A 576716-nucleotide genomic window follows, 5' to 3' on the forward strand; every position below is an offset into this window, starting at 1 on the left:
TTTGTTTCCTAAAAATAAAAAAATAAAGACTGACATCTTTATTTAACCGAAATCTGTAATTGCAGTTATTCAATTTTAGTTATATAATTCATATACATATAATTTATTTAATTTCATATATTTTAGTTATATAATAATAACCATACACATCATTTGATGTAGTAATAATAACCCAATTTGAAGCAAAAACAGAATGTTTTGATAGGCTTTGTGAAATTATACCACATAAACTTTCCAGAAGACAGTCAGCTCCCCTCAGAAACAAATTCATTAAAACCCAAAATCAATACTGAGGATTTTCTTCCAATAGTTTGTGCATCATGAACAGTGAGTGATCTGCCTGCTACAGTACTTTTCTCTGTGTGTGCATCTTCAACGTCCCTGGCCTGTGTCAACGGGCTTTAACAGACTTCATATTTTCACTGAAATGACATTTTGGAAAATGATTACATTGCAACGCAGTCTAGAACAGAGCGTTGCAATAAGGCAAAAACGTCCAGTTGCTGATCGCGTAAAGACCAAAGTAAATTTCTGCCATCCGTGCACCGTCAGCATTATATTATTTTCGTCATCAAGAGTGCTTGCAGACAGCCGTGCACCCTATGGTACTGCACATGTGTCGAGCTCATCTGTCTGCGGTCATCTGTAATTAAGTATACTTTTGAAAGCTGTGTGGATGCAGCTGTGCATGAGACGGAAAGAAACGCTGAACGTGAAGTGTACGCGTGTGTTAAGTTCAGTCATCCTACAACGTGACATGTGACTGACGGCTCGCTTGCACCAACAGGAGGAGGAGAGGTCAGTGTTACTCTCTGCACTGCACTCAGCCTGAGTGATTCCTACTCTTTCAGTCATTGAGGAGACATGGAAAACAGCGTATACCGCAGGAATGGTATAATGGAAAATATTATTGTATTAATATATTAATATATAAATATATTAATATATATATTAATATTGTTCTGTATCGCCGTATACATTGAAATATGTAATCGGTCCATGACTAGAAAGAAAGAAAGAAAGAAAGAAAGAAAGAAAGAAAGAAAAAAAGTGAATGTAGGGCTAGAATGTATGGTATCTGTGTTTGAAAATTAAATTACTGTTTGATTTGATGAGGTGTTTAACGTAATTAATGATACCTTAATTATAAAAAAGGCAAACAGTGCACGACATTCTATTTTAGAAGACACTCTTTAAAAAAATTACAGACTTAACTACTACAATAAACAATTAAAGTACTGCACTGATTTTATATGGGTGCATTTGATATTTTTAAAGCATACATTAATGTGCACAAATCTGTGGTTAAGTGCCATTGATTCAATGTCGACTCATAACAGCCTCATGAACAGTGCTTCTAAACAATGTTCAGTGCAATTCCCAGATCTGCTGTTATTATATCAGTCTAACTTCATGCTGACATTCACCATTGCCATGATGTTTTTTTTTTTTTTTTTCCTAATGATCATTCTCTTTCTCTTACTATCTATAAAACAAAAAATAGCACCAAGTCATGATTTTTTTCCTGCCATTTCACACCAATGCAATTCCCTGCCTCATTTCTTTCCTTCTGGAAATCGAAGCTAGAAAATGAATGGCTGCAAAGTGACATAACACATGTTGGTCTTCTATGTGTCCTGGTGAATCACCATGGAAACCTTCTTGAATTTAACCCTCTTTCAATGACGGAGTGGTCAGGATGGGAGAGTGTTAATTGCATGGGCACTTCGGGGTCTTAATGGTAACCTTGTAACCCCATATGAACAACTGAATGCTGAATGTTTTTCTTTGTCTGCACATTGCTGTGACTGCACCTGCTGCAGTCTCTTGAGAGATCCCTCTGTGTTTGCTGTTCTGCAAATGGCCTCATCAAAGAGTGATCAGCAAAGTCATTGCTTGTATCTGTATACCAACTCTTACCTTGAGATAACCTGACTCACACACCCAACTGCAAAACAAGCTCTAATTGCATTTTATAAATTTTTTTTTTTAAGAAAACGTGGATTTCATACCCAAACACTATGCTTCTTTGGAGCAAAAGAAACAGAAGATCATACATTATTGATGCAGTCCATAGGTAATTTAATGTGCACTTTAAGCTGACTGGAATATTAATTATAGTCATCATGGTTTATTCTGAATTGGTATGCAGTGTGCTGCAGGTGTCTGTGGCTGTGACTGCGCCTGTACACACTGCAATAATGTCAGCAATAACTTTTAGATTATGATCTCTTAGATGCATTTCAGCAAATTAGAGGATTTGTGAGTACCTTTTCATTGAAAGTGACCAGGTTTTGCTACAGCGAGTAACTGAAAGGATGTCAAGTGATGCTACAGTAAGTAATTTAATACTTATGTTTATTCTATCTAGGGCTAGGAATCGATTACAATTTCCCAATTAAATCCAATTAGCTCCCAATTTGACTCGACTCTTATTTCAGCATGATCTCATCAGGATTACTTTGAATACATTTCACTTATTACACCCTTTGCTTACATATGAGTGGTCTTGCTTGCAGGTTTTTGTTGTGAAATGCAAAATCTTACAGTTTCACTTAAATATAATAGTACAAAGACAAGGATGACAAATAAATGCAGTATGTTTCTGAATTACTTAAGAGAACCGGATCATAAGAGTCACTTGTTCATGGATCAGAATAAACTGCTCATTTTTTACGGTAGGTTTGTCTGCAGTCTGCAGTCTGAGACCCAAACAGAAATTGCACAAATTCACAGAGTATACCGTGACATCAATCTTTCTTTTTTTTACTCAGAATTCATATTTTTGCCTAATTGTTGTGGAATCTTGAGGCCTATCTTGTAAAAAGTACAACACAATTGAGCCAAGTATGACAAAACGAAAGAACAATATTCATCAATCATACACCAGATTGACCGTGAAGTAAAAATGTGTTCCTGGATCCTTGCTGGAGCCGGAACAACATGCCCAACAACCAATCAGAATTTAGAGTAAGGGCTATAATAACAATACTATCAAGCCATCTTTCTGACTTAAACTGTTTAACGTTTAGGTTTGGAGTTAGTTATATTGCTCCAGTAAATAAATGCTGATCCAGGAGCATGTTGCCAAATCTAATCCTCAAATCTGACTAGCTACTAAGAATATTGTTTCAAGACCAAGAAAGTATGATATTTTTCATATCCTAAGGTTCAGTACAGTAACATGTATAGAAAGTAACTGCAGATGAGTGCACACAACAGAAGTGAAGGAAGAACAAGAGATGTCTTTGATTCCATTGAGGACAGACGGTTTCTCAGCAGCAGTCGATTGGCTTTGTTTCAGCAGGCTGGCTGCTTTACACTCTGAACAGCAGGGACACCAGCTGTAACCTCCCCAGTGTCCTTCAGAAATAGCCCTTACCCAGCAGAAGCCTGGCCTCTGCCCAGCCTTCCCAGCAAACCAAGGCCTAATGTTGGCCTAGTGTTAGCAGTACCAAGACCTGGGCATTCTCCGTGTGGGCATAGAAGATTTGTATCAATCGTTGGCCCGTTGCTAGCTTCATTAGCCTGGCCTCACCTCCAGAATTCCCATCAATCGCTGGTCCAACACTTGTCAAATGTCTCGATGACACGGATGGCTGTCATACAACAATTCACTGACATCACCATAAAAAAATTTGCATTCATGCGCTCTCTCTAATCCTACACCGTGACTATAGAAATCAAACTGACATTATTAATTATGCAGTATCAAAAAAAAATATTACCTACCAATAAAAGATTAATGGAGAGATTTTGACCATCTGTAGCACTAGATTGTGTCTCACCCTGCTAGGGAATTAAAAGCACACAGGACTGTTTTCCATGTACCCATTATTAACCAATCAGTTCTCCAACATCTGAGGTCTCTGGAGCCTTTAGCTGTAAACACAGAAGACCGTACGGTGCCTGCGTTCAGCTCATATTCTCCAAAACAGCGCTATGGTGATGAGAAGAGACACAGTGGTGACTTTTTGTTGAATAAAGTTTGGGTAGTGTGGTGATCAAGAACCTAATGGTCACTCTAGTTGAGCTCCATGATATGTGGAAATAGGACAAACATCACTGCAACACTCCACCTAACTGGGCATTGTGGCGATGTGCCAAGACTCAATACTCTCTTCAATGAAGACACATGAAAACCCACTTTGAATTAGCAAAAGAAAACACCTAAAGGACCCTCAGACTATGAGAAACATTCTCTAGTCTGATGAGCCTTAATTCCAAACATCATGTTTAAAGGAAACCAGCTTTGATCATCACCTGCAGAGTGCCAACTTAAAAGTAAAGTGTGCTAGAAGCCTGACGCTGTGGAGCTGTTTTTCAGCGGCAAAGACTGAGGGACTCATCAGAGAAGAAGAAAAGCTCAATGCACCAAAATATTGAGATAGCCTTAATGAAAACCTAGTCTAGAGCATTCAGAACCTCAGACTGTGCAGAAAGTTCACCTTCCAACAAAACAACGAACCCAAACACAGCAGGAGTGGCTTATAGACAACTCTGTGAATGTCCTTGAGTGGCCCAGCCAGAGCCTGGCTTGAACACAATCAATTATTTCAGGAGAAACCTGAGCGTCTGCCCCCATCCAGGTGGGGAGAAGAATGGCAGATAATTGCCAAATGCCAAAGCTAGTATATATATATATATATATATATATATATATATATATATATATATATATATATATATATATATATATATATATAATCTGCTTCTCACTGAACCCTCCAAAACTGCCCACAGTGGTTTGAAAATGGTCAAGTCAGGTCAATTCTTTTTAGTGCTCAACAGTCCCTATCATCCGCCTTGTGTATATGGAGTCATAATCATAAAGACTTTTATTCTTTAAACACCAAACAATTTAGTTGCAAATCTAGTTACAAATTCTTCTGCTAAATAGGCATCCATGATTTGTCCCACACAATTTATATTAACCTCTATGACAGTGGTTCCCAACCTTTTTCAACTCGCGGCCCACACAACCAAACACATATGATTGCGCGGCCCACTGCAAAAAAATTAACTGACCCCGCTATTGTTGGGTTAATAACTTATTACTCAGAAGGTAGATTGTTAACTGTCTTTATTGAATGAACTGACAATGAACAGTCAATAACTGTTTGGCTGGCACCGCTTGGTACAACTGCTGTTGTTCTGTAGCATACACAACAAAAATATCTAAGATAAATTGGCGGTTTATTCTTAAACCAACCAATAGTGGAAGCATAGTTAAAGTTTAATATTTATTTTGCCTTATTTAATTATATACATGAAATTATGTTATTATATTATGACTTAGACATTTTTACATATATGGACAATATTATTATTTATTGTAATAGTAATTGGCGGCCCACCTGCAATACCATCGGCCCACAGGTTGAAAACCACTGCTCTATGATAATAATAGGTGATCACATTATTTTATCCAACTCCTCCATGGCATTTGCATCCATGCTTTGGGTAAAGTTTGGGCACAAGTTTGACATACAAATATCTGCACTCTCAGTTAGTAAATGAGATCCACCGTGGGAGGAAAAAGGATCTAATAAAGAGAAGAGCACACAGCTCCAACACAGACAAACTAACTGTCAAACTAACTTCTAAGATTGTAGAAAGTTTTATGCAAGTAATGCTAAAAACAAGACTTTAAGTTTATTAATATAACCAGGCTAACACCTCCGTAATGTGTCAAATCAGTCATTCACCAATGAGAATGTAATGATACGCTTCTCCCTGTCTGCATAAGAGTGAGTCATGCGGGGAGGCCCCTCCTCGCCCCCGGGGCCCACGTGCATCTCTCATTCGGCGGTTTACAGATCACTGGCGTTCCTCACCAGAGGCTTGGCCACACGCCTGTCAGTGCCTGATGGATGGTGTGACACCCAGCCGCTACCCTGTCATCCTTGCCACTGAATGGGTAAGAGAGAAAGAGAGAGAAAGAGACAAGAGATTGGGATAGAAGAATCTGCATTTTAAAGGAATAATTCCTAAAAATGAAGACTCTGTCATCATTTGCTCACCTTATTGTCATTTCAGATTTAAATGATGTTTTTTCTTACTTGGAAACAAAAGAAAATTGGGATAATATCTTGGCAATATTTTCAATATGTTAATAGGACTGGGGCTGTTAAGCTCCAAAATAACAGAAAAAAGCGTTATTACATTTTTTGGTGAACCATTCCTTTAAGGGTAAGAGATAAATAGGAAAAAAATAATGAGAAAGAGCGAATGAGGCAATCGAGAGCGAGAAGGAGACACCCTTGTACTGTGACTTCAATGTGGCTGATTCGTTCTGCGGGCTAAGTTAGATTGCAGACTGTGCGTGGGCGTCCATCAGTTTACCTGCCTGTCAGAGCCCGGTGACAAGGCCAGGGCTGGCTGAACAACACAAGGAAAGACGAGCAAAGGAGAAACACACTTTTATGAATCTTCATGGAAATGAATCTTGGGGTGGGGGTCTGGACTATTTTCCCCATCCGGCCTCCCTGTCACAGTGTAACCCTCATCACAAAGTCCAGCCAATCAAAACCAAGAGGCAAAAGAACCATCTTCATGCATCTTGTATGAACCAGCAGTTTGTCTCGCATGAAACCCCAAAATTGTAAATTTACCACATGTGCAATCACACATGCAATAGATTTCAGACTCTTTGTCTGGAAAACCCTGTGATGTCACTGATCTTTATACAACTGCGCTGGAAATATAATAACGGTTCCAGTAATCTGACGAGTAATTCTAACGATTGGAGAGAGAAGCTCTTTCGTTTTAGCATCTGTCCAATGTAATGACATTTCTGTCTGTGACATACTGTAGATAATCATGATTTTCAACTTCACAGACTAACTATTAAACGGCCCGTAAGCCTGTGAGTAATCGTGTCAGCTCCTTCAGAACTTGATGGAAACTGAACTGAACTGAACTGAAATGATTGACTAGAACTCTTTGACAGCAGACGTCTGAGCTTACTAGCCTTATGCTCCAACAGTTAATCTTACAGCTTTGTTCACTTATCATTTATAGACTTTTTTTTTCTGGCAACTCCTTAAACTGGCAAATTTCTGCAGCGGCATCTGGTTCTGTAGAGTTATTCTGAAGCAACTTCACAAAACAAGTGACTGTGGGGGGAAAAATACAAATGAAAACAAAGTACTCACTGAATAAAAAACACAAGCACTTAAATTAAGAAATCAAAGAAACATAAAACTGTTCTAAAGAAAATGTGTTTCTTTATCTGCCAACAAAGAAGAAAGCTGGAATAAATAAAATTGTATATTTTCTACTAAGGATGTGCATCTCCATAACTGAGGCTGATGCTATACGCATATTGATGCATTGCAAATAATATGATAGATTAAAGATACATACAGTATGCACGTAAGCAGCTACCGATGCGATGCAATACAATACAGCCCTAGATAAAGTGGATCCAAATTTAATTTGATTCAACAGTATGGTACAGATTCGTTAACTTTTATACCAATGTCAATCGGTGAATCTTACTATCCCTATCTACTAATCACATGACAGTAAGTAGAAAGCTATAAAACACTATTGAGTAGATGAGTTTGGCATGATGGCAACGACCTATGTAATCTCATTTAGTCACATGTTAGCAACTGCATTGTTCAAGACATATACAGTAAAACATTTTAAAATGTAAAAACTTGTCGATTTAAACATTAAAGCATCCAAACACAAGACGCGGAAAAGCTGAACTGAGTATCTGGTTACTCGCGCGCTGTGTTCGGTGCACACGAGAGAGAGAGTCGCGTATCACGGACAGCGACACTGAACCGAGCTCTCTTCTGCGAAGTTCTCCTCGAAGTCCCTCCTGCACCTGAACGAACAAATACAAATCGCAGTTTGAACAAACAAAAAGATGTGAAAGAGCCCAATTCAGTACTCGCGGTGTTCTGGTATTCAGGGCTCACGCAGAGAAAGGCGTCTCAAAATACTTGAACATCGAATTTGCTTATTTTTGCTCTTGTGCCGACAAATACATACAAAATATGTCAAAATATCCACCTTGGAAATTATGCTCGAAAAAAGTGTCAGTTATTTCTTAAGTGAAAGTAAACAGTTGAGAAAAAAATGGGATGTGTATTATATTGGATGCGTTCATCTCTTAAAGGGACCGCGCCTAATTTAGCTATTGGCTGCTGTAATGTTAATCCAAGAAAATGAAAATGAAAATCACTCACTGCTCTTGACTGAATTACTTTGTAGTTTTAACAGTCAAACCAAAAATGATTTAGACACCAGATATAATTTTTGATATATATAGCAAAACTGTAATAATGTGAGAAATGTTGAAGGTGTCTGAATAAATTTTGGTTTGATTGTATATTTCATTTTTACATTGAAGACTATCCAGTGCTATTTTACATTTAATTATTTGGTTTTCTGTACCTTGACACCTACAAACTTGAAAAAAAACATAAACATTGGTGTGAAACAGGCGTAAGGTTGTTTGCACCTTGTGCAATGTGGAATTAGTTTACAGCTTTTTTCAAGCACTTTGTGATGCATTTTGGAAACAGGAGATGAGCCCCTTTTCTAATGCACCACCTAGCTTGATAAACCCCTTCTCAAAGACTTACTGTTTGTCAATTTTATTTGGGTAACACACATATTCTGAATGCCTTCGGCAGAATTTGAATGTGACATTTTAATCTAGACTAATCTAGATTAATTTAAAGATCACAGTGAGATTAATCTATATTAAAAAAAAATTTATCTATGCCCACCACTAATATATAAATAAATACATACATACATATATATATATATATGTGTGTGTGTGTGTGTGTGTGTTTTATAATGAAACATGAATTTAACTTAAGCCTGTGTTATCCACAGACCTTATTACAGGCATTTAACTTAAAACCCATAAAAAATATATGTATTTGTTTAAGTAATTATGATGAAACCAGAAGATTCAAAGAGATTTCTAGGTTTTTGGCCTCATTCCTGCAGCACTCTCTTTAAATTAGCCTTTTTAATTTGTACTACTCTTTTAGCTCTGATAAAAGCCCATGTGCCAAAACGCATTAGCAAACACAAGACAGCCTCGAGTTTAAACTTTTGATTCTTTGATTTCTCCATGAAGTGTTGCTGGTGTTGTGTGCAATAAGCACTTTACAGTGGCATCTCAGCAATGGGTCCCATTGTTCACGCATGACATCTAAATGGAAACATGCTGGTAAATTTAAATAAAAGCTTTTGAAAGTTTTGCTTCAGGACGCTATCAGACATCATACCCAACACAATGCTAAATATATTAATCATACAGAGTAAACAAAATTGTCAGTCAAATAATCATCATATACTGCAGAGGTCCAATAACGTTAAATTATTAATGACAGCATGAGCAGGACAATTGATAATTTTGGTTTGCAAAGTTTTCCTGAATTTTGATGGTTCATGCAGCTGGAAGTCAAAAATTTCACAGCACAAAACACATTTAGGTCCCGTTTTACTAACAGCTTGCGCCAGTGCAAACCATTTTTTTTCCATTAAAATTGTACTCTCAGGTTTTCCCAAAGACACGCAGTGACGAATTAGTGCTGTAAAGGCATGGACAGTTATTTTTGCACCTGACGTTATTGAATATGCTTTTGTATGATTTTTTCCTGTCAGAGGAACAATTTATAGGAGCAGAGAATTTAAATGAATCATGCAACGCATTTCACTAATGTTTGCACTCGTCAAATTACTGGCATTTATGACATTATTTAACACCCAAAAAACTAAACTGTTTCATGCTAGAAAACAGAGAGCACTTGGTAGAAGGAAGAGGATTTTTTCCACTTTATTTGGAATGCCAGAAGAACACATAAAAAGCAATGTTATTTTAATTTGCTTCAGGAAATAAATGATGACTTGGAACTATTGAAAACCTAAATCTAAAGATGAACTAAATCTCACCCTAAACCTACCCATCACAGACCCAGCGATTAGAAACCTAGCCGGTTCAACTCGAGTACTGCAAAATTGAAGGCTGAACTAAACCTCACCCTAAACCTACCCATCACAGACCCAGCGATTAGAAACCTAGCCGGTTCAACTCGAGTACTGCAAAATTGAAGGCTGAACTAAACCTCACCCTAAACCTACCCATCACAGACCCAGCGATTAGAAACCTAGCCGGTTCAACTCGAGTACTGCAAAATTGAAGGCTGAACTAAACCTCACCCTAAACCTACCCATCACAGACCCAGCGATTAGAAACCTAGCCGGTTCAACTCGAGTACTGCAAAATTGAAGGCTGAACTTAACCTCACCCTAAACTTACCCATCACAGACCCAGCGATTATAATCTAACTATGACATTTATCGTCTTTGAAACATGACAGTCTGGAACTATGAATCACGCAATACCATGTCTATAAAAACTTCTAGTAAACCTTCATTTTTTGACCTCTGGTTCTTTTCAACATACTGTGGCTTTTTTTTTTATTCTTTACTTGCAACTACGCTATTAACTACGTATATTGCGTTGGTCGATGTGTAAATGAGATGTTGCGTCTGTGTTTTTTAATTTGCACATTGTCAGTAAATCACCCGCAGAAATTTCCCCTCCCATTGGCACTGTTTTGGAATTGCGCTCTCACGTTAATTTGCCCTGTTTAGTAAAACTAGCTCATAGTAGAGTTTTTATCCTCACTGCAAATGAATCTATATTTAACATAATCTGAGTTATATTTTTGTTCATGTTTTGTTAATGGAGTGTCACATAACCTGTCCATATTAATAATTTTTTTACCAAGTGACAGATGAATTTGTAACACAAGACAAATTACAAATAGTATCTGATTGGTTAACCTCTGATATTAACAATATCAATTGGGAAGCATTTGACCTCCTTTCTGAAAGATAAGATGAAAGATAAGTAAATTTTATTATGTTATTGTAACCATGGTTGTTTATATGGTTATTTGCATATTACTGCGAGCATTTTGCTTTCTTTTTATGACCCTGGAACACAACCCACCAGTTGAGAAACAATAATACAGTATATATAGCCCACGTCACATTAGTTTTTTTTTTTTTTTCTCACTACAAACTACATGCTTTTTTCAAAAGATATACAGACCAATGCCAGCATATTTTGTAATGCAAAATGCTAGCAGTACTAGCTGTGCATAACTAAGCAGGCAGTAAGTTCTTTTTCCTCACACATGGATGAGTCACCTCAACACATGACACTCACAGAATGAGACCAATTCTGTGCATTTGATTACCTGGGCTATTGGAAGAGTTCTCAACATGACAGCCACTATTTGCAGGGATCAATCAGAGAAAATGACCACCCTGTGAGCCGTTCTGATAGCATTTATAAGGCTCTAGATAAGATCTAGTTTCCTCAAACACTTAAGCGTTATGAATTGATATTCTGCATGTGTCTAAATCATTCACAAAGATAAACAAAAGCCTCTGTTGAACTCTTTAATGGATGCAGAGCCTCGTCTTAGGTCACAGTCATCTATTACCGCATCGATCTGTTGACTCAAATAGACACGTTCACTGCGTATGAATGTGATTGTGAAGCTGGTGCGATTGCTCAAATTAAAGCTCCAAGATGTGCAGATGATGCAGTGGTTCATCTTAAAATGTTACTGCTTTGTGTTAAGTGATAATCAAATCTTATTACTGTGCACTTTACAGAAGGGTATAAGATGATTGTGTGATGCTAATTCATTCACTTGTGGGAAAAAACAGTTCTCCCATACTGACACTGGTTATTCAGTAAAGAACAATCAATAGTGGATTTTACCGATACCTATAGCTAGCTAGTTTGGACCACACTTGTAGATACCAATGAATAAACTTTTTTCATACCTGATACTCTGAAACTTTGTAAATGAATAAAAAATATTAATATTAATGATAATATTGTATATTATATCATTAAATGTAGTTCATATCTTATTATCGGCACCGATTAATCTGCAAAACCGATCAATCAGTCAACCTCTATTATTCAGCTTATACCAGCGCATATCAGTGCATGCATTTACATATACAATCTTACACTGCTTACCATAATGCAAGAAATGCTTTGACGGTTTTAGTTTTATCGTTACAAACTGAAAAAAAAGAGGAGGAGCCTATTACCCAGATTTTGGTATGACTGTGTGCATGTGTTTTGAAGACAAAACTGAAATCTATCATTTTGAATACTACTACTCTAAACACTTAAACTTTTCAACAACATACAATCACTAAAAAATGTTTTTACTATTATTAAATACACAACTATGCTGCTCATACAAGCAATGGCATTCCATCTTTTTCCCGATTAGATACCTTTTACACATCAGTATTATGGAACAGTTTTCAATATAAACTAGTTGCTTAGCATGTATATTACTAGCATTTTGGCTGTTTATTAGGATTTATGAAGCATATATTAATGCCTTAATCTGCACCACATTCTAGATCCCTTAACCCTACCCAATACCTAAACATAACTACTAAAAATACCTTACTATCAATAGTCAGCGGTTACGTCTGTCCTTTTGAGACACTAAATATATTAATCATAAAAACATCCCAACTTGGGTTATTTGGCAACCCAGGACTGGGTAAAGAACACATGCTGGGTTATGTTTAAGTCAAATATTGTATAAATTATTACATTCCTGGAAAAAAAAAATGTAAAATAAAAATAAAATTAAAAAAATCATACAGAATTTCTATACCTTAATCTATCTTACAAAAGATGAACATTTATTATTAACAAAGAAACACTCATGGTCAAAATACAAGACAAATTGAATTCATTTGGGTGAATACAGCATATTTTGCAATAATGCATACATTCAAACTCGCTTAAAAAGCATTTAGGGAAAAAAGACACATTTAAAAATAGCAATTTAATTTAAATGTATTCAACCATTCTCTGTAATAGTTTTTTTTACCAAACAGTGCTAATTCTTGTGCCGGTGTGTCACCGGAATATGAGCCGGAGAACGGCTGCTATTCGTTGGCAGAACTGCAAACTTAGACCGTGGCCTTATGTTTCACTTGTATCTGAAATATGGAGTGACTGGCTCCAAATCCTTCCCAAAAACAAACAGTACTGAAATTCGAGAACATATTTTAACATCAAATTAACTTACACTCAGTATTATAACGAACAAAATCCATTTATGTTGTTATGCAAGGCAAAGGCATTTCCAGCACAAAACGACTTCTGCTGATGCAGCTGACTGACATCTCGTCCTTATGTTGCGTTACATAAAATAATATAAATATACACCACTTTAAAGACTATATAAATGAAATATAATACATACAAACCTTTATTTTCCAGAAAAGAATGCACCAAATCGGTGGCGGCAGCACTGAGAACTGTGGACTTAAAAAGCCTGTGCACTCAGCAGCTGTGTTATTAAGAAGTTTCACCAGAGACAAGCTTAACCCAGTGGTTACATAGAAAAAAAAATATCCCAGTGTTAAAATTACCCAGCACCTGGGTAAAATATAAAAAATAACTCAATAAAATGACCCACCAGGCTGAACCCAGCATTTGGGTTAAAAACAATTACCCAGCATTTTTCAGAGTGTACCAATAATCCTGTTCTTTGTTCACAGACAAGATTCGCTATATCGAGTTCATTATCGGACGCGATTCATCTTCAATAATGACTTTGATATAGCTTAGCTTGTCAGTGAACTATGGCTCGATGCATTAATTGCCGCTCCATTTGAAAGCAGGTGATGGGGATTTACAGCTAATCACGGAACCGGCTTTACTGACGAGATGCACATGAACATATCATTCAGTCTATTTTCCAGCCCTACACCTGCACCTCTCACTAGTCCCTTTAAAAAAAAAACTTTAAAACTCATGATATGCTTATCATTGTTTTTCAGTATACCATAGAAACATGTAAAAAAAAGGGGAAAAAAGAATACTGAACAAATACTGAAGCAGAAAACTTTGCAAAACACAAAATTCATGTCACTGTCAACTATTTTGGACATGACTGTATGTGCCATGCAGGCCGTGGGACTACATGGCACACCTTTGGTTGGAGAGAGTGAGAAAAACACAAGTGCACTGCTCTCCCATAACCAGCAGAGACCAACACACATAGGCAACCTAAGTATTATCCTGCTTGGGCTTAAGCAAAAAATCTTTTTTAATGAGCTTTTGATTCAATTTTGCCTAAACAGTGACCTTTGAGCAGCCTGCAGCCTAGCAATAAATGTTCATGTTAGCCACTTGTAGAACAATCAGCATTTATCACTTTGTGCGTTACAGGTTGGCGGCCACACATCAATGCTATACAGTGCTGCATTCATAACAGTAAAAACTTTTTCAGCATGTTTTATAATAGAGAATGAAGCACCATGTGTTTGTTGTATATGTATAAAATGGATTCAGTACACTGCATACACAAGCTTTTTAATGTAACTTTCAGGAAGCTGTACCTTGACTACTGTGCTTGTGATATTTTTGAACTGTTTACATCTTGTTGTGTCCACTCCCATGCCTCATTTTCTCAAAATTATCAACCCGATCTCACGGCAATTCGTACATTTTTTACAAGGTGGCTTATTCGTACGAATTTGTATGACCACACTCATACAAATTCATACGATTGTTGCCAAATCGTACGTATTTTACGAGTTGCACAATTCGTTTGAATTTGTACGAATGACCTACACCTAACCCCGCCCCTAAACCTAACCGTCACTGGGGTTTAGACAAATCGTACGAGTGAGTTCGTACGAATAAGCCACCTCGTAAAAATATGTACGAATTGACCATTAGATAGTGTTGAAATTATGTATCCTCAATTGATTTCAGCATGCTTAGTTGCATAGTTTCGAATTTTGCAATGCAATACATGCCCTACACATGACTGCCCATATTCACAAAGGACACCTACTTGGTCTGTTCAGTCACGTTGAGGCAGAAATTGCAATAAAGACACTGTAATTCCTAATAAACCCCAGAAAAGCTAAACAATACAAGTGCAAAGCATAGGAAAGGTCATCAAACCTTTGGTAGTTCCTGGATGTGTGCAGCACCTAACACTCTGCATAATCGTCTGAAGGATCCAGGCTTTAGAAATGAGTGGCTGAACAAGATCCCTGATCATCTGTGAGCAGACAAAAGCACTGTTTATCATTTCAAATGAGAAAGGCAGAGCACCCCAAAAAAAAGGACATTTAATCCTAAAGGTCAGAAAAAATAAAACAAAATGGTTGTTAAAGAATAAATTACTGCTTGTGCCACACAATATTTGAGTAGCTTTATAAGTGGCCCTCAAAGAAAAAAAAAAAAAAAACTCTTCTAAACAAACACTAATGTAATATGTTGGAGTAAGACTGAGTAGAAAAGTTTCCCCAATTACAATACTTACTGTAGCATTTTGTGAAAACTCATCACTACTGTAAATGAACACATTTCCTACAGTACCTCTCTTATCAATGCTAATTATTTTCAAAAAGTAAAATTAATCAATGTATAAATAAAATCACTTTTAAATAAATGCTAATAAACACTGAGGCCATGATTTTTTAAAAATTATTATTATTATTTCTGTCCAGCTGTTCAGATAAGCCTCAGGTGGTCGGATACCTCTGATTTGGACTATAATTGTGTGTCATTCAGTCTGACACCTCCAGGTGCCCACAGAAGAGACAGAATTGTATTTATAAAGGTGTATGAGTCATGACTAATGCATTTACATATTTTAAGTCTTAAAAGGCAGCAAAAGACATGGAGAAACACGGTCAAGTAAAAAAATAAAAATAATTTATGACTGTTTTTGCTGCTAGAAACCTTGACTAACATAATGGCCTGTTCAAGCACTTTGCAGGTCATGAAGATTTTTCATGTAAAGGGGCGTGTCACTGCATTTACACTGGCCTAGGTGCAATTATCTCAAATGATGATTATATGACATGAACTCCTCCGTGATTTTCTCTTGATTGCTGATTTCTTTCAATGAAGAGGATGTGTGATTGGAGAACAGACTACGGTAAATCCTCTTAGAGCAACCTATGTTTTGCTACCCAGTAAAAAAAAAAAAAAAAAAAACAATGTTTAAGGTAACCTACAGGTTACGTGATGTTACATTATACACAGAAGCACTGCATGGTAGATTTCCAATATACCAATAAACGTTTTGGCACTAGAGTTGGGAGAAATAAAAGTGACTTTTCATGTAAATTTGTGTAAATGCAGAAATCTGAAATGCTGATCTTATGGACAGCAGGGAGCTGATGCCACGTCAGCGCTCTCACTTTGAGATTTCTGCTGCATATGGGCCCAGGTGACTCTCATCCTCCTCAATCTATGAAGGTGACCTGAGCCAGACCTCCAGTCGTTCCTCTCTCACTCTCTCTGCACACACTTAGACTTGCTAATTCTTCTTCCTTTTCAGCACTGCACTCTGTGCAGGTTTTGGACTCTAATGGTTTCTTTTGTGTGCTGGAAATGGAGCTACGGCTCTGGCAGATAAGTATGGGGTGGGAGGCCATTCGGCTCATCTCTCCAGCACATTTCATTGGCCAAACATGGAGGGGAGACGATCACTAAGACACCGGCTTACAGGCAGGAGAGCAAGATGGATACAGAGAATCCGTTAAGCCTTTAGTCAATAAGGCTACAAGGTATTGCGTGAAGATTCCCGTGGGTTGCTTTAGTAATGGGTGCTGAAGGTTTGGAGGATTCATAAGTACATGGGACTCACTGGTTACATATTTGATTTCTAACTGGTATATGTGATAAAGCACTCAAATTAAGATAAAATGGGATGTGATGGCCAACAATAAGGAACATTACCTTCAAAAGTTACCTGCAGACAAATTTGTTGATTACAAGGGGAGCAATCAAGTTATGTTATTCCATGTTTTTTACAACCACACTGAAATGACAATTGAAAAAAGAAAAAGAAAAAAAAACGTCATTTAAGTATGTCAAATTGTTTTAAATGTTGGTCCATGTAAAGTGCTGATAATTGGGCCATTTCGGGATATTTAAATTCACTGTGAATTATTTCAAATAATGGACACTTTTGACAACAGGTATCTGAAATGACGCAACACAAATGAAAGCATAAGTGGTAAGTTATCAACTTAAATTTGAACTGTTTTAAGTAGCCTAGTGAGAAATATTGGAAATAAAAACATGAAAACACAACGCAGTATAACATGTTATTAATAACACATTACTAGCTACGATGTCCTTGAACACTAAACGAAATCTATGTACAGACTACTGTAACATGATGACACTTTTACAAACAATTATTATATACATATAGTATTATGGGACTCGGGTACTTCTAAGAATACCATGGTACTAGGATGGCACAAATAATGTCAAAGTAGGCAACTTTTTAGCATTTTACACGTTTTAATATAGTTGCTTACCTAAGTTGAGTCGTTCATAAGCTGCACGTGCAGGTGGAAATTCATAAACAGCTCTTCCATCGCCAGCTAACAAACAGGTTTGGTTTCAATGGATTCTAGTTTAATTATATCTTTGTCTCTCTTTAAACTCCTTCGTTAACGTTTTAATAATTGAAATAATCCGTCCAAAACGATTAAAGTTGCGCGTGAGCTGTCAGAATGATTTACACTGAATCGCGAACCGATTCAAAAGACTCGTTTGACTGATTTATTAAAGTAATTGACACAACAGAGTGGTTCAACCCTAACTCGTTCTGATTTTTTAAATTCAGTTTTAACTGACAGTTGCTTATTTATCATGTTTATCTTAGCCTGTATTATAGCCTGCCAGTAAGTTTTATCTGACCACCACTGACCATATTCATAAAAAAAAACATCCTCAATTAAAACCTTTAAAATATAGATAGGAATAATACTGTAAAATTTATTTTAGTCTACGCAAGTTCTATTGACAGTGGATATTTCTGGGAGAGAAAAAAAAATCTATAAAAACTGGCTTTTAAAATATGTATTAAATATAAAATTAATGTATTATTATATGAATGAAGGGAAATAAAATACACACTTAAATTACGTAAATGTGTATTTAGGATGTTTTCTTAAAACATGGATTTACTGTACAATTTTATTTTATTATTATTATTTTATTTATTTATTTATTATAAGAGGGAATCATGCAAGAAAGAGAAAAAAGAAATGGACCTGTGATGAGACACATTGTTAATGTTACATATGTGCTTATTTGATTAGTGGAAAAGTGATATATGCAGAATCTTAAACATCCCTTCCTAATATAATTTTAAAAGTTCTAAAACATTCTTTAGAATCAAAAGGATAGTTCTGCACTTGATTAGGATTTGTTGAGCTGTTTTTGAAGCCGCTGTAAATGATTGTAAAAACATCCACCTGTGACCTCATTACTTCAGTATTGTTGCTTGGCACACACTTCAGTCCTGCTACTGCGCCAAAGAAATTGTTTCAGGATATCAGACCTCTTTGCGAATTCTGATTGAACATGTGGGCTACAAGTGCATTTAAAAAGTTTGCTAAAAACAGTAACCTCCATGAGTGCCTAAAACATCCTTTCATGCTCCACGTCATGCCCAACAGCTCTCCTTAACTGTTGTGATGATAAACTATAGGCCTACACCACGGCCACTTGAGGCTTATTGGTTAAGTTTATTTCCAATTGTACTACTACTAATAATAATAATAATGATATAAAGTTATTTTCAGATTCCATTGTATCAGACTTTATACATCTTGTTATTTTTAAGGTATGAGGGAATAATGGTCTTAAATTTGAAATTGTCTGTTTATGTGAGATCTCTTCTACTGCCTCCCTCCTTTGCCTTATCTTCCCATCCAGATTCTCACCCGTCTCATCTCTCCTCTTGACCTCGGAGCTCCTCTGAGACCACCAGGAGATATACAACAGGCATGTGATGAAGTCAGAGATCACATGCTATATATAATGTCTTTGGCCTGAACTGCGCAAACACTGAACAGCAGCACACTTCACTTATCAACCCTTATACATGTTCCCAACCAAGCAGTGGAAGGCTAGATTTGCCTGTTTGAGGCTGGTTCTCCACTTTAGAGTCTACTTTGCCGTTTTAGTGGTTTGTTGGAAGAAGAAACAACACTTGTGTCTTAAATACTGTACTAGTTTAGCATGGCTGATGAGCCTGAAATAGACATTCTTTAGTGTAGAAAAGCATCTATCCACTCAGACCCAAAGCTTCTGAAGTGTAGAGATAACTAAGTCAGCCGATTTCCCCTGAAAAGTTTTAACACGGTACTAAATTTTCTACTGTGAAAAGCCTATTTACAAAAACAAGCCCCAGAAATCTATTTCCGTTGAAACATTGCATTCAATAAGCAGGATTCTCAGACAGCCACCTGATAAAAGCTTGACTGATGTGAAGCTGATATAATTAATGTGGGTGTTTAAGAGCAACTCACAGAAATGAGTGACACCCTGTAATTTTCACCCACCGCTCAAGCTATAATTTACCTCATTATGCCACACAAAGGCACTTTTTATTATTTCTGAAATTGTTTTTATTTTTTTTTAAGTGAGAAAACTTTGTCGTTCTCATTCCACCATTGCAACTCTGTATGCTGTTTTTCATTTTGGATGATCTCATGGGTCTTTGTAGATTATAATTATTTGCAACTGACCTCTACCACTCACAGCCCACTGAAAATGAGGGATTTGAAATGTGCTTGATTTATTTTGCATTTGATTAGCTCGTGATCATGAGCAGTTTTTCTTAAATTATTATTCATTATTGGTATTAAGTTTTTTTTTCCAGAGTTCTACAGATCACTGATTCACCTAAACTGAAATCTTTATCTGTAACAAGTTTTTAAAAGAACATGCCCACATATCAGAGATGATCACTAGAATCACTTTAAAATAAAAACAAAACAGAATTATGCAAGGAAATAAAATACACTTTTTAATAAAACGTCATGGTTGTGTTCTTACATTTGTTAACATTGTCAGTCTTCATACTGAAGGTTTCCATTGCATATTTCATTTTTTTATTTTTTTTATTATTGTGCTTGATAGAACTTAATAGAAACTTGATATCGCACAAACCAAAAAAAAAAAAAAAAAAAAAAAAAGCCTAACACATTTAATCCATGCATTATATTAAAAAATATATTATTTTGTTAGCACTGCAGAAATGTTTGTCTGATTGTGGTTAAAGTTCATTAGATAGAGTCTGAATAATTTATAATAAATATCTTACACTTTTGAATCTAATGGTTTGTTATTTCTTGACGCGTAAACTTTTTGTTCTTTAGCTTCTTTTGACAAAGTACAAATTTGTTATAACATGAAATTGCTTTACCAAAAACAGGTGTTTTGCTGATGGGAAGTGTTTTTCAGAGTCTCTTTACGGTAAACAGGTGAAATGTTCTCACTAATCAAATCACCTCATATCATCAATATAGCGACGAGTTTTAATCTACTGCAAATCCTTCATCTGCCGGAGGGGACAAATCCACTGACGTCTTTCGTGAACCAGAGAGAATGATTCACTGTGAGGTCGTCTCTTTTCCCAGCACTCCGAGACACAATGTTCCAGCCTCATTTCCATTACACTGCCAACTCATGCAGATCAATAATTAGCTATTATGAAATTAGGCACTGATAAGCCATTTATTTATCTGACAAGTGCAAGCCCAGAGAGATTGAAGCTCAGGGTGATGCTGGGAAAGGAACGGAGAGCCATCAATCAGCCCTGTACACAGATACACTTTCACGGTTTTCATCACTTCTTCAGCAGTGTACAATCCGGAAAGTAAGCGGACACCTTCCTCTTGGCTTAGACATTTTATCTACTTGCTTGTTTGTACTGATGTCAGAGTACACTCGGGGAAAAAAGAGGGAAAAATAAAAAAATTGCTGCAACTTACCTTTAATCAATCCAAGATGGATGATGATAGATAATGTTTCTTCATGGGAAAAGATTTGGAGAAATTTAGCATTACATCACTTGCCAACCGATGGATCCAGTACAGTGAGAATAAAAGTATATAGATACACAATATAACACACATGAACACAAAATGTTTAAAGGCTTATATACATGAAATAGTTTAGTATTAGATGGTGTTTATTGTATATTGTTAATATTTAAGAATTCTATATACAAATATAATAATGCTTATGCATGTCACTTAGTAAATTAAACAAACAGGCAGTTCTGAGACACCTTATTCCAGTTGATATTTAAGGTCACTGTTTGGGTTTCTGGGAAAAAGCCACACGTTTAATTAAAGGACACCTGATTGAATAAAGTGTGGTGGTAATGCACACTTTTAAGGACAAACCTATAGACAACATCTTTGTTAGCACTTATATAATGCAGTCCTGTCAGACTACAGATCACTCAGAGGTCAATCATGCCAGCATGATTTCCACAGATCATCTGAAACATTTATTGATTGTTTGGTTCATTCACAGCAACCATGCATAGTAATGCAACACAAAGAATGCAAAAGAGTCTAAAGTGCGTGTCCAATGGAGACTTGACTATATGATTTATTAATTGCGGTGACTGAGCTGTAGGTCACATCACATGCAGTACATCTGGATTACATTCACACACATTGATCCTTTATAGAATGTACATTCCATAAAGAATATTCTGTGAAGGCTGAAATGTAATTACATATTCTATTAAGACAGTATTCAACTTCATAAGCATGGCAACCTGAAAAAGTAAGACCTTTTTGAAGATAACCTAAAAATGTGTTTATTTTTAAATATTGCTTTCTTGATGCATGCATTTGGGTTATTGCAAATCAGACATCCTGAAACCTCAGCTCATCATGAGTCTAAAGCGAGGTACTCGCGTCTAACACACTGTAATGAATTCAGAAGAAGATGAAGTCACAGCGCAGACGTGATGCTATTACTTCCAGAAGCACAAGAGGGCACAACAAGGTTCATGAGTGAATCATTTATTGGTAAAACTGAACCGAATAGTACTTTGCCACACAAAATATGACATACACACAAAACATAGATTAAAAAAAAAAGAAAAGACAAAACATATTTATAAAAGCATGTTGATAAATATATAAATAATAAATCAACACTCAATGCCCAGGTGACACCAAATACCATTTATTAGGGCTTTACAAAGACTACAAAATCCCCCAGATGAATTAAATTGTGGTCTCTTTCTATTTACATGATATGTTACTTACAAATGTACAAAATATAAAACATCTACCAACAAATGTTCCGCCTGAAAAGAAACATTTTTTTCAAAGTAGTTCGATGTTACGCGCTCACCGAAAAATGTGTTTGCAATAACATGAAGAAACTGAAAAAAAAAAAAAAACTGGATTTCTGATGTACCATGGACAATCACTATTTGTGTTTGAGGTTAGGGACCGGTAGGCAGTTGGAAACCTTTACTGCACTTCTTAGAAATGTTTCTGTCGAGTAGTTTTTACACTGAACATGGTTGACAAGCAAAGCATCAGGCACGGAGTCACAGAGTTTGGAGGTTAATACATAGCACCGCTGTAGTGCCGAGGAATTAAAAAGAAGCAGTTTCCTGAATCAACAAAAAGGTAGATCGGAAAGACTCGAAGGTTAAAGCCTGTAAAACTGTGGCAGTGAGGATGACTTACTTTGAGAAGTAGTTTGAGTCAGAAGGTGAAGCTGGATGTGGTAAAGGCCTGATCGGATAAGACGCAGAGCTTTTCAATGATTCACCTTTAGCACCTTGTATGAAACACCTTGTATCTTCCTGACCATTTACATCAAGCAAGCAGAGATTCATTTACTGTAAACATGTGCAAACTCGTAAAATATAATCCAATGAAAAGTCTCACAGTAAACTGGGATTCATTTTTACTTAATTGTAAGTGATTTTCAGTGGCCCTAAGAAGTATTCAGACACTTTAGTCAAACTTGAATACTGCTGGATTGCATTAGATAGCAAAACACCAAATCAAGTCGCATCTTGACAAATGATGTTAAACCTTCAACTAACTTTGTTTTTTTTGTCTCCTGTTGATTTAGTGGTTGAGCAAAGTAACAACAGGTGCAGTTCTTCTATGTCTGATGATCAGAAAGTGTCCTCTAATACTTTTTGTATTCATTTTGAACACTGTAATGCTTCATTATTTTAAAAACATCACACATTTTGTGAAAATATAGCTTGCAAAATTCATGCCGCTTGATTTGATTTTGTTATTTTGTTATTTAGTGCAATGCTACACACGAGTAAAAAAATCCTATGAAATCAAAATGAAGAGGCTTTTTGTCTGCCTATTAGTTTTGAGGTCATTTATAAGCTGTTGTACTCTTAAAATTACTCTTGAAATACTTTAAGCTGATATACACTTTTAAAATGTACAGTATTTATCTTTCATAAACATATTTGCATTTAAGGATGCATACACATTTCATTCCAATCTTTAGAATGGCTATCTTTTTACGGCAGTCGGGTTCTGCAATAAAACATTCATGGGGTCTTTAAGTGAGGTTTACGTCCAAAAGGACCAGTGTCTCTGAAAGCTGCAGGACAGGAAGTGTAACAGTGTTATGCAGGATTAGATACGGTTGGGGCTCTGATGCATTGTGGAGATAAAACAGTGAATCGCTTTGAATGATTTTACGCCCTTAACACTAAGGTTTTCTGAAATTGAAAAACACTTCACCTCTCACTGTACAGTTTAGAGCTCTGTATAATAAGCAGTCAATACAAGACATATACAGTTTGGACAGGTTGCTGGTTTGCTTTTTTTTTTCTTTTTTTCTCTGTAAATCACAAGAGCGTAATGCTAGTCTAGAAGAGCAGAAACGCAATACCGACCGGGCAGAGTGCATCTTTAAGAGGCTGTGCAAGACTTGGATATTTACAATCACCTTTTCAACTGTGCAAAACCCATGTAGCAAACGAAAGAAAGGATGAATGAACGTCGACTACACAAACACTGGCGCACGGGAGAGTAAAACGTTTCCGTGTGCAAGCACACACATATAGCAAAGTAAAAACCGCATGCTAGCGAAGCGACGAGTCGGATTTGTGCTCTCGTTTCAAGTGATCCCAGCTCAACTGGGATTACATAAAGATCTTTTTTTTTTTTTACTTTTATACATTTGGACCTTTTTCAATGCCATGTTTTACACTAATTGTAACAAAAATAAAATATGTGGACGTGGCATATTTCGGAAAATGTCCGATCGGTTCTGTCCTGCCCCATCATTTCTGCGAAAAAGGACAGTGGCACCACATTTAAATGTCTTCAGAGCTCAGCACAGATAAGGCAGCAAGAAAGCACCATTTTCTGGTCTTTTTCACAAAGCTGGTACACTCTCCTACAAGCGGTTGCCTCGTAGCTGCGGAGAGGAGAAAGAACTACGCACACAGCTGTGGGGTCCAACGAAAGACTAGTGCATGGAACGGTGTGGTGCAGGGGTGCTGTAGGTCACTATACGCTTGGCAGTGAAACGAGTGGTGGAGGTTTGCGAATTTGCGTATGATTTCACAGTAGCGGTAATGACGGTAATTGCACGTTTGTGCTTGTTGGCTAGAGCCGTTTCATGAATGGTGCTGGCGAGATAAGTGTAAGCCGCGAGTTGGTTTTGGCACCACGGCAGCACCAGTTTATCAACTGAGGTCAGAATTCAGAATGTTGCCCTTTAGGTTTTTGCACCTCAGTGAATTTAAAAGAAACACTTGCCTCTGTAAACATGTTTAACTAACAGATCACCTCCGACAAATTCCAGTTGTTGTGTTTTTTTTTTCTTTTCTTTATTATGTGGGCACACACACTTTTCGCCAGTGTTGTGTGTGCCACAAGCACCTTTTCATTCCCCATATCCTGGACTCTGCATCGTTTTACCACTGGAGGCATCAGGCGTTTCATAAGCACAAGTCCTGTGGGCCCTTTGCTCTGCTTTTAGACCAATCAGAAGACGACTTCTTCTGATGGGGCGGGGCTTAGAGGGCAGACTCCAGTGAGGAGTCCAGCAGGTCGTCGTGGTGACTGGCGCTGTCGCTGTCACAGCTCTGGGCACTGGAGTAGTTAGCAGCTTCCTGTAGCCTCATTAGCATATTCATCTAACGGACAGAGAAGGAAAAATATATAAGAAGACGTTACTCAAAAGAGCATGCAGTCAGGGTTACAACTAACAAATGTACGGAATTAAGTTACTTTTCCAGCGTAAGAAGCGTATGTTATGCATTAAATGTAATTTCCAGTACGTAACAGACCTCTCTATTTATTTACTTACAAGTAGAATTTAGAAAGTAATTAGTCTCCTAGATCACTAGATCATCGTAAACACTGCAATTAAAGAATTTAGCAAAATATTTTAAACAATGAATAGACTTGTTATATTGTTCTGGAAAAAAACATAGGCTGAAAGAAAATGGAAACAGGAGTAGCCAGAATCTTCAGATATAGTCACAATAGCACATTTTCAACAGAATTTCACCGGCAAAAAAGGTCAATTGTCTATTGTTAAAGGGTTAGTTCACCCAAAAATGAAAATGCTGTCATTAATTACTCACCACATGTCGTTCCAAACCCGTCAGACCTTCGTTCATCTTCGAAACACAAACTGAGATATTTTTGATGAATTCCAAGCTCTCTCTGACCCTCCAAAGAGAGCAAGGGTCCAAACACGATCAAGGCTCAGAAACATAGCAAGGAGATTGTTAAAATAGTCCATGTGACATCAGAGAGTCAACCGTTATTTTACCAAGCAAAGTGAATATTTTTTGTGAACATAGAAAACAAAAATAACAACTTTATTCAACAATTCATCTCCTCCGCATCACCCTATAGCGCCATTTTGGAGAGTATCACAACGTAAACAGCATCTGCTGTTCTGTGTCAGTAGCAACGTACGCAAATACGTTGTTTATGTTCAGATCAAAATGTAAACAACGTATCTGTGTACATAAGTTGTTTAGGTATGTGATACTCTCCAAAACGCCGCTATAGGGAGATGCAGAGGAGAGAAATTGTTAAATAAAGTTATTATTTTTGTTTTCTTTGCGCACAAAAAGTATTCTTGTAGCTTCGTAAAATTACGGTTGATCTACTGAAGTCACGTGGAGGGTCAGAGCTGTCTAGAGCTCGGAATTCATCAAAAATATCTTAATTTGTGTTCTAAAGATTAACGAAGGTCTGACGGGTTTGGAACGACATGAGGTTAATTCATGACAGAATTTTGAGTTTAGGGTGGACTAACCCTTTAATAGTGTAGCAATGTACTGTATGAAGCAAAGCAGACACAGAAGTCACTTTCAAACCTGTGTGTTTTTTTTCCCTATTGCAAAATTCACATTTGCATATATTTGTATTGATGAAATTAAATTAATGCCTGCAAAATTGGCCAGATAATTCAAAATGTGACCACCTTTCACACGTTCCACAAAGAGTAACATTAAATGTTTTTGAACTAATGTTTTTGATAAGGGCAAATGCAGTATAACACGTTACTTTGAAATTTAACATTCCCCAATAATACTCTGCTAATCAAACACACAACACACTGCTTTAGTTGTACAACACATGAACTCACACATCCACGCTAGTGATGTTCAAAAACACAGCCACAAAGCTCAAAACTAACGGTGTTTACAAAAACTCACACATAAATTCACATCAATGGCTATCTAAACACCAGCTCAACACATCTGGAATGTGAATATAAAGTGTAACTAACAGACAAACACTGGATCATCAAACACAGACAGATGAAATGTTTGTACCTCAACATTCACACAAAGAGACACTACAACATTAAAATCCTTTAATCTATAAACACAAGCACTATCAGACTCAATTAGATCAAACTAATCACTGATATTTAAACAAACAACAGCGGTTCTGTCACCTTATAATCTCTGAACGTCTGTTCTCAGAAGAAAAAAAAAAGAAATGAGAGGAGACAGCAAGATGAGACAGCGCACCAATGTTTGTTTAAAACATGTTTTTTTGTTTAAAAATATGTTCCATATACCTCAGGAAGCCAAAGTTATTATTATCATATTATTCCAATATTAATAATTAACACTATTAGATATTTGTACAACATAAAACTGTGCTGAGAACAGTGTTTTTGACACTGGGCCTTATTTGTGAAAAAGATATCAGAACAAATTTCTATGTACAAGTCCATTCTCATGTAAACTGCAATTTCACTGAATGCAACAAGTTGCATGATTAACAAGTTATGATTTACAAAGACATTTGTTCTGAACACGTGTCATGATTCATGAATAAGTCCCACTGCTTGTCCTTAATATCTAAGTGGTGCCACCTAGAGGACATTAATATCATAGCGTTCATTTTCAGACTTATAGTACAGTGATGTCCACAGGAGGGTAGGAGAGAGCTCGACTCTTTGACTCTCTCTCTCTCTCTCTCTCTCTCTCTCTGACAGACAGATTATCTGAGCCCCTGGTCTTTATTGTCCATTGACATGGTAGAAAAATACCCTATGTGAGATTTAGATCTAGATAACACTGTGTAGACTTCACAGTTTCTATGAAATATTTTCTTATTCTCTGAAATATTGCCCATGTTTCACCTTGCTGCTCTGGGCAGTTTCTAGTCTATATAGAAAAAGAGCTGGTTATCTGGCAGGACAAAATGTAGCACAGTATCTTTTAGTATCTTATAACATACAGTATACACTACCGTTAAAAGTTTGGGATAAATAAGAAATTAATGATTTTATTCAACAAGGAGACATTAAACCGATCAAACGTTACAGTTAGGACATGTATAATATTACAAAATATGTATTTAGAATAAATACTTTTCTTCTGAGCTTCCTAATCATCCTGAAAAACGGTTCCCACAAAACTTAAGGCAGCACAACTGTTTTCAATACTACTACTAATAATGAATGAAGGATTCTTAAGCAGCAAATAAGCAGATCAGAATGATTTCTTAAGAAAGAGTTAATGCTACTGAAAATTCAGCTTTGCTATCACAAGAATAAACCACATATGAAAAATACACTAAAAATGAAATTTGACACTTGAAATGAATAATATTCCATAATATTGCTATATTTTGGATTCAACCCCAAACTTTAGAACAGTAGTGTATTATCAAAATGAACTATGGGTAACACTTTAGTATAGGGTTCAATTCACACTAATAGCTAGTTGCTTATTAGCATGTCTATTATTAACATATTGGCTGTTTATTAGTGTTTATGAAGTACATATAATGCATTACATCCATAATCCTACCCAATACCCTAAACTTAACAACTACCTTATAAACTATTAATAAGCAGCAAATAAGGAGTTGAGGCAAAAGTCATAGTTAATGGTTAGTTAATAGTGAGAATTGGACCCTAAAATAAAGTGTGACCGAACTATGTTTTCTGAAGCTATCTTTACCAGTGGGTCTCCCTCTGTGTCGCTCTGAGATACTTGTTTGGAGGCGGCTCCGTCTTTAGAGGAGCTGTAGCCATCATAGCCCACGTCCTCTGGCCGCAGCTGCAGCAGTGACTGGCCTTCATGCTGCAGGGAGGCGGAGCTCCAGGGGTAGGTGTCAATCACCCATTTGGACGGGTCCTCCCATGCCGCCCTCTTACCATACAGCTGGAACAATGAGCCAAGCAGATAAAGACAAGTTTTAGCTACAAACTGTGAGAAAAATATATATATATGCATGAGTGTGTGTGGCTGCATGTGTACCTGCAGTCCTTCTCGTACTGCTTCCAGCAGATACGGCACCAGAGAATAGTTCCACAGGTCAGTAAACCACACACGTGAGCCGCCAGCGTCCATCGGACAGGACAGAAACAGCCGAGGACCTGGGAGTGACAGATTAAATATCTCGCCTCTGCTCTGTGAATAAACAGATCAAATGCGGATCATGCGTTGTTGTGTATTACCGATGGTGACGTCTGAGGAGCTGTGAGCCTCTAAGAAGGAATTGAGGTGTTGCCAGGTTTTAGGAATCCAGTCGATGATCTTGATGAGGTCGTTACTGCGCATGTTTTTATCAATCTCCGTTTCGATCAGCTTTCTTCTCAGGAATCGGCCCAGGAAGCCCTTCACTGGCTCAGTGTGATTGGCACACAGCACCCACCTGAGGGACACAAGGTCTGATATTACACTGAGAACACGACTGGAAAGATTTATGTACTGTACGGGTTTCTATGTTATTGACAAATGTCAAATATGATCATTTATGGCCCCCGTGTGGCAAGAGGCTGTAATAACAATCATCAGATCCTATCCGAGCACCATACCTGAAGTTGTGATGCAGCTCCAGGTTTGGAGATGAGGACACACCCTGGTTCATAGTTCCTATGACATAAGGGCTGTGAAAGGGACAGTTGCACGTTATTAGATGTAATCCATTTATATTTGATCGGTTTGATAGACAAGAATATACACACAGCTAAATAAATATGTATAAATGTATAATAAGAGGAATATTCACCATTTGTGATATTTGCAGTTGAGGAATCCATTAAAGATGTCACTAAGGGAGCCAATGTGATGGAGGTTATCGAGAATAACTACAGAGGGCAGCTCGATCTCACACTCCTCTGTGTTGCACTGTTCAGCCAGGCTTGAAAGGTACTGCCGAAGATCCTGCTTAAAGCAAAGCAAAAACACATTAAGTGTTAAAGTCTGCAGAAGCCCTAGTAAAATACTATTATATAACATATATCACAGCAACATTGATGGATGGACTAAGATTAAGGTGGTTCAACCAATGGCAGATGGGGAAAATATGGACAAACTTCATTAAAACACTTATTTAGCAATTTTCTCTATTTATTTATTCGGAGTCCTGGAAATATGTACCTTGCTGGATTTCTGGTCCACGTTGAAGCTAGCCAGGTTCGTGTCAGTCACCTCTTGACCAGTCTTGGAGATGATGTAGTAAGCTAGTTTAGTGGCTAGGAAGGATTTACCGGTTCCACTGGGACCAGACAGGATGATTCTACGGTGCTCCATCAGCAGGTTTAAGTAGCGTTGAATGATGGGTTTAGGAATCAGCGTGTCAAACACCAGGTCATCAATGCTACCCTCCTTCACGCCTACATAAACAAAACGACACTTGCGTCAAATCTTGTGCGTCTCTTTTATAAAGCCTCCAAGAACCTTCTGAGGCTTCTCACCTTTGAGACTGACTGTGATGACGTTGTTGTCGCCCACAAGATATCCACACGGCAAGAGTTCAGGAACCTCGAAAGCATGAGATCGGATCACATCCCCCATCCTGTAGCACACTATACTGTCCGAATTCAGGCCCAAACTGGTCAATGGATCCACGCGGAACACATACTCCTAAACCCAAGCAAATTAATCTGTAAGATTTCCAATATGGCACTTGAAATATACCTCTAATTTAGCAAGAGGCTAAACTGGCACCTTAAACAAGCGCCGTATTACGCCGTCCAAAACATCCCACTTAGTCTTGCCGCTGACGCCAATGGAGCCAATCAGATACTCCTTCTTCTGCATCGCCTAAAATGATGAGAGGATATAAAAAGGTGTTGTTCATGTCAAAAATAGCTACTGTAATTTAAACAGACTAGTTAAAGTCACTCTGTACCTTGGTTTTGTTGGAGTCGCTGTTGATGGTGACCACTATACGGACACTTCTGCCCTCTTTGCGTAGATTGCCCTCGTAGCCATCATCCAGCAGAATATCTGTGCACACAAACGCAAACTTTAAACTCACTCTGTGACAAAAATATCAAAGCCTGAACAACTCAAAAGACTTAATGAATCATTAACTGTGGGGGAGAAGAACTGTTTTCAGCAACGAAGACACTAATGTTAAGCTTTGACTGTAGTTAAATGCCGACTGCTTTAAGATTTGCTGTCTGCGGGGTTGAGCTGTTTGGTTTTAACAGGGCTTTGAATACAGGAAGAAGGCTTGTTAGTGGAGGAGTGCGGCTTTGATGGGCATTGAACGAAGAGCTTGTGAATGGGCGGGAGGGAGGTGCTTTGTATTCGTCTGGCACGCTTTTCTGCAGAGGGGTGATAACGTCCTTCCACCGCACGCCTGCCCACGCTCTAGTGCTCCTCCACACATCTCTCCATCAATTAAGCAGCCCCAAGTCCTGAGAGAGCTCAGAAGTCACTACTTTTAATTAGAACAGAGCGCAGACGAGTCTCCGCCAACCTGTCCCGAGACGTGTGCCACAGGCCCGGCGTTCAAATCCTCCCTTACAGAAAAGAGGCCATTTCACTCTTCGCTGCGTTCATTCTCTTCCTGCGCAGCTGTGAAATGGTCTTCCCCATGCCAGAGTTTTAATCAGCGCCACAGTAGAATCATCAATAATACAGCCGTATGCAAATCTACTCTGCGGTCCGTGGGACCGTGATCACTGGTGGAAAACAAAATCATCAGTTCGAAAAAGTCTACACGGACAGTTATGACGAGAAGATTATATGTATCAGGTTTGCTTGCAGTGCTTTTAATAGTGACCTTATATGCCAAATAGAATCAAGTCTCACAAGGAATCACTAATGCAGCGCTGTTTATTATGTATCAACAAAACATTTGAGTCATAAACTTTGCTTGGTTGGATCTCTGTCTGCTTTTCCGTTTCTGCTACTAGACTTGCACCCTGAGACAACTTGGAATTACACAAGCTTCGGTCTGGATCCAACACTTATGAAGATCTGAGATGATGCTAACCCTGGAACAAACTAGAAAACTACAAAATTGTGTTTAAAGCTGCAGTCAGTAACTTTTGACGCTCTAGCGGTTAATAAACAGAACTGCTTTCGTCTTGCGGAAGAACATCGTAGCCGGAACTACTTCTCTCTGTTTATGTCTATGAAGAATCACAAAGGTACTGGGTTACTCTGCCGCGGTACCCCCAAAGCAATCTAAAATAGTCCGAATATAAACACTTATTATAGCTGCACCCTAGTGATTTAGGACAAGCTAAAAACATGGTTTGGAAAATGGATTCATGGTTTACTCGCTTATTATATAAATTTTTCTACATTTTGAACACAAACAAAGTTACGGAGCGCAGCTCTGATTGGTTGGTTCTTACCGGGAGCGGATGAATTTCTGCAAATGGCAATAGGAGCACTGGGAGGAGCCAGAGGAGCTTGATTTTTTCACAGATTATCTGTCTCATATTCTACTGTCAGGACATAATGACAGGTTTAACAAATATGTAAAAAATACATTTTTACAAAAGTTACCTACTGCAGCTCGCAAGGTTTTATAACAACATATAATCATTGCAGTTAATAGTTTTCACCGTCTGTTTGATCACGTGTAATTTGGAACTAACTTACTCCGAAATATAATGTATAAACGTACGATTTTCTGTAAAGTTGCTTTACAACAATTTGCATCATGAAAAGCTCTTTAAAAGAAAACTTAAATTGAACTGAATTTAAAACAGCCATTTTTATGGCTCACGTATAATAATTAAGGCTAATCTGGCCTTTACACCAGATTTCAATTTTATTTTATTTTTTTAAATATGAGCCCATGTAAATTGTCAATGCCATGATGCTACTTACAGATGGTTGCAAGGATATTGCTCTATGCTTTGTAAGGTGTTCTGAGATGTGGTTATAGGGTGATTTTAACCCTCTGGAGTCTAAGGGTATTTTTGGGGCCTGGAAAAGTTTTGTCATGCCCTGACATTTGTGCTTTTTTTCAGTTTCTTATAAATATCTAAATTGATAGATGGTTGCTTATTGGTCCATATTCAAATAGTCCAATCCCAAATCTCTATGATATTTAGATTAATAGATAGGGCCCCATTAATGTAGTAAACCTATGGGATTTTGTCAATGATTTTATCATCCAGCACTAACAATCAAGATTTGTTTCTTTTTTACTGTTACTGTTTTAACTGTTATCCTGTACTTTTTTTTTTGCATAATATGAGGTATTCGCTTTTATACTGCAAATGCCCATGTTGCATAATGTATATACTATTATATCTGACCATTTGTAATTGTAGGAAAAAAATGCTTAAGTAATTGATGTTCTTTAAAAATGCCATCATTTCGGAATTCTAGCGGCGATAAAAACATCTGCAGAACATCCCAGGGCTTTACAGGATCCTCCAAAACAAGGCCATACTTCATATAGGAATTGTTAGACCCAAATAACTAAGTCTAACCTGACATTATGGTGTCTGTGATGTTGAGGTTGTTCAGCGACAGCCCCAGAGATTGCCGTGAGGATGAGGAGGATGTGCTGGAGGTTTCTGAAGGGGGACGGGCTGTTTTAGCAGGGGTGGCAGCAGGTGTGGTGTTGCCGCTGGACTTCAGTCTGTCGTTCTCAGCCTTCAGCAGCTCAATCTCATTCTGCATGCAAAAAAAAAAAAAAATTCAACAATACAGTGACAGTTTTGACAAATGTATGCATATATCCCTAACTGAACAGAACCACACATTCAATTCACGCACAATATTAGGTGACAAAAATATAAATAAATTCACTAATCCACATTTGGTAACGTTAAGTAAATGTCCCCGCAGACTTTCCCCCTTGCTTAAGACTTGCTTTCTGTTGGTTAAGTTTTTGAACACTCTCAATGACTGTGAGAAGTTAGTTTAAAGATTTCTTTAATCTTTAGATTAGTCTTGCGTTTCAGGCTCTGCAAACTGGTGCTAAGGGAGCTCAGATAGATACTTCAAAAGTATGAACAAACTCCGTCTGGTTTTTTCATCTTGAAATTAGATTAGTTTAGCACTTTTATCAACAGTTTCTCTGATCTCAGTCGTTCAATCACTCTGTTACAACTTTAAATTATGTGGTCTGACTGTGTAGCACAATGTAAAACAAGTATTTGCCAGAAAACTGTCTCTTAAACAACTAACTCTCTCTGGGTCTCTCTGGTTGATCATAATAGTGTGCTTTGCCATAATATTAAAACACAAATATTCACGTATTATTATTATTATTATATCCACAACTGTTAAAGGTTGAACAAAATTAATGAATACCTTTATTCAGCTAGGACACATTAAAGTGACAGTAAAGAGATTTATAATTTTACAAATAAATGCTGTTCTTTTGAACATGAAAGTATCCTAAAAATTCATCATGGTTTTAACACTAAAGACTGGAGCAACGGCTGCTGACAGTTTAGCATTTCCATCACAGGAAAGTTAAAATATACTGAAATAGAGAACACTGATTTAAAAAAAAATTTATATTCCCGAAAAAATAAATCCTTGATAATCATGAGAGAATTAAATGTTATACTTGGATTTCCATAGATCACTGCATTGCACAAAAACACTGTATAAGAGTTCACAAGGCATTGTTATAATGTTACAGCACTGTATACGCGGGTATGTGTGTGTGTGTGTGTGTGTGTGTGTGTGTGTGTGTACCTGCATGCGGTTCATGGCTTCTCGTATCTGGTCAAGGTGGTGGGCGGAGCTTAACGCCTCCAGCCTGATATCAGTCAGCTTCAGCTCCTTCTCTCTCAGCTCGTTCTTCAGCTGAAGGATGATCTCTGCCTCGGCCTCTGTACATTCACACAGTCTGCACAAACACACACCGCACAGGGAGGAGGGCGTCACAACACTGTTACACATCCAAGAGAGCTACGAAACACAGGCGGGTTTAATGCACAACACACTCCTGGAGTATTAAACCAGAATATTTATGTACACAAACACTTTGATGCACACATGTTCACACTCTGGGCTTTGTGTGTTATATTTGTGAGTTGTGTGTGCTGCATTCCATTCAAAGTTGGACATAGTTCTTGATATTTCTGAAACACTGTTCAAAGTTTGAAAGTAAATGTTTAGCATTAACTGTGTAGTTTTCCTCGGGTGCCACCATTTTCAACTGACATCATACATCTCCATATGAAAACATGTTTGAAATCCAGACTATCTGGCTTTTCCAGATAGGAAATTCCAACATTTTGAGTTAAATAGAATGCAGCTTTAGAGATTGCGTACATTAATGACAAAAACAGGAAGTGGAAATCCTTCATGTTGTCCAGTATTAAGCATAGGCAAATTATTAGTTAAAGCACCATGTATTAAATACAGTTTTAATGTAGTAACTTTTCAATCTCTGATTTTATTACCATTACACGAGTCTGACTATATTTATTTAGTTTTTACAAAAATGTTCTAATAAAATTACACTTTTAAATGAGTACATTTCCCATTACAGTTTAAATTCAAATTAGTTTGCTCATGTGAAATGTGCCTGAAATATAGGGGAAGGGATATCTTTTGTTAATTTTAGTCACTGCACACTCTCAACCCTTCCCAGCATGCCACACGCTGCCTGTTACCGAGATCTGTGCTTGTAGACCACATGACCGTTTGACTTTTTCTTTGGCATCCAAATGGGGGAGGACTTGCTATCGCAAAAACACTTTCTAAAGACACATGACATTGAGGAACAGGGACAGAATACAGATATGATTAAGGGAAAGGGTGAAATATGAATATGATTATCAAAAAAGAAAGAAAGCAAAAGTTAAAATACGTAAAAAATATATATATTTAGCAATAAAATCACTGAACAATACAACAAGTGGAAGTTACTGATGAAGAATAATGATGATTTATTGGATGTGTTGTGGTCCTTTATGTAATAGAAATGAAATGTGTAAATGTTTATGCATGTATCTGTCTATGTACTGTATGTGTGCGTGTCTGTACTCACTCAGTGGTGGAGGGGGAAGAGCGCAGTGGTTGGGTGGTGCTGGTCTGTCTGTTGGCGTGTTGTAGTTTGGGTGAAGAAGGGAGGGAGGAGTCAGTCATCTCTTCAATCTCATCGTGAGACGACTGGGGCTTGTTGCTCTTTTTCTTGCTGAAGGCCTGCTTGAAGGAGCTCCGCAACTGGAAGTAAACAACACAAATCAACACAATTAATATAGCCAGGCAACATTTGCTTGTTTCAAGCTATTCTGTGGTCAAAAAATGGATTCAAAAGATTCATAGCTCGGGGGAATTATGTATCTGTATTACCTCTGGATATTTCAGTGACAAGTTATATCAAATTTCATTAATACTATTAAAGGAATAATCTGGCTCAATCGCACAGAAAATTAACGTACCTTACAATTAATCAACAAGGTGTGTACTGAAATGCACTTACAATGAAAATTATACAGCATACAAGCTTTCCATTGTAAGGGCGTTACTGTAAACATATATTTTATTTTTACAAGTATGATTTTCCTTGGTTTTATGTAGCCCAAAATATTCCTGTAGCCCAAAATATTCCTTTAGCCTTTTTTTCCATATTTATATATATATGTATATATATATATACACATACACTTACAGAATTGTCCTTACAATCCAGAATTAAATACTGAATTGCATTAAAAAGTTGTATAAAGTGTTACTGTTTAGATGAACATATCACAGTTTAAGATAAAGGTTAAAAATAGGCTTGATTGCAGCATTTGGGAAGGGGAGATAAGGTTTTGCTGGTATAATTCACTGAGCAGAACTAATTAAGCAGCAGAAACATACTGGCAGTCAGTGGGACTGGGGATGCTGGTGGCATGCACATGTTTCTGGAAACACTTAGGATTTGGCGGGGAGGGGGAAGTTAATGGGGGTAAGGTTATCAGAGGCAATCGGCCGCAGTGATGCGGGACGTGGAAACACTGACCTGGGCGGGGATGGAATCAGCCACCTAAGGACAAAACACATTCACTGTTACCATTGACTGAAACACGCACCGCTGGACCAGTATATTCAGACACAGCGGCATCATTTGTTCTTTGTATGTTTGATTCGTTCTGAATGACTTAAGGCTGTGTCTGTCTGCATGGAACTAGATCATTTCACATAACAGCATTCCACATGATTTTTTTTTTCTCAGCTAATATCAAATTCCATATTTTTATGTATATATGTATGTATGCATGTGTTTTTTAAAAATTGTATTTAAATGTATTTTTATGTTTTTAATTAAACATTTTATTTTTATTTTGTTCATATACACAAAATTAATTTATATTACATATTAAATATTAATTAATTTACTTATTTATATTTATTTTATATGTATTTGTATGTGTTTTGAATTAAACATTTTCTTCTTTTTCATGTACACACAAATAACATTTTACTTATTAATTAATTTTTAATTAAAACTATAATATATTATATATTTTTTAAATAAATCTGAAGGGATGTAAGATATAGTTATAATGAGGTTTACTGAAATATCCGTGTACTAAAAAAGTATTTTTATATGTTAGAACAAATATATAATATATATATTTTTTCTTTTTATACAATAAACACATTTAATTCATGACATTAAGACATTTATATTTATCATATATATTAATTAAAATATATAGTACACACAAAAAATGTAAACAATCATGGAACATAGAGTGAAGTGACAGTGCAAGAATAGTGTATAAGATTTTATTTTTCGATTTTATCTAGATTTAGAAAACAACTGATTTTTATTTCATTAAATATTTCCATATATGAATATTAAGTGATTTTTTCATAAGCTAGTCCTGTCAGTCTCTCCTTATTGCTAAGCCCCGCTGTGAATATATTGTTTTGCAACCCTTGTCTCACTCACTTCCTCTTTAGTTTGCTCTCTCACTGTCTTTCACCTTTGAGCAGCATTTCCAGAGCCTTTGAATCCAGAGACCACACTGCCTCAAATTATGCAGATGAATAATTAATAGGCGCATAAATAAAGAGGTGATTTGTATTTATGAGCTCAGTTTGAGCTCTGCTCTCATTACAAGAGTCCAGGGCAGCTCGAGGAAAAGTAGCCATAACTGCTGCAAACAATGCCAATGTTATTTTTCAAACAGCTGTTTACCTCAAGTGCTCTTAACTTAATGCACACCCTAAATGAGAATAAACAACAACCCCCTGGCATTAGGAGATAATAAATCTGTGAAACAACGGCGAACTACAACAGCGGACTAGAAGTAAAACATGCACAATTGCATCTTAACAACATAAATATATCATCATTAATGACTGCAGTCTGAAACTTGAGCAGAAAGATGTTCTTAATTAGTGCATTCCTCAAAATAAGATATAAAGATTGGTTTTCTAAAGGGTAAGCACTGAAGGGTGAGGAAGTTTAGGGGTTTGAAGGGCCAGTGATGGGAAAAAAGTGGCAAGAGCATGTCGGATCCTCCATAAGGGCATGCAGGAGAGTTTGAGGGGTGTGTTATAGTCACCTTGTGTCCTCTATCCTTGCCCTGGCGGTGTGGTGAGAAAGTGAGAGAGGGGGCGAGAAAGAGGGAGAGACAGCCGGAAGGGGGTGAAATGACAGAAATGTTTGTGTACGCGTACTTCATGTTCCCAAAGTCGAAAATGAGTGAGAGTAAACGCCACTACTAGAATGATGACTGAATTAATATCACTTCATAGTAAGATAATTTGATAAATGCCTTATAATATTATCTTGTTTAGTTTTTGCAATGCAGGTCAGCGTTGCAAAAGCAGTTGCTAAATACCTAAAATGCATTAATATATAGACATAGCTTACAACGCCATAACTGAGATGGCTTTCCATAGATTGGGGAAATGTATTTGGACACTTACTGTAAGTTGCATTAAAAAATGCATGAACAACATTACATAATAACGAAATGTGTAAATTATTACATAATTAAAATATGAAAGAAAATAGTGATTCTTTTACAGACAAGAAAATCACATTTTATGTAAAACTAGATTTGTTTAATATATATTTGAATATTAAATCATATTTAATATATAAGCCAAAAATACAGTCCTGTGATCTTTAAATATAAATCATTCAATATCTGTTTAAAATTAAGTTATGGAAAATTTCTGCTTATAAAACCTTAAAGGTCACTAAAATAACCTGGACAAAACAACGCAGGAAATTTAGTTTTGAGTGAAGTTCTAACACATTTAATTCAATATGCTACTTAGTATGATATTTTGTTGTAGTGACATCAATACATATATTTTTTTAATCTTATGTGTCCGCATAATTTTGAGGGCACTGAAGTTCATCAAATTCTTTTTTTTTATGTATTCTGTGCTCTTTCATCCGAGTTGTAGTCATCATTCTAAATGTGGACGAGCCTTGTGGTGTGATGATGAAGCTTTGTGCAATGACTCACCCAGCTTTTCTTCTTTTTCTTCTTGTCATCTGCATCTTTAGTGCTACCCATACTGGAGTGGCTGGCTGCACTGTTAATACTGGACATACTTTCTGACGAGTGCTGACGACGGATCCTCAGGTCTGTAAAACACACACAAAGGTCAATTTGTATTTATTTATTAATGTAAACCAGAAAGTTCTGACAGATTTCAATGTACACGAGCAGCACCTTTATGAACGTGATCGGGGCCATTGAGGGCCACTTGAATGGCCGTCTGAGCATCTGTGTTCTGAGCTTTCAATGCCTCAATGGTCTCTCTTAACTCTGCAAGCTCGGATTCCTACAGCACAATCACACATACACAGCTACATTATGCATCATATGCACAATAATATTTGTGATGCCAGCAAACATTGCTAATTAAAATATCACATCAGCTTAACTCCGGAATCACTAGACAGGAAGCGAGCCACATGGCACTTTCAGTTTTTGACCCTACTACACAAACTCTTTTGTATGCAAAATGCAAACTCCCCCTCGTACCACCAGCTGTCTTATTCCTCTATCAGATGTTTCCTGCCAAAAAAAGCACATGTGGAGATAAGCTCCCCGCTGATCTGAGGAACCGAGCATGTGTTGCGAGCTCACAACCCTTCTTTCCACCACCACTTGGTCTCTGTATATGCAGAGTTTAGGATTTTACAGCCTGTGATAGAGTTTCTGCTTTAATTGAAAGTCGGGCCGCTTTAACAAAGATGTCCCTCTGTAATCTCTGATGGTTTTATTCAAGAGGGATTAACAGCGGCAGGAACTCATTAAGATGATGAGGGTGCTTCGTGCAAATTAAGGGAGCAGTTTCACGTTTTAACTTGAAGGTTACATTTACATGATGACTGGAAGGTTTTGTTGAGGGAGGTTTGGAAGAAAGGAACATTTTCTGATTGGTAGAATACGGTGTTTGCTATTGAATCCCAACTGATATTGAAAACTTTTCAATGTTTTAGTCATTGGGCTTATTTTTGTGAGCAAGACCCATCAAACCTTTTGCTCCGCTGTCATGGTTAGACTCTGCAGTCGACAGGTCATGTTCGTCAGACTTTTCTCGAACGCCGCCACCAGGTGTGCCTGTCAAAACACACACAGAGGTTAACACAAGGTTCTCATAAGATCCTCATAAGAGACAGAATTCTGGGACAAACTGATGCTAAGTGAAACTTGCAATTACTATAGGTTCAAGCCGGGTTATCAAAGTTCAGTCTTTGAAAATCCAGAGGAAGTCATATGAAGAAATGATAGTTATCTAATATCTAATATCTCACTGATGCTAAACCTTTAAGATTTTGAAAGACATTTCATTTTAAGCATGACGTTTTAAACTAGAAGTAAAAAAAAATGACATTTCAATCTTTAGCTTCTTCTTTGACTGATTATTTGGCGGAACTGACAATTAAGACATTTCTACTCAAAACAGTTCAAATTGTCAAGACTTGCTGATTTAAGTGACATACATTGCCTGCTGCGGTTTAAAATATTAATCACCAGATAATGCATTTGCATTTACTTGCATTATCTTTGTGTAATATTCAAATTTGTTTGATGATCTGAATCTTTTAAAGTGAGACAAATATATAAAATAAAATGTATAAAAATAAATATGAGAAGGGGGCAAAAACCTCGGCACTGTATTACATTCCAAACATAGCAATCAACTCACATTGTCTGCTTTCCTTTCAGCTATACAAACTGATGACGCCAGTAGTGTGAATGCAGTGGGTGTAAAACAAGTGCACGGTGAGACCTGCATTATAGATTCACAGCTCTATCAGGTTTATCTTTCCGTGTATGAAAACTTAAAGCACACTCTGGGCATCTGAGCACGAAAAAGCATTATATATTTTTGTATCCACCTAGTCTGAGCCTCCAGAGAGTTTCTCCTGGGTAATTCTGATCTATACTGCACCGGCAAGCTGAATAGTGCTGTGAACAACTCAACAGTCGCCAAGGGCTTTGAAGCATGTTTCGGGTTTAAGCTACTTCGATGGAGTTCAAAGGATCCACAATGTCTAAGGCTTGTCTGAACATAAGGCCCCAGGGCTTTGGTGGAGGAGACGTCTCTAACGCTGACCTCGGCTACTCCGAAAGACTTCTGATGTCAGTGAACGCTAAGGAGAATATATAAATGAGCGTGTTCAGAGAATAGGAGAATATACGAATATGCAAATATTCACACAACAAAATGTAAGACTTTGATTTAAAACATCAAAAACATTTTTTGGCAATAGAAATGACCCAGTTTATCATCTGACCTTTGACTCATAGTCAAAACAAAACACACACACACACAAAATAAAAAAATAAAAAAATCAACAAACAAAGCAAAATAAAACAGACAAAAAAAACAACAACAACAAAAAAGCTAAACAAAACAAAACGAAACAAAACAGACTTTAATAATGCATAGGATAGTCAAAGCTGTTGTAAAACTAGCAATAAAAGTTAAATAAAATAAAAGTGGTAAATGCATATCTTGTCCTACTATTGATTATTTCTTGTTATATCTATTACTTCACTACAACAATGACACAATAACCAAATATCACAATTTTAAAAAAGCTATCAACTGTTATACAATAAAATTCTAATAATTTTAAGTAAATATCACTGTGTGGTATGATATATTCAGCAGTAAGCAGAGCTGTATTGAAAAGGTTCTTGGTACATTCGAATTTAAAATCCCTGCCAGGATGTGAAGCCAAGCGAACACTGAGAGGCACAATGCCAAATGCTTGAGTGATTCTAATGGGAGAGCGCCTCTATAAACACACTTTTACGACATGCCCTGCCCTGCCCTGACCTGTTTGTCCATCCATTTATATTCCTTCAACTATCTGTCCACACTGAGTCTCTCAGCCCAGTCAAGCACACCAGAAACATGCAGAAACCGTACACATTTGAATCCCTCAAAACAAACTCTCGCCTGTCTACAATCTTCCAATCTTTTCAAAAGTTGTAAATGGAAGAAAATCTTGGAAACTTATCCTACTCTTTAAAGCAATTTTTTTTTACCTTTTGATTGTAATTTAAAGTGTTCCTGCAGCTCAATTGGTAGAGCATTGCGTTATCAAGCGCAAGGTTGGGGGTTCGATTCCCCGGGAAAACATGAAAGGTAAAAATTGGAGCATCATGATTTAACAGAAAGAAAGAATCTCTTTTGAATCCCTGAACAATGAACACCAACTTTCAAAAGTTGTTCTGACGCTGCGAATTTCAAGAACAACCGGCTGGAGAGCAGACATTTCAATCCACTCAACTATTGTACAACTTGAATAGATGTAGTTCGGAGCCGTTCTCCCATACACGATTCCTGTCAAACACAAATCACAGAGGAGGTCGAGTGGAGAGACAGCAACTGTCTCATGCTCTGTCACACTTCTCACTAAACTGTCAGAGAGCAAAGCCCTTCATCACACCTGCCTTCATCACTCCAGAGACAGCAAAGTGAACAGAGCTCAGCCCGGTCCAAACTTTGCTCTCTTCCTGTGGTGCCTTCACACAGAAATCTAATGTGACGCTGTGAAACACAATGTCTTAGTTTGACAATGTAGGGACACAAAGTAAGACTTCTCAGAATACCACAGTCAAAAACTGAACGTCTGGGATTTTGAGCTGCTTTCAGTGCACAACTCCGATTATGACAATTCAAATTCCCAAACATATTGACTGTGAACAGTTTATCTTTAAAAGTAAAAAATGCTGTGCATTTAAAATCAAAGATTTTACAGGCATATCTTATGCATTTAAATTTAAAATAGTAGATGAGATACATTTTTTATGATTTTGTTTTTTTTGCATTATACTTACATTGGCTGCCAGTTGAGACGTCAGGGTCGCCACTTTCTCCTGAGAAGCATCCAGCTCTCTCCGCAGTTTTCTGATTTGCTGTAGGAAAAGAAGTTGTTTCGCTTTACAAACCTCTATGAGCTGTGCCTGAAGTAATGGAGAATAAACTTTCTCTTTCTCTTTTAACACTGTCTTTGCCTAACAGTAACAAAAGACCTAGATATCAGTCAGTGGCCTCTGGTAAGCACTCTGGCATCTTGAATTATTCTAGATAGAGTGTATGTAAAATGAGAGATTACCGTTGTATTTTGGACTGTTTGGCCCTTGATTGAGAAAAGAAAAGTACAATTAACTCTATGTTGCATGTTCATACAAAATGCAGGTTTAACCATGAAATAGGAATACATGCGTTTTTAGCACATCTAGGGAAAAGTTAACCGTTGCATATGAAACATAAGATGACACAGCATATACAAAAGTCTGCAGTCTTGGACAAAAATGTTAGCAGGAGAGAGGACTGTGATGGCACAAAACTACAAAAGGAGTGAAATAAAAGGAAAATCAGTGATCAAATGAACAAGAGTCCAAATCAAAGTGAACCTGGGAAATTATGGATGTGTGTGTTAAAGATGTTTGTCCATGACTGTATCTGTGCCAGTGAGAAAGTGAATTATAGATACTGATTCCATAAAAATATTTATTGAAATAATGCAACATAGGGTTAAATTTTCAAAATTTTTTTAAAACACTTGTTGTTTAATGCATTGGTTTGTTTGTCCGATTCAGTCAACCAGCTGATGTTGGACTTTGTGAAAGTGTATCACTGTTTGACCTTTTATTGCTTTTAGATATTGAATTCAACCAAAATTACAAATATAAGTAGGAAACAAGATATTCTCACCTCCGAGTGGGCCTTCTCCTCTGTCTGTGGAAGAAAACAACAGTTAAAGGACACAAAATTACCCAAATACAATATTAAGAATTTCCCAACAGCTTTTTTTGCACACATAACCTCAAAATCAGTCTCCTAATAGATTTAGAATTAAGAAGCCAAAATCCACACCAACTCTTTGCAAACAATTAAAAAGGTAAGTCACAAAGCCATTCACAATCAGAATTTTGCCATTTGGATCAGAATTTTGGTTATCTGTTAGTAGCAGCTGATTTGAAGCCAAATGTTAGACTGTTAGGGTTTGCAATGTAATTAAAATGTGAAGGTAAATACAAACTGCTTTCTGCATGATGAATTATTACCTTGTCTAAAAATGCCAGCACCTGAAAGTGAGAAAATGTGTGTTCAAATAGTGGCAAAGACACAGTGCTGAGCCACCATGAGCTTCTGAGGTGGGTAAACTACCTCTCTAAATCACCTCATTATTCTTCATTCATAGCCTTGATGAATAGTGGATGTTGTACTGTAAGTATACTGTAAGTATTCAAATGGATGACTTTTTAAAGAAATTAATCTTTAAAGATCTTAGTTTTTCAAGCTCAGGAAAATGAAAACAGTATGTATGATGTTACTGTTATTTAGAGACTAGAAGTTAATATTGATGAATATTCTATGAACTAAATGTTCCCTTTCTAGGGAACTCCACGCTGCGCCCTCTAGGGGGCACATTGGGAGATGCAGTCTGTATGTGCGTTGTCTGAAGCTTGTGTGAAACAATGCCAATCTATTGGTCCACCTGGCCCACGACATCATAGGCGGCCTCTTTAGTATGGCCATCTGAGGGTGATTATATTATAGCCATTGTTATGGCAGAACGGGCTTACTTGAATACAGCTATCTTAGGCTAGCTGTGTCTTACTGGCAGTTGCGGTGAGCCCTTTCCTGGAGTGATCTCCTTTCCTAGAGCCTAGATATCTGAGGATAGCAATGTGATAACTCAGTTATTAGTTTCCTGCCTAGGGTTTTAAGTAGCGGTCTCTTGAGCCCTTGCCTAGACAGTGATAACTCCCCTTCTAGGGTTGTAAGTATATAGCCCAGTCTCTATGGTCTGGGTAGTCTCAGTCGGTGTCCTTTATGGTAGCCTCTTCCTAGGTACCTAGCTATCTGAAGGTAGCTATCTTAGGTGCTAGCTTAGCGATTCTCCCCTGCTAGGTTTGTAAGTAGATAGACCACTCTCTGTGGTCTGGGCAGCTTTGCAGGAAGGTTTTGCCTGGCTATTTAGGCTAGCTGTGTATGGTTATTCTGGTCTACAATCCTTCATAAGACCTTTAGGACATAGCTATCTGAGGATAGCAGTGTTCTTACTCAGCAGCTATTTCTCCTTACCCGGATTTAAGTAGCTATCTTTGAGCTTCTCGAGAGGCTTTATTGTTAGCCTCTTCAGTGGTCTTGTGTATCCAGGCTTATATGACTCACATAGCATAGCTATCTGATGACAGTTGTGCTCTTAACTTGGGTGGGATGTTTCCCTTGATCTAATTGGGTTGCCCATTTCTGCCATGTTGTGTGAATGGCCCGTGATGCAGTGGCCTGGACCCTTTCTGAGGAAAGGCTTGATGTATGTCTGTCGTTTACTTGGTGCTCCCCCACCAGGTGGACCAGCATGCGCCCCTCGGGACGGCATGATTAGATTTCATTCCCCAATGTGCCCCCAAGGGGGCGCAGTGAGGCATTCCCTCTCTGGGAACCATGGTTACATGCGTAACCTGAGATGATTTTTAATATAGATAGCATGATACAAGCATGGAATGTAAACTGTATATATTATATTGGGAAAGGAAACAGTTATAAAATTAAAAAGATAAATACATATATATCATAGATTTAACAAAAAGCAAAATGTAAACACAAATGAGTTAAAATACATAACTGTACTCAAACCGTACACTTAAAAAAGTCTTTATCATTATAGGGAACAACAGGGCTTAAGTCATAACTTATGAAAAATCTGTTTTGATAAATAATTGTATTTTATTTTATTCGATAAATACATTGTCATAAAATATTATTTATGAGTACAACTTTTAAAATGAAGAAACATGTGTATTCACAAATGTAAAAAATCCCAAAGAAAGCTACAGCCAAGTTTAGCTAGTTCTCTTGCTAAATTGAAATTGGACTGTTTAGTCAGTCTGTTTATTAAGAACACTACAACGTCACTCACCGCAGAATACAAAGAGGATGTGCTCGAGACCAAAGACAGAGAAGAACCATGAACTGCAGATAGAACAGAACACAAGAGTGTAAAATGTTTTATTTTTTTCATGTTACAACCAACTGTTTTCTCACCGACATCTCTATACATAAAAAAAGTTATCAATGTAAAGGTGTAAATAAATCAACTCTTTTCAAGTAAAGTCATTTCTATGCTAACCTTCATCTGTGCTGTCCCGGAAGGAGCCGGACCGGCTCATACCACGTGGTCGTTCCTCCAGCGAGGTGGCACTGCCCCCCAAAGTGTGCCCCTCCCCATACAGCTCGAATGAGTCCTGTGCTGGAATACTGTTGGAGCGGCTCATACTGGTGCTGGGAAGATTATACTGCGACATACTGGTGGGGCTCACTGCAACACAAACAGCAGGATGACACATAATATCATTCATTTTTTTAATATTTGTCCATGGTATAATGAGGAATCATAGGTTTTTTGGGGGGTTCTACCACTGAAAATCATATATCAGATATATGTTAACATACGCAGGTTTGAGTAGTGGTATTTGCCAGTGTTGGTAATGGTTGTGCCCGGTGGTGAAAGTGGACTTCCTGTGTCCTGCAGGCCTCCAGTGGAGTGAGAACGCAACCATTCCTTTCCTTCCTCATGTGACGTCTGTCTGGAGGACGGAGGGTACCTTATTGGGTGCGAACAGACTATTTTAGCCTTCAATGCAATGCTTTTTCAAATACGTTTTTGGAAAATAAATTATGTTCCAAGTATTAAGTCTATAAAACTGAAAGCACTAAATATCTGTCTGTAATAAGGTGTAGAATGATTTATGCAATAAAGCCTGATGATAATAACAGCCCACACAGTCTCACATCCATTGTTCTGCAGTAATAGCTTTAGGCAGTGGGCAGTCTTATCAGCGTGCTTGAAAGACAGCTTCCATAAAACTAACAGAGATCACGTGGATCTTCCTGGCTGGACTATCTTCAGTGTGCGCATCACTGCTGACCCGAGCCTTTAGTATTAAAATACCATATTGTGACCTAACAGACTATAACTGATTTGATCACATTACAATTCAACTGCAGACAGAATGTCACGTGCATGCAGCATTTAGGCAGTTTATCATTCATCATGACTGCAGATCTCTTTTATAGTAGTTTGAACACATCAGTCTGACTTAATTTTAATGCTGTGCTTGTCTTTGTGAGTATTTAATTGCTTCTTAAGAGCATTGTGATGTTTTCCTGCTGTGGTTTCTGTGATCGTCTCTTGCTAAAAGTGTTAATAAATGGAAGACTGGTGAGTCACACGGTTTGACAAGTCACTGTGAATACAGTATGCAAAACATTTGCCAACACTGCTAGAATTGTGGTTCATTATCAGAAAGATGCTATGCAGTTGCTAAGGTATTGTAAGTGGCTCAGGTCAAAAGAACCCATCCCTAAGTCTCTTGATGGGCTCTAGATATGACTCAGGTCCTGCCTTCTATGTTCATAACCATTCAAAAGTTTGGGATCAGTAAGGATTTTTCAATTAAATTTTTAATTTAAGAGACTCTTTCTGCATTAACACAGTATACACAGCAATATTCAAAAATATTATTACAATTTTAATTTTACATTTTCAGCAGCTATTAACTGTTTTAAATAACTTTTTAAATAAAAATTCATTTTAAATTAAAATGTAATTTATTCCTGTGATGGCAATGCTGATTTTTCAGTTGCCATTACTTCCATTTCACAATAACAATGTTATTGTGGAAACATTTTTTTTTCTCTCAGGATTCTTTGTTTAATGATTAAAATAGCAGTAATTATTTGAAACAGAAATCTTTTGTGGCACTGTTAATGTCTTTACTGTGACTTTTGATCAGTTTTACTTTTAAAAGTAATGGATTACAAAATTGTATTACTACCTAAAAAAGTTGCAAATTACAATACTTTGTTTCTTTTTATGGAAAGTAATGTGTTACGTTACTTTTGTGTTACTTTTTTAAAATCAAGGCTGGTCTTCTTTGTTTTTAATATATAAAAAAGTTCTTATATTACAAATGTAAAAGCCCTTTCACAACAAATGTGAAATTAATGAGCCTCAGGCTGAAGGAAATGTAAATTCTTGTTTGTATAGTAGAGGGCGCAGCTCAAACAAATTGCATAAAGAATATAACGCAGAAGAAAAAAGTTCAACACTATTCAGATATAACTAAAAAGAAACACAATTTTTATATTTTTGCTTAATATGGTTGAATTGGATCATTGAAGGTCAGTAGCAAAGACACTGGTTAATAACATGGGATTAAATACATAAGTTATATTTGTCTTATTTAACATATTTTGTTATTGCAGGTTTGAATAATTTTCTGAGTTTGCATTTGACTGTTTTTATTCATTTAGAAAAATACTGAATCAGTTTTTGTTCATATTTAATCTGGAACTACATTAAGCATCACGTTCACACGGCACACACAATGCCTTTGCACTTACTCCCGATTTTACTCAACATGGCAACACAAGAGCTGTCAGTCAATACATGGGGGAAAGGTAACTGGAGGTTTTTTGGAAAACTACTTTTTTGAAAAAGCAACTCAGATATTTCCTTCTAAATTAAAACGTAATGCGTTACTTTACTATTTATTTAAAAAAAAAAAAAAAGCAATCTGATTACATAACTTACGTTACACCCAAACACAGCTTTTGATTAATTTAATGCGTCCCTGCTCAATTAAAATATTTATTTTCACCCATTTTACCATTCACTAGGTAAAAGTTTAGATTTATTCACTTTGTAAAGTAATCACACAAGTCTCCTCACAAAGCCTCATGATGTGAGATACGTTGTGATACGTAGAGGGGGCAAGCAAGTTTAGTATCTAGGGTTAGGGGTTTGTTCAAATCACTAACTTAGTGTTATAACAAACACCCCTGATACATAGACTGGCACATGTAGTGACAAATCCAACTGCTAGTTACTCGACAGAGGTGAGAAGACAAAAACATACTTATGAGGACAATTAGATGGATAGTGGTTACATTAGTACCTTAATCCCTTTTTGGGGAGAGTGTTTCTGTCAAGAGGCATGCTGTTAAAACAGAAGAAAAATAAGACTGTTATCTATGACAAACAGGCAGATTTAAATAGCTAAGATAAAATCACCACTAATAGATTTAATGCTCCATTACTTCATTAACATATCATGTAATAAGCCTTTGATCACTCAACGAATACTATTTGCTGGATATATTCCACTTACCCCTCAGAGAGGGTGGATTTGACGCTGCCTGTGCGGGTGACTTTTGGCCCATGGTGGTGTGGGAGCGGCAGGTCGATGGACTCTGAGCTTGTGTGTAAACTGGTCATACTTTGGCAGCTCAGTGTGTCTTTACTGCCTGCAGATGAACTGCTGAGGTTTGGTGGCCAAGGCCGGGCGTTAGAGGGCAGAGAGAGGCCTGACGCCGGACTAGATGCCGGGGAGTCAGTACACAGGTCGGGGGTTTTGCCGTATAGCGGGCTGCTGCCTCCGCTCTGCCCACCCATGCTGCCCAGGCTACCTGTTCCTGAGGAAGGTGAATCCAGGCTGGCCTGCCGCGCCAGTGTGCCATGAGGGCTGCTCAGTGCTGATGGGCATTTACCAGAGTCAGGGGTGCCAGGGGAACTGGGTTTACTGCTGGCCTTACTGCCAAACAACCTGGGCAAAATGATAAGGCAATATGTTAATCATGTACATTGTTGCATTGAATTGAGGTGATTTCACAAACAGTTTACACATGAAAGAATGTAAAAGTAACATGCATTTTCAATTTCATTTGCCAGATTTTACTCCAACATAATCAGTGGTGGATCTGCCTATGGTTATCTCTGCAAGGCTCCAGCTATAACAGTTAAAAAGCCTGAGGTGATGCAAGCAAATCCAGTTATACACTTCGGCTTCACAGAGCAGAGGAGCGCAACACGCATACATGTTTTTAAATGGACACACCTAATAATACAGAGATCAGTGTGCTGGAAACTTGCTCAAACGTCTGCTTTAATCAGCTCTGAATTGATCTGATCTGAATAGCAAATCATGCTCTGTGAGGTGTGTTTCCATATATGCACTTATACACTATAACCACCAGGTGGCAATGTGACCCTCTACCGTCTCATGCGCAATTGTCTTCTGATGTGAGAAAGAGATGCTAAGACAGACTGCATAAAATAGATACAAATAAAAATAAAAATAAAAACAGATAAATCTGGAGTGTGATTTAGATAAAAAAAAAAATGGGTTGCAGGTCTAATGTGAGAGCAGAGTCACAGACAACAGGGAAATACAATGCTAAATGCAGAAAAGATAAAGTACAATTTTGAATTCTTGAATCTTACAATACAATTTAACGCATAATTGCGTAAATTAAACAGGATTAACTTTTAAAGGCTTTTGGCAACTTTTGTTGAGATGAAGGCTGTGTTCAATCAAACTTCATAGTGTTTTGGCACAAAATCAGTTTTTTAGAAGCTAACCAAATTAGCTAGTCACCACGGACAGGTTGCATAACAAGACCTCATTCTCATAAGCATTAAACAAAAGTATAAAAAAAGAAAAAGAAAAATTAGCTTAGGCCGTGGTTAATCAATTTGCATATTGTTTAGCCTATCTCAGTCCTATCCTCACTGCATTGGGTCATCCCTTGATGTACACAGTGAAATCTGGTCCTGAAGCAAAACCAGTTAAGAAGCACCGATTTCGATTATATCCTTGTCTATTTATCAGAGCTTCTATGGGCTGCTGACAAGATTTCAGTTTGGATAAGACTAAAACAATGAGTTCTGTAATCCATCAAAAAATTTCCTAGATCTCCAAGGTAAGCCATAAACTCATTGGCGAACCAATTCAGCAATGCAGCGCAGCCCGAGGCAGCTCACATACTAAGGAACACTTCCTCCGCTCTGGACAAGAGGTCACGACATAACAGGAGTGAGCCAAGCCACAAAAAGCAACTGTTCTTTCTTACTGTCTGCCTGTGTCTATCTGTCTCATGCTAACTGCCTACTTTGCTTTCATATTTTAGTCTTATCTCTGCTTATGCCTGCCCTTTGTCATCTTTGTCTAACTTTTCTTGTCCTCCTATTACCCCAGTCATTTTATTCAGAAAGAAAGTCAGTTACCTGCGGAATGTGGGGGATGCAATGTCTGGGTATTTGGAGCCTGGCTGTCTGAGTCCAGATTGGGTGGACGTGGGACTGGATTTGGGGGAGGTAGACAACCCTGTTCCCTCCTGATCCGACCCTGCCACTTTCTCTTTATCAGTCTGGTTGATGGTGATGGGACTTGAGCGTCCTGAGCTTACTTTCCCAGGGTCTCTTCTCTTTGTGCTGGTTGGGGTTCCTACCACCCCTCCACTACCTCCTGCAGACTTTCCACTGACATTTGAATCAATGCTGCTGGAGCTAGAACGATGCCCGCTGCGGCCCACCACGCTGCTTCCCCCACTAGATGACTTTGCTGGTCTAGGTAGGGAGCGATACTGGAGTGGAACCTTTGAGCCTCCACAACCTAACAAAACAGCGTCGTCCTGGTGTTGAGCACCATCAAGACTCGTCTTCCGCCCATTGCCAATTCCTGCGCCCTTCCCGATGCCTGCAGACTTGGGTACCTTGCCTAAAGTAGCAGAACCACTTGCCAGAGTTGCTCCGCTGGCTGTGATGAGGGCTCCAGCGGGACCTGAAATCTTCTTAAAGCCAAAGGAACTTGTGGTTGGCGGCCGACCAATGCCTGATGGTGGCTTCTTCCCTTCATCTCCGCTACTCTTGCCCGCATCTGATGGTGAGCGCTGAATACTTGGACTCTTAGATGGGGCTTTAACTTTCTCAGACGCTTTGACATCATCTGTTTTACCTGTCAGCAGAAAGATGTTTGTTATGGCACTGGTACCTCCTGTTTAATCATTCAATACTGCTAGCCATGGGTGGCCAGTTTTTGCACATTTTTTTGCAAATACTCATAACCCAATCAATCATCACCAATACAATGCAAAGCCACTCTGCCAAACACTGCTGTTCTAGCCAGTGGCACTTCTTTGCAACTCAGCAAACAGCACAATTACAGTTCTCACAGCCAAAGTTACTTGTTCCTGCTGAGTATCCCAAAAAAGTAGCTTGACAGAGGTTCAGTTGCAAAAGTTGGCTGAAAAAGAAAAAAAAAAACTCAACAGTCCCTTAAAGTTACCAAAAAGCCTCTACTCTTTTGATTTCACCTTCTCTTTGAAGCTACAGTAAGCAATTTTCTGGAATACCTACTGACAGATATCATTGATATTGTGCAGCCTTTGGTTTTATAACCAGCTAAAATGAACCTTTTTCTTTCATGCATCCTTGCAGAAACTTGTGGGTTCCATTTTAAAAGTACTGACATTTTTAAAGGTTTTCTAAAGGGCCAAAGAGTCATTCTGAGGAATTCCTGCTTCTTTTAATTTTTTTACAACATACAACTGTGTAAGAGTTTGATACCTGGTGTTTTGAGAGAGGTGGATGTGCCTTTGGTCCGTGGTGGCGTGATGCCAACCTGGGCACTCATGCCCCTCCTCCAGGAGCCTGTTTGAGACATGGACAAACCTGTCTTCTGGCCAACATCCTCACCCTGACATGAAGAGGAAGGGGATGAAGTCTTCCACTTGTCCATTCCTGGCTCCATCTCTTCATCAACCTTCTTCAGATCCTCAGCACCAGCCCAGCTGCTAGCATCCTGCTCGGTATGTCTGTGCGTATCTTTATTTGACTGTGAATCACACAGATGCACAGAATATAGCTCACACACAGAAATCTCACTTTGGCAATCCAACTGACAGATGGCCAAACTTTTCTTACTAGCCAAAGCAAAATGTCCAAAACTCGCAGTCTGTTCAATCTGCTGTGGCCTACTGACAGATTGCTGATACAAAGCTATTTATAAAAAAATGTCTGTGAGGAGAAGAAATACAGAAGACTAGAGTGTATGCACACCTGTGCTGCTTTGCTCTTGCGAGATGAGATGCCAGAATACGTGGATGGATTCAGATCGTCAGTGCCGATGTTATCTAAAGTATCACTCAAACCACTGCTGACTGAACTACTGTCATCCCAGCTGTAAAGACAGAAAGAGAAAAGTGTGAAAAAAATATAACTTTTATAAGCAGAAACAAAAACAGCCAAAAAGTATCAGTAAGCTGATGGACCAACACACATTATTTGACAAACCATGACTGTCAAATCATTCAGCATTAAAAAATTACCCATTATTTACCATGCCTGGTTAAGAGATGGTGTAGCACTAATGTATCTTTGCCATTTTTTATTCAGTTAAGACATTATTTGTTTGATTTATGAGCATGTTTTGTCTTGGGGACATGATCGTGCTTTGCTCTTTTGGAAATGTGAAGTCCATTAGACCTTTCCAAACATTCTTCAAAACGACCAGCAATACGATTGCAATGCACGTTCGTTCATATCTCAAACCCGGCTATTGTTGACTCACTGTCACCATCTTATTCATATTAATTTGCTTAATTAGTCCACTCTGCAGCTTCGCCCCTTCGATTCTCATTAACTATTGACAATATTTCTCTTTTCCCCCAGTCCTTACGTTCTCATTTCTCTCCGTTTACCAGACCGTGTCTAATTAATGAAGGATATTAAACAGTAGCTATGACACCCTCGAACTTTGTTGACCCAGTTGAAAATCCTTAAAGAAAGCTGAGTGTGAATGCATATGAAGCCATTATTACTGCCAAAGTGGAATTGTAAAGGCTTGGCCCAGTCAAATGCAAACTAATTTTCTGTCTATTACAGCAGATATATCATATGCTGTTATTTATCGCCTACTGTCTTTCTCTCGTGTTGCTAAGCGAACTGTGTTTGATCATGTGTGTGCACGCATATGTCCTCATATTTAATGAATTCTTCAGATCTGATCATAGAGATATTGTCTTCAAATCTCTGATGACTGGTGGCTGTTTGCTGCCCGGCTCTACAGACTAAATTGACAGCTTAACCGACACGAAATCCATTTATACAAGACAAAGAGAAAGATCCAGGCATTTACCGACATCTTCTAACATAAAAAGAGACCACTGAAATATTCAAAACTCTTTCCTGATGTCAGTATCTACAGTTCAATTATTCATATCGATTCTAGGATTCTCAGTAATGCTTACAGAACAGTGTTGGCATTGAAAATTCAATATATTCACATCTACCCAGGAGACGTGCCTGTCCAGGATGTTCCTCTTCTTGAAATGTTTGACGAGCTAGTAAAGATTCGCTCAACTTGTATAATGTATGCAGGACAGAGCGAGAAGGAAAGAAAAAGTTTGAGAGGCTGAAAGCGACTGGATAATAATTTGTTAGAGACCCCGCAGGGCTCTTAACACCAGCGTGTGGGTGTTTCTGAAGATTCTAGCATTCGAAAGAGACTCGGTGGGTGCGAGTATGTGCGCAATCACTCTAAAAATATCATTATTGATTTTTCAAAATCCTTGTTTCTCCCTTATTTAACTCCAGGAGCACTTGGCACATTTTGCTGGAGATCTGATACTGTTATATAATGATGTAAATTAAAGATTAGACATGCCCAACTTTAAAGTCTATTATACAACAGACCGGATTCTTTAATATGATTAGATGGGCATTTGAAGTCAGTGTAACATATGTACAAATTCTATATTAATGCAACAAGCTGCTACACAACATTAGTCTATACTTGGCAGATAGTCTCACTTGTGATCCTCTCAGTCTTTCAAGCATATTAATCATTAAAGTCTATTGATAACATCAACAATGGCTGTGCCTAAAACTTGTGTCTAAACAATGCATTAGTTGGAACCTTTCAAGAGTGAAATTACTTCAGAATGTAGTGGCCTGATACACATTAGCAGCTAATGCTTTAACACCTGGGTAGAGTTATTGACTTGTTTTGGTGCTATGATGTGCTGGCAGTCCTGAATTCAGACAATTGTTAAATCAAGCTTAATACTGCAAGTTGAAGTGCAAAGTGTTGCAACAGAGCACCTACACAAATCAATAACCACCAAATGCTCAAGTCCAGTTGACAGTTTCCTAATATGCACTCTGCTGAAACCTTACCCTGCCTGAGAGCTTTTTCTGCATTTGCCCTCCCACAATGTAACAGTAAATATCTAAAACTGTGGTACTCAAGCTTAGGTGGGAATCCTTTGCCAGCGGGACATCTTTTGGCAGGGGCTCACTGGTTAAGGTCACCTTGACAGTCTTGTTTCCACACACCTTTGTCCCCGCTGAGTGTGCCCACTGCTTCGAGAGAATGACATCAGTAGGAAAAGAGCACCATCACTGTTATGCAGCCAGAATGGTGACTAAAGCTCTACTTTAAAACTCCACTTCACAGGAAGCTGCACATAGGAAACAGAGTATCTCCTTTTGGGTATGCATGTTCAAAATTTCTTTTTGGGACTGACTTTTACATATTATTTCATAATATCTTGAATTTTGAGAATTAATGCTCAGGGCCATGGACAGCATTTCAAATATAAATTCACGGTAATTGACCATGAGAAATGAACTGTTACCAATTTTATATATATATCGAAGCACATTGTCAATGTTGGCAAAATGAGCTGAAATTAGTTATTTTTAGTGCAGTTTAAGATAACATTACAAGGCTTCCTACAAAACACATGACTTGAATTTGAACAGTTTTGACTGATCTTTTTCCTTTACATTTTCTTATGCTTATTCGGCAGAATATAATTGTTTGTTCTCATGAACACATGGAAATTAACCTAAACATCAATTAATCAATGAATATTTTAAAGAAGTAGTGAACAATTACCTCAACATTTGACTAAAATTTGGCACAGTTAATTCAGCACAATAGCCGTGAGGTGTCTGTCAGTGAACATCTAGGGTGGTACATATCTTTTCTTTTTTTTTTTTTGGTTTTTGATTTTTGAGAAATGCGATGCCCTACAGACAGCGGTGGATCCCGGAAAAGGCTAAATATATCATAAGCAGTCTGTTAGGGAGGTAGGAATCTCTGCCTCAGCATACAGTGAGACAAACAGTCCACTTTTGAGTTATCTGCTGCCATTTTACAGGAATATGCATGCTGTCTGTTCCAGTGTTTCTTATTTAAAATGAATCGTGATTAAGCAGAAATGTTTTTCCAAGCCTAGCCATAAATTTTCCTTCTCTATCCCCTCTCTTCCTCTGTAGACCGCTATGCATCATGAAAAAAAAAAGCTAAAATGCTATGTTTTATATGCTAAAAGCCAATAGTTAATACAATCAGAGCACTAAGCTGAGGAAGAAGCAGCTGATTACCACAATCTGGTATGCTTTACTGGGACTGTACAACATGAATCCACTGTTATTCAGTATAGTTTTTTTTTTTTTTAAACAGTCAGACCTTATGCTGCTGGCGAGATAAAGACCCGAGAGAGCTGCCCTTGAAGCTTGCCTATATGGGCTGAATATTTAATTGAATAATTTTTCCTGTGCTGTTGTTTTTGTGATGGGACTGACAGTCAGACCAGGGTTACATGCAGTCTCTGGACTATGTCTTTAGACACCGTTCCATTCATGACAGCAATTTCAGCGTGAGAAAACACACTCATACTGCCTGCAATGTTTGCCTCCACTTCTGTCTTATTGAAGATGATGTATTTTCTAGTTACAACCCATCCATAATTCACAGATTATTTACATAGAATGTGTTTCTGACTGTTTTTGACTCACGCACTTGTGTTTGGTTGGTTGAATATTTTCCACAGATTTTTTTTTTTTTTTTTTTTACGCCTTAAAGGTTTGAGTGCAGGCATTCACTTTACTTTCGTCGAGTGTGTGGTGCAAATGTCCATTCAAGCATACAATAATATTCTCATGCAATATTCAGTGATGAAAGAACCATGCAACAATAACACTCAATAAAAATAGATTTGCATCCTGCGTGGATCAAGACAAATCAATTTCTCGATCGCTAGCTGTGTCCGTTGGTCTGTTAAATATGTTTCATGCTGTGGAGTAATTATAGAAAAGCAACATTTCAGAGGAAATTAACCATTGTCTGCATGGTTGCATAACAGTCCTGTATCTGTATATATATATATATATATATATATATATATATATATATATATATATATATATATATGAATATGTATGTATGTATAAAGAATATATATATATATATATATATATATATATATATATATATATATATATATATATATATATATATATATATATATATATATATATATATATATATATATATATATATACAGTATATATATATATATAAAGAACTAATTCTGTCTTTTAAGTGCACGGATCCATCAGCCAGTCATTTCCTCATATATAAATCTACTTAAATCCTCAAACAAGAAATACAAGAATTCAAAGATTACAATAAAAGATCTTAAGGGCATGATGCCATATTAAATATTTTTGTATTCTTCATGATGCAACTTTAATTAATAAAAAAAAAAAACTCATTTACATAAACTATGTCTGCTATCCAATGATCCCCAATGGGAAAATTTACAGCATTTAGCAGTCTTTGAATGTTGAAGCTGATAAAACCGCACACTGACAGCTTTTTCAAATGTACAACATAAAGAATAATCCAATTTAACTGAGTAAATCTTCTTAACATTCATCAAAACATGAAAACACAGTATTTTGTACTAACCTGATGTTAATATCTAGAGCTTTAGCTGTACATTAAACCAAATGAAGACAGGCCTGTTAGACTCACCGAAGTACCAAAGTATGTCTCGAAACCAGTGACCAGTACTGAGTGAGGCGAAAGGGTGAACACTAACTCACCGCCCTGCGATTGATGCTGTCTGTCTGTGTGCAAGCTGCCCATGTCATGCTGTAGCTCCAGGGGAGGAGAACTCAACAGAAGAAAAGCAAAGGAGAGGGAAAAAAGGAGGGGAAAGAAGATAGAGGAAGAATGCAACCCACCTGCTTGGTTACGAAACACAGGCTGAAGGGAAGAGAACGACATCTCGCCACTTCTTACAGCTCCACCCCACCCCCCACACCTCACCCCTCCCCTGGGCCCATCATGCACTCTGAGAAATGCTTCAGACATCCTCAACCAACTGGGGCGTTGCCAGAAGAGACAGACTCCAATCAAAGTCAGAGTCAGGGTCAAACTTGAAGTTTGCTTGCTGGTTAACACAAGGGAAATGATGCACAATGACCTTTATGCGCTAAAACTTTGGGAAATGGAAATATCCATCTCCTCTTTATAAATTCTTAATGGTCCTGATTAAATAAATGCATACTGGCCTTAACAAAATGCATCATTTAAAGTGAAGCAGCTGAATCAAATCAGTTTGAAAGAAATGACCTTGTGGAGGCAGAGCATGACAACGTCTCTTATGACATCAGGGACAGTCAAAAGTCACTCTACTGGATTGAGTGAAAAAGTGTTACTTGATTTCTGCATTGCCAAGGAAATCGACAAATAGCCACCACGAAACACTAAATCTTCAGACCTGAGCTTCAGATACACCGCACTGCTTCTGTAAATCAATAGACTGGCACCACTCAGGGCTGTAGAAGCTCTAGTTATCAAACAGACAAACCCACAATCACAGAAGCAGTAAACTGCATTGTTGATTAGTAATTGTATGACAACATGTAGAAAGGACAGCTGATAAACAGCATGACTGTGGTGATTGGGCTAAAACAAATCTGTCTAAATGTCCAATCCTTATTATTCTGTTTTTACCACAGCAGTGCATGTGCCCAATCTGGCTCTGTCCCATTTGTTTCTGATCAAATAAATATAATGAGATCAATTTTGTCTGAGAATGAACTCAATACTGTCTATATATACCCCCCCCCCCAAAAAAAAAGACAGACAGACAGACAGAAAACTAAAATATAAGTTAACATAAAATGTAATAAAAACTTTTTTTTTTAAATATATATATTAATAAGTTGCTTTGATTTTTTTTCAATATTAATATTACTGTGAATAAATAATATATTCAAGATAACATTTTAGTATTTGCTTCTGAATGAAGTGCCATGACAACATACAATTATTACTTCATATACTACACAGTATAAATGAGTCTCAAAATATATATCTGACTTTATACTGTAGAAAGTGAGACTTTATATTTAGAGGTCTTCTGCTTTAAAAAGTTGAAAAACCCACTACATAATGTAGTAATGCATTTCTGCCTGGGCACTAATGAAACCTCTTGTTTGTTTATGCGGACAGTGTTTCTGTATACATCCCCAGGGCAATGATCAATCCAAGTGCTCTATTACTTACTGACTTTGAGCAGTGTTTGTCACTAGCAGAGTTTCCTATTAAATCTATTATTTAAACAGATGCACACCGTCTGCATGAAGAATTGAGCAGGAATCCCAAAAACACAGACAATGCAAGCGGAGAAAGAATGGCTTGATTTTTGTATCATTCATTCTAGAAAACTATGCCGATAGTTATGACATACATTAACATCCCTGGGGGAGTTTGAGGAGATTTACATTTATATACCAACAGAGTCTGTATACTGAAAATTATGTAGAAAAGTCTCAAGAGAAGAGAAAATTGTAACATGAAACTGTTACTTTTGAGGAAAGAAACTATGTGGGTTGACCTTAAACTGTCTAGAGTCAGGTTCTGGTTGATTTGGTGGACTTTGATGGATGGTCTTGAATGCAAATGGAAGGAAACACAACCCAGGAGGCTGGCAGGGGGTCTCAGTTTCTGGAGTCATGGGAAACATGGACGGAAATTGCAAAGTGTTACAAGAGACTTCAAATATGTTTTCAAATGGTGAAAACATAGTCTTCATTAAACCACCTAATCAAGAACCTATCCACTTTTAATAAGCAATTTAACTTGTTTTTTGCAATTTCAATGAACTTTATCTAGATTATTAATAAACTGCAAATAATGCACCATCATGTTTTGACAAAAAATAAGTGTATTTTAAGGTGGAAATATAGTATAGCAAAATAAATTTAATTTTGGAGACGAACCACAATATAAGTGTAATAAAATCTATATATATATATATATATTATGGTTTAAAAATTATAACCTGTTTGAATTACTGACAATTTTCAAATATGTATTTTTTTTAGTCTCTCTCTCTCTCAAACTCTCTCTCTATATATAAGTCCTGTCAGACAATTAATCGCGATGAATCGCTTTCCAAATAAACGATTTTGTTTATATAATATACGTGTGTGTACTGTGTGTATTTATTATGTATATATAAATACACACACACACACACACACACACACACACATGCATGTATATATTTAAAAAAATAAGTTGTTTACATTTTAAATATATTTTTATATAATATAAATTATCTGAATATAATAATTATATATTACTATAATTTTATTCTAAATATATACTGTATTTTTGTGTATTCATATATAACAAATATACATTACACACATACATTATGTAAACAAAAACTTTTTAGTAAGATTAATTGTTTGACACACACACACACACACACACACATATATTTTAACCTTTAAATCTAATGGTGAGGAATCAATAATGAGTTAAAAGAGCAGCTGAAGTGGAGCAGGGCAAGAATAGTCATTAATTTATGAAGCGAGCAAATGAATCCCAATTAGCGAGTGATTTCCTGCACCAAATGAGATAGTACGGTGACCATCTATAACCTGAAAAAACTCCATGACTCCATTTCAGTGTGATAAATGAAGGTGCGGGAATTTGAATCATTTTCAGTTTAGAATAATAATTCATCCCGTCAGACTTGTGCATTAAAAACACCGAATCAGTCACAAAACCACATTTGTCTAATAGGAATCTTTGTAAATGACTGCGAAATCACATCCCTACAAAATCCTCCCGCTGTTTACCACAGAACAACCAAACCACAGATCAGTTTAACATCAGTCCTTCAAACAAACACAAACCCTCATATCTTCGCTCGCTCTCACTCCCTGTTCGCGAATAACACAACCCAATCCCCAAAGCTTTCCTTTCAAGTACAAAAATGCAGAGCAAGCTGTCATAAGCAGCCAGCCTCTTTCTCTGATTCTGAAAGCGAAGGGTTTTACTTATTCATGTCCGCTCGCTGTCGCACGGGTCCTGCTGTCTCAACCTCAGAGCTGCCGCTAGCCATGCCTCATCTATGTTGCATGATGGGAGTATTTATAGATAAAGTCTTTTAGCCACCATTGGATTAATCTCATGGTAACTGATTTCCAGACATCATCACAATGAGTGATGTCAGACAGACACTCAATTCCCATTCCATTCAGCCTGCAAAGCCTTCAAATGACCTGTTTCATGCAAGTCAACGCTGTCTTTTGTCTTTTTAATGAATATATTACAGGATTACTAAAGGCAACACTGTGAGATTATGGTGAGATTTACTAGCAGCAGCCCACTTTTGCACGTTAGGCCGGATTTCTACGAGACAAAATGATTGCCATTATACGGGAGACGTGTTGCTGTTGGCCCGGGCTGCATCGCTGCTTATTCAGCAGTCAGAGTTTTAAAAGGGCAACAGCAGATTGAAATAATCTCATTTTCCCCAGCCTGAGGGTTTCAAACCGAGCTACACGCCACAGCAGGAGAGAGAGGGAGTGAGCTTTGTTTAAATGGCCAAATCTCAGCAGTCACACTCTTTGAGGTACTACACACAGATGGCCGCTCAAAGCATATGACAGCCACAGTTACACTACTACACACTGCCAGTATGCAAACACACTACTGACTGGCTCTTTTATTTCAAACGGATGAAAGTTAGCGAGCCTCCAGCATGTTGAGCGATGATATGAGTTGCTAACATCAGCCGCATATGTCAACACTTCAGCCTTTGCCCGGATGCTCATGTAGGCAATGCTACTTTGAGTCTGGCTCGCATCATTTTTTTTTGCTTCTGTCTTCTCTTTAGGGTCAATCAAAATGGGCTGAAATACACACACACACACACACACACACACACACATATTTATATATATATTTATATATATATATATATATATATATATATATATATATATATATATATATATATATATATATTATTATTTTATTTTTTTAAGTTGTCAGTGTTGCAAAATAAGAACAAAAGTTCAAGTTTGGTGAAAACTCTTCTTTTGATACCATAAACTTTACAATTGTCTAATACCAATGAGATTTTATATAATAATTGTATAATTAAAATATAAAATATCATGCAATATAACAATATATACTTATTTATTTATAACAACATTACAATATATTACATTATATCGTATTTTATACAATATAATACAGAAATAGCATAATTTGTCTATTTAATTAATTAATATTTTATATATTTAAATTCCTTACCCTTAAAAAAAACATTCACCAAATGATATAATATAATATAATATAATATAATATAATATAATATAATATAATATAATATAATATAATATAATATAATATAATATAATGATCAAATTACTAACCCATAATCCTTGGCATCACCACTTATATTAAAAACAGCATATTATCTCATAGCTTAGTCTTGTTTTTATTAATTTGCAGTATTATTCAGATTACTACAGCAGGAACCAAAGTGATGGCTTTTGCTGCAGATTATCAGTGCTTTGCAGAGAAGAGTCAGATTCGGACTCGGAACGACATTACGCAGCGACTGTAATGAGTCCCTCTGGAACCTTCTGCTCTCTCCACCCCATAACATCACTGCGCACAGAGAACAAGCACACAGGGATCATGTTTATCTTGCCAATTAGAGCTGGTAATTGGTCAGGGAGTCAGGGGTCGGTGAAATACTAACCATAAAACACACAGGTACTGACTACTAAACAATCAGTAATCATTCACAGCAGTAAAATAAATGAGATGCTACTAAAATAAAGCTAAAGCTATCATGATTGGAGAGAAAGAGAGAGAGAGATTTCTCAGTGCCGATCTAAAGTCGCAGGGGCTCTGAGCTGACAGTTTTTCTCAGTCACATCCCCTCTGGACAGGTGGGGTTCATTAGTCTGGGGACCTTCAGCACAGCTGATCCTCCTCCACAGAATGACTGACTGTTACTGGAGGCAAGACCAAAATACGATGCCTCCCTGAGGCTCGAGACTCTGCCAGCTTACTGGATTTTAGGTTGTGAAAAACATTTGACACCGCTGGGGAATGGAAACTGTTTGAATGCCAAGAATTCCAAGCGAAGCAGCAGGTAGTCCATGGACGGAACTGTCTAACGCAAACTGTACACAGAAATGGCAAGAGCTGTCAAAATCATAAGCTCCAAACTTCATCATTGCATCATGCACTTTCAATGAAACGTACACGGATCATATCATATAACATTTTATAATACTAATAGTAATACTACTGTTACTACTAGTAGTTGTTGTTGTGGTTATGATCAGGGTTATTACAGTTAACTAAAACTAAATATTACAATAGTATCTCAATTATACTAAATTAACAATGGTTATGATCATTATTACAAAACAGGCTAAATAGTTTACAATTAGCAATTCTACTGTTTATTCCTACAGTAGAATGAACAAATAACCAAATAAATAAAATATCCTTTGCTTGACTACTAGGAAAAAGTAAACAACATTTTGTTTAACACACTTATATTTCATTTAGTTCTCAGAATTACATCCGATATATATATGCACAACCCTAAACGTCTTGTACACACTGATGTTCGGTCACTTACTGATTTTGGCCAAAAGGTTGCTTGATATTTAACCAAGCAATTTTCAGTCCAAATAAGCTCTTAAGTAGAAGAGGCGTTATGCTGACTGCACCAGCTATGTAAAACTAACCAACAGTTGAATCCTGTCAAAATATGCTTTGCATTTTAGATTTGCAAAGATTTGTTTCTATACAGATACTAAAAAGATGTTTGACAGCAGACAAGATGCAGGTGATATGAGACTGACAGGCCGCTGTGATACCGTCTGGACCTCATCAGTGACAGTCACATCCCAGTCATTAATCTCTGCTCTCAAACAGCCCAGACTAAGATCATTGATCACAGAAATGTCCATCAAACACTCAATCTCATTCATCACCTGACTTGAACTCTGTTAAAGTCTTGAAAGAGTTAGGCATCACGGAATGGTGTTACATTCATATAAATCCCGTGGATTAAAAAAAATAAGAAAATTATCAAATGACACAGTGTATGAGACCAGCAATGTAATGAAAAAATAATTGCCAATATCCCACGGTTATGGAAAGTGTCACACATTCATTTAAATCTTGTCAAAACTTCTAACCCTAACCCTAACCCTAACTCTCAACCGGTCAGCACTTGGCTGTTTCAATGAAGTAAATGTATTGGTGAAGTCTATTTGTTTGATCCATTACAGGAGGTCTTACCTGTCTTCCCCTTGCATCTCTTTGACCCCTTTCTGAACGACCTCTTGAGCAGGTGGCATCTCAGGTGGGCGTCCAACATTTCGAGAGTAGAGGTCGACATTCCGTGAGTAAAGGCCCCCATCGGTGTGGTACCTTATAATTAAACAACAAAATAATAGTGAACTATTATCTGAGAGCATTCTTCGTGGGTTATGTAAGTGGGTTTAAATAAAGTGAGGTTATATATAGGTTATATCCTTTTGGGAATACAAACAGTTCACCCAGAAAATGAATAATTGTTCATCATTTACTCAAATTTAGTTTGACCATGTTTTTCAGTGTGGGCAAATGCTATTGGTTCTTGCATGTCTTGTAAGTGTATGCAGACAAAAAAAAACAACAACTATAAAAACAATATTTTTTAAATAAATATAAGATGGACAAAACTGGACTAAAATGAGTAAAACAGAAATAAAAAGAAAAATGGCAAACACACACAAAATTACTAAAACAAACGAAAAAAAAAAACTGAAAACATAAAATAAAACAATACCTAACACTCCTTTGTGTGTATATATATATATATGAGCATCATTTTTGTGTTAATGCTCTTAGGTGTGAGTCAGTGAGTTATGAACACGTCACAGACGAGAGAACACCAAAAACATTAATGTTCTGATAATTAGCCTCATGCTTCAGCTAATTGCTGCTTTAGGCTGATGTACTGCCTGCAGCTTTGACAGCAGGAGCTTTATTGTGTTTTTAGGATTCGCAAATCCATCACTTTCACGCAAGTTTCTTCAGGTTCAAGTAGCAATACTTCAGTTCCTGTGCGAGTCAGTCTTTTATAGACTTCATTTCTAGTGTTATTTTTCTTTCTCCATCTATTCATCAGCATTGAGACAGCAAGGGCACAAGCAATAGTGCATCGCACAGTGATGTATACGTGACCCTGAGCTATTCTTCCAAACAGAGATAGATGACGGTGTTTCTCACCCACATAAGGATGTTGGGAGACAGCTGCAACTGCTTCTCTGCTCTGATGGAATGTGTGTAAATGTTATAAATCGATCATCATTTTTTCAAACAGCCTTCCCTTTGTGAACATTGCATACGCCAACAGAAAAAGTGATTGATAGTTCGACCCTACCTGATGAAACTATAAGAATCTCATCATTGATAGTTTCTTACCCGCTGATATCATCTGCGTGTACATTCTTGGCGAGTATGTCACCATCGCTCACGTATCCGGTCACATCCACCTCTGGCCCCGCCTCCAAGACCCCGCCCTTCTCTCCCGGCTCTGGCCCTCGAGCCCCTGAGGCGGCCGCTCTCCTCAGGGGGGCAGTGTATAATAACCTGGAGGGGTCACCATAGCGAGCAGTGGTGCTGGCACTGGATCTGGGCGGAGCGTAGCTAGGAGCGTCGCCGGCCTGAAGACGGGGGCTCGACGATTGGCCGAGACGCCAAGACATTGGGGAGGAGCGGCTCGAGAGGGCGGGGAGGCCGCGACCGTTGACTTCTGTAGTTACAGTGGTGTCGAATGTTGTCTCAAGGGTACTACAAAGAGAAAAAAAATAGAGGAAGTGAAGGAGATTAGAGGAGAGAATTTTGGGACTGCAGGCGGATTTGGGTAATTAGATCAATATCCTGCTTCCGAAAGAAGCTGACTTGGCATTTAAAGGGATAAGGTGAGGAGTCTGCTTGACAATTTGAGGACAAATCTGTACCCTGCAATGCAGCACTGTTTGTAAGTTTAGAGTTGAAAATAGTGTCTTGACTATTTGCACTGACTCAGACTTATTACTCAGATATGATTGACAACTGAGCTGATTCGTTACAAAACAATTGTATCACCACTTTCTAAAAGTTTGTGGTCAGTAAGATTTTTTAAATGTCATATCTTATGGTCTCCCAAGTTGCATTTATCTGAGCAAAAATACAGTAAAAACTCTAATACTGTGAAATATTATTAAGATTTCAAATAACCGTTTTCTATTTGAATATATTTTCAAATGTATTGTGATGGCAAAGCTGAATTGTCAGCATCCAGTCTTCAGAGTCACATATGATCCTTCAGAAATCATTCTACGTTACATTTACATTTAGTCATTTAGCAGATGCTTTTATCCAAAGCGACTTACAAATGAGGAAGCAAGTCAGTGGAAGCAATCAAAAACAACAAAAGAGCAATGATATATAAGTGCTGTAACAAGTCTCAGTTAGCTTAAACACAGTACACATAGCAAGGGCTTTTAAATAATATAATAAATACAAAGAAAACAGATAGAATAGAAAAAGAATAAAGAACAAGCTAGTGTTATAATTATTCTAATATGCTGTTTTGAAAACAGCTGTGCTGCTTAATATTTTTTGTAGAAAGTGTTACCATTTTTATCAGTATTCTTTGATAAATAGAAAGCTCCAAATAAAATAATCTGCAACATTATAAATATATTTTGTCCATGTTGATCAATTTGACGCATTCGTGCTAAGTAAAAGTAATAATTTGCTCAGTTTTGAATGGTAGTACTTTCCATAAAAGTGCCGATGGGAGAGGCAAATTCTGCAGGTGATTTACTAACAATGCGCAGTTAACCTGAATTTTGGCAGTCCAAAAATTACAACAAAACAAAATAAAATAAAACAGTTATGAGTTATTTTATTTTAGTTAACATGAAATTTAGCCAGCGCCAATAGCCCTGTGGGGAGTGTGTTGACATATAGCGTCATGCGACAGGTGTCCCGAGTTCGAGTTCCTTTCCCCACCGCACCCCCCTCCTCCCACTTCACTTCCTGTCTAAATACTGTCCTATCACAATTAAAAAGGCAAAAATGGCACCCCAAAATAATAAAATCAAGTAAAACTTTAAAAAAATGTATTCAAAATGAAAATAACTAAGCTTTTTAACTGATACATACAGTAGAGTCTTTATAAGATCCTGCCCAAATCAGATCCTTGATATGTCTATATTAGACCGAGTCTCTCTCCGCAGCAGGTCTTCTATCTGTAGGTTGTGAGTGTTCAGTGTGGTGTGAAGGACCCAGCTGAAGCAGAAAGATTGCCAATGTGGCTGTGTTTGATTCCTGCTCTCCATAAAATGGAAGCTATTCTCATCGTGTCTAGTCCACTTCAACAAGCAGCAGCCCATCAACAAGCATGTTAGCACGGGCACAACTTTAGTCTGACCTCCTGTCCCTTGTTAAGTGCTCCGTCCACGTCTCTGATTGCGTGACTATCAATGTGTGAACTGACGTGTTCATAGGCGTCTCCACACATCACAAGCTCGTTGATGCGGGAACGTGTGAGAAAACAGCATATGGACAGATGCTCAAGTGCAGATGCATCTTGACACACCCATAATGTAAGAAGACTGTCCTGCAACAGCTCTCTCTAGTGGTGAGACAATCACATTACAGGGACATTTTTCCATTTCTAGGGTCAATTTTGAGGTGCTGTTTAATCTTAGAATGGACATAGATATTCAGCATTATTCATGAACATGAAATAGTCTGTTTAAACAATCTTTACAAGCAACAAATCCACAATAATATGAGAGTCGGTTACTTGCATGAGGGGACAACAGCAGGGGGGCAAAAATGAGTGTCACTTAACAAATAAGTCATCAGCACAAGGCGATGTTGTCATGACTACAACGCCGGTATATTAATATCCTCATCATCAAAGTCAATTCAGAATGAGTCTCATTAGTGGTTAGCTTAGCATGCACGCGGGTTAACAAGGTCCTATGAAAGAGAGACACTTTCAAATACTGTGAAAAAGTGAGCTACAGCAGTGAATTGTACTGAACTATCCAAAGCTCTCATTTACAGAAACAGCTTCATGCTTATTGTTATTCTGCTGTGCTTGGTATATTTGAAAGGGTGGCCGCCAGTGCTAAGTGTGGCTATCAAAGCATGTTCTGTTTGTGTGTGGATGCTCTTGTTATGAAATACACCAGAGACGTGTGACTCAGCAGCAATGGAGGATGGATAACAAGCCAGTGATGGTCACATACATGGCTGACCAGTGTTTTTGTATAGATAGGACATTGGAGCAGTAACATTGAATTTTGCAGTCTGAACACAACACAGTTGGTTTATTCAGTTGAAGTTTTTTATTAAAATAGTGCCAGTATGTGGACAAGACAAATAAAAATGAGAAGCATGCATATACAAACATACAAGCGAAAAACAGAACGGTGCTTTGACCGGGTACACTGTAGAAATGATTTGAATAAAGATTACGGAAGTATGTTTAAAGAAAATGCCATGCCATTCAAATATTTCAAAATTTCATGTTTAATTCAATGTGTTACTAGCTGTTTGTTTGTAGTTATTTGTGAAATTTTCCTAGCAACGTCTTTAAAGAAAGAAATTACTTAAAAGAAACAAAATAAAAGTTAAATAAAGTTTAAAAAAAAAAACACTAAAACAAAAAATAAATATTAAAAAAAATTCTAAAACAAACCAATAAAAAGGCACAGGGCACATTAAATCACTAAAATTAAAGTTAAAATAAAAACTGAAAATATGAAAATAAATGCAAATTTTAATAAAAAGCCATCTGGTCACCCAGCATTTTCTAAAAGTGGCTCCGGAACTGTGTAATGTGAGCATCTCTGCAGTATGGTATTATGTGCTACTCCCAATAGTGTTGAACAAAGAACCCAGACCAACTAAGAAACAATGACTTTCCTTTTCGTCAACAAAAAACTAAGTCAACAAGAAGTGTATAAGCTGAGGTTCATGGCTTAGACCATAAATCATGAATCTGGAGTTAGTTAACATCACCGGATACAGCAGATTTGGGCAGGTTGCTCTGTCTAATCTATTGATCAGCCGAATCCCCCTCTGGCCCAGTCACCAGTGTTTATTTCCCTCTCTGATGTCACTCCTCATGACAGCTGACAGTTCCACTATATATATATTCCTGATGTCTTGTCTTCTCGACAACCCCCGTCTCTTAGCAACATGCTAGTGCTATTGGGAAAGGGTAAGACTGCAGCAGTTTTCTGAATCTGCCATCCTCCTCTGCTATCCCTTGAACGGATGGCCAGAAATCAAATGGCCAGATGAAACGGGAACACAATTACAGAAGCCACCGGTGGGAAAAGAGCTAGAGGTTATTTCATTTCAACAACCTAGATGAATGGGATCCTATGGGATTCTACTAGATAGGGAGGTGCTGATCAGATACATATTAGTCAGTTATGGCGTATGATGCTTTGGAATCTTGATTCTCATGTACACTACATACAATGAGACATGAAACAAGCTCTAGATTGATAAATATGCCAACATTTTGAGATGATATCAAGCATGGTTGTCATTTAACACAAGCGTTTCCAAAAAACTTTTTTTTTTTTTTGGTCAATTCATAATGCATAAATATTTTGTGAAATTTGAGTAAATGCTTTGTGTAAAATAAGTGTTTAGTTAATGTTAGCAATTTCATACACATAAATCTGGATGCATATACAAATATTTTATATTTTTTAAGTTATGGGGTACAACAGAATAAATATTCTATTTCTAGTACACTACTGAAGATAATATATTTTGCAATAAAAATGAAGAAAAAATAACAAAATTTAAAACATTTAGTAATTAATAATACAATAAAAAACAATATTTAACTTAAACTATTGTTCATTTCATTATAATATATATATATATATATATATATATATATATATATATATATATATATATATATATATATATATATATATATATATATATATGACGAAAATGCTTTTTTCCCATAACTAAAATGAGACGATGATGAGATGACAATAAGATCATTAGATGATAACTGTGATAAAAATAAAACATATATATATATGTACAGTACAGACCAAAAGTTTGGACATACCTTCTCATTCAAAGAGTTTTCTTTATTTTCATGACTATGAAAATTGTAGATTGTATATATATATATATTTTTATCTCTTTTTATTTTCTCCAAAGAAAGGAGACTAAATATTATTGCGGACTGCTGTACATCCCTACTACGCAGGCTTTCATTTGTGTAGAGTTAAAATCCCCAAAACAGAGCTTCTCTGTTCAAAATATACATTTTTTGTCTGGTGTTTTGCTTAATTTTTGTGATCTGCCAACCACGCACTCTTCATTGCGGTAGCACCGATGATGATCTAAAAAAAGCATCATGTTTAACCATTATACAGCATTACAAAAATGTCACTAAGTTTATATTGACTAAAAATTTGACAAAAATGCTCAGACATTTAGTCGACTAAAACTTGACTAAACAACAATGGGACATGGTTGACTAAATATGATAATAAACGTACATCTGACATAGGTGTAAGACTTAAAAGACTAAGGTGCAGATTTACTATCAACTTGCACCAGAGCAAACCCTCATGCGGTGTAAAAAAAACTACTATCCGGATTTACTAAAGACACACGGTGGGAAATTAGTTCTGATAAGGTGTGGGCACAGCTATTTTTGTGGCTCACCTTTTTTAATTTGCATTTGCAAGAGGTTCCTTTTCGATCTGTAAATTCATGGGAGTAGAGTATTTAAATGAATCATGCAATAGAATTTACTAAGATTTGTATCTCTTGAGAGACTTGACTGTAAGCTAAAGACTTTAGGCTGGGAAGTCGTGGCCTAATGGTTAGAGATTTGGGTTGAATGGGTTAAATGCAGAGACAGATTTCCGAGTATGGGTCATCATACTTGGCTGTATCTCACTGCACTTCACTTTTTTCTTTTTTTTCGAGGTTGTCTTGACCTTGAAGATCAATCAATATAATATTTAATCTCTCAGAATTTTCAAAACGTGAACACAGGCTCAGATCAATGGAGCTTTGCGGCCTTCCCAACACAGCGGTGAATAGATGTGCGCAGAAGCTTCTGAAAGAACACTTACATTCCATAGTCTTTCAGAATATATACCATATGGTTTGGAGATGAATGGAAGTCAATTTGAAAAGCTCCTTCGAGACTCCACTGTATGTATGATGGAATCCACATAATGGGCCAATGTCTCAGGAAACCACTCTTTAACTTCCTGACGACCAAACAGTGTCACAAAGGTGAAAAATTGAGCTCTTCCGTACAATTAAAAGAGTCCTGGCTGGATCACTATCTTCTTTCCATCTGTCAGATGTTCTGAAACGTATTCTACTGAATTACTCGGTTTAGTTTGTCACAGTGAAGAATAGCTTTTCCTTATTTTCGTTCATTGCGTGCATAGCCTGACAGCCGTGTGTCAACAATATATATCTGACCATTATGAACTCCAAGGGTTGGAGTTTTTTGATTCATGGGCTCTTTACCGGTTAGCTTTACTGGCAAGGGAGTGTGAGGAAGTGTCTAACACCTTTTTGGCTCCTTTGAGAAGCAATGTGCTATGAAAAAAAAGAAAAAAGGCCAAGCATTGATTTCCAAAGAAGATGCTCCCAGTGAGGGAAAGAGAGAGAGTTAGGGCCAACACCATCTGTCATGTCAGTGCGCTGCCTCTGAACCACTTTCCTGTGAAATTACATTCACATTGTGAGTGAGATAAAGAGAGAGGTGCTGAAATATGCTGGACAAATGTGGTTACGCTTATGTATTTTCTGCAGTAATTGGCTGTTTGGGAATTTGTGTTTTAATAAATGATTACCTCGACAAAAATGAACACATTTTTCATTTCACAATGAGATTGGTGAACATCTTTGTTAGCAAAGATGTTGGCACAGCAAGGGTTTGCATTGTTTATGAATGCCAAACTGAGCTCTGTCTTTAAAGAAATTAAATTGGCAAAAGAGACCCAATTTTTGGGTAGTGCAGCTGTCACTGTTTTGGAGCTAATGAACTGTCTTTTCATGATGTCTTACTCAACTGCTATATATATCTTTGTGGATAAGGCAATCCCAGAACGCACTGCGACAACTTTGCAAAAAGCTTTACAAGTAAGATCATGCTTGTTCATCAGCTTCACCATCTACATTTTGCTGTCCATTAGCTAAATTAGAGCTAAACCAGCATTAACTAGCCTGGAAATCTTTCATTGCACTGTATTGCCTCAATGGCCAAACACCAGAAGTGGGGGACTCGAGTCACATGACTTGACTCGAGTCTGACTTGAGTCACAATTGTCAGGACTTGCGAATATTAATTTATATTAATTTAGCACAGATATGCATATGATTCATATATAGCAAATGTATAATGAATAAGATACATAATAATGATGTATAGAGATGTATAGTAACGAAGTAGAACTACTTCACTACTGTACTTAAGTACTAAAAGGCGGTATCTGTACTTTACTAGAGTATTATTTTTTTCTCCTACTTCCACTTTTACTTCAGTACATATTTTCGCTGAGTTTAATACTTTTACTCCGATATTTTTTTTATGTGCTGCATCGTTACTCGTTACAATTATAAAAATGTTACGAATCTTTCCATTACAAACCACTGCCAGAACTGTAGATGGCAGGTTTAACACAGAATTAGTTCAGAATCAATAACTAAAAGAATCATTTTGGTTCAGACGCACTGTGTGTCGGTCTGCTTCACGCTAAATCACACTTGCGCAGTATCATCAGCTCCTCGGTTCACGAATCGGACACGTCTGACAGAAACGGTTCTTGACTCGTGAACGAGTCATTATCTGGCTCGGCTCGGTGTTCATCTTCAGTTCTCTCTTCACATCAATTCAGTCAGTGTTCTGTTTGAGTCAATGAATTACTCCGGGATATTGGTTTGTTTTAACTCAGAGGGAGTGTCAGACACATTAAACAAGTTAACAGCTTAATTCATCTGTGGATTAATGCGTATTGGACACGCGAACCATTTAAAACGATTCAGTTCGATTTGGTGAACTGTTTCAAAAAGATCCGGTTACATCGAATGATTCGTTCGCGAACCGGATATCACAAACTGCTTTGTTTTTAACTGTCTTATAACAGACACGGAAGAGAAGACAATGCTGAATAAAGTCGTAGTTTTTGCTATTTTTGGACCAAAATGTATTTTCGATGCTTCAAAAAATTCTAAATGACCCTCTGATGTCTTACGGGTTTGAAACAACATGAGGGTAAGTTATTAATGACATAATTTTGCAAATTGGGCTAACTAACCCTAGTAACCGTTTTTTGTTTACAAGAAGTTACAGTCAAAGGAATTGTGATTGTCCTTTAGGTTAATCATTTGAAATAGTAAAAACAATATGTTCAAACTTTTGACTACTTTCTTCAATAGCTACATAACACAATACTTCTACTTTTACTTTCAGTAATTGAGTAGTAAATTTTAAAATAGACTACTTGCAATACTTAAGTACAAAAAATGTTGAATACTTTAGTACTTCTACTTAAGTGTGGTGCTTAAAGAGCACTTCAACTTCTACTTAAGTCACTTTTTTGATAGAGCACTTGTACTTTTACTCAAGTATGGGTCTCTAGTACTTTATACATCTCTGATAATAATTGTATACAAGTTCATATTTTCTGTGCAAAAATAAATATATATATATTTTAGTACTGACTTTACTTGACCTGAAACTTATCAGGACTCGACTTGACTTGCTTAGGGTGAACGCTTGACTTGACTTGCTTGATTTATCTGAACTGTGACTTGAGACCTGACTCGAGACATGATGATTAAGACTTGAGACTTGCTTGGACTTGACCATGTGTGACTTCCCACCTCTGCCAAACACTAACCTGTGGCTAATCTGCGTCCCGCGTAAATTAGACATGGTTTCTTCAAGATTCTGTCTCAGGTCGGCGATGTTCTTCACTGTACGCATTCGTCTAGTTTCTGGATCCTCCCCTGGTGGATAGAAAGAAGAAAACATTGGTTACTGACCCTATTACAGGCACCAAGTCGCTTGTTAGTAAATAGTCTGGAAGGCAGAACGTCATATGAACCGGTCAAACATGCTGCGGCCAGCGGTTAGGGAGTGGAGGCTGTCTACTTCTGCATGTCAACTCAGATGCTGAAGTTACAGCTTGCTGTGCAGCTGATGGGATAAAGGGACAGATTTCACGGTCATCACTTTTCCGCGAAGCATGGAGTAATCTGTGTGCTATGACACCACTTCTTAACCCCTAAGCCCTGCTCAAAATTTGGTTGGAGCATGATTTGCCTATAAAGCAGAAATCTGCCAAATTTAAACAGACATTTTACTGCACAGATTTTAAAACTCGTTTTCTGAACACAAGTAGATTCCTCTCAGTGGTATAAGTTATTTGGATCGGTTCCCTCATTAAAGATTGATTTAGTGAATCTTTTCTGCAGGTTACAGCATTATTGTTATTGACTAATGAGTCATTCACTCAACTGATTCATTTAAAAATCTACTTTGAGACACAAAGTAGATTCCAGAAATGCTGTTTTTTAATGCTGTTTTCCCACAAATGTATATCTATTGTTTTTTACATTCTCTATAATTTTAAATTAACTAAGTAAATTAACTAATAATAAATTGCGAAGCCAGAAAAAGACATCAAAGGTAAGAACCTTGATTTGAATATGTTTTGTTCGCTTGAAAGAGTTGTTCATCACTTTGTGTGTTCAACACCACTGGAACACAGGCTCTGGATCTGCAGAGGTTCTGTTAAGTGCTTCTTTTCCACTGCATTAAACTCATTGAACAAAGACACTCATGGAGACACTCATACAGGCTGATGATGGCAGTAGGAGGTCTAACAGCAGGTCTGCAGAGCTCCCACATCCCATCAGAGACCTGCTACTTTGATCCAATCTGGCCCTAATGCACACCTCCTGACTATAAAAAACAATGCCAATTGCATATAATGTAAAAGTGAATATAAAAAATTATAAAACTAAAAAAAAAAAAAAAAAAAAAAAAGAAATATTATAGCTGTTCACTGATCAGCATCAGAACTGCTCTACTTTCCCAACACACATTCATTTTACAATTGATTTTAAATGTGACCTCATATATACATATATATAAAAGGTGATTCCCATGTTGAACCATGATGAATCGCATTAAGATTTACAACCACAACCATTTCCAACAGCGTTTCTCACTTGTCAAACACCTTAAGGTCAAAGCTTATTTTTTCTCTTGTGTAAGTAAACGTCACCCCATATTGTGTGTTAGCACATCTGTGCTTCTGCTGTAAGAACCGGACACTCTCCTACACACAGATAAACAGTCAAATCAGTCTGTTTTTTAGAACACAAACTGACAAACAGACGCAATCATGCAAGTGAGCCTGACTCAAGCCATCTGAGTGGAAGATCCGTCTGAGAGGGTAGAAGATCGATGAAGAGCACAACCAAGTGCAAGAGTGTCATGACTAACCACCAATCCTAGGCTAAAATGAAAGCAAAAAAACTGGTCTTGAAGTGGTTTTATATTCCTTTTTTCAGAAAAATTTGCAATAGTTATTATTATAATCAAAATAGAATTAAATTGCTAAACTTCAATCTAAAAAAGCAAAGTTAATGGTCTAAAGCAGTATAAGATGTCTGTTTTTATAGGTACTATACATAGAGAACTGAATGTAGTGGTGAAGTAAAGAGAATGTCTATAAAATTACACAATGCATCCAATATTTAAGCAAAAACGTCAACCTAATGAAAAAAAAACACATTTAATGAGTTGACCATCCTGATCCCTACAGCACAGAAAGGCATGATCCTGGGCACAAACAAACACATATTGAGTCACTGTGAATGTATCATGCTCTCTTTTACCCAGAAGGCTTTGTTTTATGGGATTGTAATGGACCATTCAGCCAAACTGTGTAAGGCAAATAAAGTAATTTCACTCCCCTGCATCTCACATAAAGAGCTACAGGGCCATTTCAAACCCACACACACATAGCAGGTGCATGGCTATTCTCACTGCATGTGAATGCTGGATACGAACAAACCATACAACAGCTTCTTCCGACTCTTCTGACAATATTTGATGATCAAGAGGGCTCTGGGTGGCATAATGTGCACTTGTTGCCCTCTGGGTGAGCAGACACATTTCTACAAGCACCACTTGAGCCTGTCAGCAGCAAAGGATGACGTGAGGACACACCGCTGGTTCTGTCTGATCAGATGGTAACTGAGAGTTTGCACTGATTTAACCTCATTGTGGCAGTGTGAAAGCTAACCTCAGAGTCTACAGCTTCAAACCGGGATCGAATGCATTGTGAGGTTTGTGTTCTGCATAATTCAGAGCTGTGTTGTACTGTATCACTCATTTCAAATGGAGATGCAAAGGTGTGACACAGCAGGTTTGTGCGCCCTCATAGCAAAGAGCTTAGCAATTTACATACAGTGTTAAAGGTACAGTAGCAAAAAACCTGCTTAATTCTCAGTGTCAGAGAGAGGATGGAAAATGTTCATGTAAAAGTAAACAATGACCACAAAAAAGATTTTTGGTCCAAGAAACCTTGATTAATATTAAAAGTTGACTTTAGAGGGAAAAATAAATTGTACAAATTTGAGTGGCATAATTCTAGGATGTACTGGTTGATTGATAGGGTCTTGCTATACAGTTATGAGTTATGAGTGGGCGTAAAGGTGTTCCAAGTGGTTGCTTTTTGTTATTCAGTAGTGATATTGTAGTCACTATGACTTTTTTTTTGTCTTTTTGTCATCTGTAAGGCTAAAATTGAGCCAGTCCTCCAACAAAAAACAACCATACAGATCGTTTGAGCAAGCACCTTATTACGACCTATATTTACGTTAAGTATATTAAGTTAAGCGCCCTCTAGCGGGCGATACTGTCATTAAAAATAATGACAGTATCGCATTGCGTCTGTCATCATGAAATGACGTATAACGTCATTACCAATCAAAACGCACGTTTATTTAAATGGAATGTGTGGGCTTTTACACCGATCTCACAGTAATTCGTACATATTTTACTGGGTGGCTTATTCGTTCGAATGACCACACCTAACCCCACCCCTAAACCTAACCCTCACAGAAATCATGCTAAATTATGATTTATTGAGCATATACATTTTCGTGCACGTCCGTTCCCTGGGATCAAACCCATGATAGCATGATTACATATCAAGGTATAATGCAATAATCTACTAACTGAGCTACACGAAATGCAAATCAGAGTGCAAATAAAAGAGTACAAAACATTAAAATGAAAACTACCTTTTGCCGATAGGGGCAGCAAAAGGTAGTTTTTTCAGGGATTTGGACAGACAATCTATACAAGCGTATTGGTTGGAGGATAGGTTGCTAAAATCATTAGTCAGGTTGCGTTTTAGGCTAGCACATTTTCTCTGAAAAAGCTGCATGATTCATCTCCATAACAAATAACTGTGCATAATGAGTTACATTCCAGTTGAGTTTCTTAAGCACAGATATTGTAACAAACCTCTAACTTTATAGAGATTACCTTCATGTCTTTCACGATAGTATTTCTCTTTTCTGAGAATATTTTGAAGAATGCTGGGGTCCAAATAATATCAGAACCTACTGACTTTCAAAACATCTTCATTTGTGTTTCACGAAAGAAGAAATGCACAAAGGACGTGCTTTTTAGACAGAATGCTATTTTGTTGTTCTTGAACTATTCATTTAAACATTACCAAAAGTTAAATTTACCACACAAAAAAATAGCATTTAAAGCACTGCCTTAGTCAACTCAAAAGCTGAACTACAGGGAACTGAATTACTTCAGTAAGATGAGGTGTTGGGCTTGTGAACAAACAGCCCCTCGGTTGACGGTTAACACAAGATGGACTAGGAATAAAAGCATGGATCACACAGATGGGAGGGTAAATAGAGCTATTGATCAGAGCAGCAGACTGCATGGCAGCACTTCAATAGCCGGCAGGTGAATCTGGCTTCTAAATGTTCTCCTATAGCACAATCAGAGAACCATAATTCAACCAGACACCTCCCAGACCCGTTTCTAATGCAGTTACACACACACTCGACCCAGAGTTCAGATATAAAACCGACCATTACAACAGCAATGCACAATCAAAGTCTCTTAAAGTATGTTACTGATGTGTTTTAGTGATTCGCTATGCGGCATTGCACTTACGGTGTGACTGTGGGTTCAAAACCTGCTCCAGGTCTCCCAACATAGTGAGTATAACCTCTTTATCCAGCTGTGCTGTCTCCTCCCTGGCACTCTCAAGCTCCCAGTCTCCTCCAGAGCCTGCCGGACCTGCCTGGGGGTCCTCATCCGATTTACGACAGCTGCCCGCTTTCTCCACCATCTCGGGCCGCTGGTGCTGATGGGCAGGAGCCATCCGGCTGGACTTACGACCCCAGGGCACAGGAATAAGGGAGTGTTCGGATTGGGAAAGCACCTTGGTGAGGGACAGCGAGAGTGAGCGAGCTCGGGCGCTGCTGTCCGGATGTCTACGGGCACTACCTCGGCCATGTAGGGGCGAGGGCGATGAAGACGACGTCCCGGAGGATGTCGAAGGTGGGCAAGGAGGTTCATCCAGCTCAAAGGCATAAACCCTCTGCTCCCCATCACTAAGCAGCACGAGATTGCCGAGAGAACGTTGCTTGCGGAGGTTTAAGTTGTCTAGGAGAGGCTGCGGTGACTTGCGAGGCGGGCTGCCGCCCTGGAATACAGAAAACTCGGCTCCTCGCTTCATATTTTCACAGGTTCTTTACACTTTCTCTTCCTTATGTTGAAGTTAGTTCCTCCTCACATGATCTGCGAGCCTCAGGTGGCTGCAGGCACACACGCTCAGTCGCAAAGATGCCCCTTGCACCAGGGAGCTTCAAATATCATCCTGCCCACACGCACGCTCGCTCGCTCGCCGCAGCCAATAACCAGCATCCAGGTGCATGCTCCTCCTGTCTTCCTCCTCTCTTTCTCTCCTCTCACTTCTTTCCTTCAATGCAGCACGGAGGCTCGTGGGAAGAAGATCTGCACCAGATTAGGGTGAAATTGTGATACACGTCATTCACGGCATCTCCCCCTCTTTCTCTTTCAGCGAGCGAAGACTCTTCACACACACTGTCTATTAATTACCGGCTGGAGCGAGCGCATGTGGTTCGCTTCAAGGGACAGCAGGAGAGACTGAGTGCATGTGTGTGCACTCTCAGACGCTAGCTCAGGGTCCGCCTGCTCCTTTTAACATGCTGTGAGCTGCTTCATTCTCTTTATCCATCTCCCTCTTTCTTCTCTCTGTTTCCCTTTGCAGCAATGATGGCTGTTTCCCTGTTGCTGATAGCTACCAGTTTAGCACACACCTTTGCAGCAAAACGCGTGTGTGTGTTTGTGTGTGTGTGTGTGTGTAGTGGGAATAACATAAAATGAAACTAGCTTGTAACACTGTGATCTATCCTTAGACTTCCTTTATACTGAAGAAGGTTGTTTAGATGAACCATTTGTAAATGCTGCAGCACACAGCTTAACTATCAGGAAATTATACAAAAAAACTATATAATATAATATAATATAATATAATATAATATAATATAATATAATATAATATAATATAATATAATATAATATAATATAATATAATATAATATAATAATTTAAAATAAATATTGTAATAACATTATATAAAATTATTATATAGCACTAAAAACAGGCAAATTATATTATATTTTATTTCATGATTAATTCATTTAAAAAGCTATTTAAAAATTGCTTGCCAATTTTTTTTTTTTTCTTCTCAGCACTGAACTAATAGGTTACAACACAGAAGATTACCCTAATCAGTGTCCAGAGAATTCAGAAAATAACGATATTTTTTTGGCCATTAACTTCAGCAACACCACCAACCAATCGGCCATCTAAAAACAAACAGGTGCATACAGAGATTTTGCTTTTGTACTTGCATCGAGTGTAGCATATTTTACAACTAGACGGAACCCACAGTTCACTTCAACAGGAAGTGAGTTCTGAGGTTAACATCTATAAACAGTAGATGTGAGAGTTTTCCTGACTGCATCACTGGCCAAACCACAGCATTTCAAACATGGACAGATGTGGAGAAAAGCCTGCAGACATGCTTCCTAAGACGAAAAAAAACTTTTTCTCAGATGTTCCAATTTCACAGAAAAAGTATAAATGTTTTCTTTTAAAGTACGGATCATCTCAGATGTTTCTTCTACAATTAAAATACAAATTAAGGCAGTTGTTAGACTCCATTTAATTTCCATTTAATCCCACTGCTGTCTACAACAGGTGCAACTATTAAGGTAATAAAGCAATATTTTATTTCTATGGGACATTTAATACTTTCTATGCATATCAATCTGGAAATTTCAAATGCTTAAATCTAACATGCAACAACTTAATCTGTATTAATTTTTAATGAAAACTAGTAATAACAATCTTCAATGTACATGTACCATTTAGAATTTGTATTCATCTGTATTCAATCTTATGCTTTCCTAACTTTCTTCAGCCATAAACTGTCCCAAAACTCTCCAAAAGCAGCGCAGCACATAAAACAAACGTCTGAGCATGAGTCAGAATGCTATTGCTGCTTCTAGAACCACTTGCAAACAACATTGTCCCTCAACGTCAAAATGACCACAGCAGTGCTGCGTTCTCATTGACGTGCAAACACTGACCGCTTTGTGCTTATGTGTCCGTCTCTGCAGTTTAGTCGCTTTAATTTGACATTCCAGGCATTTTTGTGCAAGCCGGAGCACTGATTTCTATCTCATTAAAGAATTTGAGGAACGATTTTCCAGTCGGGTTTGTTTTGAGCTTTTTTAGATTGTTAATTACAAACAAAATGCATTAAAGCAACAACAGGGAACCTCATAAAATGATCAGATTCCAAACCGATTAAATCTCATCGTGTACAGAAATAATGAAATAAACCAAAAGCATTTGCAGAGGGATATAACGACAGTGGCTGTGCTGATAAATATGCACACAGGAAATGAACAACTAGGAACGCATGTCATAGTGCACCCTCCAATTCCAGAAACTGCAGCGCAGGTAAATGCAGCATTTGGGCACAATTTGCATTTATTTCTTACAGTTGCTCGCCGACTGGTTGTTAAGAGATGTGTGCGAGCAGCGCCTGAGCCCTAGGCACCTATCTCCAGCTATCAGCTGTCACATCACAGTCCCACACACACACAGAAATACACACAAGCACAAATAAACAACACATTCTGCAGCCTGGCCTCCCAAACAAGGCCAGCCTTTGTCCACCTGTCATATCTGACCTTTTCTTGCTGCGACAGCAACATGGAACTAGCAGCCTGCAGAGAGAATCTGTGGCTGATTTCAGCTTCTCTTTGTGTGTGTTAGGCTTGTGTCGCTCTCATACAGTATGTCTGACTGTGTGTAGGTACGCATGTGCACATGTGGCAGTACTCATCCTACTGTACCTGAGATCTCCTCCAGGCACTGTTTGGCGGTCTTGCTGTAGACCAGGTCTTTTGTGGGACTGAGACACGGTTCAGGGGGGACCACAGTAGTGCAGTCATTCTCTGAATACGTCCTGATTGAAGCAAAAGGAAAAATTACATACAAATTAGCATTTCATATAGAGTTGATTTTTTTTTTTTTGCAGGCATGCATAAATACTGTAATACAGTCAACATGAATTTTGCATTAGACCAATCCAAGTGCCACTTATTTTAAAAGAAAACAACCCTAGAAAAAGTTTTTAAAAGGTTTCTATGCACTTTTTACATTTTAGTAACATTGATATTATATTGTAGTTTTTGATATATTTTCAATTAGATTACATTTTTAGATTTCTGTTTTCATTTTAATTTGAGTTATTGAGTTTGTTTTTTCATTTTTGTGTTGTCATTTCATTATTATTATTTATTTATCTGTTTATTTGTTTATTTTTTGAATATATGTTTTTTTTTTAAGTTTTAGTTTACAGTTGATTTATTTTTATTTATTTATTCATTTTAGAAATTAAAAAAATAGCTGAAATAAAATGTGTTATTTTTAAATATTTATTTTTATTTAAATTGTATTTATTTATGTACTTGTTTATTTGTTTGCTTTTCAGTAGTTTTATTGTCAGGTTCAAGGTAACAATAATAACCCAGCCACTAATAACAACCCTGGGACCATATGGCCACGAGTAATTTAAATCATAAAATATTTGTATTTTTATATAAAACTGTTTATTACATATATGTATAATAATAATAATAATAATAATAATAATAATAATAATAATAATAACAACAATAATAATAATAATAATAACAATTATAATAACAATGATAATAATAATAATTGATTATTATTATTTACTTTCATTAAAATTAAAACAGTATCATTTTAAAATGAATGCTTAGTACAGACTAAGTGTAGGCTCCTTCTATAATATTTCCCTATAATTTTCCCTATAATAATAAATAAGAGGTTTTCTTTATAGGTTTTTTAGGTTTTACAACAGGTTTGTCATTGTGGGGACACCTGGCCCCCCAAAATATACAAAAACTTGGCAAACACATGCACATACAATGCTGTTCAGACATAGGTGAAACAGATTGGGAAAAACTCTGATTGTATATGCATAACAACAACACCTACAACAAATCCATCCCAGGACACCTGCATTCGCCCAGATAAACATTCCCTCTCACACACAGGCACACACACACACACACACACACACAATTCACCAGCCAAATATTTCAGTGGCATATCACACTGTTAGTTTCACCATGTGTTCCACTCTCTTGCCATTGAGATGCTGCATTACCTGTGACAGCACACACACTCATACACATAATTCACACAAACTCTGCCTGCAACTGCAAATAAACAAATGATGCAGAAAGGAAGAGGGCTTAAACTGTCAGGTAACTTCAGGGCTTGGTGAGCTGAATGAACTCAAACAAAACAGACGGATTCGACAGAAGGTCACCTCATGACACAGATATTTTACTGGGAGCAGATGCATAGATTAATCTTTTTAATATCGTTTTCAAGCAACATCACTGAAGCTGAGGGTGTTGATGTGAGCAGAGGCAGTGGATGGGAGGTCAACCTACTATCCTCTATGCCAGTGGAGACAAATGCAAAAGCTCTCTTCCAAACCTACGTGAGCTGCCCACCTAGACAACATTTTTAGGCATTTTCACTCCCAACATAAAGGCTCGAAAAGTAGGATGCAAAATTAGACTGCTTCAAACAGTACCTAAGGCAGCAGTATACATAGGATGAGAAAAACCTTTACTGTGGATATTCAAAATATTTATATTTTAAGCGCCTGGTGTTTTCAGCTTGTGTAATACGCTTCGGTGGACACGTGACCTTAATGTATTATTATATTTATTATTTATAATTATTTATAATTATATTTTATTTAGTGCAGAAAAGTACTGAATAATCGGATAGATCGGTGCACTGTGTTTTTGTGTTTATTACCTTAATGTGAAAACAACAACAACAAAAACAAAAACATACATTTTCACAATTGTAGTTCATATGATTCATACATATGACTTATTATTCAAATATATATATGCTAATAAGATATGAATAAAATATATGAAAACATAATATATGAAAAATATGAATAATAAATAAATATATATATATATATATATATATATAAATTACATTTTAAAATATATTAAAATAGGAAATGGTTATAAAAGTTGTAATAACAATATCACAATATTGCTATTGTACTATATTTTTTGTTTAAATAAAGCCCCCTTGGTTAAAAAATGTAATTAATTCTTACAAAAACCTAAAAAATTCTAAACAAAAGTGAAACCTTTGTATGGTATGGAATATATAATTGACGTTTTATAAAAACAAAAACAAAAAAATAAATAATAAAAAAAAAATTCAATTTTGAGGCTGGTAATACAATGGTTGGAATATATGATATATACAATGACTGGTAATACAATGGTTGAATGGTATGGAATATATAACTGAAGTTATATAAAAAAAAACAAAATTGAGGCTGGTAATACAACTCTCTCAACTCACCTGCCCTTGCTAAACTAAAAGTTTAAATCTAAGTGTAGTTCTAAGAGCATGATAACCACGTGGACCTGTTCAAAATGCATTGTATCATCTCGCACACCGTCAAGTGCTGTCACAGCCCTGCGGGTTTTACAGAGTCAAGCAGAGCTCTCGAGAGGAAGATCTGCAGTGGTGGAAGGGAGTGTGATAAGGGCTCCACTTTAAAATTCCATAAAGACTTTAGGTTATAATCCTTATGAGATGGCACTAAGAATGCCAAACACAGCATTAAGAAAACAGCATCCTCTTCCTGTGAATAATGAACCTGTGGCAAGAGTGTGTTTTTACGAGAACTGTTAAACTCTTAAGGTTCACTGTGTGCAGGTATGACACACAGAGGTCACTGGTTTTGAAAGCTCTTTATTCAAGCAAAGGATTAAACCTGTTACTGAACATAGACTATCGCTCAAGGACAATTCCCTTCCACTCTGGTTTCCAACACTCTCTCGTCTTTCATGTCAGTTTTTGTCTATCACAGGCCCATTAACACTCTCTTTGTCTCTTTAATAAGCTGACTCAAACTGTTATGAATGCCCTCTGCCAATCAATCACATATCCTCTTTTCTGTTCCCACTTCATCTTCCTCCACTCTAACCTATTCACCCTCATTAGTCATCATTTGTGATGTCATCCATCTATTGATGAGGACTGAAGGAGGCCACGCCCCTTAAACGAGGCGGTCTGGCAAACGGCTCAGCGGTTCCCACTCGGCCTAATAATACAGTCGAGATGAGACATTTACCCACTGCTTTTTCTTACAAAGTTTTGCACGATTGGATAGGTGGCGCAAGGGACAGATGATCAGTGGGTGTGTGCTTGTGCATCTAGAAGATGGTTTGATAAACTATAGATAGATTGCTGCTTCAACATATATTTGCCTGTAATTAACAATGCTTTATGATGCTCTGTGTGTAAACGGGGTCTCGCTCCGTCTGGTCGAAAAAGGACTCTTGTCTAGACAGTGTATCCTGAAAAGAGATCCATTCTGTTAACATCACCCCCCACAGTCAGATTTAACAAGACATCCTCCAAATTTCTCGTTTCGCCTTAACTGACAGCAGAGCAAAGAAATGATTGATTTGAAAATGACTGAAACCCGGGTTGCCTGCACAGAAACACCACTGTGCAACATATTGAACCATGTGCAGTTCCCTCCAGGCCACCTCTAAAACACTCAGATTTCGGTAGATCTTCCATGCAGATATTATATTAAAATAAATTCTATTTTTTGCATTGTTTATGGTGCATCTTCATGATTAATGATTACGAATTGGTTACACCCGTTACATTTGGCATCAGAGATTCTTTAGAGTATCTGTCTTGTTAGTGGTGTGCAGAATAAGTAAAAGATGAGGTAATTATTCTGGACCTCCTGGGGATAAGGGTTTCATCTTTGCCTGTCTATTGAGGGTAATTACAGAGACATGGTCGTGCTGTCTCATGGATGATGATAATGATTTTACATCCCAGAATAGAACCCAGAAACCCAGATCTGTCTTGTTTGTCTGAGTCTTGCCCTTTTATGTCTCTAAGCATCATTGAATATATGGACCCCAGTAGCCCTACCAGGACTAAAAGTCAGCTGGGTCTATGATGAGGACATAGTAAGTCTGAAAAATGACCAGTTCTGTCCAAATGAACTGTTCTGTCCAGCTACGCTAGTTCTAAAATAATTTTATCCAAAGGGACTAAGTACTCTGATCACAAGGAAAGCCCACCTGCCATTAATTATCTTGCCTGGGGACGCAATGATAAATGAAAGTGACAGCCCTAGTGAAAAAATAAAAGTACTAAAATATATCTGAAATAGATTAAAATTTAGATTAAAACACATTTTAGGCTTAATATTAAGAAATGTGCATTGTGCCCAAGTAGTACTCTAAATAAAGTTAAATATAACTTTTATATCAGTAAAGGCCCGTTCACACCAAGAACGATAACTATAAAGATAACTATAAAGATAACGATATTAGCGTCCACACCAGCGAACGATATTGTCTGTGTATTCTAAGCGGACGCGCGTCTGCAGCATTAAATTCTCGAGCTCATTACAGCAGGATTGATTCTGATTGGTTGGCAATGTTTTTATCGTTCATCAGAAGAAAAAAAATCGTTCTGAAAGTGATTCCAACGATATCATTTCTCTGTGCCTTTATCGTTATAATTGTGGTGTGGACTCCGCTATTCTTTAATACTGAGAACAATTTTTAGAACTGTATCTTTATCGTTATCTTTATAGTTATCGTGTTTGGTGTGAACGGGCCTTTAGTCTCGAGCGACACGTCAATAAATATACTAAAAGATTTGAACTGTATTTTTTTCTTTTTCTTTTTATATGAACAAAATAACATCCATTCAAACAAACAGGGAAGCGGGAGCAACAGACATATTATTGATAATTTACAAAGATTTGAACTGTATTTTAAATATAATCGTTTTTATTAGGGAGAAGTGGGATCTTATGTACTTTTCTGTGATTGAACATGACAGATCCAGATCTATAATCTTTAAGCTACTACTCACAACTTCAGCAATCATCATTAACAACATGCAAAGCAAGAGATCAGAAAATGCAGCAACCATGTGCATTTGTGTTTAGGAATCACTCACCGATACATGAAGGGGGCGACAGTTGCCGTGTTGGGATGGTTGTATTGTTGCTGCTGGGGAAGTTGTACTGCCCCGTTACCTCCTAGAGCTCCTCCACCACCCAGCCCAGATGTGGCGGATCCAGAAAGTGCTGAGGTACTTGTTGATGACACCATGCTGGTCTTCCGATTCTCCAATCCTCCCAAAGATCTCTGCATATATATAGACTGACCACCTTTACTAAGTTTGGTTTTCTCACCACCTGTAGCAGGTACACTAGTTGCAGGTACACTGGGTTGGCTAGCTGCAGGCTTGGCAGTTGCTGTTGGAGCCTTCAGACCAGGCTTGGGGATGCCGCTAGAGGCGGGGATTGCACTTTCTTTCTTCACAGAAGCTGTGGACGTTTTGTTTCCTTTGGGGATGAAGCTGGCAATCTTGGAGCCTTTCTTAGACGGCTCAACTATTACTGGCTCCTCTTTGGGTGGCGTGCTTGCTTTGCTCTTGGTCTTGTTCTTGTCCTCTTTGTCTTTGGGTTGTGGCAAGGACTTATTGTTGTGGTTCTTGCAGTTGTTGGTCTTGTTTGGGAGTACAAAAGAGGATGCGGGGGTCTTGCCCTGCTGTTTCGAGATTCCACAGGGTGGTGTGGGACTGAAGGTCCCCTCATCTCCAAACTCAGACAAATCGTCCTCCTCCTGGAGAGCCATTTCGGCCACCGAGGGAGAAGTTCTGGAAGCGGATCGAGGGTTGATGAGCCGGAATTTCTCCAACATGGAGCGCTGGTTGCCGGGGGCTGATTTGGAGGAGTCTGTGATTGGAGGACGGAGACGATCGGACGATGAGGGAGGGGTTGGGGAAGTGGTTGGGCTGGGTGGCTTGGTGGCCAGCATAGACGAGGTGGCACTGTGCTTCATGTTCATGGACTTGCTGCGCCAGGATTTTCCAGCAGTGGGAGAGGGGATGGCAGAGGCCAGCTGCTGCCCGCTGGTGCTGGAAGGCACCGCACCACTGCCGTTCATGCTGCCTGGTAGAGGAATGCCCTTCACCGACTCTGTATCATAGAACAGACCACACAGCGCACACATCTGTTAGTCTGATATACAATAACTACATCCTAGAAGCAATACAAAGTTTGTTTTTGGCGAGGAGGAAAAAATATGACTACAACAATAATCAAATATTAGCATAAGTGGAAAGAGATTGTGGGAAGGCAAAGCGTTCCACAAACACATGAGGAACAGATAGTACTCCGTCCAAATCTTTACTCTGCAATCCCACCGCATACTGAAATCCCAAGCAATGCTGCAATGCACTCAGGCAGAAAATTGGATCCAAAATTGATTTAGTGGGATTTTGAATACTTTGTTGTTGCCAGATACCCTCTTGTTCTTTGTAAATGCAGTGATGTTTTGCACAGAGTTCACATGGCTCACAGAATAACATATAAACACACTTAATCCAATATAAATAGATTATACTCATGTGGGGGAAACATAAAATATACATATATCAAGCATGACAATGCAGAAATGTAACATCCTTTAAAATACAACTTGTCTTGGCATTAATTATTGGTCCGATGATGATGATCATGAGAACTTCCTATTGCCAAGCTTAGGGCCCAGGCTAAATTTATTTTAATATATTTTAGTGTATATAAATCGTATAACCTTGACCAAATTTTGGTGCTTTACACATTACTGGCAAAAAAATGATGTATGCTATTCTTTTGAGTACCTTGCATATGAATACAGTAATCATACTGTAACATGGTATATACTAAAACACCATGATGGCACTTCTCTATAACTCCACCTGTCTCCACTGTACTTCTTTGTAAGGGGAATGCCAATGCTCAAAATGTTTTACAGTTTAAGGGTGGAATTTTGCCTTTAAATAAAATAATAAAAATAAAAAGACACATTTGCAATGTGACATTATATTGATGACAAAACTATTTCTGCTTAAATTCTAATTACCATAATATTAAAAATTGGTATATTGCACTAATAAAAATGAGAATCTCATCACTGAGAATTATTTTAATTCCAAAAAAATAGGAAATAAAAATAATACACTTCTAAAACACAATATATATTTTATGAGCCATACAACTGTGATGAAAAAGAATAGATAGATAGATGCTGTAAAACATAACAAAATGCAAGTAAGTCTACTGAATCTTACTGCAACTCAGGTTGTCCCTAACTTTGATTTGCACCCAGATGTATCAAAGGGTCAAGTTGAAAAATTCTAAGCACAAAGGAAGAAAGGCGCTGATGGGACTTAATTTGGTTCCATTGAAAATCGTGTAGAGTGAACAGTGATTGGACTGCGAATGAGCTCTGTGTGGATCGGGCTTCAGTGCATGTGTCAGCTAAATTAACCCCGTCTTTGGAGATAACAGCAGCTTAAATAACAGCCTCTCTCACACACATACACACACCAGACCATCGAAACATGGTTACCATAGCTACCCTTTTCTCCACACCAATCTCTGTGTTGAAAGTGAAACGCCACTTTGTTCTAGGAAGTCTGATAGGATGCCACGCACATTTCAAAACAAACACACTGACAGGTGTGATGAAAGAAAACATGGCATTGAAGACTTTCCATCTTAATTTACTGTTGTCTACTCCACAATGGATTGCATTAGCCATTTTCTTTGCCTCTGGCTCTCTTTGTTATCTCCTCTGCTCAGTTCTGATGTCTTAGTCACAGGTGCTACTGTAAGAAGCTATGCCAAAAGTTCAATGAATGTACTAAAAACACTGATTTCCTGCACAGTAATCCAGGAATTGGACACAGGGCTTTTGAAAGCTGAGCTAGTGCTATAACAAGCATGCTGATTCACTCCTGCAGCCAGTGTGGATGGTGAAATTAGCTTTGTTATACAAGACTACTTAACATGCAAGTGTTTGTGCCCACTACATTGAAATAGGGCTTATAAACAGTGTGAGATTGCGACCACAGAGGCGTAGCGCTGAAATATGTAGGTAAGACTACATAGAACCTAGTGAGCTGCCTAGCGGGCTACAAAGGCAGCATCCTAACTGTCACGAAACCCCATAAGTAACCACTTTTGAACATTTCATGTATGCAAAATTAAGCACAAATTAGATTCAACTCACAATTTAGACATTAGCATGTTGCTAAGCTAACAAAGTTGATAAAATAACCGACATCAAAGAACTGTGAACATCTGAATGTGTCGTCAAAAATATTTTATGTCAGAGGAATTTGGCGAACAAAAATATGTAATCCCTGATCTATTTAAAAAGAGACAGCCTGAAATCCATGTAACTGTTGTAAGAAATTATGCTTTAACAACACATTTCAAATCAGGATTAAAATTCTACAACTGTATCATAAAAATGGTGCTTTATAAGCTCAATTTTTTTTTTTTTTTTAGGATGATCCAGCTATTGCATGCATGTGGTGTAAAAACAAACATGCCATTTGCTCTTTTAAACGTACAGTTATTCCTACAGGCAATATTTTAAAAGCTAGAAGGCCTCTTTAACAGGTTTAACTGTCTTTTAACCTTGCAACAAAAGCCATGATCTCTCCCATTTCTGAATGCATTTCAGAATAGCTTCCCTTGTGAAGGACACGTGATGCTGCCTTTATGTATGGTCACATTTATTTATTAATTTCCGCAGGCAAAATTCAGTCATTTTTGTAGAAAACCACAAAATCTCAATTTTAGCTGAGGGTGATGGATTTCCTCAGGCAGATTTGGCAGTGGGTCAAACAGATTCACCATGTTGACCAGAAAGATGATTGAAATGTATTGCTATGTGAACTTTGCTTCATACATTTCTAAAGTATTGGCAGTAGACCTGTTTTGCCGGCAAAATTTCACTAAAATGACTGCACCTTTAGAATTTGGCTAAAACACTGAATCTCACAAGGCAGCATAATTTTCTGCCTAGTGCATGGAACAGCTTTTGTGTCAACTGTACCCCTACGATGCCTTAAAATGCTAGGTAGGCAGCTCACTAGGTTTTGGAACAGAGCTCTGTTCTCTCCCTACCAGCCCCTCCCATAGTTCCTTCACAGTGTGACAGACTTTTTAAACAAAAGAAGATGAGGGAAAAAAGGCAGATGGGAGTTTGCTTTTCTCATCTGTATAAGTATTAGCGCAGTAGCCCTGTAAATCAAGGTTTTTGAGTAATGTCAGGCCCGTTGCAAAAGGGCAGGAATGGGTTTAGAGAGAGACGGCGCCTATTAGGACTCTCTGATTCATCAAAGCCACATCTGCCATGTGAGACCCTTCTGTCTCGCCCTGTCCCGTAACCAGTGTCTGGGAACACTAGCATCTGTGCTAACAACGAACGAGGACCAGTAAAGTCCGGTATAAATCTAACTAGCCAGTACAGCCAAAACAAACAGTCTGTGAGGGAAATCGGTTGCGTTTTGCTCATGGATTCTTGCTGGGAGGGGTGAATCAGGGGCGAAATACGGGTCACACGTCTTTGAACTCCCAACCCGGCTTCAATCGACACACTCCATCAAGTCTAGCACAGATTTATGAAGTAACCAACTAGCCTGTGGAGATTTACACACTGGTGGCTAAATAGCCATGTGGTTTTATGAAGTCAGCTTTGAATGATGGCTCGGCTTTGACAGGAAGATGAAATCAGAAGTGAACTCTGAATAGGCTGGTTATGTGGAAGAAGCAGAAATGTAACATGAACGTCATCTCCAAATATGTAGGAGGAGGACAGTGAATGCCGAGGGCAGATCACCTTTTCAGATGTGAATAACACACCAGAGAGGAACCACAGTGCAATATTATACTTACATTTCCCAGGAAATTGTGTTTTTTCCACAGATTTACTGTATTTCATTATGAAAATGTTCTAATAAATGCATGAGGGAGCCACCTCAGAGCATCTTGCCCTCTGCCACAGCGCCGTTGTTCCTGTGATAGTGGCACCATCTTGTGGATAACAGGATATAGCTGTTGCTGTTCCATTTGAGTATCGTGCAGAAATCTTGATTTTTCTATTGAAATTCTGTATATCGCTCACCTCTGTCATTGCCGCTAGCATACTGAAGTGGTTTGCTCTTGTCAATGCTGTTGAAGCTCTGGCTTCGTCTGTTCAGGTTTGAGGATCCGTGGGCTTTGCTACTGCTACTGCTACTGCCGCTGCCTGCAGCGGGGACTCTGGAGGGACCTGGTAACCTGGAACACATAAAACACACTTATTAGTTGGCTCTTAATCAAATGACATTATTAAATATGAACTGTATCAAATGGGAGGTAGGCATATGTTTAGTTGTATAAATTAGAGATCTGTTAATGGTAATAATTTGACTAATATACAGTCTTCTAAAACAGCTTTTTCAATATGTCAACACAATAAACCTCTTTTAATTGCTCTAAAATCTGGAGTGTGTGTGTGTGTTTCTTTGTATTGTCTTGTGCTGTATTCATACTGTTGATGATTTACTCGTGCACAAAGCTTGTTAATGACTCACAAGTGCCAGTTTTTAATTGGGAAACACGACCCTGTGACACATCAACCTGACAACGGCTCATAAACATGTCGTGGAGGAACAAAACAGCCGGAATTTAACATTCTTTGACACCCTCGCTGTTTCGTATAGCTGATTCAATTTTGCACCCAACAAAGATGTTTCTCTTTACTCCAATCTGATTACGGCCCCAAACAATTGATTTTAACAAACCAAACTGATGACCTAATAAAGACCTAGTTATAGTTTCATTTTAAAAACCATCTGAAATTCCCATCATCATTTGAAATTCTCATTACTAATCAAATGTTTTGAAAACTCTTATTACAAAGATTCCGAGCAAATAGCTTTCCTAGAATTGATGGATTGGAGAACGATGATTCAGGCAGTTAGGTGCATGTCTCATCAAGCTTCTAATGACACTGCTTCATCACTCGCTCATTTCCCATCAGGCACTTCTGCTTTTCCCCATTAACCTGTTGTGCAGGCAACCATCGCCAGCTATGATAATATGCAAGCATATCTGATACTATTTCTCATAGAGGTTATTTGGGTGAAAATTGGGATGGACTTGTGTCTGAGTTGAGAACAGGGTCTTAATGGAAGAGTTTTAGACGTTTTAGTTTTAGCAGGCCCACACAGAACTGGCATCAGAGAGCTGCAGATTCCCAGTGGGTTATGTGTGTTTGTTTATTAAATATTCCACTTAATTTCATCATGTTTTTATCTCAGTAAGACTGTGTTCCTCTCAGCTGCACATGACACATTTTATCATGTAAAAATCTGCAGATTTTCCCCTCAAAAACAAACTATCAAAAGTGAGCAGATTCAGTTTGGCCTGGCTCAAAGACAAGGTAACATCTGACACCAGCATTAATAAGATATTTGGTTTTCTGATTTGATCTTGAAATGTTCCTTAGAACATAAATATGTATTATGTATACATCCACAAACACAAATGTGCCTGTAGAAGCTAAGTTTAGAGCTTACCAGGCATCCGAAGAGAGTTAACGTTGCTAAAATAGACCTGAATTAAAGCTACGGTGCAACATTTCTCTTTATTCTATCTCGACTTACATTCAGAGACAAGTATGATATTTATAAGTTGATGTGCCCGAAAAATCCATGTCACTTTCAAAGCATTGCTCATTTTTGAGCATCCCAACGAAGCCGACACAGCAACACACTGGCTTAACCAATGACATTAGTTGGGGGCAGGACTATCTGTTTGTTTGGCCAGTAGCAATGAAGCAGTTAACATGAAATGTTTCTTGAAAAAAACAGTTTACAAGTTTTAATGACAATAATGTTAAAGATGTGATATATTCTGCTTTAAAGGCTGCTACTGAAAAGTCAGTACCTGAATCTGACTGAGGTGGTCAGCTGGAAGACCAGATCTCTGGATTTGCTCTTGTTTATATTAGGGTATTAATTAAAGTGTCAATGGGGCTCAGACGAAAAGCGTGAGGGTTTGACGGAGTTCAACTGTGAAACATCTCAACTTCTGAATAAATCACAGATTTTTAATAACACGTCACATGTCATCCAATCTGCATACATAAAAAGGCCTTATGGAAGATACAATTTTTCAAATTATGCCTATTACAATTTAGAGCAGGATGTTTAAGGATCAAATAAGACTCCTTCTGTCATCTGTGAATGATTCGCTTATTACTATCTTTCCAAATGAAGTACACTGAATATAGCTTGGAAGTTTTGGATTCTAGAGGACAGCTAATTTTATGCATTAATATATATCCTGCTTTCCTTACTTTAAGAAACAAGATTAGGTTGTTACAATTTTCTCTCTAACCCAGATTACTGCACAATAATCTTGTGTTGAATTGATCATTTGGGCCTCAGACATAGAGTTCATGTGCATCTCTCTGAAGAAACAAACAGGAGTGTGTATTTTTGTTTGTGTGAATGTATGTGTGTTAGTCACCTCTGAAGCCTCATATCAAATGTCAATTCAGTGTAAGAAGAAAATAAATACAAAACACTGCTGAAATTAAATGAACACTAATTTTAACAACAACAACAAAAAAAAACAGATTTATTAATGAATAATACAATTGAATAGAACCCGCCAGCCTATCACTGGAACATATTAAATATTAATTAACTATAATTAAAATGTGTCTGAAACTCATTAATTGGCTTACGAAGGCTGCATTTATTTGATCACACACAGACACACACACACAAACACACCGTTACTCCAATCCTCATGTCACATGATCCTTCAGATATCATTCAAATATGCTGATTTAGTGCACAAGAAACATTTATTATTATCAATGTTGAAAACAGTTTTGTTGCACCTTTTTATTTTTTTGGAACTTTTTTTTTCTAAGATTTAAGATTCCTTGATTTTTAAAACGAGCAACATTTATTTGAAATAGAAAACTTTTGTAACATTATAAATGTCTTCACTCTCCCTTTCAATCAATTGAATGCCTCCTTTCTGATGGAAAGTATGAATTTCTTAACAATGAATGATTCATCCATTTTTTTCCGTTTTCTCTTTGGAGATAACGTTTTTTGCAAACACCAATGAATCTGATTTCTTATCTGACTTTCAAAAGAAGCTATGCCCAGCTGTGCAGCCCTCTGATAACATTAGGTGTGAACGTCTCTCTGCACCCTTATGCTGAATCTAAACTTCTAAATAGTAAAGTACACAGCATATCTGAACTTAGGATGAGACCAAAGTCTAGCATTAAAAAACTGAACCAGGACAGAATGTGTGTACTCTTAACATTTGTATATCAGTGCTTTGAGAGAAGATCTCAGATCCCAGATACTTCAATTAAAACTGCAACGTCTTCATTCCCGTTCCTCTCCCTGCAAGCATATGTTGTCTTTGAGTAAATAATGCCGTCAGTCGAACCCTACCCATCAGGCTGTCAGTGGAGTAAGCACTATATCACACATAGTGTCCATCACATATCTCACATAGTTTGGCCAGGGGCTGCTTGAAATGCTTCGCCAGCACAAAGGTTCCCACCAGCTCTGAGATGAAGCAAATGCTTTCAGGGCCAAACAACTGCTGCCTGAGCTTGAAACAGCAAAAAACTTCCGGTCAGAAATAAACCGCATTCAAGATCTAAGGTTGATCCGGCACTTTCTGTATCCGTTCATAACAAATCATCCAAGCTATTCAGCTCAAACCCTCTAAAAAGCTCAAGAAAGATTTCTGAAATGTGAAAAAGCCAGACTACAGTTGAAGAACGGACACCATCAGCAAGCATTTCTATCGTACGCCATTCCCATCACCCAAATCTGTTGTTACATCAGTAGATCAGCTTTGAACATCAGAAGATCAGCTTTCCCGGTCTCTAGCCTGAAGGTCTGCGGAGAGTTTCAGGTGTCAGAACAGAACGAGAGCAGGCAGATACAGTTGAAGACTCTACCTTGTGTTTTTCTTCTGAGGGGCTGCTATTCCACTGTGACCTGGTGGACTTGTATATCGTGCGGTGAGACTGTAAAGAGGTAGTGGGAGAGAACGAGAGAGAGACAGGAGAGAAAAAGAGGGAGGGAGAGAGAGAGGAATGAGGTTAATGATTGGATTGAATTTTTTTTTTTCAAACTGTGGCATCTTTCTCTCTAATGCAATAAGGGCGGCACTTGGCGAGGGCTGGGCGCACACGTGCAAACATAAACAGCATGGCCTCTGTGTGCGCCTACTCAGATTCACATGACATGTCACTCGTCTCAAACCACAAGTATGTGCATTTCCTTCAACGGTCCTACTGTTCTAGTCGATGCTGTATGTTGCAGATCTGAACAAGTTCAAAGCCAAATCTCAATCTCTATATACCTGTACCTTCGAGTATGTGTGTGAATGCAGTGAGGGTTTAATACCAATAGTGGTGACTCACTGAAGGGTTTAGATTTACCTCCACAACAACATATCACTCAAAGAAAGAAATCCCACACAACAGAGAAGATATTCCTGTAGGTCCAGTCACAATATATAAAAAAAGTGAAAAGTGGGGACATCCCATAGGCGTAATGGTTTTTATAATGTAGAAACTGTATATTCTATCGCCCTTCACCAACCCTACCCCTAACCCTAACCCTCACAGGAAACTTTTAATTTTTACTTTCTCAAAAAAACCTCATTCTGTATGATTTATAAGCGATTTGAAAAATGAGGACATGGGTTATGTCCTCATAAGTCACCCTCTCCTTGTAATACCTGTGTCATACCCATGTCATTATACAAAGTTGTGTCCTGATATGTCACAAAAACACCCCCCCCCCTCACCCACACACACACACACACACTCTGTCTCACAGTGTATATACAATAAAACTTGCTACTACATTAATACAGAATTCAATATAAAATTAACTTTGGTTATGGGACAGAGTACAGTATATCAGCTTTAATAGCTTTAAAAGCGTTTAATCCAATGAGATATTGGAACCCAAAAATGGTAGAACTTTATTTTGCAGTCTTGTTCCTTAAGTAAATACTATGTACTTATTATAGCAATTACAATAACTAGGTAATAACTAGGTACCAACTCTAAACCTACCCCTAAACATAACCCTAGCCCATGTAGTTCCCAGTTATACATAGTTATATTACCAGAACTTTATTCGATAGGTAAACTGCAAGTACATGTAAGTACATGTACTGTAATATAAATTGCAACCCAAAATATAATATAATATACATATCTACTATCATGAAATACATGAACTGTGTATGTTTTAAAGGTATAACCATGAAGATATAAGTAGCACATGTAGTATATCTACAATTACTGTGAAAATACATACTTTAATGTATAATACGGCATTAGATTAACTGACATCAAAATAAGTCTTATCCAGTTTCATTAAGTTCAGAGTGAATGTAAAGTAAATATAGTATATTGTATGTGTTTTGGGAAGATTTTTGGTCATTAATACCATAGATGTAACTGAGTTCATATAAAACCAGAGGCTTCATTGGCTTTCCTGTAATACTTGATGCACTACTGAAATAAACTTCAGGCAAACATGTCCTATGGCTGTTTAGGTGAAAGTACTATACATTTTTTAGCTGATCACTGTAAGGGCAGAGAAGACTCTTGCCTGAAGCTGAGATGAATGAGTGAATTTTGTCAGATCTTATATATGATGGATGGAGGCCCTGCTAGTAGGACTTGTATTTACAACACACACACACACACACACACACACACAAAACAAACCACAAACACCCTAGGCCAAAGCACAAAACTCAGAACAGTTGGGTATACAGGTCTCAAATCTCTTACTCTCCAGCCACTGACAGCTGATTGACACTGACTTTGTTCGTTCTGGGTGTGCGCCTGTGTTTGTCTATGTTTGGATATGCTGTGTCTAAGTGGGAAATGTGCCTTGACAAGCTTTGGCGTGTAGCAGGTTTGTGAGCGCTGTGTGCTGGAATGAGAGTGTCTGTGAATGGATGGATGTTGATTACAGTCAAAGGATGAGAGAGAATGTGAAAGAGCGGATGTCCAGTTCGCAATGAATCAACAATTACAGTGGAAAAACCTTCATCTAAACAGCATCTAGGTGGTATCCCATCTGCCATGTTGAAAAACAACAGATCCTTTTAGCTGAAGGTCAGCAGTATGATTTGTTGCCAGTCCAAAGTGGTCTACCACATCCAATCAGCCTGACTAAGATGGTTTACAAGGTCAAAACCAGGTCTAACAAGTGGCAATTAAGCTGATAAACCATCTACACCATCTTGAAGCAGCTAAAGATCATGAACCAGCTGGAAATGTATGATGATGTATGTTTTCAGTCATCTCATTTATGTTTATTTGGTGTTCCATGCTAGATAACCCCAACCACAGTGATCTCTTCGATCCAAAAACCTGTTCCAAATTATTGAATATTAAAAATGGTCTGATTGGTTGTGATTGTGCAATACCCCATCAAGTTAGTCATCCTTCTGAAATTCCAAACGTTGGCTTTGATTTCTTTTTCAAATTGAAAAGATTCTTCCAAAAGTTGGCCAAAGTGAATGAGAAGGTGGGAGTGTATCCTCAGAAGGAGATCATTATGACCACCATGAACGCTTCACTTTAACAAGTTTCTACGGCGAGTGCGTGACAAGGAGCTGGCTTAAAATTACAGACTCCCTCGAGTGAAACCCTGAGGAGAGACAAAGACTTCACCAGACTGGGAGAACGAGAGGAAGACAGTGAAACAGGGAGGCAAGACAGCAGGTTAACAAGCATTGTAACCAAAGACAGCTCCAGTGAGACACTAACATTGTCTTTCACTCTCTCATTCACTCTCTCTCATGAGAGCGTGATCATGTCCACATGATTAATGAGACCCATCGTTTCTCCTCCTGCTCAAACAGGGACTCAGCTGGGACACGATGGATAAAAAAACACTCGTTTCTCTACAACTTACTTTCTTTTCCCCTCATTCCTTAAAGCATTCAGCCTAGCAGCATGACAGTGGTGAGTCAAACAATCTCAAGAATAAATTTGTTTGCCATGGGATATCTAGACACATTTCACAGTGAGAAATCATACACAGAACAACTGTGTCATGGTAACTATTCTGAACATTTTAAAATGAATATAAACAACAGGGTTTAGTGAGGAATACAAACCCACTCACTACAGTTTCTAATAAGATCTGCTCAATCTAAAAACATTAAAATGTCAAGGATGCTTATGAAATGTACTTTTAAATAAAAAAGGATGATTTTCCAGTCATATACGCATAAATGACAACTTGTCTGTGGGTACAGTACATTCACAAAAGGTGTCAGTATAGAGTTCAAGACCACTGTCTTATCAAACAGAGAAATTCGACACATAAAAAAAGTGTAAAAAAAAAAAAAAAAATCAATCTTCTTCAGTACTTATTAGTAAGTTCTAATGCAATATTACTATGCCTTCCAACAGTAAAAGACAGAAAGCAGAGAATGACCACACTCCAGAAAAAGTTTTGAAACTGAGAGAAGCTCAACAACCCATGAAATGAGTTTAAACTTAGCTCCCGAGAGAGAAACATCTCATTTTCAAAGCGGAACAGACAACTTCCAAAAAAAGGAACTAAACACCTAAATATAAAATGTCACACTGTGGACCCAGAATAATGATCAAATCTGGAGGGACACAGTAGCCTCAATACACCGCAGAGCACAGACCAAAAACTTGTGCTATAAATGTTTAAAAAACTATATCAAAAAATAAGCAACAACCATATGGCTTCCCGTCAAAGTGACGTACACTGATATGTAACATGGGTAGTACTACTGTACCTAATGCTGCCAGACTTTTTCCCATAGGACAGTCGGCTCCTCCTGTCCCGTGAGCTGAGGCCAGACAAACGTGAGCCAGAGACCACCGAGTCGAGCTGTTCACCTCGGGACATGGTGCGCTGAGAGAGAGGGATGACACTTCACCCCCCATCTCTTCCCCAGACCTAAAGGCACCGCAGTGTCCAGCTATCCCTCTCTCTCTCTCTCTGACCGTCACTCCAGCAGGTGTTGGCTATAGAAAGCCTGGACCTCTAAAACTGTAAATGGGAGCAGTGCCTATGGGTAAAACCAACCAGTGTGTGTTATAAAAAGCTCACCCCTCATTCCCAGGGATCTCAGACGGTGCTGTATTATGGTACTTAGATCTTTAAAACAAAACAGATACCCAGCTGACTGTGTGTCACAGTGTTAAAAGTGAATTTTTTATTTTATTTTTTTTTAAAGCAAAAGCAACAGCTTCTATCACCATATACTAACTAGCAACAAGTGCTAAAAGTTCTTTTCTTTCACTAATCGCAGCAGTTTGGGTGCATTTTTTCTTCCTGTGCCAGTGTATTTCCTATAAGCAAGGATTCATTAAATTGATACGTTTAAAACGAAAAAGACACTGACATTGTTACAAAAGATTTCAACAAATCAGCACATTAGAATGACTTCTGAGGAATTATGAGACTCTGAACAATGGAAAAATGGCTGATGGAAATTGTAAATTAAAACAGAAAATAGTAATTAATAATTAATAATTAATAATTAATAATTAATAATTAATAATTAATAATTAATAATAATAATAATAATAATAATAATAATAATAATAATAATATTAATAATAATAATAATAATAATAAATTCAAGATTTTGCTATTATAACTGTTTTTTCATCAAATAAAGGACTTGTAAGAATAATAATTAATTCAAAAATACTGAAAAACTTAAAGAACCCAAACCTTTGAAAGATGGAGTACATTATATTTAATTGAATTTAAAAAAGTTTCCCCTCAGAGGAGAAGCAATGGGAGCAAAGTGAAATTTAATTGGTCCTTCTGTACTGCATTTAAACATGAAATATCATCTCAGTGGCTTTTGCATTAATTATTTAGCACCAGCAATCTGATGAATGATGCTTACTTTAGGACAGCATAAGGAAGACCATTTTAACAATTAATTATTTTTTTAAGGAACAAAGCACCATAAGGGCATTAAACATAATGAGTTTATTCACTGAGTATGCAGTACACTTTTGCCAGTAAGCTAAAATGCTTCAAGAAACCCCAAGAGTCTGTTTAAGTGTTTCTGTGCAGTTGGCCAAAGACCAGAGTTGATGAATCTCCCAGACCCCTGTAACTGTACAACACACACACACTCACACAAAGATAATCGGACAGCCGCCCATTTTAACACCTGCAACCCCAAGCCAGTAAACGTTTGAAGAAACACTTCCAAAACGCCAAACAATAGCTTCCTTTTTACCCGACTTTCTGGAGCTGGACAGAGAACTAAGATAGTTATCTGAGGAGACTGTGTCTACAACATCCTCCAGGAGTGCAGCCAATCTACAGCCCTCCTGGCCCAGTTCTGCTTGCTGATGTCATCTGGTTGTGTGTGTGTGTGTGTGTGTGTGTTTCAGGCTGGCAGTCCAAGGCCCTCTGAACACCTGTCACTGCTGGATGTGGGTTGAGAGAGCTCCCATGGGCCCAGGACAAGAATGAGGGGCAGCTGTTGTCTTTCTCTCACTCTCTTCCTCTCTTTGCACTTGTGAATGCTGACAGGACAGAGAACTTAGCACTACAAAATGCACACTCGTGTTTTTCTGCCTCACATACACACACATGCATTCTGGGTCAGGTTACGTGAGCCAGGCTGGGTAACGCCACTCATGTGTGGCATCTCCTCTTCATAGCTGCTGCTAAGATTACTCATCTATTTACATCACAGTCGTGGCATTGCTTTTTTTACCAACACACCAACACACCAACACACACACACACACACACACACAGTATAGAATATCTACTGTCTAACCCTAACCCTAGCCATTTATTTCATGATGGAATGCAGAAAGATACAGAAGTCAAATGGAGGAGCAACATCAATAGATATCATAAGATGTGTCGTACCTGGACTGCATGTCTTGTGATTTGTGTTGGCTCGCTGGCGCCGCCCCTGTGGTCTGATGTGTGACGTGCTGCTGGAGCTCCACTAACGACTGCAGGTACTGCTGCTGGTGCTGCTGCTGCTGCTTGTAGCGAGACAGGATGAAGAACAGACCCAGGATGCTCTTCAGATTCCCATTACACACCTCTGAAGAGCAAACACACCAGATTTAGAAAGTACCACAAGAAGAGCTCTTTAATCCTGCATTCAACTGATGCGCTAAACCTTAAACACAGCATGTTTTTAAGTACAGAATCAAGTCAGGAGAAACCATCGTTGTGTCACATGGTGGTTAACCTCATCTTAGGGAAGTTGAGGTTTTGTTGACAAGGAGCTGAAAAAATGGTGCAGATAAGATCACCTCTGAATGAGGAAGTGATATACAGTATGACAATATGCAACTGTCTGGAGAATCCAAGTTTAGCGCGGTCATTTGAGCGTCTGGAATCTTGTGCGTCATAAATTAGACGTTAACATTTAGAAACAGTCACTGAAATGATTGACTTCTAATTGAGACCTTTTATGAGGAGACGCTGATTCAATAAGCAAAGCTTTGAAGTGGCGGACGGAGTTTAGAAGCCCGAATGCTATTATCCTGATTAAGAGCCGATGCAAAGGAGCGCTGTGAGGTGTCCTATGAGGAATGCTTTTCAAGCTTCCTTCCGAAATTGAAGTTGTGAGTCTGAATAAGTGCCAGCACAGCGTTTCTGATCACGGAGATAAAGGACTGAAGATGAAGGCAACGGCATCGATTGTCTGTGCTCTGCCTGCCAGCGACGCTTTACTCTCCCGTGCCCGTTTATGAAATGGCCTTCATTCATACTTACACACTGCTAATAGCTGGTGCTGAAAGCGACTGAAGGATGGTGGTGCTGAGGCAGTGCTAAAGAGAAGAATCCGGCTTCGTTCTGACAGCCTGCCTGTTTGTTCTGCCCGTCAGCAATGTTTGGGGTTATTAATCTCCCCCCGGTTCAATTTGGGATCGTACAGAGCTGTAATTTGCATTCTACATAATAAAGCACTCAGATGGTATGTTTCAGTCGAAAATATTTTCTGGGTCAGGCAACAGAAATTTGGCACTATTTGGTGTCGCTGCACTACAGATCAATATGGAAAAAGCAAGGCTCAATAATGTGTTAAACTGTTTATTCTGGCACGCTAATTTGCAAAATACATTTTGTATGTTTGCATTAATGGAGGGAATTCATCTTTTTCTTCACAATTGCTCTGTGCAACAGCATATGTAGTGGTTTGGATTTTGGCAAAGGCTGTCGATTCACATTAAATTGGAAACTTGGAAGTAAAAAGCTGTCAGTAAATGAACACACTTAAACAGAAGTTTAAATGTGGAGTCATTAGGTCTTACTGTCGCTAGCTGCACAAGGTCAAATGTGTATCTGTTGAGACAGGCTCATTAAAGGAAGTGAGATCAGAGAAGTGTGAATGCATTATCTATTTACGTTGATGTGGCTTTGAACACTTCCTCTGTGTACAGATGTGTTCTAGCATTCGCTGGCCAAAATAGTCAGTAAACACTTAAGACTTTGTTTAGATTTACAAAAGTGGATTGGATGTGTGTACAACATCATTCAAACGTTTGGGGCATGTAAGACTTTTTAAAAATGTTTTGGAAAAGTCACTTATGCTCACCAAGGGTTTATTTTATCAAAAGTAAAATCACCAATATTTACAATATTATTATGTCTTAAAAGAACTGTTTAATATATTTTAAATTGCAATTTTTTCCCGTGATAGCAAAGCTGGATTTTGAGCAAGTCACACAGATTTGCAATGAGGGTGAGTGAATGATGAGAAATTCCTTTTTTTGAGTGAACCATCTTTAAGGCAGCAAAGATTAAGAAAAGTGATTTCTATGAAAACAGGCTTCCTGTATTTAACATATTAATGAATGTCTTTCAATTTGAATACCTCGGAAGGACATGCTTGATCTCCTTTGACTAGTGAGAGTTTTTTTTTTGGAGTGAAAGGATTAAACAACTCAGCGGAAGTGCCTTTTCAGAGTGAGCTTGGAGTGTGTGTTTCTTGTCAAGGTGGGTTTCCCGGTCAGGTCACCAGTGATGGTGCCCCCTCTGACCCTAGGAGAAGTCTTTAAGACTGACATGCTCTATAACAAATGGCACCTTTTTCACCAGACGCTCACAGCCAATGAGATCAAAGCTCAGTCTGTGCAGAGGTCACTGTGTGCCCTGCACTTAGAAACACTTAAAAACAGGGTCCCGCTGTGCATTCTGATTCCCTACACACTGTGAACAGCGAGTCATGGCCACTGCAGCAGGAAAAAGAATATTGAGAGCTTGCACCTATCATTATTGGGGAAAGAAGGCTAGGATAACAGTCAGCAGGAGTCGAGAGCAAACTTTCTCAGAGGACGGTTTTATTGCACAGATGATGTGCTTTCATGGCGCAGGAGGTTAGGTTTCATTTTAGTACCAACTTTGTCTCAAGTGTTTCTTAAAAAAATCCTTCTGGAAATAAAAATAGAAACAAACAACTGTTAATATACAGTGCCATTTTATTAAACCAATGCAATTTGGAAATGAGTTTCGTTTTAAAATACATCAAACATTCTATCAGACAAAGAATGGCATTAAGTGCTAATAAAATATCTGAAAGTAACTCAATTCAGATTAAAGTGACAAAAATATTCATTAATAATAATAATAATCAATGTCTGACTTTTTTATTTTTCTATGTTTTATTTGTAATTTATATATTTAAGCTTGAAACTAATTTTCTCTTTGACAGAGTTATTCAATTAAAACATTTTATTAAAGTAAATTAATGAAACTTCAGGAGTAGTGAAGTTTAATCTGCTGTATATTAAATCATTTAATAAGTAAAAAAAATAATAATAATAATCAAAAGTAAAGAGAAAATTCTATATATGTGACATACTGTCTGTGGTTTAGACATTATTGCTCTTATTTTCCTTGGAAAACTCCTACACACTCAGGCACATCAAATACAAAAAAACAACTCCTTTCATTTTCACTTCTTTTCTCGAGTCGGCATGCCTCATAAAAAACTAAACACAAGCGTATGCAAGCCTTCAAACACCCTAACTCTGAAACCTCCACTAATTTAATTAAGATAGCTACTCACAGCTTTAGGAAAGATGCTCAAAAAGCACAAACACAGCCCTGTGTAAGGAAGAATGTGTGTGATAAAAACCTTGAGAAACCCAATACACAGTATATTTATGGACCCTGTGCACTCACGGCGCGGAATTTAGCAGGACAGTGAATACAGTATCCAAGCTGCTTTAGGTTAATGATATCATTCCACACTGCATTTAGTACACTTAAGCTTCTACTTATGCTGAAAAAGAAAATCAAGGATCTCTGCGGTTTGTCGATGCAGCAGTTCTAAGAAACCTAAAACGTTTCAAATATGATCAGATTCAAACATCAACAGGTCTCTATGGACTCAAACACACGCCACTCATGCAGCTTATGAATTAATTAAAATTATGTGATACTTGATGGCGCATGTATGGAATTAAATGGAAATTATAACATAATTATTATTCCACTTTGTTCTGAGATGTTAATGCGTGGTTATTAATATTCCCTTTGGGTATTTTTTATATATTTATGGCAATGCTGTTTGTTTTTGCTAATTTTTTTTTTTTTTTTTGATAACAGAAACTGGAAGTGTTAACACATTAAATTAATTAAACACTATTTATTAAAAACCTGCTTCTATTACATTTTTAGATTTTGATTCTGAATTCTTTTCAATAAAAAAATGGTAACACTTCACAATAAGATCCCACTAGTAGTTTAATGTAGTTAGTAGCGAGCAATAGATTTAGTACAGCATTAATCTTTCATGTTTTCATGTTCATGTTTGCTCAAGTCCATTAAACAGTATTAACAGATACAGCGTTTGATTTTTAATAATGCATTAGTAAACATTGAAAGGGACATTAAAGTTCATTATATATATATATAATGAACCATTAGTTAATTAATGTATAGTAGATAATGTTAACAAATGTAACTTTTTTATGTTACAGTAAAGTAAAAGTTATTTAAGGGGTACAAAACATAATTCATGGAATATTTTTATAATTAAATTTTAACTACTGCTATTATAATAATTATTGTTATTTATATAGTAGTCAACATTTTAAGTTGATCAAAAAAGTTCACAAAGTCTTGGTTCTACGTTTTAGTGCAATTTTGATGAAAGGTTTTGATTCTCTTCAAATGCTGACTACTCTATACTTTAGTTTGGGAACCAATTCTCATGATTAACTAACTATGCTATTTGCCTCAATAAACTCCTAACTTGCTGCTTAGCAATAGCTAGTAGGGTAGTTATTAAGTTTAGGTATTGGGTAGGACTGAGGTATCTAAAATATAGTCAGCCAGAATAATGCATTAATATGTGTTTTATAAGTATTGATAATCAGCCAATATGGTAGTAATATTCATGCTAACAATCAACTAGTTAATAGTGAGAATTGGTCCCAAAACTAAAGTGTAACATTAATTTTATAGTTTAAATAATTTTGAAGCATCCTGTGGCCTCACAGTTTCTATTTTTTTTTTTCTAGAAATTCTGGGGTCCCAAGATATGCCTTAAGCCCCTCCTTCTAATCTATGGGAGTTTTACCCATTTTATGATTTGGGATGCAAATTCCACTCTTTGATTAAAAATGCTAACTAACCTAACTATTCAGTTATTTAAAAACTGTTCAAAGGCCATTCATTCTAATTATAAACAGTAATGACACTGATGTAAACAGCACTAATGATAAGAATAGCAGGTCTATTTGTGTATATGAAGGCATTTAGCAGTTGTTATCGAGTTTTAAGCAGACAGAAGGGTCTTACCTTCAACAGAGAGCCCTTGAACACTGACTCCTCTGGCCCCTAAGAAATTCAGACAAGCCTCCACATTCTCAATCTGAAAGACAAAAACAAAGAGATCAGCCATACAGCGAACCTAGCAGTGGATGGTTTTGGCAATGAGGATGTGACCGTGTAAGTGGGAGGTGGTGTCAGAGAAGTGGCTTTTGAACCTCACACACATTTCTGTCAGCATTCAGAGTTCAACAAAGTCTTTGATGCAGACTGCAGTGTTTTCTTCAGAGGGTCGCCTTCAGAAAAAGGGTATTTCAGCATGTCTGACAGCTCAACTGGTGGCTGACGCACGCATGTCGTCGTTGTGCGAGGACAAGTCTACGGCCTTATGCCCACAAAGGCTCTATTGTCGGGCGTCAGACAGTGTCATGACCCCTGACTAACCTTTGTGGGTCGGACCCGGAGTGTGACACTGAGAGGGCAGTGTTTCACACCTACACACACGCTGACAGCCTGACCAGGCATGACGTTGTGGCCCAATCGAGGGTTGTAATAATACAGCACTTGACTGAAAGTGGGGTAATATCCTGGCGCCTGCACTCATGGGTGCACAAAAGGACTTTGGCCATGTGATACGCATGGTTCACATTTTTTGCATTAGTATAGGGCAGAATGCTGGAGAAGTTGTACAGTAAGGTCAGAGCTGGTCAATGGGCCAGACCGCACTATATTATTATGCGACAAGCGCAGTATTATGTGGAATGCATTGTGCTGTGTGACAGTTGACTCAGCTCGTACAGTATGAAACCCTGAAGGATTGCTATTGTGCACAGTTATTAATACTGTCTATAATACACTGTCTCACTCTAGCTACAATTTCCACTGTTTTAATGCTGTTTCAAAGAGTGTTTGTAAAGCCCCAGTGATCCCGTTTAGATGATTGTGAAATATTAATCGATGATATTCAGGTCACATTTTAGTTTGGGGGCCAATTCTCACAATTAACATCGACTTTTGCCTCAATAAACTCCTAATTTGCTGCTTAAAAATAGTAAGGTAGTTATTAAGTTTAGATATGGGGTAGATTAAAGGATGTAAAATATGGTTATGAAGAATAATGCATTAAAATGGGATTTATAAACAGCTAATATGCATGGTGATAAGCAACTAGTTAATAGAAATAATTGTTTCAAATTTTTCTAATAGTTGCAATTTTCAGATTTAATATACACACACAGTGCAATAATATATAACTGTATGTTAACTTTAATATTATTAGATTACCTTTAGTGTTTTTTTTTTTTTTTTTGGTTTGTTTCTATTTTTTCTGGCCATTAACATTAATTCATAACTCTTGTCATGCCGAAAAATTAATGCTAGCTTGTTGATTCTAATATGTGTTTCATTAAGCATATTCATATTGCATTCCAGCACACAGAGAAAAAAAACTTTTTAATATAGTGGATTTGTTCAAAATACTAGATCTTATTAGATGGCATTATAAAAGTAGAGAAATAAAAGTACTTGAAGATGACTGGAATACATTATTCTGATTGGTCAGTCACAGCTGTCTGTGGTTAAACACTACCAAACTGTAAAAAGTCTCAGCCACCTAAAGTCCTGTGTAGTTTTGTAACCCATATTGTTTTGTCTTTTTTTTCTGACATTATGGTAACATTTAGAATACGGTTACACCTATTAACTGCGACTTTTCTCTCAATTAATTCTTAGTAATTTGCTGCTTATTAATAGTTAGTAAGGCAGCTGTTAAGTTTAGGTATTGGGTAGGATCAGGGATGTAGCATAAGGTCATGTAGAATAAGGCATTAATATATGCTTAATTATAATAATTAGCTAATAAGAAACTAACAGGTGTAACCATAAACTAAAGTGTTACCGAAATTATGCCATTTAGAATTTTTATTTATTTATTTATATTTTAACAAGGCAAAAAATTTCTATGAGGACTCAAATAATGAAGTGTATATCCACAGTTCATACACTGACATTATTTACAAAAAACAACAACAACAAATAAAACTTTGCTGCAGTGCTGCTGTGAGGGATGGCCGGACTAAATTTAAGGTCATTCTCACAGCTGTCCTAGTGCAGAAGCAATTTACAGTCTTCCACCAACTCCATCCATCCAGTATCCTCTGACCTCAGTGCCTCACAGCCTCCGACACTGAGCCAGAAAGATCCACACAGATCACACACAGTATTAACTCCCACACACACTCGCAAACACACAGGACGCTGAATGAATGAGCAATTGTTAATGCGATCCGTATCGACAGCATCTTGTTTCTTCTTACATCTGTCCCAACGGCAAGTAGCTGTTTTTCAGATGACACACACATCCCACACACAGCCACACACGCAAAGAGCCTAATGCACTTTAAACGTTTGATTATCTTCTCTCATAAACCTCTTTTAATAGCAACATGGTGCAGAACATGTGTGGTGCACCAGAGATGGGCTGTTTTTCATTGCAGTCTCATTAAGACGACGGCACCCACGCACATGGGTACCCGACAGCATGTCCCGACCAAAAACTGATTCAGACATTCTCAACGAAAATCAAACATTCTACTGTGGTTGAATGCTAAACGCTGGCCTGGCATTTTAACCGCATCATTTAACGCTTTTCTGGAGTGTTTATGATATATGATATCTGGTAATGTCCCAGCGACGGATTGAACATTTGTTGCCGACACTAAAAGTGTGAGCGGACGCTCTTGATTGACAGACATGTGCGAACAGACGTACAAATGGGGTTTACGTTCTAAAAGCGAGGAGATCATCAAGTCTGGTGTCCGTTACGGATATAATCCCCTAAGTAAGGATGGAAATTCCATCCACGTTTTAATAGCGGTCCCATCAGCCCATCGTTCTGTTTATTTTTAGTCTGTCTCTCGGCCTACAGCGATGTACACAAACATAAACCGTGATTCTGTTCGCTAATGGCGAGCAGAGCTCTCGGCAGCTTTAGATGCCGAACCGCCGCTTGCCGAGCGGTTTTTCAAACCATGTGGGATTTTAACAACTCTCCGGGAAAGTCAGATCATCTGTTTTTCCGACATAAACTGACATTTTCCAGCACCAGATATGTCATTAAACGAAATTAGGGAGGGGAATGTTTTTGATGAGGTATATTTTCACAAAATAAAATCGAGAAATTTATAAGCGATCAGTTTTCAGGGCTGACATGGATGCAAAACGGATGGAAAATTACTACAAGTCGGCTTACGTCCCTTACTTGAAATGACAACGACGAGCCGTTTAATTTTACTGCCGCTACGAGAGGCAAACATCATAAATCTGATCGTGTTTAATCTATACAACACACTTATCAGAGCGAGGCTTTAATGTAGAGTAAATGTTTGCACTTGGGTCCGGCTGTGCAGATCCAGATGCTGAGGGGCCCAGCTAGTTGCGCAGGGACTGGCTCCAAGCATATCGGATAACCGTAGGGTGAGTGCTGGCTTTGGAAAGTGTTGCTGCTCCAACACTACCAGGAAATACAAATGGTCTCAAGCCTCAATTATATGGCTTTCACTTAAAAACCACTCAAAGCCAAGAGAACAGATAAATGCTGTGTTTTCTCCAGCACTTTTGGTTTTACAGAGAAACAGCTGCAGTCGTTTTGCTCATTTCATTTCCTCTGATCATAGTGACCACATGCATATGAATTTGATGAGCTATCCATAAGAACATAGCAAAAACATGGATATTTTTTTTAAATATTAATAAGTACATTGTGCAAATCATGTACATACATGAAATCATCCATACAAACATTTAGGAAAACAGGAAAAAACTTTAAAAGTAAAAAGTAGTCCCACCTACTCCTACGTAATTTAATCAAACAGTTATTTATTTATTTACTTACTTACTATAAAGTAGGGATGCACCATTACTACTTTTTTCTGGAGGAGACTGATGCCGATACTTTCATTTCTGGTACTCTGCGATACACATACCGATATCGGTATTATTACCGATATTTTCACAGTACTTTTCAATTTTACAAATAATTGGTACAGAGACAAAATAATAATAATAATAATAATAATAAGAAGAAGAAGAAGAAGAAGAAGAAGCTCCATTGTAGCACCTCAATACTGTAAACACAAAACATTTTCCTAAAATAATGCATAGAACCACTCATTATATATTATACAAGTACGTGCACACTATTTTGGTGATGTAATTTGCATCACGCACACTGTAAACAGACCGTCGCGTATGAATAAAAAACATAATTTTAAAGCAAGCTAAACATTCGCAGCGTGCACACGTTTGCATTGGTTCAGAATGAGAGAGAAACTTATAGCCTAGTGCATTTTCACACAGTCTGCTAGTTTCACTTTTGCTTTAATCGTGTATGCTTGACATTTAAAATAAATGTTGTTTTTAGTAAATGTCCCTATAATTTTTTGTTTTGTTTTATATTTAAGATTAAGTTTTAATCCAAATGCATGCGCTAATGGAGCAAACAGCAATCAAGATCATGCAACAGAAGTGCATGCTCTCTGACTCTCTCTCTCTCTCTCTCTCTCTCTCTCTCTCTCTCTCTCTCTCTCTCCTTACCGTCAAATAACTTTAGTAACATGTTCACTGTTTTGCTTGCTTGCTTTTGACATATCCGACTGAATTACAAACTTTCCAGTGATGTCTGTGAAATATTCACTGTTCAAGCTTGTGTGTCTGTGTAGCCGCACGCTCAATCCACTCACCGTGCTCTGCTTATCAGCCCTTGCACGTCCGCTATACTGGGGTTAATATTGAATGTTTAGCATTATATTAATTATTTACATGTACTTTATAGACATCCTTAGTCTGTTATAACTCCATTCTACTCTCTGTTGATTTGTTGTCTGTGTCTCTTTTTCTGGGCAGTATTGGCTTTTTGGTATCGGGGCATTTTTACAATACAAATACAGGAGCGCAGTATTGGGCCCGATACCTATTATAAAGTGTGCTACTGAATGGCTAAAAGGGATTATTAGAATTAAAAGTACTCCATAATACAAGTCAAAATTAAAAATGTCGCACTTTGCTCATCCCGGACTTCTGTGCTAAATTAATTATAACTTTTCTTAATGGTTTTAATTCACAGATGCAACTAATAAAACCACATAAAATAATTTCTGCACTAATAGTATTACAGTAATGCTTGGCAGGTCTCTTTGTTAGAGCGACCTCAGTGCCAACTTTAGCAAGCCATTCTATGTGCCCAGTGGGCACCGAGACAAACAACCGTAGCTGAGCCATTATGATGCCAGCCAATGACGACAGCCATTGAATTCCTGTTGCCTCCTCCGTTTAATTAGCAACTAAATGGATCAGGCTGCAGCACTGCCCTGCACAAGACTGGTGGAGGCACAGTAGAGCACCAGCGGATGGTCTGCCTGCAACATGTGCTTTGAAGTGTCTGCTTTCTCAAAGCATCTGACAATGCCAAGATTCCATATTGCAGATCCACCATTTAGGACAAGGTAAAATGGCTGCAATTTTTAAGAAAGCACTTATGCTGTTCCAAACCCATATTATTTTCTTACTTGAAACTTCAAAAAAGACTCAAAAGCACCACAAAGTATCATAAAAGTGGTATATGTGCAGTGTATTCCAAGTAAATGTTGAATACAAAGATTTGACTCAAAGAATCTGATTCTTTTATTCTTTTGTGTTGACACACAACTAGAGAAAATGTCAAGATGTATGGTAATTAATGACTTGCAATATATCACACGTTTAGAATACTTTTGTATGCTTTTTCTTTTATCTCAAAAGCTTCAATTCACTTTCTTTGTAAATGCATATATTGGAGTGACCAGCAAAGTCTCAAATTTTTCTCCTTTTTGTGTCCAACGTAAGAAAAAAGGTCATACACGTTTGGAACCAGTAAATGTTGACAATTTTCATTTTGGGGTATTCTTTCCTTTCAAGGCCACCATCTCATAAATGAGGCTTGCGGATCTTTGAGTAATGTTTTGGGTGACGGATTTGCTCTCTTAGTCACGTCACACATCTAGCTCTTCCATATTACCATCTGAAACCAAAAGCTTTTGCTGTGGTTCTCCTTGTCACTGTCTGTTTTACGGTTTGATCTTTGTAGATTTCTTAAAAGAGTCAGAGTTGCTCTGGGATTTAACAGGCTCACTTCTTTAGTTTTCTCTGTGTTGTATTATTAAGCTTCCTATTGTTGCAGAGCAGAATTTGAATGAACCACAGAAAAGCATTCAAGTGAGATGTAATCAGAGGCTTTGACGTTCTGATTTTCACTCTGGGAGACTGGATATTTGGAGCTCTATTAAAATATCTGTCAAATATGTTTGTCGACGATACAGTGAAGTAACAATTCCTTCGTTCGTCTGACTGTAAAAATGTCTTCGAAGACATGATTACAACAGAGCATGGAAATTAGATTTTGAAAGTGTGTCAAACATGTCTGAGGAAGGAAAAAGACACCGCCAACCTCACAAGTTAATTTCTAAGAGGACTGAAATCCAGACAAAAGTAAAGAGGTGGAAGACCCATCAATCCAAAAACAGATCCTCCCACAGCAGAGGTCAAAGCACAATCACAGTCCAGTGAGAGTAAATATATCTGACAGGAAACAATCAGAACTATTTCTCTTATGTCTACAAGCCCAGGTGGAAAGATCACCGCTAATGTCAAATGCTGCACGTCACAGATCAAATGTGAACGTCATGTGTCACTATGTGGTGTTAAACACACGCAATGTCAAGGTGAGAAATATCTTGGTCAATACCATACTGCTCATCCCCTCTGAGAGAGCTATGCAGAGAAAGAATGAAAGAAAAATCAACCAAGTTACTGATATTTAAGCTGACCACCACCTGCAAGACCAAAAAGTGTCACAGTAGAAGAGGGAAAACAGGGATAAAAGTCTGTTAAAAAAAGTGTGTGCTTAATTATTAAATGTAATGTGTTCTATTTAAAGAGCACTTGTTAATAACTTACTAAAAATCGAACTCAAACAAGTCCAAAAATACATCCTTTCAATGATCTCACTAAACAACCATACGAAATCAGTCATGTTTCTCGGAGAACTTACTCACTAACCAGTGTAACTGATTAATCACCAAAAGCCATTTCTTTCGATGAACTACCTCATTAACTAACTAAATGAATTCGATAAAGTTCCAAAGTTTATTCTCTTCAGGAACAGGCTAAATAACCAGACCAACTCAGTTATGACCCATCGTCATGCTTAACTCATTATGCAAACTAACTAAATCAACACCAAAAAGCCAATCCTTTTGATGAACTAACTTAACAACAAACCAGACTAACTCAATAAAGTTCCAAAGTTTATTCTCTTCAGGAACAGGCTAAATAACCAGACCAACTCAGTTATGACCCATTTAAACTAACTAAATCAACACCATAAAGCCAATCCTTTTGATGAACTAACTTAACAACAAACCAGACTAACTCAATAAAGTTCCAAAGTTTATTCTCTTCAGGAACAGGCTAAATAACCAGACCAACTCAGTTATGACCCATTTAAACTAACTAAATCAACACCATAAAGCCAATCCTTTTGATGAACTAACTTAAGAAACAAACCAGACTAACTCAATACAGTTCCAAAGCTCATTCTCGAAAACTTAATCACTGACCAAATCTAATAACTCAATCATGGCCATCCTAAACCAACATGTTAACTAACCAAACAAGCTCAATAAAGAACCAAAGTCCATCAGTTAAGTGCTTCATTGATCGTGACATCATGTGGAGCAGCCAGCTGATATATACAGTAAACCAGCTGAGAATCCTGTGCTCTCTAGCCAACAGTTGGGTGGAATGCTGTATAAATCACATGAAGGTGAATGCGGTATGCCATCAGAGGGATATGCTGATCTCTGTAGACGAAGCAAGGAGTGTATCTCTCAGCTGTCAGGCTGTACGCTGCTAACAGATGGAGCCCAGATGATGCAGCCACTTTACAAGCCCTAACACACGTAACTGCACCAGTCCTCCCACACGACCTGGAGAGGTAGCCAATCGGTCAGCATCTCTTGATGGCCACAAACTCAAACCTGCAGAAGACACTGGCAGCAACTCATATGTACTGTATATAAAAAGACGTGACGTTACAAGAGTTAGAGTTTACAATACCGAGGTTTATGTGGTGCATTCTGGGAAGGGCAGTCCAATTACGGTATGTGCTTACACATCTGTAGACTTTTGAAGTGCTATGTGGTTTATTAATGAAAGTTTTAATGACATAGATTAGTATTCTGACATTTTGTTTCGAGTCGAATGGTTTGAATTTCTTTCGGTCTTTTTCCGAGCTGGAGGGTGTCTGATTGTGTTTAAAGGCTCTCTCTGCATGCTCAGTTCCTGCGGTTTCCAGTTTTAGGGATGAGACAACACCGTCAGACCGAATTTGTCTTAACAATGCTTGATGAGAGAGGAAAGAGGTGCAAACAGGGATTTGATGAAGCTGCCATCAGCCACAAATCAACCACTAAGAAACCAAGAGACTCCTCAGTGACATCTTAATGTTAATACTAAATGAGAATACAAACTGCATATTAAATCGACCAATTGTCTGGGTAATGCAGACTAACCATGTTCCATACACAATGATGTTCAATACAGATTAAATTTTTTCCGCTACATACTTCTAGGTCGTACATAAACTATTATATCCGTGTCGTCTTTTCTCCCTCTTTCACCCCAGATCAAGACCGAAAAAAACAAACCCCGCCGTTTGTTTCAGTGTTAAAATAAATACTATTTGGCTGGCTACAGAAGCAGATAACATGGCTAACTAACCAGCTAATGACAAGTTTCCTCCCTCACGTTACTTCACAGAGTTGGGAATATCAGAATGCAGTCCTACGTTTCTGCGATTTAGTACAATAATTAAATTTAGCTGGTATCACGTCTATACTTTTACACTTCCTGCCATTGTTTACATTGTTCAAAATCACGACATTTAAAAAACAAACAAACTGCTGGCTCTCAGGTGTCTTTGCCACTGTTTGAGTGTTGTACAAAAAGAGACCTTGTGTGTGTGTGTGTAACACGCACGCTTTCACTTTCCTCCTAACTTGATCCAGGAAATGTGAACATTCCTGCATCATAACTTGGATCGAAAAATGAATGTGTAAAAAGTGAGCATGGGTAACACTTATAATATACAAGTGATGAGTAGATTAGGGGATGCAGAAAGTGTTATAAATGACTTGTGTACATATACAAATAATTTGTAACAGGTAAGAAAGATCTACAAATGATATGTAACACATTTACAAGTGATGAATAGTTTACAGAAAGCTTTGTAAATTATTTATCCATGTGTTTACACATCATCTATAACAGGTGTTGAACACTTTGTAGTGTTTACTAAGTACTGACTGGTGAGGGTATAGACAGCTGTCTTCTCTGACAAACATGGAGTCTTTAACTCTGTGCACCTGATCAGTGGAAGGTTAAAGTGGTTGAGAGGTTCACTTCATCACTAGATCCACACACTCCACACAGAACACAAGTCTGTGCTGATGAGTGAAAGGATTTAACACAAGCCACTGGAATCACCTGACTAAGGCATTTATAAATGTTTATCCACTTCAAAACAAATGAGTTACTCTTCTTAAAAATAGTGCTTTAGCATACCTGCATGTTTGTGCTTCTGAACACCGACCAGCTAACATATTTGCCAATAAATCATATACTGATCATTTAATAATGGTTTGTTCATCATTTGTTTATGATTAAAAATTGTTTATTGAGATAATTATACAAAACAATTTTGACATAAATACTTAAATGATTTATAAGTGATAAATAATGTATCAACTAATAACTTATAAACCATCTACTAATGATCAGTTTGGTTTATTTCATGATTTCAACTTTTTTTAAGATAACTTTTTTGTAACACATTTGTAAATCATTAGCATTCCACTCATTAATCATTTATGAACATATAGTCATGTTTTGTAAATGATTAACCAATAATATATAAGTGACTTGTAACTGAATTAATAAATCATAACTGTTAAATCGTAAATCATTACTTAGTAATCATTCATGAAAGTTTAGTCATGTTTTGCAAATGATCAGTTGATAATTAACTAATAATTTATAAATAACTTATAACAGAACATTATTATTAAGTGTTACCTTTTTCTTTTCTTTTTTTTTTTTTTTTACAGAAATTGTTTCGATTATGTCTTTGATTATTGAGCTGCAGGTTAAAGCTCACTGAAGTAACTGCATTTTTTCTACAGAAAATAATTTATGTTCTGATTATTGTTGAGATGTAAAATTATTATTATAATTTTTTTCTAAGGTTATCATACTGTCAGAATCTCATACCGACCCATGCCTACTCAGAGACATCGCAATCCCTGGATCTGCTAATCAAGGAAGGCTTATGGGATATGCTCATGTCAAGGGGAGCTCCCATTCTGATACATAACTTTCAGAAATAGCCGTCTCTCACTGACTAGTCCAAGAATGGCAGCAAGGGCTCATTTGGTGGACCAAAATGTTCAGAATTCCAGACTAGTCAGAATACCAGCCTTGGGATCTTAGCCATTGCTTTTGGGAAAAGTGGTTCTCACCTTTTTAGCTTCTGGTGCAGCTGCGGTTCAAAAGACAAACATTTCCATAAGGGTCAGTAAATGAACAGCATGTAGGCACCGATTTATCTGCCTCTCTTCATGCCAATTTAATTAACCCCCAAGAGACCAATCAGATCAATGAGAGAGAGTTTATTACGCATGTAATTTAGCAACCATTTTCACTGCCTGGGAAAGCACCCAACAGTACACTCATTTAACTGAGTCACTTTTAACAGGTGCTTTTAATGGACGTGAGCAAGCATATTTTACTAAGTTGTACATTTTTATTGGTTCATAGCTGAAAAGGCATGGAGGGCTATCTAATCCTTATTGATTAGGAATTTCCTTTCTGAAGAATAGTTATAATTGATCATTCCACAATGGCAGATTGCAGACTCCCTGAGCAATGAGGCTTGACATGATTTACTGTTTAATATTAACTGCCACACAGTAACAAATACAGGAAAAGGGGCACAATAGATTAGCTTCCTGACTTATTCCTGAACATGTTAACCAGACTGTGGCCAGGATATTTCTTATCCTCTCATTTAACACACATAAATGACCCCATCCTACATAACACCCTCCAGAAAAGACCGGCTTAACCAAGCATGAATTCTAATTAAAATGCTGGTTAAACAGGATGATTTTTCTGATTAAGCTTGGTTATGGGAGGTGGAGCTGGTTAAAGGACTAGTTCCAAACTACTATGGTAAAAAAAAAAAAAAAAAAAAAAAAAAAAAAAAAAAAAATATATATATTTTTATATATATATATATATATATATATATATATATATATATATATATATATATATATATATATATATATAATTCTGTAGGAGTCACGAAAATGTTCAACTGTTTTTGTCCATTCAGATCAATTCAATTAGGTCAACTGGCTCACTTTGTATACATGTGTCCCACCAATTTTGTATATATGCGTCCCACCAACAATGTTATGTAACACTTTATTTTAGGGTCTCTTAAAAAGTTGCTTATTAGCATGAATATTACTGGAATATTAGCAATTTATTAGTAGTAATTAAGCACACATTAATGCCTTATTCCACATGACCTTATTCTACATCCCTAATCCTACCCATAACTAAACTTAACTTACTACCTATTAATAAGCAGCAAATTAGGAGGGAAAAGTCAGAGTTAATAGTGGATAAGTGTTCCCTATTCGAAAGTGTTACCCAATGGGACCAATGTGTCAGCATATTCACTTTCACTGCATGGATAAAGAAAGAAAAAATATCGGCTGAACTATTCCTACAATCTATTTAAGAACCCTGTATACCAGCATCCTATCCATCAACAAAACTTGCTGTTTTTACACAATACCTGTTACTATCCATCAAATACTGGCAAATACCTCAGCAATCACAGAGAAGTCCCTCCATTAATCTGCAACGACATGCTGATGTTTTGGTCGTGAAGGTTGGCTGTGATACAGTGTGTGTAGGTCAAATTCCTCCATAACCTCAACTTCCCGTAAATAGTTTCTCATAAACAGGCACGCTTCCTCAGTGTAAAACCTCTACATACGTGTACACACTCATGCCGGCAGCAGGTGCAAGATCAATGGGCACTGAATGGAACAATGAAGCCTCCTACGCCTTCCCCAAAACACTCTCACACACAAACCACAGTTAGCCTTGATTGTAAGCTTTTACTGGGGTCTTTGTGCTCTCCTAAACTGACAAGCATTGCTACATGGGAGTTATTAGTAGAAGCCCACAGCAACTATCCCAAGATTCTCTACTGTATTCATTGACATGCAGAGAGCTACAGCCTAGGACTCGGCCGGGCCATTCTATTGCGAAAAAAGACCTGTGGGGCCACTAAAGCCTTTACTTTAGTACAGCTTAGCAAGAGTTCAATCACTGCAATGTGCTACAGTATAAACAAAACATAAGCATATAAGATCTTATCTACACAGATGATCTTTATTTTGCAGAATCATCAAAAACATCATGATTTGGCAGGCCAGAAGAAACTAGATAATAATATGTTTTCTTAATTTTCTGACAGGTGCAATTTTACAGTTTTTTTTCTAAATGACACAGTAAAGTGCTGTTTATGGTAAATATGCTATAAAAATAACACTATTATACTGTTGTGACATTAACAAAGAATAAATGAATTTTTTTGTGCATGAAATCTGGACACTTGTTTCCTTCACTATTAGTTTTTAGTTACATTTAATAATTTTAATTTATAAGCAGACACAATTTTGTGTCAAAATTACAGCATTTTCTCTTCTTGACCAAAATATTTTTATCTATAAGAATGATCTATAGCTGTTAAATGTTAACAAATAAAAACAAAGTTAATATGCCAGGGAAAAACAATCAAATATAGACAAGAAACAATAATGGCGAGAACAGGCATCATGTTGTTAATGTATTACATTATAACTAAAGAAAAAAAAGGACACTTACCATTTGAGAGTGACTCTTGGGGCAGCTGTTGATATCTTCTACTTTCTCATTAGCTGCAACAGATATATTGCTGGGTTAAACCTCTGCAGAACCACAACCTCTGGCCTTTCCATCCACAGGTTACTGTCATGAGGCAAGAAAGTTTGCCTTTGCAGTTTGTGAGAGCTTGTGATTGAATGAGCATGTGTATGTTTGCAGTGTGGGAGAAAACGCTGAGAAAATGAACGGCTGTTAATTCATCAGCTGTTGGTTGCGAGTTTGTGACATAAAATCTGCCATTGTATGCTAGCGGTTCATAATAAAGTTTCAGGACAGCCCAGAGGAGGGAAAAATTGGGATGGGGAAAAGAAAAAAGGAAAAAGAAAAGAGACAGACTGACACACATGCACACAACGCACACCACTCTGGGCTCTCTAAAGTGAACACATGGGAGACACATGCTTTAATAGTGCTGAAATAGCATTCAATTCTCATGTTGCAGATTTTATACAGCTTCTAATCCAGTTTAAAGTGAACAGAATAATTTAAGCTGAATCGCAGTAAGTAGTTAGGTTTTACACAAATAATTGTATCACTCAAATGAGCTGTATAGATTTATTAGCCTGAACTGTGTGTGTGTGTGTGTGTGTGTGTGTGCGCTTGTATCCTTACCTATTATCTGGATGATTTCTGCCAGCAGAACTCCATCGGGTATGTCCTGAGTCAGGTCCTTAATAAGCCTCGGACAGCCGGACTTTGCCAAATAATGGTTCGCCCAATCAGTGTAGATCTATAGGGAATATGAGGGAAAAATTCTGATGAGGAACAGAAGATGGATGAACAACAACGGAAAAAAACAACATCTAAACAGACAATATAGATTAATGAAAACTTGTCAAAGAGGACCTGGGCAGATAAAATGCTTCTGTGGTTTGATTGACAGAAGATTGAGTCATGTTGACCAGAACCATTAGGAAAACAAAAACTATTAGAGTAAGAGAAAAACATAGCAGCCGACTTGAGCATAAGGACAATTTGATCAAAACTATCCCTCAAAATGCCTTAACAGATTACCTGGATTTTCTAATGATTTTCTTACATGACATTGTGACGCCACTGATCCATTTAATAACTTACAACAAGTTACAACAAATTAACTTTTCCAAAGGCGAATTCCTCTCTAAAGGATGTTGTCATTGCACATTAAGCTTTTAAACCATTTTAAAGTCTTTTAAATTAAGTCCTTGCGCAGCAAGTTTTTATAAAACTCTTTCAGAGCAATACCAGAAGTGCAACAGCAACAATGTTGAAACAGCATGCAGGGAACACTAAATTAAGAAAGGCCTTATTTATTGCTTAATATACTGGGTCTGTATGAACAAATGCAACCTCCTGGTGACTCAGTAATATGTCTAAAAGATTCCTTGGATAGGTGTTCCTCAGGGGTCTGTTCTAGGGCCCCTTAAAAACTCATGTCACAAATCTTAGAGCGCTGCTCTTTCATTGTGAAACGGTTTTCCATTTCCCACTTAGGCTAAAGCACCCCAGTGGCAAGGGACACTCATGTGTGATCACATCCTCTCACTAACTGAATTGCCTGTACGGGTCTTTTGTCTGTATTGTTTCAAATCATTGTGTGAATTATACAAAAACTACTGGGAGATTCAGCTTTTTCAGCTCATCCAGACAGCATGCATTTTACTTTTTCTGTTTTGTCAAAGTACCAGCCGATTTTGATCCTGACAGAAAATGATCAACCATCCTATTGTTGCTATAGTAAAAACTTTTGTTCTGGCTTCTTTTAGACAGATTCTGCCATAATTAGGGTGAAGAGACCTCCCCAAACTCCCATAATCTGCACCCTGCATAATGATAAAGTTATGAATGACATACTAAAATGTATTTAAAGTGGTCAATTCAATTTAAACCCACATATTCAGTAAAATTTCAAAGGATGTTTATTTTAGACCATATTATTATGCCTCATAATACATATATATATATCAGCATATCAGCCATTCTGTCTCACCACCTCAAACACAGTGACCAATTAAACACATCTATGTCTTCGCCAGACAAAAGAAAGCATTCCGCTCAAAGATGCCACAGTTAAAAGGTTTCGTCTGTTGTGGTTTCAGCATATGATGAGGAGTCGTTAACAAGAGCAGGGTGATGAAGAGCTCTTTAGTCATCCTCCCACTTAAACTCAACATAATACAAAAGAAAGCCAATAAAGGCCTCTGCTCACCACTCCAAACCACTGTCACCTCCAAAATTAAACAAACTGTCACACTACCACACATGCCAACACCTCCAGTCATGGCAGAGAAAACAGCAAAGAATTTACACATTTTCACATCTAGAAAACCAGGTGAATTCAGCTCTGGTTTGGCTATGGCATATATGCTTTGGTTCACCCTACAGCCCAGGATGTAGAAGGAATTTGTATTTCTGAGTTAGTGAGGTAAACTTATGCAGTGGTTGAAAGGTCAGAAAAAGAAGTGGAGTATAAGACAGTGATTCTCTGCAGCCTAACCTTGTTCCCCTTTTCCCTGCCTGACGGAGGGCTGAGAGAATTAGGGGCGCTGCAGTGCCACAGTAGTTCATGCGCTCAACGGGCAGAAAATGTCCATCTGGACCTTTGAAAGGAAGGAAAGAGAAATCACTCTGTCTTCCGCTTATTGCCCCAAGCGCCCAGAGATCCACAAAGAAAGCAAGTGAGACATGGGAAGAGAAAGCAAGACGAGAGAACGAAATGACAGAGATAGACAGAGAGAGAGAGAGAGAGAGAGAGAGAGAGAGAGAGAGAAATACAGCAAAGAACAAGAAGAAAATCAAGAGACTAGTGCACATATTTAAAATGGTTAACGCAGAAGCAGCTATCTTGTTCATGCTTTACAGTAGTCAGGTTTTTCGCAAAGTATATTTGTAACCCTGCGTTTCCTATTTTCATATTAATGGTAAATAACATCAACTGGACAAATACAGGACACAGTGAGAAAACGACCTGAAGAAAGCTAGTAGAAGATTTGTGATTGTTGTGGTTGGCCAAATATCTCAAGAGTGTGACGGAAATGTTACGCCCCTTCCCATACTGTGATGCTGTGTCCCAGTCAGAACACAGGCGCAACAAGACAGAAACAATAAAACACATTACAAAACGAGCCATTTGTTGAATCCAGTGGGGACATAACTACAGATTATCATGACATATACTGTCTTTTTACACTCTGCGTTGCATATGGTGCTGAGTAAACATAAAACCATGTCTGCATTTGTGATAAGAGAAATGACAAACAACAAGCGCTACTCTACAAAGGGTTAAAACTCATGTTTGAATCATGAGTGGCAAATCTTTTAAATCTGTAAATGTACTTACAGACGGCACTATAGTCTAACGTAGTCTCCCAGGATCAGGAAACAGTCCTCCATAAAATGCGCTGTTGAAAATACAATCTAATCAGAGATTTCTAGTTGTGTCCTCTTTTGGAAGGCCAAGCTAAGTATTTTCGCTTTCACAATGAAACACACAGCGTCTCCACAACATGGCGGCAGCAACAATACTACAGCTAGAGTCAAAGTTACACCTTCTTTCTGTGCATGAGCATTTGGGTGGCATTATGCAAATCTTCCAACATCGTGACGTAGACAAGTGGGGCATATTTTCAAAGAGGCGTTTTAGGAGGGCGTGGATGAGTCTTAACTTTTATAAAGAATATCTCTTTGGGTTTGAGAATTAAGTCTTTGCAACTTCAGGGATCTTCTCTATTCACGAACAGCTTATAACACTCCAAAGAGAAAATGCATCATATGATTTAAAATAAAGTGTGAACTTTAATACTATATACTCTACCTTTAGGACTATAAAAGTTAAGCTTTATAAACTAGGGTAGGGCTGCAACTAATGATTATTTTGATAAGCGAGTAGTTGCCCGATTATTGTTTTCAATAAATCGATTAATCGGATTTTAATTTTACTGACAAAAACACACTATTCCACATTCTGCCCAATGTTCTTAAAACAAATGTGCCACCTGAATGCTAGCAAAACATACAGTGCTTAACAATTTAATAGACCATTTGTCATAAGACAAAACACAAATATTGTAGGAATCTGTCAAAAAAATGAATTCTAAAAATGTGATTGTTGGACAAATAACAAACTGAAACAACTAAATAGTATTTCTTCACATAATAACAAAACTGGCCTCCTTTGCCTTTGATATCAGCTCACATGCTTGCTGGCATTCTTTATGTACTTTTTGATCAATTGGGTTTATGAATAATAATAAAAAAACACTATAAATCAATATAGTGCAATATATCTGCCTTTCAAGGAAAACAGCAATAATAATATATAATAATTATATATAACAGTAAAATTAAATATAAGAAAAAAAAGCTTTCACATATTTGATGTCTAACCAATACAATAAGCTAAAAAATTATTTTGGTAAATACCAATACTGTTACTCAAGAGCAGCAGGGGCTGCTGAAACCCTTAAAAAATTGGTTAAAACCCATATTTTTATTTTTTCATATTTTTTATACATTTGTTAATCACTGTAGGCTACATAATGAATATAGTTAAAATCTCTAGATCAAAAATTAAAACATTAAAGATAATAAAGACATCGCAGTAATGTTCTGCAGGAACACGCATCGCGTGTACTTTAATCACAGTTAGTCTACTCTTACTGTCATTTCTTTATCCTGTAAAAGCGTCTGATTATTAATATTCAGACAATTACATGCTGCTGTCCCTTCACAGTTCCTACTCTCAAAAATTACTCGCATGGCATGTTGAGTATTATACCTAAATATAAATGTCAACAGATATTTCAGCACAGTGAATGTTTTTGTGCTGAATATCGTCTCCCTCGCCTCTCTGTGTTCTGACTGTTTAATGCGCGACCGCCGCTCCAGCGATATTTCAGTAAAAACTTTAACAACGCAAACTGTCAGGGTAGGCCTTTATGCAAAAAATGGAAAGGCTTGTGTGGATTTGTGACATTTACAGATAAGGATATGACTGGTAACTGAATGTTTTAAAAGAAAGTTAAAATAAAGATTTATCATGTTTTGGGCTGCTTGGATGACGTACATTTCCTGTATCCTTTATCCTTTCCTTTATAATTTAATTCAATTCTAATTTAAAATAATCTTGTTGGTTAATGGTTAATAATCGGTTAATAAAACGAGCATCGTTTGTCAGTTAGAAAAAAATTACTGAAATTAAAATTCTTAATTGGTTGAGCTAATGTTGCCGTGCAGTGTTTTGAAAACACCAGAGAGCCAAAGCGTTTTCACTTTTCAGGGAAATTGGTTTACTAAAAGTTGTCTCTGGATATTAAGCTAGGATAAGAGAAGGTATTTAATGTCAGAAAAAATTGCATGATTCAGCTTTAACTTGGGGTTTAAAAGATAAGCAAAAAAATTAAAATCATAAAGCTGACAGGTAGAGGAAGAGGAGATTCTCATTAAAATAAGGCTAAAGAAGTATCTTCGCAGTGGAATACGAGCGAAATCTCCCTGAGAGAACCATTACCACAGTCATTTACTTTCTTAGAAACAGATTGGTTTATCTGAAAACCACCATTAACATTTTATCAGCCTAGACAGCCAACAGTTTACCGAAGAGAAGCTCTGTTGCAAGCAAGCTGGCATCTCGAATGCACAATGATAACCAGCAGCACACTGTAAATGCTTTAATCAATGCTGCCATTAACACTCAGGCACGAGGGAGGGTGAAACGGGCCGGTCTGCAGCTGTAAATAAGCGACTGTTATGGCAGAAGGAAACTGGCGGTAAAGCAGTCTTTCAATCTGATAGTTTCACGGAGGGAAGTACACCGAGCCAAGGTTAACCAGTTTCCCGTCCCGTTATTTTAGGGGATGAACTTAGCTGGTGTTTCCCACTGTGAGACCGGCAGAAGCTCACATGAAAACAAACACATCCCAAAGTCAGTTCCAATGCTCCCTAGTCCCCAGACGTGTGCTGAATCCCATCTAAACAGCATTAATCTAATGCCCTAGTGCCCCGTGATTTCACTCACAGCTATTCATCATGCGTCACGGTTTCTTTTCCTGCGACCCATTATTTTCGATTCATCCCAACAGCTCTGACACTGTGGTTTTGTCTCTATTAATGAGCAAGCGCTTGTTTGGCTTATGCATCACTTCACTGTGAAACCCAACTATGCCACCCTCAGCGTTCACACAGCATTAAACGGACACACATACACACACACACACACACACTCATACGGCCGTCATTCATGAGCGCTGCCTCCTCCCCTCAAGAGCAGGTTGCCAACGCACACATACATGCGTCCAGACACACACATCCATCAAACAAACACACAGATTCCCTGGCTTTGTCCCTGACTCAAGCAGTTAACAGTCCCTGCTGTTTCAGCCTGCTAGACTTAAGCTCAAGTGAAGTGTGTATACCTCTTAAGAGTATCTGAGCCCAGGTTGTCCCCGTCCTCAGTGCCCCGCTGACAAACGGCAGTGTTCGGCTCGCTCTACAGTCTGCTCTCTATGCAGTGCCTATAACTGCGCAGGTACTGGAAGCCTGCATTTACAACAGTCAGGCAATAGGGGGAGTCAGCTGCTGTGAAAATCTGTCATGCATCAGCCAGAAGGGTCTGTGAGTTTATCGCCTTGCGCTCCAAAGACCGTATTTGGGGTGTATTTGAATGCTTTTAGATGAAGTTCAGATTACAAATCACAGGACAGCGGGCGGCGAAGGGATATAATTGTGTTGTTAATAAAAAACGGATAGCATACGGAATATTTACCAGCCCTGAAAGACTTGAGGGCTTTTGTGTAATGCTGTAATTTAAGTTATATAGTACTGTACAGGTCTGTAAAACCTTCTATATCTTACTAGAGGAATTTATGATAATTGAAAACAATACCAAGGCTAAAGGAAAGAGCTAAAAAAGGGAGGAATTAAAGAATTTTAAAATTTGGCCATCATTTACTTCCCCTTATGTTGTCCCCAACCAGTATGACTTTTATTTTCCTTCTGTAGACGATATTCTGAAGAGAGTTTGGAATGACATGAAGAGGGAAGATGAAACATTTTAATTGCTTGCACAAATAATCAAATAAAAGTAGGGTGTGCTGCGTTGGGTAGAGCATACAGAATGTGTTTGCAGCATTCAGGGACAGAGAGACAGCTCAAGGAAAACGAATCATCTTGTGACACTGTAACTGAGAGACAAACAAGACTGCTGAATCAGGGCTGAGGCGGCAGCGATCGCAGCTCACCGCTGTTTACCCATAACGCACCAGCAGTCATTCTGCAGTCTAACGCAGTTTCTCCATTGATTTCATGGTAGTTTTCCATTCATACCGAGGCACGGCGTTCCGCCACATGAGTGGGGACGCAGACGGCTGACATATGGCTGTGATTCTCTTGTTTGGCTCGGGGGAGAGTGGGAGAGGATGGGGTCTAGGGGTTTTATTGCATGTGTATGGTTGTGTATGTGTATTTTAACCATCACTCCAAGACGAGACCCTCAGCGGAGAAGGGCGAGAGTGTTTGTCGTTTCTGCAAGGACGAGACGCCACTGTGCGCTTTCACAGGAAGTGCAGGCAGTTGTGCTGTCAGTACAAGTTTCCTGTGTGTGCGCTGGCCCTTGGCTGCCCCTCGTCCCATTGAAAGACGTGCCTCCTAAATGCTCTCAGACAGGACACCCACACAAACTCGATCCCAGTGAGACCATGACGAATGTCTCTTCCTCTCACCTGGCATGACATTATCAGTGTTGACTTGGCATAAAGTTGACATTTGGAAATGAACTCGATGTTGAGACCCCATGCGTCAGGCGGAGGAGAAATTAATAGGGTGCCAAACCATGCCTACTCGGTTAGACCACGTTCTCATTGGCCCGTTGATGGAATTTCGAAATAAACTGGCAAAACGTCCCTCCTAATTGTATATCAGATAAATACCAGCCCGTAGAAAGATAACAGGCTTGCCATTTGCGTGCTCTTGACAGAAGACCCACACAACCGACAGCTAGATTCATTAAGTGACCTGAATTAATCAGCGTCAGTAGCTGCCAATGGAGTTCATTGTGTTTATTTGAAGGTTGATTGTACATCAGAATCTTCATGAGTGTTGCAAACAGAGACTCATTTAGTCTAGTTTCCCTCGAGAGTCCCCACGGAGCAGCTAACATCCACATTAAAGCACACAGACACTGAGAATACCCAACTATTACCCAACCAATTAAAGTATCTTCTCAGAATATTCTCCAGAGTGATGAAGACCATACAAATCAATGGATGATGGCGCTTGCGAAACAAGGTTACATAATGGTAAAACGACCCTTTGTCTTTCTCCCAGTATTATAAGTTTGGATATAACACTTGTTTGTGATCAACAGTTCTCCATTTGAGCTGTAACAGTAACAGGAAAGTTTCAAGTCTGAGTTTAAATGGTTTATCAGCATACTGCCTACTTAGCAAAGACAAATACTTCAAATAGTATTATGCCACATGGTTGACACCTTGGGATATCTACTGAATGAACCAAACGGGACAGACACATCTGGAATATATCACCATGCCAAACCTTTCTTCTCAGTGCAACTTTAAACAGTTCCTGGTTTTCCTCTTTCCAGGAAAAACATCATTATCTTGTCCAAGGGAGCCAGTAGCCCTTCGTCTCATTTAATCTTCCCAATAATAGCACCTGTCAGCCCCACGGTCACTTCATTAAAGGTCTACAAACACTCAAAGCAACAGCCAAACTCTTCTACTTTGAGCACTGTACGGAAAAAAAAAAAATCCCTCATTAAGTGTAAAGTAATGCAACAAATTGTAAAAGCAAACACATTTGTAACCTTGCCACTTGTTAATGGCTGGAATCTCTGCCAAGAAAAATAAAATACCTTTCCTCATATGTAAATGGGCTGTAGTTTGTCTATAAAACCCAAGGTGCGTCTGTTTCCCACAAAAAACCCTTCAAGAAACATTTCTAGGCCACATTTCACCATAAAAAATAATACATAAATAAATAAGTAAATAAATAAAAAAATAAATTATATTTTAAGTAATGTATAAAATGTTTATAATTTATAAGATTATATTATTAAATTATATAAAGTAATAAAGTTATTTAAAATAATGCATTCCATTAACGAATTTCCAGTCCGATTCAACTTTAAGAATAAATAAATATAACACTCACTTCTACAACTTTTCAAATACTTTTCTGAAAACCGGAAAAGTGGGAAAGTTTTTCAATCTGTTACTGAGACACATGCCAACAAAGCACTCTTCGTTTGATGAGAGCTGAAACAGAGATATGAAGGACCTCACGGCAGGGGAGCCAGTGTCTTAAATTCTCCTCCAGTTGTCAATCAGCAGAAGTGGAGAGATCGAAAGCAAGAAGCAGGGACAGAGAGATTCAGAGATTATGAAAGCTAGAGACCGAACTGTGAGGGAAGAAAGTACATAAGCCGTTTTAAGCTTGAGGCATTTTATAAAGGCTCCTTGAATTTCTCGAGTACAAACGGTGAAGGACACACTGTTCCTAGCGTCAGATGAAAAAGGTTGGCAGAAATGGCACGATGTAATTGGATCAAATATGACTGGTTGGTTTTACGCAACCTCAAAAATTTGACAAAACTGTGGTGAACAAAAAGTTGGTTGCTTTGTATGTCCATCAAATAGTCTTCCTGTCCGAGTGGGTGGATCTTGACCAGAATGAATTGCAACGAGGACCAGATTTATGTCACAAGTCTTCACGACAACACTGACCTTAACCTCGGTGGGGTTCGAGTGACAGCACTCCGTCATTCAACCAGTTACCTCAGAAATCATAATAAACACAGCTAGATGTCGTTTACCTTGACCTACGACGCGGTCACACTGTTGCAGAAAAGAAGAATCTCCCTCGGCCTGCTTTCAAAACACGTCATTACTAAAACAGGCAGCGCTTCCAGAGGAATATTTGTCAGCTTATTAGTAAGCACATTTCATTCGGTGGAAAGGAATAATGAGCGCCACGCTAGAAAATGAAAGTATATCCAGTGGGATCTGGGGAGAAATAGAGCTTAACCATCTAAATCTTTAAATAATTCTGTTGTCTCAAGGTGAAATGTAGCAGTGGGATGCGGCAACACTCAGTAACACTTTCTATGAAGCCTGTAGCCTATATATAATGCATTAAAGGTATTCATAATGCATTACAGTACACATTATAATCAGGTTTAGGTTGTTATGAATAATTGTAGCTGCAGTTAATACATCATAATACTCGTCTTACCACATTCATCGAGTTTGTTAAACTCCAAATGTGATGCTGATTGTGTGCTATAACGAAAAGTCAAATAATTAATCACTGAGTGTTGAAATGTCTAACAACTGTGATTAGACTTTTACAAGTATAAATGTATCATATGAATGCACAGAGAGTGAATAGCACATTAGTAATGCATTTATAAACACTTCATGAAAACTGTTACTTAAAACTCCTTTAAATAACTAACCTTAACTCATTATTTAATCTGAAATAATACACTATTTATCTTAATATATGTAGCTCTGGTCTGAGAAATAGCATCTTGACTCTACTGGCTGGAACTGCTTGGTCTCTTAGTGACACAAAGCTATTCCTGTCTCTCCGCGTGTCTCTATAATTAGAAGCAGACCTGTAAGAGCCACCTTCACTAAATTACCCAGAAAAAGTAAATACCAAATGTGTAATTAGCTTCCATCAACTCCTTACCGAGCACCAGTTAGACTGCAACAAGTGACTGGTGTGTTGGAGAATGAGGGTAGAGGCTTTAGCTGTGTTCCAAAACCTATGGGCTGCCTACCTGGACAGCTTTTTAAGGCATCATTGAATGCTATAATTATTATGCTACCAATTTAAAGATTGAAAACCTGTGTCCCTGTATCGGTCGTCTGACTAAACATCCCATGAGTGGATATCAGTGAGGATGTATTGCATTTGGAAGAGCAGCGATTGCAGCATTGCAGTAAGTCAGTCTGCTTCCTTTGGGTAATTAGTCACACTTCCTGCTACTATTCAATTAAGTCTGGCCTCACACTCACCCGCGACCGAAAGGTGAGTCAAAGCCTGTGGAGAACCAGTGACACACACCAAAATAACTGTGCACTCAATGATAGCATGAACCTGTGACCTTCACTATAGAGAATATATGAATGCACACTATCTGCTTTTCATTTATTTGATTTTTTTTCCCTTCCACACACACACACACACACACACACACACGCACACAGTTGCAGTTAAGCAGATTGTAGAAACACGGATATGTTACTGATTAGATTTAATGCCCAGCACTTTCATGAAGCCTTCAAAAAGTCAAAGTGTGCTGCCAGTTAACTGAACTGCATCCCATCGGCCCTGATATCATAAACTGAGGAATTACGGGTAATGTAGCTACCATGTGTATTTCTGTACCCAAAACCCCCTGATTTTCACATAACCATGATGCAAGAGGGATGCCACATAATAAGTGTCAAACCCAGAGCTCATCTTTGGTTTTGACGTGGCATTAAACTAATATTTAATACAGATGGGGCTGTTTTTCATCTGGATTTTGCTGCACATTCCCGTCACATTGACGTAACTTTAATTGGTTTTATAATCAATAATTATGTGGGCTGGTCAGTCGAACACTTGATGCAGAAACGTCCTCATGTTCCATGGACACAGAGAGTGGGATTATGGTTTCTTTGAATTCACGAGACACATTCTCTCTCTATGTAAATCAATCTGTGCAACCTTCACAAATGTGATTTAACTCGCTGGCTTTCTCTAATGGCTTTTTGATTTGCATCTTCACCCGGACTGCTTGGAGCCTGACTGTCTGCTTAGCGCCCCACTACCAGCAGCTCCCACTAGAGGGCACCAATTTCAATCAATACTGTGGTGTATCTATCGGAGGGTGGGGGGAAGCTTGGAATTTTACCCACAGAAGAAACCAACAAGCAAGAAACCAAAAAATGCTGAGTCATTTTCATCCACTTATAGGTCATTTGAGAATTGAACAAAACGCAAAAAATAATGGCTACAGTTTGAAACAAAAGCCTTGCCGTATAGCAGTGCTGTATATCTCTGTGCTTCAAACCTTATGAACCAATAAAACAGGCTTTCATCACGTCAGGCCGACCTCCTATCAGAGCCGTGGGGTCTGTCATCATTCTTATTGACAGCGAGAATGGGGTTGCTGGGTTTGGGTTTGCTCTGACCTCCACGATCCACACACACACACACACACACACACAGAGAGAGAGAGAAACACACTTTGTAATAGAGCACTTCATTTTGTAGTTAAAAGTCTTTTGTTGAAGACCCAATGAAATCAAAATGAGATGTTCATCACCGTGTGCATCAGACTTAAATCCATCCAGATGCCAGTGTACTTGCTGACAAAATGAATTTCTAACACATTTTTCTCTTTTAGGAAAGACTGGAGATACTGATTGTATCTTCTCACTTTCCACATAACTGTGGACAATCAAATGGTGTTTGTATGAGAACATACTCGTTTGTCCAAAAAAATCCCTTTTTCAACATGAAACCTATCCACACACACCAAACGTTGCTTCTCAAGCAATCGATTAAAGAGATTTTGTTCTACAGCCCCTTATGAAACAAAAATATATTGCAGTATATTGGAAAATATCATGTAATATATTAGGCATATATTCTTATATATATTTATTTTTTCCAATATATTGCAATATATTGAAAGCGGCAATCATTTGTATATTTTGCAATATATTATATAATATATGTGTCATCAATATATTATTATATGTATTCAAATATATAAAATATTAGAAATAAAAAGGGAAAATAATATATTACAGTATATCACAATATATTTTAAGAAATATATTGGTAAATATATTTTCCTTTCGTAAGGGGCATAAATAACACTCATTTTGAAAACCACTTTGTGCATTAAAACTTGTTAAAAGTTGAGTACAGTTACTACAAAAGTACTACAAATACCACAAGGATGTTCATGTATGTGATTGATCAGACAACTTTGGTAGAAACTTATGTTACAGACAACACTGAATTTCAACACGGATGAAAACATTAGTTTCATTAGTTGAGCAATCAGTGTGTTGTTAAATAACAGTAAAATCCACTGAACATACTGCACTTTTATCTCTCACAGCCGTGTTTAAATGTCTTTTAACGTTATTTTTAAGTCATGTTTTGAAATCATTGTGTGATTTAAGACACAAGATGCTAAGCACTGCAGCTACCATCAAGTGGTCAGATTAAGTGCTTGATGAATCAGACAATTGTTGTAGTCCTTTTATAGAACTGTGCATTTTTAAAGCAAAAATCAATGTTAATTCACTATTCTAAAAACCCATTAGAAATTCCAGAGGGAACTTATGGTGAATTAGCCTTCCAGGTCAGCCTAAAAACTGACGTCATGACTGAACACCTCTTTATACAGCAGTCATCCAATCCTCTCCGGGAGAAAAGGACAACATTAGTCATCATACAGAGGAAAAAAGCCAGACTTTTTGTGTGTGTGTGTGTGTGTGTTGATGGATAACACGAGTCTGCACTAAGACCCTTAACAAGTTAGTGGCTGCTAGACATCAAGTTTTAGTCGACCGTGTCACGTTAATTTACTTTATGTAATCCATAATGATGGCATTTACAGTAAAAGCTTCTTTTCTGGATGTTTGAAACATCTGCCAGCGAATGAGTGTGCGTTTGTGTGTTACTCATGTCTGACATACCGTGAGTCATCACTGGTAAGTGACAGCTTCTTATTTTTTTGTGTGTTTACCTCATTTGAGCTTTTTCCTCTGCCTTTAATCAGTGCTGACTCATTCAGGTTCAACTGCACTTCCCGCTATCTGAGTCATGTGACAATCAGAGGTCAGAGGTCAAGAGCACCGCAGTCGTTCAGGATTTCCCTGGGATGCTTTTTAAAACGCCTTGATCTGCTTTACCAGTTTCCCTGCATGAAATTTCCTCCTCCACTCGACTGAAAGCGTTTGCTCGTGTTGGCACACGGCTCATCCTTCCACTCCTTCACTCAGCGCAGCTATAATAACAATATCAGCTCAGGAAAGGAGAGGGGAAACACACAGGCACATGAGTGCACACCTGCCAGGGCAACAGGAAGAGGGAACCCAGTCTTAAGATCACTTTAAGGATGTTTATAAAGGCCAGACTAGCTGCTAGAGGGAGAAAGATGATTCGGAGTCATCTGAACGGAATGTTCAAAAAAAAAAAAAAAAAAAAAAAAAAGTTATATCGTCAGCTTTTAAATCATGGTATTGATTACAACTGAAATGAAGCATAAATAAATAAACAAGAAATTAATATTACTATTTTCATTATCTGTAAGCATATACACTGCTAAAATTCCAATAAAATCAAATAATTTTTTTTTTACAATTTAAATATTAAAATAATAATAATAATCTATAATAATAAGTATAACAGCAACAACATAAATTATTGCGATTTAATTATTGTTATTATTATTATTGATATAATAATAACAGTCATAGTAGTAATTGCAAGTAGTAAGCTTTCTTAGCTTGTCTGTAACTTCCCCCATCACACTTTTTCCTCTCTCTTTATTGTTCAACTGTGTCTTAAAAATACAATCTGCCTCAAGACACTAAAAGACACAGTCACAACTTCAGAGCTCTAATATGATGTGGCTCACAGAGCAAAGCCTTCGGAGATGAGAGCTATCTAAGGAGAGGGCTGTCAGAAGATGAAACCTGAGGGGGGAAACCCAAAATCCCTCTCCTTTCCCCTCTTTCTGCATTTGGCAGGTGGGGAAACTGAGATGGCAAAGGCCCCCCTTTATCTGGCTGGAAAATCGAGTGTCACAAATCACATCAGTTCTTTTAAAAGAACTCTTTAGGAAAGTGTCAACCGCTCTTGCTGCTTTTTTTCTCACTCTCTCCAAATCTAAAGGTCTATTAACTTTCCAAATTATTATATTTCTTCTAGAGTGAACTGCAGTAGTCAAGCCCTGGGCGACAAACAGACCTTGATGAGTTACAATGGCCACGGCAGTAGTATTATTTAAAGGCTGTCGCTAAAAGGCCTCACACACACACACACACACACACACACACTCCTTTCTCTCATTCTCAAAGGGGTTAAAGGTGAAAAAGAAGTGAGCTGCAGGAGTTATGTGATGTATTGGCAGATTAAAGACAAAGATTTGCAGTCTCTCTCTCTCTCTCTCTCTCCCTGTCTCTCTGTCTCACACACACACACACACACACACACACACACAGATGCGAAGCCCTCCAGCATTTGGATGTGAGGACACTATATCCACTCTCTATCTCTGGCCTTCTCTATTTGCCGTCCGTCTAGACCCAAAGTCAACTCTGCAGTCGTAGAGAGGGAAAAACTGAGATCTAAAATTTCAACAGTAATGGCTTGTCAGTTCAGCTGGTCAAGTGTTGAGAACTTCTCAGTGGCCCTTTGAAGCCTTTGCTGTGACCCAAAACTCTCCTCCTGAGCTTTTTTTGGGCCGCCACAGCTGAATGAAAAGCTTAAATAATATCCCAGCTCTCCTGACCACGTGGCTGAAACTAAACAAACACATTTTTCTAATAAGTCCTGTTGAGTACATGGAATACACAAGCGTTTTGATGAACTATTAGTCATTTTTTAGTTATGGGCTTGATTAATGATCTTTAACTTGATATATGTGTGAATGCTGAATACATTAAAGAGGGACAAAAAAACTGGGTTTGAAAACTTCCTGACATTTGGATCCAAATATCTGTTGGGAACTTAATTTGTCACTGCCAGATCTACAGCAATGTGCATGAGCAGGTTGGAATATTTGAATGAATGAATGAAAAAAGTAGGATTGACTGACTAAATGAATGAATGAATGAATGAATGAATGACAATGTACGAGCAAAAGAAGACTGAGTGAGTGAATGAATGAATGGATGAATGAATGAATGAATGACAATGTACGAGCAAAAGAAGACTGAGTGAGTGAATGAATGAATGGATGAATGAATGAATGAATGACAATGTACGAGCAAAAGAAGACTGAGTGAGTGAATGAATGAATGGATGAATGAATGAATGAATGAATGACAATGTACGAGCAAAAGACTGAGTGTGTGAATGAATGAATGGATGAATGAATGAATCAATGAATGACAATGGACGAGCAAAAGAAGACTGAGGGAGTGAATGAATGAATGAATGGATGAATGGATGAGTGAATGAATGACAATGGACGAGCAAAGGAGGACTGAGTGAATGAATGAATGAACAGACAAGTGAATGAATGAATGAATGAATGAATGAATGAAAAAAGTAGGACTGACTTACTAAATGAATGAATGATTGAATGACAATGAACGAGCAAAGGAGGACTGAGTGAATGAATGAATGAATGAATGAATGAACAGAAAAGTGAATGAATGGGTAAAGTAGGACATCATGAATGAATGAACAGACAAGTGAGTGAATGAATGAATGAATGAATGAGTGAATGAATGAATGAATGAATGAATGAATGAGTGAGTGAAGCGGGACTGAATTAATTAATGAATGGATAGATGGATGGATGGATGAATAAATGAACAAACAAGTTAATGAATGAATGAATGAATGAACAGACAGCTAAACAAACTAATGGATTCATGAATAAAAAAATAACAAATTAATAAATGAACAACAATGTATGAATAAATGAACAAACAAGCACAATGAACACAATGAATGAATGAAGGAATGAAGGAATGCTGGACCAAAGGAAATTATGCATAAATAAGTGTACAAATGAACAAACTAACTGATGAAAGAATGAATGAATGAACGAATAAATGAAATGAGGAAAGAAAGAGACAGAATAATAAAAAACAAGTAAATAAGCTGATGAATGGACCAACTCATGAATGTGTGAATGAAAAAATGAGCATGACTAAATGAAGAAATTAATGAATGAATAAATGAACAAGCACATTAAATTAAATACAAATGAACAAACTGTTGAATGAACAAAAGTATGAATCATCAGATTAATAATAAACAAATATTAATGAAAGAATGAATGAATGCATTGAGCTGCTCAGCATGTGCGTCTGGATTTTGCACAAGCCCACTATACACAGACAAACACATCTGTCCTTCATGAAGAACACAGCGTGTCTTAACGCTTTCGTAAACGTGAACCTGACCTGTATTTGAATGAGGACGCAGGACAATCAAAGGAGCTGAATGAAAGAATGACAGTGAGCGACAGAAAATGAGGCAGTGCAGCTCAACTATCCTTAACCTCACTGTGCCAACACGCTGCATCACCATGGAAACAAAAGAGCCTTAAAAATACATGTGAACACAAGAAAACGATGCCGTGAAAAATGACAGAGATAGAGGAATTAGAGATCAGTTTCATTACTTCACTGCATTCTGCTTTCTAAATATCATACTCATAAAGATATTTCTCAAATCATTACTGAAACCTGAGAGGTGTGAAGAGCAAACAATTTTCACCTTTTGTAAAGGTGCATTCACGTTGACTTCTGTTTGATTCACCTTTGTAGACAAAATCCATGACATTTCAATAGGAATCCAAATGATTGGGAAGTTCTCAGAAGGGATAAATATTTCTCCACGAAGATTTTGCATAAGGTTCAGTTGGTAACGCGACAAATGTCACCCACAACAGCCAAAAATGTTTTATAAAAGTGATACAGCACTTGAGGCAGTGTAATATTATCAATATAGTCATAGCTAAATGGGTTATAGACCACTAAACCACCCTTTAGTAGTGACTTTTCTCAATATAGTATCAAAATAAGCCTTCTTATGTCTTTTTTCTTTAAAGGAATATTCCAGGTTCAATATAGATTCAGCTCAACTCAATCTTACAATGGACATAAATGCACTATAAAAATAGTTTTTCACAGTTGTAAAATAAAAAAAATAAATAAATAATTTTTTTTTTTAACTTTTGGCTTGAAAATGTTACATTTAATTCAATATGTTTCTAGACTTTACTTACAATTTATATGAGTTCAAACGTTCAAATACATTATTTGTTTGAAGCTTTTAATTTTTATAAAAAAAAATCACATGATGTACAGTAACTGTTCTGTTAAAACTAATGTTTTATAGTTCATTTTAGAATTGTAATGGCAATCAAACTGGAAAATTGGAGATTGAAATCATGTTAACACGCTTATTTCAAAGCTTAAAACATTGAGCACTCTCCAAACTGCTTCGATTCACTTCCATTGTAAATGTCTCACTGTTACCCAGATCAAGTGAAATGATTTGTTTGCGCCATCGATTGAGAATCCAGAATACTATTTAATTGTCACTGATACTGAACTCAAAATGCTATATTGCCTCATCATAATGGTTTGTATATAATAAAAATGAACCATAAACGTCTTTATTTACTATAGAAGTCTAGTGTGCTATTAAAGGCACTAGGCCAGCATGTGTACTCTCCCGTCTAACAGAAAAAATGGGAAAGAGCAACAGGAGGGAAGAGGTTTGTCTGGTAAGCTGATGAGAGAATCAGGTGCTGAGTCGTCTGGTGACATAATATGATATAAAAGCCATCTCATCCCAGACTGCTTTCTCCCGTTCTGTCTCTCTCTCTCTCACTCCGATATGACTGGAAACGTGAGCCACTGCGACAATCGATTTTCCAGCTAGCCCTTCCTGCATTTTTTCTTCCTTTCTTTGCAAAGAGAAAGAAGCAAAGCGTGTTTTTGATTTAGCATCTCAATATGTGGTGGCGGGGCACGAGCTATAGAGGGAGAGATCGCCTTTCCATTCCTATTAAGTTCTCACATAGAGGCAGGCACTGCCGCAGCAGGCGAGCGGCCGGTGTGATTTTGTATGATTACTTTATTACCAATTTGCTCTGGACGCACCAGTAAATATCCTAGTGATATAGTGGCACAGGCTAATAGCCTGTAAATGTCTGTTTGATATGAATGAGGCTGGAATGATGGAGCGATGTTGCGCGCATCCGTTGTGGCAAGTCTGACTGCACGTCTATCCAATCCAAATAGCCGTGGAAAGTGACGGTCACTCGCAATTTGAAAAGTGGGGCTTCACTGGAGTCATCAAGCAAAGGCTCTTGAGAAATACATCCATCAGTTCTGATAGAAACCAACAGAGAATGAGTGTGTGTGAGAGAGACAGAGAAAGAAAGAGTGAAAAAGGAGAGGCAGGCAGTGCATGTGCAGTTTAGATGTGTCTGTCTGGATGCAGTGGCCAATCGCCATTAAATACCATATGCTCATAAGACACTTGAGACATTTTAAAAAAAGATTTTTTATTGCCTTTTCTTTGAGTTACTGGATTAATATATATATACATATATATATATATATATATATATATATATATATATATATATATATATATATATATATATATTAACCATTAAATAATGATGCACAGAAATTTCGGGAACTGAAAATGGAGCCTCCAGCCCAAATAGCAAAAATATAAGTGTTTAATTTGCACTTATCTGATGACACGTTTGAACTGTGTCAGTGCACACATTTCATGCACCTGATGTGGATCTTTTCACAGGGACCAAAAATGATGCTCGAGTAGCGATATTTAAAATATTTTAGCTGAATTTTATGTAAAATAAATATATAAAAAGGACATTCATGGACAAGAATTTTTAATTAGATGTTTAATTCATCACCTGAAAACATGACACTCTGAACAGCAGAATGTTTAATTACGGAAATCTAAATTACTCTTTTAAGTTTAAGGCTTTCGATTAAAAAAAAAAAAAAAAAAAAACTCCAGCTGGTGTTTCTGTAAAAATAAATAATTTGGAGCATAACTACTATTAAAATCAGACTTTCATTTTTTGCTTGGCAGATGATAAAACAGGTAAAAAAAAAAAAAAAAAAAAAATTCCCACTGAAGAAGAGAAATCCAGAGACCAGATAATCATTGAGACTTCTTCGAACAGTAAGCAACCACCTAGCAACCACTCAGAACACCCTAGCAACCACATAACAACTTCCTTAAAATAATTTACAACCACACAACACCCATAGAAACCAAGCATAATATTGTAGCAACGTTAAACAATCAAAATGGCAGGGACTTGTTTGTTTGTCCTTTTCTTTTCTTCTTTACCTTCTTTCTTTTCTCACGCTCCTCTTGTTTTTCTCCTTTTTTTTTCTCTCTCTCTGGGTCATGTAGCGCTTTCAGGGAGCTCTGTTGGAGGTTTTTCTAACATATGTATTTTGGTCGCTTTAAACTCATTCATCAGACTCTAACCGTGGCCTCTTTGAACGCAAAACGGCAAATAAAAGGAACTTTTTTAAGAGCGTGATGATTTTCTGAGAGAGAGAAACCACTAATTACCACAAAACCGAAAACGTTCATCTCTGGCGATGTAAACTGGCACAGACTTGAAAAAAAAAAAGAAAACCCTCCAAACAACACGCATTGACAGTGTCTCTGTGAAAATCTGCTCTCTGGCCCAACTCATGAGTCATACTGACCGATAAAAATGCAGTCCCGGGGAATGCTTTGTAAATGATACACAGCCTGCTCAGAAAAGGTCTTTAAATCTGCTGCCTGTAACTCAAACCCGACTGCTGGTTTTTGTGGTTCATGTCAGTAATTCTTCCCAATGGGCAGAAAAGTGATATTTTGCTGCCGTAGGGGGAATGCCCTTGTCACCACAAACTCATCTTACCCCTCACATACGCTCACACACAGCCTAGTGCTGAGAAAACAGTCTCTTTCATAATATGTCAGATCACACATGGGTAAAGCGTTCTGTCATTCCCACCTACGTGTTAGCGCACCTGATAAAAGTTCTAAAGCTCCATACAGACCCGCGGTTCTCCCACTGGAACTTGATCCCTTGCACTTCACAGCTCCCAGAAGCTCCAGCACCTGCTGCATTGTTTCACATGTGCCCTGAATACAGAAGTAGAGCCGCGTCAAACGCGCACGTTTGAGGAGAGATGGCAAACTCTCTGTGAAAATCTGCTCAAGCGTCAGGCCTGGTGTTCTCTGTGATCATGTGTGTATAAAAACAAGGACCAAAAGCACTGAACACAATATCACTGTCAGATTCTATTCAGGACATGGCCTGTGGTGTCAGAACCCATAAATTCAAGTGAATCGGTTTTGTTACGAGTTCTGTTTAACAAAAATTACATGTTTGGGGACCTAACGTTTTATTTTTTCTTCACCATATGTTTTATTGTTGCCTAATTCTGTGTTTTAGAATTTCTAATTATTTAAATGCTTTTCATTTTTCTTTTAATGACTGAAAATTAAGCAAACTTTATTTTTTTGGTAAACAAAGATTCACTATTAAAAATAAAACACCATTAAAATACGGTCTTGAGAACGAGTTCAAGACCGAGCCCGAGTCTCTAGAACTCAACACTGTCTAATTCTTTAGAAGAAAGACTTTTTATACACTGTATTATTAAAAAAAAAAAAAAAATAGTACTGGAGTATGTTTTACATGAAAATACCATTGCAGTCTTTCTACTTCAAATTTTCAAATGTAATTAAATGCTTCTTGATGTTTCTTTGTAAATATGAGTGCAATTTTTAAGAGCGATTTCTGAGTGACAATTATTTCACCACTTTATTTGTTCAGTGTTGGAAGGAAATCAGCATATTTCTGATGACATCAGGAACTCTCTTAACAGCGTTACGAACTATGTATAGCGTAGTAAAAATTATGTTATGAAGAGAGGTCTTAGTGTAATCTGCAGTGCAAATTTAGTTCTCATTTTCCTGTCTGGATTTCCCTTTCTCAAAATGAAGACTTTAAAACCAAAGTGAAAATGCACAAAGAATGTATCACACGAGAAAACGTTTATTCAGTTATTAAGTGCTGCTTTAGATAAAGACTGTAACTACTCCTCGTAATGTTCATGTCATCAATAAAACTGACACAAAACTTTGCGTCTTTATGGAGCTCTGCTAAATATCCACAGTGCCTCTGAGGCAGTAATAATCTCATGTCTCTTTTCCACATGGCCACAGACCCCCCCCACCCCCCACCCCCCACCCCCCACCCCCCCCCCATCCACATACCCCGTGAGGTCAGATGAGCATGGCAGGTATGCAGCCTTGGGCTGGGATCTCATTGTAAATATTGGCCTTATCTCTTTTTCTGTTTGACTTCTGCATCCATTCATCTCCCTAATGGTCACTTGCTAAATACCTCCCATTTTGGTGAGCTGCACAAGCATCTTGTAGACTAAAAATGGTCCCAGCAGGCAGATTCCTGTTAAACTTTCACTCACAGTATCTCTTTAGAGGGCTTAAGTCAGAAGATCTTAGAGTTCGTATCATGAATCTTCATGTGATTTATCAAGAGTGAGGGGTGAACCACCATGTCTGTGCCCACACATGCATATGATTTAAGATTGGACCACCAGATAAGCTCAGCTCTAACTTTATCTTTATTTCATCTCTAATAGATCTGGAATGTGATCTATCAGTACTTCATTTATCTCCATTCCATCCTCAACAATATGGTGGCCCAGAAGTGCACAACACATCAGAATCTCCACAACACAATGGAAACAAGCCGTAACACAATGACATTAGCACAACAATGGAAACAAACCATAACTCAACTGAAACAAGTCACAACTTAACCAAATTAGCAAAACTCAGTGGAAACAAGCCACAACACAACAGAAACAAGTTGCAACACAACGGAAAAAAAGCCGCAACACAACAGAAACATATTTTGCAACAACGAAAACAAGTCACAGCACAACATAAACATATTTCGCGACAACGAAAATGAGCTGCGACACAACAAAAATAGCACAGTGCTATGAAATTGGCACAACACAACGGAAACAAGCTGCAACACAACTGAATCAACACAACGCAGTGGAAACAAGCCACACAACACAATGGAAATAAGTTGCAACACAACAAAATTGGCACAATACAATTTAAACAAGCCACAACACAATGAAATTAGCATAACACAACAGAAACAAGTAGCAACACAACAAAATTAGTACAACACAATGGAACAAGCCACAACACAGCTAAATGAGCAAACATCACTATGAAATCAGTCCTACTAAAGGGCTACTGTACAACAACTTTCTAAACAAGAGATTTTCAAGCTTTTTGATGGCAAAGACCCCCAAAACTGATGATTTACTCCTGAGAGACTCACTTCCTAAAAACAATAATTGGCTTTTATAACATTACTGTACTGAAGCAAATTAATAAAACCTTTAATTGAGATTTAATAATTAACATTTAAGTAGCACCACCCTGGGAGTTCCCTAACCGAAGTTTACAAAGCTCTTTGGATTTTTCAATTTTGAATGAACAAATGACTAGGCTACATGGCCAAACGAATAAATGAACAAATGAGCACTTCACTATCTGTTCCTTTAATATGCTGGGGAAGCCTGATGAGAAAGTGAGAACTGATTTGTGGCAGCTGGTGTGTGTATTTTGTTTTTCATGAGCGGATGCAGCTCACTGTGAGGAAGAATCCAACGAAGAACAAATGTCACTGAATGAGCGTGTGAAGACAATTAAACTGCACAAAAAGGGATGGTCTGCATTGGAGAAACCAGAGTGATGTCAGAAGACATTAACATTAACAGGAGATCAGTCTCCAGCTGAGGAAACGACATTAGACCACAACTGCTCTGATACATCAGGTCCATTTCCGCGACTAAAGGGCTTAACACAGAGTTTAATTAGAATAACAGGTCAAGATTTGTATCGAAACACAACAACAGGGACAAATTCTGTATTAAGACACAATCTCCATCGATGGCAATTAGATCTGAGAGTCTTATCAGTCACCTTGACTCTTTAACAGTATAACCAATGCAGTTTAAGACAGTGCTCTCGGTTTTCTTAAGCAATGATAGAGCAGGTTATCTCATTGCGGCAGCCTTGGCTAATCGAATTCAGAGCACCAGATACAATCAGCTCAATGTGTCACTAGATTAGTGAGAATTTGTGCATGTGGTAGCTCTGGTAACGGTGGAGGGGGCTTCCTTCCTGATGAGCACACAACATCAGCACTGAGTATCAAGAGATAAAAAAAGAGACAAAGAGCCTTGAATTTGTTTATCAGGAGGAAATGAGAGAGATGGAGTTGACAGGGATTTGTTCCTGATGAGCCGTGCATCAGGTGCTCCTTAGAGAGAAGGGATATCTATTAATAAGATGCATGTGGAAGGATGTTTGATTGAACCTCGTTGTTGTTTGTCTGACTGTCTCTTTTGGGCCTTTCCTATTTTGCCATTTTATCTCATTGTAGAACGATGCAAACACACAAAAGCTGTGTGTTCGGAATGGAATACCAGTAGTCTACATAAAAACTGAGTCAAGAAAAAGAATCAATCAAAAGTCAAGCCAAGCATGATGCATTGTGGAATACTGTATCCATTTTAGTGTGCTCTACATAAAATCCTGCATACTTAGTATTCATACACACAATATACACAACATACAGTATACTGCAGAAATCAATTGAGTAGTATGATATTCCATATATTGACACACACACACACGCAAGAACATAGAGACACACATACAGTTAACACTAATAGACTGCTTTACAGTGCCTCAAGTTGCAAAGTCATACTGCCTGCTGATCCAAGTCGAGTGAGTGAGTGAATCAGTGGAGTGGAAGCAGAAACCACATGACCAGTTTGGCCATGTTCCACTCAGGTAGATAAGCAGCAAGCTCATAGCACACTAACACGCTCCGAATTTTCAAATCTGCATTGTCTCAGAATGAAGAAGAACAGCCTGAGGAAATTGTTTCCAAACAAGAATCCTCCCGGATATAGAAAGATCTTCTCTCTTCTAAGTTTTGCTGTTCACATGACCTCAGCCAGCTCTCTCAGCTGACCCCAAATTAACTACCCTTCCTCCCACTCTTCTTCCTCTTTCTGTGCCTCTCAGGAACACAACAGTATTGGGAAACTCAAAGAAACAGAAGAAATATCTAAAGAGAAATCCCTGGTCTACTGTAGAATGCATTAGAAACATCTCCAAATCCAAGAATATTTTCACATCATTTTGACAAATCCAAGCCCAAGCTTTGAGATACAGTGCATACAGGTGGTGTATCAGAGGAGAAATCACCACTACTACATAGCTGAAAGTTAAAGAACAAGACTAAGCAGTTTAAAGTTTCTGTCGCACTCTCACTTTTCATGTTTCATGGCTGATTTCCAGCAAGTGTAAACCTCTTACACAACATGAGAGACATGAAAGCGAAAACATCGGCGGTCACGGGAGTCAATGCCGCCCCCATCATAAACAACAGCTCAGGGAAAACAATAATCTGGATCTGGTCCAAACAGGTGCTGATCATTTCCTCCAGTCAGCAGCGACCGATCTGAAGGAAAGCACTTTTACGGCCTTATGGTTATGGTTTCATTATGTGTTTTAAGGCTTTTTTAACTGGCTTCCAGCTTATCGCTGACTATCTAGAGCAATGGAGATAAATAGAGATGTTTCTTTTGTATCAGTTCCAGCTGAGGTGAATAATAAGACTTCAAACACAAAAGTTGCACACAGGTTTTTGACAAAGGTTGACAGGTATTGATGTTTTCTAATGCCTTAAGAGAGCACAGGTGGCTTTAAAAAGCCTCTTTGAAAACTATTTTGAGGGGGATTTGTATACTCTCAATTGGCATGAAGTGTACATATACCCTGTGGAAAATTCAATAAAACCCTGTGTAAGGTAGCAGCTAGTTCTACATGATTCTAGTTGGTCCAAACTGAGTACAAGTCACTTCTGGTTTCAACCTAGTACACCAACTTGACTGGTAGACAAATCTGGACCAGCAACATATCTACTGTATCTTGTTCAAAAACCATCTGGACCACCTTACTTGTGCTGGTATGACTTTCCAGTAAGTGGAGTTTACCAGCAGTGCACCAAACAAAATATGACATGGTATGGTATTATACATGGTAACATTTTTATAAGAGGATCCACATACAAAAACTGATAAACACAAACATATGTAGGCCTGGAGACACTAGCACTATTTTATCTTTCATTTAATATATTATGCTCTCTTAAGAAGACAAGAAAACACTGGACGACTGTTGTCTGGAACCTGTGGGAAGATGAAGGTGGCATCAAAGTATCTCTCCCACAGTGTCAGATCACACAGTGCTCCAGATGACCCTTCCGTCGATCTGTAAGTGTACACTGGCAGATACCACTGAGAGAAACGAGAACACAAGATCACCCTGACAATCGACTGAAAAGCAGTTTGTATTTCATCAAAGCTGACACAGAGACTTTGAAGTCGAATTTCATAAAAGCATAACACATGCAGTGCAGTTTATGTGAGACTTACTCTCTGGGAATGTGTGTTCTTGTATGGGCCAATCGAGTTAAGCCAGTAGCAACAGGAACAATCTTCAGTTTAGCAGTAAAACATGATACTAAACACTTCACTGCAATGCTAATTCAAGAAAACAAACCTTTCTCACATTTGGATCCTGTGTTTCCTTTGAGACTTTGTGGAGATTCATGATTTCCTGTGAGACAGTGGGTTGTGGGAATGAGGACAGAGAAAGCATGGATGCAATCATAGCAGTTTTAAAGAAGAGTTTGCTAATAACTCCCCTACCCTCTCTCACACTCTCTCTGCCAGATGATATTGCATAACCATCATCAAATCAGTTCTCGACGTGGGAACGTCAACGACTGTACCAAGGAACTGCTTGTTTTAAGCCAGCTGTGGATCTGTCTGCTTGTCTATGATTGTGAATGTAGGACAATGGGTATTTGTCCAGTCGTGAGCAATAGGATCAAAGCCTTCTATCTTATCATCAGGCACCTGAATGGATGTGGTGTATTCATAACACCTGCACGATTATGACTAAGCAGAACCCGTGCTGCCCATCTGGATGTACCCTTCTCTGCAGGACTGTGACGTCCATGTTCCTCTTTCGACTCATTAGCGCAGCAATCTGCACCATTTCACACTCCCTGTTAGGCTTCAAGGTGGCATAAGACACTTTAAAAATATTGTGTCTAAAAATGCCAGATCAACTTTCGCAATTCCACCCAGGGGTTTCGAAAATTGCAGACCTGCCAAAAGACCAACAGCTGGAGATTAGAAGGGATGTCAGCAAATAAATCTGTGAAGCAGAAGAGGTCGAAAAATAAAACAGTACACTGGTGCATGACATAGTTATTATACAGGGCACGGACAACAAATAATAAACACAACAGTACTGAATTCAGTAGCTCTAACAAGCTACTATGCTAAAAGACTCCAAGCTCACAAACAAAGTTCTTCATAACCACAGATTAGATTTTAACACAGGGAAGAAAAGCCACTTTGGCAGAGGTGATGGTCTTAAACCAGCAAACCTGGCATTTGCATCTTGACCTTGGAAAATGAACAGAGAGTGTGAACATCATTAGGACTCTCTCTCTCTATATATATCACCTCCCTAATTAATAAACCCAAATGCAAAGTTCGGTGAATATTTGTAGCTTTGGGCAATCAGTGTATCATGGCTGAAGGTCATAGCTGGGGGACTTAGGGCTACAAGAGTAATTAACCACAGGCTTTTTGAAAATATCTACTCTGGCTAAAGGGTCAATATTGCGTGTGGGATGCTTATAAGAAACTACTTTCCACAATGCTCTCAAATTCCGAGAATGGTGAAAACACTGTTCCATAAAACCTATTAACCCCTATGATCTAGCAGAGCTGTTTCCAATGTCAGGACACGGTAAAGTTCATGACAGGCTTAACAGGGAGGTGATGACTGCAATTGTAGGCAAAACTTTTGAAGGAGGGGATAGATTTATTACACTCACACAGTATAGGCTGAATCTTTGGATTGGCTTCCTTTTTTCACTCTACAGAACAGGAGAGAATATCTCTGTCTTGCTTTTTGCTTCTCATTTCTCTCTCACACACATTAAGAGTTCCCACCTGAGGGGCCCTGCGCTCAGAGACTGTCCAAACAGGGCAGACATGTATCCGTGAGTCTGAGGAAATGCTGCCAAGCACAACAGTATAAAGTTTCAGCCGTCACCCTTGAGAAGCCGTCCACTTTTTCTCGAACCAAACCACCAGCAGCAACCTACATGACCCTGCTTCACTGTTTAACCAACACCCCTCAGTAGGTCACTTTAAAGATATTCTCTCCCTGATGTTTATATGAGTATGAATCTAAATGTGTATATCTATGTCAGTGCGCGTAGATTATGCCCTGTCGCTCTTATCCAGACAGGAAGGGCGATGTTTGGATTGAAAGCAACGGTTGCAGAGGCAGACAGTGTCTCTGAATTGGCCTGAATTGTCAACGTTTGCTCACAGAGGATCCCGCTGGGCCAGCATGAGGCCAAGGCCGTCACCTGACTTGCTCCTGTCCTCTTGCAGCTGTGTAAATACAGACTACGACACATTCGCTTGAATGCACAGAGTGCTGCTCCGTTGGAAGCCCACATCAAAAAAACAGGTGGATTTTATAATAGTAGTGTCTGCATGCAAGACATTTAGCCATTGTTGGAATGGTTTATGCACACATAGATAGATTTGTTGACCTTTATTGAGACAGTCACGCATACATCTGTATGTCTTTGCAAACACATCACATGCAGATGCTAGAGAGCATGTGATGCTGGTTTTCCAAATTTGATTAACTACTTAGGCACTGATTAGTTTTTGTGTTCAAGCCAGGTGCAGCTATTACATTTATATTCTTGCAGTTATGAGCCTGAAATGTAGGAAATACACAGGGCTTCCTTCTGCACCTGACCTTCTTGTGTACAATCAGCCTTGGCTCGATTTGAACCCTTAAAGCCTCTTCTGAGGGAAGCAGACCACCCCTGAGTTTTACTACACCAAACGCTTTGAAAATCCAGACATTAGGCCTGGGCCCGTCAGCCCGTATGAGAGATCAAATCAAAAACATCCGACACAAAATGTACTTTTTTTTTTCTGAGGAAGTCCAACACGGTTGTTAAATGATTCATTATGGACTGCTGTGGAACAAAAGACTTCAGAGACCTGCCTCAGTCATAGATAAACCAACGTCAATCAGCAGGTGACCTTTATAAAGAAGCCACTTAACTGCTGAAAAACTGGACAGTATAGGAATAGACCTAAAATGGTCATGTCTTATAACCTATACTGAGAAAGAGGAGGTTGATATTCCAAGCCATGAAGATGTGAAAAAAGACAGAGTCTCTACTGACCAAGTGCAAGGGTAGCAAAGAGAGAGTGAGACATTGAATCTAAAGAGCAAACCCCAGAAACATATGCACTCATCAATTACTCGCAACCTCTGGGAGAGTACTTGTGGAATTTTTCAGTGTGGACAAATAGAGCCAAGGCCAATCTCTTCCTTCTGAGAGCCAGGGCCTTATGAATGGTTGCCAGGCGTATGAGAGAGATGAACATAATTCTCCATGTCACTGACCATCAACAAGTACAACAAATAGTTGAACAAATTTCCTAAATTATAGTCTTTACAGTAGTGGGAATGGAAGTCCTGTTGGAGCTATCAGCGGGGGATCGTGTTGGAGAGACCACATATGCAATTCTGGTTTAAAGCTGCCCGATAGCTTCACCAGTCTGTGCGAGTCTTGTATAAGTGGTGTACCCCTTAATGCAGATGTGGTCCAATCCAAACATTCCTTAAGGAGCTGTCTGCCAGGGTTAAGAAGTTTGGTCTCTCTCTATACCATCATCTGCCTTCTCAAGGTCTCGACAGAAGGCTTAGCTATTGGCGGATGGCTACCCCTGTCCTGGGTTCAATGGGTTCTCTAATCTCTATTACAGGGTACCGTTGAGTCCCATCAAAGCCAGGCCTCTATATTGTAGATCACGCAATGGCTTACCGAAATAACAACCTTTCCTTTTTGTCCTCAATCAAGAGCATCACGTAAACCAAAGCCCAATCTGCTCTCCATTTCCTATGAGCAAGAGATGAAAGATCAGGTGCATGTGGCATTCATGCTGCCTCTTGGCCAGACGTAAAAAAGTCCAGCTTTTGGCAAGCACACCTCTTCTTTCATCCCAAACAGACTCCCCCACTGGACCCCCTGTCTCATTTTAATCCTTTCCTTTCAGGGTGCAACAGAAAGCTTATGGACCCAATATCTATTCATGCAAGCCATCTGAACACATTGTCTGTGAGTCAGTGAGTTCACAGTGTTTGTCACCCTGTGGTCTAGAATAAGTCAGAATGAAGTAGGACTAAAACGGAGGTGGGTCTATTTCCCAAGCTCGTTTGCAATACCTACAGCTATCATAAAAGAGAGGCACTATCTGGGCAGATTGTAAAATCAGTTAGTAAGATGGTGGTGGGCATGATACACTGTTAACTTTACTGCTCAAAGCGTACCTGGCAGCAAAGAGGCAGGATCCAAAGTAAAGTGCATCCAGAGTGGGTCTGCAGAAAAGAGTAAACAACTGGCCTATTAAAGTGTAACTGCTTTCAGCCAGCAGCCAAGTGCTACTTCAGAGTATAAACCTGAGAAAACAAGCTCAGACCCACAAACACACTCACAACATGCACATAAACAATGAAGGATCAGGGCAAGCCTGGCACGCCTGTAGTTCCTCTGTCTGCCAGGCAAATATTTTAAGAACTATGCCTACCCACAGTAAAATACTGTGCAAAAACATTGCTTCTCGGGTCCAAGTTTTAATGTTTGCCATCATACTCCTTTTACATTTATGTGGGAGCAATTTGATTGGACCACCAGGAATACATATCCAACTTGTTGACTAATCACTAGACCTGCATGGAATCTGTGCAAAGCTCTATGGAATTGGGGGAAAAAAAATATACCTCCCTTTGCTAATCTGATCAGAGTGCATTCAGTGATATAAACTCCTACTTTAACTACTCATACTTTTTAACCACATCCATTCCAGAATTACACAGATTTTCAGCCCACAATCAATGCACAAATATAATGCAGGGATCAAAAATAAATATTATTTTTTCTACTCGTCTAAAGGTAATTCCATAACTAACACTACCCTACTCTCTGTAGCATTGCACTTTATATATGCAAGGAATATCCATGTCCATATATACAGGTGTATCTCAATAAATTTAAATGTAGTTGAGAAGTTAATTTCAGTAATTCAACTCAAATTGTGAAACTCGTGTATTAAATAATTTCAGTGCACACAGACTAAAGTAGTTTAAGTCTTTGGTTCTTTTATTTGTGATGATTTTGGCTCACATTTAACAAAAATCCAACAATTCACAATCTCAACAAATTAGACCATTAAAAAAACTGTTTTAGTGAATTGTTGGACTTCTGGAAAGTATGTTAATTTACTGTACATGTACTCAATACTTGGTAGGAGCTCCTTTTGCTTTAATTACTGATTCAATTCAGCGTGGCATGGAGGTAATCAGTTTGTGGCACTGCTGAGGTGGTATGGAAGCCCAGGTTTCTTTGACAGTGGCCTTCAGCTCATATGCATCTTTTGGTCTCTTGTTTCTCATTTTCCTCTTGACAATAGCCCATAGATTCTCTCTGGGGTTCAGGTCTGGTGAGTTTTCTGGCCAGTCAAGCACACCAACACCATGGTCATTTAACCAACTTTTGATGCTTTTGGCAGTGTGGGCAGGTGCCAAATCCTGCCGGAAAACTTGGAGTTGTATTACTAAAATAAATGAACTTTTCGATGAAATTCTAATTTATTGAGATGCACCTGTATATAATATCCAATAATTATACATATTATCAATTCTAATATAATAATACATTTTATTATATTATAATATAAAATGATACAGTTATAATGAAACATGTACTGACACTTTCAATATTATCACAAGTTTCTTTTTTTTGGTTTTACAAATCATTTTTGCTAACAAACAAACAAATAAATAATCTATATTTATGTTAGCCATCTAGTTTCTTATTGAATCTGCAGAACCTGCAAAATCAGTGCAGTACATGGAATTAAAAAATGGATTAACTTTCCATTTGCAACACAGCAAAGGCTTGAAACTCTCACACAGTTACTGTTGAGCCCTGTAAAGTCATACAAAAAAAGAGACCTTCAACCATGGGGTAGTACACTAATTCACCCAAAGGTCACCTTTCTGTCGAGATGGTGAAAAACATATATTTTTTCCTTTCCCCGTCTCCCTCCCTCTTTTCTTTTCACCCAATCTTTCATTCTGCACATCTGTAATGCTGCACTCCAGCATCCTGTTTTTATGCAACTCTCAGCAAAACAGGCTTTGCCCCCTAAGGCAGCAAGTGCAAGGATCATCTTTTGCCCAGAATATAAGAGCTGTCACATGCTGCCACACCTATGAACAATTTAACAGAAAAGCAAAAATTGCTGGCAAGTAGTTCCAAGGCTGTTGCGGTTTTGAAGTACACACAGAGATACATAGCAGCACAGCAGGAACTGGCATTTTCTCAATGCGGTGCTCTTTAGCCGGTGGCGATGTAACTTAGCCATCCTTCGTATGACTAATAGCTCCCGTCAACGTGGGAAAATGAATATCAGTGCACGCCTTGGTTATATACACCAGCAAAGCAGCCCGCTTGGAGACTCTGTGCCAGTGCTACGGGTGTACGTACGTCTGGCATATGAGTGTATGTATGAGATCAAAGGATACAAAGCATGGCACACTCCCACCCTATATAATGTGCTTCTAATCTAAAGCTACCTCTTAATGGGTTTTAATTAAACCCGATTTACTCCAGATTACTATAATATTGGCTCACTTTGACTACACAGAAAGGAGGGTTGTGATCCGTGAAAGACAAGCAGACCTCTTCATCCACCCTCTCTTCCCTTACCCAGTCCTATTTGTTCTTTCCCTTCTTCTCTCAGCTGCTCCTTTATAAAATTACTATAAAGCATGAGTGAGAGAGAGCGGAAACAGGCAGATGTGGGCCGATTAAAGCTTTAAAAGTCTGCAGTAGGTGCTTCCAAGTCTTTCTCATGCACATCTTCTTTGAAGGTGAGCAGGGGTGTGAGCCAGACACACATCACCACTTCAGCACGCAGTGCCAATTCAACTGAACTAGCCTTGCTGAAAAGACCAGCATTATGCTGTTTTAGATGCTGGGGTACTGGCACTGGTGAATGTGTGCTGGTGCACTGGTCTATCCATTAGGCTTCTTAAAGGGATGGAGAAAATTATGTTGTAATTTTCTTGCACTCATGTTGTTCTAAACCTGTATTGTAATTTGCTAATTAAAAAGAAAACTACTAAAAATAGATAAGTGATTAAATGAATGGATGAATAAACAAACGAATGCATTAATGTTTTCTTGGCATCATTTATATTATACTGGATAATGTATTATTATTTTAAATTAGCTTTGTTTGTATTTTTTTATTTTAATTTTAGTTTGTTCTAGTAATTTTGTTGTGCTTTTCTCTTTGATTTTTGTAGATACCCGGTATGCCGATATTTATCAACTTACTTTGGCCAATAGCCAATGCCCATACCAATATATTTCCTTTTGTTTGGAAACAACACCAAGTCTTGCATGTGTGGAAATTATAAACACATAATTTTTAATAGATCGTAGGAGATAAGTGTATGAGTGTATAAATAGTGTTGTGTGTTCCACAGTTATTGTCAAGTGTTCATGAGATGCATTGCATGAGGGAAGAAATTGCTCCTGTGTTTGGCCGTTCTGGTGTTCAGAGCTCTGTAGCATCGACCAGATGGCAACAGTTCAAGAAGAGAGTGTGCTGGATTTGAAGGGTCCCGAGTGGTTTTGCCAGCCCCAGATTTTTTGCTCACTCTGGATGAGTACAGTTTTTGGAGTGGGGAGGGTTGTACCAATGATTCGCTTAGCAGTCCGGACTACCCTCTGTAGTCTCCTGAGGTGAGATTTGGTAGCTGAGCTGAACCAGACAGGTACAGAGTAAACTTGTTTTTAGCAACTCCTGTGGCAGGTGGAACTTCCTCAGCTGGCGAAGGAAGTACAACCTCTGCTGATCCTTATTAACAATGGAGTCAATGTGAATGTCCCACTTCAGGTCCTGAGAGATAGTGGTGCCCAGGAACCTAAATCGCTCCACTGCAGTCACAGTGCTGTTCATGATGGTGAGTGGCGGAAGTGCAGGAGGTTTCTCCTGAAGTCCACGATCATCTCCACAGTTTTGAGCGTGTTCAGCTCCAGGTTGTTAAGGCTGCACCAGACAGCCAGCTCTTTATCCTCCTGTCTGTAAACAGACTCATTGCCATCCTGGAAAAGTCAGATGAGTGTGGTGTCGTCTGCAAACTTCAGGAGCTTGACAGAGGGGTCTTTAGAGGGTGCAGTCATTGGTGTAAAGGGAGAAGAGCAGTGGGGAAAGAACACAACCCTGAGGAGCTCCAGTGTTGATCGTACGAGAGCTGGATGTGAGTTTTCCCAGCCTCACTAGCTGCTGCCTGTCTGTTAGGAGGCTGTTGATCCGCTGACAGATGGAGGTGGGCACGGAAAGCTGAGTTAGTTTGGGCAGGACGAGGTTTGGAATGATCGTGTTAAAGGCCTAGCTGAAGTCCACAAACAGGATCCTCACATAAGTCCCTGGTCTGTCTAAATGTTGCAGAACATAATGCAACCCCATGTTTACTGCATCGTCTAAAGACCTATTTGCTCTGTAGGCAAACTTAAAGAGGATCCAGCAAGGGTCCAGTAATGTACTTCAGGTGGGCCAGCACCCCTATTTCAAATGACTTCATGACCACAGACGTTAGAGCCACAGGCCTGTAATCATTTAGTCATGTACGTTTGGATTTATTTAGGATGGGGATGATGGTGGGGCATTTGAAGCATGAAGGGACTTTGCACAGCTCCATTGATCTGTTGAAGATCTGTGTGAAGATGGGGGCCAGCTGGTCAGCACAGGATTTCAGACAGGCTGGTGTAACACAATCTGGGGCTGGTGCCTTTTTCCTTTTCTGCTTCCGGAAGACCTGGCGCACCTCGTCTTTGCTGATCTGAATTGCAGGTGTGGGGGAGAGGTGGGTTGCAGGAGGTGTGAATGGTCATGAGGAGAGGTGTTCTGGGTGGGTGTGGTTTTTTTTCTTCAAACCTGCAGCAAAACTCATTCAGATCGTCTGCCAGTTGTTGATTCTCCATGGTACTGTGGGATGGTGTCTTGTAGTTGGTGATCTCTTTCAGAACTGAGTCCTTAGTGTTTCCGAATAATTCCTCTTTGCCACTCCGATCTCCTTTTACAGTGTGTATTTGGCCTGTTTATACAAGACATTGTCTCCCTTCCTGTAAGCATCTTCTTTGGCCTGATGGAGCTGTCTGAGTTTGGCAGTGAATCATGGCTTGTCGTTGTTGTAAGTTAGAAGAGTACTGGTAGGAATGCACATATCTTCACAGAAACTGATATATGATGTTACAGTTTCTGTCAGCTTATCCAGATCATCCAGATAAAAAGCCTTTATTCACATTCTGGCCATCTCAATAAACAATTAACATCTCAATAAATGCATCAGTGTGCAGAGCTTTAGGCATTTTGATCGTGTCTGTGATCTCATGTTTACGGAGTCGGCCAGAATGTGAATAAAAGCTTTTTTTTTACATTTTGGGCCTTGTATTCTATTTTGTTCTCTCTTTTTTTTTGCAGTTATGACGTAAATGCTACCATAATCACAAACCAACATACCTCCCAGACAGCTTCAAATTGAAGTCCGTGCGAAGGTACACCCGCTAACCGATACCGACATAGCAGCGGAGGAAAAGAGACAATCAGTCTGCGATTGGCTCGAGTCACTATCTGCAATGATGAGTGTGTTATCACATGGCTTCACTGAGACACAACGGACCCCTGTGCCACTGTCATAACCGCAGTAATGGACTGTTCACTCAAAGGTAACCTCCCCTTCACACTTGAACATTATGAGAGAATATTTGTTTGCACATTTTTATTTTTTGGGATATTCAAGGCCCATCAAACATCAACCACTGTGTTAATGGCTGACCTAAACCATGCATGAACCATTTGCAAGACAATAGTTCTCTCTCTCTCTCTCTCTCTCTCTCTCTCTCTCTCTATATATATATATATATATAGACTCAAAGAAAATGTTCAAAACATTATACTATTAAGAAGATTACACCATAATTATGAGATTAGGAGGCTCTGTTATTCGTCAAGGAAGCACAGAGAAGAGTTTGTGCGGTAAGAGAGAGAGAGGGAAAGAAAGAGAGTCAAAGTATGTGGTAAAAGCCAGACCCCATCATGTCTGGTCTCCCAGGTCTCGACCTCAACAGTTTTGTTGTCCATAAGGCTGCACTTCACTTATAAACACTGTTAAAGAGGAGCTTAACACATTTTCGAACTTAATATTTAAACTATTAATATTAAATATTAATAGTTATTAAATATTAATATTAAATATTCCATTTGAACGATGGGAAATATTTAACCTCTGGTCTGCAGGGGCAAGATGGTGAGGCGGGATATGAGGATCAATTTTCAGAAATGATTAATGTTTAAACTGACTACAAAGGTAAATATAAAGCTGAGGTTTTTAAAGGAGAAGTAATTTACCACTCACTTTACAAAACAGAACAGCGAGAATAAAAACCCAAAACTTTTGCGCTGAGCAAATAAATCTGAACAATCTCTTAAAAAATAAATTGCCTATCTGATTTATTTTGTTTCTGCTGGCACAGAGGGATGTTTTTTTTATTGTATGTTGGCTGGTGTGACAGGACACACACACACACACACACACACACAGATTAACTCAATTAACCAAATGCAGTGCTGGGGTGAACAACTGCGAATGTCACTGAAACTTTAAAACTTTATAAAAACAAAATTATTGTCTCAAAATGTTTCAATGACCCTATGTATGTTTTAATATGCAAGTGTGTACCACTTTAGTTAACATAATGGACACTATCATTCAACAGGTTTTCAAAAGAGGTATCTTATTCTCATCAATTATGCATTTATTCAATTTAAAATACAATAAAACAGATCAGGAGCCATTACTCCAGTCTTCAGTGTCACATGATCTTTTAGAAATTATTCTAGTATGATGATTTGAGGCATTCATTCAACAATAAATAAAAAATAAGTTAAATATCTTACTGACCCCAAACTTTTAAACGGTACTGTCTTAAAGATTCAGTCAGACTTCCAAGATGGTTTCTGTGATCTTGTAATATTTAAAGATGCATGTGACATTTTGAAAAAAAAAAAAATCTGTTAAACAGTAGCCAGCAAAAGTTTCCTGGAGTGTCCAGTAACCTCTAAACATTCACAAATGTTAGTGCACGAAAACACTCCTCTGAAACACTTTGGACTTTTGCCCATGGGGCAGGAAATCCCATGATTCTGTAGCAGGTCACAATGTAATCATGCAGTCTGACTCACAGAGGGGCTGACAAACTGAACTCTTTCTGTTTACCTCTGCTCTACTTTAGGAACGAGTCAATTGTCGTTTTAGTAGAAAATGAGACCAGTAAACTAGTGAACACAAAAGCCTAGTGAACACAACCCTAAACTAGCAGGAACAAACAGGGTTCCTATAGACCAGCTAGTCTAGTAGTTGTTCAGACAAGCTAACAGCTAGTCGATCATGAAAATACGTAGCCATGCGCATCTCTCCTTTCCTTTCCTGGTGTGCATTAACGGCACGCTGAGATGTCAGCTCTGTCCCAGTCCCTGCTGATTGCTAATGAACCCCATGCTTTGCTTTCACAGATGTTCCTCCTTTCTGCCGAGCCAAGAGAAAGACTGTGTGTGTGTATGTGTGACCTCTGTGTGCGGCATTGGGCTCGTGGCGTTTATCAGAGCCAGTTATAGAGACAGTGCCAGGTGTGTGCACTGCCTCCATCCCTCTATCAGGACAACATCAGAGAGAGAGAGAGAGAGAGAAAGAGAGAGAGAGAGAGAGAGAGCACAAACTGTGAGAATGAGTAAAGGAGAGCAGGGGTCTGGAATGAAGTGAATGCTCCAGGAAAATGAGAGAAGTTTATGTAACAAATGGCAAATGCAGCTGATTAGAGCAATGAAGAAAAGGGAGTACAAGACCAGAAAGATTAAACTAGAAGAATGGAAGTAAAAGGTAGCAGACTAAGCACTCAAATGTGGATGTTCACAGGTTTGCTTACACACACTTTGTGTAAAATTATCCATAGAAGTTAGCTGACAAAACCATGTTTTCAAAGCTAGAATGATTCATAAATAAAGTCAATTATTGTATTTATTTTAAAATATTGCCTTTAAAATAAAGAAATTTTCGGCTTATATACATATTTATTTATTAACTGATTTTTTTTTATTAATTCATAAAAAAAAGGTTCCACAACAATATTCCACACTTGTCGATTATGTGTTCATAATGTTACAAATATTCAAAATAATTGTAATCCATCTTGGATGACTGCTGAGGGCTCCTAGTGGGCCCCGGCCCCCTGTTTGACAACTACTAGTCTTTGGTATGTCGTTAGATAACTAGGTAAATTTGTCTTCACTAGTCAGTCTGTTCTTTGGGTACTTTTATGGCATTAATCAACACAAAAGTGGAAGGGTATACAGTTTTTGTCCCTCTCTTTCATTAACTAATGGCAATAACACAATGCCTGGATGTACTGCCTGGTTTGTGCGAGCAGTTGTCTGAAAGCATGTAGGTAACTTCCGCCTATGGGCTGCACTGTGCAAATAGGTAAGACATTTCGCAGCTCTGCAGTGCCTCGTCAATACACACCATTCAAGAATATCAGATGTAGCAGGGGGGCTCGACCACTTAATGATACTGGTGATAAAGTCCTCAACTGAACCGAGGGAAACTAAATGACATCTGCCAGATCATTAAATGTTATTAGACGTAATTTTTTCTTTCAGATTGAGCTGTGTGCACAGAATGTTCTTGGTCTCTGGACTGCTCACCCCTGTAAAAAATAAAAAAAAACACACACACACACACACACAAAAAAAAAACAGGATGCCTGGCAGGATCTTTTGTGTAGGTTGCATGCTGTTTTTCTCACCAATTTTTCTTCCTGTTTTAACTAAAGACTGATTTGGCTTCCAGGGAAGTTAAATATAAGCTTGCACGGCTGTTTTGTAAACAAACTCTATAATGCGACCACAAAACACTTACAGGAATAGTTCACCAAAATATCTAAATTTTTTTATCATTCACTCAACATTTATTCAAAACCGACAAGACTTTCTTTCTTCAGTAAAACACAAAATTTGAAATTCTGAATAATGAGCTGGTTGTTCTTTTCCTTGGAATTATAGTGGATGGTATGGGGAGTGAAGCTTTTCTGTAAATAACAAAAGTGAAACTTTTTGGTGCTTCTGCATATCTTTTGAAGCTTGAAAGCTTTATATTATCTAAATGAAAAAATCTGGAAATAACAAGGGGGTGTGTAGATAATGACAACGTTTGTTTGCAGGAGTCTGAATGAGCATTTATATTAAAATAAATGACTTGACTCTGAGCAGGAAACCCTTAAAAATAAACTACACAGTGTAAAGCAATAGGTCTGATTTTATCTGAATAAGCACCATAATTGCTCAACTCGTGAGTAGGCACACTGGAAAAGAATTTGAGCTCTTATATTATTTATATTTTTACCAGTCACACCTCTTAAGAGAGCTGTAGGATAGTATGTTGAGTTGTCTAATGGTTCTGAGCCTCCACCTCTGCTTGTCTAAGGTTGAGCGTCATCACTTGTCTTCGGTGTCCTGCACTCTTCCAGATAAGGAGTGCAGCATGCCAGACCACCCATGGCTGCGACATACACAGACAGAAGAACCCCACTTCCATCCTCAAGCCTCAGTGTTTCACCAGTGACAACACCTTTGTTGCTGGGAAACGCTGGCACTGTCCCCTTGAACTCTCAACATTCTCCTGCCTCCCCTTCTAAGACACTGTGAGCTGTCAGTGGCTTGTTTACATTTACTGACTACTTAAACTTACACATACAAAACTTGAATGGGACAAGTACAGAGCTCTGGGGAACTTCGCTATTAGAAACACCAATAAGCTTACTAAGAATGAAGATGAATATGCATGCATGTGTGTCTGTGTAAGCATATGTAACAGGATGAAATAACAAAGATATTTTTCTGGGAGACATTACTGTAAAAAAAAAAAAAAACATATGTTTGTTGATCCAATTATTTTCATATACGTCAAAAACAAGTTCTTCAAAATTCTTCAAAATATCCTCCTTTTGTTAGAAAGTCATACAGGTTTTAAACTACTGTATTTCCCTAGATACAAAAAAAAGAATTTGCAACTGCAAGGTCTGATTTTAAGGGAGTCAGCTTTTAACTGAATAGTTAAACTGTCAACAAAAATGAGAGGTGTAAATATAGCAGCCTAATTGCATTTTATTGTTGACAATCCAGTTTTGACAGTTAAGAGCATCTGGGGCTTTTCACATAACTTTAATCCAAAAGACAATACATACACCACAACAAAAACATTAAAGATTTGCACAGGGCAAAAGACCCATGTTTTTCTTAGAATGGGATTTTTTTTGTCATACTTCTACACTGGATGCTAGAACAACATCTCAGACAAACCTCAATTTCCACATGCAGTATAGAAGACTGTCTTAACCACCCCATATGCATTCAAAGCCAAGCACTCAAAGAAAGATTTTCAAAAAGCTGTTGGGATAATAAATAATGCAATAAATATGCGTAATAAAATATAACAGATGGATATATCTCAACAAAACATTTCTGGATCATTATTTTTGGATCTATATCAACAGCTGTTTTATTTGATGATCTAAACACAACAAAAAGTGCTTGCTCTGAACAAGAAGAGCATTTTTGCCTTGTATAACAGTGAACAGCACCCTGTGTAGTCATTTCATTTTCAAATCAGTTGTTAAGTCAAGTGCGCGGAATGCAGCGCAACGGAAGCTGAATTAGAGTACTGTTCTGATTTTCATTTATTGTACAAGAGTTGTTTAACAAAGAACTTTGCTAATTAAAATACCCTGTTGTTTCCTACTTATTCTTATGTATTTTCTCTCTCCAAGCCTTCCAAACACACCTCACTGCCCTTGCTCTCAGGAGTAAAAAAAGTGTATAAAGTCAGCTATAATCACCAACAAGACCAACCATATAGTTCCTGTTTACTACGAGATATTGCACTTTTGTCCTTTTTTACACTTTCTAACACTGTCATGAGATGAGGCCCTTGCACACTGTAAACGTGACTCCTGTGGATGGCTTCTCTTACAGGCATCCAAAAGTGTTTCTACAGCACACTCACAGTCTATCTACACATTAGCCATGAAGTTGTTCCGTGGGTTTACTTCAAGTCTTGCTCTGCAGAGCTTTTGTTTGTTTGGAAACTTGATAAATTGCACCGGCGGATCACAACACCGCCAGCTGCGCAGTAGACTGATGTCCTTGAATGCAAAGTTTGTCATGAGTTTGTTGTCCCGCCACACGATTCAAATCAAACTGGAGCCGCATAAAGCCTGTGTCAACACCAAACAAGGTGAACATGCTGCCCTCTGTGGGAATGACTACAAACACGTCCAAACAGGCAAATCCACATATACTGAATGAATGCACTCTGACATGCCATTGGATTATGATATTCACTAGCCCCACCAAAACTAGGCTGTCAGGAGAAAGTAAGTACTCCCTCAGGCTTTTCAGCCCTTTCAAAGTGAGTTGAAAGACCTGAGTGGACAAGCCCACATTAGGACTAATTGTTCCCCTGTGATCAGTCAGGAAGGGACAGGTTGGACATTTCTTTTTATTTAAGGAGACAGAAAAACATTTTAAAAAATCAGTCACATGACATACAATAACATTATTAAAATTCAAATATAGTGCTTGCTCTGTTGAGCTTTATGACTAGTCTTAACATTCTCACTAAATTTTTAACAGGAAACTAAAGTGAAAAGACAAGTATAGTCTTTCTTCTCACTAAAGGGCATGACACTTGAGTGAACAGTGTCTTAGGTCAAAGAACACTGAGTTAATAATAAAACACACTTCCCTTCTTTCTTGGCCCCGCTGCCCTGCAGCAACCCCGAACATGCTTGTGACCGCTGCACCAGAAACCCTGCTTAGTCAACCACAACCCTGCTTTGAAGTTAGCACACACTTCCTGCAGGTTGCAAGAAAATACCGCCTTTTAGGATCTGAAAATGAAGGGTCTACAAAATCTCAAACGAATCTGCTTGGCGGGATTTTTTGAAAGATTCTCACTTCCTTCACTCAAAAGCACCCCGCCTTCATTCTGTCTCCGCTCTGGTTTCCAGCCAAATGTATGAAAATTGCTTTCAGAAACCTTGGCATGCTTTTGTTTTGAATGGGAAGGAGTTCAGTGCAATCCATACTTCTCTATCATTTGCTAGCAACTGTGCTTTTTTCAATAAAGAGATGCCTGAGAAAAGAGCAGTAGAGCAGGGGGGAGACACCAACCATCTATCTGTAACGGAGCACCACACGTGGGGGATAGGAAGTTAGTGTTCTGCGCCGCTCCACTACACACAAGGGTTTCTCAAGGTGGCCGAATCTCCCCTGCAAGTACCCCCCCTAAAACTGCCCTCATGCTTCATTTCACAGATAGAGATCTTAATAGCCCCAGAATAACTACTACAACACCCAGCTCGCAAAATGGAAGTATCAGCCACATGAATGACATGGTTTGTAATGATAAACTAGTCATGCTAAAGCAGTACACAGTTCAGCAGTGCGAGTTTTCCTGAAGATATTAAAGGGATAGTTCAGTCATAAAGTAAAAATCTGTCATTATTATGTCACTCTCATTTTGTATGACATAGGTAATTAATTCTATAGTTAAAAAATAAAAATTGTTTAACTTCGTTTGGAATGTCATGAAGGTGAGTAATAACATAATTTTCATTTTTGGAAATAAATGAATACATCCAAATTTATAAATATGCACAACACCTTAACTGCTACCACATAGAATACAAATGTCTAGACATGACAGATCTATGGCACCTGCTAAAATTTTGCAGCGGTGAACCGGGCATCTAGCTGTTCTATTTCCAAACATGCATGAAATCATAATTCCACAAGACGAGTTACCAGCTTGAGGCAACATGAGAGCCACCTGTAGAGCGAATCAGAACCTGCTCCAAACACCAACCTAAACACAGCACATTTTAAATGCCATCATCAGTCTCACTGACCTTGCAGATCTTGCTCTCCTCTGCCTCTCTGCTACTACGTGCCAAAGCTGTGGCTGGAGCCGGGACCAAGCTTGACCTCCTATCATGGATCTCCGTCTTGAGTGACAGCTGACAGGAGAGCAAAGAAGATTCCGTGACTCTGAGCTCCGAGCTCCTGGGTGAGAGTCCATGTGCCATGCTGCTTCTCCCAGGATTGGGGATGGGCAGTGCAGTGTGGATGGGTTTGGACCCCACAGCCGGCTGCCGGAGTTTCGATGCAATGCCAACTACCGGCATAATCCCTCAGAGTGCAAGTCGGAGAGAGAAATAAGGAGGGGAAAAAGTGGAGGAGCTCTCTCTTGTGGTTTTCTCCCACGAGAGAGAGAGAGAGAGAGAGAGAGAGAGAGAGAGCCCTGGATCTGCTCTTGACGTCTGGCAGGGACTGTCAGATGTGGGAGGGGGCGAATGGTCTCTTAGAGAGTGCTGCTAGCGGGAGAGAGCGCAGACACGCTCATTCTGTTGCCGACAGCGTGTGCTGCTCTCAGTAACTGAGAAGGCTCCTCCACTACACATTATCCCCTCCTCCTCTCTCTCTCTTCCACTCCTCCTCTGACAGAGTGCCACTACACAACCAAACAGCTCTCGGGGGCGTGAACTTCCCTGGAAGGTAACCACCACTCTGCTCTCCTCACTGTCTGATTACCCAGACCTGAGTCTCTCTCACATGCACACACATGGATCTAACTCTCTGGTTCCTCCTCTGTCATTTGAAGAACATTCCACAGCAACACGTCACACTCCGAATGAAACTGTCAAAACAGTCTCTCAGTAACCCAGCTTAGTTTGGTGGACATAGACACCTCGCACTGGCTGCAGTTGGAACAACTGGATCCTGTGATGAAAGAATGAGTGCAAAAAGAACACTCCAAAGACAGGGGAAACGTCTAAGGTTGTTTGGAGTGAAAGTAAGTCTGTATATATGTGATGTCCAACACAAACAGATATTGGAGAATGTCTATTCTTTTTAATCCCGGAAACAATCCACATTAAAGTTGTTTGTCTGGTTCCCTGGATTTAGCTGCCAAACTCCAAATCGCTGGGTCTAGTTTCCTTTTTTTTTGTGCTGTCAACTTTACTTTCACTCTCATCTCATCTATCATCCCCACCCAGTTAATGGAAACAGTTGGTGAAGAATCAGAAAGACAGGAAGGCTCGGAGAAGGTGGACTGACAACAAAATTTGTGTTAGACAGTTTGCACAAATTTGTGGCGGGTGAAGAGAGGAACCTGAGAGTGGCGCTGACAACACTGGCACTGACCTCCCTGCTAATTCATGTCAAATAAATAATCAGGGCATTTTCTTGTGTTTAGCCCAGGAGATACGATTCATTTCACATGAACAGAGGACAGACAAATGATCATTGAACAGTCTGTCATTTTGTACCTGGCAAAATGCCTGCATACATGGATTTTCAACTGTGGTGTGGAACTGAGCAGCCCTTGATGTATTAAAGCCTTTATTAAGTGGGCAAAATATGACATGTACCATGGTTTTTAACAGCCGTTAGCCCGGTGTGAGACTTGAAAGGGAGTGAAAGTTTTATATGGAAAGAGCTCATCTGGTTCAGTTTAAAAGCAGGGATGTGTGGAGGAACAGCAAGGATTTCCATCACATCGGAACACTTTAACACTGCAACGTCCAGTTCCTAAGCCTACACTGAGCACCTAAAGTTTATTTAATACCTCAAGGGATAGACTCAACACTCACAAAACTAAGCCTATGTGTATGTCTGTTTGGTATATTTAGAATCAAGTGCATTTAATGAGATGATGAACATGTTCCTCCTACATTAACATCATATTTTACTGTAGAGTGCATTCCAACTATTTTGCTAAGCAATGAATGACACCTATACCTTCAATCTGAGAAAATTATATACAATTATATATTGAAAGAAACTGCTGTGATTTACTCTTCAGTATTCCAGGTGCTCAGAGAATTCAACACAACAGTGAAGCAGGAATTACATTTTCATGTCTTCCGTGTAGAGTTCACCAAGCCACTCCGGAAAGCACTGCTGAATGCTGTACTTCCAGCTACCTGTGTTTTCCGAAGGCGCTGCGGTGAAGCTGAGCTAAAAATCGGCCACTAACTGCCTTGGAGAAGCCAAAGTCAACAGGAGCAGAGCAACCTCCAGGTTCAGTTCCATCTGAGCTTGGTAGGTCATGGCTAGTACGTTGTTAAGACATTCGGCAGCATTTCTCCACATCAGAGTCCATACTCTTAACGGGCTGGTTAAGCGGGGACAAAGATCATAAAACATGATTTGGATGTTGATGGGAATGACAGCAATATTGTTGTTGATGCCGCAGGGCGATGATGGTAATCATAGAGTTCGCTCCCTCGGGCTTGTCTAGTGAAGCACAGTTGACAACTGTGGCCTGTACCTCTGAAGTACCATAATTCCTAAAACAAACAATGCTTCTTATGAGACTGGCCATGGGCAATGCTCTTTGGAAGAGGCCAGGAGCCCTGACAAGAGCTAAATTTATAGCCTTAATCTCTATTTCTGAATGTGGGCTCAGCAGAGTTGCTCAATTCTAGGTAGCCTCCAAAGCCGCAGTGGAGTATCTTGTGGCAGGGAAAAAGGGCATTCCAACAGGACCGGGGGAAGGGGTGGGCTGAGGGAGAAACCTCAAGATTTTCGGGTTGGGGGAGAATTATGGAACACGCAAAAGCCACAGCCCGAGAGAGGAAATAGGAACTCAGCAACTCAAGACTCAAACCTCCTGGCCAAGCATCATAGTGTATGATTAAGTCAACTTGCTGCTTTCCACGAAAGAGCACGAAAGTAAATCTGCTGCTGTGTTTGCTGAGATACTCTCTTTTCTTTCTGTCTGATAAAAGCAGGGGTTCAGCATTATACAATGAGCCCAGGCATGCATTGGGAAATCACCAGCTGACTCGCTCCCAGTTGCCACATTCATCCATGAATCGGAATATTGTGAGAGGCCTGAAGCTTTGCACTGACCGTTTGCAGAAAAATAAATACCAGGCAGAACCAAAGCAGTGGTTCCTGATTATACGGAACATCCCTGTGTGGGACCTGACGTCAGAGAGTGGCCTGCGCTCTCTGTGAAAACAAGCAGCGAGGGAGAGATGGCAGAAAGAGAGACTGAAAAAGAGGACGAGAGAGGGGTTGACCCTCTTGCATCCCCTCTGGACCCTCCCCTGTCAAAACAAATCCCTTGAGAGGCTGATAGTCACGCACCTGGTCCCCACCACAAGCACATGCTTATCTCGCCTCTGCATATAGGATGTCATGGAAATGAAAACACACACAGGGTGCTGGAGTCATGGATTCCTACTCCCCAGTCAACCTTTGATGCCCTCAATGGGCTCTCACCCTCTGCCTGATGGGCAACAGGTTCTAGAGATAAGCTTTATATGGCACTATGATGGTATTCATTTTTCATCATTAGCATCAGAAGAGTGCTTCTTAAGATTCTCTTACCATGCTAATCCTCAAGAAGACTTCTAGTCTGGAGTGAATCATAGAGTATCAAGACATGACAAGGGTTAGAGGTGATGGAAGAACATCTCTTCAATTTATTATTCGTCGTTTCTTCTTTGTATTGAAGTCTTGAGCCCTTAAGGCCACCATGATTGAGACAAGTAGTGAAACAGATTGAAACAATTCATTTTAGTGGGAGCAATTGCACTCTATTTCGGATTCAAAGGGGTGGGAACAAATGGAATGTGAACTATCCTTTTTTCAGGCGGCCAAACTTATAAACACGCATTTAACAAAAATGTCAAAGAAATTCCAGCTGCCCGGAGAACATGTTTGGAGCGGGTGGTTTGGCCACAACCCAAATAGGAGTGGGTGGAAACAACACTACATTGAATCAAGACTGCATCCTGCTTCCCAAAAGGAAATCTTCTACTTTCACCCCAAAACAGTGCTGCCACTGTCCTTATTTGCGGTCAATTTTGTCTACAACAATCAAACCTCAAAACCTGCTAAGTAATCAAGGGTCAATGACATATAACCATGCATTTGATAAAAAAAAAAAAAAAAAAAAAAAAAAAAAATATATATATATATATATATATATATATATATATAAACTGGTATAACACCTGTGCCAAAATCTCAGCAATGAACTCTTTTCAATTTTGTTGGTTTTATGTAGCTTAACATACTTTTATACTATATTAAATAAAAGCTTACATTTAGATTTAGATTATTTTAAAGAGATAAATAAGTCAAGTTAAACAACTATATTATACATGTAAGTATACACATCTTAGTCACTACTTTTTCTAATATAGCACAATGGTCCAATCATTCTTTTAACAATGTTAAATTCCTCATTATGATTTTATGACTGCTGTATTCCCTTTCGACTACTAAATTGAATTCTTCATTCAGCCATTCAGACCATACTCCAGATTCTGTGCAATTTCTTTTAGATAACAATTATGGTCTTCCCCTATCAGTCCGCATGTATTGGTATCTCCCTCTGTTTATTTCTGGTGCCAGATTTTGACTCTTTCTAAACATTTTACAGCTGGTTTTGATAAAACTCAAGCAGGGAACCAGTGCCTTACCATTCAGAACAATAAGCGAAAGACAGGGATGCACAGTAACTATAAATGTGTCTATTGTGGCCTAAAAATAACATGAAAAGGGAGGTCAGCCATCATTCCGGACAAGAGAAAGAGGCCACCGGGCTCAGTCCCAACTAAAGATCCCAGCAGAATAACACTAACATGCACAATAGTAGATCAGCGAACACTCAGCTGCCCAGGAGTCAGCAGTTATGTAGCCAAGGTCAGAATAACAAACATAGACAAACTGTTAAAGGTCCGGTCCTCTATGAGACTGACTGAGAGATTATTGGGTCCAGAAATGTGCACACCAGACATTGTGAAAATTAGATGGAAAGCTATGTAAATAAAAACACACTGATACTGTAGATCATTCAGAGAGAGCAGAAATGCTGCTGTAATGCTTCTCTGAGGCTCAATATCAAGCCCAGAGCCGGACAGTAACGGAGTACATTTACTTGAGTACAGTACTTAAGTTAAATTTTGAGGGATCTGTACTTGAGTATCATTTTTGGGGAGTACTCATGACTTTACTCAAGTACATTTGAGAGTCAAATATTTCACTCTTTACTGCGCTACATTTCTATCCATGACTGTAAGTACCCGTTACTTCTTCAGCCCCATCCACAAAGAGCTTACCCCAATACGATCTCTTTTTTTTCTCGTCTCAAGAAATATTCGCGTCCACACAAAGCCACAAAACGATGTAGTATACATGTCAGACCAACATGTGGCGCTGTAATTCTGCCACAGAGATAAACTTAAAACGGAGAAGAAGACATGGCCTACGCGTACACGCTTGATAAACCTTTGAACAATAATGTTAGTTAATAAAAAGACATTCGTTCAGTGTTTGTTCGTGTTTTTTGTTGCTGTTATGGGATGTAGCGGTGTCTGACTAGGGGCGAGACGTGGGCTGATGACGTCATCGTTTCAGAAAATATACGGATTCACCATCCAGATGATAACGCAAAGGCAGCATTTTCAAATTTATCAACTTCGGGCCACGGTTTAAAAAAAAATCGGTTTCACTCTCCCAAAACGCCGGATCCGTGTGGACGAAACGCCTATTGTTAGCCGAAAAGGCCACGACTTTGGGCATTTGCATCTGCTTTGTTCTTGAGTATGCAGTGTGTTTAACACAGTCATGTTCAAATGTGGGTGCAAAAAATCCATTAAAACTCTGGCAGAGGTTTGTCAGAGCGTTGACTTTGTGCTATTGCCTTGTGGGCAAGTGAGAAATGTTAAATAAAGCAACATGGTAAAAAGATGAAAAAGACTTGATTTTACTTTCAATTCCTTTTAAATTCTCCAAGGTATCAACATTAACATTTTTCATAACTCCATGTAGGACGTTTCTGTACATAAATGTAAGCACTGTGGCAGTAGAAATACTTGTACTTGAGTAAAACTTAGCAAGGGGTATCTGTACTTTTACTCAAGTAATGAAGCTGTGTACTCTGTCCGCCTCTGATCAAACCCTAACATATTACATCGGCACACACACAGCTGGCTCATCAGTAAATAGTCTAGTCTTTTCACATCAACACTAACACACCAGCCTGCATTCCGAGGTGGCTTATCCTGGCACAAGTTTCTTTTAACAAACAAAATGGAGTCACAGCCATCCAATGCCTTACAGGGTAAAAGCATTTACCAAAGCCAAGGATGGGTGGCTGACAAACGACAGCTAAACCTAGCCTCATATAGTAATATAAAAGAAAAAAAGGTTACAAACGTCAGCACTGAGTCATTAAAGTGCAATTTAATAATAGTAATAATAATAATAATTCCTTACATTCATACAGCACTTTTCTGGGCACTCAAAGCACTTACAGAAGGTGTGGGGGAGGGGGGGGGGTGATCTCCTACTACTAATAATAATTAATTAATTAATAAAAAAAGAACAAATCAGGAGGTCAGTTAATCCCAATAATTATATAATTTATTATATATATATATATATATATATATATATATATATATATATATATATATATATATATATATATATATATATACATTAGTTTCATTTAAAACTATGGTTACTTTGAATATTGTTTCTGGTGCAAAAATTCTTATTAGTATGCTTTAATGGGGGAAATGCTATGAATAAAAAGGGCCTCTGATACATGACATGTCTATAAATTTTGGAGCCTTCAGGTTGTGTTTAGAGCACACTCTCCCCCTATGTAAACAGGTCTGTTGCATCTGTTTTTATTTTAAACATTCTTTTACACTAGATCCCCCCCCCCCCCCCCCCCCAAGAATCATTATAGTGTTTGCTGTGGAAATCAGCATGTGTGCCTAGTAAATAGCACTCAGTCTCACAGTTTCTCCATCCGATAAACATACAGTGCTGTCACCTGTGGCTGCATCTCCTGCTCATTACAGATCGCTCATAACACTGGAGCTGTGCTCCCAGAGAGAGAGATTCTGATTAAAGGCTCTGCAAATGAGCCCGCGCTCCTGTGGTACTCTGCTATCAGTTCCTTGCACCAGCCTAAGCTCCGCAGCACCAGATGTGGAGACACTGGGTCATTACTGGAGGCCTCCCATGTGGTACGTGCTAACTGTCTTCCAGCTCATTACATGGAAAAGCTCATTGGAAGTCGTGGCTTAGGGTTGTGGGTTCGAATCTCATGCCGGCAATTCCACGACATAGGTGCCCTTGAGCAAGGCATTGAACCCCTTCACCACTGAACCACTTCAAGCCTACGAGAGGCTGGTCTAAGCCTTAGACGGCACACACACAGACATTTAAGAACCAAGTGATGTGTACCCTGTTGAAAAAAAGCCTGTTCCTGCCAGGCTTCTTGACCAGTTAAACATCAAAGATTGTGCTGGTCGACCAACTGTAGCAGCTAAATCTTGCTGGTGAACAGCCTCGCTTAAAGGGGTCATATGATGCTGAATTTGAAAAAAGGAAATGGGTTGTTCAATACAGAGTTTATCCCACTGTTTGTCTAGCTTCCTGTTTGTCTTCAACAAATTTGGGCAGGTGCTGTCCTACAGCACTATAGGAACATCATACAAACGTTTTCCCCCATCAGTTTTGATACAAACAGAATCAGGTTGGCATAGCCAGAAGGCCAACTACATACAATATGAGCATATAAAAGACTGTGTATATTTAATGGAAGTGCTGATATTCATCTGCAGAGTGAATTATCCCTCTTTACTCCATCCCTCATTTACAGATAGGTATAAGAGGTTGTAGAGTCAGCACTTTGTCCCATGTATGTGAACGTGCTGAAAGCTTAATGGTGCTTTGCCCACACCGCTTGTGCAGATCAGAGCTTAGCGTGTGTTTGAGCAGAGAGCACGACTCTTTCATCTGCAGCGGTGTTTACGATGGGCCTCTGCTCTGTGTAATCATCAACTCTGAAAGACTTAAAGAGAAACTTAAAATGCCCAAGTGGCTGCGATGCGAGAAGAAAGGCCCCTTTAATGGATTCTGACTCATTAGCAACGAGATACTGTATTTACATCATGTGCATTATCCTCTATTACTAATCACCCACGCACACAGATCACTGCTCTGAAAAAACTCTTCACCGCTAAAGCTATTCAAACGTCAGATTCACTAAGATTATGGGATTTTGTTCTTTTGAACTTCTTTTACATTTTAGCGCAGAGGCAGAGGGCAAATTTAGCTCCGTGACTGTTAAGTAGGGTTGGGTATCGATTGGGTTTTTTACGATACCAGTGCCATATCAATACTTTTAAATGATACCCGTGCCTGAACTGAAGCCACAAAAAAATCTGGGTAACATTAAAAATATTTTTTAAAAATCCATACCATTCACATGCTCCTTGGATGCTCTCAATTCCCAAGCTTCCCTTACTCTAAGGCTAATAAATGTATTTCCCGATCTGGGTCATTATTTAATACAAAACCATACATAATGTTTCTACTGTATCTCTGCCAATCACTGTGATATTTAGTTAAGATGAGTGCTGTCTGTCACTGTCTTTAACCAGTTCTGCAAAAGTCTATGAGCCATAAGTCTTATAAGCCAGTTATTTATATATTTTGCTGTAGTTTGTCAGTAGACACTAAATCCAGAAGAACTGTAGAAACGTCTTCAAGACATTTTAAGAAACCTGCTTCCAAAGCTACAGTACTGTGAGAAGTTTTATGCACTTGTGTAAATATGCTGTAAAGTATGCTTTCAAAAATATGTCACAGTTCTTCTGGATTTAGTTTGTCTCAGTTTCATCTGTTTCTTCATTTAATCACAGACAGATTCGATGATGGTGAGATCAGATCTCCATGTGGAGCACCGGGTGTTGTCAGACTGCTTGTGCATTAAAAAAAATCTCACTAGATTATTATTAAAATTAATGGCAAAGTTAATGTTTGGAAATGTAAACTGATATTTTCTACTGACACACTACAGCAAAATATATGAATAACTGGCCGAACACCATTCTTTGAGGTGAAAATACTAAAGTGCCTACGGATTTTGAAAGATGGGGAAGAGACAGGTCTGCCGCCGCTTTCATATGAAATTTAAGGGGACTGACTCTGAGGTGATTGCAAATTTGTGTACAATTTATGGAGCTAAATTCTATAGCCCCACTAAAAATACCTAGCGACGCCCATGCTTCTTGCATACATTTTGGAGAACCAGGACAAATATTTCAATTGATCACTCAGACATTTAAGAGGCACCGAAATGAGGCATGTCGAAATGAACATGGTTCGGTTACATAGGTACATATTAAATAGGGTTTCAGTACCCAACCCTACTGTTGAAGCCAGATATACTTCAAATGAAGTTCTTTTTTATTGATCTATTCAATGGCAAAGCAAAAGAACAAGAACAAATGAGGTGGTACATGCGTCCACTTAATGAAAAAGAAAGAATGATGCCGAGTTTGCCCTTTTTATTCAGCAAATGTGGAGCACAGATGAGTAAGTGCATTTTTTCATGCTTCAGAATGTGTACGCACGGTTTGACAATCTCTTGAAAAGGGTATCGCCATTTGTAAAAAAAAAAGAAAAAAAAAAGGAATAAATGGGTACACACAGGTGCATTCTGTTTTTCTACCTGCATATAAGGCATGTAAACCTTCAAATTTCAAAACTGTATTTATTTTAGTATTCATTTTTTTTATATATATATAAAACTTTCAAACTAGATTTTGTAAAATCCACATTCATCATTTTTGTTTTCTAACTTCACCAATACATTTTAACTGCATTTCCACACATTCAAATACAAACCGCAATTCTGTTTGTGACATCAAATCAAATTCAGTTACAAAGCAGTGTTATTTTAGTATTTTTTGTTAGTATTGTAAGCTTCAAACTTCAAAAACATATTTTTTTTAAATATACTTCTATACATTTTTAAGGAAGCAATACTTTTTAGTTTATTATTATTATTATTATTATTATTATTATTATTATTATTATTATTATTATTATTATTATTATTATTATATTTATATCCCATTATATTTTCAGCTTTATTTCAATTTCATGATTTTTAACAGTTTTTAACAATAACAACATTGCCATTCTCAACTGAATTCTGAACGATGCACAACTAAATTTATCCAACTTGCTCCTCCCAAATAAAAAAGACAGTTTCAAGTATTGCCATCTACAGCACTCCATGCTATATGATATAAATTAAATGATCCGTGAAATCAAGCTTGTGTACGACATGATGCCTTCGTATATGTGGATAAAGAATGTTTCAGGCCTTCCTCTCAAAAAAGCCATCACAAAATTGTTCATCATTATTTGTGCACACATATAGTCAGTTTAGACCGTGAAACGACCATATAATACATTTAGAACTTATTCCCATTGTAATTCAAAAACTAATATGGAGGACTTCCATACAGTTTCTAGAAACTAGAATACAATTGCTTTTGGGATAGGAAGTGGATCTTTGCTATCACAGAAGTACTGTAAGTATAATACTCAATATCCAGGTCCACATTCTATTAATCTCACAATCAATCTTTAAGCAGAGAGTTGCGGAGCCTGTTTGCTTAACTCTTGGAACTGTGTATTACATGGGATGCAGTGTTTTCTAACAGTGGATGTATTGTGTTTGGCCAGGAAGCAGGTCCGGCCTCTGGAAGAGCGTCTAGCACTGTGTTAGGTTTGGCACGACAGTCTCACCTCCATCAACATATACAGATTGTCTTCGAGTTCCCACTCCCATTCTCCCCTTACACATGTACTCGTACACTTTAAACAAACTCTTTTTCCAGGGCTATTCCCAAACTCATTGGTGACATTGACAGGATGTAAACTAATATTTACTACAAGCTTATCAGACCTTAACTGGCCTCAAAAAGGCAAGAACAACAGAGGGTTTTGGATTAAGGGCTCCGCAGGTAATATATCACAATCTGCTTAGACGTGTCAAACAGATAAAGCCATTAGACACAATAATACCCACAGCACCCAGTTTTAAGAACATGCCCACCGTCAGACCTCCACAGCCAAGCTGTGGCCTGGGAGACTCGGAGTTAAACTTCAGAGACCATGTGGCTAAGTAGTGTGGTGCTGAGAGGCGAAAGCACTCACTACATTTCTCTTCATTATGGCCTGCTGACGAAAACCAAATGGGAAGCTGGAACCGGCAGGAATCCAGAGCACGTGGTGCCCAATTAAGGGCCTGAGCAGGGAAAAGGGTATGGCATTGCCAGAGCATAAATAGCGGTGATAATCTGTGCCATGTCTGCCTTGTGAATGACCCAGCACTTCATCATTTAATGGGCGTTTCAACTAGTGTGTGGGGAGAGGCCTGAGAGAGGATGAGGGCCGTCTAATCCTGAGAGTACTTGTGCAGTGCGGCCCCTAGTGAGAAACTGGTGGGGGCCCGTAGCAGTTCAGTGGAACATAAGGACTGGAATTACAAAGGAAGAAATTATTTTGATTAATCCCTAATCCTTATTTTAAAAAAAGGTTGTGGTGAGGCACTCTGCAGTACTTATTATAGAAGTGAACGAGGACAATTTTATGGAGGATTTAAAAGCAAATCTTTAAAAGCAAAGTTCTTAATAAACTTCTTTATCATTTTCAGGGTTACTATCGTTAACTAAATCTATTTTATATGGTGGCCCAATAGCGCCAAACACATAAAAATCTCCACAATACAACAGAATTGCCACAACACAACAAAATCACCACAACACACTGTGCAAAGGACTAATTTTGTGGTATTGTTGCTTCTGTTGCTGTTCTCTGTAAATGTATTTTTCTAAGAACCAATTTTTTTAACAGTCGCGAATCATTCTTATAGTAATTTCAACATCATGCAATAATTGCTTTCAAATGAGCTTAACTAGCACTGAAATAAAACTATTCCTTTAACTGTGAGATTGTTTGGAACGATAAAATCCATTGATATCTGATTATCATGTCACAAAAAGGTTCCTCTACATCCAAAGAAAGCTTTCCGAAGGAGACTTGAGTCATGCACACTGGGCTGACATCGCATTTGTCAGCCTGATTCAGTTTTTCCACACAACGACTAACATTTTCTTATTATGCAGAACTTTCCTGCTGTTTGTTTACATCAGTGCGGTGCGTAACACTGTGCGAGGTGATTGATAGTAGAAAAGCTTGGCTGGAGGAGAACAATCAGTTTTGTCTGTGTCTTCAAAAGAGCCGATGCATGCATTATCTCAACATCACAGAATACTCGGTCCGGCATGCAATTTGTAAAGTGCTTTCATCCAATGAGGAAAATTAGTCTGTCTGCGGGTCTAGACACAAGGTGATTGATCGAGTCAGATCATTTCGCAAACACGTCACGGCGTTCCCGCAGATTTAGGGGTTTCTCTTCCTACATCAGCTCATCAACCTCCCATCGTTTTAAACAAACCAGAATGTTCCCGATTTCGTTTTCTTGGCCTCAACAAATGCCCGGTAAGTAATTAGTCCCACTTTTGGGCTTTTCTTACTTATCTGGAAGGAATGTGGTAGAACTCGCTTCACATGTTTGGCTTCACTGATACGGCGGCTCCAGCAATGTTCTCCACTCAGCGACCCGGGCAAAATCAGTTGCGCTCCTTGTATTGTACGAGGTTATTCAAAGACCAGTTTTGTTCTCGATAAAAAGGTAGGCAAGATGCTTAAAGATCCTTCGCAAAAGCTACACTGTTTTCCATTAAGATTCACAGGCTCTGTCATAAGGCTGCGAATCCTTATTGGACTCGGTCTGCGAGCATAATGCCTCTGCTCTGCTGTGATATGATTTTCAACCCAAACAAATGCTGTCATGGCACATGTCAAGCGAGCAGACACAAAATGCTACAAAGAGAGAGGCAGCTAGCTTACAGTTCAGGCCAAAATTGAGCCAAAGCAGCACCTTCTGAGCAAATGATGCTGTAAGAATTAATTCATACAGTTGTTGAGATCACATGGTGATGCCTCATGCCTGTGCTCTGAACTGAATTAACTGGAGAACTGTCAAATACAGATGTTTTAAAAATGCATCACTTGACAAATGACAAATTAGGCTTCTAGTTATTGCACAGTATCCCTGAATAGGGATGCACAATATATCACATAATGTCATTTATCAGTGCATATTAGATACATATCAACCAATATTGGTTATTCAACTGTGCATGCTCATTTTTTTTTGCCCATTTTAATTTTGCAGTACCTTGTCTAGAGCTCAAAGTTATTCTTTAATAACACTAATAATTTAATAAAACTGCTTAATAATGTACAGATAAGATAACAAAATTAATATGTCAAAATCAATAAAAATAACTCACTGACTTCTTCTCCCCCGAGCAGCCAGTTTAAACAAATTGCTGAAGGGTACAATATAGTGATAGTGGTATCAAATGAGTTTAACCAAAAACAGTATAATAATACATTATGAGAAATAAAGCAGTATGTGCAGTACATACTACAAAATTCATATACAAATGCATATACACGATATGTGAACACACTTCTAATGACTGGCTTTGGCTATTTCAGCAACATTGATGACTAACAGGTGCATAACATCAAGTATAGAGCCAAACATTTTTACTAAAATGAAGTATGTTTTCTGTTCCATTATGAATATGTCCCTCTGCGCAAAGCAAGGTCCATTAAGGTGTGGAAGAACTAGACATGAACCCCACTAAAGACCTAAAGATGAATTGGTATGGCGACTCTTCATCCCCTTCGCATGATTTCTTTGACACATTTTAGGATTCTTTTTGAATAATTTTTGTGAAACTTAAAATAAACCTCTGAGCCTCTGAATTGTAAGCAAGCACAATAGTTCTGGGCTCAAGACTGAAGGAAAAGTTTACCTAGAAGCCGTAATAGCAGCAAACAGAGGACCATCTTAATTTAATCGCAGTGGTATTGAAATTAAATTCTCAATTGGATTATAAGAGTGTACACATAATTGTGGTCAAATAGTGTTTTTTCAGATCTACTTGTGGGAGATTGTAGGGTAGAAAGCTTGTAGGGGTAGCTAAATGTTCTTGAATAAGGACCACGTCACACTGTGTTTGAGTTTGAACCGCCAGTGAGATTTCAGATTCAAAGGCAGGAGGCTCTCTGGGAAATACCCTGATCGCTCATCTGTGAAATTGCCACAGATATACAAGAAATCTCTGTTTTTCTTAATCTTAGAATGTTTATTTCATAGAAATCCTGCTGAGTGCCACATTTATATCGCATCATTCGCATTTTGAGCACTGCATACTCATACAAAAACAGATATATAACAAAAGGGGGAATTAAAAATGTAACATCAGCTTCATTCAGAAAAAGGGCTGCAAAAAATATAAATAAAATACTGTATATAAAAAGAAAGCCATGTACTGATGTTATATGAACAATTTTTATATACCAAAGACAAGCTGCAACACAGCCAAGTGCAAATGAAAGAAAAACACAAATACACTTAGACAAATGCACAAAACAACAAAAAGCCATGAATAAATGTATAAATCAGCTAAACACGGCTTGCAGAAAACCTCAAAAACAGTAAATGCAGGGTGAGAGAGAAGCCATAATTAGATCCACGTAATGATTTTCCTTAGTCGTTTGTAGTTTTCCTTCATTTTATTTCTTTTAACCCAGAGCAACATTCTTTGCACACCCACTTAAACATGAGGTCAGTGGGGAGCGCGGGCTTGGCCGGGCCTCATCAGTGGGAAAGAGCTTCTCTCAGCTTAATATCACTGGAGACGCTGAACAGGAGCATGGAGAAATACACTCGGCAGGCAGCTAATAGCAGAGGGGGGAAACACTCTTGGCAAATGCTAGCGAGATGCTCCGCTGAATGTTTGCACAAATGGGATTGCACCTACTAATTATGGTAACGGAGTGCACTTAAAGGCTGACGTATGGACAAACTGTTGTGGTTAGCTGGCATGGACGAAAGACCGAGGTCGTGAGGTTCCAGGACCAAGCCAAGGCTGCGTAACCCTTCTGGTGGTAATAGGCCTTATGGCCGACGTGATGAGCAGTATGTGAGAATATCACAAACCCTTTCAAGAACATGTCATGGTCATATTAAAAACCAAAAGAAATGAATCATTTTAAGTTCAACATGACACGTTGTGAAGTTATTTCCATAACAATTAAGATATATGTACATTTAGCTATATACTGCATTTTATTATTGTAAAAATACAATTGCAGCTATATATCTGCCAGAGCACTTTTAAACTACGCTGGTTTGGTATGCTATACAAAACAAAACAAAGATCCATTTTCTGTTATCTTCTGTTACTATAATTAAGATGACATCTTTTTCAAAACGCAATATTGAGCATCACTCGGAAATTAGGTGGTCAATTATCAACCTATAACAGATCAAATAAAATAAAGATAATATAATTTGGAGTACACTTACACAACAAATAAATATACAAAATACAATAAAAACTGAATGAATGAATGAATGAGCGAGCTTACTTTTTATATTTAAACAACAACAACAACAACAACAACAAAAATCAAAAAAATGAACTGGTACATGGCCTTGACAGGTTTTGTGAAATTCACCCATATAGGAGAAGTAGACTGTAATGTCAACACATAAGGATAGTGCTCCACTGCAACCAAAGGTTACGTCAAGTCAGAGCGTGACGGATACAATGCTAATTTGCTTGAATGATACTGCTATCCCTTCCACGGCATGTATCAGACAGCAGTATCCAGACAAATGCTAATCTAATCTGCAGAAGTACAGATAACAACTGTTCTAAACACAAACGCCTGTGACTGTTCCGGGCACTGAACTTCAAGGCATCATGTCTGCTTGTAAAACACTGCAGTTCAACAAGAGTTTCTGCGTTGGCCTGTAGAATACATCTAAAATTGGCACTGACATGCTCGGGGAAAAAGAAGACCTTTCCCCTGCGGACCTCCGATGATCCAGCATAAATGAACAGAGACTGTGTGGGCTATAGATCTGAAGGGAAGAGTTCTATAGCAGGAAACCCGGTGGACTACTTCTCTCATAGCAGCATTGTGTAAGCTTGTCCCTTTGCTCCCTCTGGTTGAAATCCCTTTGAATGCATAGGAATAATGAATAGAGAGACTGAGATTAGAAAGTTCTTCTATGACCAAGCATGTATCTTCATCTCTGACAGTCATCCAATATTAAAAATGATGTCAATTAAAACAGGATGATATTGTGTTTGGCCATGTGACATGAGAACCAATGGAGTTTGGTGTCACTGATTTTCAATAACAAATTAAAAATAAATAATAAATAAATGAAATACTGTAAATTTTTGTTATACAAGTTTTCACACACAAAACTACTGCATGGCTTCAGAAGTCTTTATGAGGTTTATGTGAATTTTTAAATCATTTTAATGGTAGTTTTGTGGTGTTTTTTGAACCTCAAACTATGAGAAAATGGAAAAGAGACCAATGGGAAAATAGAAGTGTTAACATGATTCATAATGTTTCCTTTAATGTTGCATGGAAAAAATAAAATCATATTTATTTGGAACAACATGTGTGAGTAAGTGATGGCTATTTTCATTTTGAGTGAACTGTTCCTTCAAGAAAAGTAAAGTTTGAGACTGGAAAACCTAAGCTGTCAAGAAAAAAGCTTGAAAACGGCACACGCTGTGAGACAAAGCATAAGCAATGAGTTTGATCTGTTGATAGTCTGTCTTATTTTTCTGTGGGTAAACAAATAAGACAGCAACATGTGTTTTTGCATCTTCAAACTAAAATAAAGACAGCTGACAGTTCACCAACTCGATGGGAAGCAGTTGTAATAGTGAAAAGGCAAAAAAAAAGATGATTGGAAAGAAAGGCTTTTTAAAGGGATAACCTAGTTCACCCAAAAATTAAATTTTTCCCATCATTTACTCACCCTCATGAAGATATTTTGAAAAATGCTGGTAACCAAACAGTTGACTGTAGCCATTGACTTCAGTAATATGTGGGAAGAGAATAGTATGTAAGTCAATGGCTACTGTCAATTCTTTTGTGATCAAACAGAAGAACAAACCTTTTACAGGTCTGGAAAAACTTGATCTTTAGTAAATGATGACAGAATTTCCATTTCTGGGTGAATTATCCCTTTAAAGAAAGTATTGTAATAAGTGACTAGGAAGAAAGAATTGTATAAATGCACGTTTGACAGCAAACATTCCTAATCCAGAAGTGCTGAAGAATGGGATCATGTTCCAAAAAGCACCTTTGTATAAGCATGCTTGATCACAATGGATTCCATATCATATCCACAGAGCTTTTTCAGACTGGCTTAGTTTCTCTCTTCTTTAAAACGTCCGCTCTGTAGCTAATACTCTGTGGTAAAAAGAGCTGTCAGAACAGGGATTAAAACCACAGTATTCTTTAACAATGACACTTCAGTCTCACTGCCAAAATAATTACAAACACTTTCTGGTATAATGTAACTAGAGCATTTGTGGTGTGAAACAAAGCCTAGTTTCTGTACTCCCATTTGAACAGACAACCGAATAGGTTGAGGTTGACATCACTGACTGATATCTATGTCTATAATCTAGACTAAAGAAAAAATGACATATTTTACCATGAAAAACTTACAGGGTAAGTAAAAAAAAATTTGCATATGATTTTTATAGAATTTTCCAATTGCTTGGCAAGATTTATGTTTTATTTTTTTGCAGCAATAACCGCAGCAACGATATAATTTACACAAATAATAGATGGTGGTAGAGTAGGATGGTGGGTTTGCATCTCTTTAAAATACATGCTGAAAGACCAGCCAACTGTGATGTCTAAAAGATTTCAAGAAACCAGGCTATTTTACAATTTCCAATTAAATTCATGTAACTTCTTTAACTGTAGTTGGTTTTCCTCTATCAACTTACATCACGGTAATATAAATGTCTGTCATTCATCATTGTGCTTCCTATCATCTTACTGGAATACCATCAACAAAATACCTCATTCTGTATTCCTGGACTACTGTAGCATGAAGCTCATTTATCTGTACGACAGTCAGGAAATGCTTGGCCGCAAGTAACCAATGCAGACATCTTTAAACTGAGCTATGGCGACTTGATTGATGCGAGCACATATATATCCAGGCCTCAGGCAAATTATGATATTTTGGCAGTATATAGTTGTAAAATGCCACAGGATGTTAAAATAAGGACTAAAATCAAAGCGAAAGGGAGGGAGTGAAGCGAGAGAGTGAGGAATGCCATCGAAACCTTGGAATATGTGGAATATCCCACTTGCTCTGACGGAGCCATGAGTCAGATCTAGTCACGCTGCCACACGGCAGCTATTCATTCATGAAGTGCTTTTTAATGAGAGCCTTGTGAGTGCGGATTTCACTCTGATTACGGCCTTGGAAGGCATCCTGCATTTTCAAACCATGTTTCAGTTCGCTCGCGAGAACTAAGGCCAGTTTTGAAGAATGTCGCTGCATCCTGGTTTGAGACAGAACCTGGTTTTCCCAGTTCAGATGAACATCCAGCCAGTATATCCAGGGTTGGTCCCGCACTCTGACCGGACCACTTTTGGGAAACAGACACAGACCACTCAAACAAACCAACCGTGCTGGGAAAGCTTGCACATAATCATCTTCAAACCCACCCAATTTTATTTAGCAGCACACTGGAGTAATTACACAAAACTTTCCCATGAAAAATCACTGTGTAACTTTCGCTTTTTCACGACTTTTTACTTTCACTCTTTCTCCGCTGTTTTCCAGCCTTGGAGGAGGAGTGAGATTTAGAGACCTCGTTGCAAGGCACTGTGGGATGGCTAATCTGGGATGTGCCACATGGAGGATTACACGGAAACAGGGAAAGCGCTGAGCTGAAGATGGAAAGAGAGTGATAGAGAGCTTCCTTTCATTTGTTTCTTGGAAAGAATCCGCACGAGGTCGCAGCAGCTGTGGGGAAGAGCTGCAATGAAAAAAAAAAAAAAAACAAAGAACAGCCAGGGAGCGGATCAGAAACGCAGCTGCATCCCAACAACCCACTGACACGTGTGACGAAGCAGTCGCACATGCTGTTAGTCAGCATCCAGCGTCCTGGAGAGCTTCTTCACACGCAAGTGAAGAAAGAGAGATGGACGTGGCAACACCATCAAGATGTCAAGCTGTGCCAGACTGCAGAGGCTCGATGAAAAACTGCAGGGAGCTTGAAACTCCAGGCAGCGGCAGGAATGACAAATACAAGACTTCATAGAACATGATGATATGAGGTCTTCCAGTCATTGGACAATAGTCAAAATCAGGTAATTTGGGGCTGATGCATTTGCCTACATAAGCATCAGAGCCTTTTTTGTCTGCAAAGGGAAAAGGGGCAGAGCTCTGAGGTCAAAGGTTAATGCTGCTAATAGCCCTCATTTACTCATAATAAATTCTGAGGAAGTGGAGGCTCATTGTATGCGTTAGAGGTCTGCATTAAGTTGAAGCCTCAGTTTAGCCTGTAAATGAGGACCTGTGACTTAACCCGACCTGACCTGACTGGTACTGCCACATTTAAGGACCCAAACCCAAATTAGCTCTAATCTTTTATTTCCTCCTAGAGCAAATGGACCCAGAAGCATTCTTGTAGCAATAAAGGTTGAAAGTACATGTGGATATAAAATGAACACATCAAATAAATTCTGCAGCAAATCGAAATGATTATATTTACAAGATAAGTGCACATCCGCCACAATGTGGTAATTATTGCTGGGACAATTCTTTTAGCTCACAGTTGGTGTTATCAATTAAAGAATGACAGAAGCAAATTGAATAGGTGATAATTCAGTTTGCTGTGAATGGTTACAATTTAAGTGGTAACTGACTGAAACCAACCCGAATCTGGATTGCAACAGCAAAAGCTAGCTGTTAGCATCCCCATTCATCTTAATGTCATTGATCTCCCCTTTGGCTCAGGTCGGGCAGACCTCCCATGTGTGCATATTGTATGTCAGGATAAGCCGACTTTTGCTAATGTTCAGAGAAAGAGGGAACAAAAGAAAGAAAGCAACTGAACAAGATGCAGAGAGTGGTTTGTTTTACTCCCTCACATCGGTGAGAGGCCCACTAACATTAGTTAGGGTGATTTGGGTAATTATTCCAAAAGCAGTTGAACGTGCTTGGACAAATAACAGCGGTGCCGCCCAATCTCAAAGGCGCTGAGTGAGCAGGTAGAACAGCTCTCAGGTAACCAATGCAGTGCTGACCTTCTCACCTATAATACAATCAAATGAATAAGAGGAATCAGTGACTGCAGGCGTCCACTGTGATCCCTCTGCACTACAGTAAACAGGAATGTTTTTCAGCATGGGAATATAATGAGAGGATTTAAAGTAGCTTCTGACTCAGCGTTTTCTCCAATGAATAAATAAATGGAGCAGAGCATTTTCTGGCTGCATTTAAACTGAATATAGTGTTGTGGTCGACAGTGATGGACAAGTGTGGTTGTTATAGAGGGAAATAGAAAGGAATGGTTGTTAAAACCTGGCTACTGTACCCATTCCTTCTAGGATAGTGGGCAGAGCTACAGTAGTGTTGCTTTCGTCAACAAAAATTATGACAACATAAATGCTGGTCATGTGACGATGACTATAATTAAAGGTATAATGCAATATTGTTGTTGGATAAAAACGAGACTAAATGTGATTTACAAAATAAAAACTATGCTAAAATGTCTCTTAATTTTCATTGACCAAAACGAGACAAAGCAAAATGTTATAACGTTATTTCCTCTGTTTTAGTCGTGTTATTATTATTATTATTATTTTGCAGTATTTCTGTTTCCTGTGTCACACTGTGCAGATGCAGGCAACATCACTTCCTAAAGCCCCACTTGGCCATTATTTAGAAGTCTGACAGAGAAAGGGACCGATGTGTGTACTTCTAACATGTTTGGTTGGTAAAATAAATGTTTGTAAATTCAAATTAGAGCGTCTTCCGTGTCTGGAATGGATATATTCTTGAGTCTATAAAGTAACAATAATATAATAAGATAACTTTGTTTGAAATGGGTTTGGCTAAAAGAAAATTTTGGTTTCATCTATACTACTAGGTACTTATACTATATTGACTGGGTTATATATAATTGCATATAAAAAGCGACTTAAATATGATTTTCATTGACTAAAACTAGACTAAATGTCATCAGTTTTCGTAGACTAAAACTGGACGAAAATAGTCATGTCTAATTCTGACTAAAATAAGACTAAAATGCACAGACTTTTAGTTGACTGAAACTTGACTAGACTAAAAAGAGTATGAACGTGACTAAAACTAATAAAAACTGAAAAGACGGCTTCACACAAGGGCTAGACTAAAACAGTTTGAATCTGAATAGCGCATTAAGCGCATGGGCGTGGTCACATTAGATATAACGAAGGGAGACATGAAAAACAGACATCGCGTTGTTTTCATATGGATTACTTTATCACTGAATATCTGTTTTCGGCGGCACTTATTTAGTTAAAAAGTAGACATGTCAAGCTTTCTATAGATATCTCTCTCATGTCTCGAGTTGAGTATTCACGGAGTTACAGTTTGTTTTATTGACGTGTTTGTAAATGAAGATCAGTCATGACTCATAACACGTATCCCTGTTAATCGTTAAAACAAGCCGCCAAAAACAACACTAGGTAAAGCAAGTAACTGAGTGAAAAAATACTATGATAAGAATACAGATATTGGCACAGAACAGTTGTGCCAATCTTACCAGTTGATATAAAATAACCTGCATATGCGTTTACTGGGGAATTAACCCATGATCTTTGTATTGCAAATGCAATGCTCTACCTGTTTATCTACAATGGACAAAGCATTTTTCAGTATTGTAGTCAAAACCAGATCATTCCAATCGGAGTCCAAATCAAGACAAGTGGGCAAAAAGGAGGCTAAATTTGAGTAAAGACCAAGAACATAAGAGGGTCAAGTTTAAGTCAAAACCAAGAGGGTTGAGTCTGAGCCTTGATCTTATTCACATGATTCCAAGTTCATGACAAGACCAAGAAAATGAAAATGGGATCTTGGATTTGAACTCAAATAAGCTGGTTTTGACTACAACACTGACATGTACAAGACAGGACCAAGAGCAAAAACTTTACTTCTACTTTTTCCTCCTCCTTTGGTTCCTCAAGCATTTCCTCTTTGGATATCATCCAAACACAATGAGAATTAGTTTTTCCCCAAAAGTGGTTTTAAAACATCGAGGTGATTTGACGGTAAGCGGTCATAAATCGTTGACTGTGGGTGTGCTGGTCCTGTGCTGAGTGGGTTGTTGAACTGTCATTATCCGTCATTAGACTAATGCAGTCAGGCGCTAAGCCCTTGTCAGACCTCGAGTCAGTTCCTGTAGACCTTGTCTGCCGTTTGTGGGATAACAGAGTCATTTAACATGCACTGGCTGATCTTCATTAGTCATGAGATTGTACAAACATGGCACAAACCTCACCACCCACATATCTCAACACTCAAAGTGAGATTTTAAAGTCCATATGTGAAGCCTAATTGGCATTCCTGTAACGCAAAACAAAAATCTGCTTTTTCACACATCAGATGTCTTTCAGATGTGTTCAAAGCTGTATTTTAGGGCTCCAAACACAGTGGCCAAACATTTCAAAAAATTTAAAGGAATAGAATAATTGTGTATAAAAATAATTTCATATTAACAAAGATTTATAAATTATTAACACAAAAATACATTATTGTATGAATGACAGTATTATTACAATAAAAAAAATGTCTAGCCCTTGATAGAACAGGACATTATTAATAAACTAATTATGAACGCAAAATGAAAAAAAAATTAAATAAAAATGTACGTGCTAGCATACTGTCTGTCCGCACTGTCAACAACAGTTTGGCATGAAGCTTGAATGTTAAGTATGACACTGAGGGAAAGGGTATTAACTTTCTGATTGTGATTTTATGGGTGCTTCTCAGAGATAAGCCTGGAAGCTATAAAGATATTATCATACAATAACGGTGTCATCAGCCAGCCAGCAGGACTTAATGCATCTGAAGCACGCCATGAAATCCAGACAAAGCAAATCCAAACAGAGTGCACACGAATAAAACACATAGACATTCAAATTCACGCATATAGAGGGGCTTTATTCTGTAAAAAATGATTGGAATGCTTCATGGATTAAAGTCGCTGTGCTGCTGCATGTACGTTATCACATACATATTCTAAAAATCTCAATAAAACAATAAACCACAGAATGTATTGCACTTATGACTGCATGGACTAATTATTTACGTGAGTCTCCAAATGAAGCACCACTTGCAATTTAGCTATGGCTTCAGTCTATCTTTCCCTTCAGATTTCTTACCTGCTTGGCCGAGAGGTCCTTCTTTGAGGGCATGCTCGGGCTGGAGGTAGGGGTCACCGGGGCACTGCGACTGCCCCTTTTGAACAACGATCGCACAGTCTCCAACCACCTCATCTTGGAAAAGAACTTTGATTTTCAAGAAGTTTGGACTTCTCAAAGTTGGAGTGGGGTTGAAGAGCTTGAAAGAGCAGTTTGTAACTTTGAGATCTTCTGAAGAAGTCCTGCTTGTTGTGTCTAGAGGTATAGATGGAGTAGAGGCCAGATAGCGGAGCAGATTACAGAGCAGACTGGTTATGATCTGCTTTACAGGTCTTGTCATTCTCTGATCCCCCCCTCCTGCCTTCGCTCCAGCAGCCACCAACAGAGTGACACTCAATCCTTTTCCTGAATTTCTCCTGCCACCATCTGTCGCTTTCCCTTTCACCCCCCTCCAGATCTCTGTCTCTCTCCCTCTCTGCCACCCCCTCCCCCATTTCTTGCCCTTCCGAAGTCCCCATCTTTCCTCTCTGCATTTGACCGAGCACAGTCCCCTGGGGTGTCCCATGTTGTAATTGAGATCATTGAGTTGATTCAGTGGCATTTGGCCTAGAACTCAAGATTCCTGAATGCAAACTAAGCCTTAATACAATACAATCACACTGTATATGCTACGTAGCTTAGCATTAGCATAACCAAGCATTGGCGGCAGGTACTATAGACAGCCTCTTTAAACCAGAACAGACTGAAAGTAGCGGCTTAGAGTGTACCAGACAGAATGAAGAATGCTAAGCCGCAGATATGGGCACTCAGTAGTGTGCCAGACCCCCAACTGTTTCTGACACAGCCGGAACAGTAGCTTTCCACTGGCTAACAAATATCCCAACATGCTCTCTGTTGCGACAGACATGTGTGCTTTTGTTTTAAATGTCTTCAAATAATCATTGAGAGACAAAACTAAGAAAACAAAAGAAAGTTAGGATATAGCTACAGTACACCCAAAAATGACAGTGACAGTCAATGGGGTCCAGTGTTAATTTAATTGTATGGAATAGAAAAAACCTGGATCATTCTTTAAAATATCTTTTGTGTCATACAGGTCTGATAAGAGGGTGAGTAAATTAAGTTTTTTTTTTTTTTTATGAGCTATCCCTTTAACCGGCTATAAAGAGTAGCACTGTATGCATGGATACACTCAGTCCCATGTGTCTGATCTTCAATTAAACGCTGTCCTGGAGCATCTTGTCAAACTCTCTTATGCTCTGTGTGCCTTCACAGTGTCTTTGTGCAGACATGAAAAGAGACACATTGGAAAACTTCTGACAAGGACAGTATAGGACATGAGACCAGGCAAAGTCAATATTATAGACAAAATGAATGCAGATTAATAGCACTCTATATGAAATATTCTATTATATGCGGTTTACTGGATAAAAGACACCTGTGTTCCAATGAGTTTTTTTTTTTTTTTTTTTTTGACTTTGCATTTGAAGGCACCGTGTTTGACTTTTAAAAGAAACAAATATGTCTTTCCAGATTTGGAGAACTTAAAGTAATGAGCTAATAATGCAATATTCCAATAATCTATTTTTTAAGGAAAATGTTTTCCTACTGAATGCAATTTTTTTAAATAAAACATTTTCTTGACTCGTACTGCACTCTATGTTATATGTTCTCTTTTTTTCCCCACTAAAATTGTCAGGATATATTCTGGGTTTCCATTTTCTGTGAAGGATACATGCAATGCTGCCTTAACATTTGGCTAAAATAGGTATCTTAAGCCAGTATAATTCTGCAGTTGAAAAAGCCCTTTAATTGAGAGTTCAAAATGATGCCTTGAAATGATGTCTATGCAGACAGCATGCTGGGTTTTGAAACAAACAGACAAAAAAATTGGAACTGCTGTGACTTTCAACTGAAGTAAAAACAGGAAAAGATTTAGGGATATCTATCAAATACATCTAAAGGAATTGTTGAGAAAAGAAAAAAAGAAGGCAAAAACATGGTTAATGTCAGTCACAGTATATTTGAAATGACCATTTTTCAGGATGTGTGTCATAACGTTAATCATTCGGCATTAGGAGAGGCATGTTTGACAGGGTCAGACACACAGGCTGCACCATCTGTGGCCCACGGCTCCGGCCGTACTGTCTGCGGAGAACTGGATACTACAAAGCAGAAATCATATGAAAAGCTTTGGCTTAACTTGCCTCGGTAATCTCTTTCATATACCACCACGACTTCACACTGCGAATGACTGTGCCAAACCGCATTTTACTTGTACTTTTGGAAGGATGAACGTGAGAACAGGGAGTGATATATTTTATGAGGCAAATAAGATGTGTCAAAATGCGGTTATTCAGCAAAGAATAGAACAATTCTTGCAGGAGAGACACGAATCAACTCCTCATCTTCTCATTTCCCATTATGCTACATGTTTAGCCTCTAAACGTTGCAGACCAGACGCGGGGGATATGCATTTGTCATACATAATGTGTTTTGTGTTTACATGCCAGCACGTAATAGACTTGCTCTGTATGTAAAATCATTCAGCTCCGGACTCGTAACAATCCAATTAAGCTTTAAACGAAGTCAAACAGAACAATATCCCAGTTTAAATAAGCCCAGAGGGAGGGCAAAGAACAATGGATGGGGAAAGTATTCCTCAGCTGCTTCACTGGAGTCTATTTTAGATGTTATTATGAATAATTCACCCAAAGCCCCTGAAATAAATAGATTTGCTCTTGGCAGATCCAGATCATTCAGTACAGGAAGACCCCATATCTGCTTCATTTGCAGCATCTGCTGAGCTAAAACAAGCTAAATAAGCCTGGCACGAGTGTAAAAATAAATAAATTGATTTGCTGTGCGGGCAAGTGAGCATTTTAGAGTTGAGAGGGTATGTGTTAAGACTTCACACATTGAGTGCTCTAAAACAGATGGTTTGAAGACCGGCTGGAATAGTGCGCTGTTTCCAAAACTGAACTTTCAGCAACGCAATTATGGGCTGAATCAAAAAAAAAAATCGACTTATTTAGATGTGTGGTTAGATGAATTTAGAAACATCACAGTGTTTACAAAGTAAAAGGCAAGCAGTTGTGCTCCATAAATCTCCCCACAATCTTCAATTAGATTTCCAGTTACGCTACTTCCAAATTACACCACAAGCATCTGTTGACCAAACAGTGATACTATTGACATCATAGAGAAACATTGGAATTCCGTTTTTCCCACTACAGTCATTTCTATTACAGACTTAAAATGTCATAAAAAGCAGACTTAGTTACTTTATATTATGCATTTATTATTGTTATAATTATTTTTTTTAATTATAAAACTAAATCTGTGCCAAAATATGCCATATAAACTATTGAGATCAGGGGCTTTGTTAAAACATCCTCAGTGGAAGGTGCTACGATATTTCTAATGACATGATCATGAGCATCTAGTCAGTAAATCTGGTTCCGTGATTACCACTAAATCGCCATCACCTGCTTTCAAACGGAGCAGCATTTAATAGATAGAGCCGTAGATCACTGACAAGCTACGCAATATCGCATTCATTATCGCCTTTGACGAATATGCAATATGAACGTGATATTGCGTAGCTTGTCAATGATCTACGGATCTATCTAATAAATACTGCTCCGTTTGAAAGCAGGTGATGGCGATTTACTGACTAGATGTGCATTATCATATCGTTAGATATATCGCCCAGCCCTATCGGAAACAGCAGAATATTTACAAACACCTAATGCTCATCACTGACCTGTAAAAGTGGGTTGTAGTGCTTATGCACTAACTCATGGTTCAATTCAATTAAATCTCCAAACCTAATCAAAGACTCCAGTTAGCTAAGCTAATCAAGGCCTTCAGAGTTACTAGAAAAATCACAGGTAGGTGATTGATCAGGGTTTCAGCTAAACTCTGTAGATCAGTCGCCCTTCAGGGCAGGATTAGAGGAACACTACACAACACTACACTGTCAAAATCTGAATGTTTAGAAAAAGATATTTTTTCCCCCACAGATTCAGATTTGAATTTATGAGAGTTACTGTATGTTTTCATAGTACATCAAGCTATTTTATCTCAAAGGAAAATGTGATTCCTCGTGATATGACCCTATGCAACAAAGTCCAGGATGTAGAAAACACTGCCAGTTCACGCTTTCACAGAAAAATAAACACTATCTTCGCCTAACCAACCAGGACTATGGTCGCTCCAACAACAGCAAACGGTGGTTAGGCTTTGGCTCCATTTCACAAGGGATTCAGCCAGGCTTCCCTCAGCCTCTGCAGACCCCAAGGTAAAGAGGGCCGGGTCTGGGGATGATGGTTTGGATCCTCTCCCTGCACTCCAGCTATCCCACCACTGCTTTTCAGCACTTACTCTATAGTGAGCGCCTGCCGGGGACCTGGTCTTTCATCCCGGGCCAGGCGGCTAGAAGGAAAATCAATAGGGCCGTAACCATCACTCCATAAGAAAGCCATTAGCACAAACCAAGCCATGCAGCCCTGTTCATACACATGCAGAAAAAAAAAAATAGGGTCATTTCTTTTCAACGGCAAGGGGTGAAAACGACAGACTTTTGTAAAAGGAAGATATAAAATAGGCTATATAAACTTGTCTTTATATGCTGATGCGTTTGAGACAGAAATTACACATTTCTCCTCTACATTGCATGCTATTAGTTTAGAAATCCATAACATTTCAATAAACTTTTATGGATTTCTATACATCTAAAATATTTTATAAGTAATAGAATAGGAGGGAACAAATGGTATCAAAAATGCATGCAACAGCATACACAAAAACTGTCTTGGCACAAATTTAAAGAGAAGTGGACCTCTAACAACTTTTTGGCATGTGATCAGAGTCAGTAAACGGGTCATTTCATTGGACTACAGACCAATCATTGAAGAGATGAAAGTTTTGAGTTATACTTTATAGTTTACATTGTAACCGTCCTTCATGAGGCCCCACACATACTTCAAAACAGAAGAACAAACTAACATTTTTGTCCTACTGTTTGAAACCTTTAGCACATAAAGCTCCCTCAGCATCCCTCACCTCAAAACTGTACAATCCTCAACCCTGTAAATCCTATTAAACACCATACACTCTCAGACATTCCCATTCATCAAATGTGCAGCGCTGTCGAATAGGAAATGTCACGGGTTGCGTCTAGTCTGTGCTTCAGATGGTGTGCATTAAAAACAGCAAGTATTTAATTCCATCTCAAAACCTGCTGTTGATACACTGAAAGGTTTTCGAGTCCAGAATGGCAGGTTGTTTGCAAGCAAAACCAAGGCAGATATGCTTAATTGAACGTCCAACAATGCACAAAGCGGGACTTTCGATACCATATGCAGCGCAAACATCAATACCACAAATTGCAAGGTTACAGATGTGAAAAACAAAATCATAAAGTGAAATGCCTACATATTCTAGCTGTCTCTCTCATGCTGTGCCAGTGCCTCCCAGAGACGTTCAACAACAATCCACTTTGTGTCGATGGCTCATGGACACACACACAGATGTCAACAATTACACAACCAAAGAAAAGCCGACACACATGACAACTGGAAATGGGCTTGAATTAGTGAAACCAAAGCCTCAGTGTTTGTATTAATTGAGTCCTGCTGTTAATAACTGGTCGGTGACCTCAAATGTGTTTCCAGCCCAGAGTTTTTGGAAGAGTGTGTCCAATACCTGCCGCTCCAAAGAAAACAGAGGCCAGATAAACAACACAGATCGCTACACGGATTGCGTCACTCAACGGAACTTTCAGAGCAGAATTTTCCAGTGTCATTGTAAAACGTCAGCTACATATGTGCTAATGATGTTTTTGGGGGAAAAGAGTCATAACAGAGAACTAGATATAGCTGGTGAACATTCCATCTAAAAGTCCAAAGGTTTTTTTTATTTTTTATTTATTTATTTATTTATTTTTTATTTTTGTGGTGCAAAGAGTAAAAAAAAAGTTTTGTGTATTTACTTTTAATGTGATTGGGCGAGTCAACACTACAAAAGACGGCTTCTCCCTTTTCAAATCTCATAATACATTAGAAAGGCATTTATTTTCAATAAAAAAAAGGGAATAATAAAAATTTGAAAATAAAGAAAGGTAGGTGTATGGAGGGCTTTATTGTCCCAAGAAGGTGGCATCCATTTAATAATTTTAATTCAAATTATAACTTACACTCAATATATTATTATTGCATACTGTTTTAAAATGTACTACAATACTGAGGTGCAGATGATTGCCACTATTTGCATTAAGTATTATAAACAGCAGAAAACCCTGCTAATCTACTGTATAGCTAATTTAATTTAATGTAAATAGCATATAGCTAAAAAGTACTATTTTCCCTTAGTGTAAATAGAATCCATTGTTATTTGTACTTAGTGTAAATAGCATATATCACTAAGAAAATTATTACTATTGTATTTACTTTAATGGTTACACACCTTGACATTCTGAGAAAAATAAAATCTAAACTTTAGCATTTCTCAAAAAAAAAAAAAAAAAAAAAAATCTAAAAACAGTTACATTTGATGATTCACCGCTTTTATAATAACATTTTGACTTTTAGATAAAGAAAGTCCCGAACTGTTCAGAGCAACACTTCCAAGAACACTTAAAAGAGCCCCATTCTTTTCCTGTAATGGGACTCTTTTACAACTTGTTGAAAATACTCAACAAAAAAAGAATCCAAAAATAAGCTATGAATGCCTCTCTGTAATCTGAATTTACTACTCGCATAAGACTCGCAATTCCGCCAGACCTAAAAATAAACGGGCGGTGACTTTTTCATCTTTAAAGACAAAACTAAACCCAACCTCAGTTACAAAGCATGGGCACAGCAGTGGAGAGCAGGGCAGATCTGGGGGCAGCGTAATGTGTTTGTGTGTCTGCAGTAAAGGGCAGGTGTTATCGACAGCATCCATCATAGTCAATAACCCATCTGGGTGTAGAAGCCGGGACAGTCTAGAGGGATGGGTAAATGAAAGCAGAAACATGGGCGGAATTGGTCTCCCGCACCACAGCTGGTGGAAACAGAGGTCCTGCCAAAACAAACGGCATCAAAACAACACCCTGCTGTATACAGGGGTTATGTAACTGGGGTTTCCCTTAAGCATATTATCTTCATCTTAAAGATTTCAGCAGACTTCTGCCTATCTGAAGCAATAAAGATCTCTATTGTAGTTTTTAAAAAATTTCTAGTGCATTTCTAGCAGCATGATGAAGGTACAAAAAACAAGCTGCTTATAGTAGCTATTTGATGTGTGACGACATGCCAGTCTTGCTCATGAGCGAGACCTTTCCATGGCCAGACAGTGGAACCACGCTATCCCACAGGACTCGGCTACAGACATTACACTCTCATTAATCATTCCATTTCCTGACAATGCAATCAGGTTAGTAAGACATGGTCCCTGTCTCATAGTTTTTTCCTGCTCGCCTGGCAGGTGCAGCTTGGGAAAACTGACACACTGCAGTGTTTGTGCAGTACATCAAAGCCACAAATGTGTGTGTGTGTGTGTGTGTGTCCACTTGAGCCTGCGTGAGTGTGCGCACACCAGGTATTTACTTACGCCCTGTGCTGCTGGTGAAGTTTCCCTGGGAAAGTTGCTAATGTGATTTAAATGAGCATGTATGGCACAAACAGCATTTAGGATCAGAGCGCCGTAATAATACCATTCAGAAGCAGAGCAAAGGGTCAGACGATACACCCCAAACCACACGATTTTTACTTAGATCAGCGCACCAGGATTTCACAAGGCAGGAAATAAACAACTCACTTTAGAAGCACTTTCACTCACTTTTCTGAAAATGGGAGTGAGGGAGTATAAACAAGCTCCCTGTGTCCTTTCCTTGACCTTGCAGAACCTATAAGTGTTTTCAAGTCTTGAAAAAGCACAAAATGCAGGGCTTCACAATGCTGCAGGTGTGCAATCAAAGGTCTATCCCACTCTTGTATTAACTACTCAATGCTTGTTATAGTTGTGTTTAATCTGTGTGATTAAGACACTTCCTGTAGCATCACCATGGTATGCTGCTTGAAAAAAACCCGTTTAGCTAGTATTGCTGTTAGCTGTGTTTTGGAACATGGTACCTTTTTTTATCTTAAAGCTGGTTATTATTTGTTAGTTAGTCTAAACTGGTTATTATCTGGTCTAAGCTGCTTATTAGCTAGTCTAAAATGACCAATAACTTCATAAGAAACTCAATAGCTGGTTTTAGCATGCCTAAACTGCATAATAAATGGTCAAGATTGGTCATTTTCTAATCTTAAATGGTTATCGTCCATCTTATCTAGTCTAAGCTGGTCTAAGTTGGTCATTTTGGAACACGACACTCGATTTTATCTTAAAGCTAGTCATTAGTTGGTCTGATTTTAGATGATTTTAGCTAGCTTAAAGTGGTTATTAGAAGGTCTTAGGTGGTTTTACCTGCACAAAGGTGTTCATTAGATGGTCATTAGATGGTCTAAGATTATCTTTAGCTAGCCTAAAATGGTCATTAGATAGACTAAGATGGCCTTACCTGCTCAATGATGTTCATTAGCTGGTCTAAACTGGACTTATTAAGCGGCAGATTTAATAGGATACGATGGGTAATGGTCAAAGATGGTCCAAGATGGTAAGCATCTGGTTAATATGGTCACTGGCTGATCTAAACTAGTTTAGGCTCCTCATTAGCTGGTCTACAATGTTCATTAGCTTCTCATTAGATCTAAGCTGTATATTAAATGTTCTAATATGATCACTAGCTGATCTAAATTTAAAACCAACTGGATTAAGATAGTAATGAACTGGTCTAAAATGTTCCAAAGGTCTAAGATGAACATTTCTGGTTTTAGAAGGTCAGTGGTTAATCTAAACTGGTCAATAACTAGTCGAAGATGTTCATTAGCTACTCTCGTAGGGTCATAAATTGGACTGGTCTAAGAAGGCTGATCTTAACTGGACTAAGATAGTTGTTAGCTGGTTTAAGCTGTTCCAAGAAGGTCTAAGCTGCACATTTACTGGTCTTAGATGATCAATCGGTGATCTAAACTGATCATTAGATGATTTATTCTGGTCCAAGATTGTCATTAGCTGGTTATGATAATTGACCAGCTAATAAGTTCCAAAATCCAGTTTGACCACCTTAAACTGGTATAATCTGCTGGTAGCTGCTCTGTTGCTGGTTAAACACAGATTACCTGATGAGGCTGAGGCTAGTGTAGCTAAAGTCCAGTTTAGACAAACTGAGAACCATGGTATACATTCCAAAACACAGATACCAGGTTAAGCTGATTTTCAAGCATGGAAGACCTCAATGAGTCATATGCCACTGCTAATGCTAACTTGTCAGCTGGGCTTTTTAGACAGCTGCCAATCTCTAGTGAGCAGCCAGAGTGGCCTGCGAGTGGCGCATCTGTTGTGGTTTTGGCATACACGGCAGAAATGGCCACAAAAGAATCTCGCATCCTTTCTAAAAACCATAAAAAAGACCGCACTCTGCGTTGGAGAGAAAGCAAGAAAAATGAAGGAAAACAAAAAACTGCTGGCTAAACATATTGTTATCGAATGGAAATGTCCATTTTCGGAGAAGTGTTGAAAAGGCGCCACAGAACTGATGTTCTATGTCCGATAGACTCATCACTATTATTAGTCGAGCATGGTTACAAGGCCACACAGATTTCTAGGATGGAGATGAGTCAGCCGAGATATTGAATATGGTGTAATATCTTGTCATCTGGGCCCTGTCAGCCATATGTGAATTATGCAGTTGAAAACAGCATGAACATGACTACTTCTTTGATTGTGATCCATGGGTCATGCCTACAGAACACTAATGGTATTCATTACACACTATCAACTCAAGCACACCACCAGAAATAATCAGAGCACACATATCCAAGTTCATTCTCTCAAGCTTTAGCTTATTATTATTTTTTTCTTCCATTAAGTCATACGTTAGACTTACTGGTAGAAAGAAACAGAATTCAAACATTTATTTGCTTAAACCATTTCCTACTTGCTCCTATTTCTGTGTGTTTTAATGCACACAGAAATAGGAGTGACATCTAGTTTTATTGGTTCTCATGTGCCTCATGACTGTCTGTGATGTGATGCATCTGAATTTGATTATAAACATGAATTAAATTTGAGAGCATCGACGGATCCCTTTCATAATTTAGAAAACAGCAGTTTGAACACTTGTTAAAAATCTTGTGGGTTCGACTGAAGTTATTTTAGTATTATTTATATACTATTATAGTTTTTATTATTATATTTAATTAGTTTTATGTATGTGTGTAAGTATGTATGTATTTATTGAATATTACTATTTAGGTTTACGTTTTTATTTATTTTCAGTTAGTAATTTCCGGGACTCAACTTTTTATTTATTTATATCAGATTTAATTAAATTAACAAAATATGTTGAACAGTTTTAATTTTAGTTAATTATATTTTTCCTGGTTTAGGGAAATTAAATGTACATTTTTTGATAGCAGAAAGCAGACAATAAAATGAACTGAGAATGGGATCAGGGCATGTCGTACGACCGAATTCTAAACGCTCTAACGTGTCACAAGCACAAGTACTCCCCACAATGCCACGACTTTGACCTTCTGTCTTATTCCAAACCATGTTTTTTCCTTCTTTTTTTATTGCTTTCTTCCCCATCTCTCCCTTATTGCTTTGCGGTGGAGAACATTAGCATAGGCGATTCCAAAATTGTGTAAAACCATTTCTGTTTGACATCAAAACAAATCAGACTAAATGAGCTAACAGCGTCTGCCAACAGAAATATGAAAAAATATGAGAAAATATGAGTATGCTCGCTCTCTCAGTGATAGAGAACAGCAGATCCAAAGAAGTGTGCCTTGCTTTGAGCCCTGTAAGGCTGGCTGTGGTCCCTGCATGCTGTGTTAGTGAACAACGATCCTGTAGCAATCCTATTCCTTCCCTCTCCGTCCCTCCGCTCTATAAAGAGATAACACACTATAATCCTGGCAAAACCGCTAATGGTGCTGTAAAACTTTCTCTGCTGACGGGCAATGATTCTCTGGTTCTGCAGGACGCATCAGAGATGCGTTTAGCTGTATACGCATACATTTTGTATCATATAGGCATTTCATCCACACAGATCCGGTGTTTTGGGAGAGTGAAACTTATATATATTTTTTAAACTGGGTCCCAAAATCTGAAAATGCCACCCTCGCATTTTCGTCTGGACATCAAATCTTTATATTTTCTGAAATGGTGACGTCATTATCCCATGTCTCGCCCCTAGTCAAACAAACAAAACATGAACAAACGCTGAATGGCAGTCTTTCAATTAACAAACATTAACATAGATTAATATTTTTTTTTCTATGTTTGTTTGTATACCGCGCGTAAGGTTTATACGCATAGTCCAGATCTTCTTCTCTGCTTTGAGTTTATCTCTGTGGCAGAATTACAGCGCCACACGCTGGTCTGGCATATATACTACATCGTTTGTGTCGGATTTGTGGTTTCGTTTGGACGGAGATATATCTTGAGAAGAGGGGAAAAAAGGTCGAATAGGGAAAGCTTTTGCTTCGTGTGGACGTAGCCTAAGAGTGAAAACCACAGCAAACAATGGGATACATTCAGCACAGGCAGATACCACACAGATGCTGGTCCAGATTAAACATACGGTGTGGGCGAGGACCTGCACTTTGTCATGAAGTCTTTATGTGTGCGTGTCTTCGTATTTTACAGCTCTATAAAGCAGATTCACATCAATGGAGGAGAGAAAGAGGCTATAAACAAAGAACTGGGAGACAGACGTGATTGAAGGATGTCCAGCATTTTTACCAGCCCCAAATGCCCCAACTGTGTGGATTATTTCTAAATACCAGAATACATATGCATCAAATTCGAAAGAAAGAAAAAAAAAAAAAAATCTGTCCAGTGGTTGCTTTGCTGAAAACACCAGCTTGGATTTGTTCACTGAAAAAATTTAAATTCTGACACCATTTACTCACCCTCATTTCATTTTGAATCTGTATAATACTTGTACATCTTTAAATGTAATACAAAATAAGAATTTTTATAGAACAGCCATGCCACATGTTTTAATAAAATGCAAGTGAATGGGAACTGGGGCTTTCAGGCTTCAAAAGCACCATTAAAACATCATAAATGTGCCCCATACAACTTGTGCACAACATTCAAGTCAGCTGATGTAATATAATAACTTTATGTGAGAAAACAAAATATATAATAAATTTTATATTTATCTTCTGATTCGTGAAAATATTACCAAGAACATTGAGTTAATAAGCTGAACATGTACGTTGAATGTGAAAGTGTTGGTGAAAATAAATTCTGGCCTTCTTAGCAGGGCACTCCTTCCTGTACTATCAGATCAGTGCTTTCCATTAGGGGTGTAACCATACACATATTCGTATTGAACTGTTCGGTATGAGACTTATGGTTTGGTGTGCATTACAAACCGAAACGATTCATTGGACTAATCCTATTACATCTGGAAAAATAGATTAAGGTGTGTGAAATGTAATGTTCTCAGTGCCACTGCGCTCAAAAAGTTAGCCTAAATGATGTAACAGGCACCTGCTTAGTGGTGTAATGTTAGCGAAAGGCCCTGCGATAACCTCCCCTTGCTGGGGTGCGTCTAAACATGATGATCTTGTATCGATGACAGCCAGAGATATTGTCAAAAAATATTGTCATTAATTATTGCCGATATTAAGATAACTGGATCTTCTAATTAATGCAGGCCTGTAACAGTCTTATTTTTATTTGGCCTATTATTAGGGGTGCACGATATATATCAGCCGATGATTAATGCACATCTAGTCAGTAAAGCCGGTTCTCTAATCAGTGATAAATACCATCTGGTGCGTGATTTCACATAGAGCAGCTGTTACTACACGGAGACGTTGTTAACTGAGAAGCTGCGCAAATCCACGTTCATCAGCCTGGAATTGCGCAGCTTGTCAGTTTACTGACTAGATGCACATTAATCATTGGCCGATATATATTGTGCACCCCTACCTATTATTATTATTATTAACTTAAAATTACTTTTAATTTGGCCTGAAAATAATTTCCAATAACTGACGTGCTGCGAGGATAACAAAAGATTAGGCTGTATATTTACTCCTCAATTAAAATGTTTTTTTTTTTAAAGGTATTTAAAAACAGGTCTATACAATGAAATATAGGCCAATGATTAAAATAGTATCACTTCAGTCCTAGATAAAATTAAATTAAATAAAAGGCTTTTATTTCAAGCACTGGCTTTCATAAACAACCTGTTTCACACAAAAAGTTTCTTCTCATGCTTTTGTTCACTATGTAGTATTAGAAATAATACCGAAAGCTCTGTCATTACCCCATCATTCATTCTGTTTTTACTTTCACTTTCTACAAAGTAAACTGACTGACAGATGTTCACTGGCATAATTATTGCGCAAAGTTTGCATGTTGCTTGTGTGTGATATCTATTGGCTCACCTTCATGGTTTAAAACAGAAATATTTCCAACATTGTGATGTTACCAATTATCCCCCATCTGTATTGAAAACGCACTGAACCATGACACGACCGTGTCCTATCGAACCAAACCATGAATTTTGTAAACTGTTACACCCCTACTCTCTCTAGATACAGATAGATATATCCATATATCTCAGGGTTATGGGTCACAGCAGACAGGCCCGGCAGAATTCAGTACACAAATCACTTTAATCAAATGTAATCCCTTTGTCATGTTGTGGTAATTTAAACTATAAGCTTTCATTGAGTATTCAACACCCAGAGTCGTATTGCCTTGACATGACACAGATAAATAACTGCCCTGGTGTTTGGTTTCACACGCAAGATGCGTCTCATGGTGGCACAGACTGAGTTATCATCATCTGGAAATAGAAGCATAATTATCTTGTTCCATGCAGGTGATGATTCAATCAACCACAGTTGCCTAAAGATGGAAATGCTGTCAGGATTGTGAAGGGTCAAACTGTGAGGCATTGTGTGCTACTACGTCACCTTAAGACTATATACAGGTACTGAATTAAATAACAGCCTTGTACATGACCATATTATGGTTTTGATTTCATTATGAACTGTGCAGATCTAACTGTCAGATAGTTCTGGTTCTTCTCAATATAGACCAAAAAGTTCCTTTCAATTGCTCTACAACAAAAGCTGAAACATAAGTTCTGCTTGAGTTCTGCAAATGGAGTTCTTAAGGTGAAAAAGTTTTAAATGGTCTTCACACAAAATATCTTTCGTCTTGTAACTCAAATAATTCAAGTCTTTGAGAATTACCCAATGGCATTTACAAAGGGAACTATATAGTACTGTAATTCCACATCCATTACTCCTGCAGACCACCTATGCGAGAGCAGACCCCAGAGCGGTGAGTGTACGTTAACAGCGAGGACCACCAGTTCAGTCCATTGCGGGTGACATTTCCTTTCTCTGACCACAAGAATGCCCAGCATCTGAGAAACAGAACGCATAACCGCAGCAGCCAAGCACTTGTATTCATCAGCTCTTACTGTTTCAAGCTGTTTCAACTTGAGTTCACGCTCACCATGTCAAAATCGTGTTTCACAGAACATTCCATTTCATTATTCTACTCCCATCGAATGTGAGATGTGAAATCTGGTGTGGATACTAAAGAACAAGCTGTCTTTGGCAGTTTGCACACTTGATTTGCAGTCTGGTGGTGTGCACCAAAATTTGGAAAACCGCTTTCACACCGACTGAATGAAATGAACCGCTCTAGTGTGAAAGCACTATCTTTCTTAGTGCAGCACTCTGCCTGCATTATAAAAACCTGCACCACCAACCCCACCAAAGCCAACATGACTCAACACTTAAGGCCGCTAGTCATTTTTATGGTCGAGTTTAATAGAAATTGGTAGTAGCAGCGGTTAAGAGTGGGCAGGAGATCCAACGGGCTCTACTAATGGACCATCTGGTTCGACTGAGCATCCAAAGGCACCAGGAAAAAGATCGGAAGTGCTTATGTTTGTGGACACCGTCACAAGTCTCACGTCGGAAACCTGAGGGAAATCACTAGTTGCCAAACACCGCACGAAAAAACAGTAAACAGTGTGATTTATCTGATCTCGGGTTAGTTTCCTCTTTGATTAACAAAACTAATGGCTGTTAGGTCTTTTGCCTGGTGCTTGTTTCTGTTGTTTTGGAGGTTAGATGAGAGGAAATAAATAGGTTGTCTGTGTCAGATATAATCAACAGGACAATATTATGTGAGGAGCTTAAATAGATGGTCAAATACAGAAAGAAGACGACCAGAGCAGGGGTTCTTCAAACCTCTCTAGAACATCTGCCACAGATTCCTAATATGCCAGCTTTGGTTTAGCCAGGTTCCACAATACAGATCCTCAGGGTAATTACAGCAATTGTGTGGCTGCACATACAAGGCTAAATGTCTTGGCCTGCTGCATCATTACATCAATTACTTTGGCTTTTAGGGATCGTGTCTCGTCTGTGTAATTACATTTTTAGGGCATTATAGTCATTTAGGACAACAATATAATGTGGAAAAAAGAGGGATGGTAAAAAACAACAACAACAACCGTAATGCTGTGTTAAATTCACATGTTCTTGCTAAATACTGTGTGATGCACTGAATGCCACAATTTGCGAGATTTGGAAAATTAGCAGCTGTGTTACAATGAAAAATAGAATGCTTTGATTTGACCTCTATATATACACATCACTACTAAATGATGATGATGAAACCGTTAATAATCATCATTTGTAATAGTGCTAATATGAAAACACTAATAACAATAACACTAATTCAAATCAACAATGCATAAAAAATGTAAACAATGCTCACAAATTAACAGTTTAACCAAATAATCTAAACTTTATGAAAACAAACACTGAATCTGTAGTAGAGCAAATGAGATTTTGTCAAATGATAACATAAATTTCAGTCTGTTCTTCAATTTTCTGTGTTGTTTTTGTAGCTTGACAGTGTCCGCCCCAGTTTTACATTCACTGTATGAAAACAGAAGCAGGAAGAATCTACTAAACCTCTCCTTTTGTGCTCTACATAAGAAGGAGAATCAAACTGGTTTGGAACCACATGAGGCTGAGTAAATCAAGAGAGATTTTTCATTTTTGGTTGAACTATTTCTTTTAGTTTCTTAGAAGGTCAGAGATGTAGCCAGCTTATTCTCAGACATCGAATGCTTGTTTGAACAAGAAATCTTTTGACAGAAAGCAAAAATTGTCAAGGTTGGATGCTACAGTATGGCCACGCTCCATTCATTTATTCGTCATTATTGAATCAGTGAGACCTTGTTACTAGGAGCTTTTATTGGGATGAGGATGGAACAAGAGCAGGATGGACCTAAATGAAAGCTATTTGTGCCACAGAAGTAATCTTGTTGGAACCTGTAGCTTAAACTTTGTGAAGGATGGGTTGTGAAGAACTGGTTCGCCGGTTTTAAAAGACTGCCTGTCAAAAGATGGAGAAATAGTAAGAGACTTGCACTCCCAGCTTGCATGCAAAGACACATACGTTCACTCATATATACACAGAGAAATGTCAGGGCCCGAGGCAAATAACTCCCAAAACTGAGCTGAGAGATTTATGCAATATCACAAAGAAGGGCTGGTGGATGGATAAACAACTTGATTTAATGATACAAACACTTATCAGCCATAACATTCAAAATCACCTGCCTAGAATCATATAGGTCCCTCTCATGCAGCCCAAACAGCTCTGATGTATCGAGACCTCTGAAGTTATCCTGTGGTATCAGGAACCATTGGCAGATCCTTTAAGTCCTGCAAGTTGAGGGGTGGGGTTTCCATGAATTGAATTTGTCGGTCCAGTACATTCCATAGATGTTCAGCTGGATTCAGATTTGGGGAATTTAGAGGCCAAGACAACACCTTGAAGCCTTTGTCATGCTTCTAAACTAGGGCTGCACGTTCTCAAGTTTTTCATTAACCGTTAACCGAGGCCCTTAGCGGTTAATACTCGGTTAACCATAGTGTGCCATAACCATAACTATAGTAATTTCCGGACATTGGCCGAAAAAAAAAAGGAATGTCCGACAAAATTTAATCTCTCCGGTCAAATTGTCCTATTAAAACTGCCTAATAATGCCGCCCATTAACACAATCTGAATTTGAGAATAAGCCTAAAATGTATAAGGCAAAAGGTAACAAGCCGACTCCGCGGCCGCCTCGCTAAGGCTATGACTATGACTATGTTTGACACGTACAATATTTGAAAATCGATAATTATTTATTTCTTTATTTAAATTACATTTATATCTGAATTTGTCAACCTATAGACTTTCAAATATCAAAATGTCATGAATTAATATGTATTTTTGTACAAAATGACATATAAACATATTTTCCTATTATACTTTGCCTGGAAACGCTTCCAACAAGGCGTCGGTTCTATTTCTAGCATGCACGCGTCGAGCCGCGCCTGAGCCGCGCGTCTCACGCAGGCAGTCGGCAAGCTCTAACCTGTTAACATGGGATCCGAATTAAAAACAGACATGCTACGCAGCTGAGATGCTTTCGCCACGCATCCAGTGTGTCCTGACCGGCCTAATGATGCCCGGGTGTTGGCTGTTGAGATTACAACTACGAGGTTGTACTTGAAGTATATCTAAGCACTGTATTGCAATACTTGCATTTTGCCCCGTCACTCGTATTAGCCCGCTTCATATTAGAAAAATGACTTCTTATTGTGGACATTACAAATGTCTGGGAGCGCTCTGGCGGTCTCTGGTGGTGCAAAAATGTATTACAACTAAATTCAATGCACGCCATTGACGTCACTTCACCGAGCAAAATGTTTCACTCGGTTACACAATTTTTAACGGTTAATCGGTTAACCGGTTAACCATGGACACCCCTATTCTAAACATTCTTGAACAAATTTTGCAGTGTTGCAGCGTGCATTATGTCTTCTGTAAGCTCATCTGTCAGTGGTTTTAATGTTGTGACGGACTGACAGACAGACAGACAGACGGACAGATATATAGATATTCTCTCTAAATTAACACTCTGCAGTTAAACTTACTAGACCTGACAACCTGGCACCATCTTAGAGTATAATCAGCATGTAGGTATATGCCCTTATTTTCAGAGAAAACACATCGAAATATCAGTTGTACTTAGAATCAACCTTGCTTTCATTCATAAAACTGTCCATCAAAAGCTCAAACCTCAAATGAGCGCACCGGTGCCTCGAAAACCAACTCAAGCAGAAATCACACAAGCCTGTCGGGCTTAAATAACACAAAAGTGAAAGAACATATGCCCAAAAAAAGTGTCAATTGCAAGCCCATAAAGAGCAAAGCTGAAGATTTCCATCTCAGTGAAGACGAGGCTTCTAGTGTTAACTAACTAAGCAGGACATTACTTTCTGTTCTACAAGATAGCGGAGGCAGCTTCCTCTTGTCTCTTGCAGACAGACAGTTAAATTACTACTCTCAGAGCTGACTGGGTCCAGCAGGGAATCAGCCTCTGGGCTACATGTCTCATGCTTAGCTCCTAAACCCTCATTTCCGTAGTCTTCATCACTACACTTCCCGAAGCACACACTCACAGCCATTGAGACAGAGATGGTTACGCAACTTCTGTTTCTGAAGAATGAGATAAACATGACCTTTGTCATGGTTTGGAAAAAAAAAGTTTTAAAGTTACTTTTAGTAATGCTAGCTACTAATTCCCCAATTTCTTTACTGACATCTCTCTTGCCTCTGTATTAAGAGAAACTAGAAGTCAGTGCAGAGGCACCTATTAATTTCAACTTGTTTAATCTTTAACTTGTTTATGGAGTAACACATGGTGTAATGCATTACTTTAAAATATTACTTGCCCCAACATGATCGATAAGATACAAAAGGAATGTGGGAAAAATGGGGGAAGTATAGATTTTTTAATGCATTATATTATATTATATTATATTATATTATATTATATTATATTAATAATTAAAATGATATATTATAACATAACTTTCTCCTCTCTCTACATAAAGCAGCACAATCTCAAAAAATAAAAGGTGAAGGAAAATTGAATTTATTAGTTCATTACTGTCAGACCAAAAAGGTTAACTGTAGCAGTGACCAGTGATGGTTGTAAAATGATGTGTGAGGGCTTTGAATGAGGTGAGAAGAGTCATTAAATCAAGTAGATTGATTGATGCCCTACTGGAGAAAGAATCCATTCTGTATCCCCACAAGACAGAACGTGCGTGCGGTCAGGTCACACGTTAAAGTCCAGTGTTTAGTCCATTTGATATAGCTCCCTCTGCTGGTCATATTGAAGAGAGATGAGAGTCAAGCCAATACAGCAACCACACACACACACACACACACACACACACACACACACACACACGCGCGAAAGATTTAATAACACTTTACAATCAGGTTGTACGTTTTAACATTAAATAAAGCAGTCAATTAGGCAGTAAAGTTAAAATAATAGAAATATGTATACATATATTCAGAAATAAAGAAATATGATCTATTTATCCAATGATTAACAGGCAGAGAGTGTTTCTGGTTGGCTCTCTTTCTTGCAGCTTGGGATTTCTCAGGAAATTTATTTCAGCGATATCTGTCAGGCTGAAGGGCCATTTTACGTGTGCAATATAAAAATCAATCGCAGCACCTTTAATCACGCCAGAATCGACCTAAAAATGAACGAACAATTGCACCTCTTCAGTGTTCACTCAAAAATCCTTCTACTTGAAGTCTAACAAAACATCAAATAAATAAGTGAATAAAAATGTCATCAAGTATCACGGCGGTTTCTTCAGGGGGAAATCATGAAGTATGCAAAAGCAGCAGGCCCGCTGGGCTCCGACAAACACAGGTTCGCTCATGCAGATCCAAAAACTATCCGTCCAGATACTAACATCCACCAAACTGTTTCATCTCTCGACTCTCGCTCTCTCTGACTGATATGGTAATAATACACCATCTCCTCTCTCAGCCTACCCCTCTTCAATTAATTCAAATCCAATTAACTCTCCCACTAGCTTAATGAATGACTAATTCAATTTAGACAAAACAAATAAGCGTTGGATGGCGCCCTTATCATCGCTTCCGTGACATTCTCTTTTCTCCCGAACCGGCGTCTAGCTCAGAAAATCTGCGGAGGCTGAGGCTTATTGATGCACCGTTATCTCGTTAAATCAAATCAGTGTGACATCCAATGTAAACCCGAGCTGATAAGAATCAACACGCGGGAACATCGCCAGCATGTGCACACACACATGCGACCACACCAAAACCCTCTTATGCTCCTTCAGGGCTAACAAGTCATGGCATTTGACAGCAAGTTTTTCTGTAGTGTGAGTCACTGAGAGTGTAAAGCCTCGCAAAACCACCAATCTGTTTTATTTGATACCTGCAGTTATCATCGTAAAGTTGTTTACATGCTCCTGTCTATTTCATACACGCCTCGGGCGTCAAGCTACAATACGTTTAATTCATTTAGAGAGGCTGTATAGTAGATGTATGATGTCAGCTCCCACAGGTGTGCTCCATCATGTAATGCTAACAGCCCACAACCGCAATGTGTCACATTATTTTTGGTCTGTATTTTTTAGCATTATTTTGGACTTTTGATGAAAAGTGTTTTTTTTTTTCAATATTTCATTGTCATATTCAAATTTTTGGGGGGCAATTTTAAAACTAAAATGGCACATATGTATAAAGGTTAACTTGTTTATATATTTATATATAAACATTAATAAAATAAAAATTACATTAAAAATGACATACATAAATGACAAATACATTCATACCAATGCATATTAATAGGTTTATGTTGTTGAAAACAAACAAACACTCACAGATTTTATACTTTCCATTCAAGAAGATTAAAATAATTTTTTCCAATGCATTTCTTCATTAAAAAAAGAACTTTCTTCAATAAATTAATTCACTGTTAACTGTCTGTAAGTTAATTATATAGATGTAAATTTAATAACTGCAATTAAAGTGTAATTTATTAAATAAATATTTCCAAAAACTTTGAAATCGAGGCTCATAACATATAATTTAAAAATGGTTCATTATTTTTCAAATGTAAGATTGTAAGATCAAATCTTAAGATTTTTTGACTGTGTGACAATTGTTTCCAGTTAATTTTCCAGCTAACATTTTTTATTAGTTACAGTCACTGAAAAACTGTAACTAAAAAGTTCATGCTCACATACTACAAAGGTGAAAAAAAAAAATATATATATATATATATATATATATATATATATATACATATATATATATATATATATGACAAATCGGGGAGAAAAAAAAAACAATTTTAAAAACTTGCTTGCATCTTTTCAAATAAATGCTAATTGGTTACATTATTACGTAATCACATTATTAAGTAAGGCTTAAGTTCTTAAAGGGGCCATTGCACATTTATTGAAAACTACATGTATACTAATTCCATTCATTTGAAATAGAAATACCCACGCAATGAAAGAAATATTCCTCGGAGCCACATCAGCTCATATTTAGGTAAGGGGCTGATCCCGCCTTAAGACTGAAATCCTAGAAGCTCCACAGGTTTGATTCCTACTGTACTGCAGTGATAGCGACAGATCAGCCCCTCGGCCTGGATTGAAAACTCGTAATTAACCTCGTCTTTGGTACGAGGTGCGGGTCAGCCTGGCCTCTGGTTGGGGATAAGCCTGATTGATAGCAGCCCTGCTCGCTCTCTCCAGACTCTGATCAGATTTACTGTGTGTAATTGAAGGTTGGGCTCAAGTGCTTCCTCCGACCGCGACCGAGAGGGTTTCTGCCACCGGGTCTCCTCAGAGCCAAAAGCGGTGAGTGATTTGTGAGGTGAACTTCCATTGCTCTGAAAAGTGCCTTCATGGTGACTCGGCATACACATATGAAGGAAATCCGAGAGTACAATGCTTTTACACATCGGAACAAAGTGGCTCATTCATACAGAAGCTCTCTTTCTTTCTGATGAGGTGAGCTCATGAATAAAAGAGGGATGAGCGCGAAGGGAGGAAAAGCGGCCTCTCCATTGAAAGGCGGAAAGACAAGTACATACAGGAAATGCCCCACGGCTTGACATGTGTTTTCTTACAGCCGCTAAGCCTAGGAAAACAAAGAGAAGAAAATGCCATGAAGGAATACAAGACAATGGAAAGATCGTTCCTGACACACGCCTGTCCTTTAGGGACGCGACGGTCGTGAAGGAAAACACAGCGAGAAAGACAACAGACGAGGCTATGAATGGCCTCTCTTTTACTTCTTCCCGCAATTCCTGTTGAATAAGTCAGGCCTGTCAAAGATAAGATTAATAAAACGCAGACGGGCCTGCAACTCGCATTGTGCTAGAGTGGCGGCTTGATTTTTCCGACAGGTTGCTGTCTGCTGGGGCTTTGCTCTGATCTTGAGAAGCCGTTGGAAGCGATTCGTTGAGGTTTGACTCAGCCGGCTAGATCCTGAATCATCAGCGGCGATCTCTTTTTATCCAGATCTGACCTCTTGTAAAAACTCTCTGCTGCCGGTTTATACAAACCCAACTGCGTGGTTTCGAACAAAAGATGGATAGTGTTATGCAACAAGTGTTGAAACGGGAGGAAAACACGGGTGGTCTGAATTCGGTCGTCAATATCGTATTCAGAAAATGAACTATGGTTTGTTAATCTCGCTGAATACAGTGACTTTATGTGTAAAAGACTGTTTAAATCAAACTTCAGGCTGCATTAACTTGAGAAGTATGTAAATAAGCCACGTATATGAAAAGAACTGAGAGACTCAGATACTGCTAAATTTAAGGCTGGGGTTTAACAAAGAGGATGTTATTTGCAGTAAAAAAAAAAGTTTTTTTTGTGAGTCTGATCTCTTAGAAAAGTAGATGAGGTATTATTACATGTCTGATGCGGGATGAATTATGGACAGGAATGTAATACTTAGGGGTTTAAACACTAAGTATGAGCAATTGGAATAGTGATGGTTGTGTTTGCAAACATCTAATAATACAGAACAAAGAGAGATGAAGACAGAGATGGAAGTGTTTTCACATAGAGCAGCTCTCTATTTCATATCAATCATCATGTAAATGACATGAGAGGATGATAGAGGATGATATGAGAACAAACGTGTGGTGTGCAGCTGATCATTGTGCAAAGTGATGTGATAAGAGATGTCATTTTAGTTTATCTGCTGTCGTTGCTCTGAGGCATTTTCCAACAGATTCCTAAACACAAACATTAGGCTTAGAATTAAATTTCACCTTGTATTAAAATGTTGTTGTTTTTAACTCAACCAAATGGCATCCTAAATGTGTAAAGGGCTGTGTTTTTGCATTTGACTGCCGCTGCTGTTTTTTCTAGATGGACGTGTTTGACTGCTGCACTTGTGTCCCGCATCTTTGTTTTAAAAAAGAAAGTTAAGTTAAAGTTAAACGTAGTTCAACAACAACAAAACACATCAGACAGTTTCTTTGTCTCACAGCTCAAAAACAGGTTATGTGTGAAGAATATGCCGGCAATTATTTAAAATATATAATAAAAAAATAAATGAGGATTAGGGCTGTCAAATTCCAAAATGACAAAAAAGCACAATATAATTTATTTGACTACTACACTATATTTTGTGAAGCCATATGACAGAATCATTCATTAAGCAAATCATTCTTTTAAATCATATGCTTTCAATTAAACTTTTGACCCAGTCCACAAAACTGGTCTTTTAGAAGTACAGAAGACATTGAATTGAAATTCAGAAATAATAGTAATAAGTGCAGGGACATTTTTAAATACTTTCATGATGCTTAAGTATCTTTATTTTGTATTTATTTTTAATCTTTAAAGTTAATTTCCTATTCTCTGGTAAATGGTGCAGACTGGGCAGTCTGCCTTTTGTGCTCCTCTTAAGTTAGTTGTACAGGTTTGGAATGACACGAGGGTTTGTAAATAAAGACTTTCAAGCACATTTAAGCAGATTCTCAGAACCGCACACACTATATTCATGCAATCAGTTCCTGTGAACTATTATTCCCAGTGTGGAGACAGGTCTCATGATAAGCACCTGGCTGACAGAATGCGTGACCTTTCATTCTTAACGGAGCGGTTTGGTTGTGGTGCCGCCACTCTTCAGAACTCCGGCCTCCACTTCCTAATAGCACGCTCAGTTGACCTTCAGATAATCAGGGGAGTCATCCGAGCTTCCAGCGGCATAGCTTCACTGCACTCATTACACAAACCAAAGGGGCTCCCGCTTTTTAACTGTCATTTCTTCTGGCAAAAAGCGTGCAACACTCAACTTCCGTTTGACCGTCACGTTTGTGGGTTCATTCCGGTTGTAATGGAAATCTAGAGAGGGGAAGGAACGCTAGACCTTGACAGAAGGGTGGAGAGAGGCCAATGCGCACTGCTTGAACTCAGACAAACCTGTCACACCACGTGTGACCAATAGATGGCAGTGTTGAGTCTGTTCAGTCTTTCACAGGGTAACATGGTGTGGTGAATCTCTCTAGACAATTCAGTTTGTGGTTTGCTGAGACACAGCCACAAAGGAAAAGTGAGGTTTATGAAGGGAATCATCAACACAGACATCTTTCCTGTCTAAAAAATGATCGAGCTATGTATGTAAACCAGCAAACTGGTGCAGACAGACAGACAGTGAACAGACAGATAATCTGACAGGCTCTAATGGCTTCAGAGTCAGCAGTTATTTACTCTCCCCATCGACTGACTCGCTTATTTTAAAGAGCCAAATCAATCTTTCCCCTGCCAGGCTGGCACAAGTAATGCAGACAACGTGGATGTTTCATGTAAGGTGCAAATCATCAACTTATGAAAATAAACACTTCTACAATATTGTGTTTACGCAGAGCTCTAGGAATGATTCACACATTTTGCATGTACATATTCAAAAATATACATATTTTTATTTATCTTACTGCTTACTACTTTAGTTATCTACTGCTCCCCCAACAATCAATCAATCAATCAGTCAAACTAATCTCCCCCTAGTTGTATATTATTTTAGAACATGTTCTTGATTCACAGAACATTACTCCTTCTCTCATAAGCATAAGCAGATCTGCATTTTCCGCAAGGGAAAATCTTCAGTCAGGAGTGACTGAGCTTATTTTCCTGTTAGCATGACTCACAGACCTTCACTAAAGAAGCTAGAAACAGAGTAATCTCTCTTATTTTACTGAATTTCCCCTGGGGGATCAATAAAGTCCATCTAGCTGTCTATCCACATCCCAGCACCCGTATGAATCTTGACACATCTCATTCCTTCAGGACTAACATGAGGTGGCTTCAAGATGTCTGGTGTCCCCCAGGAATCTGATCACATATACAAATAAAAGAGCCATGGTGAATAAAGAGCTCTGCTGCTGACGAAGCTATTTAGACGAATCGGTACACTTTTGGCGGTTAAATCTGGAAGATGGCAGTCAATTTAGTAAGAATGCTTTCACTAAGAACATAAATGCAAATTTAATTGAACAGGCTGGGTCTGCCTCATGTCTCTAAACAGAGTTTTAATGGGCTGAGGAGCTGAGAGAAGGTCATAAACAGGTTGACCTTTGGTAGAGCCACACGCACATACTCTAAATTATATATTAGGGGTCTAGATATTGGTTTCCACCCCTCCTTTCTAATTTTATTTTACTGTCACAGTGGAGGAACAAAGGTCAGTCTTTCACAGACCATCTGTCAGGATGCAATCTTTACATCATTTCGAAACCCTTTCGTCCTGATGTTCTGCATGACCTGTGTGAGCCATTCCACCTGTAGCAGAATTCAGCCAGTATCATGTTTATTTAATTGTCTAGGATCTTTCGGCATTAAAACATGCAGTAAACATGCTTCTTGTTCACCAACCATAAGCAATCCAGCTTCACAAAACCCAATAGCTGCTTTGAAATAGCACTGTTGCACTGAATCTTATTATACCATGTGCCTTATTCAGTAAATACTGTTGCAAAGAACAGCATATAGCAAATAAGACAAAACATACACGCACACACACAAAACAAGTAAAATAAAAACATAATCATCTGTTTACATCTGTCTGAACGGTTCGTCCTGTCGGGAAGCTTTCTGAATCCCAAACACAGCTCTGCAAAGGCAGTCATCTGAGGGCTTCTTCACTGCAGGTGTAATGAAGAGGTCGAGAAAGAGAGAGTGGAGGTAATGAAGTGGCTTTGAGCGGCGCACAGAACCCGAGCTCTGCTCATCAAGTAGATCACTAGTCCTGGGCCATTACAGATACATTAGACCAAAAGTGGTTGATCAGAGACGGGGTAAAATCTCCAAAGGATGAACAGCATCCAATAGCACTCTATTTCTGATGTTTCCAAGTCCTATTTAGGATGTGATCAACAAGATTTTGGTATAATCTCAATCTGCTCCTGAAATTGAAACATTTGTGCATTTAACAGATGCTAATGTAACAAAAAAGGACAAAAGAGCAACAAAAGCAACAGATGCGAAACCTCCCTATTTATATCTTCCTATTTCTCCCTAAATCGGCCTATTTATATTCCTGAAACATGACTGGAAGACATATGAAACGAAAGAGCCGAATCTTCTCAACTCATTGGTGGCTGACTTGCATTTTTAGCTTCAAGCTCAATCTGTCTCAAAGCTTTTATATTGGTTTAGCTTGTCTGGTGCTTAGGTCTCACTTTTGGTGGAGCTTCCTCCATGTCAGTTTGATTGGCACCCTGCACTTAAGCTGTCAGTATTATATGATAGTACAACGTTGAATTAGATGCTAGAATCTGCAACGAAACTGTAATTTGATGAGTGTCGGTGAAGGAAAATAAAACGCCCTTCTTTCTCGAAAATCCATTTGCTTCGCTTAAAAACCTCAAGCAGGGCTGGGAGATTTGCTCTGGTTTGTCGAGCCGGGTCATTATTTGGGAGCGGAGGTGCGGAAAGGCCTGTACTGGTTTGGCTGAGGTTGGCGGGCACCCCGCAGACATCGCCGTCCAAATGGCAGAGCCCACACCACTTCATTCCACTCCACTTTACTCCACCAACCAACATGTGAGGTTTCCTGTCACCCGCTAGCCACTGTGAAAACGTATTTGTAGAATTCAAACGCCATATTTCCGGTGATTCTAAATATTCACCCATTTTGTTTGCATTATGGGGTGGATCCCTGAGTGTGTATGGCTCTTAGGCTCAATCTGACGCCACAATGTCGGTGCTTCCACTGCAGTGGAGCCGGTGCATGGTCTGGGAGAGACAGACCGCCGCTCAGCGTGGTGCCTCACACTTCAGCTGCTGCAATCTGGGATATATGGCATAATTCTACCAGGACCTGATAGAGAGCTGAAAACGGGCAAGAGTTCAGCTGGCGAGGATGCCCTTCTTAACACAAAGTTACACAGTTTGCTCGGCCATTCATTAAAATGTCACTCTAGGTTAGAAACATGCTTACATGCAAACAGTGAGGCAATCTCACAAGTAGCCTTGGTCTCAGACCGAACCTGCAATCCGTTCGACAGTTCAAATGTGATCCACTGGCTCCTAGAGGAATACCAGCAGTGTGGATATGCACATTTTTATCAGTCCACCAGGAAACAAATGCATTTTTTATTTTTTTTTTAGGTATCAGGCTGACACAGGATTAAATGGAACTGTACACTAGACTTAGTTCATTGCAATAACAATCCAATATAAATACAAAAGGAAGATTCTTACTGGTGTACCAGATGTCTATGTCTCACTTCCTGTTCCAGTGTGGTTCTAGAAGGTCATTGGAGCAACTTGTTTGAAGAGCAAAGAGAACAGATGTGCTCAGTCAAAGGTGAGCGCTAACAACTCCAGAGCAGACCACCAGATGCACTGTAGAGTCCATCACAATAAAATGATCTGGCCTACGGCCAAAAAGATGAAATCGGGGCTGAGGAACTGCTTTTTGCACTGTGCCAGGAGTTTCCCTTGGCTTACACTTTCCAAACCCATCAGCTGTCCAGACAGCATGACCGTAATACGATTAGGATTGTGCCAAGATGCAGGAAGAATTAGGATGGAAAGAGTTTCTGAGATTAGACACGCCTGCATGTAAAGTGCCATCCACTGATACGGATTGGTATTGCTTACAGTTACAGAGCCAGAAATCATCCACAACAAGAATCTGTAAATGCCAAGGGCCTTCGAATATGATTATCTACTTCCAAAAATATAATGCAGCTACAGCCTATTTTCTGATTGAGAAGTGAGATATAAAAAAGAAATTGAATTAAATAAAAAGTGAGGTCACATTTTGAGACAGTGAGAGATACACTACCATTCGCATATATATATATATATATATATATATATATATATATATATATATATATATATATATATATATATATATATAAATATAAATATAAAAAAGAGTAATATATATATATATATATATATATATATATATATATTTTTTACTCTTTTTTTATATTTAGATATATTTAAAGAAGTTTCTTATGCTCAGTATTTGATCAAACAATACAGTAGAATTGTGAAGTATTATTACAATTTAAAACATCTGTTTTGTGTCTTCGATTACAATTTTTTAATTTATCTTCAGTGGCACATATCATCTAATCATTTTAATTTGCTTTTATATAATTCTATGATAGATAGATAGATAGATAGATAGATACTGTATTTAGCTTTTAGTTTAGTGTGCAGTTTTATTGAGTATTTCTTAATCTTAAAATAATGTATTAATAAACTGCAGTTGCTCTTGCAGTTCCTGAGGGTTGTCCAGTTTAAAAACCCTCACTCGATTAAATTCCACAAGAAGTTTGTGTTCAAAGTTTCTCACGTTTCTTTTTCTAAATCCTATGAAACACGAACATTCTAAAACAGTCCATTTTCTTCACCGGCACATCAAATCATGAAACGTATCCCGCATGGACAGAAGCCAAACACAACCTCGACCGCCTCTGTGCTTCAAAAGGCTCAGCGCTAAATGTTTAACCGGGAGACAAGTTATCAGGTTTCTCAAGGCCGAGACCTGACAGAGGCCTGTGTTAAATTTTTGGAAGACACCAGAAGAACTCGGTTTGAACGAGTCAGAATGAGAGCGACATTGTGCGAGCAGTGGAGGAGGACGATGAGGTACGACCGCTCGTTTTACACTTCAAAGGAGAAACCAGCCTCCCAGGGTTCCAGGAGAACGGACTGGAAGAGGTAAGGCTACTATACGGTCCAGGCTTTGATTTATACCTCCCTCCTTTCTACAAGGCTATTAAGGGTAAGAAAATATTTTCATATTGTTTTATTAAACACCATGTGGGCTTATTTATTACCCTTGTCCCAAGACGACCATAGCCGTGGCCCTATTGAAAAGGCCCATTGAAGCCCCATTAGGAGGGAAAAAAAGAGATCTAAATGGATATACATGTACTGCATTAGGCAAGCCTGGACAATGCTGGCTTATGGGTTATGTGAGTGTTTGTGCATTTTTTTTTTTTCGATATGTCAGCAAAAGATTCACACTTTGTCCATCATTACTGACATACAATGGGCTTTACATAAGCTTTTTTTTTTTTTGTATTTAGGAAGTAAGTCTGAGAGGTTTTCTTTGAGTTAGAGCCAGAAAGGAAACAAACAGTATTACATATGTCAACAACAACTTTAATATTTTAAACACAAATATAGGGAAATATAAATCTTGCATTGCATGAGTGGCCTGCGGTGAGACCCCTGCACTAAAGGCAATACCTCTAAGACGATTAAATAATATAACAGACTTGAGGAATTATTTGAGGTCTTTAAAAGCAACTGAACCCAGACATATAAAATACAGTTACTGTGATGGCTAAAAATCCTGAATCAACAACTATCAGTGTCAATTAGTTCATATTCTTAGGCACATCAAGGAGATTATAATAAAGCATGAACTTTAATAAATCCCTCTCACCTCTCCATTACATACTCGCCCACACAAAGATCCATGCCAACTTATTTTAATGATTCATAAGGAATTAGCATGCCGGCAATTAGCACTTTCTGAATCATTCATGCTCTGTGCTCTAGGACAATCTCAGTCATTCCGGTCTGCTCATTCATTCTCGCTGTTAATTTATCTGTGAGTCTGCAGTACAGACATCTGAATACAATACAGGATTACCTTTAAATAAAGTTTCATGCTAATGCTTTTTGGATGTGGAAAACGCAATACAAAGTTGTTATTTTGTTTAATCTAATAAATGTTCAAATTGATAGCTCTCATTTGTTGAATGACTTTAGTCAATGGTTAAATATTAGGAAAAAAATTATTCCCTAGAGTTTCCTGTCATTTCCTATTTTCCTCACCTTGCAAAGGTTTGATTATTTAGTTAATGTTTTTTTTTTTCCAGTTTTACTGATAAGTTTAATTATTTTCCATGCTGAATACTAATAATGATAATGATAATAATAGTTTGACATCAATAATGTAAGTAGCAAATGTTTTAATTTTTTTTTTCTTGATTATTTTTTCTTTATTTTAAAAAAGCACAAAATCTCATTTGCAGTGTCAACTGGTTGCGAAATACACACTTTTCTGTGATCCCAACCCCCCACCTGTCAGATCTATCACCAATCCTTGTTCCGGGATCTCATAATATACAAATTAAGCACTGCCAGAAGCTTACTGAGAAAAGAAAGTAGGTGAAAAAGAAAATCAACAGTAAGAAAGACACAGAGAGAGAGAGGTATTGATGCATGGAGGGAAGGAGGAGGCTCATCAAGGCGAGACAAAATGAAGAGCCTCCTCCTTTAGCCCTGTTCTCCACATCAAACGATCGAGCTGCCCCGCTAACTGCCAGAGCAACACTTCTGTCAAAACAACTCAACACCTCATTCCTGTACAGATAAAAAGAGGGATAAAATGACGGGCAACCAAATTCATCCCTCACAAACCTCCAAGACACGAAAGCCGTCTAACCCTGTCAACAACCGAGTAAATGTCTATTTTTCCATGTGTGAAATAGATGAAAAGGAGGAGAAGGTCCAGCTGACTTCATGTTCTACGCTGGCACGCCTGTCATATTTCCTGTTGTACTGACAGATCAGACGGTGCAGAGACGTGCTCCTCCATGTCTGGGATCGGAGCAAAACAGCTGCCACTGTTCTCCAGATGAGCTCTGTCAGTCACCAGCACCTGCTGCCTGCCATTGACAATACTACATCTGCAACAGCCACGAGGTGACAGTCAACAAATATACCTACATGTGTGTCTGTCAGCGTATATATGACTTTTTTTTTATGTTAAAGCACTGGGATGGAGGAAGTAAAATAGTTTTATTTAAAACTTAAAATAGCATTGTCATATTATTATTATAACCTAATTGTAATACAATGTGAAGCATCTGGTGACTGATTCGTTTGTTAGGAATAAATGAATGATAATATATTTTGATTTGCAGCTAACTAATGGAATAAATGAATAAGCATAATATAAAGTAAGATAATGAAAAATAACATGATGCCATCTAGATAATGAAGATAACATACTGTAATGATCATAAATTAAACTCAAAATATAATATATAATACAACTGTAAAGTAATTAAATAATATTTAGACATAAAAAACGTCATAAAATACTAAAACTTTTACTGCAATTAAATTGAAAATGGAACATATACTAATAAAAACTAATAAAAATATTAATAAAGACTATAATTGTATCACTGTTGTGAGTGCTATCTTAGAAATACTCAATGCATTGTCTAATACATTTTAAAAGGAGTCAGTTAAACCTGCCTTGTCTGTCATGTCCTGATCCCATCCCTCTCTCAGTCCTCAATCATTCATGTCTTTCTGTACGGTCTTATTTATTAAAAGACAAAAATCTAATAAATAAAGCAAATGAGTCTCAACAGAGATAACTTCAAATCAATGTGGTCAAATCCTCAGCACAGATGAACACCACCCACCACACACTGCATGCTGATAAACTTTATCTCAGTAATCCTTGGCTGGAAGACAAACAAGTGTTTAGTATAGATTTTCTTTATAAGTGACAAACTAATTATGACGCTACACCAGTGTAAATTAGCAGAGTCCCATTTAGCCTTGATAGCATCGGTATTGCTAATGAACAGCGCGGGCGAACCTCGTCTCACAACATTACGACTAATTCAGAAGACTCCATTCCCTCGCCACAATATTAAACTCTCTCTGAAAGTATGAAGGTGTGATGACTTGGAACTACGGCGAGAAAAAAGCCCTGAATTTGAGGTGGAAAAAAACGAACATACTAGAGCAAATGAACTCAGAGGAAGATGGGCCAGGTTGGATTTATGGGTATTGATTTTGTTCGGTTCAGCTACAGGTCACCCCGACACTTATGAGAGGCGGATCAGATACGAGTAAAACTGCTACATGCAGCACGGAAAAAGCTGCCATGCACTACTAATGAGGGCACGAACTTTGAACTTGTGCTAATCTGAATACATTTTCTGAAGCACTCAAAGAGTGTGGATACACTCATAATATGCTTTGGAAAAGAAAAGCATGAATTTCAATACTGGTTGAGGCTAGTTTATACTGGTTATTGCTAGTTTGGTGCTGAGGTAGCTGATCAACAAGTATAACCATTCTGGGATCTGTTTCTGTACAACAACCATATAACTCCCTGTTAAAGGATTAGGTGACTTCCAAAATAAAAATTTCCTGATAATTTACTCAGCCCTATGTCATCCAAGATGTTCAAGTCTCTCTTTCTTTGGTTTGAAAAGAAATGAAGGTTTTTGAGGAAAACATTCCAGAATTTGTATCCATATGAGGTAAATTGCAGTTTCAAAAAATAAGCAACTCTGTATTTCCGCGCTGTCTGAAACACCACCACCTATATGCTTGTGTGTCCTGGTGTGCGAGAACAGCACGTGAGTATCGAATTGAGCTCTCTTTCGTTTCATATTCTTGTAGTTTAAAATTCCTTGAACATAAATTGGCAAATTAATCTGTGAATCACTTGCGTGCCGAAATAGGGTTTTGTCCGTACGTATCATGGATCATCTGTGATCCATTTAACCCCTAATATATGACAGATCAGAGCAATCTCAATCTTTCATTTACTTCTTTAACATGGAATCGTGAAATTGCTACTCCATATCAATCACATGCAACAAAAATACTGAATAATAATAACAATCATTAACACACAATAAATTACAGTGTCATATCTATACACATTTTTCCCAGAATGTTCTTGCGACCCAGTAGCAATATTTCCACGGCCTTGTAGTGGGTCTTTATTCCCGGTGGTTGGTGACCACCTGGTGGTTGGTGGTTGGTGATGTTTATTCTTGATTATGCTGATGAAGGATAGTTTATGCTGATGAAGCTAATTGCCCAAGGAAATCTTGCTGGAACAAGCTAGAGACCAATATTCCAAATGGCTGGGAAAAGACTGAAATAGCATACTTTACTTCCAGGGCATCCCACAGCATCCAGGCAACTGCCATTGAGATGAATAGGAATGTTAACAGATAGCCATCTCCAGGTTTTAAAGACCTCCTCAGGGTGAACCAGCACCATGATCAGACATTGATCATTTGCTCACTTTGTAACTTCCACCAGAAAATAGAGCTTCTGGAAAGACATGTATGTTGATGCATGTTAATGAATGCAAAATGCATACTTTAACCTTTACAGAGGTGGAGGTGTCTCCCACAGCAGGAGATGTGATTCATGGAGCTCCGTGAGATTGGTCAGGAGATGTGTCTTCCTGCCTGTTTGACAAACTACAGGCCAGCGGCTGCATTGTAGAAGGTTAGTCATTGCAAATTTGAAACGACTTGACCTCCTAACCCTTGCCAACATGTAGAACATTCCCTGTGGCTCATCATCTCTCCACTGAGTCAGAAACAATTGAAGCATTGTGACAAAAGTACAATGGAAATGAAATGAAACATTAATTCAATCATCTAAGTAGTCTGGTAAATACAGCATACATGCAAACAACAGCTTAAAGACCCTGATTATATTCGTGCAGCAGTTGACTTGATTTGGTTTTATTCCAGATGAAAAATAGCGTCTCATTTATACCTGAGAGTCCAAGTCAGCAAGTATAGTTCAGTAAGCTTACACAAGCCAATTTACATCTCCTCAAAGTTTCATTCCAGATCTCTGAAAGAACAACGAGGCAAGAAAAGTAATTTGGCAAAGAACAAGTCCAATAATCTTTGTAGTTAATCACAAGTTGTACCTTCACCGTCTTCTGTCCAGCAGAAAGGCTGTGTTTAAACCTCTGACGCGAGGTGTAACCCAAAACAGAGGAATTACAACAACTGGATCCTTTAGTGTTGGGAAAGCCCTGCTTTTACTTGGATGTTTGACACACCAACACAAGAAAAAAGTGAGGCAGTGTGACCTTGAAGCTCTGCCTTTATAAATTTCACCACACTTTGATCAAACAAGCAGCCTCCAGAGCTGATACGGTGAAAGAACAATCCCTATTTATCCCCGTTATACTCTGAGACTGTGGTAGTATATCATGACAGCTAGAGGAACTTAATCTTGAGACTCACCTTTATAATAATGCAAGGTCAGAAATTTGAACTGAAGTTTACAAACTAAAACTTTATTCAATCAAGAGCACTAATATGAGAAATCATCAGCATGAATTATTAAAGAGCTCTGATTCATCAAGTCTTTCCAGTGGCTCCCTCGAGCATCTTAATTGCAGTGCATTTATAATGATTTCTGGGATAATGCAGATCAAAGATACAGAGTCAGAACTGAAGACTTAAGGGGCGTTCACACTGAAATAAAATAGCTTACTGACAATTTACACACTAAAAAATGCTGGGTTCTGTCTGTTGGGTAATTTTATTGGGTTAAGACTGCGTGCTTTTTGAGTCCTCTACAGGAGAGAACAGTTCACAGCCCCACCACCACCAAAAACTGATTTTATTTGTTATAATACTGAATTTAATTTATGTTCTATAATCTCAGTACTGTTTATTTATGGGCAGGTTATGGAGTCACTACAAAATAATAAAATACAAAGATAAAAAGAGAACTTTTATGCATTTTTTACGGCGTGGTTATATTCCTAACAAATATACATTTCCAGCTTAAAAAGTATCGTTGAGCTCTGATTTTATGAACCCAATTCAACTCTGTAAAATCACATCTCACTGAATTGTGAATTGGGAAAATACTTCCGAGCACCCCGTTGTTGCAAATTGCCAAAATAAAATATTTTGTCATAAAACAATAAAATTAAAACTAAACTTAACCAAGCAAAAACTAAAATAAATCTAAAATTGTGAATTCCAACTAAAAATTGGGAAAACACTTTAAATCCCCTTTTGGCGTAAATTGTCATCACAGTGAACATCCCTCACTAAACCGATTATATTATACAGGACGGGATGTAATAATTTGTTCAGGGTGTGCATTGATACAGATTTTAAATAAAATCTGTACTAGATCTCTTCTCTTTATGGACCTGGAGTCTGTAGACATATGCCAGCCAGATCAGTCTACAAATAAATGGAGTACCAATGTCATTCGGCCAATGCTGGACAACATGGGGAAGTCTGGCCTAGTCAGAAAACATTAGTAAACTGAGGGAACAAATCTTGCAGTGTGGAGCCGCTGTTCACTGCTTTATTTTCTGTCAGAGTCATGCAGCTCTTCTTTCAGGCTCTCCCAAGAAACATCATGATTTGAAGGAACAGTATTGTGAGAGATGGAGAGACAAACACACTGATTTTCCATTCCCTCTGTCTCCCTGTGGGTCTCCGCATGGTTGTCTAGCCAGAAAGCCGCCACATTGCCCGTGTGAAGTGAGAGGATGAAGATGACTGGAAAGGTCAGAGGAAGCAGTGCATGTCATCTCGAGAGAAAACGGAGTCAGCAGATAGTGCTTAACACTCCGTTTGGCATTTTGCAATTGACAGCAATGTAGCTAACAGCCCACTGTAACCTCGGTGAACTTATATTATTGACAAGTGACTCAGCGGAGCCAATGAACAAATTAAACATCACAGTCTCTGTGATATTTTATATTCTATTGTAATAAATGGCATACTACATATTTGCTACATATATTTTGAATGTATGAAGTATGTCAAATGTATAAAGTTTAATGCGGAGTATGCAAGTTTTCCTAGACCTATTACATTTCCTAAAAAATGCATTTTACAACTACAAAGAAACTGAACAAAATACTGTATCCCATGATGCAATGTGCTTGACTTGAACTTCTACTTGCAGTGTGACAAATGCACGCAATATCGACTGCCGTTTTTATCTTCCTCTTATTACTTGTTTGTAAACTAAATTTGTCACAAAACTGGATAAAAAAAAAGTATTATTATAAAACTAATAAAATTATAATTAAATTATAAATCAAATTAAATAGTCTGTCACAAATCTGGATTAGAAATATCAATCATTATCGAAATGACAAGGAATAAAATTAAATAAAAATAGTATGTTATATACTTTTATACTTTTTGAAGCACGCTGCATACTCACATGCTATTTTTTAAGCATTAGCCAGTATGCAGTATATAGTTGACAGTATGTAGTAAGCATGCAGCACTTACAGCTGTGCTTGGAAATATGGAAAGCCACTGTGATGTTCGCGTACTCCTGATTATGAAGCGCATTCATTGTGTTGTCATGCATATTTGTAAATCCCAATTGAATTGACTTCTGCACAGCTTCACAAGAGCAAGTACATGAATATAAACAGCGCACGTTCAAATATCTAAAGCCATGTGATAAATCAGAACAGAGGGGAACTTCAGAAAATGTGGTTTTCCATTTTCTGCAGTAAACTTTTGATCTTTCCCCTTATGACAGCAAATAAATCAGGGGCCTGATCCTGCCTGAGACTTTCCTTTTGTAGCTCAGAGCAGAGGTGTTGATTGCTTTCATGGATATTTGTTTTTCAAAACACTCTACTCTTACATGTCCTGTTCAATTCTGTCTTACATTTGTCTGGTACAGGCAGTTCAATGCTCACCGCAGCCAGTATGAAAATGATTACCTTATAGGAAGTAGTAGGTTACGACATTGGGTACAGGTATGGTGATCGTCATACTGTACAATAAGTTGACAGGTCAAGTAATCAAAAATTCTGAAAAGCCTGCTTAGTAATTGCTATGAAGTAATATACCAGAAAGTGATGCAATACTTAACTGTAACACTGTAATGCCACTGTGGCACAACTAAACTTCTAAACTGTCTAAAATATCTTTACTTTTAAAACTATAACAAAGATTCAGTAGTCCTACCGGTGATGGATTAACTGGAGTCCATGATGTTCCAGGTGATTTTCTATGTGACTCAGCTTTTCATCCTGGCTTGATTGTTCTCCTTTTAAAGTTCAATTTTCTGTAGTTTGGTCATCACAGGCTATAAAGCCCAAAGAACCAAACTTGGATTGGCCCACATCCCACCCATTATAAGCTTTGTTCATTTTAATTTACATTCATGCTTATATATCCAGAGCCATATAGGTTCAAAAAACACAGCTAAACTATATCTTGCAAGTCTTCTTTACAAATTGTTACTTAAAACTCTCTCAGTTGTAACATCATTCCGCATACTAACTTATTTGTTTAGGGAACGCTATATTTAACAAATCCTTATAGCTCATGCAAAATAAAAATTGTCAACTAGCCTATTTTAAAGTTGCAATGTAACAGAAGTAGCAACAGATCTTTTCTTTCATATTGTGATATACAAACCCAATTCCAAAAAAGTTGGACCACTGTAAAAATTATGAGTAAAAAAGGAATGGAGTAATTTACAAATCTCATAAACTTACATTTTATTCACAATAGATTAGAGATAACACATAAAATGTTGAAAGTGAGACATTTTGAAATATCATGCCAAATATTGGCTCATTTTGGATTTTGTGAGAACTACACATTCCAAAAAAGTTGGGACAAGTAGCAATAAGAGGCCGGAAAAATTAAATGTACATATAAGGAACCGCTGGAGGACCAATTTGCAAGTTATTAGGTCAATTGGCACCATGATTGGGTATAAAAAGAGCCTCTCAGAGTGGCAGTGTCTCTCAGAAGACAAGATGGGCAGAGGATCACCAATTCCCCAATGCTGCGGCGAAAAATAGTGGAATGGGATAACATTCCAATTCCTAAACTTGAGCAACTTGTCTCCTCAGTCCTCAAGACGTTTGCAGACTTTTATAAAAAGAAGAGGGGATGCCACACAGTGGTAAACATGGCCTTGTCCCAACTTTTTTGAGATGTGTTGATGCCAGGAAATTTTAAATCAACTTATTTTTCCCTTAAAATGATACATTTTCTCAGTTTTAACATTTGATGTGTCATCTATGTTGCATTCTGAATAAAATATTGAAATTTGAAACTTCCAGATTATTGCATTCTATTTCACAATTTGTACAGTGTCAAATTATATATATATATATATATATATATATATATATATATATATATATATATATATATATATATATATATATATATGTATATATGCATGCTGTTGTCCATAAAATGAAAGTTAACTCTATTTTACTAGAAGTAATGACCTTTTTGACTTTCAAAATAAAATAAAAAACAGCCATTTGTTCAATATACATTCCTTTGTGTTTAAAGGAATACAGGTTTGGAACAACATAAAGGAAGATGCCCACATTTTCACATTCCCATTATCCCTTTGAAACTATGCGACTATGCGACTATGCAATCGGGGAAGCTGAAATTTGCCACAAAAATAACAAATCTACAGTATGCACAGGGCCCATTCTTTTATTTATTAATTTTTTTTCGCAATTGTGGTCATTTCAACCCAGATGATTGCCACTTTCTTCCTCCGTACACAGACTATTCACTGCAGAAAAGTAGAAGAATATAGAGGAGGAATGCAACTGGTACAGATTCAAACCTGCATCCCACAATGACTGTTATGTGTCAAGCACATTGTTCATACATTCTGAAATTATAACCTGAATCCAGAGCTCTACAATAGCTGTGATAGAACAGCATCCCTCCCTGCTCTCTCTCTCTGCGCCCACAGTGACGACCCTTATTTCGGTGCTCGCGCGCTCTAGTGTCTCTTTAATTAAATATGCCTGAGTCTGGCATCGGGCCGTGTGACTCCGGCAGGTGGGCTTGAAATTTCCTCTGTTGCCAAGGTGAAACAATGCGACACTGTGGGGGCGAATTTTCATGATGCGCTGCAAGTGGCATACGGACATATTAAAAGAGGCCGTGGAGGCCAGCTGTACGACTAACCATGGTGAAACGGCTGCAGGAGAGATAACAGGTCCCGGTGCCTCCGCTGAGAGGAAGTCTAGGCCAGTTGATGTTAATTGGATGGAAGAATGAGTACGTGTGTCTTTGGGAACTGGGGAAAGGCGTCACATTTATCATCTCAACAGGAAGTGGAGCTGGTGTTGAATGGCGGAAGCTGAATATGAGTTAAAATCTCATTTCTACGCATGGCAGGAGGGATATGTAGGGAACGCAAGCTCTATGCAAGCAATGCAGGCAGTAAATTACAGCAAACAGTTGCATGGCTGATTTTCATAAATGAACCTGCCAGCAAATTACAGGACAGCCACATAAATGAAGGCAGATTAGCTGACTTGGCTTGAGTATGTGGTGTAGTTAAAAATGGGTTAGGATGTTGAGTATGAAATGAACAGCGTACTGTGATTGGACCACAGGGCAAGACAACCTTTGCTCATTACTCAGAATGTTGATATATGTTTATTAACTCACATTAAAGTCATTAGAAATGATCTCAGAGGGCCTTGGCTTCCTTCTCTGCAGGCAAAGAGAAGCTGTTATATTAAAAGCAATAATCTTACAATGAACATCCCTATTAAAACCAAAAATTAAAAATGAGATACATGAAGTGCATTTTTGAGTAGATTTTGGGGCTTTGTGAATTTTAAAAGCGTGTAAATGTTACAAATCTGAACCCAAAAATGAGTAATAAAATGTTTATTATGTGTTTTAGGATGTGCCAATTTGCATATTGACTTATCTGATCTCACACTGTGTTTACTGAATCATATTAACAAGCATTATCTCATTTCCCAAGGTTCTAGGTCTACAGCTAAAGCGATTCAGTGCCGTGAAAAACACAGTCTGCATATCTAAACAGCAGGCCGAGCTTTAGGAGGATTTTGCATTAAACTAGAGCAGAGTGGAGTTTGGAGAAGCACCTGAGGACATGAGGGTGTTTGTCATGCCTTGAGCTCTCTGGTATGAATTAATTACATTTTCAGCAGATGGACAGGGGAATCCACAATGCCTTGGGAAATTACAAGCCAGAGCTTTGATTGTAATTTAATATTAAAAACAAGCTAGGTAACCTTTTTTTGCTAATATTTTTCGCTGTTGCCTAAAGACGAAATTTGATTGCAAATTTTTAAAAAAGGTTTACACATATATAAATAGTACTTTTGAGAAACAATTAAAGTGGTGTACAGATGAAGACGCCAGTCTGTAAAGTAATAATGTTACTAACAAAATAAGAAAACAATACGCATGCATGAATTGCTAATAATCCATGAAAGATTTCTGGAGGTGTCTATTATAAAATAAAAGATGGGGTGAAATAGGATACTCTCTTTTTTTTAGTTTTTGCATTTAAATAATTTCTGTGTGCTATATTTCTCTTTGTATTTTGCTTTTAAGTAAAATTAAGAAAGAGTATTGCAATGAAAAAGCAGTATTTTTTCCATTACTTAGTTTTCTTGCTGCCTAAACATAACCAAAAAAAGTGATGTACCAAGAACCAAACCAAACCGGAAACTGTCATAAAAAAATAATAAAAAAAAATTAAAAAAAAGGTATGCACTGAACCATGGGCTAACTGTATTCTTGCTTCCCTAATAGTAACCCATACTCAGAATTTCTGCTCTGCATTTAACTCATCCAAGTACACACACAGCAGTGTTTCCTTCCGGTTCTGGAAATCGACCCACAACCTTCGAGTTACAAATCTGACTCTCTAACCATTAGGCCACAACTGCCCTTTAGTTGTCACTGTCATGTGACCTAACACCATCAATTTGATGCTTCATATCCATCCACAAATCCTCTCCCATAAAATGTCCAATGGATGTGCACTTTAGAATCACATTGGAAATAGTAGGTCACAAAAGCATGTTTTGCTTACTTTTTTATGAATATAGTTAATTTGGACATAGTACTCTCTTCACATACTGTTTTTTATCCTATTACATAGTAGGGACGTATGCAACTTCAGATACATCCAGAGAGAAAGAAACCAAACAATAAATAACTGTCACCGTGAACTTCATGCATCCAGGCCAATAGGTGTCATTATAAAATCTAAGACCACCAGGGGCAATGGAGAGTCAGTGTGTGGCCATTAAACACAAGTCTTTACTTTAAGTCTTTAACCCTCAGTTTATTTGCCAAGCCCACAGGGAATATTTCCATCCTATCAATGATGGATACAACTGAGATTGACTGAAAACGCAAGTTTTCAAACCTGTCTTCCAAGAGCTCTGCAGTCCTGACACATATGGCATCTCCTAATGCACAGGCAGTGTGACGGAGCCGACTGCATCTCTGAATATGCGTGGCATCTCGTGTTTACATAAGCTAAGCTTTCCAGTCTGACAGTGCGTTTGACTGTTTCCGCCACCATGAAGACCCCCCCCCACCCCCACCCCCACACACAAACCTCCCAGGCACAAATATGCCATGGCAAGACCGTACGAGGTGACAAGAGATGAGCAAGATGATTATTCTCGTTCACTTTCTCTTCATCCCTCCGGCAGAAGTGAGAGAGAAAGACGTTTGGATGTTTAATCCACAATTAGTCGCGCTGCAAATTGATTGCTGAGGGAAAGGGAAAGAAAAAAGCCTGGGATGAGCTTAGAAAATTGACATCATTATCACATTCCTCCAAGAAAGAAAAGAGAATCATAATAAATTCCTTTTGTGCCTTTGTTGAGAACTGATATCCCCCTTTGAGGGAGTGAGATGAGGACACGATGAACCAGAGATTTGAAGATACTGTAGAGAAACCACAAAGAGGTTTGATCATTATATAATTACAAGATCTGTATTAAAATGAAGAAAGACAATGACATGGAACATTAAAGGGCTATTACAAGTAGCAGAATTCTGCTGTCACATCGCTGACAGAGTCAAAACTCGGAGGTTTCTCTTTGCATTTTCCACCAACTTTGGATACTTCTTGTCATGCATAAACTACTTAATTTGTTGCCAAAGCGACATTTTAAGACCATGTAAGGGAAACAGGGATCCTATGCTGAGACTTGGCGGGGTACCACAGAAAAGAAAAAAGAAGTATCAGACCCAGTTTGGGTTCCAGGGACAATTCAGTCGCCCTATATATGTATCCCAGCTTCTGTATGTTGCGTAATGAGTCTTGTGGTTGTGTAGCAGTGCAGAGGGCTACAGCGGTTAGCTGTTGTTGGAAAAGTTTACTATGGGGTCATTCCATGTCTTTCTGAAGTCATTTTTAACCCCCTTTAATTTGGCTCTGAATCTCAGGTGAAAATGGCCATTTTGCCCCCATCTATAAAATAATGTATTGCTCAGTAAATATCCATCCATGACAATTCATATTTTGGCTTTCTTCACTATACATGTCTGTCTGTCTTAAGAAAATATATTAGCAAAATCAAAAAACTTGAGCTGGGGACCTCTGGTTGAGTTGACGGGGAATGACCCTCCGATGTTATGAACATTTGAAAAACTTCAAGTAAAATAAGAGCAAATCAGCTCCCTGGGATGAGGAGCGTGTCAAGAAACAAGCAAAACCCTACGGTTGAGTGACACTCTATCCCTCCGAGCTTCACTTCCTGCTGTTTTCTCTTTCTTTGTTGCTTTCTCACTGGTCTTGTTACAGTGTTGAGAGACACATTTCTTTTTAAAGTGCACTGTTTACTATGTACTACACTCACTAACTACTAAATGAAAGGCGTTTATCAAAATTCACAAAAATTTTATTTTAATTTCATGCTGACTTTTATAAAAATTATTCCAAAATATAGTAAAAAGTTTCAGGGTTATTCATAATAGTTTCAAAGACGCACACTGTGTGTGTGTGTGTGTGTGTATGTATGTGTATATATATATATATATATATATATATATATATATATATTTTTTTTTTTTTTTTCTAAGTGTTTAAATACATTTTATTTTATGGATTAAACTATGTGTAAATCCCCAATTAAATATGCCAAATTTATATACATTTATTAACATTTGATTCAGATTAATTTAATTTTATACATTTGTCACCTTTTTCATTTTTATTTATTTTTCGTCAAAATATGTCTAATGTCATATTTTTGACTATTTACCTCATAATTGTGACTTTTTATGCCTTAATGTCTATGACATTTTTAAGACCAAGCATCAGTAACCAAGAAGAGTGGAAGTTACAAATATATGACGAATATTATATACAAGTATATAACAAATAAACAAAGTGGGTGTTTTATGTTAATTATGGTGGTTTAAATTTGGCAAAAAATAAAAAATAAATACAGGATTATGTGAATACAGATTCTATATTCTATATTCTGTGACAAAAGGTCCTGTCCCCTAAATTTCTCAAAACCTAATATCTACACTACTCCACTGGCTTATAACTTCATGCATAAATGGTCAATAGTCATTATCTTCCACTGAATGCATGTAGTTTACTTTATATCCAACAGGTCTTCTTCAGTCTCCATGGTCCACAGATTAAGACTGCTTTACTGCTGCTGCTCATAAAACAGGGCAGAGGTTGCCACAGCAACAGTGAAGTCAGGGATGGACGCGCAGCTATCGACAGATCTAAAATTGAACTTTCACCGAAATAGACTTCTTTCATGCTTGAGCTCCAGGGACAAACGGGGAAGAAGTGTTGGTGGAACTTTTTTAAACAAGCCTCAGACATCCTGCAGGCCCGCCTCGCTTCATCGCTAACTTTAGTTGCATAAGTCAGAATGAAAGCGAGTAAAACACATTTTCTCATTTGAGATCAAGCTTTACTTGAGTTCACAGACCTAAGAGGAGGCAACGTTTTGCAGCAGATTTGAGTGAACACAATTGTTGGTTTGAGTAGTTTGGGCCCGAAAGATGACATTTGGTCATCTGAGCACAGAGCCTCTTTCTTTTCTTTCATAACTCTGAATAAAGGGAGGAGACCTCAACAGTATGTGTTTATCTATGAAACTAAATTAATTTTCATGTAGACTGCATGACCTTTCGATGCAGCACCCACTCTGTGTTCATAAGAGCATAACATCAGGCATAAAGGCTCACGTGGCAATGAAGCCAATCGAATATACTGAATTCACTATTTAGAATTATAAATGAATTATAATTCATTTAAAAAGGAATTTAAAATGAATAAAAAAATATATATAGTTATTAAATATTAAATAACTATGGTATTAAAACTAATTGTCATGAGACATTTATGCAAATAACACATGTAGACACAGGTTTATCTTCATTTCATAACTTCATTGTGATTTGTTGCAAATTATATATATGCGTGTGTGTCTGTGTGTGTGCATGTTTTTGTGACATATCAGGACACAACTCTCTATAATGACATGGGTATGACACAGGTATTACAAGGAGAGGGTGACTTTTGAGGACATAACCCATGTCCCCATTTTTCAAAACGCTTATAAATCATAGAGAATGAGTTTTTTTGAGAAAGTAAAAATGCACAAAGTTTCCTGTGAGGGTTAGGGTTAGGTGTAGGGTTGGTACAGTATAAAAACCATTACGGCAATGGGATGTCCCTACTTTTCACAAAAACAAATGTGTGTGTGTGTGTGTGTACAGTATGTGTGTGTGTAATTTAATTAATTCACTATATTTAAAAAGGTAGCAATCAATGATTTATTCCGATTAACTGTGACGATAAATTCATGTAAATAAAGTCATGTAAATGCTTTCAAACAATAGATTTGATTACAGCTTTTAATTAGCAGACCCAATTAAAATATAACACAGTCATGTATGTGTCTGTGTGTTTGTTCTAATAGCGGTTGAGAGGTTGGTGAGGGCAGTCGCTGCATGCCGGTGTGATGAAGTGTCTGCTAATTGTGGGGGATTAAAGGGGGGATTAGTCCGCCACAGCTGCTTTCTGATTAGGAACAGGGCAGGTGTGCTGAGATGATACTGGGGTCTGTATTCATTCTCCCACTCGCTCACTGTTTCCCAGAGGTTCAGTCCACTAGGCTTCTCTGTCTTCAAGATGCTAACGCGGCATACATCTGCAGAGAGCAAACTAATGAGGGAGATGGCAGCTGGAGATGCTAGGAGTATGACTAAGAGACTGAGAAAGCGGAACATACACTTTAGTAAGAGAAGTGAGGTAAAGTTATACAATATTTATCAGCACTAGCTGTAAGATTTCCAAGTTTCAGGAAAACAAGTTACAGGATTATTGTATGGTGCTGTCAAGGGTATTTTTTGTAAGACAGGTATATTTTTTATGATCTACTGGCTACATTTTAATCACACTAACCAAAATGTAGTAAAAATACCAGAGTATTACCATATTTTTTGAGATGGTCCAAATATGATGGCTGTTCCTTGGAGAATTGAAGGACTGAATAAGGTAATTAAAGAAGATTATTATTTATTAACATAACAGCATGAGTAGTTTAATAGCATGGCAGCAGTGAATGCTATATATTAAAATAATGAAATTTTATATAATAATAATATTTTATACAAGACAACTAATCGCTTTTGGACAATCCAGTGAATCAAATTCATCACAAATGAAAGGTATTACATTTGATTTTTTTTTTCTCTTTTTATTTGGTATAATATTATTAAATCATCTTCACAATTAAATAAGATTATGCTGCATCATATTGTTATTTAAAAAATATTAAATGTTTTGAATTAGTTAAAAATAAAATAAATCAAAACGACAGAACTAATATAAAATATATAGCTTTAAATTCTCATTTTGTATGATTAATTATAAAAATAAAGCGTATTTATTTTGGTTTATTAAATATACTACTGGATTTATTTGATTAATCCTGGCCCTGTCCAAAGCCTAACTTCCTTAACGGTAAAATAATATTACAACATGTATAATTCACTCTCAAACTTCTGAATGAATAAGCCATATTCAAAGTCATAAAGTATAGGCCTTTAACCATTAAATACCACTATATAATATAGTATTACAACTTGACCATTACTGTAACATGGTACCACTCTGGTACATACAACTGCAATCCCTAACCACATAATTGCTAAGAATCGAAAAAAAAAAATCAGTCTTGCTAAGAAATGGATGTGATCTGTTGTATAACAGTAACGTATCCATTGAACACATGATGGTACAACCATGCGAGGACATAGACTATAACGGCAAGGCTACAATCCATTTGAGTAAAAGCTTTTATCTACAGATTAATCTTTTATTCGTCACTGTATTCAAGTGTTGACACATTAATCGAACTACTTACTCTTTATGAATTGCTTCCATAAATGTAGAATAGATCAATAAACAGGAGCCATTTGTTTGAGTAACAGTCTAAATGGGAGTTTGATATTTCCCGTCACTTTGAGTCTATGTAGCCAAGATGCATGGTTACAGACACTGGGAAGTAGCAATCAGGCCAATTTCCCCCTTTTCAAAGATATCCCACCCGATTGATTTCCGTCTGAGGGGAAAAAGTGCAAGTGACAGAGGGGGGCTGGACTTTATTCTTGTTAAATACCAAACAAACACTATTTTGACAAGATGCATTGTCATTAACCCAACTTCAGTCCAGAACCCTGCAGCGTTTAAATGATGTACTGCCTGGAGCAAATTCTTAGGAGGATTTTCTAGGATCTGTGCCAGTCATCCAAATATTCCATCTCTCTCTATATGGAAAGCTATTGAAAAAGATGATATATTTTCCTCCCCAGGCTGCGCCCTTTCCATCCGAGGAAAAATCCAAAGTATGCCATGGCACCTGACTAAGAGAGTAGGACCTGAGTATACTTTTAGGTATCTGCGCTGTTGTGGGCCGGTTTCAGCCTGGAATAACATTGGAACACAGATGTTTTCCATAGCGCTACAACTCTATATAAGTAGTACTTGCCATAAAAAATATATATATATATATTGATTTACACATAAAAGTTTTATAAAAACATATCAAATTGAAAAGGGAATTAATTTAGAATGTTTAGCTTACAAAATGGCCCCATATTTTATATACTATACAGATTTTATTTTAAAGAAATTAGTACTTTTATTCAGGAAGGACACATTAAATTCATCATACGTGACTGGAAAGGCATTTATAATGTTACAAAAGATATTTCAAATAAATGCTGTTCTTTTGAACTTTCTATTAATCAAAGAACCCTAAATATATATAGAGCCTCGACCAAAACAGTATAATGGGAACCTTCCGAATAGAGACCTGAACCATCGCGGGACCCAATGTAGCAGAGTGTGGTGTGGGACAACACTTGATGGCCGGATAGAGACTCATGTGTGTGTGGGATGCAGAAGAATGAGGGTGTACCCACACTAGGCAGTTTGAACCTTGCCCGACTGTGTTTGACCCCCAAAGTCCGGTACGTTGGACTTGTGTGACCTTTCCATGCAGTGCCTGGGCACGGTTCGTTTAGCCATCCCTTGGGGGTTGATTCTCCACTGCATTGGGATTCACTCTATCATTGCACTCTTCCTGTTTCTTATGACAATCGCAACACAGACTCAGGCTCTGGCAGAGTGCAAATCTCTTGCTAGAGGGCAATTACTACCCTGCATCCAGATGCTGAAGTGCCTGAGGTGTACTTCTATCTTACTAGAAGCAAAATACTTTCAAAGAGGAGGAGGGCAGAGCGGTGATGAGGAAAGCGGGTAACCTTTCCAATCAAGCCCTGTTGAAAACATCAGCCTGGTTTATGCTGGTTTGATGCTGGCACAGCTGTTGTTACCTAGCAAACGGCTTAGGTGGCAATCATCCAACCCACAACCCTCATCTCTATCGCTCAACCACAACAGTTCATAGGACTAACATCCACTGTTATTGACAAAGAATTCTGACTTACAGTAGCAGAGCTGCTCTTTTCAGCAAAGACCTGCAATACTTGCCCTCTGTTGATGTAGTAATTGGCTAGTTGTTTTGGGTGATGTAATGGCTCGACAGATGCAGCTCACACTATAAATAAATCTAAACAAACCATTTGACCTTTTGCATGTGGCGCATGCGAATGTCAAAAAGAGATTAAGCCGAGCATGAGGTGCTGCGGTAATGAAGTCTGTGGTGTGGACGACGAAATTAATTAGCATCAGCAACTTAACTGTAAAAACCGTATCCATAATAACTAATCAGAGTAATATGACACTATTTATGTGTCTAGCATGAGTTATACAGCTACCTATTACTTTGATGTTGTGCAATTCATTTGTTGATGTGGCGTATACTGCATTCAAATTCGACTGACTGCAAGAACTTTTTGTCCTTGTGTGGAGCACAACACTATATCAAACACTAAGAGCCTGTAGACAAGATATCTGACACAACTCTGTTCTTCTCTGCTTTTGTAAACAGTCTTTTAAATCAATCAGCCACTGAGGGAGAGATGGTGCTTGTTGGGTCTATCAGTAAATAACCCACCAAAGCAGCCATCTCATCTCATGATCTGTGCGCACAGAGCAACAAATGTGGTTGGCGTATCTGTGCCCTGAAATCTACACTGTTGAATGAGGTAGTCGTTCAGGCATGTTTTATGTGGTATCACCATTTCAGTGATACAAAAGCTCTGTGGGATGCCTATCAAGACATCATTGTAAGGCATCAAGACAGACAGTGAAGAAAGTTAGTATAAAAAAAAGAAAAAAGACGAGTATTTTCAAATACTGAAATTTATTTTTGTGTACAATATTTGTGTTAGCTTAGCAACATGCTAACAACAAACTCTGCTGGAATGAAACCGTAAATGTAAGGAGAGTTCTTACTTATCTAGTGCATTCAAAATTAGACTTTTTTAACCATTATGTGTGTCCAATATATTTTAGTGTAAATTAGAGAGTCTTGTGTTAATTAGAGAATCAATACATTAGCCTAGCAACATGTTAAGGACTGAAATCAAATGTAAACACTAGGGGTACATCTCTGTTAGCTACCTTATTCAGTAGTCAGGGTTAGTTAATCGTGAAATCCTGATGTTCAAATTCATCAAAAAATGTATTGACATAAATAGTTACAAGCTAAGGTAAACGTTTTATTAAGTATTGCTAATGTGCTAAAGTCTTTAATGCATAGAAGCTACTTTCTCATCATCCAAACCTTCTAGAATTTGATGTTTGACAACTTAAATCCAGTTTTAAAAATGATACTGGTAAGCTGGGACCAGCCAGCCTTATGTAACTCATGAGCTCATGGATGACAGGTCAATGCCATGGACACTAAAACAAAACTGGTTTGCTTCACATATTATGGAGGAAATGGATATTATGTGGCTTTCCCCAGAAGTTGTTAGTGTTGACCTAGAAGGATCTTCCCACAAACCCAAAGTGTCCAGTAACCGCAGGCTAAGAGAAAGGCTGTCTTATTCACAGGGCCATTTGTATTCAACAACTCTTCCAAAACTCTCTATCTCCGTTCCACACAATAATGGTTTCAAACGTCACTTACATGTCATGGCGACCTTTTATTTTCCCTTTATGAAAGCCAACCAAGAAAAACTAGTATAATGTAACAGTTATGAAACTGCTTGGCCTCAGGATATATTTGACTAAGTTCAGACACATTTAGCAAACACCTCCATATAACATAAGAAGTACGTTTATATGGACTGGTCTAATCTCTTCAGAAACCCTGATCGGTTCACTGCTAGGCTGCCCACACACAGCAAAAACAACCCACGAGAGGTCAACACTACAGCATTTACTTACTCATACCAGCCTTAGAGTACAAAACATATTGAACTCTGGAAAACAACACAAAACATTTCATCAGTTACATTTAGAATGTCTTAACAAGAAGAGAGTGTAGAGAGAATGCATTTGGACAATTAATGTATTATTAAAGCAATGGATGCTATTTTTCACAAGTCATGCATTTGGACAATTTACAAACAGATTTTTGTTGTTGTTAAAGCAATAGTTCATGCTAAAATCTCATACTAACCATCATGTCACTCAAACAATCTGATCTGTGACGTGCAGTGTTGGGCAAGTTACTCTGAAAATGTAATCAATAAAGTAATCACGTTATTGTTCTGATTACTTTACTTCAAAAGTAATTCCTAATTAGTTACATTATTAGTTACATTACTTTTTTTCTCTATGAAATTTATGAAATCCCAGCATACATGCTCCCGATAAATATTTGTTATTAAAGCATCAACATTCACAGAACATTGTTATTTTTAACTAAAGCAAGCAGCTGCTGCATGCATGGTTTGACAGAATAAAAGCAGAGTGCTGCATTTATAATCTGTAAAAGACATCTCAGTTCAATGTTATAACACAATAACACACAGTGTTAATATGCACAATAAGCACAGTGGTCTCCATAATCCTGAAATGGAAGATGTTTTGGATGACCAGAACCCTTCCTAGAGCTAGGCGTCTGGCAAAACTGAGCTATCCGGGTAGAAGAGCCTTGGTGAGAGAGAGAGAGACAGTCAACCATCCAGTGAAAGGTTAGATTTTTGTCAATTAAAAAAAAAAAAAATAGATCAAAAGGGTTAACAATGCAGATACATTTTCACAGCCTTCTTTGGTCATATTAACCAAGGGTGCCAATACTTTTGGCCATGACTGTATATTGTATATGCCTACAAAATGTGATAAAACAAGTCAATATGACAATATTGGCTGGGTTATTGTCTGTATTGACCGAAAACCTTGCCTTGACTTATGGCTCGCACAACATTAGTCTCGATACGCAAGACCACCACACGAGAAGAGCATGTGCATGCATCTTTTCTCTACCACCAGTAAAAAAAGAGAACGATAGAGAGTGTGTCAAGAGTAAAACCTTGACAGCTTTGTGCTCTGCCTATGAGATGGATGGCTACAGTGACATTCACAGCAAGTAAAGATGATTTGCCCCTAAATCAGCCGTTACGGTTCTGTTGTGATCCCAGGCACAGGCGCTTATTTCATTGTAGCATGGGATGGTTAAGGGCAGGAGTGAAAAACCGTGATTCCGTGCCTGTCAAAAGGGGCGATGAGAGTAATGGATTCTTGTCTGCAGCAGCACAGCTCTGCGATTAATATCTGATGATGTGACGCCAGTAAATGCATCTAAAGACTCTGATGGAAACGGAATGATACTCAGAGTGACGCCAAGATTACATTTCTAACTGACATCCTTTAAACAGAGGTGAATGAAAGTTTAAACACACGACTGTCTTTTTGGGAGCTGACACTGAAGTTGAAAGATCATTTTGGGGCTTGTGGCTAGACTTTTAAAACATTATGTACTTTAACATTTATTGCTTAAGGTCTTTCTATAATATTAGTGTCATCTGCAGAGTGCCTCCACGACTCATGACTCACCTGTGACAGATATAACTGTGACTATGCACAAACACAGAAATCCTCATTGCACAATCCCCTGTGACCATTGCTTCTGACTGCAACAGATGGGTTTCTACATTTTAGCCTTGAAATCATTATAAAAGTTTAGAACTCTAAACTTGAGATAAGTTTGCTGGAAAATACGCTATTTAAAATACATTTGTATGCAGTTTAAACTAAATCTAATTAAACCAGGATAATTTCATCTGCCTTTCTGAATTTCAATAAAAGAATCAGTACAAAATGTGCATGCATGTCTTCATATATATACAATATAAACACACACTACCAAATCAAAGGTTTGGGGTTTGTTTTTGAAAGAGTTCTCTTTTGCTCACAAAGTCTGCATTTACACTATTTGGTCAAAATACAATAAAAACAGTAATACTGTGAGATATTAGTGAAACAACAGTTTCTATTTTAATAAATATATATATTTTTAAATACAGTTTATTCCTATGATGGCAAAGCTGTGTAACAACCTTTATGCAGATTTGAATCTAAAGAAACAATTCCTTATCTTATCACAGTTTTGCTGCTCAATATTTTTGTGGAAACCATAATACATTTTAACAGGATTCTGATTAATGTAAAGTTCAGAAGAACATCATGGGCCCTATTTTAACGATAAAAACGAAAAATGTAAAGTGCACGGCACAGGTGTACTCAGGGCGTGTCCAAATCCACTTTTGCAATTTTTATGACGGCAAAACGGTCTGTGCACCGGGGTGCATTTTTGGAATGGGTTGTCCCTATTCTCTTTATGAGTAATGGGCATTATGTTCAATAAACCAATCAGCGTGTCATCTCCCACTCCCTTTAAGAGCGAGATGCGCTCGGGCCAGGGCGGATCGCTATTTACATGGCAGAATTTGTTGGCGGAAAACCTGAACGCTCAAGCGAAGAAACCGTTCTGCTCGTGCGAGTAGTTAAAGTTAAAGCGTGCGAGCAGATCATCATCATTATATATGTGTGTGTATTGGCACGATTGTTCAAATAATTTGCCAATTTCATTCATCTTTATAAGTAGTAATAGGCTGAATTGCAAATAGGTAGCCTAATTCTAATACATGCGATGAATATCCATCATTACATTTTATATTTATGTAGCCTACACAAAACAATTTACACTGTAATCCTTTTGTTTTTAATATCTGGCATGTTTGTGTGATGCGTGTAACGGAAACAGGTCAATTTAGCTCAAAGGGAATCATTTAAGATTTTAAAGGGAATTTGAACAGAATCACTGTTTCACGGCTGTTCACGGAGACGCGCCTGCGGTTCAGTGAACGAGCCGTTTAACATCAAATCTGCGCTGGATACTAATATCCAAACTATAGTGAAAACACTATTAATTAGCACAGTAACAAGATCGGCAGTTTAAGACATTAACTTGTAAGCACAAAACACAAGATACTTCTCTTTTCAATATGAATAAGGCTTTATTAGATAAATCTAAGACATATAAACGAATCTAACACATAAACGCACGCACACACACATTCACACAAGTTGCAGGAAGGTCGAAAGTTAGGGAAAGATGAGTTTAAGAGAATGGAAATATGGAATCCCAAGTTAACAGCAATACGTTAAATTGCATAAACATGAACAACCATCAATCACGTAATTAGCCCTAGCATTGAGTTCCTCAATGTGACTAAAATTATATTAGATACACCAGCACAACAAATATCTGGGGATACGTTGCCTTCGTTTCCTGTGAAAGGGACTCCCGTTGAAAGGGGTATCCCGGTGTCGCTGATTGGCTGGAAGTTCAGTAGTGAAGTGACGTCTTGGGAAGCCCGTGGTTGTTGGGCGTTGGCTGAAAGTGCAGAGTCGTGTGCGCTGGTCGAAGTAGAACGGGCATCCGAGGTCAGGCGGCGGAGACTCGACGTTACAAAACTTAACTCAGAACACGAAACTCTCAAACGGAAAAGAAAAGAAATAAAGTTTGACGAGACTAGGTTGTGTTCCTTCTCATCGTGGCATAGTAGCAGCAGGCAGGCACGCTGGAGCCGCGCTCAAAGAACAATGATGACTAACCGCATGGCTAGATGCTACAAGCTAAAGCTAGGTAGCAAAGCTACAAGCTAAAAGCTAAGAGCAGGCATGACTGATAGCACGAGCAAGGCTGGAACTAAAAGCCGACATGGCTAATAGCAGCAGCTAGGGACTAAAAGCAGACTAAAAGCAAGGCATGACTGATAGCACAAGCAATGCTCGAAATAAAAAGCAAAATTTCATGGGGTCCAAAGTATTTAAACTTCCTTGTTGGCCACCCCTCAAATGTTGCCTTGACCAATCAGATATGGTCTTGGGTCTGGGGTATCATAAATCATTTGTTTATCTTACCAAGCATGTGGTTCTTGCCTCACAGGGTCTAATTTTGGACATGATTCCTATAACATGATTATGATATATTTTACAAATAAATGATTGTCAGGACAACATCAAGCAAGAAAATTCGATTATATCAATACTAGACATGACTATGTATCCTATAGTTATCAAAAGACATACACAATAAGTGATTATACATGATAGTCAAATGTGTGGGTTACACATAAATGAATATGGAGTTAAGCAATGTAACGATTCATTTATAAGTCTTTTTGAGTTCATTCTGGTCCATATATAATGTACAAAAAGCAGTTTCTTTGCCATTCTCTGGCAAAGGGAATTTTCTGTGAAGACAAAGGTTTAATGCCCTTCCCCCTTAGGAATTTCAGTCTGGTTTCACTGGCTGGGGGGAAGTCAATGCAAGTATTTAACTTGATCTCCTGGGATTACATGTGATGTCCAGCGTTGCATTTCAATCACGAACAATAAATTTGACAATCTCTTCTTCGAATTAAAATTGTCAATAATTGTTCTATTGGTGTTAATGTTGAAAGCTGTTGTGTGAACAAGTTGGTTGGTTGGTTATCTTGCTTGGTTCTTGTGGCACTAGAACTAATTTATGACTTCCTGAGGAGTTCGGCTCTCGTTTCAATGCACACAGCTCTGATAGACTCTTTGATTTGTCTGGTTCGACTCATTTCTGCTACATGCGCATCCCTGTATGTAAAAAGCAAAGTCAACATGCACTGTGGACCCGCCCAGAGGTGCATTTTCTTCCAACGCACTCTTTAAATAACAAAAATATATTGCGCCATTGACTTTAGACTTTAGACCAGGTTTCAGTTTGTCTATGGCGGGAAAATGCGAATGGCGACGGACTGAAACTAGCAAACACACTTGCGCTGTGTCTCATGTATTTGATGATAACTGTCTTTTGGAAAATTAGTGTCTTTACTGTCACTTTTGATGAATTTAATGCATCCTTGCTTAACAAAATAATTAATTTATTTAAATAATAATAATAATTAAAGACTACAATATTTTGAAAAGTAGTGTATTATTATTTTTTCTTCCTGTTTTAAAGACTTGTTTTAATTTGTGAAGAGATTCTTAGGTTGTTAAAAAATGACCAAGACACAATCAAAATAATAAGCATGTTGCTCAAGAAACAACAATTGCACTTGCTCTTAGAAAGTAATAAGAGACCACATCACAACACAACTCACAGGTAGAAAATAGAATAGCACGCATGGAAACTGACAGCCTGAGGTTCTGAAAAATGATGCACTGCTGTTGAGGAATGCAGATGTAGTTATTCGTCATGTTTTCCAACAACCAGGTGTAGCAAAAAAACACTGTGGTTGAAAGGGTGGGAAGAGTGCTAATAACTTTTATGGCTATAGAGTAGAGGTGATTTTCTTCACCAGCTTTCAGGATGTGTGTGTGTTTCTGTAGATAGAATACACCTAATGTTTTTTTATACAGAAACAAGCTGACAAGAGCAGCTGTGCTTCTCATGCAGGTAAAATTCATATCAGTGCAAAAAGATGACAAGATCCCATCAGAAGTGCAGCAGTTACTTTTACGTTGTATATTCTAAACAACATACAAATTGCTCAATGTATATTCTATACTCAATGCCTATGCTGAAAAACAACCCTACAGGGAATTGACATCAATGACATAGACATAGAGCAGTCATCAATCATTTTGTCATATCACCAATTTTGCAAACAGTATTTCAGCATGGAAAAGCATCAACACAATACAGTTAAAACCAGCCACTAAATGAGCTGAAATAGAACAGGAAATAGATTAATAGTGTAAAAAATTGTTGGAAACTTCCTCAAAATTATTTGCAAACTTAATGTGGATTAGACAACTGCAAAATATATGACACTTTTATAATGACTATCATCATCTATAAGTTAAGCAGGTGATTAGCGCTATGTGCACAGGCATGTTTGTTTATATTGCAATGCAATGTGGGAGTCAGAGCTGTCAGAGCAAAGATATTTATAACTAAATAGACCATTCACTCTTCCCGGAAGGGTTGAATATGAGTGACTGGTGAACTGGGAAAAAGCTTGAGTAGAATATCTGTTTACCCAATATAATCTTTGTTTGCTCTGAATCAAACATTACAGCATCAACACAAACCAGCCTCAAGTTATTCTGAATGTTGATTTACATTATTTTGGTTGCTACTATATCCGTGTGTGAAAAGAAACAAGAAACTTTCATCTTGGTACCTCTGTGATTATTTGAACATTTCCAACATAAAAATAAAGAGGTTGTGTGGTTGGGTCTGTACAATTACTTCAATAATACAGGTATTAATTGCAATAGTGCTATAGTACCTTGCATTTGAAGGGGATTTTTGTTCATTTTGGTGGCCTTTTTAACCTGGGAACTGTAATTATTTAAATGAATGCATGAATGAATAAATACAATTCAATATTTTAGTTATTAAAGGTGCCATGTGTAAAAATTGAGGTAAAAATATCCAAAAAATAACCTACACGCATCAAAAGAATGAGAAGAAATAAGAGCGATGATGTCATTAAAAAAAATGTCAAGTTATAGTGCTGCAGAGATATCAACCTTAATAAGCAGTAGCATTACTAGCTCCGGCCCGACAGGTGTCGTAAAACCTGTTTCGGCCATGGGAGGCGGTATACGGGCAACATAACCACCAGCTAACCTGCAATACACGAATAACTTGCACGGCTTGTGGGCGTACCTGAACCTGATGTCAATCGTGTGGAAAGTACAGCCCACTAGGCTACTTCATTTCAGTTCAGGGAAGAGAGCAGAAGGATGGCTGAACTGAAGCCCTTGGCAAGAGACCACCACCCGCTACAGAGAAACAATCGCGCTCGGAATCACAAATCAAATCCGATAAGAAAAGGAGCCGAACCAGAGTAAACATCGGCACTGCTTTCCATCGCTGGAGACAACTGATGGACCTGAAAGAAATGAGGTTCGACTCCGAACTTGCAAAATTTCATTTGGATTGGTAAGTTAGATGCTGTTAGTATTTCGCTAGAAGTTTGTTTTATATGTTTGTGTATTTTTTTTTCGGGAAGTTATAACATAGAAATGTATCAAAGGCTGTTCGATAAACGTGCTAATGTTAGCGTTGGCTAACCGTAGCTGCGTTTGATAATTAGTTAGCTATAACTTACCCATTTTTTTATATCATAACTAACCTGCTCTGTCTAGTCTGTTGGTCTCCGTGTCCTCTTTGCTTCGTGGTTTTTCTGTGCGTGAGAAAATTGATGTGTGGTGTGAAAGCGTGTGAAAAGAGTCAATTGGGTGTGTCTCACGGTGAATGCTTGAGAGTTGGCAGCTCTGGTTACGTTGGTTGGCGCTAGCTTGGTCAACATCAGCTGTCTGATGTTGACCAACGATGTTGACAGAATGCTGTCTGTCAAATTAATTAATTTCATTCAAATAATGCAATATGTAATATGAACAAAACGAATATGAACATATTCACTGGTAAAGGTGAAGGGGAGTAGCTTGAAGATGTCATGTTTCAAAATCACTTGACATCACCCAACGTTCCTTTGGAGGCAAAACGTCCTCTTAGGCTTCGGCTATGGCTCTAGGGTTGTTGTGAAGGTAGGGGCGGAGCATAGAGACTATGCCGTTTCTCGTTTGTTACTCTAGAGTAGACCAATTCACTTTGTTGAGGCATACTGCCCCATCTGCTATGGAATGTGGAGTATGACTTGATTTTTTTGCCAGACATGACAGATGGCACCTTTAAACCCTCTGATTAACTGGAATACATTGACTTTAGAACAGCAAATCCATAAATGAATGAATCTATACAGACAATTACATAATATACTGCATTTTTAATATAATATAAATATATGCAATTCAGTCTTTTGGAGAATTACACCTCTGACTGCAATACACTGAAGGACTTATTCAAGTATACATGAATGCAAATTTATGACTGAATGCAACCTGATGATCGTAACTAAATGAGAAATCACCAGCCAAGCGTATATGGAGGTCTGAAATCAAAACGCCCAACTCTTAAGCACTCAGCACTGGCATAATATGCTCTAATAAAGAGGCATACAGCGAGTCGCAGTGTTCAGAGTTTAAACTCATTGTACAGGTCACTGAACCTCCAGTTTTCCCATTAGGTTGGAAAAGAAATATGACAAGCTTCGTTGAATTAGTGCCAGACTTATGATTACCACTATACTGTCAGCTCTGATTTCTAAAAGGGTGTCCTGAAACTAGATTTAGAGCCGTGTGCTTCCAGGCTCTTTGATTACCGTGAAAGAGTTTGTGTCTGAAGCCCCAAAATGATTAACATTTATATTGGTTGCAATATTAGATTCAAATTGTTCTTGTTTTATTCCTCAGCCAACAATGCAACACACTTACACTTTCGCCTCACTAGTCAAATAATGGGATTCTATTTCAGTGCTACATTTTGCTGGGTTAGGTTGCAGTATTCCTCTCTGTACTTCAGAAAATCAGCATGTTAGCATCAATACAGCTGGAGAAAGCCTGCTATGAAAGTTTATGGTGGACATATACTTTCCATACAGCCCTGGCATCCATTTGAATTCCCATTCCTGCTGTAAGCGCATGTGATTCCCTGTGATTTAAGGCTGGCCTCTAACAGGCACAGCGTTGCTGTATCCCTGCATAGGCAAAATCAATGAAGGATATTCGAGCTGGAGAAGAAAGCAATCTCATCTCCTCATCACAGTGCAACCAATAACCAAAGAGACTGGCATCATGGGTAAAGCAGGAAGGACGAGGATTCCTGGAGCTTTAGGGAAGCTATTTTAATTCTTTGGTTAGATAGGGCTCCAGGGGATGTATTGCACAAGCTAAAGCTCCCTGGGAGGAAAAAACACCAAGATCTGAAACTCAATGAGCCATTCAGGCAGAATTTCACTCCATAACCGATCTAGGCCTATATGTTATAATATGGTGTTAAAATGTGTTTAGTGTGAAAGTAAATAAGATTAGAATGTCATGACATTGCTTTGGTTCTGGTTTACACACACACACACACATTAGGGATGGGCATTCGATTAAATTTTCTTAGTCGATCGTCGGGAGAATTAACGATCGACTATCGATTAATCATTAATATTTTTTATAATATAATTAATTATTTAATTTGTATAATTAACAAATGCAATGAATACAAAAATACAGCGTGTTTTTCCTCAGTGAGACCTTTATTACAAGATCAACTTGTGGCAGACAGTTAAACTACGTTCAGGCAAACCGAACATATATCCGCGTGCATATGCAGTGCTCTAAAGCAGCGGAACCTGCAGCTGCTAGCAGGCGTTCTTAAACAGAGACCTCATTTGTTCCAAAACAATAATAATGATAAAAGAATCATGTTAAACAATAACATAAAAAAACATTATAATACTTAGATCTGACAGATTTTGTCAAAATGTAACTCAAAACTATCCAAGCCAGAAGAAAAGGCCAGATATTAGCCTTCCTAACAATTACGCTAACGTAACAAATTATGCTACTTAAAGCCTCATGAAAAATAACTAGCTTTAGTTACTAGCATACAACGTCTGCACGAGTCTACGGATTTTTGTTGAGAAATACCGTATAAGCATGTTGATATGATCTGGTGTCAGACGCGACCGCAACCATGGTGACCGTCAGTCCAGCCACTGAAAACCCCCACTCTGAGGGAACTGACGTTGCCGGGATGCACAGGTACATCATTTGAGTCGTGGCCGAGTTGTACTTAAACACCCCATCGCAATGTTTGCAGTTAACTAGTTCGCTTTTTAAATCAAAATGGTCCCACGCCACACTTAGCCGTGACATCTTCATGATTACTCTTTGAAATCAAAACGGAAGATCACAGATAACCGAGTAGGGTGTCAAATATTGCACCCTGGTGGTAAAATATTTAATTGCTGCCACACAGTGAAATTCATTTAATTGCTTTAAGACTCGCACTACGCAACGCAACCTGCATTAGATAAAAAAAAAATGCTTTAGATTAATCGATAACAAATTAACATGATCGAGGAAAATCTTAACGATCAATTATCGATCGTCGATTAATCATGCCCATCCCTAACACACACACACATATATAAGATAGACTTACAGATTTTATGAAGGAAATGTGAGGGCAACAGGCACTAGGATGCTATACTGTTTTGGGTGGTTACCATTGTCTTTCTATACTAATGCTAAAGGCTCATGATACACGGGGCAACTTTTAAAGCAATTTTGCCGTCAATGGGCAACAAGGTGAGATACAAGGCCCACAACCGATCTAAAGTATCTATATAGATTGATGGGAAAGTGCCCAAGCACCACTGCTCAAAAACAGTTGTCAAAGTGAAAAGTGTTCTCAATGGTTGTTCACATGAATTGTTGCTTTGTGGTGGCTATAGTTTCAGAATGGTTGGTAAATGAGGCCCAAGTCAAAAGAACTTAAAAAGGTGCACAATATTTAGATGTCACATCAGTATGGTGATAAATTACTTTTTAATGTTATCCTATTGGTCACAAAAAATAAAACAGGGCAATAAACTTAAGACAATGAAGTGTAGCCAAATGATCAAAGGTTGAAATATAAAAAAATAAAAATAAAATAAAATAAAATAACACAACATTTACTCAGAGCATCCTATTAAGGGAAAAAGGTTAACAAATTACTTATTTGAACCTATTGTTAAACAATTTATTATTATATTATATTATATTATATTATATTATATTATATTATATTATATTATATTATATTATATTATATTATATTATATTATATTATATTATATTATATTATATTATATTATATTATATTATATTATTGACCGGCCTTAGAATAAATGGATATAACCTGTCATTTGCCTCAAAACTGTAAAATAATAACAGACAAACAACAGATGTGAAACCACTGACAGCTCATTCTCTTTCCCAACACTCAACAAACTGCCAAGGTTAAGAAATGAGAAGGAGAGAAAGACAGACAAAGAGTGACACAGAGAGACTAAAATGTTGATTACAGCAAACTGACGTGTGCGTGCAAAAGTGATGTTTCTTTTGAAAGTCGACGCTTGAGTGACAAATTTCCTTTCTTGTTGGAAAAAGGCCAAATGTTGTATTTCTCCTCGCATTTTCACAGTTTCCTGTAAGCTGTGGGTTACAATTTTATGGTGTTCATATTATGACACCCAGACAGTCTGACTCTTTGGCACGGTGCCACTGGCACTTGATCGTCCAGCTCATCCTCCAGCGGCTCAGACCCAGACCAGCAACAGACTTCCATCACAGGGCAAAGGGGGCTTCTTTTTGAATTAGCGTGCTACTGCTGCGACGTAGGGGAGTGTTGCTCCTGCCAGCAGCAGTCAGCCTGAGGTCAAGTGGGTTCATTGCTTCAACGCCGCCCTTTAGACTGTGTGCCAGCTCATGATAAGAAGATTAGAGACCCAAACCGCATCCCACACCTGCTTCTGACTGCAGGTCCTTCACGTTACACAGCACCAAATCACTATTTAAACCAAGATAAAACACGTTTTTCATGCAGTGAACCAGGAAATACATTTACAGCTGAATAAAACTGAATGAAAAGGGAAGACTCTGAATTACACGCTAACATTTAAATAAAAAAAAAACAGGCTTTTTAAAAAGAGTAGAAGCAAATTAAAACTGACAAGCTGTGTAATAGAGCTGGTGAAACAGTTTTTCAAGTTGTTACAAAGGAAAACAACATCCCATTTCAAGCATGGTTACAGCAATGTTACGAGAAGCACTGTATTTTTATGACAGTAAAACACTAAAACTAGACTCTTCAATTATTCATCTGACATCTGCTAAAGACCCAGTTTATTAATGCTAAGAGCATACATTTTCCAATGATGAGGGTACAGCGGTATAACAGCAACGGGCTCATAGACACTGCCGAAATAATACTGAGATTATACTGACTTCCTTTTGACAAGACCTCCACAGTGATTGGATGTCACTATATATATATATATATATATATATATATATATATATTTTATCCCATTCATAACTATTATTGCTGTCTGTTTGCTAGTTTTTGTATTTAAAAACCGAAAACAAACGACTTTGTCATAATTATTTCTTATATGGTGGGGGCTTTGAAAACTGTATTTCCGAAAGTAGTAAAACAAAAAATTAAAACACTTAAAAATACAAATAATAATTATGATAAATAGTATGAAAAAAAAAAAAAAAAAAAAATATATATATATATATATATATATATAGATATATTCATTTGGATTGAACATAAGATGATGGTAAAAGAGAATCTAAGTGTAAAACTAGGGGAAAGTCTTTTGGTAGAGTGATAAAATAATGAGATGTCGAAAGTATATGTTGCTTTGACTTCATAAGTCATTTTGAAAAAGGAAGGTGTCAAGTACGTGTCAAGCACATGCCAAGCACATTGCATCACTGGAAACTCTATTCCTCTGTGCTGTCTGCTCTGACGAATAATGCACATTTTGGCAAATATACAAGGCATTAAGAGAATCAGCATAATGTGCAATATACTGTACAGTACACACTGCAGACAAAATGCTATTCTGAACACAGCCAATGACCGTGGTGGGTGATGGTGGTGCACAGCAGGTATTTGTCAGACAAGTGTCAGCAAATCCAAAGCTCCTTCTGATTGGCCGCAGAGCTCAGGGAGGCCTTGATAATTGCGTGCTACTCCCTGCCAAGCTGAACTAATGGAGAGCAGGTGTGAGTGGAGAGAGAATGTGGACCGCTGCCTCTCAACTCCAATATGCAGAAATACCCACCTATCAGATCCTCCCAGCACGCAGGGATGGGCAAGAGGAAGGTGGGCTATGCTAAAGAATCTACCTTCCTCCAGACAAGATAAATGGGAGCAATTAACCGTATCATATACTCACACTCCCTCAGACTCTATACATAATGTAATATAAATCGCTCATTGTAGCCAGCACGTCCCAAAAGGGGCCACAAGAATTAGTGCTTCGAAAGAGCTGATAAGAGTAAAGTGGGCTACAGGACCACAGACGGATTTAATAATCAGAGCAGGAGACACAATAACCTCTGTATGAGCCACAATGCTGTGTTTAAGTGATTGTGCATTTATCTTGCTGTTTATTATAAAGCACACCACATTCGAGCTGGGCACTCTGCTGGGAACACAGCCCTGCAGAGCTGCCAAACGCAGCAGTTTCCTCCATTCAGCCCGGCCGTTTCGCTGGAGGCTGCAGTAGGCAGAAGGAAAATGAGAAACTTGGTTTCCCTTTGGTCCAATTTAAACAGGGAATACGCATCTGGTCAAATGTGTCTAGTGTGCTGCACATGAGCAGATTGTGCAGATACGCAAAGTAATTTTGCAGTAGTAATTCTGATTGGTTCTCCCCTGTATCGGTAGCCAATGAGCTCACTGCTCAACATTCAAATATATGACTAATGCTTGCCGTAGCAGTTGCAGTGTGCTTCTGAAACTCTCCACCTTCCCCAGCTCCCCCTGTATAGATCTGCAACGAGGTGATTCATGTATGCTATATGAGGGTTATTTCATGTATGTTATATTTGCAGCAGCAATATTTCTTATACAGTAGCATATTGTGGATGTATCTGCTGTAACACGCCTCTGTACTTGCTCTGCCACAACAGCAGTAGCAGCATAGCAGATCTATTCCGCCAAGATAAATACCATAAAATTACTCATATCGTGATAAAAGACTTAGGTCACATTTCCCACCCTTACTGGTAAAAATAAGTCAGAAGCAGTTATCTCAGCTCAGTGGAGATGGTTTCTCTTCGAAAGATGCAAGGAAAGTCAGTGAGAATGATCTCTTTGATGCTGACGTTAGCGTTAAAATGTGCCATCTAAATTATAAATGAGACATATGTCCTGCATTAGTATAGCTGTACGTTTTTCCCACTGATACTAGAGATAACTGACCGGGTCAAATGACTTATGCTTGGACGATATATATTTAAAAATTTAGCACTTGCAACATGAGGAACCTGCATGTCTTGTTGTACCTACTTTCCACAAATTTAAAATTGAAGTTATGTCATGTCTAATTTGTATTTTTTTTTCCATGTGGGAAAAGAGCAACATTAGTGGTTGTTCACATATCACGTCTTTTGTGGACTCAAGTTCGTTATTTAAAATGTAGACTCGCGGCAGGCTTGCTAATTTTGGAAACAATGCGGCCGCGAAGCACACACAGTGTGGCGCACTCATTTTTTCCAGGCATGTCCGTGCCGCATCGAGATAAAAACATTTAAACTTTTCAGAATGCTGCATGCGCACCGCGGGTCATGTGACAAGAACCAACCAATCAGCTTCAACCTTTCCCAAGATCCATATGTAACAGCAATCCAAAACTAAAAACATATTCTAAAGTACTTTCAAAATACTTTCAATAAAGTTCTTTCAGGTGACAACAATCATGCCTTGGTGGGAAACCATCTACATCAGAGCCATCCATCTCAAAACTGATTCAGGAACGCAGCTTGTGTAGCCAAACATCTCTGGTATGAACAGAATTCCTATATTCCCCTTCTTTCTCCTCATGGACATCTCTTGAAGCAGTGGGTAAACCTCTAGTGCCACACTTAATGGTCAGTCTCTCTCATAAATATTCAACAGCTCTTCCTGGCTATTAGCATGCAGTGTTTCCCTGTTTTGAGAGGGAACACCTCTGGCCATCTCGATCTCAAACTTACATGAGCCGAGTGGAAAGCAGTGGAGGACACCTCTTCATCAATACTTCACTACTCTAATTCAACCGAGCTCTCAGTGTTTACATTGTGTTTTGACCTGCTTCTTTCCATTAGCGTAAGAGTGTATGATTATGATGAATGAGGAGGACACTAGGCACTCCGCAACTGATGATCAAAGCAGTCTGTCCGCACAAAGCTTTTATTCACTACAATGAGGAAATGGAAGGAAATAAGCTGCTTCTTCGATTTCTTATTTTTTCTTCCACTTACGTCAATGTTTTTTGAGAGCCAGAAGGTCTCTGGGTCTAAATCACAGCTAAAACACACAGCGAAGGAAAGGTCACAATATCAACATACTGGTGTGCTGATAAACAATACAGTCATCTTTCCATGGATTTCCATTACAATATATATATATATATATATTCATTCTTCCAAAATTGTCAAAATTTATCAAGACTCAACCAGTTTCTAGTAACTAGCAATTTGTCTTCACACTGAACATGAAACTGCTATGTGATGTGACAATCACAGCCAATCAGAAGATGTTTGATGTTTAACATACATTTATGAGTGGGATTTTTGACCAATCAGATTTTTTTATGGTTGGGACTATTCAGAGTGAAGAAAGCCAAGTAATCGACTAAATCAATTGCTCATTGGTGGTTACAGTTGGTTAAATTTACATGGGTATCCTCTTAGAAGATACTGCTTCATTAAATCATGCTTGTTTTGGATGCAATTGTATTGCACTGTGTGTATCACATATGTTTTTTCCACACTTTTCCACATGTTGAGTTGATATTTTGCTCATGTGCTGTACAGACCAAATTACACAAATTTCTGTAATTAGTAAAGTAAATGCAACGTCAAATCTCAAATGGCAATCAAACCCAGAATAACATCTAAAAATAATGAAGCTTAATGGAATACTTCGAAATCACCAGAGCAACGCTTTGAGCAAGAGATATTTCCTAATGAGGATGGGCTGTCTGAGAACAATTCCAATTCCAAAATCTTCCACAAAAAAATAAAAAATAAAATCCATGTAAAGTAAAACCATGTTGAATAAAACTAGCTAAATAACTAAAGAAACTAACTGGATCTAATTACTGTATAAAGAAAAATCCAGTTTTCCAAAAGGTAAGCAGAAGCTTGCACCTGCAACACACATACACACCATATATCTCTGCCTCTACTCTGCCACTTGTATCGTTAAAGAGCTAATATGGAACCTCCCGGTAGATGTTAGGCCTAAAACAGAAATAAAAACCCCAATAAAGTCTGGTTCCTAACTTCATCAACTCCTAATGATGCTGCAGGTGTCAGGCCTGATAGATTACTGGGTGTCTTCTGCAGGTAAGGGACTCGTGGGAAGAAGATGGCTTATCATAGGTACCTCATTAGCCAGAATCAGGTCAGCGGGACTCCATCCAGATCAAACAGCACACACACTTCTCTCATGTCCATAGGCGAAGTGTTAAAAACTAATCACACTTTAAAGCAGGAGCTCCACTCTCACCTGCAGTGTGAGCGACAGAAGGACAGTGTCCTAGATGTAGAATGTAGAGCAGACCTGAGGCGCTAAACAACTTCCCAGTGCTCCTCCAAATCTGAATGAAGTGTTTCAGTTCATCTAACCAGTGCAGAAATCAGTAAATTCCATATAAAAACCTATAGTAACTTTAACCTAACTTTCTTTTTTTTTCAAAATTGTTAATGAAAATAAAATAAAACATATTTAATACAATTTATAAGCATTTCTTTCATATTACATGAAATCCTTGCCCATAATTATGTTGAATGCCAAACGCCCCCTTGTTTTATTAAGCAGTTCATCCACAGTTCCTTGTCTTAAAATACATTTGTATGTTGTGTTAAGATATTAATGATGATAAAAAATAAAATAAAAAATGTAGCCGGCATATTAGGTCTAGTCCACAATAGGTTGGATTTCTTGACCTACTCAATATTAATTAGATGATAACAATTAATATTAATGGACCTGATAATAACCATCAATTGTATTCCCTTCACTTTACTAAACATTCCTACTCCCCTGCAGGACTACCCAAATCTCTGCATATAAATAACCCCCAGAACATATAAAAACAACAGCGGCTTTGAGCACAGCAAGAAAACCAGCATGGAGAATCTCATCTCACTGCTGATGGTCTTGAACTTTCAGCCCTGCGGAAGACAAGCGGAAGTGGTAGGAATGAACCACGTCTTACCTTTTTCTGATCCTCCAGCTTTTGACTCGTGGACTTCTTTACATGCTTGCTGGTTTCAGGCGGTAAATCCATCCCGGGTAGTAGCGGTAATATCTCCAAGAGAGACCAAGTGAGAGAGAGAAAGAGAGAGAAAGGAGCTACAAGCCAAACGTGTGGGAGAAAGGGAGGGGGCTACAGGCGGCCAGATTATTCCTTTGCCTGGGTCACATCTTCTCTCAGGCTGAGGTGGGCCTTTCTGGAAGAACAGGAGATGGAAAATGAAGAGGAACAGAGACGCACCCGAAACTACCAAGACCACGTCAGCAGGACGAAGAGACCAGCATCCTCTCCTCACGGGAAAACATCCATTCAGAAGTTTTTCATTTCCAGCCAGTAGATCCCAGTGTGTGTATTCTGGTAGTCCACCTCAGTGATGCATCCTTGGTCATCAAATCTGGAAAACAGATGCATCTTATCAGACTCAGAACAGATATGAAGAAGATCTCATAAAACAACAAATGTTGAAATCTTTTGCATATGCATGACGTTTTACCTCTTGCAATAATCTTTCCTCAACATGGTTTGTTTTAGTTATGAGCTGCATGGGAAACCAAACCAAACACTGTACTAGTCAACACAAATAACAGGATAGAGCATTCATGTGACCCACTACCAGCACTAAGTGCATCGCGACCTGCTGATGTGCAGCGTAGATCAATTTTCAGTGGGTCAAACATAGCCTACGGTTTGTTCTGCTGCTTGCTTTGTTTTTAGAACAATATTTGTTATAAGTAAGTCAGCATTATCAATGCTTGATGTTTTCAACCCAACAATTTCACACATAACCCAGCAATTTCACAACGACCATGAATCCCAAAAAGACATTAATTAAAGGACAATATGCACTCAAGTGATCAATACACAACTTATAAATGACAACACCAGTTTAAATAGTAAAACAATACAGACTAAGCAATGCATCAGATTATTTCATACCATTTCATTCATCCATTAGAAACTACATTATGTATATGGCACAGTGATTAAAGGGTCAGTGTCATGTAAGAGATTTCAAGATAAAGTTAGAAGTAAACATTTAAAAAAAACTGTTTTGTTTTGTTTTTCTTTTGTATTGTTTGCTTTGTGTCTTGCCAGGATTTTTTTTTTTTTGGTTCTTGCACAGGTATATCTCAATTAATTAGAATGTTGTGGAAAATGTCTTTTATTTCAGTAATTCAACTCAAATTGTGAAACTCGTGTTAAATACATTCAATGCACACAGACTGAATTAGTTTAAGTCTTTGGTTCTTTTAATTGTGATGATTTGGTTTACATTCAAGAAAAACTCACCATTTTACAATCTCAACAAATTAGAATATGGTGACATGCCAATCAGCTAATCAACTCAAAATACCTGCAAAGGTTTCCTGAGCCTTCAAAATGGTCTCTCAGTTTGGTTCACTAGACTACACAATCATGGGGAAGACTGCTGATCTGACAGTTGTCCAGAAGACAATCACTGAGACCCTTCACAAGGAAGGTGAGCCACAAACGTTCATTACCAAAGAAGCTAGCTGTTCACAGAGTGCTGTATCCAAGCATGTTAACAGAAAGTTGAATGGAAGGAAAATGTGTGGAAGAAAAAGATGCATAAGATGCCTTATGAAGATTGTCAAGCAGAATTGATTCAAGAATTTAAGTGAACTTCACAAGGAATGGACTGAGGCTGGGGTCAAGGCATCAAGAGCCACCACACACAGAAGTGTCAAGGAATTTGCTGAACCACAGACAACGTCAGAGGCGTCTTACCTGGGCTAAGGAGGAGAAAAACTGGACTGTTGCACAGTGGTCCAAAGTCCTCTATTCAGATGAGAGCATGTTTTCTATTTCATTTGAAAATCAAGGTCCTAGAGTCTGGCGGAAGGGTGGAAAAGCTCATAGACCAAGTCGCTTAAAGTCCAGTGTTAAGTTTTGACAGTCTGTGATGATTTGGGGTGCAATGTCATCTGCTGGTGTTGGTCCATTGTGTTTTTTGAAAACCAAAGTCACTGCAACCATTTACCAAGAAAGTTGGAGCACTTCATGCCTCTATCTGCTGACCAGCTTTTTGAAGATGCAAAAGTTGGTGTGCTTGACTTGCCAACAAACTCACCAGACTTGAACCCCAGAGAGAATCTATGGGCTATTGTCAAGAGGAAAATGAGAAACAAGAGACCAAAAAATGCAGATGAGCTGAAGGTAACTGTCAAAGAAACCTGGGCTTCCATACCACCTCAGCAGTGCCACAAACTGATCACCTCCATGGCATGCGGAATTTAAGGATTCAATAAAGCAAAAAGAGCTCCTACCAAGTATTGAGTACATGTACAGTAAATAAACATACTTTCCAGAAGGCCAACAATTCACTGAAAATGTTTTTCTTTTTTTTTTTGGTCTTATGAAGTATTTTAATTTATTGAGATAATGAATTTGTGGATTTTTGTTAAATGTGAGCCAAATTCATAACAATTAAAATAACCAAAGACTTAAACTACTTCAGTCTGTGTGCACTGATTTTTTTTTTAATACATCGGTTTCACAATTTGAGCTGAATAACTGAAATAAATGAACTTTTCCATGACATTCTAATTTATTGAAATGCAACTGTAAACCTTGAAAAAAAAACTATGTTGATCATAAAATAGGCTTGCTCAAGTCATTGCGTGCAAGAACTGCTTTTTCATTGTTTCATGTAATTGATTCTAATAGGAAATGTAAAAGTAGCATTTTGATTGCAGGAACTGCCACCCTCTTCGGCAGAGCATCTTTTGCAGTCCCAGCATCCCAAATGTGAAGTCGCTTCACCAAAATACCTAGCGCTCACTAAAAAGTCAATATCCCTTGAGGTGTTTTGCTCAAAGAGTGAAGGGAGGCTGTTAATCTGCATATCAAAGTGAGTTTTGCTACTAGTGTTCTTCTCTATATATGAATAAACACGTTTGTTCTTTGGCACGTGATTGTTTTCACTCTTCGTCTCCACAAACCGCTAAAGAAAGGAAGGATTGAGTCATCCTGAGGTTGTAAGAGGCATTCTGGGAAGAGACCAAGCTCTGAGCAATTACCACAGGATCGATGGCTGGCCTTGTCTGCCCTTTTGGCAGACTTCAAAACACTGGCCTGTCAAAGGGTGTTTGACTTGCAAGATGTTAGAAGTTCATGGACACCACTATAAAGCAAAATGACACGGAGAGACACTTTGGCTCGTGATTCCCAATTTTCATCTTTAGGATTGAGATATACTAGGTTTTGGATTTCATTAATAATAGTTCTTAAACCTCAGAATCCATTGACTTGTGGTTATTTATGTAAAAGCGTCCATTTAACCACCCTCTCCCTGCCAAACATTGTTTTTTCTCTTGTCTAGCTGATTCTGGGCAGCTTGTATTTTTTATGTACCATATATATATATATATATATATATATGTTTGTTTTGTTTTTTTATTCAAATTGACCACTACATCTAGACGCACACTAAGAAAACTAAACTGGTCAGTCCAGGGTGAGTATCCTTAATTCTGTGAATTCTTTTAAACAATGTCTCAACTGAATACATTTTTTGAAAAGGTTAATTTAAAATTAACCAATTTACTTCCCCAGTGATTTTTCGTTGCAGTCATCCTGTTTTCCTTTATACCACAGTGTAACATGTGGTTATCACTTTTGTCAAAACTGGAATACAAAAAGGTAATTAAGAAGTCATTTTTTGTCAGCTACGACTGTCCTGAATACAGATGGAAAGAACCATCTTGAGGAATTCATTGGGGGATAGTATTGTTATTATGTTATTGTTATTTGTCTGAGAACTAGAAAAATAGGCCCACATTCTCACAGGATTTGCAAAACAATAGCTTGACTGAATCTACAAATGCACATAAATCTACATGCTGCATCTGCCTTACAAGACACTAAACACGTAGCATCACTCGATGGCTCCTCTGAAGAGCACAAGTGCTATCATCACCTGCATTATTCATTAGGTCTAATTTCCCTTATTTTCACAAAAATACATATTCACATGTTCCTGCAAATGATTGAAACACATATCTCCATGGTCTCTCTTATATAAACTTGATTTGGCTGTTCATTTTACAGCATTTACTTGAATAATTTAGAGTACCTCTGTCAGCAAGGACAGTAAGTTATTTTTCAAATGCACACATGATATGAAACCAGCCTATCAACACGAATAGATAAATGCACTCATGATGATGGAAATACTCCTCCTTGTCTGTCAGCTACACTGTTGTCATTTTGAGGTGAAGAACAATTTCTATTATTTCAAGAGCAATACTTTGCATATTCTTCCAAATCAGAAAGAGATTTCCCCCTGCTGAATTCAGAATATAACAATATGGTGAAAAGATAATAACAGTAGTATGCTACTATGCAAACTTTATGTATGTAACCTTAAATGTATGTGCCCTTGTAATGGATAAGTTGGCTCTCTGCCTATCGCTGGAGGCATTAATGAGAAGCCAAGCATAGTAATTATACAGAATTTTGTAGACCGAAACATTGTGATTAGAAACATCGGCGGAAATATAAAGCAAATGAAGCAGGTATATGCGGACTGTCACTGTCACTAATATACATCCGCTACACTTGAGAACAGAAGCCTGTTATTAAACCGACAGAGTGAAAAGAAATCACATTTGCTTTCTGAATTACATTGTGCTAATTCAAACAGATCAGACAGTTACATGTTTCATTTAATTGTTTCATTGAGTCGTAAGTATATTTATTTAAACAAACCAGAGCTACTTGGGGAAAATGCACAAATCACAATTTATATTTTTCTTTCCTAAAGCAATACAAAGCAATAAAGCTTCGATTTATAATAAAATATTAAATATAAATTTTTATTGTATTAGCCATATCTGAATTTGACACATTTTATTGTGCAAAGGATTGTATTAGATTTTTTTTGTAATGTAAAGTGAGCATTAAATGAAACTTTAATGACAAGAAAAACAAGAATGGATGGAATTTTATTTAAAAAAATAGATTTTTAAATGTACTTGTGGAAAAATAACTAAGAAGTTTCCCTGATGACTCATGAAAACAAGAATATATTTGTTCAAATCACCTGAAATTGGTTCTGTTTGTGTTTCATGAATGAGATGCAATGGGCACAGGATATTAATAATACCGCCATTAAAATTATTGTTATTGTGAAGTCAGTATTATTAGTCAAGAGTATTGACGAGTTGAAGTCTCTTTCTCTGCCCTTTTACTGACATTTGATATTCATTGAGCATTCACAGTCAGTGAGCTAGAGTACATCCAATAAAATATGATTCATTGGCTTGGCCTCTGTGCTGGCAATTTAATTTGATGTAAAGATGTAAATGTCTATGGTGGACTTCCACTGATTTCCTCAGGGAGAAATGATCACAGCATGGAAATGTCCCCTGTACTGTCTCATAACAGATCAGAGGTCAGTGGCATTGAAAACACCCAACAGATCACAGAGACCTCTGAGGGCATCCTATAATACACAAGGCAACAGGCATTGCAACATGAAAACAAGACATTATTATATTCCTTTTTTCATTATTCAGTACTTTTTTTAGGTGGTTAATCTATAATAATAATAATAATGAAAATCAAGTAATATAAGAATTAAGATTCACCCTCAAATTTGGTTTGAAATTGACTAGCAATTAAACACTTGGCAACCGCAGAGCTGTGGATGGTAAAAAGACTGGGATAAGATTGCACACATTAATAGTCTGCACAACCCGGCATGTGTCCATCAGGGATCAACCGATAGCAGTGAAACCTCAGGCAGACAATGATTAAAACATAATAAACGTGTAATTACCAGCCAAGCTTTCGTACCTGTCCTCCCTGCACTCGCAAAAACAAAAGATTAGTTTTATTTCGCTAGCAATAAATTGATTTCACTGCTTTCCCGAGAGTGATTTATTCCCCATTCCCGGTTTATAGAGGGAAATCTGCAGAGAGAGCGGTCTTGAACGAGGCACATTTCAGAGATAAACGGGAGGAGCTGTAACATCACTCGCAATGCATGCCAAGCAACATGCTTTAAATAAAACGGGACGGGCTATTGAAACCCCCATACGACATAAACGTGTCAGATTTGCTTGCAGTCTGTGCCAACTGCTTGCATCAGCATTACTTAGAACAAATGCAGCGGACTCAGATTCATTCATTCATTTGTTCAGACCTTTTATATGAATCGATTATTGATTCAAAGTGCATTGGCTGATGCTTTTAAATATTTATTATAAATATTATAAAAATACTGATCTGGTATGACACCTCTCTCTGTGACTTCCAGCTCATGAAGCTGTCAAGGGATAGTACACCCCGTACAATGTCATGCACCAAAAGCTGCATGAAATAATATGTGCCATTAAAGAGCCACACAGATAGGAAATCAAAAATTACCTGTATTACAGTGTATGATGTAGCTGTCCATCAGTGTAAACAATGTGCAAAGTAATTAAACCAAAAAGTACACGATTTATAAAGTTATTGGCTTCTAAAGTAAGGAGTCGACTCTGAATCGCTGAAACGAGTCGTTATAGATTTCAAATCTTTTGCCCATCTCTATGTACGTCACTAGAACACTTTGCATAATAATCTCCGTCTACCGTCTTGGGAGAAACGGAACTCTGACCTGCCCCACCCCCACACACAGATGCTCTGGTTGGTGTGAGAGCATCATGTCGAGGAGACGGTGTGTTTTTAATTGTAAAGGCAAGTTTGTTTTATCTTCATTGCCAAAGAATGAAGATCAGGAGAACCAATGGCTAAAATTCATTTTTACCACAATACCAGAGCAGTACAACAATCCCTTTAGTATGTGTGCTGTCTGCAGCCTTTGTCTGCGCTGATCTTCAATTACAAACACGTCATTAAAATGAAGTGTAACTCCGTGAATACTCAACGAAGAGACATGAGAGAGATATCTATAGAAAGCTTGACATGTCTACTTTAAAACTAAACAAGTGCTGTCGAAAATATCACAGATATTCTGTGATGAAGTAATCCATATGAAAACAACGCGATGTCCATTTTTCACGTCTCCCTTCATTATATCTAATGTGACCACGCCCCCGCTCTGAACGCGCTATTCAGATTCAAACCGAAGCACGCGGCTTGAATACGCAGACACAGAAGAAAAAGCAGCGATACTGTTAAAGTTTTTTATTTTACTGTTTGCTTCGCGATGAGACTTAAATAAGACATAATTCACCCCAAAAAGATGCTAACGCAGACAACCGTGAAGTTGTGTGCCAAACAACCAATCAAAACTGACTATGTCAGTTGACCAATCAGAACACAGTATGCTACCGAAAGGTGGGGTTTAAGGAAACTGAATCTTTTGAACAGCTTTAGAACCGTTTAGGGATCTCTGAGAATTGAGGTAATTTTAAAATAATATTTTGACAAAATGACAATGTTTTTTAACCTTGGATGGATTTAAACCTGTTGTACAGGATTTATAAACAGTGATAGGAAGCTTAGAATTTTCATCTTACTGGCTCTTTAAGTCTTGATCTATGAAAAAATACAAATGACAGTTCTTCAAAAGAGAGGAAGATTAATTGTGAAAAACTAAGGGTTTCAAATTAAGCTCTTGGAGACCAATGGTTAAAAAAAACACCACTGAATTTGTTTGGACCAAAAACCCGTACCAAACTCATGCACTTCTAAACCTCTAGAATATAAATAATACAATGTCCTATTTATCTTCTTTGGTGTTCCATGTAAGATTTTTTATTTTTTTTTCACATGAACTATACCTTCAAATTGTACACAAGTCAGTGCAAAAGTTATTTGACTGATTCCTATGTGTACGTATACAACATTACACATGGGTAAAAGCTAAATTTAGATGTCAGTACCCACTGAATACATTTTGTGGGGCCGTTTAATTGGACAACAACTCTCATAAGAGTCTCTATGCGAGTCCCAACAGTGCCCATTTACTATTAAAGTTTCTCAGCAGCCTCGAGTCTCAGCTGAATTTACAATTCTGTTTACCAAGCCCTGAGCCCTCAGGCAGAAGCAGAGTGTCTTAAACTTTAGCCCATATACCTGCATGGCCTACTCCATACTAGAGCAAACAAAAATATGGGATGGAACACACAAAAGGGATCATAAAACAAACAGTCGAACAAACGATCCGGTCAGTGGCTGCTTACATAGTATCACTGCTGTTCAAATCATTCATAGTGTGAAAACATTCCTCCCCTGATGCAGTTCACTGGAGTCCTGAACGCAGTCTACACGTTTTGTCATTCTTCTGATGGGGTTGATTGGTTCACTGCTGCTGGAACGGGCCTGGCTTTCCTGTTGTCACGGTAACAGAGGGAGAGGCTGGCAGGTGGAAGCGATGCAGGTACCAAGCATCTCTCTTTCTCTTTCAGATCTTGTACTGCTCTTAACAAATCTGAATATATCCAGGAGCTTTTAAAAAAAAAAAAAAATCATAAACCAGAAATATGCAATCATTTTTCTAAATGTTCTTACAAAAAAAGGTTCTAGTGTGGTACTGAACGATTGCCGTATTAATACATCATGGAATTTTGGGATTGCATGTAATACTTCAACTTGGTTTATCGCAGTACCACTTCTAAAAAATCATGTTAATGCATTTTATAAGAGTTGAAAAGCAAATTCTCAAATGTATAAATGTGTTATTTTAGTATTTTATGATCATGTTCATAAAAGGATGTGCACTCTTTCCACAAAAAGGTTTGTAAACCTTATTTATTCACATTCTTTGCACCTTTTTGTGAAAAGCCCTATATAAATAACATTTATTTGAATCATGTGTTAGGTCTTCAAAATTCTCTCTAAAAAAAAACAACTTGTCATTTATGAAGGTTACCCATACTATATCAAATTTTAGAAATACTGTTCATACTGTAGTTCCCTCTTCTTCTCTATTGCCTTGTGTAAAAATGTGAAGCCTGCACTCGTTTCTTTGTTCTCTCCAGCATTCTGTGGCACTCCCTTTCTCATTCAGAGAACAGAAGCAAGAAATATTCTATCTGAGCAACAGTCCCTGCCTCATTATTCAAGGCAGAGCAAGCACGGCTAGGCATAAAACACCTTTATTCACTCATTCATTTCAATGGATTTCAAAATTAGAAGCCAATTATACTAAGATTACATTAATACCAAACCACACAACTACCTTCTCCATTTAGTTCCTGAGCTGCTAATCTGGACAACAGAGTAATCTAGTGAGATTACGGAGGGATTACGGTAAAATCCCATTACGGCAAGCTGTCAGAACCACAGACACGGAACAAATCATAACATGAAATCTCAGTTTTGATCAGTATAGTGTTAATATATAAAATCCCACGATCAAATCCCATAGAGGGCTTTCTCGTGTTCTCTTTCCTATTTCCCAACATCAGGGTGTCAGTGCCAAGCTCAAGCACACAAGACACAATTTTTCCTGTTCATGTAAAATAAAATTAAAAATATATATAAAAATTATGATTAATTGAGAATATTTTGAACAATTAAGACTTTGTAATATTTTTTTTAAAAGGTCTCTTATATTCACCAATGCTACACTTATTAGATTAAAAAACAGTAATATTGTTAAAATAACTGTTTTCTATTTTAATATATTTTAAAATGTAATTTATTCCTGTGATGGAAAAGCTGAATTTTCAGTAGCCATGATGTTCCATCCAAAGTTCTAAAATCAACTTGGATGGAATCTAATGGAAAAATGAAAACATTGCATAAAACATTTGCTAAACTCTTTTAGATATCTTATTTGTATTTTTTTTGTTATCATTTTTTTGATTCACATGGAGAAATTTATTCAGCAAATGCATTTCCATCTCCAGTTATTCACATTAACCCTTTCAAGTCAAAATCCTCTTCAAGTCAGCGTAAAAATTTGTTTGCGAATTAAGGGATTTTTTTAATTTATTTTTTTTATCTGCCGTTTATCTGGTTTCCATTAATTATTTCTGATGCAATACTTCGTATATTGTATATATATATATATATATATATATATATATATATATATATATATATATATAAATTGTGCTAAGAATTCATAATATTTATCTATTTTTAATCAAATAAGTGCATCCCTGGTGAGCATAAGACACTACTAAGTTACATCGTCATTCAACTCTCCAGCTACGAAAACCAGCACCACTTGCACAGCATCCCAAACAGTGAGGTCAGATTTGAGACGGCTCAGTGGTGATTTCCATCCTTATATCTTCTTCACCATGAGCATCTCTTATTCATGCGCTCTCTCTGCATAAAATCGTTTTTATTATATGGCGTAGCACTGAGGTGTAATTGCCGGCATGATATACAGCCTCCCTCTGCGCTCAGCTCAATTTTTGTTGCATTTTAGATGCTCTTCGTTTCCATGGTCTCCTTAATAAAACAACTTCTTCTGTCCAATAATGGGGTCCAAATCTCATTTCTACACACATCCTTGGCCCCAGGGGTATATATACACTACGCAACAGCCTGTGACCAGAGCACACACACACACACACACACACACACACACACACACACACATGAACATTCTTCCTGTCAACCCCCCACTGTTTGCTCCTGGTCATGGGTATTTATTGAACAGTGTGAGCCTTCCCAAATCACATGAATGTCTCAAAATGACAGATAAACGGCAGACTGAAATGCAGTAATGTTATGAGTGCAGATTGTAGAAGCCATCTTCTTGTTTCACTCATCAGACCTGTAGGCGTGCACCGGCACCGTTTGCTAAACCACAACTACCTGAGAAGGTAATAGGAGGGAAAATTGCAACATGTAACATAATCAAAGCTAGATGAGAGCGGTGTGCATTTCACAGCTCCGTGGTGATGATTACCTGAAAAAGTACCGTGAGTGGACTGTGCTGAGAATCTTCAATGCCTTCTGAAAATCCATCTACAGCAGAGTAAACAAACACCATCTCACACTTTACACACTCAACGGTAAAACAGAATCACTTAAGGTGTCTTGAGTCATGAAAGCACCGCTGCACACATTCAAGAGTTCGGTTGCATTTAATGAAACGGGCAGCAGGGTGATCTGTGAAGCTGAGTAGATTAAACACATTAGTCATTATCAAGATGGAAGTCATGAGTATATTGAAGGGGTCATATGATGCGATTAAAATTTTTCCTTTCTCTTTGGAGTGTTAGAAAGCTCTTGGTGCATAAAGAAGATTTGTAAAGTTGCAAAGACTAAAGTCTCGAATCCAAAGAGATATTATTTATAAAAGTCAAGAGTAAACCACTCCTACCTAAAACAGCTCGTTCTAACACGCCCCCACATGTCTACATCACGATGTGGGAAGATTTGCATAAAACCACCCAAAGGTTCATGCAAAAAAGAAGGCATAACTTTTATTCTCGCTGTTGACGCCGGAGCCATGCTGTGGAGACACTGTTTAGTTTTGAAAGCGAAAATTACAAAATTTGCCACTGATGATTCAAACGTGAGTTAAGAGTAGTGTAGAGTAGCGCTTGTTGGTCTTTATAATCAGTAATTATGTCCCCACTGGATGCAACAAATGCCTCAATTGTAATGGGTTTTATTGGATTGTTTTTGTTTTGTTTTCTCATTGTGCCGGGACACTCAGAATCAAAATATGTTAAGGTTAAACACATAATTTTGCTGTCTTTGGAAAGAAGACACTTTGGGCCTTACTTTTTATCAACCAGAGTTGATAATGCTCAAAAATATTAAAACTTATAGACACTGAAGTGCTTTGGAAAAAAAAAAAATTGTACCACACAGATTTTTATTTTATTTTTATTTGATATAAACATACATGAAATCAGTCTTGGAGCAATCTAAAAAAAAATATGGGTTGAAAGTCACATGTTTCGTGAGTTCTATTTGAAATTAATTTCCTGCAGCCATTTTTCTGAGACTATGTCTAGTCCCCCCCACCCCCAAAAATATCAAAAATATTAACCAACTGTACAAACATACCACTGCATAGTTTTTCAATTATAAAACAATAGACAGAATCTTAGACATCATACAAGTGATTTATTTAATCAATAAGAATAATTTGAGAAATAAAAAAAAATAATAATAAAAAAAAAAATATTAAACTATGTATGCCAGTTACAGTATTGCTAGAAATGCAGCATTTACAATGAATTCTGTTCATATAGTCAATTATCATGTGCTGATGTGGTGATGGCCAGTTATAGATATGGTAATCATAGAGATGCGCCATAAAGTCAATAATCACACTCTATTCATATAGACGGCGTTCACATTGATAGCTGTGATTACACAGTAATAGCGAGCTGATTTGCACTCAAACAGATGGTAATCATGCAGATACATCCACATTCCCCATAAAACAAACTCACACATATATGAAAAATTTTGAAATATAAAACAAATAGAGACACAGGCGATCGCTATAAGTTCCGCCTCCATCAGCTGACAGGTGCGTCAGAGCGCCGTCATGAGCCGTCACGAGAGAGCCCCAGAATTCAAACAAACAATCTTCCATCTATCTTTCACTTTTTTAAGTGGATCGTCTTATTCTGTTTGTGACACTGTATACTACAAAACCACTGTGTTTTTTTACTACCAGATGCAGTTTTCTGAGCGTGAGTGATTCCATATCGGCCACAAACAATACTTTCCCCTAAGAACTGAAACGTAAACAAAGGAATTATCATCCATATTACAACTGTTATTGATTATTAATCATCCTAAACCTCAGATTCAATCCACAGCAGAGCCATTGACCCGTAAGAGGCAAAGGTTTGTCGTTATGTGGATTAGCAGCATTCCTATGTGATCTGGACTGGGGACCTGAGTCGTGGAAAAAATGCAGGTAGGATATTAGGTGAGCTTGGATCTGTCAACTTGGCAGAATTCTATTATCCCGACCGTGATAAACTGCCACCAGCAGGACCCCTCCTTTTCCCTCTCTCTCTCCCTCTCTCTCTATCTATCCCCCCATCCTCAGAGGTGATCCATCATGCAACGGCGCTGATCCAGTGTCCCACGCAGGTGAATTACCCAGCGATCATGGCCCGCTCCAACATACCGCAAACCATTACTGACCTGAGAGATATTCATCAGCCGCTTACTACCGCAGCAATTAAATGAGAGAAGCAGAAAGACAGAGATGAAAAAGCATCTAGGTAAGATGCTGGAAACAAAGCAGCACATGCACAGGGAGTGGCAGATGCCAGGCAGCTGTGCTTTCTGACTTTCTCACAAGGCCCTCTAAGGAGACAAAGTAGCATGGCATGTACTGTACAATGCACAATGCACACCTTACGTTGTGTGGAACATATGTTCATGAAGAGCAGGAGATAAAGCCATTCAAACTCTGCTTCATCGTTATATCCTCATTTATCAACATTAGGCAAAAGAATGCAAAAAAACAAAAACAAAAAAAAAACTGCATGCCGTGACTGAGGATGTGCCACCTAGCTGTGACGAATCAAGAAATTTTTACACTGTCTTTGAGCAAAATGTTTATTTATATTAATAGAACAATCTATTAACATAATAGATTTACCTTCATACAGAGTTACACATTTTTTTATAACATACACATTTTATAATTTTATATACCTAAACGTCTAGTATTTTTTGCAACGTTGCAAATTAATCTTGAGTTTAAAACAATTTTAATTAACAGTTTGACTGATTTGTGAATATGATTCCAACTTACAAACTCAAGGCATTTTTTGTGAATGTTTAAATTACAAACACTTAAAAAAAAATCTGCATTAAACTCTTAAAGTCAGCATGAAATTAAAAATCTATTTCTAAAATTCGAACAATTCTAAAATTCTAAATCTATTTTTAAAACCAAGTTATTTATTTAGTTTTAAACGATTCTTCAGTGCATATGTTTATCAATTTATTTATTTTACCTTGTAACTTTTCAATTAAAATATCATAACTCGACCTTCTGGTGAAACAGCCTGCTTTCCTCTGGTGACGTATGCTGAACTCGTCCAATCATTTCGGATCAATCAGTCAGCTCGCTTTAAGATCTGCCTCCATTCAATCAATAACTGGTGACCAAACAAGTCTCCGCTCTACGATTTTTCCGATAATCTGTTTCACTTGGATATATATCACAAAACAGAAGAAAAGATCTGATGCTTTTTCCTTTTCATAGCAACTTTAACACTCTCATACCTAACCGCTGACAAAGAAGGATCACCAAAACTAATGAAACGAAATAGTCTTTAGAAACCATCATTGAAAATAATATTAATAGTGCATTGCAATTAGCTTAAATTCATTTTCAAATTATTTTCACAGTGGATATTCAATATCAACCAGTCCTAGCTGGGACCTTGCATGCAGAAAGACCAACAGGTAGAGTTTCATATAGAAACACCAGATGGATATCTTACCTTCCCATCCCCCAATGTGTCTACAGCATCCCTCCCTGCAGGAGGCCCACATGGAGAGCCAGGTAGTACTACAACAAGTGCCATAGTGCCTAAATGTGATGGAAAATCCACTTGGTCCTTGTTGACCCCTCTTTTAGAGCCCCCGCCTATATGCAGCAGACTCTAAGAACAGACAGCTCACTCCATGCACGAAAAGGGCCACACGATCACAATCCAAGGGTGTGTGCCGCCCTCCACGCTTCCAACCAATCCAGGAGTGAGAGAGAGAAAGAGAGAAAGCTGCTCAGCCTCCCTTTCCCAACCCCCTTCCCCATCCCAGCTACTCTCTGGTGCTCAAGCAGAGATTGCGTTGCAGTGATGAAATTTTAATGCTTCTTTTAAGAAGAATAATGAACAGGCTGGTCCCCGGGGGTCAAGATCTCTGTACTACACAATCCTACATGTGAGCGCACATACATTGACATACACAGTCGAATGCACAGGTGGACATCCGACACAAAGAACGCATAAAACAAACACATTCTAACACACGTACACGCAAGCTCGTAACTCCAAACATCAAACACTCCTCACGACAGCTTCCCCCCCTCCCTACTCGATGGCGTCGGGAGTGTGGCGCCAAACACGGATCCACCCTCGATCAAATGCTCTCCAGACACCTTTGTACGCACACATGTCGGCGTGGAACAAAGAGAAGGAATTCAACATTGATACTCTCATCCATGTCAAAGGGGATCGCTGCTTTGATAACGGATGTAGTCTATTTCTCTCCCGATCACTTTTCTTTCCCTCTGTTTATCACTTTCTCCCCCTCTTTCTGGCATAAATAAATAAAGAAATGGCAAACAGAGGGAGACACCGTCAGCCATCTGCAGCCACAGCCGATCGCAGCTACATTGATTGACTCATGAATCAAAATAAACCGGTGCTTGGTTACTTACTATGTACATACATTAGGAGAAAATGATTTCCTCTGGCTCTGGCACAAACGCAGCAAACATGAACTTTCATCAATATTTTCAGCTCATTTATGACGGTTTCCAGGCTTTGCCTGCTCTGACAAATACAAGGCTTTTAAAGGATCTAAATACTGTTTGTCTGCTTTTAATAAAATATTTGAACTCAGAAGCTGATAAGCGAATGCTTGAGAATATTGACTGAACAGGTGCTTGGAACAGAACGTCCAATGCAGTAGTGGTTTGGTTAGCCATCTTGCTAAGTGTTTTTTGTCATCTAAAGCCACTTCCACCATACTTAGCATAGAGATCGTTACCTATAAAGATTGCCACCATGATAACTATATTAGCATCCACACCATCACACAATAAGATTCTGTTTATAATAAACATTCACCGCAGCTGTGCTTCTGTCTTGAGTTATTGAAAGCAGTATGGCTTCTGATCGGTTAACGCTAATTATCATTAATTTTAATTAATTAATTAAATTTGATTAAATAAATAATAAATTAACAACTTTATTGTACATGAAAATGAGAAATAGATAAAAGTTTATGTTTATTTTATTTTTTATTTTTACTACAAGTTTTAAAATGTAGTGTGTTTTTACTTTTTTATTGCGTATGTATGTGTGCTTGAGTTAAAATGATTTTTTACTGTTTACAAAGCCTAGAGCTGTCATAGAGAAGAGTCACACATTTTAGTGATATCTGTCAGTTAGTTGTAAAAAAAGGAAAAACATTTACAGCAGCTTTAAACCGGCTGTCCGTGAAAAACACACCTTTCAGAAGTGTCATCCTTGCTTTTTTTTTCTGACTGCGAGTGTGAGTTTTTTCAGTTAGCTTTCAAAAAAAAGATGTGACATAACAGAAACACAGCCATTCCTCAAACATGACTGTAATATGATATGAAAAATGACCCAATGAAATTTCTGCGAGCCCCTTACACAAACACTGACAGTTGAAACTATTGCAAAGAATCAACAAAAGCCTGGCCTTGCTGAAAGAGAATGATTTATGAGCAAAAAAATAAAACATTTATTTCAAAACTGAGAGGGTAGTTTGATGAATGGGTTTTTATAATTCAAAACATTTCACAATATATACTAAGTTGATTTACTTCAAAAATCAAATTTGGTTTGGTAAAAATATATTCCCTTACTAAATACAATGTTTTTGTTGAATTTATTTATTTATTTTTTACTTATGAGGCCCCTATGTATTTCTTCCCATCACTTATATTTCCACTAGGATGGATTCAGGAGCGCTGTGGAGCATATAGGCAATTTCTAGCCCAAAAATCAATTACCTGCAGCTCTGAAAGTTCTTTCCCTTGCTGAGAACAGACAAGGATCTTCATTTAAATATATGAGAGGAGACAAACAGCCTCTTCCTCCCTTATCCCCATCACGTCCTCTCTGACAGGTGGGTCTCAGGTGGGCATATGGATGACTATCGCTGACTAAATCCACAACAGCATGACTAAACTCCAGCAGAATTCCCCTGGCCCTTGAGGCATTGACACAACATGGAAAAACAGCTGCACTTACAGCACTGAAGAGACACAGAGGCATTTAGATTGACTAGAAGAACTCTACTTGTTGAGCTTAGATGATTCCTCCTCATGTCACCACAACATCAGTACTAAAGAATGTTAGACAGCTAAGACAGTGGAAGACTGCTGGACATGTAAGGAACAGCCCAGAGGTGTGTTTCAATCATTTTACAAATATTGATTACGAATGTAAATGAGTCATTAGATGTTTTCTTATTCTTATCCAAACAGAGATCATCACAGATGCACTTCTCAACTTCTGTGAGACCTCTTTTGTATTCCGCCCCTTGTATTTGCAACATTCAGTGCTTTAGTAAATTATGTTTCCTAAAATGCTGGAGTGTATTAGAAGATAAGAGCTCAATAGCTTAGAGGAGTGTGTGAGAAGAAAACTCTCAGATTAACAGGCTGTCTGTGAAAATGCATTTTAAAGGCCACATAAATAAACAAACAAGGTCTTAATGTCACAAAACAAACACAAAATGAATTTTATAGGAGTACGGTAAATCACTACCAACTGAATTCCTTGCGGAAACAATCAGCATTAGCTATGTTTTCATCACATGGTTTGAATGCGCATTTTGAAGTGTTGCATCAGAAACAAGTGAAGGAAACGCCAAATAAATAAAACATTTGCACACAAAAAAAGACAGAGGTTGTTTTGGACTTTTTTGCGAAAAAAGGGTTAATATGAATAATGGGAGATATAAACACATTTGCCAAATATATTTGTCCATGTGCATCAAAAAGTCATGTGACTGCGCTATGGGATGGTGTAACCTGACTAACCATCGGACCGATCTTGTTGCACAGAATCGAAAATGTTTTAATGGTCATTCTGAAATGCCCAAGCAAAATCTGTGTTCCTGAACCGCATGCAATCCACGAAAGCAAAGGCCGCATTTATTGTGTTTCATTTGTTCACTCTGAGACGCAAATAATTTATTATATATGAAATGATTATATTCAGTGGCTTCTCCCACTTTTCTTAGTGATATTTAGTGCTAGTTTATTAGGAAGTGTCGATTTAGTAATTTTTTTTCAACTCTTTAAGTTGTCGGATCGAAATGGTGCTTAAAGGGTTAGTTCGCCCAAAAATGAAAATTATGTCATTAATAACTCACCCATATGCTGTTACAAGCATGTAAGATCTCCTTTTATCTTCGGAACACAGTTTAAGATATTTTAGATTTAGTCCGAGAGCATTCAGTGTACTGTTTGAGTACATGAATTACTCCGGGATATTGGTTTGTTTGAACTCAGAGGGAGTGTCAGACACATTAAAAAAGTTAAGTCTTAAGTCATTTGTGGATTAATGCGTATTAGAGATGCGAACCGTTTAAAATGATTCAGTTCGATTTGGTGAACTGAATGATTCGTTCGCGAACCGGAAATCCAGACTGCTTTGATTTGAACTCTCTCTCACAACAGACACGGAAGAGAAGACAATGCTGAATAAAGTCATTGTTTTTGCTATTTTTGGACCAAAATTTATTTTCGATGCTTCAAAAAATTTCTACGGACCCTCTGATGTCACATGGACTACTTTGATGATGTTTTTATCACCTTTCTGGACATGGACAGTATACTGTACACACAGCTTCAATGGAGGGACTGAGAGCTCTCAGACTAAATCTAAAATATCTTAAACTGTGTTGCGAAGGAGATCTTACATGTTTGGAACAGCATATGGGTGAGTTATTAATTACATAATTTTCATTTTTGGGTGAACTAACCCTTTAATCACAAATGGTTTATGCAAAATTTCAACTCTGCGCACATGTAACATTCACAACTTTGGATGGAAACCCAGCTATTGCTGGTCCCTATGTTGTATTTTTCACACTGGTTCCCAACACTTGATGTTTTCCAATTCATGGATTTGAATATCATTTGCCACATCCAACACAAAGTTTAACTTAAATTCTAATTGGAATAGTACTGAATTCTCCCACAAATTTCAATACAGGTAATGCATACTGGGAAATCAGGTGTTCTTCTAGTGTACTCCACAAACAATAATTCATGAAACATTATGAAATATATATTTTATCTAACCATTTATCCATCTATTTATATCTATCAATATTAATCGACACCCATTTATCTATATCCATTTAATTTTTTTCTGATGGACACTATAGCACACAGCTCCACTAACTAGACCATCAATGGCAGGCTAAAACAAACTATGGTTTCATGCTGTTTTCAAATTTAATTAAGGCTGTGGTGCAGAAGAGACAAAGCTTGTCCAATGGAGACATGCTAAACCACACATCCTCCACACAGCGTTAAAATTTCAGACATTTTACAACCTGGTCTCAGATATACACAGCCTGTTGCTAAGAGAACTGCAGCTCTTGGTTTTATTTCAATCCAAATTTCCATTAGGACCCCAAACAGCATCAGCAGAGGGATTGATTTCCACAATTTTCTATTAACAACTTAATACTGATATGAGGTTTCAGAGACGAGAGAGAGAAGGAAGGTGTGAAATTAGCAAGTGCTTTATTAGGGAGTTAGCATGTGGCAGAACAAATAGCCATGCCACAGTGTGCATTCACACACCAGTGATCTAAAGTGGGCCACAATGGGAGCAGTGGAGCAGTTTTCTTGGAAATCTGATTGGAGGATACCCTGGCAGAGCTATTAGCTCTTCTCAAATAGTTAGGACAGTGAATTCAGCTCATAAATTTGAGGATAAATGTTGTTCATTGAGGTTTTAAAAGCTTAAAAACATTATTAGCTGAAAATCTTCCTATCCACTATATAGCTCTTACTGTAAAAGTCATTCTCTATTCAGTATATTTCAAACATGAAATAATTATTGTAGCCACAGTTAATAAATTATACATTTATCAATTCCTTTTTACCCAATGGATTTTAAATTCAGTTATAATTATTTATGACAATATAGAATATATAACTCACATTATGTATAACTATAATGCATATAACACTCTACAAGGATAATACATAAAGGCTTTAAGTAAAGTGTTACCAAATATTGTTAATGTAAATATAAGATCTATTATAATATTAACCATGTAAATATTGGTTAGTTATTTTCAAGTGACCCAGTTAAGTAGCCTCAAAATTATTTTATGTGACGATTAATTTCCTGCTGATTCATGATATTTCTGCCATTTTATTATATAGATTCTATTATATGAGTTTTACTAACTAGCTAAGAAACAACAACAGACCAAGATACCATGCCAAATTAAACTCATTAAGTAGTTGTCAGTTAACAACGGCTCCGTGTAGTAACATCTGCTCTATATGAATACACACACCTGATGGTATTTACCGCTGATTAGATAACTGGTTTTACTGACTAGATGCGCATTAATCATCGTCCGATATATAGTGTGTACCCATAGTAATACTTAATTTAAAGATATATGCTACCTAAAGTCCAAAGCAAAGTTCTATAATTTTCCTCTACAGTTTTAGTTAATGTGAAAAAAATGATTTATGTAGTCCCAACACAATTGGATGAAGAAAAGTTATTGTGATCTGGTCATAATTAACTGATATTTAAAAAATAAAAAAACCTCAGCAAAATGCTTAAAAGCAGCAAATTGGTTTGAACTGGCATAAGGGTGAATAATGTCAGAATTGTCAAAAGAAAGTGTTTTACATAAATAAATAGGCATTGTAGGAAACTTCTTATGTACACAGCATGGATTTGAAATGCCTGGGTTTCCTGTAACACCTACTGATATTAATTAGCCATCATTAGCCATCTCCCCTGGGGGCTATAATCAAACAGACGTTTGCCCTTTGATAGATAACCCACTCCTTCATTATCTCTCAGAATCCCTACCTTGGGTTCCATACTGGCAGATGTCACAGGAGACATGACTGGCATCAGAAACCCACCACTACTTATAGCAGTCCTCATATTTTGAGAACGCAAGAGATGAATGGATCAAGGGATGAAGATGGAGCAGGAATGAAATCAGACCACCAGTTCAGCCACGTGACTGCTATTGTACATTTCAGTGCTTCCTTCAAACTGACAGGGTTTTATTGAATTAACTTGTTGTATGAGAGGGATTAAAGTCTGTTGGAATGACAAGCTGACATCTTTTTTGGTTGGGTACCAGCAGGGTTAATGCGCATTCATGCTCTCACGCCTCGCTTAAGTGAATGCTCAGCCGTACACGAGGCTCTCTGTAAAACTGGGTGGATGGGGAACGGAGAGGCCAATAAGGAGTTTATTTCTTCTGCATTGGCTGGATGAAGCTGAAGAAGCAGCAATTAATGGCATGATGGTATACGAGTATCAAATATGCATGACAGACATGCAAAGGACAAGGACTTATTAACACTCATGCCTTTCTGAACAAGACGCCAAGCCATGAGAGACACCAAGGCCTCCTTTTTTACATGATCATTATTCCCACCTGGGAATTTGGGAAGTCTCTTGATGAATAAATGCATGGGATGTTGGAGGGGAATAGCTCTCCTACCGTGAGTGCCACTGGATGACACCAAGCCAGGCAAAGTGGCAAAGTGGCCCCCAATGTGACATACATCTTTATCGAATCCGGCTTTGAAAAAGCTGGAAATCTGGACCTGGTCACTTTTCGTTTAGAAGGGAAAATAGAAATGTGGCAGTGCAGTGTAGTGTGGAGACTTTCAGGCCTAGATGGTAACGACAGTGGGCTGGATCCATTTACCAGTTTCTAGTAGATGCATCGCAGCAACGCTCCACCAGGCAATTTGCTGCAGGAGCCAATTAAAAGCTGTGGCTGAATTTGTAAAATAACTTGAAATGTGAGGAAGGTTTTTTTTTCCTCTCTTTTTTTCTCAGTTAATTGGCTATATAATGGTGTAACAAGGAATTTGCATAACATAAATTTAAGCTGTCATTTCATTTGATGTCTTGTTCCTTAAAGAAGTAAAAGAGGCACTGAAAAAGAAATAACGGATTTATATTGTGCAAATCTCTCTCTTGTAAAACACATTAAATACTGCTCCATATAATGAGCTAATAGATGTCACATCAAAAGAATTTATTCACTATAAATAATTTAGGATGCCTCTAAAATAGCTTCCGGAGGAAAAGCACTTGCCTTGCTCATTTCCCCCCACAAACAGAGCTCGTTTTGCTCGTTCGCTTAATAAACAACACCATTAGACCTTTGGCATGATGTGCTGATTCCAATTACCATCAGTGTAAAAAGGCATAGTTCTCACAAAAAAAAAAAAAAAAAAATTTATTATTTACTCCCCCTTAAGTCATTTCAAATCTGTAGGACTTGCTGTGGAACACAAAATAACATCATTTGAAGAATGTAGGTGATCTACATTTCTCAAAATATCTATCTAAATTCATCCTTTGGTAAGTCTCAGAATTGTTGCCAATCGATTAGACTTCATTGTGTAAAATCACAAAGCAAGACACTAACAGAAAACATTTTTGAACATAAAGAAATCATTTTAGCATGATGTGGATAAAGCTTAATGAGCACTTCTATTTGAACAAACCTCTGTTCCACAAGGTCAAACAGCCTTTCACATGTCAGTGATAAATATCCCCCATATAGGGCATTTATGCACCAGCCTCAGTGAGCGGTAAGAGGGGGAGAGATAGGATTTGAGAAGGAGGGTAGAGCGTGGAGACATAGGGGTCCCCTGGGTGTACTTAATCCACCGACGACAAGCAACAAGAGTATAATTACAGGGCGAAAACGTGAGAGGATACATGCTGCTGTCACATGAAATGACACATTCTGATGTATTCCATATGGCATCACCTTGGCAATCTGGCAAGATCAATTCTCGGCAAACTGGGACTCAGATTGGCCAGTTCCCCGAGGACCATGGTTCTAAATATAGCTCGGCATAAACACAACTAGATCGGTTTAATTAATTGAGGGTGATGAAACACCTAATTGATACTAGATTGATAACAAACAAAATCAGCTACATGTTAGTACAACTAGGCTTTATTTGTAACATAGGTGAATACAGGACTTCCACCCATCTGTTAAGCCCTCAGAAAATAATACTGTAGTACTCTGAGATACACTATGGTGTCGCCAAGGAACCATTTTTATGGTACCATTGGTCATTGGGTTCTGAAATGAAGTAAAGGACACACAGTTCTGTAAATGAATAAGTACCACATGGTTCGGGCCCAGTACTGTGCCGATATATGCATACTTACTCGAAAGCCAAAATGGACATCCGCATTGAGCAGAAAAATGCAAATCGTCTTCGAATAATGGATGAGTTCAGTCAGAAAAGCAGGTTAATTAAATTGTTATGCATGGTCGCATTTCTTAAAATGCATGACAGGATCATGTAAATGAAAAAAAAAAAAAAAAGACTAATGACTAGGGTTGACCGTGTACATACAGTTTCCAATAGATTTGTTTCAACCTCTTTTATGACGCCATCTGTCAAAGATGTTGGAGCACTTAAATTACATTTTAATGTTAAATATTGTGACCGCTGGGCATAGGACATAGGAAAAGATCAGCAAAGGGAATCTTTATGAACCAGAGAACCCTTTTAAGCTGGACTCACACAAGAGAAAGGTCTCTATAAGTGAAAAAAAAAACAGAGGTTAATGGACACAGAAGGCTGAAGGCAAAGCAGCATGAATGTGAACTGAATGAATATCACAGTGTGCTGGTGACATAAGTTTATGTTTTTTTTGTTTGTTGTACGATATACTTATACAAACTCCTATTTTAGAGGTATACATGGAGGTACATACATCCAACTCGTCGGGAGCAGCTGGGGTTAGGTGTCTTGCTCAAGGACACCCTTGACACTTGGTCAGGTGGAGTCGGGGATTGAACCACCAACCTTCCGGTTTGTAGACAACCTACATGAACCACTGAGCCACTGCCGCCCCTTATTAAACAGCTTTTTTCAGAATATGATGTCACTTTTCTAATGTAACAGTGACCACAGGTGTAGTTCATCATATAAACTATGAATATGTTCCATTAGCCTTTGACTACCACAAAGTGTTTACTCTGTCAATCTTCTGCAGATGTTTTGCTTGAGAAGTGTGGGGGGCTCTATATGGCTGCTAGAGCACTTTACTCTAAAAAAGCAAATAAGTGCAAGAGTTCACCTGCCAAATGTAGGTAATTTTTATAAAGCCGGATGCCCACTGTGCGTCATTGTACAATACGTGAGGTATTGACTAAAATCCAAGGCACACTGTGCCACATCAACAGTCTTTTATGTCACACGACGCAATATAAATCTCAGCCAAGACTTTGGTCATGATAGACGGCTCTGACTGGGCATTTCAATTTACCATTCTACCTCCATTCTGACACTTACAATAAAAAAAAAAAAAAAAAAAATATATATATATACCAACTGTGTAAAAGTATATGAAATTAAGTTAAAGAGTTTTTCTATAGTGCAGGAGTTCTCGGGCTGTTCCAGACTTGGGTTGGGCGGCAAATGTGCAGGTGACAGTGAGCGTTTGCTAATGAGGAGCAGCCTGTGCAAAAGCTGTTAAAGCGACAAAAAGGAACACGGCATTCAGGATCCCGTTCATTACAAATCACATTCGCACATTCGTTCCCAGTTAACACCGAGAAAAGTGACATTATGTGGGTGGTTAACTTTCCTAGCAGAGCTGATCTAGAATCAGTTAAGAATTGACAACATCATTTCAAGATACGGTCATATGAACGGAAAATGATCTGAGATCAGATCACGCCTCTTTGAGCTATTTATGCAGCAACTGCTGGATTTTTGTGCTGAGGCATTTGACAGGTTGTGAGCGGATAACTGGAGATATATTTTGGTCTTCTTAGGTAGGAGCATATCATCATTGGTGCTGTCAAGGTATTAATGCATCCTCTTTTATATACGCTGACATGTGCATTAATATTGATGATGCTTTCCGCATTGAAACAGATTGGCCGCTGACGATATCACCTTCCCTGTACACCGGATGTGAACAACACACAGAGATTAGTTTGACCTTGTTGTACAGGAAACAAACTTTGGTTCTGTTTATTTAGGGAAAGGAAATTGCAATACAAAGTTGCAGATAAAACTCAAAAGCAAGAAAGGACATAAGTTAACATTTAATAGCACAGGAAAAAGTACTATAGCTGATTTTTCCATTACCTATAAAAATATAAATTTTGAATTTAATTTAAATAAATATTTGATAAATATTTTCTATTTTACATGTAACAAACTCATTCCTTTAAAAAACATCTGAGTTGCATAACAAAACCATTGATTAATTGATTTAATTATATTGTAAGATTCTCTATTATTGCAAAGCACTTAGGATCAACTTCTGTATATACATTTCCATTTGAAAGTATTTATACTAGTAATAATAATTAATGTATGTTTACAGATGTTTACAAGAATAAATAATATAAATATAAAATAATAAAATAATAAATAAAATACAAAAAATATAACAAATAGTACAATAACCTTTCCATATGTGTAGGTCAATGCCGTGCAGGACAGCCTAATTTGCCAGCTTATGGCAGAGTTTGGGTTTAGGGTCTTAACTGCTTGACAGGAATCTTGTTCTAGGACCAACGAAGCATATTGATTTAGAGAGATGTCCTACTTGCTAAATCTTCAACTATTCCATCTCAATATTCTGTGACTCGTATCTGATAAAAAGCATGTCAGAACCATGGATGCTTTTCAGTTTGACAAGCAATTTACCGCTAGACTGAACATGTATCTAACAGCCATCCTATTAAAAAAATAAAAAAACAAAAATAAAACAAAAGCATGATGCTTCTGCTTTGTTCCCTCCCTTTGCTTTGCTTTTTAAAATTCAATAAGCCAAGCGAGGCCTTTAAAGTCCAGCTGACTACATCCAAGGTGAGTCGTGCTTTTTTCCATAGACATAAATGTTATGATATTTTGTCATGTCTAGACATGAGCAGGAAATCCAAGCTTTAGCATATTGATCTAATTAAAGTGAACTAAAGGTGACTGGTCAGATTTTGTCTGCATTTGCCAAGGAAAAAAAAAGTCAATATTCATCAGTTCATCCTATACCCTCAAGCCATAGTAACTATAATCAGTTTAGTTTCCACAGGTGGGAAACACATGCATTACCTCATGTTTCGACATTTTTTCTTTGGTTGTAATACTCTTTTATGAATCAAAACCTAATGTATATGAGGATTTTCCATGTGAGGAGGCCACCTCAATTGCCTAGCTATAAGAACTGAGTTATGTATGTTTTCTAAAGCAGAGGAGTTCTTCATCATGGAGCATATGATTATGCCCTCACAGCAAATGGCCACTGTGAGCGAAAGTGGCCTGTGTTAAACACCTACTTAACATTTACGGAATACATACTTTATTTTTCCATCTCATAGATGTGCGGATGGCTTGGGGGGTGATAGAAGCGGCCGCTTGTGCAGAGCTGACACACACCGCATGAGCTCATCTCTAAGAATAGAAGAATAACATCATCGGCAGAGTCTCTCAGGAGATGTGGAGTAGAGCAGAAGCTCTCTGATGACCACAATAAAGACAATCTCTCCCTCCTCTAGGCACGGGAGGTAGAAGCTCACGCATGTAAATATAGACAAGACGCAAACCTACAGGAAAGCCGGCGGAACTCTGAACCCTTGACTGAATGATCCAGACAACCGGTCTCAATAATCCACACTTTTCTCTAAGTGCAGAGTCTGTTCCATCTTAAAATCCATCTTTAACCATTGGAACATGGTAGTTGGCCTTGAGCTAATCCAGGCTGGTCATTATTATCCTATTTGGTAACTGATTTTGGAAAGGCAAAAACATCCAGCTGGTAATATCATTTTAAGTAGTTAATGACCAGCTTTGACCAGTAAATGACTAACTATTTACCAGCTTATGACTGGCTAAATCCCCAGCTTGGACCAGGTAATGAGCAGATTTGACCAGCTGTTGACCGATTTGGACCAGGTAATTAGCAGATTTGACCAGTTGTTGACCGATTTGGACCAGGTAATGAGCAGATTTGACCAGTTGTTGACCGATTTGGACCAGGTAATGAGCAGATTTGACCAGTTGTTGAATGATTTGGACCAGGTAATGAGCAGATTTGACCAGTTGTTGAATGATTTGGACCAGGTAATGAGCAGATTTGACCAGCTGTTGACCAATTTGGACCAGGTAATTAGCAGATTTGACCAGCTGTTGACCGATTTGGACCAGGTAATTAGCAGATTTGACCAGCTGTTGACCAATTTGGACCAGGTAATGAGCAGATTTGACCAGTTGTTGACCGATTTGGACCAGGTAATGAGCAGATTTGACCAGTTGTTGACCGATTTGGACCAGGTAATGAGCAGATTTGACCAGTTGTTGACCGATTTGGACCAGGTAATGAGCAGATTTGACCAGTTGTTGAATGATTTGGACCAGGTAATGAGCAGATTTGACCAGTTGTTGAATGATTTGGACCAGGTAATGAGCAGATTTGACCAGTTGTTGACTGATTTGGACCAAGTAATGATGAGCTTTGACCAAATAATGACTAGCATAGAAAAGCTAATAAGCAGCTTTAATGATTGACTTGGACCAGGTAATGACCATATAAAAAAAACTAGCAGGTTTACCCAGTTAATGAAAAGCTATGAACAGCTCAAGACTAGTTTAGAAAAACTTATGAGCAACAATAAATGATTCACTGCAAGACGATGAGCAGCTTGAAACAGCTTTGACTAAATACTGATTATCTTGACAAATTACTGACAAGCTAAACTAACATTTTGGCTAGCTAGGACTAACTAATGATCAACTTGGACCAGCTAATGACCAGCTTTAATCACTCCAGTGTGGACCAGTTCTGGCTAATGATCAGCTTGGACCAGATGATGCCTGGCTAATCACTAGCTTTAGCCAGATAATTACAAGATAATGACCAGCTTTATAAATAGTTGGACCAGCTTGCACTTACTAGTGATCAGGTTTGATTAGCTAATGACCAGCTTGGACCAACATGGACCAGCGTTGATAAGCAGATTTCCATCTTAGAATGGCAAAAAATAAAACACTGATAGATTTTTTAGCAGTGTGTTTTTTGCTAAATGTGTTTGGCAAAGAAGACATCTTAGATGACTGCATTTAGCAGACTCGAATATCTATATAGCTTACATACAATGTAACTTACAGTATTTCCACAAATGGGTTCAAGTCTGAACAAAGCAATGCACTGCTACAGCAAACTGAAGGGAGAACCACCCCAAAACAAGCAGCACTATAAGTAATGATCTGTAATTATTGTAATTATGTACTAAGCTTGCTCTTCTAAAGTCTGGTACTTGTATTGCTTGCCCGTGCCTGTTTTGATTAAGTTAGCATATTTGATGTTGGTTGCTGCAATGTAAGGTGGGGCTCAATGTCACATGGGGCGCCAAGCAATCATTATCTCCTGCTGTAATGATCCAATTACATTGCCCCAGCACCTATTAATGGGGCTAAATTACAGTGCTGACCTTTGATTCAGAAATTAAACTCTTTCATTAAAGACACCGCTCTGTAATTCAAAACAGTGAATTCAAGCTCTACTGCACCCTATTGTGATTTCACACTCTTCCTACTCTCTACATTTCTCGCTCTCTAACCTTGTTTACAACAGTATAATACCATACTTATACTATTTCTTTATGTTATATATATTCATCATATACATGTGTGTGTTTGTGTGTGTATATATATATATATATATATATATATATATATATATATATATATATATATATATATATATATATATATATATATATATATATATTGTACATAAGTGATATCAGTCACTTGAAATTTTTTATCTAAATCATAACATGATGTTTCCATTAATTTATCAGAAAATAAATTTGACTGTGAAAATACCCTCAAAATATTATTTAAAGCAATTTTTGTGTTGTATGAGAAAGTATCAAGTTGACATTACAAATTGTATCTTTAAAATATATATATATATATTTTATTTAATTTAACATAAAATTTATTACACAAACATTTACGCTACAACATAACCAAAACAGCATTGTTACCAACATTCTTCCAAATACCTTCTTTTATGTTCCACAAAACAAATGACATTAGGGTGAGTAAATGATGACAGAATTAGTGTAATTTTTATTTTTTAATTTGTTTGTTAATTTATTTATATATTTTTGTTTTTTTTGGTATATATTTCTTTTTTATGAAATGAGACTCTTAATAAAGAACTAAATCTAAATTTAATTTATTTTAATTTAATTCTGCCAGTATTTGGAGGTAAATGTCTATATCGATCATTTATTCAATTTGTTTCGTTCAAAACGCAGATTCAATCAGAAACTAAACACCGCTGTGTTGCTCAGAGAGGCACAACAATTATGCTGTTGCTTTAAAGGTGATATGTTCTCTGCAAAAATTGAGCAAAAACATATAATATTGTGTAAAAATTTGCGCAAAATGTTAATCAAGCTCCTTGCAAACTGCCAATTATTTGACGTAATACTGAGTTAAATAACAAATATATGCATGTATGCTTTAATATCATACTACTGTTTTAAATATCCCTGATGCATATGTTTCTCATATTCTTAAAAACAAGTATGCAGGATTTACTGTATACTGTGCAGTATGCATGTAACCTAGTATACCGAATGGATGTCAATATGCTAAAATGAACACTGCACTCTTACTGATAGCCCAAAGCAGTCTTATATTTGCCAAAATATTTCATAAACGAACATGAAAGGTTTGGACATGTGTAGAACTTTGTGAACAACATCGATTAAGTGAGAAAATAAAAACAAGCAAGAAAAACAAGAAACCAAGCCAGAGTATAATCTATGCTTATCACACACTTTCTGACAGCCCAGCAGGCAAAACACTACAACAATGTGTGAAAGGTGCTTTATTTGATGTGCCATTTCTAACGCAGCCATTAATGAGACCACACATTAACATTTTGCTGACTTGGTGTTCCTTCCTCATCTCCTCTTCATACTATTCCATTGCTTCTTTCCAATCAGAGGAGCAGCAGCAAAGCACTGGCATGGTTCACGCATTACACTCAGAACACAGTCTGACAGTCTAGTGCCTGAAGCCCTGTGCGTTGTAACCTCTGTAATGTCCAGCCATCAAAGCCATGTCTCGCACTCTCGGTATCCACAAACACGCTCCCAAACCAGTCTGCCTATGTGTATTTGAAAGCAGCCAATCACAGCCAACACACACCTGCTTTTAAATATGCATGACACCAGCGCATCTCAGAACTGCTGATTGGCTCCCATGTGGCTGTGCTTGAATTTTTACCAGCCTGAATATCCCTCAAATTTGAGCTTCACTAGATCAAACGTAAAACCTTGCATTAATGCGATGTGTAAGCCAAGGGTTTATTCATGCTAGGATGTTTCTCCGGCCACTTTTATGCTCGGGGTTGATTTTTTTATTATTATTATTTTAGTTACTACTTTTTTTGTGTTATATTACTTGTGTTGTGTTACTTACTAGATTTCTCTGTGTTATAGTAGGACATATTAATATCATATCACATTATTTTTCCATTTATCTTTTTCAAGTATAGATTTTATCATTGTAGCCTTGTCCTAGATCTGGACTTTTAATCTTAAATTGTGAAAAAGCAACATAAAAATATTATGTATTTTGTACCATTTCACTATGTATTATCTGATTCATATACATTTCACATACGTTTTTCTACTCTAGAGGCTTTTCACCAACATCATCTGCAGTTCAAACAGTGAGTCACATCTGGAGACAAATATGAAAACAAATTTAAAATGTCAGTTTATGGACATTACTGATGTCAGTCCATTAGAATTGTCAAACATGCACACAACGACAAAAGAAATCAATTTCTCCCTGCTTTGCTTTGATTGCGTGGACAGTCATGCAAAAGCACACAAGTGCTTGCTTTGTCATATTGCACTGATGTTAACTGGCTTCAAATGAACAGCTAAAAGGATAGATTTTGAGAAAAGGAATGTAATAATCTTTGATCTAACACTAATACTTACTCCTATTTGTGTTACAAACACATGACGCAAAAGCTCAACATTCTAAATGTATTTATCCACTAAATCAATATCTAGGCTGTGTCAAGAAAATGAAGAGTTTTAATCTATATATCCATGAATGACAGTTAGATAAACACAAGCAATAATCACAATCCAGATAGCAGTCCTTAGGTGGCCAGCAGCCTTGGGAAAAAGAGATGCAAACAAAACCATTTATGATCATTTGGCTCCACTAAAAATAATGCATGTGTCGCAGCAAATGAGCAAAATGGGTGAGGTAATTCCACCTCCCAGGCATACTGATGACTCCATTTACACAGCTACCAATATGTAAAATCCCTTTACGAAAAAATAAATAAATAAATAAAATAAAACAATGCTTTGTTCATGACCCTACAGTGTGACCACCTACAAAGCAGCCATTACAACTTAGAAAATTAGTAAATATCAAACTCCTACCACACACACACACACACACATACACAAATAAATATCCATAAAAAGGACATATATTTGCACCGGTAGAGTCCCCTTCATGAGATTTTAGCACTAGAGTGCTGTCCAATGGTCCTGTTCCATCCCATTGACATTGCACATCACTGATCCCGAGCTGGAGACCTTCATTTGCTACATGAGATGACTAGACTGACAGCTGGTGGTCCTGATGGGATTTGTGTTAGACACAAGGTGAGTATGACAAAACGTCTCCTTTTAACGTCCCTATAGAGTCCCTATATTCGGACTGCTCGTGATGGTCTATTTCAAACACTATTTCAAATTCTATGATATCATTTGACTGATGAAATGTGTGTGGATATATAGCAAAACCTTGGAGTTCCTATTACTATGCTTGGCCAGTTGTTCGCCCATGTCATGAATCTTATTAGCAGTGAGGAGACTATTTGAGTTAAAGTGTAGAATATAAGTTAGTGTGATTTTCTAGCAACATAAAGTTGACAGAGACCCTCAAATAGCCATACACATACATGACCTACTCCCTCAGTCCAAATGATCCCAGAACATGAATTCAAATTACAGTCCATATTACAATTTTTTTTTACACATGCTTGGGGCAAATGAATATCCCAAATCATTAATATACCACCGTTTGCACTTTTATTCTCCAGGGAAATCTCATTCTGCCTGTTGTCGACATGACATTTACAAGAAAGTTATTGCACATGAAAGGTGTGTATATTTTTTATACTGTGCATTTTATTAGATAGCTAGCTATCTCTCAGTTATCTGGCCTGGCAAAACACAGTCTGTCACAAGAGTAATATTACCATGTTTTCTGGTTCTATATGTCTGAGAAAAAGAAGGTGGATATTATTGTTATAACTGTAGCATGACAAATCATAAAGTGCAGAATATTAATGAAAAGACTAAACAGAAGCATTAAAATGATGCAGACCTTTGACTGCTGCTCTACAAATCCTGAGAGAAGTTAAAATGCTCTAGATAGCCAAATTTAACTTTAATTGCTTCATAATGGGTCATAACATAGTCGGTTTAGATGATGTCACTTGTGACCAATTTAAATTCCCACAAGGCCTTGAACAGACACAGACTGGACACAGAGTCTGATTACTGAAGTCTGGTCAGGTAAAATGAAGCAGAATGGTACGAGAACTGGGCTGAATGGAGAAGAAAGCAAGACATTTCAGCAGGAAAAAAAAAGAAAGTGAGGAAAGAGTAATTCCTGAGAAAAAACTTCCTTAAATCTTTGTGGGCTAGAAGTAATTTACAGCCAATTAACTGCACTATTCAGTTTAATGTCATGCTGGGTCTGCGCAGTCATGAAGAGGAGAATGAGAGAGAGAGTGAATGGGAAAATGCTAATAAAAAAGACAAGAAAGAGAGGAAAACAACATAACAGTGGTTTCTTAATCAGCTTTTGCATGTGTTGATAATATACTTCTGTCTGTGAGTGAGAAGGATACGAGAAGTGAAAGACAAGACTGGGGAGATATGAAGAGACGGATTTATAGAGAAACCAAAAGAGACAGTGAAAGAGAGAATGAGAGAGAGATTCCTTCAGCAGTCTGCTCTGCTCTCTCCAGGGTAATGTACTGTGATTGAGGGTAAACGTGCTTAGGGTAAACACGATGGTGCTCAAAGTCTTCCTTTCTCTCTCTCAATCTGTCTTTTGAGATTTTTCTGGAATTCCCTCCAATAATATTTATACAATACTGATCTGCCACGCAAAAATTTCTTCTACATCATCTTCTACATTTCACATATTTAAACATCAATAATTTAATCTCAAATAATATATTAGGCTTGTATACCTTTCAGGTAATTAATAATTAATACTAATTAATACTAATGCTCAGTAAAAGTTTTTTATTTTTACTTCTTTTTTCATTCACAATTTTGCAGATTTATGTAATTAGTCATTTTAATTTAATTTAACTTAGATTTAATGGACCATGGAGGAATTCACTATAAATTATAATACTCTGCATTATCTGTTCTTGCCCATTTTTCTACATTAATCAAATTTATTTCAATTAAATACTAAAAGAAGCTCATTCTTGGTCGGGGAGTTCTGTAATGAATTACCATCTTAAAGGAAATTGGTCACCAGACACAACAAATGAATAATATCTGTCAGTTCCACCAAACTCTGCCTTGTATTCTCAACAAACGCTCAACCTTTGAACTCTACATACATAGCAGGCCATTCAGAGACAAATCGATACTAGCCTAGTTGTTGAAAGATCCTATCAGGTCAGTGGATCGGAAAACAGCCAGACCACTAATGCTCCGGTGTTGATATCAGGACCCATCAAACGAATTTAGCCTAATGAAACCAACATCATGTCTCTGTGACATACGAGACAATCTCTATTATTACCAAACAGCACAGCCCAACAAGTGATTACAGTGTTTTATTGCAGAATTAGAAGCGTAAAACGTTGTGTCCAACAACCTAATCATCCCAAAGAGAGATGTCGACCATAATGAAGAAAAAGGGGCTGCTGGGATACGCTGACAATGTTATATCCACCCAAAGCCATCTATTCCTCCAGCGACCTTGGTCTCCACTTCAAAAACAGACCTCTTAAATAGAAACCCAAAGCCTCTGAAAGCTAAAGAGAGACTCAGTCGATGATAAGTTACAGCAATATCGACAACAGAGACAGGAATGTAATTCAGCTGTCCTTCAAACAATAACGTTTATTACCCTTTTGTTTTTATGCGCTTGTGGGTGCGATTGATTCATTCCAGTAACTCAAAAAGTTCTGCAGACCTTGAGAGATTTTAGAGCCCCATTGATTCCCACCCGGCAGAGCACACCATTAAAAACCCTAGCGTTCAAAACCAATGTTCAAATGGTTGTGGAATGCATAAAGGCTTATTAAAATACTTGAGCACCTCTAAGACTTAATCATCAGTTTGGAAAAATGTAGCAGAAGCCAAGTCTTGTTCTTCACTTGGATTAGTTTCTTAATAATACAGCTTTTGGCAGAATAATTCTCAGCCAATGATACCAATTGCTTCTTCGCTGGTGACTATAGACGCTAGACAGACTATATTAGAGGGATGTTTCCATCCTTGTCCATTTTGCAAACCACTCACCAGTGCGGCCCTAATGTATCCGGCATGACAACAAGCTGTTCTGTACAATCAATGAATTAGTGCTGGCTGCATATGAGGGCGGTTCAGCTGAGGTTTAACTCCTCTCTTGAACAGAATGGCTGATCTGGGTGCCAGCGGCTTAATTTGGTGCAGTAGCAGGGGGCTGTGTTTTTTAGCCTTGCTATTTTAAGATGCAACAAAACAAAGGGCTCTGGAGATTGCAGAGATGAGTAGAGAGCTCAGTGTAATTGGTAGAGTAATTTTTCGGCCTGGGTCAGGGTATGCATTGTGAAAATGCATGATGCAAACTGCTTGTTTGCTTTTCTCAGAATGCTTCTATAAGCACAAATGTCATCGTTGTTTGACAAGGGCAGTAAACAAATGCAAAGTTAGTGTAGATTAAGCAACCCTAGGATGACAGAGGAGAACATAATGTTTGTGGGGTTGCAGCGGTCCAGACTCACATGGTGCCTTAGGCAAGATCAGGCATGAGGCGACCCCACACCTCGGAGCAAAAATAAATACAACACACTACTTTTTGCTGTTCACCTTAGTATGCTTTAAAATGCTGTGTACCTTTATGCGGTGAAACTAAACTAAACAACAAAACTAAATTAAATTAGACATCAAGCAACAATTATTTATGTGCTGTGTTGGCCAAAAAACAGCAACAATTATTTGTGCTATATACCTATATGAAACGCAAAATTAAACATGAAACAAAAGAAGTAAAGATGAACTGAAAGCAATATTTAAATAATATAGGCTTTGAGGTTTAATCTTGGAGGATTGTTCCTTTTTTTAATAGCACAGGTAAAATGTAGGCCACCTTTTATTTTGTAATTGGACTCATTTGACCTGAATTGGATTCTAGCAGAAAAAAGTGGACTGAATGTCTGAGAGCAAAAACATGGTAAAATGACAAAAGAAAGGGACATACTGTATCTGCACTGTTTGGATTGAGGTAAGGAGCAAACTCAAGCCTGCCTGGAGTGGCGCCAAGAAAAAGTCAGCGTTAATGAAAAAGTTTCATCCCTTTCGTCCAGACAGTCGGCCGTCTTCAGAGGAAAGGAGAGCGGCAGTGAAGGCTGGACCACAAGTACAAAATCCAAAGTTGAACATGCAGAGAGGAGATAAAGGCAGCTGTGGGATCAGCCAGGTTTTCCGCAGCAAGAGAAGATGACCCGCTATAATTGGAATGCCACTGTGGTGAGATTTGATTTCAAGGGTGCTCCATTAATCAGCCACAATCACCTCCATCTTGAAAAATGACTGCAGGGCTTGCTTTGGTAAAGCACTGTTGGGAGTTTGAAAGAGAGCGAAAGCATAGAAGTGGGTATGACTGTAGGGAACTGCAGGATGATTTCATTGCCTTTGCCTGCATGATTATAGCCCATTGTCTTGTATGTGTGCACGCACAGCTTTGATCGAGCGTTCACGCTCTATGAAGCAGGGGGAAGGGGATGTAGAAACACACACACTCGCATACACACACTGGATGAGACGACTGGCTTTGACGTGCCACCAGACACAGTCTGGTAGGCGCGAGTCAAACAGGGATGGGCAGCGCTTGTTGCCCAGGGTAACAGGGAGAGATTGGTGCATTAAGGCACAGGTTGGTGACCATGGTGAAGGGCACTGGCACAAAAACACCAGTGTGTGGTGACTTCAGAGCATGGATAAGAGAGAACGGACATCTGTTTGGTTCATTTCATGAATTTAGTATGATTTTGGTGGTATGAATAGATGACATCAGTGTATGAGAATTGCATATTATAGAAACTATATATATATATATATATATATATATACAAAATGTCTTATATTTTACACAACCATGTAGTATTCTATAATGTAGATACTAATGTTTTTTCCGTAGTTTAAGGTCAGTAATATGAATTATTTATTAATTCATTTATATTTTGATTGATTGATTGATTAATTGATCGAAATAAATACTTTTATTCAGCTTTACAACATAATCCTTTTTATATCAGCTTTAATTCAGAAGCATTAAAATTATCAAAAGTGACAGTAAAGTAATTTAAAATGGTACAAAGAAGTATAAAGATTTCTACTTCAAATGAATGCTGTTCTTTTGAACTTTCTATACATCAAAGAATCTTGAACATTGCAGCACTGCAGCATTTCAGAAATCATCAGCAACAAATCTGCATATTAAAATAATTTTTGCTGGATCATGCGAGACTGAAGACTATAATAATGGCTGCTGGAAATTCTGCTGGCACCACTAGAACAGATTACTTTTAAATCATAATAAAAAACAAAAAAGGAATATATATATATATATATATATATATATATATATATATATATATATATATATATTTCGCTTTTTAAATGTACACTAGCTAAGGTTGAAGTTGCCATCCTTTATAAATATTTATGTCTATTTCATAAACCATATCTACAATTGGAAAATCTTGCTGCGCTAACGCAGACTTGAAAGGGGTCATGGATCCCCATTTAATATGCTATCATAACACTCAACCCTATCCCACCATAGAAACATATGTCATTATCTCTAATCATTTGTAGGGAAATGCACCATAAACATACAAAAAATAAAACCAAAATAAACAGCCTTTGATGGAGATGGTAATGTATAATAACTCCTAGAAAAATATTATCTAAACACCATGCCCTAAATACACTCCGGCCTATCTTACAAAATGAATAGATTCCTCATGGGATATGATTTGACATATCAACTGGCGGTGCTGTGCAAAGTCGAAACCCCAATCTCCAATTTTGTTCTGGATCGGGACACTCGCAGCGGTCCTACAGGCATTTAACAGAACCACAGAGCTGGGAGATGATGATCCTCATGATAAACAAACAAAAATGTCAAACGCAAACTTCCGGCCTCTTTATTCCACCATTCAAAACAGATGCGGCGTGAAGATGAAACATACAAATGCAAAAAATAACTGCTTTGAAAGGCAAAGCAATTTATCAATATAAACACACTCAAGAGATAGACTGTTCTATGGAAAGGTCATGAAAAAAAAAATCTCCAAAGAATTGGCTAGTTGTGGCATTTGAGTGCTGTCATTATTATGTGCTGCATTTGGCAGTGGTGTGACTTCATTAACTGTATTTGTTTGAAGTCTCATTTACTAGGATTGAATGCAGTGTGAAAGCTTCATGAATAAATATGCTCTGTGCTTTTACACAACACTTAATTTATCACAATTCATACTAACATGAAGACACTGCAGAGGCCTCGTACGATTTCCATCTGGTGAAATGATTTATTGTTTGCGTAGTTGGGAGAACAAGGTTATAAGGAAGATGATAATAAAGAAGAGGAGAAAGTGTAAGCATGAAAAGGTAACAGACCCTCATCTATGGATGCGGGTCACGGCACCAGATTTCTCCAGGAGGTATAACTTCTGATGCAAGAGGCTCTTATATTCCCTAGGGAAAACACAGTCCATGACACCAGCAATGAATTCTGGGCCAAGACTCGTCGTCTCCTGGCATCTGAGCTTTCTGTTGTCCTTTGACCCTCTGCATCCAATTACATCACTGCTGTAGTGCCAAAGTAGTATAGATCAGAGAGACAGACACTGGGGAGAGTCTGACTCCAGTCAACCAGCCTGATATTAGCACTATGGGCTGCAGTCTCAGGGCAGTGATGTGGTGCTGTGATAATGCTTTGTTTGCACACAGTGGCATTGTTACATGGTGCTTGTTGCACAGAAAATAATAGTGGCTGGTTTCAGATAAAAATCACCTCTAGCTGTGACTGACAATGTTTGTGTAGATGAAACTGCCATGTCGTTACAAATTTGGACATTATCATGAGTATTACACACAGACTTGGGCAGCAGTTTTTCATCTGAAACTAATAAAGGATGAAGCCATGGCCTAATTGTTTGTGCATATGATTTGACACATCGTGCAGAGTTCTTGTGGGCAATATGAGTTTGAATCTGCCTTGTGATGCTTCCCCATTTTATAAAGACTAACAGTTAAAATAAAACAAAATAGTGGATGGTCTTACTGATGAAGCTAGGTGACCAAGGGGGGGGGGTTACTGGTCAAGCTAGGAAAGCTTGGTAACACCACATTGTCTCTGTGTACCTGAAGACATGTCTGAATCCTGGAAAAATGAGTGAAGTATTAATGCAGTGGATGAAACAAGCCATCACTGGGTTATATGGAGCTGAGCAGAAAGAGGATCAAACGTGACCTCTCGCTTCTCATGTACCTTTAATGATGAGCTGGGGAAATGGCCCAACATCCTGGAATTTGAGAAGAACAGAGATGCTTGGAACCCTTTCACTGTGAATTTCTGAGCTGCTTTTTGAGATCCGTAGCTGGAGGCTTACTACTATGAATGCACACGATCAGTGTCCGGTGCTGCATTCGTTCATCTGTATTCAAAGACATCTATTTCCTCTGGCCTTCTTCCACTCTGTCCGACACTCATGTATTTTTTATGTTTCCACAAAAGTGATATACAAACAGAAAAAAGAAAAATCTTTTCTCTCCTTCCTGTAAAACCTTTTCCATACTGCACACAGCACAACATCCAGACACATCAACCGACAGCAAATAAATAATTGCGTGCTGCCATTCGACACAGACACTTCATTGCAATTCCTTTTTATTGGCACAAGAAAAAATAATTCCATTATCTCAATGTCCAGTGAAACAACTATACAGATGGCAGGCTGGTGTTGAGCATGTTTGGACTGAAGGCTAATATACATCCCACAACAAGACACAATAATCACCAAAAGTACATTTTAAAATCTACATTTAAAGAGAAAAATAGAGACTTTTGCAGAAACCCTTTTTTCTCATGTTTCTCCTGAAAAAACAACAACTCTGTATCGTTTATGCCTCTTCTAGTTTCACAGAAAATTTAAATCTCTCTGCAAAATTCATATTTGCAAAGATACCAATATTTGCATCAAAATAATCTGAGATTTTGATACCCAAACATTTAAAGAGCAAACTGTCTGAGCTAGGTATACTTTTTTGGCAAAAGCAGTCTTATTTTTGTCCAATTGTTATGATTTTTAGAAGAAATATCTATGAAAAAGTTGAACCGAACTGAAAATCTCTAACTGTGATAATCAATCTGTAACTTCTGACCAATAAAAATGCCTCTATTTCATCATCCCAAGCAGAAGCCCAACATATACAAGCTTGGATAAGTAGAATGCTTCAAAACAGGAACATTTAAAAGAGGTTTTTTTTTTGGTTTCTGCTCCTTTCTGTTCAGTAAAAAAACACACACACACAAGGAACACTGGCAGCTCTCTCTCTCAAAAAAAATTTAATAAATAAAAATGAAAAAAGGATGAGTACAGACATCAGGGGTTTGAATGGGGATTTGCTATAAAAGTCCATACACAAAAAAGAGAGGAAGAAAAAGAAATAGAAGAAAAGAGAGTGAAGTTATTCTCCATCCTGAAACAGGACTGATATACAGTATTCGGAGAGATGGCTCCACATCAATACATGCTGACAGACTTGTCTTGTCCATTTTTACTGAAGCCGCATGTTGCCTCCAGGTCTGAGATTGTGCCAATTGTGGCAACTAAGGAATAAAGCATGTAGATGTTAATTGCTTTGGCAGATTTTTAGAAGGACTCTGCAAAGAGGGCAGAAGACATACATCACCAGTTATGAAGTCAGACATTCCATCTTGTTGGTATGGGAGACAATCAATTTCAAAGGTCCGTCAACAGAACTACTGAAAAGCCATTGCTGAAAGCTAGCCGCTGAACGATCTATTCACTTTGGTCTGGGCCCTTTTTAATGAGCACCGTTCAAGGACGTGCTACACTTTTCCTCAAAAGATAAGAACCAATGCATTAATGAGTAATGAGATTTTTTTCTTTCTTTTTCAGAGGTAGTTTAGAGATTATTTGTTACTTTAAAGGCATATTGTAGTTTCTCCAAAACTGAAATTATAATTAGTAGTAGTAATAGTAGTAGCAGTAGTAGGTTCTGTGAACTGGAAAAAGGAAATAAAACACAGAAAAAAAGAAATAAAATAAACTTTTTTTTTTTGATAAACTAATTCTTTAAAAGCTGTAAACCAATTAGGATAAATGTCAGAAGTAAATTCACATCTATAATGTACTCAACTTTTTAGTCCCTGAGGGGACATTTAGTACAAAACAGAAGCAACCTCAAACACAGAGAGCACAAAAACAATGCGACCCATATACAAACTAGAAAAAAGGGAAAACAGGAGACCCAAATACAAAGCAGGTAAGTGATGAATGACTTTAGCGTGTGGAGACAGGGCACACGCTAACAGCATCCACAACAGGAAGAGAAAAACCCACAGAAATAAACACCACCTGACACACATGAAGAATGGACAGAGCAGGAAGGAGAGCAAATTGTCTCCAGCCAGCTGCCCTCAACAACTTTACATAGATTTGTAGGAACCCCTCTGCATGCCTAGAGACTACGATTTCTGGTTAACATGCATGCAATTCAATTTCTTTGGCTACAACATTGAATTGCGATAAGACATTGATTTAGTTGTGAGTTTGCTTCATTTGACCTGTTTTACACACCAGCTGAGTCCTGCTACAACCTAACCATCCTGATACCAACTCAATAAGAATTTCTTCTGTACAGTTAGACCCTAGACTTTTACTATTACCAAAGTCGGTTTCGATCAGTGACACTGGGCCAACAGCCAATGAAGTTCCTCCTTGGTGGACAAAGGACAATGGTGTGCTGCGCAAAAAAAAAAAAAAAAAAAAAGGCACCTTCTGAGCAAACAACGAGCCTCGGCCAAGCAAAAAAGAGGTATCAGTCGATACCGATATTTGAAAAATTTCAAATTATAGCCGATATATTGGTCGATCAATAGTCTGAAGAAACATAGCTCATATTGATTGCATAGATAAAGGGATGAACAGATAGTGACTAATAATGTTTTCACTCTATCTGATGATCCTATTTACTTTGAGACATTGTCCTTACTGATATAATCTTAACAGGTGTGAGCATTTGGAGCTAGATGTCCAAAGACCTAATGTATAAAGACTGCATCCTTCTGTATTATTGCTTTTTAGTGTTCCTAATGCACACATTGTTGGAAAAGGTAGAGCTCTAAAAAAAGTGATCCATTGACTTGGCATCCATAATATTTCTTGTTAAAGATAATTGGGCAAAGATGCTTTTAAATCACTCAGGAGTAAACCATTTTTAAATTGGCTGTGCACCTAATTATCTTGTGTAAAAGTTAACCAGTGTACTTTTACTGAACTGCTTGATGGTTATGCTTGTATTACAACAAATGGTAGATAAAATGATAGAACAGCGGAGACTGGATGAGCTATTAATCAAAGATTAACAAAATATAATACAAATGAACAGGGTCAAACCTGCTTTTACAGAGGTTGTGCGGATGGATGGAAGTACCATCAATAACTTTCAATAACTCCACTCCTTTCTTACTCTGTTAACTTCCTCAATCAATGACACTGATAATGATAAACTTATTGTTGGTTTATATGGTTTAGAAAAATCTTAATGTGTGTACATTTTAATTTAATGACTTATATATGTGATCTTAATGGTCTTTTTTAAAATATATATATATATTTCAAGATAAAAAGATTTTTATACAACTCTCATGAAATATTCTTTATAAATAGCAGTGCATTTTTGGGGTGTGTCTCACCACGAGATAACAAACTGCCTAAAGAGATTTTAAAAAGAGATAAAACTGGGCTATTTGATATTCTAAGAGACTTAGGCCCCGTCCACACGGAGACGCATTTCTGTGAATATGCACACATTTTTTATCGGATAGGCGTTTCGTCCACACGGATCCGGCGTTTTCATAAGGTGAAACTGCTATTTTTTTAAACCGGGTCCCAGAGTGGATAAATTTGAAAACGCCGTCTTTGTGTTTTTGTCTGGACGCCTAATCCGTATATTTTCTGAAACGATGACGTCATCAGCCCACGTCTCCCCCCTAGTCAGACACCTCTACGTCACGTAACAGCAACAAAAACATGAACAAACACTGAACGATTGTCTTTTTATTAACTAACATTAACACTGATTAATAAATGTATTGTTCCATGTTCGTTTGTGTACCACGCGCAAGGTTTATGAGCATAGTCCAAGTCTTCTTCTCTGTTTTTAGTGTATCTCTGTGGCTGAATTACAGTGCCACATACTGGTCTGGCATGTATACTTCATCATTATGCGGTTTCGTGTGAACGCGGATATTTCTTGAGACGAGGAAAAAAAAGATCGGATTGGGGTAAGCTCCGTCTCCGTGTGGACGGGGCCTTAGGTGTGGTTAATAATAATTAACACATTAACACATTAACATAATGAAAAGGCCGGATTTATCTAGCTAATATTTCCCAAACAATGATAAATGTGACCCCACCTTTATTGACCGTGACCGTGTATTTATTGAAAAAATAACAATTCTCCCAAGCGCCTAGTGTAGGGCTCCACAGTGACCAGACGTACCAGTCAGCTGATTTTATTAAAGCGGCTGCTACTTATCAAAGCCTAGCCTGACGATGACACTCCATAATAAGCCTCTGCAGGGACTGTCTGTGCTTCCTCAGTGACTCCCTGTGCTAGTGACAGTCTCCTTGTCTCTTATCAGAGAGCTGGTGTACTACCTTAGGTCTTAGAGGTTTGATGAATAGGATTATAGTGTTATCAAAGACTTATGAGACAAAGATCAAAGGCTCTGAGAAGGTTCATGCCATAAAAGAAGTGCTAAAGTAAACAAAGAGAAACTCATATGGGACCCAAGCTTTATCCAGTCCAACTTATCTGGCAAAACAAATGTCATTTAGGCACATGAAAGACCTGAGTTCCATCAAGTGAGTTAATGGACAGTGTCTTTGACGGGGTATATTTCTTGACTTGACCCTCTGCTGGACATTAAGGTGTCGAGTAGGTCTCAAAACACCCATTAAAAAAAGATGAAACACACTGGCAAATCTAACTTGGTAGGGGGGATGTGAGAGACTCATCCAGTGAGCACGGTATTGATCCAGAACGGTGAAGAGCCTACAGAGGGTAAACCTTTCATTTTATCCTCCATGGTTAAGATTAGGAATAAGCCTTGACCAGCCTGATGGAAAACACTTTGGCCAATTCGCCTGGAGAAGTGTTATAAAACAATGGTGAGTTGGGGGGAGGGCAAGCAGGGTTGTCATGTGACATGTAAAAGCTTTCTCTCACCTGCTCCAATTATTCCCAGATGTAAACATGCGAAAATCCAATTAACACTATTTTAGCAATGGCAGGCATGTCCACATCTTTTTCCACATAATATAAGGCAAAACAGAAGTTGTGTGTGCTATAAAAAAAAAACTGGGTGTGAGGTCAGTTCCTTCATTTATTTAAATTAACAGCCTTTGTGGTATATTTTGTGAGGTCATATGTAACCAGGATGTATGTTTTGGGATTATACATCTAGACAGTGGACAGCCTGAAATTTCTGTACAAGCTGTAAACGATTGATTATCACTGAGGCAACCAATTATGTAATTTCTCTTGTGTCCTCAGTCAATATCCCACTGCTGAATAGTAAATGGGTGTGAAGGCTGAAATTGCTGGACAGATAAATGTGCTTGCACATAACAATATAGATTGCTGTTGAGTCAGCTTTGCTCAAGATTTGGCAAAATTAATGATTGGGCAAGCAACACTGGAATGCATCATTTTAGGATACCGAAGTGACCCAATTATCTTAAAAAAACTTTTACAATATGTTAAGTGCACAGACACCCTTGACATGGCAAAAGTGGTGAGTGATTCTGTTAGAGAACACCAACGTGTTTGGTCTATAAATGGTTTCTAGAACTATTTGTGTACTTGGACTTCATTAAGGCAAACAATACAGGATCACCAACCAGATAAAATGAAGAACTGATCGCAACTACTCACTGAGTGACGTACATGATCATGATGCAGATGCTATATTGACCTACATGGCCTGGAACACTGATGCTGAGATATCAAGATAAATACAAAAAAACATTCAAACAAGGATCCAACAATATGTAACATTGAAAAGGCACAATAAAAACACCATTCTGAATTGTGAGGTTTAAATGGTTAATACTATTCTGCAACATTAAAGCAGTACAGAGATATAAACTCTATCTCTTATTTGGTCTGTTTATTTACAGGAATCCAATTTCTGTTGTGTTTGCAAGGCAGATGCATCGACCTTTCTCCGAGCACCAAGAGCTGATCTCCTCCAAATCCCCAAATGAACAATTGATTCATGGAGTAGAAACCTAAAATAGGACATGGCATTACCTTGCTCTGACTATTCCATTTCCCTTTCGCTTAATTTTTATCTTGCTGCGTTGCTCTCTCTCATTCCTTCCCTTCATCTCTCTCACTCTCAAATCTAGATTTGTCTTTGCAAAGTAATCTTGAGATTCTAAAACATCACAAACCTAATATTGTTCTCAAGAAGCATAAAAATGTGTCTGAAATAGTGACCACAGGTCCAGAAGTAAAACTCACAACACAAAGTGTATATTGCAAAAATTAGACTGACTTTGGTGAATAAGAAATAACATGTAAAAAAAAATGTTAATAGACAATAGTAGCATTAAAGTACGTCACCTTATAAGAAGCAGTTTCATAAGTCAGAGGAGCATCTATCACTAAACCGGAGCAACTAGATTTTCTCACAATCATATCAATCGCTGGCCTTGGATGCGCCAACATGTGACATTTTCAACATTATATGGGTGCAACCAGGGAGAGCCATTGATTCCCTGGAAAAATAATGTTCCAGAACCTAATCCCCCAGCCTTGCACTCTCTTAACGCTTCCCTGTCCAATCAAACCCAAAATCCCGGTGACCTATGAGAATCACCAACCAGGGGAGAGAGATTTCTTTATCGGCAGATCTGAAGCTCTTTCTCCATCTCCCCACACCATCAGGAGACCCCTGATTTGACATATGACACTCACGAGAGCTCACCACCCCCAGTCATCACTTCTGCGTGTTGCACTTGGCAGTAATTTGCCCATCCTTCTAAGCCACGGTGTCGCTGCATAAATCGTAGATCAGCAGCAGACATCAGCGAGTCATCGATGTTGTCGCCATGGCAATCAGCCTAGACCCCCAGCACTAACCCATCCCCCCAACTGAAGACTCCTCATTGTGATTTATTACAAGATGTGCCTTGTATCCCACTTCCCTATTCACACCTTTAAGTCGGGCAGAGGCATTTGACCCCGGGGTCCAACAGAAGGGTGTTTGGAATCGTTCCACCCAATACTAAAGTGATTAAAGTGTGCAAGAATGAATTTGATTGTGTAGTGCTGTCCTTTCAACCATGACCTTTGTCTAGGCTGTCAGACTTCATTCAGTCTGACTCTTGGAGTAACTCAAAAAGGTCTCACCAATTTTGTCCTGACATTTATTGCAGCAAGGTGCAGTTTTCGAGATTGGCTTAATGGTTTGGGTAACAAAGGCCAAAGCTTTATCAAAAGAGTTTCATTATAAGCTCTGTTGTAGGCAGGGTCAAAACAGAGATTTGATTGGTGAACCAAAAGGGTTAAAGGCAAGGGCTCCATATGTTTTTGTGTTGTGGGTAACATGCACAGCCTTTCCTTTATTTCAACAGGCAAGGAAAAAACATTTTGATCTGTGCCACATTAAAAATGGGATCCTCAACATGCCCTGTCACTCCCTGGCAACCCAGTTCTAATTTTGCCTGTATGGCTGACTGGGTTTTTTTAATGAATCGTGAGCAACAGGGCCTTTTCAATGTAGCGATCCCCTTAAAAATCGAAACCACAAGATAAACTACCGTTCCAATTTCATGGTGCATAGTAAAAAAGGGCTTAAAGACAAATAATGGCTTGGGAAAGAAATTACTGGAGAAAGCATGAGGCACTGTTAGGTTCACTTCCATAATCATAACGATTGTCCTAATTCCACATCCAAAAGTTCTCAGAAAGGGCAAAAGGAAAATTGTGTCATTAAGGACGAAAGCACAGAGGAGGCTGAAACATAAGACATCAAATGTATGTCTGATCCACAAATAGGAATCAGAAGACACCAGAGGCATCTACTGGTGAGACATGTCTGGTGTTGCATCAAGTAGACCCCTCCAATGCTCATTTACAGCTTGTTTTACACTCAAGGGACTTTGCTCTCCATTGGCATATTAGTCAGTAAGTGCATCAAGCCAAGCTGACCATTCAAGCCAATCTCTCATGGGTAAATACAACAATATACATCTAGATATGGGTCTGAATTATAAGTGTTGGATCAAAAAGTGTAGGTAAGAATATCTGTAGATTAAACCAAGAGAGATGCAAATCCGGCAAGGAGTGTAGGAAAAAATACACTTTGAGCATGCAAAGTTCGTTTGGACGCAGCAACGGACGTGTTATGATGTCATCAGCACTGCAGTTTTAGATTTATATTATTTTATTCAGATAGGTGGACATGCTATGACTAACCGATCTGCCGTTGGTTACACAGTGTCATGTGATGCCAATTCGCAGGTTTTTGTTTCAGGTCTGATGCATTTGCATGCGTATGAATGGAAGTCAATGGAACGAATAGTGTAATGTGACCACGCCTTAAGACATGGGGAATGAAAAATGGCAAATGTCCTCTGAATGAAAACCCTGGAAACTTTAGGCATAATTTATTCTACAGCAGGTAAACAGTCCAATCAGAAAAGACAGAATCTATGATTCAAGTTACAGTATCAGTATTTTTTTTTTTCCTCGAACAACATTGGCTCCTATCGGCACAGTGGGAAACATTAGCCACATTATTGTTGTTCAGGTATCAAAGAGTCTAAACTGCTAGAATACAAGGCCTGATGGGAACCACATGGATTTCGGGGAGCCGCAAGAACACCAGCAGTGATTAACTGATGTGTGGCGATGAAATCCCTTAAAGAGGTATTTAGAGCAGCTGGACGCTGCTAATGGAAGACGTGATATGCCGTGTGGCTTAAGGTGCCTTTACTTTCTCTCTGCTTGTGTGCAAAGACTACTAACATCCTGAGCCTGATTGCAATTTGTCTGAAAATGGGCCAGGTGATATGTTCAACTAATTCAAAATAATTAAATTTTTTTAAGATATTAATAGGGTGGGTGATATGACCAAAATCTTATATCACGATTTGAGTAATTTTATATCACGGTAACAATCTATATCACTATATATAGTTATTTTTTCTTTTAAAAAGGTTTTTATGAAATTGACATATTTGGTACCATAGAATTTTCATTATGCTTGTCACCAGTGTCAAAATAAACAACCTCTGATCAACCTCTAATCAAACTAATTCAAGCCTAAAAAAAATAAAATAAAAAAAAAATCAGGCTCATTGAAGATAAATAAAGAAAGAATTGCAATAGGACAAAAAAACTACAATAAATAAGAAATGTAACATACATTGTTTAAATTAGTTAGTCTTCACTATGTTTATTATAATTATCAATTGATCTATCTATCTGTCTATAGATAGATATAATTAATGTGTATTATGTATAGATTCTATAAACACACACGCACCACAAAACATCAACCACATCGACATTTTGACATATTAATTACATAATTATCTAATCCCTTTAATATAATAAAATATTCACAAATGAAATACAAATGACTTATTCCTTACATCTAATTACAAATCAGCAGCCATTTCCAATCCAATCTCTAAATTAATTAATCTCTAAAAGAATGCAGCTGCACACTCTATAGCCTATTTTACAGTTTTTAATAACAGTTCATATAAAAATGTATCTCTATACTGTTAAATTATTAGAAGAGTAACACTGAAATTAATCCAATCATTGCTTTGCTTTTGAAATCCCTTTATATAATCCTGCCAAAAGAGTCCCTGTCTAGCTCTAAGCATTAGAGAGAAAATACAGGCTTCTCTCTGCAGTGAAATTCAACACACCTCTAAGACCTATGGCTGGGCAGCTTTAGACGTTTTGTTTCATGTTATCTGTGGTGCTCTGTGAGCGTCTCTCTGGGCACCTTGATACCATTGGCCTACATTCCCCATGACAGTATCAAAGGCATTCAGACCTAAACTTTGAAGCAAAGGCTGTGTGCGAGTTTATTCGTGTGATTTAAGGAGGGCCTTATTTTTGGGGTTTTGATGTGAATTAAATAATCAAAGATTATGAGGATCTATAAAGACACTCTTAAAGTAGCAGTGACGTATCTACCTGTACAACATAATTGGAGGATTCAAGGAGACACTGCTGAATGAGGAGGATGAGCCAGTCTGTAGGTGATGAAATTGACTGGAACGAATATGACATCGGAGCAACAGATTCACAGAGCCTCTCAAGGTCTTACATCAGAGACCGGCAAATCATATATTACGGTTACAGAACGATGACAAGACCAAAGTGAATCTTCAGGCTTAAGCCCCATAGTCAGGTCATCCTTGGGGAGTCATTTTAACGCAATGGGCTGCAGATGTTGTATAAAAGAAAACCAGAGGAGAGAGATGACATGGGCAAAAGATAAATGGAAGCACACCAGAAGATAATAACACACCATGTGGCTTTGGCTTTACTGACGTCCCTTTTTCCGAGTCCTGACATGGGACTGTTTTTATGCCACTCTGAAGTAGCGGTAACAGGATTGATGGTCAAAGAAAATGTTATTCATTGGAAACTCAGAGAAAAGCATGACCACTTCCCATTTTGTTAACTTTACAGAAGATTACTCTTTTGAAACAGAGTGAGGAAACATATGGCTTGAGGTCTAAAGAAGACTGCATTATTAACATATAAGTGTTCAATTTCATTTTGACCAAATGACCACATTAAAAATCTGGGATATTTTTTATCTACCACATAAAGCACTTTTTGTGTTACTTGACACAGCTGCAGTCCATAAGTTTTTGTCGCTATCTCTGTTTGAAAACCTGCAATTTCAGTTATTTGTGCAGTTATCTTCATTACGTCGTCTGTGCACCGGCATGGCTCCAGTGCGGATGAATGTAATGTTTTGAGGAGTATGTGTGGCTGTCAGTCACAGTACTTCAGATTCTAGCCTACATCTTGGAAGTATGACCCAAATAAGAATTTTCACCAGATATTGTCCTCTGAGCAAGTCTCCCACGTTAGTTCTGACTAAATGAGGAACATTTTATTACAATAAATCTTACTACCAATGATGATTAAATCTAAAAATCGGTTTGTTCTGCTGTTCTTAGTATTAAAAATGACATCTTACAGACTGGGGTTGTTCCAGCAGCATTACAGATTGCTACACAAAAAATTATGCACTGGACGACTTCAATAACTTTTGCCCTATTTCAAATCTCCCGTTTTTGGCAAAATTACTTGAGCATATTGTTGCCTCTCATTTGTGTAACCATTCACCAATGATCTGTTGATGTCTTCTGATTCTGGTGCAATATCTATTCTTGTTCTTCTTGTTCTAAGAGCCATCTTTGAAACTGTGAATCACAGTCTACTACTAACTCGTCTTGAAAGAGTCTTTGGTGTGTCTTAAGGTGGCTGAGGTCTTATTTTACTGACCACTCCCATAGATAATGGGTAGTTATAGGTCTGAGATTAGTTCTGTCTCAACTGGCGTCCCTCAGGGGTAACTTTTAGGTCCTTTATATTTTAACATTTATTGGTCACCTCTAGGCCTTTTAAAATTGCTTGTCCTTCGTCAACATGTGTATGTTGACAACACACAGATTTCTATACATTCAAAACTTCATGAGAGCCTTGACATTGCTTATTTGTCTGACTGCATTACTGAGATTAAAATATGGATGGATAATCATTTCTTGTGCTTGAACGGTGGTAAAAACTCAAGTTATGCTAATTAGTTCCTGCTATAAAATTTCTAAAGCCATTTGTCTGTATCTGACTCCTGACGGCTCTGTTTGGGAAATCCAGAGTCAAATAAGGAACCTCAGAGTTATTTTTGATGCAAATATGTCTTTTGATTATTTTGTCCAGAACACTGTCAAAACCTCTGTTTTTTACCTCAGAAATAACACAAGATTGCACCCTATGTTACATTTTGCAGTCGCAGAAATGCTAATAAATTCCTTTGTCATCTCACAGTTAGACTATTGTAATGCTCTTTAAGCCAGAGCTTCTAAATCTACATTGAATAAGTTGCACTATGTACTGTACAAAATTCAGCTGCCAGGATTTTAACTGGGACTAGGATTGGCAGTCATATTACTTCAGTTAGAATCTTTGCACTGGCTCCTGATCAGGTTTAGAGTGGATTTCAAAATTATGATGCTTACTTTTATTCATTACATGAACAGGTACCATATTACCTTACATAATTGTCACATCCATACACTCCTAGTCGTAGATTGTGTTCTTCTCAGTCAAATTTGTTAGTTGTTTCTGAAACACATGTAAGATCTATGGGTGATAAGATAAGGCTTTTTATGCTCCTGTCCTTTGGAATTCTCTGCCTCTTGAACTTAGGGGCGCTCAGAATTATGATGTTTTTAAGGTTCAACTTAAGACATTTAAAAAAAAAAAAGGATTTTGTATTGTTTTTTGTTCTGTTGATTATATTGTGTTCAGCATTTTGAGAAGCTGCTTTTAAAGGCGCTTTATTAAATAAAGTTTTTATTATTATTATCAATTAGCTCATATCACATCAAAAAAAAAATTTATACTTTGTTCTCAAGTTGTTCATGTTAACAACATCAGCACTACGTGTATATAGTGTATATTAGCATGTAGATGTCAATTTCTGTACAGTCTAATCTCTAAATATCATACCATTAGAATTTCATATAAAACTATTTTAACCCAAAAAAGTAAATTATTCTTTCTTTGAACTGGTTGTTTTTAAAATACAAATCTTGTGTAATCCCAGGCTATCTGACTGTAATCAGATGTACATTTAAAACTGGAATATAATTTAATTTAAGTCACTTGTGTTTCATAAACACTTAATCCTTTCTGGATTACAATCCGCCATATAAATGAGAAATTTAATTATTCCATCTGCTGTGAGAAAAAGCTAAAATCTATTTTGAAGACTGGTTGGTTATGTACTTGCTCACATATTGATTTCGGATCCTTTTATCAAAAAAAAAGTACAGTCTGCAGCTTTAATATATTCATGAAGTATTTGAGAAATGTTTATCAACATCTGTAGGGCTACAAGTTATTAGCATGCAATAAATTATCTAAGACATCTAAAAATTTTCAAATTAGGGTGGGGCCGATAGAACATGCCATCGTCCATCGCCAATGGGTGATAAACATCACGATGTTGAGTCAATCAAATTTGTGTCAGCACGTCATAAATAGAACACGGCAGCAGTTTACTTTTGGGAGATTTGTGGTGTCATGCCGAGTCCAGTGTAGACAGCATCACTGATTATAATGATTTCTATTGACTGATCTATATATATGAATCTCTTCGGGCACAACCATCCCCCATGACACCAACCACCATCCCCACCCCTGCCCTGCCGATGCCATCGTCTATCAAAATGTTTCACTGTAGACATTGTCCGATGCCAAATTTGTAGACATTGCCCAACCCTAGTTCAGATCACAGTAAGCTATTGTGAAAAAAATTATTGAGCTATTCAATCACTGTAGCTACTAAATATTTATACTTTAATAACATTATTTCCTCCCAATAACACATCCATTGTATCCTGCCATACGGGCTGACATATTAACATCAAGAAAAGCCAGCTGTGTGTTATTTAACTATCCGGAGTAAAAGAAAGACATGAAAATTCCACTTTCCAAATTGTGGAAAAGTTGAATCCAAAATGTGATTATCCATTCTCTTTGCCGCCTCAATTCAAATTCATGAATTGGGTTCCAGGAGGCATTTTCACACAACACTGCAAGTTAGAAGAAGATTTTGAAATGATAATAAAGCCCATGCATTATAAAACCGTTCAAACATCTGATAGCTGCATGTTGCAGCTTTGTGTCATCATTGTTGATCATCCATGTTTGTGTATCGTTTATTGCAGCAGGTGTCTTCTTGAGAGAGATCAGCTCATCTCAGTCTTTGATTTAGCACCTCTTATTTTCTCCTACAGGCCTTCAATAATGTATAGCCAGCCTTTGGAATTAAGCTCAATGAACATATAGAACATTTACTCTAATATTTTACACACTTAAAGAAGTACAAGCTACTTCAATGCTCTCAAACCACAGGACAAGTACAGCCGCCTATTTTCCAGTAGGGATGAGCCAATGGAAATGATTCAAATTACTCTTGTCCCCTATCAATGTACCACAATGGCCTGAAACCCATGCATAAACACACGTCCAAATGACAACGGGCGCCTTGCAGCCACCATTATACTCATCCTATCCCAGATTGGGTCTGCCACTACTCCGCCAACAGCAACTGCGGCTGGGCAAACATGACAGAGGTCGGGACAAATTGCTTGGCTGTTTTTCAGTGCCAGATGAAGGATATGGATCACTGACACACACTCTCTGGGAGAGAAAACAGGGGCAAGGGAAAGAGTGACAGGCGGCAGAAAAGGATTTTCTGTGTCATCACTAGGGTTGGGTATCGATTGCTGTTTTTACGATACCAGTGCCAAATCAATACTTTTAAAATGGTACAGTGCCTAAACGTTGGCTGAACCAATACCTAAACAAAAAAAAAAAAAAAAAAAAAAAAAAAAATCAATAAAAACACAACTTGTGTCCTCTGTTTCTGTTTGAGTCCACTCGCTCTGCACCGCCACGGTCTGTGGACTGAAGAGCGTGTTGAAAGACGTGGAGGAGACTGTAGCCATTTTATATGAAATTTAAAGGGGACTGACTCTGAGGCGAACACAAATTTGTGTTCAGTTTATGGAGCTAATTGCTATAGCCCCACTAAAAATGGCCTAGTGACGCCCATGCTTCTTATGTCCATTTTGGAGAACCAGGACAAATATTTCATTTGATCGCTCAGGCATTTAAGTGGCACTGAAATCTGCGTTCTGATTCGGTTCTAGTACATCCCGGTTACATAGGTACCCAACCCTAATAATCACTGCCTTCCTGCAGTAGGCAAATTGGGCACAGAGGAAAACTCTGCCATTCTTGAAACAAGCTAATTAGACATGTGTTGGAAGATGCGTGACTTAAGCGTATTCCTGTTTCTGGCAGCATTTCCAGTTTTAAAAAGCTGATAGGCCCCAGCAGTCTAATTGTAAACTATGATCCAGATGATTCCCACTGTGGTATGCAACACATACAATGAGGAAGTGTTACATTTTCAAACATTTAAAACAAAACCAATTTTAGGCAAGTAATGAACATTTAAAGGGATAGTTCACCCAAAAATTTAAATTAACCAATGATTTTCTCACCCTCAAGCCATCCTAGAGGTATATGACTTTCTTCTTTGAGACAAATATACTTAGAGCTACATTAAGACATGTCCTAGCATTTCCAAGCTTTAATGACAATAAATGTGTGTTGATATTCAATAGCCCAATAGTCCAAAAGTCCAATAAAGTGTATCTATCCACATGTCTCCGGGGGTTAATAAAGGCCTTCTGTAAGCGAATTGACTATCCCTTTAAGATAAGATCATGCTGATTCCTATTGATATCCTATATAAACATGACCGCACCTTCATGCATACACACCTAGGAATATAGCACCTCTTAGCATTTGAGAACCACAGACCACCAAAGGGACTTTCTCCGAAATACAACAGTTTTCTGGCAGCACAACTTCCTTAAGTCCAGATATTGAGCCAAAAACCCTACACATACTCAAAACCCATTGTACCATTAGGGAATAACCCAAAGGCAAAGGTGGGGGCAAGAGAGAGACTCTCTGTACCTATCTTATCATATGCTATTTCAGAACTATGTGTTGTTTTAAACCATGTGGGCGAGCGAGAGAGAGCCTATGAAAGTGCCAATAATCAAAATAATATACTTTCAAACATAGGCTATTGATAAACGAACATGTTAAATCTAAAATATATATATTTAAAACAGCTATTTCAAATATATTCAGATACAACAATCATACATCTCTATTAGGATCGCTCGTCCTGTAACAAGTTAACCTGCCTAACGTTTTCGACTCGTTCATTACACGTCACGCCCTGATCTCACGTGTCGTTACGGGACCTTTACTGGTTGTGTGTGAAAGCACGCACAAATTCTGGGTAACCACTGGCAGTGTGAAAGTGCAAAATCTAGCAACCCGGGAACAATTGCTGGAACACTTTACCCGTGTATTTGCCGGAATCGCAGTGTTAAAGGGGCTTATCATATCTCTGACTATTGTCGATACACGATACTATCGTCTATCTGCACAACCCTAGTTCCAAGAGCTTTAGGCCAGTGACAGGATGTTTGCCTCCCTCCTTTCCTAATTCACACAAATTCACACTCTCACCTTTCTTCCCCACCTCCTGCAATAATCCGCACGCCTGCCATGCTGGCATAAACGAATGCCCTCTCATGAATTCTGCATGCCCGCAGCTCCCAGAAAGCTAATGACATTCATTACACCACACTTGGTCTGACAGGCTGTGTGTTTGCAAGTGTGTAGGAGGATGATGTCAAATGTTTTCAGATTCACATCGAATTGAGTGTTAAATACTACAAAGCAGGCAGGCGGTGTTTGCACCATTAAGTGAACCCTAAAGTCAGTGATCTGACCAATCGTGCATGTTCCAGTGTGCTCTCATCATCCAGCGGGTGAATTTCTTGCGTTTTATGCAAAAAAAGGGGAACAAAAATCTGCAGAGCATCAAAACTGTGGTGAGAAGACTGTAATGGAAAGCATTGCTTTCAACCGCCCACTTTAAGTAAAAAACACGCAGGCATGTCAGTCCCCAACCATGGCAGGAGGAACCACGGGGCAGCAGATGAGACTGACTGTGAGAACAAGCATTTCATCATTGCATCATCTGGGAGGCCTGAGAGAACGGGAGGAGATAGATGAAGAGACATGAAAGAAGGCAAAAGATGAGAGCGGAACATCACTTAACAGGGGAGGTCCTCCATTATTGTTTATTAGTGTAATTAGCCAATAAATGCTCCAGTAAGTTGTAGCTTTGAGGCTTCAGAAAGGCTGGCATGCAACCATATCGGCAGAAACCCACTAAGCTGGAAAAGGAGTGAGAGTCGCAGCGTCTTCGCCTGCCGTGGTCTGTGTGAAGTTCCCCTTGTGTTTTGAAAGCAAATAGTTCTTAACTTAATTAGGTCTTGCTAAGTGTAATTATGGCAGATAAATCCATAACATGTGTTTACAGAAGAGACAGTTTGCATACTACTGTGGTGGACAAACAGACCTGAGAACAGCATTTTGAATACGTTTTATAAGGTTTAGAGAACAATTAGAAAGAAAACTATGCAGGCGAAAAGAAATATTGCACTGCATCTCAAAAAGTATCTTACATTATCCCCTTTTATACATTAATACCAGTAAATTGCTTAAAATGACCAGAACGACATTTACAAAAATGTGCTGTTCACATTCCCATCTTTTTACCAGTTAAACACCCTTCACACATCTATTTCAAATGATCTGTCATTTCTATGGCATCATTAACCAGAAATGACCTGTTAATGGCTGTGCCTCCTAGTGTTGTGTTTTTAAACATGGAAAGGTTTACGCAGTCAGTGTTTTCAAACCAAACTACACAGCACAGAGTAAATGCGTCATCTGTGTCAGTATTATTATGATTGTCTTAGAGTTTTTAAATTTAGATTTTTAACATCTCTGGATTGGCTCAGGGTATACACCCTTTTTCTGTATGTGGCTTTTTAATGTGGGTGGAGCTTAGGTGGAGGCAGAAAGATTCCCCTGACCACTTCACTAACACTAGCTATAAAGTTTTTAAGCTTTTTTTGTTTAACAATGACTGGAGAAAAGCAGATTTTACCTGCATTTGTAAGGTCATTCACTGCCCGGGACTTCGATTGTTATTTGAAAAGGTTAACTTTAACGGACGAAAGCAGATTGGGGTCGCTACACGCTCACTGAAAGGATGGACGATCTGACAGGATTAATTTACCTCCGGTTGAGTGATTCACATCTATAGAGAAACCTTATGTGCAGAGCAAAGAGAAACTCACCTGTGTCTATCCAGTCATGAAGATGTATATCCTCAGCAGTCAACTATTTTTGAAGGTACATGTGAGTTAACTGCCGAAATCCATTTAAATTAAGATGTGAATATTTAGTAGAAATAAAATTCCAAAAACAGCTAATTTTGAACTTTCTGTATTTGATTATTCGTTCCTACCAAGTTCTTAAAAATTCTAGCCACAATCAATCACAACAATATACAATTACAGATGATTAAAAGCATATAAGGTGTTTTTTTTTTTTTTTTTTTTCTTACAGCTCAGAAGGCAAATGAAAAAGCTACTTTTCACCCCCAAGCCTGGCAGAGACTTAAAGCAATGACTTGCTAATTGCTCCTCAGAGCTTTACTGATTAAGGTGAGTTTTTAAAGGTGATTATCATAAGATTTGTCTTTGGCAGAGATGCTTTGCTCTATTGTGAGTTTGATTATGAAAGGGCTGAGTGTTACTAGTGTCGGCTAATGGCCACTTTGTGATTCAAATCACTTTGCCCATTCACAACCACACAACGGTATGGTGTATCTCTTGGCTCCTGATGCTCTAATTTAATATGAAAACCTCACACTACGCTCCACTGATGCAGCAGTACTGGATATGACGGATAATGACTCATTTTCCAAACTCTTTTCTGAATATAGGCCTGTTTTCTCAATTATCTTATTTAATAAACCAATAAACTGTGGGTTACCCTGTGTTCAACATGAACCGAAAAGAATATAGTTGTGATATTAAAGACATTAGGATGGTAGACAGAAACAAATCAAAAGAGCAAATGTAGACAGAGAGATCAGGAGGGAGTCAGAGGGGAGCAGATGCTCTTTTTGGCCTGCTGAGATAATCCTCGATGCTAAAATCCATTCACTGATTTATGCTTGATAAAAACCCATGGCTTCAACTGCCATCGCCACTGAATGCAGGATAATTTGAAACGAATTAATTTTATCCCTTTGAAACAAATGATCCAAAACCCTCTTTGAGGAGTCGAACTTCTCTGCTGCTATGACAACAACACAAAAGCTAGTTAAAAATTCATTGCTAGCATGATTTTAAAGCAGAAAAGTATGAGTCTCACTGTAAATAGAGTATTCAACCCACTGAGTAAATGAACCCAGTGACAGAGAAACCCTCAAAACAGCCATTACACACACACACAAAATATTCCTCTTTTGCACGCAGAATTTTACGATACAATGAATGCCACAATCATTATTGTAGGGAAGGAAAGAAATTCTTCTTCTTCAGCATTTCTTGGACTCCGTCCGCACCAATTCCCATTCACACACAAACACACACACACACACAAGCAGAAATAACAATCAGCGAGGGTCCCTTGACACAGCACAGTGAGGTAGAAAAATCTCAAGTCTTATTCTCTCCTAATAGCACAAGAAGAAAAGCACACATACGAGGAACAATCTTCATACCACAAAGAAACACACACACACACACACCCTAAAACTGACGCCTATAAACGGAGTAGATTGGATTCTGGCTGCACCTCTAAGATAAAGAAAGACGGGCTGATTGTCTAGGTTATTTGGCATTGGTTAATTAAAGCCTTTCAGCATCAAAGCTAACAGGACACCAAGCTCTAGCCTAATTGAAATGAAACAGGGTGTTAGAGATCTTTGTTAATAAAAACCTCAGCAACTTCTGACTGACATATTTAATGGAAAAGCAAATGTTTGCGCGACCACTGGGAGTCTGTAGGCTGTACAGAGTTTCGAGTAAAAAACGCTCAAGGTTCACCGGCAAGATCTTTTACAGGCATTTTCAGGACAACATCTGCAGTGAGCCTGTTAAAAAATAAAAATAAAAAATAACATTCAGATTTGATTAATAGGATCTGAAAATGACACCTGACTGTCATGTCTTTCCATTTCCAGTATAGCCTGATGAGTTCATTAAAATCTTATGCATCAAACCATGTTGAGCCTCCTTTTACTTGCTGACAGAAATGAGGGAGTGGTATCTAATCAGACTGGAGAGTCTTCCTAATTTGCTTCTCAATTCAACTCGGAAGCGAATAGAGAACCAGAGTAAACCATTTTGTATCACTGTATATAGTAACATTCTGCTTTATGTGCTGTCAGTACAGTGGTGCACTGTTATTAGTATGAAGCTCTGTGGTGTCCTTTGCTTTCCACACTCATGACCTGCTTGAAATTATGAGTGCTACACCTACAGTAAGGAGGGCAAATTTGGACTATTGGGGTTATTCACTGCTGGCAGGTTAACTTAAACAGCTAAGATATGTTGATTACAATTTGAATGTCTTATAATATATAAAATATAAAAAAAATATAAAACACCTTATAAGATTTCATATTGAGCTATTGTGGTCATGTGGGAAATGCTTACTTTATATGCTACTTTATATTCCCATTATATCCCAAAGTCAGTATCAATAAATGTATTATAAAAGATGCCTATTATCCATTTCAAAACATATTTTTTTTTTTTACATTTTTTTTTTTTTTTATATATATATTTTAAAATGTCATTTATTACATTTAGGAGCCATTACTCCAATCTTCAGTGATCCTTCAATTCTAATATGATGATTTGCTGCTCAAGAAATATCTCTTATTAATTATTATCATTGGAAATTGTTGTTCTGCTTAATGCTGTTGTGGAAACTGCATGTGATACATTGTTCTCAGGATTATTTAAACGTCAATAATAATAATCTCAATTTATAATGCATAAAACAACATGAAAGAATGATAATACACTATTAAAGAGTCTCCAGAAAGGTCTAAAAGCACACTAACAACCTAAAATACTGCAGTCCAGAGATGGATTGAGGCTGCTGAGCAGAGATAAAAAGAAAGGAAGTAGTTACCGACACCTCTTTTTTTTCATTATTTCCTCTATTTCTCCCACTCAAAGGCAGTGTTGGCCGCAGTCACAGACAAGTGCAGGAAAGAATGCCTATTTGTCATGACAACCTAATTCACAGGCATTTGAGAGCCGCTTCACAAGCCATCAGTGTCAGAATGCGCTCTGCCTTTAACGGATCCAAGCGACAAATCAACTTGGCCTTTCTTGTTCTCTCTCCTCATCCCTTTCTAGTTCCCTCCATCTCACATTTTCTCCTCTATCTCCCTCCTTCTGACACAATGCCCAAAAAAGCATTTCTCAAGCAGCTCCATGCCATTGTTTCTCTCCTGATGTTTTCCTAAATTGCCCTGGCAAATCGGTTTCTAAATAATGAATAACGAAATAGAAAGTGAAAGCTGATACACTCATACATTACAGATACATTCTTTCTCTTCTGCCAAAAATAGACCAAAAGTGTTTCTGATGCAGTAAACATATTTGTGTCCAATCAAATGCTTTGAAACGAATATGAAATAAAAAAAATCATGTCCCATGTCCCAAACTAACCTCATCAAATGCCGGTTCTCTTCATCTCTCCTTGAAACTTGAACACATCTCTGTGACAGAACTAAAGTCAGTTTTCTTTTAAAAAATAAAAAAATGGGGGGGGTAAGGGGTCACAAAAAGGAAATATTTAGCATCACTTGCTCACCAATGGATCTTCTGCAGTGAATGGGTGCCATCAGAATGAGTGTTCAAACAGCTGATAAGCACCTAAAACAGTTCCAAAACAGTTCTAAATAAACAAATTGGTGGATTTTGATGCGAAAGGATAAAAGGGGACGGATTATTTTCACTGGAGGAAGTGTTATTATGTTTGCGCAGGAGCGACAGTTTAAAGACAGTTTACGGTTTAAATGCCATGATGATGGATCCATTTGTTTCGAACAATTATGCAGCTTTTCACTTCAGAAGATGTGAATTGATGGAGTGGAGTCCTGCGGAGTGTGTGTTGCTGTTTTTCATTCTGAAGACCCCCATTCAATGCAAAGGATCCACTGATGAGCTAGTGATATAAATGCTACATTTCTCCTAATTTGTTCAAGTGGAGTAACAAAATATTCTATTCTGGCCTGAGGGTGAGTACATTTTCAGCACATTTTCATTTCTGGGTGAATTACTCCTTTACGATGAGAGCTATATGATGAGGTGAATCGTGTCAAATTAAGCATAAACAATGGCCGGAAGAGACGCTGAATGTGAAACAGAGCTGCAGATGGAGATGGGAGGAGAAAGGCTGGAGGAGATTGAGGGATGAGCTGTGAATGTAGAAGAGGAGAAGAGAGGAGTCCTTCAGGGTCCACTGCACCGCTAGTGAAAGTGGCCACCGGTTCATATTAGAAACCATGTGGTGACAAGTGTGAGAAAATCTCATTAACTCTCCATCCGCCCAGAGAACTGATTCATCTGTCTTTACATGGTTCCTTTCAGCAAGCCTGGATTACAACGATTCTCCCGTGTGCCGTTCAGCTCTCGAGTTCATTTACTGTAGTGCAGGATACAGCACGCTTTGGGAAGAGGAACTGGATTGGGACCAAACATGCGTGTGAACAACACAGTCATTTAGAGAAACATCAAGTCTCTTTGTCTTTCACGACCATGAAATCAGGAGACGATTAGGAAATGGGCAAAAGGCAATTAGTAGAAATGTGCGTAATTCGCTAGCATTCACTGCATGGATGATATCTGTCAGAAATAAGCCCCTTAATCGTAATCCATTTGTAAACTACAGATAGGATGACACGGATCATTCATAATAATGCCCAGGGCTTTTTTTAGCAGTCAAAAAAATCAAACCTGTCACAGGCATTTTTTAATTTGTGTTCATTTGCAATCGGGTAGTTGGCAAGTCAAGCAATGAGATCTGATATGATATACTCCATCCACAGCTATTTCAGTAAAATCTCAGTAATTTGAGATTTGCACGAAGGTTTTTGTGATGTTATATTATTGAGAGACTAAATTAAATATATTTTACACTGGAAAAAAAACATGAATTCATCATAATACAAGACTAATTCTTTGTAATTCCTCAATTGCATGGAGGTTTTTGTAATGTTGTATCAACTGAGGCCTCAAAATTGAGAACTGAAATCATAGGATTATGCATTTACATACACGTTAACATTCAATCCTACATTCGGTGAATGCACTGCGTTGAAAAATACTACTTTGACACATAAAACATTATAACATGTAAAGTAAAATGTTGCCCAGGGGTTCTGCTCTGATTTATGGCAAGAGAAAAGCTTGTGTTAAGTCCTACATTAACATTTCTGCTTGCATTTAAAATATTAAATATGCAACACATTGGATCAGATCTAACTGATGAGACTAAACACTTTCTGCATGAAACATCAGAGCATGTTTTGTTGCATCCCTCAGCATCCTTCATGCACGCGGGTAACAATGAACAAGAGCAATACTTTATCAACAGTGAGCAATTTAACAATTAACCAAAAAAGACCAGTGCGAGTTCCCTAAATAGGCCTGTTTAACACTTTTAAAACCAAGTCTATCCACCTTTTATTCTATTTTAAAGCCTGGTGAGGATCGAGCATCACTGTCAACAGTTGAAATACGACATTGACGCTAAAGTATCTATTCATTTCAGTGCACTTAATTTCAAAGATAAGACTCTAAGATAAGAGCAGCGGTACGCACCTTTCCAGGGATTCACAATCTGTCCTCAAGTCACCGAGTCCTGTTATTTGGCATCGTCACCTTTCAGAAAGGCAGCGAATTCCACAAAAGCCGCCTCACCTGCTCCAGCAGCAGCTGTGGGCAACGGAGGATGGATTAAAGCGGAGATGCTGTGAAGAGAGTCGAGCTGCGAATGACCAGTAACTCTCTCCGGGGGTGTTAGTCCGCCCAGAGACCCGGGAGCGGCTGTCACTCCTGCCTGTCCCTCTCGCGGACCTGTCAGCACCAGCCACCCGCTCTCACGAGCCAAACCCCGGACAAACAAACGCACCTCGCCGCTGTAATGGCTCCCGTAACCACCGCGTGGCGCTGCTGTCTCCATAACAACTGAGGTGAGGTTTGACTGAGTCTTTCAGAGTTGTCACATCTCGAGACACCTTTTACTTTTATCTGTTATTTAAGAAATTTAATTTATAAATTTACTTTATAATTTACTTAAGTTATTTACTTGCATTATTTTTCATTTCGTGCTTTGTTATTTGTTTACATTCAAATCAAAAGCACAAAAGCTTTCAGAAGCACCATGTCCCCATCACCCAACTGCAATTACATCCTGCTTCTGTTTATTTTGTTTACAGTATAAATATTTGTCCTACACCCTTTTTTTCACTGAATTAAAATTTCTAAACAATGAAGTTTGATTATTGTCTTTTCAACCCTTAATGTAGAATATTCTTGCTTTTTATTTTGTTTACATGTAATTTGAGTTTATGGAATTATTCTAATAGTCAAATTGACTGCAGTTCATCTTGAAATCTACAAGTCTGAAAACACCAGGATTAATTACATAAGGGTCATTTGGATTTTTGAGGAGAGCACACGTCAATGTAACACTGGAACACAAAACCAGGTAAAAGTGTCAACTCTGTGAAATTGAGATTTATACATCACATGAACATGTTATAAATTAGCTTTCCATTGATGTATGATTTGTTAGGATAGAACAACATTTGGCTGAGGTACAACTATTTGAAAAGCTGGAATCTGAGGCTGCAAAAAATCTTATAACTGCCAATAAAGTTGTCTAAATGAAGCTCTTAGCAATGCATATTTCTTATAAAAAGTAACTTTTAATACATTTATGGTGGGAAATGTACTAAATATCTTCTTGGAACATATATTTCCTTAATTTACTAATGATTTTGTTGGGATAAAAGAAATATCAATAATTCTACCCATACAATGTATTGTTGGCTATTGCTATACCTGTGCTACTTATGACTGTTTTGTTGTGGTCAAGGGTCACAAATGAGATTGTGTTCTATCGCTGTTGTCTTATTTATTCAATTTTTATTTATTTATTCAAATTATTTACAAATTCATATGCATAAGCTCAAAACATAATAACTGTTTAAAATAATTGATCTACCTTTCAGCTAGAACTATATTTTACCCAAGTTTAAATTGTTTCTGTGTCTGGCCAAATAGAGCCTGAAATGAATCGAGGTGGTGTTAAATTATGTATCACCACAAGGCTATGCTGTTCTTCTCTTAAATTCATCCAGCTGGCATTGCTGCATTCACATTGGGATTTTTTACCATAAGTTGCTGTGTACTAACAGTCTGAGAATGACTGATAAATGTCATTTCTTCATACATGTGCCTTGTGTAATCTCTCCTTTGTTCTAAGCTCTGATTTGAGCATAGAGTTTTAAGTAATTAGCACCTTTTCACCTTCAGTTTGTGTGACTGTAGTGCATCTCTAACATGGAAATGTGATTGATTGTCTGGAAACCACCTCTGTCATCTACAGCTGTATGAACACAGTGATTGCCATTCTCCAAAGACTAAACCCCTGGATGCTTCTCTAAACTGGCGACTTCACCTTCACAGATACAATGCACATAAGCCTCAAGGAGCAAGCACAACAACGGTATGGCCAGATCAAAAAGGGCTCAAAATCAACATTGCCAAAACAGAGTACCTTGAACCGGCACCAAATCAATGGGACCATCTGCATTGAAGTCGGCCATCCACACGATGAAAAAGGTGCTCCAGTGGATCCTTGGACTAAGCCTCCACAACCACGCAATGAATGGGGCCGCCAGGCGATGTCTCTGAGTAGCTGCAAGATGAGGGAAGCCCTTCTGAGATGGTACCAAATGCTACGTTTCAATCCTGGAAGCCTCCATCCGTGAGGAAGACCCAAGAAGCAGTTGATAAAGGCCATCACGAAGGATATGAGAGTGGTGGGCCTAGCCCCTGAAGACGTCACAAACCAAGCCAAATGGAATATCTGAATATCTGAACACGGCAGAACGCTAGGAAAGAAGCCGCAGATTACATCCAGTTATCTGTATTATTTCATTTAACCTATCAACACAAAATTCAAAACAACTTTATAATATTAAACGTTAAATTTCTCAATGTTTCATGTGGTTTGTGAAACTTCTAGAAATTTTAAAATGTGAAAATTGTTTAAATAAGAGTTTAAATAAAAGTTTCTCTGAAACACATCTTCTCATGGATCCATCAATACAGATGACACAAAGCCTTGCCAGATCAAAGTTCTCATGTTTGAGTCTTTTAGGACAGGCAACTATCCCTTACCAACATGTGTCAGCGGGATTTGATGGAGAGACTCAAAATCTAAAGAAATAAAATAGAAAAATAAAATAAAATACACACTACACACAAGAATAACGACAAGAATTCAAGCTGTAGTAGTTTTCATTTATAAATTTAAATTGTAATTAGCATCTAAATGTAGCTTTAGTAAGCATTAAGTCCTGTTCACCACAAGGTCAATAACTATAAAGATAACAATAAATATAACATTCTTAATTTTTTTTTGCAGTTTTACAGAATAACAGTCCACACCACAGATATAACATTAATGGCACAGAGAAACACTATCGGTGAAATCGCTTTCAGACCTATTTTTCCCAGCTTATTAACAATAAAAATATTGGTACCCAATCAGAATCAATCCTGCTATAACAAACTTAAGAATTTAAAGCAGCAGGTGCGCATGTGAATAGAATAAAAAGACAATATTGTTTGTGTAACAAACAGAATCAGGGACAGAAGGTAAAATATGAACAGGTTATTTAGTAAAAGCAGGTATGTATATGACTCTGACTGAGTAGCAGGTGAGAGAGTTTGAGGGATCCGATGAGCAGGTTATGGAGATCTTGGTTGGATCTTGGCTTACTCCGTATGGCAGGTGGGGTGACCAGAATGGGGAACACATTGCACACACCTCTGGGGGTAACGCTGGAGAGGAATCCTTGGAACGCTGGGGTAACACAGGGGTTCAGGAGAATAGGGTAGTCAAAGAGGTTAGTAGCAGGTTGGTATGAGAGTCAATGCTGGTAGCTAGATACAGGAGAGGTTCCGTGTAGTAGCTACGAGAGTGACTGAGGTGTTCTCTTATATGTGGTGTTGAACTGATGAGATCATTGTGATCATGTGCTTCTAATTAGTATTCAGGTGAGGTGGTTCGTTGTGATTGGCTGGGTGGTGAGCCTGATCGACTTGTGATAGTACCCCCTCCTCCAGGGCCCGCTCCTGAGGGCTGAACACCCCAACAACGTGGTGGTCTCCCTTTGCCCCGAGGAGCTGGATGATCCGGATGTGCTGTGTGGAATTCCTCTAGGAGTGTGGGATCAAGAATATCATCTATAGGAACCTAGGAGCGCTCTTCTGGGCCATATCCTTCCCAGTCTACTAAATACTCCAGACTGCCACCATGCCGCCGAGATTCCAGAATCTCCTTGACCTTGTAGATAGATCCTTCCTCCATCAGCAACGGAAGAGGGGGTTCCTCTGTCTGGTCAGGCTCTGTGGAGACAGGAAGGTGAAAAGGTTTAAGTAGTGACACTTGGAACTTGGGGTAAATTCTGTATTGTGGAGGAAGTTGGAGTTTGTGTGTGACGGGAATGATCTGTTCCAGAATGGTGAAGCAGCCAACGAATCTGGGACTGAGTTTCCGGCAGGGCAGGTGCAGTCTTTTGTCCCGAGTGAACAGCCATACCTTCTGTCCAGGCTAATAAGTCAGAGTAGGTGCTCTACGAAGGTCGGCTGCCGTCTTCTGCCTGTGCACTGCCCTTGGAGATGGTGATGAGCTTCATCCCAGACTCTGTCCCTCTCCCGAAACCAGTAATCCACTGAAGGAACATCGGAGGGGTCTCCTGACCAGGGGAAGATACAAATTGGAATGGTGTGAGACCCGTAGATGGTTGACAAAGTGTGTTCTGGGCGTACTCAGTCCAGCCCAGGAACTGGTTCCAGGAGTTCTGGTGACCATGGCAGAAGGTTCTGAGGAATCATCCTACCTTTTGTATCTTTTGTTCCGTTTGACCATTAGATTGAGGATGGCAACCAAAGGAGAGACTTACAGTACAGGCCTTCCATACCCAATAAATGAATTGGGGTTCACTGTCCGACACAATGCCCTTGGGAAGGCCAAACTGGCAAAAAACCCAATTAAAGAGGAGTTCTGCTGTCTCCAAAGGTGTGGGTAGACCCTGTAGGGGAATGAGACGGTCTGACATCCCCTGCCATGTTGGGCCACCAGAGGCGATCCTTTAGCAGCGAGAGAGTTGCATCAGTCCCAGGGTGGCCAGTTCCTAAGGAGGAATAAGTGGTTAGAATGAGTGGAGTGTGTTGGGTCTGTGAAACATATTGACATCCAGGGGGGCAGCCCGATGGAGCAGCAGGAGGAGTTTCCGCAACAACTGGTGGTGAGGTCCACTGAATAGGGCTAGAAATGAGTTGAGTAGGGATTATATTTTTAGGCTCTTCTGTACTGTCTTCGGGAGCATGGATTCGGGACAGGGCATCAGCCTTGATGTTACGAGGAACGGGTCTATAGGAGATAGTGAAATTGAACCTTGTGAAGAGAGAGAGCCCATCTAGCTTGGCTGGGATTTAGGCATTTTGTTTCTCTGAGGTACTGTAGGTTTCTATGATCTGTAAGTACGGTGAACAGATGAGCTGTGCCCTCTAGCCAATGTTGCCATTCCTCTAACGCTAACTTGATAGCCAGCAGTTCCCGATTCCCAATGTTGTAGTTCCTCTCCGCCAGGCTGAACTTCCTTGAGAAGAAGGTGCATGGTTGGAGTCGAGGAGGAGAGTCCTGCCATTGAGAAAGTACAGCTCCCACTCCAGTGGTAGAGGCATCCACTTCCAGTATGAATGAATGTGAGTTCAGGGTCTCTGTGAACTAGGAGGGGAGCGGTTGTGAAGGCTTGTTTTAGGGTGGCGAAGGCTTTAGTGGTAGGAGGAGTCCAGGACAGAGACTTGGGCTTATTACGTAGGAGGTTGGTGATGGGACTAGTGATGGTACTTTAGTTCTTTATAAAATGGCAGTAGAAATGCGCAAAACCTAGGAAGCGTTGGAGTTCTTTGACTGTAGAGGGTTGAGGCCAGGAGGTGATTGCTTCTATCTTCCCCTTGTCCATGTGGATTCCTGAATTGCTGATTATATACTTCAAGAAGTGCACTGGCGATTGGTGGAAGGAGCACTTTTCGGCTTTGAGGAAGAGTTGGAACAGTCTGATTTTGGATAGGATGGTCCTTCAAGTAAGAGGCAGATCACAAATGTTCATTTATGGACCATAGGTAACAGAATAAAAACAATGAAAGCTATGATAAATGGTGAAACTTCTGACACTCTAAACTCTAAACTTTCTAACAGTAGCATAGACAACAAATATCTTCCACATCTCTCATTTTTATCACAGGTGCAGGCAAGAAATGTTTCTACATAGAGAAGATTAGGAAATATGTCTAACCACAAACCAAACCACACAGACAAAAACAAACAAAAGGACTACATACCACAACAATGGGTATAAATACACAGAATTTGTGATAAAACAAAGAAAAATAACAATTAACAAATGACTAACTACAGCAACTAGGGATAGGCCATATGACCAAAATTTGATTTTGCTGCATGAGAAATTTATATAACTTGTATATATACATATACAATTCTGTTTTGTTGTATAATGTGCAAACAATAATGGCCTTTTCTTGCATAAATTTATTTCTAGTTCATGAAACTTGTATCTTGATCTTAAAATCTGAAAACTCTGCTAGAAAATATAATAACATTAAACAAAAATCAACTACAAATGAAGGGAAAAGAGAAACTATGCACATAAATTAAACTATAAATATATCTATTTTATGCAAATTATATAGAATTTGAATTATGTCTGTGAGTTTATAGACATGCAAGAAGATGTTAAATTGTGTGCCACCACAAGGTTGTGCTGTACTCCTGTTGAATCGTTTTTGTGTTGCATGGTATTTCCTTTCATTTTCTTCTGGTGTATGGGGATCAGGATTCAGGGGTCAGGAGCTGGATTTTTTTTTTTTTTTTTTGAAGTTTCTATGTAGATAAACTTGAACAACTCAATAAAGCTTACAGTAAGTCAATAGGCTTTGCTTGATATTAAGTAGGTTTCGAAGCTAAAGTGATTTCATTTATTAACAACACAAAAGATACTGTATACTGTATGTAAAGAGTTACGTTGAATGTGCTTTATGAATAATTTAACCTTTTCAAAACTGGTCTCCAAGAAAAGGAAGGCTTCATTCTTTTTGTTCAACACAACTAAAAAAGCCTGACCCAGCATCAGTATATAAAAATATAATAAACGGAGTGATGCTACAATACAAATGTGGCCACAGTGTTTGTATAATTAGTGGTGTGACAATTAGTTTATATAGCTAAATATAGACATATGTCACATTTATATAGGCAAATGAAACATTTGCCATTTACAGGAATTATAGTTTGTATTTAGTATTTTGATGTCTTATGGTATCAGGTGTTTTCCTCATATTGGTTGAATTCAGCTTATGCTGACAGTAGTTTTTGTTTTGTTTTGTATATCTTTAATTTACGAGGCCGTTTTAGTGCCACATTGAAAAAAAAAATCTAATATTGAAAGAATAAAGTTGTAATATTTTGAGAATAAAGTCTAAATGTTTCGAGAATGAAGTCAAAATACTTTGAGAATAAAGTCAAAATTCTGAGAATTTAAATAGTAGAAATTAAAGTTTTATTATTTTGAGAGTAGGCCTTTATTGCACATGTAAATGTCCCGGATTGAGAGCAGAGTGCAGAGAAAGTGAAGGTATGATATACATGATGTACAGTGGAGTTGCTATATACAGTATTAAGCAGAGTATGTACAGAATATAAATAGGAATGCAATGTAGGGATTATATGTACATTATGAACAGCAGCAATTAAGGATTATATATACATTATGAACAGCAGCTCCTTTAGATAGACTTACTTTTAAGGTCTCGGATTTCAAAATCAGTTTTAAAGTGAAACAGCGTGTTTTTCAAGTTCTTGATCACATTGCTGTATTTATGTGAAGCATTTTATTAAATTAAACTGTTTTCCTTTGTGAATATTCCAAATATGTGAAAATGTATTCACATAATATTTCGACTTTAATCTCAAAATATTTTTACTTTACAAATTTGTAGTATTGTAACAGTCCATAGTTCTGTTACTATGGCTTTAGTAGGGTGTAGTACTACTCCTTGTCCTCTAGGGACCCTAAATGGATTTTCTCATCTAGCTTAATAATGCTGTTGAAGTCAGGTGCCCAGGATACTTAAGGTATTCTCCTCTCAACAAATCCTGAAACAGGTTCAGTTGTTCCCAACAAGTGAGGTCTTTCAGGGGAGATTTTAGTTTGTAGTTCAAGTAGGTTGGGTTTAATACATAAAAAATAAATTATCAGTGAACTATTACGAAGGCGTTTTAGTTCCACGTTGAAAAAAAAAAAAAAGATTAAAGTCGTAATACTACGAGAATAAAGTTGAAATATTTATGAGAATAAAGTCAAAATGTTTAGAGAATAAAGTTGTAACAGGCCTACTACGAGAATAAAGTTGAAATGTTTCGAGAATGAAGTTGTAATACTGTAACCGTCCTCCACTTTTTGAAAGGCACAGCTACTGAATTTTTTTAAGGGAGGGGCCCACCAACCACATTTAATAAAAGCACCTAAAATGCTGTTCACTCAAATGTCAACCAAGATATGAAATAAAGTTTGTAACAACACAGATAGAAGAGTAATACCAAGTTATTATTGAATATTGGAGAATAGGCAAAAACAACAGACAAGGAAAAATAAAGCAAACTAAATCATCATACTCATTTCAATAAGAATGGAAAGTGCCATCAATAAAACCCGTAAACATGAAGACAAACATCATAGTAATCCAAAGTGAATTTTTGGTATGAAAAACCTTATACGACCAATGTCCATTTAGAATCTCAACTGTCCGTTTGAGACTGTCGGTTAAACTCAACGTAGAGGACGTAGAGGCTGATGATGCTGACAATGGTTTTTCCAATGAGCAATAAACAAAAATCCAACCCGTCCCTATCTACCATGTGCTTCCCAACTGAGGCTTTAGTCGTGGGTAATGAATATTCCTGGTAGATCCACTAAAGGTGTCTGTGAAGTCGTGTCACAGTGGAAATGCTCCTCACATCCCCATAGTACATCTTAGTAGTGATTCTACCAATAATAAAGAGTCCTTATGATTGAGCTTGAAACACATTTCTCAATCTGGACTCTACTGCCTGGAATACTTGAGGAGAAAACCATTAACTTCACCAAACAGATCTCTCCTTCCTCTACTACCTCACTGGGATTTAAGTAGATATTGGATAGAAAGTCCACCAGACACTGCTGCTTCCCAAAACACCATAGGTTCATGAAACAATCTCCTGGGGATGTAGGTGGAAATGAACACATCGTGTTGTGAACAATGATGAAAAGAACTAGAGTACAATCTCATAACTGTACATTACTCCACCAATGCTTCAGAACACCTAAGAATTTCTGTCAGCCAATCAGAGTCAAGCATTTTAAGGCGTTTTCATACCTGGCTTGATTGGAACATTTGTTTCGGAGTCTGGCACATTGTCCATTGCAGTCAAGTTATCAAAATTTCATTGGTAAAAAGGGCCATTGTCTATTATCAAAAATGCAACAATATGAAGCAAAGCTGACTCAGAAGTCACGTTCTAAACAAGTAGCTTTCTGTTGGTCACTGCAGCAAATCTACCTGACCAACTAAAAAACATTGTGAAATCTACAAAGGGAAAACTTTTGCACACACATTTAATCCTTGATTGTGTGGACTCCTATTGAAATGGATTTCATCTGTTGAGCTAATTGTTTTTTTTTATATTTAGTCTTCAAACAGCTGAAGAGAAACCACATCACATCACACCCTCACAAAGTGTGATCTTCACATCTTCCATGAAGCAGCTTTAGACACCTCTTACACAGCCCTTAACCACCCCACACCCACATCCCACAAAAGGGATACTCCACCCCAAAATGAAACCGGGAGGCTTGTGACTGTCCCATAGGCTGCCAAGTAAGTTACACTGTCTAGGTCCTGAAAAGCATCATGATGTAATTTCCTTGGTAGTCTATGGGACAGTCACAAGCCTCCTGGTTCTCAGCCAAAATATCTTCAATTGTTTTCCGAAGACAAAACACAACTTTTACAGGTTTGGAACGGCATGTGGGTTAAGTGAATAATGACAAAATTCTCATTTTGGGGATGGAGTATCCCTTTAAACTAATGCACAAACACAAAGAAATACACACAAACATATCACTTAAAAAAAAAAAAAAACACATCACACCCCACCCTCCCAAACTGCAGAGACGATCAAATCTTCCACGAAGGTTTAACACCTCTTACCCAGCACTTAACCAGCCCACACCCTTAAACCAATGAACAAACACAAAAAAATACACACAAATATACAAAGAAAAAAGCACACACACACACAAATATGTACCTGAAAATAAAGAACATGGATTCTTGTAAATAAAATTTGTGCCTAAAATCCCCATTCACCTATCAAGTGTTACACTTGCAAAATCAGAAAACAAAATGCATCTAAACAGGCTATCACACAGCCACATTTCCAAACATTGTGGCCATCTCATCTTTTTGTGTAAAAACTAAAAACAACTTCATGCTTATTCTTGTTGTATGGAATTTAAGTAAACTAAAATTTTGACCTGTAGATTTTTGCTTTGTTTCAAAAATCTAATCAAAAATTTACAAGTGAACATTTTTAGGCATGCCAAAATGTACATAAATCACATGGGAGTAAAATTGTCCTCTCAGAGTGCTGATTAAGTGCAGGATTTCACTCTTAGTGGCCATCCATCAATATGTACTGAGAAGTTGTATTTATGAATTTAGGAGATTCTTCTGGCCTTTTACAAAATAGAGAGAGAGAAAAAAAAGCTCAATAATATTTGTAATATCCCTTATGAAACAAAAATATATTGCAGTATATTGGAAAATATCATGTAATATATTAGGCATATATTCTTACATATATTTATTTTTTCCAATATCTTGCAATATATTGAAAGCGGCAATCATTTGTATATTTTGCAATATATTATATAATATATGTGTCATCAATATATTATTAAATGTATTAAAATATATAAAATATTAGAAATAAAAAGGGAAAATAATATATTTTAAGAAATATATTGGTAAATATATTTTCCTTTCGTAAGGGATGCAATGCCAGGTTTATTAGTCAGGACATTATTTGTTTTACCACTTTTTTTCCCCCAATAAATTTGCACTTACATGTAGTCAGATTGTCCAAGGAGATATATACTTTTGTGCTAATTGAGATGGTTATCTAAATGTACTCCTCCTGTGCCAAATTAGTAGATTAACTGAATGTGTTCCTCCGAAATGTTGTTATTAAAACATTTTTTTCTTACAGTGGGAGGAGAAATGTAGATAATAAATAGAATGTTTTACTGTTTTTGTCTCTGTGTCTGTGTGTGTGCTCTAAAAGTGTATTATCTTATTTCTGTGTTCTACTTGCTAAAATGACTTTTCTTCTTATCATGTCCTATTGAGTGGAATAGGCCATACAGGTGATGAGGATTAACTCTGAAATGCAGGAAACATTGGAATACCTCCAAATGCTGCTTTTAAGTCACATAAACTGTATAATTATGTCACATGGATATCATCACATACAAATAAACAAAAGTGGCATCTACAAACTATTTACGCTGAAGAGTTTCTCAGATCTAACTTCCCTATTTTTTTGCAACACCTTTTAACCAAATGGTGTCAAATTGCTTATACTGGTGTGAATGTGAAGATGGTTACCCTCAAGTTCACATAAATGAACAGTAGAAGAGTAAATACAGCATTGTTCATCACAGTAACACATGACAACCTTGTCAAAAACATTTTGTGTTCAGTTTTTACATATATTGACAAATACATGTGTAAAAAATAATGCCAATAAATGTATGTATGGGTCTGTTACATGATGCAATTTCTTATCCATAACTCTTAATTATTTAAATGCAATGACCTAAATAAACCTCTTCTAAGACAATTTACAAAAAAATATACATTTAAGATGTTGGAAATCCGCTATACAATCAGATAAAATATGTTGAATCTGTTTTCTTATTAATAAGGTCATGTTGCTCTTCTGTGGATCATTACTAATAACTCATTAGGTTATGATTAAATGTTAAAATTATACGTTTAGTAAATGAATATGATTAAATAAAATAATTTTATGATTGAATTATTAAAAACAAATAAATGAACAAAACAGTAAGGAAATAAAACAACACACTATGGAGAGTGTGTTTGCTATGGAGAATTCGTAGATTCTTTAGTTGGAACTTCAGTTTAGACTCAAAAGCACCAAATGAAAATCTTAGACTGATTTTGATATTTATTAATTCAGAAGTGCTTCTAATCCAGAATATGTGTTGATCTGAAATCAGTATTGTATAAACTACAACATATCACATTCCAATTTCCATAGCAAATCCAAGGGATTTCAAATAATACCATGTGGATTTAACATTCCCCCAAAACACCAAGGAATAGAAGTTTTGGTAACACTTTAGAATACTGTTTCATAACTAATAAGGAATTATTGAAGAACTAACAGGTGATTATTATTTAAGACTTAACTCACTACTGTTAACTACTAAGGAAGATTTGTTAACTAATCAGTATGTAATATAATTTTATGATTTTGTTAAGTAACAGTTAGCTAATCAATAACTAATGAATTCTGTCATACCTCCTGAAGAACTACTATTAATTATCTAATAGTTAGGGTTCACGAAAAATAACTATGAAGTAACTACTAATGAACAGTTATACGCAAATAATCACTTTAATAATCAGGCTATGGCCCACAAATCAAGTACTTGAGTAAAAGTACAGAAACCCCAATAAAATATAACTCCAGTTAAATTATAAGTAAGCCTGTTCATTTTCAAAGTTACTTGAGTAAAAGGACAAGTACAAAGTACTACTACGGTAGCAACTTTGTTAAAGTCCACTTATTAGCCTATAATGGAAATGAAATATGCATTTTGTTTGCTTCTAAATATTTAAGTTTTGATTATGAAATGTTTGTTAAATTAGTTCAAATGTGGGCAGTATGCATGTTAAAATTGAATAAAATATGAATTATTATGATAATTCTTTATTAATTACTAAAGGGTTCACTATAATTTCACTGTAGAACAGGCCTAATGTTTAATAAGTCCTGCAGAATTATTTGATAATTATTTTTTTAATTACTAATGGGTTCCCTATGTTTTCACTTTAGAATACTGTTTCCCTTTCAGTCGGTCACTCTCTACGCCACGTCGGCGACCGACGAATATGGGATATCGCTTCGATAGACCAATCTACTTCGAGTGTAAACTAAACGAGCCAATGTACATTGGCATGCAATTATTGCATCCAGCTGCCGCTGATCACTGCGTGAGTATAAGAGGGCAGCAGGTGCAATGCATACCAGCTTTTCGCTTCGGAGTCGAGCGTTAGTATTGCTCTGCTCAACTGTGTCTGCTGTGAACTACGAGTTCAGCACGCTCTCGGAAGCTTCGTGTGTTGGCGAGACGGCACTTCAGTGGCGGTCGTTCCTGTGTCGAGTGGATTGCACACTTCAGGCTGCACTACCCCTGTCGTGTTGCAAGCGGCCAATTCCCCTGTGCGCCTCAGCACTAAAAGAGCATTTCCTAAAGAGCAAATTTCTCTAAAAGAGCTTCACGGGTGCGTCTTTGTAAAGATGAAGGATCGTCCTTATAAGGATGCCGTTTCACCCGTGCGTTTCTGGGTGCAGTCGTTACCTGGCAACGGGTGATGGTCACGATCGCTGCCTCACGTGTCTGGGCGTCGAGCACGCTGAGGTGGCTTTCGTGGATGAGTCATGTTCACACTGCGGGAATATGACCATCTCGGAGCTGCAAACCAGGCTCCGCTACCTTCAGGGGGGCGGAGTCCCGCTGCCGTGATCTGGTGCTTGTTTTGGCGGCCGACAGACGAGACCCACTTACGGCAGTAACGCGGGTGGTTTGAGGGTCACAGTGGTGGCAAACCCCGCAGGGAACCAACCCTCTGGGGACCACCACTCCTCTAGCACCTCTGATCCAGTGGAGCAACCCACGGAACGCGCTTTTTACTGCCAGGCACCTTTTACTGCCAGAAACCAGCCAGTGGGCTCCTCCTCCCTCACCACCCTCGAGGGCGGTGCAGCAAAGGGGTATTCAGGAATCCCGTCGGTGGAGCAGGCGGTAGCGATGCAATTGTGTCCTAAGTCCGCCGCCTCCTGGCGGGGAGACCTGGTGCTCCCTTCCCGGGCCTGTAGGCACTCGTCTGGTCTGACCGGCAGTGCCTATGTGGCTTGCGGGGAAGCTGCTTCAGCTTACACGCTATGGCGTTACTGCAGGTGCACCAGGCACTGAAAGACCTGCACGAGGGTGGTCACGATCCAGCGCTTCTGGAAGAACTCCGAACCACCACTGACCTTGTGCTTCGAGCGATGAAGGTCACCGCGAGTTCGCTAGGTCGTGCGATGTCCACATTAGTGGTCCAGGAGTGCCATCTGTGGCTGGGTCTGGCAGACATGAGGGACACCGACAAGGTCCGGTTTCTCAATGCCCCTGTGTCCCAGACCGGCCTCTTCGGCGACGTAGTCAAGATCTTGGCCCAGCAAGTCTCGGCTGCCCAGAAGAAGACTGAGGCAATCCGACACATCCTGCCACAGGAACATGCGCGGCCGGTGCTAGCCTGCTTGAATATGTTCAAGAGCAGGACAGCAGTCCCACTGAAACTCTTTCAGAGGCTCCTGGGGCATATGACGGTCACGGCGGCACTTACACTGCTCAGCCTATTACATATGAGACCGCTCCAGCACTGGCTTTATGGCCGAGTCCCGAGGTGGGCGTGGAAGTGCGGCACTCACCGGGTCCAAGTTGCACCGGCCTGTCACCAAACCCTCACTCCGTGGTCAGATCTTGCAATTCTCTGGGCAGGGGTGCCCCTATAGCAGATCTCCAGGCATGCTGTGGTTTACACGGATGCCTCCACCACCGCCTGGGGGGCCTCGTACAACGGGCATGCAGTCTCAGGGGTTTGGACGGGCCCGCAGCTGCAGTGGCACATCAATTGCCTAGAGTTGTTAGCAACGCACCTTGCCTTGAACCGTCTCTAAGGTCTCTGACGAGGCAAGCCTGTGCTGGTCCGATTGGACAACACTGCGACTGTTGCGTACATCAACCGCCAAGGTGGTCTGCGCTCTCGTCGCATCTCGCAACTTGACCGCCACCTCCTCCTTTGGAGTCAGAAGGTTCTGAGGTCACTTTGTGCCGTTCACATTCCAGGCCTGCTCAGTCATACAGCCTACGAGCTGTCTCGAGCAATGCTCCCGGGAGAATGGCGACTCCATCCCCTGACGGTCCAGCTGATTTGGAGGCGGTTCAGAGCCGCTCAGGTAGACCTGTTTGTTGCTCCAGAGACCTCTCACTGCCAGGTTTTCTACTCACTGACCGAGGGAACTCTCGGCACGGATGCACTGGCACACAGCTGGCCGCGGGACCTACGCAAGTATGCGTTTCCCCCAGTGAGCCTTCTCGCACAGGAGGACGAGGATCAAGTCTTGCTAGTAGTGCCATATTGGCCTACTCTGACTTGGTTCCCCAAACTAGTGCTCCTCTCGACAGCCCCTCCTTGGCCGGTTCCTCTGAGGAGGGATTTACTGACTCAGAGACGGGGCACCATTTGGCACCCGCGTCCAGACCTTTGGAAACTCCATGTTTGGTCCCTGGACGGGATGCGGAGGTTCTAGGTGACCTACCCCAAGAGGTAGTGAACACCATCACTTCGGCAAGAGCATCGTCTACGAGACACGCCTATGCCTTGAAGTGGAACCTGTTTGTTTAATGGTGTTCTTCTCGCCGAGAAGACCCCCGAAGATGCCCGATTGTGGTCGTGCTATCCTTTCTGCAGCAAGGGTTGGAGTGAAGGCTGTCTCCCTCCACCCTCAAAGTCCAGGTTGCCGCTATTGCTGCGTACCCCGTGAATGGAAAGTCTTTGGGTAAGCATGACCTCATCATCATTACAGCATTACAAATCACTACAGCAGGGCCCATTCGAGCTTTTCCATTCAGTTGAGCTAAAGTTTCTTTCATTGAAAACTCTGCTCTTGCTTGCACCAGCCTCCATCAAGAGGGTAGGGGACCTGCATGCATTTTCGGTCGACGATTCGTGCCTAGAGTTCGGGCCAGCTGACTCCCAGGTAATCCTGAGGCCCCGGCCTGGCTACGTGCCCAAGGTTCCCACTACACCCTTCAAAGACCAAGTGGTGAACCTGCAAGCACTGCCCCTGGAGGAGGCAGACCCAGCCCTGGCTTTGCTTTGTCCCGTCCGAGCATTAAGGTGCTACGTGGACCGGACGCAAAGCTTCAGGACCTCAGACCAGCTCTTTGTCTGTTACGGAGGCCGGCAGAAGGGGAATGCCGTCTCTAAGCAGAGGATGGCCCACTGGATTGTGGATGCCATAACCCTGGCTTATCAGGCTCAGGATGTGCCCTGCCTGTTCAGGTTGCGAGCTCACTCAACTAGAAGTGTTGCACCCTCCTGGGTGCTGGCTCGTGGCGCCTCGCTGACAGATATTTGTAGAGCTGTGGGCTGGGCGACCCCTAACACGTTCGCTAGGTTCTATAGCCTTCGTGTAGAGCCTTATACTCCTAAACGGATGCTATATGTGTATTTGCCTCCGAGACCTCCTTCGGGAAGGATAGGGCTTCCGCAGCGTCCCGGCTCCAAGCGGACCGGGTACGTTTTCCCAGTGTTATCCAATCTCACCCAGTGAGGTAGTGCTTTGACAACGGTGAGTGGAGCTACTTGTTCTGAGCCCCGGCCTACACCTAATAGGGGCGCAGATGGCTCGCACAGGGCACTGGAAGGGGCAGCACCCATGGTGCTTTGATAGGGATCTCATATTCGTCGGCCACCGACGTGGCGTCGAGAGTGACCGACTGAAAGGGAATGTCTCAGTTACGTATGGTAACCCTCGTTCCCTGAAGGAGGGAATGGAGACGCCACGTCCCGTCGCCATGGTTGCTGTACCGCCACTGAGCTGCCGGGTTCCCGGCTCGGCTCCTCAGCGAAAAACTGGTATGCATTGCACCTGCTGCCCTCTTATACTTACGCAGTGATCAGTGGCAGCTGGATACAATAATTGCATGCCAATGTGCATTGGGTCGTTTAGTTTACACTGGAAGTAGATTGGTCTATCGAAGCGTTATCCCATATTCGTCGGTCACCGACGTGGCGTCTCCGTTCCCTCATTCAGGGAACGAGGGTTACCATACGTAACCGGGACGTTCAGGTTCTAAGTAATTCTTGAGGAATTATCTAATAATTCTTTATTAATTACTAATGGGTTCCAAATATTTTCACTTTAGAATAGGCCTAATGTTTCAGGTTCAAAATAAGTCCTGCAGAATTATTGATAACTATTTATTAATTACTAATGGGTTCCCTATGTTTTCACTTTAGAATACTGTTTCAGGTTCTAAGTATTTGTTGAGGAATTATCTAATAATTCTTTATTAATTACTAATTGGTTACCTGTATTTTCACTTTTCCTCAGGCTTTTCCTTACATAAAGAATTTGAATTAGTAATGTTATTATATATAAAATATAAAACTGAGGGAATTAACGCAAGGCACTGGAGTCTTGGTGGGGTTCCTACTGGAAGCTGATTTCTTACAAAACACACTCACAAAACTATTCACTACACTGGCAAAATATCTGTAAAATGTATTCCATTTATTAATATTACATTTTCATACTACTACTACTGCTAATAACTTTTATATGAAAGGGTCACAATTCAATGAAATTGTTTATTGTTTATTTGGATCCCCATTAGCCACTACCAAGGTTGCTATTCTTCCTGGAGTCTGACAAAATTAAAAAACAAAATTATATTACATTAATCCATAACAATAAAAACCAATACAATAAAACATACAAACCCAAAATTCATTCAAAACATCAAAATCAGCTATTTAATTTAAAATTACTGTGTACTGTACCATTAAATATTTATTTTACGATTTTTTTAAACCTCATTTTACTTGATAAAAAACATGTAATATCCAATGGCAATTCATTCCATATTTTCATTCCTCTTTACATTACAGTCCGTTGGTTGGCATTAGTTTTTGAAACAGGAAGCAAAAAATATTCATTTAATGCATGCCTGGTGTTAAAATTATGACTAGCATTACTATACAAAAGTTTAGAGTACTACAATACACTTGGATCTCTCGATACTGAAAACATAGCAGAGAAAGAATTACCTCCTTCACCAGTAGCCAACCTAAAATTGTGTGCATTCTCATAATATTAACCTTTCTCTTACAATTCAGAATTAGTCTTGCAACTCTATTCTGGACTAACTGTAATTTTTTCTAAATTTTTACTTCATGCACTTGACCATATCACTGGGCAGTAACAGAAACAGTATACAGAAAGAGTATTCTAAAGTGAAAACATAGGGAAATTGTGTATAACTGTTCATTAGTAGTTACTTCATAGTTATTTTTCATGAACCCTAACTAATAAATAATTAATAGTAGTTCTTCAGTAGGTATGACATAATTCATTAGTTTTTGATTAGCTAACTGTTACTTAACACAAAATTGTATTACATACTGATTAATTAACATATCTTCCTTAGTAGTTAACAGTATGAAAAATTGCCTGTTAGTTCTTCAATAATTCCTTATTGGTAAGAAACAATATTCTAAAGTGTTGCAGAAATCTTGCTTATATATACAGTATCTGAAATATATATATATATATATATATATATATATATATATATATATATATATATATATATATTTGGAAAAACAATTGATATAGGAATGGCAAACTCTCCAGTTTTCTATGGGTTACGGCGTTTAACTTTTGCGTAAATCTGAGAAGAGTCTTCAAACATCTCTTCCTCTGTTTGTTTCTTTTGCACATTCGCACTCACAATCACCTGTGCTTCTCTGGCTCTTGAAAACTCTCCTATTGAGCTCTCAGTCTTTAACAGCCCTTCAGAACAATCCTGCATCACAGCGTAGTCAAGCAAAGCGAGGCTACCAAACTCTTGTGATTCTGATTTTGTGAAGACAATGGGGGAATAAATGACAGAGTCTTGATTTGCTGCGGCTTCAGCAGATGACATCATGACATAAACAGGGTCGTCTTGATTTTCATGTGGAGCGACCTAATGATTGACAGGGTTGAATCAGTGCTGGAAAGCTCTAGAATTTATGTATATTTTTTAGCATTTATTAGTGTTATTATAGTTGTTGTGTTGTTTTTGTGTTTCTGTTGTAACTCACTTCACTGGTACTTTGATCACTTCTCTTGGTGCCTTCTTGTGTAGTCTGTGAAAGCTTCCCATTCCCTTTTCTAAAAAAAAAAAAGAAAAAAAAAGAAAGAAATAAAAATAATAATATTTTACAAAAGCTTCACAGTTGGCAAAATATATAAATCAGACAGCAATGGCATAAGTCACATATATAAACATCATTGCATTAGATACAAGTAATCAAAAGAGGGATCTACAAACTATTTATGCTTAAGGGTTTCTCAGATCTAACTTCTTTATTCTTTGTAAAGGCTTTCAACGGCAAATGGTGTCCAGGTGCTTATACTGGTGTGTAGTGTGAGAAGTTGATTTCCCTCAAGTTCACATAAATGTACAGTTGAAGAATAAACACTGTGTTGTTCATCACAGTAACACATGACAACCACATGTGTCAAAAACATTGTGTTCAATTTGAAAATTATATCTATATTTTAAAACCTAGCATGCTTCTATTTGTAAAACAGCTATTTGCAAAAAAAAAAAAAAAAAAAAATGAACTTGTGTTATCTTTCTAAAAATAAATGCTACTTAGTTTAAAAGTTTATTAATACTGCAATAACACTTATACATTTAAAATATGACCTAATAATAGTCTGTTAAATTATACCAATTTATATCCTTATTAATTTTTCAAAAACAAATAAAAATTAGAATAAACCTTATTTATTGTAATGTTTTTCTTGACAAATATACATTTAAAATGTACCAGGATTTGGCTAATGTACAGTTAAATCCTCAGCTCAAATATGCTGAATGTGTTTTTCTTACTGGTTTCACAGTGCTCTTCTATTATACATCATTCTTAATTCCTCATGTGTGTTGTGCACCTACCGTACACAGATGCATGTAATGGCGCTTAACAACATGACCACCAGAGCCACAACAACAACTCCAATCAGCAAAGAGAAATGATTCAAACCTAAAGAAGAATAATTGAGTGTTTAGAAAACCACTGATGATTCACTGATTCAATTATGCAATTTCCAGATTATCTTAATCTTTTAACAACGAAATAACTACTGTATGATGGCAGGGGAATGAGAATTTAAAAAGTAAGAGATTAGCATTAGCATTGCCACTTATGTCAGTGGTTGCATCTGAAAGCTTAGGCAGCTGACGCCTCTCTGTCTTATCAGGTACAAAAGTACACAAAGGTACCTCACGAAACTGATTTCAAACAGACTTCTGAGGTAGCATAATGGTGTAAAGATCTACATCAAGATAGTGAGAGCTTTGGCAAATATTTAATGAGTACAATATGAATTACATCAAAAGTGGATTTTTTTTTTTCATTCATATACAAACTTGTTTGTATATACAAAATTGCACAAAACTTGTTCACATGTTTTGACTTTGATTTGCTTGAAGATTTGGAGGTAAACATGTTATGTAAAATATACATGTATGTAATATACAAAAAAAAAAAAAAAAGAAAAAAAAAGAAAAAAACTTAAGTCTGTGCTCTGAAACATTCAAGATTTGTAACAATTTTAGCTGGAAAAGTCATTTTCCATCCTTGGCTGATAAAATATTATTTCCTAGTGAAAATATTGGGGAAAGCTTCTTTTTGCCTTCATATGGTAGTAAAAAAAAACAATAATAATAATAAAATAACAACATATTACTAATAAATGTATAAGTTCAAATCTGTATAGTAAATATGGGGGTCAGATTGACCCACAAACATCACGAATGTAACAGAATGCATGTGTATGACCCTAAATGAGAAAAAAATCACTACATTAAAAAAAATAAAAAAAATAATAATAATAATAATTATGAAAATAAAACAGGTTAACTGATATTTCAGACAACTCAAAAATCAAAACAGTATATGAGGGTTAAATGACACTGAAATAAAAGTAATGTGGGAGGGTTAACTGCTTAACTGAAGAGGCTATTTGATTATTATTTAGGCTTTAATTTAATCAACATAAACATTTTTATAGTAACTATTCTTGCACTATTACACAATAGCAGTGTATTGACTTCTAGGTGCTAATGAATGTGAGGAGGTAAATCTGCCGTTATGTATTACTCACACTGAATGTCCAGCATCACTGATGAGTTTTGGCTGCCGTGTTGGTTCTGAGCTGTACAGTGGTACCAGCCTCTGTGTGTCGGGTCGGTCCTATTGAAGGTAAGAGTGTCTCCAGTCTGCAGCTGCTTCAACTGTCCTTCACTCTCTCTGGACCAGGTGTAGTTCACTGCTGGATTTGCATCACTGCTGCAGATCAGAGTCACTGAACTGCCCTCCAACACAGAGCTGGAGGGAATCACAGACACTGTTGTGTTTTGGGGTGAATCTGAAGAGAAAAGAAATAGGGCCTCACAATAAAAATCGAAATATTATAATTCACAAGTCAAAACTAAAAAGCATGACTTACACTGAAGATGTAGTGTGATGCTGTCCTGTTCTGTTTTGGTCTTGTCCTGTAGCTGGTAGGTTATAGTGCAGGTGAAAGTGACTCCGTGCTCACGGTGAGTAGCAGTGAAGTTCAGATCAGAGATGAGCTCCTGTAGTCTGCTGCTCTCACTGAGGGGGATTCTGGGAGTGGAGCTCCATGTGAGAGTTGGTGGAGGAGAGGAGCAGAGAGTCTCAGCAGAGCAGCGCAGACTCACAGAGCTCCCCTCCAACACCTCCAACACCTCCTCCTGACCCTGCACCTCCTTCTGCTCCACATACAGCTGCACTCGGGGTTTGGGAGGAGACTCTGAAATAGACACAAATTCAATTCTTATTTTTGATTCAAAAGAAATTTCTAGTCTCATAAAACTCACGTTTCTATTGAATCGTTCTACAAGTGTTTATAAATAATATTTCCAGTCAAAAATGTACTCACCAATCACATCTATTGAAACACTGGCTTGTTTATAGGTATGTTTCAGTCCACCTTCACTCTCAATCCTGAAGAAATACTGACCTCTGTGATTTGATCTGAGGTCATAAAATACAGTGGTGCAGTCCTTATCTTTTAATTTTCCAGTTATATTTCCTCTAATTAAGAAGTTTCGGCTTGATGTGCTTGAGTTAAACATTACGTTTTTGTTCACATCAGTCCCATCTTTGTACCACTCTCCTGTAGCTCTCTCTGTGAGGTTTTTGTCACATTCTTCTTTAACCTCAAATCTGCACTTTATGATCACACAAGATCCACTGAGAGCTTCAATCTTCTCTGGCAGATAGATGTTGAAATCTCTACAGCAAACACCTACAACACACACGTGTTTATTTTTAAGTGGGTATACAGTATCATTTTAAAGGGAGAACGAGATGAAAATGAAAAATGAAAAGTTCTCATTTAGTTTAATGCAGCAGACTAAATGAAGTTCAGCACTTGTTAAATTAGTTGATGTTCATTCTCAGTCATACTGAACACTAGGTGTGAAGAAAGGAAGGAAAATCCTACCTTCTAACAGAAAACAGAAAATAATTATTTTCTCTGCCGTGTCCATCTCTTCAGTAACAGACAATCATGTCTGAAACACTCTTGTACACGTTAGTATTTACATGCATAAAATGATTGTATTTATTGATCTCAAGTCCTGAGCTGCTGATGATTTGAAACCGTGTGAAAGTGTGTCGTGTGAACAGTCTGTAACTTCATATACTGACTGAATTTCCTGTGTCAGCATCAACACACACGCTGAACCTTTAAACACACACGTGCTTCAACAATCACTTATTTTAATGTATTTTATTTAATTTAATTTCTTCAACTCTTGATTCTCCTGTGGACTGATTTAAATGGACAGAATTGAGTCAGTGATGGGAAGCTCTAGTATAAATTGTTCAGTAGTTTGTGAGCTTGTTTTGGTGTGTAAAAAGTGCTTATTTACAACTCTAGGCTTTTTGTGTTGTGTTGTGAATAAATCATTTATGTGATTTTGTGCATCTGTTAGCCTACTTCATCACTTTTTGTTTCTCATAGCACATCTATTCAGTGGAAGTTTCCTGTTTTCAGTTTTGAAAAGTGTGTGTTTATGTTCAAGTGTAGCTTTATATGAGTTTTACAGAAAGAGAAAATAATAGACCGGACTAGCATATATAATTACTCTTTAAGATGTATTAACAATTAAAAATGTCTGAATGTCACTACATTAGATATAACAAGACGAAGCAAGTGGCATCTGCAAACAAATTATGTAAGACCTTTTCTTAAAACTGACTTCTCTATTCTATAAATTATTTTTGCTTATTTTGCAACCTGGGTCAGTCATTTTAGTGGATACTGGTTTAAGTGGAGTTTCCTCCGACTCAAACTAATATTCTAACAGTGTTAACAGTGTTGTTCATCACATTAGCGCTGTGTCTACCAGAAAGTGTCAAAAAACGTTCTGTTTAAACTTCATGTCCCCAGTGTTTTAGCTTCGGGGTTCTTATGAAGAAGAAAATAACGGAAGTCACAGTATGATCAATAATAAACCTCAAAAGATGATAAAGACTTACCAAACTTATAATTCTACTGTTGTCCTGTGTTGTTGTTTTTTGTCTACAAAAAAGAAAAAAAAAGAAAAAAAAAGATTTTGGAAGATCATATTCGGCTGTAAGGTCTATAAAATCAATCAAATGTTTTTTTTGCCTTACAATGGAGTTTCACTAGTCTCTGAGCATAAAGAGGACACTGTTCACTTTGCCAAGTGTGTTAAAAACCGATTGTTAAGAATATGTTGGTAAACATGAGAAAATGCTAAATTACCGCTTTATACACTCTGCTAAAAAGACATGACTGTTTTTTAGCGATACAAACAGATACACTGTGACTATATAAAAGTGGCATAACTTTAGAGGTAAAGAAATAACAAACCAAAGGAAGTTAAGAACCAAAGAACACAATTACATCTTTTGAAAGTCATTTATGATTATCATCTGTTATATCTTAATGGTGTAAAACAAGCAGTATGTGAACTTGTTATATACCTCATACTGAACCTGAATGTTCAGAGAATTTTAAAAGACAATGAAAAAATAATAATAATATGTATTTGTTATCAGTCCTTAAAACAGCACAAAAGTTATTAGATTAATAACCAAAATGTATTTCACACACACATATATTGTTTTTTCATTAGATCGTAACATTTTATTACAAGTTTTTAAATGTATTAAATGACTTATTTAAACTGATTTGAAGAAGAAGAATTTTTATTTTATATAGAGTCTTTACATAGAGCTAAACAAAACATATGCACACCCACATACACAATACAAACACATAAGGTCACATACAGCCACATTATTTAAAATACACAGTAAAAATAAAATGTTTTAGCTGAGTCTAGAATGTAGAATAAGATGATATCTACAGCTGACAGAGGAAGACAGAGGAGGAGATCGGATATTTGTTGTATTGTATTTGTATTTGTTGTTTATTGTGTGTCACCTCTCTTAATGTTCAAAGTCTCATATTCAGAGACTGGAGCAGAGAGCTGAAGAGAAGCATATGTGTCTACTGCCTCATTCTGAGCCTGAAAACAAAAACAGTTCATATGATCTTCATATTAACTAATGCTTTACAACCAGTTTCAAATACCTTTTTATATATTTTACATATGGTCAGAGCCAGTCTGCAGATTTTGGGGAAAATCACAGTGGGTGATAGGAACAGACTCCAATAATTTAGCTTCTAACTATGATTCAATTGTAGAACACAGCATGATGCATCCTATAACAGATTTAACATCACTCACCTCCAGCTCTCATTACAATCAGTACACTCCATACTGACCATATTTACCCAACATAACATATATATACACTTTTTGTGTTTTGCAGCTCAAGAGTCACTACAGCAATTACTGCACTCATGAATTTGTACATTTATTTTTCATTTGTCATGCGTTTCCTATCAACAAGGAGCATGTTTCGATTTGTCGTGCACTTACCGTGCAAATGTAATGGTTCACAACAACATGACCACCAAAACCACAACAGCAACTCCAATCAGCACAGAGAAAAGATTCAAACGTAAAGAATAAATGACTGTTTGGGAAACTGTTAAGAAAGTGTTAGAGAGCTGTAGCAATCTTAAAAAACAAACACACAAACACATAACCATAGTGAATGGGACATGAGAATGATCTAAAAAGTGGGGGATTAGCATTAACATTGATCACAATGACAGTAATTAAGCTATTATTTACAGTTTACTAAGTTATATATTCTTATTGACAGATTTATCTTCTACTGGATGAATCACAGAACTGAAACTCATGTTCAACAGATGAAGGCAACTGAAACAGCTGACTCGCAGTTCCTAGAGTGTTTCTGCAGAGACACTGCAGAGTGGATGTGTTTGTGAGAGACTGATGAAGAGTGATGGAGCTCCTCAAGACTGTGCTGCTCAATCGCTCTTCACTGATGAACGTGTTTGAAGAGTTAGTGACAGGACGTCCAGACAGATGCCACTTCAGTCTGGATGTCTGTATGACCATTTGCTAGCCGCCATACATCACAGAAGTCAGTTAATTCTCAGCACATAGAGAATCGTTCACATAGATATTGCCATCCAGATGGTGGATCGGCACCTAGAAAGGACCTCTACATCCCTGAAAGACAGCGGAGACCAAGACAACTAGAGTCCCAGATAAAGATCCCATGTAAAGACCTTGTCTCAGACGACCACCGGGACAAGACCACAAGAAACAGACGACTTTGCTTCAGCCTGGAATTGAACTGCTGCTTTGGTTTGGTCAGAGGAGAACTTTTATTGTGTTCACATGTAATTTTAGTTTATGAAATTATTCTAATAGTCACATTGACTGCAGTTAATCTTGACCAAAGTCTACAAGTCTGAAAACACCAGGATAAATTACATAAGGGTAATTTGGATTTTTGAGGAGAGACCACGTCAATGACATTGGAACACAACCTGATTTGTTAGGATAGAACAACATTTGACTGAGATATTTGAAAAGCTGAAGCGAAAAAACAACAACAAAATTCTTAAAACTGTCAGTAAAGTTATCCAAATAAAGCTCTTAGCAATGCATATTTCTCATCAAAAATTATACTTTTAAAATAATTTTTATATATTTATGGTGGGAAATTTACTAAATATCTTCTTGGAACATGATTTTTTGGCATAAAAGAAATATCAATAATTATATCCATACAATGTGTTGTTGGCTATTGCTACAAATATACCTGTGCTACATTTGACTGTTTTTGTTGTCCAGTTACACAAATGAGATTGTGTTCTATCACTTGTGTCTTATTTATTTAAATTATTTTTAAATTATTTATTCACAAATGCATAAGCTCAAAACATAATAAAGATTTCAAATAAATAATTGTTCTACCTTTCTAGCTAGAAATTATATTTTACCCAAGTTTAAACTGTTTCTGTGACTGGCCAAATAAAGCCTGAAATAAATGAGGTGTTGTTTAAATTATGTATCACCACAAGGCTGTGCTGTTCTCCTAATAATTTCATCCAGCTGGCATTGCTGCATTCACATTGATATATTTCACGAGTTCACCCTTACATCTAATCTGAAGGCAAATAGTAGGCATATTTTGGCGTGCTGTCCTGGGGGAGGGGTCCGGGCCCGGAGCATAGCCCGAACCCAAATAACTCCCCCTATCCCTAATTTGGGATAAATAGATTAGAAGTGAGGAGTTGGGGTGGAGGAGGGTTGCCGAAAAACTGTCGTGGGACAGGAGGTAGGAAGACTGGATATATATACGCTTGCGTGCTATTTAAGATGATTAGCTAAACGAGATGCACCTGTGTCAAATTGGATGATTATCTGATCGTGCTTCTCCCGAACTTTGTTAATAAAACCACATTTCACGAGTTCACCCTTACATCTAATCTGAAGGCAAATAGTAGGCATATTTTGGCGTGCTGTCCTGGGGGAGGGGTCCGGGCCCGGAGCATAGCCCGAACCCAAATAACTCCCCAAAAGAAGCTTAAAGACATAGGACAGCAGCCAGAGAGCTAAAATTTAGTTGCCCCCCAAAATATGCGTGTTGGGAAGAAAATGCAGAGCGACCGGGAGAGCCCGTGCAGTGTTCGACGAGAGCTGCGGCTCGCAACGTCTTACCAGCGAGCCCTCCGTGCCGCTTATGGGAGGAGCACGATGCCGGATATCAAGAAATGAGGGACTCTTGCTGCCTCCGAAGGGAGCTGCGGCTCTGCTGCACCGGAAGGGAGAGTCCCTCTTGCGGCTGAGTACGAGGCGCGGTTTGTTGCATCTGATGGAGGGCTCTCACTGCGACTGAAGGGAGCCAGTGACTGTATCCCATCGGGAGGGAGATCCCTGGCCGCCATAGAGTATGCAACATAACTCGGACGGGGGGTTCACACTGCGACCGAAGGGAGCCGTGGGTCTGCTGCACCAGAAGGGAGAGCCCCGTCAGATGCTGAATAGGCAATGAGATTCGAGCCGCGGTTTGGCGCGTCGGATGAAGGGCTCCTAATGCAACCGAAGGGAGCCAGCGGCTGTACCCCATCGGGAGGGAGATCCCTAGCCATCGTTGAGCATGCAACATAACTCAGATGGGGGGTTCACACTGCAACCGAAGGGAGCTGTGGGTCTGCTGCACCGGAAGAGGAGCCCTAGTCCGATGCTGAGAAGGCAAAGAGACGCGACTGTTGGAGGGACTCCCGCTGCATCCGAAGGGAGCTGCGGCTCTGCTGCACCGGAAGGGGGAGTCCCCCATTGCGGGTTTATGGAGGCACGTTTTTTTTTTTTTTTTTTTTTTGCCTCTGAGGGTTCTCCCAGCCTCCGTAGGGGGTTCGCAACTCTGCAGCAGGAGTGCTGCCCCGGAGGGGAGAGCCCTGATTGACGCTAACTAGAATACGACTGTTGGAGGGACTTTTGCTGCGTCCGAAGGGAGCTGCTGCTCTGCTGCACCGGAAAGGCGAGTCCCCCTTGCGATGCGAGGCATGGCTTGATGCGTCTGATGGAGGGCTCTCACTGCGACCGAAGGGAGCCAGCAGCTCTATTCCCCCGGGAGGGAGAACGCTGTCCGCCCTTGAGCATGCAACATAACTCAGATGGGGGGTTCACCCTGCGACCGAAGGGAGCCGTGGGTCTGCTGCACCGGAAGGGAGAGCCCCATCAGATGCAGAATAGGCAAGAAGATTCGAGGCACGGTTTGATGCATCGGATGGAGGGCTCCTGCTGCGACCGAAGGGAGCCAGCGGCTGTGTTCCCCCGGGAGGGAGATCCCGGTCCGCCATTGAGCATGCAACATAACTCAGACGGGGGGGTTCACCCTGCGACCGAAGGGAGCCGTGGGTCTGCTGCACCGGTAGGGGAGCCCCGTCCGATGCGGAGTAGGCAAGAAAACGCGACTGATGGAGGGACTCTCGCTGCGTCCGAAGGGAGCTGCGGCTCTGCTGCACCGGAAGGGAGAGTCCCCCTTGCGACTGTATACGAGGCTTAATTTGATGCATCGGATGGAGGGCTGTCACAACGACCGAAGGGGGCCTGTGGCTCTGCTGCACCGGGAGGGATAACCCCGTCTGCCGCTGAGCGCGCAGCGCAACTCAATGATAGATGAAAGGCTCACACTGCGACCGAAGGGAGCCACTGCCCAGCTGCACCGGAAGGGAGAGCCCTGTCCGATGCTGAAATAGGCAAGGAGATTGTAACGATGGCTGGAGGGCCCTTACTTTGGCCGAAGAAACGATAACTGAGAGGCTTCTATTATTCAAGTACACAACATGATTTAAGGAGGAATATTTTTTTTTTTTTTTTTTTTTTTTTTTTTTTAAATGTCTGATGAACAACAACCGAGGGCATCTATCGGATTATGTGAGAGGCCCCTTTTGAGCTGCTTAAGTTTAGGGCTGAAACGATTCCTCGAGTAACGCGATTACAAAAAATGATGTAGGCAAATTCCTCTGCTTCGAAGCCTCTTTTAATTTATTCTAAATCTCACGTCAGGTTCTTTCGCAATGATTTATTTTATTTTTTAAAATGTGACAACGCATTTTTTTTTTTTTTTTTGGGTTATTGTTGGCGGAAGGAGACAAGCGCTGCGTCCGAAAATCACGTACTGCAAGGAGTCAGCAGTGTTTTGATTTGAGGACGTAAAGAGAACGTTGTGGCATGTGTCCATTGCAAGATAGAGCTGGCATACCACAACTAGGGCCCTACAATTTCCGCGATGCAGAAAACGTGGAGGGGATTGCGGAATCCAGTCACAAAAACGGAATTTACAGTTGAACGCGGAATGGCAAAGAACTTGCCAATTATTATTATTATTATTTATTTTATTAATAATTTTTTTTTTTTTTTTTTTTTTTTTTTTTGAATGAATGAATGAATGAATTAATCAAAATAGGTAATTGCACTTACATCCAATTCACGAATTAATATCTCTAAATATTAAGCCGGAACAGTATTTAAATGTAAATCCTGCATGTTCTGTGTGTCTCTGTTAATGAATGGAGCAGGAGCGCGACTTCCTTTATCACACACACACTGAAGCGCGCGTTACGCTCACGGTAATTTCTGCGTCTGCGGTCTCACTAAATAAGGACTTGAACGACATCTCCAGAACTGCTCTGACAGTCAGTTCATGAGCATTTGACCATTTGATTTAAGTAAAACTAGCGTCACATCACATACACAGAACTGAAAAGGTACGTCAACCCGACTAAATAAAAGTCCGGGGTCCTGACATTTTATCCTACCCATCAGATTTACTGTGCATGCGCACGTCAGTATAATTAAGCAAAAACGCATTTTATTACTCGATTAATCGATGGATTTTTTTTTTTTTTTTTTTTTTTTTTTTGTCGTTGATGAAAGGAGGGTCCATCGTGAATTTAGATTGGGCGTTCCGGAGTTAGACAAAAGCGAGCCTGATGAGGTTGAATTGGAGAATGGACATAAAATATATATTATTTATTTATTTTTTATTTTTATTTTTTTTTTGAGGCTCTTGCGGCAGCGAGAATTGCGGCAGTAGGGAAGGATGGAAAGGGCTCCTGCGGGAGCAGACACTGCTGCGGCAGTGATGAAATATAGGTAGAGGCTCCTGCGGGAGCAGACACTGCTGCGGCAGTGGTGAAATATAGGTAGAGGCTCCTGCGGGAGCAGACACTGCTGCGGCAGTGGTGAAATATAGGTAGAGGCTCCTGCGGGAGCAGACACTGCTGCGGCAGTGGTGAAATATAGGTAGAGGCTCCTGCGGGAGCATACACTGCTGCGGCAGTGAGGAAAAAACAGAAAAGGCTCCTGCAGGAGCGGACAATACTGCGGCGGTGGGGAGATATAGAGAAGGCTCCTGCGGGAGCGGACAATGCTGCAGCGGTGGGGAGATACAGAGAAAGCTCCTGCGGAAGGATGGCTGAAGTGAGGATTGACCGTTACAGATAGATAGGGCATGTTAGGAGAGTTAGCTATGGTAGATTAGGAGTTTTAGTGAAAGGGGATGAGCTGGCGTTAGAGGGGTTGGCTGAAGAGGGTTCAAGATTGATATATAAATAAATAAAATAATCGGCCTGACCACTAATAGGTCTTGGTACCCTCTGCCTTCTGGCAAATCTGGAGCTGGAGGCCACTGAACAGAAAAATGGTTAGTAGCATGAGGGAGCGGAAGAGTTGAGGGTGCGTTTACGAATGGAGGCGGCCTCACGTTTGCTTCAGCTGCTGTAGCTGTGGGTCGTGGGAAGGGGCTGGGGTGTGTGATGTCTTGAAGAACCTGTGTAGCCTGCACTGCTAGCAGAAGTAACAGGATGGAAATACTGAGATGTGCAGGTCCGTGTTGCAAGTAAAAGTAGCTTCATGCTTGCTTTGGCTGCTGTAGTTGTTGGCTGATTTGACAATTGGTCAAACCTTGTCTGAATTAATACAGTCCTGTTGGAAAAGCATCTTTTCCTCTTATTTTGGCCTTCGGGCCCTTTTAAACAGCCTCCAGAGCAGATAAATTTTGGGATGCCGTTTTCCTGTTGTAGTATGGACTGTGAAAATAGAGGCTTTGAAACGATGTAGCATGTTTAGTTTTATAAACCATTGTACCAATAGACATGTCTATAGCAGTAACGTTAATTGCAGTAATGTGATATTCAAATCCAAGCCGTTTCTAAAGACATTTACTTTGCATGCTTTTCATATAACAGTCCTAAAAAGACGATAGAAAATTTACTCACACTTGTTGTTCTGCAGCCAAACACGAGGCAGTAGCGTTTTTTGAAAAATTCTGAATAATCATGCCAGTAAATGGTGAAATATGTCCCTAAATAATCGATCCTGCCGGAATAATTGCATGAAACTTATGTCTGTATCTTCTCAGTGAGGTTTAAACATGCACAGTAAAGCAAATGTAATGTCTTTAGACATTTCGGTGTGGATGACAACTCTGCAAAAAGCCTTTGCTTCGTGGTTAAAAAGTGGCATCGTCATCGGACAGAGTTAAGTCATAACGCCGTTTAACAAATTTTTGCGTCTTCATAAGCGCATTCTATATATAACGTCTATTTAAATTGTTCAGATGAGCAAATCACGAGGTTTTCTTGCATGATTAGCATTTTAATTGTTTGGTCAGACGGTTCATATATTGATCTATATATTCACGAGTCAGAATCTTAAAAATAAATAAAGGACTTTATATAAGAATTCAAGCTGTAATAGTTTGTTGTTGTAAATTTAAATGTCGATTCTTAACAAAAACATACATTTAAACAGCTAAATCCAACATAGGCATTAAGGCCTGTTCACCACAAGGACATGAACAATAAAGATATATATACACAATTAAAAAAAAAATGTTTGCAGTCTTACAGAATAACTCACTTTCAAATAAATCACTTTCGGACTGATTTTCCCCAGCCATTTAACGATAAAAACATTGGTACCCAATCATAATGAATCCCGCTATAACAAACTCAAGAACGTAAAGCAGCAGGTGCACGTGTGCTTAGAATAAAAATACAATTATTCACTGGTCAAACAATAATATTTTTATATTTATAGTTATCCTTCTTGGTATGAATGGGGCTTTAGTGTCTTTCAAAAACATACTTTAATACTTTACAGACACCAACACTGTAACGAGGAGTCAGAGACATTCGGATCCATGTGCAATGTTTATTTAGAAAAGTTAGAAGTACCAGGCAGAGGTTAGACAACAGCGTCAGGGATATCAAAGACAATCAGAATTGAGATCATTAACCAGGCTTGAATCAGGGCAGGCAGCAGACAATCGGCAGGTCAGAGACAAAGCAGAGGGTCAGTAGGGCAGGTAGCAGAGGATTTGCAGAATCACAACAGTCCAAGGTAATACACAGATAATCAGGCAAGGATAAATGCTCAAAAATGCTAGAGTGGCTAAACAAGACTTCGCACTGAGTTAGTGTTTGTCTTCAGCTTATATAGGGCGTAGAATGAAGAACACCTGGTGGTGATTAGTCCGAGGTACGGGCATATGGGTAATGTAGTCCATGAAGATGTGAAACTGTACGCCCTGAGGTGGAAACTCTTCTCCTCATGGTGCAGAGACCATCAGCTTGACCCAGCTAACTGCCCAGTTGGAGGGGTCCAGGTAAGGGGCGGAGTCCGACGGCTGCACGCACTCCCTTCTGCAGGTTCTGGGTGCGAGGGGTGGCGGCTTCTTCTAGTGGCTGCATCCTTCTCGTTGGCTGCGGTGCTGGACGGAGATAGACGGCCTGGCATGCTGGCCTGATGGCCATGTAAACAGGTGTGATCCTCGTCCGGGCCGCGGGTCCGGCAGCTCACGTCTAGGGTGGTGTGGGAGTCCCTCAACGCACCCTTCCTAGACCCATGAGGACACCAGTGTGGATGCACGGGGAAGAAACCGGACTCCCGAGGAGAGGATTTTAAACTGCGGCAGTGATGAGGATCCATTTACGTCAGGTGTGCCCCATCACACGCCGTCAGCCCTGGCTCCTCCAGCACTTTTATTTTATTTTATTTTATTTATGTATTTATTTTTTTCTGTTTCTATTTTGAATTGCACATTGCATGGTTTTCTGTGTTAGGGTTGAAAGAAATCTGGCAAAGATAATATTTTCTGCCAGGACATTATCTGTTTTAACACATGTAATTAGATTGAGCAAATAGTATGCATATTTGGCATGTTGTCCGAATGTCAAATTGGTCAATTAATTGAATGTGTTCCTCCCAAACTTTGTCATCAAAACATTAGTTTTTTCTTACGATGGGAGGATAAATGTAGAGAAGAAATAAAAGGGGTGTTTGTTGTTGCCTGTGTGTGTGTGCTCTAAAAGTATATTGTCTTATTTCTGTTTTAATTGCTAAAATGACTTGCCTTCTAAGTAGGCCATACAGCTGATAAAGATAAATTCTGAAATGCATGAAACACTGGAATATCTCCAAATGCTGTATGCATATATGGATATTTTCACATACAAATAATCTAAAGTGGCATCTACACACTATTTATGCTTAAGAGTTTCTCAGAATTAACTTCGCTATTTTTTGTAACAGCTTTTAACCAAATAGTGTCAAGTTGCTTATACTGGTGTGAATGTGAATATGGGTCCCCTCCAGTTCACATAAATGTGCAGTTAAAGATTAAACAGCATTGTTCATCACAGTTTATTTGAAGGTTTTTTTATATATATATATACATAACTCTTAATTATTAAAATAAAATGACTTAAATGCACCTCTTCTAATACAAATTCAGATAAAATATGTTGAATACGTTTTCTTATTGATGTAGTCATTTTGTTCTTCTATGAATCCTTCTTAATAACTTATTAAGTTAGTAAATGGATATGATTAAATAAAATAATTGAATGATTAAATGATTACAAACAAATAAAACTGTAAGAAAATAAAACAACACACAGTTTGCTATGGAGAATTCGTAGATTCTTTGGTTGGAACTTCAGTTTAGACTCAAAAGCATGATTTTGATATTCATTAATTCAGAAGTGCTTCTGCTCCAGAATATGTGTTGATCTCAAATCAGTATTATGTATAAACTAGAACCTATCACTTTCCAATTTCCATAGCAAATCCAAGGGATTTTAAATAATCTCATGTGGATTTAATATTCCCCGAAAACACCAAAGAATGGAAATTTGGGGAATATTGATATAATATACAACAAAAGATTAAATACTAAAAATGTAAGATGTAAGGTTAAATGTAAGAAATGCAAGTTTTTACAGTCCCCCTTTTATCCTTGCATTCTCCACTGTTTTTAACCCATGAGTTTGCTTGCCTGTTTTAACCAACACATTTCACCTGTAAAGTTGTGTGATGAGTCAGCAATACTGAAAGTAAATGTTAAATTTTTATCTTGTTTACATATACAGTATCTGAAATATATATATATTTTTAGGAAAATAGAGGAATGGCAAACTCTCCAGTTTTCTATGGGTTTCAGCGTTTAACCTTTGCGTAAAGCTGAGAGGAGTCTTCAAACATCTCTTCCTCTGTTTGTTTCTTTCGCACATTCGCACTCACAATCACCTGTGCTTCTCTAGCTCTTGAAGACTCTCCTATTGAGCTCTCAGTCTTTAACAGCCCTTCAGAACAATCCTGCATCACAGCGTAGTCAAGCGAAGAGGGGCTACCAAACTCTTGTGATTCTGATTTTGTGAAGACAATGGGGGAATAAATGACAGAGTCTTGATTTCCTGCGGCTGCAGCAGATGACATCATGACATAAACAGGGTCATCTTGATTCTCATGTGGAGCGACCTAATGATTGACAGGGTTGAATCAGTGCTGGAAAGCTCTAGAGTGTCTCTAAAATGTTCAGCCATTTGTGTTCTAGTTTAGTTGGTTTTAAAAAACGGTGATTTTTTAAAATAGTATTAGTATTGTTGTTGTGTTGTTTTTGTGTTTCTGTTGTAACTTACTTCACTGGTACTTTGATCAATTCTCTTGGTGCCTTCTTGTGTAGTCTGTGAAAGCTTCCCATTCCCTTTTCTAAAGAAATAAACAAATTAATTAAAATTCTACAAAAGCTTCACAGTTGGTTAAATTAATAAATTAGACAGGATTGACTTTTAAGTCACATATATAAACATCATTGCATTAGATACAAGTAATCAAAAAAAGGCATCTACAAGCTATTTATGCTTAAGGGTTTCTCAGATCTAACTTCTCTATTCTTTGCAACAGCTTTTAACCAAAAGGTGTCAAGGTGCTTATACTGGTGTGTAGTGTGAGAAGTTGATTTCCCACAAGTTCTCACAAATGTACAGTTGAAGAATAAACACTGTGTTGTTCATCACAGTAACACATGACAACCACATGTGTAAAAAAAAAATTTTGTTCAGTTTGAAAAATGTATCTATATTTTAAATCCTAGCATGCTTTTATTTGTAAGTGTGCTTGAAAATCGATCTTGAATTATCTTTCTTAAAATAAATGCTACTTAGTTTATAAGTTTATTAATACTGAAATAACACTTATACATTTTTAAAGGACACAATAAGAATGTTAAATTATACAAATGTATGTTCTTATCTATTAAGCTGAGATTAAACCTTATTTGTGATTGTAATGTTTTCGCTTGACAAATGCTATACATTTAGAAATGTGCTCTTCTATTATACATCATTCTCAATAGCTCATGTGTGTTGTGCACCTACCGTACACAGATGCATGTAATGGCGCTTAACAACCAGATGACCACCAGACCCACAACAACAACTCCAATCAGCAAAGAGAAATGATTCAAACCTAAAGAAGAATAAGTGAGTGTTTAGAAAACCACTGATGATTAGCTGATTCAATTATGCAATTGCCAGATTATCTTAATCTTTTAAAAACAAAATAACTACTGTATGACGTCCGGAAAATGAGAATTTAAAAAGTAAGAGATTAGCATTAGCATTGCCACTAATGTCAGTGGTTGTATCTGAAAGCTTAGGCAGCTGACGCCTCTCTGTCTTATCAGGTACAAAGGTACACAAAGGAACCTCACGAGACTGATTTCAGACAGACTTCTGAGGTAGCATAATGGTGTAATGATCTACAACAAGATAGTGAGAGCTTTGGCAAATATATAATGACTACAATACTAATAACATCATTTTTAAACCACCTGTCACAGAATTGATCACAGGATTGTGGCATGTCAAAGGCAAGGAAACACGACAGATCTATATAACTTTTAAAAATTTATCGGATTAAGGCATTTCTGGAGACAGTAAGTGAAGTTAACATTAACTAACATTGGCATGCCTTAGTGCCTTCATACTGTACATTGGAATGCAGTATTTTCTGAATCAAACCAATGTTTAGTATTTTGCTGGTGAATGCACAATTTACATGTTTGTCATTTATATATTATTGATAGATGTTCTTCTATTGGATGAATCACAGAACTGAAACTCACGTTCAACAGATGAAGGCAGATGAAACAGATAACTCGCAGTTCCTCGAGTGTTTCTGCTGAGACACTGCAGAGTAGATGTGTTTGTGAGAGACTGATGGAGAGTGATGGAGCTCCTCAAGACTGTGCTGCTCAATCGCTCTTCACTGATGAACGTGTTTGAAGAGTTAGTGACAGGACGTCCAGACAGACGCCACTCCAGTTCAGGAGAGGGATTCCCATCAGCCTCACAGAAACACACAGTTACATCAGTTCTGCTGCAGCTGGAAGAAACTGAGATCTGAGGAAAATCTAATAGAGAGAAAGATCAAGAACGGTCGGAGCAGCACACCTGGAAATGTTTCTTGGTAACTTTTCATGCAGTTTACATTTCTTACAGTCACTTGGTTGAAAGATTTCCTCTATTCCTTTATTACTCACACTGAATGTCCAGCATCACAGATGAGTTTTGGCTGCCGTGTTGGTTCTGAGCTGTACAGTGGTACCAGCCTCTGTGTGTCGGGTCGGTCCTATTGAAGGTAAGAGTGTCTCCAGTCTGCAGCTGCTTCATCTGTCCTTCACTCTCTCTGGACCAGGTGTAGTTCACTGCTGGATTTGCATCACTGCTGCAGATCAGAGTCACTGAACTGCCCTCCAACACAGAGCTGGAGGGAATCGCTAAAGCTGACATGTTTTTTGGGGCATCTGAGAAGAAAAAGATAAAGAGAGAAGATAAAAAAGGATAAAGCAAAAAGTTAAATAAAGGAAGAAATAACTGAGGAATAAGGGATAGGTAAAATTTCAGACAGTTACATTGGTATTTGGATGCAAGCTTCATTTAATGTCATTGCATCAGGTTACAAAACCAAACTGAAATCAAAGTAGATGCCATTTTGCTTGATGTTTTATCTAATGCACTAATATATTTAGACATTATGTGTGGATGAAGTATCCAAAAGTGTGAAATTGTACATCAAAACTTATCAGTGTGTTGAAACTTTGCATGCATGCTCATGACCCTAAATGAAGGGGGGAAAAAACAATACATTTTGAGAAAAAAATAATAAAAATAAAATAGGTTAACTGATATTTAAGAAACTCAAATTTCAAAACAGATGTGGGGGTTAAATGACACTGAAATAAAAGTAATGTGGGAAGTTTAACTGGTTAACTGAACAATCTAGAGGCTTTTTAATTATTATTTAGGCTTTCATTTAATCAACATGTTAACACTTTAGAATACTGTTTCTTACTTACTACATAACTGATAAGGAATTAGTGAAGAACTAGCAGGTAATTTTTCATTAACAGTTAACTCACTACTGTTAACTACTAAGGAAGATATGTTAATTAATCAGTATGTAATATAATTTTATGATTGTGTTAAGTAACAGTTAGCTAATCAATAACTAATATGTTCTGTCATACCCCTTGAAGAACTTCTATTAATTATCTACTAGTTAGGTAATTACTATGTATTAACTACTAATGAACAGCTATACACAATTTCATTGAATTGTGACCTTTTCATATAAATATTTAGTAGTTGTAGTTGTATAAAAATGCATTTTTTACAGAGGTTTTGCCTGTGTAGTGAATTGTTTTGTGAGTGTGTTTTGTAAGAAATCACACGATAATTACCTTAGTTTTTATAATTTATATATAGTACTGTATGTGTGCCTCAGCATATACCGCATTACCAGTAATTCAATTTCTTTATGTAAGGCAAAGCATGAGGAAAAGTGAAAATACAGGTAACCAATTGGTAATTAATAAAGAATTATCAAATAATTCTGCAGGACTAATTTCAAACCTGAAACATTAGGCATATTCTAAAGTGAAAATATTGGGAACCCATTAGTAATCAATAAAGAATTATTAGATAGTTCCTCAATAATTACTTAGAACCTGAAACAGTATTCTAAAGTGAAAACATAGGGAACCCATTAGTAATTAATAAATAATTATCAAATAATTCTGCAGGACTTTTTTCGAACCTAAAACAGCAGGCTTATTCTACAGTGAAATTATATTGAACCCTTTAGTAATTAATAAAGAATTATCACATAATTCATATTTTATTAAATTTTCACATGCATTCTGCCGACATTTAAACTAATTTAAGAAACATTTTATAATCAAACTTAAACATTTAGAAGCAAACAAAATGCATATTTAATTCCCATTATAGGCTAATAAGTGGACTTTAACAAATGCCGCGTTTCCACCGCATGAACTTTACCCAGGAACTATGGACTTTGGCCTGGTACTTGGTGTGTTTCCACCCCAGGAACCAAGAACTACATAAAGTTCCCGGTAAAAAAAATGCCCCTCAGAAAGAGGTAGTATTTTTTCAAAGTTCCGGGACTTTCGGGGGTGGGACTTGTTGATTGGTTGAGTTCACGCAGCATTGATTGGGTTCAACCACCATTTATTCGGATCATTTTCAAAATATTACGGTTATTGTGACATGAAATGCAATTTTAAAAGTATTTCAGGTGAGAATGTAGTTGTTTAAAACTCAAATCTGTGGTTTGTTTATAAAGACAGTCAAGACAATACTTTTCATAGTTATTTCATAGTTGTTTTTCTTGAACCCTAACTAGTAGATAACTAATAGTAGTTCTTCAGGAGGTATGCCAGAATATATTAGTTATTGATTAGCTAACTGTTACTTAACACAATCATAAAATTATATTACATACTGATTAATTAACATGTCTTCCTTAGTAGTTAACAGTAGTGAGTTACGTGTTAATGAAAAATCACCTGTTAGTTCTTCAATAATTCCTTATTAGTTATGCAGTAAGTAAGAAACAGAATTCTAAAGTGTTACCATCAACATAAACATTTTTATAGTAACTACTCTTGCACTATTACACAATAACAGCGTAATAACCTTTAATTTAATATAATTCACTTTTAGGTGCTAATGAACGTGAGGAGGTAAATCTGCTGTTATGTATTACTCACACTGAATGTCCAGCATCACAGATGAGTTTTGGCTGCCGTGTTGGTTCTGAGCTGTACAGTGGTACCAGCCTCTGTGTGTCGGGTCGGTCCTATTGAAGGTAAGAGTGTCTCCAGTCTGCAGCTGCTTCAACTGTCCTTCACTCTCTCTGGACCAGGTGTAGTTCACTGCTGGATTTGCATCACTGCTGCAGATCAGAGTCACTGAACTGCCCTCCAACACAGAGCTGGAGGGAAGCACAGACACTGTTGTGTTTTTGGGTGAATCTGAAGAGAAAACAAAATAGGCCTTACAATAAAAATCTAAATATTATAATTCACAAGTCACAATTAAAAAGCATGACTTACACTGAACATGTAGTGTGATGCTGTCCTGTTCTGTTTTGATCTTGTCCTGTAGCTGGTAGGTTATAGTGCAGGTGAAAGTGACTCCGTGTTCACGGTGAGTAGCAGTGAAGTTCAGATCAGAGATGAGCTCCTGTAGTCTGCTGCTCTCACTGAGGGGGATTCTGGGAGTGGAGCTCCATGTGAGAGTTGGTGGAGGAGAGGAGCAGAGAGTCTCAGCAGAGCAGCGCAGACTCACAGAGCTCCTCTCCAACACCTCCAACACCTCCTCCTGACCCTGCACCTCCTTCTGCTCCACATACAGCTGCACTCTGGGTTTGGGAGGAGACTCTGAAATACACACAGATTCATTTAGGGGTGCTCCGATCACGATCGGCTGATCGTTAATGCGCATCTCATCAGTAAACCGGTTCTCTAATCAGCGGTTAATTCCATCAGGTGTGTGATTTTACATAGAGCAGCTGTTACTACACAGAGCCGTTGTTAACTGAGAAGATGCGCCAAAAAACGCTGAAAATGAAGTGGATTTGCGCATCTTCTCTATTAACAATGGCTCTGTGTGGTAACAGCTGCTCTATGTGAAATCACACACCTGATGGAATTAACTGCTGATTAGAGAACCGGCTTTACTGATGAGATGCGCATAACGATCGGCCGATCGTGATCGGAGCACCCCTAGATTCATTTCTTAGATTTGATTGATGTCTAGTTTCAAATCATGTTTTAATTTCATTATTATAAATGTATTCATAAATAACATTTTCAGTCATGAATGTACTCACCAATCACATCTATTGAAACATTGGCTTGTTTATAGATATGTTTCAGTTTACCTTCACCCTCAATCCTGAAGAAATACTGACCACTGTGATTTGATCTGAGGTCATAAAATACAGTGGTGCAGTCCTTATCTTTTAATTTTCCAGTTATTTTCCCTTTCATAGAGGATTTCTGGCTTGATGTGCTTGAGTTAAACACTACGTTTGTGTTTAGATAAGCCCTATCTTTGTACCACACTCCTGTAGCTCTCTCAGTGAGGTCTTTGTCAAATTGTTCTTTAATCTCAAATCTGCACTTTATGATCACAGAATATCCACTGAGAGCTTTAATCTTCTCTGGCAGATAGATGTTGAAATCTCTACAGCAAACACCTACAACACACACGTGATAAAAAGCATTATTTTTAGGGGTGTATACAGTATCATTTTAAAGGGAGAACGAGCAGAGCAACAGCAACAGTGAAATCTACATCAAGCATATTTGTAACTATTAATGTATTTTAATATATTATTAATGTAATATTATAAATATGATGAATAAGATAGCAGTCTTTAGAAAACCAAGTTAGTTAGTATTTAACTGATTTAGCTAGAAAATAAATGAAAAGTTCTCATTTAGTTTAATGCAGCAGACTGAATGAAGTTTAGCACTTGTTAAACTAGTTGATGTTCATTCTCAGTCATACTGAACAGTAGGAGTGAAGAAAGGAAGGAAAATCCTACCTTCTAACAGAAAACAGAAAATAATTATTTTCTCTGCCGTGTCCATCTCTTCAGTAACAGACAATCCTGTCTGAAACACTCTTGTACACGTTAGTATTTACATGCATAAAATGATTGTATTTATTGATCTCAAGTCCTGAGCTGCTGCTGATTTGAAACCGTGTGAAAGTGTGTCGTGTGAACAGTCTGTAACTTCATATACTGACTGAATTTCCTGTGTCAGCATCAACACACACGCTGAACCTTTAAACACACACGTGCTTCAACAATCACTTATTTTAATGTATTTTATTTAATTTAATTTATTCAACTCTTGATTCTCCTGTGGACTGATTTAAATGGACAGAATTATAGTAAAACAAGCAGTATGTGTGTTTCATACAGGACATATTCATTTAAAAACCGGAATGTTCAGTAAATTTTAGAAAACAGTGAAGAAAATGAAATATTTCTTTGTTATCAGAGAGTCTATAAAACAGCACAAAAGTGATTAGATTAATAACTATAAAGGATTTCATACATATATTAAACACACATATATTCCATCTTAATATTTTATTACAAGTTTCTAAATGAGTAAAATGATTGGTCTTCGTGCTTTATGTATCAGATATGAAACATTGTTTTTTATAAGTCTTTCATTTTGGAAATGTGTATTTTTAAAATCCTGAAAGTACAGCTGACAGAGAAAGACAGAGGAGGAAATCAGACGTGTTTTTGTTGCTTATTGTTCAATGTCTCATATTCAGAGACTGGAGCAGAGAGCTGAAGAGAAGCATATGTGTCTACTGCCTCATTCTGAGCCTGAAAACAAAAACACTCATCATCATCATCATCAACATGTGACTTAACATGTCTATTAAGAAAAACACTCACCTTCTGCTTACTGGAAAATCTGTATAAAAATATAAAAAAGTATTAGTTTTAAGAATAGCAAATCAACAATGGCAGCCCCTACAAATAATATTGCCGATGGATGCAGTGTTTATGCAAGTGATACATGTTGAAAAATAGATTTTAGGACAGTGTAACGTTGCAATACGCTCAGGAAGTTTGGCGTGACTTGCCTGGAACAGTACAAAGTCATTAGTCATGGTTTGAAATCGTGATTTACGGGCTCAAAAGCCTGCCTGGAATACAGCATCAAATACATTTTTGTTCTTTGATATAGTTCACATATGGTTTATAATTTAAATCTTAGCAAAATTCTTCTGTTTTTTGAGGGTTGAAATTGTGTGTTACTGCGTTGTTCGTCACAGTAACACATGACAACCACATGTGTCAAAAACATTGTGTTCAATTTGACAAATGTATCTATATTTTAAAACCTAGCATGCTTCTATTTGTAAAACTGCTTGAAAATTTAGCTTGAATTATCTTTCTTAAAATAAATGCTACTTTGTTTAAAAGTTTATTAATACTGCAATAACACTTAAACATTTTAAAATGTGACATAATAGTCTGTTAAAGTATACTAATTTATATCCTTATCTATACATTTTTCAAAAACACATACAGTCGAGAATAAACCTTATTTATGATTGTAATGTTTTTTTCTTGACTAATATACATTTAGAAATGTACCAGAAATTGGCTAATGTACAGTAAAACCATCAGATCAAATATGCTGAATGTGTTTTTCTTACTGGTTCCACAGTGCTCTTCTATTATACATCATTCTTAATACCTCATGTGTGTTGTGCACCTACCGTACACAGATGCATGTAATGGCGCTTAACAACATGATCACCAGAGCCACAACAACAACTCCAATCAGCAAAGAGAAATGATTCAAACCTAAAGAAGAATAAGTGAGTGTTTAGAAAACCACTGATGATTCACTGATTCAATTATGCAATTGCCAGATTATCTTAATCTTTTAACAACAAAAATAGCTACTGTATGATGGCAGGGGAATGAGAATTTAAAAAGTAAGAGATTAGCATTAGCATTGCCACTAATGTCAGTGGTTGTATCTGAAAGCTTAGGCAGCTGACACCTCTCTGTCTTATCAGGTACAAAAGTACACAAAGGAACCTCACGAGACTGATTTCAGACAGACTTCTGAGGTAGCATAATGGTGTAATGATCTACATCAAGATAGTGAGAGCTTTGGTAAATATTTAATGATTACAATATTAATTACATCAAAAGTGGATTTTTTTATTTTTATTGATATACAAACTTGTTTGTATATATACAAAATTGCACAAAACTTGTTCAGATGATTTGCTTGAAGATTTGGAAGTAAACATGTTATGTAAAATATACATTTATTTATTATATAAATTATTTTAAAAAATGTACTGTAATGTTTTGTCATATTTTATACTTTCATAAACTTCTATAACATTTTATAAATTAAGTTTAATTACAAAACAATGGGCTTTGTGAAAGAAAGACCATTTGCTAGTCAGTCCCTCCACCCATCCTTCCTCCCTGGACACATGGTCCAGGTCACAAAAAATTGACAGAGGAATGCCAAAAACTCAAGTTGCTGTGCTCACATAAAACAATAAAATGATCATTTTAAAGGTCTTTGGTAAAATGGTCTCAATTTCACAGCAGTCACTTAATTACAGAATAATTATAGAATTGTGTTCTGCGTAGGAGGGGGTGTGTTCGTGTGTTCGGGTTTGTGAGAATGTTTTTCTGTCTTCAGTAAGGTGTGACCCTGGATCACTGAACTTATGTTTTGATTTGAAAATTTCTTTGTTTTCTGGTCTGAGTATATAAGGGAGGTGACAACACACTACTGGATGATTTTGTCAGGTCAGCCAGTAGTGTGTAGTATATTTCATATGCTCCATACTATGCATCTTTCTGAAGTTTTATTTAAAATTGTAATTGTGTTAAAAACATTGTGCCCATAGAGCACACTGTATAGAGCTCGGGCATAGGCGTTATGAAATGGTGAATTGTGGGTTACGGCGGCCATTTTAGAGGCAACGCAAAGCCAGTTTGTAATAAGATAATAGCCGGTCTCCAGAAAAAGTTATAGAACGTGACAAGAAAAAAAGTTGCCTATACCATATGGACAAACTTAATAATGAAGCCAAACAACGCTACTTAAAAAAAAAAAAGAGGTTAGGCAGAATCAATCCCTACGAACACATGAAAGTTTACCAAGCCTCAGTTTCCTTGATAATTTCTCCTACCGGGTCTGTGGAATGAGCGCTTACACCTCTGATCAATTAAAAAATGTAAAGTCACTGGAGGCTCACCTGCAGTTCACAAATGGATGGGTGCACGATCTGCTAATTAAAAGTGGAGAAAACAATAGTTCGCACTAAGGTAATGTGAACGTTAACCAAGCATGAATGGTGACACACACACACACGCGCACACACACACACACTTCTGAGATTCTGCGAGCTATGAAGCTTGTCTATGTGGGTTTTTTACACTTCAGACACCTTGTGTTTTTGTTTTTTCAAGTGGGAAAATGGTGAAAACTAATATGATTCACGAGGCGTTTGCCCTGTCGATCATAAGACCGATTACAGCAGTTCACAATACAGCAATACTGAACCATTTTCCAAAAAATAACCAAAATTAATTACCAAATGACCAACGTTACCTACTGCCTACTATACAGTACATCTACTTCCGTACGGCGCTTCCCACAATGCATTGCGATGTGACGTAACGATCGCGACCTCTATAGTTGTTTGTTCTACTACATGTTAAATTTGTTTGTCTCCTTCGTGGAACACTTGGTTGTTTCTCATATGGCTGCGGTGTCTATGTACAGGAGCGGGTTGCCACGCGGCTACAATGTGATTCACAGTAGCATTGTCTTTTATAAATTGGCTTCTAATTGTTCAATTATTTAATTAGCATGATGCAATTTAATAATAATAAATTGTTCTATTTCATTTCCTCTTCTGAAATAATTTTTTCAAGTAGATTAGCATGTGGTGGGTGGTATTTCTGTAAATCTGCGTTCAGGGCAGATCATACTAAAGCACCATATAATTAGATATAACAAGACGAAGCAATTGGCATCTGCAAACAAATTATGGAAGAGCTTTTCTTACAACTGACTATTCTAATCTGTACCTAATTTTTGCTTTTTTTTTTTTGCAACCTGGGTCCAAATCGTTTTTAGTGGATATGTGAAGTCAGTTTCCCTCAGGCTCAAACTAATATTCTAACAGTGTTGTTCATCACACTACATGCTGTGACTAGCATTCTCACTTACTGTATCTCAAAGAAAGTTATTTTGGTAATATATGCATGATTTACATTTTTTAATTTTTATTTTTTTAATTTTTTTTTATTAGATGCTGCAGTTTGTCTGACATTGTTTGAATCACATAACTGGATTTTCACTGGCATTTTACATTTTCAGAAAATCTGACTGACCTCTGTTTCATTAATGTTGAGTTTTAAAGAGCCTTTTTCTTTTCTAAAAAGTGGATGTCCCAATACTTTTGTCCATGTAGTGCATATGCAAATCATTGGTATTCAGTGATTACTTTTTGGCTCAAGATCTCCATTTAAAGTTATACAAGAGGTGTTCAGCTGGGAATTTTTATTCATGTTAGAACCGAAAAGGGTCTTATCCAAACTGTTTCTATAAAATAGAAGTACACAATTTCCTAGAATATAATTATATGCTTAAACTTTAAGATTTGTTCTCATGGAAATTACTAAAAGTTGTAAAACCTGTTAATTAGAAGGGGGTGTCTCAATGCTTTTGTCCATATAGTGTAAAGTTCTACTTTACAACATTATGTCACAAATGCTGTTGAGCTTTACTTGTACTAAACCTAAATTACACTTTAAAAATGTCCAATTTTGTGGCAATTTGGACAGTACTTTTACATCCAATGCCATCTCATCTAAATTCATTAATAGTGAAAGAACAATACAGTACTTGGTGATTTAAGTCAAGAAAATGAAAACACTAAGTAGCTATTTCGCTATATAAGTACTATGCAAACAACTGGTTGTGCAGATTCTTTTGAAACCATTTTTCCATTACTATAGCTGTTCCCACAAACTGCATTCCACACCGCATCTGGATCAACCCACTCCTGATATTTCTTCATCTAGCTTCATCTGCTGCAGTTTGTGTTAAAGGAGCCATATCATGCAATTTCAATTTTTCCTTTCCCTTCCCATAAAGAAGATCTGTAAAGTTGCAAAGGGTAGTCTTAAATCCACAGAGATAATCTTTATAAAAGTTAATAATTAACCACTCCTACCTAAAACAGCTCATTCTAACAAGCTCCCACACGTCTACATCACGATGTGGGAAGATTTGTGGGAAGAATAGAGTCTGGTCCGAGTCCACCTTTGTCGAGTACGAGTCAAGACCAAGTCCTCAAACATCAAGTCCAAGTCCAAGTCCAAGACCAAGTCCAAAAGGGTCCGAGTTGGACTCAAGTCCGAGTTCTTAAAGGCCGAGTCCGAGTCGAGTCCGCCCGAGTCCAGAAAGTAATTAAATTAAAAAAGATTATAAATTGGTATTGTGAATTTTTACATTCTATTAATATTTTAACCTTTCAACCCATTAAACCAATGGCAATATAAAAATGTAATAAAAAAATACCACTGTTACAGCTAGTCATTGCCATTGAACATTTTTATTTTATGTCAACAGAACTAGTTTCCTATCAAAAAAGGTTTCAAAGTTTTATTGTATTACAAGTGCATGAAAATACAAATGAACCTGTTTTTTTGTTGTATCACACTATATTGTCCTCCAGTTAAAGCTGACATTTCAATTATTCACTGCCTCTCCCCCACATTTGACAGAGGTAAAGTGCAGCCAATGAGGAGATCCTTAATGATGGCATTATGAATTTCTTGTTGTCTTGGAGACCTTGCATCATAAAGTTGCACTGCTTGTTTGGTCAATTCTGGTCTTGCAAATCCTGCAATGCTGAGCTGTGCAGCATCTGTTGGCTGCTGCTGCTGTCTTTGGTACTCAGTTGCATCAGTTTTCGGATCACCAGTACACTGAACCGAAAACAGTTTCTTTCGGACGCGTCCGATTTAAGAACCGATGAACTGATGATACTGCACATGCGTGTAATTTTCCAAGTATTTTGTTAAACATCGGAAAGTGTGCTAAAATAACTAAATTATATATATATATATATATATATATATATATATATATATATATATATATATATATATATATATATATATATATATATATATATATTATAATATAATATATTATATAATATTTTTAATGCATGTTTCTAATCTGTATATTGTAGATTATGTATGGGCCAAAGGGGTTTTCAGGGAAGTTGGACAATAATTAAATCTCTAAAGACTCTATGTGTAATAGCAATAAGGGATGATTTATGAAATATCAGTACTGTATTTATAGTTAATGATGACACATTCACAAATTGAGTTTGTAGTAAACAGAACGCGAACACGAGTAAAGCAGCTGATGATACTGAACTGCAGCACGTGCTGGTTAGCGGTTCTCGTTCTCGAGTCAAGAACCGGTTGCATCGGCTTTCGGATCATAAGTAAACTGAACCGAAAACAGTTTCTTCTATGTTTGTTTTGAACGCGTCCGATTCGAGAACCGAGGAGCTGATGATACTGCTTATGTGTGATTCAGCGTAAAGCCGACTGACTCATAGCGCGTCTGAACCGAACTGATTCTTTTGGTGATTGATTCTGAACTGATTCTGTGCTAATATGAGCGCGGGTAAACCGAGGGCTTGAATGAAGGGCAATCTGGCGAAACGTAAGTTCATGTCATAACAAATACATCGCAATGGATTATGTAAAGTAAGTGGATCATGGTTTCTGCGCGGATGACACCTAATTTATTTACTTTATATCTTCAAGACTTAAATCCTTGTGTGCACATTGCTGTTACTGTATTTGGGTGTGATGTTACAAAACTTAATTGTAAACTTTTCATGATTATGAGGTTTTTAACTGACTGAAGTTATGATTAATCGCCAATGACGTAAAAGAACCGGTGAACCCTTTTTTTTTCAACCGGTTTATTGAATCAAACCGTCCGAAAGAACCTTGTTCGCGGAAAAGAATCGAACTTCCCATCACTAATCCACATTGATATCCAGTGAGTGATGTGTGTGTTTCGTCTGCAAGCATAAGATGATATACTACTGCTGCCTGCCGATGTGGTGCAGTAAAATGACAGAAGGGGAGACATTAATTTCTCATCTCAATTTTATGCTGGTTTTATTGTTACACATGACGCGGACTCGACTGTACTCGGAATATTTTCCAAGTCCAAAATGTTCAAGTCCGTGTCAAGTCCGAGTACAAATTCACCCGAGTGCGTGACAAGTCCGAGTTCGTTCAAAATTGGACTCGAGTCCGGACTCGAGTCCGAGTCCAAGTTCGAGTACCCAAACTCTAGGGAAGAACACCACCTTAATGTTCATGCAGAGAAAGGAAGCATAACTTGTATTCTCTCTGTTGCCACCACTGCCATGTTGTGGAGATGCTGTGTGTTTCGTTGTGAAAGTGAAACTACTTTGTTTGGCCTTCCGAAAGAGGACACAACTAGAAATCAGTGGTTAAGTTGTACCTACAACACTGTTCCAGAACAGTTCAACCCAAATATTCAAATGTGTGCAGAGCATTTTACTGAGGACGAGGACTGTTTGCTAAACAGTCTAATGCTTCTGTGCACAAAGGCAGTTTCTATAAGGTGGTACGGTTAACTTTGCAAGGACAGTCTGGCTCTTCTGACGAACAGCCTCTATGTACATTTACATTTTTAACGCCTTAATCGTCACTCACATTTTTGAACATAGATGTAAAAGTGTGCTATCCAAACTATATTATAATCAGTAATTATGTCCCCACTGGTTGCAACAAATGCCTCATTTGTAATGAGTTTATTAGTTTTGTCTCATCGTGCCAGGAGATGGCAAGTCATGGCATCACAGTATGATAAAGGGTGTAACATTTCCATCACATGCATGCGTTTCAGAAGGCGGGCATAGTAGAGCAACAGTAATTTACAGTATGTGGAAAATAATGCTTTTTTTTTTAACCTTAAACACATTTTGCAAGTGTGCGAACCTTCAACCTCCCGACCAAGGATAAAATAATAATAATTTAACTTTAAAGAACAGTCACAAAACCAGATTTTATAATTAACACCTCTTTTTATTTTGAGATTGTTCTGAGGTTAAATACAGATTTAAAATCATAACAAGAACTGTTTAACAGCTGTTTTTGAAATCAAATATTTGTTGTGATATAAAATAAAGCATAACTTAACCCAAATAGGAAATGCAGTAGTTATGTAATGAGCATATGTTCTAATCTCTGTCCTAAACTCCTGAAACATTTATGACTTATATTTTAAAGCAGTCAATGCCATTTGGGTAAGAAATCATATGGGCATGTGTAAAAAAATATTAAACATTATTTTTTTTTTCTCAGTAAATGTAACAAATTACATTAGAAATTGTATACAATTTATTTTGTAATTAAATCACGTAATTAAGTTACATGTTGCTCCCCAAAACTGACTGTCCAAATTTTTTTATGACTTATTCATACAAAAACATATTAAAGTCACCGTGAGATAAAAATTTATCATTCTTTTTTTTATTTTATTTTTTATTAGAATATTCATTGTTATTGGTCTTTTTGGATTGGACTTGGATTGCACTAATCACTCTTATTGACAGGGCTTTATAAAGTGCACACTGAAAGCACATTTCAAACATGCTTAGATGCATTTGTCATGATTGTGAAAAAGGTCAAACTTGATTTTATGCCCAGTCACATATGCTTTCTAATCGTTATCATGCCAAACAACAAAATAAATCAATACATTTTCCTTTTTTCATGGTTTAAAGAGAGAAGGCTAGTGATTTTTGACCAGAACACTTAATAAAGTAAAGGATTTTCAACGCAGCACAAGGGTAAAATAACAATAATAAAAGTAATAATTGAAAACGGTAAAGCACTTTATTTACCTTTTACTGACACTTTACATATTATGTAAAATCTCAAATCATAAAATTTTATTTGTTCAACAGCAAAGACATTAAAGAGACAGAATTTTATTTATTTATTTCCTTTATAATTATATAGTTGAGCTCCTCTGTTGGCCATTTAAATGCATCTCCTGATGGATCCATCACTACAGATAACGTACAGCCTTCCCAGATCAGAAGTCACGTGCTTGTGGCCATTGGGACAGATTGAAATAAGTCCCCAACTAGATCCAGGGGGATTCGATATAGTGATACCAGCTCTAAAATACACAAGAAAAATGGTTTCTGCTGAGGAAAATAATTTAATTTTTGTTCATAATTGCCAGTTTCTTTAAACTAAACTAAATTTCAAAGACATGTATTTTGTAGCTCACCTTTGCAGTAAATTCCCCTGAAGGTCAACACCAAAGACATTGCCATCACTTGCTACTTCGACCATGGACAGAGCTCCAGCAACAGCCTCAAAAGCACCTGACCCTCCACAGTTAGCACCAGTTACAGACTGTACAACACAAGAAGAGTGCGTGATCTGTTTTTTTTTTTTTTTTTTTTACTTTTATTTTTTACTTTAACAAGTAATTATATTAAGCTGCCTAGAACTAGAGATTCAGTGATGCACTTCACAAGATTCTGAAATCTTAGCGGTGCACTCACCCTTCTGATGACGATATTTCCTGCAGCGTTCACTCCCCAACAGCTGTTCGGACCACAGCTGTAGTACTTCAGCTTTCCTGTAAGTTGAACCCAAGGAGCGTCACTGGATGGCATGACATTGTTAGCATCCTTATTTAAGCAGAAGACATCGTCTACCGGTGAAACACCTACAATAATCTGGTCACCCCCAGCATCCACTTGTTTGAGTTGAATGCCTGACAATATAACAAAGAGATTGAATGAAAAAAGCCAGCAACAGACTGAACATCAAACTTTAAAGCCACTAAGGCTGTATTTAGCAGTAATTGTTTTTACAGCAGTGACAATTGCATTCTGTAGCTAAACTCCAATTGTGATTTCGGTTGTAGAATGATAGAAGCCAGATTTGGATTAATATATTATTCTGAACTGTTTTTTTTTTTTTTTTTCAATGCCACACCTTATGAAGTATTGGCCTTCATTACAGAGGATTTTTTTTAATAATCAAAGATGCATGTTAAACTGACAAAGAATGTTGCATTGCCAAAGTCATTAGTTTGATTTCCTAAGAATCACAAAAGACTGAAAAAAATGTATACAGTATCTATTCGGTCAGCATTAAAATGCTATGTAAGCACAAAAGCTTCAGACAAATGCATTAATCTAAAGCAATGTATTTTGCACACTTGAAAGCATACCACAACAATTCTTACCTGGAATCTGCTTGAAGCTTCCATCCGCAAACTTGAAGACATTGTTTGTTGAATTTGCCCCTAGTTCTCCAGCAGGTCCGACAGTAAAGTGCTTTAGGGAGGATCCTATCCTTTCAAATCTGGTCCCCAGGAACAGGAAGACCTCATTGTCATCATTCACCCCACCTACTACCCCTAGCCCAGCATCAATCTGCTTCAGGGTACCAGGTATCACTTCACAATTATAAGCTATGTGGAAAAATATAATACAATAATCAGTTCTGCAGATTATTCTTCAAATGTTATCTTGATATGATTATAAGTCATATAATCGTCATTTACCTATAGTATAAAGGAACAGGTGGCTAAATAGCAGGATGCACAGACAAACTTTCATTGTTTCTGATCTGTTCCTTAAAAGAAGAAAAAAGGCACTTTATTTTGAAAGTCCACTTGATATTCTAACTATAAATAACTTTGCAACTGCATGTCAACTACTGGGCATTAGAGTATTAGTAGATTCTTAATATTTTTATTATGATGGTCCACCAACAGACTTACAATACTGTAAGTAAATTTGCAAGTACTTGTGAACTTATTACTAACCCAACCCTAATCTAACAGTCCACTAAGGGGTGTTAATTGATATGTACAGGTACTTATCAATACATTAGAAATTACTTTGAAATTACTTTGTGGGCCACAATTAAAAGAACCAAAGACTTAAACTACTTCAGTCTGTGTGCAGTGAATGTATTTATTACACAAGTTTCACAATTTGAGTTGAATTACTGAAATAAATGAACTTTTCCATGACATTCTAATTTACTGAGAAGCACCTGTAGTTGCAAAGTTACGATTAGTTAGTAGAATGTCTAAAGTGGACTATAGAATTAAAGTGTAACCAAAAAGAGTCTATGAACCTGCATCTGATCTTGTACTGACTGACCTCTTTGTAGAGACAGAGCATGTAAAAGTATAATCGTTTTAAAGTCTTTTTAAATACCCTAAAACATGAATAAGCATGAGGTTGTTTCTGGTTTATATCCAGAAGCTGAGATTCCAATTCTAACACCAAGATTAGATAATTATGTATTATTAAACGAAGCCAACCTTCTGTTGTGTCAGTAGATTCAGCGATCAGTGTGATTTTCCTGTGCTCACACTACAGGTGCCGCCACAAAGTTTGGAGATGCTATTGCTTGACAATTAGCTTATATAGGTGCACTTTGTTTCCTGATTAGGTAATGTCTACTATTTACAGGAATAAGGCAGTTGTTTGCGGGGAATTTGTCATGCTGGTATTTTGATGTCTTGGCGTATCAGTTTTACAATAACCAGTTTAGCCCACATTTGTTGAATTCTTCTTTATCACAAGACTGGGTGTTTTTTTTTTTTGTTTTTTTTTTGCTGTTGTTGTTGTTTTTGTTTTTTTCAAACTTTTGTTTATCACAAAGATAGATTTAATAGCGGTGTTGTTGCTTTTTGCATGAAAAGTTTAGAATATACCTCACTGTGTGGAATTGATAATCACTGTGTTTAATGTGTTAAACACAACCCACTTAACTATGCAACTAAATAAAAATTCAGTACATGTAAAAACAAATGGCATTAACTAAAAGGCATTTCATTTGCATGTAATAATATGCAAATCATAATAATAGGGTAGCAGGGCTATAATTAGGGTTCGAGAACTTGTTGTATCCAGTGGTGTGTAAATAATAAAGCATAGCTATATAGAGCACTAACCATTCTGTACACCACAGTTAGAAAAAGACATGAGGATGTTAACGTAAGATAGTTACTTAATAACAAGATCCACATTTTACAGATGATGTACAAACTATTTATCTTTTATTTGCTAATATCATCCCATAGAATGCATCAGTGCATTACTTATTTCCTCCTGTTAATATGATAGTTAATATGTTTACTAAAGTATCGTTTTTTTCTGTAATTCTGTGTCATTCATCTCTTGACACTTCCTCGAAGTGAGCGTTGCATGAACCCTTCACTGATGGCCTTATGGAAGAGCACTTCCTGGAGGAGTTAAGTTGCTAAATTTTCATGTCTTTCTTATCGTAGGCCTACTGCACTTCAAGGGCTGAAAAATGCCTTTTTGGAATTCACCTTATTTGTGCTTGTGAGCCAGTGGCGTAACGTCTGGGCATGCTGGGTATGCAAGTGCATATGGACCCGGAGAGTTTAGGGAATGTTATCAGAATTCTCGCCCCTCGTCCGACTGGAGCCCATGTCTTTTTTCTCTCTCTACCCCATACACAGCTGCTGTTACAATATTTCAGTTTTGGTATTTAATGCCAAAGTGGTCATATTTCTTTTCATTTCTTTTTTAAGTTAATTTAGAGATAGTAAGAAATGTTAAAAATGACTTGGAGGGCTTAACAAAAATTAACCGAAACTCAGCGAGAGTTTTTATAAAGCATATATATAAAAGGCTTTGAATTATTACTTTAAAATGAAATAATTAAAATAAAAAACAAAAATTAATTCATAATGTAATCCATAAAGAGGCATTTCTTTCTAAGGGCGTGTGCAGTTGAGATGTCGTAGAGTCAGGTTCGTCAAATTCATCTTTGTGTCATTGATTTAGGAAACACTAGTTTACTTACAAATAAATTAGATCTCCCCTCACTATTTTTTATTCTTTTATATATATATATATATATATATATATTTTTTTTTTTTTTTTTTTTTTTTTTCGCTGTGCCAAAAGTGTGTTTGCATTTTTTTAGTGCCACGTTTAAAAAATAACGAAATAAGATTAACATCATAATAATTTAGGGATATTGTAAAAAATACAATATTATATTGTATTATATTATCTTTTATTGTGTGACGTTAATGTGAAGAAAAAAAAAAGTCTGTGGCATCAACATTTTTAATTCTTGAAAAACAGTGATTAAAAAGTAGACTTATTTACTTTTTTTTTTTTTTTACTCTGATTGAATGATGTCGTGAGACATTCATTAGTTTTAAATTGTTCAGTTTTTTATTTTATTTTTTATTTTTTTTTAAACATGCACTAAAATATTCATGTTTATTTCTTGCTGCAAATATTAAAGAGGAAAATATCATTGATTCATATGCCACTTCTGGCGAATTATCTCACTGCAAATTAAAGAGCATACAATCACTTTTATTCGACATATTTTATTATAAAATTTAAAGTAAGCACTTTGTAGAAACATAGCACAAAGCTGCGATTATTAGGTGGCCTGCGTGTTACAAATAATGAATGGACTTGAAACGTTAAAGAGCCACACAGATGGGAAATCAAAAATTACCTGTATTACAGTGTATGATGTAGCTGTCCATCTGTGTAAACAATGTGCAAATAATTAAACCAAAAAGTACACAATTTATAAAGTTATTGGCTTCTAAAGTAAGGAGTCGACTCTGAATCGCTGAAACGAGTCGTTATAGATTTCAAATCTTTTGCCCATCTCTATGTACGTTACTAGAACACTTTGCATAATAATCTCAGCCTACCGTCTTGAGAGAAACGAAACTCTGATATTCTGTGATAAAGTGATCCATATGAAAACAACGCGATGTCTGTTTTTCATGTCTCCCTTCGTTATATGTGACCACGCCCCCGCACAGAACGCGCTAATCAGATTCAAACTGAAGCGCGCGGCTTGAATACGCAGACACAGAAGAAAAAGCAGCGAGACTGTTCAAGTTTTTTATTTTACTGTTTGCTTCGTGGTGAGAGGAATAAGACATAATTCACCCCAAACAGATGCTGTTATTTCTAAGTTTTTATACCATAAATAAAACAGCTTGTGAAACATGATCCATGTAACTTTATCTACTCAAAAATCAACTATAGGTCCTAGGTGAAGTGAACCGAGCAAATTGTTTTGCATATGACCCTGAGGCTGACTTGCTATGCCACTGTTGTGAGCTAATTGTTTTCTCTTCCTTACCTTAATACACAGTATTACTGTAATGATGTTCTGGTGTTTATCTTGTTGCATAGCTTAAGCTTCATTTTAGTTACTATAAGTGAACTAATATATTTCAAATCAGTGTTTTGTTTCCAATTATTTGCACGTGTTAAATAGCATGTAATAAGAGGGATAAATCCACAGATTTTTTTTTTTTATAAACTTCTTTAGGGTGATAAAATATACAATAACAACTGGCTTACTGTATATTACATTAGGTAACTTTACTTTGTAATTGTATTAAATGGTTTTAAATTCTTTCTGACAAACTGAATGGGACACCTCATGCATTTTGCCCATAATACTTGCAACTTATTTAAACATGTAAATTAGTTAATGTAATGACTGATCATAAAGACGCTGATAGTGTAGAATAGCAATTCTTTATTGACAATTTAAAAATCATAAGGCATAAATCAAAATGCTTTACTCGATCAACAACAAATGTACAAAATGTACAAAGGAAAGAAAGGAAAAACAAGTTTCAATGTAAATTTTCTGTTTATAATTATAGTTGAGCTCCTCTGTTGGACATTTAAATGCATCTCCTGATGGATCCATCACTACAGATGACATACAGCCTTCCCAGATCATAAGTCACGTGCTTGTGGCCATCTGGACACACAAGATAACCTAACCAACCTGTGCCAATGGGATTCGATGCAGCGACACCAATTCTAATATAAAATACACAAGAATAATGGTTAATGCAAATGAAATTGTTCTCATATTTTATCCCATATTTCTTAAATAAAGCAAACTTTCAATGCAAGCACTTTTTTTGCTTACCTCTGAAACAAAGACCCCTGAGTGTCAACAGCAAAGACGCTGCCATCAGTCGCTACTTCAACCATAGACATACTTCCAGTAATGACATCGAAAGAGCTCGACCCTCCACAGGAAGCACCCCATACAGACTGTAGAACACATCAAGACAGAAAATCACCCAGGGAACAAAACACATGTGTTTTTAATTCCTTTACTGTAAAAAATTGTTTAAATGTGCCTAGAACTCAATGTTAACTATTTCATAGCATCACATTACAGTGCACTCACCCTTCTGATGAGGATATTCCCTGCAGCGTTCACCCCCCAGCAGCTGTACGGGCCACAGCTGTAGTACTTCAGCTTTCCTGCAAGTTGTACCCAAGTAAAACTGCTGGATGGCCCAATGTTGTTAGCATCCTTATTTAAACAGAAGATATCATCTAGTGGAGTTACACCTGCAATAATCTGGTCACCTCCGGCATCCACCTGTTTAAAAGTAACTGGCAATAAAACATAGAGAATGAGTGAAAATAGAATAGCATTTATCTTTGATATTGAACTATTGACTGACTTACTTGGAATCGAGCTGAACTGACCACTCTGAAACTTAAAGACGCTGTTTGATAAATTCACCGCTAGTTCTCCAGCAGGTCCGACAGTAAAGTGCTTCATGGTTACATTTATCTTTCTAAATTCCTTCCCCAGCAACAGGAAGACTTCATTGTCATCGTTCACCCCACCTACTACCCCGACACCAGCATCAATCTGCTTCAGGTTACCAGGAACCACTTCACACTCCAAAGCTATGGGGAAAAGGATCAAAATATGTATTCTACAACATGTTATATGTTCATTAATCCCCCCAAAAAACCACATTCATAGTTTACCTAGAGTATAATGGAGCAGGCAGAACAGCAGGAGGCTCTGACAAACTTTCATTGTTCCTCAACACAGAGCAATTGCCTGGTCCTGTTCCTGAAAAGAAAAGAAATATATGTCTATGAACTCATTTTAGTTTACCTGTCTTCTTAAATTCCATACAACATGAAAACCATGAAGTTGCTTCTATGTAAAAACTGAGATAGAAATTCTAACAGCAGCCTTACAATCATGTTGTAGTATTATCAAATAAAGCTAACCCTTTTTCTTGAATTCAGTCTGATTCAATGTGATTCTCCTGCGCTTACTCTACAGGTGCTGTTACAATGTTTGGAGTTACTGTCGCGTGACAGTTAGCTTTTATAGCTGCGCTTTGTTTCCTGGTTTTGCGAGGGCAACAGCTGATACTGTAGGTGGAAAGAGAATTTGAGCAGATGATTTAGAAGAATCTCTGCTCTTTATTTTTAAGTACACTGATCACATTTTTCTGGTCTCTCGGTGTGTGCACCCATGACCCGTTTGCCTGCATGCCATGGTCCTGACCTCACTGTTCTCCCCCTGTCATTGAGTGATTAGTTAGATAACTTGCTGGAAGTTACCTTAAAAAATGTCATATGAATTATGGATCACTTTTACCTACATCATCATTAATGTAGCATGAAAGCATGATTTTTCTAAATGTTATGTCTTTGATTTTGTTTTTAAAATCATTTAGCTTTTATTTCAATGGCAACAATGCTTACATAATCATGAACATTGCTAAGCAATTCTTGTCTCTTTTCTGTGGTGTGAAAATCACCTCTCGGCTGATTATTTTATTTTATTTAAACTGCTCTACTTACAATACTTGTATCCTGTGCCAATGGGGAGGCAATATGACTCTGCAATAGAAAAATGAGGATATTTTCTCATAAAAGTAATTTGTTGGGAAAAAAATGAGCATGGTTATCTCTAAATGAAGGAACAAAGTACCTGATCTGTAGAAAAAACGAAAATGAAAGCCCTACAAAGCAATCACAAGTAAACTGATAACATTTTGACATGAACGTTCTTTCATGTTTGCTTTGAACCAAGTACAAACAATACATTCACTTTTGTTTTTAAACGGCATCCCACTGTTGTGCTTGCTTGTCTTTCTCATCATCTAATGCACTGCAAAAATCCTCTTTTGGTCTTTTAGAGTCTAGTGTAAGAATCAAGTTTTCATTTGTTTATACTTTTACCAGTGCTAAAAGACAAAATTTTCATATACTGTACACTTCATGTGATATTTGATTTGCTTGTGAGGTAAAGCTGTTTTTAACCATAAAATAAAGTGTTTCTGATTTTTTTTTTAAATGCAACATCCCAATGATAAACAGGAAAATAATGAGCAATTATGATGTAAAGTAGCACTAAAAAAGACAAAATCAGCTGAAGTTATAGTTCAGTGTAGTTTCAGTGTAGTTCAGTTCAATACAAGAGTAAAAGTTAAGCAGTTGATCTCCAGTATTTCTGTCATTCTCCACACCTGGCACATGTACAGAACAAGATGTACACACAGATAAGATTGTCAGATTAGAATCAGATAAAGAGGATGTCCGTAATGTCAATCCTCCTGTCTAGTGTTGGGCTTTAAGTAAATAATGTGAAAGCACTACAAACAAAGGACGTAACTAAATACATAAGCATCAAGCAATGAGAATTGTTCCTTGCAAACTGTTTTGATACAGTAAAAAAAAAAATGCTTGGTATCTGGAATGGATTGGGAAAAAAACATTAAATAAGCTAAATATGTATTTAAAAAGAAAAAATTTCAACAACAAATAATTCATTACTGATAAACTTTGCTTTTCTACAGTGCATGCAGTTACTGCTAAGCATGATTAAAAAGTTGTCAGCTGTCTGAATCACGTTTCATATTTTCAGGCTTAATGTGGTAAACTCATGCCCCTACAGTCCACAAATTTAATTGCATTCCTCACTTGTCCTTATTTTAGGGAGAATTACAGACAGTTTGAAATAACACATTGTTTAGAAAGGCATGAAGAAAAAAAAAACCTTCGGGGGAATTGGAATAAAAAATATGAACCAATATTCCTTAAATAATCACTGTAAGATACAGTGAGAATAGCTTGAAAACTGAACTATTGAATCCAGTCTTTTCATTGAATCAGTCAAAGAGACTGACAGAGGTAGCAATGAATAAGAGAAAGCAGAAGACGAAATGATACTATTTAAAGTGATTTTTTTTTTTTTACATAATATATGTTTGTGTACTAGGTATATAAATACACACACATGCATGTATAAATTTAAGAAAGCTATATTGTGTATATATTAAATGTATTCATATATAATATAAATGATATTAATATAAACATATACATGTAAATATTTTCAAAATGTACACTGTATGTGTGTTTATATATACATAAGAAGTACACACACACATATTATGTAGCCTAAACAACAACTTTTATTTTGAATGCGATCAATTGCGATTAATCGTTAAGCACTACTGTCAGCAGATTATCTGAAGCACTGTATTACAAAATAAACATTTCATCAACTGGACACACAATGTCACATTTTGGTGGTAAAAATAGATATGTAGAAGTGACAAGAAAGCACACCTTAAAAAAGAAAAAAATGAAAAAGATTTTCTCTGCTATGTCCATTACATTAACAGATGCTTGTGGGGGAAATACACTATTGCAACTCTGTGCAAATTAAATAAACTCATGGAAATCCAAAATTTGCAACCCCCAAGAAAACAATGCACATAACCATTTTCAGAAGTATACTGAGCAAATTCATTGCAGGCATCTAACAGTTCAACAAAAAGAAAACAGCACTTCTGAAGAATAAACTTTAAGACTTCCCAGACAAGGGTCTATCTCATGTAGTTGTAGCAGTGTAGTATGTTTCCTAAATTCAAAAGGAAACCAAGTTCTTTACTGATGATTTGAGGCCGAGTGAAACTGTGCTGTGTGAACATACTGATTGACTACTAGTGTACAACTTACTGTATCACTGTCAACATTCTGTTCACTGTTTTAATATAATTTTATTTAGTTTGTCTAATTTAACAGATTGGAAAATGTGGGGAAGTCGTGGCCCTGCGGATAGAGAGTTTGACTCCTAACCCTAGGGTTGTGGGTTCGAGTCTCGGGTTATTGAAAACCATATGTGGTTATTAAAAACCAACTGAACTTTACCTGAATCAATATGCAGTGAAGTACTTGGACTTAACATTGCAATCTCTGATTGTTATTCAAACATGCATCTGCAAACAAATTATGCAAGTGTTTTTCTGAGAAATAATTTCTCAGCTCTAAGCTTTATTTGTTATGCCAACTGCTAACAAGATGTTTTTAGTAGATGTGTGATAGGGGTGCTCCAATCACGATCGGCTGATCGTTATGCACATCTCGTCAGTAAAGCCGGTTCTCTAATCAGTGGTTAATTCCATCAGGTGCGTGATTTCACATAGAGCAGCTGTTAAGCCGTTGTTAATAGAGAAGATGTGCAAATCCACTTAATTTTCAGCGTTTTTTGGCGCATCTTCTCAGTTAACAGCGGCTCTGTGTAGTAACAGCTGCTCTATGTGAAATCACGCACCTGATGGAATTAACCACTGATTAGATAACCGGCTTTACTGACGAGATGCGCATTAACGATCGGCCGATCGTGATCAGAGCACCCCTAAAGGCGGGCATACACTGTGCGATTTCTGTGCGATTTCGGCAAGGTACCAACTCACACTGTACTGGTAGATCGCATGCGATGTAAAGCCAAAGCTCACGATTTTTGTGCGCTCACTGTACTGTCCGATTGCCGAGTTGCAATTTGACTGCTCACACTATACGTGAGGAATCAACCGAATCAACACGTAGGATCCCTCAGAACCCGGATGTTTGTCGCTGTTTCAGAATAAACATGCTTTCCCAGGATAAACGCACTGCTTTGGTGATATGCCCAAAGCCCAATTATGTGTGCTGAAACGTCCCAAAAAAAAAAAAAAAAAGGCGTCTGCGTATCTAGACGCGCAGGTGGCTGGGAAGACGTGGCCAATATGGTCAATCCATTTTGTAACGCGAACTGGAGGTAAGCAGGCGTTTTTTCCCCTCTTTTATTTTTATTTTTCTTTGCCATAACTTCTTTGCCCTCCATCACTTCAGTCCACACTACACGCTGTGTCAGGTGTCACCATGGTTTCGTTTATGGTTTCACGCACGCGCAGTGAGGGAAACGCGGAAAATCGGTTTGTAGCCATGCTTCAATAGTGCGATACCTCATGAGAGGCAACCAAAATTTCTGACATGTCAGAAATCCATCCGACCAACCGATTGCCGGTCGGGAGAGGCTTATCGCCTCGTTTCCCCTTGTACACTGCACGAAATCTGCACGACAAACGACGCACAAAAATGCTGAAATTCGGCCCGACCCGAAAAAGAGTCGCACGAGTCAGAATTCGGCTCAAAATCGGATGAAAATCACACAGTGTATGCCCGGCCTAATGTGTGAAGGCTGTTCTGGTCAAGTTCATGCAGAGAAAGCATTTATTTTGTTTTCTATCTAAATCATCATTTTGTCCTAACATATTTTAAATAGGCTAAATGTTTTGTTTTTCTTTGTCTTTTTTTTTTTTACATGAAAACAAAGTTTTTCTAAACAAAATGTAAAACTTAAATTTCTTCAGAATTTAACTTACACTTTAAATATTTAATTAATCAGAAAATGAAACTAATGTCATATGTGACTGTAGATTTTTAACCTTAAAGAGGTCAGTCACTCTCAGAGCAGGAAGGACTATCCACTTCCTCAACATTCACACGTTAAAAATAGCTTTTCAAAAGAAGCTCATCGTTAAGAAGAACTGAAAAATGAATGTGAAAAATGTTAAGTTGCTTACATTTTATCTGCTATTCCAGCTTAATTTAGACACATACAGTATAAACATCCCATTTGGCTATTGAATTACCAATAATGTCTTTTTGAATTATGTGTGTTATGTGACAGATAACTTGCTGCTCAGCATTCACACATTAAGAACAGCTTTTCAGATCTTCTCTGTGAATAAAGGAAATATTTTCCTCCAGACCAAAACTCTGTTCCAGATAAATCAGACCTTGTGCAGGACTGAAAACATTTTTTTAATGAATTTCATATAATTACAATAATATTAAAATAATAACAATAATAATACAACTATGGCTAAAGTGTGGTACTTACGCTCAAAGTAAATGAGGCAAATCGGTAAACATTAAAATACTCACTGTTTCAAGAGTATAGTCACAAAATGTAATCAAAATGCATTTTTGCATAATTTGTCTTTTGGGATTTTATCCCATTTTGCTAAGTATAGATGTATGTATGCATGTATATTGTTTCAAGCTTGAAAGCTCCAAGTCAATATTCTTTGTAATTACATGGGAAAACACTGATCATGATTCTAGCTCTAGCTCAGAATTCTAGCTCAGATGGTAATGCTTTCATAAGTTGTATCTTCTGCTGGCTGGGAGAACTCTTCTCTGATATTTGCCTCCTGCTCTTGTATGGTCTCGTTTTCCTCAGACTTCATTACAGATGAGATGCTGCTGTTGGGCTGATCAACTCTTATTGCGCTCTCTGCCTCTGATACTTCACCAGGATCACATCGGATCACAGCGTAGTCTGTTGTCAGTGAGGAGATGCCCCTGATCTCTTCTGACTCTGGTTGGAAGTTTGAGAAGTCAATGGAGGCATAATGGAGAGGTTCTCTTTTATGATTCTGGGTGGCAGCTCCATTTGGTGACAGCATGGCGCTACTGGCATAAACTTCATCCTCATCCCTCTGTTAAACAGCATAATAGATTAACAAATCAGCAGTGGAAAGCTGTGGTATATTCTGCTTTTAAAACAATAAAATGAGTGTGTTTTGATATTTTTGGTTTTATATTTATTTAACATAAGTTGCATTATTTAAAATGAATAATTTACTTTGATGGAACTCACCCAGTCATTCATAATGAGTCCAGGGCCATCGTAACGTCTTGTATTGCTTTCTCTTCTGAAAAATATTTCGGTATAGACCATGATAAAAACATTATAAAAAAAAAAAAAAAAACTGTCATAAACATCACCCATGTATGGATTGAAATTTTGACAAACATAGGGTGGATGACTGTCGCAAATAATTTTTAGAGTGGAGATTAATTGATATAGCTTAAGTCAAGGGTCGGAAACTTACTTTCTAAAAAAAGCCACAGGTTTAGTCAACACCTGATAAGCATAAATCCTCTTCAGAGGTCATTGTGTGTGTGAGAGTGAGTGAATTAGTAAAGAACAATGCACAGTGCTTATTTACTTAGTTTATGACTACTCATCAAGGCAGGTCTTTTGTCAAATTTTTCTCATAGTGAATCTCTTATAATTTGTTTGAATTCAGCTGATATGAGACTGCAGGGGACCCCTTCCTCAGCACATTTTGCATGTGCACAGAAAACAGATTGTCAGCAGATTCAGTTCTCTTCCACGACTTATTGCACTTTTAATACTTCCTTTTAAAGTCAATCACATTCTGCTCTTTAGCTTTTCCATACATGTTTCTTTATTAATAATTTCAAACTTCCCTGTCCACTGAAAGCTTTGCTGATTATCATACATAAGACACATTTATATATGACATAAAAGGTCTGTGTGGCAAAAATAGTTTTTTTTAATTTATAAACATTTTTTAAATGTTTCGAAATGTCTCTGCAATTCTTAAAGGATATACTTCAGTCAAACCACTTTAGAAAAAGAGTATTATTATTATTATTTTAAATTTTTGCCTCTGTTCCATAAATCTTTCTTTCCCTTTCAAGGGAACTTCGAACTGCTTCCTCTAGGGTTTGCTATGGGGAACACCTCATCGTGACCCGTGTTTGAAGCATACACTGAACAAAACACCAACGAGTTGGCCAGCGACAGCCTCTGACGTTACTACCCGCGCCTATAAACAGGGACCAGGAGAACACGTCATTCTCTTCTTTGTCTTCACTGACTGTTCTGATTAGGATTGGAGCTAAACTTTGAAGGACAGTCGATCACCAGGAGCAGGGTTGGGCACCCCTGGTTTAGACAATGTGTGCATCTGTGTCGGCGTTATTTGACACCTGATGAGACACGCAATCTTTGCGTCATTTGTTTGGGTAAAGAGCACACACACAATGTCTTTGAGGAGGCAATCTGTATGCATTGTGAGCATTTTTTTTTTTCAATGAAAAAGCTCTGCTCTTGCTCTTTCCAAAGAAAAAAAGAGTGAATCACACAACAAGTGAATCACGGGTTCTCCCGGTGCCTGTTTATAGTCGCGCCGGTAGTGATGTCAGAGGCTGTCGCCGGCCAACTCATTGGTGTTTTTTCAATGTATGCTTCAGACACGGGTCAAGACGAGGTGTTCCCCATAGCGACCCCTAGAGGATGCAGTGTCTCGTTCTCTACTCAGGGAGCCATGGTTACATTCGTAACCTGAGATGTTTTCCTTTCCAAAAAAAAAAAAAATGCTTGAATCTTTAAGTTCAGGAGCTCTAGGTTATTATAGCATAAGGTGTTTGCAGTTGACTGCTGTCATGAACAGCACTGAACACACACTTGACCAGTATAACTGCTAATATTCTTTATTTTTACATTTTTTTCAATGGATTACTTTCGGATTATAGTGCGAAAGGACTTGCAACGCTGACCACTGGCTTAAGTAATCAAACTGTCTAAACAGCAGGACAGTTTATAACCATGATCAAATCTGCTATAGAGAGCCCATTTATTCAGCATTTTCCAAAAATCTAAAAATTTTAGTCAACTACCTATGTCCCTGTGTAATTCTATGGCTTTGTTGTTGAATTACTATATAGTGACCTCAGCCAATGTGAACGTACCTTGCACAGATAAGTAAAATGCCACAAAAGACCATCATCACAGTAGCCCCACCAGCAGCTCCAACCCAAAAAGAGAAATGATGGAAACCTAATAATAATTAAAAAATACATATAAAAACGAGTAAAAAAAAAAAAAAAAAAAAAAGCAGTTAATTCCATTGACACTAGTGGTTCCACTTCCTCGTCCTCTCTAAAAGAATGAGCCGAGTAGACATTGTGGACAGTAAAAAAAAAGAGTGGTTTGTGGACACCTTTAAGCAAAAGAAGGCTCTTTTACAGCTTTTCATACATTTACATTTATATTAACATTAAGTATGTGAGGTAATGAAGAATTAAACATTTATTCGTTGCCCTATCTCTAATGTATCAACTGGAAATTAACAACACAAATGGAATTGCATTCAAGTAATACAAATATAAATATGAAATAAAAATAATATTAAGATGATTCATCTGCAAATACTTTAAACATTAAACCTTAAAAAAACTGTAAATGGCTATGAAATGTACCTGACACTTGAGGAGTGACATGAAGCAAATTAAAAAGTTGTCTCGCAGTTCCTTGAGTGTTTCTGCTGACACACTGTAGAGTGGATGAGTTTGTGAAAGACTGATGAAGAGTAATGAAGCTCCTCAAGCCTGTGCTGCTCAATCGCTCTTCACTGATGAATGTGTTTGAAGAGTTAGTGACAGGACGTCCAGACAGAAGCCACTCCAGTTCAGGAGAGGGATTCCCATCAGCCTCACAGAAACACACAGTTACATCAGTTCTGCTACAGCTGGAGAATGGAGAGATTTTAGGGGCATCTGAAAATAATGGAAATTAAAAAAAAAACAGAATAACTGTAATTATTCGGTTTCTGTCAGTGATAAATGATGCAACTCAATGCGGCTAGATTTGCATCACTGCTGCTAGAATGATGAAGGAAAACTTACTGGCTTACTAGGAAAGTTAGAGTAGCTTACATTTCTGTCAGGTACATATACAGCGGCCCAATTATTTGGACTCAAAAATATATTAATGCATTTGCATTATGTAATAAAATATCAAAGCAAGTGCAATTTATTTGAATGTAGATAATATTTGGTTTGATATTTTGTTATTTACTGTGATAATACACTGGAATGTCCACTGTATATATACATATCTGCCTTATTCGTAAAGAGAGAGTTTCCCCAAAACTGACATTTCTGGCATTATTTACTGACTCTCATGACAATCACTGTAATTGCATCATAACACAAATACAGTGTCATAACTCTTCATTTTATAATAAACTTTTAGGTGCTAATGACTATGACAAGGTAAAATTGTCTGTTAAGTATTACTCACACTGAATGTCCAGCATCACTGATGAGTTGTGGTGTCCATGTTGGTTCTGAGCTGTACAGTGGTACAAGCCTCTGTGTGTCGGGTCGGTCCTATTGAAGGTAAGAGTGTCTCCAGTCTGCAGCTGCTTCAACTGTCCTTCACTCTCTCTGGACCACGTGTAGTTCAACACTGCTGGATTTGCATCACTGCTGCAGATCAGAGTCACTGAACTGCCCTCCAACACAGAGCTGGAGGGAATCACAGACACTGCTGTGTTTTTGGGTGAATCTGAAGAGAAAATAAATAGGGCCTCACAATAAAAATCAAGACAATACTATTCACAAGTCACAACTAAAAAGCATGACCTACACTGAACATGTAGTGTGATGCTGTCCTGTTCCGTTTTGTTCTTGTCCTGTAGCTGGTAGGTTATAGTGCAGGTGAAAGTGACTCCGTGCTCAAGGTGAGTAGCAGTGAAGTTCAGATCAGAGATGAGCTCCTGTAGTCTGCTGCTCTCACTGAGGGGGATTCTGGGAGTGGAGCTCCATGTGAGAGTTGGTGGAGGAGAGGAGCAGAGAGTCTCAGCAGAGCAGCGCAGTCTCACAGAGCTCCCCTCCAACACCTCCTCCTGACCCTGCACCTCCCTCTGCTCCACAGACAGCTGCACTCTGCTTTTGGGAGGAGACTCTGAAATAAAGAAAGTAAAATGACAATGATGGCAACTTTTAAAACCCTCATTTAACACACTTTTAAATAAAAGACTTAAATCACTCACCGATGACATTTATAGTGGAGAAGTTTTGTTTGTAGGTGTATCTCAGATCTCCACTCATAATCCTGAAGTAATATTTACCATTGTGCTTTGAGCTAACATTATAAAAGACAGTGGTGCAGTCCTTCTCATGTAGTTTTCCAGTTATTTTCCCATTAAAGTGATTAGGTTTGGGATCTCTGGAGTTAAACACTTGATGTGTACTCTCATTAGTTCCATCTTTGAACCACACTCCTGTAGCATCATTCTCATTGAGGTAATGGTCAAATTCTTTATCAAAGTCAAAAGTGCACTTTATGATCACACAGGATCCACTGAGAGCTTCGATCTTCTCTGGCAGACTGATGCTAAGATGTCTACAGAAAACACCTACAAAACACATAATAAAAACATTTAATAATTAGTTTTTTTATACTATAAATACCAAGAAAAAAGGTCTGTATTTTTTATTTATTAGTCTATAAATATAAATAACCTTCCAACAGAAAACAGAGTAGAATTATTTTCTCTGCTCTCCAAATGTTCATCTTTTCATTCATTAAGGAACATCAACCTATAGGTGAAAAATAAATAAGAAAGAAACTCAGCCCTTCATCCCCAAATTCTGTACCATCATATATTTAGTAATGGCTAATTTCTTTCTTCCATGATCAAGAGACTTTTCTTTAGGATTTCAAGAGCACTGGAAACATGAAAATCACCTTTGCTTTCAAGTATAAATGATGCAAGAGTATTTGCAAAAATCTATGATCTTTGACAAATATGGAGCCTCAAGAAGGAGGAAATAACTTTTCGTTCTTTACATCAATATTAATGGTTTATTGAAAGCATTGCCTTACTTTTTGGTTTATTTTCCTCCCATAAATTAAAATATTTTCTGAAAATAATATTGTCCAAAAATTAGTTTTTTTCTCTGTAAATTCTTGTTTTAGACCCTTGAAACCTGGCCAGATACTTTAATATTTATGTTTACATTATTTATTATTTCAGTATATTAACTCAGATGTTTAACCACTTAAAGTATTCTCAAATGTTCACAAAAAATTATATGCATGACATTATTAGATGTTTCATGAAATTGTCCATATGATATATCCTTTAAAACAATAATGAGATATAGATATGACAGTATCTGTAAACAATTGAAACAATTAATTTCACACTCTTAAAAATAAAGGTGCTTCACAATGACAGAACCTTTTTTGTCTAAATGGCTCCATAAAGAACCTTTAACATCTGAAGTACCTTTCTGTTTCACAAAAGGTTATTTTTTGTGAAAGAAGTTTCTTCAGATTATAAAAAGGTAAGAAAGAGGTGGTTCTTTAAAGAATGGTTCTTTGTGGAATCAAAAATTGTTCTTCTATGGCATCGCTGTGAAGAGCCTTTTAAGCACCTTTGTAATGGGTGTAATGGGAGTAAAATAGCAAAAAGACTATAAATATAAAGCCTATATTTGAGTGAATTTGTAAAAGAAAATGATTCCGACCTTACTGAAATGTGGGAATCTCCTGTTTAGATCCCAAGTTTCCAGCTGTAAGATCTGCTGCTGATTAGAGACGGACTGAAGCTCTGCTGCAGGAACAGAATCTGAAGTACAGTCTACTGACAGACATCAGGTCTATTATAACTTCCCTTTTTCATCAGCTCACACCAGTTCCCTTTCGAGGGAACTTCGAACTGCGTCCTCTAGGGGTCACTTTGGGGAACACCTCTTCCTGACCAGTGTCTGAAGCATACATTGAAAAAACACCAACTTGTTGGCCGGCGACAGCTTCTAATGTCACTACCGGCGCGACTATAAATAAGCACCGGGAGAGCATGTCATTATCTTCTTCATCTTCACTGACTGTTTTGTTTGAAGCGTGCATCTGAAAGAACCAGTAAGGGCGATCTTTCTCTGTTTATCATGGCGACAACTAACAAGCATTTAGACGATGTGTGCATCCGTGTCTGCATTATTTGACACCTGATGACACACGCGATCTTTGCGTAATTTGTTTGGGTGAAGAGCATGCACGCGATGTCTTTGAGGAGGCAATCTGCATGCATTGAGAGTGTTTTTTCAATGGAAAAAGCTCCGCTCTAGTTCGTCTCTTCTGAAATAAAGAGGATCAGGACCTGTCCGTGCTGAGGCATGGAAGAGAATGAGCTCGTGAGAATACAGGTCAATCTGTCTGAATGGTTTAAAGAGAGACTTTCCCTTTCGAGTTCATAAAAAAAAAAAAAGGACGGCAGACGAGAGAGAGAGCCTCGGGAGGATGATGTTATATCTTTAACATTTTCTGATACTGAGGTTAGTGTTCTGATGGGTTTTTACCAAGGAAAAGCAAGAGATATTTGAGGATGGTGAAGAAGCTGAGGCTCAGCCTTCTCAATTCTCCTGCCCTGCGTATGTAGAGCTGTTGGAGGTTATTGAGCAAAAATTACCTTTTTTGACCATAACCCTCCAGCTCAGGTGAGCCTTTCATTTCTGTATGATCTCCATACAGAGAAAAAAAAAGAAATGAAAGATGCCGTTTTCTTCTCGCATCCATCGGTTTTGGCATGAAAGTAATCTGCCGACATCAAGGTGATGTGAGAAAGCGGCTATGAGGGGAATCCCCCAGTAGAAAGAGCTACATTTTTTATAAATAATTTATAAATAATTTTTATCTGTGGAATTTTTTTCCTTCTGCATGGGAAACACCCTCTCTTATAGAGCACTGTGCTATGAAGCTCAAGGTTGGGGGTTCGATTCCCAGGGAACACTGAATGCACTGTAAGTCCCTTTGGATAAAAGCGTCTGCTAAATGCATAAACTTAATTTAAACTTAATCTCCCTCCTTGCCATCTAAGCCCCTTCAGAAAATAATCTCGCTTAAATTGCATGGCATACGCAGTAGCAGGTCAGGCTGTGGCTTTATTACACACAATGCTGGTACTTCAAGCATATCAGACTGATCTGCTAAGAGACCTGGATAGAGGAAGGGGCCTTTTTTCTGACAATGTAGCTGAGCTGCGCCGCACCACGGATCTCTCCGTGCTACCAAGTAGGCCACCTCCGCCATGGGCGGGAATATGGCGGCCATGGTCGCAGCAGAGAGACATCTGTGAATGAACCTGGCAGACATCAGGAGAAAAGAAAAGGCTTTCTTCTCGATGCTCAGGTTTCGCCTTCTGAACTTTTCGGTATTTCCATTGAGACGGCAATTTGAGAAGTTCAGGGAGATGAAGGCGTGCTCTGTTGCTTCAGATCCTTCGTTCTATGAAGGTCCAGGTCTGAGCCCGAACAACATAGGGGTCCTGGCCTGTCTCGATCTGAGGATCAAAGACGGGCACAGAAGGCTAGTGTCGCAACTCACACTCCTCCCCCACCTGCGGGAAGGGGTTAGAGGAATGGTAAGCAGAACCTAAGGGGTGTGATCTAGACGAGGCAGCGGAGTGATACCGAGGTATCTACTCGTTCCCTTTGGGGATTTTTAACCCTCTGGAGTCTAAGAGGTTATCAGGAGAAAATAGCCTCATAACGCGTATATGCGTTAATCGACTTCAGAGGGTTAACTTCTGCTTTTATCCTCCCCTTCCTAATTCCCCTGTAACCACCAGCTCTCCACCTGATCGAGGTTAGGTTTAAACCTCTCGCATAACAGTCTCCTATGCTGGAGCTATAGTGTTTTTATGGTTCTATGTTCATAGCAACCGACTGATGGTCCAGACTAAAAGGAGGCACCTCTTGAGCGGGGCTCCAGCGGAGGAGGGTGGGTGAGTAAATGTAACCGTCTCTGTATATACTTATGTTTATTAAATTGCTGGTGGTTACGTGTCTACTAATAAACTCTTTGAGTTTCCTTTGCTGTGCTCAGTTACAGTGTTTACTAAACACTCGCCAGCACCAGCCATCTGGCTTCATGTTCCAATTTTAGGTGGCTGAGATCACAGGTTTCTGAGGGAGCCTCCTTGATCATCAGACCTGGCACAGCACTGCAGGGAATTTCATGGATGTCTGACCAGGTCACTCCGAGGGGTCTCCTGGCCGCTTAGGGGTGCTGTCGTATCTAGCGAGAAGTGGAGGTGGCAGTTACAGAAGTCTTCTTGTACAGTATATGCTGCCTCAGGTGATGCTCCCCTCGTCCGAGGTTTGTGAAATTGAGCTTGCCTCTCCTGTGAGATTCAGCGCCTCTGCGATGCTTAGGAACCTTGAAGTACACACACTAAGCTTTGTGTACTTTCTCAAAACCACATGGTGGTCAGTATGCACGTGAACACTTTGCGCACTTTCTAAAAATCCACAAGTGGTAAGTTTGCACACAAGACTCTGCAAACTTTCTGAAATCCTGTAGGATAAGGGTTACGCGCTCTGCTTCATTCCCTTTCTTGAGATGATTAGACCATGGTTCCTTGGGCTCCATTCAGCCAGTGTGTATTTGTTTATTCACCTCAAGCATTGCTTCTCTCAACATGAGGGGCTATTTGGGTGATTCTCGTGGTAATTTAGCACCGCTCCCCTTTTTTCAAAAAAGGGTCGCCTATGAGCGCACTACTCTGAGCTCGGAGTTCTCCTCTCATATGAGTTCTCTGTTTTTGCCACTCCACCTATGTATCCTCGGATACCTATCTAAACAGGGCGTTGCTACTAGAGCACTGTTGAGACAGCTCTTTCAGCAAGCTTATGCATAAGCTAGGGGTAGCCCCTGTGTGACAGACAAGACTTGGTAGAAATGCTAGGTTCTTAGCCATATCCCTTTAAAGGAATTTTTCCTGATTCCAAGCCTTCAGCTCTACCCTGGGCAGAGGCCCTAACAATTAGGTTGGGTATATAGCTTAGTCCTTTTGGCCGTAAGGGGTAATGTCACAGACAGCCATCTAAAAGTCCCAGGGGCAACTCCCATGGAAATGGTAGAGTTGGTACTTAGTGCTCGCCATGATTCTGGCCTGCACTCCCCTCAGCATGACGGCGTGGGTATACTGTTCCCCAACGCAACCCTTAGAGGACGCAGTTCGAAGTTCCCTCGAAAGGGAACTGTTTCAGGTTACGTATGTAACCATAGTTCCCTGAGTAGGGAACGAGACACTGCGTCCTCTAGCTCCCTGCCATGCTTCGGACGCAAGCTTTAGACGAAGAAGATAATGACATGCTCTCCCGGTGCTTATTTATAGTCACGCCGGTAGTGACGTCGGAGGCTGTCGCCGGCCAACAAGTTTTTTCAATGTATACTTCAGACACGGGTCACGACGAGGTGTTCCCCAAAGTGACCCCTAGAGGACGCAGTGTCTCGTTCCCTACTCAGGGAACTATGGTTACATACGTAACCTGAAACAGTTCTTCCTGTATCAGCATTAACATGCATTCTAAACACAGATCCTTGCATTTCATTTCGCAAGTCTTGTGCTGCAAAAAACAAAAACAAAAAACAAACAAACAAAAAAAAAAACTATACAAATGTGTCCAACATTTAAAAAAACTGAAATAAACAGCAATGTGGTAAGGTTAAATGGTTAATTGAACAACCTGGATTTTTAATTATTATTTGGCCTTAAATTTAATGAAGATTTTCATGATTATTATTGTTTGAAATCTCTGGAGTTAAACACATTTGCTCCATCTCTGAACCACAATCCTTTAGCAGCTTATCAATAAGGTGTTTATCATATTGTTTCTTAATCTCAAATCTGCACTTCACGATCACACATGATCCACTGAGAGCTTTAAAGGGGTCATATGATGAGATTTTAATTTTTCCTTTCTCTTAGGAGTGCTAAGGTCTGTAAAGTTGCAAAGACTAAAGTCTCAAATCCAAAGAGATATTCTTTTAGTCAGCTGCAAATATGTCTTGACCCCCCCAAAAAAGGTTTCTCAGTGGTTTACAGTAGTATCAAATGTACTTAAAAACATACTAAATGTTTACCAAAGTTTGACTCCAAGAAAGGCCCTGTTTCCAAAATGGCTGCCGCCAGGTCCTTAAAATGACCATTACTCCTTTGTATTCCTCCTAGACCAGAAATATTGGTGCCTGATACATGTTTTGGCCATGTAATATTCTAATTATCATATTTGCATGATAGATAAGTGATTACAAGTCCAATTATATATTAAAGTAATTGGTTTACAAGCATATTTATGGGAAAAATAAGTAAAATTTCCCTACAGGTACATGTAAAAAAAAATTAATATCATGGAAAAGTTCTTTATTTTTTTGAAATTTAATTTAAAAAAGCAAACTTTTTTATATTGTAGATTTTTATATCTGATGGTTATGACTTACAGCTTCAGTATCCCAAAAAAGTAGAATATTTTCTCAAAGATCAATCAAAAAAAGATTTACAAAACAGAAATGTTCAAGATCTCCAAAGTAGGTTTAATTATGCACTCAATACTTGGTTGGGGCTCCTTTTGCAAAAGAGGACTGTGGACCACTGAGCAACAGTCCAGTTATTTTCCTCCTTACCCGATGTGAAATGCTTCTGATGTTTTTTTCTGGTTCAAGAGTGGCTTGGTTTTAGCAATGTGACAGCTGTAGCCCTTTTCTTGAAGATGTCTGAGTGTGATGACTCTTGATGCGCTGACTCCGGCTTCAGTCCACTCCTTGTGAAGCTCTCCAAAGTTCTTGAATCGGCAATCCTGACAATCTTCCCAAGGCTGTGGTCTTCCCTGTTGATTGTGCACCTTTTCCTACCACAGTTTTTCCTTCCAGTCAACTTTCTATAAATATATTTTGATACAGCACTCTGTGAACAGCCAGCCCTTTCAGCAATGACCTTCTGTGACTGACACTCCTTGTGGAGGGTGTTGATGATTGTCTTCTGGACAACTGTCAAGTCAGTAGTCCTTCCCATATTTGTGGTTGCATGTTCTGAACTAACCCAGGAGGTACCCAGTATTTATACTCATAATTAATAAAACTAATCAAGCTCATAATGGAATTTTCAAATTTTTTGAGATACTGATTTTTTTCTCTTGAAATATTTCTGTTTGTGTGCAATGAATATACAAAAGTTTACTCTTTTGAATTAAATTACAAAAAAATAAATAACTTTTCTTTTTTTAAGTAGTCTAGGATGAATTTTGTTTGAGCAAAATGGTATACAATGGGTGGCCAACAACATTACAAGGAGTCAAGCAATATCAAATGTCAGTATTCTCTTCTACCATCTTCTGAATTACTGAAAATTGTGAATTTAGTTTTGTTGGGTTTAGTATAATGCTACCTTCATACTCAAAAACATCTATAGAGGATGCATTACATATGTGTTACCTTATTCAAATTGAAATGAGTGACCATTTTAGAGGTTTCACACAAGCCTCTGTTCGGGCTAATTCAGGGTTTTTTATGATCAAAGTTATACAACTACAATTTAAGTAACTTTTGGGTGCAATAACATTGAATGTAAAGTCTGTGTTTTAGCAAAAAAACACATACTGAGTAGGAGTTACATGACATAGGCTAAATTGTTTACATCTCTGGTTCACCCCAAACAATGATAAAACCTTACAGTATTCTCACAAAATCATGTATTTCATAAGTATGTAATCATGTCAGTGCAATTTAGACAAGTCCAATGGATTCATAGACCCAGAAAACATAGGGTTAGACACCAAGAATACTTGACTAAGTCATATAATGAAGGAGTTAGGATATTTTAAGGGCTCCCTGCCCATCTTGGACACCATCTTGAAAATTACACCTTTCTAGTGGTCAAACTTTGGTTAACTTTTAGTATGTTATTAAGGACACCTAAAACTACAAAAAAACAGCAGAGATATCCATATATGCCGCCGCCTATTTATCAAAGTTAAGAATCTGCCACTCCCTTCTAAAATGACTCGTTTAAACACGTCCCTACATATCTACATCTCTATGTGGGAAGATTTGCAAAATGCCACCCAAATGTTCACGCAAAAGAAGGCGTAACTTTTAATCTCTCTGTTGCCGTCGGCGCCATTTCATGGAGAAGCTGTGTGTTTTATTTTTAAAGTGAAACTTCTTTGTTTGGTCTTTCAAAAGAGCAAGATATTCGCTTCGTCATGTTTAGAGTTGATCCGTGCTGGTCGCTGAGGAAATAGATTAACTTGGAACGGACACTTTAATCTTCTGTGGCAGAGTGATACAGCAAACACCTGCAAACACACACAGACATGCAAAGCATACAAAGTAATGCACGAAACCCCTTTTCTAGCCATGAACTCACTCTTTACTGACTAGAATTTAAACTGACCTAATTTACATTTCATTTAAATTAAAAATTGTACAATAAAGCATTAAAAAGTAAAAGAGTCATCAATAAACAAATTTCTATGGCTTGTAAGAGAATAATGTCTAATGACAGTAAACAGATTTACATGCTAAACAGTTAACAGATCTCAGTAGTGTTGTCACGGTACCAAAATTTCAGTATTCGGTACCGATACCAGTGAAAATCCACGGTTCTCGGTACCAATTTCGGTACCAAAGCAAAACACAAAAATATGCTAATTAAAAAAATTATAACTTTTTAGCACTAAAAATAAAACCAATGCCATTCTTTATACTTATTTACAATTGTGTTTAAAGTTTTTCTACAAGTTATATAATTATGAAAAACAGTAAACAAGTTTCACCCAAATTTTATTTGTCTTTTAATTTATGAACTTTAAACACATTTTATTTTTAGTAAATAAAGGGGATTTGCTATAAAAATTAAAACGTGGAAGAAATATTGTGATTTATTTCTTTAAAAAATAAAGTTTTATCATTTTTTTTCAACAGTAGTAGCAGTATCACATACATTTTACTAAATAATAGTAATGTTTCTAGTACAGTGCCTTTATGTAAAAATTAACTTTTAGGCCTAATGAATGCATATTTGTCATTTTAACTGAACTTAAGACTGGTGGTGATGCTTAAGATATTTTTGGTCATTGAGGGTTTCTGTAAAAAAAAAATAGAAATAGATCATATTAATTATTATTAAAAGATAATACTACTACTAATTCTACTATCATACTAATGTATATACAATGCACTATGAATTGATGAGCTGCTGGGTTCATGAATATTAATCACGTTGTCTGCGTTCGGTCAAACTCATTTGCTGAAATCAAAACAGGGACGGTACAAGATCAGCGCCAGTCAATGAAATTGCCATTTGCGCATTAGCTCCGCCCACTCCCGGAGAAAACGGTATGTGTTCTGCTTGTTCGAAAATGAATATGAATAATTCTAAATGAACTCCATTATTTTGACAGGAGAAGACAACAAAGAATAGTTAACATGTAGCGTGTCGATTCAGCGTGGACTCTTGCTCTCTCTCTTTGCATACGAGAAACAGCGCTATCAGTAAAGCGACGGTGAGTCGTGCGCCTTCACAAAGAGTTTGCAGAGCATCAAATGCAGGTGCGCTGTGCCTCCATTGAGATGAACTGAAAAGTTCAGATCGCTTGATGGAGAGAGAACTCTGAAGCTCAGATGCTGAAATGAATGCGAGCGTCATGCTTCAGTCTATGTAGTAAACAAACCCACACGTCTCTGCCATTCATTAATTCACATAGAGACGCGCAGAACACGGATTCATATTTCAACCAACTTTTGCGGCTTAACATTTACATATACTGGTCCATATGGAGATTGGATTTGATTAATTTATGCTAACTTTGACAAATTCCATGACTGTCCATATTAAAATGCGCCGAAATCACAGCGCTGAACCGGGTTTGAACGGGACCTCGGTACTACCGGTACTTAAAGAAACCTGGTACCGTCACATTTAAATTTTTTTAGTACCGACTTGGTACCGAAGTACCGGTTCTTTTGACAACACTATCTCAGAGAATATACTTTTCCTTGTATGTTTAACTTAGTTATAAGCACCTGGCAAATATTCCCACCAATGCAATAAAACACAAATGCATGCTAAATGTTTTAGTTATTTACTTTATCTTTCAAACCTTATTAAAGTTCTACATTGGTGAATGTAAAGGAGTTTTCCTCATTTTCCTTTAATAGAAGGTCGGACCAAAGTAGAGATCATACAGGTATATACAGTCACATCACCAAAATGATACAAACATACACAACATATTTAAAATTGCTGGAATGATTTTAGGAAAACAAATATTCTCATAATCACAAATCTGAATCTAATCATCTGAACTATAACATTACAGAAGTAAAAACATTTAAATTGTATTGGATGATGACAATGATGGCTATGTGGAAGAATTGATTACATATACTCAGTAAGAAATCAAAACCAGTTTCATGTCATGTTTTCTTAAGCAAAACAAAATACAAAATAAATGTTCTGGCTGCATGATCGCTTCATCTGTGAGACTGTGGCACATTCATTTGTTTACAATTATACAAATGAATGCTTCCTAAAGCAGTAGCTTTGTATGTTTCTTCCAAACATATTTTTTGTGAAAATTTATATTTAGAATTTTGTTAATTCTGTTCTCAAAAATGTAAATGCTCACACCATAATAATCTGATAACAGGGCACCTTTTAGTTAAAGTGATAATCAATCAAATCGCATCATTAGTGATTGTATTTGTGATTTTTCATCCATTTCAACTTTAATAATAAAAGCCTTTTCAAACCTTTTCTGGCATCAATGTTCCTTTGCGCTTGAATCCATAATTGCATTAAGCTACTCTAAAAAAGAATGAAAACAACACATTTTGACAGTTTAAAATTACAATTGACTGATTTTATTAACACAATGAAAAAATCATTGCTAAATCAAACTCATGTAAACTGTGACATTAATATCAGTCAATATCATCTTCAGTATTAAAAAATAAAAGAGGCAACACTTTCAGCTTCCTGATCAACATTCACGCATTTATAAAACATTTTCAGATCCATACTTTTAATACAACACCTAAAGGAGAGGTTCAGGAATATGAAGAGCTGGTAGCAATTCCAACAAATTATTTTGCAGACTGTTCTGAACAGTGGAAGAGACGCTGAGAGAACTGTGTGAGGTCCCAAGGTGCCTACTTTGAAAAGGACTGAGGCATAATTGTCCTTCGTACAATGTTTATTAATAATTGTCCTTCGTAAAATGTTTATTACGTTTAGCATCTTCTTTGATAAATGTTTCTATTTTTCATATTACAATGCTGGATACTTTCCAGACAGTCCTCCTGCCATCCATGGCATTTGATGTTTTGGCTTTCATCATTATACATGTTTTTCTTTATTCAGAAAAAAAAAAAAAAAAAGAAATTGGTTGATTTGACAAGGAATGACCTCCATACTAACTGATTTAGACAGAAGTTGTCAGAGTCTTTCAATTGTGTGTGTGTGTGTGTTTACACACACACATATATATATATATATATATATATATACATATATATATATATATATATATATATATAGTACAGACCAAAAGTTTGGAAACATTACTATTTTTGTATGTTTTTGAAAGAAGTTTCTTCTGTTCATCAAGCCTGTATTTATTTGATCAAAAATACAGAAAATGTAATATTGTGATATATTATTACAATTTAAAATAATTGTTTTTAAATTTATTATACTTTAAATTATAAATTATTCATGTGATACAAAGCTGAATTTTTAGGATCATTATCACATGATCCTTTAGAAATTATTCTAATATGATGATGATTCATTATCAAAGTTGCAAACATTTCTGCTACTTAATATTTTTTCAGAACATGTGATACTTTTTTAGGATACTGTGATGAATAAAAAGTAAAAAAAAAAAAAAAAAAGAAGCTATATTTTTAAAATATAAATTGTCACGTCCCCGGGCTGATCTGTCTCCTTCCATCACCTGCTCTGCATCATCACAATCACTCCTTCTCTATTTAGTCTCCTCATGTGTGCTGTCTGTTGTCAGATCATCGTGTTGATCTCGTTCATGTCTCAGCCTTGTCCTCACCTCTTGTTTAGCCTGCACAGAGATCGTGCCCGTTTTGTTTTCATCCTTTAGTTTTGTTTTTTTCCTCTTCCTCCTGCTTTCAGGCAGCGCTATTCTTCAGCCTTCCGGGCTCGCGATCACCGACCGCTGTAACTCTTCTTCTTCGCTGCGCTGCAGCGCGCCACCAGTTCCCCGCCTCCCTGTCAGTTTATCTGGGCATTGCATCAGTGGATTTCCAAGTGGAATTCGTCCAGGAGGCTCTTTTGGATCTGCTCCAGACTGACCTGTTCCTGGATTGTTTTTGTTTGTTAATTTTTATTTTTTTATTTTTTCTGTCCTTTGACATTAAAGCCCATCTAATAAACTGACCCTTTTTGAGCACCTGCAACTGAGTCCCAGTCTTGCTTTGACAGAACGATCTGACCACCATGGACTCAGCAGGTGCAGATCCCCTCAGATCAGCCGTCACCCAGCAGGGCATTCTCTTGGGCCAGCATGCCTCCCAGCTAACATCCACATCCCGGGAGGTTGAGTTCCTTAATGCCCAGTAAGTGCCCAGCTCCAGGAACTTCGAAGACAGACATCTGCCAGATCAGAGGTCCCCACTAGCATTTTCTCTACCTGTCATGAACCTGAGCCTCATGCCAACAACCCACCACAGTGTCTCAGTGCTCCCTAGTCTTCGCCCTCCAGCCCCGCCGGTATGCCCAGAAAGAGACTAAGGTGGCTTATGTTTTAACCCTCCTCACAGGCATGGCCCGTGACTGGGGAACTGGCCAACAGCTATCCTGGATTGAATATGCCCATAACTCCTTGCCAATGGCGGCCACAGGTATGTCTCCAATCCAGTGCTCCATTGGTTTTCAACCTCCTATGTTCCCCTCACAGGAGCCCGTTGCTGCTGTTCCGTCTGCCTTAGCCTTCGTCCGCAGGTTTCGCCGCACCTGGAGGAGGGCTGAGGAAACCTTGGCTCGGGTTTCCAGACGAACCAAAGCAGCGGCTGACCGTCACCGTATTCCTGCTCCCCGATACGTATGTTGTCAGAAAGTATGGCTATCAACCAAGGACCTTCCTCTCCAGGTGGCTTCTCGCAAGTTATCCCCCGGGTTCATGGGGCCATATCAGATCACCAAGGTATTGAGTCCGGTGGCGGTAAAGCTTAAGTTACCTCCCATACTTGGTCGGGTACACCCAGTCTTTCATGTTTCTCGGGTCAAGCCTGTGTTTCATTCAACCCATCTGCTACTACCCCTACCCCTCCCCCTCCCCGTCTAGTGGATGGTTCCCCAAGCCTTCACCGTCAGGATGTTGCTGGATGTCAGACGTCGAGGTCGGGGATTTCAGTATCTGGTGAACTGGGAGGGATATGGTCCGGATGAGAGGAGTTGGGTCCCGGCTCGGGATATTCTGGATCGGTCGCTGATCGAGGACTTCAACCAGCAGCGTGGTGGTTCCTTCCCTGGGGGCGCTCCTGGGGAGGGGAGTAATATCACGTCCCCGGGCTGATTTGTCTGTTTTTCCCTATAGTGTGTGTTGTTGTTTACACTTACCATGTGCTTCTGTGTCACCGTGGTGCCCGTCTCCGCCCTCTTGTTTCATTATTATCTTGTTATTGGTCACCATCACCTGCTCTGCATCATCACAATCACTCCTTCTCTATTTAGTCTCCTCATGTGTGCTGTCTGTTGTCAGATCGTCGTGTTGATCTCGTTCATGTCTCAGCCTTGTCCTCACCTCTTGTTTAGCCTGCAAAGAGATCTTGCCCGTTTTGTTTTCATCCTCTAGTTTTGTTTTTTCCCTCTTCTTCCTGCTTTCATTGCATCAGTAGATTTCCAAGTGGAATTCGTCCAGGAGGCTCTTTTGGATCTGCTCCAGACTGCCCTGTTCCTGGATTGTTTTTGTTTGTTAATTTTTATTTTTGTATTTTTTCTGTCCTTTGACATTAAAGCCCATCTAATAAACTGACCCTTTTTGAGCACCTGCAACTGAGTCCCAGTATCGCTTTAACAATAAATATTTTTTTTAATAACAATATGCACTACTGTTCATTAATTTGGGGTCATTAATTTGTTTTTTATTTTTTTTTAAATAAAATCAATACTTTTATTCAGCAAGGATGTGTTAAATTGATAAAAAGTGATAGTAAAGAAAATATATTATTAGAATAAATATTATTAGAATTTTTTATTTATTTTGAATAAATGCAGTTCTTTTTAACCTTTTATTCATCAAATATATTAGACAGAAGAACTGTTTCCAACACTCATAATAAATCAGAATATTAGAATGATTTCTAAATGTTCATGTGATAGACTGGATGTTACATGTGACACTAATGGCTGGTGTAATGATGCTGAAAATTCAGCTTTGCATCACAGGTATTAATTATTTTTTAAGTATATTCAAATAGAAAACTATTATTTTAAGTTGTAATAATATTTCACAATATTAATGTTTTTTCTGTATTTTTGATCAAATAAATGCAGGCTTGATGAGCAGAAGAAACTTCTTTCAAAAACATTAAAAATAGTAATGTTTTCCAAACTTTCGGTCTGTTCTGTATATATATATATACATATACATTTTAAACTGTAGAAAACAAAAGAGAAAATAATTGTGTATTAGTTGTTTATTGTGTGTCACCTCTCTTAATGTTTAAAGTCTCATATTCAGAGACTGGAGCAGAGAGCTGAAGAGAAGCATATGTGTCTACTGCCTCATTCTGAGCCTGAAAACAAAACACTCATCAACACCATCATTAACATCAACATGCTGACTTAATCTTATTAATGTAATTTAATTTTAATTTAATATATAATATAATAGATTTACCTTTAGCTTTGCAGACAATCTAGAATAAAGGATATTAGGTTACTAATGTGTATTCCTTTATAATATCTGTCTATAGAAATGCACCATTATCTGTAATTGACTTACTGTCTCATTTTGTAGAGTCCAAGTCCAACAGTCATAGCGTACAGAAGCAGAATGATCAGCAGGGGAATTGTAACTTGATGACATCCTAAAAAGACAATATGCACACAGAAAGAAAATATAAACATAACTCACTGTAGAAGGAGAGAAAAGAGCAGAATTAGTTCACCCCAAAACAAAAATTCTGCAAATCTATAAAGTTACTGAACATTTTGAGGAAGCTAATAATAATGCATCTGTATTGTACTTAAACAATTACCACAGTAACAATTACCTAAAATATTTGTTTACCTGTACGCTGCAGAGGAGTGAGAACCAGATCAAACAGTTTTTCATCAGTTCCTCGAGTGTTTCTGCTGACACACTGCAGAGTGGATGTGTGTGTGAGAGACTGATGAAGAGTGATGGAGCTCCTCAAGACTGTGCTGCTCAATCGCTCTTCACTGATGAACGTGTTTGAAGAGTTAGTGACAGGACGTCCAGACAGATGCCACTCCAGATCAGGAGAGGGATTCCCATCAGCCTCACAGAAACACACAGTTACATCAGTTCTGCTACAGCTGGAAGAAGTAGAGATCTGAGGAAAATCTAATAGAGAGAAAGATCGAGAATGGTCTGAGGAGCACACCTGGAAATGCTGAAAATTGTCTTTATTCCTTTATTACCCACACTGAAAAAAAATGTTTTCAGGGCATTTTAGAAGAAAAGATAAAAGACAGATAAAGGAAGGAATGACTATATGAGAGATAGCTAAAATTTCAGGCAGTTACAGTGTCATCAAAAAGTATTTAGAATTTTGGATATAATGTAAGCATTGAATGAATTTGAATTAGGTTACAAAATCAAACTGAAATGAAAGTAGTTTCCATTTTGCTTTATATTTTTTAAATGTGATAATATTCATGTCACGGCACCTCAGGGGAACTGTGAGCGAACGCCACCTCGGGGGAACTGAGAGTGAACGCTGCCGCCGCCTATTTATAATTTATAATTATATGTTCATAATTGCTTCTGGTGTATTTATAATATGCTTAAATATTTTAAAAAATATTGCTCCTGTTCATGCTCGCCTTCTCCTCAAGATTCGGTGGGTGATTCAGATTTCTCTTGGCACAGCGATTAGAAGACTTACAGGTTCCCCACTTGACATCTACGTCATCAAGTTCAGTTTGAGCAGTATGCCCGACCCCCAGGAAGTGCGTGCTTCTAATTGACTTCTTTTTCTCTGTTGAATCCAACGGGGTCGCTGTGTCCATTTCTTTTACTGTCTATAGAAGGGCCAGATAGCCCTTCAATAGAAGATTTTTCGGGACCACACTTCAAATGAAGGGGTATGAATTATCTCTGCAACATGGTTGCTACAGCGAACAAAAATACACATGAATGTAAGCTTTTTTGGCATAAATAAAGATTTTAACGAAAAGTAATAATTTGTTTTATGTTACATTCAATTGTGAGTTCATATTAACAGTTATGTTACTCAAAGAAATCTTTGCAAAAAATCGCTAATATTTGCTAGTGTCATATCATTACAGACTGCATGAAAGTGCCACAGCATATGTCTGATCAAGGCGATAACTTCCGTAGACATTGATGGGGGCTAATCCTCCCAATAATTAGAAATCGCTAAACCATTTTCTTAAAGGGGGGGTGAAATGCTCGTTTTCACTCAATATCCTGTTAATCTTGAGTACCTATAGAGTAGTACTGCATCCTTCATAACTCCAAAAAGTCTTTAGTTTTATTATATTCATAAGAGAAAGATAGTCTGTACCGATTTTTCCCGGAAAAACACGACCGGCTGAAGGGTGAAGTGTGGGCGGAGTTTAAGAAACACGAGCGCCAGTAGGCTTTTGCGTTGAGAGCATGTGGAAGCTGTGACATTACCGTGAGGGAAAAACCATCATCCAAAACAAACCATGGCTTACAGTCAGATTCAGCCGTTTATTTATGATCCAGAATCAGATCCCGAGGCTGAAACTGAACGAGAGCAGCAGCAGCAACGACTCGCTCCGAGCGGGACTCGAACCCGGGTCTCCGGTATGGGAGGGGACGCACTAACAAGGAGGCAGAGATATTTGAAGCAGTTTTACTCACCGCCAGCTGGTCCAACACACGATCGTGACCCTTTTTCGTTGGGATTGCATCATCCTTAAGAAATAAACAATACGCAAATCCGTCGTCAAACTGGGCCTTGTTTGTAAGACAAGCATCTTTGAAATCCAGGGAACAAACAAAAACACTTGCACAACTCCGTTGATGCTCTGTAAAATAAACTCCATCCACTGGTCCCTTAATGCTGTTTTTTTGGTAATCTGTGCAGGGTTGTCTTGCCCTGGCAACCAAAAACACACTTCTTTTGTGACTTTTCGCAATGCTTTCGCTCTAATCAGTGAATCGCTCTGATCAGTGAAATGTCTGTGCTCAGCCTCTCAGTGCTCTGCTATACGGGAGCGCGCGCTCTTCCGGCAGAACTGCCCTTAGGACAGCACTGGAAAATATAGTGTAGCGATTCAGTATTTAAATGGTATTTAATAAAAGTTGCGGGGCAGGGTTGACAAGTTTATTTTCTCCTGGGGAAGTGGAAGAGGTATAAAATAGAATTGGGATTGGGCCTAAATTTAAAGTAATTTTGACACAATATATATCAATTTAAAGCTTTCAGACTTTAGTTTTCCTTTTGAGGGAAAATAAATGAGAGAGCAATACATAAATTGTATTAGATTCTCCATATGTGATGTGATGCCAAACTTACCGGTTCTATACACATTTTTGTGTGTGAAACAAATGAGACCTTATAATAAATTGTTATTAAAACCTTTAATGATTTATAAGCACTCAAGATTTTTATTTCATCACTGTCTCTGTCATCTTGACACTGGTTAGGATTCATAGTAACTGGTGCAAAAAGCACTGTCATAAAAGGTGTGAAGAATATATATTCAAACTATCGTGTTGATCAGCGCCATCTACTGTGTAGATTCACAAAATATGTGAGTCCACATAAACTTCTCTGACAATCTAAACCTACAATCAGAATTCAGGACTGAAACAATCCATTTTATATTTTTTACAAAGGTGCTAATGAAGCTGGAAGGAATCGCTAAAACTGACATGTTTTGGGGTCATCTGAGAAAAGGATAAATAATTGATTTAGGAATAAATAACCAAAGACATAAGATACACAGACGGTGCACTACTATGAATGGGAGAAACTAGAATGCGCAATATGGTGAAATAATCCCACCTTCTACATGAAAGAGCCAATGACTGAGAAAGGCATCGTGTTACTACAGGTGCCATTAAAGATCCAGTTGATACAGAAACAATTAGCATTCTGACATGTGCATTAGCTGGTCTTGCCTGAAAAATAAGCTTTTTAAAAGGGGAGGTCTAATGCTATTTCATGCATTCTGACTTATTTACACTGCTGGATTCTCATCATGTCCATAGTTTCAATAAATGAGTTGGACGTACTACGTGTGCCAAATAATCTCCTTCAGGGCTCGTATAAGTTACATAAAGTTTATTAGTATGGCCCTGTAGGGTAAATTTCTTGTATGAATGTAGGTTTACGAATGAAGCATGTGGATGCGGCACAGGACTTGCTCAAGAAGGATTTATCATTTTGTTTTTAGACAACAGAGTCAACAATGTCAACAAAGAAGTTGAATGTGAGGGAAAGATAACCTTCTTCAGCATTTCAAAGATGCCCACTGAATGAAATGGCTTCCATCAAAGTACCTTTGGAACACTGTTTAAATAAGGGATCTGGGAAGGGATCTAAGTTTCAGTTACTAAGTTTGCATTAGGTAACAAAATATCAAAACACGTGGCATTCATTTTAAAGCAGATAATTGATATTCAGGTGTCCAAATGGTGTCCAAATGTGTTCCATCATGTTATGGGACCATTCAACAGTATATATTCTTCCACTCTGGTTTTGATTTGATTTGAAGAATTTATTTCACACACTTCATCATTTTAAAGACAAAATTAACAATAGTTACAGAAAGGTTAATGTGTGTAAAAAGGGAAAACCCCAAAGAAGCTATTGAAAGCTTTTAGGAGGGGGCCCAATACAAGAACAAAAGCTCAATCCATAAACACAAATGAATATAAATACAACAAGACAAACAATACAGCAAACAGACGATCCCAGCACAAATATAACACTTTCAAAATGATCAAAAAGTATTTGTTAAAAGCAGTTTTTCCTTAAGATTTTTCTTGAAAACGGAGACAGAATGCAACAATTTAAGGTTTTCCTCAAGCTCGTTCCAAATCTGCGGACCTCTACAGACTACACTCAGGCTCGTATACATTTCAATCGTCTTATTTTACCAGTAATTTAATGTTTTTCCCTTGTGTGATATGTATGCTGGGGTCGGCTGATTGGAACAAGTTCACACAACCTATAATTTAAGGACAACCTGGAATATCATACAGGCATTATGAAAAGTATTATATTCGGTAAGTCTTAATAGACCAAGGCGATGAAACAATGGACGCGAAGGGGTATTTGGCTCAGACCACGTTAATACCCGTATACTTTTTTTTCTGTAAAGACTGTATTTTTTTCAGGTAGCTAGTAAAAGTGTTACACCATATGACATTGCAATAATTTATATGGGACTCAAAAAAGGTCTTATATAAGATGACAAGTGCTGACTGTGGGAGAAAATTTCTTATTTTGAAAAATAATCCAACGTATTTTGATAATTTTTTTATTAACTGATCAATATGACATTTAAATTGCAGACATTCATCAATAAAAAAATCAGAGAAATTTAGTGGTGTTTACTGTTTCGATAATTTGTTCATTTATTTTAAGACAGAAATGCTTATTTGCCAATTGATTTTGTTTGGAATTAAATACGATGTAGTTTGTCTTGTTTATTTTAAGAGTTCTCTTAAAGAGTTCTCCCAAAAACCCACTGACTTTCATTGTATGGGTAAAATGTAAATATCTTCTTTAGCGTTCTACAGAAGAAAGGAATTTATGCAGGTTTACAACAACATACTGTAAGGCTGACTAAATCATAACAGAATATTTGTTGTTTTGAACACTGAATATCTTTATTTTATTATACTTTATTTATTATTCTCTTTACACTGGTTAAGGAAGTGTCACAGTGACTGCTGTAAAAAGCACTGTCATGAAAAATGTGTGAGGAATATTTATTCAAACTATTGAGCTGATGCATCAGCTGCCATTTACTGTAAGTGTGAATTTGCAAGACATAACTGAGACTAACTTGCTCTGAATATCTAAAAAGACAATTAGCATCCAGGATTGCAAAGATCCATTTTATAGTTGACTTTTAGGTGCTAATGACTATGATGTGACATCATATATATATTTAGATTGTTACTTTTTGTTTCCTTTCCTTTTATTGAAATAGTATTTTTATTTTATTCAGATTTATATAATTAAATATTAAAGAGAGATTACGGAAAATAATGACATGTATTTCATAAAATGGACACTGGGTGGCAGTAAACATGAGCAGCGTCACACAGGGTCATTTAGCGATGCGCAGAGCCAGATGAGCTCAATTTCCGGGTGAATGGAGAATGAGCAACCGTTGTTCTGCTTCACTGATTTCTCTGTAATATTTCCAGGTTAGTTACACACCTTGTATGAGACTACAGAGGTTTATAAGCTAATAGGAATCCCCGGTGATGTGTGCTCTGTAAGCTAAAAGTATGTCAAATGTGTAAACAGTTAAGCTTGACAGTACGCAGGTGAGAAAATCGCGGCCGACATCCGCAGATTGTTTATTTTATTTGTACCTTACGGCTCCGGGGCATTTGTGAGTTATTTCAGTGTGTGTGGAAAACAGCTATGTGTGTAGTACAATGTTAAGGGGTAAAAAGTTCATGTGAATGTACAGCGTAAGACCAGTTACGGCTGCGGCCTGGTTTAAGGGCACATGCATGTTAATATTACAATGATACAGATTTAGTTCATAGAACTGAGTGCCAAGTTATGAGGGCAGATATGTTTATTATTGAAGTCTGTGTTCTTATAGTGTAAATGTAATACATCTTAACTGCAAATGAGAATTATTCTGTTGTATAAAGTGAACACTTATAAAATGTTCCGTTATTACAAAAATACTCTTTTGATAAGAGGACAAAGATGACAGGTGTTTAAAGGAAAAAGTGCAGACATTATTAATGGTATACCAAACATGGGATTTAAAGGGAAAATGTTTGTTTTTGGTTTCATACAAACTTTAAGTTAATGTTTGGAAAAATATGTGAGGATACATTTATGTGAAAACAGACCTTTGAAGATTCCATGACTTAATGTAATCCAAATGTGCTTCAATGCAAAGCAGACAAAAATAACAGAAAATAATTCATGATTGCAGATACAAAGTTAAAATGAAGTTGAAAAGAAACATAATCCGAGTGAATGGAGAATAAGCAACTGTTGTCCTGCGTCACTAATTTCTCTGTAATATTTCAAATATCCAGAGCACTATATATATATATATATATATATATATATATATATATATATATATATATATATATATATATATATATATATATTAGTGGTGGGCCATTAACGCGAGACTCTTATCGGGCGATAAAAAAAAATATCGCCGTTAATCTATTCTCAAAGTTGGGTTGGGATCTGGGTCTATACTAAGCAAGCTATGATGACTTTCACCTTGATATTTTATGTAACCGACTGGTTGAGGCCAGCATAATGGAATGTGACACCGAACCGAGCTTTCTTCTGCGAAGTTCTCCTCAAAGTCCCTCCTGCACCAGAATGAACAAATACAAATCGCAGTTTGAAACAAACAACAAGATGCGAAAGAGCCCAATTCAGCACCGCGGTGTTCAGGGCTCACGCAGAGAAAGGCGTCTCGAGACGCTAAAAATAAGCATTTTCAAGTGTTTTGATCAAAACACTTGAACATCGAATTTGCTTATTTTTGCTCTAGTGCTGACAAATACATACGAAATATGACAAAATATCCACCTCGGAAATTATGCTCGAAAAAACTGTCAGTTATTTCTTGAGTGAAAGTAAACAGTTGAGGAAAAATGGGATGTGTATTATATTGGATAAGTTTATCTTCTCTTAAAGGGACCGCGTCTAATTTAGCTACTGGCTGCTGTAATGTTAATCCAAGAAAATGAAAATGAAAATCACTCACTGCTCTTGACTACTTTGTAGTTTTAACAGTCAAACCAAAAATTATTCAGACACCAGATATCATTTTTGATATATATAGCAAAACTGTAATAATGTTGAAGGTGTCTGAATAAATGTAGGTTTCATTGTATATTTCATTTTTACATTGAAGACTATCCAGTGCTTTTTTACATGTAATTATTTAGTTTCTGTACCTTGACACCTAAATGGACTACATTTATATAGCGCTTTCAACAGACCCCATGGCCATCCAAAGCGCTTTACAAGTTGCCTCACATTCACCCATTCACTCACAAATTCATACACCGACGGCGATGCCAGCCATGCAAGGCGCTATCTAGCTCGTCGGGAGCAGCTGGGGTTAGGTGTCTTGCTCAAGGACACCTCGACACTTGGTCAGGTGGAGCCGGGGATTGAACCACCAACCTTCCGGTTTGTAGACAACCTACATGAACCACTGAGCCACTGCCGCCCCTACAAACTTGAAAAAACCTTAAACATTGTGTAAATAGCACAAATAAATAAAAATAAACGAACATACAAATTAGACAATTTCAAACATGGCCCACTGGTACAACCTTCACCGGGTCCCCGCTTGTGCAATGTGGAATTATTTTACAGCTTTTTCAAGCAGTTTCTGATGCATTTTGGAAACAGGAGATGTACATTTCTAATGCACCACCTAGCTTGATAAACCCCTTCTCAAAGACTTACTGTTTGTCAATTTTATTTGGGTAACACACATATTCTGAATGCCGTCGGCAGAATTCGAATGAGCCATTTTAATCTAGATTAATCTAGATTAATTTCAAGATCACAGTGAGATTAATCTAGATTAAAAAAATTAATCTATGCCCACCTCTTATATATAATATGTCATAATGGATACTCAATACATGTATCAGGATTAGGCGAGCAGCTCCGTTTCATCTCAGAGACACGTTCTGTCTTTGCACTTGCCAAATTCCGCTGTGTAAATAGCAAATCCGTCATGGCATGAGCGCAACTGGCTCTTAAAGGGAATAGAAGATGAGACTCTGATTGGTTAATTGCATGTTACGCCCAAAAATAACCCATTACTAGGCGCACTGACTGTTTTTCTGTCGTTAAAATAGCAAAAGTGGATTTGGACACACTCTGAGTGGACCTGCGTCATGCCCTTTACACTTTGCATTGAGAGCATTAAAATAGGGCCCTAAATATGGGGATCGAATTGACCCACAAACATCACAAATGTATTAGAAATTGTACATCAAAACATAGCAGTGTGTTGAAAAGTATGACCCTAAATGTGAAAAAAGCACAAAATTTCAAGAAAAAAATATATGGATATAAAAAATTCTGACAACTCAAAAATCCACTGTGTAAATAACACTGAGATAAATGTAATGTGGTAAGGTTAAGTGGTTAACAACAATCTAGAGGCTTTTTAAAATTATAATTTAGGCTTTAGTAAAGTTATAGTAGCTATTCTTGCACTATTACACAATAACAGTGTAATAGCCTTTCATTTTATAACTGACTTCTAGGTGCTAATGAATGTGAGGAGGTAAATCGGCTGTTATGTATTACTCACACTGAATGTCCAGCATCACTGATGAGTTTTGGCTGCCATGTTGGTTCTGAGCTGTACAGTGGTACCAGCCTCTGTGTGTCGGGTCGGTCCTATTGAAGGTAAGAGTGTCTCCAGTCTGCAGCTGCTTCAACTGTCCTTCACTCTCTCTGGACCAGGTGTAGTTCACTGCTGGATTTGCATCACTGCTGCAGATCAGAGTCACTGAACTGTCCTCCAACACAGAGCTGGAGGGAGTCACAGACAGTTCTGTGTTTTTGGGTGAATCTGAAGAGAAAAGAAATAGGGCCTCACAATAAAAATCAAGACAATACGATTCACAAGTCACAACTAAAAAGCATGACTTACACTGAACTTGTAGTGCGATGCTGTCCTGTTCTGTTTTGTACTTGTCCTGTAGCTGATAGGTTATAGTGCAGGTGAAAGTGACTCCGTGCTCACGGTGAGTAGCAGTGAAGTTCAGATCAGAGATGAGCTCCTGTAGTCTGCTGCTCTCACTGAGGGGGATTCTGGGAGTGGAGCTCCATGTGAGAGTTGGTGGAGGAGAGGAGCAGAGAGTCTCAGCAGAGCAGCGCAGACTCACAGAGCTCCCCTCCAACACCTCCAACACCTCCTCCTGACCCTGCACCTCCCTCTGCTCCACATACAGCTGCACTCTGGGTTTGGGAGGAGACTCTGAAATAGAGAAAGTAAAATGATAATCATGGCAACTTTTCAAACCCACATTTAACACATTTGTTTAGAAATAAAAGGCTCAAATCACTCACCAATGACTTTTATAGTGGAGAAGGGTTGTTTGTAGGTGTATTTCAGATCTCCACTCTTAATCCTGAAGTAATATTTACCATTGTGCTTTGAGCTAACATTATAAAAGACAGTGGTGCAGTCCTTCTCATGTAGTTTTCCAGTTATATTCCCAGTAAAGTGATTAGGTTTGGGATCTCTGGAGTTAAACACTTGATGTGTACTCTCATTAGTTCCATCTTTGAACCACACTCCTGTAGCATCATTCTCATTTAGGTGTTGGTCAAATTCTGTTTTAAAGTCAAAAGTGCACTTTATGATCACACAGGATCCACTGAGAGCTTCAGTCTTCTCTGGCAGAGTGATGCTAAAATATCTACAGCAAATACCTACAAGACACATAATACAAACAAGTAAGAAATAATTCACAAATGACCATAAATACCAAGAAAAGAGGTTTGTAATTTTTTTATCAGTCTATAAATCAAAATATGCTTTAACCTTTCAAAAGAAAGCAGAGTAGAATTATTTTCTCTGTTCTCCAGACGTCCATCATTTCGTTCATTGAGAAACATCAACCTATAGGTGAAAAACAAATAAAGAAAGAAACTGAGTAATCCTCTGAGAGATCCTCTGTGATTCTTATTTTAGACCCTTGAAACTTGGTCCATTATACTTTAATATTACAGTATTACATATACAGTACAAAATGTATCAGATTAATTTTAACCACAAAAAGTTCAAAATATTATATGCATGACATTTTCATTAGTTGTTTTATCAAATTGTTCATATAATATGTCCTTTATAACAAAAATTAAACATGAATATGACAGTATCTGTTCATACTGTCTCAGATTCCAGGACTTAATCAGGGTGTCTACAGATATGAACAAGTTAGATTTAAGACTTTTAAATTATCTTTAAACGCATCGTTTTGTTATGAGTTATTAAAACATTTCAAACAAATATTAATTATAAATGTTAATTAAAAACTCTAAAATTGTTTTGCCTTTTCAAATCAAGTAGACTCGTGTGGTTTATGCATGCAGTCTATGGGTTTATGTTTTATGCTTCAGAAATATGATGTTATTTCCAGTAAGGGAGCATAGTGAGTGGCGATGCCATAGACATATAAAAACTGTTCCTCTTGGTTTAACAAATCATTCCCAGTGATTAATAAAACGTACCCATGAATTTCCAATCCATGCTCTCAGATTTTGTAAACTATACCTTCGTTTTTTGAATCCATACCCACAAATTCATAGTCTGTGTGCACGCTTTCGCAGTCCGTTCCCTCAGATTTGTAAACAGTACTCACAGATTCATGCAGCAAGCTCATATGTAGCCTACATGTTAAAATACTGTTTTATTAAATATTATTTTATTGAAGACAACAAAGTGTCTTAAGAGAGTCTCTATCAATTGTAGTACGAGGCATTTTTCAGTAAACTTGCATTAACTCATTTTAAACTAACTAGGAGGCTGGTCAGCTAACTGTATACATTTATAGCAGTAACTACAGATAGGAAATCTGTCTGTCCAATGACTTCAAACAGTCACTAGGTCTTTCAGACTGGAGAATGTTTTGCTGAAATGGGACCGAAAATATTTAAGACCCATCGAACCTGAATTTAAGACATTTAGGACTTTTTAAGGCTTTTTATCAAGAAAACTTTAAGAACCCGTGGCCACCCTGTTAATGTGGGGACAAATTTCAAGTGAGAACAAAGTTACATGATACATTGATGCAGTTTTCAGCCATTCTTTGTCATTTTATTTGGTGAGCCACATATCTTGAAACTTGCATTTTCCAGGCATCACATTTACAGTGTGTGTGTGTGTGTGTGTGTGTGTGTGTGTGTGTGTGTGTGTGTGTGTGTGTGAAACGTTGAGGTACCATTTTAGTAGATTTGTGCGTGTGTGAATGTCATGGTAACGCGTAAATGCATGTAAAATGCGTAGGCTACGAAAGTGTTGGCGATGTATAAATATAAAGAGTTTATTTGACAGAGCTAATTTGTAAAAGAAAATGAATCTGACCTTCGTGAAGTGCAAGAATCTCCGGTTTAGATCCTAAGTTTCCAGCTGTAAGATCTGCTGCTGATTAGAGACGGACTGAAGCTCTGCTGCAGGAACAGAATCTGAAGTACAGTCTACTGTCAGATAACAGATCTATTATAACTTCCCTTTTTCATCAGTTCACACCAGTACTTCATTTATCAGCAAGAACATGCATTCTGTGCACAGACAGAGCACAGAGCACTGGTTAACTGAACAACCTGACTTTTTAATTATTTATCTGGCTTTAAATTTAATAAAGATAAACATGTTTATAGTCTTTATTATTTTGTCACAATATAGGATCTTTAAACCACAACCTCCTAGAACCATAAATACATTCTTTACAGACTAGAATAACAACTGAACTAATTTATATTTCCTTTAAGACAAAAATTATATAAATAAAGCATTATAATGAAAAGAGTAAAATCAATAAAAATAAATGTATACAGCTTGTAATAAAATATTACTCAGGTACTGTCTAATGACATTTGATCTAATGATCAAACCAATCTAATGATCAGATTTGCATGCAACCTATTGTTTAAAAGTGAAAAGCCATTAAATCGCATTGCATGGTAATTGTATTTGATTGATTATTTTTTAGCCATTTGGACTACAATAATCTAATCATGTCTTTAACCACTCATTATTCCAGTTGATCTGATGCTTCCACAGCATGACTCATTGTTCCTTCTTTTGTGCTTTTTTGTAATTTTTCCTCTGTAAAACATGAAATCACAAAACTGGTGTCTTAAGCTATTCTAAGAAATGTAAGCTAAATTTCTCTAGAGTTTAACTTACAATTTATCTGGTTTATTGACACTGTGAAAAATTTAAATGTAGGCTAAACTGTGACCACAGCTTTTGAAAGAAGTCAGTCTCCATCATCTTCAGTATTAAAAATAAATGTGACAGCTCCATCAGCTTCCTGCTCAGCGTTCACAGATCCACCCTATTAATAAAGACTTATTTTTTTCTCATGACTTAAAGCATCTGCACAAAATGAATTGACATACAGACCATTTCATCATTCACAGCACTCAAAATTCATGCATTACTATGTAATTGAAAAGAACATAACACAGAATAGGTTCCCGTACAGTTCAACCCAATCCTTATTAACTACTACACCTTACTAATATCATCAGCTCATTAGAAGAGAACTACATGAACTCAACTGAGTGTCTCAGATAATAGAGACATCCAAAATGTGCAGTGCTGGGGGTCCCCAGAGTTAGGACCGAAACCCACTTATGTCCAGTATGTCATTGGGGATGCAGCTTTAGTTTGTCTTTGTTCTCTTTGCCAACATATTGTGAAACACACGTGCCCTGCTCCCTCCAGAGTTCCCATTTGAATGGCTTTGCCATTGTGGAGTGAGTAGCTCATACAGTAGTGTTACTCACTTTCGACTGGAATTCACACTCTCCACTTGTTGACATACAATTACCCCATCCCAACAGAAACAATTATGTGTGACAACAATAATTACTCATTACTACCCTCTTCTGGTGATTTACAGACAGAATTCACATGGCATAGCAGATTTGAAATAGTGGTTTGGTAAGATGAGAAATTCAGTATATTATATTATTTGTTCCTGCATCTTTGTTAACAGAAAGAGGAAGAATGAAAAAAAAAGAAACTTGTTAACTATTTCACTTCCTCAGTAGTAGAGCATTCACAACCAAGAGATGAGTAAAACAAGACACAGAGTATTCTATATCAATGTACTTCATAGGCTATTTGAATTAAATCTGAAATGTAGTGTCCGGACCAATCAGACACAGCACTTTAAATTAGATTTAACATATCAATTATTCAATTGATCAACAAATGATCACAGATCTCCTCAGCCAACAAACATATGCCAGGATGTCTGCGAATGAGAGTCCAGACCCCTGGTTACCATGGCAACCACAACACCTCAGCAAGACTTTTGCGACCTGAAAGTATGTGGAGAGCATCTTCCTCCTGCTGAGCTCTCTCTGAAACATACTGCTATGAAAATGGTCTCTTCTCTAATTAATTCAGAAAAAACCTTGAATGTACACACATATACTTCAGGTGATTGTGTATGTTTTTAATGTTCTCGTATATAGTTTTTTTGTCTTGTATCATGTTTTATAGATGCTTATGATGGATCAATACTTAATATAACCTCATCTATATGATGTTTGGTATCTATGAGTTCATATTTTCATGATCTAACTGAGAGTGTAAATTATATATTGATGCCTATGCAACACATTAGAAAAACCTTAAAGATCGCTCCAATCTAATTTCATATGCAAGACACCAGACTAGTAACAAAGAGTTGTAAAACTTCCCTCCAAAAGGTACCATTCCTCATTGGCTCACTCAAATCTTGAGGGTGTGACATCATCCCCCTATATAGATCACTGATCACAGATCAGGCGCTTCCTTTAGATTCAGGAATTCCAGGAGAAGACGTGAGCTAAGAGCCTTAAAAACCTTGTTAAGCTTGTGCCAGGCTTCAGCCTTGACTATTCATTCATCAAGAACGTCTGATTCAAACTGGTCTCATCAGTTCACATCAGCAGAGACCAACAGGAGCCCCAAAGAACAGGTGAGACGTGCAAGTATCAAACGTGCAAGTATCATGCACACTGTATGCGTTTGTATGTGTGTATGTTAGACTAGTTTAAGTGTTTATGTAGTTAATAAAGTCTTACTTGTATCTCACTTGAGGTTGTTCATTGTTTGCTCATGACTGAAGTCCTCAATCATGCAGATTTTAGCTAAATGCTTTTGAGAAGTATTGAACAGTAAGGCAGTTATTTTCCTTAAACAGGAAAGTAACATTCATAGAACTGACAGACATTTCACACTGAGAGGTCATGTAAATACAGTGGATCTAAATATTTATAATAATCATAACTAGTTATGATTGAAGATTCATATTTCCCCTTTGAGCTTATTCGCTACATCAGTTATGCTCAACCTCAGAAAATGTGAGCTGGCACCTAAAATTCAGTACTGACAATAATGTGAACTCAAGAGTAAAAAAAACATAGTTTTGATGTTGTTTGTTGTGATTCTGAGATAGACGGTTTATGTGCTTTTTTTTCTTCATGTTTTATGGGGAAATGTTTTCAGGACATAAAAAATGCATGTTTTGTTGCATTTAAAAAAAACAGAAAACTGCATGAATGTTACTTTATGTATGTGCTTTTTTCTTCGAAAATTAGTACATTGAACCTAAATACAAGATGTAATATCTGCAAATTACCTGATATTACAAAACATTTTTAGCCCGCAGCTTTTTTTATGCCACCCGATTTTTTTTAAATCCTTAAAGTGTCTATTTTCATAATCTGCCAGGTACCAAGCTGAAATAAAGTCCCAAGGGGTTCTTTTTTAACCCTTTGCTGAACCTGAAAAATCTAAAAATGATATAGAAAGTGGCATAACATTAGAAGTTAACAACATACAGAGACAAATGAACACATTTTCCCATACAATTCTGGCCCCAGGAATTTAATGGAATGGTTATTTTTGACATTTGACAACATATTGACCTTATTTCTGGACAAAAATAGCAAAAAATGGCCAAAGATGTCTAGAGTCCAAACTATTTTTTCGTTTTCTAAAGCGCAAAGGGTGATTTTTTTTTTCACAACCTTTTATTTCTTTATCATTCAAGTGTCTATTATAAGATTCAATTGGATACCAAGCTGAAATAATGTCCAAGATGCTTTATTTTTAACCCTTTGCTCCAAACCCGAAAAATCTAAATATGATTTAAAGTGGCATAAATTTTGATATAAACAACTCAAAGAGACAAATGGACACATTTTTCAATACAATTCTGACCCCAGAAATAGTTATTTGTCATGTTTTATAACATCTTGACCATCTGTGGTCAGAAAGAGCAAAAAAGTTCATTTGACAGAGTTTTTATTATACTTAGCAGCCTGAAATAGGATTTATTTTAACCTTTTACTTCACCTATACTGAACCTGAAGATATTTAAAATAGTTTTACTTTTGAATTAAACAAAACAAAGCAAATTAACTTAAATTTAAATAAATAAATAACTACAGAAAAAATCCAAAAAGGTCCAAAAAGTTGACTGAGCATAAAATGCAAGTTTTTTAATTTTGAAGCTTTGCAGTTGGCACTTGGTGGTCGTCGGTTCGTACCTGCAGATCACCATCTCCCACTGCTCTCTCTTTTGGAAAAATTTCAGTAAGTATTTGAAACTATAATTAATATATACCTTTTGTAGTCATAACTTAAAGTGATTTTTCAACAGTTTTTACTGTGATCACAGGCTTTCGGAAATCGAATCTGTATTCTTGACTAGCAGTGTTGGTAGCTTAGTTGGTAGCAATTAGCTAAATTTTATTTTATTTTTTATTTTATTTTTTTCAGGCTCAATACTTCATACATACTTACCAAGGGGAAAATTAAACATTGTAACACAGCTGAAGTGCCTCCAAAGAGGATCCGTTCCCTAACATGTATTTTACATGTCTCAACTCTTTCTGAGTATGGTAATTTTACCACACTCAACACATGCAGTATATACACAGTATATGAGATATGAGACTCTGTAAAGACCTCAGTTCACCGTACCACATGAGGGATATTTGTGAACAGATTCCATTGAAATTAGAGGACTTGTCTCTGGATACAATTGGCTATCACCAATACTGCTATAAAAGCTTTAAAGGGAAAATTTACTCACCTAAAGGATTATTAGGAACACCATACTAACACTGTGTTTGACCCCCTTTCGCCTTCAGAACTGCCTTAATTATACATGGCATTGATTCAACAAGGTGCTGAAAGCATTCTTTAGAGATGTTGGCCCATATTGATAGGATAGCATCTTGCAGTTGATGGAGATTTGTGGGATGCACTTCCAGGGCACGAAGCTCCCGTTCCACCACATCCCAAAGATGCTCTGTTCGAGCTTTGTGACATGGTGCATTATCCTGCTGGAAGTAGCCATCAGAGGATGGGTACATGGTGGTCATAAAGGGATGGACATCATCCCATTAGTTCACTCTAAAAATAAATTTTGGTATGTTTTCGCTTACCTCAAGGACATCCAAGATGTAGGTGTCTTGGTTTCCATAGTATTTCCCATTTTGATATTTTTAGGTCAAACCGTTCTTGTCTGTGACTGACATAATGGAGGTCTATGGTCACCACCTCAAAGAGCATGCACAGAGAAGTCCAAATTATTGTGTAAGAAAAGTAACAGTATTTATATAGTTTTTACCTCTTGTACACAACCACATCCAACTGATCTGTGTGCGCGAGTGCTTCCTGATGTGACGTGCGTGCTCTGGCTTAGTCTGCGCAAGCGTGGAAAGCGCCGGAAGTGATATCTCAGGCGTGTACATCACTCATTGTTTACACTTACTCCCTATGGTTTACACAGAGATTTCGGAAGTGTTACCCTTCACTGTGAAGATCTAAACATATTTAGACGTACAGGAAATTGCAATGGAAGACGATTTCAATATATCCATAGACAACGTTTAATTTTTTTCACAACCATATTTATTTGAACCAGAATACACAGACCAAGTACTCAGGAGCGATCCGCTGCAGCAACACGTCTTCAAGCCTCAGAGAGACAGAGATCTCTTCAAAATTGGTGGTGTTTTAGTAGCAAGTGTTGTGAGATGCCAACAGAAGTGGAGAGCATATGTTGTCATGAATGGAACAACTAGAAGACGAAAACGAGGACATTGACAGTATCGCATCACACACCTGCCTGACTGAAGATCCTGAGTTTTCTCCGCTGTTGAGACGCAGCGTTTTGCACGTTGTGTTTAGTATGCCACGTATAAACTGGAGGCGACATCCAATGCCAGAGGGACCCAATGGCACGCTGTCAAAAGAGAGAGTAATGTGTTGTATTTTTATTATAATCGCAACGATTATAGGGTGCCTTATAAACAAATTAATTAATTACAATTACTGCATTATATTTCAGACATTGCAAATTGGTGGTGTATCATGTGGTAAACAGTAAACAATGAGTGATGTTCACGCGCGAGAGATCCCTTCCGGCGCTTTCCGGACTTGCGCAGACTAAGCCAGAGTGCGCACACACCCGCACGTCACATCAGGAAGCACTCGTGCACTCAGATAAGTTTGACGTGGTTGTGTACAAGAGGTAAAAATTATATAAATACTGTTCCTTTTCTTACACAAACCGCTCGTTCCGTGTCTTAGGTCATCAATGTGTACTTACGATGGGGAATTGTTTAATTTGGACTGTGCCTGCTTTTTAAGGTGGTGACTATAGACCTCCATTATGTGAGTCACAGACAAGAACGGTTGGACCTAAAAATAAGAAAATGGGAAATACCGCGGAAACAAAGAAACCTCCATCTTGGATGTCCTTGAGGTAAGCGAAAACATACCAAAATTTATTTTGAGAGTGAACTATCCCTTTAATGCACTTATGTTGTTGCACCATGGAAAATGTGAGTTCATGAGAGATGTCTTTATCTCCCTGTAACCGTCTTGCCAATTTCTCACTGCAGTATTCAGGATTAGGAAAACCTATGTCTTCATGTACAAGTTGCACATGGATCTTAGCTGGATAACCTCTTTGCATTCAATCACATTCCTAAGAATGTAATCCTTTACCAAACAGTATGACTTGTTATATGCTACTATCTTCTGGGCCTGCAGGCTGTCAGTGCTGCCTTTTCTACTCTCTCCCTTCCACGGTCATGGGTTTGGTACTCTGTGTTGAAGTTGTTTCTGCATGATGGATGATACTTTGCTTCCATTACAAAAAAGTCCTTGCCCTGCACCTTGCGATAAAGAGCCTCTTTCTTTCATTCCTGTGCCCTAGTTTCAATAACTTTCCAGGCTGGTTCCTTGTGTTTCCAACTCTGAAACTTTGTAAGCTCTTCAGTCTTGCCCTTGAACTTGGATTTTGCTTGGTCACAGAAAATGTACTGATTGGGAAACAAGAAGGAACACCTTCTTGGAGCTCCTTCAGATTGAACTGACCGTGATTTGACATGGCGCAGAGAGTCCCTTTTTAATGATAATGATTCACCAGATGTAGAAGCCTTTGACACTTGTAAACAATCTATTTTCCCTGTAAATCTTTTATAGCAATATTGGTGATTATATCCAATTATATCCAAAGTCAAGTCCTCTAATTTCAATGGAATCTGTTCACAAATATCCCTCATGTGGTATGGTGAACTGACGTCTTTATAGAGTTTCATATCTCATATCCCCCACCCAACTAAGCTACCAACACTTCGATTTCCGAAAGCCTGTGATTATAGTAAAAACTGTTGAAAAATCACTGTAAGTTATGACCACAAAAGGTATATCTTATTTATAGTTTCAAATACTTAATGAAATTTTTCCAAAAGAGAGAGCAGTGGGAGATGGCGATCTGCAGGTACGAACTGACGACCACCAACTGCCAATTGCATAGCTTCAAAATTAAAAACTTGCATTTTATGCTCAGTCAACTTTTTGGACCTTTTTGGATTTTTTCTGTAGTTTTTTATTTGTTTATATATATATATATATATATATATATATATATATATATATATATATATATATATATATATATTTTTTTATATATATATATTTTTTATATATATATATAAGTTAATTTGTTTTGTTAACTTCAAAAGTAAAGCTATTTTAAATATCTTCAGGTTCAGTATAGGTGAAGTAAAAGGTTAAAATAAACCACATTTCAGGCTGCTAAGTATAATAAAAACGCTGTCAAATGAACTTTTTTTTGCTCTTTTTGACTACAGATGGACAAGATGTTATAAAACATGACAAATAACTATTTCTGGGATTAGAATTGTATTGAAGAATGTGTCCATTTGTCTCTGTGAGTTGTTTACAAATTATTATTAATTTGTTTAAGAGTTGTTTAAGAATTATATATCATATTTAGATTTTTCGGGTTTGGTGCAAAGGGTTAAAAATAAAGCATTTTGGACATTATTTCAGCTTGGTACCCAATTTAATCTTAAAATAGACACTTGAATGATAAATAAATAACAGGTTGTGGGGAAAAAATCACCCTGTGAGCTTGAGAAAACAAAAAAAATAGTTGATCCTTTACACATCTTTGGCCATTTTTTGCTATTTTTGTCCAGAAATAAGGTCAATATGTTTTCAAATGTCAAAAATAACCATTCCATTAAATTCCTGGGGTCAGAATTGTATGGGAAAATGTGTTCATTTGTCTCTGTATGTTGTTTACTTCTAATGTTATGCCCTTTTCTTTATCATTTTTAGATTTTTCGGGTTTAGCAAAGAGTTAAACAAGAACCCCTTGAGACTTTATTTCAGCTTGGTACCTGGCAGATTATGAAAATAGACACTTTAAGTATTTAAAAAAAATCAGGTGGCATAAAAAAAGCTGCGGTGTGCGCTTGGACCCCTATTTCCATCTAGACTATAAACATGCCATTAGACTACTGAATTACCAATAATGTCTTTTTGAATTATGTGTGTTATGTGACAGATAACTTGCTGCAGCATTCAGACATTAAGAACAGATTTCAGATCTTCTCTGTGAATAAAGGAAACATTTTCCTCCAGACCAAAAGTCTGATCCAGTCAAATCAGACCTTGTGCAGGACTGAAAACACTGGGCTCACTTGCAAAGCATATAATGATATTTAGCAATTCTTTCTTTTTTTAAGTCATTGCACCTTTTTAAAAATGAAACTGAATTGAAATTGAATGCCATGTTTATGCTAATTTGATGGCAACATTCACCTTGAGTCTGGTATCTCTATATTAACTGGGTATGTGCAATGCATATCCACATAAAAAGTTTTTCTGTAATACCAATAAAAATCAACACAACACGCTACGCACATTTATTTGCATATTTTTTAAGTGGCAAAAGACTAAAGCTACAAATATTGCAGTAAAGAAATCTTATCAGCCATGTCCTATTCTAATTTTAAAGTCCAATTCACTGCCAACATTTATCAGAATAGATCATTTTTAAGGTCACTTTTCAGAGCTGAAAAACACTGAATGAGCATGTTCAATCAGCAAAATGAGCTCTGACTAACTCTAACAAACACTGACAGAGGTAACACACTGATCTGACAACTCCCAACTAACCATCTGTTAGCATTTGTCAGCATCTGTCTGTACAGTGTGAACTGGTTGCCCTCAGGGGAAATCAAATGTAAATATGTACAAAAAATAACAGGTCCTGCTAAGTAAACCATCATTTGTAAACCAGCATTAAAAGTTAAAGTGAGAGAGTTTAAGACAAGCTCACAAGAAATGAGAAAACGGTCTGTCCTTTGTGGTTACAGTTGCTGAATGAGTTAAACAAAAGAAAGGATAAGATATTTTGCAACTATCCATTCCTTGACATTAATCCTGTATTTTCTGTGACTGTTTTTAAACTATATGGTCTTTAAAGTTTACAGCTGTTCACACAAAATAAATGCATTGTATATAACATTATTCCCTGATCTGAAGTTGATACAATCTAATCAGATATGGAATGGGGTCATAAACTGAGAAACTAAAATTCCCTTGACCTTTTGACATAAGATTTGTACTATAAAAACATCACAAAACTGTGTCATTAAAAACAGCTTACATTGAAGGCTGTCTGCCAAAACAACAGCTTTTGGGATGTTCATGATAGTGTGGCTAAATTCTGCCTCCACAAAAAAAGATCAATGTCTGCTTCTGCATCACTGCTTATTTAGCAATGCCCACCAATCTGCGCATTTAGCATTTATGAAATAAATTAATGAGCAATTCTATGCAGAAACCTAATAATAAAGATGCTCTAAAGACAACAAGATGCTATGCAGTACCAGTGGCAAATGGAACAACAGTGTTTGCATTGTGTTTAAACGTTTTTGACCTAAATCAGTGTCCATCGATGAGGAATGTATGCTGTAAAACAATCACAACCAATAGCCAATCATAGCAATGAGCTTTCTGATGAGGGGGTTAAAACCAAGACATTAAATAGCTTATTACTTCTATATTGTTAAGTCTTTGATGGAAAAAATCTTGATAAAATTATAAGTGCAAAACAAAAAAAAATGGCAGTTCATGACCCCTTTATAAAGCCATGTAAATATCCAATGTAAATATTAATAAAAAATATAATATAGTATAGTATATAATCCAGATAACCTTTTTTATTTTTATTAGCTTCTGTTTCAAGCTTGTTTCAAACACTGATTGTGAGAGAAATTCTAGCTCAGATGGTAATGCTTTCATAAGTTGTATCTTCTGCTGGCTGGGAGAACTCTTCTCTGATATTTGCCTCCTGCTCTAGTATGGTCTCGTTTTCCTCAGACTTCATTACAGATGAGATGCTGCTGTTGGGCTGATCAACTCTTATTGCGCTCTCTGCCTCTGATACTTCACCAGGATCACATCGGATCACAGCGTAGTCTGTTGTCAGTGAGGAGATGCCCCTGATCTCTTCTGACTCTGGTTGGAAGTTTGAGAAGTCAATGGAGGCATAATGGAGAGGTTCTCTTTTATGATTCTGGGTGGCAGCTCCATTTGGTGACAGTATGGCGCTATTGGCGTAAACATCCTCCTCATCCCTCTGTTAAACAGCATAATAGATTAACAAATCAGCAGTGGAGAGCTGTGGTATATTCTGCTTTTGAAACAATGAAATGAGTGTGTTTTGATTATTTTTGTTTTATATTTATTTAACATAAGTTGCATTATTTAAAATGAATAATGTACTTTGAGGGAACTCACCCAGTCATTCAGAGTGAGTCCAGGGCCATCATCACGTCTTGTGTTGCTTTCATTTCTGAAAAATATTTCCATGTACCCATGATCAAAAAAAATTAATTGGCATTAACATCACCCATGTATGGATTGAAATTTTGACAAACATAGGGTGGATGACTGGGCCAAATCATTTTTAGAGTGGAGATTAATTGATATAGCTTAAGTCAGGGGTCTGGAACTTACTTTCTAAAAAAGCCACAGGTTTAGTCAACACCTGATAAGCATAAATCCTCTTCAGAGGTTATTGTGTGTGAGTGAATTAGTAAAGAACAATGCACAGTGCTTATTTACTTAGTTTATGACTACTCATCAAGGTAGATCTTTTGTCAAATTTCTCTCACAGTGAATCTCTTATCATTTGTTTGAATTCAACTGATATGAGACTGAATTTTTAGAACATTCATTGTATCATTGTGATGTCACTGCCCCCAAACCCGGAAACTTGTAAGTCATGTGTTCTCAATTCCAGTTCTGGGGACCCCCTGCTCGGCACATTTTGCATGTGCACAGAAACCACTTTGTCAGTGGTTTCATTTCCCTACCACAGCTTATGCACTTTTAATGCTTAATTTTAATGCCAATCACACTCTGCTCTTTAGCTTCTCCATTTATGTTTCTTTATTAATAATGTCAAACTGCCCCGTCCACTGATAGCTTTGCCGATTATCATACATAAGACACATTTATATATTATATGAAATGTCTGTGGGACAAAAGTAGTTGATGACATTTTTTAAATGTTTCTGCATAGCAGAGCACCTTTTCTATTTTCTTTTTCTTTTTGTTGATTTTGTTTGATATATTTCAGTCAAACCCCTTATAAAAATTTTGCCTTTGTTCCAAAAATCTTTATTTTTTCTTTCCAAAAAAAAAAAACCTATGCTTGAATCTTTTAGTGCATCAGCTCTTGGTTACCATAGCATAGCATAGCTTTGTTGTTGACTTATAATGACCTCGGCCAATGTGAACGTACCTTGCACAGTGAAGTAAAATGCCACAAAAGACCATCACCACAGTAGCCCCACCAGCAGCTCCAACCCAAAAAGAGAAATGATGGAAACCTAATAATAATTAAAAATACATATAAAAACTAGTTTTTGGAGAACTAAGAGAATAGTGGAGATTTTAAAATAAAAACCAGTTAATTCTAATGATGTTAGTGATTCCACTTCTTCTTCCTCTCTTAAAGAATGAGCTGAGCAAACATTGTGTTCATCAACAAAAGTGGTTTGTGTTATAAGCAAATATGCATACCTTTTAGCAAAAAAAGAAGGCTCTTCTACAGCTTTTCATGCAAGCATTTACATATAAGTGTGTGATGTGTGAGGTAATGAAGAATTAAACATTTACTTTTTACCCTCTCTCTATTGTAACAACTGGAAATGAACAACACAAATGGAACTGCATTCAAATAATAGAAATAGAAATATGAAATACAAATAATAGTATTTAAGATGATGCATCTGTAATTACGTTAAACATTAAACCTTAAAAAAATTGGTATAAAATGTACCTGACAGTTGAGGAGTGACATGAAGCAAATTAAAAAGTTGACTCGCAGTTCCTCGAGTGTTTCTGCTGACACACTGCAGAGTGGATGTGTTTGTGAGAGACTGATGAAGAGTGATGGAGCTCCTCAAGCCTGTGCTGCTCAATCGCTCTTCACTGATGGACGTGTTTGAAGAGTTAGTGACAGGACGTCCAGACAGATGCCACTCCAGTTCAGGAGAGGGATTCCCATCAGCCTCACAGAAACACACAGTTCTGCCACAGCTGGAGAATGGAGAGATTTTAGGGGCGTCTGAAAGTATTGGAAGTGAGAAATGGATAATTAGAAACAGAATAAATGTAATGATTCGGTTTCATTTAGTGATAAATTTTGCAGTCTAGCACTGCTAGATTTGCATCACTGTTGCTAGATTGATGAAGGAAAACTTTCTGGCTTACTAGGATAGTTAGAGTAGCATTTTTGTCAGTTACATATACAGCAGCCCAGTTATTTGTACATAAGCTTGACTTAAAAATATATGAATCGTTCTGAAAAAATTGCAATTGTGTCCTCAGAGTGCCTCCACATGGCATGGTGGTCCCAAGCTTCCCTCCAAAGCCTGTAAGTTCTCATCCATGCTTGTGGCCAAGGATTACAGAGCTGCGGGTCAGGCCGCTTCTGCCCTGCACGCCATGGCCACCCTTCAGGTCTACCAGGCCAAGGTGCTCAAAGAGCTGCACAGGGACAGTGCTGACCCAGAAATTTGACAAGAGGCACGCACTGCACTTTTTGGGTCAGGTGATGTCCACCCCAGCCACAGCAAGAAGATGGCCTCAGAAGGATGTCAGCTCTTCAGGAGATGGTAGCAGGACCTTTCTTTCCCCTGGAGGAGGGCCAGGGAGAATTTTTTGTTTTCTTTCTCTTTTTGTTCCGCCTTTGGCCCAACGGGCCCCCCATTAATTAATGTTAAGTCTCTTGGGAAGCATGATCTGGTCATCAGGTTCCTGAGAGGGCCCTTGCTCTCAGTAGAGCTGAAGTTTTTATCATTGAAAAACTGCGCTCCTGATGACATGGCTTCAGTTAAGAGGGTCGGGGACCTGCAGGCATTTTCAGTAGACAAAGCATGCCTGAAATTTGGGCCGGCCAACTCTCACATTATTTTGAGACCCCAGCCTGGATACGTGCCCAAAGTTCCCACAACTCCTTTTTGTCACGATCGGCGTTTCAGGAACGAGATGAGAGAACCAAGTGCAGGTATGTAAGTTTAATTTAGGGATAATCCAGAGGGGTAAACAGTCCAGGCAGGGAAAACCAAAACATCAATCCACATACAACAAGACACGAACACAAGGCAAGAACAAGGCAAGAATGACGGAAATGAATAATATACTGACATTAAACAAGGACTCCGTAACATAGACTAGAACAGACTGGGTATTTATACACAGAAGGATAATGGGGAAACAGGAAGTGATCTGGGACAGACACCGTGAGAAGGAGGACATCTAGTGGAACCCCGGGGAACAACAACCCAGACACTGTGACACTTTTAGAGATCAGGTGGTGAACTTGCAAGACGAAAGACGAAGAGGCAGAAGAAATGTGTTGCAGACAATGGACGACAGTGAGTTAATAAAGACGGTATAGATTATATAATAATTTATGATTTAATATATAAAGTAAAGTAATCACTACATTACGATATTTGGCAACTGGGAAAATGCAACAATGCAATAGTGATGATTTGTTTCTGTCACAACCTTCTGTAAGCAGAGTGATCACACAAACAATTACAGCACTTTCAGAACATCTTATTGTGTCGCAGTTCATTTCGTTTCCACTGGACATTCCCACCTTGCAGGCTCAAAAAACTGCATTTATGAATATAGCAGGCTTATATGTGCCCACAAGCAGGGTGAATGAACCGTTAATAGTTTGTGCTATACGCTCCCATGTCTACTTCTTGTCCCTGTCATGATTCTGCCCTCGTGTCCTTGATTTTTCCCTAGTCTTGAGGCAGGATCATGAAAGACCCGTGTTTTGTGTGCAAGCACATGGCCTTGTCTTTGGGCCATGTGCTTGTGTTGTCTCGTTCCCTTGCCCCGCCCCCCTTGTTATCCTAGTCTTGTGTCGTGATTTGCCGTATCTGTGCCACCTGTCGTGTCTTAATTGTTCCCCTATTTAGATCTCCTAGTGTGCTCTGTCTTGCGTCGGTTCATTGTGATTGCTTCCTCAAACTGTTCCACATGTATGTTGCTACCTGTCAGCCTCGTGAGTGAGTTAATCCTTGTCATTCCTGAATAAGTCTTTGTAATACCGTGAGTGTTTGTTTATAGTTAGTGTTTAGTGTCTTTATCTTGTCAGCCCAGTCTTGTTTGGTTATTTAGTCTTTACCCTAGCTATTGTTTTCCCCCTCGTGGGTTTTGTTTTTCCCCTTTTTGTAAATAAACCCTTTGTGCTGAGAATCCTGTCTGCACTTGAGTTCCTCCCTTACCAAACCCTGACAGAATGAACCGACCAAAAGGGAACTCAGCAGGCAGCAGGACTGCCGAGCTACGACACTTGTTGGAGTTCCGCCGGCAATGCTGGGCGTCATCCCCCACCGACAGGAAGGGGGTCACCCTCCCATACTCGCCCGAGGGGGTGTGGATCCTTCAAAACTATGCCCGGCTATGGGAGAGTATATCCCAGGGAGAGCCGCAGGTTTTCCCCTCGAGGTCCCCACCGTCAGCCCAGCTGCCAGCAATCCCAGAGGGTCGTGTCCTGGCCGTGGCAACCCTGGGGGATCAGGCAAGTCCCTCCCAGAGTCCTGAGGCGCCTTCCACAGCCAGCAGTCTCCCCATGAAGCGAGGGAGACGATTGTCGTGGGAGTCAGCCTCGGAGGCGTCGGCGTCAGAGTCTGCCCTGCCTAAGACCGAACTCCCCCAACCCGTCTCTGATCCAGCTGTGGCCTCTGCACCGCGGCCAAGGAGGAAGAGGAAGAAGAAGGGGTCTTCCGGTCCTGCGACTTTGTCTCCTCCTGCAGCATTGGCATGCCCGAGCCAGCAGCGGAGAGCATTGGCATGCCCGAGCCAGCAGCGGAGAGCACTGGCGTGCCCGAGCCAGCAGCGGAGAGCACTGGCGTGCCCGAGCCAGCAGCGGTGAGCGATGGCGTGCCCAAGCCAGCAGCGGTGAGAGCTGGCGTGCCCGAGCCAGCAGCAGTGAGCGCTGGCGTGCCCGAGCCAGCAGCGGTGACCCTTGAACCCGAACCGGTGAATAAGAGAACTGTTTTCAAGTCTGCAGTCGTGAGGGCGGAGGAGAGAGCCGCGGCCGACTCTGCAGCAGAAACTCTAATACAGTCTGTCTCATCTCGTAAGGAGATGCCGGTTATTATTGCCGCTAAAGCTTTGTCTGATTATTTGTCTCGTCTTGTCCAGATCCTAGAAGTCCCCGCCAGTCCTGTCTTGTCCCCAGACCCTGTCCCCAGAAATCCCGAGTGTCCAGCCATTGTCTCCCCGTGTCCTGTTATCCCCCCGAGCCCAGTAGATGTTGTCTCCCCGAGCCCAGTAGATGTTGTCTTCCCGTGCCCAGTAGATGTTGTCTCCCCGTGTCCTGATGTCCCCCCGCGTCCAGTAGATGTTGTTGCCCCGCGTCCCGTAAGTGTTGCCCCGTGTCCAGCTGATGTTGTCATGTGTCCTGTTGATGAAGTCCCGTGTCCTAGTGATGTTGCCCCATGTCCCGTAGTTGTCTCCCCGTGTCCTGTTGTCCCCCCGTGTCCCGTTGATGTTGTCGAGTGTCCAGTCGATGTAGCCCCTCGTCCTGTAGATGTTGCCCCGTGTCCTGTGACCACTCCCCGCCCTAGACCACCCAGACCTGCCCGGACCTCTCGTCAACAGCCTTCGTCCCGGCCTCCTAAGACTCCTGCCCCACCCTCCCCCCCTGATCTGTCCCCCATGAACTTTGTGGTCCCGCCTCCTCCCCTTCCCTGTTTGTTTTTTTTTTATTTGTCACCCTAACCCTGCCGTCGTGTATTCATGTCTGCCTTTGTTGTTATTTGTCATGTCTTGTTGGTTTGTGTCTTTGTCCCAGTCGGTCATGTCCCGTGTTTGATGTTCCCTTGAGGAGCGTCTGGAAGCCGCTCCTTAAGGGAGGGGTTCTGTCATGATTCTGCCCTCGTGTCCTTGATTTTTCCCTAGTCTTGAGGCAGGATCATGACAGACCCGTGTTTTGTGTGCAAGCACATGGCCTTGTCTTTGGGCCATGTGCTTGTGTTGTCTCGTTCCCTTGCCCCGCCCCCCTTGTTATCCTAGTCTTGTGTCGTGATTTGCCGTATCTGTGCCACCTGTCGTGTCTTAATTGTTCCCCTATTTAGATCTCCTAGTGTGCTCTGTCTTGCATCGGTTCATTGTGATTGTTTCCTCAAACTGTTCCACATGTATGTTGCTACCTGTCAGCCTCGTGAGTGAGTTAATCCTTGTCATCCCTGAATAAGTCTTTGTAATACCATGAGTGTTTGTTTATAATTAGTGTTTAGTGTCTTTATCTTGTCAGCCCAGTCTTGTTTGGTTATTTAGTCTTTACCCTAGCTATTGTTTTCCCCCTCGTGGGTTTTGTTTTTCCCCTTTTTGTAAATAAACCCTTTGTGTTGAGAATCCTGTCTGCAGTTGAGTTCCTCCCTTACCAAACCCTGACAGTCCCTTGCTGTGACACCCGGCCTGAATTTTCCTTTAAGAATGGCCTTGTATTCATCCACTAACTGGGCTAACAGTAAACACTGTTCCTCTGTCCAGTTTGGCTTTCTCGCCCTTCTTGGTTTTGATTCCATGTTTGATACATTAAAACCAACATTCAAACCGCCACTTAAATAGGACAGCAATCCCTGTAATTGGAAAGAGTGGAACAATTTTTATCATTCTAATCCAATAAAATACCTTATAGGAAATTAAAAGCATGGTAAATAAAAAAGGATTTATATACACCCATATAATGTGTGTGTGTGAGAGAGAGAACGGTCAAATAGGAAAAATTACGAATGTAAATTCAAAGTGAGAATTCGAATACTCCCTATACTTAAAATCACTCTTTTTTTTCCTTCTTGTACAACCAACCAATCACAGTCTTCAAAAGACTGTGTCATACATAGCAACGGGGTCAACACCGCCTCCTCACTAAGGTGAACGTTTTCCTTACTCAGAGTTTTTCTGAGATCGGTCCCGAATTGCTCTTAAGCTAAGACTTCATAAAGTTTTTAAGCTAAATTAAGAGTTTTCTGAGAAGATTCTTAGAATCTTTATGAATACAGGCCCTGGCCTTTTGTGGGTATCCCATTTGTCAGTCTCTCTGACATAACATTGAACGTGTCCAACTAAAAAGGGAATGTCTAGGTTATGTATGTAACTCTCAATCCCTGTAGGAGGTATGGAGATGTTACATCCCTTTGCCACATCGCTGTTGCACTGAACAGCCAGGTCACTTGGCTTGGCTCCTCAGCAAAGACTTGAATGCAAGTTGTTTGTGATCTCTGTTTTTCCACTTGCTCTGTCCATTCGCATTTGTCAAACAATCTACTCTTACTGATTATAATCCAGATATACTGGTCTGAAGGTCTAAAGCTACAGTAAAATGCACTCAAAATGAAAAAGTTTGAGAACTTAAAGCACTAATTGTTTCCCTGCATGTAAACCAAATGGAATATATCAGCAACACGGTAAGGTTAACTGAAAAATAAGAAGCTTTTTAATTATTATTCGGCCTTAAACATAATAAAGATCAATATTTAAAAAAAAAACACTATTATTGTGTTATAACATGAATACAAAGTTACAATTGTTCATTTTATAATTGACTGTAAGGTGTTAATGAATGTGACAACTTGCTGTTATGTATTACTCACACTGAATGTCCAGCATCACTGATGAGTTTTGGCTGCCGTGTTGGTTCTGAGCTGTACAGTGGTACCAGCCTCTGTGTGTCGGGTCGGTCCTATTGAAGGTAAGAGTGTCTCCAGTCTGCAGCTGCTTCAACTGTCCTTCACTCTCTCTGGACCAGGTGTAGTTCACTGCTGGATTTGCATCACTGCTGCAGATCAGAGTCACTGAACTGCCCTCCAACACAGAGCTGGAGGGAATCACTAAAGCTGACATGTTTTGGGGGGCATCTGAGAAAAAGATAAATAATTGATTCAGAAAGAAATAACCAAAGACGTTAGATACACAAAGACAGACGGTGCACTACTATGAATGGAAGAAACTGCAATGTGCAATATGGTGAAATAAACCCGCCTTCCACATAAAAGAGCCAAAGACTGAGTGGTTTAAAGGCATAGTGTTACTACATTAAAAGATCCAGTTGATACAGAAACAATCAGCATTCTGAGCATGCTAATACATGTGCATTAGCTGGTCTTGCCTGAAAAATATGTTTGTTTGTTTTTTAAAGGGGAGGTCTTATAGTACTGTATTTAATCATTCTGTCTAATTTACACTGCTGAATTCTTAACATGTCCATAGTTTTAAAAAACGAGTTGGAGGTACAACATGTGGAAAATAATCTCCTTCAGGTCTCTTTCCTTTCAGAAAGTTTATTAGTATGGCCCTGTTTGATGTCATAGAGGTTGACATTTCTTGTACAAATGAAGGTTTACAAATGAATCATGCTGCACAAGACTTGCTCGAGAAGGATTTATCATTTTTTTTAGGCAACAGAGCCAACAATGCCACCAAAGAAGTGTATTTTGAATGTGAGCGAAAGATAACCTTGTTCAGCATTTCAAAGATGGCCGCAGAATGAAATGGCTTCCATCAAAGTACCTTTTGAATAATTGTTTGAGTAAGGGATCTGGGAAGGGATCTAAGTTTCAGTTAATGGATTTGCATTGGATAACAAAATATCAAAACACGTGGCATTCATTTTAAAGCAGATCATTGATATCCAGGTGTCCAAAAGTGTTCCATCTTGTTATGGGACCACTTATGGGACAGTAAATAATTTTCCAATCTGGTCTTAAAGAGTTCTCCCAAAAACCCAGTGACTTTCATTGTATGGGTAAAATGTAAATATCTTCTTTAGCGTTCTACAGAAGAAAGGAATTCATGCAGGTTTACAACAACATAAGTCTGACTAAATAATAACAATATTTGTTGTTTTGAACACGGAATATCTTTATTTTATCACTGTCTCTGTCTTCTTCACACTGGTAAAGAAAGTGTCAAACTGACTGCTGTAAAAAGAATTGTCATGAAAAATGTGTGAGGAATATCTATTGTGCTGATGCGTCAGCTGCCATTTACTGTAAGTGTGAATTTGCAAGACATTACTGAGACTTTCTTGCTCTGAAGTTCCTAACTGACAATTAGCATCCAGGATTGAAAAGATCCATTTTATAGTTGACTTTTAGGTGCTAATGACTGTGACAAAGTAAAATTGTCTGTCATGTATTACTCACACTGAATGTCCAGCATCACTGATGAGTTTTGGCTGCCGTGTTGGTTCTGAGCTGTACAGTGGTACCAGCCTCTGTGTGTCGGGTCGGTCCTATTGAAGGTAAGAGTGTCTCCAGTCTGCAGCTGCTTCAACTGTCCTTCACTCTCTCTGGACCAGGTGTAGTTCACTGCTGGATTTGCATCACTGCTGCAGATCAGAGTCACTGAACTGCCCTCCAACACAGAGCTGGAGGGAATCACAGACACTGTTGTGTTTTTGGGTGAATCTGAAGAGAAAAAAATAGGGCCTCACAATAAAAATCAAGACAATACGATTCACAAGTCACAACTAAAAAGCATGACCTACACTGAACATGTAGTGTGATGCTGTCCTGTTCTGTTTTGTTCTTGTCCTGTAGCTGGTAGGTTATAGTGCAGGTGAAAGTGACTCCGTGCTCACGGTGAGTAGCAGTGAAGTTCAGATCAGAGATGAGCTCCTGTAGTCTGCTGCTCTCATTGAGGGGGATTCTGGGAGAGGAGCTCCATGTGAGAGTTGGTGGAGGAGAGGAGCAGAGAGTCTCAGCAGAGCAGCGCAGACTCACAGAGCTCCCCTCCAACACCTCCTCCTGACCCTGCACCTCCCTCTGCTCCACAGACAGCTGCACTCTGCTTTTGGGAGGAGACTCTGAAATAAAGAAAGTAAAATGACAATGATGGGAACTTTTAAAACCTATATTTAACACATTTGTTTAGAAATAAAAGGCTCAAATCACTCACCGATGACATTTATAGTAGATAAGTTTTGTTTGTAGGTGTATTTCAGATCTCCACTCATAATCCTGAAGTAATATTTACCATTGTGCTTTGAGCTAACATTATAAAAGACAGTGGTGCAGTCCTTCTCATGCAGTTTTCCAGTTATTTTCCCATGAAAGTGATTAGGTTTGGGATCTCTGGAGTTAAACACTTGATGTGTAACATCATCAGTTCCATCTTTGAACCACACTCCTGTAGCATTTTTCTCATTGAGGTCTTGGTCATATTTCGTTTCAATCTCAAAAGTGCACTTTATGATCACACAGGATCCACTGAGAGCTTCAATCTTCTCTGGCAGACTAACGCTAAAATCTTTACAGCAAACACCTACAAGACACACAATACAAATAAGTAAGAAATAATAAAAAAATAACCATAAATACCAAGAAAAGAGGTTTGTAATTTTTTTTATATTCTATAAATCAAGATATACTTTAACCTTTCAAAAGAAAGCAGAGTAGAATTATTTTCTCTGTTCTCCAGACGTCCATCATTTCGTTCATTGAGAAACATCAACCTATTGGTGAAAAACAAATAAAGAAAGAAACTGGGTAAACTGAGCCAAACCTCTCCCTCCGCCACACACATCCTTTACATCACATTTTTGCACAAATGATATTATGTCATATATATACAAATTATAAATTTCTCAGCTCCTGTGATTAAGAAATTTTTCTTTGTGATTGAGAGAGCACTAACAAGAAATTCACCTTTGCTTTCAAAGAAAAATATGCACATTTTTTGACAAAGTTGGTATCTCAGGAAGGAGGAAGTAACAATTCATACTTTACATCAATATTAATGGTTGATTTAAATCATTGCCTTACTTTTTTCTCTCTCCCATAAGTTAAAATACTTCCTGAAAATAATATAGAGCAAACATATTACAGTTTTTTCCTCTGTGATTCTTATTTTAGACCCTTGAAACTTGGCCCATTATACTTTAATATTACAGTATTAACTGTACAGTACAATATTTATCATATTAATTTTAAGCACTAAAAGATGAAAATATTCTATGCATGACATTTTTATTAGTTGTTTGATGAAATTGTTCATATATTATGTCCTTTATAACAAAAATTAAACATTAATATGACAGTATCTGTTCATACTGTCTCAGATTCAAGGACTTAATCATATATTCTCTATTATCGATCAGTGGGTGTGTCTTAATAAGCTCCCGAGCTCGTGAATCAGTAAATTGTGTACATGAATTCAGTCACTGGTAAGTTCCCTGACTCATTACAGTTTTTCTGTACAATGTCAATGAACAACATAGTAGAACGTCATCACTGAAATTAATAAACAACAGAAAGGACCATTCTAACTTAATCATTATTATTATCTTTAAACGCATTGTTTTGTTATGAGTTCTAACAACATTTCAAACAAATATTAATTATAAATGTTAATTAAAAATACTAATCGGTTTGCCTTTTCAAATCAGGTTGACTCGTGTGGTTTATGCATGCAGTCTATGGGTTAATTGATTAATTCTGATAAATAAAACATACCCATGAATTTCTAATCCATGGGCTCAGATTTTGTAAACTATACCTTCATTTTTTGAATCCATACCCACAAATTTATAGTCCGTGTGCACGCTTTCGCAGTCCGTTAACTCAGATTTGTAAAGAGTACTCACAGATTCATGCAGCAAGCTCATATGTAGCCTACATGTTAACATACTGTTTTATTGAATATTATTTTATTGAATACAGCAAAGTCTTGAGTGATTCTCTATCAATTGTAGTACAAGCCAATTTTCAGTAAACTTGCATTAACCCATTTTAAACTAACTAGGAGGCTGGTCAGCTAACTGTAGCAGAAACTACAGGGGGGAATTCTGTCTGGAAATCTGTGAACGGTCACTGGGTCTGTCAGACTGGAGAATGTTTTGCTGAAATGGGACCAAAAATATTTAAGACCCATCGAACCTGAATTTAAGACATTTAATACTTTTTAAGGCCTTTTATTAAGAAAACATTATTTAAGATTATTTAAGAACCCATGGCCACCCTGTTAATGTGGGGACACATTTCAAGTGAGAGCAAAGTTACATGATACATTGATACATTTTTCTACCATTTTAGAAGATTTGTGCGTGTGTGAATGTCATGGTAACGCGTAAATGTGTGTAAAATGCATAGGCCACGAAGTGTTGGCGATGTATAAATATAAAGAGTTTATTTGACAGAGCTAATTTGTAAAAGAAAATGAATCTGACCTTCGTGAAGTGCAAGAATCTCCTGTTTAGACCCTACGTTTCCAGCTGTAAGATCTGCTGCTGATTAGAGACGGAGTGAAGCTCTGCTGCAGGAACACAATCTGAAGTGCAGTCTACTGACAGACATCAGATCTATTGTAACTTCCTTCTTTCATCAGCTCACACCAGTACTTCATTTATCAGCAAGAACATGCATTCTGTGCACAGACAGAGCACAGAGCACTGGTTAACTGAACAACCTGACTTTTTAATTATTTATCTGGCTTTAAATTTAATAAAGATAAACAATTTATAGTCTTTATTATTGTGTCACAATATAGGATCTCTGAACCACAACTTCGTAGAACAATAAACACATTCTTTACGGACTAGAATAACAACTTACCTAATTTTTATTTCCTTATAAGACAAAAATGATATTATAAAGCATTAAAATGAAAAGAGTCAAATCAATAAACATAAATGTATACAGCTTGTAATAAAATATTACTCAAGTAATGTCTAATGACATTTGATCTAATGATCAAATCAATCTTATGATAAGATTTGAATGTAAAACTGTTGAAAGACCTTTGAGAAATACTGTCAAAATTTTATTAATAATAATAATAATAAATTATTTCTTCTGTGAGACTATGGCTCATTCATTAATTACACAAAGAAATTATTCCTTAAGTAGTAGCTTTATGTTTCTTTCAAACATATTTTTGTGAAAATATAGCTTTTGAATATTTTTTGTGAATTTGTTTTTAAAATTTTAAATAAAAATAATTTGATATCTGATAAGTTATTAAATCACATTGATTGTTATTTATTGATGATTTTTTTTAGCCATTTGGACTACAATAATCTAATCATGTCTAACCAAGATGCATGACACATTGTTCCTTCTTTTGTGCTTTTTTTTTCTGTAAAACATGAAATCACAAAACTGGTGTCTTAAGCTATTCTAAAAAAAATGTAAACTAAATGTCTCCAGAATTTAACTTACAATTTATCTGATTTATTGACACTGTGAAAAATGTAAATGTAGGCTAAACTGTGACCACAGCTTTTGAAAGAAGTCAGTCACCATCATCTTCAGTATTAAAAATAAATGTGACAGCTCCATCAGCTTCCTGCTCAGCGTTCACAGATCCACCCTATTAATAAAGACTTCTTTTTTTCTCATGACTTAAAGCATCTGATAATTTTTTTTTTTTTTTTTTTTTTTTTTTTTGTGCACAAAATGAATTGACATACAGACCATCTCATCATTCACAGCACTCAAAATTCATTCATTACTAAGTAATTGAAAAGAACATAACACAGAATAGGTTCCCGTACAGTTCAAATATATATAATCAAAATATCATAACATTGTAATTTTAATTACCTCATCTGTCTGCATGATGCTAGAGAATTGCAGAGCTGGTGCAAACATCCACATTGCCTTTATCAGATGTTGTCATTTTTGCTGTGTGTTTATTTTGTTATTTATATATAAACAGTTATGTAGTTATATACAGACAGAGCTGGGCAGATTACTTACAAATTGTAGCCCATCACTGGTTACAGATTACATGATGAAAACTTTAGTTAGTAACGTAATCTGATTTTAGGCAATGTATTCTGACTGCTTTACTTAAATCTAACGTTTATAAACTTTCTAAACATTGAACATACCAAAAAGAAAAAAAAAAAAGAAAAAATAATATTAGGACTTCCTGGACTTTATGTAGTGTGTCGTGAGTTGAGTTATCTGTGAGTTAATAAAAAAGCTATTAATTAATTTAATCATAAAAATGTCAAATCAATTATTTAAACACGTGAACACTAAAAATACTAATATTTGATTTGTTTACCTGCATGACAGTGTGATAAATGACATCAAACTGTATTATGTGTAAGTGTTGTTAAATTATTAAAATACTAACTTCATCAGAGATATTTCAAGTAAATATTTCATCTCAAAGGGTTCTGGCTTATATACTTGACCATTCTATATTGTTAATATAAACAAAGAAAAATAGTATGACAGTAGGAATTTTAGAAAGAAAACTGGCATTGTGTGAATAATATGTAATCATGTTAATCATTACAAAAAAAAAAAGTAACTAATCTGATTAAAAGCATTTAAAAATTTGGAATCTGATTACATAATCCAATGGTTATAAATACATATTCATCTAAACGTTGCTCTCAGCAGCATGGACGGCATCTGGATGTTCACTAATGTAACACCAAATGCTTATTTTATGAAATTCACACATCAAAACTCTTAAATTAAGTACTCTTTTTAACCCTGTTACACTAACAATATACTGCTGCAAAGAAACCTCCAACTTATTTTTACTTCTGAGAGAGAAAAAAACAGCTGTTAGAATATCTGTGAATCACATGCACTCTTTTTGTAAATTATGTGTGCAGGAGTGTGAACATGAGCAGTATGTTTCTGGGTGCAGTTCACTTAACAGCCACCAGTGTCGCTAATAAGGGCTACTAAACTCTACAAACAGGCCATTCAAAGCTGAATACACACTGGGAAAAAAATAAAAATAAAAAACAGAACACTGAAAACTATTGATTGATTAACAGGCAAAAACAAAGATATACGGCTAAATATAAAAAAAATATATGGCTATTGAAAAAACATTACAGCATAAAATGTGACACTTTTTTTCCACCTAAAAGTGAAAGTTTAGGCAAGTAAAATGAATTTATTTTGTCTGAAAATGTAATATTTGTTTGTCTGTATACTTTTTTTGTTAGAAAAGGTTTCATAAATTTGAGCTGTTTTGAGAAATCATCAATTATAAATTCAAAGGAATTTAATTACATTTATTTTATTTCCAATATATTATTTATTTTTATCCATTCATTCATATACATATATTGCATGTCTTAATTTAACACTAACACACTAACAGTGCTCTCTTCCACCCTCAATAGCCATGGCTGAAATGCCCTTGAGCAACGCACTGAACCCCCAGTTGCTCCCCGGGCACTGGATCTATAGCTGCCCACTGCTCCAGGTGTGTGTGCACCTGGATAGGTTAAATGCAGAGCACCAATTCTGAGTATGGGTTACCATACTTGGCAAATCTCACAACTTTCAAAGCCTTTTCTGCTGGCCTAAACACTAGATCTCACAGAATCACTGACTAAGTTTAATTTTTTTTTTTTTTCAATTAATGTGTTTTCAATTATTTACAATAGTCACTTCACTTTAGTGTATTTTAGTGTGTTTATATTAGAGCTTTTATCAAATCATATTTGTCATCATGTTGCAATCAAATTATATGCAATCATGTTGCCAAGGTCAAAGAAATCTGACTTAAGGCCTTCAGGATCAAAAGTGCAGGAGTCTGTTAGCGTCATGGGGAATAAACACAAAACAAATGCTTAGTTTGAAAATGACTTCTGTGTGAGCTGTGCTTCATTCATAAAGTCCAATTAACAGACAATGGACCTGATTTGCCTGATAATTCTTTTTAATGACCGACCTTAAACACAGAATTACACATCACATATTATGAAATTTCAGGAAAAGAAACAATGTAAACAGGTCACAACAGTAACCAGTGCAGAACACTGTAACTTCAGATAGAATCAACCAAACCCATGAAAACACAATTAGCATTACTCTACCAAAACAGTTAAAAACATAAAAAATAAAAATAGTTACTTGATATAGTGTTATATGCATTTATGATGTAATTGCATATTGATATATACCTTGGGCTTGACTGAGGTGGGTAACTGGGTTAGACGAGTTAGACTGTGGTTTTGCATGAGCGGGTTCTATAATAAATATGTGGTTCTGCGTTATAACTCTCCGTGTATGTAGTCTATTGGATACATTGCAACAGAAGAAACACTACAGCGACGTAGGACGCTACAGCTACAGCAAAAAAGATACATTTGAAAAACAAAAATGATTTTTTTAGGAATCAAACCTATAATAAATATGTATTAATATGGAAGGATGTAATTTGGTAGTGCTTGGTTTTGTTGATTAGGATCATTGTAGAAAGAAAAAAAATAATAATACGTTTATGTAATGAATCCTATCCTGTTTTTCAGTCCTGTCACATGGCTTGGTTAGCAGCAGTAAGAAGGATTGTCCCTTTGGTCTGATACACACGTATGTATGTGCATTTATATATGTATGTATATATATATATATATATATATATATATATATATATATATATATATATATATATATATATATATATATATATATATATATATATATATACAGAAATGTACGTTATATAAACAACTTTTTTTGGATGTGATTAATCGATTTGACAGACTTACATTAAATGTTACCTATGCATGAACCACATCTCCTGCATTATCAGTGTTATGCATATTGCATACCACCTGTTACAGTAATAAACGGCAAAATTGATCAATTCTGTATCTCTGTATCTATTTGTGCATCATAACCCAATGAGGTTAATTTGTACAGTTTACAATAACGCATATTAAAAAGTAAAGGGGCAGTGTAACTCGCTTGTTGACACGGAAAATTTGTAGGTTCTGCACCCATCCATTTGTAAATTGCAGGTGAGACTCGAGACATTTTTAACTGATCAGAGGTGTACGCTCTGACACTACAAACAAGGTAAGAAAACACATTGGGGAAGGTTACGAGCGGCAGCTCTTTAAGATCATCCGACCACTCTTTGTGTTCGTGCAGATTGAGTTCGTTGATTGTCTTGATTTTTTTCTAAATACCGCATCTTTGCTTCCTTGTTGAGTTTTTCTTGATCTTACACTTGATCTGTATGTCATGTCACTTTCACTTTTACTGATAAGCGTGTCCCCAAAAATGGCCGCGACTACCCAGAATGCACTCAGGGCGCATCCAAACCCAGTTTTGCTATTTTAACTACGGAAAAATGGTTGTCGCGCCAGGGCGCATGGTCTAAATGGGTTGTCCCTATTCTCTTAATGAGTAATGGGTGTGTTTGGGGGCGTAACGTGCAATGAACTAATCAGAAGGCGTTTCTCAATGTCAAGGATACTTCATTGGTAGGACTGATCCTTCCAAGTCACTTCCTTCAGAGGCTAGGTGAGACTCCTCTTTAGCAAATATGAGAACACGTAAATGGAACAGGCTAGCAAGTGCACGTAATTGCGTCATTACGTCAGTGAAAAGGTCCGTTTGAATAACACTGTGAATGGTATCATTAAATTACTTTGGACAATTTAACTAGTTATTTATAAAAGAAATGCCGTTGACGCAACCAATTGTTAAATGACGGGTCTGGTTCAGTTAACCATTTGTATTTGTATAATTTACAATATCAATATGGTAGTAATTTGTACTGGCATTTAAATATCAAACTTTACTCATATTTACTACAGTTATAACAAATGTTTGGTAACGTAAATAAAAACCGTTAACGGTCCGACTACGTTAACGTTCAACATTTTTTAATTTTTGAACTAACGTTAGATAGCAAAGCTGCACGCATAGCATTGTGGGTGATTTGAGAGCGCGAAGAGCGCGAAGGATAAACATATGCATCCTTTTGTGACGATTGGGTTTAGGAGAAACACAAGGAGAGGGTAGGATCCAAATGCAAGTATGGTTTATTGTAACAAAAAGGTTAAATACAAAATAAACAGTCTTGAGAGACAAACAAAACAAAACAAAAGAGGAAACCGGATGAGATGGTAAGAACAAACTCGGAGGAACGAGAAGGTAGGGGTAAGTCTCGGGAGACGAGAACATATGGCACATAGGGTAAGGACTCCATGCAGATGACAGAGAAAGACAGCTATACATAGGGAGACTAATGACAAAGGATTGTTAGCACCTGTGCGATTTAATTGGAGTGCAATTACTGTGAAGACAGAACCAGACTAGAGGAATTAAAGTGCCTATGGAGAAGTGAGCTCACTAGGGAACACCCAGGAAAACAGAGACTGACAGCGTGACATTACCCCCTCCCCTACGGAGCAGCTCCCAGATGCTCCACCTGAAACCCTGGAAAACCCAACAGAAAAAGAGGTAGGAGGGAGGTGAAGCGGCGGCGGACTAGGGGGAGGGACGGAGGGTCAGAAAACAGGGACAGGAGAACCAGATAGAATGGACAGACAGAGACAAACAACCAGGTGGAATGGAGAGACAAAGACAGGACAACCAGGTAAAATGGAAAAAACAGAGACGGAACAACCAGATGGAATGGAAAGGAAAGTGGCAGGAAAGTGTAACACAAAACAAGGAGTCCAGGAGGGTGGTGGACCAGCGGAGGATGAAGGGGAGGGACGGAGGGCCAGGTCCAAAGAAGGAGATAAATAGAAAAACAAATGAAATCAAAAACACAAAAACATGGGTACATGGAGGACATTAAGTGATGCCCACCCGGGCGAACAGAGGGCCATCACACCCATGTGGTCAAGGCAGAAGCCCCCCCAGGGCGGAGCGGAAGACCACCACGTCCTCGTGGTCAAGGCCAGAGTCCCCCAGGGTGGAGCGGAAGACCACCATTTCCTCGTGGTCGAAGCCTGAGTCTCCCAGGGTGGATCGGAAGACCACCATTTCCTCGTGGTCGAAGCCTGAGTCTCCCAGGGTGGAGCGGAAGACCACCACGTCTTAGTGTTCGGCCCAATGGGAGGACGAAGATCACCAGTGACTTGACTCAGTCCTCGAAGATCACCGGTGACTAGCCTTGTCTCTGGAAAGACCATGGTACCTAGTCCTGACTCTGGAAGGTCATCAGTGACTAGGCCTGACTCTGGAGGGTCAATGGTAACTAACCCTAACTCTGGAAGGTCGATGGTGACAAACCCTGACTCTGGAGGGTCCATGAACACCTGACTCGACTCTGGAGGGTCAACCGGAAACTGACTCAACTGAGGAAAGTCAACGGGCACCTGACTTGACTCGGGAAGATCAATAGGAACCTGACTTGATTCAAGAGAAACAACTGAAACATGACTCGACTCTGGATGGTCAGCAGGAACTAGCCCTGACTATGGAGGGTCAACGGTAACTAACCCTGACTCTGGAAGGTTGACGGTGACTAACCCTGACTCTGGAGGGTCCATGAACACCTGACTCGACTCCCAAGGGTCAACCGGAAACTGACTCAACTCAGGCAAGTCAACGGGCACCTGACTCGACTCGGGAAGGTCAATAGGAATTTGACTTGATTCAAGAGGAACAACTGAAACATGACTCGACTCTGGATGGTCAGCAGGAACTAGCCCTGACTCTGGAGGGTCAACGGTAACTAACCCTGACTCTGGAAGGTCGACGGTGACTAACCCTGACTCTGGAGGGTCCATGAACACCTGACTCGACTCTAGAGGGTCAACCGAGAACTGACTCAACTCTGAACAGTCAATGGGCACCTGACTTGACTTTGGACTGCCTGTGGAGACATGAGACGCCTCTGCTTCGGGCACCGCCTCTGGAACGGCCTCGGTCACTGCATCGGGAACGGCCTCGGACACCGCCTCGGCCTCCTGAACTGCAGCGTGCACTGCCTCGGCCTCCGGAACAGCAGCGGGCACCGCCTCGGCCTCCAGAACAGCATCGAGCACCTCCTCAGGAACGGCCTCGGGCACCGCCTCGGCCTCTGGAACAGCATTGGGCACTGCCTCGGCTTCCGGAACAGCATTGGGCACCTCCTCAGGAACGGCCTTGGGCACCGCCTCGGCCTCCGGAACAGCATCGGGCACCGCCTCGACCTCCGGAACAGCAGCGGGCACCGCCTCGGCCTCCGGAACAGCAGCGGGCACCGCCTCGGCCTCCGGAACAGCATCAGGGACCGCCTCGGGAACGTCCTCCTGGACGACAACGGCCCGCTCGGGAGCGTCCTCCGGGCTTTGAGGAACAGCAGACGCCTGTCTCCTCCTCCTCCGCCCTCCATGATGGCGAGTTGGTGGCCCCTTGACTGGTGACTCAGGCATTGAGTCGCCCATCTTGTGCTGTGGCGCGGGGCTGGCGGCCATCTTGTGCTGTGGCTCTAAGCTGGCGACCATCTTGTGCTGTGGCTCTGAGCTGGCGGCCATCTTGGGTTGTGGCGCTGGACTGGCGGCCATCTTGTACTGTGGCGCTGGACCGGCGGCCATCTTGTGCTGTGGTGCTAGGCCGGCGGCCATCTTGTGCTGTGGCGCTGGACCGGCGGCCATCTTGTACTGTGGCGCTGGACCAGCGGCCATCTTATACTGTGGCGCTGGACTGGCGGCCATCTTGTACTGTGCCGCTGGACTGGCGGCCATTTGATGGAGTCCTTCTGTGATGATTGGGTTTAGGAGAAACACAAGGAGAGGGTAGGATCCAAATGCAAGTATGGTTTATTGTAACAAAAAGGTTAAATACAAAATAAACAGTCTTGAGAGACAAACAAAACAAAACAAAAGAGGAAACCGGATGAGATGGTAAGAACAAACTCGGAGGAACGAGAAGGTAGGGGTAAGTCTCGGGAGACGAGAACATATGGCACATAAGGTAAGGACTCCATACAGATGACAGAGAAAGACAGCTATACATAGGGAGACTAATGACAAAGGATTGTCAGCACCTGTGCGATTTAATTGGAGTGCAATTACTGTGAAGACAGAACCAGACTAGAGGAATTAAAGTGCCTATGGTGAAGTGCCTATGGAGAAGTGAGCTCACTAGGGAACACCCAGGAAAAAAGAGACTGACAGCGTGACACCTTTCCTGTGTATGAGATATTCTTCAAACGAAGGTCTCAGTCCTTGGTTGAAATTCCGAGGATCCTCGACATTGGAACAGTCCTTCGACGGATGTCGATGACGTAGCATCCTCGAAATACTGGCTTCCGTGGATCCTTCCTTGACATTGAGAAACACCTAGAGTCTCATCTTCCATTCCCTTTAAGAGCCAGTTGCGCTCTTGCCATGACGGATTTGCTGTTTACACTGCGGAATTTGGCAATCGCAAATACATCGCCTCTGAGATGAAATGGAACTGCTCGTGTGCGAGCAAATAGGGCAGCCTAATTCTGATACATGCGATGACTACCCATTATGACATGTACATATGTACACATGACATATATTTGGCATGTTTGTGTGGTGCTGTGCATCCCTGGGCCCTATCATACACCCGGCGCAATGCGACGCATTTTCCCATCCAGCGCCACGTCGTTTAATTAGCAAATGCATTTACGCTCTTTTTTGCACCCATGGGCCTGCTTGTCTAAAAAAGTGTTCTACCCTTTCATAGTACCCTTTGGAAAGTACATAGACTGCTATGGTAAAAGTTGTTAATGATCTGCTGATGTCAGCCAATTCTGAACTTTTAACTATACTTATTCTACTCTATTTAACTGCAGCCTTGATATAATTTCTTATCAAGTTCTCTCAGATAGATTACCCTCTGTAGGAATTACCGGTATCCCTCTTAGTTGGTTCAGATCCTATCTCTCTGGGCGCATGCAATTTGTTTAACATAAAAATTTTAGATAATATGTTTCACCTGTTACAGCTGGTGTTCGTCAAAGCTCTGTTTTGGGCCCTGTTTTATTTATTATTTATTTACTACCCCTTGTTAATATTTTTAGGAAATATGGCATCAGTTTTCATTGCTATGCTGACGACAGCTCTATTTGTACTCTAAGCCAAATTCTACCCTTCTTTCCTCCTCTCTTTTGGGCTGCTTAGAATAGATTAAATCCTGTTTTTTTCGTAACTTTCTCACACTGAAAATCAACAAAACAGAAGTTCTCCTTGTTGGTACCAAATCTAATTTGTCAAAATCAAACAGTTTTTCACTTTCTGTTGATAACTCTGTAATCTCCACATCTACTCATGTTAGAAGTCTGGGAGTAGTCCTCGATAGTACTTTATCTTTTGAAAAGCATGTGAACAATATTACTCTTGTCGGCACGCCGTGCATTGATTACTGTAACTCTCTTCTCTTTGGGCTACCAGTATGTAACAAACTCCTTCACAAACTTCAGTCGGTCCAGAATTCATCTGCCCGTATAATTACTATATTACTAGAACCTCCTCCATTGAGCATATCGCTCCAGTTCTCTACCATCTTCACTGGCGTCCTGTTAAATATCGAGTAGATAATAAGATTTTACTTCTCACTTTTAAAGCTCTTCATAATTGTGCACCACAATACTGTATCTGTAATAATAATATAATATATTATTATTATTATTATTATTATTACCACACGTTTACTGACTTAGAATGTATGTATGAATGACTGAATGAATGAATGAACAAATAAATAAATACATTTATAATTGTGACACAAACAGCAGGCTATGTATATAAGGAAGAACTAACATTTAACTAACTTAACAGTTTGGGGGAGGTTCAGGCTGATGCACTGAACTTGGTCAAAGTTCAAATATAATACATATTTATCAATCATGGAAATTTGCAAAGATAAATAAAGATAATTTAACCTTTGAGAACAAAGCCAATATCTGTTGCAATATAACCATAATGCAAAATAGGTGGCTGTGGCATTATGGACTATTGCAACTGAACTTACTTCATTTAAAGAAAGTCACACTTTATCATATGGTGTAGGTTGATATATGTTTTAGTAATTGTCACTAATTTACTTTTTTAATATTTTGACAAACTAAATCCTTGCATATGTGAGAAAAACTGTATAACTGTCATATAGCTGGAAAATAACTTACACAAACTTAAGACTTACAAATGTGTAATTTTAATATGTTTTATTGTTTAGTTTTTTCAATGAAAGAAAATACATATTATTTTGTGCTATAAATCCCTATTTGAATTAATTTAAAATTCAATGTTTCTACAAATATTTCATGCTTTAGTAGATTCACTTTGCTTTATGTTCACATCTGCACCTGTCTTGCTTCAGCTGCTGCTTTGTGAGGAACCTGATAAATGTCTTCTCCATGTGGCATTGAGGAAAGCTTTCTACTCTTTTCCTCACCATCTTCTACATTTTGACCAAAATATCGGACCACAGCATAATCAGTAGCAAGCGAAGAAATGCCTCTGATGTTGTTTGACTCCAGATTGGTATTTATAAAGCTAATTGTTGAATAATGTAGGGTTTCTGGGTGATTTAGTGTGGGGTCTTCAACTGGTGACATCATAACTTTATTAGCGTAAAAAGGCTCTCCCCTACTGTCCACCGAATCAGCCTAGTGAATGAACAGAAATGCAGAATCAGTAGAGAGCTTTTACTCACAAGAAACTTGACATTTGTCAGTGCGTTGAGAAACTAATTGCGTGTAAAAGTAGTTTGGTGTTTGTGAGTTTGGCATATTTATGAATGAATAGCATGTGTGTGTTTGATCAATTGTAACATACCCCATCAGTCTGAATCAGTCCAGCTTTATCTCCCCTTTGAGCCCCGCAGAACCATCTACAGAAATCATTTAGAATGAAAAACCTAAAACTGCTTGTATCTTGTTTATCAGAAAATGTAATTGCTCAGAGTGTTTCTCTTTCATAGATCAGGAGACTTTAAATATAGTGAAACATAAGGAATATACAATAAATATTAGATTTGCAATTACATTTTGGACATAAAGTTTGTCCATACAGTTATATGCTGAATGTAGATCACCCAGCTCATTTGATCTTGAAGCGTTTTACAAAATGCAAAAATAATTTTGGTTGCAGACCAGAATCATCAAATCTGACACAACTGTAATCAGAGACATTGTTGATATCTCCTCTGAAATTCTAGTGGACACATACAAGATTATTAGAATCTTTTCTGGGAAATAGAGATTATTGGAAAACCAGGAGACTTCAGCAATAGTCTCTGTTTTTCACATTTAACTCATTACTGTCTATTATAGACTTCCTTTGTGATTTTTCCTTCTTAAGGTTAAAATTATACTCTTGTTTTTACATCAGGCATTCACTTTGTCTACTTACTTGTACAGTAGTGTTGTGACCCATAAGATTGCCATAAACACAGTTCCAACTGCAATCCCAACCAGTAGGAAATACACGTTAAAACCTATTAAATAAAAAAGCTGCAGTTCATGGAAACGTTTTGTATTCTGGAGAGCAACTACTGATATCAATTAAATATAAAAAAATCTGAATAATTTGTCCATTCACAAAAAAAAAAAAATCAGCAGCATAGTTGATGTATTGCCATATCAACAAATAAAATAGATTAATTGTTCAATTTTAATCTACCTGGAGCATTTTCAGTGATGAAAACCAGATGAAACAGATAACTAGCAGTTCCTCGAGTGTTTCTGCTGAGACACTGTAGAGTAGATGTGTTTGTGAGAGACTGATGGAGGGTGATGGAGCTCCTCAAGACTGTGCTGCTCAATCGCTCTTCACTGATGAACGTGTTTGAAGAGTTAGTGACAGGACGTCCAGACAGATGCCACTCCAGTTCAGGAGAGGGATTCCCATCAGCCTCACAGAAACACACAGTTACATCAGTTCTGCTACAGCTGGAAGAAACTGAGATCTGAGGAAAATCTAATAGAGAGAAAGATAGAGAATGGTCTGAGCAGCACACCTGGAAATGTTTCTTAATAAAAACATGTATGCAGTTTATATTGCTTGCGATCACTTGGTTGAAAGATTTCCTCTATTTCTTTAATACTCACACTGAATGTCCAGCATCAATGATGAGTTTTGGCTGCCGTGTTGGTTCTGAGCTGTACAGTGGTACCAGCCTCTGTGTGTCGGGTCGGTCCTATTGAAGGTAAGAGTGTCTCCAGTCTGCAGCTGCTTCATCTGTCCTTCACTCTCTCTGGACCAGGTGTAGTTCACTGCTGGATTTGCATCACTGCTGCAGATCAGAGTCACTGAACTGCCGTCCAACACAGAGCTGGAGGGAATCGCTAAAGCTGACATGATTTTTGGGGCATCTGAGAAGAAAAAGATAAAGAGAGAAGATAAAAAAGATAAAGCGAAAAGATAAATAAAGGAAGAAATAACTGAGGAATAAGGGATAGGTAAAATTTCAGGCAGTTACATTGGTATTTGGATGCAAGCTTCATTTATTGCCATTGCATTAGATTACAAAACCAAACTGAAATCAAAGTAGATACCATTTTGCTTGATGTTTTATCTAATGCAATAATATATTTAGACATTGTGTGTGGCAAGTATCCAAAAGTGTTCAAATATGTTTTGGGGCAACTGTATATAATATATCTTTAGTCTTAAAGTGATGGATAGATCCTGAATAGGACATGTACTTCATAAATATTTTGAAATAAATGGTTCAGATCACTCAAACCATATAAAATATTAAAAAAAAATCACTATGTATTGTTATACTGTATACTTTCATAAACTTCTATAAGATTTTATAAATGAAGTTTTATAACATTTAATTACTTCTACAATAATCTGTGATGTTCCACCTTTAAAAAAAACTACTAAACTTAAGTCTGTGCTCTGAAGTATTCTGGATTTGTAACAATTTTAGCTGTAAAAGTAATTTTCATGTCATGACTTACAGTTAACAGGTTTTGTTTTTACAAAATGTGAAAATAAATAGTACTTTGGCACTTCAAGACTAGAGATGAAAAACTCTAATTGACCCGCCAACATTTCAAACGTATAAACATTTCTGTATCTACATTTCACAGCACATCAGTCTATTGAATCTTGTGTTGTTTTTTTACTATCTTTGGCTGATAAAATATTATTTCCTTGTGAAAATATTGCCTTCATAGGGTGGTTAGAAAAAACTAAATAACAACATATTACTAAGCAATGTTATTATTTCAGATGTAGAGTTGCCTTAGAACATTAAATATGGGGGTCCGATTGACCCAGAAACATCACAAATGTAACAGAAATTTTATAACAAAACTTATCAGTGTGATGAAACTTTGCATACATGTTCATGACCCTAAATGAAGAAAAAAAAAACTACATTTTAAGAAAAATGTAATTAAAATAAAATAGGTTAACTGATATTTAAGAAACTCAAATCAAAACAGATATGGGGGTTAAATGACACTGAAATCATAGTAATGTGGGAAGGTTAACTAGTTAACTTAACAATCTAGAGGCTTTTTAATTATTATTTAGGCTTTCATTTAATCAACATAAACATTTTTATAGCAACTATACTTGCACTTTTACACGATAGCAGTGTTATAACCTTTCATTTTATAATTCACTTTTAGGTGCTAATGAATGTTTGGAGGTAAATCGGCTGTTATGTATTACTCACACTGAATGTCCAGCATCACTGATGAGTTGTGGTGTCCATGTTGGTTCTGAGCTGTACAGTGGTACCAGCCTCTGTGTGTCGGGTCGATCCTATTGAAGGTAAGAGTGTCTCCAGTCTGCAGCTGCTTCAACTGTCCTTCACTCTCTCTGGACCAGGTGTAGTTCACTGCTGGATTTGCATCACTGCTGCAGATCAGAGTCACTGAACTGCCCTCCAACACAGAGCTGGAGGGAATCACAGACACTGCTGTGTTTTTGGGTGAATCTGAAGAGAAAAAAATAGGGCCTCACAATAAAAATCAAAATATTATAATTCACAAGTCAAAACTAAAAAGCATCACTTACACTGAACATGTAGTGTGATGCTGTCCTGTTCTGTTTTGGTCTTGTCCTGTAGCTGGTAGGTTATAGTGCAGGTGAAAGTGACTCCGTGCTCACGGTGAGTAGCAGTGAAGTTCAGATCAGAGGTGAGCTCCTGTAGTCTGCTGCTCTCATTGAGGGGGATTCTGGGAGTGGAGCTCCATGTGAGAGTTGGTGGAGGAGAGGAGCAGAGAGTCTCAGCAGAGCAGCGCAGACTCACAGAGCTCCCCTCCAACACCTCCAACACCTCCTCCTGACCCTGCACCTCCTTCTGCTCCACATACAGCTGCACTCTGGGTTTGGGAGGAGACTCTGAAATAGAGAAAGTAAAATGATAATCATGGCAACTTTTAAAACCCACATTTAACACATTTGTTTAGAAATAAAAGGCTCAAATCACTCACCAATGACTTTTATAGTGGAGAAGTTTTGTTTGTAGGTGTATTTCAGATCTCCACTCTTAATCCTGAAGTAATATTTACCATTGTGCTTTGAACTAACATTATAAAAGATAGTGGTGCAGTCCTTCTCATGTAGTTTTCCAGTTATTTTCCCATTAAAGTGTTTAGGTTTGAGATCTCTGGAGTTAAACACTTGATGTGTATCCTCATTAGTTCCATCTTTGAGCCACAGTCCTGTAGCATCTTTCTCATTGAGGTGTTGGTCAAATTTTGTTTCAATCTCAAAAGTGCACTTTATGATCACACAGGATCCACTGAGAGCTTCAATCTTCTCTGGCAGAGTGACTTTGAATTTTCTACAGTAAACACCTTATGACACACACACACACACACACAATACTATTAAGTAAAGCAACACACACCCTTTATTGATTAGGATTTCCAGCTTACAAACAGACCTCATTAACATTTCAGTCAAAATTTAAATGTTATATTAAAGCATTAAAAATATGATAAAATCTATAAACAGTCTGTGTGAATTGAAGTGGATAGTACATTAATACTGCAAATCAGAACTGCAACATGGTAAAAAGTAAAGAATAAAGGTAAAACACAACATAACTGATTTAAACCTTTATTACATTTATGCATTTGGTCTTTAGTACTTTATTTTACAGGTTGTATTAACATATTTCTAAAATAATAAAATTTTAATAATATTAAGGTAATCGGAAACTCTACTTAAGTTAAAGTACAGAGTTATTTCAAATATTTGACAGCCTAAAAGTCTAAGTACACTGTAAAAAGCTGTAAAAAGTTTTTAGGAAGCCTGTTGCCTTAAAATTATTAAGTAAATAATCATTTTTAAAAGTTGAGTTTGACAATTAATTTAGGTTTCCTCAATCTTTTTACCGTAAGATAAGTCAACTTAGCACTTTTTACAGTGTACCTATAAATAAATATAAGTTTAAAAAATAAATCTATGTTTAATTGTACTTAATAGAAAAAAGTAAAAACATTTCTGATATTTTTAATTACACTTTTTACACAGGAGACAGTTTAGAGTTCATTGGGTTTTTTTATTTTTTATTTTCAAATTTCTGATGCACACGTTCTAATTTTCAAATAAAATTAAATGGTTCTTTAAATAAAAATTTAATTGTTGTGAGCATGACTGGCATGTTAGATTCAAAGAAAGTTTTTTGCCTTTATTTGATAGGACAGTAGCGAAGTGGGAGAGAGAGAGAGTGGTGATGGGATCTTGAAAGGTCTGTGAGCCAGGACTCAAACTCGGGATGCTCGAAGCAAAATGGCACTACATGTCAACACGCTGCCTACAAGGCTATTGCCTCCAACTTGTACTTAATTTTAACATGAAATTGTAATGAAGTCAAAAGTATTATTTGTATTCTTGCAAATGTATATTCTGTTTTAACAGAACATAAATAAGTAAAACACTATTACACAAATACTTAACATCTCTCCAACTACAACATTTACAGTAGATATAGTTATGCACAACTGACTAAACACACAGGTATTATGAAACGCACATTTATGAGAAATGTTTAGTTGTTTACTTTTTTATTTTACAAATGTCTTATTAAAGCAGGTAAAGGAGAGAAACACACACCTTGTAAGAGAAAAATTAAAATGCAGGTTTTCTCCACCACGCTCATCTTGCTATTAAAAGATGGTCGGACCTAAGCAGAAATTATATATCACATCAAAAAAATGACAAACAGGAACAATATACAAACACACATTCAACATTGTTGTTCTGGAATGATAAATATTATTCTCATAATCGCTAATCATCTGAAACAAACCGTCTGTACACTAAGGGGAAAAAAAGGTACAAAACTGGGTAGAAAGGTACAGTACATCTTTGTACCTCATTGTATATTGCCCCATTTTATGTATTGTTATCTCCATTAAAAAAACATTGCTTCATCAGTGAGACCACGGCTATTTGTTTCACAGGAAAATTCTCTCAGATAAGGTGTAGAGTCACAAGTACAATCAATATATATATAGCTTCATATAGCAGTAGTTTTGCTTCCTAATGTAGTAGAAGTAGTTTAATTGACCTCTCTCCATGGTTTTTCATTAATAAGATCACACCTGTCTGTATTCAGTTCATTACCTTGTGTTTTGTAAGCCTTTTAGCTCCTTTTATTCAGATTTGTTTTGTGCCTAGTACACTCTTTTGTTGAAGTTTACCATTGGATTTTAATTGGGGTGTTACATATAGCCCTAAAATCCTCTACATTAACACAAGCCCTCAATGTGTGCACAGAACAAAAAGTAAAAATAAGAATGGTTAACATTTCAGATAAGCAAATGAGTTCTTAAATAATTTTGGAAATGTTTTTAAATAACTTGGATTTTGGGATTCTTAATTAATAAACAGTTTTTGAATATACACAGTTCTTGTAAACTCTTTAAATCCAGAGCTGATATGAATAACCTGAAGAGTAATAGAGTGCAGCTGATTGCAGGACAAAATAAGACAGACTAACAGAAGCCAAAAAGAAATCTATTATTTGTTGTTTATAAACAAACATTTGACTTAGAGATTAATGAACAGAATAAAACAATCTAAAACATCAGAATCAACACACCTGACAATAAACTATCCTGTAGATCCTACTGATATTAAATCACTTACCAGAGAAGTGTGGTAATGTTCGAGAAATCCCCTGAATATTGGTAAAGAGTAAAGCTGACTGTTGTGATAAAAAAAATTATACTGGAAGTCACTGTGCTGTATGCAGGAACAATGCATGACTGATATTTGACTTATTACACCTTCCTCTTTTCAGCAGTGGGTGTCTCTGTTAACATCATTCTGCAAACAAACAGAACAAACTATATTGTACTTGACACTCAATACCTTCCTCTTTCCATGACTGCAGAATGTCACAGTGAGGTTATATTCAAATAAATAAAGCTCAACAATAAAAATCAATAATTAATAATAAAAAAATCAACCAGTATGAGAAAATGTTTTAAACTACAGTATTTCACAATTAGGTGGGATGATATGTTTTAACATCGAGATGAGGAGCTACAGAAGAGCTACTGGAGCTCAGATTGCTGGACATCACAGAAAGGCGTCAGATCAAACAAAGCATGGCATTTTGGTGAATGGGGCTGTTTAACTGAACTTTAAGAAAAGTACTAAGGCTGTCACAAAAGGTAGGCTTTTTACCTAAAGGGTGCATAATGGTACCTTAAAGTTATATATTATAACATATAGCATGCAAATTAGTACCTAAAAGGTACTACCCAAATGACAGCTTTTTACCTTTTTTTCTAAGAATACACAAACCGGAGAGCCATGATGTCCCCTGTCCATTGTCAAAAAGCACCTACAATATGCGTGTGAGCATCAGAAGTGGACCATGGAGCAATGGATGAAAAAGAATGATTGTGAGGTCTGACTCTTTTAAATCAGGTAGATGGTCGGCTCCTTATGTGTTCTATAGAGATGGCAGCAAGTCCTACTGGGAAACCTTAGGTCCAGGCATTAATGCAGATGTTCCTTTGACTTAAACAACTACCTAAAGATTGTTGCAGACCATGTAGACCCCTTCACAGGCTTTTTTTTTTTTCAGCAGGATAATGCATGATTTCAGGAATAGTTTGAAGAACATGACAAAATGTACAAGGTGTTGACTTGGCCTCCAAATTTCCCAAATCTCAATCCGACTGATCATCTATGTAGTGTGCTGGACCAGACACCAGAGGACACATTCACAAAAGATAATGTCTAACTTTTAAGAATTGCCGTATTTTGAGACTTCTTTAAAATTGTGTATCCTTTGTTCAAAATCTGCTCATAGATCAAGCATACATTCGCACAAATCACCTAAGTCAATGTGAATAAATTAATAATTTGATACAGTGCACTTATTTGTAGATACATGAATTTAGTAGTAGTAGAGTAGTAGTTGTTTATTTTGAATATCTCTCTCTCTCTCTCTCTCTCAATATATATATATATATATATATATATATATATATATATATATATATATATATATATATATATATATATATATATCTTCTTCATTTCCATCCATCTATAGCAAATCAAATAATAACACATCCATACTAGACTTAAAGGGTTAGTTCACCTAATAATGAAAATTATGTCATTAATAACTCACCCCTATGCTGTTCCAAACATGTAAGACCTCCTTTTATCTTCGGAACACAGTTTAAGATATTTTAGATTTAGTCTGAGAGCTCTCAGTCCCTCCATTGAAGCTGCGTGTACGGTACACTGTCCATGTCCAAAAAGGTAAGAAAAACATCATCAAAGTAGTCCATGTGACATCAGAGGGTCAGTTAGAATTTTCTGAAGCTTCGAAAATACATTTTGGTCCAAAAATAGCAAAAACAACGACTTTATTCAGTTTTGTCTTCTCTTCCGTGTCTGTGTGAGAGAGAGTTAAAATCAAAGCAGTCTGGATATCCGGTTCGCGAACTAATCATTTAGTTCACCAAATCGAACTGAATCGTTTTAAACGGTTCTCATCTCTAATATGCATTAATCCACAAATGACTTAAGCTGTTAACTTTTTTAATGTGGCAGACACTCCCTCTGAGTTAAAACAAACCAATATCTCTGAGTAATTCATGTACTCAAACAGTACACTGACTGAACTGCTGTGAAGAGAGAACAGAAGATGAACACCGAGCCGAGGCAGATAACGAACAAAACATTTACTCGTTCACAAGTCAAGAACCGTTTCTGTCAGACGCGTCTGATTCGTGAACCGAGGAGCTGATGATACTGCGCATGTGTGATTCAGCGTGAAGCAGACCGACACACAGAGCATCTGAACTGAACTGATTCTTTTGGTGATTGATTCTGAACAGATTCTGTGCTAGTGTTATGAGCTCGAAAGAACGGGCTGAACCGTTTTCTTCAACCGTTTTTTTTTATCGAACTGTCCGAAAGAACTACTGGTGATCCGAACACCGATGCAACCGGTTCTTCACTCGTGAACGAGTCAGTCTATTGTTCGTTATCTGGCTCGGCTCGGTGTTCATTTTCACAGCAGTTCAGTCATTGTACTGTTTGAGTCCTTGAATATTATGGATATTGGTTTGTTTGAACTCAGAGGGAGTGTCAGCCACATAAAAAAAAGTTAAGTCTTAAGTCATTTGTGGATTAATGTGTATTGGAGATGTGAACCATTTAAAACGATTCGGTTCGATTTGGTGAACTTAATGATTCGTTCGCAAACCGGATATATTGCTTTGATTTGAACTCTCTCTCACAACAGACACGGAAGAGAAGACAATGCGGAATAAAGTCGTCGTTTTTGCTATTTTTGGACCAAAATGTATTTTCGATGCTTCAAAATAATTCCAACAGATCCTCTGATGTCACATGGACTACTTTGATTATGTTTTTCTTACCTTTCTGGACATGGACAGTATACCGTACACACAGCTTCAATGGAGGGACTGAGAGCTCTCGGACTAAATCTAAAATATCTTAAACTGTGTTCCGAAGATAAAAGAAGGTCTTACATGTTTGGAACAGCATATGGGTGAGTTATTAAAGGGGGGTGAAATGCTATTTCATGCATACTGAGTTTTTTACACTGTTAGAAGAGTTGGATTCCCATGCTAAACATGGACACAGTTTCAAAAATTAAGTTGTACGTTTGAAGGAGTATTTCTGTTCCAAAAATACTCCTTCCGGTTTGTCACAAGTTTCGGAAAGTTTTTTTCGAGTATGGCTCTGTGTGACGTTAGATGGAGCGGAATTTCCTCATATGGGTCCTAAGGGCACTTCTCCCGGAAGAGCGCACGCTCCAGTAGAGCAGAGCACTGAGAGCACAGACATTCACTGATCAGAGCAAGAGCGTCACGAAATGTCACAAAAGGAGTGTGTTTTTGGTTGCCAGGGCAAGACAACCCTGCACAGATTACCAAAGAAAAAACACAATTAAGGGACCAGTGGATGGAGTTTATTTTTACAGAGCATCAATGGAGTTGTGCAAGTGTTTTTGTTTGTTCCCTATATTTCGAAGATGCTTGTTTTACAAACAAGGCCCAGTTTGACGACGGATTTGCGTATCATTTATTTCTTAAGGATGATGCAATCCCAACAAAAAAGGGTCACGATCGTGTGTTGGAACCGCAGGCGGTGAGTAAAACTGCTTAAAATATCTCTGCCTCCTTGTTAGTGCGTCCCCTCCCATCGGAGACCCGGGTTCGAGCCCCGCTCGGAGCGAGTCGTTGCTAATGCTGCTCTCGTTCAGTTTCAGCCTCGGGATCTGATTCTGGATCATAAATAAACGGCTGAATCTGACTGTTAGCCATGGTTTGTTTTGGATGATGGTTTTTTTTCCTCACGGTAATGTCACAACTTCCAAACGCTCTCAACGCAAAAGCCTACGCAAAAGACTATCTTTCTCTTATGAATATAATAAAACTAAAGACTTTTTGGAGTTATGAAGGATGCAGTACTACTCTATAGGTACTCAAGATTAACAGGATATTGAGTGAAAACGAGCATTTCACCCCCCCTTTAATGACATAATTTTCATTTTGGGCGAACTAACCCTTTAACATATAGAACAATGAATCTGTACACAATACTATCACCTCGAGTCCTTTTTGTATTTATTTAATATATATTTAGTTTAAATAGTCTTTTAAAATGACTCATTGTTGTACATGATTTCATCTCTTCACTGCAGCTGTTCCATACAATAACTCCTTTGGTTGTGACGCAGTGATCTTTAGAATTTGTTCTTAGATTTCTTTTTAAATACAAATGTTCCTCTTAAGTGATGTTTGCTTTCTCACATACTGTTCGATAGCTATTGATTATTTATTTTATACATAATTTGTTCAGTTTTGAAGTAAACAATATCTCTGAATTTTAGTGCTTTTAATTTAATAAACAGTGGAGTAGTTGGTGCTCTATAGGTGGTTTTAGCTCTATAGGTGGGTTCAGTGTTAGTTTATTTACATCAAACCAGCTCTTCATTTTTTGTAATTCATTTACCATTGTATCCAAGAGTTGTTCCAGATTTTCTCCAGAACAGATTAAAGTAGTATCATCAGCAAATAAAATGGTTTTAAGTGTTTTGGACATGTCCCACACATTATTAATATACAAGTTAACCAACAATGGACCCAACACTGACCCCTGGGGGACACCACCGGTAATTTTCTTTGACTTTGAAATATGAAATACCACAAGAAAATGTGGTCTACTGTATCAAATTCTTCCTTAAGATCCAATAATATCCCTACTGCAATTTTTTTTTGTTCTATTGCTGTTGTTATTTCTTCCACAAATTGAATAAGTGCATGTGAGGTTGTCCTATTAGTCCTGAAACCATATTGCTGATCACACAGTATACTATGTTTAGTAATGAAGTTATCAAGCCTCTTAGAGAATATTTTTTCTAGTATTTTTGAAAACTAACAAACATAGATATATAAATATTTACATTTTTGCTTAGCGCATCATTTATACTGCCAGTCTTTGCAAACCCCTCAGTTAAGCCTGGACCAATAAAAAATCATTAAATTTATTTGCATCTAAAGGTCATATCCTTAACTTCTATATTATCTTCATTCAGCACTTTCCAGGTGTTTCTTATATTGTTTCTGTTGTCTTCCAGTAGTTTACTATAATAATTATTTGTATTGCTTCTCATGATTCTGGTTAGTTTGTTTTTATATATCTTATATTTATTTTCTGCTTCTTTTGTCCTCTTCTTTAAAAATTCATTATATAATACTTTTTTTCTTCTAACATGCATTTAATATTCCATTAGTTATCCACGGTTTTTCATCAGATTTCAGTTTTACTTATTTTTTTAAAGGACAATTTATTTCATAAAGTGATGTTACAACAGTCAAAAATGAATCATAAACTTTATTTGCCTTATCTACGTACACTTTTCCGCACACTTTCCTGGTCCTAGTGTGTGTATGTTTGCAAAAACTGGCAGATGGTCACTGACGTCATTTATTATTAGACCACTTTTAACTTTATATTCAATGACGTTGGTAGATGTTATCAATTAATGTAGCACTATTTATTGTAATTCTGGTTGGTCGAGTGATTGAGGGATACAAACCGGTACTATGAATCAAATTAATGAACTCTGTAGTTTTGTTGTGTTCTTGTGGGTTGAGCAAACCAATATTAAAGTCTCCACAGATTATTATTATTACTAAATATTTCTGTTATTTTTCCCTTAAACATGTCAATATTTGATTGCGGTTTCCTATAAATGCAGCTAATTAAAATGTTTTTAGATTTTTCCATTTCAATTTACATTGTACTTATATGTAAAAATAATTGCATGTATTTACAGCTGTAATTAATTTCTGTAAACACATATGTAATTAGACTGTTGACCCTACATCTATTCCGTAACCCATAATTAATCTACAGTCAAACCACCAACCCTTTCCTTAATCTTTCCCATATTCCACCTCAATAGCAAACAAAGTGTTTTGCAATACAACATGAACATAAGTACATTGTATGCAATAATTATACTTTTTATAGCCTTTACATAGTATTTAAAGACACCTAAAGTGTGACTGCAAAGTGTGCTCATCTTTGTAATTTCACAATGAACATTTATTTTTATATTTTAAGGGGTCATAAAGTGCAATAATATATATGAATTATCATATTAAAATAAACTTCGAACATATACAAATAATTGTATAAAACATTTACTTTTCTATGTAAAAACATTGTTCAATAACAATTAAGATACATAAGGAAAATATATATAAAATTGTAACTGATGAAGAATATTTTAGTGTTATTAAACTTTATTTACTGCCACTTGGAATAAACTAAATCACTTGTCTGCACCATATGTCAGAAAGCCTGTGAGCTCATAATTTACACTTAATTTATATATATATATATATATATATATATATATATATATATATATATATATATATATATATATATATATATATATATATATATATATGGCTATATATATATATATATATATATATATATATATATATATATATATATATATATATATATATATATATATGGCTATATATATATATATATATATATATATATATATATATATATATATATATATATATATATATATATATATATGGCTATATATATATATATATATATATATATATATATATATATATATATATATATATAGCCAGTTCCCTTTCCCTTAACCTTTACAGTTAATCCAGAACGAGGCAGCAAGATTAATTTTGAATAAGCTGAAAATAATACACGTAACACCTCTGTTTATCAATTTGCACTGGCTTCCAATAGCTGCTCGCATAAAATTCATGGCATTGATGTTTGCCTAGAAAACTACCACTGGCTCTGCACCCAAATTTATTACTTCAGACTTATGTGCCCTCTAGAAACTTGCGTTCTGCAAGTGAACATTGCTTGATTGTGCCATCCCAAAGAAGCACAAAGTCACTTTTACGGACTTTTAAATTACATGTTCCCTCCTGGTGGAATGACCTGCCAAACTCAATCCGAGCAGCCATCTTCAAGAATCTGCTTAAAACCCATCTCTTCCATCTTTATTTAACCCTCTAACTTTAGCACTCATTATTCTACACTATTCTATTCTTTTTAAAAAATCTAACTACCTTTCTAATCTTTTTGTATTCTATGTTCTTTTCATTTTTTAATACAATTGTAAAAAAAAAAAAAAAAAAAAACTCAACACTAGCTTGCTCTTTCTTTTTCTGTTCTATCCGTTTTATTTTTATTTATTATATTATTTAAAAGCCCTTGCTATGTGTACTGTGTTTAACCTAACTGAGACTTGTTATAGCACTTATATATCATTGCTCTTTTGTTGTTTTTGATTCCTTCCATTGTCCTCTTTTGTAAGTCGCTTTGGATAAAAGTGTCTGCAAAATGACTAAATGTAAATGTAAATATTATTATTACTTTTACTGGTTTCTAAAACCAGCCAATGGCAAACTCAGTGAATGTTAACATAACTGTTGTATTCAAACAACTAAATAGATTTTAGTCTAATCAAATCTGCAAATCTGCACACTCACATTCATATTTAGCTGCCAGTAATTTTTGTTCTTCAAGTTTTTATGTATCCAACATGAGATCCATGTGAAACTATGTCTTTCATATTGGAAATGTGTATTTTTTTCCTGAAAAGAATCCTAAAAGATTAGATATATATTAGTTGTTTATTGTGTGTCATCTCTCTTAATGTTTAAAATCTCATATTCAGAGACTGGAGCAGAGAGCTGAAGAAGCATATGTGCATTCTGAGCCTGAAAACAAAAACACTCGTCATCATCATCATCATCATCATCATCATAATGGTGACTTAACATACTAAAATAGAAAATACTAAAAAAGATTATTTAAGTAGAGTCATTTTTGCAACAACCTTTTCCTATTATATATATAAAAATGAATGTGCCTTGTTTTGACATATCAATACAAGAATATTCATACAAGTGCTTATTGGGACCGCTGTATAAGACTAAAATATGTTTTTGGTTTTTATAGGTATTGACTTTGTGTGAAGGCTGTAATAAACGATAGCACTTTTGCACAGATTTGCAGTTTGAATGTGTTGATGCTGGTATTTTACATTGCATCATTCTAAATACTTCTAAATACATCATGTGTTTTGGGCACCTACAGTACACAGATACATTTGACAACACGACCACCAAAGCCACAACAGCAACTCCAATCAGCAAAGAAGAAAAATCCAAACCTAAAGGAGAATAAATTAGTTTTTGGAAAACCACTGATGATTCAGTAAAAGACGTGCAATCTTTAACAATAATGGCAAGGGAAGAGGAACAATCAGAAAAATAAGAGATTATCATTAGCATTTTCCTTGAAGTCGGTGACTGTCTTTACTTAAATATTTGTAGCTAAACTCAGTAGCTTAACACAGCTTTTTTGTAGAGAGACGCGCAGGATCATATGTGTTGTTAGTTCAAACTAATTCCTTTTAGAAATAAAAATATAAATTGTCTCTGATTCAAATCACAAAGGGAAATACTACTTTAGTAATATTGTAAGTGGTGATTTTATTTGAGATATATCTACATATTGTTTATTTATTAGTACAATATTTTAACAGTCTATAATATTTAAAATACTTTTATTTTTACTACTTTTTATTTTTACTACTTAGGCTGAAATTAATCTGTCAGTCGTGTCCCCAGGATGTTATTTTACACCAGGACCGTTTTATCTGAGTTCACAGGGCGGGATTTCACTGACGGACGGATGTGAGTAACGGCGTTTTATGTCCCTAGCGTTTCTGTTTTGCTCCTGTCAGGCTGTTAGCTAATCCGCCTGGTTCCGTTTAGTTTCAATATTTAGTTATTTGTTTTTGAGTGTATTGTCTTCCTGTTAAATTATATACCAACATTTCCTAATGCGAGTGGTCAATGCGAGTGCGCATTAACCATAGCTGGCGATGGCGATGCTAGCAAGCTAAAGCTAGCTGCATTTATTTGACACACAGGTGACAAAATAACAACAACGGATATTGTCCAAAGAAGTATGAGTACTTGAAATAACCTTTGTCAACTCTTTATTAGTCTTTATTTGTTACACTAAATACATTTTCTTTCCTGAAAGAAATGTTGACAGCCTTCTCCAGAGCAGGGTTGGCTGCTCCTGTCATATATTTAAAGAGTCTGTTTTATTCTCCACAGTCTCTGTGCTGCAGGACCAGGGTGAGGATGTTCTCAGTTTCACACAAGACGGCCTTTGTGGTCGACCACTGCCCGTACATGGCAGACTCCTGCCGGCAGCTGATTGAGTGTGACATGCTGACCAAAAGTCGCTCGCAGGGGGTGATTCCTCTGGCTCCAGTGTCCAAATCTCTCTGGACGTGTGCCATCGAGTGCTCCATGGAGTACTGCCGCATCCTGTTCGACGTGTACCCCACCTGGAAACTGGTGAGTGGATGGAAACTGGAGGTCTTAATAATCTATTAACTAGTACTGACAGATTTCACGAATCGATTCGATTCCGTATTGGTTCATCAGGATATAAGGTGTGTCTATTTTTCTATATATGTCAAATTTTCTGAAGGAAACCATCTCAACTATTACATTTTTAATTATTAAAATTAACAAGTGTCATATGTACACAATTAATATAAACATAAACAGTCATGTTAAATCAAACATGATCACTAATAAGTTAAGTAGAAATAGAATGGAATATTGAGTCTATTTTTAGCACAGTGCTAGTCTCAAGAGTTATAATGTATACAATGTACAAATATAATGTTCTATTTACATCTGACCACTGATCGATCACATGAGATATGATACATTTCTGTCATTTCAAGTTGTACTGTTTCTTTCAAAAGACTTTCAGACATATATTTATGCTAATTTCTTCCTGTAACTAGTACTAAAAAAGGAAAGGATGATCTGTTTATGTTCGCTCCATGCTGCTTTAACAGAATTTAAAAGCTAAGACTTTGTTTCGTATCAAAAGTAACAAGGCTTATTGCGGTTTTAGTATAGGAGGCTTGCAATGAATAATTTTTAGTGAAATTTAGTTTGCCACTGTTTTATGTACACCTGCAGAAAACAGCATAGACTAAAAGACTGATCTTGGGATTTAAGAATCAATATTGGTCAAACCCCCAGCTCAACTATGAGCTGTTTTCTAGGGGAAAAGACTCAAAAGAGTTGTGTGAAAATGTTCCTTTATTAATGTTCCATGCAAAAAAAAAAAAAAACCCCACAGCATTTGAAATTAAAGAATGAAATATGGGAATGAAAATAATGACAGAATAACATTTTGGGGGGTAAACTATTCACTCTCAGGTGAACTACATCGTGAGCGATTCTGAGGTTCACATCTTGAACAGCTGGAAGCAGGAGGAACAGAACACACATGAGGTAAAATCATCACATCTGTCACTCTGCACATCCATATTATTTGTGCAGCCTTTTTGTACCAGAGTAATCTAAGCATTACGTTGGGCTAGTGTTAAGTGTATGTCTGTGGCGTTTGTTAGCTGATGTCAGCTCTGGCAGCTGTTGGGCCTCCAAACCCTCGTCAGGATCCTGAATGCTGCAGCGTCCTGCACGGGCTGGTGGCAGCTGTGGAGTCACTGTGCAAGATCACAGAATATCAGCATGAGTCTCGTACCACTCTGATGGACACAGCTGACAGAGTGGCCAACAGGGGGCGCATCATTTGTCTCACCAATGCTAAAAGGTGAGAACTAAATTAGATATTAGACATTTGTCGTTACGTAAATGCAGCCTAACATATTTTGATAAGTTATCATTTTTCCAAATTTACTGTTTTCTTTTTTCCCACCAAGTGTACCCAAAATTTCTGTCTCTTTTTTTTCTTCTTTTAGTGACACTCATGTCAGAATGCTGGAGGACTGTGTGCTGGAAACCATTCAGGAGCAAAACAAACGGGCAGCAGGATCTGACAGGTCAGTTTTGATGGCTCTGGAGTCTTTTTTTTATTCTCTTGCCATTAACATGCTACTGTTATATTCTTACTGCTACGTGTTTTTACCGTGCAGACTGATGCCAATTCAGCAGTGTGAGCTTGTGCTGGTCCACATCTATCCTCAAGGTGAAGAGACTCTGGTCTCAGATCGGCAAAAGAAAGAGGTAGCATCTTTTTCTTCATTTCTGCAATAAATGAAAATGAATTTTCATTGGCATTTCCGTAAGAATAATAAAAAATAAAAAAAATCAGAGCTTTAATGAGCTTTTTTTTTCTTTCTTTAACTCAAACCAATCAGCTCTAAAATGAATCATACCATTCAAAATCAGACCAGTGTTTGATTCCTAACACTACTTTAAAGCATGAAAGCAGCAGTAAATGTCTTGTTTCACTTGCCATTGTGATATTTCTTTCATGTTCTGTGTTTAAATAAATTGACAATCTTACTTGTGTGTGTGCAGCTCTCGTCGGTGTTGAGCAGCGAGGTTCACAGTGTGCGAGCTGGACGGTATCTAGCCACTAAACTGAATGTGCTGGTTCAGCAGCACTTTGATTTGGCCTCCACCACCATCACAAACATCCCCATGAAGGTCAGACTTACTGGCAAACACCTTCCTCTCTGCCTGTCTCTCTCTCTCTCTTCATCACTTGTTTGCACTGTATCGGTTGCTTTACAGAGCTGCTGTTTTCATGGTTTATTGTTTGTTTTGCTAGCCTACATTAAATATCTGTGAGCAGGTCAGTACTTTACAAGAGCTACTATTACTTCTCCAGATCAAAACCCCGCCCTCTCATCCAGCTCTTGCTAATCTCTGATCATCAATGGCAGCTTTAAAGAGCTTTCCTTTAATTAGGCTGGATTACATCCTAAGCACATCTTATTACGTTTGTCTGACTGTATCTTTTATAAGGCTGTTGTAATGTTTACAGTCCGATATAATATAAATTAAGGAGAGTAGTTTTTTTTTATTTCATTATATATTATTGTTTAATTTATTTAATGTAAAATAGAAGTCAACATAAAATCTAAATTGACCCTATGTACTTTCTCAGTGCACATTCCTTGCTTTATGCACATTATTACAGAAAATATTTTAAGCCAAAATATGTTACGCCATCTTACAAAGATTTTCCTTTTCAATTTTTATCACTTTTCGCTACTGTTGTAGGTATTGCAGACTTTCTAAAAAAATTTCCAGTAATAGGTATAGTAATTTATTGTTGGTTAGTGTAAAATAAAAGTAGATTTTAAAGATTGCATTTAATGAAGAAAAAAAAAAAATATATATATATATATATATATATATATACACATATATATATATATACACATATATACATATATTAGCATAATTTTTTTCTTAAACGTATACAATTATATGTAAACGTTTATATGGACATGATAAATATACACAGTACACACACACATATACAGTCGAGGCCAAATATTGGCCTCCCGGGTAAATATGATCAAAAAAGGCTGTGAAAATGCATCTGCATTGATCAAAAGGATTAACAAAGCAGATGAATTTTCACAGCCTTTTTTGATAATATTTACCTAGGGGACCAATATTTTCGGCCTCGACTATATAATGTTTTTTTTTTTTGCATTTATTGTTCTCAGTCTCGAGTTTTTAGAATTGAACAGAAATCTCAGGTACATTTTAATATAATTTTTAAATAATTTTTTTATTCTGTAAGTTATTTACAAACTATTTCAACTGGTTCATAGGAGTTTTTGACAGAAAAAAAAGAACTGATTAATTTGGATCACTGTGATTTTATTAAATCCACACTTTTTATCATCTAATGAATTCATAACACATAAAACCTGGTCCCACACCTTTTTTATTATTATTAATAATCATTTTCACTCTAAAAATTGTCACATTAAGGAAGTTAAATGAGTTTCAAATTCCATTTCATGTTGACTTCAATATAATTTAAAAATTTTCTTTCTGCACATCCATCCTCTCCGAGGATTAGCAACCAGCTGGATGGAGAACCATCCCTCTAGCACCCTTTTCTCTCTTGCTTTTGCTCTCTCTCACTCTCTCTCTCTTTTTCCTGGGTGGTGTATCTTGCCCTGGCTGGGTGTGGCCGGATGTAAAGTGTGTTTTCTTGTATGGGTCGCTTGTGTTTTTAAAAGCTGCAGAAACACACAGTAGTTTTAGGATGTGTGTTTGAGACCAGTGGCCCCAGGGATGAAACGTCCTGCTCCATGGAGTCCCCCCTTCTCTGTTTTCCCTCAGTCCTTCTCCTGTTTTCTCCTGTTCTTAATGTTCGTAAGCTCATTTTGTAGCTTACAGTCTCTGATCTCCACTGCATATGAGACTCGGAGGCCTTCATGGACCTCAGATCTGTGAGGGCGCAGTTATGTTATAATCTGTGCTCTTCAAACATGAAAGCAGCAGTAGATTGTGACGTTTTAGTTGTGTAGAGGCCCAGCTGCTGATGTGTGTGTGTGTGTGTGTGTGTGTGTACATGTGAAGGAGGAACAGCATGCTAACACTTCAGCAAATTACGACGTTGAGCTTCTTCACCATCGAGATGCTCATATGGAATTTATTAAGAGTGGTGAGTGTTCATTCCCTTGCATCAATAATTCAACACAGCCTTCATATCTCTGCTTAAAGCATTTGGACATTAGACCACAGCAACTGTTCTTAACCCTTACAGTGCATTACAATTGGATTTTTTTTTTTTTTTTGCATTCCGCATCAGTTTTGACTTCAAATCATAAATGAATGTTTTTTTTAACAACAAACATTGTATCTGATGAATAACTTCTCAACAATGAGTGAATATGCAAACATTTTCACATTGCATATTATCATATTATTACCATGTTTTTACTACATAAACACGTTTTAATAATTAGAAACTGAGAATTTTTAAATAAAGATTATAATTACACTACAGCAAAATTAGTGTAATGCAAGAAAATAGGTTTAATCAGTATTTTTTGCATATATCTGTCTAAAAATGTAAAAGAACATAATTGCCTATATAACCCCCTTTGAACTTAATAGATTTAAATAACAGGATAGTGCAACATAAATCCAACACTGTTTTGTGGAATGTAAAATGAGGAGTTAAGAGGACTGTTATTCATGTTTCTGTCATGTTTGGGGTGTAGGTGATTTGCACATGGCCGGCAGCACCAGCAGAGACAGTGGGCTGAAGGAAACAGTCACACTCAAATGGTGCACTCCACGCACCAACAGTGTAGGTGAGTGGAACTCTGGGAGAAGTTTTCTTCTTCTTCTTCTTTTTTTTTTTTTTCATATAACATTTATGATTTTTTTTTTCTTGATTTCATTTTACAGAACTGCATTACTGCACAGGGGCCTATCGCATTTCTCCAGTAGACGTTAACAGCAGGCCATCTTCCTGCCTTACCAATTTCCTGTTGAATGGTGTGTGTACACAGTCCTTTGTCCCACCATTCATTTTTTTTCTTGTGTTTCTCTTTTGATAACGGAGACAGAGAGGCTCAGTGATATAAATTAAAATTTAATTACATTTATGCATTTAGCAGACGCTTTTATCCAAGGCGACTTAGTTCATTCAGGCTATCAATTTTTACCTATCATATATATATATATATATATATATATATATTATATTGATATATAAGTAGAAGTGCATGCAGTTTTGTATCTTTTGTCTGGTGTCTTCTCAGGTCGCTCTGTGCTGCTAGAGCAGCCTCGCAAGTCAGGGTCAAAGGTCATCAGTCACATGTTGAGCAGCCATGGAGGAGAAATCTTTCTGCATGTTCTGAACAGCACACGCTCCACACTGGAGGATCCACCCTCCATCAGCGAGGGCTGCGGTGGACGAGTGACGGATTACCGCATCACTGTAAGCTCAACAAGTGCTGTCTGTCTACATCCCCGTCATTCCCATAATTACGACGTTCTAACCTACAAACATGTAATTGCAACTTGCTTTATAAACTAACAAGCAAAATGGCAGATGCTAAAACGATTAAACATGGTTATAGAGGTACAATAGTAGTGGTGAAGCATTTCACGGTTCACTGTAATGCAGATCCACAAATGGATTCAATTTGCAGCAATGCGTGTTGCTAACCAATTTAAAGACGTTGGTGCACCGGTAAAAAATTGGCACCTTGTAATTACAAAAATTGCAGCAGCTTTGTATAGGGATACAATTATATTTCCTGTGCATGGCTGCAGAGAAACTCTTCTTAATGTTTGTCTGCAGGACTTCGGTGAGTTTATGCGTGAGAATCGTCTGACTCCATTCCCAGACTCGATGATAGATACAGCAGGCAGAACTCCAGTCGAGAGAGCCAAATCTCAACTTGAGCGATACACACGATACTGGCCGATGATCATCTCCCAGACCACCATCTTCAACATGCAGGCGGTGAGGGACACAATCTTTATCTATGGTTCTTGATCGCTATGGGCCCTCCACAAACTTTTGAGGAGGATACAAGATGACTTACTATATTCTAGTATATTAGTTTTTTCCGGACTATTAAGTCACACTTTTTTTCATAGTTTGGCTGGTCCTGCGACTTATAGTCAGGTGCGACTTATTTATCAAAATTAATTTGACATGAACCAAGAGAAATGAACCAAGAGAAAACAGTACCGTCTACAGCCGCTAGAGGGCGCTCAGTGCTGCTCAGTGCTGCTCAGTGCTGCTCAGTGCTCCTGTAGTCTACACTGAAAACATAGAGCGCCCTCTCGCGGCTGTAGACGGTAATGTTTTCTCTTGGTTCTAAATAAATGCGACTTATAGTCCGGTGCGACTTATATATGTTTTTTTCCTCGTCATGATGTATTTTTGGACTGGTGCGACTTATTCTCAGGTGCGACTTATAGTCCGAAAAATACGGTAATTATATTAGTCATATTTATAATTTTTATGTTTAATATTAGTTTTAATGATCTAACTTATAAAAGCCTAAAGGAATAGTTCACCCAAAAATAAAAAATGGTGTCATTAATTACCCTCATGTCGTTCCAAACCCGTAAGACCTTTGCTCATCTTCGGAACACAGTTTTTACATATTTTTGATGAAATCCGAGAGCTTTCTGACCCTGCATAGTCTGTGTGACATCAGTGGTTCAACTGTAATATTATGAAGCTACGAGAATACTTGAGTGCAAAGAAAACAGACTAAGACTATTTAATGAGTAATTGATGACAGAATTTTAATTTTTGGAGTGAACTAGTTATCCCTTTAAACGAAATCAAGATAAACTGAAATCAGGGTCATTTTTGTGTTTATATTTCAGGTGGTACCATTAGCTAACCTCATAGTGAAGGACACTCTAACAGATGAAGATGTGCTGACCTGTCAGAAAACTGTCTATAATCTTGTTGATATGGAGAGGAAGAGTGACCCTCTGCCCATCTCAACTGTAGGCTCCAGAGGAAAAGGACCCAAACGGTGAGAATATTGTACTGCCTACAAAGTCAGCTGCTTGCAGCATGTTAACAGAAATGGAGATATCATTAGTTTGCCAATACATGTTTGCTATGTATGTTTTTATGTAATTAGTGACGAGCAGTATCGCATCATGTGGAATGAGTTGGAGACGTTGGTAAAGGCGCACGTGGGCACCAGTGAGCGGCACCAGCGAGTGCTTGACTGTATCGGTGCTTGCCGGAGCAAACCACCCGAGGAGGAGGAAAGGAAAAAAAGAGGAAGAAAGAGAGAGGACAAAGAGGACAAAACTGAGAAAAATGGCAAGGACACAGAGGAAAAGGGCTGGACCACAGACTCCGAGAGGTTGGTGTTAGTGAACTAGATGCTGACATTCCCATTTACATCCATCAAGCTGCAGCCTGCAGATTAATGACTATGGCTTTCCTGATCTGTGTGTTTCTAATGTATGTGTCCTTTTTCCTCCTCCAGGCTGAAAGGAGTAATGGAACGAGAGAAGGACGAACCGAGTGAATGTGAGATCATCAAAGATTCACCAGATTCTCCGGAGCCCCTGAACAAGAAACCTCGCTTAGCTACAGAAGAGCAACAGCCTCCAGAGAAATCGAAAGGTTCACATTTGTGTTTTATTGTAAAATCAATCCTCTGTTCAATCCTCCTCTTCTGTTGAGATGTATGAATGCTCCTGATCTAAAAAGCCTAAACCTAGCTTTACAAGATACAGAGATCCCCAACATGTTCAACTAAAAGAATACACACACCTGAATGCACTAGCTGCTCCGGGTCCAATTTACAATGGTGATAAATGCTTTGTGTGAGATACCTATGTGTGGGCATTCAGTATGTTTTTAGCACTCACACATATTAACGAGAAAGCTAGTAAAAGAAGCGTCAGCTACGTCAGAACAGTCAAGTTACTTGAACAGCACAGCATCATTTTATGGTCAGGACTAGCTGCTACAAGTCAAGTCAGAAAGGTCATCATCCCAAGTGAATGAACAGGCAAGTCAGAATGTGACATTATTAGGTACAGCAGCCAATCAGATCTATGACAAATAGAAACGGATGTTAAATATGGTCTCTTCTTTTGCAGGTCCTGTGTCTCTCCTCACCCTTTGGACTAATAGAATCACTCAAGCCAACTCCAGGAAGCATCAGGAGTTTGCAGGAAGATTAAGTTCAGTCAATAACAAGGCTGAACTTTACCAACATCTGAAAGAAGAAAATGGGTGCGTTGACCTCACTGTTAGTATGTTGTGAACACATCTGTCTTTGTTGTTGTTTACTCACTCTGCTTTATTTATTAGGATGGATGTTCATGAGAATGGAAAAGCCACCAGATGATGTGTGGAACATGCCTCTTCTCATCTCTGCAGGATCATTGATTTGTTGAGAGGATGTGATGTGACCTTTGGTATGACATCAAATGTTTTTTTTTTGCCAGGATGCTGGTTTTGTACCAGACCAAGAAAGGACGTTTTATAAGGACATGCTTTTAAATGCTTTAGTTTGTACAAAGAGTGTGATATTCTGAAACAGAATAAAGAAATTGTAAACTCTGTTGACTGTGTGACGTAAATGATCTTTGATTTTTGATTAACTTACTTTCTTAATCATATTTTATGTACTTCCCTGTATATCACTTAGACTTTCAGAAAGCATCACCACTTACCTCTGGAAATCTCGAGATGGTAAGTGTGTGTGTATATATATATATATTTGTACCAAATGGCTCATTTAATGTGCTCTTGTGGACTCCCAATGGCCCCCATGAGCATGTGTCTGTTAAGTCAACATTTGTCTTTTTAGATTTAGAAAGGTGCTCAACAGCAATCTGATGTGTGCCCTCAATGTGCACTTCATCACTTCATTCTACCCAGCAGTAAATGTAGCATTGTCACAAAATCTACCAATGGGTACCATTGGGGACAGGGCCATAGACATCTAGACGTTTAGGACATGCTCACGCAAGACTTAAGGCATTAAATTATGTATTTTTTTGTTCATGTTCTGATAGCAGTCACAAAAGCATAAGATCATAAAATGTTCATCCACTTCTATCCCTTGGTCCGAGTGCTACAATAGGCTGTCCTATGTAGCAGAAATGAGTCGAACCAGACAAATTAAAGAGTCTATCAGAGCTGTGTGCATTGAAACATGAGCTGAATTCCTCAGGAAGTCATAAATCAGTTCTAGTGCCACAAGAACCAAGCAGATTACCAACCAACTTGTTCACACAACAGCTTTCAAAATGAACACCACTAGAGCAATTATTTACAATTTCAGTTCGAAGAAGAGATTGTCAAATTTGTTGTTCATAATTGAAATGCAACGCTGGACATCACATGAAAACCCATGAGAGTACCCCCCCCCCCCCCACCTAGCAGAACCAGACTGAAATTCCTAAGGGGGAAGGGCTTTAAACCTCTGTCTTCACAGAACATCCCTTTGCCAGAGAATGGCAAAAAAACTGCTTTTTGTACATATATATGGACCAGAATGAACTCAAAAAGACTTATAAATGAATCATTCCATTGCTTAACTCCATATTCATTTATGTGTAACCCACACATTTGACTATCATGTATAATCACTTATTGTGTATGTCTTTTGATAACTATAGGATACATAGTCATGTCTAGTATTGATATAATCGAATTTTCTTGCTTGATATTGTCCTGACAATCATTTATTTGTAAAATTTAGCATAATCGTGTTATAGGAATCATGTCCAAAATTAGACCCTGCGAGGCAGGAACCACATGCTTGGTAAGATAAACAAATGATTTATGATACCCCCGAGCCAAGACCATATCTGATTGGTCAAGACAACATTTGAGGTGTGGCCAACAAGGAACTTTAAATACTTTGGACATCGTAAAATCTTTGCTTTTAGTCCCTAGCTGCTGCTATTAGCCATGTCGGCTTTTAGTTCAAGCCTTACTCGTGCTATCAGTCATGCCTGCTCTTAGCTTTTAGCTTGTAGCTTTGCTACCTAGCTTTAGCTTGTAGCATCTAGCCATGCGGTTAGTCATCATTGTTCTTTGAGCGCGGTTCCAGCGTGCCTGCCTGCTGCTACTTAGCCACGATGAGAAGGAACACAACCTAGTCTCGTCAAACTTTATTTCTTTTCTTTTCCGTTTGAGAGTTTCGTGTTCTGAGTTAAGTTTTGTAACGTCTGTTCAACTTCAACCAGCGCACACGACTCTGCACTTTCAGCCAACACCCAACAACCACGGGCTTCCCAAGACGTCACTTCAGCGACTGAACTTCCAGCCAATCAACGACCTCGGGATAGCCCTTTCACCGAGGGTCCTTCTTCACAGGAGATGCAAGTAACTTTACCTCCAGACTGTGACCTTTACTGGTGTATCTAATATAATTTTAACCTCATTGAGGAACTCAATGCGAGCGCTAATTACGTGATTGATGGTTGTTCATGTCTATGCAATTTAACGTATTGCTGTAAACCTGGGATTCCATATTTCCATTCTCTTAAACTCATCTTTCCCTAACTTTCGATCTTCCTGCAACTTGTGTGAATGTGTGTGTGCGTGTGTTTATGTGTTAGATTAGTTTATATGTCTTAGATTTATCTAATAAAGCCTTATTCATATTGAAAAGAGAAGTATCTTGTGTTTTGTGCTTACAAGTTAATGTCTTAAACTGCCGATCTTGTTACTGTGCTAATTAATAGTGTTTTCACTATAGTTTGGATATTAGTATCCAGCGCAGATTTGATGTTAAACGGCTAGTTCACTGAATCGCAGGGCGTCTCTGTGAACAGCCGTGAAACAGTGATTCTGTTCAAATTCCCTTTAAAATCTTAAATGATTCCCTTTGAGCTAAATTGACCTGTTTCCCTTACACCTACCAACTTTTCAACGTATATATTTGCCTACATCTACCAACCATGTGTGTGCATGTGATATGTAATCGGCATTGGATTCAACCCCCCACAAACGCAGTCTCATCGTGTCGCTGGTTAGCCTCTGGTATGTTTGTCTGTGCTTGTTCATGTTTTTTGTAGGAGGTGTGGCTTTGGAGAGTGATTTGCAGGGAGGGTGGGTTCTTATGCTTTCAAAACTAGCTTGCTATTTTTACCCTCTATGAAACTTGCATACTACCTTTTAAAAAAGACTTTGAAAGTGTGTTTGCAGGATGTGTTTTGACTCCGTAATGAACAGAAAGAGCAATCTAGCCAATGACAGAGGAAGTTAGTGTCGAGTTTTCTGACTCCAGATAGGAAGAGCATCTGGTGGGGTTGATATATGTGATCCTAATGCTTGCTGTCAGAATCTGTGCACATATTGAGCAGAGGTAAAAGTGATTGTTTAGATGGGATTTGATTCCTGGCATGCAGAACGCTCCACCTCTGCACTGAAGGAACCTCCAGTCATTTGATTAGAGTAAAATCCATCCAACAAGGCAAAATAACTGCCCCAGGCTACCCTCTGCTTTCTCAGTGCCTGCAGCTAAGACTTCTGCTTGGAAGCAATTAGGGAAATCAAGGTATTTGAACTTAGTCAGGTCTTTAACCAGCTGGACACACTCATTAAGCTGAGACTGGAACTGTTCTCTTATTTTTAGAACCAGCTTTGTAGTTGCATTTTGTAACTGTTGCCAGGCTGAATAAATCACTAAATCTGTTCTACCAAAAATGATCTGAACACGGAACAACACAATTGACCTTTTGTCTTAAGAATTTTGCTAAACACACATAAACAAATTTTTTCTAGGTTGCTGACTGCAAAAAAAAAAAAAAAAAGACACCGTAAACAACAATGCTCTATTCTAAATTTATTTCATATTTTACAGTGTTACTGCACCTTTTCTACTGATGGCATAAATAGTTTATGCTGCTCGATAAACGTCAACATAAATCATTTCAATGTGTCTTCCAAGCAATCTGACACTTTTCAAGAAGGAAGTAGTTTGATTAACATAATTTGTTAAAAATAGAGCTGAATCGAAATCTGGTTTGGTACTGCATTAAAGGTTAAAACTTGTGATCCATAGATATCAAACCATGATGCCATTTGATTTTACCAACTTCCAGCTGAGCTTAATATTTTAGTCACACCCGTGTGCATAGCAGCAGGTGATAGAATGCACACTGTTAATTTCTAATGCACACACATCAGTCCCAAACCTCAAGCCTGTTACAGTTGCACAGATATTTATACAGTCATTTAGAGCAGTCCATGTTGCACCTTATTACAGCCCAGTTGAGTATTACACCTGTATTACGTGCCATAGGTGGATCCTCAGGCCTCTCACTCAAAACTGAACATCAGTGCATGCAGTCTAACAATGCTAAAAATTAAAAACATTTAGTTTGTTTTAGTGGTTTAGAGAGCGCTGTGCAATTTCTTTTTAAATCTGTTAAAAATAGTCCTTTTTGCTACTTATTGATATGTTGCTATATGCTATTTACAACTTTCATTTTTTTTATAGTAAGGCATGCTTCTCAAATGTCTCCCTCGTCACACAGAGATGACATTGTTCTTCAAATCATGCACCATTCAGACAGTCGAGTGTTTGTTTGCAAATCATCTGAGCACTAGTTCTGTGTGAAATCAACACACAACTACAACTACACACAACTCAATTATTTGACTAAAATCCTCAATAAATGTAGAAGCAGATGGTTTTTGTTTTGAATGTATAGCATGATGTGCAAAGCTTTAAACCAAACCTTTTTTTTTTGTTTTACTAAAAGATAAAATGATTGAATCATTCATGAAGATCATGTTAACACTGGCTTTTGGCAAAATAGTGTTTTTGGAAAAAAATATATCAGTAAGCTAGTTTACAAAAATATAAAAACTAATTCAGAAGCTACTACACCAAATATAAATGAGTACTTATACACACTTCCAAGAGCTCCTTGCTTATGTCCATATTAAATGTAAAAAATAAATGGAGTCATTTTGCATCTGTGTGAATTTAAGGGTTAACCTGCTTTAAGGGAAGCAGGTGCTCCTGCACTTAAACAAACAAACAAACATAAAAATCATGTCATCAACAATATTTTTGAGCTGCTTCCCTTTGCACATAATACACAATTACAAATCTTTACATTCATGCAGATATTCATGACTTCCAGAACACTTTGGTTTGATTATAAAGTTCTAAAAACTAGTAAAAATGCTAAAGATTTGCTTAACATATATGCAACTGATGAGATTTTTGCTAGCATTTGGAAAAAAGACAACTCTAGATAAGGATTTTTGTGAGATCAGGTAAATAAATAAAAAATTAACTAAATATTTGTGTCAGAAATAAAATGCATTTATTGGCCAAAAAGGTTCACTGAAAACTTAAGCAGAACAAGTTGATCTAGGGCAGTCATCACGACTTGTGCGTAACTACATTGTACTTGCATAATGTAAAAGGCTTTTTTTATTATTCTAATTTAGCTGTTCAGCACAAAACCAGGTTCCTTTGTTTTATTTTAAAAGGTACCAAATTTCACTTTCCACAAGCTGCTTTCATGCAAAAACACCTCTCTTACTCACTCTCACACAGCTTTAAAATATTGCATGCACCTGTTTTCCTGAATAGCGTAATCAAACGTGGAAAATGATTCTTCAGCTTTTAAGATTTCAGTAAAATTCCACAGCAGATGTTTTGGCCAATAAAGTGCAAACCAAAGCGAAACCCCACCCCTTTCTATGAGCTTTCATCACGACTATGAGCCATAAAATATAAACTGCATAATTTATCATCCTCAACGATCTCATTGCATCTCCCTAAAATTCCTTCTGCTTGCATAATTGCATCGAGTATGAGGTTTAAGGAGATTCAGGAACATTCTAGAAATGAAAGACATAATAATGCTGCATTTTCTAACTTGCACCAGAAGTTTGATGGATTGAACATAGGCTGAGTCAGCATGTATTCTGTGTGAGTTCAGTAGTTGCCATGTTCAAGACTATTCAAAGCCTTACTGCGCTTTGGGTCCAGTGAAATTGTGCATACATTCAGCTGGAGTCTTTGTAGGATTTGGAAAAAGCACTGATTGGGTTGGATTAGTCAAACAGCCGTCAAGACAAAGCAATCATCACTGTAAAAAACACTCGCTGCTTGTTGATGAATCTGTAGAGCCAACAACAGATACCTCTGTAATTGCAGGGAGTGTGATCTCTTCATAGGAAATCTTTATGGTCTCAGAGTGATATGGAGTCATGTGGGAAGTGCAGACTGTGTTTAAATTTTGATGCACAGTGCAAAATCAGACGTAGATGCCTTCTGGGTTAAAGGTCGTGTTCAGCGGGCTCTGCAGAGCTCGTAGGTCAGTGGGAAGTTGTCGAGCTGATCCAAGCCGCTTCAGAGATCCAGACTGATTTTCTGACTCTACATAGATAAAACAAAGAGTGACTTTACTTGTAAAGTATATTTTAAAATGTAAAAATTGTGCCTAAGAGTTTAGAAACGTACATTACAGGTTGGTTACCTTATGTTAAATGAAGAACAAAACAGACAATATCTATGTTTGTACCTATGTTAGCTTCCTCCTCACCAGGGTCTGCTGGTAGAACTGTTACTTTAGTGCCAGTCTGTTGAATAAACTGTTGAAGGTTCACCTGCCTCAGCTCCTTAGTTAACTGTTCCAGCTCCTGCTCCCTCTCCTAAATAAAATAATAATAATGTTAAAATGTTCAATTTATTTATTAATTTTTTTTAAAGAAAGAGGAGGGCCAACATATTATGCTCCAAAACCAGCCATGCTAGCATTTGTTACTTTGACAGTCCAGATAGAATTTAGTGCTAGAATTTAATACAAGTGTATCTATGTTATGTAATGTTCCAGGTGAATGCAAATGGTACTGGGAAATATCCTGCTCCGTCACTTCATCTGTAAGCTCTGGCAAAGATCTTTTACATAATATCTGTGACCATTACCCTCCACCCCCTCCCAGCTCCCTTAACATGCTGCAAAGCCGATTAGTAGCATTGTTGGAACTTAAGGTCAAAGAGTCCAAAACAAAGCAGCTTGCAGGTTTCAGCAAAGCCACACTTGTACTGCATGGATCAAAGCATTGGCTATTCTTTAGTACTTTGCTTCATAGGTTGTTTTGACACTTGGTCAGAGAACATTGGATTTACTACCAAAACTTTATGTGCACAGAACAGCACTTGATTATATCTGTCATGGATGCAATGCAAGAGATGCAAAGACTGCAAACTGCTCCCTGAAAGAACAGCTATGACAGCATTGTCCAATCATGCTCCTGGAGGGCCAATGTCCTGCAGAGTTAAGCTCCAACCTGCACCAACACACTTGAAGTTTTTAGTGATCCTGAAGACCTGGTTCAGGTGTGTTTAAATTAGGATTTGAGATAAACTATGTAAGATAGTGGTTCTCCAGGATTAGGAAAGGACAGCCCTAAGCTATGAGATAAAAATCTTTAAGAAATATGTATACTATTTATTAATCTCTGCATGCTCCCCAAGTCATCAACAGTGATTCACTTTTGCAATTTTGTACAAATTGCTTTCACAAACTGTGAACCATACTTGAATACTTTGTTTGCAGTTGTTGGCCTGATTTTGGACAACTTAACACTAACCAAATGATTCGGATCACTTTCAACTGTTAGTCTAAGGGAATTGTGATCTTCCTTCAGGTGATCTCACCTGTAGCCTGATGTTTGACTGCCCAAGTGAAAGCTCCACAGCTCTGTAGCTGCTCTCCAGTCTTGCAGCCTGCTGCACCTGTATGTCTAGCTCGGCACAAGCCTTGTCCAGTCGCGACCGGACCTCCATTTCATCCGCTAGCCTCGTCTCTATCAGCTCTTGTTGCAGGCGCTCTGCCTCCAGCCCTGCTTCCATGCACTGAATACGTGCTAGGTACTCTCCCAGCTGCTCCTCGCACTCCTGTACACGGCTGCGCAGTTCCTGCAATTGCTCACGAAGTTGTCTCTCATTGTCCTGCTCAAGCTTCAACTCATTCTCCCAGAAAGCATGCTCTTTCATCTCCACCTCATTCCTGCGGACCTGCTGCTCTAGTTTGACCAGCTCCTCTTCTTCTTCCTCTGTCAATTGCCACTGCAACTCAGTCTCGCAGTGTTGCAGTTTATGCTCTAGGATGTGCAACTTGTCCTTCTGCAACTGCACCAGGCGGGACAGCTCCTGTGTAGGGGCTGGAGTGCTGCTGCGGTTTGGGTTTACCGCTCTCTGTTTGGTCTCACCCTCACGATTCTTCCCGAAGATCTCACGTAACCCCTTAGCACCACCTGTGAAAGTGAGAGACTTGCGTTTTGGTTCGCGTCGTTTGAGGGAACGGTCATTGGCTGTGGGGCGTAGCTTTGCCATGGGAGGGAGACTTTGGCGGTATAAGCTGCGCTCTGGGGTCCTTTCAGAGGTGTCCGAGGTGGGGCGTTCACTCAGAGATGGGCCTGTACGTTGAAGCACCAACTGCACATCACTAGCATACTGACCCCACTTATTCAGAGAAACCACAGGATTCTCATGGGGGGCCAGGTGCCTCTCTGTCTCGCGCCATTTTTCAATCAGCGTGTAGCGACCTGTCCGCCCTGCAAGACAATACTTTGACATTAGAAATTTGAAGTGCAATTTCTGCATTAGGGTCAAAAATCTGAATTTCAAAACCAATGGTTGTTTCAAACAAGTATCCCAAACATTCCTCCAGTCTGTCAGTCACCCAAACAAGTAGTCCCACCCCAAAATCCGACAACTGGTTAAGACTCTGTTGTTTTGTCCGTATATTTAAACGAGTCATATCTTTGATGCTTTTAGAGATTGAACCTATGAATGACTTTCGTATAGTTAATATATATTGCATACTGCATATAGTTAATATAGTTTTGTGCATATCTGCAATCTGATCTAGACAACTGACTGTCCACACAGTGTATCGAACCGTTTATATCCAATTTGTGTGTCCAGAGACACGCTTTTAATTTTACGAAATGTGTGTTGTTTTCTATGCCAATGCCACTGTGTTGTTGTGCCTACACTAAAGATGACACTAACAGCAATACAGTTAGCAAAACAACTTTTTTTCTTACGACCTGACTATGTTGCCATCACACAGCTTTAAATTTCTTCTTATGAAGCAGTGGCAGAAATGCAGGAATCTGCAATGTGTGATTTTATTCTGTCCTGTCGTCTCTGCTGGTTTCAAAACTCAAACTCAATGAGGTGCGTATACTAGCAGTATATTGTCTTTTTCCGCATGACTTGCATTTTGCAACAACACAAGCTTATTTCTGAAAAGACATTAAGCATGTTTTCTTAAAAAGTCTGACATGTTTACATTTTATTTGGCATGAGAATGTGAAAAATCTACGCCACGTTTTAGACCCGTCAGACTAAAATGGATTTCAAGGAATGCAATTTGAATAGCAATGCAAACCACATATGAATGTAGCTCAAAACAGATTAGCAAAAATGGATTTCATGTATTTTGTTGCAGTTCAGAATATATAAATGTGATCGGATTTCAGTAGGATTTGCACAAAAATTTAGGCTGGCAGTCTGAACGAGGTATAAAATAGTTTAAAATTACACTACATTACATACATTGACTTTAAAAAAAGCTGTGTATGGATAAGCAGAGAAGCAAGCAGACATACAAGAAACAAAGATTTCACTTTCCAAAGGAAATCCATCCAACATTCCCCAGAGACCAGGCGCCTCAGTGACATAGAGATTGCACTTATTCATGAAATAATGGACAAAAACACAGTCTCATTATTTCTAGTATGGGGTGACAGGGTTGAACTTTGAGACTAGAAGGGACAATGCTGCATTTTACTGCTCCCATCTCTGATCTCAAAGAGGGCTTGTTGTCAAGGAGACAACCATAGTGAGGATTATGTTGCATAAAAAATAGTGGAAGGGAAGAACAAAGGAGGAGGGAGCTTGGAAGGAACATGCCAAAAATCTAAAATTAAAAAATTCCTTGAAAAAGGTTCTGTTAAAAATTTACCATTGTGTAACATGTTATTCACCAATCAGTTTGTGTTTTGAGCATGTCAAGGTGACCAAAACCCTGTTTGGATCTTGATGATTAGGGTACAATGTGTTTAGTGTCTCACCTATTGCTTGGGCCAAAGCGATGACAACCTCTTGACATGTGGTGACTTCTGTGACCCCACAGACGATGCGCTGCACTCCATCCACCCATACCTTCAGTTCCATGCCTCTCATCTGGATGATGTCATTCCTCACCTCTGCAGGCACCCGTTGCAAGCTCTCTGGTCTGCATGCTGCTCTTATCACTGCTTGAAAGACCAAAGAACTGTTTGTGCTAATCCCATTTTCATAAGGAATGGTTTAATCATAAATACCTCTCTGTATTCTTCAATAACAGTCACCTGACTAGTACTTGGTTCTTTATGATACTCCATCCATTGTGTCAATCTGACAGATGGCATCTTTAGCTCCTCATGAACAGAGGGTTTGAGTGCTGCAGTGCTAAAGTTTTACTCCCAGCTTGCTCTCATAAGCCCTGATCTGTTATTATCCTCAAATCCGGCTTGAAAATCAATTTTCACTTACTGCACTGTGGTTCGTCCTTTTGTTATCCTGTTGTTCTCTTAAGGATTGTTGCTAGTTGATGGACATCCTGTTTTTGCACATCCCACCACTGTATTTTGCCTGTCTGACTTGATTAAATCATCTATTTATTTTTTTATTGATTTTATTGAATGTATTTGTTTACATCAACTGACTTATATGTATCAGTGCTATGTATAGTCAGAATAGACAGTTAAAAAATAAACTATTCAACTGCCCCAAATGGAGAACACTCTTAGCTAGGTATTTTGAGATTAAGACCCTTGCATTACAAGATCATTTAAACAAATCATACAAATACCATACCAAATATGTTTAAAGCTCTCAATTTCAGATGTGTTTTCAGAATTTTATTTTATTTTATTTTTTTGTTGTGCAAGTTTTATTTACTGAATTTTATTGTTAAGGAAAACGTTGGTATAGACTGATGCTTGTCCTCTGTGGTAGTGGACTGAGTGAACCGAGTGATTTATTTAGCCATGAACCACTCAAGCAGAAGAACTGGTCCAAACAGGCCTGTGTGAACAGTATGGATGGCGCCCATTCCCATGAGATGCACTCATAAAGGATAAGTGGGATGAGCTGTACACCCCTGACAGGTAATAAGTCTTTCAGTGTGTGTGCTTTGTGAAGAGAGAAAGTCCTCTGTTTGTCTCTCATTCTGTCTGTCTCCATGAGTGTTTGAGCTGCTAAAATCTGAAGTGGGCAATGTCTTGCTATGCCATCTCACACCCAGCTGATATGCATGATGGATATCTGTATCTGCATAGTGCATTGTCAACACTACAGAAATACTGTTTTAGCGAACCCCTAAGTATTAAATTCCGGCACAGAAATCATCCTTCAATTTGTGCCATGGATATTATAATACCTCACATTATGAAACCAGTTAAGGAAGGGTGTGGTATGAAATTGTATTGTTTTAAAGTAAAGACAGTATCGACAAATCTCTTCTTCCATGTTGTGATGTACATAGCTGTGAAACGAATCGAAAATGAAAAAATGAAGGTCGGGGATTTGGTTATGCTCATCAGTTGCTGCTTGTAGTCATATAAAAATGGGTTTCAAGTGAATTAAATGGTTGTAAATGGCCAGCCAAGGTGAATCATTTTCAATAAGATGAATAAGATACATTTACAAAATCGGGTACATTTCATGTCAACATTTAATGACTGGATAACCAATTTTGGGAAATCCCAAATTAAAGGAGGTATCCAAGCAAGAATAACAGAGACAGAGGGTTTGGTTCTTTTCACTTGGGCCAGTACGCAACCATCTATAGCAACCACAAGGAACACCCTAGTTACCACCTTGAAAAGCACTTAAACAGCTTAGAACTGCTTGGCAACCACCCACAACATCTTAGCTTTTGCATGGACAAGCATCCAGTCACATTTTCTAAATATCTTGTTTTAATTCTGTCGTGGTGTGCGTTCTGATACTCTGACATCATGTTCTTGGGCAGAGACATCGGGCCAGGACGTGTAATCATTCATTTCTGCTTTAGAAATCTCCCATGAGCTTGTTAACTCAGTTCAGTCCTACCCGTTCAGCAAAGCACCATACAGTTGTTTTCTTGTATGTTTTAAACACTGCATTAAGTCCAGCCCCCCAACAAGATTATGTATCAGTTGCAGAATCTGTGTTTAACTGTATATACATGATATACAGGCATCTGCCCCAGACGAGCTATAGCTCAATGACCTGGGGTTAAATTTAACAAACTCAAGGCTTTAGCGGCCTGTCAGTGTAAGGTACAGCCAAGACAGGTGATAAAGGAGACATAACGCGTCTAAACTCACATTCCAGTCCACTCACGTCTGTAAATACAGATCACGACAGCACATATGGCTGTATGCTATAGTAACCCCATCGGGTGTAACAGTCCCTGCATGCTATAGCCCTCTCACATGCTCTGTCTTGTCAATGATGTACATCCTTTCTGCTATACTAACTCAGGGCTGTTGAATATAACAGCTAAACGTTTATAAAACTACTCAGGCTAGCTGTCATATTTGTTGACACAAAACTAAGAGGTGAGAGCTGGCAGTACACTCTGTTCAATACGTTGTTTTATTGTGAAAATTAGCGTTGATTGTTTATTCAGGAAATTTTGTGTCTGATTAAAAATGGTGTCACCTTGACTAGAGTCGGTACAACATATTCCAGAACTTTCCACAGGTCTGCTTTTGAAGTGAAAGCTTGCTCTGTTGTCTAGCATTTCAGTCGCTGTGATTCTTTTATCTACAGCCCTTGAAAAACTCCTCAGGACCCTAACGGTGTGTGGACTGCAGTGGGGGGCTGTTCTAACAAGGGTTTAGACAAACACAAAGGTCCACTGGAGAGACGCCCATCTCTGCATGCCTCACAGCATGACTGGACACAAACAATCCATCCCCATAGTGATGCTTTGGCAGCTTTGTGAATACTTCACATGGCCGGCTGTGACCGGTTTGGGAACTAACAAACACCAGCAATTAAGGAACAATCTCTTTATTTTAACTTTTGTCCATGTCCCACTGTAAAACTTTGTCCTGTCAGGGGTTAGGAGCTTAACAACGCACCAATGAGTCATGAACTGACACTGAATTGAACACATTTAAAATAAAATTGTTTGTCAGTAGAGCATCTGTTGAGGATGAGAAACCCTGAGTTTGATTCATTAAGTCAAAGTAACTTTAGTCTAAGGGTAATAAGCCACAGTAATTGGCTTTATCACACACAATGTGGGGGAAGGGATGCCGGACATATTCATATTCATACCAGTTCAACACAAAGTTTAATTAGTTATTTGAACAAAATTAAAATTCTGCTTTTAAGCAAGTTTCTCTCTAAAACATTTTAATTTGGCATTCATTGTTAATACAAGAATTATGTTTAATCAACCCTTTTTTCTCTAGATAATTTGGCAGGCATTGCTAGTGAACTTTGCCAGTGCATGACAATATAAAACTAGATTTTTACATTTTCTAAAGCTTGTCCATAGAAAAAAGAAATCACTAATAAAATGCCAGGGTTTTTGTAGTTATTCTAGTGCACCACAATTTGGAATAAAGTGCTTTTTCTGTGTTTACTAGGGTGTTCTGATTGGTTTCAATGTAGTTGCTTACAGGCCCAGGTCACCAGAGTACACCTTAAAGGGATAGTTCACCCAAAAATTTAAATACTGTCATAAATTACTCACCCTCATGTTGTTCCAAACCTGTAAGACCTTTCATTCATCTACAGAAAACAAAGATATTTTTGATATCTTTGATATATTTATTTTGAGTGATATTTTTGTTATATTTGACAGACAATAGACAGCAATGCAACTGACATGTTCAAGGCCCAGAACGTAAGGACATCGTTAAAATAGTCCATGTGACATCAGTAGTTCAACCATAATTTTATGAAGCTATGACAATACTTTTTGTACAAAAATAATGAATATATTTAACAATTTCTTCTGTTTTGTGTCAGTATACGACACATGTTCACAAGAGTACCATAGCACATGCATGTGGTGCTGCTGATGTGGGAGCTGGGGGCTCTCGGATTTAATCAAAAATATCTTAATTTGTGTTCTAAAGATTAACAAAAGGTCTTACGGGTTTAGAAAGAAATGTAATTTCGGTGGAAACGCGGCATACATTTGATATTCTGGCCCCTAGAAATAATTGGTGTCCTTCCTTCAGTGCAAGTCTATGATCAGATCACAATATTTATCTTCCAACAATCTGAACGCTTAGTCAAGTAATAGCACACCTCTCCCCAACACAATTTGAGGTGCCAGTGAAAGCACCAATTATTTAGTTGTTCGGTTGCCAATAATTTGATGATGTTGTTCTGCCTTATCCTTTTCAGACTGTATAACAACAGTCTAGGCAGTGTTGCCACTTTGCAGATAAACTAATTTGTGCAAAATAAGATGATCATACAGAGTATGTACAGTTAGAAAAATCGTGTATACTATGCTCATTATTAGATTAAGTGCACATACCCTAACCCTAATGTAAACAGTCATTGTTTTCTTATTGCACAGCAGACAAATCCCTTCATTTCCTTGAGCTGGACAGTGTGGTTCAAAAGAGGGAAGTGAACTGTCTGTGAACTATGACAAGCACTCTTATTAGAAACCAACAAAATTATGCACGCAGAGATGGTTTAATCAGTTAAAGTTCTTGAGACACCAAACATTTTTGGCATTTTGTAAACAAACAATGTGTAGAACTGGAAATCTGTTGGTGCAGATCTCATCTGTCTACTAGTACCCCATCAAAGTACATAACAGCTTTCTGCAGCCTACATCAGATCCGGATCTGCATTGCCATCATGCATTTATTCATGATATTACATGTACATCTGTCAGCACAGTTCTGTCTCACTATCTCTTTGCTGTTGTCTACTCCGCCCATAGACTGTAAAAAAAAAAATTGGACGATGCATCTCGAATTCCTTACAGGAAAAAAGAGTGAAGCCTAAGCATCTCAGTGGCTGCTGCCATCTTGAGTAAATGACGTCATTTGGAGACCGAGTATGTGCAGTAGAGATTCCTTTGGATCCAGAGCCTGCGGAGTAGTGACGTGAGGTTGACCCACAGTATCAATCTCCCACAGACCCAAATCAACCATATCAACATGTCTTTTTTTTTATGGTATACAATTATTAGCTAAAATCAAACTTATCACAAAAAACGAACATTTGAACATAGAGGTGCATCTTAAAAAATTTGAATATCATGGAAAAGTTATTTATTATTATTTTTTTTTAAATTAAAAAAAGCAAACTTTCTTATTTTCTAGATCCTTCCAGTCAACTTTATATTAATATATTTTGATACAGCACTCTGTGAACAGCCAGCCCTTACAGCAATGACCTTCTGTGGCTTACCCTACTTTCGAAGGGTGTCAATGATTGTCTTCAGTACAACTGTCAAGTCAGTAGTCTTTCCCATAATTGTGGTTGCATGTTCTAAACTAGCCTAAGAGGTACCCAGTATTTATACTCAAAATTAATCAAACTAATCAAGTTCAGAATTTTCACATTTTTTGAGAAACTGAATTTAAAATTTTCCTAAGCTTTAAATCGTAAACATCAGAATTAAAACAAAACAAAAAAACTCTTGAAATATTTCAGTTTGTTTATGATCTGTACTGCAGCCAGCCACCAGGGGGCGATCAATGAGACCGTAGCTAGAGACCTGCAATCTCAAAATATAATTGGTTAAATTGGCAGTGGGTGGGTTTCACAAACCAAACCAGAGACCGACATTCCGACCTGGAACGCACATTTTCAAAGGAGAATAACTGACTGTAGCTTTGTTTTTCAGATAAACAAGTATGTTAACTTAGCTTTTTTAATAATTATCTGCAAACATTTTATAGTATGTTTATGATTTAGTGTCAGTGATTGAGTCAGAAACTCACATACAGCACCTTTAAGTTAGAATCTACTCACCACAGTGCTGAAATTGTGTGCTCACGAATTGTCTCATTTTAACACATGAAGAGCTTTGTAAGATCATGATGAACTGAGATGTAAGCTTTTAGTGATAATAGAGGAAGTGCTGCTCATTTTCTGCCTTGACAAACCATGCACACAGCAGCCCATGCTTGCTCTTCTGTTAAAAATGACAGTGGTTTGTGAATGTTGATATTTAGCCTAAATAAAAAAAATAATAGTTTTACAGAACCATTTTATGTGCTGAAAAGAAAATCTATTTAGATTACTTTTATGCAGGCAGGAGCACAACAAAAGCATGGATGTCGTGGGGTGGGAGCAGAAACAGATAATATATTTTTCTGCAGGAGCTGTCGGGCGCGGGACAGAATCTTGCAGGAGCTGGACTGCAAAATCTGTCTCGCGCAGGTCTCTACCCGCAGCTTAACTTTTCAGGACGTGTGAGGCACACCCTTCACTCAGCTCTCTATTGGTTTCTTCTCACTTAGGTATTGCGATGGAGTTATTTAGCATGCTGAAGATATCCACAGTCAGCAGATTTGATCAGTGGGTCTTTGATGAGCCAGCTGTTGTCATATAAGACTGTGTGTAATGAGTGGCTGAGGCTTTTAATCGGTTGTGTGAGTGAGTCCTTTCTATGAATGAGGCATGTGTAAACAGATCTATAAGTGAGGCAGAGGAAGGCTGTGTATGCAAAAATAAAAATAAAATACACATGCAAATATTGTGTTACACAATAACCTGGCTACTAAGATGACTCTGTCTGGTCTATTTTTGATGGGTCTTGCCCTGTCTGCTTAGTTTGAAGGAGTGGTTGAAAGCAGTATGTTGAAAATGAACTAACATACTTTAATTTCAAATTACAGTTCAGTTTTGACCAAGGAATAAGGAATAATAATTATGTTATTTGTTCTAGATCATCATATGTGATATCATGCCTCTGGAATGTGGTCTAGAGCCGTTTCCCTAAAAATTCAAGAAATTCAAACCTGCTGTAAAGCACATTACCTTTATAACAAAAAGGCAACAGTTTGGCCTCTACTGCATATTCTTGTGTAAGTTCTGATAGTCGTTTTATGTAATCAAACCAGCTTAACAAAAACAGTTAAAACTATTAATCAGAGTGCATATAACTTCGCAGTTTCTACGACATTATGTAAACTTTGAACGTGTTGGTGCCAGAGTTATGTTGAGTTCATAATGTTATATAATGTCTAATTTATTCATTAATGAAATTTACTAACCACCTTATTTTCAAGATAAGGTGTGGCATTTAAAACTTTTCATCAGCCACTTCTAGTTGTTCTAGGTGTACATAAAATGTCTGTTATGTTGCAAATTAGTATTTTTATTTTATTTTATTATTTTATTATCAATATCCTAAATATTTTTATCACTGCACTTTTTTGTGTGTTTTTGTTATTTACATATAGAAGCTAGTGAATCAGAAGTCTCACACAATCACAAAACATTACTATTAGTATGCATTTCAATAATTGCATTGTCAGGAACATTTAATTCAAATATTTTCACATTAATATTTCATTGTACTCTACCAATCTGATGAGCATTAAGTGAGGGCTGGTTGTCGCACTTTTGCTCTTGTGAATGTTTTACTAAAGGTTTATGAAATACACAATAGAGACGGATGCTGTAAGTCGCAATGAACCTTAAATAGCTTTGGATGTTTTGATTTGAAATATTCTGCATAATCAGAAACAACCACTGTGACAGTTAGCCCTGGTCTCCCTTATAATGTCTAATTATGGCTCATTAATGAAACTTACTATAAAGCCTTGCTGTTTATTGGATGCAGTGCTGTATGTTCATAAGTTTAGGAGGGGCTGCAGGCCTTCTGCTGATCTAATAGAAATCACTGACCATCAAACTGTCATGTAACCCATTGAAACGCATGTCCGTAGATCTGGGCTGGTGATAAAAGCCCTGACATTGACTGCACACAGTATCGTGTCATGACTCATGCGTCTGTTCTCCTGCGCCTTCATGAAACGCGTCCCGTCGCAAGAATTTAAAGATGCTCCATGAAAGCACATGAAATACATGTCGCCCTTCTCTTCAGCTTTCATGACTGTCCAAAACACGGTTTATTTAATATAATTTCCGTACCTGCGTGTGTCTGCAGTCCCAGACCGCCACAATCCTCAGTCCGGGTCCGTTACTTCGCTCCGCCAGAGCAGAAACCAGATTTAAGCAGATGATGTGGTTTTCCTTTTAATGCTTCGTAAAGTCTCCCTTTCGCCGATGTCCGTAAATGTAGTCCGGTTGAGGTCCGTTAGGAGGGTCCGTTTGCTGAACTTCTGTCAGTGTGACCCGTTACATCAGCAGCAGAGGCAGCTCTGCTCTCACACGAGGAAAACAGTCAGCGGGACACCGCAAGGCATCATGGAGCGAGCACTTTAAAGCTGCACAGCCCACACTGGTCACACACACACACACATACACACACTCTGCATGTACCGAACATTAAGGGGTTATTTTGCAAAGTCTGTGGATTTTATTAATGTAACAAATTGTAAACGCTTTCACATCTTTAACCAATTAACTATTCATTATCGATATAGACTAAGCAGGCTATTTGTTAATAAGTGCATTCAGCATGATATGAATGGATCACATTTCTACTCGTTTGATGTGCATTTATTAACTGATATCTTTAATGTGTTTTTAATATAACAAATTCCTGTTTATTTACATATTTAAATAAGTTGTTCCTTGACTTTTGAAACATGAAGAGTTTGAGACGAGGTTTTTGTGTGTGTAGAATTCTTATAGTGTGTGTGTGTTTGTGACATAATGACATGGGTACAATATAGGTATTACAAGGAAAAGGTGACTTATGAGGACATTTCCCCATTTTTCAAAATGCTTATACAGGTGCATCCCAAAAAAGTTCATTTATTTCAGCAATTCAACTCAAATTGTGAATCTCGTGTTTTAAATTAATTCAGTGCACACAAACTGAAGTAGATTAAGTCTTTGGTTCTTTTAAGTGTGATGATTTTGGCTCACATTTAACAAAAACCCACAAATTAACTATCTCTGCAAATTAGAATACTTCATAAGACCAATAATAATAAAAAAATTTTTTAGTGAATTGTGGATGCTGAGGTGGTATGGAAGCCCAGGTTTCCTTGACAGTGGCTTCAACTCATCTGCATTTTTTGGTCCCTTGTTTTCCTTTTCCTCTTGACAATACCCCATCGATTCTCTATGGGTTTCAGGCTTGGTGAGTTTACTGGCCAATTAATCAAGCCAACACTATGGTCATTTAACCAACTTTTGGCAGTGTGGGCAGGTTCTAAATCCTGCTGGAAAATTAAATGAACATCTTCAAAAAGCTGGTCAGCAGAAGGAAGCATGAAATGCTCTAAAATGTATTGGTAAACGGGTGCAGTGACTTTGGTTTTCAACACCAGGACCAACACCAGCAGATGACATTGCTCCCCAAATCATCACAGATTGTGGAAACACAACTCTGGACTTCAAGCAACTTGGGCTATGAGCTTCTCCACCCTTCCTCCAGACTCTAGGACCTTGTTTTCCAAATCGTCCCCTCGAAGGTTCTGTCTGACATTTTTGTCAAAATTGAGTTATTCATATATGCTTATTCCGTGACAATTTATTTATATTATGTGATGTTTTATTTTAAGTTGTGTAAATTTTGGGATTTTTTATTGAAAAAACAAAAAGGTTCTATCTACAGAAGTCTATGGAACACAAAAACTTTAAAGCTCAATATCTCAAAACGCAATATCTCAAAACGCAGAACGCAGATAGAACCTTATAATTCCAAGGGGACGAAATGAAAAAAAAAAAAAACTTGCTCTATTCTGAAAAGATGACTTTGGACCACTGGGCAACAGTTCAGTTCTTCTTCTCCTTAGCCCAGGTAAGACTCCTCTGACATTGTCTATGGTTCAGGAGTGGCTTAACAAGTGTAATACGACAACTGTAGCCCAATTCCTTGACACGTATGTATGCCTTGACCCCAGCCGGAGCCGAGGATAAGTGAAATAAGACTTTATTAATCCAACACAGTGTATAACACAAACTAAACAGTCATGGGTATTTATATACAGGATAACGAAGGGCAGACAGGTGCATGGAATAACTTAATTAACAGGTCCAAGGGAACCCCTGGGAACTAATCAAACCAAACGCAGGAGACAGAAACAGGGTTACAGGGGAAAAAACACACATAAAGAGTCCAGTGGTGTGACATTACTCCCCCCTCCCAGCAGTGCATCCCACACTGTAGAAACAACAGAGAGGAGGGAGAATAGGTGGGAAGGAGGAGGTTCCAGCGGAGGATGGTCTCCCGGGAGGGGACCAGCATACAGGGACCATGGAAGAAGGAGCCAGGGATGAGACAGGAGGGATCTGGAGCAGGAGGTGTCCAGCAGGACCCAGGCCACAGCCATAATAGCCGATGGTGGGAGGTGCCATGGAGGATGGATGACTGCCGGCTCCTTGGGGCCCAACTCATGGCAGCGGAGCACCAGGGTGACGGGGAGGATCCGCAGGTACTAGGCGGAACTGATGGCTCTGGCGACCGATGCGGAGATGTGGATCCAGAAGACCACAGTGGAGCCAGAGCGATAGAGTACTGAGGTGAAGCTAAGGGTATGAAGGAGCCTGATGGAGCCGGAGGGACGAGGCGAAGCCAGAGGAGTGAAGTCCCGAGGCATAGGATGGTAGATGCCAGACTAAGATGGAGCTTGTGGACTGCTGGGCCATGGTGGAAAGGAGGGAGCTAGGAGCCATAGGGAGATGGTGGGCTGGGCTCTGGGTCCAGAGTGGAGTCCACTCCACAAATGCGGTGAATTCCTCCTGAGGACCATCTTCAGACGAAGGAAGGGATCCATCAACAAAACGGAAATGGAAAAGACTGAGGAAAACCGGAATATAAACAGATGGGAGACATGCAGTTTAAGCCTTTTTTGTTTTGGTCGGATCTTCTGTCACACTATGCTGCCCGGAAGGAACACAGAGCTGAGGATAAGTGAAATAAGACTTTATTAATCCAACACAGGGTATATCCAACATGGAACACATGAGGAAGACACACGTATGTGGTTTGTAGACCCAACCAACACAGACTGAACAGACATGGGTATTTAAAGACAGGATAATGAAGGGCAGACAGATGCATGGAACAACTTAACAGGGACACAGAACATATGAGGTGGGAAAACTAGACACCCCTGGCAAATACTCAAACCAAACACTGGAGACAGAAACTGGGCACATGGCAAAAACACACATAAAGAGTCCAGGGGTGTGACACCATTCCTTGTGAAGTTCTCTCAAATTCTTTGAATTGATTTTGTTTGACAATCCTCATAAGGCTGCAGTTCTCTCGGATGGTTGTGCATCTTGTTCTTCCACACTTTTTCGTTCCACTCAACTTTCTATTAACATGCTTGGATACAGCACTCTGTTAACAGCCAGCTTCTTTGGCAATGAATGTTTGAGGCTTACCCTCCTTGTGAAGGGTGTCAATGATTGTCCTCTGGACAACTGTCAGATCTGCAGTCGTTCCCATTATTGTGAACGCTAGGTAACCAAACTGAAAGACCATTTTGAAGGCTCAGGAAACCTTTGCAGGTGTTTTGAGTTGATTAGCTGATTGGCATGTCACCATATTCTAACGTGAAGTGGTGGGTTTAAATTAAATGTGAACCAAAATCATCACAATGAAAAGAACCAAAGACTTGAACTTCAGTCTGTGTGCATTGAATTTATTTAATACATGAGTTTCACAATTTGAGTTGAACTACTAAAATAAATTAACTATCCATGAGATTCTAATTTATTGAGATGCACCTGTAAATCATACAGAGTGATTTTTTTTTTAAAGTAAAAATGCACAGTTTCCTGTAAGGGGTAGGGTTAGGTGTAGTGTTGGTATAGGGCAGTGATCCTCAAATCTGGCTCGCGAGATCCACTTTCCTGCGAAGTTTAGCTCTAACTCTAATCAAACACGCATGAGTTTGCTAATCATTGTCTTCAGGATCATAAGAAAATCACAGGCAGGTGTGTTTAATTGGAGTCGGAACTAAACTCTGCAGGAAACTGGATCTCGCGAGCCAGATTTGAGGATCACTGGTATAGGGCAATAGCAAATACAGTTTGTACAGTATAAAAAATATTAAACATATGTAATGTCCCCACAATTCAAACAAACAAACCACTAGATTACACCCTGGATTATCTATCATTAAAGACAACACTTCTGTCATCTGTCAATGATGTTTCATCTCATTCACTCATATGCTCCTGTCGCCATCATCTAAAATCTTTAAATATGCACAGTCTCCTATAAAAAGTGTAAACATGGTTATTACAACTCCTGTGTCACTGTAAAACAACAGGCTTATAAAACACATGAAACAGTGTTATGAAATGTAAAAATTGCCAGTAGTTTTCTGTGAAGGGTAGATTTAGGTGTAGGGTTAGTGTAGTGTAGCTTCATTTTGCTGAAATAGGAATGCTTTAAATCTCTTGAAATTACTTGAAGATTGAAGTTTATTTACTTTTCCGTTTAGCAATAGGCTTCTAAGATTAAATTATTGTAGAAAGTACATTGAAAGATACAATTACAGAAAAAAAGCAAATATAAAATACCAGAGAAATGTAAAAACACATTTTCAAAACATTTTCAATAATAAAGATATACATAGGACGTATATACATATACATCTGTCCACACATAGACAAAATATAAATCTATTCACACACACGCATACAATTAAATTAAACAACTGAAAAATTGTCATACAAGTGTAACAGCAAAAGGACCCTAAACATCCACTTTATATTCATTGAACAATCTAATACCTAAAGGAATAGCAGAACTAGCACAACATTTCTTGCAATAAATATTTATTAATCATCCTTAAATTTAATTTAACTTATAATTTGCTTTTATATTTTAGCCTATTATTTTTAGGTTTAAAAAAAGGGTTTTATTTTACTTTATAATTTTTGTTATTTCAAATATTTTAATAAAAGCATCTGCTGAGTGTCATTGCTTTAGCTTGCCTTGTTTGTCATTGCAGAGATTTACTGCCTTTAACTTGACTTGTTATGTTATTATTAACCCTGGCCTCCCTACTATGAATCAACAAAGTGGTGCCATGGAACATGTTAAATAACACCTACAGAGCAAAAGTTGATCTTTGACTGTGCTCTTAAATCATTTTAGTAATAATATCTCATAATAATAACAAACATGATATGTAAGTAATGTGTATATCATGATATCATGCCTAACCCATTATTGTGCTGCATTTACCTTGGTGTTCTTGTAGCCCTGATTACTGTGGGTCAATTGTAAAAAAAACTAACAACACCAACACAAAACCGTGTAGAAACCCTTGAATTTTTTAATGTCCTTTTACCCAGAATTCACATGGAAAAGGAGAGGAACTTTTTGACCACTCATATCTGCTGTGCTGCATGTGCAATTCCCCTGGAACTGCTTCTGTTTACAACAGTGATCACAAGCTAGATTCAAGTGATTGTTAAGGTTTGAATATGCGTAACATACATACACGATGAGCAAAACACTGCATTTTGAACAGTGAATAGCAAATACTTAAACTAATAACAAAACATACTTACAGTAGCTGATTCAGAAGTGCCAGATTGTCGTAGAAAAGTTAGAATTTTTTTTTTATTTTTTTTATTTAACCTTTATTTAACCAGGGAAATCCTGGAATGACCTCCTCTCCAATGTTCACGAAATGGTCGTTGCTGTTCTGTTGTAAGTGTTGCAGGCCCCGCCTCCGGAGGCCCGTTAGACAGATTACTGTACCTGTAAAAACAGGATAAAATGAAAAGACCGGGAGAGTCAGGTCTGCTCCTTCACAGCTCCTCTGTTGGTATGAGGAAGCTTGCGCAGTTCGCCAGTCCGTTCGCGACTCCAGGGTCAGAATATTAAAATAAGAGTACTTTTTCTTCTGTCCATGTAAACCAATATACATATGTTAATTTACACACTGCATAAAAAAATGAGTTGATCGTTGAACTTATAACAATATACAGATTTCAGTGAAAAATAAAAAAACACAATTGTATACATACTTTGTGTGTATCATAAGCAATCATAAAATTTCTTAAATGCATCTACTTTCGGATAGCCAAATAAAGGGTTTGTGCTTTCACCTAGATCAGGGGTAGGCAAGTTCGTTCCTAGAGAGCCTCAGTCCTGCATAGTTCAACTTCAACCCTAATCAAACACACCTGAATAAGCTCATCAATGTCTTTAGACTACAGGCAGGTAAGGTTTTCTTTTTCAGGGTTGCAGCTGAACTCTCTAGGACCGAACTTGCCTACCCCTGGAAACACACAGCATCTCCCTGACATGGCTGCTTCAACACTAACTGTTACTGAAACCACATCTTTTTTCTTTGCGTGAACATTTGGGCAGCATTATGCAAATATTTCCACATAGTGATGTAGACATGTGTGGGTGTGTTTGAATGAGTCTTAACTTTGATAAAGAATATCTCTTTGGATTTGAGACTTTAGTCTTTGCTGAAAAACTATGTGCAGGTGCAGCTAGGGCAAAATATGCTTTAAACGCAATGGATGGTCACCCCAAATGTTTATTTTATTTAGTTAATAGAAGTTAATTGAGAAATAAATTCTATTTGACATTATTTTTGATAGCATCCTCATTTTACAGCAAGTGCCTAAAACCTTTAACAGCTGTCATTTCTTCTGGATTTAGTCTGTCTCAGCACTGTCTGTCACTGTCTGGCTCCTTGTGCAAACAAAATTCTCACTTGATTATTGCAATTAATGGAAAGATTCATGTTTGGAGATTTAAACTGACATTTCCTTCCGACACACTACATCAAAATATAGAAATAATATATAATTTCTAAAATAACTTGAAAACATTATAATTATTTTATTTAATTTTTTTAGCTGGTGAAAATACTAGTGTCATATAACTTTGGCCAACACTGTAATTGTATGTTAATTTCTTATCTTGTTTTAATTATTTATGTTTTTCCTCTACAGAATAAGGAATAAGTGTTTGGACTCTACCAACTTCCAAGACATGTGGACTGACATTAGCCATAATGAGGGACATCTGCTTATGAACAGGTAATGCTTATAATGTGTGACTGTATTGTTTCATATTAAAATAAAGAGCATCATTAGCTGGATCAGATCTGTTTGATTAGGGTTAGAGCTAAAATCTGCAGGACAGTGGCAATCCAGGACCGGTGTTTCCTATCCCTGATATAGAGTCTTTGTTTATTTATGTCTTTACAGAGTAAGGGATAAGCTTGGACTGTGCAGAGTTCTCGGAAACTTGCCTTGAGTGACATCTGCTCATGGACAGGTGAATATAATTGATAATGTGTGTTGTTTAGTACTGAATGTGTAGGTTGCCGTCATTTCCTTTTTGAAAGGGGACACCTTTAAAGAGCAAATGATGGCAACCTAAGTAGGTGGGGAAGGGATGGTGGATGTAAAATTTTATACAGCTAATAATTTATTTTCAGTCTGGTCAAAAGCATAACCCCTGCTGGACATTGTGCCGGAAGCTCCAGGGGGAGACCGTACTGGTATCCCCCTCCTTTGGGTGCACCCTTCACTCACACACACACACACTACTCATTCATATCACAGAGATCTTACTGGGATCGAACCAGCAACCTCTGAACCCATGAGGCAGTGCTCATACCAGTGAGCCACAGATCTCTTGTCTGGAGATGTGAAGAAACTTATACTTCACTGTTCACCTGTGTGTTTTATATAAAGTATCAGATAAAGGCTTTAAAGCTGTGGTGTAGTGTCCAACACACTGAGGGGGGATTTGAACCCATGACTCCAGTGCATCCACGTGTGTGATTAACATGTGTTTAGCCACTAGCACCACTTTGGCTTTCACAATGTGGGCTGCTGTTCAAGGCAATTTGTTGGATATGATGCAATATGCAAGAGGTTTTTATTATTTTTTTTTTTTTTTGACATAAGCAGCAGTGGGATTTGAACATAGGACTCCAGTATTAAAACACAGCACTTTACCTGTTGAGCCACTGAGTTTAAAATAAACCATAAAAGACTTATTTCAATAAATGCATAATTTTAACAAAGATTTTAAATCATGAAAGGAAAACTATTATCTGGTTTTTTTTTTGTCATGAATAATTAATAATTCAACCACAACACTCTATATTTAAGCCACTGAATTTAAAGAGTTAATTTTTTTCTGTATGTTTTAAAAATGTTGAAAGCAATAATGTATGTGAACACAGGACTCCACATGCAGAACAACTTGTATTAATTTCATATGTTGAACAATTGAGCTGGACTTGGCAAATTTTTTATTCTCTCTCTTTTTTTATATATAAAAATATTAGAAATGGCAGGATTTGAACCTGTATTCTCAAGTTTGAGAGATTTCCCATCTTCAGCTCACAGTCAATTTAATAATTGCCGTCAAAAAATTGTTTTCCTTTAACACTAAAAGAGAAACAGATAACAGCGTTCGTCTTTCAGTCCTGCAGATGTAACATGTTACTTCATGTTCACTGTGGGGCTGTCAAACGTGCCGTTCCTAACCATTCAAGTGCTGTCTGAATCTGCGAACAATCATACGAAATCATTGCATAACTGTGAACATCAGACGCTTAAAAACAGCCTAGGATTTATTTTGTTTGTATTTTGGCCATGGCATGTGGCGTCCAGTTCAAAATATCGGACATTTTACTTCTCATTAAGCGATAATATGAGTCAATTTACTGCTAGATTCCGTGTTTATCTGCTTCTCGAGATCCTGACAAAATTATAGATTTATTTGAACATGTATTGTGTCCAGTGTTGGGTGTAACGCGTTACAAAGTAACGCGTTACGTTAATAATATTACTTTTTTCAGTAACTAGTAGTGTAAGGCATTACTCGTCTGAAAATGGTAATATTATTACAGTTTTCCCGAGCTAGTTACTTGCGTTACATTTACCAGTAGCACCTTCATCACACACAAGGCACACAACACAGAGAACAGAAGGGAAGGGAAGGAGGGCGTGAATGGAACAGTGATTGGTCTGGGTTTGGCACGAGGTATCATTTACCATCACTGATTGGTCGACAGCCGGCAGCAGAGCGGCACGCTCAGACAGATGGGGAAAAATGGAAGCGTCAACAACGGCAAGCTCTTTTTCAGAGGAAGGTTCCCAGCAACAGAAAGCTAGTTTCTACGGGTGGAGATTCAGTAATTATTTTGTAGGGGTGCTCCGATCACGATCGGCCGCTCGTTAATGCGCATCTCAGTAAAGCCAGTTCTCTAATCAGCGGTTTATTCCATCAGGTGCGTGAACCATATGTTCATAGAACCGTGCCAATAAACGCTGAAAATGAACGTGGATTTGCGCATCTTCTCAGTTAATAACGGCTCTGTGTAGTAACAGCTGCTCTATGTGAAATCATGCACCTGATGGAATTAACCGCTGATTAGAGAACAGGTGTACTGACGAGCAGTAATATAAGTGAGTTGTGTAAACAGTGATTTATGTGACTTCAATTATTTCTTATTAAACTGAAATCGAAAAGTAAAAAGTATTTTTTGGAAAAACCACATCCTGGTGTTAGTCTTCATATGCTGCTGAATAGTGTTAACACGGATATAGAAAAATAAGGAGTGCAAGAGATTGATTCCTAATGTCAGTTTATTTTTAATTAATACTATAGTAGTTCGGTTCCCTTTACATCTTTAACTACCCGTTAATTTATCAATTGAATGGGTGACCTATCCTCATTAATAGAGCAAACATTTGCCCCCCCCTGAGAGAATTGGCAGGAGCCGCCACTGATAAAGACCCTAAAGAACACTCCTCCTTTGTATGTTCTCCCTCCATCTGATGCATCTCAGGCAATCATAGAGTAATTAAGAAAAAAAGATGTAACTAGTAATATAACTAGTTACTTTCTCCAGGGAGTAATAAAGTAAAGTAAGGCATTACTATTTTTGAGAGTAATATGTAATATGTAATATATTACTTTTTTGAGTAATTAGCCCCAACATTGATTGTGTCCACTCGCCGATCCTCCTCCTTCAGTTTGGCGTCATTTAATAAATCTGCTAACACTTACTGACCACAAGAGGGAGCCGCTAATCACGTTTTCACCTGTTTTACAGTCAACGTGATAAACAGGGATTATGCTTGAGTATGTAAATGTTAAAGTAAACTACACGTTTAAAAAACGAGTTGGGGACCAAACTTGAAGTCTTTTTCAGTTTGCTGGCACTATTAGACGAGTGTCTTGTGGGAAGGTAGCGTGCAGTTTTTCGTCCGCACCACTAGGGGCGCAAGTGGGCTCTGCTTCCGGCGAACTGTCCATCATTGACAGCATGACACCTGACAGCAGTGTCGACGACAACTTAAGACCGTTTTAAAGCCATGAAAGTGCAGATTCTGCCCATGACAGCTGAGTGACAGACTCTTAATGTGACTCAACAGCACATATTCAAGGCTACAATGAAACAAAACCTTCATATACTGCGATAAAGTGCATGAATCGAGGATTCCTGTAAGTAACTTCTCTTGTAAAGTCCTTAGTACTTATTTAGGTGTTTTTTTATTTTGTATCTAAGTTACTATTTGAGTTTGTAGTGAAGTATCATTCTTCTGATTGCACAAAGCAGGTCTTTAATGTGCTTTGCTGGAGTATTTAGGTGATGCTGTTTATTCGATACACGCTGTCATTGTGTGTTTAAAAGTCTCAGTGTAATATTTATTAGTCATTTGACAGCTAGCTGAGCATGAATGAAAGCAGTGAGATCTTTAATGTAGGTTTACCACAGATTCCGTTAATATGTTGGCTGTTTTGTTAAATTTCAGAGTCAGACTTTAAGAATAATCTTGAGTTAGTTGTTGAATTGCATTGTGTGGGTCACAGAAAATATGTATATTTTAGGGCAGCAAATCTCTGAATATAGATCTTTAGCTTTATTGAAATGTAAAAAGTATACATCTTTTAAATTTTAAATCTTTACAGGCAAGAAAATGTAGCTTGATGTCCATTTGATCTATTTTCAGAGATTCAAAATGCTTTTGTACATTCAGTATAGAGTCTTTGTTTATATATGAAGAATTTATTTGCAAAAAAAAAAGAAGATAACTTTGATATCTGTTTTTGCAAATAAACTCTTCATGTGTCTTTCCTCTACAGAATAAGGCATGTGGTTGGACTGTACAGAGTTCTGGGACATACGGTCATTCACCATAAAGATGGACAACTTCTCATGGACAGGTGAATATAATTGATAATGTGTGTTGTTTAGTACTGAATGTGTAGGTTGCCATCATTTTCTTTTTGAAAGGGGGCACCTTTATAAAGCAAATGATGGCAACCTAAGTAGGTGGGGAAGGGACGGTGGATGTGAAATTTTATACAGCTAATAATTTATTTTCAGTCTGGTCAAAAGCATAACCCCTGCTGGACATTGTGCCGGAAGCTCCAGGGGGAGACCGTACTGGTATCCCCCTCCTTTGGGTGCACCCTTCACTCACACACACACACACACACACACACACTACTCATTCATATCACAGAGATCTTACTGGGATCGAACCAGCAACCTCTGAACCCATGAGGCAGTGCTCATACCAGTGAGCCACAGATCTCTTGTCTGGAGATGTTAAGAAACTTATACTTCACTGTTCACCTGTGTGTTTTATATAAAGTATCAGATAAAGGCTTTAAAGCTGTGGTGTAGTGTCCAACACACTGAGGGGGGATTTGAACCCATGACTCCAGTGCATCCACGTGTGTGATTAACATGTGTTTAGCCACTAGCACCACTTTGGCTTTCACAATGTGGGCTGCTGTTTGAGGCACTTTGTTGGATGCAATATGTGAGATTTTTAACATAAGCAGCAGTGGGATTTGAACTCAGGACTTTACAAATGAAAGGCAACAATTTACCCACTAAACCATCAAATCTTAGCAGGTACTTATGTTATTTGGAAATATGATTTTTTTTAAAAACAAGCCGTAATATAAGAATAATAAGTAATGTAACAGAACAAGCCCAACTCTTTGATTTGAACCAATAGTTTTATGTACAAAAGCCAAATAAATATCCTCTGATCCACAAATGTCACAGCACACTGGCTTTTCTTTCATGTGCTTGTATTATATATATGGACCAAAATTGTTGTTCTAACATGCAGTGTTGGGATTTAAACCCACAATTTTAGGGGTATTTGTGTGTGCGATCAACACATTTAGCCACTAGTGCCACTCCAGCTTTCGCAACTAGTGGTGGAGTTTGGGGTACTTTGTTAGATGTAACGCAATACATGAGCATTTCAACATAAGCAATAAGTAAATATAGTATTTACTCGTTTGGAGTGTTTGGATAGGTTATAGAGCCATAACAGAAAAAGATTCTGAAGCTGCAGAAAATGCTCAAACAGAAGAAGTCACAGAAACTCCTGAAGCTCTTCTCATCTTCTATGAGACTGAGGAATGTTATAGCTCATTTATTATATTTATTCAGTATTTTCTGACTCATGAGCTGAGTTATTAATTTCACATCAGGTAAATATACGTATATGTGCCACATGGCACTTTTGATAATGTTATCTCTCTAGCAATTTATTATATTTTTTTTTATAGTACATTTTCCTAATTACACAAGAAAGAGCATATACTATCCCAACTGTTCAAACCCTCAAATCTGAAGTAATGTACAAACACGGATAGCACACAGTGAAAGCAGATGTGCAAGCGTTTCTATGTTCCTCTTACATTTATTATTTCACATGGGGAAAATGATTGCAGGAGAATTCTGATTCACATATTTTCTATGCATTGTTACTGCCACAAGGCTTTCACTAATCTGCCCTCTTGTGGTAAAATATTGCAAGTGCATTTCACTTATGTAAACAATATCAAGCTCGAAAGACTAAAAATGCGAGAGAAATCAGGGATCAGTTGCACAGGGTGTGTTGTAACGGGATCAGTTGTAACAGTCAGTTTGGCTAATCAGAAACAACCTACGGTGATGTCATCCATTTCGTACACTCCCATCTCCATTTTGTGAAGTGGAGAAGTGGAATGTGTCTGTGAGCAAGATTGTGAATTTTATCACCAAAAAAAATATTTTCTGGGAAGAAAGTATTTATTATTATTATTATTTTAATCAAGATTATTTTTTGCCTAGCATTCATTGTAATGTAGATTAAAAGATGACTTGCATAATCTTAATTAGCAATTAATTTGATTTTAGACATTAATGCTGACTTCAAACCCACCTTCAAAAAAGAGTTAGCCATGTAATGGTTGCTCGGGGTGTTCATTAAAAATGGTAGGAACACCGGGCAAAGGGCAAGAAAGAGACTGTTGTCTGGGAAGGGACAAAAGGAGAAAACAAGCAAAAAGCCCAAGTCCAGTGACCAAATGAGTTCTGATTCATCTGATGACACTTTGGAAATACCGTAGGTCAAAAGAAGAGTGGGTCAAGTGTGTTTCTTGTCAGTTCTGGGCCCATGAAGGGGATGCCATCTACATTTGTCACAACTGTGAGACTGAACCCTTATGAGATATACACTATACACACACAGCAGTTTGTTATAGTTTTAAGTTTAATGTCCCATAAGAAATACACTACACACTGACACACACAGACATGTTAGTGTTAAGTTTAAAGTTCCAAAATGAATATACTATACAGACACACTGACATTTGTTATAGTTCTAATTTTAAAGTTCCACACACACACACATTTGATATAGTGTTAAGATGAAAATTCTAACAAACTACAACACACACACACATAGCAATCGTTTATAGTCTTTACATTTTTCATTTTTGTTCTTCCATAAAGTTCTTGCATTATCTGTAAAGGGTGGAGATTTTGTTTAACTGAATTACCTCTTGTACACTGTATTGTTACATCTACCCCAGCTAGTGTTACAACCACTGATCTATATATGACATACAGTATGTATCTGTGTGTTTCTCTATCCAGTAGAGGGGTAGGTTGTAACAACAAACCCTTTATATTTGACATTAACTCACATAATCTGTGAGTGTGTAGTACAAGTTGAAGTGGGTTTTATTTGTAGCAGACAAACGTGGCTACAGTGTGTAAAAGTTTGAGAGGTCTGGCATGAACAACCACAAAAAGTGTTACTATCATCCCGATGTCCCCTTAACATACACAGCCACCATGTTAAAAGGGTGAGAACTAATCTGACTGACTAGAAATTAGCCAATGGGTAGATTATCAGTCTTGCCTTTTTATATTTAAATTAGACAATCTAAGTTTTGTGGAACTGATTATGACCAGTGAAACAGATAACTTGTAAGACTAGCCTAAGCAGTTTATCCGACCCGACCCTGAATTATATTCTGCATCAGATGAATCATATTTAGAAACAGATGTTCACACGCACATGTGCTCCAGTTGTGACAGAGAGCACCAGCAGTGAATCAGTCCGCTCTTTTTCCTGGTCGTCTGTGGAAGTTACACCGGAACATTACTGTTCACCGCTCGTTACAAACAAACTCCGAAACCTCTTTACAACCAAACCGGCGTTTTTATAGAAAATCTAACTTTATAAACGACGTTATTCATACTCACCAGAACGCCGGGATTGTTTTATGTCGTGTTTTAGGTGTGTTCTTTACGCGGTTGTTAAGAAGTTTTTACTAAGTTAAGTTACCCGCGACGATATGTTTAGAATGAAGCAAAAATGGAAGTAAACGTTGAGTGCATAAATCTGAGCAGTTTGTTTCTTGTCCTGTAGCTTCGTAAGAGTGCTGACCTTAGACTGTTAAAACTTTGACGCGTTTCGTTTCGGTTTTAGGTTTTTGTCCCTTATGGCCGCTCTTACTTCAGCTCTTCTAGTGATGCGCTTATTAGTGATGGGAAGTTCGGATCATTTTACCGACTCGGACTTTTGAGTCTCGTTCAGCAAAATGAACGAATCTTTTTTCGAGTCATTTCGTTCATTTCGTTCATTTTAGCAAAATGTTATTAAAATATTAAGTGCTACCTCCCCAACACATCTAGTACTTACGCAAAGATGATCACACTACAAACAATACAAAAATAAAATGCTATGAGATAAAGAAAAAAATACTCATTCTTTACCTGGGTCTTCAGTCTGTGATTAGCTCATCTCACCTCTTATCTGACAAGAAGTCTTCGGGTTTAAGTCATTCCTTAATCACGTGACAGCCCCATACGCAAAACTAACGCGGTCTTGAGCCGGAAAGAGAATTGATTAGTTCATCTCATGAGTCTTTCGGGTCGAGTTTGACTCGTTCCTTAATCACGTGACAGCCCCATACGCAAAACTAACGCGGTCTTGAGCCGGAAAGAGAATTGATTAGTTCATCTCATGAGTCTTTCGGGTCGAGTTTGACTCGTTCCTTAATCACGTGACAGCCCCATACGCAAAACTAACGCGGTCTTGAGCCGGAAAGAGAATTGATTAGTTCATCTCATGAGTCTATCGGTCGAGTTTGACTCGTTCCTTAATCACGTGACAGCCCCATACGCAAAACTAACGCGGTCTTGAGCCGGAAAGAGAATTGATTAGTTCATCTCATGAGTCTTTCGGGTCGAGTTTGACTCGTTCCTTAATCACGTGACAGCCCCATACGCGAAACCAATGCGGTCTCGAGCCGGAAAGAGAATTGATTAGTTCATCTCATGAGTCTTTCGGGTCGAGTTTGACTCGTTCCTTAATCACGTGACAGCCCCATGCGCTATTTCTGACATTTGTCACCGTGTTTTTGTTACTGTTTGTTGAGGATCTGTGGTTTGTTATTATTTTATAAATAAATAAAACCCTGTTATAAATAAAATTTTGATTAATTTGTCTTCTTGACTGTCTATCGGTAAATAAACACTAGGCTATATAATAATATAATAATCCAAGCTTACAATAAAAAGTATTTATAGACTAGTTTGTTCATTTTTACTCCAATTTTGAGTTTGCTGGTATAATAATTGCTTTTCCTAGGCAGACTTGACATATTGGTGTAATATATGTATAAGAAGATTGCTCAAAAAAGGACATAATGACATACATTAAAAGCAAATAACATTTTGAATTTGAATTATTAATGTTAAAGACAAATGTTAAAGACATTAAGGTTATGATAACTTCAGCTTTAACAGTTTTAACCCAGCTCAGAGTGAGGAGTTTCAGATCCTGGTGCACTGCCAGTGCAGGGGCCATGTTTTGGGAAGACTTTGACGAGAGGGTAGCAAGCTTGAGGCCTTCTGCTACCTCTTCTAAGACCTCAGATGCTATGATGGCCAACCTTGCAGAGCCACTCTTACCCCGCACATCAGACCCTCTGGCCTGGTGGAGGAGATGTTCACCAGTATACACAAGCCTTTCTGAAGTCACAAAGACAAGACTTTGCATTGTGGCCACATCCGTGCCATCTGAATTTTTTTTTTCTAAAACTGGGCAGATTATCTCAGATAGAAGAACTCACAGACTCAGCCCATCCAAGGTCAGGGAGCTTGTTGTTTTTTTAATAATGTAAACATGCCTTAAAGCAAGTCCTAAAAATATAGCCACAGTGTGTTATTTATTTTAAAGCTTATTTATTTTTATTTATTTAGAAAAAGACTAGCTTGTTGTGCAATATTTTTGTTGTTGTGATTTTAAAAGGTTATTTGTTATTGTTATAAGGCTCCATAGCTTTAGTATCTCTTAATTTTCATTTATTTTTTATTCAAATGGTTTAAAATTATTTTGGGAATAGCTTGTTGTGCAATATTTAGTTTTTCTTTTTTTTTATATTGTACTTTTAAAGTTCATTTGTTAAGGTTATTAGACCCTGTGGCTTTATTATCTTTTCATTTTAATTTCATTTTTAATTATTTACATTTTTATTATTTTAATTTATTTTGGAATAGTTGTCCTCTTTGTTACAAAGCTTTTCTGTAATAAACAATAAACAACTATTCAAAAGTATGTACAGTGTTTTTAATGTTTATAAAGTGTCATATGTTACAAAAGTATGGTTTACACAGACAATCTGATTTAATAACTGCACAACTAAACCAAAACAAACAAACAGACAGAAAAAAAGATCAACATTTTAAGCATAACCAACTCTTTATTTCCACATTCAGTGTTATGGAAAATTACCACCATGACAGAAATTAAAAACAACAATTTGAAACCAGAAATGCATCACGTTACTGTAAGAGTAAATAATACTAATAATAAATAAGTACTACGCAGCCATTTTGTAAGGAAAGTTGTAAATGAACTAATTACTCTAGCCAATGTTGTCACACAGTACAAAAGAACGAAAAACCCGAAGAACCGAAAGATGAACTATTCAATTATCTGCATTCTTTTACTGTCAGTGTCTATGGTTTTAGCGTATGGGTCTGTCACGTGATTAAGGAACGACTCGACCCGAAGACTCATGAGATGAACTAATCAATTCTCTTTCCGGCTCAAATTGCATTGGGTTTAACGTATTGGGCTGTCACGTGATTGAGGAACGAGTCAAAAACCCGATAGACTCGAACTATGAACTAATCAATTCTCTTTCCGGCTCATGCTGCATTGGGTTTAATGTATTGGGCTGTCACGTGATTGAGGAACGAGTCAAAAACCCGACAGACTCGAACTATGAACTAATCAATTCTCTTTCCGGCTCATGCTGCATTGGGTTTAACGTATTGGGCTGTCACGTGATTGAGGAACGAGTCAAAAACCCGATAGACTCGAACTATGAACTAATCAATTCTCTTTCCGGCTCAAGACTGCATTGACTGACAGGTGAATTACTACTACTAGAACAGAACCCATAGAATAATGCGCATGCGCGACTGAACGAATCACTCCCCGAGACGACTCGTTCTTCCCGAGTCACATTAAAGATTCGTTCAAAATGAACGAATCGTTCAAGAACGACACATCACTAGCGCTTATATCAGAGGCGCGCTCGTGCGCTCGTGACGCTCCCGACACCTACGCACTCGAGTTCGCTGCTCGCGGGACTGACGCATCGGTACGTACCTGCTCCACTCCACACACAGTTTATTTCTTTAACAACACAAACCTGAGAATGTCAGCGAGCCTTATATGTTGTGTTTTATAATCTGCTCCTGTGTTCTCGGGTTGGGTATAGACTGGTGTTTTCTCTTCACATGTAACGTTAACCGTGGATTGATTGTGTTCATGCTAACAAATGTGTTATGACTAGACCTTCTGGGTACATTAATGTGGTATACACTTGTGAACGTCTAATACTGTGCACATTTAAAGAGGTTCATTTATAAACAAATCCGACAACTACAACACATCTAACGTTACAACTTCGCGGTTGGAAATTAAAAGCAGTGCAGAAGGATATATAGACCATAAACGTCATGTCTAGTAAAAATTTATAGCCTGAATTCACTGTAAGTCGCTTTGGATAAAAGCGTCTGCTAAATGCATACATTTAATACTTTTTTACATGTCAGTATGCACAAAGAAACAGAAGCATATACAGAGAAATTAGATTTGTTATTACCAGCCATGTGTGAATAAAGGTGTATATTTTCAGTTGTTTGTTTATGTGTAAACTGTTTCATTCAGAAGCTGCTCAAATGTGTTTTTAACAGGTGTTTGTGCAGTTCAGAGGCTGGTGGAGCGTCCATGGCAGAGGAACCTTTAGTCAGCGCAGGGAATAACTTCCCACTGGATTACAGGCAAGAGCAAGATGTTACGTGTTCCAGACGGGACTCTCGTGGGTGCTTTGTGAACCCCTGGACAACATGGCAGTTCCCCTCCTACAGCACCATCGCTCGCCTGTTCCTCACCGAGAGGAACAACAGTAATGTTCCCAGTGCCAAAGAGGTAAACACACACACACACACACACACACACACTCTCTCTCTAAAATATAAATATATTTAAATCTGTTACATTTTACATTAATTAATGCATTATAAATAGGTATAATTGTAAATATATTTGATATAAATGTCTTTAATACAAAATTATACATACATCAAAATAAAATCTAATTTAAACCAATAATAAAACCTGAAATAATATTCATGAGAAGAAATACATAAATTTTGTTGTTTAAAAATGAAAAAATGTTTTTGTGTTGTATCTTAAGGTTCTTGACCGTGAGTTGCCGATTCAGGAGCCATATTTCGTGCAGAGGCCAGACCAGTGTGGGCAGACGGGCCCATCTGTGAGAGCGACCTGGCTAGGTCATGCCACAGTACTGGTGGAGATGGAAGGACTGGTGTTTTTGACTGACCCCATGTTTAGCCAGAGAGCATCTCCAGTGGCATTCATGGGCCCAAAGCGTTACCGTGACCCCCCTTGCACCATAGAACAGCTTCCTCGCCTGGACGCAGTAGTGATCAGTCACACACACTACGATCACCTCGACGCAGACTCTGTGGCAGCACTGAATGCTCGCTTTGGTTCCAGTTTGCGCTGGTTTGTGCCACTCGGGTTGGCCGAATGGATGCAGAAGGCAGGTTGTGAGAATGTCACTGAGTTGGACTGGTGGGTGGGAAACTGCATTCCCGGGCACGACAGTGTCACATTTTTTTGCACGCCAGCACAGCACTGGTGCAAACGCACTCCTGTGGATGACAACAAAGCATTATGGGGAAGCTGGACAATCATAGGCCCCCATTGTCGTTTCTTCTTCGCTGGAGACACGGGATACTGTTCGGCATTTAAAGAGATTGGAAAACGCTTCGGACCATTCGACCTGGCTGCCATCCCGATTGGAGCGTACCTGCCTAGGTAAGACTGTAAAGAGCAGTTTGATTCCTAATCTAGTTGTCAGATCAACCTTATTTGATATTATGAATGTTGTTGGCTACTCAATGAATTACTTTTGGTCCTCTTTTGTAAAAAAAAAGTAGGTGTGTGTATTTGAAGTACATTAATGATACAACTTTTGTTCTTAGAGGAATCATGAAGTCTCAGCATGTGGACCCTGAAGAGGCTGTTCAGATTCACATGGACATTCAGGCCAAAACATCGCTGGCCATTCACTGGGGGACGTTTGCTTTGGCCTATGAGGTATGAGCCTGTCTGTCTCTCCCACATGTTCATTCTCTCAGTTTGCTCGGCCTCCACTGAGCTGGCCAGCTGTCACTGCTCTGATTGTGTGTAATTGTTGTCCAGCTGTGGTTGGGGAGTCCAGTCTTTGTTGTTGTATTGCGTCAGGCTTTACTGCTTTGCCTACGCTTTTGATGCTTCTCTGAGGGAGAGTCTAGCCTGAAAAAGTGTTTAGACATTTTCCAGCATATAATTTTACAGATTTCAAACTACATGCTGTTTTCTCTCTCTCTCTCTCTCTCAGCATTATCTTGACCCTCCAGCACGTTTGCGTGAGGCTATGGTGAATCATGGATTGAATCCAGATCTGTTCTTCATTCTTCATCACGGAGAGTCACGGAAGATCGACCACAAAGACACACACTAAACAGAAATCCAGGAAGTATGCAGATACATATATGTGATGATGCTTTACACAGGCTGCATTTTCATAAATTATTTTACAGCTAAAGATTGTGCCGATCCAGTGGCTGGACTCTGGATTTAATGCAACATGAATGTTTAAAAATGTATTAGATTTCTAATATAATTTGTCACTTAAAATATCATGCTGTAATCATAATAAAAGAGCATCTGAATTTAACCTCTGCGGACTGGAATAACATTGGACAGGTGAGTTCTTACCCGAGGACCTAATCGGTCGTAATCACTCATAAGATGCAGAAGAACCAAACCTTAGGAAATTCACTTTATTTGCAATTGTTTAATAACATCATTCCTCAGATAAAAATGCAATATTACAGGAATATACAGCAGAGATTAATTTAAAACTTCCTGTCAAGAACCATACAATCTAAAGATATTTTTGAGTTTTTATTTACTGGTAGCGTGCGTTATAAGCAAGACACACTCTGTCACCAAAGACAGACTGACAGATACAGATACAAACTGTACAATCACTTATTTACAAATCCAATTTTTTTTTTTTCATTTCACTTTTTTTTTTTGAAAATAGGAGTAGAAAAAGTGATTGAATCTTCAGATTTTACGTAGCGTATTCTTTTTAAAATCTAAATGAACAAATGAAAGAATGATGAAACGAAACAAAAGAGTCTCAGCAAAAGTAGAGGAGGGAATGACAGACCATGCAGACGTCTCACAGAGTTTTCAAGAACACCTGGGGTCTAAACTCCATTAAATAAGTCCAAAACGTGAATGACCTCTGACGGTGTTTCGTGAGAGACCTGAATGGTCAGCACTGATGCCTTCGAATTCTACCAAAAGCACGACACGCATCTAATTTTACTTCAGCTTGTTAATCTAACAAACAGCTCAGGACCTCGAGACTACACTTCCCGTCCGCACCGTCAATCAAAACTATAGAAGCTGTTCGTATGGTCACCGAAAATAAATTGAGACGATCCGCTCAATGACTCCTCCCTTCGCGAGTCTTAAGTGGTTAAACATAAACCGAATCGCCTCCAACTGGAAAATAGTGTAATGCAGCTTCGGGTTACAGCCTCTATAACGGAAAGAATCGCGGACTGCGTCTGTAGACGAGTGAGCATCCTGCCACCCATTAGAGAAAAAGAGACCCAACAAATCAAGCCCAGAGCTCAACGCCATCAAACAGAGCATTACTTCCATCTCTGCAGAAAGAAAGCAGGATGTGGTAAAGAATAAGTTGTTAAAACGTTCACTCATACATGGAGATTTGTGCAATATAGTAACTCTTTGAGCTCCTCATCATAACCGTTACCGTTCCGCCCATCTTCTTCTGTCTCTAGTGCTACATTCGCTGGGTGGAACTAGAGGCGGGGAAATGCCACTCGAAAACCTCAAATTGGTTCATATAAATGGTTTTGCATTTCCCTTCCCCACTGTTGGGGTTTTGAATGCTATCAGTGCACTAAAAACACTGAAGAGCCTTTCTCACCTACTGCAGGAGACGGCTTGAACAAATCTGTATTAAATATCGTCCCACCCGTGGAAATGAAACAAGATGGCAAGATTGACATTTTGAGCTTTGGGCGAAATCAATATTTACACGACAGCTAAAATCTATGCATAAATTCATCCTTTACTTGGATTATGTGTACGATGTGTCAAACTAAACGTGGTTTAAATGTGCAAATTGTGATTATTGCATCACCACCTTAGCTTTTAGTTTATCGTTAAAACTCATTAACACACTACATTAACTTATAATATCAAATTAACAGTCATATAAAGGAGGACATTAGAGATACGTGCTACACAAAGGTTAAACCAGAGGGCAGACATTGCATCTGTCCAGGCTTTCTCTGGGTCAAAGGTCAACCCCACGGCACGTTCCTTCAGTCTGACACTTGCAGAATTGGCATACGAACACGCATGAACCCAGAAACACCGGACGGCCCGAATGCTGATGCTTGAACTACAGATGTCCTTAAAAAATCCACTAACATTTTGTGTTCATGAATTACTGGGTTTATCCAAATAAAACAAACACTAAAGATAAAAAAAACAAAAAAAAAACTGCAGTTTAATATGTTTACTCTTTTCTAAGGGGTTTATATTTCCAAAAATATTCAGCATTAAATGCATTTAAATGCATCAAACCATTTTTTTCAATATATATATATTTTTTTTTTATTGGGGAAACTTGTGCACGCTACTGCTACAGATAGTAAACCGAAATACAAGCCACAATCAATCAAAGTCCATCAGGAGAGCAACCTACACTTGCCCTGCTGAAATGTCATCATCGACATTCCAGTGCCAAATATCATCCAGACTTTCATCTGATAAATAGTTCTCATATATTAAAATATAGAAAATAACTTCTGATTCTCTGAGAGAAGAAAAGCTACATTACAACCATTTGGGCAAAAACCTCACTGAGCAACTAATAAAATATTCAGTCAAATATTTGGTACATTTCCCCAAGGCCTGAGCAGACAGCTCTCTGTGTTCATTCATTAGTGTATTCATTTGAACACAGGCGCTGCTTTTGTCTCATGAAAGCTGGTGGCTTTTCCACACTGTTCTAACGTGTGCAGGTGCTCGGAGGGATACGTGATGCGTTGATCTGAATAAAGCAGCTGTGAAAAAGCCCTCGGATTCAAAATCACATGATTAATCTCATTGCACTCCTCCCTCAGCAAAAACACCCAACCATCCCGCTTTCAAAAGGAGCTACTGTGGTGAATACGAATGATTTACTCTATATTTCTCTATCATTTTACTTCTATTTATACATAGTCACTACATACATTCTCAAAGACGGTTGTGTGTAGCAGTTTTAACCCTGACATTCAGCAGATATAGATGAGTTTATATTGTCTCTTCTTATGTGTTAATTCTTTTCTATAAGTCTATAAAAATATACAATCATTGGCTAATGAAAGGAGAGGAGGACTCCATCCGCTAGGTCAATTCTTTAGACTCCTTTTTAAAAAAAAAAATCAAGCTTAGCATCCAACCTAAATCTCCTCGCCCAATGCAGATTGTCCCATGAGACTTGAGGAATGAAAGGGGATTTCTAATGTTTCCACTTGCAGCCTCAAATAATAGCGAGAATTTATGTGCATGACCAACTATTTAAAGTGAGCCTGTTCACCGGTGCCGTAATAAAACGCCTCCACTGTGATGTCTGCTGAAGAAAGGACAAGGAGGGTGAGCGAATGAAAAGATAAAGGGGGGAAAAAGCGAGAGTGAAAGAGAGAGAGCTGCTCTTGCGTATCATGCACCTTTCAGCTGAGCACAAGATATGCAAAATCATTTTTCACACCAACGAGACGCTTCTCTCCTCCATCTGTATTTACACCTTTCGCTCCTCGTCATCAGTGTTTCCTCAATGTTTTAAAAATGAAAACAACAAAGAAATAGTTACTCAAAACGCTTGGCACACCAAAAGAATCCTCATGCAGAGATAATTGAAACCAACAGAAGAAAAACATCGAACCAAACTGACCCGCACAAGATTATTTCAAAATACTCAATACTCAGATGCACCCGATTTCAAGTATGACAGGTTTCTTCAATTTAAAGTTCTGTAACTTAATACACAACAGTGAATATATTTCTCTCTGTATATTAGATTTTTGTACAGCTGTAGTTCTGAAGGAAACTGTTGTACAGTCAAAAGTTATTGCATTGTTTTTGCATATCTTGTGGTATGCAAGCACATACGCATGCACTCACTCACTCATCCTGCATATGCTAACACGAACACCACACGAACGCGCTCGCACTCTGCATATGCTAAACACGGAGAAACTCACACACGTACACAACCAAGGCCTCAAAATATGCCTGGGGCAGCCTCACAATGACATATGGCACGTGTGTGTAGGGGATATGAGGGTGTGGGGGCGGCTTTGGAACAGAGCAGGTGGGTTCTGGCTACATTTTCATGTTTTTTTCACAAGCTTTGCATCGTCCTCAGAGCAGAGATCTCCTGTAAACATTCAGGAACTCAATCAATCAATCAAAAAAAAAAAAAAAATGGCACAGGACTAGAGACTGAGATTGAATGCGATGTTACAGACCTGGAACCAAACGTGAGAAAGTGAATTGTCAGCAAGACAAAAATAGTCAATTATCTATTCATACATGGAAAAAGAAATTCATATCGTCTGAAGTAGTGTGCAAAACTTCTAACCCGGTCTAGTGTGGCACAAACAGAGAGATGCCTGGAAGTGGATTGGTCAGGTTTCTCATCAGCGCATGTGTTTGGGGGATGCACTCCATCCCGTCGACACATTACCAACACAATGCTAACGCTTCAACACCTTATTTGCATAATAGATCAATAAATAGTTCTCTGTGTGTCTGCCGAACTGCATGGAAACAGTGTTGAACGCAGCAGAAAAATATCCTTAACAATAATAGTAATAATAATAGCAATCAATAACATTGTATGATGATGACACTGCTGATGTTGGTACTTTCATAATGATGGTCATATATTTAGCCCTGTGTGAACTATATTAGAGTTGTTTTTTAATGATGCGCTACCCAGACATCCCTGAATACTCCACCCTTCCTCTCCTCAAAGTGCACCTTTACTGACCTTCCGAAGATCTGCTGTTTCCTGTGTCGAGCAGGTGGGATCGTGACAGGATCGCAGCTGTCGGCTGAATGTTTTTGGAGATCAGCAGTGAAGAAACGTCAGTAGTTTCAGAGCAAACGTGAGTCCGATCCAACAGCAGCCATGAGACCTGTCAGTGCTACCTGCGTCCAGGTGAGTGACACCGCTCATTTACAGCTTGTGAGCTACCAATAAACATTGTGAGAGAGACTGAACCCCCGGCGGAACACGCTTCACCTCTGACAGAAATAAATAAATAAATATATTTTTTGTGTGTCTGTAAGAGGCATTAGATTCACAACACTGCATCTGGCATAAACACCTTAAACGGCTTCAATAATAATAATAATAATAATTTAAGAAAAAAAATGCATCCATCTGTGTGCAATCAACATTATAAACACTAAATGCTGGAAAATAAACAAGGAAATAAAACCTGAAGCAGATCTGGAATAAAAGGCCACTGATGCAATGACCCCGTACCTTGCACAGCTAGCAGTTACCTGAAAGCCGTAACGGTACACAAGAAAGAGAGCAATTCAAAGAGTTCAGTCTTCCACTGATAAAAGGAAAAGCTATGTGCAGGCTTAACTAGAGAAATCAAATCCAAAAAAAGCAGCGAAAATCATCAACTGAACACAAAAGAAAGCCGTGAAGGAGAAGGATGACGTGAGGGAGTTTGCAGACAACACTTCTCCTGATGAACAGATGGATGGAAAGGAAAGAGAGCTGCTCCAATGTGTCCCCCTGTGAACATCTCTCGAACACGTGATGACCCCCGGGCAGCAAATTCCCAACACGGCCCTCAAGATCCACCTGCTCGTCACCGAGCGCCCACGCCGATTCTGCGGCTGTCGAGCCCTACTGCCACACACAGCGCATCTTTTCCCTTCATTCCCTGCTCAGTCAGGGTTCCGTTTCCTTACTGGAATCAAGGTTGTGAGAACTGTGAGGCACTTTAGAAACACGCACACACAAACATGTACACACGCCTACTCGCTCGTGCTCTCGCAAACACACGGACGAACTAAAAACCAACTTGGTCTCGGCTAAGCAGAATGGCCTTATACCCCTACGGTAGGTACACGGAACAGACGGGTCAGACTGCAGGACAGCAGTGTCCTCAGAGAGAGCTTGGCTAAGACACAGGAAGTCCTCCGTTGCTGCTGCTGTTACCCCTACAAACTGGTCACGCACTCCATGTCCTCGTCCTCCATCAGAGAGCTGTTCCGCTGGCCTGCCCCGTCGGAGAACTCTAGCTCCGCCCCCAGCAGCTCGTCAGAGCCCGTGGCGGTCGAGAGGCCCAGCACATGGCTGTAACGGGACTCCTGCGAGCCAGTGTCTCTGCACTGTATGAAGGGTAGCAGGTTTCCGTTGGCGTTGGGCGGTGTGTTGGCGTTGAGAATGTTGTCAGCAGCGTTCTCCATCTCCTCCATGGTCATGTCGCAGGCGTCCGCTAGTTCCTGCTTCGCTACCTGGATGAAGGAGGGATCCTGTGCATAGCGACCCAAACCCTCGGATATCAACACCTGGGCAAAGAAAGAACAATAACTTTTCAATGCTTTATACTCTTACAAGGAAAGGCTTTTTAAGTTTGTTTTTGCAGCGAACTCATAGAAGAACCATTTCTGCTGTAAAAATTTCTTAAAAGAACCATTCTTCACATAAGGACATTTTTTATAAAAAATTATTGTTTGTATTTTTTGTCTATAGAAGTTTTGTGTGCTAAAGATTCTTCATAAAACCATCAATGCCAATAAAGAACTCTTATTTTTGGTGTAGTGTAGGTAAATATGGTATGTAACAAATGTAACTAAACGCATAAATATGTAAATAAACACTTATAGGGATTCTGTGGTTAATTACTCACCCTTGTGTCATTCCAAACCTGTAAGACCTTAGATCAGCTTCAGAACACAAATGAACATTTTTAATTAATTTGAGGTCTTATTGACAATGCATACCCAGAAAGGTAGTAGGAGCATACTTTAAATAGTCTGTGGCATCAGTGGTTCTACCTTAATATTATTAAGCTACGAGAATACTTAACATATAAAGACTTTTTTTATATGAATTGTTCTGCTGCATTAACTCTGCTTTTATACTCTGTGGGAGTTCGGTTGAGACAGATGTGCGATTGGTGTGGTTTGTTCCTGACCCGTCGATCAAATGCAGATTCGGGTCTCGAAACAATTGAGAAATGCCCCGATGCTTTGATTCATCTTAGTCACATAACATGGGTGTTTCGAATCACACTTTGGAGCAGTGTTTCGAAACAATGTGTCGAAACAACAGTTTCACGTCAGCCATTCCTAGGTGCAGGACATCTGGGTTCTATGTCAGAACACCGGGTCCTGTGTAAGCAGCACCACACACATGCATCATGGTACTCTTGTGAATGGAAGAGTGGCATGAAATACTTTTTTTGTTTGTTTTATTTGTGCACAATAAGTATTCTTATAGCTTCATAACATTACAGTTGAACCACTGATGTCACATGGACTATTTTAACGATATCCTTCCTAACTTCCTGGGCCTTGAACATGATCTTTGCATTGCTGTACATGCAGGGTCAAAAAGCTCTCGGATTTAATTTGTGTTCAGAAGTTGAAGGTCTTACGGGTTTGGAACGACACCAGGGTGAGTAATTAATGACAGAATTTTCATTTTTGGGTGAACTATCCCATGAAATGTGTATTTTTGGATGTTTTCTATCTACAAGTCTGAAGATGACAAGTTTTGCCATGACAATAGCCCTAAATCTTAAAAATGATCAGTTCTATGGTGTCTGGCTTTAAGAAAATGCAGCTTACGGCCTCCACGAGGCTGCAGGCGCTCCCGTGCGACAGGGATGTGGAGTCTCTGCGTGTGACCGGAGGAACTGTGAGGGACACGGGTCGCTGCGTCCTCTGCACACTCCTGCTGTGGTTGCCATTACTGTCACTGTACCACGAGCTGCAGTTCACAGACGGCATGCTGCTGTTGAGTTTCTCATAAGATCCGCTGCCCTCTAGCCGCAGGGACGGAACGGGCTGGTAGCACGGCCCGCCCCCGCTGCGGCCGCTGGGACTCGCAGGAGGTGTGGAGCACAGACGCGTGAACAGCGTCGGAGAATGACTCCGTCTCAGCAGGGGACTCAACCCTGCCACAGCCAAAGCCTTTGAAAAACACAAGATGAATAAGTGAAGACAAACAACATAAAAAATAAATGCATGTGTGGGTGTGTGTGCGTGCATAAACTCACCTGATGATGCACTAGGTGCAATGGTAGTGCTGTTTTCTGAGAAACATCAGGTCTGTTATGTTTTCTGAGACACTCGAAGTGAAAGGAAGACCGTCGACCTGTATTGAAAAGTAAATGTACACTTGACTTCAGCGTCACATTTGAAGTAAGACTATTGACTGTACTGACTTGTATTATGAATGTGTGCGAGTATGTACCCAGTGCAGTGGGGCAGAGAAACGCCCGTCTTCGTGGAGACTGCCACGGCCTCCTCTCTTCCCCTACATCTGCCTCCACCATTGGAGCCAGTTGCTTGCTCTCTTCATCCTGAAATTCCAGCCTGCACCCCACACACATACATTCAAAACATTAAAATATTACTCTTTCTAGTGAGCCTGAATCCCACAATATTGTCAAGTCAATATATGTCCCGCAATATATTTTAGAATTGTTGAAAAGATTTTCATTTTTGAAAGAAGTCTCTGATGCTCATCAAGACTTCATTTATTTGATTAAAAAAAATCCAGTAAACACGACTGTTTTGTTACCATTTAAATTAACACTTTTATATTTGAATATATTATCAAATGTAATTTATTTCTGTGATGCAAAATGAAATTTCCAGCAGCCATTACTCCAGTCTTCAGTGTCGCACGATCAATGTTGAAAACACTTGCACAGCTAAATATTTATAAATATTTTATGATAAAGAGAAAGTAATTTTTCGTATTATTTTTCATTTCTTTGAAATAAAAATATTTTGTAACATTCTAAATATATACTACAATGTTTATTGTCACTTTTGATTGATTTGCATCCTTGCTGAATAAAAGTATGACGTGACTGAATTTATATATAATGCATTCATATCAAATGACTTCTGTTTTTAGGACCATTATGACCAGCTGTTTGGAAGGCACTATTAATATGAGGGGGTCAGACTTGACAACTTCTACTAAACCATTTTTTACTAGTTTATATGAAGAAAATTAGCAAAGAATTAAACCGTATCTCACTCATTCCTGTGGCTTATTGTTGCATTAAATATTCTGCTATGAACCAAAACAGATGAATGCAGTATTACATGTCCATTGAGAGCATGGTCTGATCTCTCTCGTCTAGAAATGTTTCATCGTACGTCTCATCTGTAGATGCTTCCTCTCGCCGTATTATAGGGAGACGACTGTCACTGGAATCAGAGCTTCACAAAACACACAGGTGAACCATAAACATATTGCACATCTTTAGCATCTGAAAGGCTTCGATAAGTGAAGAAAGCGCACCTATACGGGTAACTGCAGTTACTCTCTCCTCAAGCTCTCATAAGGCTATTATAATGTGAACACAACTATAGCAGCTTAAGGTTTGATGATGTCTAACAAACCTTACAGCACAGTTTTAATTGGTTGTGTCACATTACAGAAGCACTGCTATTATTCTTGCATAGAAACCTTATGATATTAGATTTAAGAGGAGGAAAAGATTGTAAAGGGGCACTTCATAAAGACTGGAGCTCCACTAACAGAAATAAGTGCATATCCTGCTCCCAGGATTGTGCTGCATCTGTTAGCACAAACAAAACAAAAAAGTAGCAGCATGTCCAGTTTATTAAATTGATGCTTCTGTATTTTGGTCTAAAGGAAGAGCCCCTCCAGTACAGCCTGGAAATGACCAGCGGATGAGCTTCAAAACAAACAATTACATGGCCCAGCAGAGCGGTTCTCAACTGGTGTGACACAAAGAAAAATAATGCAACTAACCATATGCTTTAAACTTGCTTAGTTATAATGAACAAGCTACTATTTTATATTACAAAATAAACAGACTTATATTGTTGACTGATAATTTCAGTTATCATTTTAAGTTTTAGTAATTGTATTATTTGCTTTTGTAATTTCTTTTATTTCTACAGAATTTTTCTACAAATTAATCTGTCAGCAGCATTATTTTTGTATTTATACTATTTTAGTATTTAATTATCTAAATTAACTTTTTACATTAAGATTACTAGCTAAATAAGTTATTTCTCTCTTTTGCTGTAGTGTGTCAGTAGGAAATATCAGTTTCCACATTTCAAAACATTAATAGTGCCATTAATTGTAATAATACAGCTTTTGAAAAAAATGATTTGTTGATGAGAGCGTAAAATCCAGATTCTGACGGAAAACCAGTTGAGAAGCACTGGCCTAGCACATGCTCACTCAGCTGTCAGCCAATCAGAGAAGCCGCTCACAGATCCTGCTAGTTTAAGTTATGTATAAAGTGGATCTCACAACACACTGAGAATGTGTGTTGCAAACATTTAGCTTCAGATCCACCCTAGTATAGACAGAGCATATGCCAGCCTTCCAAAGTGATGAGGTTTCTCTTGGTCTCCGTGTGAGGAACGTACCGCATGAAAGTGTCATAGAAACAGCTCCTGGTCCACATGAGACAATCAGGGGCAAGACAAACCACAATCAGGAACCAGATTCTGACAAACCTGAACATCTTCCCATTAACTCATCTACACATCTGCATTCAACTACACAAGGAATATGGCTTCATACCTCTTGTTAGGAAAGCACCATGTGGGCCGTGGTAGTGGGACAGTGGTGAGGGGTGGCCCCGTGTTTCCATCCACTGTGCTGACGGTAGGTTTGGGGTACCGGTGTCCGATGGCTGTGTTGTTGGCGTTGTTGATGTTTGCGTTGGATCCTGAGGAAGAGTAACTGCTCGGAGTGAAGGTGGCGTCGACGAGCTTCTGATGAGAGGGAGATTCTGCCTCGCCGGGACTCCCGGATTTACTGATGTGCAACGGCCGCTGTGTTGTGAAGGACTGTGGGAAGGAGGCGTGGCCATCACTCTGGTGGTAGTAGTTGACGTGGTTACCGAAGAGACCGCCAGACCGCTGCAAAGATAAATATACACGAGTGGTCACGTTTAAGCAAACCTCATCATCCCTTCCCGTTCACACCTGGTATTAACATGTCCAGTGATTATTCAGTAGATTTCAATCACTACATACAGATTTTTATAATACAGAAGCCCTAAGCATTAAAGGAATAGTTCACCTAAAAATGAAAATTCTGTCATTAATTACTCACCATCATGTCGTTCTAAACCTGTAAGACCCTTTTTCATATTCAAAACACAAATTTAGATATTTTTTCCGTACCAGTTGAAACGAACCAAAATGCAGTCACATGACAACATCTACATCACTCATTGGCCATTACGTATTTCCTAAACTGCTTTTCGATTGGCCAGAATTTACATGTGGGAAAATTCCAACATAAGAGGAAAAGCCAGCAAACAACACGGAGACAAAACAACTACACGACTGCGCGGGCTGGTTTTGTCCCTGGCCATAATCTAGTACATTGTTTGTATACACCACAATATGCAAAAAATACATTTCTATAATGAAGCGCGGATGCGCCTTGAAAACAACGTTCTAATGTACTGCAAACGGCGAGCGGGAATCGCTCGCAACTTCAAGCGGAGGCGTACATTAATTCTTCTTAACTCTGACATGCTCATGGTCATCAGACCAAATTTCTATGAGGCTCCGCTCCTCACTACTCCAAATTTGTCTACGAGCTGCCATGCTAAAGTGCAAACTGTCAACTAACACTTCCTCATCCCATAATGCACAACGCAGCTGACTACGGCAGCTGGTTTAGTCCAAAAATGATCAGTACTTTTTGCAGTTGGGTCAGTTCGAGGTCGGATCACATTCTCACCACAAACGAACCGAGACCACCTCTTCAAGCAGGTTTCGTTACGCTTGTTTGGTCTGCTTTTAGTCCGCACCCGAGTGTGATTGCTGCTTTCTCACCTGCCCAATCGAACCGCACCAAAGGGGGAAACAAACTCTGGTACGATTCAACCGAACTAAATGAGGCAGGTGTGAAAGCACCCTAAATCACTGATGTCACATGGACTATTTTAATGATGTCCTTACTACCTTTCTGAACTTTGAACACGGTAGTTCCATCGCTGTCTATGCAGTATCAGAAAGCTCTCAGATTAATTAGAAACATCTTAATTTGTGTTTCTGAAGATGAACAAAGGTCTTATGGGTTTGGAACGACATGAGGGTGAGTATTAATGACATAATTTTCATTTTTGGGTGAACTAACCCTTTAAGCACTACATCATGATCTTGACATGTTTTTCTTGAGATCTCAACATAAAAATTTATATTTTGTTATAGCCTTGTACCTAAAATCCCTCACTTTCAATGAGAGTTATTACTTTGAAGTGACGTGCAATTATGTATGTATATGGTTAGATTCCTCTTAAACAAGGCTTGTTTTTTGTCATATTGGTGTTGACAAATATGTGTGGCCATATGTGTGGATTGAGAATTCAGATTTCAATACGCTTCTAGGATGCATTACATCACTTTTTCAGCTGTATTTGATGCCTGCTTGTGATCGGATCACTAACGAGAATGTTAATACAAATTCTATTACTATGTATATATAACGAATGTTAGTATACGGATGTTAATACCAAGGTAAACGGTAAATGAACATCCAGATGCGCACACACAGACGAACACAAACACTTTCACTTCCTCTGTTCACTCTGCACTCACATTCAGACAGCAGCCATTTTTTTGATTTTTCTAAATGGTCTATGAATGTAACATCACTGATGGTTAATTTAATAATTTAACTATTAATTTAACTAATTCTATAACGATCTAGTCTGTGCGATGAGGGCAAAGCACTGTTCCTTAATGGTTTCTGATACTTTTAGATTACAAGCTTGTAAAACTAATAACTAAAGAAAGAAAATCATTCTGAGTCCTCAATGCTGTGCGATGAATCTACACAAGCAGCTCTGGGACCCTTCGCAGCCTGGTTGGAGGATCTGGCTGATGGTCCCATGCAGGTGGGCAGAAGCTCCGGCAGCAGAAGCGATGATGTGAGCAGAGCGCAGGAGAGGAAATAAGAGGCAATATCAGACCTTTACCCTGAAGATATCATCCTCAGAAGCAGCACACACGGTTTCCTTCATTGCTCTCTCTAGCTCCTCCTCCACAGTCAGATCTCCTGATATCGCTCTTCTGATCTCAGGACCCATATCATGCAGTGTACGCAGGCCAGCCTGGTCACAACACACAAACAGGCACATTCATATGCAAACAAAACACATTTTCTGTTATAGCTGATGGTCTGGTGGACCCACCTGCAGTGAAAGAGCAGTCTTTGGGGCAATTTTGGCCACCAGGCCCTGTTCCTTGCGCTTCTTAAATTTCCTGAAGTATTCCTGAATCAGGAATGTGGCATAGAACTTCCCAACGGTTACTTCATCATCTGTTGGGCAAGGAAACACACACACACACACACACACACTCAGGTTTTATTCAGCAGGGACTCGTTAAACTGATCGAAAGTGACAGTACAAATGTATAATGCTACAAAAGAGTTCTATTCAAAATAAACAATGTTCCTTTGAACTTTAAAATATATCACTCAAATATTAAGCAACAACTGTTTTCTACACTGATAATATTAAGTAATGTTTGGCACTAAATCAGCATATGTACAGCTTTGCCATCGTAGGGATGCACCGAAATTTCGGCCACCGAAAATTTTCAGCCGAAATGATGTGATGACGCAAACAGAAACCGCGACCTGCACGTGCACCTGCATAGCGCAGACCACGAGCTCCCCGCGACATTCACTTCACACCAGTGAGAACATTCTCTCTCTTCTTACTCCTTTATTCGCAGAACTAAAGCGTCTCCTAACAAAGAGATTAAGATGGACCACGAAGTAAAAACAAAGAAAAGTACAGTCTTATAGATAGAGTCTGTTAGCACACGTCTCATTGAGATCTTTTCGGATCCTCTGCACTTCATCGCGAATGTGCTTGATCCGCGTTATAAAGACCATTAACGTTACTTGGATGCGGAAATAAGGCAGCGCGCACGAGAAATGATCCAGGCCGCGCTGGATGCGGAGAACCCGCGTGGAGACGGAGAAGAGCCAAGCGCCGGAGACTGAGATCAGAGCGCAGAAAAGACTGGTCTCTGCACCAGATGAGTGGCATGCACCATCGTTGTCTGATATGTTCAGTGGAATTCTGCAAGAAAGTGCCTCAAATAATAATAATACGTTGGCTATTTTGTTCTTAGGCTACTATATACACACACACACACACACACACACACATACATACATAATATCAGATTGTAGCCGTATTTATGCTAGATTTCTGCTTTAATTTGATAAAAATGTTTATTTATGCCCTGGCCCTATTTAAATACACTCTCTCAAATATTTCTCAAATGTCAGGCAGATGACAAGCTCAACTGCTCAACAGCTAGATGGTTATCTGTCTGAAGTCCCCATCCCCAGAAGTGATAACAGTCTTGCCAACTGGAGAAGTAATGCACTTTCTAGTCCTACATAGAAAAATTTCAAATGCACTTCACCTAAATGCACTTTGTTTTTATGAGAGAACTGTTCATTTTAAAACCTTTCTGCAGGCCAGTAGGCCTGTACATTATTATTAAATATACATATGAGTGGGATACTGTGGCGAGTGGGGCGGGGCCGAGGGACGTGGGAACGAGGAGTGAGGCCAGGTGTAGTGATTGGAGATGAGCTACACCTGAGCCCCACCGCTAGTATCGAGTCCCACGTAGGAGATGGAAGGATATAAAACTGGAGTGACGACCGTGAAGGACGAGAGAGGACCAGGCCTGGGACGTTATTTTATGTTTTGGCTTTTATTTGTGCGCACCAGTCGTCCGTGAGGGGCTGGTGCGCCGTTTTGTATTTATTTATGAATTATTAAAATGAGTTTTGATTGTGCGCCGGTTCCCGCCTCCTTCTTCCCGATGAATATGGAGATTTGTTTATTACAGATACATTTTTAGTTTGAATTTCATTTTATACTGTGCATTGTTGCAATGTGCTTAATAAATATTTGCATCATTTGTAATTATGTATTTTTATGTTTTTTTTTAAATAAGTTATGTAATTGTAATTATCTTTGAAACTTTAATATTAATTTATGCAATTGCAATGTCTTAATTTTAGTAAAGTTAGTACACGGTCATAGCAATAAATGCAATGGTACTAATAATTGGCATAATTTCTTTCTGTGTTTCGGTTTCGGTTTTCGGCCTTGGTTTTCTCTTTTTCGGTTTTTGGTTTCGGCCACGAATTTTCATTTCGGTGCATCCCTAAATAAATTACATTTGAAAGTATATTAAAACAGAAAACAGTAGTTTTTATAATGTATTTTTGATTAAATGAATGCAGCCTTGGTGAGCACAAGAGACTTCTTTCAAAAACACTAAAAACCCCAACCCCAAAATTATGAATGATAGTGACTGTATGTAATTGGTCGACCTTTGACCTTTTGCCATCACCCACCTCCAGCAGGGGGAACAACTTGATCCAACAGCTTCATGCTCGTCCTCTTCCAGATCTTCTTCACGATGGCTCTGAGTTCCTCATTTGCTTGCTCCAGGTTACCTGACACAAACACATCCAAACATTGACTTTTCTGTGCATAGAAGTTGGGATGTGTATTAGATGAATGCGTGTTTATGAATTGTATTTGCGTGTATGACACTATCACACCTTCAGTTTTGATGCGTAGAGCCGTTCTTACTAGAGCAAAGAGAGTTGCGTTGAACATCACCGTCCCGTCACTATTGAGAGGCATGTTCATGGACACAAGCCGCTGCAGATGCACAGATAAAGTAAGTCAAGTAACGTGTCTAACACACTACACAATTACTACAATCTTAAGATTTGTACCTTGCATGCCACTCTGTGTGGACAAAGCTTTCCAAATCCAAGGGGAGGCTGAATCCTGCGCAGTAATGTCACCACATCCAGGTGCTTTATCCGACCCCTGCAATTACATAAAACTCAGATCTCAGTTTCAGTCGCCACAAATAAAAAAATCTAGATTTATTGATAATAAGATCTAGAAACTGAAACTTAAAGATGACAAAACAGGAAGTGACTGACTTGGCCTCAGGATCGTATTCTGCCCATATCCGCTTAAACTCATCTAGGTGATGTGGCCCCAATATCGACCAATCACGTGTTAAATAGTCAAAGTTGTCCATGATGACGGCCACGAAGAGGTTAATGATCTGTGGGAGAGGAAGGATCTGAATCATCTTGTGCTAGGGAAACCCGCTGCTTCTGTTATTATGGATACGGTAAACATTGTACGGAGGGGGTAAGGACGTCATGCTGGTGGAGATGATTTCACAGCTGATATACAATAACACCGTTACTTACTGGGAAGGAAAATCGATGTCAACTCACCAGGAAGGCGCAAAGCATATAAAAGCTAACAAAGTAGATGATGGCAAAGTTGCTGCCACAGTGTTCACTGTTGTGGTTGACCTCTGACCCCTTCTCACACGGGCGGTCCGGGGCACAGGCCAGCATGATTTCCTGCCATGCCTCCCCCGTTGCACACCTACAGAAATGCCCAAGCTCAATGTGAGAGAGAGACCTCAAACGAGTGAAAGAGAGAGAGAGAGAGAGAGAGAGAGAGAGAGAAACTGACCTGAAGAGCAGCAGAACAGCCTGAGGAAACGTCTGGAAGTTGTTGTTTCGGTTGATCTGGCTGTTGTCCCTCAGGGCAATCTTACCAAACATCTGTGGAGTCAGAAAAACATTACCCATCACGAATCGCTCCACACCAACATGTCCAAGTTGTTACAAGTACAGGAGCTGTAACAGACATGGAGACATTTCCTTGAAGATGAGGAGAGAGTGTGAAGCAAATCAAGCTGGGTCTGACCTGCATCCCAATGACGGCGTAGATGAAGAACAGCATTACGATGAGTAAAGCAACATAGGGAAGAGCCTGTGAACAAACCGAGGGAGAGGGAGAAGAAAAAAGAGGAACGTTTAAATATACAGAGCAAATCCAAAATGCACAAATAGAGCAGAATTTTTTTTAATTTCAACAGTCACATTTGGTTCCATTTCACTTTTAAATTTTGTATACACATAGTTAGAAATAAAGATTTTTAAAGTATTTTTTGTAAAAATTAAAGTGTAATTTTAAATCATTTCCTTACATTTTTTTTATTGATTAAAATAGATGAGAAATAGAAATTTCTACATACATTTTTTCTTTTATTTTTGGCTTTTTGGGGGGGAGGGGGCACAATAACAAGTTACCAGTCTGTAAGATTTTTGAAAGTCCAGCAAGGCTGCATTTATTTTATCAAAAATAGAGTAAAACACTTTCAGAAATCATCCTAATATGCTGATTTGATGCTCAAAAACATTTATGATAATTATTATGTTGAAAACCTTTAATACTTTTCAGAAACATTTGTGCATATTTTTAATAATAAAAATCTTTTTTTTAACATTATTTACTGTCACTATTGATTATTTCAATGCATCCCTACATAAAAGTATGATTATTATTATTTAAAAATATTTCTGACACCAAAGAATGTGGCAGGACACAGTCGACTAGAGGCACGTGCTAAGTAGATGGCTTATAATGCAAATTAACAATTTATTGTCACTACATGCTGCTTGTATCCAGTCATATAATAATTACACAAACATGTTTGTTAGTCTTCTGGTGTTTAATTGCTCAAAGCCTGACTTGGACTTGAGCATGAAGTCTGGACCTCAGTGCATCTCTCTCTGTACAGTTACACAAGAAAGTGCTGTCTCATTTCATTCTCCTCACCTGAAAGGATTTAATGAAGGTCCAGAGCAGCGTCCGAATGCCCTCTCCCCGAGACAGAAGCTTCACCAGCCTCATCACACGGAACAGCCGAAAGAACGTGATTGAAATCCTGGCGTTATCTTCAGTGTTTTGGAGGCCCTTTTTCAGCATGACAAAGACACACATATGCATGTTCATGGGGAGGCACACACACTCATAAATACCCAACCATTTGTACACCACCCAGAACAATTCAAGGTGACACACACACACACACACACACAATCAAGTTAATATGTCTACAACAGCATGTTAAACACTTCCACCAAGAGCAAGCTACAGAGACACAGAGGATGTCTGGTGGCTTTATGGAACAATGACAATATCCCAAATGGGAGCAAAGCAATTATAGATGTCTACCACAATACACAACTAATCATATATACTTAATAAATACTCTATTGAAGTAACTTGTCATTGAAGCATTTAACACTATATTGTTTTTCACAGGTGATATAAGAATCTACATATGCGTCACTACACAGACACTAACCCACAGATGTTCACAGACGTTACATTTATCTCATCCTGTACCATTTCTGCCACAAAACAAAAAAATGCTTGCGTAATTTATAACTATGACATTAAAAGTCATTATGAGACACAAAGTAATTATGACAAAAAGCTGAAATTATGAGATAGTAAGTCAATTATAAGTTGAAGTCGAAATAAGACAAAATTGAAATTCTGAGATAAGTCATAATTGTGAATTAAGTCAACACTGACAACGTCTATAATGTTTTTAATTGACTGATGTCTAGAAAGTCTATAATTACTATGAGGCCATAATTATGACTTATCTCATAACTGACTAAGTATGTTAATTTCGACTTTTTAATTTATAACTTTTTGTCATCATTTTGAGTTTTTACCCCATAATGACTTCCTATAATTTTGTCAAAATTACGTTTTACCAAAGCACTATTTTTTTATGTGTCAGAAATGGGCTTATCTGTTTATTTAGGCTTCTTTCAAATCTGATATTTAACTTTAGTTATAGCTATAATCTAAGTTGACATACAAAAAGCTGCTGCTTTCTGTTTCAAAGGTGCACTCAGTAGTTTTTTCCCTTTATTAAAACACTTCTACATATAGAATTGTATCGTAATGAACTGTCGTTTTAAAAAATGTGCTTAAAATCATCACTTATCTAAAATGAATTCATCAGTCATACGCAGTTTTGTTAAATTTCAGTATTTCTGAACTTGTTTTGTTTTATCGTACTTATCAATAAAATTTCATGTCAGCAGCACGTTTAGAAATATATTTACTGAGAAAAATGGTGATGTGTTCAATAATTATTTTACCCGCAGTACACGGAGAGGGTGACCTCATGGAATCCACCATTTTGAGGTCACATGACCTCGGTTTCTCCTGTTATCTGAGAAATTACTGATACGCTTTCAAATGACTTAAAATTGAGCATTTTTATAAAGCCGTCAGTAATTTTCTGGTTTCCTTGGTAAGGCACTGCATCCACACCACTAGGTGTCAGTATAAGCACAACATGAAAAATTGACTCAGTGCACCTTTAAATCTCCAGCACCTACATCTGCACACACATGCCCTAAAAACACATCGCACAAACCAAGCAAAACTGAGAATAAGCTTCATGCATATGTGGACATCGCACAGGAAATCGTATTTTCACAAGCACCAGCTGATTTCAGAGTTGGTAGTGAACTGTCACACCAGAGGTGACCAGTAGAGGCCGACACTGGACTACACACAGCGTGAGCGATGACCATGTGACTACAGCGCACCAATAACAGGCATCGCAGCCTAGGAGAGAGGAGAGGTCGAGGCGATGGACACACTACCAGCATATACACGTGCCTGCCCAATGCCACAGTGATGAGAGAGAACACGTGCGTTCATACCGAAGTCACATGGTGAATGATAGGTGTCAATGGACGGGTCGACAAGGTGATGGGGGTGGAATGAGAGATGGGGTTTTGGTTACCGTTGGTCCGTACCATTGGTCTTACCACAGAGGAGGGGGTAGAGGAGGAGGGGTCAGCTGGCTTTAAAGAAAGGCAGACAGATGTAAGCTATATCAGCGCCAACCACCCACTGTACACCTGTGTGTGTTCGTGTGGGAATTTGTGTGGAAAAGTGTCCGTCATTGTGTTTTGAGGTACATCTGTTGGGCCTTTTGCAGGGGAGACGCCTCATAGCACGTCTGTCTTTCTGCCAGCTGGGGGCGCTACAGCACATGGTCCGTTTGAGGAGGAGCCATACGCTGTTCTGCAGCCGCAGACTGGAGGATGGGTTGGTGACACACGCAGACACATGCACAGATTCCATATCTCTCACGAGCCGAGTCGAAAATCTCTCAGCAGGTCTATCACGGTGTGTGTGTGCTGCAGTGATGACTGTATGTGTGACTGCATGTAGGTGTGTGTTTAATTACTACATGCAGAGAGACTGATTTCTAAATCCTCTGCAGTGCCACGGTAGACTAAAATGTCTGACTTTATGTGTCACGCTTTTAGTGGCGATGACAACTCAATTGATTTCATTATGTCTTTGCGGTAAAACTGCAGAGGATCTGGCAACCTCAACCATGCATGTAGCACACACATTACAGAACTGGGTCAACGGTATTACTCGTTCCAAATGTGCATCTGTGAGACAGCTACCGTGATAAAGTCTCCACACAGAGCCACTCTGAAAGGGCCGCTCAATATCACAGATATTGTCTCACATTGCACAAATATACAGGTTTGGCACACACTGGTAAACGCTGCCCCCTGGAGGTTACAATCATGCCCATCAGCGAGAACTTCAGTTATTAGGTGAGTCATGAAAATATTATATATCATTTATTAGATAATATTTTTTATTATAATTAAGCACTTTTAAACTCATTTCCCACCCCCCCATGAGAAAAAATAAATAAATACATAACTATTATGTATTCTAAATAATTTATTAATGTAGAAGCATCAATCATTTGCGCTGCATTGCATCATTAGTACTATGTGAGCCGATTTTCTGATGAAAATTAATATTAATTAATATGCAAATGTTTTCTCACAAAACATAATTTCATGTTAGTCAATAGACATTACTTTAATACATCAAAACTGGCGTAGCCAATTAAGTTCGGTGATTGTTGTCCTGTCAGCCAGTCAAGAGCTAATGAAACAGGGAGCAGGCCTACCAAGAATGCTGCGCGGGTGTAAGAAAGAAAGAGAAAAGAGACAGAGGGAAAACATTGAAAAAAGGGAGGAAAATGCAGAACAGAGAGACAGAAAAGAAGAGGCATTCATAGAGAAGGATGCAATGTGGCATCGTCAGCAAGACAGAGCGGGCAAACACTCCCATCTCTCCACCCCCTGCTTCTGTCCAATCAGACGCCGCGAATCAGAGAGCGCCTCCAACAGGCAGGGAGGACAACGCACTGAGAGGAGCAGAGCGGCCTCAGGGGGAGGAGGGGTGACATTAACGCTTTTCTAAGGGAGAACAGAGTCGTCGGGTTTCACTCTAATCTCCGTGTAGCACTGAGAGGAGGGACTGGCTATCAGCACGGATTCATCAGTTTCATTTCAGATCACTATTCAGATCGATTAACAGGTTAATGAAGCATGAGAAAAAAAATGCTTGAGTTTTCTCAAAGGAAAGGAAAGGGGGGAACAAAAAGAAATCAATCCAAACACAATGCTGGGTCAAAGGTCATGCATTCAGATCAAATCAAATGCTGGATGAAGAGAAAACTCCAACCAAATCAAACCCAGTCAGTGCTGAAATGGATGTGTATAGCAACACAAGGGGTATATCTCCAGCATAACTGCTGTCAATCATAAACAACCTTCATTCACACATTTTGATCAGAGAGCATGGAGCTGTAGTCTTGTATCTGAAATACACTATTCAAACGTTTGGAGGCAGTCAGATTGACTGATTGATTGAAATGTATCTTTGTTTACACAAAAAATACTAAGCAGCACAGCTGTTTCTAGCATTGATTTAAAAAAATTTTACTTCATCAGCCAATCAGCATATTATAATGATTTCTAAAGGATCGTGTGAAACTGAAGACTGGTGTAATAACTGCTGAAAATTCAGCTTTGCATCACAGGAATAAAATTACATTTTAAAATATATTAAAATAGAAAACGGTTTTATTTTAAAGTGCAACAATACATTTACAATATTACAGTTTTTACTGTATATTTTAAATGGCCTTGTTGTGCAAAAGAGACTTCTTTCAAAAACAATACACATTTTATTGACCCTAAACTTTGAAAAAGTCATTTTTAAAAGTACCTTTACATCAAAACACTGACAAAGTGTTTTGCCATTTTAATGAACTATAGATCTAAAAATGAATCTAAAGATGCATTTCCACAGCATGCATAACACACAGATATGGAATACAAGTTTCTTCTCAAGAGAATCTGGGCTCTTCTTTCAAAATCAGTTTGAAGGTTTATGAATTGATTCAATAGTAAAGAAACATTTTAATGAGTTACCGGCAACATTGATAAGATTGATCTTAATGTAGTGATTTCCAAAACAATTCATCAGTCTATATTAACCGTAAAGCCGGAATATATCACCCTGAGTGCTATACAAGGACATTCATGCCTAGGTGTGCGGGTGGAGGGTTAAAGCAACTCATCTTTGTTAGCGTGGGAGGGTAAGGGGGGTGCAGGCAGGCAGATTGAGAGAGAGATTACTTACGTTAACCTCTGTGATGGCTATATCAACAACACTACCCACTACAATAAGGGCATCAAACGTGTTCCATGCATCAACAAAATAATGCTGGACGGAAAACAACAAAGAAAAAAAAAAGAGAAATGAAAAAGAAAAGGAGAGAGGAGAAAATAAGGAAGAAAACAGTTACACATGAACAATTAACTCACAGAAGACATAAGGAGAAATCATAAAAATCAAATGGCGGGTGTGAGGAAATCAAAAAACGAAATCAGAGAATCCCATGATGACCCGGGACCTGTCATGCTCCACAGCAGCAGTCAAACATCCATCAAAAGCACCCTGAAAAGAACGGCCGGGGGTCCTGGGTTAGTTCGGGTGTGACTGTTAGTTACAGCAAAACAACATACATCACGGCCTGGAGGATGAAAAGAAGCGCTCGCTCGCTCTCGTTCACGGGGGCCTACCGAAAAACTCTCCTGTACGAACACTTTTTCTCCTGCCCTAAATAACCCTCTCACTGCCAGAGGGCGACCTGCCACTGCAGCTATCTTGCCGTCGGAACAGGAAATGAAGAGTTGGAGGAGACAGTAGGAGCAGAGAATGACAGGAAGCACAGGGGGAATGAAAGACTGAAGAGATGGACAGGAGAGCAAAAGAGAGAAAAGGAGTTGGGAAAAGAGAGAGAGAAGAGAGAGAGAGAGAGAGAGAGAGAGAGAGGTGGCGATGTACTTACGTTGATCTCACTCAGAATGACGTCTATAATGCTGCCAATTACGATGAGGAAGTCAAAAACATTCCAGGGGTCACTAAAGTAACCCTACACAGGACGAGGGGAAGGTGGGGGTGAGGGGTGAGAGAGGGCAGTTAGAGAGGCAGAAATGACCATCACTAGCACTGCCGTACCCATGATGCATGAGCACAGTCAACCCACAATGCATCTCGTTAGCCAAACACCATTCAGAACAATTATGGACTTTCAGGAAATTACTGATTAAATCTGTTCGTTTGTGTCAATGCTCTCATTTACAAGGAAAAGATGGTTTTCGGGGCAGCGGATGGCATCTCTACCAACACCATCTTTATCTGATTTGTGCTTTATAGAGCGGGAAAACCTTTAATGGACTGGAAATGGCTGCCAAGTTATGCGAGAAATGAAACTCTTTAAACACTAACTGATGGAATTAACGTCTTAAGGCAGGCGATGAAACTCATCTCTGAAGAAGAGCGAGAGAGAGAGACTGTCGTTTTACGTTACATTCACTTCAGTCCTCGTCTGGGGCAAAACTAGTGACTAAAACATTTCAGGTCGAAGACTAGGGTTAAATAAGTGAGACGTGACATTTCTGAAGATAAGCAGCGTGTTATCCGCTGTAAACAAACAAAAACCGGAATGGAAAACATTTAGCCTGGAGGACAGCTGTAAAAAGTGTTAGTTAAACAGCACACGATTCAAAACACTCTCAAGAAAGAACTGTGTGTAGTGCATGCTGGGACTTCAATTTTAACAATAGCTTAAAGTCTAATAATCTCAAATATGATTTATTTTTTTATATATAATATATAATTTCATTTTAAAGACTTCAGGAAAGTTCCTCTAAACAAACGTCTAATAATAGAATGATTTGGAATAAAAATAATAAACCCGCATGGCGTACCCTGGGTTTGAAGGCGATGAGTTTGAGGATCATTTCCACAGTGAAGAGGCCGGTGAACAACATATTGAGGATATTCATGGCTTTGCTGAAGGACTGAGATTGGCCATGATGCTGCAAACGCATAAATGATTCAAAAAGATTAGATTTGTGTATTGGAGTATATGCGTATTAATTCAGTTATTGAGCATACTGACCTGCATGGCCAGGCAGATGGTGTTGAGAAGGATGAGGGTGAACATCAGGTACTCAAAGTAGGTGGAGTTGACCACGTACCACACCTTGTACTGATACGGGTTCTTGGGGATGTACCTGCGCAGGGGACGGGCCTTCAGGGCATATTCCACACACTGACGCTGTACACACACACACAGAAGAGGATGGAGATGTAACTAGAGTCAGGCTTTTAATCGCTCGCTGTGTTCCTGTAGAGATATTGTCATCAGTCTACCTGGTTCTTGTCCAGCTCACAGTTTTTGTACTCTTGCTCTCCCTGCTCCTGAAATGTGACAATGACGAAACCTACGAATATGTTCATCATGAAGAAGGCGATGATGATGATGTAGATGATGAAGAATATAGAGATGATCACACGGTAGTTGTAGACTGGGCCAACATCCTCGGTATGGGAGTCGATGGCTCTGTAGAGGAGCCTGTGGGAGAACAGAGAGCTTCTTGTCAGCGTTTCAAACATTATTTACATATATTTAAAACTGTTTCCACAAAAATATGAACAAGAAATGTTTCATGAGCACAAAATCTGCATATTAGAACTATTTCTGAAGGATCGTGAGACACTGAAGACTGCAGTAATGATGCTGAAAAATCTGATTTGCCAAATCAATGATATATTTTAAAATATATTGCAATATAAAACAGTTCTGTAAAAATGTTATAACATTTCACTATATTACTTGTATTTTTTAATCAAATAAAAAAAATGCAGTCTTGGTGAGCATTAGAAACTTATTTTATTACAAAACAATAAAAAATCATAACATTAAACTTATGAAACTCATGTGTAAGAAGAAGTATGTGTGTGAGCAAGTGTGAGTGTGTTTGTGTGTCGCACCCTGGCCAGCCCTCAAAAGTGGACACGGCAAACAGAGCCATCATGCCCTGCAGGACATCATCAAAGTTGAATTCACTGTTCTCCCATGAACGCTGTGCTTTCTCTGGCTTCCCAACATTCCCGTCTTTGTATAATATATAGGACCCCCTGTAATACACACACAGAGTGCACACACATACACATATGAACAAGCTGGTTTTTTCCCATAAATGTTACTGTATTTGTTTATTTTCCAAAGGCAAATGGAGTTACCGGCATTCGGCCTGTGTCTGTTTAGAGGTGTCTGTGCAGTAGGAGAATTTGCCCTAGAAAACAAACCCCAGTTTACACACATGAACATTTTACAACAGCACATACAATGCCACAGGACTAAAAATTCAATTCATTTTTTTTATAGAGAAGTAGATTTTTAGCAGTGATGTACTGTATAACCCGGTCACTGTTTTGCTCAGTTAAGTATGCATCGTGAGACAGCACAACTTACCTTGAAAAGCTGAACACCAATACAGGCAAACATGAACTGCAGCAAAGTGGTGACGATGACGATGTTCCCGATGGTACGGATGGCTACAAACACACACTGGACCACATGCTGTGGATGCAAACACAGCTCTCATTTAAAACAACATCACACTGAACGGAAAGTGTAGGTCAGACTCATCTGAACAGTTTTTGGGGTGATTTTTTTTTTGTGAATGAGAGACTCACTTTGAGGCCCTTGGCTCTGTTGATTGCTCTCAGGGGCCTCAACACCCTCAGCACTCTGAGAATCTTCACTACATTAATGGCACTTGACCTGTGAATCACAGCACAGTTTGGCACCACCAATCAGAACGGCTAATTACTGATCATGTGACAACACTATCCAGAGAAGCAGATGCCCACAGACAGCAGTGGAGTTTGGATACATTTGATTAAACACACTAATCAAATAAAAAAAAAAAAAAAAAAAAAAATGTATGTTCACACCAAAGACTTTTACAACTTTTTTTTTAATGATAAATTGTATCAATTATATATATATATATATATATATATATATATATATATATATATATATATATATATATATATATATATATATATATATATATAGACAGCAGACAGCATCTGTTAATAATAATTGAGTATTATTTACATACTTTTATAGTATTTATTAATATATTATAGTATTTATTAATATTTGGATATTTATAACAATTTAGCTTTCGTTTTTACATTTAAAATTTCCATTCTATTTTTAGTCATTTTGTTATGTGCTTTTTAAAATTATTGTATTTATTGTATTATATAACATTTTAATAAATAATTATAAAAATGAAATATTTTTTAAAAAGTTATAATATAGATATAATATAATATATAATATATATATATATATTTTTTACAGTTTTACACACACACACACACACACACACACACGCACACACACACACACACACATATATATATATAACTTGTTTTAATTGTTGTAGTTGTAGTTTATAATAACAAAACTGAGTTGGTGGACATACATAGAATTTGATTGGACATTAGTATCAAAAAGGGTGCCACTGAATATGTTGTGCCATGAGAAGCAGTAGTACTAGTTAGTTTGGCAAAAGATACTTACTGAATTCCAGAGGAGATCAGAGACACACTGACCACCACCAGATCCAAAATATTAAAATAATTCCGACAAAATGAACCCTTATGTAGGAACGCTCCATACGCTGTCATCTGAGAGGAACAGTGGACAAATGGAGAGTCAGTGAGGATTTAGATGAGTATGAAAGAAACACAGAGAGGGCTGTAGTAGGAAAGATATTATTAGCATGAAATGAACTGGGACACTTGGACCTTTAAAAAGTACATTTACCTTTAATATGATCTCTATGGTGAAGATTCCTGTAAACACATAATCTGCATAGCCTAGAATCTATCAGAGGAAAAGAAAGACACGCACATATCAAAGCCTCGTAACAGCAGCGCTACAAATGTGATGGACATGTCAGTGTGTGTTTGTGTGTACCTGATTCCTGAATGAGTCATTATTCACTGGGTCCTCCGCTGCCAGTGAAATACTGCTCAGCAGTATAAAGAACAGGATTAAATTGGTGAAGATGTTATGGTTTACAATCTTATGACACAAAACCCTGAACCTACAGAAGAGAGAGAGAGCGGAGAAAATGGGTTTGAGAAAGAGTTTTGGATCTTGAAAACATACTAAATAGCATAACCCACTGATGTGGAAATCAAGGTCTGTACATGTGTTTGTGCTTTTCATACTTGTTAGAGGAGCTGAAAATAAAGAAAGCTTTGGCTTCTGGCATGGGGGCAGCTTTCTCCTTCAGCTGAATGTCGGAGAGCGGACGTGGACGAGGACCTACTGGCATCTCTGGCTCCTCATCGTCCTCCTCTCCTGCTGAAAAGAACAAACAAGAGAGACTTTTCGGAAAGAATTCCACACGTCATCCATCCCTCAACATTTCCATATTACTGTAAAAAAAAAGTGAAGATGGCAGAGAGCAGGAAATGTGTTGAACTTGGGAGAATTCAACAAGGGTAAAAAGAAGGATCTTTGCTCAGCTGAAAAACAATCCACATGGAGTGCTCCCAGAGCTGAATAAAACAGGCCCGGGCTCTTCTGTGGAATTGCTTTTGACCGTTTCTTCAGTTTTTTTAATGACATGTTTTTAACACTTTCTCTTAACACACCTGGGAAATCGTTCACAGGATATGGATTCTTCTCCTCATTCTCCTCCCCTGTGTACTCATCGATGTTGATCTAAAATCAGAAGGCAAACCATAAAAAGCCATTTTAAAATATTTTATATTATTATAAATTAATAATAGGCTTATAAATAAAAAATCCTTAATTATAAGGTAATTAAAAATATGAATTTGCATCTTTAAATGTCTAAATATTTGTGTGTGGCCTATATTTTTAATTTTCAATGACAGAAAACATTCATTTAAACAGTAGTGTCTTCTGTTTGATCATGTTTTTGTTGATACTCCATGCTGTGTAGCTAATTTGCATTTAAAGAGACATGCACGAAAACGGTGCGTTTCCGCTTCCACTCAAAATAGGCATTTTCAAAATGAAATTATAGATGATCTGTGGATTATTTCGAGCTGAAACCTCACAGACACATTCTGGGGACACCTGAGATTTCTATTACATCTTATAAAAAGGGGCATAATAGGCGCCCTTTAATCTGTGTTTCTATGTGGCCTCTTGATAGTGACCTTAGTAGCAGTTGGCGTCTCTCCATCAGAAGTGATGGATTTTAGTTCAATCTTTTCCTCTTTCTTTTCATCCTCCAGAGGTGGTTTCTCAGAGTCCTGACGCTTCTCTGGACTGGCCGTTCTGTAAGACAGAAACTGCATCATAAATGTGTCCGTGTGCAGCTTTACGGTCCCACTAAGCACCTGTATTTACAGCTCTTCAGAGGGGCAAAAACACTTCTGTAAAATTATACTTAATTCTCTCAGTGTTAAACTAATGAAGTCATGACTGATACACTTAATGAGCTCATTAAGCAGGGGGCAGTTTTACAGGCCCTCAGAACGTCTCAAAGCATTGCACTCAGGTGAACTGTGAGTCACTGAACCTAGCCAGCTTCTTCCTCTCTTTCTCCTCCTCTTCCTCTTTCTGCGCTGATGTCAGACTCTCTGCGTCTGCCAGGTTGTCCACAGCAATGGCCAAGAAGACATTCAGGAGGATGTCTGTTTAGAGTTCAGGAGGTCAGGTTTTGATTAGTTTAATTATCAACTCTTTGATCAAAATCGTGTTGTGTTAAACCAGTTTTCTTTAGGATACAGTTTCCGCAGATGAAGAGGATGATGAAATAAATGCAGACGAGCATGCCAGGAAAGGAGGGTCCACCGTACGCCATGATCCCATCGTACATCACAGAGTTCCAGTCCTCTCCGGTCAAAATCTACCACCACAAAATCAAACAGGGGTCAGGTTTGAAGACACATGAAGAGTTGCGTGCTGTGGATCAGACTGTGGCAGAACCTGAAAGACGGTGAGGAGAGACTGGGGGAAGTTGTCGAAGGTGCTGCGGCGCGTCTCGTCAAAGTTGAACTTGCCACCAAAGAGCTGCATTCCGAGCAGACTGAAGATGATGATGAACAGGAAGAGCAGCAGAAGCAGGGACGCGATAGAGCGCACCGAGTTCAGCAGAGATGCCACCAGATTACTGAGAGAGTTCCAGTACCTGAGAGAGGACAGCCAGCATTAATACAGAGCCACACCACACTGGTAACAAAACACACTCTTTAAAATAAAGTTAAATGACCATCCCATAGACAGCAAGGGTCCTAAAACAAGTTAGAGTTAAAAAATCGTAATTTGTGCTCTGAAGATGAATTAAGGTCTTACTGGTTTGGGACGACATGAGGGTGAGTAATTAATGACAGAATTATAATTTTTGGGTGAACTGTCCTTTAACACATACCTGGTGATCTTGAAGATGCGGAGCAGACGCACACAGCGCAGCACAGAGATGCCGAGGGGTGACATGATCTTTATTTCCACCAGGATAGTCTCCAGAATTCCACCGCACACCACAAAACTGTCGAAGCGGTTAAAAAGGGAGACGAAATAGGCCTGTAGGCCCAGGCTGTACATCTTCAGCAGCATCTCACCAGTAAAAAGAGCCAGCATCACCTTATTGGCGATTTCTGTAACCACAGAACCAACACATCCATTCACTATGAAAGTTATACAACACAGAGAAGAAATTAATACTTTAATTAGTACTTAAAATAATATGGGAGTCATAAAAGTAGCTTCGCCAAGGACAACTAATCAAAATATATAGTACATCACACATACACTTTTATAAATATTTGACCGCTCAAGGATGCATTGTTATACATTTCACTTGCAAAAGTATTGTATATTGAAATATATAAGCTATAGAGTTGAGTACCTTGCACATTGGTGAGCCATTCTGGCTGCTGGTGGTGCTCAGAGGCAATGGTAAGTGTGTTCAAAAATACCAGGAAAATCACCAGCCAGTAGAACACATTTGACTTCACTGCTGCACGGCACGTGCGCCGACATAACCGATTCCATCGGCGTGAATATCGACTGCAAAACAAAGACAGAGAGAGAAATACAATATAAAACATTCAAAGTCTGTACGATCTGACACCATTCTTACCAGCCGGGATAAATATCCTTTCAGTATTCACCAAATGCACTTTCTGGAAACACAACAACTATGCGTGTTTGTACTGGCAGTGATTGAAAAAATGCTGCTGCTCTCAATTCTTTTGGCATCTGTGGCAAACAACTCTAACCTGAATAACACTGGCAGTCTGAACTCGTTAATGGATGTTCAGCCACTGATTCAGAGGGCAACCGTGATGATCAAAACACAACACTGGCATTGAAACACAACAAACACACAAACGCACACACATAAATGAAGAGCAGTATGGGAGGCAGCCTCGCCTTCAGACGGGATGTAATGTACTAACCTGAATTTGGATTTGGAGATCCTATTTCTGGAATGGAAAACAGAATGTATTATACATACAGAACAGACACAACATCATGAAGGACAGCGTTTCCACAGAGACAGCAGAACTGGGAGGGGCAGTCAGGTGGGCCTGATCATACATCATCAACACTTCAGAGCACCCACATGATGATGAGCAGAAGCAACTGAGTGCCACCCACATGTGATAGATAGATAGATAGATAGATAGATAGATAGATAGATAGATAGATAGATAGATAGATAGATAGATCACACTGTGTTGCATTGCCTTGACAAAGGTTCTCATCATTTACAGTGATGACATATTCGCCTTGTGATATGTAAATGAAACTGTTCATATGATTTAACTGTTCACAGATTTTTAATATCCGTGGGAATGTTACTTTTATTGCTGTGTATTGCATGAATGTTCCTGTCTGTGTTTGTGACATAAAACACTGATCACTAATCAGCTGGAAAACAGAGGACAGCAACAGATGCACACAAAAAAAAGACACTGAAGATGACGGGAGCGCCAGGAGCCGCCCACTGAGCCCAGCTGACCTCACCTACCAGCAAACCATTTAAAACCAGCTCTCAACCTTACATCTCTGCAAATATCTGAATACTGGAAAGAGTAAGTCTGAAGCGAATTAAGCATGGAGGGAAATACAAATGAAGTAATTGAGAAATTAGAGGAGAAGAGATGATCAGGAAGGAGAGCAGGAGGAGGAACGGGATGCTGTGGGGACTTACGCCATGCGAGTACAGCAGGTCTCTCCCTCCATGTCTCCAGCTGGAGCATTATCAGTGTTCACTGACTCATTTTCACTGGCCGGCATACTCACTGCATGAGAGAGAGAGAGAGAGAGAGAGAGAGTGTGTGATGAATTACCAGTAAAAGATGATACTCATTGCTCATCAAAGGCTGGTTTCACACACACACACACAAAAACTGACTTTCAATCTCTAAAGGACCCTTACTTGAGCTTTTACACTGGCACACTAACAGCAGAAATGACCAGGATTCAAAATCAACACTTACCAATTAAGAAATTTGAGTAAAAACTGGCCATGAGAAGTAAAATGTAGTTTTAACATAATGCATATAACATAACACATGAGTCTAACCATACAATAATCTGAACCTTACTAAGTGAGATGACAGATTCAAAGACCGACCAGCTGACTAAAGAAAAAAACATCTGCCATAACTTTTGCATTATAACTTTGGCCTACATATTTTTTTTTTAACGCATGTAAGATATTCCTCACAGCAAGCCACCAAAAAGAACACATTAGGAACCAAATTAAAGTGTTTGTTCAGAATGTTTGTGACGGGTGCAGTTTTACTGAGAAATTTACTTTTTTTTTTTTGTATACGATGCTTCTAGAAACACAAAGCTGTTTGTTACTAATAAAAAAAGGCCTAAATGACAAATTCAGCTGTTAAACCTGTCAAAACTATAATAAAGTCATAATATAAAAACATAAAACATGCAACATTATTCATTTTAAACAGAAAGAAAGAAAAAGATAAGAATAATTGATTATATACAAAGAAAGTTGTTACTGAGCCTGTTCTTATTAAATAGACAGTCTTGATGACAGCCAGCATATCCATGCTCAGATGTGACCTTTAATGTTTAATATGGACCATATGTGAAAATGTCTGCCCCAAAATGTGTTTGAAAAGAATCAAATCCCCCATTTCATCAACACACACATATACTGTGCTTCATAGGTGTCGAGTCTGTGAATGGATCTTAAATTAAACTAGACCTCAAACCAACAGAATTATAAAACACTTAATGATTTGGATGGGTTCATTCAGATTTCAAAACAAAACCAAAGTTGGACAAACTTACCAAAATGCATCATGTAAAAGACTAAAAAAAAAAAAAAAAAAAAAAAAAAACAAGGCTAATCTACCAATCAGCATGCAGGCCTACTGTTCCATCTCATTAACATGCACAAGGGGCGGGGTCAAGCAGGGTCTCTAAATTCCATGCTGCATTTTTATTGGCTTTGATCTTTTCCCCTAATTCTATTTCTTAATAAAAAATAAATAAATAAATAAACACATTATCATCCAGACTACACCACCCTTGGAAATGGGATTATGGGATTATGTTTGATCGGATATTCTGAGACAGGATTACAGATGTCAAACCGTGACATTACATCATCAGTATGCTGATGATGTCTCGTGTAAATTGATGTGTTTAAAATGAAATGAATATTACTCTTGTAATTCATAATTAAGATAATAGAAATAACGTAAACACTCTAAACAAATATGAAGTAGATGGGAGTGAAGCAACATAAATCAGGAGAAAAATGTCCACAATACTTTGCAATCTATTTCTATTAACATCTCACAATGGCTGTTAAAGAGAAATCACAACCTCATAGTCAGAACCATCTGAACTGTGGTGTGCAAAGCAGAACTGTTTCTATCTAGGCATCACATGCAGATCACACTGGAACAGGAGCATGATGTGAGACTACAATTTGCTACAAAGCACCAGATTCTGATTCAAATACCTGGAGAAAAAAAACCACATGCTACAAGTCCAGATATTTCAAACAGAAAAACGTACACCATCCCAAAAGAGCAGTGAGTCTAAATTTCAAACCTCTCAGATGTTCATGCTTATCATCATTCAGAAATCTAAAATACGGAGAACTAAGCAGGGAGACCCCATCGCCCTCCATACCCAGATTGACCAGTCTGGGCGGGGAAGGATGGGTCGGGGGGTCAGTATTTAAAGGTCTTGTTGCACTTTTCCCATGCAGACGCAAAAGTAAACCGTGATTGCTATGGAGACGCACACGCCTTACGAAGCAGAGCTGCTTTTTTCTTCACCGCTCCACGGATGTACTGTAAACGATGAGTCTTCCCTGAAAACAACAGAGCGTGACTCAAACAGTCAGAGACAAACACAGTCAGACAGATAACAATGCCACCAGCCCGCTCTGTCCCGAATATTTATGTCTAAATAAGGCGGTCACAAAAAACTCAACACTTGACACTGAACACTTAACATTAAACATCACTGTTAATACAAAAAATACAAATAATCTGAAGTGTAGTTCTATTTTGAGCCACTAGATGTGCGTCAGCAAGTGGACTGCAGTATATCTCTATATATTGTCTGTGTGTGAAAGTGTTTTCCCATCTGATCTCAGTTAGGGGCTAGACTGACAATACACAATCTCAGGCTCTGAAATACCAGAGTCAAAAATAAATCCAAATACACACACACACTTCTCTATATATACTGTATATCCCTGAAGGGACTTCCCATTCACATTTATTATTCTTAATATAAACAAATTATACAACCCTAAGCCTAAAACTGGCATTTTCAACATCTTTTTCTATCTACTGTAGATTACTGTCTAGACGTTTTCTGAACCTTTTGTCCCCCTCAATGACGCTTGGTCTGCTTTTGCTTGCTTCTAATTCCTAATATGGATAGCAAAACCTGCCCAAATACAAACACATTCAACGATCCATTTAAGTTTTGGATTGCGGTGAGTTTCTGATGGAGAACTCTCATCTGCAACTGAACCGATCCATAACATATCTGAATATTGTGTATACAGAAATAATCTACATCTGTAACAGCAAGCAAGAAGTCTTCAGGGCATGTTGGCAGCCAACCTCACAATCAATATTTAAAGTGAGTTGCGGTTTATAGAAAATGGATACTGTTTTCATAATGACAATAAATATCATAAATGGGCATGTCAAACTAGCTAAAAGAAAAGTTTGTGTTTTTAGTTAATTTTACCCTTATTTACAACAGACTTAGATATCATGCCTTGATAATGATTGAAGTGTCAGAGATAAAAGAGACAATATCTCATCTCAGTATTAAAACAAAAAAATAAATTAAAACAATAGCAAAGTCCTAAGGTAACATTTCAATATACTCATTTGCATTTAAAACCAATTTTTTACATTTGCATGGACAACGCTTTTGCAAAAACGTCTCAGATAACAAACTTAAGCAGATTAATTTGCCCCACCCTGGTGCTTCTCTGCTTCATACTTACGATTTCTAGGCTTGTCGTCGTCCAGTCCCTCGTCGTCGTTCTCAGGGTCGATATCCTCTGCCTGCGTGATCCAGTCCAGGTAGCCCTTCAGATCCTCCTCTAGCTGCTGCTTCTCACGGAGCTTCTGGAAATCGCCGCGAGCTTTGGCCTTTTCTCGCTCTTTAGAGAACTCTCTGAGAAATGGAAAGAGAGAGACTTCCTCTAAATATCCATCCCGTAAAATAAACAGACTGAATCAGAAAAAGTGTAAAAAAATTCAAATTCAAAAATATTTTACAAGTGCAATCAAATATTAAAAACACTTCTATAAGGACTCATACCATTGTGGCCGAGAGAGCTCAACGAACTGCAAAGAAGTTTATTTGCAGTGTATTTTTTTGTTTGGTTGTGTTGTGAGCATTTGAAATCCATTTATTGTCTAATTGAGTAGTTTTCAAAAATTGCAGGTGTTTTTTTTCTATTTGCAGTGCATTTCTTTGTTTGGTTGTAAGCATTTTCAGTGTGTGTGTTGTCAAATTGATGAAGTTGTTTTCTAAAATTGCAGGTGTTTTTTTTCTATTTTCAGTGCGTTGAACTCTCTCAGCCACCGTAATACACAGCTGTTCAAAAGTTTTTTATGCTCACCAAGGCTGCATTTCATACATTTTGTCAAAAATACAGCAAAAAAATTTAAATGTTGTTAAATTAAGTTATATTTATATACATATACACTCACCTAAAGGATTATTAGGAACACCTGTTAAATTTCTCATTAATGCAATTATCAATCAACCAATCACATGGCAGTTGCTTCAATGCATTTAGGGGTGTGGTCCTGGTCAAGACAATGTCCTGAACTACAAACTGAATGAAAGAAAGAAAGGTGATTTAAGCAATTTTGAGCCTGGCATGGTTGTTGGTGAGTATTTCACAATCTGCTCAGTTACTGGGATTTTCACGCACAACCATTTCTAGGGTTTACAAAGAATGGTGTGAAAATGGAAAAACATCCAGTATGTGGCAGCCCTGTGGGCGAAAATGCCTTGTTGATGCTAGAGGTCAGAGGAGAATGGGCCGACTGATTCAAGCTGATAGAAATGCAACTTTGACTGAAATAACCACTCGTTACAACCGAGTTGTGCAGCAAAGCATTTGTGAAGCCACAACACGCACAACCTTGAGGCGGATGGGCTACAACAGCAGAAGACCCCACCGGGTACCACTCACCTCCACTACAAATAGAAAAAAAAGAGGCTACAATTTGCACAAGCTCAACAAAATTGGACAGTTGAAGACTGGAAAAATGTTGCCTGGTCTGATGAGTCTCGATTTCTGTTGAGACATTCAGATGGTAGAGTCAGAATGGGAACATGGACCCATCATGCCTTGTTACCACTGTGCAGGCTGGTGGTGGTGGTGGTGTAATGGTGTGGGGGATGTTTTCTTGGCACACTTTAGGTCCCTTAATGCCAGTTGGGCATCGTTTAAATGCCATGGACTACCTGAGCATTGTTTCCGACCATGTCCATCCCTTTATGACCACCATGTACCCATCCTCTGATGGCTACTTCCAGCAGGATAATGCACCATGCCACAAAGCTCGAATCATTTCAAATTGGTTTCTTGAACATGACAATGAGTTCACTGTACTAAAATGGCCCACACAGTCACCAGATCTCAACCCAATAGAGCATCTTTGGGATGAGGTGGAACGGGAGCTTCGTGCCCTGGAAGTGCATCCTACAAATCTCCATCAACTGCAAGATGCTAATCTATTAATATGGGCCAACATCTCTAAAGAATGCTTTCAGCACCTTGTTGAATCAATGCCATGTATAATTAAGGCAGTTCTCAAGGCGAAAGGGGGTCAAACACAGTATTAGTATGGTGTTCCTAATAATCCTTTAGGTGAGTGTATGTATATACAGTATATATACACATACAAATATACACACACATATACATACATTAAAAATCTTTCTGACCCCAAACTTTTGTACAGCAGTGTTTCTTGCAATAAACAGAGCAAGATATTCACTCACAACAAGAACATGAATGTGTATTTAAGGGAAAATGGGAAACAAAACACCTTTGACCCTTGTTTGTACAGACTTGTTTTAAACACAAAAACGATGATAAGGAAGATAATATATCTCTCTCACACACACTCCCTCAAAAGGAAAAAAAAACTGAATTAGAAATAAAGACGACAGAGAGAGAATGAATGAGTGACCCTTACCCGCTTAAAACCCCAAGAACCAAATTAAGAACAAAAAAGGAGCCAATGATGATTAAAGTGACAAAATAAAGCCATGGCCAGGAATTCCCTACAGCATCATTCACCTGGGAATGGAAGGAAGGATGGAGTATGGGGGGAGAGAGGAATGGATGGATGAAGGGGTAGAGTTGTAGAGGGATGAATGAATGATTAGTATGTGTCTGCTGGACATGGGCAGTTCTACATAACCCCTCTCTGGCTCGCTCAAGCCCAGTGCTTTGAGAAAGAAAACGTGTTTGATCAGAGTTCAGTCAGAGCTTGTTCTATTGTCCAAAAAACCACACACACACACACACACACACACACACACTTTCAGCACACAATGCTTACCCGCTCAACACACCCAGAACCAGATTTAGAACGAAAAAGGATCCAAAGATGACCAGACTGACAAAATAGACCCACGGAAGCTCATAACCCATGGCATCCTGCATCTGAGATGAGGAGGGGACAGTTAGAAAAAAGAAAGAAGAGCAGAGTGCAGAGGAAGACAGTCAGCAGAAACGAGTGCAGTGAACAGCACATGCTGGGCCCTCAGAAACCCAGAACATCAAGAAAACCCATGAAGCATAGAGCATATTCAACTGAGAGAAAGACAGAGAGAGACAGAGACGTTCAGCTGAGTCTGTTTGACTGCTTTAAAAGATGCCATCAGGAAAACCGTCAATCACTTTAAGTATCTGGAAGAGTGCAGAGGACTGAGATACAGAAAGATGGGCTTTAGAGAGCAGCAGTGATCACACACAGAGGGCTCAACAGGATTTCTTTCTGTTAGTGAGTCGGCTCAATAGTTCTGGTTTTTACAAATGTTTTCAGTGGCTCCACCACATTAGAATGTTCAATGTTTGCATTAGAAATATGTTTTTAATTCAATAAAAGTATTCAAAATTATATTGCTATAATGTAACTCCATAAATTCTTAAACACATTTTCACTAGAAAATTATGTCATACGATGCAAAATATTGGTTTGTTGTTTTCATCACATTTTTACTAGGGCTGTCAAATGATTAATCATGATGAATCGCATTCAAAATAAAAGTTTGTGTTTACAAAATATATGCATGTGTATAAAAACATTTATGTATATAATTGATATACTTTTTAATAAAATATTATATAATTTATATTATATACAAAAATAGAAAAATGATATATACTATTTTTCTTAAATATATTCACGCACGTGTGTATTTATATAATAAACACACACAGTACACACACATATATTATGCAAATACACTTTTATTTTGGATGCTATTAATCATGATTAATGACTTAATAGCACTAATTTTAATTGGAATTTCTGCAAATTAAAAAAAAATATCACAATGAAGAATCAGCAGAATATTTTCAATATAAAACATCCAAAAATACAAAAGTTTAAAAATTGCAAGGTATAAAAATGGATGTACAAAATCAATGAATGTCAAATTGTCAGTGGTAGTGCAGCACTGATCCGTAACAAACACTACTCACCTAGTCAAAAAAATACATATAAAAATGCAATAAAACAAATAAATAAAGATCACAAAACTGGATGTGGATTCCTAATAGAACTTCTATTTTCATTTGGAACTAAGAAGTAAGACCCTATTAAATAATCTGAGATTCTTTTTAGATTTTTACAGTTCTTTTGGGCATTGCATGATCTTTAACAGAATATGTACTTGTTTCATAATAATCTCTATACAAAATAATAACAATCACACTGGGATCTTTTAAAATACCCCCAAAATATATTTGGAACACTTTAAATGTTTTACATGGGTATTTTATCTATTCTATGTTCTAAAATACCTAGTTTTTGTGTGAAACCCTACAAGAAAAATTCCCATTATGGTTACATTAAGATTCCCTTGAGAATTTGTTGCAAATTGGGAAAGCCTCCTCTTTTTAACTAAAGACACTGGGTGATACTCCTAACCCTACCTCATTCATGTGTCTTTTCTCTGTAAAGGGACCATGTGTGCTTATACACTTCTATTTTAGGTGTAGTGTGCCGTTATTGGAGCAGACTCACCCAGTACAGGACGTCAGTCCAGCCCTCCATCGTGATGCATTGAAACACAGTCAGCATGGCAAATGCAAAGTTATCAAAGTTCGTGATTCCATCATTTGGGCCCGCCCATCCCATCATGCACTGTGTTACGTTGGCCGGGGTGCAATGGCGTCCATGGGCAGTGCCTGGGGCGCAGGGGGCCGGCTTCTCTTCAGATATAGTACCTGAAAGAAAACAGGATTCTGTCAGTTGATCTGGAGCCAATGACTAGAACAAGGAAGGAACAAATACTCATAAAATCCTGACCTCTGTGTCCATCTTTGAAGAAAAAACAGGTTCTGTGCATCTTGCCCATGAAGAGCTCGAGGCCGATGATGGCATAAATAATGATGACGAACAGAACGAGCAGAGCGATGTGCAGGAGGGGAACCATGGCTTTAATGATGGAGTTCAGCACCACCTGTAAACCTGCAAGCACACAGGAAAGGAATCTGAAAATACAGGAGATCATCACTTTTCTCAGGGTTTTCTGTTTTGTGAGTGAAGCATTTATATTCTAACTGTTTAAACTCGGAATATTGTCGATAATAAAATGATAATGATCCATTTACGAAGCCAGAACAGCTAAAAACAAATGGTCAATTATGGTATACAGTTTAAAAGTCATTATACTTTGGTGTTGAAAAAATATTTGCCTGCAGAATAAAGTGACTGCTTATTCAGAAGTATTCCAGAGGGACACATAATAACAACTAATGAATGTTCGCAATCTGGACAAAATTGGCAATCAGAAAGAAAATGGTTTTGCCTACACAACGATAAAATCTGTGCCTACACATGCTGATAAGAATGGCTTAATAGAGTTTTGACTTCTGGATTTCTGGGTTGTGATTACTGATTCTCCAATCGTTTCAGATCCTCCTACAGGAAGGAAATGTATTTAAATTCATGTTCTCTCAGTTTCTCGGTCCTGACTCATGGACAACTTACTCAACAGTCATCAGAAGAGAGTGTGTGTGTGTGTGTGTACTCACTAGGTACTCCAGATACGAGTCTCAGAGGTCTTAACACTCTAAAGGCTCGCAGGGCTTTTACATCAAACCCTGCAGCCTTGCCTCCCATTGAAGTCCCACCATCCCCTTTAGTGGCCTGCTCTAATATTGCACTGAAGAGCCTGAAAGAGAGATAGAAAGAGGACATTATCGCCTCATTTTTATCAATTATCATTCAGATTAAAACATCATTTAACTAAGCAGTCTTGACTTTTCCCTTGTTGCAGCAAATGCAAATCATGGGGGGAAAAAAAGTTATTTGTGGGGAATTTACTATTTTCTTTTGAAAGTTAACACTACTTTGAAACACTATGCAACATTTAGATACCGTACCAACCAATATTAAAATTATATTTTAAAATAAAATATTCTAGCCATTTTAGCTATTAGTTTTACTAATTATTCAATGCAAATAAAATATTCAAAATAAAATTGATATTTTAAGACTCTTTAGAAAAGTTTTTTTTAGAGATAGTTCATTTGTATTTTTATAATTTATTTGTATTTTATATATTTAGAATTTTATAAACCATTCTATGTTCCATGAACATAATTTCATATTTAAAACAATACATTTCATAATACCTTTGGTTACAATTTATTTTAATTACAGTGTAATTATTTGAAGTACTGAGGAACATTAATTAACTACATGGACTTACTATATGGTTAGGGTTAGGATTAGGGTTCGGATTAGAGTTACTTACACACAATTATGCATAATTGATTGTTTTTATAATAGTAAGTACATGTAGCGTATGTAACAAGGACACCGTAAAATAAAGTTTTACCCCCATATCAGCAATTTCAGCTTCTGTGCAAACACAAAAAAGATGTACAAAAAGCTGATTTTGTGTTGATATTTACTATCATTATCTTGTGTTCGAACCCTAGACATTATTTGTTTAATTTTAAATAAACTTACAATTTCTTTATTTGAAATCATCTTGTCAGTTGTTCTCTTTATGTTATGACTTTGAGCCGGGTCGTAACACTGACACCCAACAAAAAGCATTCTTCTCTATTAAAGTGTGTGACCTCTCAGATCATTCAAACTATGATAACCATATCACTTCCTCACATATGTTCCCATGTCTCGGGAGTTACTGCAGGTTACTCACCCAACCACCACGATGATGAAATCCAACAAGTTCCAGCCGTTCCGCAGGTACGCATTAGGGTGCCACAGCAGCCCGTATGCAATAACTTTCAGAAATGCTTCCACCGTAAAAATGATCAGAAAGAGATACTCCACCCGTTCCTAGACAGACAAAACAGAGACAAAGAGGATATTAGTTCTCTAATTGCATCAGCTCTAATATCTTTAAGCATAAAGCTGCTCGAAGCTCTAACAATGTACTGAGCCATTTGTCTGGATGACATTTTATTACAGATCAGGCCTATCAGAAAAGAACAGATATCACACACACAAACACACAGAATGTCGGTGCACCAGAGACACTGTGTTCGAGTGGATTATAGAGCAGAAATGCTCCGTCTGTAAATGCCAGATGAATTTCAAAGTCTTTGCTGACTGTCTCACAACTTTCCTGTGAGGATCAAAACACACAACTCTGCGAAAAGGGATATCAGACCTGATTTGTTTTAACTAGCTGTCAATTGATTTTAGAAAATGGAATAAAATGGCTGCATATCAGTAGTTCTCAAATGAAAATATGAAAATATATAAAAATATATGCTATTCTTGTGGCAGATTAAATCACTAATGTTTATAAATGATGTTCTGACCATTACACATTTAATAAGAAACCAAAAAAAAAAAGTAACATCTTCAAGCAGGTCCTAGAGACTGTATCTAAGTCAAAATAGATGATTTACACAGAAGAAAGACCATTAACTTGGAAATTACCATAATATCCCTGTAGCTAAGGGTTTTATTACACATGCAAAAAATTATGCTGCCAATTTCCTTTTTGGAGAGGATATTGAAATGAACACTGTGATAAGCCTTACTTTTAATAACTAGTCAATTTAGTACTTTAATGCATGTAAATGGTACTGAATTAACTGCACACAAAATGTGTGAAGATAATTCAGATGAGGAAAAAACACACATCTTAAACAATGCTACATGAATCCAAATGTTAAATAAATACATATAATTTAAAATATAATATATTTGGTTCTAATATAATAAATAACAATTAGGCTACTTGTAGATCACTTCAAACTATTTTTGTGTTCAGCAGAAAAAGCAGCAGCATAAGAATCTGAAACAACATGAGGGTGAGTGAATAATATTCTTTTTGGGGCGAATTACTCATTTAACAGGTGTTTTGTTTATGTGGAACCACATTATAAATCCAGCTGCTTTAAAAAACAGGGTTAAACGAAGCTGTTGTCACCTACTTTACTGTAGACCAAACTCTGAGATCTGGAATCAATCCGAGGCTCTTAAATTAATTAAGCTCAATTACTGACAAGAGCCCTCGGTCATCAGCGCAATCAACACCACAGCAATCCAATGTACACACACACACACACACACACACACACACACACACAGAGAGAGAGAAAACGTCTAGCTGTTACATTGAAACAGATGAATCTATTGTATTACATTTAATTATGGATTTATTTTGATGCCCTATCCTCATATTCCCTCTGTGTTTTACAGTGAGATTGGATAAGACATTAAAAAACAACACAGGCAGTCTAACATACAGTCCTGCTTGGCTTCACCCGTTTTCTTCTGATTTGCTGCGTGTGGATGTAGGAGGTCAAAGGTCGTGGGAGCTGCTCTGAGACCGTCTCGTCCCCTGAGAGCCATTTGGGTTTACAGAGCAAAATAAGGGCTTCAGCTTTGCTCACTGAGAGAAAGGGAAATATTCCCATGGCTCGGTCTGTCAACAGTCACTTACACAATACATTAGCTGCAGGAATCGTCAACCTGTTCTCAAATAGTGCATGGGTCTTCACAACCCAAATCTAGACCCATGAGTTTTGGGTCATCAGCCCAGATACATTTAAACAACAAAATCTGAAGCTTTTTAGTGTGTAAAAATGTATTAGCATTATGTGGGCCTCTTGAAAATTGAAAGAAAGGAAAAAATTATAAAAGACCCATTTTAAACAAAGTATAACTTACTGCAGGGCTCCAATATTCCCTCCAATTCTTTTCTCAGCACGAGCTGCCTTATATATGCTAAACACATCTGTATCAGTTCATCAGGGGACAATAACACGCATATCATATCATAACAGTTCCATATCTTATCTCTCCTTGTACGGTATATCTGTGAGGACAATGAAGATAAAGAGTTGTGTGTGTTTTGAATTTATGTGATGGTGTGCTTTATATTACTTATACACCATAATTCTGAGTTTACACTGCATATCCTTCAGCAAAAGACTGACCGTTTGCTCTCTGAAAGATGAAGAGAGAGCGAGAGAGACAGAGACGGTGTGAGTGAGAGAGCGATTTACAGGGCTACTCACTCATGCCCATAATTGCAGCAATAGCACATTAAAAAAGGTCAATTTAAGCCTGGAGTAGCGTAAGATATCTGTGCGAGTGAGAATGTATTATTAAGACTCTTAGAAGGCGAGACGTGTTAGTTTTCCTTTGAACCAGCTGGCACAGAGACACACACACACACACACTCAGAGGCATCTGGCGCAGTGCAACCCTGCACTCTCTGATCCAAAACCCGCTGACTCTCTCAGTCCCGTCTTGGACACACACACACACACACACACACACACACACACACACACACACACACACACACACACACACACAATGTAATGACTGACCAACTTAATTAACTTCTAGCTAATTAAAAAAAAAACTTTTACAAAAATCATCCTTTATAATTGCCATTTCCAAACATGTAGCCTATGCTGTCATTTTTCAGTGAAACACAAAAGGAGATTTTTATTGCATTTTATTTTTGAAGTTTTATGGCTTTATTTTGATATGACAGTAGGTGGACAGGAAGTGAAGTGTGAGAAAGAGAGGGAGATGGCATCAGGAAAGGACTCGAACTCGGGATGCCTGAAGTGCAAAAGCGCTACATGTGGGTGTGTCTTCAAAACAAGACAGAAATTACTTCTAAATTATGTTTTATATATATATATATATATATATATATATATATATATATATATATATAAAAATCTTGACAAAATAAAAAACATAGGTAGTTCATGATTCCTTTAAGGAAAAAAATATATTTCTGTGGTTTTGGCTCCGGAAAAACTTTTCGTTTGCTCATTGCGTGCACATGAAAAACTTTAGTGCTCCCCTGAGAAACTTTCGCGATCTCGATGGAACTCAAAGGTTTTGAGAGTGAACGCAAAGCAACTGTAATATAAAATTTTATCCGATCCATTTTTTCCCATCACCCTGTCTCTACAGGGAAGTGGTAGACCTGCGTTCACATTCAGATCCAAATCCGATACGCTGACGAGTGCCATCAACTTTGACGTCATTTGTTTTTTTGTGTTGTATTCAAACAAAATGTACCAGTCTGAACATCTGAATGTGATTACTTTTATTTTGTTTATAACAAGATATATATTATATATCTTGTTAGATATAAATACATAGACTATATACAGTCCTGCTCAACGTGTACATTCTATGTACTTATTATACCAGTGGTTTTCAACCTGTGGTCCGCGGCCCCGGTGATATTGCAGGTGGGCCGCCAATTATTTTCTGATCATTTCCAGTCCATTCTAGGGCTGTGCGATTAAAAGAAAACGTCCTAAAATCACGATTTGAGTGTGCGCATATGCCTAACTCCAGGTTCACACACTGTCTGTGATGCGCCTTTTTTCTGAGCCAATGTTGACGGATCAGAGCGTTCTCACTGCGGTAAAAGGCTAGAAATAAAAACGTGCGAAAATAATTAATGTCTAACACATGAGCATAGAGTGAATTTGTTAGTGAACAGGATGCAGTTTAAGTGAGAGGAGACACGTTTTAAGTGTGCACACTCTCTCCTCGCAAAGCAGCGTGTATCTGAGCAAGCACGACCGATTTTGTGACAGAGCAAAGGAAATCTGCTGCGAACAGAGAGATTCGCACTCGTGCATTATTTTAATGTGCTTTCGCGTTATATTTATGCGCTCTCACTGCTGACCGCATACACATACTGTATACACACTGCAAACACCTGAGGCACCGCTACAATTAATGAGCTCTATGAACAATGCATGGCAAAAAAGAAAAAAAAAGTCCCTGTATACAGGATTTTTTATTTATTTATTTATTTTGCCACAAGTCTATACATTTTTTTACATCTTCAACTATAGTGATAATTTTGACTTATGTCTGTTCTAGAGATGTTACAACTTTTTGATAAAGCTCTGATTGGTTTTCTTTTGGAAATATGTTTCAAATTAATCCTGAATGCATTTATGACTGTAAAAGCACAATTGCAAAATTGATCAAAAAAATCGGGAGTTTTTTTTTTGTTTTTTTGTCCATATCGCACAGCCCTAGTTTATTCAATAAATATAGTTTAAAATCTAGCTTCTGAGTACTAAGTTATTAACCCAACAATAGCGGGGTCAGTTAATTTTTTTGAAGTGGGCCGCGCAAACATATGTGTTTGGTTGTGTGGGCCGCGAGTTGAAAAAGGTTGGGAACCACTGTATTATACAATTACAATAACTGGGTAATAACTAAGTACTACCTACCCCTTAATCTAACTTTAACCTTATACTAGCAGGACTTCCTTGGGTGAGTACACTGCAAGTACACGGACCAGAAAAGTGTGTAAAAATGTTTGTCCTTTTTGGAGCTTTGTAGGAATATAAAATGTTGTTGTATAGACACAAAAAGTACAAAGATTATTCAAACATCTCATTTATGCACCAAAAAAAAAAACAAAAAAAAACGCATATCGGTCATTAAATAATGACAATATAAATTTTTGGTATTCCTTTAACTCTCATCTCATCTGCATTCAGACACAGCAATAATGTCGTTCACCACGGTTTCAACCAACCCCTTTCTTTTTCCACTCTCAAAAGTGAGAAACAATGATGAAGAACAAAATAGACTAGAGAAGACATGAAAAGAAGGAAGGAAGGAGCAGAGAGGCAAAAATGAGGAGTAAATGAGAGGAGGAGTGGAGAGATGGAAGGATGAAGACAGGAGAGGTGAGCTGTGCGCCTCTCTGGATGACAGTCACGATAATTCAATTTTCTGTGATGGGTGCCCAAACGGGGCCAGGAGCCAATCAAATTACAGTGAGCCGCTCGGGGGACAGACCCTCCCGATCTCTGTGACCTTACCTTTATGACCAGTCTGTCTGTAACCAAGGTAACAGGATTTGCGGTCAGCAGATGCCATGTCAGACCCCTCCCCCCCACACACACACACACCTCAACTTTCAAGTCACTCCTGACGGACCAATGATGTCACAAGGCAACACACTCTTTATTAGGTACACTACGGCAAATTGAAAAAAAAAATTGTGTGTATATATATATATGTGTTTTTTGGGCTTATATTTCCATATGGCCAAGAATCCTGTCAGAAACAACCAAATTAATTGGAGATTTAAGATGAAGTCCTGAGTCAGTTTAAATATTGACTGTACGTAGAGAGTCAGGAGCAGAAAACCCATAGCATGCTGCTAACTGTTTCCAAGACAACCAGAGCCCATCTTGGTCTCCATGGAGACAGCTGGTGAGCAGCAGCATGGCTGCGCCGGTACGCAGCGTCCTTCTGTGAATCCTGCGTGTGGAAGCGTTCACATGTGTCGCTCGGTTCACTTCAACCATTATCTGACACCACACGGTTCAATATGACAGGAAGCTTCACGGCACACGTGTGTGTTTAATACGCCTGCAGTCAACACAGAAACATGCTTTCTGCCTTATGGTCATAACACTGCAGATCTGTTGCATTTTATTCTTTTGAATCAAAATAACTATAATGCATCTTAGTAAAATATCTAAAATAGATGAATATCGCTTATTCACTATTGTGATAATGTACTAAATCGCTCTTTTTAAATAATTAAACAATTTTATAATTTGGCATTGTTAAATTATTAAATACTTTAAATACTTAAAGTATTATAATTAATATAATTGTTATTAACGTGCATGTCTTAAACCATTAAATATGTTTTTATTATATAATTATTTGTATAATTTGACATAAAAAAAAATTATATATATATATATATATATATATATATATATATATATATATATATATATATATATATATATATATATATGGACTATATTTTGACTATTTAGACAAAATTATTGATAATGTTTGTAAGTATATTTGGTATCTGTAATATAATTTGTATATTTTTATTTTCATAACCTGCACTTCCTAAAAAAATAAACAAGAAATTATTATTATTAAAAAAAGTATTAAAAATATTTAATTAAATATTATTATTTAATATTACATTATATAAACACACACACACACGCACACATTTTAGTAAGTTTATAAATAATGATATTTTAATTAGTATTTTAAGTTCATTTGGTTTGGCTGTGCAAACAACAATTTGAAAACTCAGCTTAAGTCTCTGTCAAATGTTTGTGACGGCAATGCACAAACAGTAGGCAGCATCATACTAAGAACTGTGGCTCTTTACCAATGTTTTTATTTTTTTCTTCTTCATGTAAGACTACTAGACGAGCTTCTTGAGCAAAGCTACCTTTTAATAATGTGCTTCCCCCACTTCTCAAATGTTCCCATGCTCCTGGAGTAAACCCCAAAAAACCTAGACGAAATAACCAAACGAAACATGCGCTAAAACAAGATATGAAGGGAGTTCTGGCAGTGTCGTAATTTCTCCAGAAATAACATTACTGGGTCTATTCATCATCACACTGCACTGACACCAGCAGCCCAGAGCATGTGCATATGTGTGTGTGTGTGTGTGTGTTTGAGAGAGGAATTATTTATGGTGCAGTGCTCAAACGCTATCTGAAAATGACTGCCAAATTCCACCCACTCTCCTACACATATAATAATAATAATCGACATGGGGTAGGAATCATATTTTCTCTGAGTGTATATATTTAAGGAAGGACCCCGATGGGTCTATTACTCTCATGATGATACATCTCATTGGCCAAAAGGGATCACTGCGCAAAGTTCGACCAATCTGAGGTTAGCAACTGCGAAAAGAGGAGGATCGCTGCATTTTTCACACTACTTTCTAAAATTAACCACATACTCATCTGTATACCCTTCCTTTCTCTCTCTCTTTGTTTCTCTCTATCTGTCTCAGCAGGTACCAAAAATATTCTGTCCCGTAGGAACAGAATTATCTGCAGCTTTGAGTTCTTAAGCATGAGTGTGTGTACGTTTGTATGCTGGGTGGCCTTTTTACCGTCTTAGGTAGAATCAGAAGCACACACACACACACACACACACCTTTTCAGCTTCACACTAAACCATTTTTCTTGGGTAAACATGATGTACAATTTCGACATGAAACTGAAATTGATTTCCTTTTATGTCAGTTAATCTTAAACAGCAGGGTCTTTTGGTAGGTAAATGGGACTGGATACATATTTGCTTTCACAATTCCACAATTTTAAACATAAAAAGTGGATTTTTTAATATCTTCATAGGACAATATAAATTGTGCTTTCGTGTGCTTAATTCATGCAGAATGGTTGCAATAGTGGTCCTATGGTGAATATCCTAACTCACTCTTTTATATATTTTAAATAATCTAAATGATAAAAATTAAATTTTCAACAAATATTATTTATTTATATTTATTCGTATGAATATTTATAAAAACATATTATTGCATTTATATTATAAATAATGTAAAATAAATTATAGCATTAATTTTATTTCTATTACTTTAGAAATTACAAACTGGAACCTGCTGTGAAATCTGCATGGGGAAATCTTTCACTCTTCAAAACTGTAGATTGCTTGGATTCCTATTAAAATGACAGGATTTCTCTGATGAAAAATTGCTGACTGTGACTGTGCCGTAATAGTGATTATTGCCCGTCTTGCAAGTTCCACTAATGTATGTAATCACCAATAAATAAAGGACTTTACAGTTGATTTTGTATGTTTAGGTCATTGCATTGACCGTTACGAAAGACAGCGTATTGCCGCTCTGGTACATGAGAAACTGAACACGGCGTGACAGTAGAGGATGCTGCTACCAGCAGGAGAGGAGAACGGGTATGAAAACAACATCAAGGATGGACAAAGCAGAGCTGCTTTTCACAAAGAAGAAAATCGTGTTAGTCTTTTAATTGACAGTGGAGGTTGGGTGGGTGGAGTGTAACGTACTGTTTTGTTGCTGGGTCAAGTGTAAAAGCTGTAAGGACGATCCTAACGATCCCAAGATTAAAGTGGAGCATGCTTGTTACCTGCGTTCAGTTACTGTATGTGTGACTTAGTAATAGAAAAGGAGATTTCATGGCTTATAAAAAGAACTTGCATCATAGATACATTAGGACACATGAATTGATAAGTTGCATGGGGCATCTCTCTTTCTTTCCTTTTCCTTCTATCTTTTTCTCTCTATCCATCTGTTGGACAGCATTTCTATGGCATGATTAAAGCAATATGACTCACTCTCCCATTCCAGTGACTCACAAAGAGAGAAGTAAGGGGGTTTTAAAGGAAGCTGTAAACTGTTGGGACTTAAAGCCACCAGCCCTATTACATGCCTACAGACTCACTGAGATCTGATACTCACACACATACAGACATACACCCGTGAACATACAGATGCTTGTGCACGTTTGCGGTCATAAATCACACATGTACACAATCACTGGTTTTACTAGTATAACTACTACTTAATTTAAAGCTATAAGCTCTATCCCAGAGGACCCCAGCTCCCCCCTTCTCTGCTTTGATGATCCTGGCCCGTCGGCCATGTAAACGGGTGCGATTCTCATCCGGACCGCGGGTCGGGCAGCTCACGTCTCTGGTGGCGTGGGAGTCCCTCAACGCTCCCTTCCTGAACCCATGAGAACACCAGTGTGCATGCACGGGGAAGAGACCGGTCTCACGAGGAGAGGCGCGTTTGGCTTTTCAACAGTGGCAGTGATGAGTCTCCATTCACATCAGGTGTGCCCCATCACACGCCGCCAGTCCTGCCTCATCCAGTGCCCCTCCTCTCTCACACACCCACTCCTGTCGGGAGCCTGGTAAAGGGCAGCGATTTAGGACGTGGTGACGATGACAATCAGGGAGGAGGCTGCTGACTCGTCACATTATATATATATATATATATATATATATATATATATATATATATATATATATATATATATATATATATATATATATACACACACATTATATAACATCGAGAGGTGGCAGGGTGGGTGTCTTGAAGGTCCCTCAGGCCAGGCTTGTTCAAGATGGGATGCCTCCAAGGTGGTATCGGATCTGGGTTCAATGGTCGGAGTAGGCAAATCGGTGAGCCACTGCGAAGCAGACAGACTAGGAGGCCATGGTGGAGCAGGCAGCTTGGGGAACCATGGCGGAGCAGACATTTCAGGAGGCCAGGCCTCTGAACTCGGCCCGACCTCTACAGATGAATCCCTATAAGACCGGTGTCTCCCCAAAAATCCTTGGGGAGAATATGGCTTCTGAGGCCCTCTGTGGGCAGGATGGGGGACTGGACCCCTTTTCGGGCTGGACATGAGAACTGGAGCCATCCTTGGGCTGGACATGGGAATTGGAGCCCTTTCTGGAGTGGACAACAGTCGCTTCTTCCTTATGGTGCTTTTCCACTACACAGTACCAGCTCGCCTCACTTTGTTTGGTTTTTCACTGTCTAAAAGTTGTGCCTGTACCTGCTTCCAGATACTTTTTTTCGTATCACCTCTGGCGAGGTTCTGAGTGAGCTGAGGCAATACTAAAATGTGATGTAAAAACACAGCAGACTGCTGATTGTTCAGAAAGAGTCGTCACTATTCACTGCGTCATCACTGCATGCGCCAGACAGAGTATCCTGAATAAATAAAATAGTTTTGCTGCCCTCAGCCTCTCCAGAAACAATGTTTATCTTCTTGCTGTGAGAAACAGCCACATCTTGAGGATCAAAAACAGCATACACTCGATTTCCTCCATTGTCCTGTGTGTAGGTAGTGGGTGTGTGTCGCATAGAAGATTACATCACGGAAGTTTCCTGCGGCATCACTTTGACGAACAGGTAATATGGTGGAAGTACTATCTGCAATGCAAAAAGGAGAAAAAAGCGAGCCGAGATGAGGCGAGTCGAGTCGAGTTGAGCTAGTACTGGTAATGGAAAAGCGCCATTTGATTCCTCCCTTGATTTGGGGTTAAGGCTTGACTTCGGAATGGCAAGCAGGCTTGAGAATGCTGCGGCCGCCAGGTGTGACATCGGAACTGCCGGCGGTTCTGGGCTAAGAATGAGGGAGAAGCTTTGGAGGACTCTGGGATTCCTGGGTTGGGCAGGTGGTCAGAGCCGTTGGGGCGGTATGTTGGGGTTCCTGGCGTGGGGTGAGCTGGGGAGACACAGCAAACTCCAGAGGGGCCTGCACGACAATACTTTGAATTTTCCTTTATTCTTTCTACTTCAAATTCGGAACTGTTTAAATAAAGTACGAGATTAATCAGCTCCATCAAGGGAAAATCACACATGGGAAGATCGCAGTGGATAGTCTCATTGTCAAGCCACAGCTGGAAACACACACCTATAGCAGCGTTGCGCCAGCTCATCCGGTTAGCAAGCTCAAGGAATTCCTCCACATATTGCTCCAACCTCTGCCTGCCCTGCTGCAAACACCACAGCCTGTCCTCAGCTTCTCTCAGCCTTCTCTTTTTAGGTCCACTGTTCTTTCACAATTCACTGGAGCAAGGGAATATGGAGATGAGGAGATGTTGAATAAACTTCAGCAATCTTTAATAATAATCCAAAAATAGAAACAACTTCGGGAGCACATGAGCACATTTCATCGGGACGATGAAACTCTGAAAAGAACAATCCTTAAATAAACAACTCAATCAGGGGAAAACAAGACACACCTGGAATCAAACAGAACACAATCAGGGAACAAGAAGGCAAAATATGGGCATATAAAATATGGGAAATACAAGGGAAAACTAGATCAAAACAAACAGAACAGTCCCTGGGTGTGACACAAAGCAATCTCACAAGAACTAGATTTTTTTTTTTTTTTTTTTTTAGCCATAATGACATAAAAATCAACATGAAATAGGCTTCTTTTTTTTGAGCAAAATATAATTTCCTATTTTTTCCATTACATGATGGCACATAAAGTGCTGAACAAATTACTGACATTATATGATATTATACTATAACCTCTGCACAATAATTAGACCAATGAATGTAATACACACAACAAGACAGACAGAGACATCTGTCCTTTTGTGCAATTGGCTGGCAGGAGTGATCACAGCGAAGCACAAAAGCTTAGAAAGAAAGAGAGGGGAAAAGCTGGCCTGCTTTTCTCAGTGGAATGTAAATAATGTTAATGAGACCGGTGTGACATCCCAGTGATGGACTCAAGCCAAATATTTCAGATGTCTCTTCTCGCTGCCTAGCTTAGACCTTTAACTAACAGCACACAACCTGAAAACACACTGTTGCACCTCCACCTACATGTCTTTCTTTATTTCTGGCTGAATTTTGTAGAGAAATCTCATCTAACTGTCCTTGTCATTTCTCTTTTAACTCTCTAAACACATGTTTTCATTTACATCTATTGTTGCTATGGCAACACACTCACACAGTGCCTAAGAACATAAAGAAGTTTAACAAGATATGACATTATAAGAAAACAGTAGGAGAAGTGTGTCAGAAAGAGAGAAAGACTTTACTGTTTCTCAGCAGCATTTTAAATCACAGTCTGAATTGATCTCATATGGGAATGTCTGAGGTTTTTTGAAGGGCTATTAAATGTCCAGACAACGTCCAGAAGGGCTATTAAGTTCATAAACAATTCATTGTCAATGTCCAGTTACATTTACTTAAATAGCTCCACTCTGGACAAGCAACAACTGTTTGAAGTAACATGGCTTAGTTTGTGTTTGTGCCACCTTCAGCATAGTTTTCAAGCTACATCTGTTTGCAGGCTTAGAAATCGCACACCACAGTTTCCATTAAATGAATAAACTCACTCTTCAGACAGAATCATCAATGACCTCAGATGTCACTGAAAAACTGAATGAGTCAGTAAAAACACACAGTGCTCAACTGAACTCTCTACAATTGCTGAACTTAACTACAGAACAGAATGGAGGGAAATACAAGATAGTCAGACTGAACTACAGGGCAAAAACTATAAACTGTATGATAGACACACACAAAATAAGAGGACAGACAATGATCCACAGGACAGATTATCAACTACAGGACAGGGGCCTTAAAGGTGGGGTAAGCGATTTTTGGTAGCCAATGTTGACATTTGAAATCACCAAAACAATCACTATATATACACATCTATGGTCTACACTGGATGCAGCGTGGCACGCAAGACAAATCCCGACCAAAAACCGCTGCTGCATTCTATTCATGACGTATTGACACAAATTTCAAATGATTTTTAATGGTCACTTTGTCACGTCTGGTGTAGGCTACTAGACCGACTTTAGCTGTTGCAGCATAAACACTGTTACACTTACCAATCGAGAAGAAACAAAGCAATCTTGGAATCCGATTGGAGGCCTTTCACTCCTTAAAGGCCATCTTTCAATTTAATTTTATAACTTAATTTATACAGAATATTGCATGAAAATGTAAATTTAAAAAGACATACATAAGAATACATATGTTTTACAACACCCACGGGCAGAAATTAAGAAAAAAAAGTGCCTATTCTAAGCTACGCTCCAAAAACCCGCCTTTTCCCAGAGAACGCGTCATATGACGTAACGACAGGCAAACATAGGCGCTGCAGCCCTGGTTCTCAGTGTGGGTTTACGTAGTCTGAGAGGTGGAAACAGAAAATAGAGATTGTCGTTCTCGTTATTATAGTTATAGTAGGTTTGAGTTGTCACAATGGTGAATTCTTGTGTTTGTTTTGGATGCAACAACTCCAACTTGTCTGGCCATAGGGTCCACCGATTTCCAAATAAGAAACACAAAGATTTCCGTGCTTGGATACGTTTCGTCCAGGCAAAGAGAAGCAATTTCGCTGCCTCCTCGTTGACAAGACACACGATGGTATGTGAAAAACACTTCACACCGGACAGCTACAACCAAGGAGATCTTATGGAATTTCGCATGGGATTTCGACGAAAAGAGTGGGTTAGGCTGGCAAATGGAGCTGTGCCATCGGTGCATGCAGGTCCACCTGCAAAATCTGGCGGGAGTGAAGAGTCTAACGTTAATGTTAGCACTAGGAGAGAATCTGCGCGTCCAAAAAGGGAGCTTTGCACAGTAAGTCTTATAATACCATATATAAATTGTTGTATCGAAATGTAGCTCTGCATGTAATTTCTGCAAATGTATTTTTCTTGACGTTATAATGGTCTTGGCATGGCACGAAAGCCCGCCTAGCTGCCGTCAGCTTACTCTTGTTACACCCCGTGAGGCGGCACATGAGCCTCCTGACACTTATTTTATTGAGCTATTAAGACCAGGTTCCAGAAAATTGTATTTTTTTAATAAAACATTTATGTGGTTGCATTCGCATATTACTACTCGGTTAAATTCACGCATGAATTTTCCTGCATTTAACTTGTTTTAGCGCCCGCCAAATAGATTTTTTTCCCTGCCAAAGTGAGTAATGTAGATGAACTGCTGCCCTTGTGACAGGGTGCATGTTTAACTGAAAGAATGAGCAGAGCGCGCGCACACTTTTCACCGTCTCCAAAACGCATCCAAGTAATTCTTGGTTTTCTTTGACTAATCGAAGCTGGTATCAACAAGGCATATGCGAGAGAATGCAGCTCGGGACTACTTTGAAAAGATTTTAAAAAGATTAGCAGTCTTTTAAATAATACATGAATGGGGGATTTTCATGAAAGGACTACATTTTTTTTTTAAGTTCAAAGTTGTGATTTCGGTCTGTTTTCAGATTTTGGGAGAGAGTGCTGCCAGCAAAGACGGGGGCGGTGCAACTGGCACTTCAGATCCTGAAGATGATGGAGATGGAGACATCTCTACAGTGGACCCTGAGCCAGAAGTGGTCCATCGTGGATCACAGTGCAACATAAGATGTTTACATCGTTCATTAGGTAGTTAGCTTATATCTAGCATTCACCATACATGCCATATACAATCACAAATAAGGATTATGTCAAAAATTTTCATGATCTCCATGGTTACTATTTTGTCATTTCCACTTTTCAGACAGTAAACATTAAAATATTAAGAACTCCATAATGTTAGAAAAATACATTTTTTACTGGGTTGCATTAGATAGTGCATGTGTTGTTACCAATGAATGTACAATGGTGAACAATTAGTAAGATGAATCTCTTTCATCTAAGGTGTTCAGGTAAAGCCTCAGATGGTGGATGTGGGGACTCAAACCGAAAGGTTTGAGCATCGCAGATCAACTCCACTGGCCAGTCCTGAACAAAGTGATGATGAATGGTCATTTTCTGATATCATCAATCATTCTGGTGATATGTCATGGAGTCCAGGGGAGGAGATGTTGAGCGAGTCCTCTGAGGAGGAACCAGAAGAGCTGGAATCTCTCACTGACCCAAAGTAAAAACCTTTTTATTAATGGAAACTGTTTCTGATTGTGTATCAAAAAATGTCATAGTCAGAATTAATGTGTGTTTTCCTTTTCTTGTTTTCAGTGCTGTTGACAAGTTCATTGTTTGCCAGAGGCAGTTGCTGTCCTTGTTCACGGTTTGCTCTGCATGCTGCGGGGAAACCCAGGGACACATAATGCACCCGGAAGGAACTTTCATAAAAGTCAAGCAGGTAATGTCTTATTTGTCAACTGTGTATGAGGAGCTGAATTATAGTCTGTGAATGTACAGTATGTATATTAATTATTTGTCTTAACTATACAGGTTTTTTACTGGCTCATCTTAAAGCTGCTTGAGTATTGAATCTTCTATCATCTTTCAGGCCTGCGGAACTTGTGGTTATGAGCGTTACTGGCAAAACCAAGAGAAGGTGCATCGAAACATGCCTGCCTGCAACCTTTTACTCAGCGGTGCCATCCACTTCTCAGGTTGCATGGCTACTCAGACAATCAGGATGCTGAAGCTGTTTGGACTGCAGTGCATAAGTCCCGGGACTTTTTTTCTGCCATCAGCGCTATTACACTATCCCTACCATCGTGCAGGCCTGGAGGACTGAGCAGAGGGGGATCATCAGGGAGTTGAAGGAGACTGGGGGTGGATTGATCCTGTCTGGTGACTGCAGGTAGATTGGTCCAGCTCACGTCACTGATGTAGAACAGGTCAATGTGTTTTTGCATTAACCTATAAATGTAACTGTTTTTGACGTTCTTAGATCAGATTCTCCTGGACACTGTGTCAAATACGGTAGCTACTCCTTGATTGAGGATCGAATTAACAAAGTTTTGGATGTTCAGCTTGTCCAAGTAAGCTGATGTCACACATAAATCTTGTGTCTGATTTAGTTACTGATATTACTGTTACTGTTCAGTAATAATCAGTTGGTTTTACAGAGCTCAGAAGTCCCAAGCAGCTCTTGGTGTGAGCTAGAGGGTCTAAAGCGGAGTATGCAGTTCCTGATGGACCAAGACATGCAAGTATCTGCTCTGATAACAGACAGAAATCGGCAGGTAATGATGCTAGGAGAGATCTAAATCTGGACAGCATTGACAGGCACAGTATCACTCAATCAATCAATAAATTCTAAATTCTATAAAATCAATTTGTGTTTTAGGTGGCCAAGTGGGTACGTGAGAAAATGTGTTCAGAAGGAACAAGGCATTTCTTTGACGTCTGGCATATTGGGAAAAGTATGTATTGGGATGTTGGTAGTTCTATATAACAGACTTGTTTTTTTGTAGTTAAATTCAATTTCCTAATAATTTCCTAATAATTTGCTCTGCTCTGTTTGTCTGCTCTGGAACACGTGTACAGAAAGCACTGGATGCTGCTGCAAAAGAGAGGGACTGTGAGGATCTGAAGCTGTGGAGGCCAGCCATCATCAACCATCTCTACTGGACCGCAGCTTCCACCCCTACAGGAGATCCAGATGAGATGCAGGCAAAATGTACAGGACATACATGAACACAGCACTCCTGCATTTGCCAGCTGCGCACATCCACCGTTGGAAGGAGAGGCAAGAAACAAGGAGTGGCTGGAACCAGGTACAACAGATGTCACATTTTTTTCAGTGCTTGTAAATTTTAGTTTGGTTTTATCAATACATAACCCCATGTGTACTAATAATTACTTGTGTTATGAAATGCAAGGGATTATATGACAGAATACGTTTTATTCAGGATCACCAGCACCCACTAAACTGGAGAGTGTAGCTGCCAGGAAAGCACTGGTAAAGGATATTCAACAATTGTCACATCAGCATCAGACATTCTCCCTGGAGGCCTACCATTCCCTCATTCTGCACTTTGCTCCCAAACACACTGGCTTTTCTTTTCTTGGGATGTACAGCAGGTAGTGTTATCACTTAAAAGTATCGATACTAATAAAATTAGTTTTATTTTCTTTTTTTCTCAATTTCAGGAAATGATGACAGAATGAATATGGCTAAAAACTAATGCAGTCTTGTATAGCAGACCAAAATGTTATAGATTGATAACAGCATTACATATTGTTTGCAAAAAAATAATTGCAAAGATGAGTCATTGTCTTAGACCCATTTGAACTGAAAAAATTAATGTCATATATTTCTGTTGCATTTCACTGCATTGGGTTAGCTTTGGAGACCTAATGTTCTATCTACTTATCTCGTACAGACTTCTCTTGGCAGCCCTACATTTCAATAGTAATGGCAACAGAGATGTAGCGCGAACTAGTGAGGGTGAGGGACGCTACGCTGTTCGCTACCCACGGTTTCGGAAAGGTGGCTGGGTAGTCCACCCCATCAAGGAGAAACCATCTTACGGTTAGTAGTTTCACTTAGTTTTTCAATATCTTTTTTGTGTGAATCTATCTATTTTTATGTGAGTCAACCATGTAACTAAATGTTTTCTAAACATTTCTCTCCTAAAGTATACGCAACAAATCTTATGGTCTCTCTGGTAGAGGAATACTGCAAGTCACCACAGGCCCTCTGCTGCACCGCCCCCCTCACCTCTTCCGTCCAGAAGGTTGCCAAGGATGAGGCAGTCAGCCTCCATCTCGCACGACACTCACGTTTTAACATGTAATAAAAGATCAATTTTACCAGTAGTTTGTTTCACTATGGATTTATTAATCGTCTTCCAAGCGGGGCCACTGAAAACCTTTGTATGTCTGTCCCTCCTCTGCAAACTGCCTCCTTATTCCTGACACAACACATGAAGGTATGGCTTTCCTAATGTTCCTGCCTAGTATTCCGTACGCCCAGCGGACAACCTGCCTGTATGCTGTGTATCGGAACTGCCTGTGGTGGAGATTGGGACATATATACATTTTGATCATACCATGTTTTCATAGTAAACAATTCCAATGGTAAATATTGCATGTCCTGTTGGCTGATATTCTACTGTACTACACAACCCCAAAGTTGTTTTTATAGTAAGTATATGGAAACCACTCAGTTTAACAACCTGCTTAACAGGATTTACTATTTTGGTGTAGAAAAGCTATTTTGAATTGCAGTAAAATAATTTTTGCTCAAAACCTACTCTGGTCTGCTGGCTTGAAGAGGGCCATGCTCCTGTCTGAAGTTCATGTATGCTATCTGCAGCACAAAAGGATTCAGACAGGATGCTTCAAACCCTGGATGGAGTGTGAGGCAGGTAATGTCTTCTGGGGGATCAAGGTTTTGGACAAAGGACCAATAGGCGTCGACCTCCCTACAGCACACACTCTCCACTGCTGATGGCATAGCCTCACATCTACCACACAAGCACCTGTTAAACAAATGAGCTAAGATAAACTCACTCTCCTTCCCTCCTTGTAGCTTTAGTGGTTGGTGTAAGACTTGGAAGTACTTACTTCCTAAAACTTGGGTAAATATGAACTGTAAAAAGACACACCCCCTGTACAGTATAGGCTGTCAATTAGATGCATTTATCTGCATGCCTTACAACCAGTATCCCTCCACGTGACAATAAAAGATCCTTGTTACAATGACTGTATTTATATGAACAGCATATTCCCGTCCTAGCCGGAAGACTAACTGCTTTCATACAGGTACTCCACAGTACATGTGAGCTCATTTACATTATGTCCGTCGGAAATACTAAGAGGTGAGTAGTATAACAGCCGACTAAGTTCGGAAGTCCAGCTGTCCGGTTATGTTGTTCAGATATACGGCCCAAACGCTTGACATCTGCAGAAGCAGAACATGCGGACATCTAGATCTAAAAGCAGTTACTGATTAAACATCGGCTAGCAATTTCTACAAAATGTCACGATAAACTATGTTGTGTGGAAATGCACAGAATTTCTATCCCTATCCAGACTAGCTGACCGCCTACATCCTACAACATTCATTTAAAATCTGGGATCTAAATTAATTATTTTAAGACACATGTTGCTGGCATAGATGGTGACAATCTACATGGGTGCTTGAAAAACAACAAAGTCGACAGCAATATTGCTAAATATGATTTATTAAAGATACTGCAATGTGATAAACATGGACACAACGTTAGCCACAATTAGCTATCGCCTGTGGTCACTCACCAAGACACCTGCCCAATTCTCAACCGATTCTCCTCACACCACAACTCTATCTCTCGCCTCTGTCCATTTACCCTTCCCCTTAACTCTCCCTGACCACTCTCTCGCCTAGGCGGCTCGAAATTATACGGCAATGGCCCATCGTAAGAGTTGACATTTATGCCAACTGCAACCTCTTCACTGTCTGACTCCATTACGAAGAGACGATGTTTACCTGCCGTTGCGTCACTTCCGATCAGAGCGTTTTTCACAACGGAAGTAATTTTAATCACAATTTCTTTTTAAAAACTGTTTTAATGCCAATTTATGATTAATTTCTTCATGCAAGTCCAGTTCCTACACTATTTATCTACACGTTCATTCACAATGATCTTCAACTTGAAAGATGGGCTTTAAGTTCTCTCCAGTGCTGGAAAGCTGATCCTATATTTACCCTTACTGCGGATTGACTACTAGTTTTGCTAGTTGGCCCAAATCAGATTTTTTTAAATTGTTTTTGAAAAATTGCTTACCCCACCTTTAACAGCAGGTCAGATTCTAAACTATGTGTCAAACACTGAACTACAGCACAAACTTACAGGACACACTCAAAAATGAGAGACTGTGAACTACAGTACAGATTGTAACCTAAAGGGCAGAATATTGAACCTAAACTACAAGACATATACGGAATGACAAGTCAGATTCTGAATCGCATGACATACACTGAACTATGGCTGGGTGGTATACTGGTTCATAAAGAATACCAGTTTTTATTTTTGTTATGAATTTTTTATATACAGCAATACCAGTGTACATCGCTTAAACCCAACCCTGGTCTTGGAGGCACCTCAACACTGCAAGTCTTGCATGTCTCCTTAATCAAACACACCTGATTCAGGTCATCAGCTCATTCGTAGAAACTTCAAGACCTGAAATTGATGTGTCAGAGAATGGAAACGTCTAAAAAGTGCAGTGCTGGCGTGCCTCCAGGACCAGGATTGGGAACCACTGGCTTAAACAACATTTGGAATGTGGTACAGCGGATCACTGTTTGAGAGAGGCCCTTTTTCACTGCTGCACACAGCTGTATGTGTTACTAACAGCGTGTCTACACTGGACGCGATCTCTGCGGCTTGACAGATTACTATAGAACTCATATTTAATGATGCTGTTCACACTGGATGCGGCACAGCGAGACATGACAAATCGCTGAAAAAGAAAACTGCTGCCTCATTCTATTTATGATGTTCTGACACAAATATCAAAATGATTTGCAACGGTTGCTTTGTCACATCCAGTGTAGACAGACTTTAGCTGGTCTAGATATGGTGTGATGGGGAAGATGGATAGGATAGAGCTTGAAAGTTCCGAAACATAAGCTGTAATAAAAAAGTTTCTGATATTTTGACTGCAACTGCAGGGTTTTTCCTACATTGAACATTTTTTGGCGGCCGCCAAAACGATTTTTTGTCCCGCCAAAGCCTTATTTGATCTGTAATTGGGTTTTGTGAGTGAAGCAGACTACTGACGGAGAGAACGAGCACAGCGCCCCAACCCCGCACTGGAACTCTCAGTCTTCAGTTCTGTCTTTGCTCTCTCCCTCACATCAAAATCAGCTGATCCCAGGGTCATCGATAGTGGGGTGAAAGGTGATGACAATTATAACCGTCTGGCTGAGGCCAGCCTGAAAAGACGCTCAGGACAGTTGACAGGCCACTGCTGCTTGTGGTCACAAAAGCTTACCATTTTCACGTGTTTTAAGCCTTGCCACTTGTCGATTTAAACATTAAAAAGAGTTTAAAGCATTCAAACACAAGACGCGGAAAAGCTCAACTGAGAAGCTGTTACTCGCGCGCTATGTTCGGTGAGCATGCGGAGAGAGAGCCGCGTCTGACAGACAGCAACACTAAACTGAGCTCTCCTTTGTGAAGATCTCCTCGAACTTCCTCCTGCACCTGAACGAACAAATTCAAATCGCAGTTTAAACAAACAGAAAAGGATGTGAAAGCCCAATTCAGCACCGCGGTGTTCTGGTTTTCAGAGCTCATCCAGAGAGAGGCATCTCAAAACACCTGAACACTGAATTTGCCTTATTTTGCTCTTGTACCATCAAATACAAATAAGGTCAAATTCATACCGTCTTAGAAAGTAGGCTATGTTCGAAAAAAACTGTCGGTTATGTCTTAAGTGAAAGTAAAAAGTTTAGAAAAAAATTTACGTGTATTATATTGGATGGATTCATCGTCTCTTAAAGTGACCGCGCCTAATTTTGCTATCTATAGCTGCTGTAATGTTAATCCAAGAAAATGAAAGAAAGAAAATCACACACTGCTCTTGACTGAATTAATTTGTAGTTTTACCAAGAATTAATGCACAGTCAAACCAGCAATTATTCAGACACCAGATATATTTTTTTACTAGTAGGTGCAGGACACTAGAATACATTTATGCAGGTGAGTATAGCAAAATAAAGTGAACTGCGACATATTATACCCAAAAATTCTTCATACAGTGGACCACTAGTGAAATTGATGACAATAATAATAATAATAATAATACAATTGGGACCAAAAATTATTCAGCACCATAAAAAAAAAAAAAAAAAAAAAATACAGTTATGAGGTGTTTTGTGTGTGTGTGTGTGTGTTGACAAATCTTTCACGATGTCCTAAAAGCCAGGATTCCCACACAACACGTCCGCTAAAGTCTGATTTGTGACCTGATGACTCCTTTGAGCCGATTCATTATAACGAATGGTTAAAGCAATTGTTCTGCCCATCAGTGTCTGAATCGGTGTATAACAAATCATTAATTATCAGGTCTATCAAAAAAGGATTTTATCTTTCTTAACTATGAAAGCCACACGTGGAAAAATCACAGCTTTTTTTGCAAAGAGGGCAAGAAAAGATGACAGTGATCGTTTTTTCATGAATAGGATAAAAAAAAAACTGTTTCTTTGTATTTGTTTTAAATTAAACATTTATTGTCAATATTGGACTTGCAGATCATGTGGGTACTAGGGTACTCTTGTCGGTCAGCCACCACCGAAGACCAATTTTGACCCAGGAAAAACCCTGAACTGCCATGCATTCTGATTCCTTCATTTGAATTATTAGTGGCACCTCTTTATAAACAGCATAATTTTTTAGGGCCTAACAAACCTGTATTAATTCTAGTGTGAAATTTTTCTACAATAACTACTCATGACTGTAGAATAGGGCAATCTAAGTCAATCTACTGCAGTATTACCTCTCTCAATCAGAAGAAAATATGGTTAACACCAGGTCATGCATGATAAAAATACAGTGTAAACTACAAGACAGAATCTAAACTACATCACAAACACTGAACTACAGAACAAACTTTAACCTACAGGACACACTCAATGATGACAGACTGTAAACTACAGGATGGAATATTTGACCTAAACTACAAGACATCAACAGAATGAAAGGTCAAATTCTGACCTACATGGCAAACACAACTCTAGAACAAATTCTAATCTATAGGACACACGCAAAACTGAGAGATTTTTAACTGCAGAACAGACTGTAAATTACCAGACAGAATCTTTGACCTAAATACAGACATAAACTGAACGACAGGTCAGATTCTGAACTACAGAACAAACTCTTACCTATAGGACAGACTTAAAACTGAGAGACTGTAAACTGCAGGGAGCACTGTAAACTACAGGACAGAATCTTCAACTACAACCACTTTAATCTTAAACTACAGAACATAAGCTAAATGACAGGTCAGATTTGAACTACACAACATACACTGAACTACAGCACAAACTCTAACCTACAGGACTCAGAACTGAGAGATTTTAAACTACAAGGCAGAATATTTGACCTACTGTCAACTACAGGACATAAACTGAATGACAGAAAAAATTCTGAACTAAATTAACATTTTTATAAAGTTAAAATAAAACAAAAACTATTTAAAAGCATTTTTTACTTGTACCACTTAATTTTCTTTTATGCAATATATGTCACTAAAATACAAGATGAACTTTGCAGAAGAGAACCAGCTAATGAGTTAATTACATGAATATCATGCAGTCACATCTTTAATACACAACACAGAGACCTGTGCTCTCGCGTTGATGCATTTCACCCCTTAGTCACCTCTCACACTCCAGCACATCTCCACAGCAACATGCTCACATTGCTTAGTATCAGAAATGTTGGGAATCTGAGTGAGGTGGCTAAAGAGCATCACCATGACGACAGTACAGAGAGGGATGAGTTTAGAGAAGCACCATGTAAGGAGGAGTTGATGTCATCGGCATCAGGGAAGAGAGATGCTGAAACTAAACAGAGCGTTAAGCACAGCATACACGCGAGAGAGAATTCTTCAGAGATGTCTTTACGTAAACAACACTGAACCATGAATTCATCATTCCCAAGCATTAATTTGCCATGGAAACAATGCCAGATTGTGAGATTGGGGACTGGTGACGGTTTGATTCTAGGATGGGGTTTGTGTGACCAACGCTTCAACCACTCCCGTTCTTTTCGAGCAATGTGTTACTCCACTGCCACGGTGCTTTTTAGAGTCTGGCTGTGCAACCTGGAGATAAAAATGAACAGGAATGTGTTCTTTGATGATTATTTATTTCTAAAGATGATTTAAGCACCAGCGTTCAGTGCTGTTACCATGTTAAAAGCATGGTACTTTGATATATACCATAACCATCACATTCGTATACTATATATACACAAGTATATAAAAATACAAGTATATATACTAAAGCTATGATAGTAAAATTCAATTTATATGGAAAAATGGGTAATGATTTCTGCGATTTATGTCCAAAACGGGTGTTCAAATGCATTAAGGGATGACTGAAGACTTCATCATGTACAGGAGAGTTCTTGCAGACATAAAGCCTAAATAAATAAATGCACAAAAAGCTGAATTTGGACAGAGAACTGAAAGTCTGTGGTAACTATGACACTAGTTGTCATGGAGACCGTGTACTCTGCAGAGCATTGTTTTGATTGGTGATGATGCCAAAGTGAGGCTCCATCAAACGTCATGAACAGCCAAAACCACAATCCTCCCACACTGCGTGTGTGTGGGCAAGAACATGACATTTTTCTCTGTTGAAGACACTTGTAAAAGACAGTTTAAAAGTTAAATGTGCAGCAGCAGCTCATTATCTCTATAATTCACAAAACACACAAAAAGACTCAATTAGGGATTTGATGATTATGTCATTGTGTGAGGGCTGCTGATGTTCACCCTCATCACCATAGATGTTTGTTGCAGCGTGGGACTGCAGGATTGCAAAAACTGTCAAGAAGTGTTCAGGTCGCAGGACCACAGCAAATTTAGAAGACCAAAAAGCAACAAATGCCAGGGTCATTTTCTCTGAGCACGCAAAAGAAGGAGTGTAAATTGAAATTTAATATTGGATAAATTATTTGTAAACTACAGGACATAATCTTTGACCTTAACTACAAGACATAAACTGAATGACAGGTCAGATTTTAAACTACGTGACAAACACTGAACTAAAACACAACCTCTAACCTACACAACACACTCAATAATTACACACTGTAAACTACAGGACAGAAACTTCAAACCAAGCTACAGGACATCAGTTGAATGACAGGTCAGATTCAGGAGTAGCCTACATGATAAACACTTGAACACAAATTTAAGTGTTCCTGTAGCTCAAGTGGTAGAGTAAGGTTGGGGGTTCAACTCCCAGAGAACACACGTTAGGTGAAAATTGTTAGACTGAATGCAGTGTAAGTTGCTTTGGATAAAAGCGTCTGCTAAATGCATACATTTAAATTCTAACATACAAAACCAACTCAAAACTGAAAGATTGTAAACTAGAGAAAACAGATTGTGAAATACTGGACATAATCTTTGAGCTAATATAATATATATATATATATATATATATATATATATATATATATATATACACTATAAGCTATTTTTTTGAAAATTTAAAAATATAGTAATATGCAAATCAAAGTTAATTTGAAATTACATGAAATGTAAACCTGTGAACCAATTAAATCTGCATCTGTGTTGTGTACAGAGGATTTGTTGAGTAAGGGTCTGAAAATAGGTAGCTAATCACCAAAAACCATAAGCTATAAGTTTAGCCATAAGTTTTTTACTCTATTACTACCACTGTTGGGAACGTTACTTAAAAAAAGTAATTAGTTATAGTTACTCACTACTTGTTACAAAAAGTAACAAGTAGAGTTAGTAACTGAATTACTCTATAATAAAAGTAACTCGTTACCAGGGAAAGTAACTATTTGCGTTACTGTAAAAAAAAAAAAAAGTTGCTATATGTCAAATAATTTATTTATTTATTTATTTTTAAGCAGTTTTCACAGGTCAAATGAAATGAGTAGAACAGACAGGTGTTCGTACATAACTTTCGATATTTATTGCACGTCAAAAGACAGCAAGAGTTTTATCCTGCACTTCTTTGTAAGAAGTGTTTTGGGCCACTAGCTTTGTAGATGCTTGTGTCACACATTACATGTACACATTGCATGCACGTTCTTGCCTTTGACCACAATGAATTTGAAGTAGCGCTTATATCTCCTTTTCATCGGATTGCTCCTGACTCGCCATTTCTGCTGCTGCTGCGAATCTCTGTCTGTGTGTTTGTGTGTGTGTGTGTGTGTGTTTGGCGAGCTGGCGCTGGCATGTGTGTAAAAACACTGGCTCTGATTGGCTACCATGAAACACATGACTCTGCCTTAGCCAATCATAATCGCTTATCTCGTTTTTAACCCACCTCTACACTCGCTGTGTGAGCCAGGGGTGCGTTCGGATTACATAGTTTATTAAATCAATGCATAGTAATGCGCCGCATTTAACATTCAGTAATGGTAACGGCGTTGTAACGACGGGAAAAGTAATTAGTTCGATTACACCGTTACTGAAAAAATAACGTCGTTACCTAACGCCGTTCTTTTAAACGCCGTTATTCCAAAAACTGATTACTACTGTAGATATTTTTTTAGGAAATATAAAAAAAAGCCAGAAATTTGATGAAACTTTGATTTGGATTGGTTTTAATATTTGATGTTAATCTAAACATGCAAAACATTACAGCATTGACTCCTTGTTAATCGTGTAAGCTGTAAATGGTGGTTCTTATGTTTTTACAATGGAACATAATTTGTATTGGAATCAAGGCAAAGTAAGGCAAGGCATGGAACTTCTTATACACAATGGTATTTTAAAGTGATTTTATGATTAATTTAATTCAAAATGAATTAAAATAATCATAAAAAATAATCACAAACAATAAAAACAATGAATTACATTTGCTTATTAACATGGAACTTCTTATACACAATGGTATTTCAAAGTGATTTTATGATTAATTTAATTCAAAATGAATTAAAATAATCATAAAAATAATCACAAACAATAAAAACAATTACTTATTATTATTATTGTTTTACATATGGATTTAAAATGAATTAAAACTGTTAAGAATAAAAAATATTATACATTAAATACAGTGCCATCAGTTAAGATAAATGCACAGCTAATCTGATGTGTTTTGAGTCTAGATTTAAATATGGCTTCTGATTTAGCACATCTGATATCTTCTGGATCAGAAGCCCACCACATGACACTAACACCTAAACCAGAGTAAGATGAAAACAGACATAAAAAGCCATGTTTGGAGAGCATCAAAATCATCTAAAAAAAAACAAAAACAAACCCAGCTCTTTCTAATGTGACAGAAGAAAGGAGAAGACAGAAGTTATGAAGAGATGAATGTAGGAGGTGTGAATACGCAGACAGGACGGAATGAGTGCCATCTCCCAAAATGAGGTCTTTGGCCCAAGGACATCTGTAACTCACAGTACAGAGAGATCTGACTTCCTAATATTTATCTATGATGCATGGCAACTGCAGCTGCAACTATTAACTATAACTATATATTATTCCATATCTGAAAACAGTTTAAAGCAGTCAACATTAACTCTAGGTCAGCACTACATCTTCCCTCTATGCAAAGTTAACCTAATGCTATTTTATTTTTATGCAGAGCATCTGCAAAAACTGCAGCAGCAGTGATTTAAACGTACAAGGCAATTTCATTCTAATCTTGCATACTGTTTTGGATGGATAGTGAGCGAATTTACACCTGAGCATTGATTATTATGGGATGTTACTCTGTGATATGGTTCACACATTTGCCCACAATAACCAAACATGCATCTACACGCTTAATTTGAATCTGTTGCTTGTAAACCCAAACACTTGTAAAGCCTGAGGACCCACAATGCACCTGTCACAAACATCTGTCCTGGTGCCGCTGTGCAGCTCTGTATAACATTACATCATTACATCAATATATTCAAGTAGCACATCACTGCATGATGGCCTGTTTAATTTTGGACCAGAGAACAGAAACAGAATAATAATGGGCAACTACACGACACACACATCCATAGTGTGTGGTAATGAAACTTATAAAGAGATTTTCTTCTTTTTTTATGCCTGGTTCCCATAAAGCAATGTAGTAAATAAGTGCATTTTACATTTTTAAACCGTATTTTAAAAATGTCTTATAACAGTGTGCAACACTGTAACTACATAAATTCCTCAAACTTGAAAACGTAAAAATTCACTCACTTTCTGATTCTCTGTTGTCATAGTAACTTGTTGGTGAGAAGCTGGAGGCTGCAGGGTACTATATTACCCAGCAGCCCAGCAGCGCTTGACTAAATAAATTGTAGAGGATTGTGCTAAATTAATTTGGCAATTTCATTCAAGTTTCTTGAAGCCAAGAGGTCACATGAAGTAAAGCGAAATGAAAAAACACCAAAGTACACCCATAAGTGATTTTAACATATAGAAAGCAAATATGTGGTCTAACATTATGCTAGATTAGATACAACTTTTCTGTCACTGTTTAGAAAACAAATACAGAGACAATGAAATGCTGTTAGAAACTAACCAGAAAGTTAAGTTGCAAAAACACAGAAATAACATTAGTTACATAACAATACATAATACATGTCTTATTCTCGCCAAGTTGCATTTATTTTATCAAATCAAATGAATCTGAAGACTTAAACTGAAAAATTCATAGCCATTACCGGAATAAATTAAATTATGTAAATTATAAAGATTTAAAATATTTTAAGATATATAACATGTACCTTTTTTTTTTTTATGAAACTCTTAAATATTTTACGATATGATTAATTCAACTGAATGCAGCCTCAGTGAGCACGCAGAATTCACTCAAACCACTAGGTGGCGTCTGAAAGCACGTGTCATCCTAAATCTCTTATTCAGCTGCCACACACGATCCCATCTTACTTCCCTTCACACACTCGCTCTCTGAGAGGTGTGTGTTAACAGAATCCAGCCCCCTAAAGTAGGTCAGTCTCTTTCTAGCTCTTCTTTTCCTCTTTCACCTCTCCACCATGCGTGTCTGTGTCCTACTAAGTGCCTCAGTATAGAAATAGTAAATTTCCTGAACATTTAACTGGTGGCACAGAAACTCGTACATATGAAAAACACATACAAACGTGAGTATCCGGCACCTGGATGATGTATTAGGGTGTGAATTAACTAATAAAAGCACAGAAGCTGTACTTTACACAAACAAATAATTAGCTCATACAAAATAATTTACATAAAAACAACCTTTATGCATACAGATACATTTCAATAAATTAGAATGTTGTGATAAAGTTCATTTATTTCAGTAATTCAACTCAAATTGTTAAACTTGTGTATTAAATAAATTCAATGCACACAGACTGAAGTAGTTTAAGTCTTTGATTCTTTTAATTGTTATGATTTTGATCTCAACAAATTAGAATATGGTGACATGCCAATCAGCTAATCAACTCAAAACACCTGAAAAGGTTTCCTGAGCCTTCAAAATGGTCCCTCAGTTTGGTTCCCTAGGCTACACAATCATGAAGACTGCTGATCTGACAGTTGTCCAGAAGACAATCACTGAGACCCTTCACAAGGAGGGTAAGCCACAAACATTCATTGCCAAAGAAGCTAGCTGTTCACAGAGTGCTGTATCCAAGCATGTTAACAGAAAGTTGAGTGGAAGGAAAAAGCGTGGAAAAGATGCACAACCAACCGAGAGAACCGCAGCCTTATGAAGATTGTTAAGCAAAATCGATTCAAGAATTTAAGTGAACTTCACAAGGAATGGACTGAGGCTGGGGTCAAGGCATCAAGAGCCACCACACACAGAAGTGTCAAGGAATTTGCTGAACCACAGACAACGTCAGAGGCGTCTTACCTGGGCTAAGGAAAACTGGATTGTTGCCCAGTGGTCCAAAGTGCTCTTTTCAGTCTGTGATGATTTGGGGTGCAATGTCATCTGCTGGTGTTGGTCCATTGTGTTTTTTGAAAACCAAATTCACTGCACCCGTTTACCAAGAAAGTTGGAGCACTTCATGCCTCTATCTGCTGACCAGCTTTTTGAAGATGCAAAAGTTGGTTAAATGACCATGGTGTTGGTGTGCTTGACTTGCCAACAAACTAACCAGACCTGAACCCCAAAGAGAATCTATGGGCTATTGTCAAGAGGAAAATGAGAAACAAGAGACCAAAAAAATGCAGATGAGCTGAAGCCACTGTCAAAGAAACCTGGGCTTCCATACCACCTCAGCAGTGCCACAAACTGATCATCTCCATGCCACGCTGAATTGAGACACTAATTAAAGAAAAAGGAGTCCCTACCAAGTATTGAGTACATGTACAGTAAATGAACATACTTTCCAGAAGGCCAACAATTCACACACAAAAAAAAGTTTTTTCTATTGGTCTTATGAAGTATTCTAATTGTTTAAGTGATTTGGTGGGTTTTTGTTAAATATGAGCCACAATCATCACAATTAAAAGAACCAAAGACTTAATCTACTTCTGTGTGCATTGAATTTATTAAATACATGAGTTTCACAATTTGAGTTAAATTACTGAAATAAAGGAACTTTTCCTTGACATTATAATTTACTGAGATGCACCTGTATATACACACACACCAGGAGGGGAGAGAGAGAGAGCGATAAAGAGAAAGAAAGTGAGAGAAGAAGAAGAGAAAGGAGGAATCTGGGCCTTTGAAGTGTCATGGCTAAATTAGCCTTTCTAATTGTGGCAGTTCATTTCCGGCCTTTTCCCAAAAGCTCAAGATTCAGAGGTCACATACACCAAAAGCATACTTGCGTACTAGAAAGACGTCCACACACTTCTGGAACTATAGTAATGAGGATTGCATCATGAAGACATGGTTTCATACTAAAGTGATGATATTTACTATAAACTAAAGCCGACCTTCACACAAACCTGGTGACTTTATTAGATTAGAAGAAAACAAGATCTGGATGATTTACAAATAATGAGGACCACTTCAAATCCCCACAAGTGGGATTATGACATGTTTTACTATATTTGTAACAACATTTACAGCAATTTAGCACAAACAAGTATTCCAACCTCTACACACACACACCCACACACACTTTCTTAGCTGAGTATTGCTTCTAAAACTATAAATACTATTTTCAGGGAAAATGCACATTAACTTAAGCCAGAAGTAGTAAAAAGTAATCAAGTCATCAGTAAGTACAGAGAGGGAAGTCGATATTTATTATATTTACTCACCGGTTGTCAAAGCATTGGATTACTTAAGAACAATAGCAAGAGGCAACCATTCATGACCTCTTTGTATCAGATAATATAATCATCAGAAGCAATATATTACTACATACACATTTTTATGCATACGCTGTATCCAAAAATACGTTCCGAAAGGGAACCTTTTTGGTTTTACCAAAGAACCTTTCAGTAAAAAGTTCTAAAAGAGTGTATTTTTATGTGAATTAAAATCTGAACAAAGGCTGAAATCAGTATCTCATGTGTTATTTAAATATACATTTAATGCAAATTTTAAGTTCCTGCATAGCTTGAAATGGTTATCAGCTACTGCAATTATGTGATGAATTTATTTAAACTCTTAATTTACTCCTAGTTTAATACAAATACTGGTTAACGTTTAATCATATCTTGCAAACAGCTAGTAAAATGACAATTTTACAACTAATTCACCTGTGTACTGTGTGGTCGGCTGAGCCCATTATATCAGGAGGAACAGCAATAAAAACAGTTTGTGAACTCTTTAACAGATGGCTGAAAAACAGAGCCATGCCTTAACTACACAAACAAACATACACACATACACACACCAGTTGCGGGTTATGATGGACTAAAACTGTAGGTAGTGGGTGGTGTCGTGAGAGAGAGAGAAAGCAAAATCCGCAGCGGAGAAGAAAAAAGATTTGCTCTAGGAAGAGACAAGCGAGCACATGAATGCTGGGTGACAGGTGAGTTTAAACTCTCTAAAGAGGTTTTCAACACTGACAAAACGACTGGAAGTCATTCATTTTCCATGAGAGTTGCTTATGTGAGGTGACACAGATCATGTAGACGGTAAGGTAGACCAGAGTTAAACTTTAGGCAAATGAATGGTGATGCAATACTGCATCCACTAATGAGAAGAAAGACAGTAGAGGACATGTTTTCCGCCTCCAGCAGGACAGATGAAACACCTAGCAACCAGCAACACAGATACTCGGCAACCTCTGGTGGTTAAATCACTGTCAACATGAATGCACCTTAAACTGGGAGATGTTACATAAATATAGAGAAAACATATGAAGTTTTCATCAAAATTGAATAATAAAAAAGATTTGCCACCATGCACCAAGCTGCCTGCAAGAGCGGAGCGAGTTGTTGAAGAGTTGTTGTAATTACATCACTCTGACATGATTCATGCCGTCTTTTTGAGAGTGAT

At 38.1% G+C, this 576716-nt stretch overlaps 11 protein-coding genes and 1 long non-coding RNA gene across 31 annotated transcripts in view; 4 read left to right on the forward strand and 8 right to left on the reverse strand.

Annotated features, from left to right (window-relative positions):
- Positions 1-21905: 21905 nt before the first annotated feature.
- On the reverse strand, positions 21906-315404 carry LOC127956183 (neuron navigator 3). Of its 11 annotated transcripts, XM_052553941.1 has the most exons (43): positions 162778-163568; positions 120285-120402; positions 119634-119686; positions 106605-106677; positions 101706-101889; positions 95732-95800; positions 91868-92022; positions 86856-87882; positions 81620-81732; positions 74014-74122; positions 65516-65884; positions 64346-64477; positions 52963-53083; positions 52471-52738; positions 51130-51859; positions 49235-49669; positions 49022-49063; positions 46515-46666; positions 46192-46380; positions 45982-46034; positions 44120-44140; positions 43767-43790; positions 43165-43188; positions 42887-42964; positions 40067-40150; positions 39254-39365; positions 39044-39165; positions 38126-38146; positions 36571-36594; positions 35611-35786; positions 35234-35320; positions 34308-34461; positions 33086-33272; positions 30532-30629; positions 30348-30443; positions 30095-30263; positions 29778-30013; positions 29407-29564; positions 29213-29284; positions 28853-29049; positions 28653-28771; positions 28353-28556; positions 21906-25043 (listed from the first exon to the last, which is right to left on the reverse strand). In XM_052553941.1, exons 1-43 carry the CDS (start codon positions 163051-163053, stop codon positions 24924-24926), a joined length of 7251 nt encoding a protein of 2416 aa, XP_052409901.1. In that variant the 5' UTR covers positions 163054-163568; the 3' UTR covers positions 21906-24923. The 11 variants fall into 11 exon arrangements, with proteins under 11 accessions (XP_052409901.1, XP_052409902.1, XP_052409904.1 ...); XM_052553942.1 differs by lacking the exon at positions 38126-38146 and having other exon boundaries at positions 162778-163567; XM_052553944.1 differs by lacking the exon at positions 35234-35320 and having other exon boundaries at positions 162778-163565.
- An 18008-nt stretch (positions 315405-333412) lies between these two features.
- Positions 333413-337504, reverse strand: LOC127956385 (sialic acid-binding Ig-like lectin 12). The gene is made up of 7 exons (XM_052554235.1): positions 337336-337504; positions 336769-337137; positions 336313-336639; positions 335968-336231; positions 334757-334844; positions 333897-333966; positions 333413-333778 (listed from the first exon to the last, which is right to left on the reverse strand). The coding sequence occupies exons 1-7, from the start codon at positions 337379-337381 to the stop codon at positions 333449-333451; spliced, it is 1494 nt and encodes a 497-aa protein (XP_052410195.1). The 5' UTR covers positions 337382-337504; the 3' UTR covers positions 333413-333448.
- Positions 337505-346961: 9457 nt separating this feature from the next.
- On the reverse strand, positions 346962-431117 carry LOC127956384 (B-cell receptor CD22-like). Its single transcript, XM_052554234.1, has 13 exons — positions 430978-431117; positions 429187-429264; positions 428709-429074; positions 428299-428616; positions 427955-428218; positions 426404-426667; positions 381158-381424; positions 354180-354443; positions 351648-351911; positions 351231-351518; positions 350482-350572; positions 349744-349813; positions 346962-349582 (listed from the first exon to the last, which is right to left on the reverse strand). Exons 2-13 carry the CDS (start codon positions 429248-429250, stop codon positions 349262-349264), a joined length of 2841 nt encoding a protein of 946 aa, XP_052410194.1. The 5' UTR covers positions 429251-429264; positions 430978-431117; the 3' UTR covers positions 346962-349261.
- Positions 365091-367500, reverse strand: LOC127956386 (fish-egg lectin-like). The gene is made up of 6 exons (XM_052554236.1): positions 367437-367500; positions 366666-366736; positions 366345-366572; positions 365653-365867; positions 365373-365500; positions 365091-365258 (listed from the first exon to the last, which is right to left on the reverse strand). The coding sequence occupies exons 2-6, from the start codon at positions 366718-366720 to the stop codon at positions 365117-365119; spliced, it is 768 nt and encodes a 255-aa protein (XP_052410196.1). The 5' UTR covers positions 366721-366736; positions 367437-367500; the 3' UTR covers positions 365091-365116.
- Positions 370659-372039, reverse strand: LOC127956387 (fish-egg lectin-like). Its single transcript, XM_052554237.1, has 5 exons — positions 371950-372039; positions 371638-371865; positions 371351-371562; positions 371084-371211; positions 370659-370971 (listed from the first exon to the last, which is right to left on the reverse strand). The coding sequence occupies exons 1-5, from the start codon at positions 371999-372001 to the stop codon at positions 370830-370832; spliced, it is 762 nt and encodes a 253-aa protein (XP_052410197.1). The 5' UTR covers positions 372002-372039; the 3' UTR covers positions 370659-370829.
- A 10527-nt stretch (positions 431118-441644) lies between the features above and the next one.
- Positions 441645-447571, reverse strand: LOC127956556 (myelin-associated glycoprotein-like). The gene is made up of 9 exons (XM_052554596.1): positions 447526-447571; positions 445896-446261; positions 445477-445803; positions 445133-445396; positions 443547-443810; positions 443119-443415; positions 442849-442933; positions 442273-442327; positions 441645-442103 (listed from the first exon to the last, which is right to left on the reverse strand). Exons 1-9 carry the CDS (start codon positions 447569-447571, stop codon positions 441789-441791), a joined length of 2019 nt encoding a protein of 672 aa, XP_052410556.1. The 3' UTR covers positions 441645-441788.
- A 9563-nt stretch (positions 447572-457134) lies between these two features.
- Positions 457135-466391, forward strand: LOC127956665 (integrator complex subunit 13-like). 3 transcript variants are annotated; one of them, XM_052554783.1, is made up of 17 exons: positions 457135-457193; positions 457626-457871; positions 458757-458831; positions 458951-459153; positions 459302-459382; positions 459476-459566; positions 459864-459992; positions 461895-461979; positions 462542-462634; positions 462732-462821; positions 463088-463266; positions 463633-463797; positions 464679-464833; positions 464945-465175; positions 465302-465441; positions 465924-466059; positions 466138-466391. In XM_052554783.1, exons 2-17 carry the CDS (start codon positions 457653-457655, stop codon positions 466172-466174), a joined length of 2109 nt encoding a protein of 702 aa, XP_052410743.1. In that variant the 5' UTR covers positions 457135-457193; positions 457626-457652; the 3' UTR covers positions 466175-466391. The 3 variants fall into 3 exon arrangements, with proteins under 3 accessions (XP_052410743.1, XP_052410744.1, XP_052410745.1); XM_052554784.1 differs by having other exon boundaries at positions 457180-457468; XM_052554785.1 differs by lacking the exon at positions 457135-457193 and adding an exon at positions 457200-457432.
- A 3226-nt stretch (positions 466392-469617) lies between these two features.
- LOC127956666 (ras association domain-containing protein 8) lies at positions 469618-484217 on the reverse strand. Of its 4 annotated transcripts, none has more exons than XM_052554789.1 (5): positions 483950-484217; positions 475900-476082; positions 473474-474372; positions 472356-472464; positions 469618-472189 (listed from the first exon to the last, which is right to left on the reverse strand). In XM_052554789.1, exons 2-5 carry the CDS (start codon positions 476009-476011, stop codon positions 472068-472070), a joined length of 1242 nt encoding a protein of 413 aa, XP_052410749.1. In that variant the 5' UTR covers positions 476012-476082; positions 483950-484217; the 3' UTR covers positions 469618-472067. The 4 variants fall into 4 exon arrangements, with proteins under 4 accessions (XP_052410749.1, XP_052410746.1, XP_052410747.1 ...); XM_052554786.1 differs by having other exon boundaries at positions 472335-472464; positions 483950-484214; XM_052554787.1 differs by having other exon boundaries at positions 472335-472464; positions 475900-476085; positions 483950-484214.
- Positions 484218-494213: 9996 nt separating this feature from the next.
- On the forward strand, positions 494214-504525 carry napepld (N-acyl phosphatidylethanolamine phospholipase D). 2 transcript variants are annotated; one of them, XM_052553970.1, is made up of 6 exons: positions 494214-494396; positions 495039-495119; positions 502472-502706; positions 502975-503621; positions 503789-503903; positions 504187-504525. In XM_052553970.1, exons 1-6 carry the CDS (start codon positions 494380-494382, stop codon positions 504307-504309), a joined length of 1218 nt encoding a protein of 405 aa, XP_052409930.1. In that variant the 5' UTR covers positions 494214-494379; the 3' UTR covers positions 504310-504525. The 2 variants fall into 2 exon arrangements, with proteins under 2 accessions (XP_052409930.1, XP_052409931.1); XM_052553971.1 differs by lacking the exons at positions 494214-494396; positions 495039-495119 and adding an exon at positions 501793-501873.
- A 92-nt stretch (positions 504526-504617) lies between these two features.
- cacna1c (calcium channel, voltage-dependent, L type, alpha 1C subunit) overlaps positions 504618-576716 on the reverse strand; it is a 136480-nt gene continuing 64381 nt past the window's right edge. The window contains exons 4-49 of one of the 4 annotated variants that reach the window (XM_052553968.1): positions 545280-545419; positions 544141-544280; positions 543413-543574; positions 543128-543330; positions 541067-541170; positions 538849-539021; positions 535540-535630; positions 534782-534808; positions 534229-534389; positions 533752-533977; positions 533310-533511; positions 533109-533229; positions 532900-533014; positions 532535-532655; positions 532001-532070; positions 531572-531704; positions 531315-531444; positions 531162-531221; positions 530916-531022; positions 530012-530099; positions 529788-529895; positions 529556-529608; positions 529304-529450; positions 528683-528884; positions 528429-528587; positions 528235-528345; positions 527313-527396; positions 526601-526684; positions 523903-523935; positions 521873-522010; positions 520958-521023; positions 520721-520812; positions 520474-520630; positions 520168-520295; positions 519952-520048; positions 519772-519874; positions 519562-519663; positions 517361-517488; positions 517145-517279; positions 514729-515069; positions 514572-514598; positions 513264-513380; positions 512398-512519; positions 512201-512298; positions 511770-512114; positions 504618-510485 (exon numbers count right to left, since the gene is read on the reverse strand). In XM_052553968.1, the coding sequence (XP_052409928.1) occupies positions 510135-510485; positions 511770-512114; positions 512201-512298; positions 512398-512519; positions 513264-513380; positions 514572-514598; positions 514729-515069; positions 517145-517279; positions 517361-517488; positions 519562-519663; positions 519772-519874; positions 519952-520048; positions 520168-520295; positions 520474-520630; positions 520721-520812; positions 520958-521023; positions 521873-522010; positions 523903-523935; positions 526601-526684; positions 527313-527396; positions 528235-528345; positions 528429-528587; positions 528683-528884; positions 529304-529450; positions 529556-529608; positions 529788-529895; positions 530012-530099; positions 530916-531022; positions 531162-531221; positions 531315-531444; positions 531572-531704; positions 532001-532070; positions 532535-532655; positions 532900-533014; positions 533109-533229; positions 533310-533511; positions 533752-533977; positions 534229-534389; positions 534782-534808; positions 535540-535630; positions 538849-539021; positions 541067-541170; positions 543128-543330; positions 543413-543574; positions 544141-544280; positions 545280-545419 (6102 nt within the window). In that variant the 3' untranslated portion in view covers positions 504618-510134. Of the gene's footprint in view, positions 510486-511769; positions 512115-512200; positions 512299-512397; positions 512520-513263; positions 513381-514571; positions 514599-514728; positions 515070-517144; positions 517280-517360; positions 517489-519561; positions 519875-519951; positions 520049-520167; positions 520296-520473; positions 520631-520720; positions 520813-520957; positions 521024-521872; positions 522011-523887; positions 523936-526600; positions 526685-527312; positions 527397-528234; positions 528346-528428; positions 528588-528682; positions 528885-529303; positions 529451-529555; positions 529609-529787; positions 529896-530011; positions 530100-530915; positions 531023-531161; positions 531222-531314; positions 531445-531571; positions 531708-532000; positions 532071-532534; positions 532656-532899; positions 533015-533108; positions 533230-533309; positions 533512-533751; positions 533978-534228; positions 534390-534781; positions 534809-535539; positions 535631-538848; positions 539022-541066; positions 541171-541435; positions 541540-543127; positions 543331-543412; positions 543575-544140; positions 544281-545279; positions 545420-576716 lie in introns of all 4 variants that reach the window. The other 3 variants (XM_052553966.1, XM_052553965.1, XM_052553967.1) reach the window with 3 other exon arrangements.
- LOC127956193 (uncharacterized) lies at positions 558988-562447 on the forward strand. The gene is made up of 6 exons (XM_052553972.1): positions 558988-559333; positions 559589-559811; positions 559907-560033; positions 560184-560289; positions 562012-562160; positions 562268-562447. The coding sequence occupies exons 1-5, from the start codon at positions 559117-559119 to the stop codon at positions 562059-562061; spliced, it is 723 nt and encodes a 240-aa protein (XP_052409932.1). The 5' UTR covers positions 558988-559116; the 3' UTR covers positions 562062-562160; positions 562268-562447.
- LOC127956194 (uncharacterized) lies at positions 560605-561050 on the forward strand. The gene is made up of 3 exons (XR_008153510.1): positions 560605-560664; positions 560752-560868; positions 560973-561050. It is a non-coding gene; the product is annotated as an uncharacterized LOC127956194 (long non-coding RNA).

The sequence above is a fragment of the Carassius gibelio genome, chromosome B4 (genome assembly GCF_023724105.1).
Source record: "Carassius gibelio isolate Cgi1373 ecotype wild population from Czech Republic chromosome B4, carGib1.2-hapl.c, whole genome shotgun sequence".
Classification (NCBI taxonomy): Eukaryota; Metazoa; Chordata; class Actinopteri; order Cypriniformes; family Cyprinidae; genus Carassius; species Carassius gibelio.

Bases quoted from the DNA above. Each gene is read 5' to 3' on its own strand.
- LOC127956183 (XM_052553941.1), bottom strand. From the start codon at position 163,053: ATGCCGGTAGTTGGCATTGCATCGAAACTCCGGCAGCCGGCTGTGGGG. The intron at 43,189-43,766 runs GTGAGAATATCT...TTCTCAATCAAG, and splicing joins AGGAGAAGGCCCACTCGGAG to GGCCAAACAGTCCAAAATAC. The intron at 39,166-39,253 runs GTGCTGCTCGTG...TGTGTTTTACAG, and splicing joins CCCCGATCACGTTCATAAAG to ACCTGAGGATCCGTCGTCAG.
- LOC127956385 (XM_052554235.1), bottom strand. From the start codon at position 337,381: ATGGACACGGCAGAGAAAATAATTATTTTCTGTTTTCTGTTAGAAG. The intron at 337,138-337,335 runs GTAGGATTTTCC...TGTGTGTTGTAG, and splicing joins TTTCTGTTTTCTGTTAGAAG to GTGTTTGCTGTAGAGATTTC. The intron at 336,232-336,312 runs GTAAGTCATGCT...TTTTCTCTTCAG, and splicing joins CATCACACTACATCTTCAGT to ATTCACCCCAAAACACAACA.
- LOC127956386 (XM_052554236.1), bottom strand. From the start codon at position 366,720: ATGAAAGTTTGTCTGTGCATCCTGCTATTTAGCCACCTGTTCCTTTAT. The intron at 366,573-366,665 runs GTAAATGACGAT...TTTTCCACATAG, and splicing joins CCTGTTCCTTTATACTATAG to CTTATAATTGTGAAGTGATA. The intron at 365,259-365,372 runs GTGAGCTACAAA...TGTGTATTTTAG, and splicing joins CAGGGGAATTTACTGCAAAG to AGCTGGTATCACTATATCGA.
- LOC127956387 (XM_052554237.1), bottom strand. From the start codon at position 372,001: ATGAAAGTTTGTCAGAGCCTCCTGCTGTTCTGCCTGCTCCATTATACT. The intron at 371,866-371,949 runs GTAAACTATGAA...TTTTCCCCATAG, and splicing joins CCTGCTCCATTATACTCTAG to CTTTGGAGTGTGAAGTGGTT. The intron at 371,212-371,350 runs GTGAGTGCACTG...TGTGTTCTACAG, and splicing joins GGAATATCCTCATCAGAAGG to TCTGTATGGGGTGCTTCCTG.
- LOC127956384 (XM_052554234.1), bottom strand. From the start codon at position 429,250: ATGAACGAAATGATGGACGTCTGGAGAACAGAGAAAATAATTCTACTC. The intron at 350,573-351,230 runs GTGAGTTTCAGT...ATTCTTCTTTAG, and splicing joins TCTGCCTTCATCTGTTGAAC to GTTTGAATCATTTCTCTTTG. The intron at 349,583-349,743 runs GTAAGTTACAAC...GTCAATCATTAG, and splicing joins TTGATCAAAGTACCAGTGAA to GTCGCTCCACATGAGAATCA.
- LOC127956556 (XM_052554596.1), bottom strand. From the start codon at position 447,571: ATGAGCGTGGTGGAGAAAACCTGCATTTTAATTTTTCTCTTACAAG. The intron at 446,262-447,525 runs GTGTGTGTTTCT...GTGTGTCATAAG, and splicing joins TTTAATTTTTCTCTTACAAG to GTGTTTACTGTAGAAAATTC. The intron at 445,804-445,895 runs GTGAGTGATTTG...TCTCTATTTCAG, and splicing joins CTCCACTATAAAAGTCATTG to AGTCTCCTCCCAAACCCAGA.
- LOC127956665 (XM_052554783.1), top strand. From the start codon at position 457,653: ATGTTCTCAGTTTCACACAAGACGGCCTTTGTGGTCGACCACTGCCCG. The intron at 458,832-458,950 runs GTAAAATCATCA...GGCGTTTGTTAG, and splicing joins AGGAACAGAACACACATGAG to CTGATGTCAGCTCTGGCAGC. The intron at 459,383-459,475 runs GTCAGTTTTGAT...TTTACCGTGCAG, and splicing joins CGGGCAGCAGGATCTGACAG to ACTGATGCCAATTCAGCAGT.
- LOC127956666 (XM_052554786.1), bottom strand. From the start codon at position 476,011: ATGAGAGGCATGGAACTGAAGGTATGGGTGGATGGAGTGCAGCGCATC. The intron at 474,373-475,899 runs GTGAGACACTAA...ATTGTCTTGCAG, and splicing joins CGCTTTGGCCCAAGCAATAG to GGCGGACAGGTCGCTACACG. The intron at 472,190-472,334 runs GTACAAACATAG...TTATCTATGTAG, and splicing joins TGAGGAGGAAGCTAACATAG to AGTCAGAAAATCAGTCTGGA.
- napepld (XM_052553970.1), top strand. The intron at 495,120-502,471 runs GTGAATATAATT...TGTTTTTAACAG, and splicing joins GGACAACTTCTCATGGACAG to GTGTTTGTGCAGTTCAGAGG. The intron at 502,707-502,974 runs GTAAACACACAC...TTGTATCTTAAG, and splicing joins ATGTTCCCAGTGCCAAAGAG to GTTCTTGACCGTGAGTTGCC.
- LOC127956193 (XM_052553972.1), top strand. From the start codon at position 559,117: ATGAAAGGACTACATTTTTTTTTTAAGTTCAAAGTTGTGATTTCGGTC. The intron at 559,334-559,588 runs GTAGTTAGCTTA...CTTTCATCTAAG, and splicing joins ATGTTTACATCGTTCATTAG to GTGTTCAGGTAAAGCCTCAG. The intron at 559,812-559,906 runs GTAAAAACCTTT...TCTTGTTTTCAG, and splicing joins GAATCTCTCACTGACCCAAA to TGCTGTTGACAAGTTCATTG.